Source organism: Triplophysa dalaica, chromosome 21 (genome assembly GCF_015846415.1).
Source record: "Triplophysa dalaica isolate WHDGS20190420 chromosome 21, ASM1584641v1, whole genome shotgun sequence".
NCBI classification, from domain to species: domain Eukaryota; kingdom Metazoa; phylum Chordata; class Actinopteri; order Cypriniformes; family Nemacheilidae; genus Triplophysa; species Triplophysa dalaica.
The window spans coordinates 11,486,062-11,901,343 of NC_079562.1; the positions used below are offsets into that span (position 1 = coordinate 11,486,062).

General features: G+C 37.7%; 3 protein-coding genes and 1 long non-coding RNA gene across 8 annotated transcripts; 1 reads left to right on the plus strand and 3 right to left on the minus strand.

Annotated features, from left to right (window-relative positions):
- The first annotated feature begins 72,060 nt into the window (after positions 1-72,060).
- tbl1xr1a (TBL1X/Y related 1a) lies at positions 72,061-124,267 on the plus strand. Of its 3 annotated transcripts, XM_056734312.1 has the most exons (17): positions 72,061-72,642; positions 100,164-100,220; positions 106,554-106,619; positions 115,594-115,696; positions 115,942-116,087; positions 116,929-117,148; positions 117,229-117,361; positions 117,549-117,690; positions 117,776-117,839; positions 117,926-118,023; positions 118,250-118,310; positions 118,452-118,573; positions 118,671-118,745; positions 118,878-119,005; positions 119,456-119,621; positions 121,694-121,795; positions 122,229-124,267. In XM_056734312.1, the coding sequence occupies exons 4-17, from the start codon at positions 115,639-115,641 to the stop codon at positions 122,253-122,255; spliced, it is 1,542 nt and encodes a 513-aa protein (XP_056590290.1). In that variant the 5' UTR covers positions 72,061-72,642; positions 100,164-100,220; positions 106,554-106,619; positions 115,594-115,638; the 3' UTR covers positions 122,256-124,267. The 3 variants fall into 3 exon arrangements, with proteins under 3 accessions (XP_056590290.1, XP_056590291.1, XP_056590292.1); XM_056734313.1 differs by lacking the exon at positions 106,554-106,619; XM_056734314.1 differs by lacking the exon at positions 100,164-100,220.
- LOC130410003 (uncharacterized) lies at positions 95,358-96,989 on the minus strand. Its single transcript, XR_008904966.1, has 3 exons — positions 96,767-96,989; positions 95,723-95,891; positions 95,358-95,491 (listed from the first exon to the last, which is right to left on the minus strand). It is a non-coding gene; the product is annotated as an uncharacterized LOC130410003 (long non-coding RNA).
- Positions 124,268-124,546: 279 nt separating the features above from the next.
- On the minus strand, positions 124,547-207,251 carry si:ch211-51h4.2 (uncharacterized). 3 transcript variants are annotated; one of them, XM_056734188.1, is made up of 18 exons: positions 207,062-207,251; positions 203,264-203,305; positions 202,569-202,642; positions 201,648-201,716; positions 201,163-201,268; positions 188,278-188,413; positions 184,258-184,323; positions 175,817-175,940; positions 161,810-161,909; positions 159,655-159,713; positions 159,514-159,578; positions 153,217-153,354; positions 146,462-146,504; positions 127,846-127,960; positions 126,342-126,465; positions 126,065-126,134; positions 125,794-125,882; positions 124,547-125,424 (listed from the first exon to the last, which is right to left on the minus strand). In XM_056734188.1, the coding sequence occupies exons 1-18, from the start codon at positions 207,195-207,197 to the stop codon at positions 125,262-125,264; spliced, it is 1,719 nt and encodes a 572-aa protein (XP_056590166.1). In that variant the 5' UTR covers positions 207,198-207,251; the 3' UTR covers positions 124,547-125,261. The 3 variants fall into 3 exon arrangements, with proteins under 3 accessions (XP_056590166.1, XP_056590165.1, XP_056590167.1); XM_056734187.1 differs by having other exon boundaries at positions 125,779-125,882; XM_056734189.1 differs by having other exon boundaries at positions 125,779-125,882; positions 202,616-202,642; positions 207,062-207,125.
- Positions 207,252-208,762: 1,511 nt separating this feature from the next.
- Positions 208,763-383,435, minus strand: LOC130410292 (inactive N-acetylated-alpha-linked acidic dipeptidase-like protein 2). Its single transcript, XM_056734890.1, has 14 exons — positions 383,268-383,435; positions 325,816-326,314; positions 302,034-302,295; positions 297,868-297,978; positions 293,436-293,574; positions 278,206-278,343; positions 269,599-269,691; positions 267,017-267,222; positions 266,122-266,250; positions 248,884-249,027; positions 235,668-235,763; positions 221,034-221,127; positions 216,683-216,881; positions 208,763-211,820 (listed from the first exon to the last, which is right to left on the minus strand). Exons 1-14 carry the CDS (start codon positions 383,308-383,310, stop codon positions 211,634-211,636), a joined length of 2,340 nt encoding a protein of 779 aa, XP_056590868.1. The 5' UTR covers positions 383,311-383,435; the 3' UTR covers positions 208,763-211,633.
- Positions 383,436-415,282: the final 31,847 nt, after the last annotated feature.

The following is a 415,282-nucleotide window of genomic DNA, read 5'->3' on the forward strand; positions in this document are numbered from 1 at the left end:
TGTCGAATTATGCTACCCTGTGGAATTTTGGTACCTTAATACAAAACAGCACTAATCCCTCCCCCAACCCAATCACAACACAAGGGTAGCAAAATTCGACGGGTAGCATAAATTGACAGAAAACCAGCTTTAACCTGCTTTGTTGTCATTGAAAGGGTAAGTCAACTGGGTTGTTAGCTAACATAATCGCTGTCCTTGTTTGAAGGTAGCCAGCATCTTGCAGGTTAAAGGGGTCATATGGCGCGAATACATGTTTTTCTTTGTCTTTGGTGTGTTATAAGTTGCCCATGCATGTATTAGACACATACATTGCTAAAATTAAAGTGTCGGAACAAAAGATGCATTCTATTTAAAAGTGAATGTGAACCCAGACCTGCCTCGTGTAACCACACCTCGTAAATGTACGTCACTTCGTTACATGATTTGACTTAAGACTGCCCAAATCTAAACGCAAGTAAGGTGGGCGTACTTGTAAATCTTGAGATTTGCAGAAACTGCGTGTATTATCCCATCTTTAATGAAACGCGTATTAAACACACAATGCTAGACAGGCAGGGAACACTATCTACTTAATTTTATATTAGACCCAATTTGTGCTCTGATATGTAACAAAGTGTGTAAAGTGTGTCTCATATGTACAGCAGAAGTACTATAATACACGTTCCAGGATGGCATATTTCTATTGCTTTTTTTCAAGCCCCCTCAGGTATTTTCATGAAAATAAAGTGTTTTTATAATGATAATGTTTGACGGGTGTTGCTTTATCAAATGCACGTTATTTAGCGCCTCAAACTCCCATTGTTTGAATATCAAGCAGCATTTCGTACCGATCACAAAGCCGTGCTTCGCGGACAAACAGTGCATGAAACATAATTGGAGACTTTGCAAAATCATAATCGCTCCAGACAGGTCGATTTACTCGATATTTAGTGTTAATCGAGATTGCAGCCCTAGCTTAAAATAACCAATAGCAGGGACTCTCTAGATCCCAGATACATTTTTATTGGTCAGAAAATGTGATGAGTGCAGAATGATGTCATAAAAATAAGGGATACACAAAATATTATCGGCCATATCGGTATTGACCGATAAATGGTCTTTTGTAATGTTATCGGTAATATCAATCGTTAATAAAACTTAGGCTGATATACAGTACACTCAGGTTCACACTGCTCACAGTTAAAATTATATTATAGTACATTTTAGGAACAAATGCATATTGTTTGAAGCCTACTGCTGTCTGAATACTTTCTGTATTGAGACCTGTCAAACTTGTGGCTATTGAGAACACCTGTCTGTGTTGCTCTGGAAGAACATCTTTAAGTTGATTATTAAACAAACATTATACCAGAAAAGATAAAGAATCTTCAATTAGAGTATATCATGCTTTTTTCCTGATTTATTGGGGGAAAGAATTTTCATATTTTATAAAATCTTATGTTAATATTTAGATACTGTGTATCGACCAATATTTACTTCTAATGTTCAAGAATTATCAGTTATCATTATCTGCCAAAATTGACATATCGGTGCATCCCTAATAAAAATCATTGATTCATTTTGGTGGAAGTGAGCGACTGTGAATTTTGAATGACAAAATTTACATTTAGAAGATGATGCTATGTTTTAGGAACACTACTTTAAGGCTTTCTCTAATGCTAACATATTCATACTGAAAACCAAAAAGACTTTGTTTCACTTGGACTTTAAGGTCTCAAAGCTGTAACCTACTAAAGGTTTTAAAGTGACCTAATCCATAAGGTTTACTATCAGTCTAGGAGTCTCGCTGTGCATGTGTCAGGGAAATAATCAATGAGTTAACATGCAAAGCCACGCTGAACATATGGTCGGCCAAGCATTCGTAATGACATACTGCCAAAGCAATCATTCCAGCTCACTGCAGCATGTGTGTGTGTGTTGGATTGAGTCTCAGTCTTTGAGCAGGAACAGAGACAGATGAGGTCCTCTGAGGCTTGAACCCGCTTGCTCCTATAAGCAGGAGGAATCCTAGCTTCCTGTTTCCAGAACACATTGTTTAGCAAATTCCGTGTTTCACCAAATACTAAGAGACTAACCCTTGAGTCGAAACACCACGGTTCAGTGTGCCAAGTTGGAAAGACACAAACATGTTGTGGTGTGCCCAACAGTTGAGCCAAGAATAGAAAGGATTGTTATTGTGGAATGTCATTTAAAGGATCCAGCAGGACCAAACATAACTCAATAAAATGTTCAGACGGGGCCAGAGATTGGAATAAACTGATTTTTTAAATAACGTTTTCTCTCACTGAGGTACAAAATGTTCAGAATGTTCAATCGTGGTAACAGAATATTGTGGTTTTCAATTGTTTTTAACCATTTAAAAGAATCTAGTCATTCCGGTATGCATTAGCCAAATCATCTTAGGTTTGTGTTATTCATTATTTCTTTCTCTGTATCATGCTTTATGTTTTTATGAAATATTTTGGTATCTTTACATGCATCGCAGAACTTTGGCCATTTTCTACTCCACTGTACAACCTTGACAAACAATATTCTTTTCAAAATATCCCAATTTAAACACTAGATTCGCTGACATCTTTTGTCAGCGAATCTAAAGTGTTTATATTTGGATATTCTTTGTTTACTACTATTTAAAAATGATTTCAAAACGAATAGTTTTGAGACAGGTTATGACCTGCCTCATGTGTTTTTGTTTTCTTTCCACACAACAGAAATAAGGTATACAACATTAAACATAAACATAACATAAAAAAGACTTTACTCTACAATAATCAAGAATAATATTTAATGCAGTTACATAAAAATGTAGTTTTGTAACTAAAAACACCTTCACTATCTTTTTAGCATAATCTTTACGATCGTATGGAAAACTGTGGACATTAAAAACTCAAAACTTAAATTTACTCCTATAGAATAGATATACTAATATAGATTACTTTCTTTTTAAAGCACAGGAAGGGAAATGTCTACTACTATTTTTTGACAGATATTATTGACTACATGTTATTCAGTCACAAACTTTTAGAAGCTGAACTTGTTTAGCTGCGAAGTAAATGGCTGTTCTGGGGCTCGGTGTTTAGCGCATGCCTCTAGCAACTCGGAGGTCATGGGTTCGATCCCATCGATTGCACATAGTCAGAAACAAATATATAATACAAGTCGCTTTGAATAAAAGCGTCTGCCACATACATATTGTAAATGTAGTGTAAATGTTTCCAAGATGGCCGCCGACTAGACTGTTTCTTTTTTTTTCAAGTGGACTGTGATTAAACCCAGATTCCATGACTCTGTACAAGTTGCTGGGAAATCTCTCTGGACAAGGATTAAGGGTGTTGTTTCTGGGGTTAAGGCTTTGGTTCTCAGCCAAAGCCCTGGGGTATGTGTGTTAATCTCTGTGTCGCTCCTCATTAGCATTAATGAATGGTAGAAAACACTTGTAATGAAAATAACACGCAGTGTGCGTAAAGCCATGCATAGCCAATGACAGCCAATGAGTGCTGTGGTAGTGATCTTAAAGTGACAGTATCTTTTTTATCAGTGGAGACTGGAGTTCTCTGTTTTAATAGTTGCATTCATTTGTATACATTTTTCAACCATTTTGCTAACAGAAACGAGAGTCTTAATGTGAAAAGCAATTACATTTGCATTTGGCATACTTCTTATAATCCAAAAAATGCTGCTTGAGATAACATTCTTGGCTTCTATTCATTCACAAGTTGTACTTGCGTGGAGACGCCCATTTGATGCTGTCAGCTGTGTAAATAGGCTATACATATCGCTAAAATGAACTGAAGTCTACTGTAGATTTAACAGTGAGTGTAAATCACTGTGTCTATGATTCCTTTGGACACAGTGGTTTGGGCAGCATGCATGTTTCCTTTACAGAAGTCAAATGGATAGGCGGGGAAACCTTTCAGTACAAAATGCGGTCAGCCTCTTCCTCAGGCTGTGCTCGAAACCTCAGAAATGTACCAATAATACACACATGCACACACTAAAAGCACACATTGTTTCATTACAAGCAACGCATTGTAAACAACACTGTATCCCCCCCTGCTAGTTTTATGTTTTGCAGTGGAATCGTTTCCTTTTTTATGCTATTTTTTGTTCGTCGATGCACAAACACACCCAAGCACAGCACAGCACAGCAGTGGAGTTGTAAATGCTGCTTGTTATTTTGGCCGTTGTGCTTGTGCCTTTGATAACGCAGTAGGTTAGCCGCAGAACTTCCACTGGCCGGGTTCCCAGAATCCACTGCACTTACTGACATGTGCAGATATAAAAGCTGCTATGCCCTAGACCTAGATTGCATCTCCAGCATATACACCTTAGCATTATACAGTTCTTTGTCTATGCTGTGAGATGTTTTTCTGGTAAGAACGGCAGCTGGTGTTTGTTCCCGCATCAGCAGAATCTCGGCGGTCTCTGGCGTCCTCGAATATTGCTTGCTTTGAAATATATCGAAGCTAAACTGGAATTTATTCATTTTAGTTTAGGCGGCACAAAGGACAATACTCCGCTGTAGATCAAGTTTAGCATGCGGCATGGGTGCAGTAGATGCCGGTGCAAGGCACTAATGTCATTTTTAGCTTTGTGTAAATGATGTAACTGAAATATATTTTGTCTTTAATGAATATCATAAAGAAGATGTGAAGGAGAGTTTTACCAGTAAGTGTAATTTTATTTTAATGAGCAAGGCTTGCGGTGCTGAAGGGTACAGTCTCTGTCTGCATATTATTAATATTTTTATATTAAGAGATTATCACAATTAATGTAGTAGTAGTTTCTTTTTCTTCCTAGGCTTTCTGGGCTGTTGTTTTTTTATATAAGTACATTCTCTTCATCTGTAAATGAGAAGGGCATGTCGGACAGTGCTCTGGATCCAGGCCATTCCCTGTTAAAGCCTGCCAGCCGAAATACATGCACCCTTCCTCTCCTGCACTAACTTCTATAATAAACCTGTGACTGAACACAGCCAGGAATTGGACAGACTCAGATGTATGTAAAGGACATAATGTAAGTGATATAAATAATAGGCATAAGTATTGGGGGTTGGAAGCCCCACCCAAACCAGATGTCACCAAGAATTACAGCCTCGGTAAAGTGACTCTGCTGCTCCTCATTTTTAATTTGCTAAATGTTATATAAAATGAACAACCGAGTCATTCAAATATATCAAGTTAGATTAACACGTATGTACCACAGATTGTATTAATAGTCAGATTGAATATTGCTGTATTGCCATCTGCAAAAAGATACTCATGTTAAGACCAAGCAAATATGAACAATCCAGCCATTTTGAGTTATTACACAACATTGATATCATCAGGCAATAATCTTAAATAAAACCAAACGTTCTCTTTCCGCCATCACTGTTAACAAACAAAAACAGAACTGTTCCAATGTAAATAAACGGTCACATGATTCATTTTTATCTGAAGTGTGAAAACTATTTATGCAGCCCTTTTTTCTACAAACTCAGTTAACACACCTATACACGACTGCATCAGATTCAGAACAAATGTGACTTTGGCTTTTTAAGGTCAGTTAAAATTTCTAAATCAAAACATTTCTGTTAAAAATAAGGTTATTTGGAATCGTAGTTTCCATAGAAGGAGATCCCTCATACTCTGCATAAATGCAGGGTGGTTTCAAATGAACAAATAACTGAAAACATTTACTCAAATTCAAAAATATGTGAAAGTTCTGTACAATAAAACTGTAAAACAGCAGTCTAACCGTTTTTTCAGTGTAGACTTTCCATAATTTACCTAGTCTACCGGGAACTTTTATTGGCCAAGGCCCAACCAAGAGGTAAAGCAACCAATTACGTTTCGTTTTGTGCCAATTCATGCTTAAAGGCGTGGAAATGTCCCCGCTATAACAGACCTGTGTACATTCACAAACATCAAAAGCAAGCAGAGTTTATGCTGTGATCTTCGCATTCTTCTAAGAATTTAGAGTTTTGTCGATCATGAATTTGACTTGCAAACAATGTAAACCTAACAGCTTACTTCTTCAAACAGACGGCCTCGTGTTGCTTCCAGCCAACACCAACATCTCCCAGAAATCCTGTAAACTTCAACCAATCAAATGACGACTTATTTGAACCTTTTTGTCTAATTGGTTCCATAAAGAACCTTTAAAACGGCCCTGCAACGATGTGTCATGCATGCATTCTGACTTCTTTTTCAATGTTAAACGTGCTGTCTTCTCATGCTTAACCTGGACAACTTGTCAAAAAATGAGTTGGCCGTTTTACAAAGTATTTCTGTGCTCAATACACTCCCCCAGCTATCATACAGGTTTCAGAAAGTTTTTTTCGAACATATAAAACTGTTTCCCAACAACTTTTCTTAGTCATTATTGGACAATTCTCCCACAAAAGCACGCGGAACGGCAAGGGGAGAAGGAGCATGCGCAGACTTCACTTTTACCAGAGAGCATACATTCGCTAAGTTCAGATGTTTGTTTGTTCAGTGCATTTGGGTGATGAATGTTATATAAACTGTGAATACAACGCTGGATTTAGAGATTGTTTGAAACTAATATATGGAGCCGTCCCAGTGCTAAAAGATGCCGGACATGAACCGCATGCGGTGAGTAAAACTGATGTCTTTGTTTTGTTGACAATGGGTGCGCATGTGCTTTAGTTCAGCCTGCCCCTCCCCCCCCCCGTACGCGCTGTATGTTTAGGGAAACCCAACGTACAGCAGTATCTATCTTTAATAAACGGGATCAAACTAAATCTCTTCGAAGATACGAATTATGCAATACTGCTCTACAGGATCTCAAGATTAATATGGGATTGGCAGAAACCCTGTGTGTTACGCCCCCTTTAACATCCGTAGAATATTTCTGATTCACAGAAGGTTCTTTGTGGCGAAAAAAGGTTCTTCATATTCTAATAAGGTTCCTTTTCAAAACCAAAAATTGTTCTTCTAGGGCATCACAGAGAAGAACCTTTTAAGCACCTTTATTTTTTGGTATGCCAGAGCTTTGCCAACAATACTCTCTGCTTCAACACAACCCGCCATTTTTTAAGTGCAACATAAGTGCAATTGTGGTGGTTTTGAAACAACCACAAGCTCATGAAACCGATCAGAGATTGTTTATTTTTCTAAAAGCCCACATTATCATATCTGAAATGCAACTTTATAGACGTTGGCTGATGGGAATTATTAGGGACAACAGCAATAGCATATAACACTGGTGTTTAGGTTTCAAGTATAACTCCCTGTAAATGTGCAAAGACGGTGGGCTGTACTGTTATGGCCCTTAGCACTCAGTGGTGGGTTATTTATAGCTGACTTTGCCAGCCAGCACTGGGTGTGATGTAAGGACACATCCATAGAGCAGAGGGGTGATTAAATGTCTGAGTAATTGACAGAGACCCTGGATGAAGTGAGCGGGTTGGAGGGAGAGAGAGGAGAGGAAAAACTCATTTAGTTTCCCCTACAGATCTACAGTTTCTCCATGCGTATCCCTCCCCAGAGATGTGCAACTCTTCATGCTGAACTGCAACCAAATGCCATGCTTTCGATTAGACAAATACGGAGGGTTGGATGTGTTGTGAGTCTCCTATATTCACCACGGGTCTGCATGTCCTGCTTCTGACTCTGCATTGATCAATAAACCAAACTTTTATATAATCTCTGCGTTTTTTGAGTCTTTAAGGCTTGAATGTTAAAGGCAAGAGCAATTCCTGTGAGATATTTATAGCAGTAATGCTCTTGTGTGCTAGCAGCACTGCTGCAACACACGCTTCACATGAGCTGATTGTGTAACCATAGCATTCAGAATTCAGCAGTAGTGACAGTTGTCTTCTGGTGACCTCAGATCAGACAGATACCCCCTTTTCCAGATCCAGGGCTCCATCTGGAACTCTTTCGAATGCTTCCATTGGAGAAAACTAAGTTTAGGGACAGACAACATGCTCTGTATTGGCCACTTACTATGAACCTGCTGATGTCGAACTGGTCAGGTTAAAAATCTGGAATATTTTTTCTCAAAGTAGGGCAATGATTAATCGTGATTAATCGCATCCAGAATAAAAGTTTGTTTATGTAAACTGGTCATATTATTTTTGTATTCGTAAACGCATCCTCATACACGTGTATATATTTAAGAAAAATCGAAATCATACAAAAAATCAATTCAATTTAAATATGAATATATACATGCATTTATTTTTATTATACACACGTATGTATGTTTGTGTGTATAATTGGGCTAATGACGTATAGCAAAACTCATCATGTGGTGCGACTTACACTATTAATAATTTTTTTAATTAAAAAATCAATAGATCCACATATGAATCTCTGATACAGTATGCTTAAGTGAATGGTATTTTAAAAACATATATATCAGTCGTATGCAATTTTCCAGAAAAAAGTAACTTTAATTTAAGAAGATAAAATTCTAGAAAAAATATGAGATGATTAATGACTAAAACTAAACAAATCCAAAAACTTTATTACTAAACACTTTCAATACTAAAGTAAAATTATAGTATAAAGGAAATTAATAAATTTTAAGATATATCAGAGTTGCACCACATGACATTTTTTTAAGGCTATGACCAATTCATAGATTTAAAACTCAAAAATCACCTATAATTGAACCGGCATTTTCACCACATTCTTAATGTTTAAATAACTACAGTTAATATTATTATTTATTTGTACTTTAAAATTGGCATGTTGAAATCTTTATACGTCATTGACCCAAATACAAAATAGTTGGTGCACAGACATATATTATGTAAACACAAAATATTCTGGATGCGATTAATCGAATACTCCGACTGCAATAAAAAACAATCGAACATATGTAGATGGTACAAAATTACATCATTTCTATTATAATCAGAGTTAAATACGGGGGGTTTCAGGAAGACTGAGTTCAAAGGGTGGGGGAGCTCAAAGAAGTAGATAACATCAACACATCTAAAAATGCTGAATAAAGGCGGTTTTATAAGATGTAGTACTTTTGCCCCTCTATTATCTTCTCTGTTTAAAACATTAACATTGCTAGTTAATTTACATACCTAACCTTGAAGTCAAATGATAATTCACTGACATCTCCCACAAAACCATACCTGACAGCACGAATAATAAATCATAAGCTTAAGCTGTGAATTACGGTAAGTAAACAATGTTTTTTCCGTAGTTAAAAATGACACATTTCTTCTTTAAATTAAATAAATAAACAGCAGGTTTTAGTCAGTCATGTCAGCGTTCAGCTGAGCCTTTCAGTCTTCCAGTCCTCAACCAAAGAGATTTAGTTTCAACTTGGTTTTGCCTCTTAAGAGCCATTTTCTAAAGGTGCTCTTCACCTTGAGAATGAACCAGTATGTCATGAGTCATTTTATGTATTTTGACCAAAACCAATAATAACAGTCCCAGTATCAGCAAAGACTGAGAGAAATATTTCATTTCTTCAGTTCCCATGGTGCCCGGTGCTCTGTACGCCTCAGTAACTGATGTTGAGAAGCAGAGCAGAATAAAAAGAACTCTGCAGGATCAATATCACTCAAAGCACTTTTATGATAGCAGGAAAAGATCCCCTGGATCTGCCATGTGCGGTTATTTCACAGCTGCCCCAGACACTACGCTTCTGTCCCGAATGTCTGTATTCTCTGTGGGACGTTCCTTCTTAACAGTACTGAATAAAGGTGATTGTTCATCTTTTGGTGCTCTTCCCCTGCAAAGTGCATGGTACGGCACGGTACAGCTCACTTTTGTGGGGTACTGTACCAATACAAAAATGTGACGTGTTTACACACAGATCACTGATTGGGCAGAGAGAATCATTATTAGCGTCATTGGATGTGCAACACACGAATACTCATATTAATATGTAATATTGGCATTTCATTACATGCTTCGTGACCGTAATATAGAGATTGAGACCCTTAACACAATGCTAAATGCTACATTAGTTTACCCTTGTGCGCCGTCGAGCAAACCAAATGAACGTTGTCTGCTTTTTGTAGTAAGATTTCCCAAACTCTAGTGTATTCTAGAAGTATTTTGTTTTGCTGCCATCGGACATCAATATGCTCCATTACTCCTGTGTTTTGCTTGCGTTTATGTCGCGTTCACAATGATGCTACGGCAGTAGAGGCGGTGAAACTATGACGATATGTTTATAATCCCCACCCACTTTGAAGTGTTACTAAACTGCTGTGGAAAAGCAAACTGAGCCGAAGTGAAGAGAGCTGTATTGAGTCGTACTAAACCTGACGGTACCATGCAGTGGAAAAGCGCCCTTTGCCAGGTGCCTCGCTTCTTGTTTGTTCTGCCAGAATGGTTCACCCATAAATGAGAGGTCTGTCATTATTGTTGCTTTAAGCATGTATGACTGTCCAAAGACTTGAAATGTCTAATGGCAAGTGAAGGAGATAATGATGTCAAGTAAAGGCTATAATAACGGGTAGATAATGACAGAATAGCTGTAACATTGTACACGCAGGACACATGCTTTTTTTGTATGTGTGGTGTATCAGATGTCACTCTTTTGGGAGAGACATTTTATTTCTCATATTCCTTTATTATCTCTTCAATAACAGATTCTTGCTAATTTTAGATTTTTATCGTCTCTTCCTCATCTCATAATATGTGTCATATTTTATCACGTTGTGGCGTTTTCTCACATGCTAAATAAGAGGTGTCAGCCAATGACGCAATATACTGATGCCATACGGTCTCGAGACAAAATATTTATCTTTCAATTGGTGATTGCAGTCATTCTAAATGAATAGCTTATATTATCCTGTAGTTATTTCTGATAATAATATTGACTTTTTTAATCTATTGACAGAAATGTAATAAACTATACATACTGTAACTGTGTGTTTAGTGGTGTATTAAGACCTGACATAATGAATTGTTCTGTTTTTATTACCTTAGATTGAGCTTTTTATATAAGGGATAATGTACAGGCAGCCGGTTGTTATCGCAGAAATAAGCATCGACAATGTGATCAGGACCCGACGTGAAGCAGAAGGTATTTTTTTCACGCTGGAGGGGCTTATTTCGCGATAACAGCCCACTGCTTGTACATTATACCGCTTATTACACGGCTACTTGCCACATGAGCAAAAAACTGGACATGAAATGTGTATTTGAAATATTTTATAAATTATTAGCTGAAACCTTCCGCTAGGAAAAGTTGTTTCCTTTCTGTTTTAAGGTAAGAAACAACGTTCAAATGTCACAAACATTCAATTTGGTTTAATCATTTTTAATTATTTGTCATATATGTGATTAAAAGACATATTTACATTTAATTTTGTGTAATATGAAACTGCACAAAATGATTTGCAGCATCCGGGTTGCTGGGTGTTATTCGTTTCGAGCGGTTGTTATTTGAGAATAACAACCCTTGGAATGTTGCAACTGGCCAATCAGAATCAAGTATTCCAGAGTGCCTTGTACTTAATCTTTATACACCGCGGGTCCCCTTGCATGAAATTCTCCATGTTGTTTCTACAGTAGCCCTAAACGGACAAACTGCTAGAGCGCATTTCGTAAATACTTTATCTCCTGGGAAGAGGCAAAAATGTGACGACATCTTCGTTATGTGTCAGCCAGCGTAGTGCTTTGAAAGGGAGGGTTGGAGTGAGCCGTTGGTTACTTTTCGCAACCCTACCGCTGGATGCCGCTAATTTTCATACGCTGGACCTTTAAACGATTATCTCTTTTGCTGAAGCGATCTTTATTATTTCAGTCACCATAAAATTGACTTTGTAATTAAGTTTTAATTGAAACATTTCTATTTGATAATCCTATACAGAACATCATCAATAATTTTAGTGCTCTAAAAAAAAACTGGCATTTAATGTGCCTCAGAAAATTGTTCTTAAATGTTTGTGACAGTTTTTAATTTGGCAATGAGCAAACTCTTCTTATGGCCTTAGGTTCCGAAAAAAGTACTTCTATGGCAGGTCTTTTAGTTTATAAGACAGCCCTTGGGTGAAGTTATTATCAGCAGGTGTGTACTACCTGTGGGGGGTTCAATCTAGAGAAAGAGAAGCAGATGAGAAAAAAGAGGCCGCTAGCAGACAGGTGCGGAATGTGTGAGGATGAAAGTGTGTCAATGCTGTTCTGAAAACCCTTTTCATCAGGAGGCATTATTCTTCTTTCTCTACAGGAAGTCCCCTGGAGGTGGCGCAATGTGATATCTGGGCGCGTGTGTGACGATGACTGAGCTGGACTTGTCCTGTTCTCTATGCAGTTTTTAAGCATCCGTCACACTCCTCTGCAGTCAGAACTATCAATATCCCGTTTGGCTAGAAATCAAAAGGTATGGCTGATGTAATGCCATGCAACATCCTATTTAGCCAAAGGTTATGGATACATAAGGAGGAGTTTGAGTGTTGGGGTAGCAGAACGTGAGACATGAGTAAGTGTAGTGAGTAATGTGAATAACGGTAATGTGTATTATATTAGACTACAAGTAAACATCTTGTTATTTGATAAATGTGCACCACATTGTTTGAGTCATGTTTTTAGTTTGCTATTCATAATTTTGTCTAATGACAAATACGCATTTAGGTTATTTAGGTTCACATGCTGGTTAAAAAAGTGTATAAATTGAATTTGGCTAAACGTCTCCCAAATGCATAATTGTTTAAATACGATGTGTGCTTTCATGCTGTGTATTTTGGGTCAAAAACTTTTAATACCGCTGGTAAATAAGAATAAAAATGAAGAGTTTGTTTCCAAAATTAGATAACTCCGTATCAAAAAAATTATTGTTCATTTCAATTAATATCAATCAAACTGCAGTTGGTTTGTTTTGATTTAAGCCATAAAAACAAAACAAAAAATACATCTAACTAAAACAATAAAAACATGATAACATAATAAAAAAACATGATTATCTCATTTTGGAACCAAACTCTTCAAATAGAAGTGCACCGTAGTTGTATCTAATGCATTGCATAAAAATAAATGTTAGCAATTTTGGGTCATGATTTGTTTGTCTAAAAATTTTAACAAATTATTTCAAAAGATAACCTTTTCCAAGACTTCTTTGGCAACCTTTCTAAGGTTCACTATTTTCAGTTTAATTCACAGTGGTAGAGTTATTCAATCGTCTGTGGCTTTCATTATGTTGCATAACTATGGTCTTTGCATGCTTTTGAGTTTTTCCTGAGATGTACCACTGAGGAATTTCAACATTGCAGACTATTTCAAACTTCTGTCTGTCAGTAGATTACCACAATATAAAAAATATTATTTCAACAAGCGGTTTGTGCAGTGAATTGTTTGCTTTTGAACAAAAGTTATGACCTTCGCATTTCTGTTAGACTTTTTTAAATCTTGATTATATGAATTGTAAAAGCTTAAATTGCTAAGAAACAGCTCATATCTTACATTTTCAGACTTAAAGCATGTGTTCATTTCCAATTCAATATCTTTTTGGGCAAAAACACTGAAGACCACTTAACCCCAGGTTAGTTTAGGTAAAAGCATCTGCTGAATGGCATCTAACTGCCGATAAAATGTGGTCAGGAGCGCAGTCAAAGGAAGTTCTGCCACACTGCAGTTCAAGGGTATGTGCCATTACGTATTGAACATAATGTTAAAGTCTCAAAACCAAGCAAAATAATGTTACCTCAGTTTTGTGCTTTAAGGCACATTCCTGATTATATAACACCACATTATAATCCCTCAAGAATCGTTTCAAATGTAATGACCATCTAATATGCCGTGTAATCATATATGTTGGCTTTTTCTGGATGTTTCTGTTTAAGTGTTATTTTCGGAGGAACAGGCCCCAGTGGTGTCCGGAGTCTCGTAAATTTTTACACACCTACTGTTCCGACAAAATGGATATCTGTGGGAATGACAGCATGCATATTGGATCTCTCAACAATCCTTGGTTAAAATGGTTTAAACAGGCTGGCTCCACTAAATTATCCTTCATATTTGGTCAAAGCAAGGAGGCTGTATTTCACAAGATTTAACGAGAATGGAAAATGCCACGCTCAGCCAAACCACAGTGGCTTTCAATGAAGCATGTGCTGCTGTAATTCAGATTAGGGGAGGTATTTGACTTTCCCTGAACCACTATTAATGCATTAGAACTGTGGGAATGTAACTATCCTCTAAGTTTGGCAAAACCTATATCATGTGCATGAATCTTATAGCAGGGCCTTGGGCTGGACCTTTTTGTGAGAGAGAGAAAGAGAGAGAGCGTGCGCTACAGACAGAATAATGAATAACCTTTTAATGTCTTTAGAAAAGTCCTGAGGGACAGAATCAGTGATGTCGACACTGAGAAGACATTGATGACTCCATTGCTGCTGGTTTGTCATTCAGTTTACTTTTTGCATGAGGTAAACCAACAAATTGCTCATGCTACAGTATGATGTACTGTATGATATACGATATATGATGTACTACGGTCATTTTAATTAAGGTTGTGTGTCCATCAAAGTATTTTAACATGGCGGAAGAAAACGCCGGCTGCGGGCTCTTGATGGTGTTCATCGGATTAATGTGAAACTAGTATTTGATTTAGCAGAGTTTTTTATCAACAACTATTAATATAGTCTGGACCAGAGATATCATCTAGTCCACTTGATGTTTGGAACTCGTTGTATGCTAACAAACAAATGTGCAAGTAGAATGTGCTTATTGACTGGTATTTGTCCTTGCCTTCCTGCACTGCGATTGGATGGCTTATTAAAGGTACAATATGAAACATCTTTGCAGTAAAATATCCAAAAACCACTAGGCCAGTGTTATATATTTTGTTCAGTTGAGTACTCACAATAAACACTTAATACCTAAATGTTTCCTACTATTTGTAAATCGTGAGAATTTTTAACCAGTGACACGGACCGTGCCTGGCAGTCGCTTGTCAATGGCGTCATATCTCTGGCGTTACCCTCCGCAACCATGACAACACAGTCTTGTGGACAATTGTGTATTAGTTTGTAGCGTGTATCAAGTAACTATCTTGCATTACGCAGTCGTTATGGAGCACAATTATTCAGAATAATTGGATTAACAACGCAAGGTCGTGGGTTGGATCCCAGGGGATTGCACATACCTATGTATAAATGTATAAGATATTGCAATGTCAATATTGCAACGAGAGAGATAAAACTAGAATCAATATAGGTGTGTTATTTCCTAAATGGAGAGGGCTGCGCGACAAATTTGAACCAGACATGTCTAGTGCGTCTGATTCACTTTAATGAAATAAAATCATGGCATCAAACGCAACATTTATATAAGTTTATAACTTTATCATCCATAAACATGATATTGATAACCAGTAGCGACCCGTTATTCAACGCTTCTTCACAGCGTCATCAAGCTACGCTGTTGTTGTTGTTGTTTTGAATGTATCTGTTTTGAATGTGCGCCCTCTAGCGTTGAAATTTACATACTACGCCTTCGAATAATGATTTTGACAAGTTCAGTATTTTTCACAAAACGCTCAGCCGCAATTTTACTTATTTGTCTTGAAATGAATTTAAATAATAATAATATACGGGTATTGTCTATAATCGTGATAAAAAACATGATTATCGATACTGTGTTCATAAGACACAAGCGATAATATCGTAAATGGTCCAGCACTTAAGGGGCTCTCTCTCTCTCTACCTGCCTACACTTGTATTTTGAGTGTAATTCATCGGCCAAAAAGGACGAACTATAAATTAAAAGAATAATTTGGAAAAATAATAACGTTTATTTCTTAAATATAATCTATAGGTATTGTGAAAATTTGTTATCATGAATTATTTTGGCCACGAGACAGTGAATGAAATGAAATCGTGACAGCCCTAATCTAAATTAAATGATGTAAAGTGTTGTTACCGACAGCTTGAATAATACATCATTATTATAAGCCTGCCCACCATTGTGAATCATTGAATTTGAAAACATTTAGAGTTTTGAAGGACCCGAGTCCTACTGATGGGTCTATAGAGAATAGTTCAACCAAAATGTTTTACAAAATTGAAGATTTTATGTACCTGTATCCTAAGAAGATTGATTTGCTAATGCCGCAAAAAACCCGAAGCTAGCTCCCTTGACACTCTTGACTAAACTAGGTGTTTTGCCAAGATCTTCCTTCTGTACATTATAATGAGAGAAACTGTACTCAACTCTTCAAGAGCTAATGAATACTCAAAGCTTTGGCTTATATGAGAGCAGCTTCTTTTCATTGCTTACATGTTTAATTTTCCCTGATGGTCACCCGGGCTACACTCCTCGGGAGTCATATTGTTTAATATGGTAATGTTCTTTCTTCACCTTGCAAATGCTAAATGCCCCCTGTGCATCAGTGTCTTAAAATAGTCATTAGCCACCTACCATTTTAAGGCATATAAGCCAAATGATTTCCTGTAGACACTTATCATTGTCTGTGCCCGGGGCCCAGAATAAAACTGAGCGGTCTTCTCTCACACACCAAGGACTTGTTCTGAGCGTTAATCATACTAGCTGCTGTCTAACAGGCTGTGTGCAGACAGAATTACCTGGATTTATTTGAACACACTGCATATATTAAGAGCTAAATGACTGCGTCAGGACCAAGTCTCTCTTGACTAAGGGATAATGGAAGTTGGTAAGAGGATGAACAGAGATGTTTTCTTGACTGAATAGATGTGTTTTGATGGAAAGAGTGTTATTTTGACGCCACTGTCATCACGGATTAAAACTGTAAAAATGGCCCCACGCAGCTTCTGGCAGAGGTTGCCATGTTAAGCAGGTTGGGTTGCAGTTTATTTTCTATATTTTGCCAAGATATTGATAGCAAAAAAGTGTTTACATGTGCTTATATTGTATTTTCATATTTTGTTGGAATAGGAGCATGGATGTGGATCTGTTATATTCTGTTTGCTAAAACATTTTGGGCGGCTGTTTGTTGTTTTTGTGTGTAATTGGTCTATGATGGATAGGAGCCTTTGTATGTCATATCTGAGTTGTCCATTAAAGTAGATTAATAGTCCCATATCTGCAACAAAAGTCAATACAAATCACATATATTCCTGTTTTTCCATGTCGCATTTGAAATTGATTCATCATCACAGTTTTTACATTCCTCTTGTTTTGAGATTTGTCTTTTAAAATGTCATGACATAAACATATTAACGTATACATGAGCACTCTAAAGCAACAAAAGGAAAAATTCTGAATTGTTTACCCCTTGTTTAGACTTTTCTTTTACCAGATGTAGAAAAATTTGCTTGCATTTCTTTCAGCAGGAAGAAAGTGGTTTTGCTCAAATTGTAGAACATGCTAAACTGTAAAAAGTTTCCTGAAAAATTTACTGTAAATTACTGGCAGCTGGGTTCCTAGCCATTTACTGTAAATTTTACAGACTGTAATTTAATGTACAGGCATTTACTGTAATCGCAGAATAAAGGAAAAACTGTAATTTTTAATAATAACAGTATAATGCTGTATTTTTTACAACAAATTGCTTGATGTTAATTTACTGTATTAAGAAGAAACAGTATTTTGTATATTGTTACTGATAGCTAAAATTTTAATTGAATCCATCAGAGTATAATGCATATAACTTAATCTTAACTTCAAATTTACAGTAATATATATAACATTTAAGTTAAAACCGTCACGTGACCCCAGAATGCATTGCACTTTACAGCAGGGTTCTGTATAATTTAAGAAAAAGGCAGCTTCAGTAAAATAACGCTGTGGTTTTTCCAGGAATTCGTTACAATGTAGTAGGTTTTGCTAGCTTGCATATTTGTGCTGTAGTTTAAGTGTCAAAGCTCCTTGTGAGCCTCTGTGTTAAATGCATGGTCAGAGTGAATAGTTTACTGTCTGCGGGATTTCTGGCATTAAGCATTTTCCTTTGGTCCATCTTTATGCTTTAAAGGGATACTTCACCCAAAAATAAACATTCTGTTATCATTTACTCTTTCGAGTTGTTCCAAATCTGTACACATTTCTTTGTTCTAATGAACACACAGAAAGATGGGCAGAATGCTTATAACCAAACAGATCTTGCCTTGCATTGACTACCATTGTAGGAAAAATCACTTTACCTTTCTTTGACACAAAATAAAACATTTTGAAGAATGTAGGACATCAAACAGTTCTAGGGCCCTTTTGACTACCATTGTCATTTTTCCTACTATGGGAGTCAATGGGGGCAAAATCTGTCTGGTTATTAGCATTCTTCCAAATACATTTCTCTGTGTTCATCAAACAAAGAAATGTATACAGATTTGGAACAAGGTTAGTAAATGATGACAGAATTGTATTTTTTGGGTGAATTATCCCTTTAACATTCTCCAAATTTAACCATATAAGATTATAAGAACTTAACTTACTTTGCGCAAAAAAAGTGTTTTAATGGTCACATTTATTGGTAATAAAGTAATTTATCGTGCGTTACTTTTATCGAGGCGTTTTATTGCACAATAACTGACATCCTGTTTTATTGGTCACAGTGGACAGTTTTGACATTATAACAAAAGGACTTTATTTATTTATATATGTATTATGCATCAGCAGACTTTTGTTCCCAGAAAAGTACCTGCACACATACAGAGTCTGTTCAACTATTTTCCAGAGGACAACCTATTTTCTTAGACTTACATTGTTTTCATACTAGGTTTAATGGATAGTTTAGCCAAGCATAATTACATCATTTATTTACCTTAATTTCTTTTGAAACCTGTGTATGACTTTCTTCTGTGAAACACAAAAGAAGAGAGTTGAGAAATGTCTTAAAATGGTTTTGTTTTCATACAATGGAAATCTCGGGGGGTCAGTGTTGTTTGGCTACCAAGGATCACACAATTGGTTCTCTCAGACATTGTTCTTACTGTCACATGTAGGCGTATGTATTCATATAACACGTAAAGCACATGGGTCCAATTTACATTGTCTTATTACTCGCCAACACCCCCAATCTATACTCATTCCTGTGTTAATTATATATTTACAGATTTCACAGAAATCTGCACACTTTGCGGATGTCACACTATAATCACCCACACGAGCAGACAGTTAACCAAACGGTTTAAAAAGAGAGTCTTGTACATTTTAAAGGATGATCATTATTATTGGCTGAATATCTGTACTGTGTATACAACATGGTTAAACCATTTTAAAAGGTTTAATTTAACACTGTACAGTGCTGATATTTCATACTGGATCATAGCGATCTGCTTCATTCTTCACCTAGCACCTTCAACCTGGCTCTTCTAACCAAGAAATTCCACTTTTATTTTTGGCCCTGTTCTAGCCCTAATTCCTTCAGTGAATGGGATGCTAAAACAGCACAGACATGCACGTACAATTAAAGCACACTTTGGACAGGCGCAATTCATTCTTGGTGGATTCCCCCATAGGGTGCTATTCTTGGTCATGATCAAAGCGCATACACACCTCCCTGTGCTTCTTAATAAAAAGCTAAGCAGCTCTTAGTAGCAGGAAATAAAGATGAAATATGCCAATGGCTGGTCCAAGCCACCGGTAAGTGTCTTACTCTTGTGTGTTAAGACCCAGCATGCTTAAAATCACAGAACAAACACACATGTGCCCCTCTAGCATAGTGCTGTCGGCCAAATCAAACACATGGTCCGTATTCCCCAGCTGTGGAAGGGGTTGGAGAATAGAACAGACAGCATGTGAAACGGCTCTTTATTGAGACCGTACGCAGCTTTTCTGACATTATGGTGTCATGAGGGAGCAAAAAGGCAAGAACATGAGGACAGAGTGACTTTTCACACCCGCTAAGCGTTGTGTTCTATTATAAGCACATGTGTTCTGTGGTTTGTCAGTGAGCAGAGATTCAGCACAAATTCAATGAGAGAACTGGTGGAAGTTAACATAATATTTCTTGAGTAAATGAGCAACTGGAGAGGAGCGTGAAGAGAGGTACATTGCACCAACATCCACACCAAAACTGGGAATAAGAGAGATGCACTCAGAAAAAATGCTGTGTTATTTCAATCTGTTGTTAGATCAAACATTTGCTAGGTTGGGTTTGTGAATTTTTACTCTGATTTTCATATAAAAATAGGGAACCTAAAAACAGAACATTATTATATATGCGTAAAGCTATCGGCCATTCAAAGTCAAGGACTGGAACTATGCGTTTTATGAATTGAATGTATAGAATAGAAGACGTAGTGTTAAGAAGGTTTCCTGGGGAAACAAAATATCTATAGAAAACATTACAGAAATTCTAATGGTTTCCATTAAAATACCATTATGAACCAATAGCTTTTTCCATTAAAATCATTACAAAATTCCTGTTTAGTGTGTTTTGGGCATTATTCCAAAAGCAACCAACCAATAGAATCCATTACATACCACTAGAGACCATTATAATTTCCATAAAAACACATCATACAATACATCATGGCCTCCTAATCCCCATATGAACTATATGGCTTCACAACTCTGTCTCTTCTCCACCAATAAACTGGTTTGTGCTAGGTGTTCTGGCGCAATATGGCTGCCATCGCATCGGCCAGTTGCTGCACATTGGTGGTGGTTAAGGAGATTCCCCCTTCGATGTAAAGCTCTTTGGGTACCCAGAAACGTGCTATATAAATTATTTCTGTCAATAGATCCTCCAAAAAACTACACACAGCACCTTTAAATCCATTAAAGATCGGTAACATACACGGTTTTCTGCCAATCTCATATTAATCTTAATACCTATACAGTAGTATTGCATATGTTGTATCTTCGGAGAATATTTAGTTTGTATTATTTTGATACAGTTTTACGATTATTTCCGGAAAAAGACTTTAGCATGTTGACAAAATGTTTATATGCTCTCTAACTTGGAGGTCGCTTTTGATAAAAGCGTCTACCAAATGAATCAATATAAACCTAAATACCAATTCAAACGTCCAACTCGTTTTTTGACAAGTTGACCATGTTAAGCATGAGAAGCCAGCACGTTTAACAGTGTAAAGAAGTCAGAATGCATGAAATAGCATGTTACCCCATCTTTAAATGTTCTTTGTGTGCAGGATTAGAAAAGTTAGATTAGTCGGGGCATTAATTTGAAAGTGGAAGTAAAAAGATGTTGATAAATTGAAAAGCATTTGTCTGAAGAGATAACCATAGCTACAGTAGGATGCTCAAGCACATTTCATTACGAGCATCATTGGACATTTATAATATATGAACAAAGTGATTATTTATTTCTATAGAGCAATACAAAGAGAGCAAGATGTTGATGTTTATCAATGAAGAGAAGCATGGAGAAATTATGTGATCCACATTTACCCAAATCTAAGGCTGCAAGGCTGTAGGTTATGGGTGAATACAGTACAGTATCCTTCTCTGACTGAATGTGATTTCAAACTTTTGGTTCAATCCATGTATCTTGCCGCAATCACTTTTGTCACTTTCACTTTTAGTTTTCAAAGATTTTATTTCAGTAACACCTTTTTTAGTTTAGAAATAGTGCATTTGTTCAACATTCCAAACCTTTATGACTTTTATCTTCTGCAGAACACAAAATACATTTTTTAACAATGTTGGTATCCAAACAACATTGGGCCCCATTGACTTCCATTGTGTGGCCACAAAACCACATTTCTCAAAATATCTTTTTTTATCAGGTTTTGAATAATTGGAAGGTGAATGAATGATGATATTGGTTATATTTGGTGCCCTTGATGAGACTTTGATCAAACGTTTGAACAATTTGAGAAATCTAAAAATTAACTCATGTTTTTAAGTTTGGTAGGTTGAATTTTTGACATTTGGGAAACATTTAGATCCTTCAACTTCAGCTTTGTGTGTACTTTGCCAGGCCCTGTTTCATAAATCACCGTACATTAACAGTAAGTGTGTTCTGCATTGAAAGAAATGAGGAAACTGTTATGCTCTCTTGCTTTTCTGTTCCATCCTGTCAAGCACCTTTCAATAGCATTGAATAGCATTTAATTCCATTTAGATGAATGGCGTAAGAACAGCCCTTGTGTTATAATCTAGATAAATGAGCAGCTTTTCTGCAAGCAGTTGTGTAAGTTTTGCACACCTCCATCTGCATAGCAGAACAATAAAAATAAATTTTGTAGTTATGTAACAATATAAATTTTCCGCGGTTAAATGGTTTAATCCAATCCCAGTGAAAGAATTCTGCCATCCATTTTCTCATTAGATGCTTATGCAATGCTGTTCTCATATAACCTCATACAACACAGCTGCTAGATACCCCAGCATCTGTTATTCATACCCGTATATTGCCTTGCACAAAGCGCATGCTATGCCAGGAACATTGGCCCTACAAATGCAGCATTAAACACAATTGTCTTCGCGTGCATCAGAAAAAGAAATGAGAGAGAGAGACGGAGGGAGAGATAGAGTCATCTTCATTTAGAAAGCAATCAGCCGCATTGTAATGGCGGATTAGAGTGTATCATTTTTTTCTGTCGTCTGCAGTGTTCCTGCTTGAGTTTTGCCCATTTCCTCACGCTAAAAATAGCCCTGCTGAACACACAATTCAGTTCTGCTGGTGAAGGTCTCTCAGTCATTACCTTTTTTCTAGCTAGTTTTGCAACCGAGTTTTAAACCCTAAACGAAATGTATCAAATTTAAGAAAAAAATTGATCAAAAAATTACTCGAGCCTAATCAAAGTGCACTCTACTTGTGGAAAGTGCATGTATAACATATTCATCATTGCCAGTTTGTGTAATGTTTTCCTCACTTTTGTTAGTGTCTGTGGATAAAAGCATCTGCTAAATGCCTAAATGTGCCCCGTTGAAGCAAAGATACGTCTGTCACATTCATAACGGCAGTCTGCTCATTTATCTCATTCAGTTCTATTGTGGACATGAATGTGAATCAGTCTGTAATGAGCTTTAACGAAAGCTCTCCTCTCTTACTCTCACATTGTCAGATCCAAAGAATGGGATGGACGCTTCACTGAGGCTTTTTCTTACAACAGTGAAAGAGTCTTTTTTTATTTCACCCCAATATTTGCTGATCATTGTGCATGTGAAGGTCAATGTCAGTTATGATTAGCAGCTTTGGATCACTGCCGATTTTTCAGATACCATCCCCTAGAAATATGGATCCATCTCCTGCTGCGGATTATTACATGACTTCTATATCAATTTTGTTTTTATACGACCTTTATCAGATTTGGACGTCCAAGATAGAATGGAGGAATTTTGATTAATAAGTGCACTCTCAAGGTCCATTGTGTAATTTTTTGGAGGATCTTTTGACAGAAATCCAATATAATACACATAACTATGTCTTCAGAAACATATAAAGACCTTACATAATGATGTGTTATGTTTTTACTACCTTAGAAAGAGCTATTTCTGTCTACATATACAGCGGGTCCCCTAATATAGAATTCACCATGTTGTTTCTATGGTGGCCCTAAACGGACAAACTGCTCTACAAAGTGTTTCAAAAATGACTCCTTCAGTAAAGAAGCAAAACGTGAAGACATATTGGTCCTGTGTCAGCCACCGTACGGGGGGGGTGGTGGTGGCGTGAGCTGTTGGTTGCAAATAGCAACACCATTAGATGCCGCCACCATTCATACAATGGACCCTTAAGAACGAAAATATATTTCTCCTGTAAATTCTTTGGCTTTTTATCTTTGTCATTTGGCTAATCTTAGGCAACAAATCTTTTTGTTTTTTTTCATACTGTAACTTTTAATTTGTATGAATTTTTACAAAAATGTCGGATTTGAGAACTGCAATACTGAAACACCAAACCTCAACCTAATTTTTGTGAAAGAAATCTTAATAAAACATTGGTATTGGTATACAAATTGGTATTGGGGGAAAATTTATGAATTGTGATTTAATCTTCAATCTGAATCACAATTGAAAAATGTGTCTATTAAACAATACAAATAGCTCTAATTTCACTAATCTCATTTTAGGGCTTGTGTATCAATGACTAACTGTTTACTGGAAAAGAAAAGACATTCAGTTGATGGGAAGAGAGCATTTTCACTGCGAGTCATGACACATTCATCTCAGGTCTCATGCCATATGCTTTGGCAGTCTCTCATAGTCTGACTGTGTTTCACTGAGAGGATCTGCCAAATAAAATAAATATTGCAATATTGAGTGAAGTGTCCCCCTTTTTCTCTCTCTCTCTCAACCTCTCTTGCTCTCTGAATCTCAGCGTTGTGTTACACATATTGATCCCTAGTGCCTCTCAGATTGATTTTCTGCTCTCAGCGTTCGCTTAGCCTGAAGCTGCAGTGACTTTCATGCTAAGGTCACTTCTGATCACTCGTTCACGTAGGCCTAAATGTGGAGCAAAAAGAAAAACAAGAGAAAATATGATGATGTCTTACAGGTTATGTTTAATATTTTGGAATATTTAATTGCATGTATACTACACACGTTATGAATGAATAAAGAGGTTGGATTATTAGGGTTTGTTTCGGACATGCTGCTATTGATTTACTGATCCTAAATTATATGGTTTGTTTGAGCTTTCAGCATACAAATGCCCCAAATAGAAAACGCTTTGCCGTCTGAAGACTTGTACACACCGGGACGAGAATCGCATGTCCTTTAGGCAGGATTTTTCGCCGTTGGATGCTTATCGGCAGAAGTTTTCGGCGTTCATAACTAAACGATTTTTACTGTTGATGAACCGAGTGAACGTGTAAATTTGCACAAGGTGGCGCTGCACAAATTTATGATTCTGACTCTCGCTTGTCACACAGAAGAAGACTTTGTCTCGCTTCCTCTTCGTCATTGTGTCTCGTCAAGACCGTTTTGTGCTTGAGCGCCACCAAGTCGTGTTTTACTTTAACTTCAGCAGCTCCAGGCACATGAACAAAAGCGTCAATCTCAGTAGCAGGTTACTGTAGTTTTATAACTTTTTTAGTAACGGAGTAATTTGAAGCGTTATAAATTCTCGAATAGTAATTAGATTATAGTTCCAAGTCCATGTAACTATATGTTACAACTGTGTTACATCGTTGCGGTTTTATAATTTTATCAATTATATTGTTAAAGCGAAATAGCTTTTTCAAAGTTTGGACGACTGCCTGTCCCACCTGCGATGTCATCCAACTGAAACCTGTAAGCTCCTGTGTGGAAAGTACTACCAAAGCACCCCCATGGAAAGCCTACCACCTTAGGCTGAAAACTCGTAACTTGCTATCGCCACGGCTTCAACAGATTGGAAATACTTAGAAATACTACAGTTAACATATGAAAACATTTTAAGTTCAAATGTCACAGAGTTTCATTGTTATTATTGTGGAATAATCAGAAATAATTTTTTAAAATAATTAAAGACAGGCTTAATTTAGTTTGTTGCGAGATTGTGTGCCCTTTCCCAATAAAGTTTAGTCATGAGGGTTAAAGATGTTATGTTGTTTTTTGAGGCATGCGGGGTAACTTTAGTAATGTAACTAGTACTGTAACAAATTACTTTGGAAATAAATTAATCAGACCAGTACCTTGATTACTTTTAAAAGGAGTTATCATGTAATTTAATAACATTTCCAGAGTAACTTGCCCTACACCGTTGGTCGGACAATTTTTCACGCGACGTGTAAAAAAAACTTAAACAAGCCTGAGGCGTTTTGCACATCGGTGAGCACAGTCACATTGATGGCCTTTGTTTAGTCAAGAGGCGTTAAATGTTGACAATAAGCGTGCGCTAATATTGTCCTGGTGTGTACAAGCATTTATCCCAGCCATTCTGACAGATAACTATTGTGTCTATTAAGGAACTCATCTGTCAACATGTACTTTTTTTGCAGGATGACAGGGCCATTTAGGCTTCAACAGATAAATATCAATCCACTTCAACATCAACACTAAATGTATGTTCTAGGATATTTTGGCCCCAAAGTACAGAACAAAGCTTTCAGGAGGAAAGAAATCCATTTTATCTTTAACCTTGTCTGCTCCAAAAGCTTTTGGAAACTGTTAAAGGAACAATGTGGAGATTTTCGCGACATCTAGTGGTGAGTTTGAGAACTCCCTTCAACCCTCCCTTTCGAAAGCACTACCGCACCTGAATCAAGACAAACAAGTTGTCATTTTTCCGCTTCTTTGCTGAAAGTGATAACGAATTTATGAAAACATCCTCTGTAGAGCAGTTTGTCCGTTCAGGGCTACTGTAGAAACAAAATGGCGAATTCCGTGTAAGGGGACCCACAGTGTATTTAGATAGAAATAGCTCATTCTAAGGGAAATAAAAACATAACGCTTCATTATGTAAGATCTTTATAGACCTCTGAAGACATGGTTATGTATATTATTTTGAATTTCTGTCAATTCTCCTGAATCTTACACAGACAGCGAATTTAACTGTCAACACATAAAATTGTTTGTGAACCCCATTTCATAAAATGTGATTATTTCTCACGGTGTGACCTTGGTGTAGGTGGGTAATGTGATTTCAGTTTGCTGAAGCAGTATAGACAAGAGCCCCAACCCTCTGACTGCAGCTGAGCAGTCCTTTAACACAACAAAAGAAGTAATTGTCTTACATCTGTGTGGTTTCCTCAATCATCACCAAAATGCATACCAAGTGAAAGATAAAATCAGAAAATAACATGCTTAGCTAATGCACAAAAAAACAAAAAAATGACTCATCATCACAAAACAGACGACGTGTCCATAACTGAAATTCAGATAAGGATGATGTAAAAACTAGTAGCCTAGTAGTGTTAGTAGTGTAACTAGTAGTGTTTTTATTTTTCAAATAAAAACACAAAGGATTCATTTTTTGTAACGTTAGCAATTCAATCTTTTAAAACATCAATTGTTTATGAATGCCGAATCAGCATTCTGCATCTCATGCTTCACCATTATTATACAAACACAAAATCTAATCTACAGCTGAACCTTACTACTTAATATTTTCAGTTTAAATTGTATTTCTTAGTATGAGTCAAATTATTATTTGGTTGTGAACTAATGGCAATATTGAATTAAAACGCAACACACACATGTAAAAAAACTAAAAAGATTCAATGTTCATATTCATGTTTAAACAACACAATACTTATGTGTTTACATGTATTTTAAGATCAGTTCTAAAATGAATATATGAGGGAATAAGACCGAGTTTTTACAGTTTTCATGGGTCTTTGCATTGTCAGTATTTCATATTGAATATTGCATATTTCATATTCATATTATTGAGTGACTTTGTCATGATGTTTGTTTCTGTTGAAATTGAACAGACACTAGACTGAAATTGTCACTGAACTACATGCAGAAATGATTATTGAAGGCTAAACTTCATTTCTCTTATTTCTTTCACAGCTGTATAGTCTCCACAAAGTATATGCCTGTATGTTATTTTTTGGTGAACTATCCCTTTAAAGCTACTGTAATCAAAGCAGCTGTTTAACATTCTCGCTCTTGAAAAATTATAGGGAAGATTGATAATTGTCCTTAAAAGGTTAAGCACCTCATTTCTGGATGTTGTGTACCGCCTAATCAAACATCTGCCACTTTACTCTTCAGCTTAAGCCCATTATCTGCTGACAGGTAATATGATCAACCTTGTGTGACAACAGGGTAAAAGTGTGTGTGAGAAATGTCTTTGTGTGTAAGCGTCGTGTTTGTTTGAGTGTGTGGTCTTTATAAATCCGCACGTGTATGTGTGTGAGTGTCTCAACCAAACCTTTGTTCTCGTTTCCACATGATGAGCTCATAAAGTATTCATGCTCAGCACTGTTCTAATTTAGTACTCTACACTTCCGTGGCCTACAGTTCAATGTCTCATTCTCATCCATCTCTGTATCATAAAACTGAGTTGTTCTCATTTCACTGTAACTCGCTCACTCTCACACTTTTTTCGGCTAGGCACAAATCTACATGGTAAAAATAATCTTTAAAAAAAGCGTGTGCATTTCACAGCAGGGATGAGTGTGATAAAAGGAAAGTGTTTTTCACGAGTTACTGCTACTAAACAGAAATCTTTTGCTCGGTTCTATGAACTGAAAAATGAATCTTTTCTACTTTTTAGGAAGTCATTATATTTAACATTTTAAAGGAACGCTTTGTCTTAAAAATATGTCTACTGCATTTATCCACCATGTGTCATTGCGACCATATGACATTCTTAGCTCTGTGGAAATATTAAATAATTATTTTTGTGTTTCTCTGTATGACTCGTTCAGTTATAAACCATTAAAATATAGTCAGTTTATATTTCTGAGAAACATGCTGATATTTCATTTGTTGAAAATATTGAAATTTACTCTTGCACTGGTGTGTGTTCAATCATTTTTATGAGAGAAGTGTTGTCTGACTCATTAATGCATTGTACTTTTGAGTCAAATTTTCAAAACGTGAAGTTGTGTCGCAGTCTTCAAAAATGTGTAAGGTCATGTAAAGGTCTTTAACTTTTTAATATAGTTATTTAGATGGTATTTCTGATTCCTGCCCATTTCTCGAAATGTTTTGATTTAGATGTCATCCGCTTGGTCATCTTTCTATTTTGAAACCAGTTATGGTATCTTACAGAAAATTACTTTTCTTGCAGTAATTCACTAATTACAGTTCAGTAATAAACATCTTATGAAAAATTTGATATATTTGCTTAATAGTACTTTGAATATAATAGTTTGATCACAAACCTACAGACAATTATTATCAAATAGTCTCATCGATGTACATCTCAGTGAAAAAATGCAATCATAATTTGTGAAAGATAAAATAATAAATAATAAAAAGAAATGAAAGAAATACCAAGAAAATTATAATCATATCCTGTCTTCTTTCTACCTCTGTTATACTGTCTGTATTAATATTTTTTTATATTTTCATGCTTTGAAAAATTGTGAAAAGTACATACACTGCCAGAAAAAAGGTTCAAAATTGTATCTTTTCTGTTGCTCGGGTGATATTCTTTTTTGTACCTTTAAAGGTACTGAATACAAAATCATGATTTAATATTTAACCTCATATATATATATAACCTATTGCTTACCTTCAAAGGTACAATTAAATGTACCCCTAATATTTAACTGGTACTCACAATACTATAGGTCCTTAAGACGTATCCAAAAAATAAAACATTTTATATGTGTACGATATAGCATACCCGTAAATGTACAAAAACAAACCTTTAAGGGTACCACCTCAGCAACAGAAAAGGTACAATTTTAAACTTTTTTCTGAAAGTGTAGAAATAGATTTCAACTGAATTAAACTGTATGCCGTTTCTAATAACACGGCATAATGATCAGACCTTTATATCGTATCGTACGAATCGCCCCTGAGCTCAAAGCCTAAGACAAAACCTAGAGACAGTACAAAATGAAGTGATTTTAATTCTCATATGGATTAAAAGGAGACCAGTCTTTTAATAACTATCCCCATGAATCTAACTGCTTCCTCTGGGTGCTCATTAATGCTCCTCTGTGTGCTTTAGTATCAAATGAAAGAAATAAACCAAATTTGTTTTGGGTTCTCTCACCTGCACCAGCCCTGTCCTGTGGCACACTGAGCTGAAGGGCAAAATCATTGGCAATGTTGGGTTTACTGCAGTATTCATTTTAACAAGTGCTTGGAGGAAATCCCAATCAAATCTTTCTTTTTTTAATGCGGCCACGATTTGCCTCAGTCATGGTGCTCTTTGAAAACTTTCTGTTTTGAAACGGAACGAATGTTCATATAATTCACAGTCAACACAGGGACAAACAGTATTGCAGTGAGAATACCACAAGAAGCTTTCAAAAAACTGTTTCTTCCTCTATCCATATGAGATGTTTTATAAAAAGCGCAAAGTGACCTGAAAAACAGACTCTTCATACTGAGTCATTGCCACGTAAAACCATCAGCAGTGCACTCAAACGAAGAGGGTTTTCACATAAGTATATGACTTATTTATATAAGTATGCAATGGACAGCCAGGCTGAATGCACAATCCAAGTCAAGGTCCCTGGGTGTAGAGCGAGTGCCCTCAGATAACCTAGAGTCACAATTCATTATTCAAACTCACTGAGCACAAAGAGCTCATTCTCTTCTGCCCGCCTCGTTCTCTCCGTGGCGCTCTATCTCTTTTTCTTGCTTGTTTCGTTTTTATCCGTCCTTCCCCCCTTAGTAACAGTTGCTAGCTTGTGTATTTGTGAACAGTAGAGATACTCTCTCTCTCTTTCACTTATCTTCTTCTAGCTGCTGTGTTAGGCATAATCATTCTAAGTGTTTTTTCTCTGCCAAGTACTATCCATCGCCAGGGGCTTAAACTTTAGTGCTGTGTAAAATGCAGGAATCAGGCCAAAATATCAACACTGGTTTTCTTGCTGTAAATGGCCACGCTTACCAAAGCAAAAATGGCCGAGGTGGAATTTGAATGGAAGTCCCACAGGTTTATTGAATAATAATTTATATTGGAATGACAGGAAGAGGATTGTACTGGGTTGCAGTTCTTAGAAATACAGAAAGTTACACAACTGCGGCGTTTAATTTGGGATGCACCAAAATAAAAAATGTCGGCGGAAGCCATTTGAATAAAATGAAATACTTGGACAAAGACCAAATACTGAACACAGAACACAGTTTTTCCACATTTTTATGTTGCCAATTGCCCTACTGCATAAACTGAATGGTCAAAATGTGCTTTTTTATATTTCGGCTTTCCTTTACGCCACTACTTCATGAGGATGTCGGGAGTGGTGGGGCTACTGTCAGACCTCCAGCTCCCATCTGAAGTACACCTAAGTTTCAGACAGGTAATTGTTTGGAAATTTACTTCCGTCTTTTATATATACAAAAATGACCACAGCTCTGATTATCTTCATCACATTTGCTTAGCTTATAAATGGAGGCATGGACCTGTTACAATTAGCTATAAACAGCTAAGTAGAATAACTACAGGCTAACCTGCTAAGCTACTACAAGCTATCTATACCTTTATCAAAAAGGAATACTCTGCATTTAAAGGGATATTTCAGCCAAGAAACCACATTTCAACATGTTTTTCTCACCCTCAAGGCATCTTGACGGAATATGACTTTCTTCTTGAAGAATAATGCAGTCAGAGTTTTATTACCACGTATCATTTTTACTTCCAAGAAAGTAAAAGGATGCGTGCTAATAATAATAATAGCCTTTTACCAAGTTTGTGTTTTTTTATTAAGATAATGTACTGGAAATATAATTTGCCCATAAGCTAACCCTAAACAAATCTGTTTGCAGTTTTCATTAATACACTATTTACTATATTTAATAAGCAGTTTCCTCATGGAGGCTGTTGGTTAGTTTTCATGATAAAGGTTATAAAGGAGACAAGATACCCAGAAATGAAGTTTTTCACCATTTATTCACCATCCTGTTATTTCAAATCTGTATCACTTTCTTTTTAAGGCAACACAAAAGAAGGTATTCTAAAGAATGTAACCAAACAACCTTGGATCCATTGACTTCTATTGTATGGACACAAAGCCCTCGAGACAATACTTAAAATATCTTCATTGTGTTCAAAAGAGCAAATAGTCATACAGGTTTTAAATGACACGAGGCAAAATTTGTATTTTCGGGTGAGCTATCCCTTTAAGAGTACGCATCTGTGTCCTTTTTGACCCACAAATGCATTCGCAGTCTAGGGTGGAAAACTGTTTCCCACCTATTTCGGTTGTTTGAATTAACCGGTAAGAAAAATAAGACTGAACTTTTAAGGTATTGTTATTTGAAATGAAAACAGAAGTTGAGGGAGAGAGATTTGCAGGTGCACGGAAAGAAAAACCTGCCAGGAAAAAGTCGGAGTGCGGTTTGGACACGTGCCACAACTTTGTCTCTGCAGCTGTTCTGGCTCAACAGAGAAGGGCTAAAATCATTGTTCAAAACGCACTCTGTGATTTGTCAAAATGTTTTCATTATCTCAGATGTGTGTTGTTTCCACCCACTGGTCTCAGAAGATGATACCTTTAGGTATGTCATGTCCGCAGCTATTTACTTCAGCCACAATAACAGGGCCATTGTCTGTTTGCAAATAACAAAGGTGTAAACAAGCCACTTACAGTCTCTAAATATGGTTTATGGTTCCCAATGTCACTGACCGTTGACGTTAATGTGTATCTAGACATATATATTTAGAGAAACGAGAACTCTAAAACTGTATTAAAGCCTAACTCTGGTTCTTCAATCAAAATATAAAGAAAGTCTAATAACTTTAAAGTGTTTTGTTGATAATGACTTTGAATTGCACTGTAGCTCTATTGGGATGTGCATTCGTCTCAACAGACCTTGCTAGCTGTCGGTTGTTTTGCGGCTATTTGGGTCTAGACAATGAAATGGGTCTCTGGGGAAAAATAACTGCTGACTCACACCATCCTTGTTAACGTGTAGGGACACAGGCATGGCTTTAATCTCTCCATCCATCACCCGGTCTGTGATTCCATAATGATCTGCTTTACCGCCTCCGAACACCCACAGCAGGACTGTGGATCCACGGTCTCGCTCAGTGCCAGTTCTTCCACGCTGATGGCCAGAAACAACATGCTTTGGCATCGTTAAGTCACGAACTATTTTCATCAGTACGTTTTTCACAGGTTATTATGGCAGACCTACTTGGAGTTGATGATGAAATCTGCACTCACTATTTGCCTGATACTTGCAGCGTTCAGGCCACATTGGCTGGGGAAAACCCCTGTTTGCTTGCTCTGAGTATTGTGTGGCGGTGTATTTTACATGTATTGAGGAGAGTAAGTGTCTGCTTTTATCTCCCTGAGGCTTGTTGTCAGTAGCAGGTGCAGTTCTGTTGTCAGAAGTGAAATGTGTACTGTAATATCATCAGCGCCCTGTAATTGCAGTAATACTTTTTTCAACATGGTTTCCTGGACACTCTTCCCCATCTGTCAATCAACGCAACATTTTTTATGGGGTACCTGTCATGAATCTCGGATTGAGACATGGCGTGAGAACCAAGTGCAGGCAGACACAGACGGTAGTGATGTAAGGTGTAAAATGTGTGAAGTTTACCTTTAAAAGACACGATGAAAGTGAACAACTGTGGAAAATATGTAATTTAGTTTGTTTCCAAAATTAACACAAAAAGTGTTATCCAAGTAACAATTATTATGTTTAAAACCCACTTCCTTAAATCCACCAAGTGTTTGGGGTTTAAAGGAAAACTTCACCCGAGAGTAAAAACTCTGTCATCATCTCCTGCATGTTGTTCAAAACCTCTATATGTGACCCTGGAACACAAAACCAGTCTTAAGTAGCAGAGGAACATTTTTAGTAAAAGATAAAAATACATTTTATGGGTCAAAATTATCGATTTTTATTTTATACCAAAAATCATTAGGATATAGAGGAAAGATAATGTTCCTTGAAGATATTTCGCAAATTTCCTACCTTAAATATATAAAAACTTTATTTTTGTGAGTGGATGGCCTGCCACTGTGGCCCTGATTGACAACTTTAAAGACAATTTTCTCAATATTTGGATTTTTTGCACTCTCAGATTCCTGAGATTTAAACGCCTGTATCTGAGCCAGATATTGCCCTATTCTAACAGCTCATACATCAATAGAAACTCATTTATTCAGCTCTCATATTATGTAAAAATCTAAATTTCGAAAAATTGACCCATAAGACTGGTTTTGTTGTCCAGGGTCACAAATGACTCTTTGTTCTGTGGATCAAAAGAGCAGATATTTTGAGAAGTGTCTCAGACGGCGTTTAATAAAAAAATGTAAAACTCTTGCTACGGTTATGCCTGGCGTTTACACCACTCCAGTTTTCAACCCCCGAAAAGGGAGAGTTTTGGAAACGCTGAAGACCCAGTTTTAGTTTGAAAACTCCAGGGTTGCATTTCTGTATAAACTGAAAAAACTGAGACTTTAGAATTTGCAGGCGTGGTTGCCCACATTCGCTTACTTATTAGGTTGTCTGTACCGTTGCGTTTGCTTCCCTGATTCGTTAAACCCCGGTCATATGAGCCATTGCGCTACCCAACTTTTTTTTTCTAAGACGCATGTGGATGAGTAAATTAAAGAATTTAGATTTTTAATAAACATAATTACAATAAACAGTAATGTAACAAAAAAGCTTTCTTCCTGTGATGTACCACATGTGAGCTATTCCTTTAATTAAGGGGGATGGCTGCTATATCCACTCCTCTCCAGCAGCAACAAACCGGCATGTAATGAAAAGTGCTATAGGTTTCCATGGCAACTGTTTATTTTTCTCCATCAATTACGAGAAAGCCAAAGCAAAACAAGACTGCCAGTGCATTATTGAAACATGTGACATACACCACACTTTGCACTACGGAGAGAGATACAGATATAACATTCCTCATAGCCATTTTTTATAAAGCAGTAAAAGTAAAAGTGTACTTGTATCACATAAACCAAAGACACCTTTTGTCTGCAATAACCTACATATGTGATGCTCTTCCCCCCAGCACATTGTCGATATGTAAACAAAATCGTCTTTCAAATTGTTTCATTCATTTTGAGGTAGAGCTACAGTGACCGGGCTCTCCGCATGCACGTCTGCAGGACTGAATAAGCGGCCCACACAGATGTGCTAACAGTATGTGTTTTAGGAAACCATCAAACATCTCGACAATCGTGACCATGCACCGCCCTGTGCCGCACAGCCACATTAAGCAGGCTTAGCCGAATGTAGGTGAAAGGTCTCTCTCTCTCTCTCTTTCTAATACAACTCCCTGCAGAGGAAAGTGAGGGGGAGGGGACTTTGTGGCGTATTCTAAGAAAAGAGGGAAAGAAACATCATGTTGATTTTAGCACATACTGAAGGCGACTTGACAGGTTTGTCTGTGCAAAGTGAATCATAGAAGAAAGCGAATTATCATTCACTGATATATTATCATTAATGTCTATGTGATTTTTAATATGAGGAAACCCGGCCTCGCAGAATGAGGATTTTCATTTTCGATTAAAATCTTTATAGCACCTGCAATAATCCACCCTCGTCTTCGTGTAAACAGAATGAATCCTGAAATGGCTGTGGGTTCAACAGCCATGCCATTGATCAAATATACACATGTGTTGTCTATAATGCATCATGACACCACAATCGAGGATGTTTATCGATGGTTTACATTATGACATCATAATGCAAACATTCGACAGGATTAATGACTGTCCTGCAGCGCTGGAGGTTTTATAGGTTTTTATGTGTGGATTCACTGCAACTCTTTAGTTGTTTGTAACCCAATTCATGTCTGTAAATTACAAACTTAATTTAAGGTTTTACGACATGATTCTCATGTATCGGAGCTAATTGTGTAACACCCCTTTGAAAGCCAAGTCTGTATGAGCAGATGTGGACGATTTATGTTTAGATGTACAGAATGTCTTTCACCAGATGCTTAAATGTTACAAAAAACATACAGCAGCGTGACTCTTTCTGCTCTATCCCATAATTCCTCAACCTTTTGTACCTTCATGCCGTTTCTTTACAGCAGTAGACGTCATTGGGTGCCATTCACTCAAGAGAACAGTCTGGAGGAAAATCAGTTTGGCTCTTTTCCTCAGATCAAATCATTCATTATTGCCCGCCACTGACAGCATGTTTCAACACAAGAGAAAGCATGAATTTAGCCGGCTTGTCATTTTATTCAATACACCAGGCTTGTTCGCAGCTTTTAATTTAACCGCATCCGCATGGCCAGATGCGAGGTTGCACTGCTTTTGTTTGGTTGGCCCTTTTGATTGTTATTGTTGCATGTTGGGATTTAATTAGCTTGTTTTATTATTCCAGATTTGAGTGACATTTGGAAATGAACAGTAAATGGTTTCTATTCTCCCATAACTTTCCTGCGCTCCTGATTTTCATGAGAATGACTCATTTCATTTAGAGCGAGCTCTGACACTGTTGCTAAGGTAACGTTGCCTCTGGTTTCGATTGGCTGAGCTGTATCCAGGCAGTGAGACATGAGCACCATTACTGCTCTTAACATCTCACCATCTTTGATGTTTTCAAGATGTTTTGTTGTCAAGCCTTTATCATGATGGTATGGTTGGCATTTCAGGATTGAGTGTGTAAATCTATTATGTTACAAAAAAACGTCACAAGACGGTAATAAGCAAACAAGACACTACATATGGCTTGTTTTATGAGCTCTGATGATTGAGATCCCTTTGCTGTATTTATACCGAAACTAAAATGTATGCATTTGTGGTTTTAGCCAAGGTAATAATGTGATTTTTCTAGACAGCTATCAGATTAGAGTACCTCTAAGCATCTGTTTCTCTGTACAAAAAGAGCATCCAAACAATAAGCATTTATCTTTGACATATTATTTTGCTGTGTAGAAAGAACTAGTCCTCGCTCAAGGCTGTGCTGTCATGATTCATAGACATGAGATCTGAAAGCTTCTGCTTATAGACGGCACCTCACACAGTCTGTGAATAATTGCTTAAGAAATGGAAGAAAAAGGAATTTTGTCTTGTGGGTGTTGTAACATAAAATTAGTATAAATTAAAAAGCAGAACAACATAAATGCATCAAAAGAAAAAAAAAGCTCAGTATGCCTTGTGTGATTTCCCACCTATTCTAAAGTGAATTTCACAGAATTTATATAACAGAGCAGCTCAGATCAACATGAGTGTGAGTGAGTATTGACATCATTTTCATATTTTGAAGAAATGCTATTTGACAGGGTTCAGCCATGGACAAAAATATAACAAATGCTATTATCCAATACCCTAGCCTAAGAATTCACAATATAACAACAGTCTTGCCCTTGTGGCATGCATTGAATTTTAACACCATACTTTGTCCAGTCTGTATCCTGATTCAGCCTTGCCTGTCGATCTCAAGTAATTACTGTATGTGTTATACAAACACAGCAACCCGTAAATGAGAAGCACCCTCTTGTCCGGTCTGATCTCAATCAATATGAGCTAACAAGCAAAGACGCAAAACTCCTCGCGTTGTGCTGAAGGTCTCTCTCGCCGGTTTAAAGAGATGCTCCGGGACCGGCAGTACACCCACACTTTCTGTGGGCTGTTGCAGTACATATTTATGTTCCATTTATGCTTGAAGAGCACCATGAGTCACGGGGGGAGAATGCAAATATGTGGCATAGTAGCCCACACGATCAGTCCTGTTATGGAGAAAGTACAGTACTTTATAATTCAGACATTTGGGAAAATAGTCATTGGCACAATTTCACCAATTGAGGAGGTTGAAATCTTCTCAGCCAACACAATCTCACACCAAAAACATCAATTTTATATACGTGTAATCTTGATATCATTCGTACATTTTGCTTTCGCGCCAGTAATGTTAGGTTTGGGGGCAGTGCTTCTGTATGACTTTTGTCTATTAATCGTCTGTTTTTGTATGATCAACAACGTACAAATTCGTATTCAAAAAAGCTAAGATTACTGGTTCAGTTCACGTTGTCTCAGCCCGTGTCAAAATTTGTTATTTAGATCATATATTGTTATATTTACATAAAAATATGCTTTCCTGTTGCTCAGTGGTTAGTGTATGGCGTCAGCAACGCCAATGTCATGGGTTTGATCCCTGGAATTGCACACACTTGGAAACAATTGTATAGTATCATGCAATGTAAGTCACTTTGGCTAAAAGCGTCTGCCAAGTGCGTAAATGTAAATCGCACTTACAGGTTATTATTAGCAAGAGGTAAACATTGCCGTTAGTAAAAAACATTTATGTGACTTGAATAATTTAAAGGATAATGCTAAAGGATTTCCATTACAGCTGGAAAGGAGCACATTTGTTTCATGCTTTGGAACTCTTGAGCACTGGGATACATAAAACAAAAAAGTTAGGAAAACGCTACTTCAGACCAACACATGTCCTACTTTGATAATCAGCCCCCCAATGATTAAAATCCCACAATTAGCACTAAAATGGTTTGAAATATGCTACAGCGGAATTGCTTAAATACTGTATCTCTGGAAACGAAAACAGCAGAAAGACTGAAGAGTGAAAAAAAGGAATGTTGCACATATCGATTGGTTTAATCTCTAAATCTAATTCAGCAGAAGTGATGAGACATCAGGAATCGATTCCTTACACTGGGCTTTCAGACGGAAGCTGTCAGCAGGCTGCCCGGCAACCCATGACAGGAAGTGAGAGAAGGTGACGTCCCTGTGGATATCGGCAATCTCAGTCCAGTGTGTGTGTGTACGTGTGTGTGTCAGGCTTATTCACAATCTCAAGGTCAAGGAAAAGAGAAGTGCGTGTGTCTTTCCCCTCACTGGTGAGTCATCCTCCATTACACTCACACACAAGCTTCCAGGAGGGTGACAATGCTATGTGTCGCTTTGCCAGAGCACTTAGCATGATGAGCTTGGCTAAACTGTCGTGTGAATGTGCCCAGACACAGAAAAAATCCCGCCTGTCTCAGCATAGCACCCCAGATCCTCCAAATACCAAACACATTGCGACTTATTTTTTGTCCTTTCTGTCACATTTGAGTTTCATGTACACGTTCACTCATTTACATTATAGCTGTCATTTCACACTCGGGTGTTTTGTCCTGATTTTCGTCTTCGTTCCGAGAGCAAAAAAATAAGCATTGCTCACAGATCCTCATGAGATTTCATCCAAAAATGTTTTGATTCCGAGCGTCTGATTAGTCACAGTTTTGTGCTCCAACCTCCCTGTAGTACAAACAGACATTGTAGACTTGTTTTTTCAACCGGCCCTTGCGACTCGCTGTTACTATTAGACTTGATAGACGTTTGGGCTGTAAAGCAGGAAAATGGGCTGATAAGTCTGTTTTCTTTTTCGTGCTTCAAGACAATACTCCCATTGAAGCCTGCCACTAAAGATTCATGCCGTACATGGTTACCGAGAAAGCAGAGGTTAGGGGTGGTCGATGTGGGGGATTGTTTTAGATATGGATGTGAAAATGTGAGTGGGCGAATTCACTGAACAGCTGCAGCAACTTTGTTCACTGCATTCGGCGCAAAAACCATCACCTGTTATTCAGATTGACCATTGTGCATTGTGAATACTCAAAACGACATGTTATTTATCAAAAGATGAAGAATGACATTATATTCAAGATTATATCAAGACGTGCATTATATTTGAAGGCTGTACAGTCCGAGCAAAGCATGCTTCATTGTGATAACCCGTCTTGCACATCCTAACACTCAGAACTAAAAATATGCAGCGCAAATTGCATTCAACACAGTTTTCTGGCCTGTTTGCATCATTTCATGATTTGCATAATGCCTTTAGTGATCTGGTGCTAAAACAGCGCCGACAGGTCGTGAGAGTCTAACAAACAGCTGGATTTGAAAATAATATGTAAACAGCCAGGAATATATTCTACCAGGTCATGTGATCTGAAGATTAGCTTTTTGAAAATGTTCAGAACCAGACACTATTCAAGAATTTTCATAATCTCCTGTGATGAGCTGGCCACCAGTGATTCTCCAAGCTACTTCCATTGACCTGCTGTAGCTGGAGAGCAGCATCCATTAACATCTCATAAAACACTGAAAAGCTGTGCTTAAGGGAATCATGTTCCCTCACAAGTATGGAAATTATTTAAGAAAATGATCGAGAAAGGCAGAGAAAAGACATTTAGTTCATTAACCGAACATGAAATGCAAATAGCGTTTTGTGCAAGGTGTTGTCGCTTCGCTTCGAGGCAAAGTTGCATTCTGAAGGTGCAGAATTATACAGTTCAAGTTAAATTAACAATCAGCGGAACGGAAACTAAAGACGCAATTTCACTTTTTCCGACATGAAAGCCAAAAGCGTGTTTTGGGAAGCTTAATTGTGTTTTGTGAGTAAACAGCATGTTTTGTTTACATTTCCGGCAGAGAGAACTTTGCTTGGTACCATTTCCCGCAAGTCTTTGCTAGCTCAAAGCTTTTGCCGCTAATAGATTAAACTGCCTTAGCCAGCTATCAGTCACTCACTCGCATTCTTTCAAAGACAAGTTTTTCTGTACAGAGGGATAGGGGCTGAAAGGCGCTAAGGAGACTAACAAAAATGTCGAAAAAAACAGGTTGGTTCCTAGCAGACGCACTGTTTCATGTCCTTTTTCAGCCTTTTGCAACCCCGAGAGGAATTTGGGTCAGTGAGAAACCTGCTGTACCTTAATATGGAGGTTCCCCCGCCTTCTCTCCACCAGCAGCTTTAAAATATAGATGATGTATTACCGCTGTGAGCTCCCAGAGGCTGCCGAGACCGGCGTTGGTGTGGGGGAGGCGAGGCGAATGCGGTTCCTCATACTTTGAAGCTTAGCTCTGCGATTTCGCTGTGCGTCTTATGATATGATCAGTGATAGGAGGCTAAATGAGACGGTGTAAAAATGGCAACTAAATGGAGTCAAGCCCTTGGAGTCTTAGTTTGACATGAATGTTGTGTAAAGTGTGGTTTGGTTGCTTAAATAAACACAGAAATGCGAGAGAGCCACAGTTGTTTACATTTTTCAAGGGAATCAAGCTACAAATGAAAAGCTGGAATATGCGAAAGTACAATCTCACAGGAATGTGTATGTATTTTACGAAGTGGCTTATTCGTATGAAGTCATACGATCCAATTCGTGTGTGGCTTGCTTTCGCGGCATTGACGTTAGGGGCGGGGTTAGAGGAGGACCTTCAGTATTGCGTTTTCTAATAATCCTTCGAATTAGCCACCTCGTAAAATACTTATGAATGCCTATGAGATCATGTCGGAAAGTATTTAAACACGTCACTTTTAGCATCTGGAAGCTTGTGAAATGGTTTCTGTGTCCCATCTGAGTAATTTTTGCAGTGTTGAGCACATTGAATCGGTTACAATAGATTTGGATAAAGAATGGAAATGGACTGATATCAGTTTAAAACAGGGACTTAATAGTCATAAATGAGGGTAAATACTGGCTTTAAATCTTTGTTTTAGGAAACACAGAGCCTGCTCGCCCACGTGAGTTCTGCTCTAAATGAAGAGCGTTCGGGGAGGTCAGTCACGAAACATTGCCAGGTTATGACAGCAAAGTTTCCATTGTGAATACAAGAAAGTCCAAATAAAACCTTCTGGGTGACTTCGCAGCTCGCACAACAGATATAATGAGAAGCAAGCTGCCAAAAACCGTTGTCTGTTTCCTCTTCTCACAGTAATTTACCTCTAAAAATTCGAATGCAGCGCTTGATCCTCATGACTTAACCATCTGTGGACAAAGTATTCCCATGTAAGCTCTCTCAGACGAAACACAATACTGGAATTGCTTTCATAAGTCACTGACCAAGAATGTTCTTTATATGGTCATTATATTATGTCCTTAATTGGTAATAGAGAAAGAATTCACTATGAGGTCGGTAAATGCACTTGGTGTAACTATAAAACGTCGGCTTTAACATATTTAATAGCCACAAGACAAGGTCTCAAAGACCCGAGATTGAAGATTTTGTAATATTTAAAGTATAAGATAAAACTTTATAGTGATACAAGGGAGAGGTATTAGATTAAATATACATACATATATATATATGTGTGTGGGTGGGGATATATATATACATATACTGTACATGCAGTACATACATATACGAAAAAATTAAATAAACCAAATATAAAAAATTGCACACGCAACATAAAGTTAAAAATGTCATTTTTTATCGTTTGTTTTTATCAATTTTAATATTCGTTCATGGTTGCCAGTTATTGTTTGTATGGCCGAATAGTTGTTTTAGAGGTGGTGGTGAGGAGCTTTAAGTCTGCTGGAATGTGTTATTTGACAGAATGAGTAATCCAGAACCGTATCCTGCGTGGGTAGTTTTGGGAGATGATTTTGTGTGTGCGTGTGTTTGTGTGTGTGTGCTTGCGTGTGTGTTTGTGAGTGTTAGTGTGCGTGTCACTGCAGTATTCTTTCACATTTTTTTCTCTCACTCTCTGCTGCCTTCATTTGGCCATTTTTTCTTACCTTCCCCTCCAAGGTATCAACACATGACTGTACTGCTAAAACTCCATCTTCTGCGACTTTTCCTTTCCTTACAAGTTTTATAAATAAAGCCACCAATGTGAAGAAGTCGACAATAATGAAAAACGAACGAGCTGTGAACTCTACTTTCCTCACCTCACAGCTTCAGCAAGAATCAGTCAGATTTATTCTATATTTACGAACCTGTGAACCCAATTAACCAGCCTTTTGTGTGCAAGCATGTGTGTGTGTGTGTTTGTCTGTGCCTCTCTACCAGCCCATGTACCTGGCATATGGTTGTGCAGAGTGGATGCCAAGTAGCTCACGGAGAGAAACGTGCCCGGACAGGCAGGGGGAACAGGATGCCTTGTGTTACTCAACACACACATGATGTTCAGGGTCCCCAGCACGCATGATCATAATCTAACAAGGACACACACATTCTTTCAAATAGAAAAATGTGTTTTTCTACATTTTTCTTCAAATCTATAAAACTCTAGTTTGAATTTCTTATGAATGACTTGCATTCACTGATGGCGTTGTTTATTTCAATGTGCTGCCTGTTTTTTTGCAATGCTTGTTTCAAATAATTCAAAGCAATTACGCAAATCTAGCAACAGTGTTTATGCAAGTTCAAAATTAGCCGTGGATGTAATTTGCATGGCATCATGCAGGCCATTTCTGAGCGTTGGAGAACAAACTACTGTAGTCTGACACTTTACTGGATCATTTATTTCAGAACATGCAGTGCATGTAAACTGGATGTTGAGTGAAAAACATCCTGTAAAACATAGAAACCATTACAGAAATTCTAATGGTTTCTATTAAAACACTATTATGAAACATCAGCTTTTTATATTAATCTGGTACAAAAAACATTGTTGTGTGTTTTGGAGAATATTCCAATAGGATTTTAATGGTGTTCTATTGGTTCCCATCTGCCAGATAACATCCCACCAATAGAATCTACCACATACCAGTACTCCATTATAGTTTCCATTAAACCTAATACAATTCCTTTTTTTTCAGCATGGAGGTTTGCTTTTTGTTTTTGCTCAAGCTTGTCGAGATTACAAACACATCACACGTTCACTAAAATCCAAAATCCACATTCTTCGTTGAAATCCGTTCGGAAAGAGCAGAGGAACAGACAGGAGGATACACTCCCATCGCCAGAAACCATAAACAAATGAACATATCATCACACAACAACATTAATAGGGTCTTCACACATGAAGCTTTAAAGGTAATACGTACCATTTTTATCACAGTCTCTCTTTTCGATCATTTTTAGCTTTGTTTAAAGAAGTGCTTTTCTAAAAATCTCTTTATACAGGTGCTTGGAAAACCTGGTCTCCTTGTGTATTTATTTCTAATTGGTAAAACTCTCTAAAATCAGAAGTAGTGAACGCTCATTGTACAAATCTGCACTTCTTTCCATGACATCTATGTGAAATCAGAGGTCCTGCAGTGAAAGAATGTTCAAGTTCAAACAGAACGCTTGTTCTTTTCATGTCTGTACACAACATCTGAGGCTTTCGGGTCTCGCTGGCGTCGTGATCTTTGCAGCTCCCGAAGACCCGAAGAGAAGCCGCCACCTTGCCGCAGTCAAAATGGCGAGTCAAACGGATTTGTTGATGAGGCATTTGAAAGTGGCACAGATGAGGGTGGAGATAATTGCAAAGGAAGATCAAAGGAAACGTGGTGAGCTCAGAGAAGCTAAGCCCCATGCTGGATTTATCTGTTAGATGCCAGCGCAGAACAGCTCCTCCCCCCTCTAAAGCCTGGGCATATTTTTAGCATGAACCGCGGCTGACTGTTACAGCTGAAATACACTGAAGCCATTTAAGATACAGCTGAAATTGTCTCTCAAGTATAGCTTCCCCTATAATTTCCTTTTAAGATGCGGCAATGGCATATCTAGTAATTAACCAAACTTTAAATATCACCCCTATGCCTATGCAAAACCTGTATCGCGTCTTCCTTTTTTTTAAAAGATGTATAATTTAATGTACACACAGGTTCCAGAATGTTAAAGGTTTGCACTCTGATGCTCATGTTTAGGTATCAGAAGTAAGTAATCAGTCATTACTTATATTTTTGGCCCTGAAACACCAGAATAGCTACTCGCACACAAAAGTATTTTAAAGGTCCAATGTGTCATTTTTTGGAGGCTCTATTGACTGAAATGCAATATAATGAAAATAACAATGTCATTGGGGACCACACGATTTCATCTCTGCCCTTTCCGGATGATGTTGTCGTGCTGGCCATATCAGACCAGGACCTTCAGCATGCACTGGGATGGTTTACAGCCGAGTGTGAAGCGGCTGGGATGAGAATCAGCACCTCCAAATCTGAGGTCATAGTTCTCAGTCGGAAAAGGGTGGCTTGCTCAATTCAGGTTGGTGGAGAGTTCCTGCCTCAAGTAGAGGAGTTCAAGTATCTGGGGGTCTTGTTCACGAGTGAGGGAAGGATGGAACGGGAGATGAGGGAAGTCTGGGCATCCCTGCTTAGACTGCGGCCCCAGCGACCCGGCCCAGGACGAAGCGGAAGAAGATGGATGGATGTATGGAACTATGTCATTAATGGTGTATAAAGACCTTATCTAATGAAGCGTAATGTATTTTACCTTAGAATGAGCTATTTCTATCTACATACTCAACATTTCCCATCCATCCATCCATTTTCTTCCGCTTATGTCGGGACACAACATGTCCTCTTACATGGAATTCACCATGCTGTTTCTACAGTAGCCCTAAATGGACAAACAAAGAGCGCATTTTGTAAATATGTAAATGTAGCAAAACATCAATGTCAAACATAATCAAAAGTAAAAAGACAGCCTGCCGCCCCTCAGGGTCGATGGCCGGTGAATAAAACATAAATACAAACATAAAACATTTTCGGGCCCGATCCTCTCTCATCGACGGTCCGGTCGCTCGTTCTCTTATATGCTCCCGATCGTTTACGTGATTCGTATACGGTCTCGAACCACTCAAACCACGGTCTCGCACTGCCTTCTGTGACAACTTGACAACGTTTTAGTTCTGTGTCAGCCACCGTAGTCCTATGAAAGGGAGGGGTGGAGTCAATCATTGGATACAATTCTCATACACTGGTCCTTTAAGACCATTTGGTAAGATCAAAAAAGAAAAAATTGAAAAACATTGTAAACACAAAAATGTCAATCATATCTTAAGAAAACGTTGTCACTGATAGTATGTGCTTCTCCTCTGCTGAAAAGCACGAGCCAACCAGTGTTATAAGATGCATGTACATCTAAATCAGTGTGACGAGTCTCCCTTAGCACAATCAGCGTCGCCATGGAAACAGAGGGTTTCATTGAGGCGCAGCTGCCGGTCGTTAGGAAATAATGAGAGGCAGCATAAAAGCCTGACAAACCCAAAGCAGGAAGAGGTACGACTCCATGGTATGCAGGCTTTAACGTGTCTCTTCCCTTTTCGTAAGCAGGCTCGGACTAACGACCGGCAGTTCGCCTTGGGATCGAGTCACACAGGAACACGGGGAAGAACACGCACCAGCTGGAGATCACCACGAGCTTTACGAGCTCACCTCACCTCTAAACCTCCCGGACCGAAGTCACCCAGTCACGGACACCTGGGAGATCCTTCACGGCCACGGGAACACATATTTCTTTAAATAAATTCCCCTCCGGGGTGTGTGTGTTTAAGTTCTGGTGTACGTGTCATTTCTCCACCCGCCACACTGGTGGAGAATGCGGGCATATTGGTGAGAAAACGACACGTACCAAACCATTAACAACTCTTTTCGTGGTTTGTTTTTCCAGATCGGTTCTCTCTCCTATCACCTCTGAATTATGGAAGACCTTGCCCGTCGACTCACGGAGATCAGTGTACGACAGCAACAGCTGGTCGAGGTTCTCACCACGAGACAAGACCGTACTGAGCGGGCCATGGAGAAAATGAGTGAGTGTATAGCAGCGTGGGTACCGTTACCAGAGGATCGGACCAATGCTCACCGTCTGCTAACCAAGTTGACCGAGCAAGATGATGTGGAAGCATACCTTCATCTGTTTGAGGTCATCGCGACCCGGGAGGGCTGGACTCGGACAAATTGGGCGAAAATCCTTGCTCCATTCCTCGCGGGAGAGGCCCAACGTGCATACTACGCTCTACCGACTCCCGCCAATGAAGACTATGATACCCTCAAGGCGGAAATCATGGCCCGAGTAGGATTATCTCCGATTAGTGCGGCCCAGAAGTTTTTTCAGTGGACGTACGAGGAGCAGCTCCCGGTGAGACACCAAGCCACACAACTTTCAAGGATTGCTCACCTATGGTTATTGGCGGACAACCCCTCGGCATCTCAAGTGGCCGAAAGGGTGGTAGTGGACCGTCTCCTAAGAGCCCTCCCTAGACGTCTACGCCACGCCGTTGGCATGCGAGGACCCACCACCATGAAGGAAATGGTGGAGTCGGTAGAGCTTGCCGAGGCATCAGCAGGCCGTGAGGTAGGAGAGAGAACAGGACCACCACCCCGGAGAATGACCCCGCCATGGCGACCATCGGAGGGCACCTCTAGACCAGGCAACAGACCGGCAAATCTTAACCCAGAGGACGAACCCATGCCTACAGACCGAACCCAACCAAGCGCTCGCTCCTGGCTGTCGGGATGTGGACAACACGGACCCACCCTCCCTGGAGCTCCCAGAAGAATTGTCCACATTAACGGTCAGGCTATAACCGCCACCCTAGACTCGGGGAGTTCGGTAACGCTGGCCCAACCAGGAGTCCTTCCGGCTCAAGCTAAGAAGACTACAAGAATACCAGTCATGTGCGTCCACGGCGATATTCGTCAAGTCCCAAGCTACCGAATTACATTGTCTACTCAACAAGGAGCCTGGGAGATGGATGTAGGAGAGGTCAAAGACCTTCCAGTGCCAATATTGCTGGGCCGGGACTATCCTGCGTTTGACCAGCTGCTGGCGGCATCCTACAAGAACGCCGATAAGGGGATGGGTCGTCGCCACCGTCGCCAACGACCGAAGCCGAAGGAACACCGAAAGGCGCTACTGGCTACGGAAAGCGAAAGGGAGGGTAAGTGTTCAGACCCTAACCTCTTCTCTACACTATTCCAGCAGATAACCGGAGGAGGATCCTTTGGTAAGGAACAGAGAGAGGATGACCGGCTGAGGAACTGCTGGAACCAAGTGAGGATGGTAGAAGAGGAGGTTCGATTACCGGGTCCCCACCCCCTCCCGTACTTCATTGTCCGGAACGGTCTGTTGTACTGTGTCGCAAAAAGACGGGGGGAGGAGAAACATCTACTGGTGGTACCGAAGGGGAAGACTGATACTATCTTAGAACTGGCACACACCCACCCCATGGCCGGCCACCTGGGACCCGCCAATACAACGCAACGTATTCGAGACCGATTCCATTGGCCCGGCCTGGAAGCCGAGGTCAAGAGGTATTGCCAGGCCTGCCCAGTGTGCCAGAAGACTTCCCCTAAGAAACCTCCCCCCAGTCCCCTCATTCCATTACCCATCATCGAGGTGCCCTTCGAACGTGTGGGAATGGACCTGATAGGACCGCTGCCTAAGTCTGCCCGGGGACATGAACACATCCTAGTCATTGTCAATTACGCCACCCGGTATCCGGAAGCCATACCGCTGAGGAAGGCCACCTCTAAGGCCATTGCGAAGGAGCTATTTCTTCTTTTCAGCCGGGTGGGTATCCCCTCGGAGATCCTGACTGACCAGGGGACTCCATTTATGTCCCGGTTGATGGCAGACCTCTGCCACCTACTCCAGGTGAAACAACTCCGCACCTCAGTTTATCACCCTCAGACAGACGGCTTGGTGGAGAGGTTCAACCAAACCTTGAAGAGGATGCTGAGGCGGGTGGTGGCAGAGGATGGGCGCGACTGGGACCTTATGCTCCCATACGTGCTCTTTGGAGTGAGGGAAGTACCCCAAGCATCCACTGGATTCACACCCTTTGAACTGCTGTTCGGCCGACAGCCAAGAGGACTACTAGATGTTGCCAAAGAAGCCTGGGAACATCAACCAGCCCCGCACCGAACCCTCATTGAGCATGTACAGGAAATGAAGACGCGGATAGACCGTGTGATGCCCTTGGTCCGGGAACACCTCTCCGAGGCCCAGCGTGCCCAACGAAGGTGGTATGACCGGACTGCACAGCCTCGAGAGTTCGTACCTGGGGATCGAGTGATGTTACTTCTCCCAACGGCGACTTCTAAATTTCTGGCATCCTGGAAGGGACCATATAATGTCGTCGAGAGGCTGGGGCCGGTCAACTACCGGATCCGTCAACCGGGACGCCGCAAGGAGGACCAGTTATACCATGTCAACTTGTTGAAGAAATGGGTAGCACCACCGACCCAGACGGCGGCGTTTGCGGAGTCAGGACCACCGGAAATACCCATGGGGGAACATCTATCAGCCCTTCAAAAACAAGACCTCAGGTCCCTGGTCAGTCAGTTTGAGGACGTTTTCTCCGAGAGGCCCGGGCAGACAAGGATTATTCAGCATGAGATTCGGACACCCCCCGGTCTCATAGTCAGGCAGCGTCCTTATCGGGTCCCTGAGGCTCGTCGGCTGGCGATAGAGGAGGAGATCACCAGGATGAGGCAGTTGGGGGTTATAGAGGCATCCCGCAGCCCTTGGTCGAGCCCTATTGTGATGGTTCCCAAGCCCGACGGCACCCTCCGTTTTTGTAATGATTTTCGTCGATTGAACGAGGTATCTAGTTTTGATGGGTACCCCATGCCCCGGGTGGATGAGCTTCTGGAGCGTCTGGGAAAGGCCCGGTATATCTCCACCTTGGACTTGACGAAAGGGTACTGGCAGGTACCTCTGGCTCCAGAAGCTAGGGAAAAGACAGCCTTCAGTACGCCCTCTGGACACTGGCAGTACCGGGTACTACCGTTTGGGCTCCATGGGGCCCCTGCCACGTTCCAGAGGATGATGGATGTCCTTATACGTCCTCACCAAGCATATGCCGCGGCCTACATAGATGATCTAGTCATCCACTCGGAGGCATGGGAGGACCACATAGATAGATTACGGAGGGTGCTGGTCGACTTAAGGAAGGCAGGGTTGACGGCGAACCCACGGAAGTGTCACCTGGGGCTCGACGAGGCTCAGTACCTGGGTTTTCGAGTGGGAAGGGGTCTGATCCAACCCCAAGAGAGAAAGGTGGAGGCGGTCAAGAAAGCCCTCCGACCTCAGAATAAGACCCAGGTACGAGCCTTTCTGGGGCTGGCGGGATACTACAGATGCTTCATCCCCAACTTCTCATCAATCGCCAGCCCCCTGACCGACCTGACCAAAAAGGGACAGCCGGAGAAGATTCTATGGACGGCAGAAGCGAATCAAGCCTTTCGAGCCCTGAAGGAGGCTCTCTCGTCGTCCCCAGTACTTCATGCTCCCGACTATAGCTGTCCCTTCATCCTCCAGACCGACGCATCGGACACAGGCCTAGGCGCAGTGTTGTCTCAGAACTACGGGGGTGAAGAACACCCGGTGGTATATATAAGTAAGAAACTCAACCCCGCTGAGACACGCTACGCCACGGTCGAAAAAGAGGCCCTGGCGATCAAGTGGGCAGTCCTGGAGCTCAGGTATTACCTTCTGGGAAGAAGCTTCACTTTGGTTACAGACCATGCCCCACTTCAATGGATGGCCAAAGCAAAGGACACAAATGCGCGGATCACTCGCTGGTTCCTAGCGCTCCAGGACTTCCACTTCACTGTGATACACCGAGCCGGGGCCTCCCATGGCAATGCGGACGGTCTGTCGAGGATGTGGTCAGGTTGGACATCCCGGTCAGGTAAGCGACATCCACCCCCCTTACAACCACATTCCTCCATGGACAGGAGGTCCCGCCGACCCATGACGACGCTTAGGGGGGGGGGATGTGACGAGTCTCCCTTAGCACAATCAGCGTCGCCATGGAAACAGAGGGTTTCATTGAGGCGCAGCTGCCGGTCGTTAGGAAATAATGAGAGGCAGCATAAAAGCCTGACAAACCCAAAGCAGGAAGAGGTACGACTCCATGGTATGCAGGCTTTAACGTGTCTCTTCCCTTTTCGTAAGCAGGCTCGGACTAACGACCGGCAGTTCGCCTTGGGATCGAGTCACACAGGAACACGGGGAAGAACACGCACCAGCTGGAGATCACCACGAGCTTTACGAGCTCACCTCACCTCTAAACCTCCCGGACCGAAGTCACCCAGTCACGGACACCTGGGAGATCCTTCACGGCCACGGGAACACATATTTCTTTAAATAAATTCCCCTCCGGGGTGTGTGTGTTTAAGTTCTGGTGTACGTGTCATTTCTCCACCCGCCACATCAGCTATAATGTTTATGGCAGTATGGATAAATGTTTAGAATCTGCTGATCATTTAATTGCAGTGCTGGGATGAGTGATGAAGAATTTAGTCACTCTGTAAATACTCATCTGTGATTGCTCAACATTGAAAGCTCTTGAGATCAACAACTGAATGCAAATGATATGTGGTTCCCTTACTGCTTCTTATATGTCCTCTTGTGATGTTATGGTTAGGAATATCAAATTAATGGGTTTTCATGGTTAAACTTTCACCTTGTGATTAATATATACTGTAATTACTAACAACTTTACACTCTCTGATTTGCTTTCAGCAAAAGTGAGAATAGATCAGTAAAGTTGTATTTCTGTTAAAGGGACAGTTCACCTAAAAAGGAAAATTCTATCTTCATTACAGAACCTTGAATTGTTTCCATGACATTTGTGTCTTTGTTCTGATGATTTTTAATAAAGATATTTGGAAGAATGCCTACTAATATTCAATATTCAGTATTCAAGATATCAGTCTAAATATCTTCTTTTGTGTTCAACAGAACAAAGAAATTTATAAAGTTATTTTTCCTATCATGGTAGTTTTGAGTAGCCTATTCTATGACAATCTCGATTTTTTCCAGCACATTCAGAATTGAACTACAGCAGGCGAGCTTTATGAGCCGCAGTGGAAATGTGCCCGAGTGAGCCATAAGCAGAAAATGAATGAACATCTGGAACAAAAAATGTAACGTCAGGCCTGTATCACTGAGACACTCCTTGAATTGTAATTGACAGAGAAAAACTATGTAAATCCAAGCCTCGCACCCATGCAGACATATGTATATACAGTAAATATGCTCCTGTGTGGATCTTTATAGAAATGCTAATAAAAAATTGATGTTCCCCCTTTTATGCTTGCACATAAACATACATAACCTACAGATTTACTGAACAGGGCAAAATAGCATGAGAGCACAATTTCAAAAAAGTCTAGATGGGAGTGGACATTTTTGTGGGTGATTAACTAGGTGCACATAAAAAAAAACACAGGCGCAATATCTCATTCCCATAAAGACCAACGCAATCTACCAAGACTAGTTTAACAAATTTGCACAGAGTTTAAGACATGCAGTTTTTTTTGCTTTTATTTAACCATTACAATAAGGTAGTGCAATCCTAGTAAATCCTATTGCGTGATTCATTTAGGCTTAAATACTCCCATATTTCTAATTCAAATTATAAACTAAATGCATATGTAATAAGGTCAGTCGCAAAAGCAGCCGTGTCCGTGCCTTTTCAGCGCAAATCTTTACAGAGTGTCTTCAGTAAATACAGTATTTTGTTACACTAAAAAATGTTTATCTGAGCTAGTTAATCTGGTCCAAAGACTATGTCTCAAACAGATAGTAAAATAAGATATATACACATGTCTTCATATATAAACGTTATGATATACAGTATATGTTCACGTGTAAAATTTGAATATGTGTGAAGAAGAAAAAGCACAAGCTCTAAACAAACTGTGTGTGGCCAGAAACGTGGATGCCAAACCCTTCTGGTTTCATTTAGTCCATGATTGAGTCTGTTTCTATCAATAGCTAGTTTTTCCATAACATTGCAATGCATTTGATCTGGCAGCACTGGGTTGGACAATGTTCAAGACTCAATGAAGCCATAAAGCTGAAGCAAAATTTCACAGATCTTACAACTGACACAAGCCTAGAGTGAACCCTTCAAATAGAAACAGAATGAATAGTTTTTAAAAAAGACTTCAACTTTAGTCATGAAGATGTTAAATTTTCCATTTGTCAGGGCAGAATTCCCAGACTTGAAACCATAAACTGTTTTTTATACATCCACACATATAATCAAGAAACTCTCTTAGCCAAATCTGTGCTATTTAATCTGTGTTGCATCATTAAGGTTTATTCTATTATAATGTAATACAGACAAAAATGCATTTTGCCGTTGAAATACTACATATTTAACGACCCATTTTAAACCCATGACGGAAAAGTGTGTTTCTTTTCTACAGCTTAAAGCTGCTAGTCTCACGGATGAGTTCTCAAACTGTTCAAGCGACAGTACGCCAGACCCCATGATCATTTTCCTTCCTCCGCAATGAGAGACTTTATCAGGCTGATGTCATGAGGGATTTTTCCCAGAGTATTCGCTATAGTTTGAGAGAACTGCTGAGATCCCCTTATTCTCTTTCCATTCTCAGTTCACGGGATCCTAAGCACGTATTTAGGATAGTCACCCGCATCACTATGGATTAGGAGGAAGTCAGTCTCTGAAATTAGAGTCGGTGACCAACTGTGGCATCAAGCCAGCTTGTCTTCTTAGTCATAATAAGTGTGTTTTTATCCGTAAAAGCCAAACTCTGCTCTACTTCCCAGAAATCACATCATTTCACATTTCATAAACAAAAAGCACTCATGTGGGGAGAGCAGTGACACTTCTGAGAGCGCCTGGGGACGCCCACGCTGATTCATCCAAATGACTGTTGCAGCGTGTCGTGCCACCTGCCACTAGGCACACACATCTCATCATCTCTCTCGTTCATTTGGGTCTTTCATCATTCTAAAGCCTCGTGTATGAATATTTATGCTGGAAAATCTTTAATGTTTAGGAGAGTTAAAGAGCTGGTGTGAGTCATGGCTGATTTGGGATGGGACCTTGCCTGTGGTTATCGTATCTTTGAGTCAGTCATTTAGTCTGTGGAGAACAAGGGAACAACACAAAATAAATAAAAATAAAATGTTTTTTTAATGTTGTATTGTGTCTGATGGTTACGTTTCCTGGTATGGGAGTTACATTTTCCTATAAAATCAGAGTTTGTGCACATTCTTGTCGTGCCAAACAGTGTTTCGATGACGTAATTTTCTTGTGGTTTAATAGTAAGTTGTAACTTGGCGTAGCTAACAGATTTGTAATCGCACACACCCATGCATTTTTAACAACAGCCAAGCAACTAACATTGTGATGAATGAGAATGCTTACAGATAGCATTATTCATATATTTGAAGAATTCTGAATGGGCAGTTGAGGTTCCATCCTTTTTTATTGATGCTGGAAAGAATTTCCTCTGCCAATGTGATTTACCGTAACATTGACATCTTGTTGGCCTGATAACAACATGTAAATAGAACAGATGAGCAGAGGAATAAACAAAAAATAGCAAAGAGGAGAGGTAGTGATTTTTCTTGGTTTCTTGGTCTCAAGAACAGACTGAACCATCTATATTTGTCTGTACCAATATTTTTTATCAAACCATTTATATTGTGCACAAAAAGGTTATTTTAGTTTACTCAAATGAATAACAAAAGGTTTCTGTTTATAGAAATCCAATCAAGTAGTGACCTAATTTTATTTTGGAAAAAACTGAATAAAGGCATTACAATTATAATATTAAATAGACTAAAATAAAAATGAATAAAACTTATATAGCAACACAAAATAATAAACAAATAAGTACTAAAATTACAAAATCGTATGATGAAATTGCTAAACATTTAACAAAAATGAACATATAAAATTAAAAGCTGATTTAAAATATTAATAAAACTTAAACCAAAAATAAAATAACTGCAATGGGAAGGCCCCTCATGTACATTATGAATATGAGCACAAACCTATTCTTGACCATCTTATACACTAACTTTTAATACATTTCTATAATGCAAATAACTTTGTCACATCACAAACTATATTTTTATGCTCTTTATTGTGGTCTGACAAATCCCTGTTTTGATTTATGATAGCCGACGTTTACATTTTTATATGACTACAATGGTATAAAGTAATATTTATATAAAAAAAGCTAAACATTTACTTTTGACCTCAAACTGTGTTTCTAGGTCAATTCGATAATCGGAGCAGCTAAAATATTTTCCAAATGCTGTAACAATGTGATGTCAAAACAACTGGTCAAAAATGTATTGTTTGTTTTCACTTAACTAGAATAAATACTCGGGTAATCACATGATCAAGATCTTTGCTCTTCTTCCTCATACTTTTGTTGTTTTGTTAAAAAAATGTCCGCCTCAAGCCCGGATGACATTTCAAAGTTAAACTGGAGCAGATGTCTAGTACCCCCACCACCACTCCTACATCACTGCCTGCAATATATTCATTAAAAACAGTGAACTTATTCTGCTCGCTGTGTGTGTGTGTGTTTAGTATTAAATTTACAGAGAGAGGCTTCTGTGCCAAGCTTTCTGTGGAAAACCAAGCTTTTGACTGCTTGTCTCAAGATGAGAGACTCTCATATCTCAACCCATCCCTTCTCAGTTTCTTTCCGTGCAATAATGAAAAATTGACCCGCTGAGAGCATCTAACCACAACACTCTCCCTAGAGATCCCCGTGCCTATAGTCAATTTATGTATCTCACAATAGCAATAGCAGACCAGCGTAATGTTTCTAAAGACAGTAATGAAGATCCATTAGATGCTGCTAGTAATGTTTTTGGAGGGAAAGAGAAGACGTCTATGTAACATTAATTCACTCCCGGAGACACTTTCTTTTTGAGTAAGGTAAATAGATTAAAATGTCTTGAGTTAGAGTCTTGACCTTCAAATGTACTTACTGGTCAGATTGTTTTTAGAATGACAAGTCACTATCACAAACAAATGAGGCAACAGTCAACGGTTTCATTAAAAGCCAGAGATATCAGCTAAATTCCTCTGTAGTGTCTCTAACTTCCATACAAACCATAAAGACATTCCAGCGCACAAAGGAAGGAAACAATGGAAACGTTGCAGATGCTCAATTGTTATCAAAATGTCTCCTAGCAACCAGATTTTTGGCGACAAAGGCTGTTCTGATGTTTGATTGTCAACAAAGATGTCTCCCAGCAACTGAAATGGATAAATGGTGCTGTGCAATCCAATATTTCTGTTGTATGATTATGAACAGAATACTCACAATAAGCATTACAACATTCAATACATGTTGACTGATATTTTAATTGTAAAACCTCAAATTGTGTCGCATTTATCACAGATTCATGGCAAATTGGCATCTATTTGTTATGAATTTGTTAAATTTATATGTGTTTTTAGGGTTAAGGGTGTGGGGTAATATGTTTGGGGTAAGGGTGCACCTAGTGTTGTAGTTGAGTCCACCGAGACCAAGACAAGACCAAGACTTTGAAGGGCCAAGACCAAGACCAGCACTCCAAAAATTCATTCAAAAGATCCACAAAACACTAAAACCTTGGGTGATTTATTGTGCAGAAATTGATGTGCAAAATTGGTGTTTTATGTTCCATGTTTATCACCCACCTACTGTAACATATTACATTTTTTGTGCAGGTAAAGATTCCAACAACTAAACATAAAAAAACTGATGCATTTAAAAGAAAATATCAATTTAAGTGTGTGGCTTTCAACAAAACAAAACTTAATTAATTTCCTTTTAATCTAATCAATAGCAAAATAGCTGTGTGTTGCTCTATGCACAAACATTCCGATTTGTTTTATAGATTTGTTAATGACAAACCAAAATAGAACAAAAACATATTTTCAATTGTTTCTTAAACTTGAGTCAAGTATTCATCTCAATAATTATACAAAATCAATATCACATCAGATAAAAAAAACAAGATCTCATACAATTACCTTTCTGCATCACATCTTGGATATTGTGGGCCTTTGTGTGTATTCATTTTCTTGACAGATTTCTTTAAGACAATCCCCCATTCTTCTCTTACCAGCAGTTAGAGTAACAAAAGTAACAGAAAAATCAAATAAGGAACAAGTGATGAATGTTTTTAAAGCCAGAAATATTACATCCATCACATGAATGATGTTAATACATAAATCACGCAATGCATCAGCAGTTTAATGTAATTCCCACAGTTGTGGTCTTGACCGGTCTTGAAATAAAATCCAGAGACCACTAAATTTGAGACCAAGACAAGACCGAGACCATCAAAAAATGAGTACAACACCAGGTGCACCTATATACTTGCTTCTTTCTAATAATCATGTGATTTTGTGATTCACATCGTATGAATTCGCAAAGAATATTCACCTCAAAACAGTTGTTTTGCTGTGAGATCAGGTTGCATTTTTCCACATTTCTTCTCAAAGCTAGATGCATAATGATACTGTAAATTCCTGTTTTCATGGTTAAATATAAATGTCTTGGAAATGTTCTGGATCGTGAATCACTGTGAAAGTCTGTTCTTCTTGTTTATGTTTGTTTGTTGTTATCTATATTTAGTGTCTTGCCACATTCTCTAGTTTGCTCTTCAAATATATGCTGAAATAAGAGGAGGCAGATTACACCGAATATAGTCAATCACACATCTGTAGGGCTTCATTATATCTGAATCAGTTTTGACGCAACTGGTTTTTCAGAGTCCATCTTGTTTATATTCTCCATATTAAAGTAAGAGCACCTTTTCCTTTCTCTCTGCTTTTGTGCAGCAACATTTCTTTTATCATTTCATCTTCCGTCAGGCCGCTGGAAACGTCCTCATCCCTTTTTAACAAATATGTCTAGCTGATGTCAAGCTGAAAATGTGTTGCCTACCCTTGAAATTTATGAATAACTATATGTTTGACAATTGCTCGATCATTCATTTTTAGACACAGACGGAAAAGAAAGAAAGGCTGTTATTTTATTCTCAAGTTAGGAAGAATCTGTGCTCAATTTCTGTCGTTTATCCATTCAATTTTGGAGGACAAAAATGTGGCGATGCAAATCTGCAATATTATTTGATGGCTGTTCTGGCAAGACATATCTGTTCCTTTTCAGCCAATCCAAGACTAAAATGTCTGCATTCTGCCATGGCTGTGAAACGCTCTACCCGACCATCAATTTCATCCGCCTGCCAGAAATACTTGAGCAAGGACAGTGTAAGAATGTGTTCTTCCTGTTTCATGGGATTGTAATTAAACGAACATTCAGTGACCTCTGAGAGGAAATGGAGGAGGACGACCGTGAACGCACCCCATTTTCTTTCCCCCGAGGCTTCAAACCACGCTGCTCTTAGCAGAAAAACATCTCGCCTGTGTCACCTATTCATCTGACTGAGAATGTGCTCGGCATATCTCCCTGTGACTGTCTCTCAACCCCACTCTATTTTGAAGATGAAGATGGAATATACACCTTTATTTCTCTCTGACCTAAATGTGATAAATATTGCACAAAGCCTTTAAATATTTAATGTTAACTCAAAAATGGTAAACCATCTACCAAGACTGCAAATTCTCAAAACCCATAAATGCTCACTTGAAAATCCATGGAAAATAAAAAAGATTATTTGTGATTAATCAGTTGCAAAATAACTCTTTGTGTTTATATTATATGTGTGTGGCATGTTTATATGTATAAATGTGACCCTGGAAAACTAAACCACTCTTAAGTAGCAAGAGAACATTTTTAGTAATCGCCAAAAATACAGAGTATGGGTAAAAAATAAAGATTTTTCTTTTATGCCAAAAATCATCAGGATATTAAATAAAGATCATGTTCCATGAAGATATTTTATTAATTTCCTGCTGTGTTTCGATGTTGATGTGCTGACCACAAGGCTATGTTTCTGACAGGGATTTATTTTAGTTCAGGAGACTAAGGGCTGATCATTCTCTTACATGTCTCATTTATGTATCAGCTTTGTCTTCCAGTGCCAGCTGCATTTGAATAGTTACTAAAGAACAAGTAGTAGTTGCCCTAGTAAATAAAACAATACATTTAAAATGCATTTATTTCATGCTAAGCATGGTTTAAATGTATTAACATATATACTGACATGACATGATATTAAATTATAATTAAATGTTATTTGGAGAAATATTTATACACAATGCACATTTCTTCATATTAAGCCTGTGTTTGAATAAAAATGTGGTCTAAAGTCACCTTTGGTAAGGATTTTATGATTTTTTAATCAAATCAATCTTTAAAAGCAAGATATTTAAAGTTTACCTGCAGCATACTTGCAATAGTTCCTCTTTTGCACAATCAAATACACTTAAATGCATCTTTTGTTAGACTTCAGCACTATTTCCGGACAATAAAAGTATATTAAGAATAAAATTAGTTATTATTCCAATTTAGCAGACTTTAAGTATACCAATTTAGTATACCACAAATACAATCGCTCTGTATTTTCAGTAAGATGTAAATGGGTTTTATAGTATACTTCGCATGAAATAAATGTATTTCAAAAACATTTTAGTATTTTTCACTAACCAGAGGGCAGTCAGTCTATACCAGGTTTAAAGAAATTAGGATTAATGATGATTTTTAAAACTAGTCTAAGAAGTTTTTATCACCCCAGATATCGTACATTTAATTTTAGGAGAATATGATGCTCTTTTTGAGAAGCAGATATTGAAGCGTGAATTTCCAGGATGACTCGAGAAACATTCATGAAAAGTAATGTAAACATTTTTTATATAATGTATAACTAATAAACTACATATATGAAAATGGTCAAAAATAATACAAATAAGATTAATAAGCATACGAAATTAAATAATACAAAACAAATGTCTGTTCTCCAAGTCAGAATTGCATCATCTTTAGAAAACAAGAGAACACACACACACACACAGGTCTATTCTGTATATGATCTCTCAACACTAAACTATGACACGATCACTAAAATATGTTAATGCGTATATTGTGCTTGATTGAAATGGTGTGTATGAATGACATAAAATCTACCGTCAACGTCTGAAAGGTTTTTGCTAAACATAAATGAGGTTACATTACATTAAATAGAGACATGCTTGAGTCATGCTTCTCACACTTGTCTCCTGAGTCAAACACTTTCACATTTATCACCTCTAAGGTTTAATAAGAGATCTCCATATCATCTTGCACTGTGCTCAGACTTTTCCCCTTAGCTAGAAACTCGTCGAAACATTCTCCGATTTATCACCTCTAAAAAAAAAAAAACACTGCATTGAACGCACAAGCAGCCATCCTCCGAAGATGACGCAACATATAACATGGCATGACGTTGATTAACAAGCACTATAGCCTGTTTATAGACTGTTTCGTTGGATGTATGCGCCTGGACTGCCGCGTTACGGTCTTTGTTTGTTTATCAGTATGGCTGGTGTCTAATACTTTTTTATTTAATTTAATTTGTGTTTAAAATGTACGTACATTATTATTTTAATGTATACTAATTATACTTAATAAACGATGTATTGAATTTTGTTGATTTAATTTTATTAAGTAAACTATCTGTTGAATGGGTCCTGTAGTTTGGTCACATTTAAAGAAACAGTATGGGAAAACAGTGGTTGAGATTGGTACTGCAGTCTAAATACAAAATATTGGAGAGACAAGTTTAGCCAAGTAACGGTTCTTCTAGGTTTCTTTTGCTTGTTATCAGAAATAATCTACAGGCACTCTATTATTTTTAAATGTACACCGGATGCGCAGTAATGTTTGATTATGTTGTTGCTTTAATACCGTCTATTGAGTTTTTATTAGCATAAGGAATTGCAATTACTTTTCAAGTCTGTTTCATAGAAACCTACAATCATTCAATCTTATTTAACCTCAGTGGTATAAAGCCAGGTGATTCTCGCATCTGACCATTACGTTCTTTTCCCAGGAGTGAGAAATATGAGGTTATGTTGCTACCCAAGGCAGCAATAACACTGAAATATCATGGAGAGATTGCGAAAAAAATATGGCTTTAATTATTTTCCATTAACCCTGGTTTATTTCACACCTAATTGAATGCAGACACAGAAATAAAACATGCTGTGGGCTAAAGAAAAGCACCGCTACATCTTTTCAACACAAAGGATCATGTGACAACACAGTTGTCTCTTGAGCATTCATACAAGGTTCAGTTTTATATCTTTCTATATATCTATCTTCTGTCTATCTGTGTATAAGTTCAGGATCACAAGTGAACATATGCAACAAAAGTGGTTGCTCCTCTTATTTTTTCAGTCTGAGGCTCTGACATTCTGGTTGAACTTTGCCATTTATCTATCTCTGTGCTGTCACAGAATGGACACATCTGTCTGCTGCAGTCCCCTCTGACCTCTGATAACATCACCCATTGATAAACCCAACAAATAAATCCACACAAAAGATGCCTGGCTCTGCATATACACTCAGCTATGTAGACTGAAAGCTCTTGCAAAGCAGCACACGCCTTCCTTTTTGTTTTATTTTCCAGCAGGCAACATGAGACAAGAGGGGTATTTTTATACTGCTTTGGATCTTTCCTCTGGAGCAGATGAAGCTTCATTTATAATTCATGCACAGCCTGCAGATGAAACAGAATCATCCCTGCTTTTGAGGTCACACAATGTGTCCCCGTGAGCAATGTTTCAAGGGAGAAATCAGGACCCCAACAGACTATATATTGGTGTCTGTTTACACACCGGATTTACATGTGGCGCATAATATTTGGAGAGTCTTACGTAAGACATAAAAGAATGTCAGAATGTATTTGTTACTGCTGTCTCACGGCTCAGCCGGTCTCCTGTCTATCTTCACATACTCATCTCTTTCACACTCAAAGGATAAGTGATGACCAGTTCCTCTCAGGGTGACATAAATCATCTTGAAGAAACTCTTTAGATGAGACCTCCTCCTGACAGTTGGAACTGCTACAATTGGACATGCTGAATATATTGGGGGTTTTCTATGATCCGAGACCAGCGAGACAGCTTAAAAGTGTTTGTTGTTTATGAATGGGGGATGCATAGATGATCAAGGTCCCCATTTAACGTCCTTACTGGCATAAGCCAAAGTACATAAGTCATACTATGTGGAACTTGCTGTTTATTTTGGCAGTTTTATGGCTTTGACAACCGAAATAGATCCTAATGAACATTCTGTTTTTTTTAGGCTATGAGTTTTACTACCAAAAAAAACTTTAGCAGTAAGTCAAAGCATACTTCTTTTTGCTGTGCTACTTGTATTTTGTTTTCCTAAGTAAACACGTCTTCGTAGATCGCCCTGTCATTAAAAGAATTTCAACTTTTATGCACAGTGCAGCTGTCAATCAGAAGACTCTGAAGGCGGGGCAAGCTTTGGTACAATAATGCAGATGATTATGTACAATTGTCTGCTGTTACCTACATTTGTTGATCAAAATAGATTATACTGGTTTACAGTTGAAGAGTCTTACACCTCACAACATTTAGGAATATCATAAGCATGTTTTCTATAGATTTCTTTTAGACTTTATTTCCCTGCAAAGTGTGTACAGGGGCGATCAAAAGTTACATAGTATTTGCTTTTCAAATTGTGACTATGATGTTGAGATACATCTTTTTATACTTCTTGCACTTTTGAACAACACTTTATATTTATAGTGGATGCTTTACTGTATATACAACACATTTTTCAAATATTCCACAGTCTGCATTTGCATTACTTTTTACACCTCAACAGAAGGAGGCTATTTGCAACATGGTCACAGCAAATAATGCAATTAGACTAAGGGAGATACAGAGTACCATTATAGAAGACAACAATGTCTTTGAAAACATCCAATCTATAAACGGGTGCTAAAAAGACTCCACATGAGCATGAAACGGCTGTACAAAGCGCCATTTGAAAGGAATAGTGACAGAATGAAGGATCTACGTTATCAGTATGTGCAGGTAAAACATGTATACAGTTTCTACTTTACAATAAATACTGTAGTACAGGACAGTAAGTGTCACATGTATTACAGTATGTTTGCTATTGCTATCGAGTTATACAGTAAACCATGTCCTACTTATACATTTGATTTACTGTAACTGTTTGTTGTCTACATGTATCAATGCAACTACTCATAATTTCTAAAACAAATTTGGTACCTTCTGGTATATGACGTATGATGGGAATAGAATCAAGTGAATCTCCACACAACTTCATATTCCTGGATGAGGCTGGCTTCAACCTAACAAGAAGCAGAAGGCATGGTCGAAATATGATTGGCCACAGGGCTACTATCGATGTGCCAGACCATAGAGGACGGAACACCATTGTGCTGGTATTTCAGAGCATGGTGTGCTAACTCGTATTGCCCTTGTAGGGCCATACAACACACAGCCTCTCATCACCTTCCTACAGACCCTCTAAAGAGTTCTCATCCTTGAGGGGTGAGAGAGGTCAGCTTCATGATCATCTACCAAAGTATACAGTAATTTGGGACAACGTGAGTTTCCATCCCTCAAATGTAATCAACCAATGGATTTTGGACCACAACACAATGCAGATAGAATTCCTTCCACCGTTCTCCACATTCCTCAACCCAATTGAGGAGTTCTTCTTGTGATGGAGGTGGAAGGTCTATGATCGCCATCCTCATACTCAGATGACCTTGCTGGTTGCAATGGATGCGGCATGTGATGACATCACAGTAGACCACTGCAAAGGGTGGAAGACACTCCAAACTATTCTTTCCACGTTACATCGCAAAGGGAAGATATCCATTGTGATCTAGATGAGAATCTGGGGCTGTCATGTATAAATATTGTGCTCTAATTCCTCATTCAGCCTTGCACATAGAGTACAACCATTTGTTTCCTACTGTAAAAACATTTTGTAACCTCTCCAACTCAAAAATTTCTGTAAATTGCAAGAAACATACATTTACAGTAGTACTTGATGGTTGCGGCAATTGAAATATGTAGGGCAGTTCAGGACAATAGAAGAGTTGGAGAGCTTTGAATATTTGTTTTTTTACAGTTTTATTCCTGTATCACAATCTCATTGTAATTTGTTTACAGAACCAAAGAAAAGCTGTAAATGGAAATTCGTTCTTCATCTCTTGCAATCTCTTGCAAATCTTTTCAAATACATGAATGTGTAACTTCATACTGTCGAAGCCGCATGAAAAACTGTTATAAGATTGTAACTTATTGTAACAAATCATTGATCCATATTCGCGTCTTCGAAGTCACACCATGCAGGACGACACACATTAAAACCCTCTTTCGGAATCAAAAGGGAAATCATTTTCACATAACATTTATAACAGAAAAGTAGTTCACGGTCTCATTGTCTCAACAGTTTTTCGCACGTACACATGAAAAGTTGCAGCTTTGGAAGGAAGAGTATGGAGGGTTTTTAATTGAGCAGCCGCTTGGGAGCTCACACACTCTCAGATCCTGCTGAACTAGGTCAGCACAGCGTCGCCATCTGCTTTGCATATAGACAAAGTTGTGGTCTATCGCATATCTCCAGTTACAGACCAAAGGAAACTTCACTTCATGCTGGCTACGACAGGTTAGAAAACTATTTTGATCCATTGAATTCACACTCTCTCTGAGGTTTCCTCCACATTCGTAATGTGCCGTGCTGTCGTCGTTGACGTCCTCTTATATTCCCAACGGCGCTGCGGCCGCAGACAATGCTTATCTGGGCTTATTGAGGCCTCCAAGCTGAAGTGAGCAAACAACAAGAAGTCGGAATCTTTCAGGCATGAAATTACCAGTCTTCCCCATATAGCTTAGTCAGCAGCTAACAGGAAGTGTATGCTGTGGGCTAATATAAATGCTTCATTGTAAACCCAGGGTACCGTGGTTACTGTTGCGACAGATATTCTGAGAACTGCCTGCTAGGCTTAATGAAAAATGAATGACAGTATGATCGAATAACATGGCCCCAAACTGTATCATTATTAATATGGAGTCAGACTAGAGGCAGCTGAAACTTTCCCCACTGAGTGAATACAAGAGATGTTTAGTATTGCGCAAAATTTGTGTTTATTCTGCCAATGATGTAATATATTATTGTTTATTGAGCAAGTTGTTGCATTGTTTGCTGTAAACGAACATTAAAACAAAACAAACAACATTCCTTGAGTTTAAATTGCTTCATTTTCATCAAAAGTTCCATTGACAAACCCCTTCAAAGGACTGTTACCACAAATGAAAAAAATCTTACTATTATGGCTTTTCAAACCTGTATGACTTTCTGTAAGAAAATATTTAGTACATTGTTGGTTACTAAACCCCCGTTGAATTGTGTACATTGTATTGAATGAGACATTTCTCAAAATATCTTCTTTTGTGTGCTACAGAAAAAAGTCATATACAAGTTTTGAATGATGACAGGATTTTATTTTGGGTTTTGGACTCGAATTTGAATCGGATACATTCCTTTGAATCGAACCTTTAACCTTGGCATGTTGAATTAAAATTTCAAAGGCATTTTTTTTTTTGAATGGCACACAGCTCTGCTAAAGGCCTTATGTAATGATTTTAAGAGCTAAAAGTCAATATGCGAAGAAAGCCATGAGCTAGTATTACAAATACATACCAGAAGTCACAGCTCATTCTGGCCAAAGCCAGACGTGAACGCTGAGAGCAGAGCGCTACATTTCAATCGTGATTCTCCATCGTCTCTGTGATAGACAAGGAGAGGAGCTGACCCTTCTGCCCCCTTTCAAAGATGATGGGATCAGGAAAAATAAGGCGTTTGCCCCTCCCCCTCTACAATTTGTGCATCACACTGCATCAGTTTCATGAGTCTCTACTATAGCCTCCTTTTCTCAATGCCCACAGTCACAACATAGAGCTTTTTGAATAATGGGAAACCCTTTGGAACCCTTCATATGTGTCCACGTCATGTAAACATCTCACCACACCAAAATTCTTCTCAAGGCTGATTCGATGTTTTAACAAGCAAATTAGCCTTCTTCCTGCCAAATGGGCAACTTTAACATAAATATGTGCTTGAACTGCATAATACTGGAAGTGTGTACATTACACATTTGCTTGTAACAGAGCAGTTCCATAAGGCTAGGTTAGTTGACCTCCAATAAGACTAAGAGCTCATGGACCCTATGATAAATTTATTGCATTAATGTGTATTACAAAAAGGAAAATATAAACAGTAATGGGACAGTTTTAGACCTGTGGTTCTCAACTGGTTTAGTTCCATGATCCAGATTTGTCATTGTACATTGAATGTCTTTAAACATTGAAATTATTGAATATAAACTGCATAGTTGATAAAGTTCAAGTTTTGCTTGAATGTTAAGTTTAGTTTCGCTTAGTTTAGTTTTCGATGGTACGTCGCTTTGTTTGTGATCCATATTGGGATAATGTCCCTTATTATGAAGATGCCGCAAAGAAACAGTAATAATATTAATATGCAATTTTTTCAATTCAAATTGCGAAGACACTTAGGTTACATGTGGGTGAAGTGACGAGGGTGGAACAAAAGGCCTCAAGCTGAGTGTTTTCTAACTCTTGATTGTTTACTTAGCAGAGTTAATCTAAAGTGCCTTTCTATGTGTATGGGTAATGACTTCCTCATTCTTGATGAGTTACATTTGAGTGGAAATCAGCAATTAGAAACGGACATGTTTGTTGTCCATATTGTTTACATTTACAGAGATAATGAACTGAATAAATTAAAGGAATTAAAACAATGACTGAAAGAAAAACAGACAGACAGACAAACAGAAAGAAATACAAAACAGGAAAACAATGAGCTTTCTTTTTTGGAATGCATGCAATGGCGCTTTTCATTTCACAGGATCCATATGGTTTTCAATGGGCAGTGTCAGACCTTGTGCAGATATGTCTGACCCAGTATCATAGACTTTGAGGGGAGCTTTGAAGAGCAATTAGCAACCAGATCAAAGAGGTGGCGAGCTTCACAGAATTTCAGCTTCACTGAACAAAAAATAAAAGGTCTGCTTTTCACCGAATTAAATATAGCCTGAAACAGGTGTTCCAGAGACCCTGTTCTGGGCCTCTTGATGTATTGGCGTTCCTGGCAGGGTTGAAAGGATAAGACTCCCCTGCTTGCTGATGGAGTGAGAAAACAACCCCAAAAGACTGGAATGTTGAGCCCCAGTGTGCCTAATTGATTGGAATTCTGTTGACCACATGTGTCTACACAGAGCCGGCAGAGGTAAGTTGTGTTAAATCCCATTCCAGGACCAGTGTCAGCCCTCGGCTTTGAACAGGCTACAGCATCTGGAACCGAAAAATCACAGTTCTCTAGAAGAACCTCCTTCATCTGCTGGCATTGGCTGATGTCAAAGAAGATAAGAGAGCACAGGTTACCTACTTATGTTGTCAGGGGTAACGGAATCTTCATATAAAGAGCAAATCGGTGTGTTTGAAAATGCATTTTGTCAGTATAAGCATTTCTTTTTTGATCCAATAATTATATAACTTTGTAATTTAGGTTCACAGTGACTTCTTCTCTTTTTACTCGATTTGTGTTGTATAGAAATGTTAAAATAAAATATACTTTAGATAGATATATAGATAGATGGGAGAGATTCATTTTGAGTGAAAGTAAAACTGACCGATAATTTCTCTAAATGGCCATGCTTTGTTTTTTGCTAACTTTCCGCCTCTGGGGGGTTGTTCACCATAAGGAAGAAGTACATGAAGTTGGTTCAATGACTTTATTTTCAAGTCTCTGAAAAAAAAGAGAAAAGCTGAAAAACGTTGTTCAAAACAACAGGAGGAAGACTTTGTTATCAAGGCCGCCATGCCTCTATTCATTCTGGTTAATTTGCAGAACAGTGACATTTGATCAGATAAATAGTCAATTTGCTACTGTCAGTTCCTTACGTTTAGTTCACTGTAACGTTACCAGTTTTAAAGGGGTCATATGGCACGGATACGTGTTTTTCTGTGTCTTATGTGTGTTATAAGTTGATCATTCATGTATAAGAAAAAATTGCCAAAAATTAAAGTGTTGAAACAAAAGATGCATTCTATCTAAAAGCGAATGCTCACACAGATCTGCCTGAAACGCCTCATGCAACCACACCCCCACAAATCTACGTCAGTTCGTGGTATAATTATACTAAGACCACCCAGGTGTACACTGCTGGCGTACCAGTCAGTACAATTGCTTTGTAACTTGAAGTTCCGAAAATGATAAGAGGCGTAACATTACCCTCTTTTAGTATTTGACCAATCACTACGCACTGGTTTATTAGCAAATCACAGCACACCTCGCTTTTCAGAATGATGAGCTTGTAAAAATTCCACGCGTTTCAGAGAGGCTGAGCGAAGAGGAGATACAAACATCCACGGTATATGGAAAATACAGCGTTTTTAAACCTTCAATCATGTATACACATTGCGTTACATCTAAAACAAACTATAATTTCCGTTTTAGTCGTGTCATATGACCCCATAGATATTAAGGTTTATTATAATAATAGTTGAATCGGTGGTGAATCTCTGTTACTGGTTTTATTTGCTGAGAACGCTCTAATGAGGTGTCGCTTTTAAACCGGCATTGTGTACGTTAGTATTCTGCCTTTTGTACGTTTGTGTTCAAGTCTGGAGCAGCATTGTAAATGTATCATGTGGTAATTGCGATGGTATAATGATGTATTTTCACTTCTATAGGAAAGCACAGTAAGGTAAAATACCTTACTGTAATGTTGTAAGTATGTGTGTTGGGGGGTGTTGCGCGTGCACAGAGGGCCAAGGCTCAACCGTCACGGTTCGCTACTGACCTAATCCCACCCCTACCCTAAACCTATCCTGGCATTTAACAATCAAAGCTGATGTAATGTTTTTTTTCCATGCCGGCACCGGGTGGCAATGTTCTTAATCTATGTGCACTGCGCAGCTGGATCTGAGTTTTATGGCGGACAGAGAAGGGGGTCGCTTTTGGTTCTGTTCTTTGGCCTAGAAACGCTTGGAATAATTGCCCTTTTTGAATAAAAAGCATCTGTAGCTGTACCTGCCTGTTATGTGTTGTGTTTGAAATTGTTTAAAATACAAACTATTTTGGGGGATGGGGTTGGGTTAAGTGCTTAAATGCTTCTAAATTGTGGAAACAAAATAATAAACATACACAAAACAACTGAATTAATTAACAATAACTCCCTACACGTCATGATGGCAAAATTACACAACAATATATAGTATAATTTTGACTGGACACATTGCTCTCTACCAAAGTTAGTGGGATAGATATGCGTATCGTAAAATTGGACTTTGCTGTATGCATTATACTTCCTCGGAAAACATACAGTCGTGTTATTTATATACAGATTGATGAGATCAGGTTGGCAAATATATACTTACACACCCCTCCTCACTCTGACTGTGGTACTAGGGCGAAAAGTTCATAAAGAAATTTGTCATTTTGACAGTTTTATTCTGGACACAGTAGCCGTTATTGGCATCTTAACATAAATACGCTTCCCAGTTCATTTCTGGTCATGATCACAGAAGTAGGTCAGTGATAATCGTGGTCTGGTATGAAATGACTGTGGCCATGATAACGCCAGTTCTAGACGATTTCACAGACACAATGCTTATTAAAGCTGCAATCTGTAACTTTTTTCCTCTACATTCCTCTTTTTACACCTCTATTTGAAACATAAACTTGCATGTTATTTTCCGTGCTTATCTCTATGTTGGGTGAAATCAAACGACGTCACACTGATTGGCTGCAAAAATTATTCCAAACAGTTAAATTATATGATTATTATAAACGTACGATCGCAATTGACGAACCAAAAATTCACATATTGTACCTTTAAAGGGTAATTCACACCGTTCCAACAAATGCAAACAAATACTTGTTTATTCATTAGTATAAAGTCAGTGTTTGTTAGTATAGCGTGAATGAACCTTTATGTGTACAAATCCTTTATTTAAACTGTCCCATTGAATTAGAAAATGATATTCCACTAAAAACTTTCTTAGCTTGTGAAACGTCAAGGTCGAGCTAACAATTTCCCATGTTTTAACAAACATCTAAGCCACCAATTTTACTGTCACATGGGGTTTGAGAACTGGGAGTGACTTTTTTATCTGCAAATTTTGGTTGCTATAATGTGACTGATCTGGCACCCTGAGGCAATACACCCACCACAGGATTATTGGACTAGTCAAAATGATACCACATGTAAAATGTGAAGGTCAGGAACTACTGCCAAATACTGCTCCACACATGGCCCGCTAAAACAAAAGCATCCTTTCCCCCGTCGTCTCATTTTTAATCTGTACCTGTTCCGTAAACACAGTTGATCTGCTTTTAGTAGATAGCTGGTCTGAGAGCACCAGAGTAATATACAAACCAATGATGATGTCAGCTTGTTATTGACTTTCCAAGTCTGAATGACTGAGCAAAGGAGAGGGGGTGGGGTGGAATCTATTGCAGGCAATGCCCAGCCAGGCAAAAATGAGTTGACAAGCTGGTGTGGGGGATGGGTGGGATTCTGCAGAGTCTCACAGCCCCAGACATAATCTCTAACTGTAGCTGCGCTGCTTTTCTGTAGTTTACAACGCCCCATTTTTCTGATGTAAACTCAATTAGAAAGGCAAGAAGCAGCTGCCATTACGGTCAACAGGGAATAGCTACAGTATATCCCTTTATTGATATAAATCTACAAAACCAAAAATCTAGAGGATGTATTGTTTTAGTTCTAAGGAAGATCAGAAAGAAAACATTTGTTGAAAGTTTGAGAAATGAAAAATTACGCAAGGTTTTTCAACAGGAAATACCATTCGGTGTCTGCCAAAACCGCAGGCCTGCCTTAGACAGTATAAATAACAGGAGGGAAGGGGTGGAGACAATTTTACATTTCTGCCCAGCCCCCACTTCACGCTGCACACACACACACAGCTATTACACATGCCAGCCATTCTGAGTAACTTATGACCGATAGGGGTGCATTTCTTACTGTTACATTAATGCAATACATCTTTGAAATGGTGCATGTGAGTGTTTGAGTGGATTTCCCCCCGATGGTGTTTTGTGTAACAGCCATTTTTGAGGGTTTGAAAGGAATGCACCAACTAATGTCGTGATATGATGATGCATGATTATAACAGACTTTCAGTAATGAATTTTTATAATGTGTGTAAAGTAACTATTGAATATGTGTAAACATGTATTATAATATAAATATATGTGTTAACTAATTATAATAACGATTGGATTTTTTTGTAGTGTTTTTAAAGGAATTTAAGACAAATTTGGTTAATTTGTATTTACGTTTAAGGGATATATCATAATGTATATAATGTATATAAACACTTTATTTGTATTTTTTGTGAGCATTAGCTTCATTAAGAGGTATGTGTTCTTAAGCCAACCGAATGGCCATTAGTCTGTAATTGAGTAATAAAGTCTTAAAATATTATTTATCCTTATCTCGGTTAGTGTTTTCTCTCAGTGATAATAAACCATAGTTCCCAAAAATAACTTCTATTTGATTTCAACTTTGTGTACATTTTTTGTGAAAGTGCTTGTATAAATAATTGTGCAAGTACATAAAAGATAATTGTAGAAAAGTGTAACCACAATTCACAACAGTGAGCTTTATTTATCATTCAGCTTCCGGGTAGAACATTAAGCAGTACATAAAGTGACCTGCAATTTTATGTTTCTAACATAGGTGACGATAAAGAGGCAAAAGTTACTTTCGCAACTTTTATTTATGAAATGTCAATACAATGAAGTAATTGATTTTATTGTTCCTACGAAAATAAAAAAGGCGATTGTTGTAAAAGTGATTCATAGTTAATGATTCATTGTACAGCTAACTAATCGGTTGCTTCAATTATATTGATCTTTTATGACTTTTGATTTATTATTTACACCTTTAATTTGAGCGGTCTGTGCAAGTAACAGTTACAACATGTGTTGCGTTTTTTTTGTATCTGCTTTCATTGCCTATTATTCAGCCAAACGCACAAACACTATTCATCCAAACAGCTTTTTAGATCCAACACACGCATTTTATTTATAGATACCCCTGAGTAGCACACCTACACGCAGATTTGTTTAAGATTCACTAATCTTTCTTGCCGCCCACATTGTATACATTAACAGCCTATACAACCGTAAGCAGAGCTCTGCATTACACTCTGACACCCGTCCTCTCCCTGCTTTGTTCCCAACAGCTTACCAACGAGTGTCTTTTGTGCCACGCTCTGAACAATCGAGCTTGATCCGGCCTCCCTGTCTTTCTTTCCCCCTTGAATGTTGTGAAATTTATCAGTGTCCCCAGTGAGGGAAGACCAGATGGCTGCCGTGCTCTTGTTTTCAAGGCTTCGGATCCAGCTTTGTGAACTAGAGCAGCCATTAAGATCTTAGTCATGGGAGTGAGTCCCAGTATCCATCTTGTTCTTTGCAGGTTCACAGCTGGATCCATGATCTGCTAATTCATTTTCATTATGGCGGACACTTGATATGTATGTGGATGTTTTGCATGTTGAGTTTGTAGTGTACTGGACATATGGTGTACTGGTGAGCAGGATGGTTTTTGTTTAACATACAAAGACATTCAATTGTGTTGTCAAATAGAAGGTAATTTCATAGAAATTACAATAAATTGTAATAATAAATAAAGGACTATTTAAAAGAAAAAATGTAGTTGGCATTTAAATGTTATTGATCTCAAATTGAGACCAGCTTTTTTTCCAGGAAATGTATTAGTTTGAAAAGCATTTCCCCATCCAGTAAAAGCGTTTCATCTCACACACAACCCCATAAACAAATGTCAGGAAATTGGAGGAAAGGTGGGTCCCTCTGTTCAAGGTTCTTACACACTTCGAGGTTTGATAAGATTACAGCCAAACGGACACTAATGCTCCATTCTGAACACAATGATTTTCTAGGACACAGAGGCACAGTAAGCACTAAGTGTTATTAAGGGCAAAGAACAACATTAATGCTATTGCAGCAAAACACATATTACTTCTGGCCAAGTGGTTAAAAAAATAATTATATAATCGTGACATTTGCCATTGATTCAAAAGATGTGCCCCTCCCCCACACTGTCTATCAAACAGCATTTAAGGTATTTAGACTTAAATTTTATCTTAAGAAGCAAAAACATAAAGAATCCATAACATACAGTGTTTAAAGTCATACAACACGTTATTATTTTGTGTTTGTTTACATATCTTTAAATAAACACTGTAACTACAGGTGTTACTAAATAACACACTTTTAATTAAACTTAAAATGATCCATTCTGATTTATCACAATTTTATCCGCATCCGGTTGTATCTTGTATAAAACCTTCTCAATTTATGTAATACTCCTCCCACGGTTTCAGCCATCCACGTACATTATCGAAGCGATAATACTCTCTTAAATAATACACCTATGCCTCGGCGCTGGATAAAATCCCGATTACGACGGAACAAACATGCATGTTATTGCGATGTCTGCGTTCCTCCTTCAGTTTCAACAAAGCTGCAGAGACAACCGCCCAGGCCTCCCCCATTTACGCCTGGAAAGTCACCTCTCCAGTGTTTGAGTGTCTGAAGCCGTTGGCTGGTCCTGAACCGTTTGGCTCTTTCTCCACTAGCAAACAGCCTCACAATGTACCTCAATCGCTCTTAAATCTAGCTTTTAAACGTTTTTATTCCGCTCTGCGCCGATGCGAACGGGACCGGACGCTTGTTTGGGAATTTATCTGACGACCTGTCGCCTCAAAGCAGCTTTATAACGCTTTGTTTGGGCGCTATTTCACAAAATAACCGTGGAGGAGGAAATTCCACACAAGCAGTGAAAGGCACCCCTCGCGCTCATCCGGGTTTAAAGTGAGTGTTTTTGTTCATTTTTTATTGTTTTATCGACAATGTACCATCAGTGGAGTGTTTATGTAGCACTCGGTGTTTTTATAATAATGTATAGCGATTAATAATTCGGCAAGGGCATTTATTTGAGAGGATATGGCTGGGTGGGGGATGGGCAGTAGTGTGTGTGTGTGTGTGTGTGAGAGAGAGAGTGCGCGCGCGGCGGGCGTGTGTATGTGTGTGCGTAAATGCGTGTGCGTAAACGCAGCAACATTTCAGCGTTTGGTAGTTTTGTGTACACAAACTATAATTTCATTAGACATTTATTTATAATATTAACAGCAATTAAATGATACGTTTACATTGTTTCTGGTGTTTTAAATTATTGGTGTATTTTATTATGATTCAATGTTAGTGTGACACCAGAGCTGTTAAGTTGTCAGTCAGCCTGAATCTAGATTTGATACTTAAACGCAATTTCAACTTTTTTATGGAAGTGATACTTCCATATACTGCACATGCACTTATTTGTTTGATAAACTTAATGCTTTTTAATGAATAAAATCAAATGTGAATTATAGGTTGTGTTTATTAAAAGACTGTACATGTATAACAGGAGAAGCACATGACAGTGTCATGGGCAATGCACTAACTCTAGAATAAGAGTGGGGGAGGGGAGATCAACTCGCACAGTGTTAAAGAGAGTTTTTGTTGAAAAACAGTCCCTTGCCTTGAATAATAATTTAAGCATATCATTTTAATTGCATTTACTACATAGATTGTCATTGTCACATAATTATCAAGTGAAATGCATGCCACTACTATAACCATTAAAACTCATGTAATATGAATTCATAGTTTTGTTTATTATACAGTCATGCGGTGTAAAATCAATGCTGAACTGTATGACTGACTGGACAGAGAATGAGAAGTAATATTGATATTTGTATCCCAGTATTTACAAGTGTTTAGCGTGCTATGGGGGATGGGCAGTAGTAGAGTGAGTGTGTGTGTGTGTAATCTGAAGGCCATGTGTGTTGGGAAACTCCCATTGTAGGAGTCCACATGTAACCTACTTTACTACCACAAACCTAAAAAGTTGTTTATTTGTTTGTGGTAGGTTAGTTTAAGCGAGGTTTCTTTTTAAAAATGGTCAAAGATCCCTATAACAACTGTAAAGAAAATGATGACATAATCTTAATTTGTAATTTTCTTTAGATGGTGAATCGAATTGTTTAAGATTGTGTAAGTGAATCGTGTACTATTCATAGTCTCCGTTGCCTTTGTTTGAAATCTTCGTCTTTCTTTAAGTGGAAGAGTGGCACAGTTATGTAACTTGTGCTTGAGAGTGGATTGGATTGGAGCAAGACGTGGGGGATGGGAGATGCATATCTGATCTATTGCGCTTTCTGTTTTTCCCATCCGCTCTCCCTCGTCGGGCAGTATCGCAGCGGTCCAGCCGACGTGTTGAAACGTGACATTTGTGTGCTTGGTTGCAGTGCAGCCGCATTGACCCTGTTTCCGTAGAGCCCCAAGGTTTTGTGCTAGACATGAGATGGGCAGATGGTAGTGTGTTCTTGAAAATGCCGGCCTGGGCTTTCTTGAACAAGGCCTGCCTTATTTTTTGCAAGGTCATCGAGGAATGCTGTTGCTTGTCTTGTTATGCAATGGACCTGTGCTCGATGCAGTATTAATACAGTCATTCATTATAAATGGAAAATTGTATCTCGGAAAGTTGATTTTTAATTTGACGTAAAGGAACGTCTTTGTGTTTTGGGCTTTTTGTTTGTAAGACTGTGACAGTGATCATGTTTGAACTGTTGCCTTTTTCCTGTGGTTGGCCGCACACAGTGATCACATCAAATAAGTAGGGCAACTGGTAAACAAACACAAACTAGAACAAGATATTTGGGATCTTTTTGTTTATTTCATTAACATTTGTACTTAAACATGTGTGAAGACTATGTTTGTAGCTATGTAGCTGCATTATTCAGTGTACTTTGAATCAAAGATGATGTCTTGTTGAAATAGAAATGTGGGCTGTTAAATGAGATGCAATGTACTGATAATATAAACTCATTATTCAGAGATCCCCTCCCCCAGTCTGCTGTTACTAAGGGTGCATTAAACATGACAACGATGTAGTTAAAACAAAGCCTTCATTTTTTCTTTGCGTTTTTTATTTATTTTGACCTTAGCGTTGATAGACAATGTATTCGTGATTCCAACAAATGTTTCACTTTCATCACGTGACTTTCGCTGCTCTGTGCTGAAAACGGCATTGTAAACTAATATGAACATGATTAAAGGGGCATAAAAGCTCGAAATGACCAGGTGTAAATGGACCCAAAGTAGCGCTCCTAATACAGCAACACATTGACGATAAAGAGAAACAGCATATAGCCAGTCTGTATTGTGATTTTGTGTCTATAAATAAGGATTTTAGTGACTGCTGGGGGAATTCAGTTGTAAAAAACAGAATAATGTGAACGATTAGAGAGTAGAAGCTAAACAGATATCTAGTGCCAACAACTAGTCGACTCCAAACACGACGTGATGACGTCACACATATGCTAATTAATATCTGACATCACCAGCTCCACAAGTCTCTCGACGTGCCAGTGAGTATTCTTTGTTAACCCATAAACATTCTGCACAAGGGCTGAAATTATTCCTTGAGTAATTTGAATACAAAAAATATTGAGGCAGATTTTTTGACTCGAAGCTCTGTTTAATCCATTTAATATTCCATTACACACGGAGCACTGCGTTTCCCCACGGACCATTATTACTGATGCACAGCCCGCTAAACTCTGGACATTATGAATGTATATACACAGAAGATGCTGAAGAATAAATTACAGAAAAATATAGAGGTTTTCATTTCTGCTCTGACAACCTCGAGACTGCAACAAACGCTGTGTGTTTGTTAGTATGGTAAGAGAACATGATGCTTGGTACGTTCCTTATCTTTAACTACTACTAACTACTAATGCCCGTCACCCCTGCCAGGATATGGGCCGTCAACAACTGCTCTCCAGAGTCCCCTGTCCTGGGCCATTTTTTCTAACTGACTCCAGTTGTAGCCCATCTTGGTGGTGTCGGCCTCAATGTCGAGTCGCCAGGTGTTTCTTGGGCGGCCTCTCTTCCGCTTTCCCTGGGGGTTCCATTTCAGTGCCTGCCCGGTAACGGTAGGTGCTGGCTTGCGTAGGGTGCCTTATCTTTAAACCAAACTTTTATTACTTCAGCCGGCAAAGTTCATCCTCTAAGACTTGCGCGGGTCCCATAATGTTTACGCTACGTATTATTTCCAAGGGCTGAAAGCGGTCTTTGTGACTGTTCAAACGGATACTGACATGTTTAAATAACAGGATTCAGCGCCCACAATGTTCGCATCTAGTTAACGTTATTTGGACTCAATGCAGCCGGAGCAGTATGACATGTATGTATTTACCAGTGTAGCACACATGCGATACAGTTTGGCAGGTGCATTAAACAGAGCCGGTTGTTTATGTGAAGTGCGTTTGTTGTTGTGCTTGTTTCTGTGTGATGTTAATCAATGGCGCACCTCTATTTTACTTTTCGTTTTAGTCTATTTTTCGAGTGAACTCATTTTCCGGCTGCATTGAGTCCAAATAACGTTAACTAGATGCGAACATTGTGGATGTCGAATCCTGTTATTTAAACATGCCATCTAGCTGTTCTACCTGTCTGTGTGAATGAACTGCACATTTTAACGTGATACTCGCGTAATGCTCATTAATTTGTCTGCGCTGTATGAGGACATGAACACACACACTTCTTCTCCAGAGTTGCTCTGAGAGTAAATTTCCCAAACGATTTACTGTGTGAGTGGAAACTAAGCGTCTTCTGACAACCTGCCAAAATAAAAGTCTGGTTAACTACAGTATTTTCATGTGGAAAAATATATTACTATTTAATAACAAAAAAAAACAGTGGCCGGATTCACAAAACATTCTTAAGAAAATGTTTCTTAACTGCCGTTTTTTTTTGAAAATATTTGAAAATGTTTTTAGAAATGTTTGTGAATTGCACTTACGAAATTCTTACGAACCTCATATATTTTATCATACAAAAGTTGTCTTAAGAACATTTTTCTGAATCCGGCCCCAGAACTTTGAAAAATGAAAACTAATTTAGGTGAACTATATGCATTATGCATAAACTGAAGTTAGTTGTTTACCTTTGAAATGATTCTTTCTATTTTTATTTATGCTTATATTGCATTTGGAATGGAATATGGGAATGGAATGTACTAAATGGGTTTTATTTTTTTTCACAGATATGGATGTAGGCAATATCAGCAATAAATGTTCATTTTTCCAAAAAAGGAAACAAATTAGTTGTTTATTTTCAGAGACCTCTCATGTATATTTAGTATTGTTCTTATAATTTCATACCATTGTATACTTCACTGAACCGTACTTACCATTCTGTGGAAACAAGCCGTAATACAAAGTACTTTTATGAAAGCTATATGTATGGCTTGTAGTATGTGACTTACTTTTTGAATTTTCCATTGCGAACTAACATTGCAGAAAAATGAGCTTTAGTTGTGAACTGTGTGCTTTTTTACACCAAGTGGCACCAAATTGAATTGCAAAAACTATTTAGACACAATCCAATCTCACATCATTGGTTAAGTCAGTGTTGCTGTGTTTGCTAGACGAGACGTTCTGGCTATGCAGAATTCAGCAACTGATGAAGTGCTCTTCAACACCAAATCCATCTGGGTTATCATGGATCAAGTTGTAAAACTGTGTGTGGGGAGAGGCAGCACACTCCTGATGTCCCTTATGTGATTGACTTCATCACGGTCAGCTTTTCTCTGTGGATGATTCCCAGAAACTGCTAGCTGCCGGGGTTGCAAATATACACTCAGTCACGATTCGGTACATATCTCGATTAGGACTGGACGGTATGACCAAAAATGTATATATCGGTGTTAATAGTAAAATTGTGCTTTTGATTGACTTAAAATGCCATTTTTTACAGTCATGGTGACAGTATCCCCTATAATAACTGCAAAGTTAAGACTTCTTAACAACTGAATAGCATGTGAAGGTAACTTGCATACAAAATATTTAAGCAAATAAATCGAGAACAGGGCTAGAAATTAACTTTTTTCCTTGGAAGCACTGGTGCTCCCAACTTTAAGAGTTCGGAACATCCACCCAGAAATTAATAGTTTAATAGTTGAAAACAAAATGAGATGAGCTTTATTTCAGAATAGCAGAATAGTAACATTTGTACCATTTAAAACCATTTTATATAGTTACAATGGCTTCATGATTTTCTGAAATCATATTTTTTAATCGTAAAACAAAGCATTAAATAAGCATCACGCTGTCAATCCTTCTTACTGACCCTCATTTCTCCTCATAGCAAATATAGAAACAGTTCAAACTAAAAACACATCATATATGCTTATATAGAGCAGATATGAGGGGAACACAATAGTTTTTTTGGAAATGTTTGTTTTAGAGTATATTTAATATAACGTAAAGCCGCGAGGTGCGCGCTCCCATTGCGAAGGGAAATAAATATTTAATCTATTTGTTGCGCAAATCATTTTATAAATTCTATGCTGCAGGTATTTCACTGTAAAATGTGAAATTTAACATGAAATTAGATTTAAGATCTGTGTCAATTTACAGAACAAATTTTGATTTAGTCTCTGTCTTTTGACTAAAGTGCTATGTAATTCTAGTCATATTTTTGTCGTCCCCATCATTTTAGTTTTAGTAAACGAAAATTGCATCTTTTTTTACATTCAGTCTCATTTTGACTCAATTTACTCATTCGTTCAGTGAAGAAAGAGTCATTCAGTACATTCAACCAATGAATCGCTCACAATGAAACGCCATTGGTTCACTTATCTTTGAAGCGGCACTGTTTTTGCTTGAGACAGTTATAATGAATGAGAAATATTAGGGGTGGCAATCTTTTGTTACCTCACTAATTTGATTCATATTCAGCGATTCTTGGGTCACGATTTGATTAAAAATCGATTTACGATTGTTAATTGTTAATAACGATTCTTCCTTAAAATTCGATGTGATATATGTTTAGATTTGATTAATTTTGCTGCAAATGATGGCGTTCGATGTGAGTCTATATGTTTAGACTTCTCAAAATACTTCATCTTCACTTTACAAACCTTTGATATTGCATATGTCTTGTAAAGCTCCTTCTTACCATAGAGTTGATAAAATCCGAAGTGTTTCCAAAAACCTGCCCTCGCTAAAAAACGACACCTTTACGTTTGGGACTAAATTTGAAGTATTTCCATACCCATGTTTTGGTCTTCCACCTGTGTGTGGCGAGCTGCTGCTAAATATGACGTCGATGACGTCATCATCGACGCGTCGCTACAGGCCTTTCCATTTGAGTAAAAATAAAAAAGAGCCGTCATGTGATCAAGGCATATTAAGTTGTTACGTTATATTGTAAACATTCTTTGGTAACTAAGACTGCATATTTTTAAACTAAATTTTCTAGTATTTTGTTGTAAAATTGGTGTTCTAAATCTTAACTAACACAAATATGATGCAGTCAAATTTCCACCTTCTTAGATTTCTCAAGTGGTTTTACTGGGGTACAAAATGATTAAAAGACAGGCTAAATAGTTTTATCTTGTCTGACCGCTGGGTGTTCACTTCTGTACACATTTGTTACTGTAAGTGGAAGTAACATTTCTGAAAAGTGGCTTCCTCTTTTTCTTTGCCAACTGGTTACACAAGGTATTCACCACGTTTACTCATAACTAGATATGATTTGAACAGCTCAGATTGTAATGAATAAATAACATCATTTTTCTGTGTCCTACTTTAAACTTAGTCATAGCAACCGTGCAGTTGTCCTGCAAGTAGAAACAAGCTTTCAGTGGTATCATATAAATCATCAAAGTTTAGTCACTGCAGACTGTCGGAAGATATTGAGTATGCATAAGGTAACTATTAATTGTTGTAACATTTAAATCAAGATTTTGGCTTTCATTAATGATATTTTATGGTTATGACACAAATCTAGTGATTTCAATATGTATGATAATTAGGGTTGGGCGATGGACGATGCCATCGCCAATGGCTGACAAACATAACGTTGTTGAGGCAGCATCGTGATTCCAACAAATGTTTCACTTTCGTCACGTGACTCTCGCTGCTCTGTGTCGCAGGCTGCAAATCACATTTTATACAAATATGAACAAGGCTAAGTAGGCATATAAGCTCGCACTGTACAGATCAAAATGGCTTGTCTATGCAGCCAGCGTTGTATATTGAAGGCGCGTGTCTGCGAAGCCCATGTCGTATGTGTCTACGCTAAGGCTGTGCGATTGCAGTTTGATTTGAGATTTAATGTTTCGAATTCCAGCTTCAACTCCGTATTGTCAATAGTGTGCCGCACAGTATGGGTATAGTTACCCTGCTGAAAAAAAACATTTTAGAAATTCTAATTGTTTCCATTAAAACCTTTACAAAGTTTTGGGTGTTATGGAAATAGGAATTACTGTCGGCGAGACGGGCGAGTCATACCAGAGACGGGCGAGTATGACTGCCTGCGTGTCCGAGTGTCAAGTTTAAACGGTTCCTCCGTGAAATGTGGGAGACGTGCAACGTAGGGAAGAGATGCGCGGGTAATCCCACTCTCTCTCCCGCTTTCAGTTTTTTTATGACTACCGTTTACGAAGTTCGCAAGGGCAGTGCTAATTGGGCATAACAGAGATGAGCTCACTCAGTTGCTTTGCAAGAATGCCACTTGGAACAGACACGTTACTTTTTTTTTACATCGCATCCAGATCGCAGCTTCTTGCGATTAGCAAATCGCAATGTCTCACATCGTGATTCGATTTCGATTAATTGAACTGTCTACGCAGCCCGCATTGTATAAAGATGTGCCTCACACTTTATACATTTTTTATTGAATATAACATCAGAATAACAATACAATTAAGCCTCTCTTTATAACAATGAAGATCGTGCTGTACGGACGACAAATGGCTGAATTTATAACTGCCCAGCTTAAGCTGTATAAAAAGAAGTGTCTCTGCGCAGCTCATGCCTCACTTTATATTGTCGCAGGGCCCAACCCTAACGATAATGCTATTGTTGTTTGAAACTGTACTTATTTGTGTGTGTAAAAGTCAAATGACGCCAAACAGGTTTTCCCCCAAATCATACCCATATAACAATCATTATCATTATTACAAGTATTATGAAATATCATTGACAGTCATAAAATATAGTCAAGGAATTTTATGCACTGATTTTTCTAGACATCTATACATGAGCAAATATCTAGCATAAACTGTGCGTTTTGTGTGAGACTTGGTGGTAGTGATTGGGGGAGGGGTGGACTAAAGCTAGTCTTACTCCTGACTCCTGACTGCATTAACTGCTCATGTCTTTTCCTGCTCTGTGTCAGACAGATGAAACCTCCGCTGCACCCCTCCTCCACCCGGAGGCGGTTGCATACTTTTGTTGTGTGTGTGACCTGAAGGTCAAGTTCAGCTTGTAAATTTGAAGCAGTTCGGAGTCCTCTTCCTAGTATAAAGGGCACACGTTGTTTGTTTGAGGAACTGAGTAAGGGAAGGTTCAAAGACAAGAATGCTTTTGCAGGAATTATTTAAAAAATGCTGCAAATGTTCCCATTCGGCTTAAGGATGTCTGTGGTATAGCTTTATATAGTTTTTTTAAGTAGTCAAATTTTTCCAAAGGTTCAGTGAGTTTTTTAATACGTGCATTAATATTGAAGTTTAAATAGGAATATGTTCAGTTGCAAACATATTTTAGTGTCGTATCAGAAGTTGCATTTGGGTCCTTGACATTTCACAGGTTTAATAACAGACTGTTCAATGGAGACCTGCAGACACCAAGAGCAGGTAAATAAATCGGGACTCGGATCGGCACATACTCAAAATAAAATGACTCTGATCGGGGGCACAAAAAGTTTGATCTGGACATCCCTAAATATTAACAGCATTAAAAATCAGCATGTTAAGAGAATTTCATAATGAAACATTGAAAAGATTATTTAGAATAAGTTCTAATATAGTATACGTTAGTAGGGGTTTCCTTGACTAGGAATTTACATAGTCGAATCAGAATTGTCACATCTTGCCTACAGTCGACTGATAGTCAAATCGCATGTGTGTGTGCATGTGGGGACGACACCAGGTGGTTACAAGGGTGCAGCTCAACATTTATGCACCACAAAACAATCAAACATTAATTTACAAGATTTGTTTAGAACAGAGTCTACTTTTGTAATAAAAAGTACAACGAAATAAGACAGATCCAAGTAGAAATATGCAAAATAAATGTGTGTAGGTATAATGTCTGAAATGCAGGGGTAACATAATTAAAGCCACAAATAGTAAAATTAATGGACATTTTCCTTAAACATCACGTAACAATGTTGTGCCAACACTGCCATACAATACTAGACCAGATCTCACCTCAAAACTATTTTTAAAACTACTATTTTTTTCAAACGAGAATACAGGACGCTCATTACCAATGAACTTACCGCAAAAAAGTTACCGCATGTAAAGGCGGAATGCAATAAAGCATCTTACCATTTTAAGTCAAAAAGTCCGTTTTTCTTTTTTTTTCCTGCACACTCTTTCTCCGTCCTCCTGATGCGCATGCTTGCTTTCAGTGCAGAGAATGACAAATTCAAAAAGCCTGCACCATATGCAGTGATTTTGGTTCTATTACTTTTTTATTTTTATTTCATTCCCCCCAGCCTTTAAAAAAAAGTTGCCAGCCTACGCCGCGTTTTTTAACATTTTCACCGAACTTTAATGGATCACAGTAAATTTTTTGTAAAGAATAAATGGACAAACAATATGTCAAATGAAAGAACAGAGTCTCAGCTTTTAAACAAAAGAAACCATATTCTTCTATCTTCATTTGTTCGTTTTTTATCACTCCGTAGATGTGGGTAGGTTTCTTCAAAAATGCATCACTTTGACTAAACAGCTGAGATATTTAACAGTTTTTTGACAAAGATTCCACCCAGATTCCACTCAGAACAATCATTAAAAACTGCTAAAACATATACGTTCTAGGTTCTGGGATTCTGTACTTTCTTCCAAAGGTGTGTAATAGTGCCACCTGCTGTACAACAGTACAAACACTGATTGACGTAATAACTCGTCTTTGGTGGGGAATCGTTTTTTTTTTAAATGACGAGATAACTCTTTCACAGCCATTGAGGAGTTAACATGTCATGCAGCGCAAAGTTTAGTATAAGTAATGAACTACGTTTATTTAAATTAGGGCTGTCCCTAAATAGTCGACTAAACGTGTGATGGAGGCTTGGTCGAATAAGTTGTAAGTTCATTGGTCGGTTAGTAGCAAAAAAAACTCCTGACGACACGCACTCAGTATGTGCCTTTAAACTTCACGGTGCTGCACAGCTTGGTCAGTGTATGACATCAAAAGAAAACAACGCAAGATCAACGCGAACAGTGCCAATGGTAATAAATATGAAGAGACTCCATTTGGTGCTGCGCGATGATGACGGCCTGACCACAAAATAACTGAAGATACAACTCGCACAAGAAATTCACAAAAGAGATCGGTATTTACAGGAAATCTCGCATACTCCAGTGTCCGATCTGGCAGAAAGTTTATCTACGGAAGCTGTGCAATATAGGGATCATGACAGCATTAGTACTACAGTCTACAGAGGAGGGTGAGTGCGCACTAAAAAGATAAATCAAAGCGCCTGAACTGTATCCCCTCCACATCGATACCATCAGAGCACAACTTTTCGAAGTCCGGCTGAATTGTGAATAAGTCAAGAAGCTCACTTCTTCCCAACAATGTGGACAAGCTAGTGTTTTTGATGAGTAATATAAAAAAAATTGGATGGAAAAATGGTGACGGTAATTTAGCTTAATTTCCCCTTTTTGTAGTGTTTCCTTTTGCTATCTGTTTTTCATTTTTATTTAATCGATTTAATAAAATATAGAGCTTTTGTTCTGTTTGAAACTTCATACTGATTTTTGGTACCCAAACCTAAAAATTTCCTATTTCTTTACATCATAAAAAATATTTTAAGCAAAGCAGTGCGTGCCCGTCTGCTACGCCACTGCCCATATAACCAAAATGGCATGATCCCCATTGCATTACACCTCTGCGAAGATTCGACTGTGAGGTTGGTAGGCGAATCAGGGTCCTCCTATCGAAGCATCGAATCTTTGACAATTCGGGGTCACCCCTACTTGTAAGTAACATTGTAACTACTTCTGCTCATGATAAATTCATTTCAGTTGTTACATTTGGTTGTTGGTAGTTTTTTAAATATTAAAATAGACCACTGAAGCTTCGCTTTAGCACCAGAGCCTACAACACATTTTCTCAGTTACCAGGCCTTTTTTATGTTTCATACATACTGTGGCTATCAGATTATAAAATAAATATACCCCTTAGCTGTAAACCTAGGGGAAACACTGGTTTTGTAAAATACCACCGACTCCCACATTTGTGATAAGTAACACACGTGTAACCACAGAGACATTCTTCCGTATCAAAGTGAACCAGAATATAACCCATTTGGTTGCTGCTATTTTTCGGTTTATACTAACGTACTGTGATAGACGTGCTGTGTTTTGATTATACCTGGAAGGCTGCTTCACAGGGCACCTTCATTTGCAGTGTTGTCATGTTCAGTTACGTTTAAGTGCTTGTTGAGTTTGGTTCCGTACAAACTGCGAGGAGTTTGGGTAAATGCGGTTGTCACTATCTGCATTTTTTCCAGGAGTTAATTTGGTAGTAGAATGTGGTACCCACTCACATCAATTAGGGCTGTGCAATATATCGAAGTATCGCAATATGCATATCGCAAAGGTCTGCAATAAATTATCTATTTATTTCTTCGAAAAGTTATAAACGGTCAAAGTTTTAGGTCGATGGAGATAGTAGTATCTATCTGGCAAGCGGATGTTAGTTGGGATATACTTGCGTGCAAATGCTAGCTTGCATGTACTCTGACGCAAATCAATCAAATCAACAATCCGCGTCGCAAAGCTTTCATAGCGAGCAAAGATGAGCCATACCGAGACATGCGCTAGTGCCAAAACAAAGAAGCACCTCAAAGATATGGCAGTATTTTTCAGCAATCTTTCAGAAGTTGTAGTGATGCTTTCTTTTCCCTAAAATAATGTGAAACATACACATATATATGTATATACATATATATAATTTTTTTATATATTTTAATACAATTTAAATTGATTTTAGAAAGACAAACGTAATTTTCTGTGATACCGTTTCTAAGGTATGCCCTGTGTTTAGACAAATGCACATAATTAAGTCATGTAATGCAATGTTTGATGTTTAGGCCTAATATATGGGCTATGACAAAGAGACAATTTTTGAAAGAGTATTATAATTTAAAGGCTTTATTTTTACCTGACATATATGCATCTGTGGCCGCACACACTTTTGTGTCATTTGAATTTGAATTCACGTGTTTGTTAACTTACACTTCCGACTTAAATCATAACGCTTCAATTTGTGTTGGTACTGCAACCGATGAAAAAGCATTTCATCAATAGAAAGCCTTACCATCATTAGGTATGAAACGATGTCACAAACAGTCTTTTCAACCTCAAACTATCATTATTTCTGTTTCAGATGATCACATAAGTACTGGGTTTAAAGCAGAGAGTCCAATGAGACGCATGAGCTCTCAATCTGCCCAAATTATTCTCACACCAAATAACAGACCTACATAAAGTAAATACAACCTAGCAACAAAACTTCTCTTATGATTGTCTGTCAGGATTGCGTAACATTGTTCTGATTATGCTTCACATCTTAACTGGACATGTTTGAAACAAATCTAGCAATTGCAGTTTGTAGCACGGACAAATCCGAGTGCCCGCTTAAATCTGTCATTACGGTAAAAACAGGTCATAAGAGTGTGTGGCGCTTATCACTGTATTTACTATAAGAGCTTTTCATCAAGTTACCCAGCATTTCATGTTTTCAGGTTATTTTAAACTGTTTACAGGTGATAATACTGTGTTGTTATGTTTATCATTTTTACTATAGAAATATTTCATATACAAGTTACTTCAATGAATAAATTCTTTTTAGGAAGCAGTGTTTCCAATAGGAAACTAGGGCTGTACCGAACACCATTTTTTGAGCTTCGAAGCTTGGAGAGTAATCAACATCGAACATTCAAAGCTTCGGAGGGAGGGGGCTGAACATATTCGTCTCTCTAATAAAGGCAGGAATCTCTGTGTCTGTCTGTCTGTTTGCATTTTTATTATGTCGAGAATCGACATCCATTCGGGTGTGTTGCTGCGGACCCAAGGGAGTGGAGTGTCGCATTTTGGCGCAATATGGACACGCGACACATTCAGAATTAATAAACTTAAAAAAAAACTACATAATAGCGGGAGCTGGAAGCGGCCCGCCTCACATTAAAATTGTTCCGTTTGTTTTTAATGGCAAATTATATTTTGTTTAGTTTCTGTATTAAGTTAATTTAGAAAAATGTTTGGATTATTTTTTGTGTGTGATTAAGGTGCTAGCATAGTTTGATTTGAACAACTGCGCTGGAGTGCGGATTTAAATGCAAAACATGGAAACTGTTTAAACTGTTGCAGCCATTAAAATTCTTTTGTTTTCAATGGTAAATAACCTTTCTTATGTTAGTTTAGATTATTTTTTGGAGTATTTATTGTTTGTTGCTCAGGCACAGAACGCAGTTTGATTGCCAACTGTGCTAGAGACGTGGATATAAACGCATGGCGGGCATGAGACTGTTTAAATTTCGTAAGAAAAAAAAATTTGGATACGTGCAAGATGTCATGCAACCTGTCCTCCATACCGGGTCCCAAACTGCTCCAAATATTATGTGTTTATATCATGCAGCGCTGCACAGACCTAACAGCGCAAAGCATCTTTCATTAGTTGCTCTCGTGTTGTTTTGATAACATAAGAAGAACACAAACTATTATTTTAATAGGCATACTACTTACATTACTCATGTGTTTTTTCTAGTGGTGGGCATAGATTAATTTTTTTAATCTAGATTAATCTAGATTAATCTTGGAATTAATCTAGATTAAAATGGCTCATTTGAATTCTGCCGAAGGCATTCAAAATATGTGTGCTACCCAAATAATGACTAAAAGTAAGTCTTTGAGAACGGGTTTCTCAAGCCAGGTGCCGCATTAGACCAGGGGCTCATCTCCTGTTTCCAAAATGCATCTCAAACTGCTTGAGAAAACTGTTCTACTATGATAATTGGTGATGAAAATTAAATTATGTTCAATAAAATGAACTTGTGTTTACTTCAGCATTAGCTAAGGGATGATTTGTGTTTAGGTGGTACTTGAGACTGGAAGAGCTCCTACAGTACATTTAGTCATTTAGCAGACGCTTTTATCCAAAGCGACTTAAAAAGAGTGAGGAAGCAACAAGCGATATGTCATACAGGAGCCATAATACATTAGATCTCAATACATTTTACTGGTTTCAACTAAAGCTAGACCACTACCTGTTGAGAGAAAGTGTTTTTTTTTTTAAACCAATTCCGCATTGCACAAGGTGCAAACAACCTTAGTCTTGTCGATGTTTCCATTGGGATGCTTCTTAAAAATTAATATTCCCTGAAGCAAACCCGGCGGCTTCATAGCTGCATCCATGTTAGCACGTCACGTTTGATGCGGTAATTTCACAGTAAAGTTATGTTGTGTTCAGACCAAACGCGAATGGCGTGTCAAGCGCGAGTGATTTATATGTTAATGCAAAGAGCCAATAGACCTACTTGCTGCGCGAATCGCGCGAATGAAGCCCTGGTTATGAGATGATGAGGCGGCTTCTGCTTCCGCGAATGACGCGAGTTGAAAAATCTCGTTCTCGCCCCGTACAGTGCAGTTAAACTGGTATACATCCGCGCTAAAATATCAAGGTGAAAGTCATCATATCTTGCGTAGTATAGACTCAGCTCCCAACCCAACTTTAAGAATAGATTAACGGCGACATTTTTTTTATCGCGTGATAAAAGTCTCACTGCGTTAACGCCGTTAACGGCCCACCACTAGTTTTTTCAAACTTGACGTGCTGTTGTGGTAGGCCAGTTTCAATTCGCATATTTGGTACACTGCCTTTGTCTTGTCTTGTCCTCACTGAATTCTGTGTTCTCACACACCTGAGGTCTTCGGCATTTTTGTCTTCTTCAGATTAACTAAATCATGACATTCACTGATGGGCTCATCCAACTTTCTTTTGTCACAACCTCTAGTAAATGATGTTTTCCTTTTAGTAGTCATTTAGAATCATAAAATAATCTCTATTTGAAACAAAATAATCGTTATTCTTAATTGATCCCGAATCGTACAGCTCTATTAACTTCTGATACAGGCAGAACTGATACCAGGATAAAACTAGGGAGACTGGCACTCTTAGTACCTAGGTGCTTAATTTCTAAGACATTTCTTACTTTTGTGTTTGCTATGCACAGCCACATTCAATATTTTGCGGCTTCTGCATGTCTGCTCCAATCTATTTGAAAACTGACATTTGCTTTTTAAATTTCAAACATGACACCCATGGAATGAATATGCTATAAAGTTTGAAACTCTGCCAACAAGATGCAAATCAAAAGTGGCATTCTTGTTAGATTGGATTGCGACCAAGCACAAGCTAATAGGACTGTAGCCTGAAAATAAACCCCCCATCTTTAGCAGACTTTATGGGAGGAGGTCCCTCAAAGTGTCGCCTTGTGTATTGACTCACTCCCTTGAGTTTGAATCGCATTGTAGTGAGACTTAGAATTCTGTCATTTTTTCTTGACAAAGGCTGCAAGGATGGTGGAGGATCATTGTCTGATCGTATCTTGTTTCTGAATACACGGGTACGTTGGATTGCACGGAGGATTTTCTAATGCGTTTTGTTAAAAAAGAATTGTATGGAGGTGGTTAATTAATCTCCCTGGTTCAGGGTTTGAGTTATTGATGCGTTTGTCAATTCTCTTGAGCGGCAAGGATTAGGGAATGGAAGTTAGTAAAACCTAATCACAGAGTGCATCTTACAGAACAGTTCCTGGTAGACGGTATTTATAGAAATTTAAAACACGTCACATATCACAGTAACAGATGTGGATGCAAGGTGGCGGGTTCATAATTTTTGCTGGAGACTGTGGAGACTTGTGCTTCAGTCCAATAAAGGAAGCAGGTCAAGGAAAGTTGCTTATGCAATTGACATCCAATAACTTAATGCAAAATATTATCTAGTAATAGATAATAGATACAATCCCAGCAGTGCAGTTTTTGTGCATTTCCCCTAATTCCCAATGCTCTGCTTTATCAGTAAACAGTAAGGAGCGAGATTATTTTCTGGCACACACACAGCATAGATTGTGTTGCATGTGACATATTATCTTTCTGCTTCCGTTTTAACAAGAGAGTTTTTGTATTCTGTTTCCTGCAATTGGTGTCATGATGTTTCGTCAAGTAGATTGGTCATGTTGGCTAGACCATTATCTCACAGACAGCTTTGTTGTCTAGACCACTATCTCTTGGACTTACAGATAATATGCATTTAACAAATGTGAAGAAGGACCCCGTCACTTACCCTAATTACTTTTGTCCATTAGACCAATGCTTGGACAAAGATGGCCAGGCTGTATAATAGGGTTTTGGCACTCAGTGTAGGCAATGGGAAACCTTGTCTTACCAAGCTGTGATAGATGAAATCAAGGTATCTGTTCTCTGAAAGTAAAAAGCCAAGGAAAAGCACATCAGTCTCGTGGAATCTGGATGGAGTAACTATACTTTTGCTGGAGGCAGACGCGTAATGGCGCCAGGTCTCCGCAGGTTCAGCATGCTTTAAAGATTCGGGACAAATGCTTGAATTTATGAACTTGGAAGAAAGCATGGTTATCTTGGTAAATGGCTACAAGGCTCCTGAATGGTGCAATCAATAGATTCTGTGTTTACGGCCTAAAGTTTGAAGTATATTTAAGTGATCCTAATACTGATATCTGAGGATAAGGGTGGTGACAGATGTCAAATGTAGTGTATGACTTGATAGTAAATAACATATGCTCATAATTTTAACTTTTTTTCAAAGTCAAGAGTATGTACACTATCCATTATAATGATTTGTTTTGGTCATCTGTTGATTTAAGGAACTCATAATATAGTTTTTTGGCAATTTGGGTAGGGATGTCCCAATCACATTTTTTGTGCACCCGATCTGACCCGAGTCCCGTTCAAGGGCTCCTGACTAACTTTTTTTACTTTGAGCACTGTAGACCCTGACTGACATTTTTAGGAGCGCAAGCAGAAAATTTAGGGGTACACCTTAACAGAGGTTGCGCTAGACTTTTTCATTGTTTCATTTTGATGGACAGGCTTGGAAAAATCTGTCATAATCTATTTTTACCCCTCACTGTGGTGCAAGGTGATAGTACGTGCCAATTAGCATGTTTGGGACGTCACTGTGACGTACATGCGTTCTTTGAACTTACTGTACTTTAATAATTTATATTTAATAAAGCCGAAGTCGTACACATATTTATGTCCATTCAGTAAAAATGACAGGTGCTTGTACACACTGTTTTGTAATAATTCATTTATTCACTTGCAAGTTACTTTAAGCTGCTGTTAGGTCATGAAAGGAGAAGACGCAGGGAGACTTTTTTTCAATCACTGAAAGTTAAGATTTATCCAAAATGACGCTAGTCCTTTCGCTCTCTGAAGGAAATAAGTCTGAAAAAAATAGGGTTTCCACAATACTCAATATAATATTGAACTGTTCGGTACCACCTCCACGGTTCAATAGGTGTAAGTGAATTTCGGTTTTCAAGTTTTGCATTAACATTTTTCGGTGCGCTTAATTACACTGTGAACAGGCTCTGTCTGTGTTTGTCTGTATGCTGAGATAGATAAAGGCATCCCCATGAGTAATATCTAATAGAGAGTGGTGGTCGGGGAATGTGCTCTTGTGTATAATGCTGACGAACAGACACGAGCTGGCTTTATTGTATGCCCGTTGTACTAAAGTGATAATGTCTAAATTTGGCACATCAAGAATGTATTTTTACACTGCATATGAAAGCAGAACGTTCCTGTTGCTCTCTGCACATGCATAAAGAGTGTCTACAGCACCAAAGCCCGTTTAACGAAAGTCATGCCACTGGGCGACCTTTCAGACAGCTATTTATGTCATAGCAATAGTGCCTCCAAACTCCTATTTAGCATTCTATTTCTTCAGATTTATTGCAATGGCAGTGTTGCACCTTGTTAATATATTATCTTTGCCGTTTCCCATTGAGCCCACGTTTACTTCGATTATAGCAATCACAAGTTTTACATTGCGTCATTTTAAATAGGCTGACGCGCAAAACCTCTTCAAGAAGCTTATTGTGCTGGCATGTTGATGAGCAGTAAAACAAAAACAGATGTGAGCTGTCATTGTAAATCTCGAAAATTATTATTCAATTCATGAATTTGTACAAGTTGATTTGTGCTTAAAGATAATAAAATAAGTCAAGTAAAATAAAGAGAATTTCAGTAAAATAGATTTTAAGTTAATAATAATAATACGTTTTTACTGTTCCTGTGACATAAGCATAAAACAATGAAAAAACACTTAAATGTGCCGAAGCCATCAGGACTGAACACAATGGGTGAAAAACCTAGGTTCGTATTGAACCGTGGGTGAGCTGTATTGTTGCATCCCTAGTAAACACCTTATGCCACTGGTTTGTGTGCAACACACCACGAGGCTCTGCTGATCCCGCGTGGCTTTTCCTGAATGGATGATGCATTTATGAGTAATGAAGGGGAAACATACGCATCGCTTCGCATCATAAACAATCACATTCTGTTAAAAGAAATAATTGGATGCTACCAACTCGACAAAACGGGGTATTACAAACTGCCCTTCAGACTTTTCCGTCACTGGTCAAAATTTTGTAGTTAAGGCTAGTGACCTCTGCACCTTAAATCAGCCTAAAATTTTCCATAAAATAGCTGTATTACTGAAAAATACTTCATAAAAACACTTATCTCACAGAAATTACATTGTTCAGTTTTATTTTCAGTTCAGATGGATATGACATTACTCAATACAAGGGTCATGAAGACGTTTTTGTTAATTCTGTGCTAAAATTCTACCTGTCTATGCATTTAACTGCAGGTGACAATGGTTTGGTTCTGCTCATCATTTTAAATGAGGCAGAGCATACAGAGAAGCTTTTAGTGGTTAGTAAAGAGACTGTAAAACTCTGTAAACTCTGAATACACCAGACCAAAATACTACTGAATTCATTTGAACCAATAGAAAATGTGCATGTCATTTTTTTATAAAAAAGGATATATATTTTTTGTTTAAAGTGTTATAGCAAAACTAAAGGGCTTGACTTAATACGTTCTTATTTAGATTTTATGGTGTATTAAGGACACTTTTATAACGTTCACAATGTAAAGATAACTTCATAAACTTAACAAGAGCATGCGCCTGTTGTCATTCTTGTTTTGAACGGATAAGAAACGATTCAGCACTGTCTCAAGTAATCAACAGATAAATGATGCATTCTGAACTCCTCCGCAGTTGTTTCATTTTAAACATCTCAAATATCAAGTCCTCTGGCTAAAAATATCCTTCACATCAAACAGCGAATCGTAGGAATGCGCTCACGTTGTGTCTGTCAACTTGTCAATAATGAGCTGAGCTGTGACTGACGCGACGACAGCGAGAAAGATCAGTCATCCAGCCGGGCACAGAACGCAGCTCCGGACTCTCCCATTCTCACACAAATAGGCCTACACTGGTGGGCTCGCAATCGACTAATCTTTTCTCATTCAACAACACAACTAGAAATAGAAAAAAATCCAATTTGTCAGGTCGCACATGCGTGAGTACTTATAAAAAACGCTTGCGCAGTCTCAAAAAAGGGTCGCACATTGTGACCATTTAGTCGCAGTCTGGCGCTCTGCATTCCGATACTTATATATTCCTACTGCTGCCTCAAAACTAAAACACTCAACACAACACTGGAAGTTCACTCTATGGTACACATATATTTTTGATCGTTCTCTCAGCCTCTCTCTCGTGTTAGCGGACAGCTGCTAATGCTTCTCATCTGTGTCATTAAGTTTGTTGTAAAGCTCCGGTGGAGCGCTGTATGAAGGAAGAAATCAGAAGCTAACCAGGGTTCTCTATCAAAGCATCACAGAGCTGAGCTGGCTGTTATCTGTTCACCTTTTTTAGGGTTTGTTTTTAAAATGTTATTATTGAATGAAGCTCTGTTGTTAACGCCTAGCGGAATGCTTGCGCGGCAGACATTTCAAGCGGCTGGTGTGCTCCTCTTGTTTTTCCACACTGCAGACATAGCTGTCACTGCTTGCGCTCTTATTTACGAAACTTGCGTGGCGGCTAGGGATGTGCCCTATGACTAATTTGACAGTCGTTTAAATTAAAGTTTTGTAACCGTGTAGTTGAATAATATAAGAATGGCCTAGAAGGCGGTCAAAAATTTGGTGTAAGTAATACATTTTAAGGACTAAAATATGTATCAATAAAACTGTCAAATCCAATATTTAATGTAGCTAAAACAGGCATATGCGTTCCACTTTCCGTATGTTATGATCAGTAATATTTCTGCATTTGGTGATGCGCCAAACCTGAGTGGATCGTTTTAGCGGCTGCAAAAGTGACGCGATTAGCATTTGTTTGCTTCAGCTGCATGGTCTCTGTCTGGGCTTAAAATATGTAGCCTGTACGACCTTATAACATCCGTTTTATTTTCTCATAACTCTTTCTTTAGTTCAGTGTTTTAGGACTCTAAAAGTTCAATTCAATTTTAATTACAATTTAGTAAAAGTGTACACTGTAATCATGAAACTTAAAATATTTTACAACAATTTAATTACAACAATTAATTAAAAGCTCAAAAATGAATGTTTTAATATTTGTTTATTTAAGTTATGTTGAATAAAAAAAACTCACGTTTTTTAATTATGTCCAAAATTGAGAACAAGTTATAATTATTTTAGGCCTGTAGCCTATCAACAAACAAGATAAGATTGCCTACACTGTTTAATGCAAGTGCACTGTGTCATGGCGGTGTTTTCAATCATGCATTTCTCCATCGGTTTCGACATTTGCCATAAGAAAACAATATCAGTCGACCACTGCTTAAAATGGTCTAGCCAGGTTATTAATACAAACTAGCTCTAATTTGTATTCCTTAAAATTCCAGGAAACTGTGAAGTCCTTAATTGTTGTGAATCATTTTAAGATCAGCATCATATTATGGCACCACAACTACTCATCTGCTGCCTATTATTGTAACTGTGTTGCACTGTTTTGTTAATCTTTTAGTTGGAGTGGCTTTTCATCTTGAAAGTGTATTTAGGGCAGCTGTATTTCCTTCACTTTCCTGCACCTAACAGATATCAACACGTGGTCTGGATGTGAAACAATGATATATTATGCGAGCATGCTCTGTAAACATAAACTTGATTTGATTGATCTTTTTCCAAGTTCCAGCAGCTTCCCCAGGCTAATCCAGATGGCCCACTTCCTCTGTTAACAAGCTATTAATTGCGATGATTTTTGATTTGGTTATCTGATTAAGATCGATCATGGTTTGGTATTTTCCCCATTATAATTGTAACCGTGTTCAGAAATGGACAGATAAGCGGTCGTTCTATTGCATAGGCAGGAGAATCAGTTTCTTTTTAGGTGCTAATGTTGGTATGCTCTACTGAAGTTAAGGATATAAATAAACTCATAAATAAACTAAATAAATAAACTGTTTACAAACTCAGTCTAAAGCTATACAATTTAGGCCAGAGCAGTTGATTTTTAACGCAGGTAGCGCTGCATGTTATTTTCGTGTTTGCGAACTGAAATTTACAGAAGGTTATATTCGCTTGTTCCAATTGAAAACGATAATGCATTCAAGTACAACTTTTACTCTTTTTGTTAAATTCATACTTGTTTATTGCTATGCTACAGCAATTTTTAAGTTGACCGGCTGAAGAAAATGATATAAATGTTATGGCTGGGTGATGTACACTGTAAAAAAAATCCTGTAAAATTTACAGTAAACTACTGGCAGCAGGGTTGCCAGCCAGTTACTGTAAATTGTACAGCCACAGTACTGTAATTTAATTTACAGCCATTTACTGTAATTGCAGAATACAGGAAAAACTGTAATTATGAATAGCAACAGTATAATGCTGTATTTTTTACAGAAAATTGCTTGATTTTAATTTACTTTATTTAGAAGAAATACATAAATCACTGTATATCTAGTACGTTTTGCATACTGGATATACAGTGTTTAATTTTTTTTAATTGATACAAAAATACATTACAGACGAATTGTGTACGTTGTTGTACATTAAATAATTTTATTCAGTTACAACTTCATAGTATCCAACATGGCTCTTTAAACATCCATGTTTAAACAACGCGTTAACCAACATTACCATCATGAAACAACATTGCAAAACAAGGCCCAAGTGAGTCTGTAAAACGGTCCACATCTTGATCCATCAGAGCACAACAAGTAGCTGGAACTATGGAAACGAAACAAGAGAATAATGTGAGATATTCAATTTATAGTCTGAGAAAAACAGAGGACAACATCTACAGTCAGAGAATAATAAAATGATATAATTCAATAATGAGATCTGTGTGTGTGTGCGTGTGTGTGTGCGTGCTTCTTATTTTTCATCGATTACAATGAAAATTCATCATTGTGTTTAGAAGAGCGGCAACATGTGGGTTCACTGCAACCTGTTTCTTCTGTATCCTGGCATTTTAGATGACGCTTCTTCTTGCTCCACTCTCTGGATTAATATCTACAAAGAGTCAGGAAAAACTAAATGTTATATATTAAATATACAAAATATATTATATTAAAACACATGAATTAAATGATCAGCTTGCTAGTGTTAAATAGGAGAGACTTCTAGATAATTTGCCCTAAAAAAATCCATCTCTCGTTGAGAAATATTGTTTTAAAGGTCTTAACAGGTATATCACATTAACATATCTATAAAATGCAGGTAAGGAAGTTGTTCAACTAATACCTTTCAGTGGACTCCAAGAGACACGCTGACCCATCCTGGTACTCAAGATTGAATATGTAACATGCTATGAACAGAGTGACAAGGCCAGACATGAAGCTGTGCTGAGAACGTCACACAGAACCTAACCTTCAGTAGTCAGCATCCAGTGGCCTGCATGGCAAAGTGTGTCCTAAAACAAACAATACCACATGTGACAATAGTTAATAGTTACTATAGACTTTTATCTTTAAGCTTTTTACATTTAAACTACATTTTAGTATAAGTGACTCTACAAACAAACTCTAAGCAAATTACACAGAGTAATTTACACTTAAAACCGTACTTATACAGAAATGTAATCCAACAAACGTTAGGGATGTCACGGTCAAGAAATTGTCACACTAGTATTTTATAACGGGTCTCACTCCCACCCTCCAACGGTCCTATTTGGGAAACAGGCCTACTATACAATGAGGGTGTCGCTAACGTCTTTTGCTCAAGCTCTCATCTGGCCTCCGTTACATATACTGTATATCTAGCTGATTACGTACATTAATCACTTTACCGGGCTATCCTCCGTGAACATCGACTTACCGGAAGCTTTGCTGACTCGTTTTAATTTGGTCTCTCGATTTAACGGATAACTGCATTTGCAAATTTGAATTACACCACAAAATAATCACGACCGAGTGTGGTATCCCAACTGTCGAAGCATGTAACTTATACCATGTCTATGGCGGGCGCGATGTTCAACATTAAAAAAACAACCGTCAACTTACTAATACAATGAACTGTAGCTCGTCACATACCGCCTTCGCTCCTGGTGTGAACAAAAACTCTAAATAACATGAACAACTTCTGTCCTCAGGTGCTATAGCGACGGAGAATGTTTGAAATTTTACCGCGGCGGCGCTGCTAAAACCCCGCGCAAGACTCCTTCGGTCCCCGCGGATGGAGGTTGAATCCGGGGTTACCAATAGGAAACGCGAATGTAGATACCTCTATATAACGTTACCACTATGTTAGTTACCAAATATGGAAAAAAGTACTTAATAAGTCACTTACCACAGGTGTGAATCACTCATTTTGCGCACTACCCCAATCTCGACTGTTGAAGATCATCCCGCCATTGTAGATTTGAAATTTACAGCAATATTCTGTACATTTGAGTTAATCCGTCACGTGACCCCAGAATGCATTGCACTTTACAGCAATATTCTGTATTATTTAAAAAACAGTCAGCTTCTGTAAAATAACGCTGTAGTTTTTACAGCAATTCGTTACAGTGTAGTTAAAAATGATCACCGATATAATGTTTCGTATCATTTGATATTGAAAATGATTGATACATTTGAACAAACTTTATTAAGACCAATAAATGTGGTACAATGCGCTGAAGGGATAGTTTACCCAAAAATTGAAATTTTGTCATGAATTACTAACTCTAGATTTTCCAAACCTGTTTCTTTCTTTGATTGAACAGAGAAAGATATCTGGAAGAATTCTTGTAAACAAACATTTCTTGGACCACATACTACCATTGTTGGAAAAATTTCAACCGTTCTCAATAGTGCCCCAGAACGGTTTGCTGTCCTACATTCTTCAAAATATCTTCAACAAATCAAAAACATTGTAAAGTAACTTAAAAAAACTAATAAAAACTGTTTGGTTATAAGCATTCTTTCAATATCTTTCACTGTATTCATCAGAACAAAGACATTTTTACAGATTTGGAACAACTCGAAGGTGAGTAAATGATGAATGAATTTGGTGAACTATCCCTTTCAGTTTGGGTCGTTGATAATCGAACGGTAATGCGAAGCGGGCTGGCCATCGGAAGCACAGTAACCTAGTGTAAATATTTTATATATCTTTGCTTTTTATTATTTAGTACATCTAGAATAGATTTTTGCTTAAAGGAATAAAATGAGGCACGGAGGCACGGAGAGACACGTGTGACTTTAAAACTGCCCTTCTCGTGATGCGCGAAGAGATGCATCCACGGACAACCACGTCTGACTTTAAAACCGTGCACCTCGAGCTGCAAGGAGAGATGCATCTTAAATGGTAAAAAAAGAAAACGCGCTTGATTTATAACTGCGCAGCTCGCAAGTGACTTCACAGACCAACTAATCGATAATGAAATTGGTTGACAACATATTTGGACAATGGAAAAAAGGCACATGACATCAATCGGTTTTTTTGCACAGAGCAGATTTATTTTTCAACTTCAGGTGCTCCGAGCTCTTCCTGCAAAAATGCACGGTGCACATAAGCAGCACACAAAACGCTCCCTTCCAACTGAAAACAATTCAACAGTCTAAAAGCAAAAAACACGTTCTGTCTGATCAACCCCTACTGTGCCAAGACATCAGAACCGAACTGAAAACCGTGGGTAAAAACGGATGTACATTCTGAACGGTCGGCTAACTGTATTGTTGCAGCATCCTTACTGTTTACATTCACTTAAGATATAACCGACTGTGTTTATGTGAACCTTGTTTGTTGTTTATGTCAAACTGTGTGCATTTGACAGTTAAAGAGGAATGAGTCCTGAAAGAGAACCTGGTTCGGCACTGTTGGCAATGATGTCTGTGCACGTGCATGTGTCGGAGTTGCGCAGCATGCACATAAGTCCGAAGAAACGGCTGTGAGTCAAACGCTTAAAAGTTTAAGCAGGAACAACTTCAAAATCAATACACATAATAATCTTTGGTGATGATGAATAATTGTAGCGCCTGTGATAGAGATATAGGCCTACATGCTGTTGAATATTGGATGTGAATATGTGTCGCGCTGCATTGATGCGCTTGCACAATCACAGTAGAACACTGTAGCATGAGTAACAATCTATCTGTAAAAGCAAAATTCAAACTTGCAGGTTGCAAACGCTGTAAAAATGCTCGGACTGTCTCAAAAAAAGGTGAAAAGCTGTGTATGGTCAAGTGACTGTGCATGGGTTGTTAATGCAATGTCTGTACATGTTAACTTTTGTGCGTTATATTGATTTTTTTTCTATCGTTATTGATAAAGATGTTTTGTCAAAACATATCGTTATTGTTAGTTGACTTTTGGGTGAAATAAATGAGGTCTGAATTTGGTTGAAAACAAGAGGAAGCATTTTTTGGCATTAGAGCATGGGCAAAACATTGCATAGTGTGGAGACGATGCATTGCTTTCCAGTTTAGTTTTGCTGTCCCTGTTTATTTGATGTTTAAATGTGATTTTATGTTATTTTGGGATTCAAATCGTACAAGCAGTAAATTTATCCAAGTTTTACATGCAGCTAGTTATATAAGCAAATTTGGTCATGTGACATGTGACTCTCCCCTCTCTTTAGTGGCTTTTTGTTTGAGTGGTTCCGTTCGGCCCCTCGACCAGTATGCCTCCTCTGCTCTTTTTCCTTCGATAAGCAGTTTTAAGCACGTGCAACCTTATCGCATTTTGTCTTCACTGACCTTCATCGCTCTCGCACATCTCTTCTGCAGGTCTCGGATGACCCAATTAAACTTTTCTCTCATTCCGCACCGCCGCCCTCACCGTACCCAACTCTGGACCACTAAAAGGGTGGCAGTCATGGTTCAAGAAAGGGCATCTCCATGGTGAAATGCTGCTATGCTAGAAAAATATGCTGTAATGATAGCCTCGCCAGAAAGTAAAAAGAGATGCTGTCATGTGATTTGGTTTAATAATGGAGAAAAAGGCTTAGACGGTGGACTTATTTTAGATGTGTTTTTTTTCAGTCCACTTCCCAGCAGATGAGACAGAACCCTTTGTCTGTGTTACCAAGACCCTTGTGTTCTTCTTGGAGAAAATGTATTTAAAATGTAGGTTTCACAATGTGAAAAACCATGTAGTGGAGAAAAAGAGATTTGTATTTCTTTGGAGCACTGTGTGCAGTTGTTAATGTTATTTTTTGTGACTGGATTCAGATCATAAGCAGTTTTTCCAGAGGTGTTTTGCTATATTCAATTCAATGGTGAGACCGAATCAGAGTAAATGCTGTGTTTAGGACATTGAAATCTCTCAGAGGTGTGCAAATTATTGTAAAAAATATTTACAGGTATATAGGTTACAGAGTTGTAGAGGCAATAATAGAACGAACAAGAATTATAAAATGCATTAGTTTGAGCTCATTAAAGAACATTATTATAGTCACAAGAAACATCTGTGTAGAAAATAATTCACTTAAAGACTGACTTAGAGAACATTTGGGTTATATTCATGTCAATTTTGCTTTGTTTGTGGCCTGACCATCCTGACAGCAGTACATGGCTCAACTAATTGTATGATTCAAGGTGGAGAGAATCTGTCTGTCTAATAGAAAACTGAGGAAACCTGTTTGAAAACCATCATAATAGAAATCCACTTGTTATTTCTAGAGTTACAGGAAATGCACACTTTACATTTAATTTCTGCAACAAATAATAGAGCATTGACTGTATTTTCCTTTTATGTCCAGATTGTCAAGACTTCTCAGCTGCTAAAGGTTCAAATTGGAGCAAGACCTGATCACATGGTAAGCTAAATTTCATTTCTGAGTTGCAACTGTTTGTTTTTGTCAGTGTTGGAGCACACTGAGCTATGCACACATGTGGTCTAGGGTCTTGGACCATTACACAGCTGTAATGAATTCACTAAATGCCTGACGTGTCAGTTAGGGTTAAGCCTGACGTGACACTAATGAATGAATTTTGTGTAGTTTGCACAAACAGTTAAAGCTTTAGGTAAACAAAGCAATGTCAGTAAGCAGTTAAGGGGATAGTTCAGCCAGATATGAATATTCTCTCTAACATTTGGCATGGCATGGCAGCTAGAAAATCATATGACTCCCTGAATTTAGTTGAACACAAACAAGTAGTCAACACAAACAAAATGTAGCTTATCGGTAACTGGTAGTTCCTTTCAGTGTGTACCATAGCCTTTTGCTACAGTGTTTTACTTGGAAGATTTTTCATAAAAAAGTTAAGTGCTTGTCATGGATTGTTAGAGGACAAATTATGTATGCTTAATAATGCTTTCTTGTGACTTGATTGCCTGCCAGGATCTAGGGGAAAAAAGGTTATGACTTCCTTTTTTATAACCTGAAATTTCCAGGTATTTCTTGTAGAAGAGTCAGTGCATCCTGTTGGTCAAGACCACTTCACAGATTACTCAAACACTACATCAAACCCCTTCACAGGTGTTGTAGATCACCGCAAAATGGCTTTTCTCTGCATAACTACTCTCCAGCATGGTATATTGTTCCAAGGATCAAAATTTTAAGCACTTTCAAAAGCAAGCGCTATTCAAAGGAGGGTGAACTTCAGTGATTCTGTGTCAACAGTTTTCTATAGCGTTTGGTTATAGAAGTTTTGGATGTGGAATAGTATGTTGTTAGTCTTATTGCAGTTGCTTTTGAAATCACTAAATTCCATGTATAGTTATAGACTGCAATACATGTTTTTTTCACTCTAAACTCATTTTGTCAGCCTTTCTTAAGTGTTGCCATAGAAACATAGAGTATGGAGCGGCTAGTCTAGAGGTGAAGATTTGTTTCCATGTTGACTGGCGGAGAACGATGGAAAATCGAGGTCTAATAAACAATTTAACTCCTGTATTTGTTACAAAGCTTTGTTATTCTGACTGACTAAAAACTTTGAAGGGTTTGTATTTTTTATTGAATTTTTTCATGTTAATGTAGCCATTTTTGGAAAAATTCACCATATGGGTGTAGACATGGGCCGGTATTAGATTCTGACGGTATGATAACCTTGATCAAACCTATCCCGATATCACGGTATTAATATGACATCTCTATAAAAATTGTTTTTTTCCACTGAACACTAAGTTTTATTTTTAAGAAATGTCAAGAACATTCTGGAACTGTTAACATGTCAGGTTAAATGATTCAAATAAATATTTGAGTTATTCTTAATTAAATTAAAATAGATGTAGTCAGTTAAGTGAGCTTTAACCTGTTGTTCAACAATAATCAGAAGTTCAGACCATAAATATTTTTTTGTAAAAAACCAATGACAGAGACCTGTCGTTTCCATAACAACATGCGAGGAACGTGAATGGTCAAGAAGGCCCAAGCTCGAAAATATAAAATTAAGGCTGATACGCCCATTTGAGCATAGTTTTCTATAAATAATACGTTTAATTTTCAATTTCAACAACTTTTGAATAAATTCCTAGCGAGAAATTAGTATTGTAGTTTTAAAATATGTGATCAGTTATGGCAAAGACGCTCTCTGTTTATAATTCAAATAGACTTTCGTTACACTGCCTTTGTTTTTCTTGGCTGCCTTCGTGCAAAGACACTGTCTCGCGGCAACTGTTCGGCTGCTGTTTTTAACCAAATGATGCTAAGAGCGGTTATTTATACAGCGTCTTTTTCGATGGAGAAAAAGTTCCAAGGATTCATCTCCTTCGGCCATCCTGCACACAGGTGACTATCACAGATAGATAAGCAAAGATACGCATCTGTTCTGAATTGCGAAGATGCAATATAGAATTGGAGCCTGAAGAGTTTGCTTTGGTGTAGACTAAATCCATCATGAAATCTATGTCCACAATACCAGGACCTGAGTGGTACCACAGTATTGAGTTTCCATGTTTTGGCTTTGGGCATAAAGGACTCTACATGTTAGCTGCATCCCTTTTTGACTAACAAAGCCTGAATTATCTTTGTTTGGGTTGTCTGAAAGATCACTCTTTTAAAGATTAAATGAGATCAAAACTGTGTTGCTTTAAGGCAGAATCTTAAATTGTTGACTTGTTGCTCACCTGAGCTAAACCCATTCTCATCACCTTGTCAACACATTTAAGATGATGCCTTAAAGCAACAGTCTCAATCTTATTTTTTTCAACCACAATTTATGTTAAAATGTGCAATAACTAACAATAGACATTTACTGACATTTACAATAAAACCTAGAAATCTACTTGTTCCAAAACCTACATCCCTCTCTACTAGCTGTCTTTATATGCAGCATTCCAATAATCTACAAACCTCATAAGTAAATGAATTGGGATGCTCTTCATAGGCAGTGCTGTCTCGAAAATTGTCTAATATCGTGCGAAAGCGCCATTAATAAATAATTCTGGTAATGATTAAGGGGGCGCTATTCCCCATCTTCTGAAAGTGTACAGCATCTTTAGATCCAAAAGAAGCCCTCATTTGAAAAAAAGTTCACATACAATTCCATGGTTTAAACAGTTTTCTTGTAAATGCGCAGTATTTTTCTGTAATTTCAAACAACATTTCAAGTTTTCACAGTTATCACTGTTCTGAATCCAATCTGGGCAAAGTCTTGAATAAAAACTGCAATTTTCTTAGCTTTTTGTTCTAAAGGTTTTATTAAGATAAACTGTACATTTAAGAGGTACATAAAAGTAAAGATAAAAGATTAAGATTAAATACTTTTTTGTTAGATATATGTATGTTTGTATAGAGAAAAGTATTCCGAAAACCATCAAAGTTTTGTGACCAATAGGCTATATAAAATGGCTGGCTGGCAGCTTTTGTTTTACAAAATGCTGGTGGGGAAAGAGTGAAGATGTCTATCCTCTGTAACAGTCTTCACGTCAGGGGCAACTCAGTAGATTTTGAAAAGGAGCAAACGTCAGTCAAAACACGTTCTAAGGCTGTTTTTTTCCCACCTTTTGCTTTGCTTCAAAAGCACGAGTCCTGATTCACAGACCTTATCACCTTCCCAGATTATTTAGCATTAACGTCAAGGCAACCGCCATTTAGTGATGAATATTCAAAGCGTAACCTTTGTGCCTGATCTGCCGTGGCTCAGTCTAAATCACACATGATTATGGTCTTTATCAGCCTGCTTTCCTGTCTGATGTAAGATTGTCTGAACAATAGTTGGGTTTATCAAGCAGGTGCATCAACAGTTGTTAACGAACATCCCCCTACCTTACCTTACTGCTAGAGATGGGGGAAGGGAAGTATCTCCATGTTTCCTCATGAGAGATAGAAAAATCCCCCAATGGCCCACAGAAGTGTCACAGCCGAGCACACAGTGGTGTGTAGGTGGATAGACTAACTGCTCTTTGAAAGGAAATGGTGACATCTGTTTCCCTTTAGCTGGCTTATTGTGAAGATTGCCAAAGATTGTTTTGTGTGTTATGTACGTTGAGCTCTAATTTTGGTTGGAGACTTGAAGAAAGGGTGTTTTTTTTAGCGCTTTCAGTGTGAATCTGGTCTCCATCACATCAAAAAATAACAGTGTCCTCTTTCGTTTGACAAATGAAAAGTAGGGATGTAACGAATCACGCAGCTTACGATGCGATTCACGATACTAGCCTCACGATACAGTTTTTTCACCATTTATTTTTACTTAAGGAGTTGAGATGAATTAGAAATGGACAACTGCCTTTTTATTAATTCTCAAATGCTGCACATTTCTTTGTAAAATAAAAATAACAAAACTTAATTGCAATTTTAAAACGAATTCCAAATAAATTGAAAAATGAACAATTGTCTATTTAAACATGGACCCTGGTGTTGCTTATTTAATAAAGATAATCAACTTTGCTATTATCGATTTTAACAAGTCTCAGCTCAAGCTAAAGCTAAAGGCTTAGCTTTAAAATGTTTTTGCTCAGATGTGCTAAAGCCGCTCTCGTCCTATTTAAAGTATTTGACAGCTGGTGATACATACTGCTAAAAGGCGAGTACACAGTGTGACATGGATGTTTCTATATTCATTCCACAGTTGGCAAGATAACCTTCCGTGATCTTTGTACCTCTTGCTCATAGTGGTGCATTGTTTTGTGTGGTGGCTGATGGGGTGCCATCATCAAGAAAAGTTGACTAAACAACTAAAAACGAGAAGACAAATGTGAAAATGCATCACAAGCTTATTACCTATTACTGTCATTTTTACAGTCAAACAGAGTTGATGTCCTACGTTGATTTTTAACCACTCTTGTCTCTCACTTTGCTCTCCAATCAGATTTTGTTTGGCTCACCATCGTAACGACACCTGCTACATCGCTTAGGAAATTCAGACCAATAATGTGAGCTAATTGGAATGTACACCGCTCTGAAAAACAGATAGAAACAGCAGGTGCAATAGCACAAAGACAGTCTCAGAGAACCAGGAGACATTGACGAGCTGGTTGTATGAAGGAAGTAGTTTTCATCCTTTCAGAATGTCTCACTTGAGACTTAACCTTTGTAGATGAGACCACTGAAACCCGCCAAAAGCTGTAACTAAACAGCCACGTCAAAACTCGCGTTTCAGTTCTCGCCAGTGGAAATTAACTCTGGCCTGTGAAAGACTCCCGCTCACTATAACCATAGCATTCACTTAACAGAAGAATGTGATTCACGAATAAAGAAATTTATGCCCCAGACCTGAGGTGGGAAAACCGCCCTCAATGATTTGTTGTTTTAACTTTCAGGCTTGGAATAGCTGCTGGTATGTGCCAGGGCAAGTTTTAAGCTCGAGACCATTTTTTAGACACCCGTTTTGGCGATGTGACCGCAGGGTTGTTGATGATAAGATGGAACTTGGCATTAATCGCTCGCTAACAAGTTACAGTTGATACTTTATACAGGGTGAAACATCAAAGCAATAAATAGTCTGTGTTGCTGATCGTACTTGATTGGTTGATTTTCATATCCTGCCTCTGATGAAAATAATAATAACACATCTGGAACTTAATTTATATTGTAAGTTATTCATTGTCAAGAAAGCTTAAAGCTCAAATTTAAAAATATAATAAAACTTTATGCTGATGTCACAATTTATATATATTTTTTGCAATATTGTGCCAATCAAGAAGATAAACAACACGTGTCGTTTAAAAGATGTTAACAACAAGTTTTACTTGGTCACCATGAAATCAAACAGGAAATTCTTAGTGTTTTACACGGTGTTGTGCAGTGATCAAATCATTTATCTGTGCACACCATTCTTTTTTTATGCATCTTCACTAGTAATCCCAATCAAAAACATAAAGCTGCGATCCCCCTCTCACAACAACTCTTCACCACATGACGTAAGCAACAAAAAAGAGGTAGAACTATACTCCCTGTCCAATGGTCAAGCATTTTAGCCCTCCCCTCCAGGCCCAATTTACAACAAACCAATGAAAAAAGGCAGGCAAAATAAAGCCCCCCCCTACATTTTTCTAATTTCAGAAGCCGTTTCACTCGGATATATGTCAGGATACGGAAAACAAGTCAATGGCAACTCTTTAAGGGAAACTTGTTTTGTTCCTTTGTTGCAGGGGTGTAGGTGTGCCTTAATCTTATTGTCGTCAAAGGTACACATCATCACATTCGTAATGTCAACAGCGTCACTGTAGTGACTGAAAGTGACCTTTTCTCACCTCATTCTCTTTTAACCTGGTGTCCCACTGATCAAGGTGTTTTTGTATGCAGGTTTATTTATAAATAAAAACTTTAGTTTTTTCATGAAATTTGTAGGCCAAATGGTGTAAAGGTGTAAGAATACTTTTTTAAGAGTAGTCTGATGATGCTTCACAAGTTATTTAAAAAATAATGAAGTATTGCCAATGCAAATTGAAGCACTTCATGGCTATGAATGGTCAGTTTTCATCATAATTTATGTTTCCATGGAAACAGCAGTTTATCAATGCTTAATCTCTGAGCTTATTGTCATATATATCTTGAAACGTTTTGAAATACTGTTTTTTCTGAGGGGAAAATTATTTTGATTATTATTTGCCGACTGTTTGCTCTTAGAGACCCAGCTAAGAAAACCCCCACAAACATGCCTTCACTGACCTCAGAGGAGTTGGGTAAATTTAGGTTTATTGCAGGTGAATTTTGTTTTTCAAGACAATATCTGCTTCATTGACCTTTTTTGTAATGTTATTGCAGGTGCTGAGACACTTGGTTTGGATCCTTAAAAAGCGTTCGCCTTGCGGAAATAGAGCTGATAGTGTGGTGAGTATAAATGCACGGCGGTGCTAAGATGGCTTCTTTTTTTCTCTAAGGAGAATGGAAAAACTATATTTAGCAGGGCTCTGTTTTTGACATGGAAAAGGTACAGCTGTTTCAGAGAGCGTTTGGAGCAGAACAATACAGGACGGGCTGTTCGGTGCGTTACACACACACACAGCATTCAACTCGGGTGTAACTTGTTATTATTTTCACACCTTCCAATGAAATGCCCAGTGACATTTCTTCATGACTGCTTTCTCAACGTGGATCGAGATGGACAGTTTATAGTACTTGTTTACTTATTAGGGGAATACGGTTGGGTGTACAGAGAATCCTGCAAGCGGTCTGCAAAAATGTAGCATTGATAAAATGGCAGACAGAGAGACAAACTATTTCAGGTCCAACAGCAGTATATATTCTGTATAGGGTTGGGAGATGCCTACAGTGAAACATCGCGATGGACGATGATGGGGTTTGGGGGTATTTCAGTTTGCTGGATGGCCATCTGCCAAAACATTCAAAACAATTATATCAGGTCTCCACACTGCGACCAAATCGCGACCATTTTTTCAAAACAGCGTGAGGATTTTTACATGCAAATTTAAATCCAAGTTGCCTTTATTGGTCATTGTGGCAATAGCTAATGCACTTAAATGGGAACAGTGAACTAGTTTGTTTATACTGACGCTCTTCTTCTGTCTATAGTAACTGATTTTGGCAGGTGAAGATATGACGTAACCCTTCTGTACAGCTCCAGCGAGATCGTGTTCCAACATACCTTTAGGCATCGCCTATCCCACTTGCAGTGGGCTAGAAGGGAAACAGTCCCTCCTAAGGGTCTGAGTGTTTTAAAAAACAGCAGAAAACTCAGGCAACAGGAGAAATATGCCAAAGGGGAGAGACCTTTTGTTTTGTACTTCCTCCATCACTGTAGATAACAACTCGCTTCGGTTCACTGGGTCTCAGCAGACCTTGAATATGTTACCCATTAGTCATTCGTCTTCACAGAGTCCTGTTGTGGTGACTTCCTGGAAAGGGCCTCAGTGCACTCGGTTCACCTGCAGATAAAGAATTAGCGTGTCTGCGAGAAGATCTCACTGGGGGTGGTTCCTCTCATTTGCTATTGATTATTGGCTTGCATTGAGCTCCAGTGATGTTCACGGTCATTTATTTACTAAGGCTATCACTTACTCTGTTTGCTATGCTGGTTGTTTGTCTGGATATTTTAATAGATATGTGCATGAAGTTTTTTTAATTAAGCATTAAGCCACCGACCATTATAATATCATTATTCTTAATGGTAGTTCTCATTTCTTATTGGTTAAAATGCATCAATGCCAAAACATTTGATGGCCATAATTATAGGCTTCATTTTCGTAATGCATTATAATATTGATTTTATTCTTAGGGTATTTTCGGGTTATGACCAAGCAAGATAACAAGATGTAAAGGAATATTAATTGAGGTTCAGCATTGGATTCCTGTGCTGTAGCACACTCTTTCATCCTTTAAATTTGACAGGATGTTAAAACGATGTGTTTTTTTGTGATTCATCCTAAAGATGCTTTAATTGGACGCCGCACCTGGCCTGAAGTTAACTTTCGCTCTGTGTTTGTTGATCGGTCTAGTGGCTAATAACATAACTATTTATATTTTTAAATGGGTCATGTAACTGTTGCATTTAAGTTTTCCCAAGTAACGGTTCTTGTTAGTTCTTGTCTCGCTAGACATACCTTAACTTGTTAGCTAATGTAATTATGTATTCCTTTTGCTTGTTATAAAAATAATGTACTCTATTTTTTGTGGATGTGTACTGGAAGTTAAGATCGGGCCACAAAAGCATGCATGCACAATAACGTTTGTTTATGTTGTTGCTTTGAAACCGTCTATAGAAGTCGAGCTTCAACTGGCTTACTCAGTGTTAACCTCTGTAGCTGCAGGCGGTGACACCACATTTACTGTCTCTCCTAAACAGAGGTAAATGATTTCATTAAACCTCCCCAGCACGTATGTGCCGGAGCATATGAAAACAGCCTTCAGCATTATTCATAACCTCTTCTTCAAATAGTTGCTACTACTGATTCTAAAGACTTGAGATTTGTATCCATGACAGTAAAGTTACGATGAGTAAGAATCGGTGCATATAAATAACAGAAATCTGGCAGATATTTCCAAACACTATTTAGCTATTTCCATTTCTATGTTTTTGTTTTCAAAAAGCTCCATTTGATGTTGTGAAAAGAAGATCAATATTAATATTTTTTAGCGGACACTTTTACCAAAACATGAATTTTGAGTGCATTCTGGACGTTTTACCAGGATGTACATTCCCTGAGAATGAAACCCATGACCTTGCTATTGGCACGCTCTTCCAAGTGAGCTACAGGAAAGCTACAACTGTTGCCCAATCCCTTAGGTCCCCCAGGAATCCTGGCAGTTTAGATCTTGTCCTCATTTTACTTCTCATACTTCCCATTCTTGTTGCTCTCTGTCAAGTCCTGGAATGGAGCAGTGTGGTGCCTCCCCCAAGCCGTCTTCCACCTGTGCACCAAATAAAAATCATTGCTCTGCGTGTGCATGCGTGTGAGAGAGAGGGAGTCAACATTTCATTTCACAAATACTGTGAAAGTCACCTCAGAAAGAGAAGTGATAGCTATTCTCACCCAGAAGCAATGTCACAACATTCAGATAACCTTTCCTGCCTCTGTAGGCCCGCTGTTACACCACCCACAGACCTTGCTGTTAGGTGTTTCAAAGTTAGCCTGTCGTGTGACTGTCTACAATAGCTGCTGTTATGTAGATTCAGAGTTAAAGTTTGTGATTTATACACCAGAAGTGCCTCAAGACGGAATGTAAACAATGTTTTTTGTTACCAACAGACTTCAAAATATCTTCTTTTGTTTTCTGAAGAAGAAAGAAAGTCATACAGTTTTATAACGACATAATGGTGAATTGTTATTATTATTATTTTTGGGTGGATAAACACTTTAACCAGTTTCCTGCTGCTGATGTGAAAGTATTTTACCATGGAAAACATTACCTAATGGCTTTAAACATGACTATTTGCTGACTCAACGTTTGTCTTTTTAGAGAAGTTGCACAATGACTTTGATCCAGCTTTTGCTGGAGCCAAAACAAGAAATGGGCTTTAACTGCCCCCCTGTGCCAACGGTTGTGCGTTTTATGATAAATAGGCTAGCGGGGAGCATTATCAATTGCTCAATTGAATGCGTTTGGAGTAAAGCATTTGGAGAATCACTGTTAGAATGTAGGGTAATTTCTGGTAATAACGTCATATCAGAATTAGGGAAAAGTAGAGTATAATTTCTTCCTAAATGATAAATAGCAGTACCAAATCATGACTATAAACGTAAACTGAAGCAATTGAGTATTTGCTAAAAGCATGTGTGTCATCGGAAAATACATCAAAGATAGAAAGCTCCATTTGTCCATTTCATGACATCTTCAAAAGAAGGATTGGCAGTGTTTATGTGTAAGAGTAAAAGATGAGAAAATGGATCATATTAGCAATTTTATGTCATAAGCGACATGCATGGTTGCCTGTATGACTTTCTTTCTTCTGCAGAACGCAAAATAAGCTATTTTAATGAAAGTTATAAACTGAACAGCGCAAGCACCCTTTCACTTCTATTGTACGCAAACAAAACAAGTCAATGGGTGCCGGTTAACAACATTGGTGGTCTGCTGAAGAAAGAGTCATACAGCATTTAAAGATAAAAGGTGGAAGACATGATGACATAATTTTTTTTTTGGTTGAACTATCTCTTTAAAACACACTCGTTTGACTACACCCGATGGAATCTATTGACCTGCTTCAAGCAGATATCACAATAGACGAAGAGCAGGGAGATCCATTTATGGCACCGATATGTCATATTTCTTTCAGCGTGCCGTGTTTGGACAGTTAATGATGGAACCAGGTCCCAAAGTAGGTCAGGCAGGGTGACGTGCTAATCTCGCCGGTCTGGTTTCATTCTGTTTTTTGCCTTTGGGGAGTAGGTTGCATCACATATAGGTTAAGCCAGCATCTGTGCTAATCGCTCTTGACAAGGGTTGCTAGCTTGTGGCATTCAATAAGCAGCGGTCATTGTTCCTGCCCGATTGATTGGGCTGCTTTGTCTTTGAACTCGACACTACTCTTAAATGCTGACGCAGGGATTTGAGCCATATGCTGGTTATGCAGCTGCTGGTGTACACGTTATTGCCATGAAAAGAGGAAGAGAAATGGCACTATTGTTGGTGCGGTGCGTTCTGGGGTTACATTGTACAGTTGGTGACAATAGCCACCATTATACAACAGAATAAGTGCACTAGCATAATTGCAGGGTTTTTTTGTTCATGTCAAATTTAGCGTGCGGTGCATTGTGTGAACTATAAGAGTAATATTTTACCTCGTGCTCAGTAAAGTGGGAACCAAGCTGTTTGTCGTTCTATAATGTCGCTTGTAAAGCGGGTCGAACGTAATCAACCATGTTTCACAGTTCTCTGAAGAACGATTTAAATACTTATGCTTAAGTGACACTTTCTCTTGAATGTAATTGGTGATAGAGGTGCGCCGACTGTGAGAGTGTCTTGAGGAATTTGCACCCAACGGTCAGTGTTACACAAGAACAGAGGCTCTCCAGGCGAGTCATTGTTTACGGAGGCCCTCAGAGGTTTCAGGGGATCAAGTTCACTGTTGTCAAGGGAGTTGTGCAAAAAGCTCAGAGTACCACTACCAAACACGCACACACCAAAACACTCCATTCCTTCGAAGTGTGCCATTCATCTTAATGTCAGTTGCATGAAAATGCAAATAATTTTGTTTTGGTTGGTTGTCAGTAGGTGGGTGGTCCTTCACCATTGTTCGGCAAGCTTCATGTGTTTATAACAAACAATTAGACTGCATTTAGTGTTGACCTCTGCTTTATTCAGCCCAGACCATTTTAACAGTCAGTGTACATGTTGTTTCACACATGAGAGACAGAGATAGATTTATGCTAGACTGGGAACTTGGGGGAGGGACTGATGGAACCAAGAATATATAATTTAGACAAACATCTTTAATTCAATAAACAAGGAATTGGTTTTATCCTCAAATATCCATTTAATTGCATTTAAGGTCAGTCTGCCATCATGTGCAATTTATCAAAATACCTTATTTAGATCAAGATGTTTGTGGGGAATGGTCTGTTATTTCATTTACTACATTTTTGCTCTTAGAGTATTGAGGTGGGGTGGAGTATATTACCAAAGAAATGTCTGTTCAATGAATAAAATTCAAACCTTTTATCTCAAGAACATCTAGTGCGGAACAACTGTATCATTCGGCATTTATAAATACGAGAGAAATGTGAGGATGTATCAAGTGCATAGCAATTAAAAGTTTGGCACAGATGCTTTTTCTCATTATTGGTTTGCTGGTATGTTATAAAACAGCTCTTTACGCATCCACTGTTGGTTGACAGGTTGTTAACCTTCCGTTGACACTTTTAGCACTATAATCATTTTTTCCTCATAAATGTATTTAGAAAAAATGCAAAAGTAAATGAATAGCAGAACCTAGCATAAACCTGTAGAATAATGAAAGGTTGTGTCAGGTCATGCTAATGCTCTGTTTTTACACCTCGCTTGTGACTGTCTTGTCACAGCTTGTTTCAGGCTTTTTCTGTCAATGTTATTCAGTGCCATTGCAGTCTGAGCACAAATAAGAACCCAAGCACTAAGTGCAAGAGACAGGAGAGATTTCTCACAGTCGTCTACTGTAAAGATAAGAACCAACAGAGTGAGGAAAGAAGAGAGCGGTCAGGGGCTTTTCCCCTTTACTCATTTTGATCTCCAAATTCTCTATTTTTCTATTTTCTCAAGAGAAAATCATTCTTTCTCTGATTGTGTAAAACACATGTTATAGTGATATACATCACTATAACTTATGATAAATTTGTATAATATGGTATGTTATAGTCGGTTTAAGATGTTAGCAGTTGTAAGGATGTGTGCTGTGTTTAGATAGTAATGATACATATATATTGCTGTGACCAGTATATTTGGTAGGTTTAATTATCGCTATCGGCCTGTAAATTGTAACAATTAGCCGAAAAAGTTTTTGTTCAATAAATCTGTTGTTCAGACTCTATATAGCATGCTAGCATTTTGTTCTAAAAGGCCACGTTTGACACAGTACCAATGACTAGGTTGCTCCGATCAAGATTTTGCTGCCGACACAAAGCATCAATTTCTTGTCATCGTGATCAGCTGATGAAGATCCCTATTCCGATGCTTCATGTTTGATATGTAAGCTCTCTGTTAACCTTTTTTTGGATAAAGTAATACCGTAGATGTTGCATTTCCCTTACGAGAATTAACCATTACAGTTAAAGAAAAAAACTAAAACATGGTAACCACAAAGCAAGTATGATACCATCCACGGTTTGTGAGATCAGTTTAGTGAATACCGATTGAGCCATAAAATGTGATAATCGTCCGATACCGATCCGTGGCTGATCGATCCGACTGACCACAGTAAAATGGGTCATGTGAGGTGGGTGAGATAGAAATAAATACTAATAATAGTAGACAATAAATGTGTTTTATTTATATTTAGCTGCCCAAGATTAACGTCACGTCTGCACCTTTTCATGGTTTAATGCTAAGCTACATGCTACTTACTAGCCACGTCACACACGATAACTGTCAATTTAGTTTCAGCCATTTTCTGTATGTCTCATTTTCTGTGAATGCATTTGTGTTATTTCTGCCTTTTATTGGCAACAATGTTTTTAATATCGAAATTGCCATCGGCCATTAAAAAACCCATATTGGTTGAATAAAAAAGCTGATGATGTAATAATCACTTTTCTCAAAAATTCTTTTATTTTGACGAGGCGACTTTAAATAGTATGTCTTGAAAGACCTTTCTTTGTAACTTTGGTTTTACTTTCATGCCTTTTCCATTGTTTCTGTAGTGCAAAACTTAATGGCATTGTGCGTTATGGTTTTTAAACAGTAAATGCTGTGTGAAAATGGGACAGGAAATGATAATGCTCATCCTGAAAAACATTGTTACATAATTATTATCGGCTATTGGATCTTTTTGTGTAATGTGGATTTTAGCCTCGCTGTCTCTTTTTCCGACCGGTATACAAATGCCTCCAGACACTCTTCTGTGGCCTTTAATCAAATATCAAATTTGTCAAATTTACATTTATCTACTTTGCTCTTTATAGCTGTCTGTTACACCTCTCACCAAAACAGTTCAACAGTGTTTCCTCTCAGACACCCGCCCAGCCATCCAGTGCAAACTCCCTCACCCTTAGCTCAAGTGTTCCAATGTTACTCAACCTACGCCGCCTTTCATTACACGATAAAGATTACACTACGTATCTTCCAGCAGGCTGAGGACGTGTCGTGATATTCGCATTTCAGAGGACGATTTACGAGTGTATCTCGCCGAGGTCTCCGTTCGCCGTGAGCTCTTTCTGTGTCATATCATGCTGGGAATTTCCCCACCCATGGTTCCTTTACTTGAACTGATGTTGCCGACTGTAAATGCCTTGAGTTCCCTGCTCTGCTTTATAGACTATGTGGTCCTAAAGAACACGGGTGATTTATTGGACGGTAACAGTCCTCTTCGCTATTGATTGGGTCGTTCAATACTATAGATGAGTGCTCTGCACTGTTACAGGGATTTAATTTGGCTATGCTGTGAGATAAAACGCATCGATTCTGTGGCAACGGTCTATATGATTTGATTGGAAGGCGCAGTATCTCTGTTATCTGATTGGCCTTGACAACGCGCCTTTTGATGATGTCCCTGTCTGCATACGTCTGCATGCTTTATGAAAGGAACACAAGACAGTGCGTTTGCCGTTAGGTTAAATGTCAATCAAAAACAAGATGCATTTAAGTGAGAGATGCACAGGGGTGTTGCATCAACACCCTCTAGAAATGGATCAAAACCTCACCGCTCAATCATCTATGAAACAGAATGAGCATCTCCAGCAGTCAAAAACAGTCCCTTTGCAAACAAACAGTGTCGGGAACACATTTTCCAGCTCACTTCTCTGTGTGAATGAGGAACGGAGATGTGATCTGGAGTGAATGACACTTAAACTGTTTATGGCTGGGGGGAAATGGGTCACTTTTCAAAATTAGCCCGCTTGTAGTTTCAATGTGGAACTGAAAGTATGGTATTGGAAGAAGCCCAACGCTGAGCAAACGTAATATTCTGGTGAATTGTGTAATCATTTCTTTCTAAACCATCCCTGTCCGCCATTGGTTTTACTAAAAGGTGGTCCCACCCCGAACTTTAGCCATTGGTTGATTCAGTGTTGTTATGTGGGTCCGGTTGGTATGTTTTAGTGATGTCAGAGAGGTTTGAAATCAAGACATCTTCGATTTTTTTTTTTAATGCTTTGTATACTTTTGATCCCTTGTTTGTATCATTTCCACATAAACAACCTATACTTTCCATGCTGCGGTGGATGTTCACAGAGTCTAATATTCACAGAGTCAAATGTAGGTCAGTTTTAATAACAATTTATTTTTTAGAATAAACATCTGCGTAAACTGACATTTTGGCAGATCCATAAAGGCAAAATGTCAATCTGTCAAACTCTGTACACAGTAATATTGGGCAGCAGCCCTTGTGTAAACATTTTTAGTAGCAGATGCATTCGCCTGCTTTGGAGTTTTGGTGCAACAGCGCCACCACAGTGTAATGGTCAGTTTGGGTACCGCGACTTGTTATTTTGCCATGCAGGGGCAGTGGAGCCCTTGGTAACCTCTGGCAGCATAATACACACTCGGGTTTCTGCTGACAAAGAGAGCTTTTACCCCCTTATTAGAGTGTAAATAAGACTTTTTCTACACTAGATGGCTCTCTCATATCCCCGGAGTGCAGAGCAGAAAGCTTTTCAATATCCATAACTCTTCTATTGTCTTCAAAGCACTTTCTCATGTTTTTTTTTTTCCTCAGGCTTGTGTCCTGTTTGCTGACCTCATGGTGTAAGCTGGTGTGAAGATGAGTATTAGCAGCGATGAGGTCAACTTCCTGGTGTATAGATACCTGCAGGAGTCAGGTAGGTCCTTCTTACCCTATGCGGAAATGTCTTTAATTTAATTTCATTGATTTTTCGAAGATCATTTGTAGTTGTATAGCTAACAGTCACATCAAGCCCGTAATGAAAGGGTTTTAGCATGCAGTCTGTATTCAGGCACACACATATTCACAATGAGACCGTTGTTTAAGAAAGCAGCCGTGAGCTGGAGAGAAAGTTGATCCTGCCCAGCGTCACACTAAAATGTTTGTCATTCTCCCTGGCAGGGTTTTCCCACTCGGCCTTCACATTCGGCATCGAGAGCCACATCAGTCAGTCTAACATCAACGGTGCCCTAGTGCCCCCTGCTGCACTGATCTCCATCATCCAGAAGGGCCTGCAGTATGTAGAAGCTGAAGTCAGCATCAATGAGGTGAGAGCTGGCACAGACCTTTTCTAAATCATTATCACATGAACGTTGTGTTTGTAATATTATTGGCAGTATTGATGTAGATAATGGAACAAATATGGATTTACTAGAGTTGTGCTAGCAAAGCTCGAGGTTCAACATAAACAGGATAAATGGGAAACGCTCGTTTTATTTCCCAAAAATGTGCATACGGTTAAACTATTACTGTGTTTTGGACATATTCATAGTGTTTTGGTATGCTAGCTAAGTTAGGAAGGTGACAACATGGACATGCTGCATAAATACTTTTTGTGCCAACTGTGATGTGTGCTATAAATATTTTGACTGCCAGAAGCTTAAAAACCTTTGAATGACATAAGAGACTTGTCATGCTAATGATTTTGCTTAATATTGAGCATATGCCGTTCATGTTAGATTCACATTGGTTGATTTACATTTTAGATATTTTTAGTTTGAAATGAAATCGTGGCATAAACAATGACAATATTATGGCAACATCTACAGTATAAGTTTTACGAGAAATAATTATATTTAATTATTTAAACTACAGTTTATTTAATTTTGTCTTCTGTTTTTATGATGAATGAATTAATATTGCAATGATTGTTCAAATTTATTGTGGAATATTGTTCAATAAAAAATGTAGTACCTTTTTTTAATATATTTTCAGCACCACATTTTAACTTTATATAAAAAAAGTACTGTATCATTTAAGGATGATCCAAACAAGGTGAACTATTCATCCTAACATTATATGAAATTTAATAAAAAATGTACTCTGTGTACTGAAGCAGAACCAGATGAGTTATTATCACTGTTAACACGCATTGACTCTTTTCCACAGGATGGCACGCTGTTTGACGGGCGGCCGATTGAGTCTCTATCACTGATTGACGCGGTGATGCCCGATGTTGTACAGACTCGGCAGCAGGCTTATCGAGACAAACTAGCCCAACAGCAAGCTGTCGCCGCACCCTCTGCGGCCACCGCCAACATGCAGGGTAACGCCAAAAACGGAGAGAACACCACAAACGGAGAGGAGAATGGTGCTCACGCCTTACCTAGTGAGTCTCTGGATGAATGTGTGGAACACTCTTTATGTGTGTATGTTAGCGCACGTCCTCACGGTTCTCCGTCTGTGCAGATAACCATGCAGACATGATGGAGGTGGATGTGGACGTGGAGATCCCTCAGAATAAAGCCATGGTGCTTCGTGGTCACGAGTCCGAGGTCTTCATCTGTGCCTGGAACCCTGTCAGCGATCTGCTCGCTTCTGGGTCAGTTGCTCTCCACGGCGTCTTTAAACCTTATTTATTCGAATGGAAATAATTGAACACTCATTCTATTAAGAAAACCTCACATTGTACTAAAAACACCATGATAGTTTCATTCTAGCCTTGGCTGAATGAAAACTACACAGAGAGAAATCAATGTGTTTAATTCACTCCCGCGGGCTCTTTGCAGGTCCGGGGATTCCACGGCACGGATCTGGAATCTGAGCGAGAACAGCAGCAGCTCCTCAACGCAGCTCGTCCTCAGGCACTGCATACGGGAAGGCGGCCAAGACGTGCCCAGTAACAAAGACGTGACATCGCTAGACTGGAATGTGAGTCCTGCTCCGACATCACTTCCTGTTACGCATCCCTGCATGTTTGAGACTGACTTTTTTGTGTTCTGTTTGTGTTTGGCAGAGCGAAGGTACACTTTTAGCCACTGGCTCTTATGACGGCTTCGCAAGAATATGGACAAAAGATGGTAAGCGAACAGGTTTTTTATCTTTTGCTGGGACATGCCTTTCTTCCTGTGATTCAGGCAGGTTTTTGATTGTATTTGTTTTATAGGTAATCTGGCCAGTACACTGGGTCAACATAAAGGTCCAATATTTGCATTAAAATGGAACAAAAAAGGAAACTTCATCCTCAGCGCCGGTGTCGATAAGGTGAGACTCAATTATTTAATTACACATTTCTGTTCACATTTAACTCATTCGCCGCCTGTTAGATAGTTGGATTGCCGTAAAAACTCGTTTTTGGCTGGGAAGCGTTTTTTTGTAATTGACGAGTTTACTTGTCAATGGCGGTGAAAGAGTTAACACAAATCTAAATCTAAGTTTTAGGAATGATGTTCTGTATTGTGTAGTTACGAAATTCATCTCTTCTCTTTAGACAACAATCATCTGGGACGCTCACACAGGAGAGGCCAAACAGCAGTTCCCATTTCATTCAGGTTCACACACATTCCTCCTAATTCACTTTTAACATTTTTATAGTGAATACAGTTTTGTTACTGGCTATAAATGTATGTTTGGTTAGATTTGGCTGGCTTTTTCTAATCTCATTTCAAACATGAATATTTGTCTGTATACAGCACCTGCTCTTGATGTGGACTGGCAGAGCAACAACACATTTGCCTCCTGTAGCACAGACATGTGCATCCACGTGTGCAAACTGGGCCAGGACCGGCCCATTAAAACATTCCAAGGACACACGGTAAGAGCTGTCTGCTCATCTCACCTTCCTACTGTTTTATACAACACCCAAAGAAATGAACATCAAACCCGTCTCTCTCTGTCTTCCTCCTCTCCAGAATGAAGTTAATGCAATCAAATGGGACCCAACCGGAAACCTGCTGGCGTCGTGTTCTGATGACATGACTCTGAAGGTAAAGCCATCAGGCATCGGTCTGTGGGACGCATTCATGCTGACTGCTCTGCTGAGGGGCGACATTGATTCTTGAGACGATCGATGTGCGGTTGTGATGCGGTGGTTTAAGATCTTATTTGTTCTGATCTAGATTTGGAGTATGAAACAGGACACTTGTGTTCACGACTTACAAGCTCACAGCAAAGAAATCTACACTATCAAATGGAGCCCCACAGGTCCAGGAACCAACAACCCCAACGCCAATCTAATGCTGGCCAGGTAGAGTCATAGCGCCATATGTTAACACCGTGCCCTCCTGTTTTGCAGATATGTGCCCATTTTGAGGTCATCGGCAGTCTCATGTGATATCTGCTCATGCATGCATGATTGTTAATAAATGGTTTTACTAGTTTTATAATGGTCTACATGAATAGTGTAGTACCTTCATATCTGTTTCGCAGGGTTAGATTTTAACATCAGTTCAGAACATAATGCATAATAACATGCCTACTTGATCAGTAAACAAAGATGATAGCGGCCCCTTGTGTTAGCAGTCTGTACTACATACAAAAATACTAAATTCAAAAGGGAGATTTCTGCAGTTTTACCAACTTGTTCACAACGGTTACCATGAATATTTATTCATGTGCTTATAAAGTATTCTTGAACTCAAAGTGTCTTGCTTTAAAAATACTAAAGCTTCATCCCAACTTTTCCTGATACCTCTAGTGCTTCCTTTGACTCCACTGTTCGGCTTTGGGACGTAGATCGAGGCATCTGCATCCACACACTAACCAAACACCAGGAGCCCGTGTACAGCGTGGCCTTCAGCCCAGACGGACGTCATCTAGCCAGTGGCTCTTTCGACAAATGTGTCCATATTTGGAACACGCAGGTAAGAAACGTCAGGCAATACATTTGGTGAGCTGTTTGTACAAGACAGCGCATTACGCACTCTTGACCCGCATCGCTGGCATAGCATTAATGCTCACATCCGCTGATATGGGTCTGAGCCAGGACATGGCTTAAAGGGATTATAGTTCACACAAAAATGAAAATTGTGTCACCATTTATTCACCATCAGAAAATTACAAACCTGTGTAAATGTCTTAGTTCTGCTGAACACAAAGGATCATACTGTCATAATAAGGAAAATAAATACTTTGGCAGTAGGGCTGTGCAATATGGACGAAATAATCACATTGCGATTTTTATAAGGAATATTGCAATTGCGATTTTATTTGCGATTTTGGATTTTTTTTACTTTTTCAAGCATGTAACATTCTAAATGTACTCAGTGCACCAGAAGTGCATAACAAAACATTCCACAATGGAATAACATAGAATTAACAGTAATACAACTTTAAATAAATGTCTTTAAAACGGACAACATAAAATAAATTCTGGTTAACTTACCTTAATTCCAAAAATAAACTTTAAAATTGTATTTCACTGCACACATTTCGCTGCTCATATACGGCTCCATCGTTCTGCTGGACCACAGATCTGTGGTCGTGGCGTAGTATTTTACTTGCCTAAGTTCGCATTCAACACCTGCCTTACATTTCTCATACACTTCAGGAATAACAACTCGTGTGAAATGAGTGCGCGAGGGCAGCTGGTATCTTTTGTCGAGTGTTTGTATAAATATTCGGAAACCGTCTTTACTGACGATGTACGCAGTCATCATGTTTTTGCAAATGTGATAGGTGATCGCTTCGGTAATTTCCTTGTGTCGTTTTGATCCTTTCTCATGAGGCGTTACGCCTGCAAATGCTTCAACGATGGATACTTGTTCAGCCTGGCTTTGATGTGGGCTTCTGTTAGGTTAGACGGACTTTGTTGACATGCATTGATCATATAGTTTTTTATGCCGCTTATTTAAGTGTTGGAACAGGTTTGTTGGATTGCCCCGTTTCGTTGCAATAATCATTTCACAGATCTTGCAGATTACCTTGCTCTCTGACACATCTTCTCTCCTAAATCCAAAATACGACTGATGTTGAATTTCTTTTTGGCAGCAAATCATTTTTATTCTGACCTGCATCCATATTTTATATCGATTCCTCCCGTTCGCCTATTCTGTTCTTGTCCCTCTCAGCTTTTTTCGTATTTTGCGCAGTTCGCAGAGTGAGCTCTGATTGGTTAACATCTTAAACATGCGCACAACACCGTTTTAGTATTCGGAGTTATAAATTAATTAATAAAATCGCAGCTTTGTGCGATTTAGAAATCGCATGTGCTCAAATCGCAATTTTTTGGCGATTGTGATTAATTGCACAGCCCTATTTGGCAGTAATTGGGGATGAGATCTGTTTGGTTACTGACATTCTTCCAAATATCTTCCTTTATGTTCATCAGAACAAATAAATGTATACAGGTTTGGAACAGTCTGCAGGTGTGTAAATGATGACCTAATTTTCCTATTTGGGTGTCTCTTTTAATTCTTTTCACACCAGCCTTAAAAAACTGGGGCTCGCCGGCAACTCTTTTTATTTACATTTTCACTAAATTTTGATGGCTCAAAGAACATTTTCTGTTATTAATTTCTGGACAAACAATATATCAAATGAAAGAACAAAATTGTCTGCTTTCAAACAAAAGAAACCGTATTCTTCTATCTTCGTTTGTTCTTTTTTATCAGCCCTTAGATGTGGGTAGGATAATTCAAAGTTTTTGGTCAAAGATTCCACCCAGATCACACTTAGAACAATCATTAAAAACATATTAAACGATAAAATATTTGAGCTCTAGGCTCAGAAATTCTATACTTTTTCCAAAGGTTTGTAACAGCGCCACCTGCTGTACAATAGTTGTATTAACTTGTCTTTGGCAGGGAACGTTTTTTTTAAACGACGAGATAACTCGTCAATGGCGGGAAAAGAGTTCAATTTGGTTTATAAGGGTGCAAACGTTCTGTTTTGTTCTTAAATGTAAAACCAATGAACGTATTTTTCCTTTCTACAGACTGGTGCTTTAGTCCATAGCTACAGGGGAACAGGGGGCATTTTTGAAGTTTGCTGGAACGCAGCAGGAGACAAAGTAGGAGCAAGTGCATCGGATGGTTCTGTAAGTTCAAGTTTCTTTGTGTCTTGTTCTCTTAATTCAAATTTTTGCAACACCAAAAATTACTTATTTTATTATTTATTTTCACATATTGTCGCTGTCCTTCCTAAACTACGGATGTCCAAACTCTGTTTATCAGTAAACTGAACTGTACTTTTTAAATGATTAAATACTGTGCTGTCAAAGTTGACAAGGAGTTTTTATTACTTTTTATTGGTTAGATATTTGCAAATGCAGTGACAAACAAAGGGTGACTAATAAAAAAAGATTGATGGCATAAAATTAAAATTACGAAATATGGAGATACAAGGTTCCAGAAGGACAGCAGCAATTTCACACTTATTAAATAACATGTTACCGACAATATCCCAGCATTTCAACACAAGACCTCCAAACAAATGTGACGCTATATAATTATTCAGTTTTTTTTTTTCAGGTTTGTGTATTAGATCTGCGGAAATAGCGCTGCTTGCTGGAAGCCATGGACCGACTATGAATGTGTACATAGCCAAAATGACTGTCCCTGACCCTCAAACTGCTACAGTCCCCAATGAACCATGGCCAGCCACTACAGACAAAAACAAACAAACAACAACAACAAGCACCCTAACGCGACAGGCCGAGCGGATGTGATTCCAACCAGAGACATTCAAATGACTTTTTTAAGTGACACAGGTTGAAAAAAACAATATAACAAAGGAAGAATGGCAACAGGACTGGTATATGTACCAAATTTGGAAGAAATTTTCTATTTGTTCTTCAAAATCTCATCAAAATAAACAAACGAAAGGATTTTAATATTTGTTGGTAGTTCCGTTTCAGTGTGCAGACATATCAGCTTTTTCTTTACCTACCCCCTACTTTCTTTCTTTCTCTTTCTTTCACACACACTTTGTTTGGCTCACACCTGCATGATTTCAGGTCTCACGGTTTTCTCCATCTTTCATGAGTACAGTTATTTAGCGTCTTTTGCTACTCGACGTTTTGTGATTTTAACCGTGTGGGGACATACAGCTTATCGTTCTTTTTTTTTTTGACACTGTTGTTAGTTCTCTTACTGCAGTCATCTGAATGAAAACCTTGTTTTATCACCCAAATGAAAGATTGAGTTCATCAGAATGACCACAGGCACAGACAATTCAAGCAGATGCAACTCTTCAGTGCTGTCATGAGCTCTTACGTGTTTCCTAATCAGTAAGAATTCAGTGTTTCGTTGCTAAACAGTTTTTGGAGAAGATATTTCACCTAACTAATGCATCCCAGGACAATGACATGCATGTACATGAAGGTAAAGGAAAGACTTGCATTTAGGTCTTCAGTATTTCTAGATCCCATTTGATGAACAGGTTCTTTTTGATGTTTTATCTCCTTTTATAACTTCATCAGTTCGAGTTTTATGCTGTATTGGTTGTTTGTGTGCAAATCAAGAAGTATAGTTGATTTATACATGTGGATTGTTTATTCACAGATTGGTTTGTTTTTTTTGTCTGTCAAAATACACATTTTAGATAAAGCTTGAGCATGTTTTTATTGGAATACCTGAAGCTTAAAGCAAGTCTTTGTTGGTCAGTACTTAAATATCCGAAACCATTTTTTTAAGTGACAGGAGTGCTTTCCTGATCTATTCCGTTTTTAGACATCTTATTCATTTGGGTTCTGTGCACAGCGTGTAATGTAACGTCTGGTCATGTGATCATTCTGCCGTGTAATGAGACATGCTAATATTGGTTTATTGTTACTGCATGTATGGGGATCCCAGCGCAGGAGCGACATCTTTCCAAATCTCAGTCTGCTGTCCATACTAATGTACTTTATCTCCCTTTCTCTCTAATGCCTCAACCATTAAGAAATCTGGATTAGTCACAGGCCCGTGTTACTTTGTGACTGTCATGTGATAGAGGCTTGTCCGCGTTGTCTCAATCTGAAGTTATTTTTAGGACATCACATGATATTTAACCTTGTGTTTTATACAGAGTGTTTTGAGGTCTGTATAAAACCGTCTACTTTTAAAATGACTTCAAAATCCATCTGAACACTATTTATTACTGTATGAAAAGAGAAGGCTATTTCGGTCCACCTTGTCTCTATCTCAGCATCTGCCTGCCCGCAGTTACCTTTATTTCTCACGGTGTCATTTTTTATCATTATTCTTACTGCGTCTGTGTCCCCTGGTCTTTTTGTACTCTTTTAAGACTTTTGTAATTCATATTTCTTTGTAGCTACAAAAAATAAGAAATAAGCAAAAAAGAAAAAAAAATACAAAAACCCAAACAAACTATTGCAGGTGGGTTTGAGGGTGTACAGCTTAGATTTCGGTTTCGCTCACTGAGCCCCATGTGTTTTCAGATGTCCCCACACCTGATCTTTGTTTCCCCAGTCAAACGTTTTTGGTTGCAAAACTCCCCCTTGCATTGCGTTGATCTGTTGTCATTTGAATCAGATCTGAAGTCCAAAATAAAGTATATTTTGATATTACTATTGTTGTTTTATTCTCCTCATTTGTCTTATGACATTTGTTTGAAAATGATGGAACTCAAAAATGAATGCGGTTGGGTGTTACACATATGAAATATAAATCTTAAAGAAATTGACGTACCTAAGATGGAATACATTTTCATATTTAAGTGAACTGTTAAGCCAGGTTTGATATGCATAAATTAAGCAGTGCTATGAATTTCAGTTTAACAGCATTTCAGACATCATGAAATGTAGCAGGCTATAAGAAATATTTTGCTTTAATGATTTGGAACGAGGTTGGGTATGCAGATTTTTATTTTTAGGTACATCTTTTCTCTCATAGATACACAGTAAATGAATATTAGCAGTTTCTTAGTACATTGGTTACATTAGTTAAATAAATACAATTAAAAAAAAATAATACACAACAAAAGCTCTGGTGTGATGTTTTATGAACTCATGCCTTGCATTTTGATTTATTGTTTAAGATTAAATTAGCTTGTTCAAAGCACAAATTATATACTGAACATCAAGAACAGAATATTATGTTTTCTTGTTTCTAGGAACAGCACTTCTCGCCTGCTTTGATGATGCAACTGCACATTTAATCACTGTCTATTGTAGATGCAATCAAAATGAGAGTTCATGCAATTTACTGAATTAAAATAACGGGGATATATAAAACATGCATGAAGGAGAGGCTAGTCTGCCCCCTGAAAGTCTTTAAATCTCTTGCGTGAGGTGCCGTCAGCAAAACAAGCACAGAAAATGCCCTCCGCTCATGTTGCACAACTAGTTTGGTATTATAAATGAGGTTTTTGGGCAGGATCGCCTCGGGCTCATCCTGTGATCAGTGTGTAATATAATTGTGCAAATCTCTGGAGCGCTGGACACGTTAGCTGTGTTTGGCCTGGGTCTCTGGCACAGTGTGTGGCAATAGCTGACCGTTCCTGAGGGATCTCCACAGCATACGCTGCTCCACCTGACATCCACTCACAAATGTCAGGACTTCTCAGAGGAGAGAAGAGTTGGCTTGGAGCGTGTGAGACATGTTCTCTGTGATCTCGAGAAGACTCTGGAAGACGTCGTAAAACACGGCGAACAGGAAGTAGATGGGAAGCAGCCAGTAAAGACTGAAAAGTCTCTCGGTCACTGGCAAAGGCACTGTGATATGTCTGTAAACATGAGGGAGGGGGAAGTTAATCTGAATTAGGGTTTTGTGTTTGAACCGAATACAGTACTCACTGCTTTTATAAACATAGCAACATGTCTCAGACTAGTTTCATGTTTACGCATCAATGCAGGGATTAAAAATGAATCTGAATTAGAACATTATGTAAAGTGTTTTCTGACTGTCACTATGAACTTTCATTATATAGAAAAATATTTTTTCATGTAAATGACTAAAATGTAAATGCAACTTGATTACTGCACCCAAATGTACAGTGTTTATACAGGTAGAGTTCTCAGAAAAGATAAAACTGTACGTGCATGTAAACATTCATGCAGAATTTTTTTAATTTGCCCACTTGAAGCGCTCCGACCTGGAGGTCCTCAGCATCAGAAAGATGAACAGGCCCACCTCAGTGTTTAAGGAGAAAGATACCACTTTATCAAGCATGACAACAAATCCCTGCACGAAAAAAAGAGAATGAAAAAGCGACCTCCTATTGACAGAAAACCAGGAGTTTGAATGTGTTTAAAATATAATACAATGCGTCATATTTTGAACCCAAAGGCTGAAGAGAGATGCTCAGGGGTTTAAAGCAAAAAAGGATCCTCTGACATAACAAACGTTCTCAAATGAGCACTGACCTTCGGATCACAAGCAGAAACGACAAAAATCACGCCAAATGCCAAAAAGGACGAGAAGCCACAGAAAAACCTGAAAAAGGGAAAAGCGGAGGGATTGCTGAAACACGGAAAATCTGGGAATTATAGTGATTGATCAAAGCTTGTGTTTTTAACGCACCACAAGTCTTTTCTATTAGCAGAGTAAAGGAATATGCTGGATGTGTAAGCAGTGACGGGCTGTAAAAGCTTAAAGAAATGGTGTGTGAAATGATCTGCCAGGGCTGAATGCAGAGTTTACCGTCTGCAGTGCTGTATGCTCTGGGCTAATGCCCTCCACTGTGAGCTATGGGGCGAAAGCCTCGCGCTGATTCTTGCCATCCATTCTGCGTTCTCCGTCCAGTTTGTGCTGACCAGACCGTCGACTGAAAGCAAAGACAACATCTGGTCATGAAATTTGCAATTACATAACAACCATCCATCCAATGGATCTGTCTGTCTGTCTTCCCTCTGTCCATCGTCCATCCATCCATCTATTCATCTATCGTATGTTAGTCCGTCTGCCTGCCCGTCCATCTGTCTGTCTGTCTATGTTCCCTCTGCCCGTCCATCTGTCTGTCTGTCTATGTTCCCTCTGTCCGTCCATCTACGTCCATCAATCAACCGGCCCACCGGCCCTTCTGTCTGTCCGTCTGTCTACAGAATCTATCACCCGCATGTCTTTCTATCTATTATCCATCTTTCTATCATCCGTCTGTCCGTCTGATTGTCTATCATCTGTCTATCTATCTATCTATCTATCTATCTATCTATCTATCTATCTATCTATCTATCTATCTATCTATCTATCTATCTATCTACCCATCCATCCCTAAAACTTTTTGATAATGAACTTAAATCTAAGAGAATTTAGTAAAAGCATTATGGAATTAAAGTGTATTTTTATAACAAAAGTAAAACATCGGAAAATGATAGATCATTAAGTAAATATATTAAGTTGAATTTTGTGAATATAACAAATGTAAATACATCTAATACGTCCATGTGCAGTGTGTTTCAGGTCACATGATTTCTATGATAAAAATGTCTTCTTTGCAGTTCTCTGTTCTTGCAGTCAATAGATGGTTCTCCATCGCAGTATGTTTATTATCCAATATGTAGTTATCCTTGGATATTCAAGATTTTGCAGTTCATCTTAGAAACACATTATTGTTAATATTCGTAAGGTATGATGTGTATGATTTAAAGCTTTACACTTTTCTCCCTCTGACCTTCATCTCATGGTAAAAATAATGAGTCTTTTCAAACCGCATACACTCCTCTTCACACTTTCTTCCTGTACCACAACATGGTTTCACACTGGCGACTAGAAGCCAGATGCAGGATCACGATCAGTCAGAATTAACAGATGGAGTTTGTCACATGCAGGCCGCTCTAATGTGTAACAAAGGCTATTTGAATTCATAGCCTAGTGAGCTATGGGTTGTACATAATTCACACTGACACCTTCTGCTGAGAGCTTTGCTGGACTGAGCCCAGATCCAGGCTTCAGTCCCTGTGAGAGATGCAGCAAGTCAGTATAAAAGAGCCAAAAGCAGTTTGAGTCAAGGCTGGAAATGAATGACCTCAAACTGAGGCCTCGGGTCTGGTGTAGGACACGCTCAGGATTGTGTGTTTGGAGAATATTCCGTCTGGGCTGCTCTTGCATTTTAGTGCAAAATCATTTGGAAATACACCAATTATTAAGTATAACGGGTTAAGCCATTTCATGTTGACTTAAAATAATGAAATGAAATAAAACAAACTTGTGTGCTTCATGGCCGTGCCCATCACAAGGAAGCTGACGGATATACTGATGGTGATGAAGATCTGGATCAGCTCAGCCACCCAAGAGAACCGGCTGTACCGCTGTGTAATGATCTGAGGAATATAGAAAGATGGTCAAACACATCAGTGATGAATTAAAGCTGTGATAGGAAATGCTGCATTGAGGACAGCACACTCGTATTAAGATGCTGTTATACCAGCAGTTCACCACTAGAGGACATCATTTCTCTTTTCTGAGCACAACTGGACTAGAACACTGAATTTAGTGGATGGCTGCACAGAGCTTCAAGCAGTTAATCTTCACCGTGAGGCGCATAGGTTTGATTAAATAAAGTGAAATAGAGAGATCCAAAAGAGAAGATCAAAACAGCCATTTAGGAACAGTCTGGAATTAAAAAATAAATTATTCGCTAGCTCCAGCAGGTCTCCTCCAGCTGAGTCGGCTTTCTTTCAAGGTTTTCCTAGCACTAGCTCAATATCTCATGGAGTTTATTCTTCGCCACGGTCGACTCATTCACCAATGCTTTAAAACAATATATAATTTGAAAAAGCAATACAAATAAACTACAATTTTAGAGTACATGGATCAGAAGGGGCCCTGGATGATGTGTCTAGCCACCCTGTGGCCGGAAGGAAACCATGAAAATAAATGCAACAGGTGTATTAAATCACTTCCTGTCTTGATCAGTTGCGATTGGGTACATTTCATTTACACTTGGGCACTTTAAAATTTGCTTCTATACAATCCTTAAAAATCTAATTTTCTATTTCTAGTATATACATATTCCTTTGAATTAATCTCCATAATAATCCTAAGGACCAACTGCGTACGTTCACGTTGCTCCCTCAGAGTTGACTAACCTTTTTTTTGCAGTTGAAAAAGTTACACGTACACGTTTTGTTCCAGATTGAAATGGATCAATGAAAATGACTCAAAACTATGTAATTTGCATTTCTGGCCAGGATAGATGGTTTCAAAGCTACACTGGACTGGCCTTAACTTCCGGGACACATTTAAAAACAATAGAACGCCTGAAGATTAATTCAGGTAAGAAGCAAAAGAAACCGAGAAGAACCGTAAGCTAAATTTATCTCTCCATTATTTTGACTGTGATACCAAGCTCAACCACTAGATGTCAATGTCCCATTCGTTTTTGTCAAATGCTTCCAGACTACAGGACTCATTCAACTAATTATTTATTTAAAGATGGGGTATCATGCTATGTCATGCATTATGACTTCTTTACACTGTTAAACGTGCTGGCTTTTCATGCTTAAGGGAGACATTATATGAAATCCCACTTTTTCTGTGTTTAAGTGCTATAATCGGGTCCCGGGTGCATCTAGCAACCCTAAAAAAACCCAAAAAGTTAGTTTTGGTGTGCCTTTCCCTGCAAGCATGTAAGAAATCGAGCCGTTCAGATTTCGCTCCGGTTGTGATGTCCAAAGCGGATTTCATTATAATGTTACCGCCCCTTAATCTACACAGTTCCACCCACCGCGATCCGCCATTGTTGTTTTCACAAGCGACAGCGGTGTACGTGACACCATGGCTAAAGGTCATAGACAACATGCAATGAAGTGGCTGCACAGAGTCCAAACCTAGGGGGAGAGAGTAGTAGATTTATTTTATTTTTTGTGGAAATCCCTCAGAAACCATAAGTAAAAACCTGCTTGTTTGCGCGAATCACTTCAAACCGGAGTGCTTTTTCAACCTGGGACAGTACAAGCAGGATTAGCTGCAAAGTTGTTCCTCAAGAGTGATAAAGACCGACTGAACGAGACAAAACTGACGTTTTGAGTGATATTGAACAAAAGTCTGAATTTACGTAAATGTACCGTATATATAGGAGGATAATGTTAGCATATGATAGCGAACAGTGACGGCTAAATAGAACATTCAAAGCCAGTATTTAACTTAATGTATATCAGTGCAGATGGACACTTAGAGTTTAACTGTGTGAACGTTTATACATTATGTGCGTTAATATGTTCAGCGGCGGCAAACTGTTTATTTTGCTAATGAACAGAGACGAACACTGCAGGTTAGTTTCATTTAAACATCTCTAATCATTCGTTCTTAGGCTGAAAAATCATTCACAGCTTACTAGTTATGCTTTCACGTTGTGTGTGTAACAGTCAACGTTATAACTTGTCAACGACAACTGCTTAAATCCACGGTTTTAGGCAAGCATACATGCAAAACGTGAGCACTGTTTGCTGTGACAGATTTGTTTGTCTCCGGACGAATGATTTTAGACTTTTAAGATGAAACTAACCGCAGAGGAATTCAGGAAACATAATTTAGCTAAACCATTGCCATGGCAGTACTATGCGTGTGTTGTGTTGACAAGCCAGAAGGAAGGGGAGTGGGGTGTGCTGTAACTCCTTATCATTTAAAGAGACATGCACCAGAACAGGTTGCTGTGAGCAGAGCAGTTTTTGACGAGGCTAGAAGTGTTTTGTTTAAACAGCCATTGAGAGTTTTTAAGCAAAATATGTTCCAGACATTTCATGAAGACGTAGTATTTCTGTGCTTTTTTATAATAATGAACGTTGCGGTAATTTCATCATACAACATCATAAACCTACTCACAGAAAATCCACAAGCTTTTGGTTGAGGGATCCAGTGCGACGCTAACTCTTGGGTAAGCCAACAAAAATACATCATCCCTGTGGCACTCTATTTGGTGATGCCATTTTGTAAAGTAAAAGCGTGCCTGCCAACATACGCATACCCAGGTTTAACCCCCAAGCGCTTTTTAAATACTCTATGCAGCCATATATGTGCATTTAGAATGTGGCGCATGTAAATAATGAGCACTAATACGCATGAATAAATATGTTGAGTAGCACAGACACAGTTGTGTACACCACCATTAATGTTTCGGTTGTACTGTACTCTTGCATTCCTATAGACTGAATGTGTTTTCAGCATATTTAGAAATTTACAAACACACAAGTTAACTAAACGTGAAAGCATCACGACTCACAACCCAAAAAACAAGGCCAGATTATACTGTTGCACCAGAGCATCTTTTTGACATTTCCAGACCCCTGACCTATCCTCACCTTTCCAGAAGAGGGAGCTGATTGTGTGCTCGAGGTCACATGTGTTGTTGAGGTTTCTAGAAGTTTTAAAGGTCAACACTGCCTTAAACAGATCATTATGCCCTTTGTGGGCTTACAAATGAAAAACAGTGCTTTTAGCCAGAGCACGAGCTGAACTTTGAGCTCAAAAGCGCTTAAAATGTAACTGCAAAATATACTTTGATTGGAAAAGTTCCTCTTCTCCATCAATAAATCAGGATTAAACTCAAAAGAGTCTCTGTGTGGGCTAGAAAATTTGTTCTTCGGCAAGTGAAGTCTGTGTGTTCGTGCCTGTGTGAGCGCTCCTGATCTTTTTGTGGTTGGCGGTTCTGACTCATATCTGACATTTCCATCTTTCAGCCCTGTCTGTGGAATCTCAGTTTGGCACATCATCCCTGGGCTCTTTCTTTCCCTCGACCCGGCGTGCTAAAATAGAAATATTTTGGTGTGTTTGTTCTGATATCACACATTTGCTCTTCTTGCTCACTCTATTGTGATAAGAAATCTTTACAGGGAAACTGACTACAAAAAAGATCACAGATTTGTGATGGTTAGGGGTGGGTGATACTGTATAGCTAAAATATAACTGTAAATTGTATTTCTGTACTTTTTAGCCTTTCGATCATATTCAGTATGTTAGTGTAACATTTGCTCTGAAATGCCTTATTGTGATACCACAAAGTAAACTCTTGTTTGCTTTTGAAATTAAACACAAACTAAACTCATGTTTGCATTTTGAAGTTTCACAAACATGAGGCAAATGATCAAACTTGAATTTTTTGGTTCAAATAAAGTGAAACAAATTCATCGGTATATATACTGTAAAAAAGTTTTGGCTCGTGTACTTTATTGTGGTCACTGTTTGTCTAGAATGCTTTCAAAAAGCACTTTACCTGAGAGGTTTTTTAAGAAATGTTAAAGTGATAGTTCACCCAAAAATGAAAATTCTGTCATCATTTATTCACCCTTTTATCATATCAAAGCTGTATCAACACATAAGAAGATATTTTGAAGAATTTAAAGGAAAAAAAGAAATACCCATTAACTAACATTGGTTTTGTGTTCATACAATAGAAGTGAATGGGTGCCGGGACTGTTTGGTTACAAACTTTCTACAAAATATCATCTTTTGTGTTCTGCAGAAGAAAGAAAGTCATACAGGTTTGGAATGACATGATGGTATAGTAAATGATTTTGGGGTAAACTATCACTTTAAGAAGAAATGCTTTTCAAAGAGCATCCCATCTATTTTCTATTATAATTTATTTTATTTTAAATTAACAAAAATTGTTATACATTTTTGAAATAATACAATTATTTTTATTACAAGCAATTGTTTTCTAATTAAATAAATTAATCAGTTGTCACAGTTGTATTTTACCTACCAATGTAATAACATTTCAAGTCTACACAGGTTAAAATAATGTTAAGATCATGAAAAACATTTCAGTCAACTATGCAACAAATATATGCAACTAATATGCAAATTTGTCCTATGGTGTGACGGCAAAAATGTAGAAAAACCATCAGGACAAATCTATCTTATGTTGACAAGCACTTATTAATAAGTTTTATTGGTGAGATTTTTGCAAACATAAAGGATGACTAATAATAATAATTTATGACTAAAAAAATTAATCACAAAAGATGTCGATATGAGGTTTCAGAAGTACAGCAGCAATATACAAAAAAGCATAACAACTAATGTAAACAATTATTAAGTTCATAGCGGTGAATTATTTCTTTAAAACACAATGTAAATTTTTGCTATGTTGGGACAGAATATAAATCTACATCCACTAACACAGCTGATATCAGACTCAAATAAAAAGATCACATAGTAAAACAATCATACATTCCTTCTCTATCATTGTACATCTGCCAAGAGATGCCAGCCTCCAGTCTTTCTCAAGGCCTATTCCTCAGGAAAGGTCCACGCCAAATACTCTGGAAGCTTTTGAAGGGCCGGTCAGTCTAACACAGCGAGCAATGGTGTGTGTGGAGCCAAAAGTCCATGGAGAGGAGACTGTACGCCTCACTGCCTCTAAATTAGATCACAAATTCTCGCTGGTGGCAGTGTCTCACCACTAGCCCCTCCGGCAAAGGACTGCGCAATATTGTTTAATTCTTTCTCTCTGTTCTCCTGCCACCAAATTCTCTTACACACCGGAATTAAAGCACATCTACAGAGAAATTAAAGAGTTGGACGTTAATAAGGAGGAAAAACCTAAAGCGAGGAATGATGTCTGACTGACATTTTATTAGAGACCCTTGCTGTGAGGTGGACAGACCTATTTAAAGGAATATTTCATACTTAATGTCAGTCCAAACTTATAATTATTTTATTTTATTTGTGGATGAAATATGGTATGAATGTCCAAAAGTGATTGAGAGCTATTGTCAACATTTTTAGCAAATAATTGGTCGAATATTTGTATTTTGTATGCCTCTGAATCCTTGGAAAGTCACAACATAGTTTCATTTTCGGAAAATAGGGGAGCATTTAGAAAAATTGGCTAAATCTCCAATTGTTCTCAAGTCAGTGACATTGAGGTGGATAAAAATGACAAATCTTACAATTGTCCGTGCACTGCTCCTTTAAATTCACACAGAAGTCTAAAGACAAACCTGTGATATCAGCTTTATAAGATTTATACACAAGCACCTGAAAACCGAGCCAATGATGGATGATTTGTGAGGGCTGTTATCTCTGTATCCTCTGTTATAATTCAATGTGACTGTCATAACCTAGCGTGCCAAAAACCTTTCCAAAACATACGTAAATAAAACATGATCCACATCGGAACGCCATTGAGATGCAGACAATTTGTGCGCTTATCTACTTCAGGGAAGTTTTTGAACTGCGGTGAAAGGAATCACTCATAAATTTGAGATGTCTCCATGCAAATTAGCATCCTAAAGTTTCTCATCATCTCGCCCTCGAGAGAAGAGACTTTATTTAGATCCTGGATGCGGCACATATGAAATTGTCAGTCTGATACACACCGCCTCAGACAAGCAAATGAAAAGTGCTCGTGTACGTATAAATAGAAACAAGCATTTAGATCCACAACAAGGCTGTCGCCACAGAGCTTCTTCTCCAAAATTCTCAGAGTTCTCTCTGTAAGCGTTGCTCGCAATGTTACTTTGTGAGTTTGTGAACCACAGGCCTTCCAAGCTTCTTTCATCGCACCTAAACTGTCAAGCTTCACAGAACACGGATGAGCTGACGTATTTCATTTCTTTTTCATTTGCGTGTCCTTTGATGAATGAGCTCACGGTTTTATCCTGTAGCTTAAATCTTCCCTTAAACATCCTCATGTGCCTTGACGCTAAATTTGTGCATCTTGTTTATGTGCTGTGAACTTGAGGGGTCTGAATTGAGTGGACTGTAGGTGGAAAAAACACGTGTAACACCCCTAAGGTTAAAAAACCCGTAGTGATCATGTTCATACCTTCTATATCTAAAATCTTAAGACAGCAAAAGCTCAAAGACAAATGCAAATGATCGTAATAAAGATAACACCTAATGTGTGTCAGTGTTACATCAGTTAAACATATTTCTGTGCACGACAAAAAGGAAATCCCTCCCCATCCGGCTTCGGTAGACAAAAATTTCCCCAGCAGACACACAAATCAAACCTACTTTCTTAATAAGCACGAGATAACCTTTGGATTAAAGAAACACCTCCTGTTGACAGAAACCTTTATCATTAATCACATTGTTTGAAATTTCCATTAAAGTGTCATTTTATATGTCAGCCGTTCTTATCACTTCTGTTTAAACACATTAAAATGGGAATCTTAAAGGTTCCCGTTCGGGAGCAAACTCAAGGTCGGCTCATGGCGTGCTTTGAACAGATAGAGGAGTTTGGATTGATGGCATTTCTGAGGTCAGCGCCAGCTCATCATTATGCTAATCATCTCCAAGACAAAAGATCTTTTGCATTGATCCTTTGTTCAAACACGGCCGTGGACACTGATTGGACAAATTTACACTTTCGACGTGAACGTTTAGCTAAGAGTTGAGCACGTTCCTCGGCCGTTTTCAGCCGAGGCTATCTCACACTAAGAAGGTGCAAGGCTGTTCAATTATTTATGGATTATGTGATCATTTTTTCTTTATGAAGAATTGCAAAGTTGCAAAAGTGGCTACCTTTAGTGGAGGATTTTCCTTAAAGGTGTTTTTGGAGGATCTATTGACAGAAATGCAATATAATATACATTACTATGTGTTCAGAGATGTATAAAGACCTTACGTAATGAGGTGTTATGTTTTATTATATTAGAATGAGTTATTTCTCTCTATGTTCCCCATTACATGAAATTCTCCATGTTGTTTCTACAGTAGCCCTAAAGGGACAAAGTGCTCTACAGAATGCGCTTCGTAAATACATTATCTCCTTCGGCAAAGAAGTGAAAACATGACGACGTCTTAGTTCTGTGTCAGTCACCGCAGTGCTTCGAAAGGGCACTAGATACCGCAAAATTTCATAAAATGGACCTTTTACCCGGCATAGTTTTGTGATTTTCAAGGATAAATGGTCACACAAACCATCTCATTTGTCCTACAAAGTGACGGACACATTTGCACTAAAAACCCACGACCTTAGTAGTAAAAAGATATGGGAAGCATGTTTCCTCTTTTTAAAGGGATAGTTCATGCAAAAATGACAATTTGGTCATCATTTACTCTCCTTCAAACCGGTATTTGCTCTTATTCTTCCACGGAACACATCAAAGATATTTTTAAGATATTGTTGGTAAAGGAATAACAACAATAAATATATATATATATATTATGATGGCATTGCAAGTGTTTCCATGGAAACAGACATGTATTCAACACAGGATAAATAAAACAACCGGCAGAAGACAAGGCAGCCTTTCGGGGGTTCTCCGGCAGGTGCGAGAGCGTTTCAATCATCGCCCAGGAGAAAGTCGCCCAACGGAGAACCTCAGATGGCGGACTAACAACCTGATGCTAAACAGCCCTGCGTCTCCCAAATGCCTGAAGCGGACTCTGAATAATTGATGCAGTGCCTGGAATGTCAAGACCCTGCGAAATCTGCGTACTTGTAGCGTGATCAATGAGAGGGACCATATTTCCTGACAACCAACTTATCATGTTTACATTAAGAGTCTGGGCTACTGCTAATGCTGTTTGATGTTGTTCGGCAAAATCATCTGTATCAATGGATGCTTCTGAATTAAGTAGTTCTATTTCATGTCTGGGAATATAAAGTGGTCAATGCAAAGCATTCAAATGTATATTTCCCTGTAGAATGCACACTCTGTGACCCTGTTGCAGGCTGGTTTATGTGCCAACGCAAGCAAAAAGGCCGGAATTATACAGAATCGGTGGCACAGGAGAAACTGCACACCCCTGGGATTTTAAGACTATTTCATTTTGTTAGCTGCTCCTGTATAATCCAGCTATTAAACTGAGAAACAGTGATGCAGTACTGTAAACAGTTTCATCACTGCATTATAGCATCATGTTTTCCATCTGTTTAGCTTGTCTTCTACTTACACTATTTTATTTACTTTCAGCATTAAGTAGATTTCCTTTAACTTCACTTACTTCAGAGGTTTATTTTAAGGGTAATGAACTAAACATTATGGGGCAGTTTCCCGGACATGGCTTTAGACTAGTCACAGACTAAAAGATTAACGGAATACATATTGCTTTGAAATATCTTAAAATAAGTTTGCCTGATATATTTTTGGTTTGGTCTGAAGCTGCACACCAGTAATCTTTGTTTGGAAAGATTGCTAAAATGTTCTTATTTAACGAAGCCTATCAAGACGCCTCAATATGTTGTAATCTTGACATTATATATCTTTTGGCTGTGTAAAAGTGGATTTATAGAAAGTTGTTTCTTGTTGGATGTTTATTTGGATGAGACTAAAATGACAGTTTCACTGTCCATTCATTTTTATTCAATCCATATCAAATAAATTTGATTTTTTTTGCATATGGAATTAAAACAGTTAAAATTACTAATATTAATGTAACAATTTATAATACTCATATATTCACTATATAAAAATTCCACATTAATAATTATTGTTACATGAATAACAAATATGAATTTTATGTTTCATGTATAGTAAAGATCTACATTTTCAGATCTACCTTTCAAACTGTAGAAAAACAATCTTCAAAATGTTTACATTTAAATGTATTAATGATCAAAATATATTAAATGTCATATCCATCAGCTTTATAGACGGTTTCAAGTGACAAAATTAACAAACTTTACCGCGCATGTGTACGTTCGTGGATCGCACTTTACTTCCAATACACATTCACAAACAGACGAGTGCCTGTAGATTATTTCTAATTATAAGCTAAAGAACCCGAGAACAACTGTAACTTGGCTAAACTTGCCTATACAATATTTAGAATGTAGACTGCAATACCAATTTCAACCGCTAGATGTCAATGTCCAATACAGTTTCTTTAAATGCAACCAAACTACAAACTACAACAAATTGTTTGTTTGATAAAAATTTACATACAACAAAATTCAACAAATCGTTTATTTAATATGATTATTATGCAGTAAAATAATAATACAAATTAATATTAACATAAATAAAATAAAAATAGTTATATTATTAGACACCAGTCACACAGACAGGAAGTTAACTGCAGTCTTGGGCGCATGTCTGATGAAACGGTATATAAGCCCTTTGTTTGTTCCCACGGCAACCAATTATGTTCAGCTGTGCCTTTTTGAGTTTGGTCTTTAGTTTGTGTGTTTATACAACCTTCTTTCCATCAACAAACAAACCTTATTTTCGTACAAAACAGTGTTTCAAATGACCATTTGCTTACGTTCAGCACAAACATGACGTGATTACATAATGAGTTTACAATACAGCGCATGATGTCACGGAGCGGCATTTATCACCAAGCAGGGTTTTATTTCACCTGACAATAGTCTTGGTTATGTGTTGGTTGTTTCATTCTTATGTGGTTTCCTGAGTATTTAGTGAAGCAAAAATTGATCTTGTGTTCTATTGAGGACTTTATTTGACAATTTCATGACAGATAACAGTTTCTAAACTCAAACCTCTGCTTGTGTATTTGCAGAAGATATTACATCATATTCTGTGGGGAAATTTAGGCTTGTCAGCTTTACCGGCTCGATCAACATCTTTTAGAAACGTGTCCATTGTTTTGCATTTTCCGAGTTCCAGCTCCCTCTCTATTCTAATGCCATTTTGTTGTGCTCTCTATTTGTTCTCCATCAGTTTACTTGTTATGCTATAAGTGCGCCTCCATCTCTTCCCACCTTCCCATTGCTTCAGCTGTGAGGATTCATTGGCTCAGCACTCCTATCTGCATAATCCTCCCCTATATTGTGTAGCTCAAGACAGACGAGCTCTACAAATTACATCAATCTCAGAGCTGCCCAACACTGACTCACCCACATTACCTGTTATTAGCCTTCCACAGCCTGTCTGATAACCGGCATGCAAATGAGCTCATCACATTTCATCCAGAACCTCAAGAGCAGGATTACGGGCCTTCCGACCCTCTGTCTCGACGTTTCTCGTAACATCTCATGAGAGCAATCTAATGCATTCCTTACGATAAAGACAAAAAGCTGAGTCACAGCGTGCCTTAAAAGACTTCTGCTTTACAGATTCATATTTGAATAAGGAACTAAAGTTCACTTTTAGGAGAGTTCTTCAAAGTTGTCTTCTTTGTGCTTTATCAGCAGTCTTAACATCAAGGATGTGTTACCAGTTGAGAAGAATAAATGTGAGATAAAGATGACTAAGAACTTGAAGAAATCATTGGTGTCATTTACTGTTGGTATGGTGTGAAGTCTCAGTGACGGAAATTCAAGAACATTACTGTGAGTGATTCAGAAGCTGATTCAGAAATAAGAATTTTGTCTACCTCCAGGCGAGATGTTTTAAAGTGACAAGTGTTAAAACCTACATAATAAATCAATATTATTTTATATGTGGTGGCAAAGTGGGTAGCTCCTCCCTCATTGGTCGCATTTCACGCAGCTACATTAAATAATTGACCCTGGGCGTTGCAGAGCTTTGGTGATTAATATGAAAAAATTGCTTTTTAAATATAGTAAAGAGAGAGATAAATACCAAGCTTTAATGGACCTTCACACTATAAGAATAAACTATAACTAAGTTATAACTTATAAATGAATGAATGAAATTAAAGTGACCTATTGGTCAGATATGGTGACCCATACCCGAAATGTGACCGCTGCATTTAACCCATCCAGAGAACAGTGAACACACGCACAGCAAGTCGTGAACACAAGTCCACCTGGAGCAGTAAATGAAGGAGAATAGCGGAGTTCACAACCATACCAATACAGGTTTGTCTCTTTCTAAAATTGTCATTACTACAAACTTCGGAGTAAATACAAACACTTAAGACCATATTTAGGTTGTAGCTATATTTCCATTTGTGTGACAGCAGTAGCATACTGCATCGTGCAAGTGCAGAATTAACATAATGTTCTCGTCTGATGGTGTGGACACAAATATACAATAGGTATAATTATTGTAACAGTTACCTCAAATCCTGAAAGTATCCCTCGAATGCATAATGCAGACCTTTCTGTCTGAAAGTAGCGTGTCATTTTGCAAGAAATTCTCCACTATTTCCACAAGGAAATCACAAATTTACACCGGGAGAGCATGGCTGATACCGAAATTTTGTCGGAAATAGCAACAGGAACAAAGGAAGTGCAGGGTCAATGGGCAATGACAAGTGATATAAGGGAACAAACTAAATAATTGTAACCTTACATTTTTGTCATTTGTCTGATTTCGCGGAAATCATGCCACTTTAAAAAAACACATATGAGTTATTATAGTTCTAGTGCGAGAAACTTCAAAACACGCTAAACTTTCCAAAACTGAAGCTACACATTTGTAATCAGACATTTCCATTTAAAGCACTAGTAAACACTGTGTATATCAAATTATGTTATTGATCCATTTGTTATTTGTTTCTTTGTGTAATACTATGTTGATTGTCAACCAGAAGCTGCGAAATTGTTTATTTGAGGCATTAAAATATGCACAGTATTAACACAGCATCAGTAATCATTCTCAATATAATGTTCACTTTCTCTGAGCTATTTCTGAGATTATAATATGGCTATTCTTTACATGATATTAGTAATCATGGTTATCACAGTAAGTGACATTGGGTTGTTTACGACATAATAATGTGCAAAAACACAATATAAGTCATCACGACTAATACGGTTACTGAGGCTGGTTACTTGCAATATTATAAAGTTGAAATTTGCAATGATCCCAAACCGATGTAAATAGACCGATGTGAATTATGCATTTATGTTAAATGCATAATTCAAGTTAAATGTAAGATGTTTATGAAGTATAAAACCCTCGAAGAAGCAGTCTCCCAAACTCAACACTAACAGGAAAGATCCTAAATAATGGAAAGATAATTGTGAAAGTAAATTAACCTTTTTTTACCATATTTCAGTGCGAATTGCCACATGCCATATCTCATATATTTTTTACCAGTTAAATTACCCTTTAAATTGTAAACCACTTTTTCCATGGAAAGAAACTCTTTTCTGATTCGTTCAATATCACCATCGATTCACTTCATAATATCCATCCCACAAAAACGTTCACATCTTCTTTGCTGTTTGGTGTTGACCGAGCTCTTTGCTTTATCAGACTCAGAATCTGAGTCTCTGAGTCCAAAGGTGTAAAAGTATCGATATCTGGCCCCTCTCGCTGATGTCCTCTATTATTTCATCTCTAGCGATATCTATTCATTTTTCTTCCCCCTGTCACCTTAAACCCAATTATAAAGCAAGCAGGTCAGGTCTCTCCCATCTATTCATTTTACCTGACATCTCCCCACAGTGGTCCCCTGGACTTTGGATGCTCCAGCTGAATAATGAATGGATCTCAGCTGTTTTAAGCTGTGCTCAAACGGTTCTGACAAATATTGACCCACAGTAATACAGAGAGAATTCTTAATACATCTTGATTGGCAGACACATGCTTTCCTTTAGTCTCCACTGGCTGAATAATAGTGCCGAACAGAACAGATGAGGAAAAATAACTATCGGCTGGTGAAATAATATCTTATTCATTTTAGAATCTGGACGGGAAAGATCAATTAAAAATGTATAAATGTTATAGTATGTTGCTACAAAATGAACGTTACTTAATCTCTTTAAACGCCGCACGACTCCTACTGAACGCTTTCAGAGTAAAAATATTTTGATTTTACTGTCCTATTAGATTTGCGATTGTGGACTTTTTGCTACACAAATGCAGGAATCAATTAAAGCTTTTGGTATTAGGAATTTAAGATATGTTTTTCAGCGCTGGTTTCTCAGACTTAAAACAACAAAGCCATCTCAACGTGATCATTATTGATGCATAGTCTGGTTAAAGAACTAAAGTTTTTTTTTAGCTAAATAAGAAAGCTAAAATGTTCAAACCAGTCGACTTCTGAAGGGATCGGGATTTTCATTTGACAGAGCGCTTAGAGAAGTAATTGATTCAAAATTGTCCTAATAGTTCTTCAGTTGTGGCACAGATCCATATAGACAAATGTCATTTATTTTTCCTCTTAAGAGAACTAGGAGTAAAAACATAACGCATCAAGACTTCCCTGTAGGTTAAAGTAATATTCCTATATATTACTATACAAAAGACTGACACATTAGCTAAATTAGCTAAAACCTGGTAGAACAGCATGTTCATTAAATCTGCTGTGTGAGATAATTGCGTGTGGTTTTGTACCGGCAGATCTTCTCTTAAATGTTATTCTGATCGCAGATGAAATGTGCCACACTCTGTTCTGACTCACTTCATCATTCAGGAGCACACAACACCATTTAAAGTGAGAAATATCATCTGAATATCGTTGGTGCATTTCAGGTAACCACCCACACCACCACCTCCTCAATGAATGTGCTGCCATTAGAGAGTTGTTTTTTTCTCAGCGGTTTAGCCTTTAAAAACGGTGAAAATGATAATGTTCTCAACTGAAAAAACTTTAAATGCATTCTCCTGATATTCTACATCGTCGCTGTCCTACGAATGTCCAAAGAAGAAAACACTGGACTTTTTAAATGATTAAATACTGTGTTGTCAAATCTGACAAGCACTTTTAAATACTTTTTATTGGTTAGACATTTGCAAAACCCAGTTACGAATATAAAAAGCTGAAATGAAATAGATTTTCAGACTGTTATCAAAAGAAAATATTTCTTTAAGATTCTTCATAATTTATTGTGCAAGTTGCACAAGTGTAAATACCAATATATGCTATTTACACTAAGTAAAAATAGCCGTATTTTCTATTGATTAAGTAGAAATAGTAGTTAGATACTATTGGTACTTAGTGGCAGATATTGTTACAATTCGCACCTCAGTATTGTTGTGCATTAAACATTATGCAATAATAACAGTGTAAATCATTATTTAAAAAAATATATTAAAATGATGGCAACTTATTGAGATGTTAAAGCATTACACTTACCCCTAAACTTACCCTAAACCTCAACTTATGAATTAAATTGAATTTTAATAAATGACTTTACGATCTGTAATGTAAAAGAAAAAGTAAAAGAGCGTTTTCAGCGAGGGGTGGATTAGAACCCCAGTCTATAGTGCCAAAGCTATAGAGACTTCCACCTTACGCCACTGTAATCGCTGTTTGAAAATGGCGTCGTTCTTACAGTTTCTCTATTCCAATCACATATTGGTGGGCGGAGCTAGTGCAAACAGTCTCGGCTATTTTTTCTCTTTGTAAATAGACACTCCAATATTCGTACGCAGTAACATAGCCACAACCTCTACTGTGTCAACATATGTACGATTTATGTAAAGGTAACACTACCATCATATGCATTCAGTAACAGTGCAGAGGGTGCTGAAGGTTGTGTGCAGGTAAGTAGACGTCTCTTTTATTCCCGCTAGGGTACAGAGAGAAATAACTGTCAATCACGTCAGTAACTAGCGAGTATACTAATAGATTTCCCAAGGCAGGGCTTGTTCTGTAGCACCTCACACACTCAAACACTCTATGGTGTATATTAAATACACTGCATGATAGGGATGTAAGGCATTCTAATTCTAGACTCAACATAGCACATGAATGTCACAGGGGAAGTACCTCACACTGGGTGTGTCAATCACTCCTTCTTTAAAATCTCTTTACCTCTCTTTACCTGTCTCTCTTCTGGCTGGTTGACATGTAAACTGTGTTTACATTTCTGGTTGTTCTTTGCTTTCTTTAGAAGGAAATTTATAACATTGGTTAATACATGTGGACAAAAATCCCAAACACTGAAGGAGGGGCAAGCAATGCCAGATCAAACCAGAATATCATAGAGACTTGGGATCTTCTTTCTTGCACCAGGAACAACCATCTAACCAAAGAATCAGACAGAGTGGGCGTGTTGTTGCACGAACCCGCCATATTAGATTTTCGATCAGAGAGTGTAGGCAGGCTTATTTCCGGTCGTAAAACACTGTACGTGAAAATAAGGATTTTAGGCTGGCAAATAGGAGCTGATAATGACAGAAAATTCTCTGTACGTTTCTGAGTACCTTGTTATATGACCGGAAACAAGCCGATCAGGAATCTAATATGGTGGGTTCGTGCAACTAGCCCACACCCTATAGCTACCCCAACAATAGTTTTGCAGTTCCCTATAACCTGTAAGCATGACCCACATCTGCTTTAAAAAAATGAATATACAGTTCTGGTCAAAATTTCACATGCAAAATGTTAGAGAAATAAGGATTTTTTTAATTAAGGTGTGTATTTAATTTAGTACAGCCCTAAACAAGTTATGTCACATAATAGATGATTCATTTCTAACACATAATATTACCCACATTTATTTAAATAAACCAGTTTAAAAGTTTAGATACAGTACACCTGACTCTTCATGCTGTGTGATGTTACTTGAAAAATCAATGACAGTTTTTTTTCTTTAATATTAGACCACGTAAAACAACAATGAAAGGACAAACACGGTACATTATATACGGTAATATACAACCACGGACGAACAAAGAGACCATTCCAAATTATATGTTAATCATCATTTCTAGATGTAGGTGCATATATTAGTAACCCGAATATATCACTCACAATTTATGGTTAGGTGTCTGCATAATAAAAACACTTAGACTCTTTGTTAAGACCAATAAACAGCCACATTAATAGCCGCCCACTAGATCTTGTACATTTTCATAAAATGTAAAGCTGGGAGTTTCCTCACTGAGGCTCTTTGTAATCCAGCACATCTCTGTTAGATGGAGCATGAAAGTTCTGTGTTGCAAATGCCAATGGAATAGCAAGGACATCAGTGAACGGCCGTGTGTTCAGTCAACACTAACATGACAGCTTAAAAGAGAAATGTTTACTATAGGGTGATGAACCTCCTGATTTGGCACATCGCTCCATAGAAAGGGCTAATGCCCCGTTCACATTACAAGCGACACGATCCTATTCATCTCAATGGAGAGATGGCGACTTCTGGCAACTCGAGCAGTAGCCACAATTGGCGACCGGTTGGGGCGTGTCTAGCTATGCGACAAAGTTGTGAAATGTTTAACTTAATGCAAATGAGGAGTGACTTTTGGTAGCGATCGCCAATAGGAGTGATTATGGGAGCTAACCTGATTCTTCTCCTGATTCAAAGCAGAAAAATTATGGAGCGCTACTTGCTTGAAGTAATCCTAGAAGGTGCTCTTTTGTCAGGTCTCAAACTTGACCAAATACTACAAAAAGAGAATCCAAGGCACTTCTTCCGATAAAATAATTGTAGAAGGCTTTTATTCACATTATGGCTAATCACAAAAACACAAAAAAACTTATGCAGTTGGCTTCTAGCCTTCCTCAGAGTGTGTTAGATACTAGATCATGTACTTCAAAGCCCATTGCACATTGAGTCCGAAATTTGCGTCTGACATTCCCGCACGTAAAAAAATAAATACGACCTCACTTGTGTCAATCACATTAACACACTGTAAAAAAAAGAGACACAACAAAAAAGAGCCAAATATAAAAAATGCATACGAAAATTTGGGACTTTATTTGCAAAGACATTTACTGTATACGTAATTCTTCTCCTCTCAGCGCCTGCAGTGAGTGTCACCAATAGTGGGAACGCCCATTGCGATCTAACTGCCAACCCCTGGTGACTTTCAGTGACAAAGTCGCTTGTAAATGTGAATGTGGGGTAATGGGAATCCAGCTGACGATAAATTGATTCCGTTTCGTTCATTTGACTTTTACAATGAATGATTGTGAGGTCAAGACTGAGTTGTACAGCAGCCAGTCTAATTAGAATGCAACACTTAAGCGTCACGAAGGAAGTTGGAAAACGACAACACGCCACACAGGTGAGCGATTGCACAGTGGCAAAGTCACGGAGGACCCCAATTGGCTGGGATCTGCGTTTTCTACGCCGATGCAAATTACCCACAATCCCCAGAAGGGAAGTGCTTTGAGTAAACGTCTCAAGTCGAGGCTGGGGTCTTTGTGTGCTAACGGATTGGAATGGAAATATTTAGCCTCATTACAAGGTTGGTAAGACTCAAGCAAACCGAGAGGAGCACCAAGATACAAGAGCGTGCTTGAAAGTATTTAGTCATGCATTATTCATTATTGTGATTCACATCGTCTCCTGCCTCTAAGCTCTTTTCCAGAGTAGCGGCCATAGGCATGAGACACAGCGGAGTGATTTTCACACTTCAGTTGCTACACTATTGCCAAATAGAGTTCACTCGAGAGTTCACTCTCCTGAAGCAAGGTCTTGGCTTTTTAGTCGCCCACTTTCTTTAAAAGCATCCTGTCTTTAAACTCATGTTTTTAAGGGTGCGTGTCGGTTTTAATCATAAATGTTGTTTTATATATTTATAATGGCTTTAGGTTTGTTGTCATGTTTAAAAGGCTCAAAATGTCTTGAAGCTTTTTAAGTAATGACACCCAAAGAACACCACATGAACTCGAGAACTCGATTAATTCAAAAAATATATTTTTTATCAGTCATCAAAATGATGATAGTTCAGCGATGACTTTGGAAATATTCTCGGGTCATGTGTATTATTTCCTTAAAAACCCCTGAGAAATAAATGCAGCTTTAACAAATCACGCAGTCAACAGCGTTGAGACGGCAGTAATGACCTGTGATTTAGATATAGACTCTTCACAGGCGTATGGAGATCACAGCCTCTGATTACAGCGTCTCGAGTCATATATCAGCTTCTGAATTCTTTGCAAAACACTCAACGTTCAAAGTCAAAAAGCACTTAACAGTACATTACATCACTCAATAGGCTAAATTCAGCAGCAGCATCTTAATATTTACTCGCTCTTGTCCTGTCATACATGCAGAGCACTGCAGACATTTTCATCCTCCAGCTCAAAGGCTCTTAAAGGATTACTGGGTCTGTACATTGACATCATGAGTGCAGCATGATGATATTTACCTTGGTCAGAGGAATTGTCGCTATCTCTCCTGCCTTCTCTGACCTGCAAAGATAAAAAAATATATAAAGATAAATAAAAACTTTTTACATTTGTTTAATGATGGCCTCAAAAATACATCTGTCAAAGAAGTAAAAAGGGCTTTAAATCACAGCAGCTTTTTATGCCACCTTGAGAACTGCAGCAGGCACAGAGAACTCTTTATCACATTTTCCTTATGCTTTTCTTATATGACAGGGTTTTTGAATACTACACAATTTTATACACTTGACTTCGGTCTCAATGCGACCGTGGTATAAGCGGAATAATAGTTGTGTGCCAGATATTTCTTATCTTAAAGAGCATTTGAGGCATACAGTTGAATCAGTATGTGTTCCTTGTTTTGCAGTAATGACATCACTCAGGTACTCCAGCCGGCTCTATAAACTGATGATTCATGTTATCCTTCAATACAGAGTGTTTTAAATAGTTTCATGTGCGTACTAGGATGTGTCATAGGAAGCAACCTTTCAAAAAAAGGAGTAACCGATGTCAGTACCATTTTTATTTCTTAGAAATTACTAATCCTTACTTTGGTTACCTAAAAATAATGGAGAACCTTAAGGGGATGGTTCACCCAAAAATGTAAATTCTGTCATAATTTACTCACCCTCAGATCCAAACCTGTATAAATGTCTTTGATCTGCTGAACAGATATGAAGATATTTGGAAGAATGTCATTTACCAACAAGATCTCATCCCCCGTTCATTGGCATAGTATGGAAAATAAATACTATGGGAGTCAATGGGGATGAGATCTGTACTACTTCGTCTTCCAATAAGAGTGAAGTATCCCTTTTACATTTCTCCTTCACTGTTGTGCGTAAATCTTCAGGTTTTACAAATCCCTTAATCATAATTGTCTGTGTTTTCCATAATTCTTACTACTTTTAATGTTACTTGTAATGCGTGGCTCATTTTATTGCATTGGATGAGTGATGTACAAAGTATTTCCTGGTAACATTTTTCAATAAGGTAGTATTTGTAAACATTAGGTAATGCATTATCTAAAAAAGAACAAATCACTAGTCGCACAAGATGGTGATGGTGAGCTTTTGGGACGCCAGGGTCGGCAGACTAATATCAGTTCGTATAACACTGTATGGGAGTAGGAGGATTTTTAGCAAACAAATATGGGTGTTTTTTTTTATAAAAAAAAAAAAAAAAAAAATGTTAAGCCAAAACAACTCCATAATGTTATACGACTTTTGCGTAGCCAAAGCTCACCAGCGCCATCTTTTGCATCTAACCCATAATTCAGTATTTGTCAATCTCAGTTGTTAAATTCAGCGTTTACATTCTGAAAAATGCTGTTTGGTTGGGTCAACAATAAACAATTTGCTAGGTTACTTTCTCCCAATGACTGGGTTTGTCCCTTTTTGACCCAAAGCTGGTTTGAAAATAACCAGGCATTTTTACTGCTAATCGAATACTAATACATTATTAAAAATCAAAAGTTGTAATTGTTAACATTAGTTAAAGAGGAGGTGCCACAGTGTTCCATGCATTCTGACTTCTTTACAATGTTAAACATGCTGGCTTCTCATGCCAACTTAGGTTGACTTATCAAAAAACAAGTTGGACGTAGTATTTCTGTGCTCGATACACTGCTCCCATCGTTCGTATAGGTTTCAGAAAGTTTTTTTCGAACATGAAATTCTGTTTCGTAACAACTTTTCTTATTCCCTTATTGCACAATTCTCCGGAAAAGCATGCCCACGCGTCAACTTGACAGAGTGAGATGAAAGAGTACGCCCACGTATCAACCACAAAGAACGGGATACGGTTAATGCGCAGACGTCAACAGGCTGGAGCAAGAGAGAGAGAGAGAGAGAGAGAGAGCACTGCGTTAGCGAAGTTCAGCTGCGTTTGTTTGTTAACTGCACAACGTTCACCGTGCGTGCATAAGGTAGACAACATGAATTTACAGAAAACACTTATAATGAGATGATGTGCTAGTGCTGTAGTCCCTATGTTGCTCATTGTTAGTTCATGTTAGTAAATGCATTTACTAATGTTAAGAAACATTATTATTGTAAAGTGTTACCCATTTCCGTATATTTAATTCCATATATGGCTATGTACGTGACAAATAAAACCTGATATATATATCAATATAGTCTCAGGTTTTAAATTAAAATACAGCACCAACCAGCATTCAGAAATCACAATATTTTCTAAGAAGTTCACAGTACTTATAATTCATAATAATGAATCCAACACATGCAGTACTACCTGACACGTCAGTGGATCTACATCTTTTCCTACCAACTGAAGTGGTTTAAAGACGAACAGATGGTGTTGTGGAAAATAGTAACCTAGCAAATGAACTCTGAGCATATAATGCAAATTTTGACACAAGTAGTATGTCATGTGGGCATACGCGCTGAAAATCTCCATCCTATGCATACCTCATGCTGTATTCTCTCCCATATTACTACTGCTGAAGACATATACAGAAGTGCACACAAGACAAATTCTTATAAGAATCTATCTTAAGAAAGCCATGACCTATAACAAAGAGACATAATAAAAAATGCCATTTTGTGTGTAACTATGCAACAGGTCTTTATCACCCTCCAGTTATTTTATTACACCAGTCATGTTCTAGTTAAGTGGTCAAAAGCCTAAGGGTAAAGCAAAAGGTTGTTGCATATGGAGTGATTCGCCTACTGGCATCCCGGAAACTTTTCCATAGGTTTAGTCTACAGGGTAAAATGTACCTCCCATCTTTCAAACACTCACCCCCTTTGATGCAGTGATTCTCCATTCTATCCTCATTCAATGTTATGTCTTTGAAAGTCTTTGCTTTTGACTCAGTCCCAGTGTCTTTGAAATTCTAATATTTTTTTGTCTTTTTTCTGTATGGCTTTGTAGCTAAAGTGTTTCAGAGGTATTAATCCGCTTTTGGGAAGAGCAAGCCGCAGCATCACTTCATTTCTGTCCAGTTTTAAAGGGGCCATATGGCGCGAATACATGTTTTTCTGTGTCTTAGGTGTGTTATTAGTTGCCCGTGCGTAATATTGCAAAATTAAAGTGTTGAAACAAAAGATGCATTCTATCTAAAAGCAAATGCTCACCCAGACCTGCCTGAAAAGCCTCATGCAACCACACCCCCATAAATCTACGTCAGTTCGTGGTATGATTTGACTAAGACCGCCCAAATGTATACGCAAGTAAGGTGGGCGACCTGTCAGTACAATTGCTTTTGAACCTGATGTTCCAAATATGGTAAGAGGCGTCACATTTCTGTCACACCCTTGCAGTATTCCACCAATCAGTACACACTGTTTAACTGGCCCATCATAGCACACCTTGCTTTTCAGAGCGACGAGTTTTTATAAAATCTGCGCAAAAAATCTGTGCATAAAGGTTTCCTGTAGCTCAGTGGTAAGAGCATTGCGTTAACAACGCAAGGTTGTGGATTCCATCCCAGGGGATGGCAAATACCTATGTAAAATGTATAGGATAAAGCAATGTAAGTCGCTTTGGATAAAAGCGTCTGCCAAATGCCTAAATGTAAATGTAATCTCAGAGAGGGGGCCAAGAAGAGATACAAATATACACCGTATGTGGAAAAAACAGCGTTTATTTACCTTACATTGTATATACACAAAAAAACAAGCGATAAAATTAGTTTTAGCTGTGTCATATGACCCCTTCAAATCATTCGGGAGGTTGTTTGTAAAAACAAACCGATGAGATTTGACCGGTGTAAACTGCACAGCTAAATACAATGTTTAGTGCCTCATATGCAAGCTGAGAAAACTATTCTGGCAAGTGCTTTGCTTTTGCTTCTGGCCAGCAAAGAGAGGCACTCTGTCTGACTTACTGCTGTTGGTTTTTCTAAATATTATTTTATAAAGGGAGAAGACAAATCAACCAATATAGAACCCTAAGCTCTCCAAAAACGTCCCCTAATACATCTTCATTGCGCTCTGTCTTCAACTTCTGCTCTTAAAGGTGGCGTCAAACAAATCAACTTTTATTTGGATAGAGATGTCATGCCTACTGACAGTTTTTTGCTGGAATCAAGATCTAGCGATCTTGATGGAGGGTTGAAGGACAAAATGACCGTTTTCTATTTTATTAGTTATTTAAAGGTAAGAGAAAAATACATTTGGTTCACTTGATTAGTGATGTGCTCCTTAAAGGAGTTATGATCAAACACTCTTTTTAACAAATGTTATAATTTTGATAAAAATAATACATACATTTTTATTCCCCATCCACTGAGAAGCGGTTGTGTGCACAACTCTTGTTCGCAAGCGACTACGTAAATCAAGATTACTACTAAAAATGAAAGAAAAAATGATTAGTGACATGCCACCTTACATAACGTTCACAGGTACATATAGTACGCAAACCAGAACGAAGACAGCCGATCAATCGAAACAATGGCATTATCAAATTCAGTCCAAAAAGAATAAATAATTATTGAAAATACCTCTGCTCCAGTCGTAAAAGAAAGCCTTAACGACTGTAGACAAATCAATCGTAAGACTGACAATATAATTGCCCGTGCAGGAGGAATATCGAGTAGCTCCACTATAGAGCTTTAATTGAATTGAAAAAGCAAAGCTCTGAGTCAGTGCTTGCATCCCATCAGTTGTATATAATCGATGAATCCAGAGGTTATCAAACAGAAGGCCTTTTAAAGTCGATGTCCAATGCAGACTGACCCTCTGTCTGTAGGTTAATGTCTGTAGGCCTCCTTAAGTATACTTGTGTCTCAATAATAGAGCCGGATGAGAGCAAGTCAGGCCTTTAAAATATATTTAACTCAAAGCTTTGTAAGACTTGTAATGTGACTCTGTCGCAAACTGATTTTCATTACCATTAATTATTTCTCTCTCTCCCGGAATCTATCTTCCTGTAGCAAAAAGATCAAGCACAACTCTCAAAAGTTGGATGCCCCACATTTTTTATCCAATCCCATGTGTCCTCGCACCCAGGTGTGCATTGTCTCCAAAACTTTTGCAAATTTCAGTGGTGCAGGCAAAAACTTGAATCGGGTGACCGTCAGTCCTTAAACACAGGAACGGAAAGGAGCAATAAAACTGTGTATTGAATGTAAAGCAAATCAAGAGAATAAGAACTGCACCACTACAATTTGGAGAGCCTCTACTTCACATGGCAGCCCTGTGGGAGGGCTTTTAGTCATTAGTGCCGACTATGAATGAGAGAAAAAGACAGAGATAGCGATACATCTATGCTGAAGAAATACAGTTATGCACTATGATGAATGAGAGTTAATGCTGAGATAAACTCGTAAATAAATACTTGAAACCCATAAACAAGAAGACACATATTGATCTGTGTGTAATTGCAAGTTGGTTGGTATGCGCACTCCATACGCAATGCAACATAAAAACAAACTTACAGGCTAGCGATACTTTATGACCTTGCTTACATTTGTGAACGGTTGAGTGGATTTTATTCTCACTTTAGTTAGAAACGTTGTGTCGAAGTCTACTGATGTACGTCTGCAGTACCTCCGCCGTGCTCCGGGGGGCACTGTTGCTCTGCGCATCTCTGACCCGGACTCTATAACTACCGACGACACCTGTCGTCATTAAGGAAACGTTCACATATTCACAAAGCAGGGGTGTGCAGACAGCTACATTAAATAACTGTCAAAACAGTGACGTTAAAATCTGTTTCTGCGCGAATGGGAAATATATTTCGTGTGAAAAAAATCAAGTTGTGTCTAAGAGCAAGCCTGCAATTATCCTCTTTAAAAAATGACGTCTGATACGTCCCCTCTACACGTGGAGTGTGAATAGTTGTTGTTTTAATAGGAGTAAATCATATAGAGAAATTACAAAATCTTAGTAAAATTGCAAGCACGAGTTGAACCATAAAAGTATCTTTGTCAAAATACTTCAAACACAATCCTTTATTCTTCTTATTTCCATATCTTCGGAGCAGACTAGTCCAACAAACCAAGCAGATATAAAACCGTAAAGGGGAGACTGGCGATCTCCAGGCGGCTCGATAGAAAGAGATCATTTCTGAGGGGAAAAGCTTATTTACAGGGTCTCACCTGCTTAAGTGCTGCTTAGTCAGTCATGTGAGCTCTGCGCATCCATCGAGTTGTGTGTACTGGGCTGAAAACGTGAAAATGGATGGTGGGGGCAAACTCTGGAGAACTGACTGACATGTCTCATCAGGCTCTTCACCCTCCATCATTACGGGAAAAACTATACCTGCGTGTGTTTGCACGCGGAGGCAACGGGAGCTCATTTTAATGTTGACAAAACTCGCACATAAACAAGTTTTGTAACGTATGAATTCGTAAAAATGAAATGTCCTTCCAACGTCACATATAAAAGCGCAGACAGCGATTAAAGGAGCTCGAGCGGTGACGGTATTCACTGCCTCACTCGCGGTGCTTTTTTATTGAGCTGTAATTCTTCGGTATCTGCCGGCTCGCGTTACGGGGAGAAGATGTGCTCAGATGTACGTTATAACAACACAATAGTTCACTCAACATCCACAAAAACTAAAGTGGCAACGTCTGAGAAGATTCCAGAAGAAAAGAAGAAAAAATCACATGCAGGTGGACTGTCTGGACTCCCGACTCATAAAAACACAAATGTCTCCACAGTGGACTATTTATATGTGTATGTATGTAAAAGGTGATGTGTACGTACTGCACAATAACCTCGACACACGTTTTATATGTTGGTGTGTGTGTGTTTGTGTATACACTCACTCCTCCAGGGAAATGTTGGAGTAGACAAATGTGTGTATCTGGATCTTCTCTGTTTGTCCTGCGCTGTTGTTTAAGACTCTCTGCTCATGCACCGATTGAACGGCCAACTGGGGAACAATCTCTAATACTGCCCAACACCTGCAATACAGAAATGACAAATACAGTCTTTTAAAAATAAAATACAGAACATATATTTATTGTACAACATTATATTATGAAAAGTTATACAAAATGTAGCCTATGGAAAGCTGAAACGTGTCATGCAACGAGTCCAAAGTTAAATTCCTCCATTGCTTGTTTTTTTCAAGAAATGTTGATGGATTTTAAACATCTAAGTTCAAAACGGTTATCAAATAATTTTTGGTTCTGTCATCTAAAGTACAATTTTTTTTTTTAATAAGAATTATATGTTGGGTAACAAGCAAACACAAGGCATATCCTATATTACATACATAATGCAACTGCACTGTTTCTCTTTTAGTTGAATTCTTTAAATGTCATGAATGTGTGTTTAAGTCTTCACATTTTTTATTTATTTATTTGGAATTTAAATCCGGTATTTAATGACCGATTCCATTGTGACAGCTTTTCCGGAAAGTGTGACAACATGCCCCATTACTTTCTGGGACGTCGTTTCTCATAAGCAGCAACGCTTTCTCTGATGCTTTCTTGTAGTTAAGACTCTGAGGTTGAACTTTATTTACTGGAGTAAAAACGTGACTACTCCATGCGTAAATAATACATCATTTAAAGTATATAACATACACATGCATACCAATTGAATCAAATATATTTTCTAAAGCCCTCACATGTCTAAAACATATTCAAGACCTTTGTCAAAATGCACTCTTATTTATAAGTCACTTAGGATAAAAGGGTCTGCTAAATGAATAAATGTGAGTACGAATATTCCTTTAATTTTAAAATGCATCCATTTGACGGTTTAAAACTTTTATGGACATTTGAAAAAAAAAAACATTCTCAAGAGGATATCTCAATATCCAGCCATATTTGTATGCATACTGAATACACATCATTTGCATAATCATGCGATGCTTTGGTATTTAATGCTCAAGCGCTCCATGCACTTTCTCCTTGAGTTGAAAGACTGTGCTTGGCATGTTTTCACTCTTCTATGAGTCACGATCACTGTAGATTTGCCCTGTGAGGATTAATGTCTTGACACCTCTTCACATGCACAATGTTGTTTTTATGTTTCATCGTATGCTTCCCAGTACTAGCACCTTATAATGTGGGTGAAATCATTTTCAATGTGTGATGACTTCAGATTCTGTCATTATAGGTTTTGGAGGGCGGACCATTTCTGAACTCCTGCGGCTGTAATAATCAAAGTGTGCCGGCCTTATTATCGCAGGATACGAGCGCCTGTTTTTCCAGACATACCCTTTGCCAGACGGCTCTCTTTACCTCCGTACCTGGGTGTTCCACGCAAAGCAGATTATGTGAAGGTCCGCGTCTCTCTTACACCGTGAACCTTGCAGTGATATTTCAGCGAGAAAATGGGTCAATGCCAAGCATCAGTGGCTTGCTGTTGCATATTAATGATGAAACTTGGCTGTGACAGATGAGATTGGCCCACAAGGGTCTTCTCTCTCACTCTCTCTCTCTCTCTCTTGCAAAAGCATCCACTCTTTTTTCCATCGTCTGTCTTTCTATATATGATGTTGCATTTATGTTCTCCCATTTCTCTCATCGTATGCCCTTCTTTCTCAAAATGGCATCCGCTTTCTTATCATCAAGTTATATTTATCATACTCAATTTCTGCTTTCTTTAACATCCACACCTGCTTCACTCTCTCCCTCTTTCTCTTTCTTTCTCTCAGCGATTCTCGAGAGAATAAACACAAAGCCCGGCTCTTTTGGAGGAAGTTCAGAGGAGACCCTGTTATGACTGTGGCATAGAGTATAAAGCCACAGTGGCCGGGATTTCAATCGGGCTAGCTTTACAGGGCTATCGGAGGAGTCCAAGGACGGGGTCAGGCCATGAATCGATATATCACCGCGCCCTCTGAAATAAACTAAACCTTGTCTTTCAGTCAGTAGCTGTGATAAGTAAAACAGGTTATTAGAGTTCAAATGTGATATATATGTATATATAAATAATGAAGTAAAATGTGACCCTGCCTGTTAAAACCAGGCTTAAGGGGATATTGCAAGTTGGAGACCCCAGAGAGTAAATGTATAAAAAAAGCATAGCATATGTTCTTTAAAATATACTCATAAATACGCTTATTAGGCTTTATTAAAAGACAAAAATACATTGTATGGGTCAAATTGAAGATTTTTCTTTTATGCCAAAAATCATTAAAATATTAAGCAAAGATCATGTTCCATGAAGATATTTATTAAATTTCCTGCCTTAAATATTTAAAAACTTTATTTTTGTGAGTGAATGGCCTGCTACAGCGCCTCTGATCAATATTTTGTTTTTTTGCTCCCTCAGATTCCTGAGTTTTAAACAACTGTATCTCTGCCACATAATGTCTTATCCTAACAACCCATACATTTATAGAAAGCTTAACTATTTATCTTTCAGATCATGTAAAATCTCAATGTAGAAAAATTTACCCATAAGACTGGTTTTGTTGTCCAGGGTCACATATCGTCATTATTGATTTTTTAAGATTAATCACTTGTTGTGTTCCTAAAGTCACTTCTGGATAAAATCGTCAGCTAAATGAATTAATGTAAATACTTGGATAATGTATTTGTCCACCTTGAGTACATTTCAATATGATTTCAATATTTGGACTCACTCCATCAATATGAAGACATCAAGGTTATATTTTCACGCTTTTCACTTTACAATATGTGCAGTAGCATGATTTTATGTAGTAAATCACTAAATGCCTTTAGCCAGGTTTTCACAGCCAGGGCCGTAAATAATGTGGTGTTCTTTGACTAACTGTAACAAACTGTTTTGTGATAACAGAGAATAAAATCTGAGAAACGCATCCGTTGCTCTGAGAGAGACAGACAGAGCGATGCGAGATTTACCTGATGGTGAAGTATCCTGTCAAACATTGAGTCTAGATTGCTAACACAGCCACTCAGGGTTAATGGCCCTCCATGAGTTTTGGAAGATTTAAAAAGTCCTCACACTCGGCGCGACCAGAAATGATTACAAGCCGCGGTGTATTCTAACTAGCGTTAATAATGACAGCGGCGCCATTCATCCCCCTCGTACCTCCATCACGAGCTCAGGACCATGCAGCCGTTTTCACTGCGACGCATTCATATCAATCGCAGTGTCGTTCTTCAAACGTCGTACGATTTATGGCGCTCCTCAGACGTGATGTGTCACAGCATGATGGTTTTGAGCTTGTTTGGAAGACTTAATCATTTGACAAACAGGCTGCGTGACGTTTCTGATGTTCCGTCGCGCGGGAGTCGGGGGGAAGGGGGTCTCATTTTGGTGACAAATCTAGCATGGCGGATCCTCCAGCAATCATTCATCAGTCACAGTCATCACGGCACAGGCCACATTGGCTGCAGGGTTCATTAATGCTGAGCCCGCGGGCGAGCTCCAGTCCGACCGCTCGCTCGCTGATGATGACTCAATTACGATGGGACGCCAGCCACCCAAAGCAAACTAAATCAGAGGCAGGGGGCATTAGCAGCGTCGTATCTCAGAGGTGACAAAGGGGGTGAGTTGTTAAACGTCAGAGCGGCGATATGTAACGCAAATGCTGACAACGGTGCCGCTGTGGTGGTGAAATACTGGATGAGATTAGCAGGGAGATATTTGTTCTGAGGTTTAAAGGGGAATCAATCATCTATAACTTGTATTAGGTTACAAATAAAGCACATTTTATATTTCATTAAATATAAAATGTGCTTTATTTGTATATCTGATGTACACATATATATATTCATACGGTTTTATCCACGTGTCGTGCTCAACAACAAAATAAGTAAAATTAGACTGGTTAAACGAAAAATGTGGATATATTTAATTCGTTCTATATATTTTGGTTTAGCATTGGCAAAAAAGCAAGGGGAAAGCAAATATGGAAGTGTGACGATATCCAAACGTCTAAGCCGTAGGCTACCCCGTTTTCAAAAGCAATAAAACCAGGATATACCCCACACCCCCAAACAACTGCATTTCTAAGTCAAGTAAAGTAAAAGTTGATATTGCGACTGTAGTTCAAAAGATGAAAAAGACCATCTCGAACACCGATTTGATATAGCTTACAGAAATCAAAGGAAAAATTGTCGGCTTCAAAAACTTCATAAAACTGTTTGCCTCGCTCTTCAGGGGCCACCAGAGATTTATCTGCTAATCTGTACAGGCTATGCTTCAAAAGATCTCAATAAAATTCAATGCAGCTCTCCTCCTCTGCTCTCTCAATGGAGGAGAGAAAATAGAATTATGCTCAGTTTGATAATTAGATATTGAAATTATGAGCTGACAAACCAACAAAAAAAGGGAAAATCACTCTGCGGTTGACAGCTTAGGTTAGGAGGCCTTATGCAAAGTGCTGATAAAAGAATATTAAATAATGGATATTTCTACAACACAGTCTGTATGGGAGCGGAGCAAATTTGTGATTGTTTGATTTGATTTTGTCACAAGTGATGAGGAAAATTGCTTCATAAAATGTAGGAAAGCAAACAGTTCTGGTGCACATTTCACTGCCATTGTAATTTTTCCTACCATGGGAGTCAAAGGGGTCCAAGAACTGTTTGGTTACAAGCATTCATCCAGATATTTTCTCTGTGTTCATCAAAACAAAGACATTTACAGAGATTTGCAACAACTCGAAGGTGAGTAAATGATGACAGAATTTTGTCATTTTTGGGTGAACTGTCCCTTTAAGCATGATGTGTGTGCAGCTGCCTTAAATATCAATCAATAAATAATGCTAATTTGAGCAGAACTAAGTCAACATTTGTTCTGAAAGAAAGCAGCTGTGATGGATAGAGAGTAAATTACCCTCATGTACTTTTGGATGCTGGAACACAAGCCTAAAGCTTGTCTGGCCAGAAATGATGTGAGAGTTCAGTCAGGTAAACTGGCTGATACAAAGTTAAATCAAATCAAACGGGCATGCTGGTCAAAGCAAGAGTAAATGCTTGTTGATTCGTTGCAGCAAATCAAATAAAGCTGCAGACGGATGTAGCTGATGTAACCGGGTGTCTAATACATCAGAATTGGGCCTGAGAGAAAAGGCAAGCCAATAATTCCTTCTGTGAAAAACCACAACAGACGCCAAACTCGCTGTCAACATGTATTCTACTATATTATGGATGCACTGAGAGCATCCGTTTTTTAGGACAGGTCTTCAGAAAACAGTGACAACTTTATGATACAGCAGATTTTAAAATGATTGTTACATTAAAACAACACATCTTACTATGTATTAATGTTCTGTAAAAGTGAAACTGAAACGTCCAGTGACTTACACCTCACTGACACGGTTGTAGCAGTGCATTACTGGTCTCCAAAGAGTCAGACATGAGATATCATCTACAGAAGCCTTCTCCTTTCATCTCATCTGCTGCAACATAATTGCTTTGGGTCTCTTGAGTAATGGTACTGATTGGTAACTCAATAACTTCTTTACAGATGATTAGATGGAACTGCGGTGTTTCGGAGAGTTTTTCAGGTTGTGCTAAAATCAGACAGACATCAGGCATAGAGGACGAGCGGGCAGCTCAGGAGGGAGTTGGAAGGCACACGTCTCTCATCTCCTGTATACCTGTACTGGAAAATAGAAGCTGTGCGGTTCTGCTCTTTCTAGGTCAGTTTAAAATGGTAAGTGACAAAGTGAACACGGCGGGCTTTGCATTGTCACAGTTCAACTTGACAGTCGTCGAATGTTTAAATTAAACTGAAGGACACATCACCTTTGGATGGAAAGAGAACGTGAATGGCATCGCAGTGACTCTTTTGGAGATTATGCAGTCATGCAACAGTTTTGAATGAGTAGTTCATCCAAATATCCTGTATGCATTTACCATCCTTATGTTGTCTTAACCCGCTCACAAAAGGCACAATAATAGTAGTCCAAGTGTCCAAGTCTTCTGAATTCACTGTAGCAGTAAAATCTTTTGTGCGATTTTAATGTACAGCTTTTAAATCAGTGCATCAAAATTGAATACGAAACAAAGAAAACTACCACCATTTAGAATCATTAACATAAGAACGTACAAAACCATACAGTATTTATGACATTGTTAGTAATTAAGCATATACATGCATACATAACATAGATAACTTAACAGGGATAACTAGTGGATTATAACAGAAACAAAAAAGTCTAAACTTACCATAATATATTAAGGAGTGTGCATGTGGCAAGACCTCCTAGTACAGCTCTCCTGAACCATAAGACCTGTTACAAAAACGTTTATAACTTGACAGAATACTCTCAGATCAGCAATTAAAAGTACAAAAGGTTTGGACATTACCTGTGATTTAACTTGGGAGATTTCTGAAAACAGGAACGGCATGACGTTGACTATTCCACCTGATAAAAAACATCAGTTAACATGTAAAATATAATACAAAACAGTGTTAAAGACACATAAACAGCCGTAAAATAAAGCATTTCACTGTTGTCTTTCTCAAACCTCGCATCTCCAGATTTTTTCAGTTGTTGCCATGAATCATTAATATTAGTCACCCCTTATATTTGCCACTGGCTTTTGCAAATATCTAATCAATAAAAAGTTTTAAAAGGTGCTATTTAATCGTTGAAAAGTACATTATTTCCTGAAAAACAATGAATCTGAACATCCGAGATTTCGAAAGGACATCAATGATTTGCAATGTTGAGGTCTTAGGGCTATAAGACTTGCATGAAAAATAAACATTTAAAATAACAAAACACTATTAACTACACTGGAAAAGGATTTAATTCTACGGTAAGCCAAAAAAGTAAAAGTGAGAGTTTTGACTCAAAAATCTGTTGGAATCTCATCCAACCAGAATTTAAACTATGAAACTGAGAAACGCACTCTTGTGACCACACAGAATTATATTTTCATTCTATAAAAAGATATTTTGAAGAAAGTTGGTATCCGAACAAAGGTTAACGAAAATCTTCAAAATATCTTTTGTGTTATGTGTATAAATTGACAAGAGAGTGAGTAAATGATGACAGAATGTTTCCTTTTAGGGTGGACTATTACTTTAATGCAAGTCACCATGTTAAAGTTGAACGTAATGGCACTTTTTGTACATATGGTACAATCCTCATAAAGAAAAAAGATGGATATTTAAAACTTAGCAGAACTTGGCCTGAGGTTTCCGCACGGTTTATTTCTTAATAAAAACCAGAGAATTAAGAGCAAAAGTGCCTTTTTTAAAAGTGCTGATGGTCACAACTCTGTTTTCCCTTGCATCGAACGAAAATAAGATAAGATAAATACGAACAAGGAGCAGGGGACTAAACCCAGTAGGTTACAACAGATGGCGCACAGCGAAAGGTAAGAGCCCTTGTAATTGCAAATGCTCCCAAGAGTCCACTTCTGGAATTCAGACAAATAAACCCACGCGTGGGACGTCGTGAGACTGCTCCACATTTGTCCGAATACTTTACAATCTGCATAAACCTTCCATGCACTACACATGCTGACGCGCTCATCCTGAGTATTTTTTAAAAAAATGTTATTGGTTTGACACCAGGTCACTGATGGACTTCTCCACTGTCACCATAAACAAAGCCTAGCCTTGCGACTTTAAAGCACATGCCAATTAGGGGCCCGTAAGTTCCACGGGGACTACACCGGGCCCTTTAAAGGAGCCGTCAAGCGAGTGACTCTCTATTCAAAGGTGCCACAGCGGACCTGGCTGTAAATGAGAGTAAGACGACGTGTGAGACTTGCAAGCGGATTTTGTTTGTTCTGTTGACAGAAGTCTCCTGCCGGCCAGGGAAGGATGGCTTCCACCGGACCTTACAGCTCCGAGTGTGGCAGCTAATTAACAGGATTAGAGAAAGGGACAGAGAGGCGAGAGAAAATTCCCCTGGACGCCTGGCTAACATCTACATTGTCACAGTGATAAGGTTCGAGGGGTTCTTTCATTAACTGCTCGGCACACCAGCTGCAGCGCACATGCAGACGCGTCCCCGTAGCTCTCTGTTCTCTTCACTTTAACCCGAACACACAGACACACCACTCCCTACACACTTCAGGAAGGAAGGAGGAACACAACATTCCTCATGGAAAACAGTTACTTGAAAATATTTGTACACTTAAAACCACACTTAAAAATGTCTCTGTATTATATGACCAAGTGGATGTTGTAGTTTAAATAAATGCAGTACAAAACGTATATAAAAATGTAATGAAAACAACTTAAAAACATTAGGAAAATGTTACAACAACATTTATAAACTTTCATGTTTAACAAAGGAAAGAAAGTCACATGCTTAATTACACAAGGAAGGAAACCATCTATTAATGACATTTACACCAGATCAATTGCAAAATAGCTCAGCATCCTTTCTGACAAACGATCAAGGATCATTCGTTTGCAGATGCCCCTTTCTAAAGCAATGACATTCACACATTTTTAGGTGTCAAAATGCTTTCGGGGAAAAAAAGGGGAAGCGAGTCTTACCGAGAGCAACTGTTCCCATTAGAAAAGGTTTCCCGATTTGGGTGAAGTCATTTGTGGTCTCCTGGTGAACTTCTGAACCCACAACAAATGTCACGGCCACCTTGGGGCAGAGAAATTATGACAAGCTGTAAGACGTGCGACGGAGAGCATCCGATGTAATCCGGACCACCAATAGATTCTCATTTCATATGACATTTCCAGGGATATACAAAAGCAGAGAAAAAGTCCAATGACAAATATCTTGGTAGCCCTTGTCAAGGGTTACTGGAAATGCCTTTGGGGCCCACAACCAAAAAGTGTTTTACCACAAATTGATAGCTTTTAATGTCATGACCAGTGAAAGTGAGAAGGAGATGGGTGCATAGGAAAAATGTGTGTGAGAGAGAGAGAGAGAGAGAGAGAGAGAGAAAGAGAGATGGGCAACAGCCCTTGACCTGGATATTTGTGGTGCAGGGCTGTCTCACAGCTGAAATAATATTTACAAGCACTACCCAATAAACAAACAGCATCCCTGGGATCATTTATTATTAGCTGCATAATTTGAGGCTCAACACGGAGCAATTTTTAATCCAGTTACAATTAAATGTATTTGTCAGGTCTTAACAATATGGATGGCCAAATGAGCCAGCTGATGTAAGCATGTATTCTTGCTTCTCTTTAGGGCATACGTTTTTGATGTTTCATACATAGTTGTTGTTCTGAGTTATATTTATTTACATATGTCACAAAGATAAATATACATATATACATGGTTTTGTGAATAGAAATTGAATTATTTGAAGATTAAAAACCAATCAGTGATGAAATATGCCTTTGCATTATTTCAACATTTGTGAATTTACAGCTATTATGGTACAGGTGTAAATAATAATAAGTAAATAACCTAACAATCATTAGATTTTTTTATTTCATTTTTTGTGTTGTGTTGTTTTTCCCATGTTAGTGTGTTTATTTTAAAGCACTGTGGCACCCCAGCGGGTTTTTTTTAGTAGTGCTATATAAATTAATAAAAACAAACAATACACATCAAAAGCCTTATGTACTGTTTCAACGGCACAACATAATGAGGCCCCAATGTATCTTCTGATAGATATCTGCAAATAATCAATACCTGTTGACTAGTTTTAATTTAATTATTACATTTAATATCAATAAATTGATACATTATAACCAAACACAGAGAGGAACTCAACTTCGGGCCAGGCGCATACCTCCCATGAAACGATTCATATGTAAAAAGCGGTTTCCATTGATACCCAGAATTTGCTTCAATGTTATTATTGTGTTCCAGAAAGTCACAGGACCTTCCTGTTGTGTTAACCTCAATTCTCTATGTAGTGGGACTGCAGGGACACACACCCGCCTACGTAGTGATGGGAGTGGAGAATGAAGGGGCTGCTCTTCTGTCAGAGGATGACAGCCCACCTGTGTGTCCAGACTCTGTGTGTGGCCGAATCAGAACTGTGAGATTGTTAATGGAATTTTGTGGCACTACATGCTGGTGAGAGAGGAATGAGATTCTCTTCAGCAACCTGCCTACATTTCACTGCCCACACATGCAGGGCCCGGAAATTACTCCCAATTTCTCTCTAGTACATAGAGAGTGACAAGTCTGTTAGTACAGACACATTGATTTATTTGGTGTCCCGAGGTTACTGAAGCACGGAGGGATAGAAAAGTGATAGAGATATTATTTGACAAAAATGCAAAATTAATACGCAAAATTTTGAAATATGAGTTTAGTCTAACAGCGATACCTGCGGATAAAGTTTGAGAGAGCGAATACAAAATGCAGACAGAAAGTCACATGACAGAGGACTGTTTGGCAGCTTGAATGGGATAGAATGGTGGAAATAGACAGACTAATCAAAGAGTGAATAACTCAACAACTCAGACATAAGCACTCTCTATCAGGTCTAAACCTGAACAAGGTTTAAACACAAAATGAGAAAACTGCTTTCAGCAAGCGCTCATCTTGGTTGAATGAGCCCCTTTGTGACAAAAACATTTAGTCATGTCTGTATAATTCCGGTAACTTATGTTATAATAGTGTGCTAATATAAACATGATATACTGTACATGGTATTACTCGGTAATACAGAGCCTTAACTGCCTTATAACCTTTCAAGAATACTAAACTAAAATAAGAAAGAAAAATGTAAGCCTACTTTTTATGTGATTCTCAGGAATGGACTTTAGCTAGACTTATACTGACAGAAAGGTATATTTTGGTCTATAATTGTAATCAGCCATTGGTTGGAGACATACTTATATTAAAGTAATTCAAGAGACATTTTCCACCATCGCGCCAAATGTGTTCTCGTTGCTTAAGGGGTCCACGCTGTGCCGATCCGGGCCAACAGGTACGGATATGGTTTAATAGTGCTGATAACGGAACTCTTTGGAATGTGAACTAATTCATCACTCGCTGCCTTGGTAACGCAAGAGACAGACCTATGACTTGAAAACCTTTTTCGTTTCTACATTTACCCTCCAGCTCCAGCTGTTAAGCAGCTAAATTGACTATATTTCCTTTTTCAATAATGCACTATTTTGGCTAAAGAGAGAAACTGGTGTCTAGTAACTGACAAGTGACCATTCCTAAGTAGCGACATCGCTACACGCATAATATCAGCATTATTCTGCAATTAGACAACCATGCTGAAAATTCTGTGCAATGAGCGATTTGTAACCATGCCGTGCTGAGGTAGGCTCTTACTGTAAAAATTGTAAACAACTGTGATTGGTCCAGACCGTTCAGGATGATGGTGGAAAAGCGCCTTTAAGTATACTTGGAAATTTAAGTTTATATAGAAATAATATATAAATAGTTAATTATAAATATGATGTTAAGTTTGTGTCAAGAAGTTTACTGATAGTATACTTTAGGCCCGACTCACATTTCGCACTTAAAACCGTGCGAAAAACGCGAGCCGTTCCGCTTTCTCCCCGGACAAGTTGAACTGTTTCCATCTCGGCGACTAGAAAAATTTGCGTGCCACACCGCATGCCACATCGCCCCCTCGCCCCCTATTTGTACACCCACAATCGAAAAGACGCTAAATGTGAATCAGGCTTTAGAGTGTACTTTTATAGACAAAAAATGTACTACAAGAATTAATTAACTATCGGTACACCCAATAGTTTACTTTAAAATGTTTGTTGTACTCAAAGTTTACTAGGATTACACTTAATGTATACTTACAACTACACTTTTATAAACTGTAAAATGTGGCCGATTTAATCCGAAGTAGAACTGAAATAGTACACTTACAACTACACTACCAGTACATTTATTTCATTATTAAGAAATAATTATAAAAAAAGTATAAATACTTTCTATGAAGCTACAAAATGTACTTACATGGCACTAAAAAATCCAATGCAGGAAAAGAACATTATTAAGCCTCATTATCTTAGTATAGTTTTCAAGTGAAGAACGTGACTGTTAGTTTTTCAGAAAAGAATAGACCTAGACGTATGCACTGTATGAAAGCATTCACTGTCCTCTGAGGATGTTTTTAATTGCAACAAAAAAGAAAAAGAAGCTTGAAGAAAGGTTAGAAATTGTCTTGAAGTGCATATTTTGGGACTAGAGATGAGTGAGCTGGATTACTGAGCTCACATGCTTTCTGTTTCCTTTTAAAGTCCTGCATGAAAGTAAAAGATTGATTAAAGACTGCGATTAGGCTGCTTCCAAGTTGACCTTGTCAAAGATCTCCAGTGAGGACTATGGAATGAGGTATAAAAGCACATATTATCAGACAGACGTTCTCTCCAATCCAGTGGCTTTATCTGAGGGCATCCACCCAACCTTTCAGCATCTCAACCACCATTTCTGTTCTCGCGATTGAGGCTACAGCTGACAGCAGGAAGAGTAAAGGGGCAAAGGTGCTATTTCCCATCAGGATTAACCTCTTGTGGCAGATGGTTATGTATTAGCGAAAGAAAAGAATGCAATTTCAAAAAAAACTTCACTATTTGACATAGCAGCCATAAATACACATGAGGGCATGCACGTTCTGAGATGATAAACACAAAGCACACAAACTGATACAGTCGGACAACAAAACACATCCACGCACCAAACATCTTTAGGTCTTTCTAAGTAAAGCAAATCCTCTCTTAATGCACGGAGGATACTCAAGTGACTCCAATCTTCTAATGCACACATGAGAGCAGATGAATGACCGAAGAATCTATTTCACGGAGGATCCGGATGAACGTTGAGAAGGGGGACAGGGGGCAGGAGCTGGACGCAATGCTGGCGGTGCCGACGTCACATAACCCTCAATTTGGATGTTGCACTTTTTGCATGTCAAAATGGGAGTGAGGTCTTCACTTAAAGGGATGATTCATCCAAAGATGAAAATTCTGTCATCATTCACTCTACCTCTTGTCATTTCAAACCTGCAAGATGTCCTTTCTTCTTCAGAAGTTGATAACCGAACAATGGCGGTACCCATTCACTTATATTGTACAGACACAAAACCAATGAAAGTAAATGGGTGCCAGTTACCAACATTCTTCAAAATATATTATTTTGTGTTCTGCGAAAGAAAGAGAGTCATAAAGGTTTGAATTGACAAGAGGGTTAAAGCTATAAAATGTTTGGATTGAACTATCCCTTTAAGTGTAATATAGCACACTTGTCTCGTGGACAACTTTAAAAAAACATCTTATGGTGCTTTCTGTCCACTTGGAATAAAGAATGATTCACTTTTATTATGTGGATGAAAAGTTTGAAGATTAAATATCCCAGTTTGTCTTTCAAAGAAAAAACAACAAGGTCAGAAATGCCATAAGGGTGAATAAATAATGGCAACATTTTTATTTTGGGTAAACTATTCTTTCAATGTGGCAAGCTGCTACAGTGTGTTGCTTGGCAACTGCAAATAACGTACAGCTGAAAAAAACATCTGCTTCAGTATATGGCAAAAATTTCATCAATTTCTTCATTGTAATTTACTTTTCAGTGTGAAGTCACGGCGAACTGCATGTCACTTTGACCGACCCCCAAAGTCACAATTGATTGTCACAATAAACACAATTAGCTAAAAAAGCTTAATTTGTTCCTTAAAGTGAGTAAAAAAGAGTGAACAAATGATGCCGGCTGCTCGCAGGGGCAGTGATGCAGTGTAAATGGCCTATTTTATCTCCGACTCTCAAAGGGTGAGGTATAAATACTCTCTTGACCATCTCGCGAAATGGGACACAAACCACAGGTAAGTAGAAAAGAGAGTGGATGTTATTTTGAGTTTCTTAGAGTGGCAACACTAAAAGGCGCAGCTCTCAGACAAAGAGGTCATTTGTGGACCCTTCGCACAATATAATGAGCAATAAAAAGTGTAGTGAACTTTTTGGCTGTCTATTTGAAGGACAGCTATTTGGCTACTGCCCACTGGAGGCTTTGATGTTTTATTAACAGAGCCGAACACAGTGTGTCAGACACTAGGGGTGTAGATGTACTGTACAGAGTGATGTGGGCAGAGCTAGACAGTGGAGAGCGCAGAGGAACGTCTGGTCTCCTGACATTGATCTGTTTGGTTTGTTCAGTCCTCGCAGCAGGATTGGTTTTACAGAAAGCTGAGGTACCAACTCCGAAACCAACGCGAATCAATGAGATCGGAATACATATACACACACCATTATTTTTGTTTCTTGTGTTAATTTCAATGCATTATTTTAGACTGTTAAAAGTAGTATGGCATTTTTGGTGCTACTGTATTTTCTATTATGTTTATGTCATTTAATAATATACGTTACACTTCACAATAATCTATTGTTGTATTAGTTCATAAAAATTAACAAAACCTATACTACGTTACTATACTACAAGTTAATTTTAATTCAGCATTTATGCATTCAATTTTAAAATCAAACATTGTAACTTTTAAGTTTAGCTAATGAACAGTGTATGAAATTTAGCGGCATCTAGTGGTGGGGTTGTGAATTGCAAACAATGGCTCACTCCACTCCTCCATTTCGAGGCACTGAAACAGGGCTAAGATGTCGTCATGTTTTTGCTTCTTTGCCGAAGGAGATAAAGTATTTACGAAATGCACTCTGTAGAGCAGTTTGTCCGTTTAGGGCTACTGTAGAAACAACATGGTGAATTCCATGTAAGGGGACCCGCAGTGGTATGTAGATAGAAAAAGCTCTTTCTAAGATATTAAAACATTCCAAATCATTTTCTTTCTACACATCTGAAGACAAAGTTATGTAGGTCTCTTGCATTTCCTTCAATAGATCCTCAAAAAAAGACCTTTAAAATGAGATCAAACTGAGACTTTTGTTTCTGTCTCCTGAGTACGTATTAAGTTTTCTCCTAAAAAACAGACCTATATAATGACATTCATAATGTTCATAACATTCATAGGAAATCTAAACAATATCTCAATTTGTACTTCCAAGACAACGATGTCTCTAATCTTACATTACTCAGATATTTTATTATAACGTCAGATCAAAATGACCAAACACAAAACAACATGATCAACACAATTTTCATTTTTAAGAGTGCACACAGTATCACAGATATCTTAAAACACTTAAAAGTCACTCTCTGATCCATCAAAAAAGCCTGCCGTTATTATTCAGCAATACTGTGCTCAAAAGTCTCAAAAGGAAAAAAATTGGATAGTGCATTTTTAGATCAGTAGTCCTTAAAAAGCAGAGACGTCTGCGCATATGAGAAGCGGATAGGTTACTCAGGAATACGTTTTTCAACCGAGACAAAACTCGTCTTGACGACGAGACCAGAATTCACAACCTTAATGTTTGCATTGTTATTTGTGTGTGAAGCATTTAGAGCACATCTGGGGTAGATGTAGAGTACGCTGGTTGAAGAAAATAGCAGTTGTCTAATGGTAAACATCTTACGCTCTGCACTGAGCAAGTCACAGTTGAGCTTAATTGCCGTGTCCTAAAAACCGGGGCCGTGAGCCGGCAGGTTGACATTTACACGCTTTGAGAGACAGTTTTGATTGTGGTTTTATGAATTACATGATTAGAGGAGATTGTGCCAGCTATTCTAAGACACGCTGCAAGCAGATTGTGCTGATTAACTAGATAGCGATTCCCAAAAGGCCTCATGCTAGCTGCGACATTTAGAAGAAATGATTTACCAGCCCGGCAGTGAATTGTTATGATGAGGTTACAACCTTATGGATTCCTGGAGTGTGTTTGTGATGGAGTAGTGAAGCTCTTCAGCAGAGACAATAAATAAATCATCATGGACGAAGAAAATTGATTTTTTTCTCTCTCTGTCTTTTGCCTGACATATTGTGAAATCAAAAAATCGTTGAGAACTTTGAGGTAGAAGGATCCATTAGTAACTAGAGTCTCAGATATAAGACAAACCTGATTAACCCTTCTAGATAATGCCTTACACATGTATGGAAACTCTTTTTATCTGCTTAGAATAGCTCTTTCAGTAATGCTGTTGGCTTTTTCGGCTTCTCTAAGGTCACCAATTAAAAACCTGTCGCACCCTGCAGTACAATGAGCAATTCTGATGAGAAACTTTCTACAGTACAGTGATGGTATCTCCACGATAGTAAATAACAATCCTATTCATGTAATATGGCATGAGGTCCAGTAGTGGCCAAAAGTGATAAGAGGGAGTCATATTTGTACAATATTTGGTATTCTGGTTCGAATAAACCATTATAAAATGAGGAGTATGGTTCAAAATAGACAAAACTCGAAACGTTATTATTTGGCAAAAATGCAAAGAAAATGTTTTACAATATTTTTTATATTACACAAAAGCATAAAAAAGCAATAACCATGCAGGAATAAAGCATACATTTACTATAATTTGATTAGCTATTAATATCCGTTATTGTCGTAATATATTGGAGTCATGTCATGTTGTTTTAAATTCTTTGGCTAACACCCTTAAAGGGATAGTTCCCCCAAAAATGTCATTTTTACCCTCTTGACTTTCTTACTTTTGCACCGCCGTTGTTCGACCACCAACAATCTCAAAAAATCTTCTTTTGTGTTCTGCATAAGAGAAAAAATGTCAAACAGGTTTGAAATGACAAGAGGTTGAGTAAATGAAGACAGAACTTTCATTTTTGGGTAAACTATCCCTTTAAATTCTTCTTAATACTGCAGCTTCAGTTTACACTCATGCGACATTCATAAAAAACTCTTTAATGCATCTTTAATAATACATCTGAGCAAAGGTTATAGCGACTGTGACAATTCCCCAAAGTTGGACATCACTTTCGGGCACTACTCTACACCAAATACTACGGTATTACCATGTCAGCTTCACTTAAACCTCTCTTACACTAGTGGTAAAGAAACCTAGAAAAACCTTTGGAAACATTGTGACAAAGGAGACTCACTTAAATCTCCCGTTTAACCCCAGTAAAACCACGTCAGAAAAAAGCCTTTATCTGTGTTTTGTTTGACTTTGTAATAACATTTGTTTATTCCAAGTTGTCACAAACATTGTGAAACTTGAGAATGTGAGAATAAAACTGAGTTGGTAATGACAAGTGAGCTGTAGTTTGATTTAAGTGGAGAGAAGAGACCTATTAGTATTGGCTGAGTGGTTTCCTTGACGCTGCCAAGTTTGAATAAATATGTCATTTACGGCACAGGCCTATTAGTCTCTCTTAGTTTCATCTACAAAACTCATCTCGTAATTATTTTAACTACTTAGCCACAACAATCACATCAAGGTCATTTCAAATTCAACTACAGTAAAACATTTCAAAATATACACGACACTATCCAGCATGTTTTATTCATTAGCCCTTCATGAGGAAAAAAAAGCACATTTGTAAGAGATGGGTTAGGCGGAGATGAGGAGCCACTGTAGAAAAATGTATCATGTCTAAGCATGTGTGTGTGACAGCCCTTAAAGCATCTTAGCCAAACAGTCATTAGAGACGGTGTCGCATTAATGGATCGTGAGCCGGTGGGGTGCGATATTCTGACACAGTCATCCAGCCCTTGCCATGTGCTCTTAGCTTTGTTTTCTAATGCCCCTGACACAGGCGCTGACAGTAAGAATCAGTGACCTGAAAAAGCTAAAGCGTCCACACACAGCTCCTGCACAAAATCCGCCATGCCTTTGCATCTTCCCAGAATCCCTTGTGTCACAGGCCCCACAACAGAAGCGCACTGATTAGAGGCAACAGCAACATCCCTTCAGCCGACGCACACGTCCAAAACACCATTTGTGAGAACACCGCAGAGGCCTGGCCTACAAACCAAAGGACAACGATTTTCTTCAGGCTTTTCCTGTGAACGAGGCTTATACATATTTTAGCACCTAACAGCCAACTGACAAATGAAAACCTTCCTCAAAGAGATGCAGCCAAAAAAACAGCCAACAACCCACTTCAACAATCATATACAATACTTTTCATTGAACTGTAAAGAACTGTACAATATATTGAATCTATAACTGGTTTAGTCAGGTTTAGGTATAAGTACAGTATAAATAAGGGGGTCTCAATATACTGGTATTAAAACCATTAATATCATGCTAATTGTACACATATGATATTACAAATAATTGTAGCATCCATGCAAATTCTCTCAGCCTCTCTAAATTCATATTTTGAGCTTGATTCAAAATGAGAAAGCACAGAATTAAAGATTAATTTAAATTATTATTCTTTATTAAATAAATTATCATTTATCATGGTTTTATAAATCAATTATAATAATAATAGTATTAGCTATTATATATTTTTTCATTCATATATATTATTAATAACAATAAAAGATACATTTAAATGTATCTATTATTTGTCATCGTTTTATTAAACCTAAATACATTGTATATTATTATATTATATTATTCTTATTTGTAATTAATAAACATGAATTATTATTAAAAAAACTTGAAGAATTTGAATGATTATTATTTATTTATTTATTCAATTATTATAGATCATTTTATTAATCAGTTATAAATATTATGTATCATCATTAAAAAAAATATTCATCATTAATAAGCAAAATTGAAGATGAATTTGACTGACTAATATATAATAATGAAAATAAAAAATTAAATATGAATGATGTGCGTTCAGCAGGTCACAATTTGTACAGTCAAATCTGATATTATGAATAAAAATAGTGCAAAACTATGAAAAACATGGCATTACTGCTTAAACATTTTTTTATTTATTTTATTTATTTAAAGTTAAAATCTGCTAGACTGAAATGATAGTTCCTCCACTTTTAGCCATTTAAGTTCAAATTTATATATTTTGAGAAAAAATTATATCACACATAAAAAAACCAACCAGCCTCTGTACAACACCGATCCCGTCCCACAGTAGAGCTATGAATCATTTTAACAACAATTGTTCGTTCAGCAGCCAGACATTGTCTTCCAGATGAGATATTTCACAGGCCCATTTGAAAGGCATGCCATATGCATGGTTAATGAATCTATATTTCACCTTATGATTCTCTCTCAGGAGTTAAAGGAGTTTGGTCCAACATTAACAATAAATCCTCGGCTAGTGGCAATTAGTGAACCAGCACCTGACAGTTTCTCAACACACACACACACTACACCTGTTCACAATTACTGCTAGTCTGCTTTTTAACTTGTATACCATATTCCTACAAAAGCTTGGCACAGAGCTTCAAAAACTTTTTAACACTGTCTCTGACCTACGCAGAACAAACACAGGTGTGAATATTATCACATTATCCGAGATCGGCCACACCATGATGTCATTTTAACCCCATCTGCACCACCGGTCTTATAAACACAACTCAAGAACGGCATCAATGGGAGGTGCCCCATTCCATCAATGCCCCACAATTAGCATACATCCGACCCCACCACGCAACAGACATGATCATCCTGGCCTCATCTGAGCAGAAAAAGAGCAATTATCTGCCACTTACGGTGCGATGCTAAATTACATCCACTTTAACTGACAATTTGGTGGAGGGCATTTCACGGATCACTGTTACATTTGGATTGTCATGAAAATATGTTGCCCGCTGTTAAAAGGAAGAGTCAGTCACAGATGATATCTCATCAGGGCTGCAGAAGTCTCTTCCGCAGCGTCTAGGTGATGTGATTCACGGCGGGATGCGAGAGGGGCCGTCCACGCATCATAAAACCCTAACTCATAAATGATAACCGCCCAAATTATAGATAAGCACGGACATTATTAACCGGGATAATACATCATGGGGTTTGATTGATGGCCTGGAATTTGACCACTGATGAGACGTGGTTGAGAATTACTGTTAGCTGGCTTAGTGACCAGAGGCTGTGGGGCAGTCCTGTCAGTTGATGAATGGCTTGCTGTGATTATTCGAAGCATTGCAGTGGAACGGCAGCCCGCCGGCCTGACTTAAAGACTTCAGCCGTGCTAACGCTGAACGAGTGAAATTAAGGGTTGAGGTGAATTAAAGGTAAAAGGTCAGAGAACCACGAACCGTCTGGACTTAATGAAGTCACAGAAGTCTCAGAGAGAGACAGACGCTGGCATTCTCACCTAAACTGCTTTGGTCTCAGCATGAGATGGCACACCAGCAGTCCGCTCGCTGACTGAATGATAAAAAATGGGTAGTTTTGGCCATGTTGAAACTAAGGGGTTGAAACAATGAGCCCTTTTGAAGAGCTTATCCCTGGATTTGCCAAGGTTTACCTGGCCAATGGCATCAAATCTTTTGTTTGAGTTTTGTTCAAAGAATTTTGCAAGAAAAGGTTATTGGACGCTTTGTTTCTAGTTACGTCAGTGAAATAATCTATTCGAATAATTTTGAACAAAGGTCCACACATTTCCAAAACTGATATAAACAATTTCTACAAAATTAATTCCTAAGCAACCTGTTGAAATAAACAAAACTAAAGATCATTTGAATGATTGTTATTTATTTATTTAATTTTTTTGTTTCATTATTTTATTGATCATTAATAAATATTTGATATCATTATTTTTTCTAATAAATAAACATGATGTATTACTAATAAATAAAATTAAAGATCAATTTGATTAAATATAATTTTATTTTTAAATTAGTATTATTTTATTAATCATTACTAAATTGTATTGCTTTCATGTATCATTAAATATTAAATCTGAATCGAAGGGATATTTTTTATACTTATATTTTTTATATTTAATTTAATACATATCAGGTATTATTATTTTAGCATTATTTAATTATTATATTATATCTATAAAACTATGATTTATTATGAAAAAACAAAATTTAAGTGGAATCTGCCCGATTATTGCTCCTCACTATTTTTAATTAATCATTAATAAATATTATGAGTCATTATTTTTCATCTCTTCCCCATCTAGGTGATGTGAATCATGCAAGATGGGCCGTCCCCAATAAAACTCTAAATTATAAATGATTATAGCCAAAATTATAGATAAGCACGGACATTACGAACAGGGATAATACATAATGGGGTTTGATGACAGATCATGTTCAAAATTCTGGCAAAACTAATCTAAAACTATTTTCATGTAAGGCATTCATTCGTCATGAAGATAAAAACTCTGCTTTATCATTGAGGTTTGCTAATTTTCAAGAAAAAACTTTTCCTCCCTTTAGCAAATCAGCTAAAAGGAATGTCCTGAACTTTTTCTCTCATCCCATGAGGCTGGAGTAACTAGGTAACCATCTCCAGCCTAAAGCACCGAGCTCCTTGTCCAAAAGGACGCCACATCCCTGGTGGAGAACATTCAGGACATTGCAATGAGAAATGTCAAGCTAACCAACCCAACATTAAAAATGAAAAATATTAACCGTGTTTCTTCTCTACATTTATTCTAAAAGACTTCAACCAAGACACTTCATCTCTGCATGTAACCTGTTAAAGTTATGAGGTGTCAGTTATAGATCACATAGTGTTTATTCGAGGCGACACTCTCCTCTGACCTTATTACTGAAGTGAAGGAAGACGCCTACACATACAGTACATGCACGCTCTCATCCTCAGAAACAGCTCGTCACAAACCATTATTATTTCATAATTATCCTTCATTATGTCTACAGTGTCACATCTTCCCAGATTTTCCAGTTTATTAATTTCCGTCCTTCACGGCTCCTTCACAAATTAATAAGGCACTCGTTCTGTAGGCATAATTAACAACAAATGATAACACAAATATAAATAACACAAATGAAAATAAACCCTTGCGTCAAATATGTGAATATTAATGTTTCTTGATTGGTACTGCCATAGAAAAAAAATTATGACTTGAGCTCTGAATCTTCATACAATATGATCTTAAGAAAACAACATCAGGGTATTGCAAAGAAAACCCTTTTGAGATTTAAACATGATATTGGTAGATAAACATGAAATTCAAGCTCTTCATTCATTAAAGAAACACTGAGATCATATAATGTATAAATAATCAATATGTATGGATAATATCATTAAAATGATTGTACTGTATAAATATTGTTCATAAAAATAATTGTGATCTTTTACAATTACTTTCAATTATGATTAAATACTACTGTTATTTCCCATTTTAAAGTCCTCCACCTGTTCTGAGGCTTATATAGAGTGACAAATGAATTTAGACCTTCGGTTTGTACACAGCAAGGGCACCATTCAAACTGCACTTTATCTCTGCATTTGAAAGTGAATTTGTGAATGTCTCTGTAGTCTTTAAAATAATGTGCCTTTCTGCTGAAACGCCGTGTCGACAGTCCCTGCAGACAAAATGATCTTTAATCTAATTTGAGTTGATGAATTAATGTATTGAAAACAAATTGGATCTGCATGGATCAAATGAGAGCTGGAAACACATCGATGAATGGGATAGCTGAATGGCAATGCGTACACCACTGAACACTATTCTATACACTATAAGTGCATTTCTATCCCATGAGACAAACAGTTAAAAAAATGTTTGTAATTCTGTAAGACACATATCTCTTTTTCATTGAAAGTGATATACATATCAAGAAATGCATTCCTTGTTGAAACATTTTAGACACAGAACCTGTTGTTTAAAAATCTACTGAACTTACCGTAATGACCAGTAGAATCCCTTTGAGGAGCGTCAGCAGTGACGTGATTGGTTGAATGATCGTTTGGGCCAGCAGAATACCTAATGAGAGCGTCCACGTAAAGGCGGGGATCACATAGACAGGACTGCAAAGCAAAAGCAGACAAACAGTCATCCAGTACCCCATTGTTTTAAATTACAGCTTCAGTAACTCCAAATAATGCTAAACACAGCCTTTCAAAATGACATACTACGGCGAAACGACATGACAACAACACAATACAATTCAAAAAAGAGTATTCTTTGCAATTTCCCTGCAAAACATAGACTTATTCTCCCTAAATCACATCCTGAATGAAGAGAGGCTCATTTATCCTCTCTCAAGACAACAACAGGGGGCAGGTAATTGTTTTGAAGTGTCTGTCTCTGTCGGATAAGAGTGCCATTTGAGCACTCATACAGTAAACTTTATAGCTAAAGTGGTCAGAAAAGACTAACACTGTCAAATTACATATGCAAAAGCATAAAAACTCAAGAGTCAGGAACAAACACAATATCCATTGAGGTCCAAAATCTGAAACTTACGTTTCTTCTACTGAAAGCACATAAAATGATTCTGAGATAAATAGGATTATGTGGTTATGCACAAAGTCGTCCACGCTAGCTTGAAATGAAGTGAAATTGCAATAAATAAGAAAAAAGCACACTAAAAGCATTTTCACCACTATACATGTAGTTACAGTACGACAAGATGACTTTTTCACGGACGTATACATACAAATATTATTATTTTTGTACAGTTATTTATTTCTGACCTTTACCGAAATGCGTTTACAGAAGTCGTGCCACTCGGCGACCATGTTTGTAATGCCTCTGTGAAGCTATTTTAGTCAGCATTCGCTGACAAAGACAGCAGTTAAATATCATATTTCCAACCAACAATTAAACAAATATTTTTTCTTAAAGGCAGGATCGATGATTCTGTCCAAAAATTTTTTTTGTCATGTTGGTTGGAAATCTCTTTACATCCTGAAAGCAATCAAGAAGTAGTGGTCAAAAACTTTTTCTTAATTATATATCATCTGTGAAAGGCGTTTGACCAAAAAACTTCGCCCAATCAAAATGTTCTGGCCGAACGCTGTGACTGGTCATGTGTACATTTTCAGCCAACGTATTTTGGATACCACTGCGCACCTTGTTCACGCAGACATCATACGTCATCAGCGCGCTCACGTCTGCTGTGGTATATAGGAAGAATGGGGGACAATCAGCAACAATCAAATTTCCCTGCGGAACCGACAACATGTTAAATCTACAAAACAAAAGTCCGTTTTTGAAAAAGCAGTGTTGAAAAACGTCTGGATCATGAAAGCGATCGAATTAATCGGTTCAGCTTTTACACAATGGAGACAGCTCTGGCAGACAAAGGGTCTGAAAGACGATACCATGGTTGCTCTCTCTCTTTTGGACAGGTTGTACATGCTTTGAGAAGAATTTTATGGATTTAGTTTGTACGAAATACATTCATGTATTTGGAGGAGGCTGACAAACGGCTTTGGACGGTAAATCGCATAGAGGGTGGGATTATAATTTCATTGCTAGCAGACTAAAGTTAGCAGCTTTCCAAATCAACCACCCCTCCTTTAGGCTGAAATTGCGCTAAAATCTGATTTTCAAGATGGCTTCAGCTGGTGCGCATGCACATAGGTTAGCCTCTGTGTAAAGCCCCACCCCAGAGAATCGGCAGCCTTAACTGAATGGCTGCTTCTACGGGAGGGCGGAACTTCCTGTACTAGATTGGCCATTTTGAGCATTGCCTTCCCTCCCTATTTGTGGTTAATATAATCTTGTTAATATCTACAAACTTTTACTATAATTGTATATTAGTGTAGCACTTTACATTAACACAGATTTCTACGATATTTATCACAAAATGATTCCAATCTTAAACATTCACATAAGAGCAAATGTAACAAACAATAAAACCAATAATATTTGTTTTTTCTTTATTTACACTTTCTAAACAATAACAGCACAGACTGTATGTACAATGTGAACATTTGGATTTAATGAGTCATTGACTGTCTATTTTGACAGAAATGAATTTACTCCCATGCTTTGGTTCAGTGTGCTGTAGCATCAAACAACTTCTGTCGAGTTTCACCTGGCAGACATATGGTGTTACATTCTCCTGCGAAGCGTCCCAATATATCTGGGAATTCATTTTTCTGTTGATGATACAGCAACAAGCTGTACAGGCCCTGAGACACCGAAACAGCTCCTCCACCATACAGCTGGCATGATGCTTTGATGTTGGTAGCATTGTTTTATCTGTAGTTTTATCAGTCCACAAAATATTTTGCCAGTAGCATTGGAAAACACCAGGTGCTTTTTTGAGGGTTTGTTTTGGACAGAAGTGGTTTCCTCTGAGGCGTCTTCCCTTGAACGCTGTTCTGCATATCGCAGAAGCATCAACATGAGTTAGAAACATTTCTTTAGCCGACTCTCCAGGATTCTCCTTTACATCTTCCAACATTCTGCAATCATCTTTGCAGGATGTCTTTTCCTAAAACAAGTCTAGCCTTTCTCCATTTACAGACAATTTGTCTTACTGTGAACTAACATCAAAAGCTAATACAGATAGTTTTATAATATTTCTAGCCTCGTGCATGTCAACAATTCCATACTCATGTTAGCTTTATTATGCTTGGGCGGCACAAATGTTTTGTAGACCTGTCACCATGAATGCTATTTTACTAATCCACACATTTTTTCTTGCAACTATGTTTGTGGAGCGAGGTCATTTTTTTAACGTCACAAAGCAAACTTATTTATTACCTCAATTCAGCAAGACGACCATTTCCAACAGATAAATATGGGATTTTATAACGGATTAAGAGAACTGCGAACACTCTACCGGGGCTGAAATAACCTATTGATTTGTGCTCGGCTGCTCACAGGTTCACTTTACATTCACTGTCTCTCTCTGCTACCTGGGTGGGTTTTCTGAAAGACCTCTGTCTATGATGGGCTCTTAATGAAGCATTCAACCACCGATATGGTCCAGGCTGCCTTGAGTGGTTAATTTTCAGGTTAAGTATTTACTGGGGTGTTGCAAAATAAATTACCTTTGTGGCCATAAGTGCAATTACACAGAAATTCTGCAGGGAACAATAGTACAATATGCGAGACCCTCTGGGTGTTCGTCGCTGATCAACATCTATTCTTATAACATCTTATATGCTTATATAATTTTGTGCAATGCATGTGCGGATGTTGGGATTTAATAAATAAAAAAAAACGTATTATGATAGCAATCATACCAGAAATGTAAAATTACAAAGGTCTTATTTTTTTTAAAGATGGAGGGGCATAATTTGCATTAATCCTTTAAATTATATATTATTTATACTGTTAAAACAGACAATGCATAGGATAAACAATGCTTCCCTTCAGATTAGGTGGACTGGCATCACAGATTCACATTTCCTTCATGTATCTCTGTTTGTCTGAGGTAAACACCTTAAATCCCAAGAGACCTGAATCCAATCTAGAATAGCAATAAGAGAGAACGTCCGTATTAATGAGTGCTAGCCTTGAGTTAACTCCACAGGTTGTTAAACAACAGCTACAAAAGAATATACTTCAGGAAAAACTATCAATACAACAGTAAATAGTTTCCAACTGCACATAAATTTATAATGTATCTGAGATTTGTTACTGTCCTGTGATGTTAAATGATAATCTAAAACCCTACACTCTCTCCACTAGCTGACCAAGCTTATTTTCATCAGTCAGTCATCTTTGCAACTCGCGGCTCTATGAACACCACGATAAAAGGATCGAATGACGAATCAATATACTTCATCACCAAATGCTTTGATCAACATGTTTACTTGTGGGTTTGGCATTGATGCGTCCCTCAAGGATTGTGGGAACGGTTTCACATTACGGTGTGGGTCTAAGTGCTGCAAATAGGCTAAATATATGCTAGAGAGAAACGGACAGGAAAACAGGAAAAGTGGGTTAGGAAGAGAGAGATGGAGTGAAGGTTTTCTCTACCAGATGGAGGTATTGACAGCACACATTTGTCTGTAACATCCTTCCTCCTGTGTGTTGGAAATGCCCACTGTGCCATTTTGACATCATGACAGAATAAAATGATTTCTTATACAATGAGATACTAAATAAATCTTTATCTCTCAAAACCTACATAAGCTGCTTGTCATAATGTGTAGACGGTTTTAAAGCAACAAAATAAACAAACCTTACTGCGCATGCATGGTTTTGTGCCCCAAACTTCCAGTACATATTTGCAAGTCCCTGCAGTTCATTTCTGATGATAAGATACCACTATTACATTAACTAACAAGTTAAAAGTATGTATAGCTAGTATTATTTTCGGTTACCAGTAGAAAAAACGCTACGTTTCTAAACAATAATGCAACAAAGTAAAACGACCCATTCAACAAATGTATTATATAATAGAATTAATATACAATAAAATTCAACAAATTGATAATTTAATCAAATTCATCTACAAAAGAATTAAAACACTTTTTTATTTATTTAATACAATTATTATGCAATAAATAAAATTTAAATAGAAATATTTTAGCCACTAGCCAAACCGATCAACAAACACAGACCGGAAGTTAACTTATGCGTCCAATGAAACCGTATACATTAGTATTCTATAAATATCTAGTTCATCACAATTAAATGATGATTAAACATTAGAGCTCATAAAAAACTTTTAAACTGATAAAAAATATCCAGATAAAAAAATGAATATCTAATACTTTCATTGTGAATTTTTGTAAATTTGTAACTTGCTTGAAATGTTCTTTGGACCTTACAATCGGGGGTGCATTTCTCAAAAGCATTGTTAGGCCACTCGCAGGTTCCATCGTACCTTCATAGTTTAACGATTCATATGTTTCCCCATCAACACTATTTAAAAAGCATCCCAGGGTGAAATCTCAAGAAGCTGCTTAATAAAATTGCAAGAAAACATTTGTACAAATGGTAGTTAAAGGATGGTTACACTGAAAATGCTAAAACATGACACATTTTGCACGGAAAACACACCAGTCTAATGCGGCCACATGCTGTTGGAATTATTAGAAACCTGAGTTTCCAAGGTAAAAATTGCACACCCCCTCTGATGTCATGGTTACCAATGGGAAGTTGGGAAATAATTTTGATACCCAAAATCCTGAGATGGAAATGATTTAAACATTAAATATGGCGGAGAAGGAGTTCCGCTGTGGTAGGCATGCTTTATTATTTTCCGCAGCGGCTTCATTCTCTTGTCTTGTGGTTACATTAGTACATATTTACATAAACAGTATCAAGAATTCGAAGCATATTGTATTGTTTTTTCTTGAAATGTATTGTATTGTTTTATACACGGCAAAAATGTACAGTATTAACAATCTTCCAGAATAGTCAGCATGCTGCACCTAAACGATACAGTTGGATGTATGGTTGAAAACTATTACCCGAATTTTCCCAAGACACGTCCAAGTATGAATCAGGCATCCTCGATTCTTTTCTGACAACAAAGCACCTGAACACAACAAGCTCATAATCATCAAATTTCACAAAGCACAGGAAGGCCGCAAAATTCTTTAAAGTCTTCCTCTGGGTGTTCATGATAAAGTCATACAACAATATGACAGTGAGTACAGATTTTTCACTCTTCCCTCAAGCACTCTAACAAACTCACCCAACTTACTTCAGTTGTCAATATAAACTCTCATCCCATGATGCCTTTTAGAAAATTCACCTTAAGCACCATCACTGTGAAGACTGTTTTTTGCCTGATGATAATCTTCTTTCTCAAAGCACCAGTAGGTAATTTAACTTTAATACGGTGATTCATTATTTATGTCTGGAGTATTGAAAGCACTGTGTTTAAAAATATACAAGATAAATTGATTTCCTTCCTTTGCATAATGCACTGAATGATCATCCTTTTTCCAGCTGAAGTTGTCTCGAGTGGGTGTTTTTGAAGGGCAGTGGTGTGTTTTAATTAAAATTAAAAACTGTCAGGTTAACAGGTTCAACCTCAAGGGCGAAAAAATACCAAAAGGGTTTAGATACAAGGATCAAGTCTGTATAGTGAATTCACATGGTCTGTATACTTAGTTTCAAGCACTGTTTTGAATGATACTTTCAATGTTTCTAAAAGGGGTCATATCTTATTTTAAATTAAATAAGCTCCTTTCCCTGTAGCCCACTTGTAGTCACAGTTTAATTTTACATTATCATTTTCCATGTTTTCTCTGACCCTGATCTATCTCTGATCTCTTTGTTGCCGTGCCATTAAAATATACATAAAAACCCTTATGTAAAACCAGAGATATTGTTTTTAGAGCTATGTATGACGAATATGTAAATGTGGCTGACCTTATGTTGTGTGTGTTTCTGACTTAGGTTAAATTAGTTTTTGTTACTAAGATTCAATTAAGTCTTGTTAGGCTGTGGAGGATGTTCTGAACCCTTTCAAAAGATTAAGCAAAATCCAATTTTTCAAGACACAACCTGAAAAAAATCCATCAAAACAAAATGAACCATTAGAAATCAAAAAGTACAACTTGCTGGATAGAGAAACGATGCAAAAAACTGGAGCAGGATGTAATTATAGCCATTCCCTAATTGAATTATGACACCGTATGTTGCGCTTGGAGAGGATCCCTGTCTGCTTATTCAATTTTTCATATTTACTTCCTGTTCCTTCAACTGAATGCTAATGAAAATATGAGCCTTCTTAACAGTTTCAAAGGCAAGCTGCAGGAGAATCGTTTCCAAAATTAAAAAAAAAAGTGCCAAAAGAAGACCCGGTTTATACTGCAAAGTCGATTAGGAATTTGATCTTCATAAAATCTAAGCTACACAAGGAGAGGGACCGTATTTACAGTGAATCCAAATGGTAATTAATTTACACAGGCCCCAAACCCCACATTGTAGCTATAAACTGTTTAAATAGTCACATAGAGTGTGATAAATAGATTTCTACCACATTTTCATCAGTTCAGCACACCGTTTGCATTAAAATTAGCCTCAGCACAAAAGGTCTTACTTGCAGCTATTCACACATCTTCTAAACAACATCACACAGTTAACACGTGGAGCGGGAACACTGTTACGTGTTAAAACATGCACCAAAATAAATATCAGCTGTTGTTGCGCTTTTCATGTGCTGTGCGAAACAGGCCTTACTCAATGACTTCACAGACATCAAAAGTTGTTCTGATTTGTCCTCTCACAAAACATCACAGGGGGGAAAAATGAGCCTGTGTTTTTGGAGCGAAGTATTTGGAGATCAAACACCCCACAGGCAAAATGTAATGAGAGAATTTTCCAACCCGACTGCATTTATAAGCATTCCTCAACCCAGGCGGTGACTTGACAGACAAGCAGAGAGTTCAGAGCTGGGTTTAAAATTAAACATCCAGAGAATAAACAATGTGATTGACTGCCTGTCTTTCGCTGAGATAACTGAAGATACAACAAGTAGGCTACTGCTATAAATTACAAACAGACACCCCATAGCTTGAAGAAATATACATCCCATGCAAAAAACATGAGACATATCAATGCAGGCGTGCGCTTAAAAGTCTATTTAGTACCAATCAAAAAGTGTCTTTTTCAAAGTGCTACAAAAATTACCACAAAAATATCAAAGAGACTTAACTTTTTACATTTATGAATTTGTCAGACTCTTTTATCCAAAGTGACAGTTTACTGAAAGTAAAAAAAAATATTGGTAGCCTACATGTGACTTGCAATCGATTCCAATAGAGTTTAATGTTCACTAGCATGTTGCTATGCTAGCGCTGTGATATTTTTTATTAGAGTATCAAAGCGCTAGCTTAGCAACATTGTCTATATTTTTATAAGTCTACATAAGTATATGTTTTATATTGTCTATAATATATATTAATATATAATTGACTTTTATAGACAATATAAACAAAAATATTGGACAAAAGATCTTTTTGAGAATTTTCTGTAATCAAACCAAAATTTATGTAAACGTATACTGTATTTATAAAAGACATTTCTCTCTTATCAAACATTCTAGATTGTCATTGACAATTGACATATTTAAGTTTGTGTTTATGTTCTTGGAGCCAGCAGTCGACCGGGAGGTGGCTGCCGGTCTTTTACTTCCGTGTTATTGTTTATTTTGAATAAAGTTTGTTGAATGTTCGCCGGCCCCGCCTCCATCCTTCCCAACTTTGAACTGTGTTACAGTCATGGTTTGCACATCAAGCATTTTGGGACTGCCATCACCACCCCCACAAAGCATACATGCAACACTATTTTTTTGAGAACCATTTGTCGGGACTGTGCCTGTGCTGTGACGCCTTAAAATCAGCATCTCTATGCAGCTCACCAGCTTTTGTAATTCATGATCCGATACATTAAACATTTAACCCCGTGGCAACTCACCTGGTATGAAAAAGTGCTGCGTAGGCCTCACTTCCTGCCAAGACGTAACTGATCCCGATAGACACACTGTTGGAGACACAGTTCATTATCAGCACTCATTACAGTAATGACTGTCACATCACATTATTTTCATGAGAAGCTGTCGCAGGGGGAATCAAGCAGGATGTCGTAGTACGTAAACTCAACGCTGCCCAAAGTTGGACTTTTCGTTTTCAGCTCAAAAGACACCTCAAAGACTATAATCACTAATTCATGTTACATCAATGACGGCAATAAAAGTGAAACTTTGACTTGCATCGGTGGTACTTGACTGGTTAGAGAACAGGATCCGCATGGAAGTACATTGATCGAGTGCTAAGCCTTTTGAACACAATGATGAGTAAATCGATTGTATATGTGTTAGCCAAACCTGTCTAAATGCTGATAACCAGACGCTTTCCATTTAATCGCATGATCAGGCATGCAGAGTAGGGCAACAAATGATGTCCTGTAAAGCTATCAAAGGTTTCCTCTGTTATGGCGATTAATGCACTTACAGTAGAGTCTTGCTATATTCTTACTCTCCATGTCAAATTCAAACAAAACACATTGCATCTGAGCCCTCTATTTTTTGGGATGCCATATTTAGTTTTGTGATAATGCCCATAAAGGACACAGGTGCACCAGTCATAATCCCAACGTGCGTAGAACAAATCAATTTAGCTTGAAAATCTATCAAAGAAATCAATTTATGCCTGGTAAAACTTATTTTAAAATCAAGAACATCACAAATGCGCCAGGAAAAAAGCCGAAGAACAACTGTGTAACACAGAGAAGGTAATTCTGTAATGTCAGGTGATTAATAACCCCACATTTAAAGACGAACAGATGGAGGGCCATATTGGCGACCCGTACAAATTGCAATTCACCATTATTTCATTATTCTGCAATATCATTCCAAAAGGTAAAACTGTTGTTAGGGCAATACTGACGTTTCACACATAAATAATGCTGCATTTAGTGACAGTCTGGAGAGCACAGCTGGAATTAAAAACCCACTTAACGGTTATATTCAGAGGTGTTTGTGAGTCTACCTGGCACAATGAGGAGCATATTCAACGTTCACATTACAGATGACTTTATTAACCTTTTATATATAACAAAAACTAACCAAGCCGCTCTCATCAGTCTAATAGGAGATGTGCGATGACATTTCAGCAGTCATCAGTGACACATTCATGAGTGTCCTCATGTCAAATTAATTATATCGGAGAAATGGCACAGACCGGTAGCTTTGTCAGAGATCAAAAGATGGTACAAATGTGTTCAATATTGTGTTTTAAGTTGTTGTTGTCATGCAGTAGAGACTTCCGCCCTTTATAGAAACATCACAGTAATGATGTCCACAAACAGTTCTGATGCTATATTTACATGTTTCGCTGCAGACGAATGAATCAAAAGGCATCTTGCTTTTGAAGAAGGACCATTTACATGTTTTTATCTTTCTGTCTGTAAATCAACATATTTAGCTTATACACATACTGTATATGGGTTTATGCATGCCTGGTCCGCCATTCTGTACATATTCTGTGTGTGTGAGGGTCTATCTATTGTATGTATGGTAGTCAGAATACGATTTAAATCGTTAAAGTGTATATTAATTTATATTTAATTTAAAGATTTATATTCGTATTTATTTATGTACAATATATACAATATATACAGTGGCCAAATGTGATGTCCAACTTTGGACAACTAACATCTTACATTTAAATTGATTCATTTGGAAGATGCTTTAATCCAAAATTACAGTTAAGGAAAACATATTTATTCATTTACTGTATTATATGCATGTAAGCAAACGGTACTGTTTGTAAACTAACAGTACTGTTTAGTGTGTTGACAAAATGTTTTTATGCTCTTCTTCTCGTAAGTCGCTTTGGATAAAAGCGTCCGCCAAATGAATAAATGATTAAAATGAATAAATTAACAAAATATTAACACAAAAGAGGATCAACAAATCTTAATTTTGATATCTGATAAAATTGTAGTCAATGGGTTCTATTTTAACGATCTAAGTGCTTGGTCTAAAGTGCATGGCTCAGGTGGGCGTTTCCGAATCCACTTTTGCTAGTTTAATAAAAGGAAAAATTGGTCATGGTTGTGTTTTGGGTGTAACGTGAAATAAACAAATAAGAGTCTCATTTTCCATTCCCTTTAAAAGCCTGTTGCACTTGCACCATGGCACATTCACTATTTATATGGCAGAATTTGGAGGGGCAAAGACTGAATGCTTCCCCAGAGATGAAACGGATCTCGCGAGGGAGCAGACCCTCTACAGCACATGCCGTTTGTTCATATTTATGTACACAATAATATCCTTTACATTTTAATCCTTTAAAAAAATTTTAATTTTAAAATGTTTGTGTTCTGCTGTGCATCCCTGTGTGTGTAAAAGAAGATTATATATATAATATATATTTATATATATATTATAATATAATTAATATTATAATAATATAATTATATATATATTATATATATTTCTTTTATTTAGACCAGGTTTCATTCGGTAAAGGGGGCAGACTAATTCAGTTGCCTCAAAATAGCAACAATTTGCCAACAATGTGCATGAACACTTGTTTCAGACCAGTACGCCCATGGACGCACAAACGAGTATAAAAGTGTAACAACATGAGTGTAACAACGAGTGTTATGTTTCCAAGGCCAGGAAAGTAATATTTCTTAGATTTGATATACGATCTGCTGATCACTTGCTGGACGAGTGCATTAAGTTTGTCGCTATTATTAGGTCTACTGCATCAGGTTTAAAGTGTATTAAATAGGTATAGTTGATCACCCTCAATTATACGCATTTTACTGTGATCAAATTCATAGTGTTCCCCGAAATACACTACAAACACGTGTGTCACACCTGGTGGTGCTTTGCGCAAACGTGTATGATAGGGACCTATATTTTAGAAAAAAAAAAATATTTCCCGATAGTCGTTTGCCGTTTTGCAAAATAATTTTGTCCAATAAAAACCTCAAAAGGATAGTGTTTTGACCATTTTAGACCATACATCCATTTTAATGGTTTAATCTTACCCGAGGGGGCATATTGAACAAATGTGCATCCCAGAAATCACTTTTAGCCACTAACATATATATACAGTATACATGCGTTTTTATAATAAAGTCTTATAACACAGAATGTCAGATAACCTCACAGAACGCGCATACGCAAATCAAATAATATGTATATGACACATAGTCGAACAAACCTCTTTCCTGTTAGTAACAAATAGCCATGAAAATAAATGGCAAAAATATATCTGCTTCATTCCCTCAAGCAGCATCTTTATGAGTTAATGATCTTGTCTGTTTACCTCAGGGCACTCTTACACAAACAGAGCTTTTGACTTGGAGCCAGTTCTCCATTAACATAAGCTCCAACATCATGTTGGAACAAAACCTACAATAAGTAGGTCTCGCATAAGTATAATAAATTGGTGAATTACAGCCCTTAGTATCAAAGCTCTGCAAAATTTATGAACGCTATCTAGCGTCTCAAGGCTATAAGTTGTGTAGAGTCAATACACAGGGCTCCTATACAGTCGGATGGTTTCCAACATAGCATGACTTATTAGCATTGCACCTTTGGGAGGCCACTGGGGATAATGCCGAAAAGATGAATAATTAAATGAGCGTGGTTAGTGTTTACACCAAAAGATGTGCACTGTAGCACTGGGATATGTTGTTTCTGGGAAATGTAAATTTGTACATTTACATTTATGGACAAAGGCAAAATGACTGTAACTACATTTAAATTTTGAAAAACCTTCTGATGAACTAAAAAAATCAAAGTTTTCTAAAAGTTGGACCAACATAAGGGTGAGTAAACGACAACAGAATTTTCCTTTTACGCTTGTTAAGCAGTCCGGTAAAGACATCAGCCTTCCATGCTGATCCAAACAAACCATATGCTGTTGGGCAGCTATGCTGGTCTTTTCAGCGGGGCTCTAAATAAGAGAGACTCACAATTGAAAGAGGAGAACAAAGTTGAAGGCACGGCTTGTGTGCTTTCCCAGGAAGAGAACTCCCAGGATGTGCAGATTTGGCTGAAGTTCCTCCTTTTGCTTTCGTGGTGTGGCATCTCTTTGCAGAAGACCTGTATCTACAGAGAGAAACACAGATAGACACGTTTTAGTGCAACACTTCTCAGAGCCAAAACGAATGGGTTTTTGGCTGTCTCATTCCGCTCCCTAGTTGCCCATGTCATGAATCAGTATATCACAAACACAGTATTGAGCACTAGCAAGGGGTTTTATCCGTCACATACTGAGAAACAGATGACTCAAATTCATGCCACCTGGTTGCGATACCTAAAACACATGAAGCCATGTGTGTTGTAGATCAAATGTACAGCGTCATTGTGAAATATGCATTAATTTAATTAGCAAAACATATGAATAAGTTAATATGAATAAGATATTAATCTCCGAATAACGACTTTCAGAGATGAAAAAATACTAAAATAATTCAAAATCGAAAAAAATTGAAAATGCATTTCCTATTCTTAACTATTAAAGGTACAGTTTGTAATAATTTTGCATTAAAATATACAAAGCCACTAGGCCAGAGTTTTTTTTCAATTGAGAACTTACAATATATCAAATGTTTACAATTACTTGTCAGTGTCATAAAGCTACATCATTGTTGTTGTTTTGAATGTGTGCCCTCTAGCAGCGGATTTTACAAACTATGGCTTTAAAGGCACAGTTCACACAATAATGACATTTTTGTCATTTACTCACCATGGAGTTGTTTCGAACATGTCTAAATATTTTTTTTCTGCTAAACACACAAAAAAGATATTTTAAAGAATGTGGGAAACGAAACAGATCTGGGGCACCATTGACTACCATAGTAGACTATTATTCCACTATAGTAGTCAATAGTGCCCCAGAACTGTTTGATTACAAACATTCTTCCAAATTTATTAAATTTGGTTGTTCTGCTGTACACAAAAAATATAAGTTTAAAACAACTTGAGGGTGAGTATACGAAGACATAATTTGTATTTCTGGGTAAACAGTCCCTTTGAAAAGGAATTCTGAATCTAATATTTTTAGCAGTTTAATCTTGAAAATTCAGAGGAATTCTTCAGTCAACAACCCTTGATATAACAAATTCCCTGCCCAGTGCACTTGCTAAACCAGGGAGGAGACTGACACACAACCCTTCCTCACAACCCCAAGCAAGACAGGCAAAACCATCTTTCAACTCCTATGTGGCGCACCACATCATTCCCCCGATGCAAAGTTCACCTGTAGCATGCCGCGCTAAATAATGAATAGGAGGAGAGATAAACGTGAGGCATGTTATGACAGAGTAAAGAAATGATTATGGACAGAGATAAGAGAAGTGTTCAACAGCGAAGAAGCAAATCAGAACAGCAGGAATAATTCATATTTCACCACAGCCTATCAGACCACAACACAGCAGGCTGCAGGTAAACAGACACGCTCTCTCTGAGCTATAACCTTCAACCACGCTCATGCAGTAGTAGTTAACATACATCAATCCATGTGTAAGGCAGATGTTCTGTGTATTCTGGTATACAACAGGGTCTCAGTGCTGTCTAGAACAACAAGAGCAGACGACATCAAGTACAAGAGGAAAACACTGAGAAACGGAGAAAACTAGGCAGAGGCAATATTGGGAAGACTGGGACAAGTTGTCACACTTGTTATTTCAGTGAATGTTTTATCAGCGTTGGTTTGTTTTCACGAGACAATTTCTATATAGGCGCATACTGCAACTGCAAATTTTGGCTACATTAAAACTATTAAACATTTTTATCAATATTGCTCGGATGAAATTTGTAATTAGAGAAAATGTATACTGTATATTAACCTTCCAAGTAAAAGCTTTATATTCAACTATCATCTAACAAAGGAATGAAAATGGTAAGACAGATAATTATAATCAGATGTGTGTGTCATCCAGGGTTGCCAGGTATACTGTCCTCTTGCGAATGGGGCTGCTTTTAAACTGCTGCCGCAAATGTGTTGCTTATTTCAATTCTGTGGGTTACAGGTGGAAATATTTTGTTTTTCATTGCTCATTGTGTAAGTAAAATGACGTATTTATGTAACTAACGATCACTTCTATACAGTAATTATGAAGAAGAATTTGTTTGTAATGCATAAAAAGGTCTGTAAAATATGGATTCTAGGGAATTTAGTGACGTTTTGGGTTTTAGGGATATGATAGTTTTGGTCAAGTTTCGTCATCAAATCTGGCAACCATGGTGTCAACCTGCCCCCAACCTGACATTTTCGAAACATTCTGCTGTCCTGAAACAGTTTAACTTTTTGCATAAGATTTATCTTCATTAAAAGATTTTTTCTTACCTGAACATATGCAAGGCTACAGGTTATTAACGGTGTTCACTTATTACCCATGAGCTTTTACGATATGATGATATTAGCATTTTAGCTTGGAGGACATCATTCACAAGCATTCTTTGTATTTAAAACCAACATAGAAAAGGAAGAAGCATATGAAATAAACTTTTAACTTTTAACTTATAGCTATTCGCTTTGTGACACCTAGTCCCAGTTTTTTCTAACAACATTGGTTAACTGCCACATAAAGTTTTTCTTAAATAAATAATGGTGCTTCATTCAGTATATTCACCTGTCACTGCAAATCAAAAAAAGTGAAATAAACTTACACCCAAAGCAGATGTAACATAATATATTCATAGTGATTCTGTCAACAAAATTTTAAGTCAGATACAGATGTGAATAAAAAAAACTGATGGGCCAGAAAACATTCATCTGGATGTGTTTCTAACTCCATATTAAAGAAATATGCCAATTCTTAACGCCAGTCTAGTTTTAACTTTTCATTAGAATGACGAATCACTTTTCAAATCGTTTATGTCAGTCAGCCAACAATCTTCCTAATGATGCTTCGGCACGGCGATCTGATTGGATTTTTTACATTAAGTTAAGGCTACTGTACCTGTACAGCACAGATGACAGGGGAATGGGCTGTGTAGAGAAGCGGGCTAGAACATTAATTTTTGAGAGGGGCCATCTGCTTGTAGTAAGGGACAGCCAAGTAATTAGAATGGAGAGCTCTTGAAGCTCAACACCTGTCACAAAAATGTTGAAGCTCTGTGTGTGTGTATGTGTGTGTGTGAAACATCATTATGCCAGTGGTGGATCAGTAGGTTAACTCTACATAACGATAACACGCTTGTCTGCCATCTGTATGGTCAGACGTCCACTTACTGTTAAACAACTGCACACAATTTGAGTTTCGATAGGGCAGCACAATAAATCGGAAATAAAACGCACATTATTTGGGGATTGGCTGGGAGATTATTTTTGCACAGCTTGTCAGTAAAGTATGGTTAAATGGTGCTGTATCTGAAAGCTAGAGGGCGCTCTCACGCAGAAACTCCAATGCCGCAGAACAGGTATAACATAACACACGTAGTTCCAGGAAGTGCCTATGGGCAATTTTCTAGTGCTTTTCTTCAGGCCTTCTCAGGTATTTTCATGACAATAAAAAATATTAATAACGATGATGTTTGACGGGTGTGGTTTTTCAAATGCACGTTATAAGTGACTCAAACTCGCAATGAGTTTCAAGCAACATTGCCTATCAATCACAGTCGTGCTTTACGTACAAACACCGCATGAAACATAATAGCTGACTTTGCAATATCATAATCGCAGATCTATTAATGCCATATTTAGTAGGAATGCAACACTTCAGCTCACCCTCGGTTCAATACGAACCTTGGTTTTGGCCCACGGTTTTCGGTTCGGTTCTGATGGCTTCGGCACATTAAAGTGTTTTTTATATTCAATGTGACAGGAACAGTAAAAACTTGCTTTATCTTTAAGCAAAAAAATACTTGTACAAATGCCTGGTGTATTAAATAAATTTAAAGATTTACACTGGCAGCTCACATCAGTTTTTGATTCACTCTTCAACAACATGCCAGTAAAATAAGCTTCTTGAAGAGCTTTTGCGCAATAGACTATTTAAAATGATCTAATGCAAAACTTGTGATTGCTGCAATCAAAGAACACAGCCAACAATTTTGGGTTTCCAGAACGTTCCCATAACATTAGTATTTGATTACCATAACATTCCCCCAACGTTAGTTTTTGGTTCACAGGACGTTATTTTTAAAGGTTTGTTTTTCCAGGAAAGTTTTCTTTACATTAATAGAATGTTAGTTTCTGGTTATCATAACGTTCTGGGAACTAAAAACTAACACTAACTTTGTTGGGTATAGTGCATGGATCATTAGCGAACCGTGACGTTTGAGCCTTGGCCCTATAGGCAACCCCCCCAACACAATCACACACTTTCCACAGTACTGTGCTTTCCATAGAACTTTTACATTTACACTGCTACAGACTTGAAACGCAACAAGCTGAACACAACAAGACAGTTATCACCAAAATACGCAATACAAATTCAAATCATTATTACACATATGCATTAATATGATCGGCGTGTCGCATGTATATGCTCTTCAAAGGAATAATGGACCATATGACAGACAGTGCCTCCCATTTTGTTCATAAACCAACACAGACTAACGTACACAATGCCAGTTTAAAAAGCGTTGCCTCATGAGAGCACTCTCAGCAAAGGACACAGGTGCTACACTAGCAGATAGTAAAAAGAGATTCACCAGCGAATAAACTATGATTATAATAAATATTAATATTAAACTAAACGTATGGAACTAACTGTAGTAAAGTTACCATTTATCTAATAAAATGGCTTTGTAATGCAAAATAACAGCATATATGCAGAATATGTTTAATTTAAGACAAAATCACTAGTCTCAAATAAAGCTAAAGTTCGACAACAACCATCAACAACCAGAATGAATTGAGGCACGGCGGCCTTATAAATCATAAATAATCTACAATTTAAGGATCAAATTACTTTTTAACCTAGTTTTCCACCTGTTGTTGTGAACAACTTTTATCAGCTTTCCTCTTTTTTTTACTGGGCTTGATAACAAAGTTCGTCCACATGCTGTTTTTTGACTTTATCTTTACTTCTTCTTCTTTTGCAGTTTTTGGGCAGTTGGCGAACAACTTCGTGTGCTTTTTCCGCTTTACGAGACTGTTGGTGAGCAAGCCCCCAGATGGCAGAAAGTTAGGAAAATACATGGCATGGCCATTTAGAAAAATTATATGATTGGTCAGTTTTACTGTCACTCAAAATGAATCTCTCCCACTGATTTACTGTATCTGGATTTACTGTACCACTGGACTTGGAAATCCAACATGGATAGAGTCGGCATCGATCCAGGAAGTTTAAATTTAAGTTAAAAAATGTGTTTATTATTTTTACGAGTGTAGGTCATCACAGAGGGCCCCAGGGGTTCGCTGTCATGGATAAAAGTCAACAAAATCCCATCCAGCAGTATTTAGCCACATAAGCCACACACGTTTCTATCAAATATGCAAGGAATAATTGACGACGTGCTGTTCAATTATTCAAAAGTTAATGCACACCCCGAGGTGGTAACGCGGCAAGGATGCGAAGCTTATACCACGGTTACCACACCACAGGATATTGTTCATATGTTTAATTTCAATGTTTGTCATGTTATCTTCTTTAAAATGCTGTTGATAGTAGGACTCGTTTCTCTTAGAGCGAACAGACTCGGAAGATTGAGCCACGTGGTGGGTGTGTGAATGAGAGAGCGAGAGATCGCGTGCACACCTGCATGTTTTTGGTAATGTGACAGAAAAGCCAGTGATAATAAATCATTTATTCCTCGTATTGTTTCTATATTCAGCAGTAAAAAAAAATTACGCAAACTTTTGAAAGAGCAGGTCTATCAAAATATATTTGTTATCAGTTATAAGCAGCATAAACTGGAAAACGAACAAGTAGGATACCAGTCTTTATTAATGCATTTTGTTTTTATATTTATTTGTTTTATTTGTCCATTTCAGTATATGTGTTTCTTGTTTTTGAAATGCTTTGTTTATTGAAATTAAACTGCACACGTTTCCTTTAACAGTAAAGTTTGACATCATAAACGTCAGATCAAGAGCAGGGTGCTGTGTGAGGTGATGTCCTGTAGGCTACACTATAACCTTTCTGTTGTTTAAACATGGCGAAGTGATATGCAACTGTAATGCGGTCAGCAGACCTGGAACACATTCATACTATAGGTGTGCATTTTACTGAAAGTTAATGCATACCCATAAACGTTTGTCAACCAATAAGATTGAAGCATTCAACAGCCCCGTTGTATAATGTTGCATTATACCACAAAATATCAAGTCAAATGCAAGTGAACTCGTTCTAAACAAAACATCCGAAAACAGGTTTGCTGGTCGGTTGTTAATAATAAACAATAGATATGTTGTTCAAAATGAATAGAAAGCTTGTTTGCACATGTCAGCTGGATTGGTGTTGTTGTTTAATGCAAATTTGAATATTTTAATGTGAAATATGCATGGCCAAAAGTATCCAAAGATGCTTTGAAATCACTGTAAATTTATGATGTCTTTATCTATTATTAACAAATAACATATAGCATTTAATAAATCAAGTCCGTACTGGCTGTGACGTTCACTGCAGGCTTCGGTCTATTTAAAGAAATAAAAAACATTTTTGATGTCTCACTCCAACAGTTTCGATAGGAAATATGTCAACACCGGAAAGAAATGTGTATTTCTCAAACTATTTAAAAGGGGAAGCCAATTATCAGTCTCTGTCAACCAATCAATCTACAACTTACTTGGAAAGAAATTTTGATTAAATATCTTCTGAGTTTGACCACTCAAAATTGAACTGCTTGGTTTTGTTTGTTTTCATCAATTTAACCAAAAAAATATTCTCAAGCTCATCGCTGTCGGCATCTGTCAGCGCAAATTAGAACAAAAATATCCGACTACAAAACTGAACCAACGAAGAGCAGGACACAACAAAATTCTTCTCAAAAACCTTCCTCTACAAGACGGAAACAGCAACATGCAAGTCACACCGAAAAGTAACATGAATATTTCAAAACAGTTGTCTTCATATCTATGCCTGGAAATGTAGGATGACAGCCAGTCTTGAGGGAGTGCCTGTGAGAGGAGGAGGAATGAGAGAAGACAGAGAGTGGGAGATCGAAAGAAAGTTTGTCTGGCTAGAGAAAAGAGCTCTGTTACTTGATATATATACTCCATATCAGAGTTGTTGTTGCTTAATGGAATATAACACCATGTGACAAATCTTTCAGATCCAGGAGGCTTTTAAAATATCCATGAAGAGATTATAAGAAGGTGACTTCTTTGGATGAATATTGTGTTATCATACTGTATGATCATAAACAGTGTTACTGAAGTGTATTCAGTATGTTTACTTAGAAATAGTTCTGCAGGATATTTCCCAAAATCCAAAAAGGTTTTATCATCATTTGATGAATGATTGTTGGGCTGGCCAAATGAACAGGGTGAAATCCACATGATTTGACAAACCTAATTTAGATAGGCTACATAGGGGCAACTATATGAGCTAATTCTGTCAGAGAATGTTTGGACATGATGTGGACTCTGAGATTTCTCACTTTAAATACTTGAAGCGAGTTTTAAATGAGCCATGTGCTGGCTGATGAGCGGAGGAAAATGAGCGGCGAATCAAATGAGGAGAACCCTGGGAGTGCTCAAGCACATGGCACATTGCCACATTTTATTTTTGGAATTGCTTGTTTGTCAGCATGCAAGTGTATAACAGACCATAATGATTTCATTCCTGTGCCTGAGGCGTGCGATTATAAGATCTTCTTTTTTTCAAACCATTCTTTAGGGTGCCTGTGGTGAATGATGCTCGCAACACCAAGGTCATGTTCGAGTCACATATGCTTTTGTATAAAACTGTATGCATTAATCTAAATGATTTACTACAGCAAACTTCCTCGTAGATTTTTTCACAGTAATGTACATCTGTCGTATAAACAGGTGAAATGCATAAACAAATGCAAGCTCTTTAAGATATTTACTACTAAAGGTGTATGTTTTAATTTCATAACACCAAGTTACAGTATTTTCTAATACTTTTTCTTTTGCACACACTGACATTCAGGTTTTATGATGAAATGGTCTTATAAAGGAAGTACAAAGCATGCTATTTTTAATATTCTTTTACCTTGTAAATCTGAATTATTGCCACGAGGGTGAACACCTCATTTGCACTATTGAAAGATCAATCAAAAGTGCAAATATTAAAGTCGGGCTGCCAGCCGATCGCACCAGACGGGGTTACTATGTGTCTGATAGGGCATGCAGAAAATTATTCCAAACGTTACTGTTAAATTTTCGAAATGATGAATGCATATCGACTCTTTATCGTATTTTCTGGAACACGCAGTTTCGCATTTAGCACTAAGCAGATAGCAGTGTGGAATAATATTTACAGTGCATTTCTGTTCTTAGAGACATCTATCTTTTTAATGGGCTTCTTATCAAACGCCAGCGAGCCAAGCGTGCAGCACAGGCATGAAAGCCTAATTGAATCATAGAATGCGAGGGCATTGCAAAACCTATCTGATGACACTGTCAACCTAGCATATAAATTAAGCGAGGCCCTAAGAGAAAATAGTGCTCGGCACATTCGCGCAGCCTGCGGTAATAAAGCAAATCTTTAGCATTAATGCTTTATTTAAAAGTGCATTAACACAGATAGGTTATTAATTTCAAGCATTTTATGAGCATAATAGCAGAGATGGGCGTGAAAGGCACCTTGATCGTGAGTTAAAGAATATACCGCTGGGCTCAGTGGGGCTCTGCGGGGGATTTGCTGGGATATGGACGATTCTGCAGGTAGCGTTCAAAAGCTCTCACACTTAATCGACCTCAGACTTATACTATATATCTGAGTATGAACAATCATATGAATGAAATATTGTTTAATGCATGAACAATGTCATGGAAAAATAACGTGACAAACATCAAAATCAAACGCTTTGAATCCCAAATAAATAAATATTACTTTAAACTGCACAGGCCCAACATTATGCAAAATAATTAATATGGCATTCAAAAATAAACATTAGGACAACTTACAAAAACACGTAAAGACAGCAGTAGTGTACTTTACACCGGGTTTTATATGAGTTTTAGCTATATAAAAAGTGCAGGTATATTTGCTCAGGCAGAAGTGAACTGCTTTATCCTCATATGTAAAAGCACATTTTTCACTCTATTTACACATGATTATATGGTTAGTTGAGACCGAGCTGTGTCTGTTAACTGGGCGGTCTGTTTTTTGATAACTCTAATTTAAATAAAATGCTTATCTTTCCAAAACGATATTTCCCTTGATGAAATGCTGACATTTCAAGTTATTCATTAAGCTCAGAGAGCAAGTTTTTTTTTAAAGGTATTTCTTGAGCTCATTTTGTACACCATTTCAGACTGTTTTTACCTGATTTGAGCTGTTCAGCACAAACAAATGAAGTGCTTTGACTCGATTCTGCTTCACTTCAAAGAAAGTCGAAAGGGAAATTTCATCAACTCTAAGCAAAAGGATGGTTAGGGGATATAACAGAAAAAGTTTTAATTAAGTATTTTCAAAAAAGAAAACAGGATTTCAGGTACAATTTTGAACTAAAAAAGAGAATGCATTTTACCATGAAGATGATATTGTCGCCTTTAATTTCACTAATACAAACTCTATCCCAAACAACTTGCATTGAAGCTGTACATCTGATCAGCATGAGTGAATTCAACACACAACCTTTTGCGCTGTGAACACAATTTGAGCTAAAGTACATGTAAGTGCTTCAGTCGGGTCAAGCAATCTAATGCAAATCCTTCACTATAAGCAGGGGGGCATGCTTTATAAATGTCCCATTTAAGGGGTGATCATTTGAAAATTGTATAACCCGATATCATGCTCATGGGATCGATAACTGCAAGATTAGCAACAAATAACACTTTTACATAGTGCTTGTGTGTTGAATATTTGCATTAACTCACACGGCACACACTTTTACCCAAAGGTGTTCACCTGGAAATCAAACCAATGCTCCTGGATTGCACCACACAAAATGTTCTATTGTGCCACATTGACGGCAACTAAAGTACACAAGGGGATTCCCATTAACCCCAAATTTGTTATTATTTGCAAACACTGTTATCATTTCTAGAATTACTTCATGGCATATTACATTATGTTGTTTTGATATTTACAGTAAAACATTTGTGTTTGCAACGAGGCACAACCCAAATTAGGGAAACCTGTAAAATACTTTGCACGTCTAAAAAAGGCAAACCTCAGAATGCATTAATAGATCACCCCTGATACAATTGTACACATGCAAACTGGATCAAGTCGGGGATTGTGTCCATAAAGGCCTCAGATGGTGTTTATAAACATATACTGTAAATTAGCGTTTCAAGTATGAGATGGGGAAATACAGTATTGAGGGTAAATGCCCGAGAGTCACATATGCAGCAAGCTTTGTTTTTAATTAGCATATCAGCGCATACAGTTCTATTTAAATATGAATTGTCGGCATGAGAATGAGGCCGCTGGCTATAAATCTGTCGGAGTAATTTGTCAAGGTGAACGTTAAAGAAATAAATCTTATTTAAATAGTGCAGGAGTGTGATTGTGCTGTGTTTCTCTGCAACTGGGATTCAAGATCAATTATGTCACAGAAATATAAAGATGAAAGTAAATTGTCGATTTAAGACAGATACAAAATTAAACAAATAATGACAGTTTCCTCAAAGATGACACTATCCTGATTTGAGATAATTTGAGTGAAATTTCATTCAGTTGACAAAACTGTCACTAACTTTTTGCTACATTAATGCGAGTTGGTCATATATGGGGCAGTACCCAATAGAGGAGTCTTTAATTGATGTGTCTGTGTCAGACGCCCATGATTTCCTCTGACGTTCAAGGAAGTCCTCTCTTCTCAACCGTCACCCCCTCCGACTGGGTGGTCTCTTTCTACACCACATTCATCTTCATTAGCTGCATATTCCCTCCATCTCACGTCAAAAATACTTTACGTCTCTCTCGCGTGGGCCAAAGCGATTAGTTAGTGCTAATACCAGTGCATTTCAGGACAGCCAATACATTTCTTCCTGATCTGCCTCTGTTAAGAGTCCCTGTGGTCGTTTTAGCCAAGAAACAATACAGCCGCCATCTGTTTTCCTGCTACACATCCTACTGTTTTACGTGGACCAACATCTCCTGCAAAACCCATTAAACAGCAGGAAAAACAACAAGAGTGAAGACAAATACAATGCGGATGCAAACATGTTTATTTTTAATTAGTATTACAGATACCTTAAGAAAACAGCTTTGACTTCTAAACAACCCAAATGGTAGTCTAATAATCTTGGCCGGGACTTTAATTTTTCAAGGGATCAAAATCTCATTATGAACTTTGATGCTATCACATAACTATTTTATATCGTAATATTGGCTTTAGTAATAAGATTTTGGTACAGGTATCTAAAGACTCATTAGAGTCACAGTGCAGGATATTAGATCCTAAAATATTCTTCTCATTTCAAGATTATGTATTTAAATGAGAAAAAAATCAATGAACATTTCGGAACGGATATTATTCAACTTTCTCAGAGCCAAATTGTAATGTGTGGCTTGCCAGAGGAGGACGGGCTGCTCAAGCCGAGTCGTGGTTCCTCGCAAGATTTTTCTCCTAGTATCTCAACATCTTTTAAAATGTCTTTACCACAGATTCTGGCTTGCTCTCTGGGGGTATAAAGCTGGAATTGCCGATCAATGGTATGCCTTCCCCAGGAACCACTGCGTAATGGCTACTCAGTTCAAGGGATATTTCAGAGTCAAAACAAAATTTCCCCATGTTTTACTCACCCTCAAGGCATCCTGACTGAATATGACTTTCTTCTTGAAGAATAATGCAGTCGGAGATATAATATCACGTATCATTTTTTTCCAAGTGGTAGAATGGGAATGAATGGGTGATAATATTAAAGCTCCAAAAAGTGCATCCATGGATCAAAGAACGGCTTGACATGTGCCCCGTGGTCTTACTAAAGGTCTTCTTAGGCAAATCGAAGCATTGTTTAAGAGAAATATCCATATTGACAGAACTATTAACGTTAATGTCTAACTTCCATTATACTTCGGCTGCGCATGAATCAGAGGCTTGTTTTTCCGGCAAATGATGGTGACGAAATCTCCCGCACAGAGGAGACGGTATCCTATTGGACCAAAATGGGGGGAAAAAATGCTGCGTTCGTCTCAGGAACTTACAACGCCCTGCGTCATTTGCCGGAAAAACAAGCCACACGCCCAGCCGATGGATAACGAAAGTTAGATATGGATATTTCTAGAAAAATAATCTGTGGTTTTATAACTCCAACTGCATTATTTTTCAAGAAGAAAGTCATATTCAGTCAGGATGCCTTGAGAGTGAGTAAAACATGGTGAAATTTTGTTTTGCCCCTGAAATATCCCTTTAACCCTGAGCATGTTTCTTAAATATCATAATAACACAGTAAAATATACTAGCATATGTGTAAAATATTCTTTGAAACAACATTCTAAAAGGTGCCGCATAAATCAACCTGAGCTGACATTTGTTTCTTTCCCAAAAAAACTTGAAGGATTGGTGAGACCATGTGGTGAGGTGAGATGTGGTGAGAGCGAATGAACTGAACTGTAAAACACATGGCTCAAAACCAACTGCTTCAATACATCTGGTGTATGCCGATAGGATTATGATTATCTAACAGACATTTCAGATTTGTCACATTGCAGTGCACAGCTCACCACACGTGTTCCCGTCCAATAACTGTACAGCATCAATGACGCATTTCATCTTCATCTGCTCTATAATGAAATCTTACTGTTTATAAAGATTCACACCTGCCTCCTCCACGTCCTCCCCATATTCTTCCTCTTCGGTGTTAAGACTCTGACGTTCTTCGGAACCGACATCATCCATTGAGATTCTCTCCGAAGTCTCCAAAGGCTGCAGCAGGACACCAGAAAACCTCATCAACTCAGTCTTATTTAATTATATTCACATGATCATTCCAGTATACTATTCATGTTTTGTTTTGCACAATTAACCTATCATTGAGCAATGAATTCTTAAACCTTTTTATAATAAAGACCTACAATGTTTAACATGCATTTACTTCAAGATATCAAGCATCAAAGTTCGGTTTTGACCATCATTTCACTATGATTTCAATCTTTGACATGGGCTTACTCCGTCAATATTAAAGATATCAAAGTTATACTTTCATAGAATGTGCTTTACATGAAGTAGGATGATTTTGTGTAAAAAACAGTAAATCACAAAAAAAATGCTTCAGCTGGGTTTTGGGACAGGTGGCTGTTTTTACCTTTATCGACTCCAGCTGGGCTAAACGGCATCTCTGCAGCAAATCCACAAACAGGTATATGAGCAAACCCTAAAGGGAAGAGAAATAATCAAAACGACTCATTAAAACCTACAATGTGTGGACCCTTGTGCCAATTCTGGGGGAAAAACATGGAAGGTATCATGTGTTAAACAGAGGGTACTTCAGTCTTTACGAAAGTATGATACAATTACCTAAAATATTTAATAAACACAAATATAAGTGGAAAGGTACATGCAGGACTGTTCTAATTTCTTCGCCACTTCGAGTGGGGTGGCTCATTACCTGCTGTGCTTGAGCTAAGAGCTGCGCTCATTCAATAAGAGGAATTGAATTATCAAAAACCAACTATTTGTGCTGAAATTGAAGAACAAAGAGCATTCTCGAAGAGCTTTCAGTTGGGAAACCTTGGATTATTACTAGAGGTGTGAAACGTAGCTATAAATAAAACACGTAAAAAGGCAAAGTCCAGTAAAATTAGCAGATGGAAAAAACACATAGACGAATTTTACAATACATCGCAATGTCTAGCAAATAACCACCAGCATCAATGTTGATATATTACTGAAAAACGAACTTTGCTTCAGAACGGAAGATTTTCTGAAGTCAAAATCAACTCAATCAATTGACAGAAGAAAGGTTAAAAAAGAGAAAGATAAAAATACGAAAACAAAAGAGGCCAACTTATAATTACCAAGCGAAACCGAGCTCTTTTGAAAAAAACTTGTCGCTTTTGAAATGCTAAGTCTATTACCAAGTGGGGGTGACATAAAGCTTAAAACGAAAAGTTGTCAGAAAACAACAAGCTAAATGCCAAACAATGTCACTAACAAACTAATACAAATTCCCAAGCAAATGGAAAAACACACAGCAGGGGGCATTCTCCAACAACTCACAAGTTACCTGCACAAGAAAGCCAATTAGAAAAGAAGTCAGGAAAGGTAGCAGACCTGCTCGAGCTATTGTACCCGGCAATCCTGAAAAAAAATGGAGAAATGCTGTTAACACAGATGAGTCTGTCAATGCAGAATCTAGTTTTGAACATATCCGCAATGCCTTATGAGAGCAAACATATTCAGCCATCTGAGACTGTTAAACATATACAAGAAATAATCTCTCGACTGAATCATTTACAGGTTGTAATTTTACTATGGCTAGATGAACGCTTCAAAATGATTTCACTCAAGAGACCACAGAATGAGAAATGTCATTTTAACAACTATTAAATCTCACTGAAAACAGTATAGTTAAATTCAATGCACCATGTAATTGCAGTGTCTTATAAATATATATCTGTTGCTGTTCAGACCATAAAACCTGGATATATCATTAACAAAACAGAAAAAAGTCTTACCAAGAACCCATTGAGAAATTGCGCTGAACTTAATTTTGTCTGTTAATGGTCTCACGCATGGATTTTATTTTACCTTAGAGACTCTTTGCACATTTATATTTCTTTACGATGGTTAATTAAAGGAAAGAAAACGATCTAGCTGTAGATCAGCTGAAAACAGTGAATGTTCTTCTTATGTTCTGAACCACATAACTTAATTTCAGTGTAATTCAGTTCTTTTAATACGTAAAAAGCTGTTACCTACCCAGGATCCCGGTTCCCAGAATGGTAGCGATAGTTAAAAAATCTGTGGAGAGAGAACATTTAATATTAACAAATGTTTTATACTAAATATGTACTTGTATTAATAATACACATGATCATGTTCAAAAATGAGAAGACTTTCTAAAAAGTTAAAAGCACTTTCATTAACAAAGATTAATAAAAACAAAAATATAATTGCTTATAGTTTGTTCATGTTACTTATCTACAACACTTTACAGGTGGGGATGATATTAAGCATTTGATATGTTTCAAATTTTATCTTAGATAACAGTTTATGAAACATGTCTAATCATTCTTGCAAATAAAAACTAGAGACGCGTTGACACTAAATTTCCCCACGAATACTGATAACCGATTATTTAGTATATCTATTGATGTCAAAGATTAAATGAATATAACTTTCTGAATGTTATTAATTCACATAATGACTATTAATATTGAACATGTTTCCTAACTACTTCTATTGACCGTTTCATCGGTCGCACGCACATGGACTGCAGTTAATTTCTGGTCTGTGTTTGTTTATTGGTCTGGCTATAATCTACCTATTTATATTTAATTTAATTTATGTTAATATCATTTTTGTTACTTTTTATTGAATAATAATTGTATAAAATAAACGATTTGTTGAATTTTGTTGTATGGTCATTTTATTAAATAAAGAATTTGTTGAATGGGTCCTTTAGTTTTGTTGCATTTAAAGAAACCGTATGGGACATTGATGATTTTGAAAATTGAGCCAAGTAATGGTTCTTCGGTTTCTTTTTCTTGTAATTAGAATTAATCTACAACAACTCTATTGTTTGCAAATGTGTACCGGAAGTTAAGGGCAGTCCATGAACACGCGAATGAGCAATAATCTTTGTTTATGTTATTGCTTTGAAACCGTCCAGAGCACAAATTCACTGCGTTTCCCTGTCCTCTTTAGATTCACAGAATATATCTTCACTGGTCCTCAATATTGAAAACTATTGTGTGAAAAATTGCTTTTATCAAAAGATCCGATCATTTTCTGATATATTGGTGTCAATAGGCACTAAAAACATTGAATCCCTCTAGCACATTTTAAAAGAAAAACACCAAAAACTAATTTTTGGTAAAGTTGGTTTGCTCCACAGTCAAAAAAGTTGGCCAATGTGTCATCAGCAGGTCCAGATGGGATCTGCAGACGTGTTTCAAATGTACTGTGTTGATTTCAGAGAAAACACAGAGAATGTATTTCAACATGATAAAATGTGTTAAATGGAGTTGAGAGCACTGTACTGTACACTGTTAATGATAGCTGAAGGCATTATGAAATGAGCCAAAATATTTAATGACACAAGGGACTATAGAGCTTGCAGAGTTATGCTTGCTGCAAACAAACTATGCATTGGCCTGATCCCCAATAAGGAAAGATGAGTTAAAAACAAAGCATCATTCAAATCAGGTATAAAAAATGTAAATGCATTCATATAAATTTGAAATAAAAAAATGAAATGCTTAGGAACAACACGTGTCTGCATATTAAGCTGAGATGTACAAAAGTATTTTAACGCCAATGTCAAAAGGGTAGGCCAGAAATGTAGAGAGAGATGATCTAATGCTGGGGAGCTGCGAAACCAAACAGCGAGAACGAGAAAAACATTCTAGGCACAAACACGTCTCCTCTGCCCTAATTACAAAAATGATGCCACAGCTCTTTGATGCATATTAATAAGATGCTTGTGATTAGCCTCTCGCCGAGAAAAAAGCACAGCAGTCACGAATGAGAACCCAAACTGAAAAGTTCAAATTGACTTTGCTGACACTACAGATAGCGTCTGATTTTCCAATTACAGTGTAAATGTTTGGGCAGGATTAGTTACAGATGCGCGAATATTATCGGGGAATAAACACTTATTGTTCAAATGGAAAAATGATCCTTGAAGCCATCTTTGTCAGCCTTGGAGTATAACAACCAGGTATTCTCATCGGCCAGGAGTAATTTTGAGTCTAAAAACAACAAAACTTTTACAATCTGTCAAAAAGCATGGCCCATATCGTATCATCAGGCCCCTGAACTATCTCTTAGCAGCTGAGAGATATGAGTTTTCGTAATAAAAATATGACATGCCAGGAGATGAAATTTGAGAGAAGAAAGCGGTTCGTCACCGCCGTGAGCCAGCAAATAACAGAAGGAACAAGTCCTTCCTATTTGGGTAGAACCTGCAAAGGGACAGATTTGATTAATTGACAAAATGCCTGAAGTATTGTATACACTCATTGCAGGCAGAATTATGGGGCAGCTCCTTTACGGATTTAAATTACGCCCACACTCAGTCAAAATGATGGATGACAATGAGTACAGAAGTAGCAGAGTAACCATGATGGCATTTTAATGGCACCGATATCAGCTACCGTGGCAATCGGCCAAGTCGAGTGCCATCCTCGCGCAGCCGTTTAATCTGGATATCACAACTTCTGCTGGTTAATGCAGTTTCTCGCTGGTCTCTCATATTAGCTCTGATTAATGGAAGGTTGTTGAAATTTTATGTACTTGCACTATAAAACTCGTTTCTGGAAATCACAATGCGGACAGTAATTGTGTTATTGCCATGCTAAAATCCATTTAGGAAATATTGGAAATATTGGAAACATAATGAAAATTATGCCTGATCTTGTATAAACAACACAAGCAGGCTTCCAGTTGATGGTCAGAATAAGCTACAGTATCAGTCGGAGCTGTTTAACCATAAAAACAGCCTAGTAAGTTGATTAAGATGTCATATTAGACTGCCAATAATTTTACTCTCATGAAAATAATTTACAACATATGAGATCGTGACCACACAAGCAGGCATCACATACTGAGACCATGTCTGACCATCTGAATGTGCACTGAACGCACTCTCTGGAATCTAGTTTGATTGGCATGCAAATATCGTGAAATAAATCAATTTAGGTAAACCCGCTTCTAAATGCCACAAAAACCACCTGTGGTTGATAAATTGAAATAAGGTCGTTTTTAGTGAAAATGTCTTTCATATCAATGGAAAATACCCCCAAAGCATCGGACAAATTTGACTGATCTCATTTTCCAAAACCCTTAGCCTATATGCTAAAGCTTGAAATTGGTTTAACCACACACACTCAAAGTGTGGATTACACAAACACTGTGAGAGTTCATTTGACCTTTTTAACAGTGGCAATTTGGCTGTGCAGCAGTGATATTCGTCATCAACAAACAATTTACAAAAGCAATTTAAGAGAAACAAACAACTGCATCATTTGCAACAATTAACAATTACAAAAAACATGGTTTAATTATTGTACTGTATTTGCAGAAAAACCACAGTAACCACACATTCGCCATGGTGTCACTACTGCAACCACACTGTACATTTGAGGTAAAGATATTCTAATAATGGTAATATAAAGAAAAAATGACTACACAATGATTAATTTTCCTAAAGGATTTAATACAGCGTGGCCTACGAGATATCCTATGAAATATAACAACTGCTCTCTACCAAAACAACCAGATGAACCCTTTTCTCATACGCGCGTTTTGCGCATCCTAGAATCCCGCACACATGTGAATGACGTCATATCTAGGATCGCTGTCAGGCTGCACCTGAACAACGCAAACACTCTGGACTCAGGAGAGATATGAAGACATTAAGTGCTCTGTGAATGATGTAATATGGTGGTGAAACTCACTCACTCATATATATATATTTATATTTAGACTTGCATGAAACCGGCGTGTAATGCTTTAAACACGAATGCATCTCTCTCGCTCTCTCCTGATACTCACAGCACTGCAGATAAATAAACCTCAGTTTCCAGGTTCTATCCTGGTTTTTCCTTGCGGATTTGAAAGACACGGATGTCTCAGTGTTTTCTGAGATGGCAAGGCTGGAGCAGATCTCCTCTGCAGCTGTCGCCATCATTGCATTTTGATTCCCTCCTATATTCCGTCGCTCGCGTGCTTTGCTCTCCCTTGAAGCTTGGTGGTGACGGGCATGCGCGCGGAGTGGCGCTGAGCGCGCGCCGTGGTGGCGCTCCTGCAGTTCTGTAACAGGAGAAATACAGAAAAAGACGAAACTGACAATAAAACGCAAAAAAGACAAACGCACACAGTTTGTGTTTGGAAATGTTTTGTTAGTAAGAGGCTTTTAAAATAGTTGCTTTGATAAATGCTGTAATCCTGATAAAAGCATCATGGACATTTGTTAGACAGATGCTGCGAAGTTGGATACATTTCCATAGCTGTAAATACATATAACTTATTTATATAATTTATATGTATATACATGTAATCAGCACATTTCAATATATATTAAGTAAACCTATAGTGTTTCCAAACTAACGGTGACATCAAAATTCCACGCATGCTTTTTTATTCTCGTTTTTCCTTGAAAATAAATTTTGCCGTTTTATTGGAGCAACTTGATGGTAAATCAAAGATCTTTACAAGTTAGCATCAGACTTTTAATGTGCTCCCCTATGGAAGCAAATAAGAGACATAATGTTTTGAAATTTAACAGCCTATGAATACTTGATTTTGAATTATTTTACTTTGGAAACCATGTATCTGAATTTATTTGTTTCGAATTTACCTCTATGAAATTTAACTATGAAAATTCTTGATTTCCAATTTCAAAACCTGAATTTAATACTCACAAATTCAGATACAAAAAAAATCAACTTACAGAATTTCAGATAAAATACATTCAGATTGATCAAATTTGTTTGCTCTTATTCAGATCTCAAATTTCAAGTTAATAATTTTCAAAGAAAAAATATGTCTAATTCGACTGCTCAAATTCAGATCGAAAAATTCAAGTTAAATATTCACATGGTAACATCCGGGCTACCCAGGATAGGAAAAACAGTTGAGCCCAGAGCCCGTCTGCAATTGAACCGAACCATTGAACCATTTTTGTATCTGAATTTGTGAGCATTAAATTCAGGTTTTTAAATTGGAAATCAAGAATTTTCATATTTAAATTTCATAGAGGTAAATTCGAAACAAATAAATTCAGATACATGGTTTCCAAAGTAAAATAATTAAAAATCAAGTATTCATAGGCTGTTAAATTTCAAAACATTATGTCTCTTATTTGCTTCCATACTCCCCAAAGACTGTGACCTTTCCTGCAAGTTATGAAAGTGACTACAGGCATTTATAAAAGATTAGAGGAACTCTCTCCAGGATTGTCAACAATAACATGTGCTATGTGCAGGAAATGACAGAGCAGCTGCAAAGCAATACATTTTGATCAAACTAATAAATGAATATGTATTTGAATACATAAGCATTTTAAAATGGCCAGAAACCAGCATGTGCAAATGTCATAATCACTTATTAAACAATGACCAAAAAATTAACAATTAAACATTGTTGTAGCATGACACTGTCTGTAAAGCAGAAATGAAAGAAGCTTGATGATCAAACAGCTGTTATTCTAGCACTGGTATTTATTGCCTCAGGACTTGTTTGTGATCAGTTACATACAAATTCAGCAGAGGAAAAAAACATGCATGCTCTACCCTTATTCCACTTAAGTGCATTTTGAATATCAAATTATATCACCTCTCTTTAAAAAATCCTTTCTCCAGCATACTGTGAATTAAATAAAACCTAACACCCATTTAAACAGCGGCATCGTGTTCATATTGTCCATCCATTAAGTGCTTTCTGACCCATTTGGGTCCACAAGACATCAAACTAAAGACAAAGCAATTATATTTAATGCCCCACTGAGTGTAAAAAGAAATCTGGATTCAACCTTTGTAGTCCGTTGAAACAAAGCATAAATGTAATTTAGTGTAGTACAATGAATTCACTAAAATGTCATTTACGTGTCATCAGACACACCGAAATGAATTATGGTCCAGCAGAAGGTCTTGATCTTCACAGTTCTTTGAGTTTTTTTTACTGTATATAGAAAAGAATGCTTTTAGCATGCACTGCATTAACATGAACATCCATTCTGTATAAAATAATGGCAGTATCTGAAGAGTACTGCGGAAAACTGTTTACAGACGTAGTATCTAAAATACTATGTGTATGTTTGTTTGCATGTTTTTATAGCGTTTCTGTTGTGTTATAACACTAAGAAACAACTGTGCAATTTTAGTTACCAATAAAATAATTTAGACCATAAGAGTCTGTCCTATGTTCTCTCTACTCTAAATCTGATTTCTATTCTAATACAAAAAACAAACAAAAAAAATATTGTGCAACTCGGAGCTGCAGATTTCACATGATATGAAATGTATACAGTACAAATGTTTCACAATACAAATGCTTGCAATTCAAGACTTAGACTGAAAATGATCTTGAAAATTCACCTAGATAAAATTATTAGTATTTACATTTAGCAAATAAAATAAATAAATACATTAAAACACACAGGCAGAGTAGGAGTTTAAAAGTTCATATAGTGCAATGCAAAAGAAGATGGATTCAAAAAGCTTGCAGTAGAAGGTCCGCTGCTTTTTTTCTATTGTGCAAATACAGTGTGTAGTTATGGGTTGTTAATTCATTAGTTATGTCATTAGTTTAATAGAAGGCTCACTCTGTTCAGTAAATGTAAAAATGATACACAGTTTTAAATGGTAGACATGCAGCGTTTTGCTTTTGAGTCCCAAAAACATTTCAAGTAGTGAAATAAAATGATATCAGCTCAACCATATCGGAAAAAAACAAAGACTTTAACAAAACGTTTGTTGTTAACTACACAGAAAAAAATAAGCACTACCACAGTACAAGATTTTGGTAAATGTTGTGTATTTGTATCTTTGAGTGCAAATTACTTCTCTAAAAGAATGCATGACTCACTCGAAGGCACATAAATAAATTAAAGCTTAAACTGGATTCCCTGAATCTTGTGTTTCTAATTGAGCTTTTTTCATATTTAAAAGGCAAGTGAAGTATCTAAAGTAAAAAGGATGTTATTAATTGCAACTCTCAAAACTATTATTTCCATCCAAAAAGGAACTAGAAAAACAACGTTAGTGCAAATGCTGAGAACAAGTACACTGGTTACTGAGCTTTAACTGTCATTAAAGTGATAGTTCACCCAAAGTCAAAATTCTGTCCATATTTTCGCACCCTAGTCATTTCAAGCCCTTTGGATTTCCTTTCTTCCGCAGAACACAAAAGACGATATTTTGAAGAATGATGTTCACTTGGTTTGTGGCTATACAATAGAAGTCAATGGGTGCCAGCACTGTCCGGTAAACAACTTTCCTCAAAATGTCTTGTTTTGTGTTCTGCAGAAGAAAGAAAGTCATACACGTCTGAACTGGGTGGGTAAATAATGACAGAATTTAAATTTTTGGGTAAACTAGCATTTTCACTACATCAGTTTGAACCATTTAGGAAGGCCAACCAACATCCTGACTTTCATTGGTGGATTGTCACCTAATGAGACTAACTCAATAGCAATACAATAACCACCCCGTAAAGAATTCATTCGCATTCACACTCTTCTTGCCTTATGAACTTATAAACGAACCCTGATCCTGTTGTATGACTATTTTCATTCACATTTTAATCAGATCTATTTCTACTCAACTCTGCTGTATTGCCAGTGCATTTTTTATTAGCAAAAACATTATCAACCTGAAGCTCACACTTTGTCGTGTCTTAACATCTGTTTTAAACTGTCATTGTTTTTCTATCGAAAAACTAAAATACACATCAAAATTTTTGGAACACTGAATTTTTTTCATTTGTCTTATTCTACAGATTTCTGAAACACAAGCCCCTGAGAGACTGGCACAATTTGTGCTCTCTTTCTTTCCACTCACTTGTGACCTTGCATTATGAAGTCTGACTCCACGTTGATTGCAACTCACAGGAAGACCATGCAATGTAACCAAAATGAAATGTCACAAGGTCATTGTTTTGAGGTGGTCGTCTTTTAGACCTCCATGACTTCTTCTGCCGTCCTTAAGATGGTGGACCTCCATTAGTATTGCTAAGCAAAAATAACATATTTTAAAAGTATCAAAAACTTGTTGCAAACATCAAATGTTTCTTTTATATGACATCGGAAACATTAGTGCTGGTGTTTTTGTTGAGAGAAAAATGTCTTATATTGCTCCTAGCTCTTTTCTCAGCAATATTTCCAACCAACTATAAAAACCAAAGGCCTCTTTCCAACATTATTAGAGTGGAAAACCAATAACTTAGCATTGGCCTGACAAAAAGTAATTTGGATATCAGGTCACATGACCTTATAGTGCACGTATATGAGCCCACGATGTTCTTTGATTCTTAAAAGCACCTTACTGGCTAATTTCTGTGTTGACCAGTTGATCCCACAGTATGTGCCGTATAGAGACACCATGAGGAAAGGTTTCATTCAAGATGTTATAATTGGGTCTCGTTGTCATTCTCAAAGAGGTCGATTCCACTTTGTACAAGTTTCTCAGCCGATCTGATGGCGTAAGACACCAGTGCCTGGGACCGGTTGATGCTGTTGTGCCAGGGAGCCTCCTGAGCATCCTTTGAGATAGAGAAGCAAGGTGTTTGTTTGCTCAAACCGTAAAGAATATTCCTGTGAGACAGAGAAACACATAAGAATGAGAACTGAATTATTACTTGCATTTATTGGAGATACAGGGGCATCAGTAATGTTATGTTTACACATGGGCCATATCTACATTATTTTCAATGTGAAGACGACCTGTTGTCTCCTGCCCCCATGAGCAACATATTACACTTATGTTCCATGACCTACTTAAAAAACCCAGGTCATAAATACGCTCAGGGTGCACTCAAGTCACAAAATCAATACTTGTGTGTCTTAGGGCAACCTTGAAGAACCTTGAAACATCCTCAGATGGCTTCAATGTATTTATTCTGCTGTGCCTTGAACCACTGAATGACAATCTCCACAGACTTTGGGGCATTTTCTGTATGGTTCAGGGTCACACATTGATTTTTTAGTTTTTCAAGCTTGTGCGTTCTTTTCATAAACTTTACACACCTAAGAAAAATAAATGATCCAATTGTTTATCTGTAAACCGGCGAGATGAAGTTACAATGAGCCTGTGACCTTCAGAAAACAAATGTTCTATGGACTTAAATGTAATGAACTCTCTCCCTGTAAACAGGATTGTAGCTTAAATTTACAGGGCCTGGGATACATTTTTATAGGTGGATCTCATTCTCCGCTGGGTCCGATGAGAAGGATGAGCCTCCCTCAACACTGCAATAAAGACTGGCAAGTTAAAACTTACAGCTTTATGCATTTCAACAAAATCAAGAAGCTCTCAAAAGAAGAGAAAGTTCAGAGTTTTTGTTTGGATTGCATATGTGTGACCTCCCCCCATGTGATTTATTCAGAGCAAAAGATTTGGATTTGACTACATCTCATACTCTCTCCAGAAAATGGATTATCACCGCGAGTCAAGGTAAAAGCAATATCACAAGGATGGATTTACATCATTGTTAGTGCTGCTCTATAAGCTGTAAAATCACATTTCGCCAAAAGCACAACCTCACATCACGTACAATTTTTAGATGCAAGGTAAGACCTGTTAAGCCAGTAAATCTGTCCAGCTCTTGAGGTTATTAAATCACATTCGCTTTCCACGCGAAGCTCCCCTCCTTTTTACCATTCCGGGCTTTACACCAATTGTTGCTGGAGGTCTCTTTTTACAAAAATCTGAAGGAAACCTTTGAGATATTGATCTGGGATTCCTGCTAGCGCCACATACTCGTTTTAAAATGGAGAAAGAGCTCTCCTGCTCGGCGGTTACAAATCGAGTTTAGCATAAGCGCTGTGTCCCCGCGTGAGTCCTGATATAAACTGTTTCATGTCCACTGAACAATGGCGTTTGTTTTAGCTTCAGGCACAAACCCTCAGGAGCTGCTGCGAGCATCATTGCTCCTCTTACAGCCGGTGAGGTCAAAATCTCACCTGCTAGAATGAGAGTTATGACACAACTCTTACGTCACATGCATCAATGCTGATGGCATAGGTTTGTAGGACTGAATATGTTTGGCATTTAAGATTGTAAAAGCTAACTTTGATAGATTTACAACCTGCATTCACTGTAAAAAAATATGTTGTAGTAATAGTCACAAAATAGTAAATATCAGAAAAATAAAAACATGTACAGTATTAATATACTTCATAAAATAATTTAAATCATTTTTTTTATTATTAAAAATACAACAGTTTCTCTAAAATACATATATCAAATGTATTTATTGAATAAAAAATTATATGTTTAAAATACCCGTAATAATTTTGATGGATTCTAATTGAAATATTTAGTTACTCATATTTACTTTGCTTACATTTACTGGATTTAAACTGTACATTGTTTCACCAAAGAAAATGTATTAAATCACAGTAAAACCTTTAAAGGGGTCATTCTTTTGCTGTTTTTAAAGCTTTGATGTTGTATTTTGGGTGTTTAACAGTGGATGCTCATGTTTCTAGTTACAAAAAACGCTTTATATTTGTAAAGTCTTTTGGGTTTATAAAGAATTCCCTCCTTCCGAAACGCTCTGATTGGTAAAGCTGACCAAGTCTGTCGTTATTGGTTCCCGCTTAGAGCGTGTGCCTTAAGAGGTCCCACCCATCAGCAAGCTTCCGCTTCTCGGGGTTATGTGATTGGTCGGTCCCCCTCTCAGTGCACGTATATTCATAAGCTTTGGCTTTTAGGAATAAACAGTAACAATGGCGTCAACTTTTCTTTATCAGTTAAAAACATCCAGATCGATCGAAGTGTAACGGATGTCTGCTATTAATTTACACCAATAATAGATGCATTATTTTTTGCCTTTTTATTTTGGACCTAGGTTGGATAATAAAACAAGCAGATTGACCAGGAGACATTTGCAAGCAGGACGTCAAAGTACATTTCATATAAGTGTTTTAGAGGTAGGCTATAAGCACACACACACACACACACACACACACACACAATATCAGTGTATTACACAAAACAGCTTTCACAGCCGATGTTAAAGTCATGGAAGCTGTTATTTGACCATTTGTTATCTTAGAATGTGTGTTTCTGAATTCGTATTACCTGTAGTCCCTGAAAAGTGAATTCTGAAGACAATACTTCACTTGGCATCGAACTTTGAGCTTTATCATTTTGGTGACATTGTTTATGCTCTAACAGCAACATTAAAGTTTGAAAATTAGCATCACAGGGATCGGCCCCTTAAAAGTGTTCACAATATTTGTATATATGTAACCCTCGGCAATCGACTCTGTTTTGATGACACCACTCTCATTCAACTCTGTGTTTCTATTTTTCCTTGTTCTTCTGAGTGAATTTTCTATTTTCTTCCTGGGAATACTAAGCAAGATCAGAGGTTTTATCCTTAACATATACATTAAAACAACAGTTTATCCAAAAATGAAAATTGTTTAATCTACTTACACACATCCTTTTAGCTCATTATACTCAAATATCTGTGTCAATGAGTGCCCTGCAATGGAAGCCGCCTGTAGGCCAAGATGCAGGATAGGCACCAGCCCTCCCTCAACCATGGAAAGGAATAGCAGGTTTGAAAAAACATGGACGGATCTTACCGCTCAATGCTTGATCAATCAAAACCCAGTATTTCAGAGAGCTATTTAATGAAGCGAAACATCTTATCTGTGAGCTATGAACAACTGCAATTTCCCTCTCTTTCTAATCCATTTTCTATTATATAATGCCAATGCGTTGGATGAAACTGATTATTAAACAGGGAATCAAGTGTATACAACACAGGGGGTGAAAAAGTGAAAATCAATGGGATTTAATACTCGCGGACCAGAACCCAAAGAGAGATAATCAGCAGGTATCCTGACTGTGCTTTCTACGTTTCATCTGTTCCTTTCCTCTTCTGTTAATTTAATAAAAAACACTCCAGGACGGTCTGATTGCTGCTGATTACAATTGCATGTGGCTGTGATAATAACAGAGCCCTCCTTCAGTCCAGATTAACAAAGCCAGCAGACGCAGAAGACAGGAGAGGTTTTGTCGAAGCAGGAATGCGGCAAACGGTCCTCGCGGGTCGATGGAAGATCAAACTAGCATTCAACCGAACACAATGAGGAGGAATAATCGGAGTTACCGTACGAGGGAGCGGCATCCATTTTGAATGGATGTCGTGTTGCTAAAACCTCAAGCCACTCCATTATGGATCCAGCTGGACCTCATCAACAATAGAGGCACATCTGTAAATCCCTGCGGTTGAGAGGGAGCATGTGAGGACATTGGCTGAAGCTCTCCGCTTTATTCTGCTGAGCTGAGAACTGAATCACAGTCGGTCAGGGGATTTAACTCTCTTCTCTAGAAGCTGATGTACTGTATGTGTGTGTAAGTGGACCTGCAATAGTTTTTATCACATAATTCCAGCCGAAGCCCTATAGTTTGAAATCTAAATCTCTTTCCTTGAGAAGGTTATAGAACACAGAGAATATCTCTGCCACTCACTTTGTGATATAGTGCGCAAGGCTTTTTTGGCCCATGAATGTAGAGAAAGACCCGGTTGTTTCATTTCATTTGCTGTCCTTTAGATGTTTATAATACTCTTAAAGATTGGTGTGTATTATTGAATCATGCAAGAATTCTCTGTGGCCAACTCTTCTCTCTGAGAGGGCAAAAAGTGATGACATCAGCACAATGACTAAATAATGGTTACTTCAGTCAATCGACCCACCCATCCCCCTTAGGGGAATCACGGGACTACGGGCCAATAAATTTTCTATGGACCCTTATTATCACCTTGTGATAATTATGTTCCTTCACAAGGAAAATTAATCTTTATGAGCTTTTACTTTTTATGAACTCAAGACGTAAAAAGGAAAATTTGTTATTTTATGATTAAAATGCCAGAGCAGCTTTTTTATGAATAATTTAACCATTTGATTGTTAAAGAAATTGAAACAAACCATTTTGCTTTCTTTTTTTAAATATTGATTCGATAAAGTTTGTGCGCAAATGATATCAATGTTAAGGTTAAAAATAGCTGCATTTCAATAGCACCCCATTCATCAGCAACAAAGAAACAAAATAATAATTTCTGACACAAAATAGCATCTGTGTAACACAAAGTTACGCAATTTTTGTTCAATCTGTATGGGAACAAGTAGAATCAGATCGGCTCTTTACTTGGAGGTATTTCAACAAATAAATGGCAAGTTTTGCACATACAGTACAGCCTTCTTGATCTACACTCACCAAAAGCCTCGAATTCAGTTTCAAGACACTTAATAATTGATATCACCGTTTCCAGGTGTATCAAAAATCCCCCAAAAATATTTTTGCTTCCATTGAAACAAAAAGACTCATGAATATATCATAGTTGGTATAAAATACAGGTGTGGATTCATCAAACTTTTAGCAGCATCCCTCATAGAATTACATACTTGAGATTTTATGAGCCACAGTTCAGTGTTACCTGTACAAGCCAGGCGGTGGGTTTGATATAAGGAAGCTTTTTTCTAGATCTCGTAGGACGTCGTTGAGCATGCGTACGTGGGCCGGATCTCTCTCTTTCGGATCATTGGCAGGACGCATGATCTCAGATTGGAAGAAGGCTGAGCTCTCTCTCAGAGAGGCGGCTACATTCTCCAGGTCCATCTGGGTCAAAGGGTCATCTGAATATAAAAAAAGAGAGAATTTTAATTTCTTGGGTGACCTATTTTCTCAATTTCCATAAAATAAGGTTAGAGGTATATTTGGTACAAGAATGGAATCAAAGATGTCAATGCAAACACTAAATGTGCTTTTCCCTTTTAACTCAATATATTTTTTACACAGCTCTATATAGAGACGCTAATTCATCCTAATTCATATTATTGAAAATTTGGCATAGCACAGTTGGCTAAATTGAGCTTAATGCATCGCAGAAACTATTGACCACACCTACCTGTCACTCAAAGCAGCCATTAATACAATTTCACTTCATGGGGCTAATAGTCTCAGACACAGCTATTTGACACAGCGATATACTTTGCTTGTTGTTAGCAGCAACCGATTTGACAGCTTAAAAGCAACCCTTCAATTTCAAGCAGAGCACCTTCTCTCAAATTAAACAGTCTAGAATTTAGAAGCAACTCAGTATACTGAACAAAGACAAATGCTGATGTGTCTACATCTGACAGAAACAGAAGCTATACAGTGTCTCAAAATAGGAAAGTACTTAATAATTTCACAGTGTAAATGTGCACTGAGCTTGAAATGAACATGAAATTTTGCAAAATCACTGTATATTTAAAGTGGGTTCATTTGATCTATAGGGTGAAAATAAGAATAAAAATAAACATTTTAAATGATACATTAATATCTGTTTATAATACAGTTGCGACAATGACTGTTGACTAAAATGAGTCTTCAGTTGGAAGTTAACTGCTGTTTGACAAATGTCACATTTAGAAGTAGAAAACACACTGAACTATTTGTAATTTAACTAAAATAATTCATTTCACCTATTCTCAGTTTTTATATTTAATGAAATTCAAGAAAGTCAAATTTGAACTCAGCTGAACTTGGGTAAGTCATGTAACTTCAGCGAATCAAACATGAAGCTCAAATTTAAACTCTGCTCAGGGCCCTGAAAATTATAGATGTGCCCCTGAGCTTTGGGTATCATTGGAGAATATGAACTCAATTTAACCCTGGAGGACACACAAAACTTTGTAAACACAGAGAAAGAAACTTTTCTATGCCACAAACTTTAAAACTGCTGTAATTCATCACTCATTGTGACAGAGACAGGAGAAAGCACAGTGAAGCTGTCATGAACCCAACAGAGGTTTATATTTTTACAAATGAAAAAAATCTTAGCATATCACATGTATATCACTCCTGTGTTCCTGTGTAAGTGTGTGTGTGTTTTTTGTCAAAGGCTTTTCAAAAGGATACGCATAGATCTGCTATAGAAAAGCAAATGCGAAAGGAATACTTCACCTAAAAAGGAAAATTCTGTCATCATATTCACCTTCATGACATTCCACACCAGTAACTTTTTGTGTGGAACACAAATCACATTGTTTAGAATGTGTAGGACATTATTTTACTGTGAATGAAGACTAGAGCTGTCAAGCTCCAAAATTACCAAAAAAACTGGTGCATTCTAAAGTCGTAAGACTTTGTTTGATGAAAAGATAATTGACATGAAAATTGAAAGTTGTCCTTGGTGCTTTAAAACAGTCATATCTAGTTTGTGAGCAAATTGTTTTAAGTCAGATCTTTTCAATGAAAGAGTTGATTTAATTCCCTAAAAAATTCCTCAAATGAACATTACATTGATACTTGAGAAAAAGCTCAATTTACATTATTTCAACTATAACTTGTGTTGCAGTGAGTAAGTTTCAGATGTCTTCACTTCATTCCCCACTGTGCTGAGTCACAATCAAATTATCTGAACATCAATGAGCTGTTTAACTCTGAAGGGAACACAAGATTACAAAGATTTCAATTAGCTATGACTATCAACACAATTCATTACATTTTTCACATACACTGTCAATTTACTGTCTCTATCTGAAACTTGCATCACAAAAGAGCACGAGAGAAGAGAGATCATCCAAACCTCATAAAACATACTGGAAAATAACATCCTATAGGGAATGGCTTTAGTTATACAGTATGAGATCATTTATTTTGAATGATCTTAAATATTTCACCATGATCTTGTGCTATAATATATGTGACCCTGGACCACAAAACCAGTCTTAAGTAGCACAGAATCCAGAGATTTAAACGGTTGTATCTCTGCCAGATATTGTCCTATTTCAACAACTCATACATCGATAGAAATCTTATTTATTCAGCTTTCAGATTATGTATACATCTAAATTTCGAAAAGTTGACAGATACGACTGGTTTTGTTGTCCAGGGTCACATATTGATCTAGGATTTTAAGATTTGAGAATTTGCTTGACCTGAAATGCCTCCATCTTGTAGATAAGACTAGAATTTTAAAATAACTGTACAATTTCAATAGCACATGCATGCACAGAATCTCATGTCAATTCGCTGTTTTAAGTTTTAGCAAATTGTTAGCGTATTCAAAAGAAATACCATCTTATGAATGATAGAAAAATTCATGATAATTAAATTCAAAATGTATACAAGATCACTCGTTTTTAATCAGGTTGCTCATCCTTACATTTGGCAATGTTAGCTCCAGATTTTGTTGGTCACTTAAGATGTACTTTGACACAAATCGAGTATGATCTACTGCTCTACTTGTGATGTTTTTTCAATGAGTGGAAAGTTTTCCATATTCCAACCCTGCATAATGCTTTTTGGTAATCCAATGTTAACAACATGAGGCTCAGAGTTTTTTGTTTAACTTTACTTTTCCTTTAATACAAAAAAATCGAACCATCCTTCAGATACTCTTGAATATGTGCAAGTCTAGATACCAAACACAAGCCCTCAATATCAACCCATCAAATCTTCAAACTGTACATCAGTGTCTGCTTCACCTTGCATTTACCTGACAAAGAGAGTGAGCAGAGTGACACAGTTCTGGCAGCAAACAGGTTTTACCCTAACAGTCACATTTTGAGTAGACTTCATTCCCTCTGTCTGAATGTTCTCCATTCAAACTTCAAATTACACAGAACACACATCACATTGTGAGATATCTGTCAGTAAACAGCTGGGCATGCCAATCGCCAACACTCAAACGTGTGAGATCAGACATGTTTGGGCAATTTCCATTGCCAAACGTGACAGCAAAGTTACTTCACAAAGCCTTTGTGGATGATACGGTGTACACAGCGGCCGCCCCCCCTTTCTGCACGACGGGCGAAGCAGTAAAACAAAAGACCGTCTGCTGAAATATCGAAAGCGCGCTGCATCACCGGCTTTGCAGTTTGTCTGCACGTGTCAGGATTATGTGGCAATTACATTTCTCACCTGTCTTGTTCTGTGTCTTCATGAATATTTAAACACAAGAGGAAACGGAATAATACTCAAAGCGTCTCCTGCTCGATCCGCAGAATAAAAGGTGACAACTTGGTACACCTGGAAGTCACTGTGTAATAATTTAGTGCTATTTGAAGCTCTTAAATCCCATTCAGCTAGGCTTTGAAAATACAGAGAACATTTAGAAATGAAAGCTTGTCAAAAGCTCATTACTACCCTAGGGTGTCCCAACTATGATCAAGAGAAAAGCATAAACGATTGCCTCTCACGAGAACATTGGGCCCTTGTCTAGCCCTCTAGGGTTCGATCTCTTTGTGAAATGCGCTAGACTGATGGCCAATCAGTTTTGAAGCGAAATCCCATTTGATCTAAGCAACGGTAGAGCCTGAGAAGTGACGTGCACCAATTTGAATTTTACAAATGTAGAAATCAAGGTCATTCTCTCAGCGGCCCCGTGTGCTTTGATGGAAAGATCAATACATCCGCCCAACTCATGACCACTCTATAAGTCATCTTTATGGGTATGGGAGGGATTGACATGGAGTTGATCCGGGCTGTAACTTTGAGTTACACCCTCAAACAGACTCACAAACTTTCAACCGACATTCTTTTTTACGGAGAGCACAAAAGAAGATATTTTGAAGAATGTTGGTAGCCGAACCACAGGGGCACCCGTTGACTTGCATTGGTTTTGTGTCTATACAATAGACTTTTGCTGTTGTTTGTTTAACATTTTTCTAAATATATTTAGTGTTTTGCATTAGAAAGTCATACAGGCTTGAAATGACAAGAAGGTGAGTAAATGATGACAGAATTGTCATTTTTGGCAGAACTGTCACTTTAATTATCAATCGAAAGAGGACACTGACCTTTAAGTTTGTTCTGAACATCCAGAGCAATATCCAAAGGGTAAAATGGAAGAACAGGATCGGTAGCGAGTCTCAGGATGGCCTCAGCTGTTATCTGCATTGACAAAACAAAACATTCCATTAAATTCAGCCATGACCATTCTGCTATCTCTTCTGTCACACTGAAGGCCATGAAAAACCTTAAACAAGCCACAAACCCTGAGACAAGGTTATCATCAATGGAAGCTGAAAACTAAATGTTTTCAACAGAAACATTTTCATTCAAAGTACAGAAAACTTCATTCTTTGGCACGCTTGTTGACAAAGCTGACTTGTTTTCGCAACAATGGGCTATACTACACATAACTACTGTATTTTATAGCAAACCATTATTTTAAGTATTGGATTTGTTCATACAGTAAGTGCTCCCACAATGCTTTGTGCTCCTTCAGGATGCTAGGCCTACATTAGTTGCATTTCATCTTGTTGTCTTCCCAAAGCTTTTTCATATATTTTTTGTTTTCTAGTTTGGTTCTCTAGCTACGCAATTCTAGCCACTCAGCATCTGAATCCTTCGAGTGACCAAAATCTTTCAAACGTGAGATTTGTGCTAAGCCTTTTCTTTACCCACATTTCTGTCACATTACACCCTCTAGGGTATCTTTCAGCCCCTCTCATCTGCTTGTTCCCCTTTTTCTCTGGTATCGCTGATCAAACATTATTGATTCATCTTAGGGCCTTCAAGTTCTGCATGAGGTTATCGGCCAAGCCGGGAACTGCACAGTGTGAACTTTTATCGACTGTGGCTTTATTATACTGTAAGTGTTTAGTCTGCCTGGCCTCTTCTGACTTCTGTGAAAATCACAGATGGCTGGTGTGATCTCGCTCCTGGTCTGGGCAAAACCATGACCTGTGAGAGGGCAGAGCAACATTTACCCCAAAGGAGGATCGAGTGTGTGACCGCTGATCCTGCTTAAACGATTCAGCCCCAGGGCCCCCCACCAGAGCTTTGGATCTTTCTTACGCAGCAGTAAATTCTACAGTGAACACTGAGGTCGGGTGTATTTGCAATACTGTAAATATTGTTTTATCACTTTTAGCATTTTTGTCACTTATTTATGGCTGCTACAAAAACATAGGAAATGATGGGGAGAAGGAGAAAAACAGGAACACATGCCGCCAGGCTTTCCAAATAAGCATAACATCTCAACACAAAACTTTATTTAAACAAAATTGCAGAATTGTTTCCATCATGATCATGTGAAGTGACTACAATGTGTCAGTAAGTGAAATTGTCCATAATCACAAAAATTAAATAATATTGTTGTCTCCTCATATCATTAAAGGTTCAAGGTGTCATTTTTTTGGAGAATCATAAATACAATATAATATAATACTAGGACTGCATTCAGGATAAAAGTTTGTGTTTACATAATATATGTCTGTGTACTATGTATATTAACTTTGTGTTTATAAACACATACACATACATGCATATATTTAAGAAACATATAAAATAAAAATGTATTGTAATTTAAGTTTTGGTAAATATAAATAATACTGTACATCTCAAGATTATATATTATATATATATTTATGTGTATGTTTTTGCATTCATAAATACAGAATTAATATGCGCAATACATGGACACATATTATGTAAACACAAACTTTTATTCTAGATGCGATTAATCGTTTGACACGCCTACAATACACATAATTATTTCTTCACATGTGCGTATATAAAGACCTTACATAATGAAATGTTATGTTTTTAATATATTAGAATGAGCGATTTCTATCTACATACATTGTGGGTCCCCTTACATGGAATTCTCCATGTTGTTTCTACGGTGGACAAACTGCTATACAGAGCGTGCTTCGTGCATAAATTATCTCCTTCGGCAAAGAAGCAAAAACATGATGAGATCTTAGTGCTTAGTGCTATGTCAGCCACCGTTGTGCTCTAGGGAGGGTGAACCGTTGGAGTGAGTTGTTGGTTGCAATTCAATTGCATACACTGGACATTTAAATTCTTATCAATTGGAAGAGGCAGATATTTCAGCATGTATTTCACTTGAAAAACTAAAAGTTTTATTTCTAGCCCCATTGCTGTGGTTACCCTTTAGTTCTCTTGCATCTCTTACTGTAGAATATAGAGATCAATAACACACATGAAAGAGGCCACGGAGAAAACAAGACTATCAGAGTCTCAACTGTTGCCAAGATGCACATGTGTACATGAAATCTGTTGGGAAACTTGATCATCAACATCATCAAACACCTTCTGTCGACTGTATAGCTGTCAAACAGATGCATACGCAGCCCTGCAATAAACAAATTCAGTACACTCGTAAAAAAATTTGTGAACTTTAAGGATTGACGTAGAAATTTTAACCTTTTAAAAACAAAACTATATATAAACAAAATGGTTATGGATTATCGGTGCACGTATCAGTTCTCTATATTTTTTCTTTGGGCAGCCAATTGTTGTTTTCCTGTATTTATAATAGCTGTTAGTGCACATGTGTGTTAAAGGGATACTTTATACACAAATTCTGTCATCATTTACTCACTTTCGAGTTGTTTCAAAGCTGTATTAAATTCTTTGTTCTGACGAACATAGAGAAAGATATTTGGAAGAATGCTTATAACTAGACAGATTTTGCCCCCCATTGACTACCATAGTAGGAAAAATCTGTTGAACACAAAATGAGACATTTTGAACATGTACAGTGGGATTTGAATCAGATTTGATTAACTGATCAAGCTGGAAATACACATGGCTGTACAGTGCAATGGAACAGCGGAAAACACAAATATAAACAGAACCGTAGTGAATATTGAGCATGAGTGTAGACTAAAGGCACAGATGATCCACTGGAGGAATGACACTGTCAACTCGATGATGTCTTATGGCTTCAGGAGTCATATGAATTACTTTGACAGTGCTGGTGCTTTTACAAAAAGATGGTTTAATACATTAACATTAAAAAATATTGATGGTGAATAACAGATTGGGGTCTATTCATTTAGCCGAAAGAAGGTCTAGTAAAAATCAAGACCAAATTAGCTCGTACCGATCAGTCTATAATCTCATGGAGAACATAATGTGCACTAGCACTAGACGGCAACGAAAGCCATTGAATTATAATAATTAAATTCACAATTGGATGTAAGATATCTCAAGGTTATGAAATCAGTCAAATGTTCTAAAGGCTCAACTCTAAAAAATCCAGCTAATGCAATCAATGGAAAGAAATGCAGCGCACTTCTATTCAACCGAAACACATTCCACGGTGTGCTATAACTGCAGCTTACAAAAGAGTTAATTGCACATTCCTTACAATAACAAACAAGAAGAAAATAAATAAAACATCTACAATGACAGACGCTTCTATTCACACTTGCCTTGAAAGAACGTTCTACTGACACCTCAAACTCCCGTTACTCTTGAAGTTGAGAGTGTAATGCGGGAACAAAGCTCTAAGGTCTTTAAACTCGCAGCTGACCACATGTTTCATGAATCATTGCCTTAATGACCACTGTCAGTCACATTTATTCCTGTGATGTATCAGGAAAGAGGAATCCCTCATCAAGCCACCTTCTGCTTCTCCCATTAACATTCCAGATGGTAGTGTATGTGAAGTGTTAACCAAAACAAATATATAAATAACTAAATAAGAAGGTTGACAAGATCCTTAATAACATAATAATGTCACGAAAAGTTACAATTATACAGTAATATACAGTATGATATTGCAACTCTAAAGTAAACATTTCAACTCATAAATTATGTTTTTGACTAAAGGAGCAGAACTTCTGATCAACTTCAAGCAAAATTGACCGATATTTCTGCTCCTGCTCAGCTACAGGACATGATGCTGAAATCATAGATCAAAAACAAGGAATGCTCAAATGTTTATTTGTGTGTGTGTGTGTGTTTAGTGTAGTGTGGTAGATTAATTCAAGACAAACATCTGCCAGATGCTGTGGCCAATTAAGCTTCCTGCTTGCAAAGTTTCACTTAAACTTACAAGCTGGCAGTTTCCCCAGTCCACAAGCACGTTTTTGATTATTAAACACTTATTAGAGCTTTGCATATGTTTAGTGGGTGCCACTAAACTAAACTTGGATGTCGTGCATTGAAATGCATAACATTGATTTGACATCTTTATTTTAGTACACCTATAATAATAATAATAATAATTTGTTACATTTATATAGCGCTTTTCTGGAGACTTAAAGCAGTTTACATGGAAGGGGGAAACTCCTCAACCACCACCAATTTGCAGCATCACCTGGATGATGTGACGGCAGCCATATTGTGCCAGAACGCCCACCACACACCAGCTTCTGGGTTGACAGAGTTACGAAGCCACTAAGTATATATGGGGATGATTAGGATAGCAGGAGTTATAATGACCTTTGTTGAATATTACCGCAGTTTAATCCCACAATTAAATAAAGATTATGCACAACATATAAGCATTGACCCAATTTGGTTCCAGCATGATATATGACTGACAGGTGGTTGGTGAGGATTGTCCAACAATGTTGATTACAGATATGATATGTTAATTTTTAAGGAGAAAAAATTATGAGGGAACGCGAATAAGCAAAAATATTATTGACCAGCGTGGATAAATGTTTTACAGTTGAAAGTTAATGTTTTTATGTGGTATTAATTTGTATTAACTGATAACAGGGTTTTATTTTTTTACATATTTTAATTATTATTATATTAATATGGAACTGTACAAAACAATAAAATGACATTCAGAACTATCTACTTCATTTATTTTTACATCATGCATTTAACCAATCTTCCTTTCAGAAATAAACTTTACAGTAAAGAGATGGCGGAATGGAGCTTTGACATAATAAAAACCTGTGCTGAATGCCTTGATGGCTGCTCTGTCAAGCTTCAGAAAATTCTCAATTTTCTGAAAGGAATTTGAAGAAAATGGATAGAACACCCTTTCTGCTGAAAAAACAAATAGTACACCGCAACCTCTAAGGTGCGTCTTGGAACAGAAAAACCAAACTGAAAGCCTGCAGGACAGATGACACAGAGCTGGGTCACAACCACAGGCGGGTTAATGCCTCTAAATGCTGACAGAGGTGAATAAAAGGCACAGCGGGCTTTAAAAGCCAGACCCTCCATGCTAAGGCTCTAAAAAAAGACAGCAGTGAAATCATGGTTTGGTTCTGTGTGTTAAAGCTTCACATGATCCACGTGAAGCTAGGTTTACAACAGGGTAGAACAAATAAACATGATAACCATTAAACAAAATATCACAACTCAAACTTATGTTTTCACCGATTAACTGGCTTGGTGTGTTATGGTGTGTTAATATTTAATCACCGATGTTCTCAGATAATGTGCATGCCTCAAAGCTGTAAAGGCTGCGAGAAAAGATTTTCCCCGTGGAGTACACGGATAGTGTACACCCATGACTGCATCTGAGATTTGCATTTGTTTCCTAACAACTTCCATTACTTGCCATTTGCTTCATTATAGATGCACATAAGATACTCTTAATTGGCTTTTGTGGGACTTCAAAAAACCAAAAGACACTGCAGGGTCCATCTCAAAATAGACTCACACAAAAGTAAAAACATGACAGCAGAAAGAAATCTGTATAAAAGAAAAAGTTTGCTTGCTTCTAAGAGTTTCAGCGCTCAGAAATTATTCATGCACGGAAAACATTTATTAATCCTGAAAAATACGAGATGCTCTACCATGTGGTTCCGTTCAAAACACTAGAAGTAAAAATAACAAAATGTAATCAAATACTCAGAATGAAGGTCAAGTGAGGTTCCCTGAACATATTCATCAGCGCTGAATCTGAACTTGCCTGTCAATACAATTATAGAAGCCCGCAACAGTTAGCATCTAGGACGGTACAACAAAACTGCTTGTTTTTGTTTGAATTGTTACCTTTTCTTAATGATGAAATGTCACTTTAAATTTATTACCCCAGATTTTATGATTTACACAAAAATGGTTAATTACTATTATGGAAAGTTTTCTAAGGTTTTGCCACATTAATCTTGTAGTTATTCTGGGAAGAGACGGGTGACACCAGGTGAGATGTAAAATGATCACTTCAATGATTTAGATTTTGGCTACAGCGGTGATGTTTCTATCATCTTCGCATTCTCCTGAGGTGACAGAAATGAATTAAAATGGCAGTTTACTTTCCACAATATTTAGTAAAATAAATTTTGGATTTTCAATTCTGTTAATCTGTATAATTTGTATAACAACCCAACAATTAACTGCACATGCTATGACTATTATATAATCGTTTTATACTATTATAAGACTATTATAACAATATTTGGTAACACTTTCCTTGAAGCATGTTTGTATAATGCATTATAAAAGTAGTTTTAAAGCATTGTAATGCACCTTTTAATGCATTGTAATGTCTTATAATATTTTAAAATTATTTTGTTGTGTTTTCTAGCCATAAAAGGTTGCTCTTCAGATCAGAATTATTTTAAAGATTTGAGTTCTCAGTTGTGTTTCAACTTAATCTCAGATATCTTTATTAAATTTTTGATTTTATTCATGAAAATAACACAATATTCTTCAGAGCCATTTATACAGTTTCTGGGTCTTTCTGGCTCTGCAGAAGTTACATTTTCTCTCCATGCCATATCATATAGCTAGGAGAAATAATTGAGAAATCAAAGAGATCTCAAGTTTCTCTTTTTTTATGGGGAAACTTTATAATTAATATCCAGGCGATTTTGACAGAAACTCAGACTAGATAAAATAATTCTGAACCACTAAACCACATTTTGAATCTAAAAGCGCAAAGAAAACAAAAGCACACAAACAGGAGCAGCCTAGACAATAACCTGCTCTGAAAAGATGAAGAAATTTGTCCTCAAAAAATGTGCCGTGCTGCTTCCCAGATGTCATGTTGCCTCGATTTCAACTTTTCAACCTTTCAGCAAAAAATGTCTCAAAAGTACAGAATTCTGTTTAATCACCAGCAGTGATGGATGAGGCATGAATGTTCACCACGCTTGGGACGAACCACTGAACGTGAAACAGATTCTCGGAAAGCCTTCGCTCTGTGGACAAATTAGGCCTACACATCCCCAGTACAATGTGTGTCAAACAACAGCTCTCGTCAGCTCTTGTACAATGAGACGCCAATTGGGATGCCAGGTGATGAAGGAGATTCGCAGGGAGAGCTCCGTCTAAACACTGACTTAAACCCAGGAGTGTCAGGGAAAATTGCTCCTTGACGTCTCGTCATGTTATGTATTAGGCGGCGCTAAACCCTGCTGATGTGCTGCCAGCGGCGAGGCAGAGCAGGTGGAGAAAACCACTCACACAGTTCAGTTCAGAGTTCAGCCTTGTTAAGAGAGATTTATGTGATTTGCTGATCATGTTCTTTTTCAACATTCATTTTTTCTTAATAAATATTTTATACCTGCTGTTTGTTAGGAAAATTAACCTTGAGAAACAAAGTGTTTTCTTGAAAGACAGATTTTTAAGTTTAGTTTAGCCACATGTTCAGAAATAATTAAAGCATTCGGCTCCGGGCACATGGTGTGGGCGGATAGTAGTTTTTTTTTAAAACATCCACATTATCTATAGGCCAATAGTTTCTTGGAACATATTGGAGAGTATTAAAAGTGAAATTAACAATGTGTGATTCAAACTATTGAGACAAAGATATCATTTACAAATGTTCTTCATGAGAGCAGTTCTATTTTATGTTGAGAGAAAACACCAGAACAGTCGACTGCGTCCTGCTCTCTGTCTGTTTGGGAAACAGCAGTGTGAAACTGAATGATGTAAATAGTGTTCACTTAGAAGTCATTTGTCAGACTGATAAAATGTTATTAAACAGCCTGAAGGAAATGTGAAATTAATAAAATGCATATTTTGCCACACAACTATCTAAATCTAAATGGTAATTGTGGAAAATGTCATTGTTCAGAAGCCGCTCTTACAAAGCTTAGTGTATATACAAGTAAACGTTTTATTTAAAAGGAACAGTTTGCAAAATAATAAATACTCTGTCCTCATTTACTCACCTTCATGTATTGGAATTGTAGATTATTTGTCAGCATGCAACTTCTATAGACTTATTTTAATCTCTCTCTCTCTCTCTCTCTCGAGCCTATCTCCGTCCCCATTGCCCCACAATTCACTCTGGACATGATATATAATTATCAAATCAAATGATGACAGATATTGTTGGATGGTCTACTTTAAATATAAACTATTTCAGGCATTTCTTCTATTTCGTACAAGAGATAATGAAAATAAAAGAAGCAGATTTGTGTCACAAAAGTAAAAACAGTATTGGTGTAAAGGTGTATAACTATTAAATTGTGGACTGCATAGATCAGATCATATTGAAATATTGAGTTTTAACTAGACTCTGGTGAACCAGTGAAAGCACATGTTCTCACCTAAAGCACCTGTAACAATAAAAAACAGCATTTGTTCAGTGCAAAGATTTTTATTTGTTCACCATTGCTCATTAGAGGATACAACTGAGATACTAAAAAGATTTAATTTGCGTTAGACACAAATATTTTAGGAAATTCTTTTTGTTTGAAAAACTCTTGTCATTTATCAGGCAAATAACCTCCAGTAACCTATGGACGAGTTAATTTACAGTTTTGTTTCAATCATAAACTAACCTAGTTCTTCTATTTCTTTCATAAAACAAGACTAAATATCTTGGTCACTTTTCTTGTTGTGTAAAGGTATTTAAGTTTTAAATGTTTTTACAAGGAAACAACAAAACTGCTTAGGACGAATGTCATTTTTTTGTAGTGTTGCTGTGCTAATGCCAGTAATGTGACAAGTCTCTTCTTGCTCATTTTGAATCAGAAAAAGTCAAAGCTTTAATTTAGATTTAAATAAATTTTAACTCGAATTGAAAACAGTAGTAATAGGAAAGTAGTATTAAGTAGTAATTAAATGTACAGTTTTAGAGAGAAAACGGAAACCGCTATTCACTCTTTACGTTTTTATACCATTCAACCATTAAAACTTATTCTTCTATGTTCTGATCAAATAAAGTGCTTTACTATTTTTCCCTTCTTGTAAAACAGTGAATTCCAAAATTGATCCCATCAACAATTATGTTTTAGCATTAGAAGTACAACTGTGACTAAAGAGCTTACACATACCGCTGGAATTATCACTATAGAAACATAGATTTTCTTTCAATACTGTTAGTCTAGAGCAGCTTTGGCACAAACCTTGCATTGAGTTGTGCTTAAATACATTTGTTAAGCCCTGCCTACTATAAACATGTTTTGCTTTTGTTCAAAGTTTAGTGTTTCTTTGAACATTGGTATAAAGAAAAAACATTGAAGCAGCGTTGGGAAGCTTTCCATTGCTTCATCATCTCACCTCCCTCTCCTTCCCAAAGGACAAAAGTCACATCTGTTATAAACACACTGTCTGCAGCTATATGGGCACTGTGGCAGACAAGTTGGTATGTCGGTGTTAAATACCCTCAATGAACTTAAACTTAACTTGAGCTGGAATAGGTCTTCCGAGTATCATCCAGGTCCTCTGATTTAAAATCTAGAGGAGGAGATGAACATCTTTGTCTTTGTATTCTGCAGTATGGCTGTTTAAGGCTTGCAAATTTGACATTTTTTAATGCGATATTGCTCTTTGTTATTCCATTTTAAACTCCCAGCATCTCAATAATGCATTTAATTCAAGTTCTCTTTAAAAGTAATTTAGGAATCTAATTCTATAAGATATGTCAAAGCCAGTAATTTCCGGGAAATTAGTGGTATCTTTTCATTTCAGACCTCATATGAGGAAAAAGGGAGCTTTCTCAGGCAATTCTTGTGCAATCCTTTATCCTCCAAATGGTGAATTCATATTAACACAACTGCATAGAGCAGATGGTCCATTTAAGCAATTAAAATGCTAAAACATTAAGAACTCAAATGAGGATGACTTCCAACAATGGACAGTCGATGCTCCCGAGCCATTACATTAGCACTGATGGACACGGAATAATAATATCCCACCATCATTCCGAAATGAAATACCCACACTCGTCCGCAACGGCCTTGCTCTCATTTAACCAAAGGTCTCCAGACGGGGATGTCTGGTTGCCCTTTAATCAACCCAAAAAGATGACTGGACTCAAGAGCAAAGACTATAAGGAAAGCAAATTGAGATGCTTCTCAGGTAGACGTTCCCCACGGAGTCCGTCAGCAGATTCCTGCCCCTCCAGTGCCATGTAAGCAGAGCTGGCAGAATCTCCCGTTCACGCTTCTTCTCCCGGCCGGCTAGCGTCACTCAGGCTGTCAGAGAACAATACAGACCTTTCACTCTACTCCGCCACCACTGTTTCCATCTGACACATAACAATGGCTGTCCTGGGACATTCAATCACCACCAGCAGCTGCTCTCAACCTCACAGCCTCCCGAGTTGGCAGCTCCTGTTTTCTCAGGCTTCCCACTTTACCGCAGTTTCTGGCTGGCTGATTCCCAGGGCAGGCGACGCATGGCAGGTTAATTTTAAAAGAATCTCCGGGTGCGATGACTCCATCTCTCATGTACGTTCTAAGAGTTGATAGCCGCCTAAAAACACTTTTTACACACACATACATTTACAATCTTTCCATCTGCCAACGCTCCATTGCTTGCTGTACTTGGTGGCATATTCTACTACAGTAAAAATCATCACAATCTGATGTGACATCGTGCATGGCACACATATATGAGTCTATCAATTACAGTACGGTTCAGTGTGCTTGTCTGAGATAAACTCTTAAACCTTTCTTCATATCTCATGTTTAGTCGAATTCCATTGAATCGTCCAATCATGACAGCTTCTCATTACAGTAAATGCAGATTTAGTCTCCGATGGTGTCATTTGCACAGAGGTCATCTGCAGTCAAGTTAAGTTACATTTTTATTAAAAAAAAATGATAAGTTGCTCGATATATTAAAAAACGTATATATTAAGTTCTCTTTGTGCACTAACTATAACCTTAGAACAAAGATGCTATACGATTTATTCTTAGTGCAGTAATAATATTTGATAGAAAAACACCCACATTAAGGGAATAAGTGACTTGAGATGTAGGTTTTTAAGGAGTACACTAGGCAGTAGAAACAGAGGCTCCGGACCCCAGAGAGTTGGTGTGCCACTTGCAACCCTTGAGGGTGATGGAGTGTGCTCGTACCTGCGGCTCAAATGATCGATGCCAGGGTGCCGTGCCAGGCCGACTGGAACTGACTCAAACACACCCCGCGCAGCTCAGCCCCCTCTGTCCTCCCGTCCCAGCTGTGGTTGTAAAGGTGGGGTTGAAAAATGAGCAGGGAACGTTACAAGTAGCGCTGACAGAACTCCCAAGACGCCTCAGCATGCAGAAAATGAGAGTTCGGCCCGGGGTCCTATGGGACTTGCAGGGATATGGAAACGTGACACAGCCGATACAATGACGCTGTCCTTAGAGAGGAACCTTGGGATTTTAAGTGTGCTAGAGACCATCAGACAGCAACGAGACCCGACTCTCGCACCCCATCAATTCACGTCTGCCTCCACCCATTTAAACTGGCATCGGGGGGCTCTGCGAGTTTACTTTCCCTAAGAAATCTGGATCACCAAGTTAACAATGCCCACATATGTTATTTCGGTTGAATGCTAAAGCGTACTTGAACAGCAGTCTGCCGGTGACTACAGGTCATGTGATGTAAAAGAAACCCTCGAGAGGGATACGTACACGAATACACGTACATTAATGCTGACTTTGTGGTCACAGAGAGCACACAGGCAGAAAATGGCAACCCTTACAGCATCATTATAGGGCCAATGTGACTACAAACTTGGAAAGTAGGACATATTTATACAAGACGCCCCCTGGAGGTTACAGTAGGCATTGAAAGTGGGTATAGAACATTGGGAGAATAAATCTCTAGAACACACATGACAAAGTTATGAAGTACAGCATGAATGGTGTCAACTTCATGTCAACTTGAAAAATGATGCCTCCGACTGATGTAGAACAAATATTTAACCAAGAAGCACATAGGACCGGAGGCAATTGTAACACACTTCATATTTCCCTCAAAACTGACAGACTACACAAACCTACCTGCCGTCATCATCAGAGCCTTTTACATCCGAATACAATTTCTGTTTCATAAAAGGTTCTTGGTGGCGAAAAAAGGTTCTTCAGATTATGGAAAGTTAAGAAAGAGACGGTTCTTTAAAGAACCTTTGACTAAACGGTTCTTCGTCGAACCAAAAATGGGTCTATTATGGCAGCGCTGTGAAGAACCCTTTCTTTTTAAGAGTGTAACTCCCTAAAAAACTAATTCTACAAGACATCAAAAGGCTTAAATGGAAAGCAAGGGAATGGCTTACATCTTCGGTGTCTCATTTGTTTAATTTGAGAAGAAGACCCAGAAATCTCACGAAAGTGTCTGTTAAGGGGGTCGCACACCAGATGCGGAAGCGCAGCGTCGTGTCTAGGAAAACTATTAATGTGGTAGAATCGAGAGGTTTTCAGTATTAATTCCCTCTTTTTCTGTTATTCCCTAACAGAAAAATACTTCTTGCAGTTTATGGTGAAGTCAGTGTGTACATTAAAGATGATTTCAATCAAAGAACATCTAATTTAATGTTAAATTAAGCGTGACGCGTCGTTTTGCTGCAGAACTCAGAACAGTGTCCTGAGTTGTAGCATAGCGCCGCCGATAGGCGCGGAATGGCGGCGCCGGTGTGTGTACACATGTGTTTTTACAAACAATAGCACTACGCGACACTGTGGAGTGCTTCTGCATCCGGTGTGCGACCCCCTTAAGAGTTTCAAAAGAGACATCAATATAGTCTGCGATCAAATGTCAATATTATTGAAAATTTCAGTAAATCTCATTCCAGATTATTTCATATGCACAACCTAAAGCAATTTTACAGCTCCATGCTCTGTTTGTTAACAATGGTCTTGTTTTTATTTCTCTGAAACATGAAAAACTAAGTTAATTTTTAAATGAAACACATCAATTATTCTGAGATGTGAAAGAGCAACCTCTGGGCAATAACATTTTCCTCTGTCCTATCATAAACAATTATTTGAATTATGACACTAGACTAAATTCTTTATAATTTGCACATGAGTTCCCAGAGGAGACTTTTATTATTGGTCATTGTTTCTTTTCATATCTCATGTTGAAATGTGATGGTGTCCTGCGACAACAGGTGTGATTTTTGTCATTTTCTCAGGGGAAATATCTGAGACATAGGACACTTAGCAACAATTTTCATTTCATTTTACAGATATCCGAAAAATAGAGATATTAAAGAGATGTCATAACTTTCAATTCAACAAGTCATATACAGTATCCACCAGCTGTTTAGTTCAAATAAACATCAAAGCATCAAGCATCAAAGGCAACATCTAAACACATTTGGAATTCAAATAAAATCATCTCTAGCTCTCTTAACACAAAGCATGTGGTGCAACACGTATAACCGTTTCTGACAGCATAACCCTTTCTGTCATCTCAATAGATCCAGGTTAATCTCATGGTGAGAAATACCCACCTCAATGTGTATGTGTGTGAAAATGTGTGTGTTTGAGTGTTCTTGCAGCTAGAGATCTTACCCTCTCTGTCTCGATTTATTATTCATGGAAGTTTTCAACCTTTCTGCCCATTGTGCTGAAAAATACAATATTTTGACACTTCCAATTCTGCTCTGTGAATTTAAAACCGCACTAAAGATTTTCCCTCCTCAGGTTCCGCACACTGTGGCCGTATCTAATGTTTCCTGCATATCATGTTGGAATGTGAGGTTTGAGGAGACTAAACAATAAGAGGACACAGTTCCAGAGCCTCTCATCCTTTGTTGTTCCAGGTGTTTTTTTTTGTCATTGCTGGTCTGTCTTCAAGCGACCTGAATAATGCATGATGCAGAACAATATGTTTGACTGTGATGAGGAACTTTTAAGACGCTCGTATTTTTTGCCGCCGTGAAGAAAGAAATAGTTTATTAAAGCTCCATCCCGTTTCATCTTAATTTTATTAAAAAAATTGTGGTTGTGATGCTGAGTCTGAACACGTGCTGCTCCCTCCAGAGCGCCGGGGTGAAAAAATGATGCTGTCAGATGTTGCGTTTGGACAAACGATCAGCGTCTGTGGGCTGAAGGTCTGTCGAGGTTTTATAATGTGACTCAGCGAACGTTGGGGGGTCTGGAGATGTTTACACGTTTGACATTTGTTGTCAGTTTCATATCGACCAAAAATACTGTAGCAACGCCTTCAAGTGAACATTGTTATTTGATATTGACAGTTCTTTGCGTGAGAATGCAATCTTCAAAGAACAGAAAGTTCAGGCTTAAACTTATCTCGAAGGATTTAAAGTAGATTTTACTCTGTTTCAGGATCGTTTATTGCATAAACAGCCAAACAGTCAACTGGCAATGAGAAGTTTTGCACTTTATTTCCTTCCTGCATTAGTCTCTGGAGTTCTGCTTTGTGTAGCTGTGTAAGTAATTGTGAAAAGTGATCCAGACTGCTTATCTTCTACTTTAGACCTCTTCGGACTATTTCAGAGTTAGAAAGAAAATTCCACCAACAGCAAACAAACAAATCTGCAGTGTTGGACTGATGAAGGAGAGTAGTCTTACCTTGGCAATAGTCTCATGGAGTTTGAATGCTGGATCCAAGGTTTCTCTTAATGAAGACTCGAGAGGGTAAAAGGCCTCAGTGAGAAAATACCCTCTCTAGGGTTAAAGAAAAATGAAAAGAATCAAAATTTAATACACACAGGCAAACAATGATTTTGAGCGCAGATAAGTAACTGATGCATAATTCATATGCAAATACAAAACGGAAGTATTGTCATTAATCGAACTTGGATAACTATGTACAACTGTAAAACTCATAGGTGATGTTATGAAGCGAGGCAACAGTACTGGACATGAAATACTATTCATTTGACATGGAATATTATAGACTGAAGAAATATCCACATCAGTTGAATGCAATTACATGAACATTTTTCACATACAGTTATTGCATTAATATAGCAGTGCCTAATCATGTTAAATGCAATAAAATGCAAAAAACCTTTTTGATTGGAAATATCATGTTTGTTAGAGCAAATTTTACGTAACTTTACTTTCATAAAACGTACAACCTGGACAAATCACATTTCTCCACTGAAACAAAAAGATATGTTTATGAGTGTTTCATATTTAATTGACCTAATATTGACAATGTATGGTCATCAAATGAATGCCTGTGGGGTTTAAGGGATTTTTTTTAAACATTTCATTAATTATTCCAAGTAACTTTCAGCTCATTACATGTCTTGGCAGTCCTTCTGAAACCTCAAAATGTCTAAATCCTCTGTTTTTCAGGAAATGGAAAAAACACTGTACTTTTCTTTGTTAAAGTTAACACAAACTTTTCCATCATTTTATTGCTTGAGAATTTGCAAAACCCAATGACAAACATAAAGGGGGACTAATAAAAATGTGGATAAACGAGGTTTCAGAAGGTCATGCAGCGATGCACAACCTATCTTCATGTGTCTCCAATGAAACAGAGACATCTGTTTGTATCAAACACTTTCATTGACCTAAAATTAACCCGTGTTTGGTCATTCACAGAACCAAAAAAATGTAGTAAGGTGCATAATATGATAACTTTCCCTGCAGAAGCTTTTGCAATGACCTGCACAAACATGCATGCAGTAAACCAGTTTTTTCCTGCCTAGCACTTAATTTCTGAAAAAAGGAAAGACTGCCCGGCTAAAGTCACTTAATTGATATTCATGAGCTGATAATGTCTACATTGTGCAAAGACTTCTGAAAGGTAGACTTCTCTGCTATCTATAGATACAAAAACGTGGCTGAAGAAAAGACGTTCGGGGAATCGGGAAAAAACAGAAGGAAAAAAGAAACACGCAGGGTTTCAGCGTGACACTCATTGAAAAGCAAGCGTGTCATAAGGCATCTACAAGTTGATGGCCGCTGTTTGCATCGTTCTCTTTGTAGTGGCCATGCAGAGAGACACAACAAAGACTGATTCACATGGAAGATTAGAGGCATTAGACTCAGCGCCTATCTTCCCACACAGCTTTTCATCTCACTTGAGAGCAGACCTTGATGTTTTGAAGTGCAGAAGCCTCGCCGGGGGTTATTACTATGTCAATTGTGTGGCGACATCTTCCATAAGTTAGTTCAGATGATCTCCTGCTAACAAAAAGCAAATGTGGAACATTTCTATCATTACCCCTCCACTCTTTAACAGCCCGGTGAGCGGAAATCATTTTCCTCCCATAATCTGCGCGATCGGCTGCTAGACGAGGTGCCGGGCCCTTCACGCGGCCTTTTCAATGATTTACTCCAAAGATCTGGCAGAAGATTGGTGCTCTTAAAATATAGATAAATAAACAGACACACAGCTCTCAGGATAATAACCTGGACTGCAGGTACATGTGGGTAAGGTTACGTTACTCAGAATATATATATTTTTTTCGACAAGGTGAATTTGTTTCAAAGCAAGTGAGACCCATGTTCACCCCTGGGCTACAATGAGATCTGACAGTCAAAGCTCAACCGTTTGAACGTGTGTTGGGAAAACACTTTCTATTTATTCTGTGCACACAATAATGCCTTGTTACGACCACAATGGCCAGTCGGTGAGAATTTCTGCAACTACCTATTAAAATTCAACAGCCACATATTACTGTTTAGAGACCCAATAAAATGTAATTTGCAATACAAAATGCTTTTCTCACCAATAAGATAATAAAAATTCCTGGATATCTTTATTCAGTCGTTAAACATAAACTGCAATAAATATGTAAACAGGATCTATTTTAATCTCTAGTAAACATCCAAACCTCAGAAATAATGAGCTGAGCGTTGTGTGGGCAGTATTAAAGGTGCAAGAGTTAGATTGTGTCAGATATTATTGCATTTTATAAAACAAACAGACATAATAAAAAAAAAAAACATTGCCAGGGAACTATATTTATCGCATTAGAACTTCAGAGAACAAAAATATCTAATAACTCCCATAGATTTTCCTCAAGTACTGAGAGAACTAATGCACATTCAAAAGTCTGTTTATTTATCTAAACATTTCAATTGATTTGTTCATCCGTCAATGTATTAATGCAAAATCCTTTTGTTAAACTGAACTTTTTGTCAATTGAACTACATCCTTGCAAGGTCACAACACAGCAAAGAAGGTTTTTTTCTGTAAACATTTGTAAGGATGTAACGAGCAACCTAGTATGACAGTCAAACCTGTATGACTTTCTTTCTTCTGCAGAACACAAAAGAAGATTTTTTGAAGAATATCCGAACAACGGCGGTGCCCATAAACCATTCATTAAAAGTGAATGTGTACCGCCATTGCTCGGCTTTCGGCGACAGATTATCCATTTAGTTTTTGTGTGGTTTCAAATGTTTGAGAAAGAGTGGTTCCACTTGGATCTGGCAGAAAGAAAAAAATCTGTGTCGCTGTCATGGTGAAACACACAGTTTGTGTTAGCTGGAAAATGAGGCTTTGAATGCAGTAATCAGCATGTGACTGGATTTCTGCCTGCTCGGAAAATTCCAGGCCCAACGTGTGGGACACTCTCACCGGCGCTGTTCAGAGCTATTAAGTGGACCATCATCTCCCAGTAACCAGAACTAATGGTCTTTTGTTTGCAGGAAGCAATATGAATATTCATTGACAATGGGAGAGTGATAACAAGACGCAGTAAAATGCATTGACAGGCAGAGGGCTCAGAGAAGAGGATCTCAGCTGTGTTTACATGCATCTCACTAACACAATCAGCCATAGACCTCAGAGGAAAAGCTGAGTGAGATCAGGTGATACAAGCATTTCACACTGGTAATGTTGTATGAATGTGCAGTGTGCTAACATAAAATGTAATAGGCTAATTTAAACCCAAATTGTTATATGACTGCTAATATGATTAAGTTAAAACCAGAGTGATGTAAAGTAGGAAACACTATAAAAAGAAAGAAAAGAAACACTGTAAAATTGACATTGAATTACCACAGTTTCAGACACACAACAGAAAAAATTGAAAGAACCAATCAAGCACGTCTAATCTAAACCAAAACTTGTCAATCAAATCATTTTAAGCAGACAAAGCATTTCACAACTACGAAATGTATTTGGTTTTATGATATTTTCACAGTTATAGGGGCAAATCGAGGACCTGGCAACATCGTGGTCGAGGAGGTACAGTGGATAGTAGAAAAGATGATGAAACTCCCCCAAGAAAGAGGAAAAGAGCATGTTTTTTAGGTGGCTTTGATAACATGGAAGTCTTTAAGTAGGATTTATGTAACTTTTTTGTTGTTATTTTTGAAGATTTCCTGTTATCAATGAAAAAACAATAGTGTTTGTAACATACTGAAGGCAAGTCATAATCACAATACTCAGCGTTTAGCTCTACAATGCTGATATTTGGTTTGTTAATCGAAACACTGGTACAATAACATCAGCCTCACATAAATTCATTCATTATAATTAATTAAAGCTTGTTAGCACAATCCCATACTCAGGAGTCTTGAATGTGGGTGTGAAAAATGATGAAATAAATCAGCCTTGCCGTTAGCTCTCTTTGATTATGCCCAACTCCATATAAAAAGTGTGGCATTTATGCATTTATGAAATAATTAAGCTGACCGCAGGAAGCCATTAAAGATGACTATTTACTTATCAATAAAACCCAGGTGCAGTTTCCAATACAGAGGATTTCCCATTTTAACAGATAACCAGGGTGCCATCATTGAACAAGCCAGACAACTACTTCTGGCTCCGATAAAATAATTTTCTCTAAGAACAGTATATTTTATACGTATAACCTGTGATAAAACAAGTCACAAAGTATACATGTACACTATTTTATCTTAGGATATAAGCTAAAATATACAATCCATAAAATATAGGTATTGATATCGCATTTTCTAAATGAAATAGATAAACATAACAATTTTCATTATAAAGTTGAGACAGGATTAATGGAATTGATGGAAGGCAAGACATTTTACTCAAACTGTGTTCAAGAAACACAAAATGAGCACATCTGAATTATTTTTGAGTCCTTTTAGTTCATATGTTTCCTTTGTCCACCATCACATTTATGTATCAGTAAATGCATTTATCTTTTTTGACATTGTAATAGTTTTGTAACGTTCCATTACTGTTATATCATTATTCCTCCATTTGAAGAAAATCCCAATTATTTATTTTAAATGTACCTGCCATTGAAGAGACCTTTGGAGAAAGAGATTTTTATCACTTATTGACTAAATTTTCCCCAAATTCTGGCAATTCAAGCTTTCACCAGTTTAAGGTGGAGTTGTAAAAATGTAGGCAGTTAAAGGTTATCCATATATCCAAAACAGGTATACAGGTATGCCCAATAGGACACAATGGTCACAGAGGATATATGAGGTGAGAATGGAGAAAGGAGGTAACTGCACTGCTGGGAAATGCACAAACCGAGCTAGAATTCCACTTGGGACGCACAGCGATCCCAAGCCAGCGCCATTCCAAAGCGATTAGCATCCGGCCAGAAGCGGTTTCCTCTGCAGATGCTTAAGACCAGACTGGCAGGAGAATGCAACAGCTTCTACTGTAGATGAACAGATGTGCTTGGCTGAGTTTAAAGGTCGCATGAACTTAAATCACAATTTTAACCCATGCTTTTGTTATATAAGAGGGAATCGTATTCACACAAATTTCATCTAAGTGTTACTGAAAACGGCCTTGTTACTGAGATAACAAGGCCCAGCGGAATTCTGGAATGCACCTCTCTATGACGACATTGATAGGTAGAACACCACCTCCATAGAACCAGATATTAGCGAGCAAGCAATAAAAAAAAACATGCCGTTAAAGAAAGCTAAATATTGTGCCACCCCTGGTTGCGGAAGAATACAGTTGCTGCACAACCTTCCTTCAGATTCCGACACTAGTAATGCGGTAGTAAAGTTGAATTTTAAAGACGTTCCAGCTCATGTGGGAAAAACATGGAGCGTTTGTTCATTTCATTTCATTTCTCTGAGGATTCCTTCGTGAACAAGTCAGAGATCGACACTGGATTGTGGAATAACTAAAATTTGAAAGCAATGCTTTGCCTTCAATATTGGGTCCGATAGGAATGGTGCAGCAATCTTATGTGTGTAAAACATTTTTATACTATGCGTCACTATGCATTGTTAGAGATCGCTTGATGTGCCCTGAGGATCATCGCACGAGATTAGTATTACCTGGGGACTTCTAGTCATTTGCAATACTTGCAGATGTTGACTGTGATCTTAAGTCCCTACAAATCGCCATCTCTGTGATGTGGTGAGTTTATATCAAATTTTTCAAGGTTTTATCCACCGTTTGCGAATAATGGAGGCTGTTTAAAGTGTTTTGGTATTATTTTTGGGGGCTGTGTGATATCCATAAGTTACCGGGAGTCTCCCGTTTGTCTATTTATCATGGAAATTCTTGTAACATTTGATACCTGTGATCGCGCTGATCTTTTGTCCGGTTTGGGATCACTGGTCTCAAATGCTAACAGGAAAGGTCATTTATTATTAAATGAAATACAAGTATGGGCTATACAAACTATACACAAAGCCTCGCCATCACATCCGCGAAATAAATCAGTAACTTTGAGTAAAATCGTCCTGTGTGACTACGTCGTATGAAATACTGATGTGGGGAGCCAATTTATAAATCCCAGGAGATCTCCAGATAATACTAATGCCGTGTGAAAACTGTGAATGGTATTAACGTGTAACCTAATGTTACGTCTCTAACCAAATTCACAGAAGGCTCCAAGTACGCAAACTGCTATCCAATCAAATCAGTGGCCGTTTACTTATAAAGTCTTCAATGCGGCCTCTTACTTCTTGACTTTGATGTTTTGGAATGTAAAAAAATCACACGAACGTCATAACTAGACCTCATACAACAGTACAAAACAATAAACATGGCCAGTTAATGAGACCTTGAAAGCTTTTTATAAGAATGGATTCAGCAGGAATGGAGAATGGATTCAGTGTCATCCCACCTACCAGGGGCGTTGCTGGCCGCTATAAATTTGCTCTGCCCCGGTATAAATCTCAAGTTTTAGTTTTAACAATTTACTTTATTTGTGAGTGCATTCATTTACATTGCTAAGTGCGTCAAAAAACTGATTAATTTGCAATTTAGTAACGAACTGACGAAACTTAGTTTCTAAATAATATCGATTATCAAAACCTCAGCCAGTCAGGTCTCAGACATTAGAGGAAAAAGTCTAAGGAAAACTTGGGAAAACCTTTGTTTTGTTAGATTCAATATTTTCTTTATTTTAGTTGCATTCATTAAATGACTGAAATCTACATTTTCAAAAAAAAAAATTATTCAGCGTTATCATTGTGTAATCTCTGCTTTGATTATTTCCATGCAATGTATGCCATTCATCCCTTAAACCATGTTAAAAATGTTCATGTAAAGTATGTTTAAGATACTTGAATATTTTTAGCATGCTTTCAAGAAAAAAGTAGGAATGTTAAAGGGGGCCTGTACCCCAGTAGAGCTTAAGGTCCAGCAACGCCCCTGCCATCTACCGTTATAACAGTTTTGCAGGCATAAAATGAGGTATAGGGTTTGGTGTAAAACAGGAATATTTTAGCCAACCTTAAACACCAAGTTGGTTTTAAATGTTCTTCAAAACCTGCATCAATGTTCTGTCAAGGTCATGATACATCTCACAACAATAAATATGCATGTTCACCCGTGATTTTATATAGTTTTTAGCATAGCTGTCAGTTGTCAACAATAAGCTAAATATCAAAGTTAACTGCCATATGATTTCGAAGAGCAAAACCCTACGGATGTAGCGTATGCAGCTGCCTCTGCTTCACGCTGCTAATTAGATTAGCTGTGCAGACACTAATACATCACCTCAGGCCAAATAATTCGCACTTGCTGTCTGTTCACAGCCAACAAAACCTCTGACTTTCCAGGACAAGTGCCGGATGGTAATTCTGGGTGGGGAAGGGTCCTAGCGTACAACCAGTGACAGATTTCTGCATGGTCAGGCTGATTTGGCGATCGGTTTCGACCCCTAGCCACAGGGCTGAAGACAGAATCAAGAAATGTACACCATCTGGAGAGGGAGTCGGCAGTAGCATGAGTAGAGAAAGACTTTCTGATCTGTCACTCTGTATTAAACTACAGCCTTTAGAGTGAGAGGCCAGAAGATGTTTAGTGTTTAGCTCTTTCCCTGGCATTGATGGAATTTTTTGTTATTTGTGAGACAGCACTTCGTTGCTATGTACAGAAATTTCCGTCAATTCATATTTTTACTGATATACAGAGGGGGGTGGGGGTGGGGGGGGAGGGACAAATCATCTGAAAGAGTTCAGCCTCTTAGGATCCAAAAGCAGCAAATGCTGTAGCTACGTTTGATCATCGTTTTGAATCTGATGTGGAGTACAATTTTGTCCAACTATTATATTTTTGACATCTGACACTTTTAAGGTGATGCACCTTAAAAAACGAATAGGAAGTCGACAAATCTACCATACATGTGTCCTATGGTGTGACTGCAGAAACACTGCTTATAAAATAAAATAAAAATATGACATGATAAAAATTATATATATAAATATGTATGTATGTACACTAGTATAGTATAGTACAGCATAGTACACTGTGAATAACATAAAATCATATTTATTTTATAATATTTATATTTATAATGATAATTTCTAAATTTATATGTATATTTTTTGCAAATCTTGTTCTATTTTTCAACTACCCCAATTCATTTGTTAAAATTTATATATTTTATGTTCTAACTGTATGTTCACAGAAGATAATATTCATGGGGCTATCATTTTTTTTGTGTGAAAATGATTGAAAATGCTGACTCTAGCTGGAAACCATTCAACTCATTTTTGAATGAGATTTGTAGAAACATGTTATTTTTATTTCTTATTTCATTTAGTTTAATTTAGTTCTGTATATGGATTTAACCTCACAACAAATCAACTTTCATTTTATAGACCTTAAAAATTACATTATTTTAATAAAAGTCTACAAGAATAATAAAGCATAGTAATGCATTTCAGGAAACTCAGTTTCCAGTCATTATAATTCAACATCCCTTGGGGCATGGCCAAAATAACTTCAAGTAACAATTTAACTTCCTGTAGGGCGTGGCCAAATAACTTTCAAATTCAATTCAACATCATGTTGATTATGGCCAAAACAATTTCAATTTATACTTCCTTTGGGGCGAGGCCAAATCACCTTAAACTTTAATTCCACTTCCTGTTGGGAATGACCAAATCACTTTCAAATCGTTTCAGCCCAAACATGGTACACACTCACACGCATATCCAAATTCTACAATCACTCCTATGAAAGGAATAAAAAAACACACACGCACGCTCACACACATGTTAATACTGTAGCACACGAAGGCTTGGAGTCAGTATGTCATTTAGATTTTTCTATGTGGGAAAGGAACGGCTCCTGGGGCAGAGCCATGCGGCAGAAAGCAGAAGCGGAGACGCTGAGAGCTGTGTGTCACAGCACAGACCGCGTTGTTTCGCAACACAACAGCCACCTCCAGTGCTAATGCAGCCTGATGGCATGAATGCCACGAAAAGGTTACTCTCACAGTTTAAGACACACTAGTATTGCACTGTAAATGCTTAGGCAGGCATGAGTGCTGGATGAGACAGATGTACAAGCCAGCATGCAGAAAGTGTCAACCAAAACAGTCGGGGGGGAGAAAGATGCTCCAAGGCTTGCTGCACTGACTTTGTGTGTAACATATTTGAAGTCCTTCATTTTAAGAACCTGCCAATGTGTATGTACTGTACAGTATACAGTACATACAGATGAACATATGTACAGTATTGTATAGCATGCAGCAACCTCTCTGGTTAACTGAGTTCGCATTTTAAAGTTAAAGAGACATTGTCAGCGGATAGAGGAGACATGGAGGCAGTGAGCTTCATTGCTCTTGGGATAAACTTACATGGGTCATCTATAAGGACACCTCAGATAGAACACAATCATCAGGGATGTGACAGATGGAACACAATGTTGATGGTGCTTGTAAAAGAGTCCTGGGGTATGACTATACTCTTGTGTGACTGGAGTTGTACATGGAAGATGATTTCATAAGACAGGAAACAGTTCCTCATGCATCATTACGTGGGGAAAGAGGATATAGGAGAGGGACGTGACAGCCTGAGCCTAGTCAAAGAATTCACAAGTGTACGAGGCAGGAACTGGGTTTAAACTATTGCCTGAAATTAAGCTGTTTCTCGCTTTTGCCACAAATACTTGATTAAAGGGGATGTGCATCGTATTATTGTCAACCTCAGGAGGATAAATATTAAAAATAATAAATATTATATGAAGATGCTTTGGTTTTTCCAAACAATTTTTTCACAATGAAGTAACTTAATTTACGCCTTTTCGCAAAGCAGTGTATCATGACATCTATCTTGTAACAAACTAAGAGAGTAGTTCATAATCAAACAGGTACTGTTCAACAAAGAATATGTATACTTTATCTAGCTTTTATCTTGTAATAAAAGAAAACTTGTCTGCAAGATGTTGTACATCATCTAGCTGTATTTGTGGCAGCTGTGCAAGGGACTTGGTAAAGTCCACTCTGAGCCGCTAGCGGAAGTAACGCTACACTGCTTCGCGGCAGAACGGAAGATGCTTGACGTCGTGTGAAAAGGGGCTATTGGGCTATCTTGAAAATGCAGTTGTGGAACATTATGGGCTACTTTTCTAATGTACTAGTGCGGCATGCCAATTTTTTTTTAATTCTGAGGATAATTGTTAATTGATGAGATTCTTAATGTATTTATATCCTGAGATGAACACCTGGCAACTCCAGAATCGGACCCGCTTTTAAAAGTATGGGGAACGAGCGTCTAACAGGCAGGCTACAGTACAGGGAGAGAAGCGGAAGTTCAGCTCAACCAAAGACGAAAATATAGAGGTGGTATGAGACAATGCATTCGAAATGATGTTTTATTAACTAAGTTCGGGAGGAACAGGAGCAGATAATCAACTCGGCTGGTCGGCTGTCAGCAATCACAGCAACCGACCTATCAGTTCAAAAGAGAGAGAGAGAGAGAGAGAGAGTCTCTATAAATAGTCAAGACGTCTTACCTTCACTCTCTCTTCAGTCTCAAGCATCCCACCACCACCCCGGTCCTCACCTGGAGCCCCTTGTCTCCAGCAGGACACAAAAAGGGGGGGTGGAGTGTTCCAGGTATCAGGCTAATGCAGGATTCGGAGCCCTCACTCCGGACAGGGGGAGTGCTCTGAGCTTGGAAGAATGAACAAGCTCTGAGCCCTCTCCCCGACAGCATGCCAAATACACATACCCTCAAAACTACTCTATTATCTGCAAAGGCGAACTCGTGAATTATGTTTTAGCAACGTTTCATACTAAGGTGCATGTCACGTTGCACAATGAAAGAAATCACCCGTAAGTGTACAACAGTTGATTCTTCCGGCTGCCAAATATCACGTTTGAGCAGCGCTATACGCAGTCTAGAACAACTAAAACATTGACGTGCTCGACATGAATACATATGCAAAACATTTAACCATGCTTATTTCTTAAGTAAGATTTTACGTGTCTTACGATGAGAAAACATGTTTCTCGTCCATTTCCTTGCGTGGCCTCGAGCACACATGGGATCTTTTTTAAAGGGACACTCCAACCAAAATTCTAATTCTGTTATGGATTACTAACCCTCTAGTTGTTCTGAGACAGTAATATTGCAAGGTAGGGGATTACTTTTAAATAACAGTAACAAGTGATCTGTAATGTATTACAGTTTGGAAGTAACTTGCACAACACTGCAGTTCCTTCTGTTCCAAACCTGATAAAGGTTTTGGTTTCTGGAAGAAATGTGTTACAATTCAAATGGATTTCACTCAACACATTGTACATTTTAAATGGATTTTAGCCTGAAGCCTTACAGAATTCAGACTTTCCAAACTTTCTGAAAATGGCTTCGACTGGTTTTCTTGTGAGATGTGATCATGTTATTGAGATTTTGCTTGCGCTTGAGAACTTTATCCTCCTTGGAGACTGAGGTGAGGAGACACAGAGGTAGACAGTGGCAGAGAGAAAATAAGTGGGCAGATGCTTTATAGGTGTATGAGCAACAGACCAAATCCTTGTCAAGATTTTGTAGAAAAGAATTGTATGATTGTTTTAGGACTAGAAATGGTGAATATTTTGGAATCAGTAGCTGTGTTTCTATAACTCTTTAAATTGCGCATTAAAAATATGCCCAATGAAAACACGGCAGTTTCGAAAAAATATCCTGTATATTGTGCAGAAGGTCTTTGTAATGCTCAGGTGAGGTGTTTTTTTGCAGGCGTTTCGATAAAGGAATATGTCACACAACTGCAATGGAAACAGGTTTTGTTGCATTTATAGGTCACGTGACATGAAAAGGTCGAATGCTCATTCTCTTAAGATGGGACGGAGTGTTTGGGCAGAACATTTGGAGAGATAGGATGTAAGGAATTTACATTAAGCAATAATTTATATGATGGCCAAAATGCAGGAAAACAAATTAGTATAATATGGAGATTTATTAGGAACATTGGGTTATATAAAGAACATAAGGAGTATAGAGAATATACAGACATATCTCTTCAGCACAGTAGGGGGCTGTGTGCCATATATAAAGTTGGTTCGCAACCCACCATAAGACCTTAAGATGTTTGGACAGAATGACAGATCGCGAGAAGGAACATTTACAGTTCAGTCACTTAACATTGTTTAATAAAAATTGTCATTTAGCAATATTTTTATCATCATTTAGAAATACTGCAGATACTTTACTACAAGGTCAAAGAAATTGAGATGCTGAGGATACTACAATGCTCCTACAATCAGCATTCTACAAAATCACATTCTTCCATGTCAGCATAGTTTGTTGACCCTGGAACAACATTTCTGTTTCCCTGCCTCTAACCATACGTTTTTCCTGAAATCAGTGGGAAATGATGAGAAATAACAATAGTGGAGACTTGAGCAGCACCAACCCCTTGTTATAAGCCTGAACTTCATATTGACCGTAAACTTATCTCTCTTTTCTGATTGGCATGATGGATTCGGTGGAGGGCCCTTCTGACTAGTGCAAAGCACTCAAAATACAGTCTGACAATTCATAAAGATACAGCTCAAATCCTACATGAAGTGCTCTTCAGTCTGATATTCTGCCGAAAATCAGCAAACGACGAGAAGTGTCTTGGCTGGAGATTTCCTTTCTCCAATCACATCTATACACTATATAGCAAAAACGGATTACCATAATAAGACAGATGACTTCTGGCACTGTGCTGTAGAAGCTAATGCTCATGAGGGAAAATGACGAGCACTTGAAATGCATGGTATCCAATAGGCTATTACACATCAGCAATCGAGTGTGTCTTTCTTTTCCCCAGCAGTGCAGGGAAAGTACAATCAATGTTAGGATTTTATAGACTTGCATTAAATTTATGAAAGTGTTCATTTTTGCTTACATTTTGCATGCTTCAACTTTTGTAGTCACTGGATTTTCGATTGGTTAAGCAGACAAACAAATATTTCACGTGTTTTATAATTTGGCTTCAGTAACAGCCAGGGTCAGACATTTACTGACCTCGCTGCATAAATCACTCAGATAAATCAGCCAGTTAAGTTAAGTATTGGTAAATGAATCACAACACTACACTGTCATCAGAAATGATGAGCAACCTTAATCTACCGTGATCCATTACCTTGCTAAACAGATTGATAATTGTATGCGTGTGCATGTGTGTACATCGTACCGTTTTTGGGATATCTGAGTATGTGTACTCCACTGTAGGGATAGCAAGCTGGTTGGAGAAGAAGCTTGTATCTCCAGGTGTCTGCAGTGAGCTAACATTTGGCCCAGGACAACCACCACCTCTATTGCAACTCATCAAATGTTTCTGAAAGAAGAAACCACAGACATTTTGTCATTGTTAAGCTATTTGTGTAAAACATCAATCCTGACGGACAACATATTTGCTTTGAGATGTACAAATCGATCAGAAGCACTGGTTCAGTAAAGACATAGGAAAAAAATTGTGATTTAAACATTTTAAACATAGAAAAAGGTACTTGTATGTGATAGTACTGAATCAGTAGCTGAATCTCTAAGAAATCTCAAAGTACTTCATTATTTTTCCAGTTTGATGACAAGTAATTTTTTTATCTTTCTTAGAATGTTACAACTGACCAAAAGCAGACATTTTAAATTAGCAAATACAGGTGATACTTTTCTTTCTCTTTGTTCACACATAGAATCCTAATAATTTACTTGCAAACTCATACTGCAAAATTGTCATTGATTTACCGGTATTTCTTTGTAAAGGCCCTTTTCATACACAATATGTACCAGTGAAGACTGTATAGCCGTGGATTTTTTTCATTTAATCAGCATTTCTAGATGTATTGTGGCCATTCCAGTCTAGTTTCTGTTGATTTTCAACAAAATCAAACCTCAGGAGTGACAAATTCATACAACAGCAATGTGAAAGACTGACAGCATGACATTGAAAACTGTGACAAAAATAGAGGTTCCCTATTGATACTGCATTTGTACTGTGTAGCAGGACGCTATGGGGAAAACTCCTTTTTCTCCGATGACTGAAGCTTTTTAATAATGCAGTGAATACTGCAGGTCATTGGTTTGTACAAAGTAAAAATTCGAAACCAATGGCAGCAAAAATGCATGGACCTTTGGCGATGGAGCCTGACAAACTGGGCTGTGCTTATGGCTTTATAAGCAGGAACATCACCATAGGGTCCTCAGATTTCTTATCCTTCAGAAACAACTCTACCTTCAGCACTTGAGACTGATTGCTTCGCCATCGAAAAGCCTTCGCCGCAGATCGGACCCCCCTGCTCAGCGGACTTAGTGTCTTCAGTAGCGCCGGTCATTTTCCCTGACGCGATCCGGCGATTTTAAAAGATACATTTTCTAGCTATTCCCTGCGGCATTCTCGCAAATTCCATACCATCCCTGTCACTCGTGTGGGGTCTTCCTACATGCCTCTGACTGTCATAGCGGGTGCGTCTCTTGCTTGGGGTTCTCCCAGGCTGAGAAGTGTGGGGCTCAATATTTGACCCAACCTCCAGCCATCTGGGGAGCCTAGCAAATCCAAGCCAGGTGTAGACTCAGAGTTTTCTGGGTCCTGACCAAGGCTGTGGAGGAGCTGGGGTTGGTGTGGTCTTCGCTGGAAGAACTGGTGGAGGGTTTGGATGAATGCTTCAAGGCTGCCCAGAAATTCTCACAGGCCATGAAGCACTTCCTGCCAAAGAGACCCGGTAAAAACCACAACTCCTGCTACCCGGACAGTGGCGAAACTGGAAACCCGTCAGCACTCTCGCTCGGCTAAGCGTTTCCATCACTCTCACCGCCAGGGACCCGACCTAAGATAATGCTGGAACCGGCACCTCAGGTGACTTTCCCCCGCACAACAAGCTCTTTCGAGAGCCCCATTAAGTTCCCGGTGCCGGCGAAAATGTGTTTACCTACCCTTAAGTAAATGTCAGGCCCGTTCTACTATCGCCTCGCGGCCCCCCCCGCAGTTTTGCGGGAAAAGATGGCAAAAAAAAAACTGGGAAAAGTAGCCATAAAACCGTTTCCCCCAGTTCGAACCAAGTCAGGCTTCTATAGCCACTACTTCCCCGTATCCAAAAAGGATGGCGGTCTCCGTCCGATCCTCGATCTCAGATATCTGAATCGCACTCTTATTAAGTGGCCGTTCAGAATATTTACCCTGAAGCAGATCCTCTCGCAAGTATGCCTAAGGGACTGTTACTTCTCCCTGGATCTGAAAGGCGTGTACTTCCACATCCAGATAACCCCCGATCACAGACGATTCTTGAGATTTGCCTGCAAGGGGTAGCCTTCCGTTTGGGCTGTCCCTGGCTCCTCGCACTTTCCCGAAGTGAATGGAAAAGGCTCTATCCCCTCTCAGGCAGAAGGGAATCAGGGTTCTGAACTACCTCTACAACTGGCTCTTTCTAGCGCATACAGAGGATGAGCTACGGTCCCACAGGTCCCTTCTCCTAAGCCATTTAGAATGCCCGGGGCTCAAGATCAACTTTGCCAGGAGAGCTCTGTCTCAAAGCCAACGAGTTTCGTTACTAGAAGCAGTTTTCAACTCAGCCCAAATGATGGCCAGTATTGCACCAGAACGTGCACTGGCTCGTGACCTATTTCAAATTGAAGACTTCGTGCCCTCTCAATGCGTTTCAGAAGATGCTGGGTCTTATGGCCTCCACATATCCGGTACTGCAGTTAGGCATCCTTTGCATGCCGCCGCTTCAGTACTGGTTGAAATCGAGAGTTTGAGAAGCTAGGCGTCTGGTACACCTACGTGTCTGGTTGGATCGAATCTGCTTAACTCATCTGGCTCCCTGGAAAGATCCCTTTTGACTGAGCAGGGTGTGCTCCTGGGCATGATATGCAGAAGAAAGGTGGTCACGACAGATGCCTCCAACACAGGTTGGCCTTCCGCCACTGGTCGGATCAGGAAAGAAGCCTAAACATCAACTGCCTGGAGATGCAGGCAGTGTGGCTGGCCCTTCACAACTTCCTGCCGGTCAGACATGATCCCCACGTCTTAGTCTAGTCGGATAGCATGACGGTGGTGTCCTGTTTTCCCATAGCGTACTGCTACGTAGTTTTCAAACCCGTATCTCAGGGAACTGAGATTAAATTAATAACAGAGTCAATTATAAATATAGAATACATATTGATATACATTAATACATATACATATAGATACTGTTAGTGTATATTGTTAGCAGTTTACCGAATTAAACAGACATTTTTAATTTACCTAAACACATACAAATAAATAGTAAATTTATTCAAACGGTATATAATTTTAAAATTGCCTTGAATTTTTTGCGCGGCTCTATGTGTGAAAGGGGCTAAGTCTACTACTTCACAGAGCCCAAATGCTTCGCAATTTACTGTACATGAATAATACCAGAGGAAATGCAGGGCTCTTAAAATGCATGACTGCACAAATCATCCAAATGACAGAGAGTAAAGTTTAACGCTTTACTGTTTACATACATTACTTGCATTGTTGCCTCTTTGAGATAAATGTCATGTGGTCAATTTAGAATTAGATTTATTGTGCTCCAAATAAAATCAAGTCATGTGGTTAGAATGAGATGGTAACGGTATTGTAATTTTAGCATGAACTATTATATTAAAGACCCTGCATGTCAGCTTTAATAACTGGTATAAAAAGGATGTTTGTCATCTTCCTGTGCTGCAGAGATAAATGAGTAATGAAACGAAAACAATATGCAACAAATGGTCCAACTACACTCTCACTATTTCTTGTATCGGTGTTATTAGTGTGAGAGAGAAAAGTGAGACAGCACTGTGGGGGAGTTTTCCATGCGGACCACTGGACAGTGTGGTTATCTGTGACTACTGAATTTTTTTAATTGATTTATTAAAGTATGCTTCTTTAGTATTAAAGTTCTTAAAAGTTTAATATTTTCTTAATATTTGGATGGTAGAAAACCATTCTGCCCTGTTGTACTTAACTTCAATATAACTAAATACATTTCAGGATGATCTTTCACTGCATCTCCTATGTGCAGTGAGCGGCAGGGAGAAACATCGCATTCAATTCATCACACCGAAGCTGAATTGCCAATGAGTGCAATATAGCGTTTCCCAAAACCTGTCACTGGAAGATGATCATACTTCTGTCAATATGCAGTTTGTTAGCCAGCACACACGCGATACACAAGACAAATATGTGTATGATGATATTGTCACTGGATGTGTGAATTTGCGAAAGTGACTGCCGATTAACATGTGGCACTAATAAATCCCTTTTATTTACTTTTAGTTAAAACTAATATTATTGTTTGTTTTTCATGTAATGCAATATGAATACACAATTTAAGGATCAAGAACGCTGTATTTTCCACATACTGCATGTTGTATCTCCTCTTTACCCCGCCTCTCTGAAGCAGATTTTTTTACAAAGTTCATCGCTATGAAAAGCGAGGTGTGTTATGATTGGCCAGTTAACCAGTGTGTAGTGATTGGTTGATTACTGCAAGCGTGTGGGCCTTACTTGCTTACTTTGGGCGGTCTTAGTCAAATCTAACCACAAACTGATGTAGATTTGTGAGGGTGTGATTAAGTGAGGCGTTAATTGTTATTAATTACAATGCCTTAATGATTCAACCTCAGTTGCTATAATACACACAATCCCCAAAAACTCTAAACCACTCATATTGATTTTTCATTAAAGTTTTAGAATTACTCTGTTTTGAAACAGCTTTTTATAAAAATAAACAGCAGGTTTAACTGAATTGATTGTAGCCGCTGCTAAATGAACCGCTAAATGATCATATGCTGTACAGTTCCTCAGACATGACCCGAAATATACAGAGTGTATATATATAAAACTGTCAAAACACACATAAATAGATGCCGCTACATAATCCTTAAACAAGAACTGAATCAACAATCCTGGCAGGGGTTTAAATCCATATGAATATACACTTATAGAGTACGAAAGCATAACCCAAATAAAAAAACACACATAGACTGCAGAGTTACATTCACATATCAGAGCAATATATATAATTTATAAGACCTGTCCTGAAAAACAAATAACATCAAACGGCAGCTTTAGCTTTCAGTGTGACTGAAACATATCCTAATACAAGTTATATTAAATAAAATTCATCCATCCAGAATAAATTTGATAGTTTTCACACAATAAAACCAATATCATCTTTTAGTTTCTGGCTTTAACTATTTTCTGACCTTTAATCATTATTGTTGTTTTATGGATTTTTTGTGTTATATCTGTTGTTTGTAACAAAATAAAATAAATATTTACCTACTGTATGCAAATTTGAGCACATAAAGGTTTTCAACAAAACATATTTAACAGTTCACTATGAGTATTCAGTACAGCATTGTTAAATTGTGCCCTTGTGGAGGCCTTTTAGTTCAGGCTTTAGGAAATAATCTGTTCATTATGTATGATTCATTTCTATAAACATTTCAATGGTTAGGTTACTCTACTGTGCAGAATTTGCCAACCCTCATTGAATATTCATGCATAGGCGTGATGCAATTATGCAGGAGTCTGATTGATATTATCTTAATGAAGAGCTTTCCCCATTACTTTAGCATGACTCATCAATAGTCAACCAACCAAAAACAAACAAACAAACAAAACAAGACAAAACACACAATACTAACAGCAAACAAAATGGAATAAACACACTGAGACAACGGAGTATTGTAGATCTATCATTTCATAAGAAATAATCTCTGTATTTGAGCAATTTGTAATATTTTAATGTGAATTAATAAGCATTAGGAATACTTTCTGTAATTCATTACTGTATATAAAGTACAGAGTTCTTGGAAGTGTAACCCTGATGGGTATTAAAAATAAATTAAGAAGATAATCAGAGAGCTTGTCCAAAATATATATAGTTTAGGTCAGCAATTAATGTCTTTAAACGAAATAGCTTCAGCCTTTTATTAGACACGTGACCTTCACAAACCATCATGCTTGCTACAGTTAATATACTATTGCCACAGTACCTTATTTTGTGGATATCACCTATTCATAAATGACGATATTTAGGTTACTTATGCTTTGAATGTTAACCAGGGCGAAAAAATAGACATTCAGATTTTGTTTCATTAGAAGAGACAAAAGAAGATGTAATTTTTTAATACAACTTATATTATTATATATAAATTGGTAAATGAACAGCGCCAGTACCGATTCACTTCTATTGTTAGTACACAAAACCAATGCAAGTGAATGGGTGCCAGTTACCAACGTTCATCAAAATATCTTCTTTTGTGTTCTGCAGACTAAAGAAAGTCATACAGGTTTAAAATGACAAGCGGGTGAAAAAATAATGACAGTATTTTAGTTTGTAACAGGTTGTGTATTGCCAAACAAACTTGCTTTAAGTCGAACAAGGGTTAAAAGCAGTGCTAACCTTCTTCAAACCTCACAATGAAATTTTGCTCTACACAGGGTTAAAAGTGTTCATATCCTCAGGATTAAAAGGTTTAAAGGTTTATCAGGTTTAAGAAGATGATAGGCCAGGGTTAAGTGCAGTGTGAAAAGGCTTGTTTGTACCGTGCAAGTATTACAATCTTTGCATCTTCATTCAAAAAAAAGAAGACTACTTTATCTTCATAGGCAGCAAAAGCCATTAAATTCAAAATTAGCCACAAATTCCTGAGGTAAAATGTGACAGTAGAAACGGCTCTGTAGCGGGGAATGAGGGAGAATAGGTAATTTCTGCACCGCAATTCCTTTTCCCCGTGAGGAGAATCAATATTTAATTTCTCTGTCTGCAATGATAACGAGATGGCAAAATCATTGTTTATATATTTGAGCTTGAATAGACCAGTGTGCAGAGAGAGAGAGGGAGAGAGAGAGCTAGAAAGACTGGCGAAAAGCCACACCAAATGAAGCTGGTCATCCACTCGGCTCATGTGAAACAAACAGAGTCGCCTGCAGAAAACCATTAGCAAATGAGCGACCTTTACAATGCCATTGTGATCAGTCTGGTCATGTGACCCGAGAACTTTCAAATCCTATTAAATGTACTCCACAGGCTGAACCAGGGGCAATTCAATTCCCTAAAGTTTGCACTTTTATAGCCCCGGAGACGTAATGGATGTCTCAGTTATGTTTTAACACTGTCTTCTTGTAAGGAAGAAATTAAAATGCACATAAATTGACCGGTAAGACTTTGGTATGTTAGAAAATTTGAGGACAGTCTGAGAGTTTAGTAAGAAATAGGCATCTTCACCTGCTCTATTTTCATTGCAAACAAGGAGTAAAAATTAAGACGAAGATCTCAACTGGGATTACGGTTTGCTCGGCACCCTTGCATGAAAGAACTGTAAAAGGATAGTTCACCCAAAAACAGAAAATTATGTCATTTACTTAACCTTATCATTTCAAACCTGTATGACTCTCCTTTCTTCTGCAGAACACACAAGAAGATATTTCGAAGAATGTCGGTAACCGAACTTCAGCGGTACCCATTGACTTCACTTGTATGGACACAAACCAATGCAAGTCAATGGACACAACCGTTGTTCATTTACCAACATTCTTTAAAATACCTCGACAAACGAAAGTCATACAGGTTTAAAATGAAAAGAAGGTGAATAAATGATGACGTAATTTCCAATTTTGGGGAGAGCTACTCTTAAACGAATAATGGCAAAATGCTTGGTGCACATTTCTCACCGTTCACTCCGAACAGGTATGTGCTTTTGTGTTAAATGTATTTGCTAATGAATGGAAAAATCACTGCATAGACTGAAAGATGCCTGAGCTAATGCATCAATTCAGAGTTACAAAATGAAGTTGATGAAAAACGTTAAAAGTAAAAAGAGGACAGGACGTGAACACAGAGGATGTGTGGGAGAGAAGGAGAGAGAGAGAAGAGGGATTGGCAAATCTCTGAACAAAACTGTTATCTGGTTCTGAATGCGCTGGAGACAGAAAATGACCTTGCATTGTGGCGATAATTTATTCTTGAAGAAGGTGACCTTTGGAAATTACATTTGCAGAGAAATGGAATGGGAACTGCTGATACATTTATAAAAAGAAGGAAGACATGCGTGAATACGGCTGAGATTATTTAAAAGAGACAACAAGAGGGGTGTCACTTTGCTTAGCTTGGGAGCTCTGTTGTCGCACAGGCGGTGGCGCACTAGAGCCTTTGAAAGCAGAGGACAAGCGCATGAGCTGCTTGCTTGTTTTATGCAACCGATGGAACTAAAACACTATCATTTAAAGGTGTGGAGAAAGGGAAGTTCGGCACGAATGTGACGTTTTGATGTCAGTTGAAGAGTTTTTCCTGTGTTTGAACAGTGTTATTACACTGGAGGACACAAATTGACTTCACTGGTTTCTAAATGAAACCTTGCCGGTAATTATGAGCTTTAAGTGCCTGCTTTGTATCTCTCACAAAGCACTCTATTTTTGTTGTTCTATCAATGCATTGCTCTCTAACCGACCATGTTTTAAACACAGAAACAATACAATTAAAAGGCCATCCATTTGTCCAGTTCTGACCGCGTTCTCATACAATATTGAATTAAACACGTGGAAACACGTGGCTTAACTTTTAATTGTTAGCCAAGTGGAACAAGTTAGATTCCCCACGATAAAAAGTTCCCAGAATAAACAAGTGTGGTGCAAGCAAAGAGAGGCTGCTAATTTGTTGCCTGTTGGCCAGTGAGAGGCTATTGATTGGGAACTAATTGATTGCCAGCAGAGGTGATAAACCATGTGCTTGTGCAGACAGCATCACTAATACAAGGAGGGTGCGCCTGAAATCACATTGTGGCCTCCAGTGTGTAAGCAGATCTTGGCCGTTCTACACATGCTAGGGTGATGAACGATCTCCAACGTTTGTGATCAGAGACCCTGTGCTGCGCTTTTGATTCGATCGATGAGATCTCTGTGCGGTTAGGCACAAATCTGAGACGTGGACGAGACGTTAATACGAGGAAATGATTTAATCTAGTGAAAAGCTCCGCAGTTTTCTACGTTCGCTGTGCAACAATCCTGACTCGGTTGCATACAAATGCTGCCCAGAAAGCAGAAACTGTTCAAAAACTCATTACTGAAGTAAAACATGTCTTTTTCGCTCAGCCGTGATTACAGTGAAAGTAGCAATCCAATCTCTGTGAATGCATGACTGATGTAACACAATGTGAACAATCTTTGCTATCATAGTTTCATTTTTTTCTGCAACGTCCTGGGGGATAAAAGTTTCATGTGTGCCATTTTATGTACATGCTTAAACCGCACGTAGGAGAAACAAGAGAGATTCAAGAAGGTTGCTTATTCAGTAAAAAATGGACTTCGGGTCTTGTTTACATAAAGAGAGATGGGCAATTCAATTGTCATTTTTAGTCAAAACTTTACATATAAATTCTTAGATAATGTATTTATTAACAACAGATTGAATCATCTGTTTATTTTTGACAAAACCCCTGATCAAACACATAAGAAGGATATCAGTCTATGCATACGTTTTTAAAGCGGGCGTAACACACGGGGTTTCTGCCAATCTCATATAAATCTTGAGTACCTATATAGTAGCATTGCACACATCTTCGAAGAGTATTTAGTTAGATCACATTTATAAAAGATAGATACAGCTGTACGATTACTTCCAAAATCATGCAGCGTGTGTGGGGGGGAGGGGTAGACTGAACTAAAGCACATTGTCAACAAAACATAGACATCAGTTTCATTCACTTGTGGTTCATGTCCGGCATATTTTAACGTGGGGACGAATCCATACATCAGTTTCAAACGATCTCCAAATCCAGTGTTACATCCACCTTTTATATAACATTCATCAACCAAATGCAGTGAACAAACAAACACCTGAAGTTCGCGAACATATGCTCTCTCTCTCTCCTGCACACAAGTGAAAGTGACGTCTGCGCATGCTACTTCTACTGCCTCCCATGCTGCCGCGTGAGTGGGTCGTGTGCTTTTCCAGGAGAATCGTCTAATGTACTAAGAAAAATTTTCACTAAACAGTTTTTTGTGTTTGAAAAATACTTTCCGAAACCAGTTCGATCGCTGGGGGAGTGAATTGAGCACAGAAATACTACATAATATGCCCAGCTGGTTTTTTGACATGTTTACCATGTTATGCATGAGAAGACAGCACGTCCAACATGGTAAAGAAGTTAGAATGCATGACACATTGTTGCAGCAACCTTTAATTAAAAAAAGAGAAAAATGAATTACGGATTTGAAGAAAATGGATTTTGTGAATTAAAATGCGCAAACCAGAAGCAATAATACCCAACAAATGGAGAAGGGATTGCTATTTGCAGAACAAAAAATTGTTGTTATATTTTATATATTAAAATAAATGTATACATTATTTATTATACAGGGAGCGTTATTTATGTGACAATTCACTGCCTGGTGATGGAAAACTATTAAAAACTATAAAGAGAGACATGGGTATTTAAACCACCAAATATTGAGAACTCATCATATGGTGAAAATCTTTGACATTTGCATGGAATTGCCCAAATGTTTCACATTAAAACCAATCTATCTGCACTGGCAATTTTTTGAGAGATACCTAAAAAAATACACAACATTTGACATGATGCCCTTCATTAATAATTGTCTCCCTTTATTCAAAAACAAAAACAGGAAGACAAAATTACAGATGACAGAAAGCCACCAATTGTGGTGAATAGAGTAGGGTGACAATGAACTATCTGACACAGAAATCTAAGAGTGTATCCATATGACGCATTCCTACTAAGCCGGCAAAATGCTTTCACTAATGGCTTGCAATTAGCATGTCACAGCACGCACACACAACATGCATTATCTTGATGAAATCCCGATGAAAAGGGTCTAATCTAGAGAATGGCAGATGATGTTATCGTCCTGGGGCCCAACCAGGTTTTTATGAAGTGTTGAGTGACAGCGCTGTGCAGCCACATGATGAAGAGTTACAGCCCAACAGGCTTCTGGGGGCACAGGGGCTTCAGTTCTGTCACATGATTTCCATGAAAGAGTCTGTCCTTGGTGGCCTCACCTCCTGTTTGTGAGCATGTGTGGATGTGATCAGCTATACTGGGTGATTAATTCAAGTGTGTGGAGTTGTTCACTGGTGCACGCTAAGGAATTCTGGGTAACAGTGTGTGTGACAAAAGGTTGCATTATCAGATGTAGTGGTTATCTCACGTGGGTCAACGTATGACCTGTCTGTGTTTGGCTCTTTTGGTTCACTTTGTAAAGTATTGATCATGATTCCTCTAAAGTCAAATATCTATCATTCGCAGCACTTACCAAAATGTCACATTTTAGCAACTCACATTTTCTCACAGTTTAACACTGAGATGTTTTGACCGGTACTTATCCCGAGTCCAAGCTCTTTCAGACAGTTTTAAGACCTCAACTGTGTCAAAAATGCACACAGTGTTTTCATTTCAAAGTCTTTCAAAGAGTATTTCATCAGTTGGAAAGCCTCAAAGCAAAAGCCAGCTGAAAAAGCCAGTCCGCATGGATAGAAAACGCAATGCATTATTTTGATTAAACAGCTGAGATAATTAACGTTTTTTGTCACAGATTCCGCCCAGATTACACTCAGAACAATCATTAAAAACAGCTAAAACATATACGTTCTATGTTCTGGGATTCTGTACTTCTAAAGGTGTGTAATAGCGCCACCTGCTGTACAACAGTACAAACACTGATTGCCGTAAAAACTCGTCTTTGGGGGTGAGGCGTTTTATTTTATTTAAGAGATAACTCGTCAATGGCGGTGAAAGAGTTAATCAATAAAGACTTTTGAGGGAGATGATTACATGTTGCACTTATTTTCTACGTATTTTATATTTTATAAATCTGAACACAATGCGTTCCGGTTAAAAATAGGTCAGATGTATGTGCAATAGTATGAGGTATAGTGTGGGAGTGTATGCAAGGTGGACCGAAGCAAATCCCAAGGTCATTACTGAGAGCAGAATATGTAATGTTCTTTATCTGACAGAGATAATGGAGTGTGTTGATAAATAATGCTCAGGGCACTTAGGAATAAAATCTTGTGTGGTTCACCCATTTGGTCATATTTAACCCTGATTTAATCTGCGAGTAATACTATTTGAATAATGTTTGCAGTTAAATGATCAAATGTGACCTACATTTAGAGCTCCATAAACTCCTGTGCTGTCTACACAAATTATTTAACGAAAGCGGTTGCCTAAGTCAGGTGCAAGAGACATGGATTTAAGAGAGGATTACCAAAAGCTTAACAGGTTTTAAAACACCTAATCTAGAATAAAAACCTTACATAAGGGAGACACCTGGTTAGACTTGAAGCGTTATGGGAGGGGATTGAGTATGAGATCAAATCGAAGGATCTCCATCGTGTGATATTGACGTAACACTTCATGAATTAACAATGACATGAAATTTTAAACTGAACATCAAAAATAAAAAAACGGCAATTCAAACCTGAGCGGGTTAAGCACATAAAACCGATTTATACCATTCCTGTAATTTTAGTCTGAAACAGCGCTGAGTCATGCACGTGTTGCTACGACAATACCCAATACCCAATTAAACCACCAAAAGTCTCTCAATTTACTTTGTATGTTTCGCTTCATAATCCAAAAGAAGTACTTGCTTTATCATAATTGGTTCCAGTGCACCCATTCAAAACATCACAGCAATGGCATCTCCATTCCAAAGACAGCTGCAAAGCAAGATAAGTGGAATGTATTACCTGCGAAGCTGTAATATGATTTATAGCGCTGTTAAAATGTCTCAAAATATTGATAATGTTGAGGATACCTGGTGATTTCCTAAGAGCATATTCCGAAGATAAATTGCGCAATTGCAACAACTCAAGATGACTGCAAAACACGGAATATACAATTAGAGGCAATGAGACCAATAACGGAACAAGACCACAAGTGATTTCATGGCGCGCAGGACCAACAGCAACGACTCTTGTAATGACACAAATGTATGTGGCCCCATCATCTATAAGCGGCTAATAACATACAACTGAGACCCAGCAATTGAAACGCATGTGGTATTGATTTGGCTAGAATAAAAGCCAGTTATAAACAGTTTTAATTTAAACGGTCTGATCAGTCAAAGTTTAACAAAGCAGCATAAAAAAGCAAAACTAAGAATTGTTTCACAAAAAGAAAAATGAACTTTGCGTTGAAGTTATCGCGACGGATAATTTGAAGTCGTTCATCCAAGTCGAGCCGCAAACAGAGCTGAGTCTTTGATTGGATGGCCTTCTGTTCAATTAGCATGCTAATGAGGGCATATTGTGTCTCATTGCGTGGGAGACTCTGACAGGACAACAGTAATTAGCATAAACCATTATCAGTTCACAGAGAGAGGAAAAGTGATCGATGCTGAACACACCGACAATGCGGTTGATATCCGCTCAGGCTACAGTTTCACAAATGGTAAACTGTTTTCCTCTTGGTTGTGATCACAGGCTAGATTCAGCACATTTAGAGAAGGTTCGATCTTCCATATTTAAAGTGCTCTTGGTAAAGTCTGTAGTTTGTGTAAACAAAACACTTGAATGTGAGACATATGAGAGCAATATCCATTTTCTAAAAGCTTCTGACTGTCTGGGACTGGTACACTATACCTTTTTGGTAAAAACCCTTATGTCAAACACTTGAGTATTTAAAGGCAAATGTTGAAAAGGTAAGGGTTGCTCTGTTTTAATTATATCTTTAAACATCTTAGAATCATTTAATTAACTTATTAAAACTATTGCATCATACAAATGTAACTATAAGAATATAACACTTTCCATTACGGATCCCTTCATATAGCATTTATAAATGTGTTCAGTAATGATTAATAAGTCATTTACAAATGCATAATAAGGCAGCTATAACTGCATAAATAAAAAGGGGGATTCTAACAAACTACCTGCCAAACTGTGATGCAAACCATGAAAGTGTGCCTAAATATAGTGGATTCGTGTGAACCATTTATTATTGTTGCATTTTCACAGATACTAACGTTCATAACTCATAAATAAATTGTTCACAGGTGATCACTTTACATTAAGGTGCATTTTCATGATTTGCTAAAATGTTTTAACTCTTAACATTTATACGTTAAGTGTATGAAGTTGTGAATGGATTCTTCAGAGGCATCCATTTTTCTTTGAAGTGCACTTTCATGGGATGTCAATACTTCTAAATATATGATTCACATCCGAGATGAAGCCTTGTGAGCAAGCATTTTGTTTCAACAATAAATAAATGTTTTCTGGTTTTACGACTACCTTTGTGCATTTAGTGTTCAAAAGTTAGATTAATTTATCTTAGTAAGCAAGAAAAAAACTGCTTTGGATAAGCATCGTGATTTTGCGAATAAATAATGAATGAAGACATTTATTAAGCATTTATAATATGTGAGTTAAAAATGGCTCAATTTTTGGCAGGGTAATTCTTTATAATCCCTTTTTATTTACGCAGTTATAAGTGCTTTATAACGCATTTGTAAACTACTTATTAATCATTATTGAACACATATACATACGCTTCATAAAGGGAACCTTGGTGCAAAGGGTTACCGAATTATGTTTTGACTAAACAATAATTAATAAAAACTGCAATATTTCAGCATCTTCAAAGTCACCCTTTGAAAAGAATTTGCAAAAATTTACTCCTTCCTACGGTGGCTGCTAGGTGTCACTGCGCTGCAACAGCAGAAAACACATGCAAACACAAGCAAATTCAGAAAGCTTCTTCATTAGTTTGGCGACATATGCCCTGCAAATACTCGCAACACAAACAAACACAGAAACGCGTATCAAGCTGCACAGACGACAACGGAAGTGTTTCCGGGGGACCCCATAAAATGAAGCACCTGATTGGGATGCGCTTCATCTTGACTGTTCAAATTCATTAGTGGATTTGTCAGCCACATTGAAGGTAAACTTTATTTTAACTTTCTTAACGTGATATTATTAGCCTGTCGATTTAAACAGTTTAACAAAAATCATGAGATGTAGTAGCTGCTCGACTAACTTAAACAAGTGAACTATAAAAAAGTTTAAAGTTTAAAAAATGATTAAAAACTTGTCGACTTATTCTAGTCGACATAGTCAAGGTGGCTGACAACTCCGCTATCGAATTTGAACAGTCAAAATGAAGTGCGTCCCAATCAGGTGCATCAGTTTTTGGGGTCCCCCGGAAACACTTCCGTTGTCGTCCGTGCAGCTTGCAGTGCGTTTCTGTGTTTGTTTGTGTTGCAAGAATTTGCAGCGCGTTTCTGTGTTTGTTTGTGTTGCAAGTATTTGCAGGGCATCTGTCGCCAAACTAATGAAGAAGCTTTCTGAATTTGCATGTGTTTTCTTCTGTCGCAGTGCAGTGACACCTAGCGGCCACTGTACTTTTCTTTTCACCAGCTTCCCAAGGTGTGTATGTTTACATCTATTCAAGACTCTTTTGCCCTCTTTTGTTCTCATGATTTAATTAATTTAAAGTCATTTAACCCAGGTCACCGTTTTTCATTCTTGGTTATAATGTGTTGCCAAAATGACGTTTTTATCCACATAGCTAATTTATATAATTCACACATATCCGTTTAGACCAAAAGGATTTTAAAGGCTGATTTACACTGATCCAACACATGTGTTAGAGAAGATATTTTGAAGAATGTCGGTTACCAAACAACGGCTTTCTGTTTGTACAATTGAAGTGAATGTATACTCCCTTTTGTTCAATTACCAACATTCTTTAAATATCTTCTTTTGTGTTTTGCAGAAGAAAATAAGTCATACAGGTGGGAAAAAAAGAGGGTAAGTAAATAATGAAAGAATTTTCATTTAAGTCAAGTGACTCTATACTTGTAGTGTATGAACTGGATAAGAACAATAAACAGGACAGTAAAGATGAATGAGTGGATGTCTGAGGAAAACAGCTTTGTTATAAAACTACCCAGAATGATCTAAACAGCCTTTGCCTTTACATTTCTCCACACATTCAGATTCATGAAGAATCTAAACCCTTAGCCTCATCTCCCCATTTAATGATATACACATATACGCACAGTTCTATCTCTTTCTGTTCATAGCGGTTTTTAATACTTTTCGGATGCGTGCTCAATGTTATGCAAAGCGTACAACCCCATTTTGCGAAAATCTTTCCCGAGTCTTCTCTGCCTATTCACATCAAATCATAGCCTCATCAATTCTTATTTTTCCCCCCTGAACTACTTTACAAACATTATGCCCAGACTGCTGATGATAAAGGGAAATAATTATTCCAGTGAACTCGTGCCATTTCTCTTCTAGAAGTTTTGCGGGAGAGATTTAGATAGTGGCTGCCGTGCAGGTCAGAGCCTTACTTTATTAGGCTGAAATGTCACAGGTGGACTGGCATTTAGGTTAATGAACAAAATTATTGTCTGGTTAAAAATAATAGGGCACGCTGTCATCAGATCAGGGCCTGTGACCTACAGTGCGTTGTGCAAAGCGTGTCCCAGTCTGAATCCCACAGCAAAACGATACATTGGCAATATTTAAATTCGTTAACCTTTTAACCAAATACCTGATGCTGAGGGGGCTGTCAGTTTGACTTAGAACTCATCGAAAGTTGCAGTAAAATTATAGAAAGAGTTTATAATAACAAAGACTTTCTGTGCGGTTTTGTTTTGATTTCAGATACATTTTCATAAATCAAAAACGAGGCTGTCAGATTGAATAAGATGTTATATGCAGTCTATCACAAAACACAATATTAGAATTTTATTACATCAAATTAAGTTAGAAGTACACTTTTGAAATCCTGTCAGCAGAAACACACCCACAAAACCCACAAACCTCAATCCCCATCGCTGCCGTAGACCTTTATCTCTTGTTTGAAATGTGCTACTTCACCATTATGGATTAAACATTTACAGTCAAAACTTGAAATATATACTCTCGGACAATGTATTTATTACTTATGTGTTAAACCTATGTTTATATATTCCTAAACCCCTGATGATTCTGAGTCATGACATCAGAAATTTACCAGTTTTAGATATAAGATAAAGGCAATATATTTGTAAAGTTTGTGACATAAAAGAACACACGTTTTTGAGAGACAACATTAATGGGATTTCTGTTAATTAAAATGGACAAACCTAAAAGAATAATACCTAAGAAATGGAGAAAGGGTGGGCCTTTATAGGAGATGAAATACACTCTAAATATGTTGGATTATTTCAATACAGCGTTGGGTCAATAATGGTCAAACCCAAACGTTGTTTCAACCCAAATGCTGGGTTGTTTAAACCTGTTGTTCGGTCAAATGTAAACATTCTCTGGGTTATTTAACCCAACAGTTGGGATTGTCCATATTTGACACAACGATGGGTTGAAATAACCCAGAATTTTTAGAGTGTTGTTATTACAGTTCATGGACCGTTATGGATTTGACCAATGATGGTTTGTACCTTCTGGATGTCAGATGCCAGTTGCTGAAGGGAAGGTGACGCTATAGACTGCAGGGAGCTGGTGGTTCTGACTGGACTGTGGAGGCTGACATAGGCCACGGCTCTGCTCTGGAGAACCACTGCATTCTCCTGCACAAACACAGAGCACAGTCATCTACTGCAAGTCAAACTAATGAACTGTCATAAAATGGATTGATATGTTGACATAAATGCAAAATTATGCCCTAGGGAGACACTAGTGAAATGAGTGAAATGAGCAATGTGAATAATAAGAACAGTCATTGCTTTCTTTATCCCCAAAAACTACAATTTATTGTGACATCAGAACAAAATTTTCAGTCAGACAGAATAATTTCATTAACGCTCAGCCAAAATCGGTCTGATTGAATCTTCGTGGGTTGTTGATCATATTAGCATGTTGCTTAAGGCTTTTTTTGTTTGTTTTTTCATTTGCTTCGGTTAGGTTATCAAAGCGAGAAAAAGACAAGAAAGTGCTTTTGACCCCTGCTAAACTTTTTACAGAGAGCACACACCAATGATTGGCTACATGAGGGCCGTTAAGTGGATTTATTGCTGTCTGTACACATGATTTACTGAAGCGTTGATGTGTTAACAGACTTATTTTCTTGTTTGGATAAATTCAAGTACCTGAGGGAGGAATGATTGAACGGATCCTTCTTGTTATGCACATTTATCCGCCCCCATCATACACATCTGACTATACTAAATGAACTATTAAATTCACAGGCTAAAAGTTTCATTTGCTGATATGTAAATAGAGTTATCATGCCATCATGAAAAATATTTCAAGTCAACGCTTATGAAACGTCAACCCAAGTCACTTGAGTTTAGAAAGTATTGCATAACATGGATAATAACAACGCTGGGATTTTACCTTTCCCCATTCAAAGGAGCCGATGTTGCCCAGTGAGGTTCCTCCCCAAGAGCAGAAAACGATAGTGCGGTCGGGCTGCCAGCCAGCGCGGGCTTGAGCCATCATAGAAACGATGATCTGAGTCATGACTGCTGCACCGTTCCCCCAGTCCGCCAACGCACCCTCGTACCAGCTGCCATGACGACTGCCAACCAGTACATATCGATCTGCAAGGAGAAACAAAACAAGACTAAACAAGAAACAAACACTCAAACACCAACAAACATGTTACACTCGAACACTGACTCGCGGTTGGACAAACTTGATTAATTCTGTCACTAGCACTGTGCCAGCCGGTTGTGAATCTTTTTTTGTTTACTGATACTGTAGCCCTCACACGGCTGGGTCATAGTTGCCCACGACCCTCACAAAAAAGTTTATTTTCAGTGCGCTGTTGTATACATAATTTTGACTAAAATGAATAAAGTATACCTTCAGTCTACATTTTATGACTTTTGAGGTTTGAAGTTTTATCTTATTATATGTTCAAATTTAGGTTGGATAAATATAATATATAAAATAAAGAATATGAAAGTAACCTATAGATGGTTTCAGAGGCAACAACATAAACAAACGTTATGTTGCCTAAACTTAACTTCCAGAAGACCTGCGCAAAGAATCTATAACTGTTGAGTAGTTTTCATTTAATTGAATTATATAAATATAAATAAGTTAAATCTAAAATACCTTTCTACATTCTAATGAAACAGAGAACGGAGGTTAAAACCGGTAAGTAAAACTAAATGAAAATTACAAAACTAGTATACTAGTATATTTAAAAGTGTACTTCACGAACAAAAAATGAACAAGTATTGAACTAGCAGGAAAGTATGTTCACACTCCTTGCATCTCTCCACTCTCGCACACTCTTTTAAAGCGATGCTAAGCAGTGCAGCAAACACTATGTTAAACTAAATGCCGAATCATTAATTTAAGACAAACATTGAACCTCTTCAGATTTCTGGGTGAGTAGAATAAAGTCGCACTCGCACATATAAATTAGTTCTCAGAAAAGGAAAAGAAACAACAGCCCATGTAATTAGCTGCAGGCAATATGCTTCACTTACAGCGGATGATAAACTCAGCGTGTCACTGGGCCGCTTTTGATTGACAGCTCAAAGTGCATAAAAAAACACTAGTTGACAGGCGTGATGAAATGAAGAATATTTTAACCCACCTGAACTCAGGTGGGCTGGCACAGTCTTTGGGGAAGTTATAAAGATGACATCAAATCATAAATAAGAGAGTAAACATTATTAAAACGGCTAAAGTCAAGGAGAAGAACACCTTATGATTTGCAATTAGTGACCTAGCAACCAATTATGTCAGAAATGCAACGTAAATCAAGAAGGTAAATCACAGAAGGCTTAAATGCACAGAAGCGGTGACGTTTACAGTCTTGGGTGTGGATGAGAGATTAAATGCTTTCATTACATCAGACGTACGGCTAAATCATTCTGAAGGTGAAAATAGTAGTCGGTAATTAAAAGACTATTTTCGGCAGCAAAGTGACCTGCGTTTGGACAGTGTTGGCAGCTTTGTTTTAGGAGATTAGTTTGTCATAGCGCAATGAGGAAAAAGAGCTGTTTCAGCACTCGGGCTCAAATTTGGCTTTATTCACCCTTCGGACTCTCACATTTTTAGCGAACGAAGGAGAGAATGTTTGGACCAACTCAAACTTGGTATAATATGTTTCTCGTTATTTTAAGAGCACGATAGGAAATGCAGGTATAGGCGGGTGCACAACGCGCATACATTCTGCTTATTACACACAGAGGGACTTGAGCAGTACACATTCATGTCAAAATATTACAAATAAAATAGATTAAATGTAAAAGATTATCATTGTGTACATAAAGATAAAAATATCGTATAGTTCTGCAGATGGTCTGATCGTGCGCTTTAACTTCGCGCATGAACAGATGCGCCCACTCCGTCGTGTAAATAGCGAATCTGCCATGGCACGAACGCAACTGGCTCTTTAAGGGAATGGGAGATGAGACTCTGATTGGTTTACTGCATTTTTTTGCCCAAAACACACCCATGAGTCATTAAGAGAATAGGGGCAACCGGTTTAGATCATGCACCTGGCACGCTGACCGTTTATCCTTCTTAAAATAGCAAAAGTGGGTTTGGACATACCCTAAGTGCACTTGTGCCCTGATTTTAAGCGCTTAGATCATTATGACAATAAAAGTTATTTGATTAAAATAGAGCCCATAAGGTTCTGTTTTCATTCTGAGCACGTTTAAGATATTGGACTGCGAAATGTTTGCATTCCATTTGAATTGTGAGTAAAACCAAATAAAGTCCTAAAATGTACAACACGAAGAAACAACACAACACGTAATGTAAGTTGTCACAGAAAAGAATATGTGAACTTGTGTATGTGAATATGAATTAACTTCATTTTGACAAAAATGTCAGATAGGACCAAGGTTATGATATGTTGAGCTCTCTGAGCTATACCAAATATAACTTTTGTTTTGGAGAAACACAGCACGTTGGAGAAAAATGATCACTGTCATGTAATGGAGTCCTACCTGGATTAGTCTTGCCTTTGAGATATCCGATGACATTTTGCACCGTCTTGAAGGCTGCCTGGTTTTCAATGGTAAGATTTATAATTTTCCTCACTGAGAATCAGAGAAATTGAAATAGAAATTAGTCTTGTAGTCATTTTTAAAGTTAACAGTAAAAAATACGATAGGAATTTGAAAACAATGGTAAAATACTTTCTCCGATGCCAGTTTAATATAGAGACAACTAAAAATGAACCTTGCACATTACTCAAAAACATGCCTACACAGTGCCATTGCTCAGTTGTATTCTGTGAATTCTGACTAACCCGACCCAGCAACATCAACCAATTGCGTTTGTCTTCCCGCATATAAGCCTTAATGTGATCACTGATCTACATTCAACTCAGAAGAGGTCCTCTGTTGACTCCAGGTCCCAAATGAATACTCTTTCCCCAAGTGGCCCGACACAGTCTGTGCTTGCAAATGAAGGTGCGTTTTTAGCACATTCTCTCTTGTCAAATACATCCTATCACATGCACAAGAACTGCAGAGCAGCGAACAGACATCCCTCAATCTAAACGTCCCTCTGCATTCTGCATGGAAACAGTAGGGGTGAAAATAAATGCTACTAGAGATTCAGAAACTCAGCATTAAAAGGTGTCGCTACCGCTCACTGATGCTCCTACCAATTGCACATAAAGGCTCAGCGCGATGGAGTGAATTTAAATGAAGCTGATATCTCAGCGGATAAAAAGAAGCACCTGGTCCTGGATGACATCCCAGGCCTCTCTCTCTATAACTTTCCTCGCCTCTCAAAGCGACACCGCTCAGGTGGAGATGTGAAACCCCACAGTGGACTTTCTCCAGGTTGCAGAATTGAGAATTTCTTTTTAAGAAAAGCCTCAGAGACCGAGCAGATGTGCTGGCCTTGAGGCACAGAGCGAGAGTTTTTTATAAGATGCTGGAGATGTGATTATTAGAGGGAAATAAAGATGAGGTTTGGAAGCACAGATGCACTTAAACGCAAACGCCACCTACGCTGGAGCTTTGTGTACACAACTCTCTAATGCACGTTTTTTTAACACTTTGAAAGTAATCAAATTCACTCTAAAAATGCAGCTGGCTTCACACAGCACACGGACCCCATTTATCACATCTGACAACAGCACAAATGACTTTGGGTAAGGAGCACAAGATGTATATGCAGTTCTAAGGGAGTGTTTAAAAGTGCTGGCGTGCACACGGGTCGCGGTGTGACAGATTTGCCCATTAATCACCAATGGGTATGAGAGGTTACAGTGTATTGAGAGAGGTGAGCTGCTCGCTGTGAGCAAAGCGAGAAAGCGATCTTGCAGGAAAAGAATGAAAAGGTAGACAGCTCAGGTTTTTACAAATGATCCAGAATAAGATGTTCTGTTAATGTAAATTAGCTGGTTGAGAAGAAAAGCAGAAAAACATGATAAACAGATTTTTTCAGACTAGGGCTGTCACAATATCAGATTTTCACCAAATTATTCATGCTACCATTATTATCATGATATCTATTTTAATTATTTTTTTATGAACAAATAACAGTATAAGCCAAATAACCTAATGCTGGGTTACTTCAGCACCGACCCATTGTTGGGTTATTTTAACCCAAAATATTTGATTAAAACTTTAACCCAACTGTTGGGTTATGAAATAAATAACACATTTTTTGGGTATCTATGCCAACGTGTTATTTATTATTTTATAATTTTTTGACTGAGTAGCGCTGCAGCGGACAGGAGCCCTGACACTTCCGCTGGGTTCTAAAACCAGAGTGCGCCGCCAAATATCTAAAACATGGTACCTTAAAGTTTTGGACAATGAAAACAAGGTGAGGGGGCGTGCCAAACAATTATTTTAATCTATGCTTGAAATAGGTTTGTTATAAAAAGCAAGTGTTGGCGTCGACAGTCATGCAGATTATAAAAACAGTCGACAGAGATGTGCGTTTGTATTGCTATGAAAAAACACTGCATACAAACATGTTGATAGTATATACACACATGCACATTTAATATGTTTTATTCATATTAACTTACCTCTCGTCCGTCAGCAGTGAGGCCGGTCGACCGTTGAAATTTAAAACAATCCCATACGCAGCTCAATTTTAACCCAACTAGCTTGGTTGCTACAGAAATGACCAATGAGAACTATTGGGTTACAAAAATATCATTTTTAGAGTCTACTTTGTGTTTTATCCTTGTTTGGCCAACAAATCACACTTAAAATTCAAATTCAAAAAGAATTAGAGAGAGAGAGAGAGAGAGAGAGAGAGTGAGAAAGAGAGAGAGAGTTTGCAAAGGCAATGATAGGTATTGTGTGTAGAATTAACACAATATCAATATTCATGGTTTTTGTATCGTGGTTACTGGCAATACAAATATTGTGTTACCCCTATTTAAGACCCAATCTTCAACCCAACTCTTATCTGTATACAAGAGTTTATTAGCTAATATTGTTTATTTAAAAGGAAATGTTTTGTTAATTCTGCAATGCTAGCATCCATAGATGCTGTATGTATAGATTCCATATTTGACCACTCCACATACACCACATGTGTCTGCCATCTTGGAGCAGGTCAATTTTTCACAAGCTTACAATATGGCAGATAACTTCCTACTGTCCCCAATTTAGAAAGGTAATGCTAATGCTAATAATAATTATAGCCCTACTAAATAATAATAACAATAATAACAACAACAGCAATAATCGTGATTACTATTATTATTATTATAAAAAAACTGTAAAATATGGGCATTTGATTTATTGTCATAAGGTTTTTTTAACAGAATGTTGACATGTTTCATATTATATGAACATATTTCAGAGCACAGGACCCTGTGCTGTTTTATTTCCCATGTGGTTTAAACCAAAGTGTGAAAAAGAACAAAACCGATATCGGACAGGTTACTCTCACACGCAATCAATATCATCATAATTAAAGGAGCGGGTGTGTTTCGATAAAGCTATTCCATACAGTCTTCTACCAGCGAGCTGTAATTGCATAGAAATTTATTATAGTATGAGATTTCATCCGAGCAGAGCAGAACAGAACAAAAGCTCAGGCATTCAAAGAAAGTACTAATGCGTTTGGACCCCATTCGCCCTCTTTTTCGATTTCGTTTCTTTACGGTAAATAAATGGATGATGAATCTGACCGCCTGGCAAAAACACACACACACAAACACAATAACGAACAAATACCATTCAGGAATATATAGACACACATTACAAAGCCATGAACAATAAACGATCAGCCTCCCATACAATGCCAGAGTGTTTAATATGTGCAGGAGGGAGAGTCTGCCTCCAGGTTTGATAGGCTCGCATACTATTTTTGCGGCTAACGTCTCATTTCCCCGGGCAGGGAGACACGGACGCAATTAGAGCAGATCGAGGGCGATACAGTGAGGCTTAATTGAAAGGGAATGGAATGAGAAAGAGGAGACAGATGGAAACAAATGATTTGAAACCTCAGAAGTGGTCAAAGCTCGGTCCAATCAATAGAGCACAGATTACTAGCTTCGGAGCGTTTGATCCGGTTAATGGAAGAGAGGTGCAGGCCTGGGACCAGGCTGGAGCGGTTCACGGCTGGGAGCTTTCACAGCGTGAGGAAAAAGGGGGGTGAGTGAGCGTCAGGGGAGGCGAGCCCTCCCTCTCCGCAGGATCGATGGTGTTCATGTTGCCACTGCAGGTTTTTGGCGGACATTGATTCCTGGACATTGGGCTGGTGACAGAAGACGAGTTGTAGCAGCCCATGGTCCAGTAAGTGGTTTACAGTCGCACACACTTACCAAAGAAACGTGCCCCGTTCCTTAACCAAAAGCGATACTTGCTACTATTTTACGAATAACAATTACAGTACGCTGCCTCCAAAAAAGACAATTCTGTCAGCAATTACTCACCTTCGAGTTGTTATTTGGAGATATTTGGAATAAGCAATATAACCAAACAGATCTCAACACTCATTTTTACCATATAAGGAAGAATACAATGGTATAGTGAAAAGTCCCCCAAAACTGTTTGCTGTTCTACATTCTTCACAATGTCTTCTTTTGTGTTCAATGGAACAAAATAAGATAAAGTAGTTTTTCCTACTATGGTAGTCAATAGGTGTTGAGATCTGTTTGGTTACGAGCCATTATTCTCTGCGTTCATCAGAACAAAGAAATGTATACACATTTGGAACAACTGGAAGGTGAGTAAATGATGACAGAATCTTCATTTTTTTGGTGAAGTATTACTTTAAGTTGTTCCGAATCTGTATAAATGTCTGTGTTCTGATGAACACAGAGAAAGTATTTTTGAAGAATGATTTTAACCAAACAGTTCTTGGCCACTATTGACTACTACCATAGGAAATTCTTTCTCAGTATTCATCAGAACAAGGAAATGTTAGCTAACATGAACAAACCATTAACAATACTTCTACAGCATTTAATGATCTTAGTTTATATCCATTTGAGTGTTTCCGAATACATTTTTAAATCAAAAGATCATTGAAAGTTCAGTACGTTTCATTATTTTGTCAAAGAAAAGCTGGAAGTTTGCTTCCATAACATTCATTTAAATATTTGTCATGGTCTTCCTCAGTCAGTACTGAAGATATAATGTATATATTTTCACTCAATGTTCTTTACATGATGTAGAATGTAGGTTTTTGCCGATAGGCAACAAGCTCCCCTAATACTTTAAGAAAGAAATGACTGGTTATTAAAACGATATGCTGTCGTGAAGCAGTGACTCACAGACACAGAGGTTAGCGCTACAATTGGTTTGTCAGATAAATCTCGCTCTATTAGGTGCTTTCACATTCATGAAGCCTTTTAAAGACCATTAGCAAACAGAAAAAGACAATTATAACACAAGCATCAAGACAACAACTTGTGTGTTTGGTAGGCATCCCAATCTAGCAAACCAAAACAGCGAGCAAGCCAATAATCACCCCGATATCGAACCTCCTAAACGGCCGCGATAGAACTTCAACTGAGGATTTGCCTTAAAGCCCATTTCCTTTCATTTTGTCACCAGGGCCTTAAATCCTTGACTGCCTCTCAAGCCAAGACAACGGTTCCGCCACGGTGATGGGGTCTCCAAGGCGACCATGCAAAAGATAAGAAACGATTTTCACTCAATAGGCGGGAATTAGAGACTAATAACCCTCATGAAAATCTGCAGCACACATCTTTCTGCACACATGCACAGCTGGGGGGGCAGAGATGGAAAGCTGAATCAGAGCTCAGAGAGTGTTTATGTGTGCGCACATGTGGGTGTATGTCTAAGTGACTAGGGCCACGTGTGTGTCTGTACGTGGGGGAAACTGTTAAATCTGAGAGAATTGTCAAGAATAATTTAAAGGGATAGTAAAATGAAAATTATGTCATGAAGTATTCGTTATCTAGTGGTACCAAACCTTTGTTAATTTTTTTGTTTGGTTGAACACAGAGAATGATATTTGGACAAATGCTTATAATCAAACAGTTCTTGGACCACATTGACTACCATAGTAGGAAAAATACAATGGTAGTCAAAAGTACCCCAGAACTTTTTAACGCCTTTTTAATGTATCATTTTCTCAACAATACATATACATATGTAGGGTAAGCGTGGCATGTGATTGGTGTATGGGTATTTGGGCCTCTTTGATGGCTCGTTTTGGGCCTAATTTATGCCTTGCTCACAGAGGGCCCAGAGGCTGCCTTACAGCCTTATTATTTCGTCACTACTACTACTATTACTACCATTAATATTATTATTATCACTATTATCGGTATTCGTCCTCTTCCTGATCCTCCAATTTCCCCCTCATTTCGGATTTATTAAGTTAATTACTATTATATATATATATATATATATATATATATATATATATATATATATATACTGTATATATATACATTTATATATATATATATTGTTATTTATTGTTATTATTTATTTATTAATAAGAAAATCAAATTTGTTGTACTCTTTTTATGTATTTTCTTTGTTTATATAACCCGACTCTCAACACCTAGTCACACTTACACACACACACAAATCACGTTGGCTGTCATGTATGTTTTGTTGACCTTGGTTATTTTGTATTTTATCTGTCACCTGTAAATAATATGTTTGTTTGCATAATAAAAAATAAAAATACAAAGTGCCCCAGAACTTTTTGCCGTCCTACATTCTTCAAAATATCTTCTTTTGTGTTTAACAGAACAACAACAAAAAATTCCTGCGACGGTAGTCAATAGGGTCCAAAAACTGTTTTGTTACAAGCATTCTTCCAAATATCTTTCTCTGTGTTCATCAGAACAAAGAAATGTACTGTATACAGATTTGGAAAAATTTGAAGGCGAGTAAATGATGACAGAATTTTTATTTTTGTGTGAACTATCCATTTAACACTGTGACAAAATGTAAAATTACAGAAAAAGATTAAGAATTTACAATTTGGGTGTAAAGCAACATCAAAACAATTGTATGTCTTAATTTTATGACTAAATGTACAAATGACAATTCTGTCATCATTTACTCACCCTCTTTTAATTTCACACCTGTATTTCTTTCTTTCTTTTACAGAACACAAAAGAAGATATATTGAATAATGTCGTCAACTGGCACCCATTGACTTGCATTGGCTTTGTGTCTATACAAAAGGAGTTAATGGGTGCTAGCGCGGTTCGGATAGCAACTTTTTAGACATTTACAGTATTTTTACAGCACCCCATCTGCCAGAATATTACAGTTTTAACAGTTTTTTTTTACAGTGGTACCACATAAAGGCATTAAATAATATATAATAATTAAAAAAATATATGATTACATTTATTTGGATATATACAAAAAGTTGTTTGGATTTAGTAAATTGAAAAACAAAGGAACTCTGCAATATAAATAGAATGAAAATAATCTAAACTATTTCTTGGTTGTTTATAAAAAATAAACCTTGATTATCATGCCACAATTGTAACGAAAATAATAAAATCAAGCTTGAACTAAAAATGTATTAAGAATGTAGAAATAAAGTGTAGCATGATCTATCGTACCCAACATCATGGTCAAACAGACTGGAATCAGTTATTTTAAAACATAATTGCATAAAATGTTCAGTCATTCTCACATACTAACAATGAACCTATACTAGACTTTCTATGAAGTACATTATTAGACAAAGGTCAATGTGCAAAACTACATCTTATACGATGAAAAACATCACCCCACCGAATGGCCCTTCCTTGTGGGTCAGCCCACTTAAATCCAATTATATTCCAATGCATGTCAACTCCTCCATCTGTCATTTTTATTTCATCAAATGTGGCTGCTCACATTGTATGTTGCGTCTGACCTCTCTAAAAGCCCTGCATTCGGGGGAGCGCTGTAAGGCTGCTGACCAACCTTCCTCTCGTGGTTTCAATTAGGTCCCATAGGCACCCACTGACTGATGTGTGTAATGACCTCGGATATGGGCGGCCAAAGCGAGGGTGACTTAAAGATGATATGTGAACCCTACATAATTTGCTGGCGTTGCGACACATTCAGAAACTACACTCGCACCGTGAAACATAAATCAAAAAAGCCGGCGCTTTCTTAAGGAGTCATAGCATCAGCGGCCAGCAGGTGGACTGATTCAGTAATGCGCTCAGAGAACTGCTTTTGATGGTTAAATCCCCAAACCAGCATGAGGCCGAGGTGACTAATGAAGATCTCAGATATGAAAGATTCAGTGTGAGAGATCAGAGCTGATATGAGGATTAACAAATAAAAAAGAAAAGGAAGATCTAAAAAAACTGGCAGGTGAGTTTCTGAGAATTTAACAATATGAATTGAATTTGGTAACACTTTGGAATTCTCACTATTAACTGACTATTAACTACGACTGTTGTCTCAATAAACTCTTAATGACTGCTTATAAATTCGTTTTTAGGTATTGGTATTGGGAGGGATTAAGGGATGTAAAATAAGCTTATGCAGAATATGGCATTCATAGTCCTTTATACATACTTATATACAACCGATATGCGTGAAATAAGCAAGTAGTTAATGATAAATTGTACTTTATTACTGTACTTTAATATAAAGTGTACCCAATAATTTTTATAAAAACTTCATTAACATGCATTAAATGACGATTAACAGATTCGTAGCGTATGTACATTTAAATATGAATGTAACATACAGTAAAAAGCCTTAATTTTATCACCAAATGTACAAAGACAATTCTGTCATCATTCACTCACCCTGTTTTCATTTCACACCTGTATTTCTTTCTTTCTTCTGCAGAACACAAAAGAAGATATTTTGAAAAAAGTTGCTAACCGAACAGCGCTGGCACCCATTGACTCCTTTTGTATACACAAAGCCAATGCAAGTCAATGGGTGCCAGCGCTGTTCGGTTAGCAACTTTTTTCAAAATATCTTCTTTTGTGTTCTGCAGAAGAAAGAAAGAAATACATGTTTGCATTCCACATACACTACATCTAACACTTTAGTCTTACTTTGCATTCAAGGTTATCTTGAACGCCAGGTGATTTGGAGGCCAAGATCAGTGTTAATGTGCGGGAGCAAAGAGGCGGTCTTTGAAAGTCCAGTTTCTGACCCGGGGCTTACCTGAGGCTGAGTGCATGGCCATAGGGACGCAGGGTCTCCCCTGTCCCATAGCAGGGGCAGAGAGCAGCAGTTTTGCTAAGGAGGCAGAGATGGGCTGCACCAGCAGTGATGTTAGGTTATGCCGGTCGTCTCTTCCATCTGCGATGAAAACAAAAACAAAGAGAACATCGTTTTTATTTCAGGAATAACAGTGTACATATTAGTCTTAGAAGCGTTTTCACAAAACAATTGTGTCACTTTTGCATAAAGAATTTAAAAACAAACTATTTTAATTACTTTATTGTGACTAGTGTGCTCAAACAACACCCGCAAGTCCTATTAAAATCATTTTCACAGTTATAAAATCAAACAAGTAACATTAATCGTTTCAGAAGTGCTTCTTCAGTGTGTCATCTGCATTGCTCATGATTTTCCAGGAGCATTAGAGGATGTCAAAGGTATTTTTACATCTATGTAGGCAAACCATATACCCAATCAAAGAGCTCCACTGAGATATTGGTAAACATCTCCACTGAGTCTTTTCACACATACCACCTATAAGGGCAAATGAACATCATTAGTCCCATATGTGCTTTATAAATTGTTGCAGTAGGGCTGGGAAAATATGCACTTTTTTATGTAGGGTGAGCGAGGGGGAGCGGGCGAGGAGGGTCGTAATGTGCTATAAATCAGAGCGGGAAAAAAAAAAACAGAGAAGAATCAGCACAGTCGGGCAGGGATGTCTCGGCCGTATCAAAGCTTTTCCTTAGCGCTGATTGCAGCTCTCGGGCGGCAAACTAATAGGCCCAAAGATTTTAAGTTTAAGGAAACGGTTTCTAGCAAGCCGATGGGGATTTATATGGACGGCATGCTCCATTGATTCCGCCTCATTAAAACAGAGAAACGGTGAGCCTAATCCTGCTCTCGGAGCAAATTTGTTTAGGAGCCTTCATTTTCCAACAGAGATTTTGGAGTGGGGTACAGTCATCTATGAATAACTGTCACTAAACCTTTCTGTTACACAACACTCTATTGCCTTCCACACATATATGTATTCGGGGGGGGGGATTATTTTACAGCAGTTTAGCCTATTCTAGAAGAAGCTCCCTCTCGAAATTAGCTTTTTTTCGTCCTGGTGGCAAGAGGATGCAAAAAGTGATTATTGCCTTTCGAGGAGGTCTTTTGAAGTGTGCTGTGTATGCAATTACCTGCTCAAAAAGGTCACAGGGGTCAAAGTTGTGTTTAGAGAGAAAGGAGATTATCTGAACTCATTATCGTTAACCTTCTAAATGTGATTTACCGTAAATAATCGGGCGACTGACTCGACAAATGCACATTGACAAACCAAATTGCTCCGAATAAGAGTGTTGAGCGCTATTAAAGTAGCATTAAGAAGCATTCATTCCAGTCAAAGCAACTGATACTATAATTTAGTATTTACAGGGTCGGGCGGGCTTTAGAGTATACAGATGCTGATGCAGATAATGTGTCTTATTCCATATTCATTTCGAACTGGTCGCTAATCACATGTAGACACATTAGTACTGTTTTGTTTAAACATGATTTTAGATCTGAGTTTTCAAGATCTGCAAACAATGCATCTTATGTTATTTTGACCAATGTGTCCCTTTTCAATTTTCTGCAAATAAATGCATTTTCATTTTGAATTTGGTAGAAATGTTCACAGAATGAAATGAAAATGATCATTTTACACATAGCCACAAATAGTAGGCTAAAGTTAGAAAAAAGAGAGTGGTTTTTAAGTGGTCTCTTCATTTTTTCCTTTACATATAAAGGAACCATTATTTTAACCAAGCAGCCTACAATGTTTGGTTACGCTTACCTTAAAATAAAGTGTGACCAAATGTTGAATGTAAAATACAATGAAATAGAGCTAACTATCGAAAAATATTTCACAGAAAAGAACTTGTTATTCGTTTACACCAATAGAAATAATACACAGTGCCCATTATAACAAACTAAAGAGCACAGCGCAAGTGCACTTAGGTCGTGTCTGAATCAACTTTTGCTAGTTAAACAAAGGTAAAAATGATCTAAAAGGGTTGTCCCTATTTCTTAATGAGTAATTGGTGCGTTTTGGGACTCATGTGCAGTAAATCAACTCGAGTCATGGCGGATTCGCTATTTACATGGCAAGAGCAAAGACTGGACGCTTCTCCAGAGAGGAAATGGCCTTACAGGCCTTGCCAAATTTTTTGTCTACATTATGTACATAATAATCTTTTACACTGTTCTTCTTTTATTTGTAATATTTGGCATTTCCGTGTATATTTGGAATAACTAGAGGGTGAGTAGTTCATAGGTGAACTTTGCCAGAAAAGTGTATACATAGATACTCAACCGCAGTTTCGGTGTTGTGGTTACTGCTGTACCAGGTACTGAATCAATACTTATAAAGACACATGGGGCTGTGATGCCTCTCGAGTGAACTGAATAAAATGGAGGTTTCGTGAGACATAAAGAGAACCTTTCAATCTACTTAGGGGACATGTCTAAGGTGCTTATTGATTCTTTTACAAGCCTAAGAGTACTTTCATTTGTCTAGATAAATAAATACAAACAAGGTTATGGCAAACACATCCTTTTTCTTAAGCCCGATCTGCAGCAAAGCTAAAAATGAACCCAAACAAGTTCATAAAAGAGCACTTTTTCTTTTTTAAATGTGGCTAGCTTGATATTATATTAAGGCTACGCAGGTGTCTGATTCATCAAGCAGGTAAAATTACCCATTTGCTGACTTAACGCTTTCAAAGATGCACATTACACACTGCCTAGGAAGCTTGTGCTTCACCTCAACTGATTTTCTCAAGTAAAGTTTCAAGTGTCGTTCACGCTTTATTTCAGTCAGCACAAGCTAAGCTCCTTAATTCCACACAGAATTACTTACCTGAGCTCCCTGTGAACTTTGTGCAGTACACAGATTCATATCACGCTTCAATTATACACGCCTTGCTGGATGCCATATAGATGCCACCATGCTGATGTAATGGCCTGAACGCATTATTGCAATCACAGTTTGATTATAAAGCAAGATTCACATAGACAGTGGTTTAATGGTCAAGGAACGACCCCAAACACAACACGTCCAAAAAATGAGCATTTACTTTAATATAATCCGAAATAACTGAGCGAACATCATTTTTTAAGGCAAACAAGCCCCCCGGGAAGAGTTATTTGCTGAAGTGTGATTACCCACAGGGCTTAAACTCATTCCCTGCACACAGAGATGCTCATGATATATATATTGCACGCCCGCGGTGGACCCATATGCGCTCTCTTCAGACTACAAACACTATAGCAAACTTCTTATTCATGCAGTGTTGATGTGTTACTAATCCAATCCATGAGAAAACTTGCAACCATGTCATGCTCACGTCGATAAACAACTGTGACTACTTGTGCAGGGTGAAATGTAACTTCATGTGCCGCATTAAAGCATACGACCTTACAACTGACAGCACATTTGACCAAATTTCAGTATGCAGTGTACAGTGCTGTGCGTTAATTTGCAAATAATTTCCATAAGAACAACAGCAGTCTTCAAATTGAGAATTTGCTCGTCTCTCTTGAGTTCAAGTGTTCGTGCAGTCTTGTTTACATCATCTTGTTAGCGAGTCTTTCATGTGCTAAACCTGCAGTCACACAACTTTAAACATGATGGCTATTTTTTCTTATTTTAGATGTTTGTTCTTCTATCAAAGATTTTACATCAAAGATATTTTATGATAATGGTCAACTTATCTTTCCTGTGGCATAATATTGATAATGGTTGAATATATTATCCGAACCGCAGCAAGTGTCTGATGCTCAACACATGCTAAAGAGGTCGCCTAGTTTACATTGAATTTGTGGCACACTTACAGTCTGTGATGCTTGAGTATCTCTTACTAAAAAAAATGTCTGTTGACCTTGGAAACAGCAGGTCCGTAACAAAGACACTAGGTCAACTCAATGGGAACTCAGTGGGACCAAAGCCCCTAACTCCCTCTCTAACAAAGGCAGAGACTAGACATAATGTCTGTGTTGTATTTGTATGGAAGTTTTGAATTCAAAGGACTCAAACTAAATTTCGAGAGACTTACAAAGATGTAATGATTTAGTGATCAAAGGTTTTCAACTGAAAGCATGAATAAAGAAAATTAAGAGCATTTTCTCTACAGTATCACTTTGTGAATGACTGAATTTTTGTCTTAGCCATCTGATGGAGAAGTTTGTGAAAACTAAAACAAAAGGATGGACTTATGTCATCACAATCAATAGTTAATGACATGTAAACAAGCGTAAAAGTATCAATGTACATCATTCTGATGTAAGAATGGTTTCCGTATTTCTAAGCACAGCAAAATAGTAAAGTATAAAATTGAGAAAGACTGAGAGAGAAAATGAAGTGTTACATATGTATTTCTTTTTGTAAAAAAAATGATCTCAAAATAAACTGTCTCTTATGAATGGTTAGCAAATATTGACCCCTCCTTAAACCAGAGGCAAGTTTGGGTTGTTTGTATGTTTGCCGTGCGCATGGCTTTGCACGTCATGTTTGGATTTATACTGACTTCAAGACGGTCCTTGACATTAAGTTCTACAGCTAATAAAGAAGCTTGCAACCAGAAACTGCACGTTTTTCTGTCGAAATCGAGACCCTGTATAAGGTGACATTGTTCTCACTGGATCTCAATCTCTCTGGACCTACCTGTCACTTCCCTGAAGGAAATAGCTGATACGACACAACAATACATTGTGGAATAAGGCAGTGTTTCAAAACAACCACAAACCCTCTGTGACTGAAATCTAGTTTCTGTCTGTTAGATGAATGTGTGTGTGCGCGAGCGTATTTGTTCAGATTGTTCTCTGGATTGCACTGCAGCAACAAAACCACACTCCAGATATGACCAAAAGAATACATCATCTGTTATCCATTAGGCGCTATTCAGTGAACATGTATAGTCCCATTGCTCTATGTCAGATAATAAAAAAAAGACAAACAAGATCCATGCTGAAGAAAAATGCATCGTCTGGATCATAACAAGAGTGAGGGCCTCTGGTCCTCGGTGTGGCATCCAAGGTGTTTAAAATGACATTTGTTTTTTAATTGACCTTTATTATGTTTTTATGATTAGTTGCTGGAGTATCAGTGGACCTGGGGACAACAAATTCTCATTTAATGATGATTAGGTTTTAATGATAGCTTAATGGTCTCTCCCCATATTCTCACCTGCAGGAGCCACACACAATACACAGATCATTACATGCCCTCAAAGTCACATTCTCACATATTTTTAACCAACAAAGGGAACGTAAATATCCAAGTTTTGCCTTACTTTTTCCAAAAACGTTTCTCAGTATGGTCTGGATGCTAGCGGCTGAGAGAAAACGGAGAAGATCTCTGGTAAGTTTGCTTGAGGAGGAAATTAGTCCTACATAAAGATGTAAGTTTGTGAAGCAAGCAAGTAACAAAAAAATTCTGCATCTGTTATGCATCTTCTTTTACCAAATGTTCCTTTATCAAAAAAGCAATGTTACCAAAGAATCTGAACTTAAATATCAATTGTTGTACTATAAAATATGGTTCTTGAAAGGTTCTTTAAGAACCATGTCGTCTATAGAATCCTTTTTCTGTTGAAATGGTTCTGTGTACTGGGAAAGGGTTCTTTATTCCCTCCTTTTTCAATTATTTAGAAGCTGCTTCCTGATTGGTTGATTGTCCTGCATCAAAGTCCTGATTCAACAGTCCCGGTGAGCAGTCTGCACAGTGACAGGTAAGGCTGTTTTTAATCATATATTTTATGGTTATTCAATTCTTCATTTTATTTTATGGTTAGATAATTTATGGGAATCTAATTTAACAATTATTTAGGATAATAATTGTATTAAAATGTTAAGTGTAGAATGTTACAGATCAGGTGAAATTTATTATTCACTACTACTGGTTCAGAAACTCATATAAACCATTTTTCAAAAATATTTTCACACACATTATCTTAATATTTCCTAAGCAGAATGTGGTACAACGTGCATTTAGGTTTATTTATTCATATTTCAGAGTTGTGTTGGGAGCCTAAAACACCTGACTGACAGACACAGCTCTGGTATGGCCTAATACTCAATGATGATGACCACAGCCACAGCCACAACCACAACCAATCTGTGATCATGGCTGGCAAACTGAGCCCGTGATACACCATAATCACACACAAAAACACAGGATGTATCTACCACTTAACACAGCAAACAATACACAAAATGTAAAACATATAAAACGCGGGAAAAAGTAGAATATAAGATAAAATATCTAACAGAATATCATAAATAAATACATTCATAAAATGCACTCTACCTTCTACCAATGTCAGAAGGTGAAAAACAGCTACACTACAGGGGCAAACTAACCACTTGCAGTTGTTTGAACTAAAGAAGTGTGTTTAAGACACACCTGAGGGCTGCAAAGCAGAATGCTCCCGCTATCCCCTCTCACACCTTACCTTTTTACATTCCGATGTTATAAAAACATAATTCTATATCACAGTTCAGGGTAACACTTTAGTATAGAGACCAATTCTCACTATTCACTAGTTAATTATTAGATTTTAGCATATTGGCTGTTTATTAGTACTTATAAAGCACACATTCAATATGACCATATTCTACTTTCCTAATCCTACCTAATACCTAAACCTAAGTACTACCTTACAAACTATGATTTAAGCAAAAAATTAGTAGTTTACAGAGGCAAAAGTCATAGTTAATGGTTTATTAATACAGAGAATTGGACCTTAAAATAAAGTGTGACCTAGTTCATTACAAGGGGCAATTCTCGCTGTTAACAAACCATTTACTATGACTTTTCCCACCAATTAATTTGTTGCGTATTAATAGGCAGTTAGGTAGTTATTAGGTTTAGGTATTGGGTAGGATAAGGGATGTAGAATATGTGCTTTATAAGTTCTAGGGAGAATTGCCCCCTATACTGAAGTGTTACCCTATATTTATATATAATTTTATCTTATAACATGGCTCATTTGAATGCTTGATTCTGATTGGCCAGTCGTGACATTCCGAGGGTTGTTATTTTCAAATATCAACAGCTCAAAACCAATAACACCCTGTAACCAGGATGCTGCAGATCATTTTGAGAGGGGCAGTTTAATATTAGACAAAAAGTAATTATAAATATGTCTTTTAATAACATACAACATTAAATTTACAAATGATGAAACCAATTTGCCTGTTCGTGACGTTTGAACAAAGTTTCTTACTCTAAAATTAAAAACTAAATGGCATTTCCTCGCGGAAGGTCTGCAATATGAGCTAATAAAATATTTCAAATTCACATTTGATGTCCAGTTTTTTTGTCATGTGGCAAGTAGCCAGCCGTGTAATAAGCGGGGTAATGTACAAGCAGCCGGCTGTTCTCGTAAAATAAGCTCCTTCAGTGTGATAAGTTTTGCGTCAGCTCCTGATCACGCTGTCGGGGCTTATTTCTGCGATAACAACCTGCTGCCTGTACATTATCCCTTACTTGTGGTACCCCCCACCCAAAATGAAAGAAGGGGAAAAAAAGACAGAAAATAAATAATAGTAATAAAAAAACATTGAACCACTACATTCGTAAGCATCTTTCAAAATGAAAAACATTCTCACATTCGTTTCAAACTCTTGTAATGGAACAATTTTTTTTGATTATTGACAAAATATACATATTAAAAATAAATAGAAAAAACATACTATACATCTACACGTAGACCTACGTTCATATCTAAGAAACATACTCATAAAGAAACATAAAAACATACTCTACGCACCCTTTTCCACACACACACTTCTGCTCAGACCGAGCACAACGCCATCTTCATTGCTATCCATTCGTGAGGTGGAGGCATGTGTAAATAGTACTAGCAGCTAGAGCCCTAATTGGCCGGGCTCAGCATGCTAAGAGAGGGATGGATCCAGGGCCAGAGGGCTCACAGAGAGTCACAACTGTAAATTCTTGTCTGGTAAAATGATCCCCTCTTCGCAGAGGCTAAACTGTGGCCATGTCTCTCAGGATATATGGCATGGGCAGGGCCCTGCGGGGGACATTCATGAGTGGGAGGAAGGGGGCTCGACAGCTGCAGCACTGGACTAAGGTAAATAACATTAGGAATAGGGTGTTCTCTAAAATCTACTGTATGGACACAGTGTATGTCTTGTCATGGATTAAAAGTGCAAAAACAACTCATAATTTAGAAGAAAACCACTGAAAATGTATGTATCAAGTAGCTTATGGAAACAGGTTCCTATCCATGTTTTATCAAAAATAAATTTTCTGCACACCCCAAAACATCAAATATTGGAAGAAACCATAACAGAGGATCCGCTTAAGTTAATAGCCTGCATGTGAATTTAGGGTCATATTCTTAGCAATAACGGCAAATGCCCAGCCACCTGACAGGGGTATAGTTCTGGCGTGGTGTTAAACAGCACGGGTCCGATAAACAGAACAGACCGGGCAGGACAAACCGAGCAGCCCTCCCTCTCTCTGCAGATGAGATAAGTCAGAGTCCCAGCCAGCCCAGGCAGGGGGCAGCCCTGACCTTCTGAAAGAGATGGCAGAAAGCTTACGGCCTGCAGCTCGTTTTTGCCACCCACCCATCATCAAAAGCACATCTAAACCTCCAAAATGTCATTCACGTATTTCCATATGTCATGAGTGACAGTCCTAGTTTTTAGTAGAATGAGTGAATTTTATCATGATGGAAATGAATTTCAATGTGCAGAAAGGCGTTTTATTAAATGGAAGTTTTGAGCCCCAGGGGTTGATTTTAATTCAAAGTAACATATCTCAGCTTCTCTCTTTTGTTGCACAAAGGTCAAATTTTTCAAACTATTTATTTTTCAAATGTTTTTAATGCATCTACCAGACCCAGACGTTTAATCTTAAAATACAAAATTTAAATGAAAAATACATCACATCTAAAAATATATATGATGACCTGAAACAAAAGTGAAATAATCATAAATGAATCATTAAATATTTATTGTCTGATCATATAGATCACTTCCCAAAATGTTAACACTGCTCCAAAAGCACTACCTGCTTCCATTTTGTATTATTAATATTGTAATCTTAAGTATATATATAAATACATTTCACAGTATTTTCATTAATATTGTATGTTTTTTCCAATCATGCTGAAATTGTCTGTAATTGACCAAATACACTATAAAAAATGGTTTCCGTATAAAGAACCTGTCAAGCCCCTGTATGGTTCTTCAGCAGTTCTATATAGCACCTCAGTCGTCCCAAAGAACAGCGGAAGAACCACTGAAGCACCAAAAAAGGTTCTATATGGGTCTAAAAGTGGTATGTAGTATATATATATATATATAGTGTATTGTGGTAAAGAAGGCGGGACAGGAGCCGTGAGGCAGGGCCGGTGGCGTGAGTGATAGTGGGAATCAGCTGTGCGCACACTGGTCCCGCATATCTCACAGAGGAAATCGGGAGCATAAGTGGAAGAGCGACGGACATGCTGACGAGAGAGGACCGGGCCCGGACATATTTAAGTTTGTGTTTATGTTCTAATGACCGGCAGTAGACCGTGACATGGCTGCCGGCCTTTTACTTCCGTGTTATTGTTTGTTTATTTTGATTAAACTTTATTTAAATGTTGGCCGGTTCACTCCTCCTTCCATCCTATTATTGAACCTTGTTACATGTATAAAACATTTTTAAATAATATTTTCCTGTATGAAATTGTTGGCTCTGTATTTTCTATAGAGCCAAACATGTCCTCTAACAAACAAAGAGCCATAAGCTGCAGATTGTTTCACCGTAGAGTGATCATGATGGGAGAAATGAAATTTTCCCAGCAGAACCACTTAAGAGTTCAGCCTGAAATATACAATAAAACACTTCTCACAAACGCATTACATCCGCAATGACAGGGAACGTGCGCTTCAACATGAGACTGACATATTAATCAAGGCCAATGGACAGAAGTGCTGCTATAGAGAAATGTTCGGGAGCGAAGAGTAATTTCTTCAACTTAAGGCCCTTGTGCACTTTGGCGGGCGGTGCTATCACGCTCAGACAAAGACTATGAGAAGCAGCAGCAACATTTCCATAATGTTATTGACCAAGTGCCACATTTCTGTCTGAAGTGCAATGCACCCTCTGTTTTATTTGCATGTCTATTAGCTGGAATACCAATCAAATGATAGTGGTGGCAGAAAAGGCAATTTTCAGCCTGAATGCCTTCCAAATGCTCATTGGTTTTAGGAGCAGAAAGTAAAAAGAACGAACGGGTTCAACTCTGAGATGCGGGAAGGTGCTGGCACGGGCGTCTCTGCTGTAAAGCATTTCTTTAATGAAGAGCCTGGAGCCCGAACAATCACGCCTCTCATCAGGCAAACAAAACGCCGCTCAAAGGATAATCACCGTATAGAAAGCTTCCTCAAATGTAATCAGAAGTTGTTACAGTTTATTCTCATTCTTTTGTGATGCTCTCCGTCTCTTTTTGCGGCACTGGTTAAAATTTTCATGTGGGAGTCAACTGAAACGTGATCAAGCGATCAAATGCTGCGTGAGTCAGAAGTTACACTAACGTGAAGGGAATGTTAAATGCCAAGTAATCTAAGTAATCTAAGAACTAAGATGACAAAACCAGTTTTAAGGGTCAATTTTTCGAAATTGAGATTTTGACAACGTCTGAAAGATGAGGAAATAAGCTTTCTATTGATATGGTTTGTTAGGATAGGACACTATCTGGCAAAACAACAACTGTTTACAAAGCTTGAATCTGAGGGTGCAAAAAAAGGGAAATATTGAGAAAATCACCTCTGAAGTTGTTAATCTGAGACACTGTAGCAGGCCATCTTCTCACAAAAATAAAGTTTTTATACATTAACAGTAGGACATTTACAAAATATCTTCATGGAACATGATCTTAACTTAATATTAACATTTACATTTATGCATTTGGCAGACGCTTTTATCCAAAGCGACTTACATTGCATTATCCTATACATTTGTATTTTAAGTGCATGCAATCCCCTGGGATCGAACCCACACATAAGAATAAAAGGATATGTGCTTTGTAAATCAATCTTGAGAAATAAATGTAAGAAGTCTCTTGATTTATTTTCGAAATTCGAATTTAAGAAAAGTTATGATTCTTCTTATGAATCTTTTGTGAATTCAGCGCCAGAACTAATAAGGGATTGAATGGCTCACAGTGAAACCTACAGGGCTGATTTTCTGGAGCATCTACTGACAGAAATGCAATATGATATACTGTACATAACAGAGTTGTATAAAAACCTTACATAAATAAGATTTATGTTTTTTTATCATCTTAGAATGAGTTATTTCTACATACTCCACAGGGCCCCAGATTGGATTCTACTGAGGCCAAACTATAAAGACTTAAAAAACACATGTATTCTCATTAACATTACTAAAAGTGATTATTTATTCTTGTTGTTGTAAATACAATTTTTTGTGTGGTACCTAAGAACACCACTATCCAAATTAAAAGCGAGAGAGAGACAGAGTAAAAAAATCACAACACCTGCATTTTGTTGCATTTCTGAGTGACCTTGCCTGCGTTCATGTGTAATACAGGTAGAACAGTGTTCATTGTTTGCGTCTATTGATTTTTTGATGTGACTCTTGCATGAATAAAAGCAGAAGGAAAGAAAGAGGGCAGAAGCGAGAGAGACCTAGCGGAGCGGTCAGACCAAAGGGATAGAAGGGACACGCTGCGACGGTTCTGAGTGACATTGAACAGAGGACGTCTCACTTCCTGACAGCAGTGGTAGGCATTTTTTCATTAAAGGCTCCTACATGGGTCCCATAGCTGTGGCGTATTTAAATAAATATGCAAATGACTACATTTCTATTCAAAGGCTTCTGTTCCCATCAACAAGGATTCTACATATCCCAGGGGACACAATTCTTTCCATGTGAATAAAACCACCTGTCAGCAATTTCAAATGAACATGTAAAAATCATTTGAAGTTACCCGCGTGTTTTTCTGCTATCTTTCTTTGAGATATGAGCCTGGCTTTAAGGGTTAGCAAAATTATGCAATCCAACAAGTAAAATAACAGCAGAGCAGAGGACTAATAAAGAAAGTGTTGCTTTTATGTGCCGGGATTGCCTTTATGTTCTGTCACACCCCATTGACTCATTTCCCAACCAGGAAGAATTTATCCAAAATAAACAAAATAAATAAGAAAGAGTCATGGCTCAATAAAACCGCACAACACGTGTTCTCCAGAGGCTACAATTCAGGTACACAAACTATTTCTTCTGATTGAATCAATGCTGTTATCCTCCTCTTTTGGTGTTAGAGGCAGAAGAAATGTTTCCATGTGAGCCTTCAGGGCATCGTATTATTTGTTTTTTGTCACTCAGAAACAAACAATTTCCTGGAATGAATTTGACATCCAACACTGTACAAATTACAATGCAGGGAAGAAACAGACACGGAATGAGATAAACGCTATTTAAGCCAAACCAACAAGTAAAGCTATCCATTAACATGTCTGGCTTTGTTCATTTTGGCAGTTCTGATTGTTCTCTCTGTAAAAATGTATCTACAGTCATTTTATTTAGCAGGCGATTAAGCAACATGTTTTCAAAAGCCTCTGCTTTGATTTAACTTTATCTGTACCAGCAGGTAAAGTGCCAGAATAACAAAGACATGGTTATAGATTAAACTGCGAACAACACCGCTAATGCTGTACGGCTGATAATTAGGCCAAAAACAAAAGAAAAGTCTCTGGCACAAAACTTGAGGGAAAACAAAACCTTACAAAACTTTCATCACTCTTTTCATCAGCCAGGTCTGATCAATATGTGTTTACCAGCAGCGGGTTTGAATGTCCATTATTCATAATTCATTTGCATTGGGTGAAAGACCAAGAAAACTATATTTCACAACCAATACTTCATAATGTTTTGTCAACTTCTCTGATGAAATATTTGTGTTTGACTACATCTATCAAAGATTCAGACATCAGCTGTTGATCATGTCAATGCAATAGTATTCTGTTTATTCTGTTTTGCACACCTGCAGGATGTGCCGAAGACATATGTAAGGGACAATGTCATTCCTGAAAAACAAACCATTTGGAAATCAATCAACTTAGAAAAAGACAAAAATTGAAAAAGGCAATGGAAATGTTTTATATCTGCAGATGATTTTTCCTTTGGACTAGACAGCTAAGCTAAACAAATAATATTTGAGCATCGTGATCAGCCAGACACCACAAGTTTGTCTAGTGGTGTGAGTTTAGGATGGTACTACAAAAAACTAGTAGTATTTACTTCATTAATTTTTGTAAATTAATTTAGTTTATTTTCAAGTAAATTCAAATTAAATATACTTATAAAGTATACATTTATAAAGTAAAATTTTATAAAAAAAACGGTCCAGAAAATATGCAAATTATCAAAAAAAATAAGAAAATCTATTAGTTATTATAGTAGATTTTTAAGTTTTTATATTATTTTTGTCAAATATTGACTTTGTTATATGCTTTTGTCATTTTATTATATAGATTTTTTAAGTTGACAAATATTTAATTAATTAGATTAATTAATTGTATTACAACTTTAGTGCTTTAAAATTGTTTCAGTTAATTTTTCCAAATAATTTTTAGGACAATATCGGATATTATTATTTAGTAATATTTAGTAAACTAAAATAACCTTGAAGTAAATCCTACTAGTTGTTTGCCTAACCAATGTCAGATAAGAGGAGTATTCGGGAAACAACTGTTCTTCCCATAACTTATTGAAACAGAATAACATGCTCTGAAAAGGACAGAAATAACAGAATTAGTTTTAAGTATATAAGAGTCACAAAATGGACCCATCAATGGGGATCAGTCAGAATCGACCAATCAGAATAGAGTATTCCAGAGAAACATGAAAAAAAGACAACATAATAATGAAAATACTCTGACATCTGCTGTTTACTGTATTGGTTCACTCATACTGCATGCATTCTCTTGTTGCCAAACAAAACAAACGCAAAGACAATATTCCAGCTGAATAATTTATGCTCATCTGAACCACCACCCAGCATCTTCACTGAGCTCCTGCCGAGAAGTCTGACAAAGGGCTGTACCAAAGAGGTAAAAGGCAAGCAACATCTGCTAAGACATCTGTTTGCAGGCTCCGTCATGGCCTGACTCCACGGCCTGCTGTAAGCCCATGCTATCACTTCAGTAATGACACGTCCCAGTGATCCTGTGCTGCAGAGAGCCAGGGTCAGCATCGGTTGCGCTAAGGTCTTCTGTCATGGGCGGCACACCAGAATACAGTAGTTTGGTTTTCAGCACCACGGACAGCAGCCCGGCTGCACATAGTTGGCTGATATTCAGTACCATGGACAGAGCATGCTGCAGATTTTTTACTTGCACGATGCAACAGACATCAGTTGATATTTTTTAGAATAGTTGACACAAAACGACAAACCTATCATCACGCACTGACTCCAATTTAATTACTTTGTCATTTTTGTTTCTTCGCAAAAAATGATTCCTTTTAATTAAAGTTTTTGAGAAGAGAACATTTTTCTGTAAACTGTACATTTACATGATCAAGGAAAATGATTTTACAAGACTAACTTTGAGATGTAAAGAATGTACAGCCTTTGTTATCGCAATTCTTTTCAGCATTTAAAAGTATAATCTGAAAGTGTATGTTGTTATTAGCAGAAATGTTGTTCAAGGGCATTTAGTGATAAACACCTAGAAGTAGAAAATCATAATTCTTGCTCTCACGGTTGAGATATGTGACATTTTTATTTGTTGTGAAAGGTATTTGCCTTGAACGTACAGCAAAGATGCACCACATGATAACAAAAGTCAAGGATTTTTTTTAAAAGAAAGAGCAATTTACACTTCACTATGAAAATCTTTTATCGACTCTTTGAGTGTGACTCTATAACCAATCTGGAAATTAGTTTACAACCTTACTGTGAAGCAAAGTAATGAAGAACAAAGATATCTTCCTCTCTGCATTTCCAATCGTACTGCCCTATGTCTCGGAGGGCCACGTCTCCATTGGATTACTCAGACTCACCCATTACTTTTTGAATGCCAGACTAAATCATGTTTTAGTAAAACTATACAGTACTGTACATTAGAGAGCTGATAAAATAAAAAGGCAAATAAAAGTCAAAGTTTGATGACAGTGAAAAGGTTGATAGGGTGTAAGGGAGGTTTCAGAAACGTACTGGTTCTGGGGTCTTCTTGAGAAGATGGATTCCCACCTGGGTTCAGCGTCACGCCAAAGGTTTTATTTCCAAAGGAACTGTCACAGGGATCTACGTACAGAAGAGAGCCACCAAACCCAAGCTCTTCCAGGAGAGAGAGCTGTGGAGACATGAGATATGATCTTACAACAAAGTATCACAATCCTATCACACCCCAATGTAGATACTGTATGTTGAACAGACTTGAAATACATGTAACACATCCATTTTTTTTAAATGTAACATTTCACCAGAATTTTTATTCTCATAATGTAATATGTAAATATAAAGTACAGACTCGACACTTTGAAGGTCCAGTAAGTGTCTCCTATGTTGTCTACACTGTAAGTAACATCGAATCCAAATAGTTTGTGAGAGTCAGAGAGTCAAAGAATCTTGAGGTCAATATGAGGCTCATATGTGGGAGGACAAAAGCACAATACAATTCTTATTAATGAGTCTCTCTTGTCATCTCAGTGTGTGTGTTTTCGGTGCGAGACAGCTGAGAACACTTGGCGGCTTTGTGCTTGCAAACTTCCAACAGCTCTGCCAAATCAGCAACCACAATATATTTCACACCAACACTATTTGGCAGAAATTGATTTTTTCACTTACAGTGTCCAAAACAAACAAAAAAATGTTTAATTTAGTATATTTTATTGCATAAACTTTTTTTAAGCATGGCTAAAATATTTTTCTGTATTTATAGTGTTTTTATACTAAATCTGGTTAATGTATCTTTCAGTTAACTTCCAATATTTTTGTATACCTTGATTAGGTCCTTTTAATGTTTCTGCAGTGTGCTTAGTCCTATAAAATCCTATAAATGTAACAAATCTTACTGATATCGTACAGATAAATTGCCATTTTTGTGTCATACTGTAGGACACTCCTGTCATACAACCTATTGAAACATAACGTTTGATCACACTTCATAGGTTTCTACATCCAGTCAACAATCCCACTGGCACCGTTAATGACATGTGTACCATATGCACAAGCGGCAAGTCATTGTGCTCACTGTGTCAGCCGTGCCAGCGGTTAAGTCCGTGTCAAACAGACGGGCACATTTGGTGTAGGCACATCCTCTGCTGGGTGCTGTGGGAATGAGTCTCCCTCGCAGCTGATACCAATATGAAAAGCCAGCCAGAGCCTTATCCTCGCATAAAGATAAACAGGCTTGAAATAAACTGAAAATTTGCTTTGGAAACCTTTTTTTTCCAACATGGGAGTTCTTCACAGACTGAAATCGAAACCTTGTTGGTTTTTAGTTGCTTAGAAGAGTCACCTGATGATGTCACCAGGAATCGTGCCTAATGCTAAATGCCATAGGATGTCATAGAAACATGGATAAGTTCAACTCAACACATATCACTTGACATTTACTTTATGTCTCCAATACACACAGAACACTTTGGTTAGCAGACAGTTACCCAGTAACACGCATCTAGAGTTATAATGTAGAGGGAGATATTAAAGAGATTTTGTGATCTTTAATTCGTCTTTCATATTGGCCGGTTTATCACAAAACCTTAAAAAGACAAAGAGGGCGTAAAATCTACAACGTACACAAACACTACAGCAAATTATACATTAAAGTGCCTATTAAATGGTTCATGATTTCGAGGCTTGACAACAAGTTTAAGGCCGTTTCAGTCCCCTCTACAAGCCGAAGATTGAATATAAGAACATTTTCAAAAACAGCTAACAAGGGATTCTGCAAATACCTAAGGTATTGTTATGATATGCTGTTTGTTATGATTTTCGCATGCCGCAAAGCATAAAATCACGAGTCATTATTCTTGTTTAACTGTGAAAGGAGACGTGAACAAGTACCCCATAAACCTTTCAAAACCATATAAAATTGTTTGTTTTGAAACGGAGCAAAATGTTGCTTGTCGAATTTGCTTTATCTACATGTGCTGGGAGGACTGCGTAGGTGAAGGAGGGTGCGCTGCGACAGGGATGCTATATCGAGGTCTCAGATCAAACGTGTCATCATTTCGTAGGCTTAATTGTGTGAGGAGGAGCAGTCAAAAAGCTTGATCCTCACAGACTGAGCATAATCACTCACTTTAAAGAAAATCAATAACTCTTCCCAAACAAATGATAGCTGAAAGTGCCTGACACAGCCCTGGAATACAAATCAAGAGTCTAGTACTCTCAAAGGTCAGTATTACCTTTACCATACAGTGATAACAGCTGGAACTATCCTGGTTTTCAAACGTGATTCATGTGCTATAAATGCAAGCCTCACTATAGGACATAAGGTTTCTGGTAGCATTCAATAGCTATTAATGCAAACATAAGTGAGTCATTTCTAAAATTATTAACAAAAACGAAATACTAAAACCTTAAGTGATTTTTTGCTTTGCGTTTTAAAGTATCAGAACAAATGAAGAGTTTGGTAACAAAATAAGTTTTTAAATCAAGTCTTTTTATTATGCTTTTCAATTAATATCAATCAAACTGCAGTTGCTTTAACCCAAAAAACTAATACAAAAATACAGCTAACTAACACAATAAAACAAAATAAAAACATGATGACAGGTGACTTACTTTTCTAAGAAAATTCTGAGAAATTCGATGTTACACTACCTGAAATTTCATTGCCAATTAATAAAAAAAAAGCATGTATCGCAAATATATATATTAATATATATATATATATATATATATATATATATATATATGTATTTATGCTTACATAGTGTCTTTTCAGGCAATTTGAAAATGGAATATTTCACAAAACTTCAATTGAATTCATTTTTGGCGCATTTACAGATCACATGGTGTACGAAAAGGTCACATTATAATTTTTTCTGGTTTGTGTGGGCAGAACATTTGGAAAGATACTATGTTAGGAATTCATATATCATATGTAACTGCCCAAATGGAGAATGGATAGTTTTTAGTTAATATAGAGAATGTAGGAAATGAAGACGTCTCTCTTACATCATTGAATGGAAATGCCGTCATTTTGCAATATTTTTATCGACATTTATAAAATATTGCATACTTCTGCAAAAATCTGTATGGGTAGCTAATGTAACCCATAAACTTTTACTGTATCGTACCACACCATTCACAATACAGCTTTAGAAAATGATCATTGAATCATTTTTCATTCAGACATCTGAAAAATCATCTTCAAGATCGAAAGTATTCATGGCATTTAATACGGCTATTATATCTGTCCTTGAGGATGGAAAATACATTGAATACCTGACAGCAAGAATGATGCCTCATGAAATATAAAAACACTTCTATTACCATACCAACCATTAATCATATAAAGGTTTATTGGGATTAAAAAGCATCAATACATGTTTGAGATGTCACTGTTATGAGCTATTAACAGCAGTTGATTTGATCTCTATTGTACAGTAATAATGAGCCACGTGTGAACATTACTAAAGGGTGAGGATCTTATTGAGAGTGTGGAGGACTTTAAAGGTACAGTTTGTAGAAATTGCCACTAGAGGGTACAAACGACTTCTGCATCTGTCTACGACTGTGTCACGCGGTTGCTATGTCAGTTAAGGCGGTAACAAAGGGTAACGTGGATATGACGCCAATGACAGGCGACTAAACGCCCGGTCCGCTGTATAGAATGCCGATTTTCTCAGGATTTAAAGCACTTGGTAACATTTGAGATATTGTTACTACTTACCAGAAAAATATCTGTAACATTGGCCTCGTTTTAGGATATTTTCCTGCAAAATTCTTACAAACTGTACCTTTAAGCCAACAAAGCCAACAGGTAGTTGTATTCTTCTGTATTGTCAACTAAAGATATCCCAACGACTGACAGAAAGGATCTAAAATCAGATAAATGCCTCAAGTCCATTGTTGAATGTGGGTTCACATTATATAGGGTAAAGACTTGAGCAGAACCATATTTGTTTACTCATTAATATGCATAATCATATATAATCACGTGCAACAAATTCTCAAACAGCTGCACAGCTATTAAATAATAAAAATAACCTGATTAAATGACTGCTGTGATTAAAGCAACTTTAATGATCATGATTATTTGTTGGTCTAATGAGATTTTAATTCCATCATTAATGAGTGAATGATCTTTATTAATGGATTCAATCTATTCTTTTACACTGAACTAGAATGTCAAACAATTTCCAACTGTAATAGTACAGTCGGGCACAAAAGTGAAATCTATAAATAAAATACATTTCCACATGGGTATAGGGGTTAACATATTTGACAGGTGCTTTAACTTGCATTTACAGTATATTTTTTATATTTCGGTACAAACGAAACCTTTTTGTTAGAATATGCCAACAAAACACATAAGTCAATTGATAAGCAATATGTAATGAGCTCAACATCCACTGAGCTCCAGAAATATAAAAAGAATGTGCACAAATGAACACTAGAAAATAAAATATACCTTATAAATTAAAGGTGCTTGTCCCAGTTTCATCAGCGCAATTTTATTGCTCACGTCTTGAACACGTCTCAAATCTTCTGGGCTTCCATATTGAACATCCACAACCTCTGCCTTGAAAAGAAAGAGCAAAACATTTAGAAACATGAATGGAAAGGTTCTTCCACATTGTTCTGTCTGTGCGTGAAGAATAACAAGCCTCTGATTTGTAACTGTGACTTGTAACACAACCCATAAAACCTGTTGTCACATTATTCACATACAGCATAGCAGAAAAACAAAGTGAACATCTCCGGCTGTGTGTAACAGGGGATGAGTACATATATTAGCTGTCATGCCATAAATCACGTGCCGATGTAGCACCGATGTCAAAGCCCTGAAGGAATTCAAGGCAGATTCACAGCATCTGGGGGCTAAGACACTGATTCGTCATTGGCTTCATACACCAAAATCGGAGTTTAAGGAAAGCGGTACGTCCAGCTGATGAGGCGGGGTCAACTAAAATGCTATTTAAAGCCCGGAGAGATCCCAAATGGAAATGCATTACCTGAGCTCAATTCATTTTTCATCAGGCCACAGGGGGGAATGAAACATGATTCCGGCTAGGGAAGTGCATGTCGCTGGAATCAAAAAAACCAGGAGACCACTGAAAGATGAGATTTATCACTATTGCCTGCATTTGCATTATAAATGTGTTCCGTCAATGCCCGAAGAAGGGACAGAGATTGGGAATGGATGGGAGTTGAACTGAAAGGCTGTCATTAAGGTAATGAAATTAACAAGGGCATGCATTGTGGAGACTTCAGACATCGGCCCTAAAGACAAATAGCATCTCCTTTCAAGAGTCATCTCACTGCGGGCAGAGAGAAAAAATAACAATTGTTTTGGCATCTAAAGTAGGCGACGTGACTGAAGAGCGGAAAGACATTTCACCCAGTAATTAAACATTATTTTGAGGAGAATGCTAAATGTGTCCCGATCATCCGACACTATTAGAGGCCACAAAGTGCGGAGAAACATCATGTATGAACTCAAATGATCCACTTCAATCCTTATTTCGTTTTAATGTTTACATAATAAGAACCAGGAAATGATCAGGAAGAACTCTTGAAATCTGATTTATGTCCTCGTGTGTGTGTGTGTCTTATTTAAGTTTCAGTACTGTAAACATACATGTATGATTCTGGTAGTAGGCTAACACACCAGCTGCATCTTTCTCAGTGAGTTGCTCAAGCATTTCATCACCTCATCGCTGCGTTTAGTTATATAACGAAAATCGATTATAAATGAATACAAATGACCACTCCCAACAGTACAGCTCAAGCATCAAAGGAAACTGGGCTCACAACCACAGCGTTTTATGAAGTGTGTATAGGCAAAACATAGAGAGAGGGCGATTTCTCTGTGTACATTAAATTTACTATAGTATTCTAAATACTGTATAACACAAAGTGCATGGATCTTAAAAATCTAAACAATAGGCAGTTTTAGTTCATGCACATCTTCTCGAAGTGACCCCAGAGACAACGGGGTAGTTCTGCAAAATAGAATATAAATGTAACTTTGAAGCTAAGAAACTATATAAGCTGAGCTTGTGTAAATGTTTTATTGTCTCCTTTGTTTACATTAAAATGTATAAAGGTGAATCAAAATGTAATGCAACGCATATTTGTACAGTTTGTGACTCATGCATCAACAGCCATGTTTACACATGATTAAATAAGATGTACGCAGTGTTGCCAGGTCCGCAACTAGTGTTGCCAGGCGTTTAAAGTACTTATTAAACGGTGTCGCTTGTTGTTTTCCTCATGGGTTAAAAGTGGCGTAACGTTGTTTATCATATGGTCATTTGACTTTTGAAAGGCCATTGGAGAGGATTTGTTATGAGTTTGTTGTTCTGGCAACCAAAGCTGTGCGTTTGCGCAGACGTTCTGTTCAGAATATCGTAGCCTACATGCATCAATGTTATAATCTGCAATCAGATTTAATCCATTTGGATTGTCGAAAAAGGGTGCATGTAGACATAGCCTATGACTATTTCAATGGCTTTGCAATAAAGTATGTAAAACATTAATATTGTACAAACACATTTTTTTATATGCCAAGGTTAAACGGAATTTACGAGCAACAGGGTGTACCAGTTTCATCTTTCTGTGGCCAGAACATGAATGACATCACCTGACCTATCATTCCTCTTAGTGTAATAAAAGGCAGTGAAAGCTCTGTGCCTGCACCTGATCATCACTAATACGGTGTGAAGAGAGGGACCCGGGGAGCAGAGAGGATTTAACTCATCAAAACTAATTACCCTCGGGAGCCCCTCAAACGTATTACTGACCGGAGGCAAAGCCTGCACAGAAATAAGCACAAACTATCAAATTACATTTGGCTTTGAGGGTTTGTTTGCTTCTTATTTACTCTTTAAATGATTTGACCATTTGGGTCGGTGACAAATGCTAAGGAGAAAATTACATTTTAAAATGTAGAAATACTGCCTTTCAGAAAGGTATGAACCAAAGCAACCATGGATCCTATTTTTTTACTGAAAATTGACTTATTGGTACCAGTAAACATTTTCAGAATCGCTTTATTTTCATAATTTTGTACTTTTCTACGTGGTTAACTAATCACAAATACAGACGCAGAAAAAATCATGAGAGCATTTCAAAATTATTTTCCGCTTTTCTGAAGTTAGTGTTTAGTTGAAATGGTCACAATATTTCTCCCAATTCTTTTTTTTTTATTTGCAGAAAATGAAAACTTGAAAAACAGCTAGAAATAATAGCAAAATGTGTCGCTTTATGTCACTGCTGAGGTTTGATTTTGTTGAAAATCAGCAGACACTGGACTAGAATGACCAGATCTACATTACATCTAAATCTAGAAATTCTGAATAAATGATTAAATGTATATAAAAAAAGAAAACATTAAAATGGTGGTATATGGATAAGTGATGTAAATCTATGTGTCAAAGTGTTGAATTTTTAAGCTCAGCTTAAAAGCTGGGAGTTGGTAATGTAAAAGGCCCAGTGACCTCTAGGCTGCTAAGGATAGCTGAAGATTTACAGACGTCCCAGCAGGAGATCCCGGGCATTTCATCCATCAAGCCAGTCGTATTTGTTTTTCCCCACTGATTTTCAGACATTGCAAATGCAGTTTAATTTACATTGGAGCCTTTGGAGTTTGTGCAACGTTATGATGGATGACTTTGACCCCCCCTTCCAGAGGACGACATCAAAGACAGTCTGTAACTAACCGCGATAACTTTTTTAAGTTTGAAGTTCGTTCAGACACAATGTGTCTGGTTTGAAAATTCTAATGGCAATGCTTCGACATTTTCCGTTTCCTTCAGAGACAGAAAGCATTATAACCTCCAAAAATAGCCAGAGAATATATCACACATGTATGAAATGGGTTCTTGCATTATGGATTTGTTTTAACCTTACAGTGCAATGAAGTGTACAGGCCTGTGGAAGTGTTCAGGGATTTGAAAGTGTTCAGGGCTGTGAAAGTGAGTGTGGGTTTGCGAGATATTTCACATTAATTCAGTTATTGACAGTGTTTTTGTGCAGTTCCACTCAACAATTTACAGCTCTGAAATAGCTCCCTATTCACAATAGAGTGCACACTACAGGGTGTCAGTCACTTGGTAGTGAACGAGTTTTAATGAGCAATTTTATTCTCTATTATATACCCATGACACACTATCACTTACAACGTACTGCATGCTTCGCATCAAGCTATTGCAAAATGAAGTTGTTAAAGGGATAGTTCATACAAAAAAAATTCAGTCATCATTTTTCATTCCTCATGTTTCAAACCAGTTTTTTTCCTGTGGAACACAAAATAAGATATTTTGAGAAATGTCGCAGTGGCCATACAATGGAAGTCAATGGGGGCCAATGTTGTTCTGTTGTCCCTAACCTCTTGCAAAAGAAGTCAAGTTTGTAATGAAATGAGGGTGAGTAAATGATAAAAGAAGGTTCATTTTAGGGTGAACTATCCCTTTAACATTTAACTTTTTTACCTGACAAACTAGTAAGATTACGGTCAACACAAATCATTATTGTTAACAAATTGACTCTTCCCTAAATGTGAAAGTGAATGTGATTTCAGACATAGCATTTGTGTTTTGTAATACTGCACATTGTAATAAAGTGAAATTTTACCTCTAGACTTCCCACAGCCGAATACGCCGCAAAGCCAAACGGTTCAGTCGTAGCTGTGGATGGTTGGTCACACCTCGCTCCGCTGGGCACGTAACACTGGTTACTGCTCTTAATAATAATCCTGCTGAGGGCGGGTCCTGGACAGCTCAGGAGCGCCGTGTGATTGGTCACCTGGACGTCTTTCAGCCCAAGCCCCTCCCACCGCTGAGCGATGTACTTCACCTTGGGCACCTCTTTGAGACCAGACAAGCTGTCGAGGTACCTGAAAAGCCATAAAGAGAAAGGGACGTCAACAAATGCATCTATTTGAAGAAGACAGCGTTTAACTAAGCCATGATGAATATGCGCGAGTCTCATTATCATTAGCGTAATTAGTACATTGTTGACTTTAGGTTAACATTTGTTTTCCTCTGAGGTATTTACATGGTCTATTGATGTGAAACCGCAGCTAGGATCCTAGGACAGCAATGCAGAGAAGGTCTCCATAATTCATATTCTGGACAAGCTTCAGTTAATGTAACTGATGAATACGGCAGCGCTGGGAATCAATTGTCTCTTGAACAAACGGATGCACTATTAAAAAAGGATTGCCGTGAGAGAAAGTGAATTAGCAACAGACGGTTAACCATGAGAGGAAGAAGCGAAGCACGGCTAAGGTGCTCTGGCAGCTCACTTCTGCTTATTTCCTTACCCGTCACGGCACGTGGAAGGCAAAAAGAGAAACACATTGTTATCTTGTAACTTTTTAACTTTGCGAGGCCCATCAGCATGCGGACGCTCGCTCTGCGATTTTATAAGGTGGCGCAGCAGGCCTGTCCATTCTTTCAATCTTCAAAACAAAATTAATTGAAGTGTAAAAGAAGGCAGAGAGCCTCCAGAGACTATAAATCATTTGACTGCGTTTTTGTTTCTAGCCATATGATGAATATCCGGACATTAACAACCTTGATCATTGCCACATGACATTAACAATATCCGTTACCTAAATGCATATTGTGACGGACTGTTTCTCTTCTCTAAAAACATTTCGTATTACAGTATAAGGCTTTTACAGGTGAAAGAGGTTCATCCTATTGAACTATTCGGTTGTTTATTGTCAGAACCGCACTGAAATCCTGAACATTTTGTTCTGCACAGTTAAAATGCAGAGGAAATCAAGAGCATTGTTTTGCTCGCTTCACGCTGCGCAAATAAACATTCTGCATTAAATTCAGTTCTGTTTTGCTGCTTTTCCACACACATTTTCGCATTCAAACAAGGTTTGAGTGTACGAGACAACAATGTATAGCTTCCCAATCTGATACCTGATGAAATGTCTTCCACTGGGAGAAAACAAAGACCGGTTGATTTTGACTGCATCTATCACACATTCATCTAAGTCATTTAGCCACCTAGGAGCACAGACGGCTGCACGTCGAGAATCAACGTTATTGTCTGGCTACAGTAAACTTAACCGATAAACTTCAATAGCTATTGTTCCCGAGAGACAAATCTTGAAATTCTCACTGTGCTGAAATGCACCACGTTGAGAGTTTCCTTATAGGATCTCGAGCAGCATACTCATCCAATAATTCAGGAGAGCAGACAAGCGGCCAGGCCCTACGTTCAGCCGGCGTGACCTGACGGAGTGTGTCCAATCCCTCGTGGCTGTGCATGGGTGCCTGGGTAATCTAATTAAAAGTTTGCTCTGCATGAGTGAAGAGGATGATTCCTGACCTCTCTCAGGTAATGCTTCTCCTCCCTCACTGCTGCTGGCGCAAGACTAAAAGTAACCCAGAATATTATTCATTGAGAAAGCGGTCCTCAAACGATTGTGTGACCAAATGAAGAGCAACCAGTCTGAAACAAATTATGAAGAAATTTAACTTTTTGGGAGATGAATGTTTCTAGAAAGCTTCTTTAATAGAAACTTTAAGGAGTGAAAATAAATCGGTGCAAAATCTTATTTGACGGGTTTGGGATATTTATTAATGTATGTGTAATGCTAATGTACAACCTGATCTCATGGGAACTATTTTATAAGGTGGCTAATTCGTATGAACTCAGGTACGTTAATCGTATAAAAACATTCGTACTGAAGCCCCTGCCCTAAACCTGCACTTTAAGAAGAAACTCATCTATTTCCTTCCATTTTAACTTTTTTAAGTTAAAAGGAAATCTGCTTTATGAGTCAATTAGTCTTAATTATATTGAACTGACTTTAAAATCCAGTTGTTAAATACAAGTAGATTATATTGGGTTAGTTCTATATAATTTAAGTTTAATTGACCCATAAAGCTCATTTTATTTAACTTAAATATGTAATGAAGCTGATTAATTTAAGCTATTAAGATTTTTTTAACAGTGTAGCACAAAAGCAAATTGTACTTTAATGTATGAATAAATTTCTATGTATTCATATGTATAAAAATAGTTTCCTGTGAGGATGTATTGTAATTTATATAACTAACAGATCAGATGATGAATATTCAATAAAGAAATTGTGGATTTATATGAATGACAGTAATGATTTGAATATGTTTCAATGATGTGTTTATTGTTATATAATGTAAACGTTTTAGTAATTTTGTTATGCTTAAATTGGTTAATTTTTAATTTAGCTAATAATTTTTAGTTTACTTAAACTCATTTTAACAGTTCTAATGTTTGTTGAGTTTACACTTTCAAACAATATTTAGGTCTATATTTCATTTAATTTAAACTACTAGATCTTTTATAATAGTTAAATTAACTGATTACACGTGAAACAAATCAGACACTGCGTGATGTATGGCAAAGTACATTACTCCATCACTCATACACTCAATAATCTCAATACCGTGCCAGTAAGGTCAAACCAGTGGACAACCAATCGACCTATTACAATGGAGATCGGAGTTGAACGTTGAAGCGAATCACTACGCGTGAAAGCTTCCGGTCACAGCAAATTCAACCCCTTGTCAGTCAACCCTTGTGGAGCGTGTTACTCCAAACAACATGACCTGATGACTGATGTTTCCTCTCGAGTACGGAGTAAAGATCAGTCACTGCCTCGCACGAGGCTGGATAGCTGACGCCACTGGCTTGGAAACAGAGAAGCTCCGGAAACCTCGCCGTTGCAGATTCTTAACTCGGCACCATCTGTTACTGAGACTAATATAGACATCAGGAGAGTAGCCCTGTACTCTTGTCAAGCAGCAAAAATAAGCTATTTCACACCGGAAACCTGTCAACAAAGCAACCAGATGAAGCTTCATCTCTCCAAGCTTCAAAGCAATTATCCTATCAGACCGAATATGGCGATGTCAAACAACTGCATGCGCTGTAATTCTCTTTGTTAGGAAGAAACCTCTGAATGGCGCTTTTGTGGAAGGAATTCTTCATCTATTTGTTGAGCAAATATGTTAGGAAGGAAATATGAAGCCCTGGCCTCTATAATTAAATACGGTCGATTGGAGATGATTGACAGGTGATGGATCTTGCAGGTGGTCACTTGGGTTTTGCTGGGATGAGGCGAATGTGCTTGAGAGAGGCTGGATGGGTGGCTACTGAAGTGTGGCTGCACTATTATGGATGATAATACCGGCGCTAGCGGGTTCAACACCAGATAAAAGAGCTCAGCTTTTTTGTCCCCATGGAGTCCTTCAAGGGCCCGTAGTGTGATAAAGGGAAAAAGAGATCGAAGATATCAATGGAAGCTTTCATTTCATAGAAGAATATCTGACCTCGCCATCTTTCAGAGCGGAACATTTCCAAAGCAATGACCTTCTTCGATCTGTTACAGAAAAATCGTAGATGAGTTTGATTTGATCTTTGTGTTCCAGGGAAACACAACCCTCCGCTGAATTTTGCATTTGGTATATTAATTACAGAGTCATTACCACAGTTTACAAATATTTCCGCTTCACACATACAAATTCCACAAATGTCAGCTTGAAATCATCACAGGCCATGGTAATTGTTTAAACGTGTTTGCATATTTTGCAGCGTTAATGCAAAAATGGAAATGACAGGTTTCCGGCTATTTTACGTAATGAAAACACTTCTGAAAAATGCATTGCAGGAAATGTTGTTTAATGCAAATTTGATTCTTGGCTTTAGATGTTCAGTACCTGTAACGGGGGTCTAGAACAGAGTGAAAAAAGATATGCAAATAGGCTTTGAATGTTTTATAAAGCAAACGGAAAGCATGAAATTAAAATATGATGAATATGCTTTACAGAATATACTGTATAGTGTTATTTATACTTGTGGTAAGGTTAATGAACATCCAGTTGAATTGTTTTCTCATTGAAAACAAGGTGTCACAGGTCAAATTTGCTCGAAGGTTGATTAGATGATATATAATATTATATAATATAAATAATACATAACATATAATATTATTGCTAGCTATTCAACACGTACAGTATAATATTTCATAAATATTACTCCGCCATCTCTGACTTAAACAGTGAAAAGCGAATCGAAACACAAAACTTGTCTTGACCTCTGATGAAATCAAAGAAAAGGACACACTTGTCTGGCAAGATGTAAGCGCACAAGAGATTCTTTCAGTTCGTTTGTTATTGTTTGTTCTCATTCAGAGTAAATCCATTCAGAGAGGCGTAATATAAATATGACACACCTTAATGTTAATTAGTTCTTTGACTGTTTCCAAGTTACCTATAAGCTCCTTATTGGTTTCCTTAGTTACCGATAATGTCACCTGTTTAAAGTTTGAGCTTCAGTTAATTTATAAACATAATATTGCCACATATAATATACACTATGTAAGAGATTTATATTTAATACAAATTAAGCCAACATACGACACACACACGCACATTGTGTGCACTATACTGCGTAACCCAGCATTTCAGATGATGAAGGCAGACAGACAAAAGCATACATTTTCCAATGCAGCTTGTTCAGAAGATGGACCTTTTTCACAATGCTGTGATTTGCGCGTTTGACATCATCAGCAGGGGCAGACTGGCCATCTGGCATACAGGGACTTTTCCCCGGTAGGAACCAACACCCCTCCCCCTGAATGGGGGCCGCCACCCAGCTGGGGGTCATTCTTGGCCAAGATGTCCAGGGCCGTTTTCGGTCCGAGACCATCCCTGGTCATCAGCATCGTGAATCATCCAAATTCTTTATTTATTTTGTAAAAATAGTTGACGCTAATGCAAGGGTGTTTCTTATACATGATCTATGGAAGTCACACAGGGCCGTGCACAGGGGGGTGGCCCGGGTGGGTAGACCCACTGCCCCTCTGCCCTAATCCTCTTCCGTGCCCCTCTCAACCCACCCCCACCTCTGGGTAGGCATCCCTTCAAGATCCCAGCTAAAATTTGTCTGTTAACACTCCGGTGAACATCCTCTGATTCCGCTTATCCACTCTGTGTTTTCCCGCTCGCTCCTCGGTATCCCTCACAGACAGTCTCTGTCCGCTGGAGTGAAGACGACAGTTTAAGAAGTTTATCCCATCACTGTAAGGTCATTATCCACATTACAAAAAGCTTGATATGCTTGATACTAACAACTGGTACAAAATATCCATGTTCTGATAAGAAAATGAGAATTCTTGTTAAATCAAATTGTTGTGTCGATCTGATATAAATAACATAACATTTGCAGTTATTTGAACAATTTGTAGAAAATGCCTTCTCAAAGCTGACAGTTTGTCACCCTGTAACTGCTGTGCGGTACATTCCATGTTGTCCATTTTCTTAGTTGAAACAAGTAATCTATAATATATATATATATATATATATATACTGTATCATAACATTTTACTAAGACCATATTAATAGGTGCCCAGATAGCAGGAGAGCATGTGAAAATCATTGAATCATTTGTTAATGTTATTGTTAATGCATCAATGTTTCCTGCAGCTCAGTGGTTAGAGCATGGCACAAGCAACGGCAAGGTCATGGGTTCAATCCAAGGGATTGCACATACTCAGAAACAAATGTATAGTTTAATACAATGTCAGTCACGTTGGATAAAAGCGGCCGCCAAATGCATCACTTTTGCACCAGCAAATAATGTAGAAATGTTTTGAACTTTTAACAAATCACCATGTTGGCAACTATAAATGTTTTAGAAGAGTTGTACCTTAACATGTTACAACATAAAATATAGATTTACATATGTCCTACCGTGCTACTGAGTGCTACTGTGTCTGTGTTGTAAGTAGAAAGACATTTCTATGAGCATGTGCTGTCTTCTCCTGCCCCAACACATTTTTTTGTTTCGGCCACTGCCCCTCAAAATGTCTGTGCACGGCCCTCATGTCACATGAATTTGACATCATCCTCCCTTTTGAATGCCGTTATTTGACTCTCTGTATTTTGTGAAAACACTATTGTTGAGTTTTTCTTTTGCGCTTTATACTATATTTGTGGTAGTCTACCATTCACCGCTACAGAAGTTTACCCAACTATGATGACTTCCGCTGCTGTGAAACCCGAAAAAGTTTAAAAGGTCCATTGTACATTCGAATGGCTTTCCGATAGTTGTGTACAGTATATCTCCACATTATGTCAGGATCGGAGAAAAAAATTTAGATAAAAAAAATTACACACATCACTTTGCAGTGTCTCGAGCTACCCAGCCCCGAACAAACTCCTTTTGGCACAACTATGATGTTTTCAGTGAAACGATACTGGCCTTCGACACACATCTCACTACAACTCAAAGAACAGCCTGTACGCTTGCATCCCGACAAGCCAGTGTGTGAAAGGAAGAGGAGTTTCTCTCTCGGATCTGGGGATTACTTGAGCTTCTACCCTTTGGCCAAGCTTTGGCTCACAGCTTCACTTTCTCTCACCCTCTCTCTCTCTCTCTCTCTCTCTCGCTTACTTTTTCTAGGTTTGTCATTTGACATAGTTGCAGTTGTACTTACACGGAGAAACTTTCACAAACGCTTTGGAATCTAGTCGACTGTGTCTCAGTATAGGCGAGTAAAACACTTTATCTCTACCATTATGTCTCTCTGGCCGTCCGTAACACTTTAATTAGAGAAAGTTTCTCTTGAGATACAGAATAGTTGTTAAATGTTTAATTTTATGTTATTCTATAGTTTTTTTATTTCTTCATTAAAAGTAAAAACAAGAAACTATGGTTGGATGTCTCATCAGAGTAGGAGGAGAACGTCCACAAAATATGAACCTGTGACTAAAGCATAAAAGTAAAGCCACCATAGATATTCTGAAATTACAAAACTCTCTTTATAAATGTTTCCCTAAATAGGGTCAAACAGTAACTTAGTCTTTACAATCACTGCCACGACGTGATCTATTACATGTCATGATATGCACTGCAGATGTTTCATCCTATGAAAAATGGAGTCTAAATATTTCACAATTGCATTTTAACGCATTCCAGGCAAACATCCAGAATGTTCAGAGTCTTTTCTTAGCACAGATATCTGGCACACCCTCATCCACAATGATCAGACCCAACAGTCCCCAGACTCCCAGCTGCAGCCCTCACCAGGAACACATGCAGATCAATAAAACAACAGTCAACCCGGTAAAACTTTTGGGGCTTTAATTACCATAATAAATCAATTGTTCATAAGCATAAACTCTCTCCACGGTGGGTCCACTCGGCGCTCTCCTGTCTCTATTCATCTTTATGAGAATGCTGTAATTGGTTTAATTCTCGAGTAACTTTTCCAAAGTTTTAATAACTAATCGCACAAAACTGTAATGATGGGATGGAAGGTCGCAGGTGCGAAGAAGTCTATTTAACATGGAAAACGTAGCATAAAAATTTCAGATTGGATGATGTAACCGTAGACCCCATGTGCATTTTCTAGCTCTGAGGAAGCTGATGGGGTGATGAGAATCCAATGTAAAGACTAAAAGCGCTGTTATAAATCATTTTAACCACAAGTATTTCCTCGAGAATAAGCAGTGTGTGATCGATTGCAGAACTAATGAGAAAAAGTCCTTATTAATGTTATGATTATGTCTTAATTGCCCGAGCAAAATTGGAGGAAACACTGAAAATTGACTGAGGTAAGAAGAGCCACGACGGTTGCATGCTGATGTTTCCATAAGCTCCGGCTGCATGTTAATGCGGGTAGAAGTGAAGGAAGAGTCGTGTGCGTAACAGTATGTTTGTGTGCGTGTGGGTGATTGATGGTCTCAAAACCATAGCTCTGTGTGTAATGCCCCGGGGACCCGGTCGTAAACACACAGCCTCAGCATAGCAATGCATCTGAGCCTCTGTCATCTCCCGATATTCTCTTTTCCACCATTTCCCTCTTCTCTTCCGAGCTTAAGTGCAGGTCTCCAAAGCACGTACACACTCATTTTCTTCACTTTCCTTGCTTTCGGAGCACGTCAACACCGAGGGTCGCATTAAACCCACACGTGTAACTGAGAATGCATTATGGATCAATGAATGCGAAAGGGGATTAAAGCTTTCATGAGAATATTAGCACTTCAAACGAGAAAACAGAGGAGCCACGACATGGCACGGTGTAAACAGAAAATGGCAGAGGAGATTAAAACTGGTAGGTGAGGGAGAGGTGAGCGGCATTCTGTGTGAGGGGTCACCGTTATGATCGCCTGGCACACAACACACCACTGAATGATCGGTATACAGGCTCTCGCAAAGAAATTACTGAGAGTACTTTTTAATGAACAGTGTAGAAACTGGGGTTCCAAATCCCACACCAGAAATATCATCGTAGATCATTCTGAAACCTTGTATCTCCATATTTTGTGATTTTTATAAATTTGTATTATTATTATTATTCACCCTTTATGTTTGTCACAGGGTTTTGCAAATATCTAACCACTAAACTGTGCTTGACAACACTATTTACAGAGCTGAAAAACAGAGAATTTAGACATTCGAGGTTTCTGAAGGACAGCAATGGTGTGCAGTTTTGCTTACCATTTCAGTTCGACACATAAAATTACAGGTTACATACCTGATATTTATTTATACATGAGATATCAGACCAAACAGCTCAAAGGATAAATCATAAATATTATGCAGCGCCTAAGACCAAGACAAAGACTTGGAGGGGCCGAGTTCAAGATCAAGACTTTGAGGGGGCCGAGACCAAGACAAGACCAAGACCAAAACTCCTGAAACTAATTTAAATCTAACACATAACACTAAAAAGTCATATTTACAAAATCATGAGTTCTAAACGTTCTTATCTATTCAGATTTGTTCCAGATTTGTTAAGGACTAGCTAGTCACCTTTTCAGATCACGGCAGATGTTATAATATAAAGAAACAAGATCAAGAGTTACAAATAAAAATTTTTGCAGTCACATCTTGGATATTTTAGACCTTTGTATTCATTTTTTAGACAGATTTCTTTTGGCGCGATCCCATTTTCATCTCTTACCAGTACAACAGTAACAAACAAAATAAATCAAATAAGAAATAAGCTTGCTTTTGAAGTCAGAAGTTTTACATCCAATCACATTAATGATGTTAACACATAAATTCCACAATGCACCAGTTATTTGATGTAATTCCCACAATTGTGGTCTCAACTGGTCTTGAAAAAAAATCCTGAGACCGCTAAGTCTGAGACCAAGACAAGATTGAAACCAAGGACAGTAGAGAACGAGACAAGACCATGACGATAAAACCATGACCAAGACCGGTCTCGCGTACTACATCACTAGAACACGGTCAAAACGCACTCAAGGCGACCGAGTATGATTCCCCCCCAAAAAAGCTAGAGTTAGAACTCAACTAAATTGAACTGAGATGTTTATTTGATGACCATTGGTAGAAAATGTTGCTTTTGTAAAAATATAGCCTTAATATTTCATTTTCAAAAACTGACATTTTTAGGTCTGTTTTTTTCTGTCACACGCACAGTGAGAGAGAAAGAGAGAGAGAGAGAGAGAGAGAGAGAGAGAGAGAGAGAGAGAGAGAGAGAGAGAAAGAGAGAGAGAGAGAGAGAGACAGAGAGGGAAAGAAAGAAAGAGAGAGAGAGAGAGAGAGAGATTTAGTGCGAGGGCAGTTGGAGGATGGAGAGTTCTTCAGTTGTCTCTCCCTGAGCTCACAGCTGACAGTCTTCCCATGCGCCTGAAAGTGAGGAAGAGACACTCTATTTAAACTTGACTGTGTTTATGTATTTGAGTCTCAGCGGCCCTATGGTCTCCATATAATACATCTCTCCAAGATATAATGCAGTTAAGTTGGCAAATCCAGCGATAGTTTAGTTTTCGCTCAAAAGCACTCATTGTATCAACACAGTACCTTGTAAACATGACTTTATTTCCAGGTGGATTACCAGAGATTGAGTAAAAGCCAACCAATCAAATAGAACTGATGATGTATGTTTAGTGTGTTTAAGTGTTGTATCCAATCAGTAAACTGACTGTCGACTGTGCTTTATCATCTTTGAAACAAACAAATATCTGTGAACGAGGTATTGTTATTTTAACAAAGCCATAAATAACAAGCAATGGATTCTAGTGTTAACTATTAAAAGAAACAATTTCTTGATAAATGTCCAGTTGATACAGAATCTGTTTGGTATTTGCTTCATTATGTTGCAGGCACCTCTATTAGTTTCAGATATTGTGTGCTAATCTCTTCATCATTTTAAAGGAACTCATTTGGCCGGGTTCGAGGCGTGCTACAATTGCTCAGAAGCCTCCGGGAACCTGTTCCAGCACTGCAGAGGATGAATCAATGCCATCATCAGGGAAGCAATTAAAACCCAGGGCTAGGAAAGGTAACCGTGCAGATGCAAAGAAATAAAGAATACATGGACAGCTGGAGAGCGTTCCCAAGGTTCACAGCGTTTAGTTATGGACTCAAGCTTTGTTAAAAACAATCCTTGAACGACAAAAATGACAATAAAACCAGCACACATCGAAGGACCACACCGTCAAGAAAGACTTTGTTTTTATAGTTTATCAGCCAATGAAATAGCAGATGTGAGATAATGAGTTCATTTTTGGAGATCGAGACCACATCCACAATCTTCGCTCTTTCATCTTCTTGCGTGCAGGATATAAGCTGCCGCCCTGTGCTCTCTGGCGTAAACATGTTATTAAGATCGAAATATAGGTTGGGGGACTCTCAGAAGTTCATATGTTTTAGAGAGAGGGAGAGAGAGAGAGAGAGAGAAAAAAAGAGAGAGAGACGTAAGTTGGTACACAGTGTGCTCTTACACAAGCACTGCACCAACGCATGGAGTCCTCACAGAGGGTTCTGTTCTCAACAAGGGTGACAACATCTTGCTAATACAACAATAGCGATCGGTCGGACAGACATCTTGTTAAAAAGTGCCAATGAGGATGACAGATCCAACCTTATTATGACTTGTGGACATGACCGCTTTTGTCCTGATTCTTATTAAACATATTTTTTGGCTCATTATAAGAAGGAGAACGCTCAGTTTGGAGGGTTACCAAAAGTTCTACTTTGATTAAAGAACTTGCTGAGTGCCCAACTTGTCTGTAACTGTGAATAATCATGAAACTTGCACAAACAGGGCATCCATTCAAAATGATTGGAATCCATTATGTAGATCTAAATTATGTACAGTATTCTCTGCCAATGTGTTTTCAAGTATGCTTGCAACCTCTATCTCACTCGGATGAGCAATGCTGCCCTTTCTTGACAAGATAAGGCAAAGAATACTTCCTGACTTGATGGCCCAGATAGATATTTTTGTGTGTGGCAATCGCTATCAATCTCCATAGCCCTTAAGCTATGCACACTTCAAAAGAGAACGCTACATGGGGTTTGTCATTGTAGGAACATAGAGGATATTCGGGCCCTGGGGTGAAGGTTGACTCTCTAGAATAGGAGAATAAGCAAGATGCTCTTTTCCTCCAGGCAGGCACCTTTACAGTATCTAGAGACCCGCCCGTCCACACGCACATGCACATGCATGCACACAGAGCGAGTGGGTGACTGTCTCTGGAGTTGTGGAGGATTTAAAAAATATGACGTCTAGTTTAAAATCAGTAAAGTTTTTTTGACAATGATCTGTATCTATAAACGACATTACATTATGGTGTGTGACTTTTTAATTGTTACATTTATTTGTACTTCATAAAATGTGAAAAAAAGAAAAATTACAAAAATAGATTTTTCTCATTTGTTTAACATTTTTGGACACAAAATACTATGAATGTAATGCGACATAACCAAAGTTCCACTTCTGACGCACACCTGAGCTTTCAAAGCAAAGCCAATCTACAGTACTATTCCAAGGGAACACCTAAATTCTTTTATTCTGTCCACTTCAAATAGAAAGCACACCTGGATTCACTGGAACAGTCTGAAGGAGATTGATTATGCAGCTTGCAATACTTTATGCATTACCCTCACCATTTTTTTCTGAAGTCAGCACTTCTCGTCTTCCAGGTTGCCAAAACTCAGATCACAATGCTAGTTCAGGCTTGCAGGAAACAAAACCACAGGACAACTACAGTAAACCAAAGTGACAGATCCTTAATGCCCAAGAGCAAGCATTAATACTGCTGCTCAAATGAGCCAACATTGGAACGTCACCAGGGTTGAGGAATCTCATGTATAGGCTGTGTTTTACTTACCATGTAGCCTTCCCAAATGTATTTGTTCCAAATACATTTCTTTAGTCTGATAAACAAAGAAAAAGATATTTGGAAGAATGCTCTGGAATACCACACAGTTCTTGGCCACCATTGACTGCCATAGTAAGAAAAATGACAATGGTAGTGAATGGTGGCCCAGAACTGTTTGCTTTCCTACATTCTTCATAATATCTTCTTTTAATATATGTGCATTGACACTTTTTTACCCTGTATGTGCACTGGAAGCTTCCGTCACTTGTGTGTCCAAACACACTTGGCAATAAAGATCTTTCTGATTCTGATGTCATCTTTTGTGTTCAACAGAACAAAGAAATGTAAAAAGCAATCATTCTGGTTACAATCATTCTCCCAAAAATCGTTCTCTGTGTTCATCAGAACAAAGACATTTATACAGATTTTGACCTACTTGAGGATAAGTAAATCACAGAATTTTCATTCTTGGGTGAACTAAGACTTTCTTAAGTCTGGGAAGTTTAAGGTCATCTGACATCACTACACTACACAGGTAGCTAGGAATCTATAACTACCTGCTTTCAGATCACCCGTGCAAGTTCAGCTCATTTGACTTTTGACATTTGACTCTTTTAATAATAGTTTGGAAAATTCACAAAACTGTTAAAACCACATCAAGGTGAATATGCACCAGAAGTTTGAAACAAACATACAAAACCAAGACAAGAAAAAATGTTGCTTTAAGTGGACATTGGACATAAACCTGATATAAACTTTGTGATTACTAGTCCCGGTCTGTTTGAGGTTGTTTAGCCTATGCCTGGATTCACCACAGCGCCATCTAGTGAGGTTACATCTTAATACCCAGTGTAATAGAAGCCAGCACAGCACAGGAGATTCAGCAAACTTATGTGAAATGTATGTGTGACGCAAGTACAAACAGCCCCTATTTTGAAAAAATGTCTTTTCAAATGTAATACACTTAGATCACATTGTCAGTCAGGATGTATTCATTTGCCAAATACCTATCAGACTAAAACATCAGACTGTAACTTCTGTATATGTGATACTGATTATTTCAATACAGATTCATTAGATTCTCAGAATGTGCCCTTGAGAGTGCTTTATATACAAAACCATTAACATGCAGCTTTTCTCTGGAAAACAATGTACCGTGCCTTTGCAAGATGAAATTAGCAGAACCCTGCAGCTCCACAGAACTTTAATAAAGATGATTAAAATTGCACCCTACTATGAGACAAATAAACAACTTTTAAAACATACCTGAGATTTTCTTTTTTTGGGAAAACAAATTCTACAAAATCATATTAGTTTGGTCCAGGGGGCTTTTAGCACAAACTGAAACTCAGTATTACAAGTGCAATTATAAAAGATGCTTTTGCATATTGCCGACATAAATGCATCTTGTTTAGTATATTTAAAACAGTTTTTAGATATTTGTTAAATACAGAGAATTTCTAAAATACAGCTTTTAAAATAAATGTTATATGTATAATCTGTACAGTATATAAAAAAGAATGCTTTGACATCAAAATGTCATGTTGTGGGAGATGGTATGCAGATTTCGTCCTTAAATACTTAAGATTTGTGTCATGATTTTATGGTGTATACTTCAAGAAAATCAAAAGAGAATGCACACTAAGAGAACACTCCTTTTTTCTCAACCATTGCACATCACAACATCAACCAGTAAAATAAAGGACTGATGTTCTCGCTCTATGCTCATATATCAACAGTATGTCAAATGCATTAAATGCGTGTTGGCCCGCACACGTTGGCTGGATGCAGTGGCCCGGGATGGCTAATATGACAAGCCAGTGATTCGCCTGACATGTAAATTCAATGAAAAATGGATGTACAATCTGTTGGTCGCTGGAAGAGTTCCACCACTCTCCCTTGTTTTCCTTGTCTATGTGTACTCGGGATGACAAAACATTGAGAATAAAAGGTTATGTCCGGGGTGGAACACCAGCAGGCTGTTTATACACTGCATTCTGCCAGCTACTTTAAATAAGAACAGTAAGTAAAACAGAATGTATTATGCAACGCTAAATATTTCAAACAACATGCATTGCAGCAATCAGATCCTGCGGTGTGGAACAGCGGATGTCAATAAGAATAAAAATGTTTTTTTGAATGATGGTGGTGGAAATTTATTTATAAATGTCCCTGTTTTATATCTTATGACTAGATTGTGAATGATCATTTGGATTATTTTATCTAAAGCTCAAGAGCTCAAATTCGTTTTAGATCATTACATGTGATGCTGTGGAAGCACCAGAGAACAGTCTGAGATCAGTTTCCTTATGAGTCACCGTCATAAAACACCGCGAATGTTAAGTTTCTACCAGGCAGAGAATCTTCAGATGCCACTACAGAGTTTTCTACTGTATACTTGACGGTTTGGCAAATGGATTTTGGCATTACATGCATAAACTGCAACATCACAGTACTGCAGCATGCGACTCTGGTTTACTGTAAAACAGTTCTACATTTCTTTGGAAAAGCAATGCTAATCTTATTGAAATTTTACGAGAAATTCTTCTAGCAAATCTGGTGGGGAAAGGTAGTGATGATTTTATTAGGTTGACCTTTGACCTTTGTTTCCCTTGCCGTGTGTAATTCCAGAGGGGAAACAGCCCTGTACCCGACATCTCTCCATCAGCAGATCTGAATTGAATGCGCTTGTGAGTCATCTAAGCTGCTTCAACCAGCTTTTCTATCACAATCACAAGAACCCGATTATTGCCATCAGAGGTCTCTGTGGTGAGACATGAGATGCGTAACTGGGAAAAATTGTTGTTCATTTGTTAATTTGATACAAAAGTCTCTTTATGACAATTACAAGGCCTGTTTAGTGAAGCTCACTAAAGGAAAGTACTTCTGATTTTAGTGAAGTAGAGTTATGATTCTGAACAAACTAAACGTTGGATAATCGAATACAAATTAAAATATTTACGCAATGAAAATAATAATTAACATAAACCATAAACATAAATGCAACTCTACAATACATTTTAAGGAATCCAAACACCAAACTAAAATAAAAAATAGATTTTTAACAGACTTAAATTATCTAAAATAAAAATGACACCAGAATAAAACACACCAGTGTTCTTGTCATCACACCTCAGGGAGTCAAATAAAAAATGCACCATTTGAAATAAAAATGAATGCAAATGAGTTAAAAATATATATACGAATCTAGATAAAAAGTGCTAAAGTAAAACAGATGATTCATTGCAGTTTGGAGAGATGAAACACACAGACAGCGGTTTCAGTGTGTGTGTAGACCACTGTATACAGTTGATATGAGGCTATTTAAGAGTGTCGATGTGGACGGTTTCATTCACAGCCGTCTGCAGGACACCTGACTTCCACTCAGCTGTGTGCTGCTGACCCTCCTTTCTGACCCTTGTCTGACGACTGTCAATCTTGTCAAGTTGTAACAACGTTAAAGAACAGGGGCTGTGTGGTTTGACCTGACAGCAATGAAGGGTGTGTGTATGTGTGTGTGTGTACATGGGTCTCTGTAATTGTTTAGTGTACAGTACATAGCAGAAAACGTACTGCAGTAAAATCTGCAGCAGATTATCACATATCATTTTTTCATATCCAGACTTAATTAACAGACTAAATGTTGAGTACAAAAACATACACAATTACACAACCAAAATTTTCAGAGACTTTTATTTGAGGTCTTGAAAATTGGAATGCTGCTTTAGGCATATGTATTGTGAAAAAACATTTTTTTATGAACATGTTGGTATGTCATGATATTTTAATGTTGTAATAATAGGTTACAAAATGATATGCTTTTAAATATTCTGCTGTATGTGTTTTAGTCTTTTGGATTTATTATGGTGCCACGCCTGTAAAAGTCCAACTAAAGTTTTATTTTTGTGATTGACTGTTTCTACAAAAATCATTTACATAATGTAAAGAGCATTCTATGAAAACATAACAGTGATATTTTGAATATTGTCGGAGTAAGGCCACGTCAAAGATTGACATCACAGTGAAATTAGAGCTTGAAATCAAACATTATGGCTTGTTATCTCATAATTAGATTTTGAGACTTCAGTCTAGTTTTCACAGGCAGGGTCACAATTTTCATTACGAAATGTTACAAAAGCAATTATTTAAATTGGAAAACATTTTCGAAATATACCGATTTACTTATTTCTCACTAAGTGAAAAAAGGTTGTTATGGAAATACATTATACTCATTACAGCAGTTTTCTATTCTGCATATCAGATTCAAACGGCACCAAACATCACTCTGATGCATAGCAATGGTCTGTTATTGCATACTGCACGCTGGCAAATGCCATACATCTCAAGTAAACTTTATGCCCCTAATTCACATCACAGACACACAGTCACACACCCACACACAAGCGAACACCTGTGTTAACAGATGTTTCACAGCACGGGAACTGGTCCAACTCCCAAAAAGTTATTTTCAGAAAAACTCCACTTACAAACATCAACATTTATTCAAGGACAATTGAATCGTGCTCACTATGCAAACCACGATTACCATAAGAGTATGTAATTACAGTGGCGTCCGAAAAAAAACCATCTCTCTACAGCTAATTTCACCAATAATATCTCTTTGAGGTTTTTACAAAGCCAGAGGGTCGGGGATTAAAAACCACATCTGTTGAATTCCTACAAACAATTTATATACAGTAGAATATTTGAAGAAATCTCAAGGATTTATCTTCAAGACATTTCAACATGCAAACGTCTGCGAAGGAGTGACAGAAAACATGTCACATGTTTCCGGCTTCAGACTGGCATTAATTTGATATGAAGGTCGCGAAAGGCGAAGAGATAACTTCACAATGTTGAAAACATTATGCTGTTATCTGGATGCTGTATCCTGTGCACTTCTCTTTATCTGAGATCTGTGGGCATGCTAAATAAAGAGGTAAGTATCCAGATGACATTGCCTCTGGGCTGATCTGGGGACGCTCTCCTTATCAGCGCACTGCATATCTGATCTCTGTATCTGGCTGATGGAAAACCATAGAAAGAAATATTACAAAGAGCCAGAAAAAAGCGCACGGGGAGAATGTGAGACTTAATGCTTCTTGGAGTTTCTTGGGCCTGATATTCAGCACGTCTGTTTTAGCTTTAAGTTCAATCGATAACTCCAAGGTTAACCTGAATTTACAACACTAGGGATGCAACCCAAACCATCCACCTTAAGTCTCCTATCAAGCTAGATTTTTGCATACAGCCGTGTTGCATCATAATTGGGCATTTGCACTTTGCGAGGGTCACGCTGGGTGCAGCGCTGGTGGAGACCAACGTGAATTATGGGACTTTTGTTTGCAAGTGGCAAGCATTTGGAGCCTGGATGTCACCCTCCTTCTTAATAACTCCCATGACCTGGAGAGAGTCACTCTGGTAATCCTCTGATAAATCAATGTCTGTGTTAAATGTCACTGGCCTTAGAATGAGGGGTTGGGTGAGAGGGTGTTAGAAAGACTTCCAGCGTTCCACAATGCCCAAATGAGCCCTAATAGATTTTGTTGGGCTGGAAAGGCTCTGGTTGGGGACCCATGCTGTGGCTCATTCTCACTCTTACATACTAAAGATAAAGTTCATTACTTATATTAGCCGTACCCCTGCTAGGCAAGCGGCCAACAAGATATGACGATATGAAGAGAATCAACACTGTTGTGCAATAGATGTGAAAAATGTGATAGGATTGCCTTATTATCTAGTTTAATGAATGCAGAAAGGCACGAAGGGAGTCGTTTTGGTTTCCACGGGTTGTTTGTGAATCACCACAAACATTCTGATTCATTCAAAGCAATTTTACAAATTGGTACAAAGGTTCCATCCCTTTTATAACGGCCTATTATTAACCAAGCCTAGCACATTCTCAGCGTCATGTTCTTCCTCATCAAAAGCCCTTATTGAGAAAAAAAACTCTTTCTACCACACAATTGCATGAACTGTTTACCAAATGTTTAGATCTTGGTGCCACCTGTACCCCTTAAATTGAAGCAAATTGATAATAATGTTATTCAAGTCACCATCGTCACAAAACATTTGCCTGTAAAGCTCCATTGTGTTTGATCATATATCATCTATCAGTTTCAAAACACTGCACCCACGCATGTGAATCGTACAAAAATGTACAATTATTTGAAAAACGGTATACTGAAGCCCCACCCTTGAACCTAACATCACTTGCGCGAAAGAAAATCGTAGTACGAATGAGATCGTACAAATTACCCACCTCGTAAAACAGTCACGAATACCAGTGAGATTGAGTTGCCCAAAAAGACGAAGTCAAGATTTGTCCTCCTAAAGATCAAATAAGGTAAGTGAACCTAAAGGGTACCACAAATGCTTGAGAACATTGTAGCCCATTATTATTTCACAGCCATCTATAATTGAGAAAAAATGAAACATGCCGCAGAAAAAAAGCAGCTATGAAGTATAATTCAGCTGTCTATTTCAGTTAAACTTCACCTTAAGCAGAGGTAGAGCCCAGCATCCTATTTTCCTGGCACCGACAATGGGAAGAGGTTACAGAGCCACTTATTAGATGGCTGTTGCACCGCACAGTTATTAATATTGATTTCCTCCTCAGGGAATATCAATTCTGTTCAGTACTGCTGCATACATATCCTAATGATGGGATGTAGCCTTCATAGAAAATCCCACTGCAGATTCAGCAAACCGCAGGGACGCTTGGAACCAGAGCTGTGAGGAGCCATACTCTTATATAAACAACATAATGTTGCACCCAAATTGTCCAGCCTTATACACGTTCGCATCCGTTTTGACAAATCCACGCCAGCCATATCTGCGTGTTCTCTTATTGCATTTCCTCTTCACTCGCAATCATTCGCAGCAGCAAACATGCAATTATTGATACTTCTGTCACACAATAATAGCATTGTTCTGTCTCTAGAATGGAACATGTTGACACCCAATTGTATCATTATTCAATTCCCATGGTGTTCCCTGACAGAAGCAATGCAGGCAGCAGCAATTCTTAAAGTTGGGCGCAATATTCCTAGGATGGTATACGGTGCTATTTATTCAAAAGCATTCAATCATAATGTCACGGGAATGCGTTATTTCTCTAGGTTTGCAGTCTGCGTTACAATGAGAGGTATTTCATATTTTCCTTACAGATGAGGACACTTTATCTCACTTCATGAAAGTCGTTCTGAGGGGAGAATTTTATCACATCGTGGATAGGTGATAACTGCTCCGGGGAGGCTCCAGGTTATGATAAGTTGGAGTATTTTATGACACTTATGGCTATATGAATCTGTATATATTTAACTGGCCTCTGTTTAAAAAAATAATGGATAACATAAAAGAAGGGGAAAGTGGAATCGGATACTTTAAAACTAGTTATAACAAAAATAAATTACTTGCACAGAGAGCTTCAGGAGTCCTTTAAAGGTGCTGAGTGTAATTTTTTGGAGGATTTGTGGACCAAAATTCGAGTTAATATACTAAACTATGTCTTCTATGTGTTCAGAGGTGTAAAAAGACCTTACATAATGAAATGTTATGTTTTTGTATTTTAGAATGAGCTATTTCTATCTACATACACCACGGGCCCCCTTATATTGAATTCATCATGTTGTTTCTACAGTAGCCCTAAATGGACAAACTGCTCTACAGAACGCTTTTCGTAAATTTGTTATATCATTCGGCCAAGTAGCGAACACCTGATAACTTCATAGTCCTGTGTCAGCCATCGTAGTGCTTCGAGCGGGAGGGGTGGAGCGAGCCGTTTGTTGCAATTCTTAACCTCACCACTAGATGTCGCTAAATTTAATACACTGGACCTTTAAGGGATGCAATTTCTGAGTTTGTCTATCGTAACAGGAACACTGGAGTGAATATTACAAAAGCAGCAAGGTTTTTTTTTTGTAATGTCAGAAACACTTTATTTCTTAAAAAAACACATTGGTCTAATGTTTTACAGGGATAGTTCACCCAGTAATGAATAATTATTTATCATTTACATCAGCGGTTCTCAACAGGGGGAGATTGGCCCACAGGGGATGCCCAGCTGACTTCTAAGGGGCCATCTAGATGACAAAATATAAAAAATTAGACAAAATGAGCATTTAAAAAAAAACAAGAAATTTGTTTTCAGTTGGCCATTTTGATAATGAATAGAAACCTTTCCAGTTAATGGCAAGCTCTTAAACGTTTTTGTGAGTGGGAGGGGGGCCTTTGAATATTGATAAATACAAAGGGGTGCCTCATAGTCAAAAAAGGTTGAGAACCTCAGATTTTTTGACCCCGTGTCATTTCAAACCTGTACGACTTTCGTTCGTCTGCTAAACAAAAATGAAGATTGTAGTGGAGTAGGTGGGACGAGACCGTGAGTTGAGGCCAGTGAGTGATTGTTAATGAGCGTCAGCTGTGCGCTCACCGGACTCGTATCACGGAGGAGATCGGGAGCATAAGAGAATGAGCGACTGGACCGTCGATGAGAGAGGACCAGGCCTGGATTTTAGTTGTGGTTTGTTTTATTTTGTGACTGTTTATGTTCGGTGTTATTATTTGATGTATATTTTTATTATAAATGTTTAAATGTTTGCCGGTTCCTGCCTCCTTCCTTCCATTTAATTGAACCTTGTCACAAAGATATTCTGAAGAATGTTGGTAACCAAATAACATTGACCCCCTTTGACTTCCATTATGTGGCACAAAATGCTGAAACATTTCTCAAATATCTTCTTTTGTGTTTTATATAGAGGTTTTATTTTTGAGTAGACTTAAATTATAACAGACCTTTCTATTCAACTAGCCGTAAAGTTTTGGCTTGACACACAATCCCATCGCAAGTAAATAATTTTATGATTTAAGACTTTCTCTTAAAGCAAGACACTAATAACATGCACTTACGACCTCAGCCCTAGTGTTTTTGATTGAGTGCACACCGCATTTTAGAGTGATATAATGATTTCTAAAAGCAGCCATTTGTTCGGTGTTATCAATGATTGGCACCCAACCAGCAAGGTTAATATGACTCGAGTTGCACTGATTAATGGATGATTGTGTATATAAATTCAATTTGGCCGGCACCCAAAACAGATTCTATCCTCCAGTGACCGAGTTTGGTTTGTTGTTGTCCTCCGACAAGAGAAAATGGACATGATGCGCTACCTTCCAGCCATAGTAAAAAATAAAAATACATCCAAGGACCAGTGACGACACATTGCAGAAAAATAAAAAAACAGCAATAGGCAAGATATTTTTCTTAATTTCTAACCCGCTTTATTACTGGCATTTAATCATGTTACAATAGGTAAGTTTCTATTTCTACCCACAATGCTTTGCCTGTCTCTCCACTGTGCTCCCTAATGACTAAGGTTGGATTAAGAAAGATGAATCTGACCCGCACACTAGGGGCCCATCACTGTCTCCTCTATGAGACACACCGGTAGCTCCGCACTCCCAGCGGGCTTCCATCAGGTCCAGGCGGCCGACTGTTTAATGGAGTACTCTATACGGCGTTTCTGAAGCTGACCTCGAACCCTACATCTAACCAGGCTTGGATGAAGGATGTGTAACCAGAGCCCGACTCCATCAATTACGTCCGGTAATTAAGAGTGAACGTCAACGGGAGATAAAGAGCACAAGCCCCAAACAGTGGCAAACACTTTTTCTTCATGGGATTTTAGGCTAATCTCATTTTACTGGAACCGCACGTCCTCCGCACATACCTTTGATGTGTAAATTAGGACAGAATCGAAGAAATAAACACCGTCACAAGCCAAGAGAAAATGGAGGCTTTGGCAGAGCGCATATTTTTTTGGACGGCAAAACACAATGGAATGAATGCAGAAATTCTGCTTCATCATGATTGAATCTTACTTAAAAGGGACGATTTGCAATGCCACCGGATTCGGTGTAGCCGCAAGTATGTCTGCAATCATTTTTCACATCCAACTCACGTCGGTGCCCAAATGAATCTCCTAAACAAATATGAAAACAAAAACATTTGCGTTCTGCACTTCAGACCTGGTTAGAGGAAATCTACACTGATGCTGTTTAAAGTGTCCTGGATTGTTTTTCCATTTTGCTTATTAGCATGTGTTTTAAACCAGTTAGAAAGGTCTTTGAAAGCTTTTCGAGGCCACATTTGACAATCTCAAACAGGCTGAATGTAGACCTCAGCTTAACATTAGAGACTAAAAGATTTACAGTGAGATTTAATTTAACAGCCACATTTCACTGAGCTTCTTCCCACCGGGCAGCCATTTTCCCTGGTAGACAATTTCGGATCCATCTAAATTGTAAATGATTAAATTATCCTCACACATATTCTTAAGGCTGCACTCTGAATATTAAGAAGCTGTGTGAATGTGGGGTAAATAAAGGCATCAAAATGTTTTGACTCCTCGCCTTTGCAGCCTCGTCGCATTGTAATATCGCTTGCTCTTCCCCGCTCGGAAAAAAGGATCTGAGACGAGCAGTTGGCGCTCGCAGCCTGAAATATAAATGTGACAAAATAAATTATAAATTGACAATACAGCGAAACCTGTTTCGCGAGTCAGGCGGTTTTGGTTCAGAAGAAGCCAAGTTATCTTTTTGACACGAATATACATGCTCACCATGATCCCTGGCTCCAAAAACAATGTCTTATCACTTGAGGTTTGCCTGCATTTAATTTTAACATCAGAACCTTCTTGCGACTTTAGTCTGCCTGTCAGAGAATACACAGCTGGGCTCAGAGCGAGCATGACAGCTTTGTCACTAGTGGGAATATGCTGTACAGAGTTTTGGCTGTAGGACTGTTTTTGTCGGAGACAGGAAGGTCCCAAAGAGCCTGTCTCAGGAAAGAGTGTCCCTGCATCTGTTTCCTCGGAACGGCTCGCCGACCAGAACGCCCTTGAAGCTACTGTGTCTGTGTTTTCTCTACGCCACCCCCCGAATAATGTTAGAAGTATCTTGATCTCCCCATGTAGGGGATTCCAAGGACATGATGGCATTATCAGCTTCCTTGCCCACCTTTAGGGTTCTCTTTTAGCTGCTCTTCATACCATCAAGTACTATAGTGAACATATTTTGTAATGCGTAACAAAAAATGATGGGTAGGTGATTATGTTATACTCATAGTCATATTTGAGGACATAATTTTTAACAAAAATCTGTGTCATATAAACTTAAAATCATCCTTAGTAGACACTGCGCTTTTGTTAGCAGACACATTCAGCTAAGTAGGGAATTTGTGTTTTTTAAAGCCGTTTCATTACCTTTGCTGTTCTTGTATCTTCTCTGCTGTGATTCCCTGAACCATCTTCTCCAGTACATCAGTGTCTGCACTTTGCTCTACCACCACATGCTTCTTGCTAAAGGCGTATCGTCCAATGAGCAGCCCCAAAACAAACACGGCCAGCCCTGCTAGCAGGTATTTGGCCAGACAGGTCCCACTCCGCCTCTGACCCTTAGGTACCGCCCGACTGAAGCGAGACACGTAATTAGGATCCTCCTGTAGGCGCTCAAAGCGTCCGTGGGGAGATGCGGAGGGTTGAATTGGTTCCAGGTCTGGGTCAATGCCCCCACCGGAGGAGCTGCTTACTGGTTGATGCTCCACACAGTCCAGCTGAAATCGGTCCAAACCTGGTTCCTCCAGTTCCTTCTCCATGTCCCATTCCATTTCTAGAGATGTGGCATGCAGCTCCTCACTCTCCAGATCGCGCACATGGAGAGATCCATGGCCAGCACGCACCTTCCTGTATGCCATTTTTACAACTGTAAACACAAACAGAGACACAAATACGAATGTAAATATTTAACCAGATTATACAAATGTCACTCTGAATACATTAGTAACTTATTTAATTGATAGTGATATCAATTGGGAGGTAAACTAAGCCCTTTTGGCTATTTTAATGGGGGAGGAGCCAGTCAATATGTCCAACCATAAATTCCTGTTTCATTGGAAATTATGTTGAACAACGTTGAGCATTTTAGGTCTTTAGATAAGAGATAGGAGATGTGTTTTGATTCCTGTGTGTTCGCCCTGTAGTGAAATTAAGTAATTGTGTGTAGATATTGCTACTCATGGTACGTTGCTTCTTCCACAGCATCCAGTCAAGTTATTATTGCTACATTGTTAATATTAAATGAGCCATGCTTTCGTGATCTATTTAATTCACCAGCTGATTAGTGCAAACGTAACAACGCCTGCATTTCAGCCAATACGTTATGTAACATCCTGTGATGAAATGAATATTAATAAGAAACGCTTTTATCTTCGAAGCAAAAAATATAAGATAAAATGTTCATAAAGGAATGTGAAGGTAGTTTAAATTCACCACGTACAACACTTTATAGTGAATGTGTAGTTAAAAACATTACAATGTATATTTAAATAGTTATGACATAAAAATGAATGTATGTTTATCTATAATTGAATGTTCATGAACTATACACTGACTCAAAAAATGGTCATAAAATGTACCCAAGCTGTCAGCGGGCAATACCTTTTTTCAAAATCGCCTAAAGATTGCATATTACTACTTTAACAGGGTACATAACGGTACCAAATCTGTACCTATCTTTGGATATCTGTGCCTAAACGATACATGCAGTATTAGGACCTTTTTAAAAGGTACCGTTGCAGTGACAGTTTGGGTACATTGACTATCTTAAAATGAAAAAATGTCTGATGATAACTAATGAAAGTGTAAAGTCTCAAAACATATTTTTTGTTTATAATTTTACACTTATTAGGTTTTGCAAAAAGTTCAGCACAGAACACAGATTAGTAAAAACAGATGAATTCCATACACAGCTGTATGAAAAGGGGACTTATTTCAGAAACACCCCATGGCTGTGTATATGGAAGAATTCTGTTCCGACTAATTACACACCCAAAATCTCTCCCCGGTGCAACAAAGAGAATATAAACAAATGAAACAGAAAATGTATAGAAGTTTAAAGCCGGTTTTTTTTTTTTCGTCCTGGAACCAGTTGCATAAATATAGCTGCAAACACTGCACACACTTTTCTCACAGACTAACAATTACTCAGGACTAGTCAATCTTACTTTTCACATAGACCAATCTAACTCATTATGTAACTGACTTGAAGACGTTATGACCAGTCTTAAAGAAAAATGTGAAGACTAACTTGTAAGACTAGTCAAAGCAGTTATGCAACACCCTGTTGTTTTACCCAAAGAAGTAAGGAATCAATATATATTTTCAATCGTAGTGAATATTCTTGTTGATCAGAAATGTCATAATGTGACAGGACTCATATTTTATGGTGCAGTATAGTAGTTAACATAATTAACTGGTACAAAGTTTTATTAGCAAAACACAGTTACTTTTTAAATATAAAAAATGAATGCTCTTTAGTTAAAATATATATTTTTAAAGCTTATGGATCCAAAAACAAAACAGGACTCAACAGTCCAGTAAGGTTTGTGTATTTAGTGTTGAGAGTCTGGTTGAAAAACAAAGCTTCATTTCAAATACTCATATAGTTTATTGAAAATCGATGCCATTTTATGTTTCTGGCAACTGAGGTCTCTAAATTCGATAAGTTACCATTCCTTTATAACTTGTAAAGTAAACTTTTTTATTAACAAGATTTAAAAAAAGGCCATGGAAAAAAGAAGCTAAATTAAAGAACATAATTCAACATTTATATTTTTATATTATCTTAACTTGTAGCAGCAGTGTGAATATAATAGTATTTTCTCAAAGTTTGAGACACAGCACACAAAACAATTGTGTTTTATTGTGTAAACAGGTTAAATAAATAAAAAATCACGGATGTCATGCACTTGTGAAGCATTAAACTTCTGTGGTTGGTTTTACCAGGCTACTGTGCCGGTTGAACTCCTTTAGTGTTTATATGGCCAATCCTTATCCTAAACACAAAGCATTCTCTACGCAGACAGGCCGCAATCTCAGAGAGGGATGTACAGGCTCACAGTTTGACTGTTACTGTTAAAAAAGATCATTAAGGGTGATGACTTGGTTGGTTCAAATTCATAAATGAGAACGGAATATCTCGGTGTACCATCAAATTTAACTATCCCTTTAACAGATACCACCATCAAACTCAGAACAGCCCAATCGATAATAACAAAACTCCAAACTGCCCAGAATTTCCAGACCGCACATGGGGCCATTACCCAGTCAAACGGAGTTCCTGAAATAGGTTCCCTTTAAAAATTACAGAGCGTAATATCTGCTGCCGGCACAAGGCAGAGAGGAGCGAGTCTGAGAAACCTTTGATAGTCAGACTTAAAATAGTCATTTAGAGGTGGGGAGAAATGTCTTCTGATAGAAGGTAATAACTTTGCAACTACTAAACATTCGCCACACGTTTCATCAAAAATGGTGCTGAGGTTTTTACAACAAGTTTTGTACATTCACGTTGAGCATGTTCCCTGCCTCTGCCCTTTATATCATTTGTGGGGCAGAAATTTTCTCCTTTACAGGAACGAAGGGATATGTTTTTTTTTCACTGCGGAATATGAGAAGAGAAACTCGAGGTGGAAATGATGTGCTTATGTCTCTGAACATCAATCTTCGGTGCCCCACAAAACTTCCATTATTTCAGGCTGGCGTTCAGAAGAGAGATCCGCGTGGAGCTTCATTTACACTCTGACCCTGGCAATGATACGGGTTGTCAAACTCTCAGGACAGTGCTAACCCTCATCTTCTCATCTCCCCTCGGCTCGTCCAAACCCCTCGCGCTCGGCTCTTTGCTCACAGACTGACAGATGACGCTCAATCACCAGAAATGCTGGTAATTTAACGCCTTTCGACTACCCAACAGGGCAATCAATTAAAGTCGTGGGGAATGCAGCATCTTTGACTTTTCTCTGTGATTGATGTTACTGGGAAACGGGAAAGATGCTTCTTCATATGCCGCGTTTCCAGCCTGCTAGATCCAATCTGCGCCTATTGGTAATGCAATTGAATTCACAGAAATGAATCATTTGATCCTGCTAATAGCATTGTTTATGTGTATTGTTTATATTGTTGGAGCATCCGAATCGCTTCGGAATTATGCATATCAGGCAACAGCACAAACAAGCCCTAAACATCTGTTTTGCACAATGCAGTTCCACATGTTGCAGACTGGTTCACAGTAGTGAAGGATATAGTAGACTAGCTTTCTTGCACAAAAATAATGAACTTAAAGAGTAAATATTTTTTTATTTGTAAAGTCCTACTTTGGTTTATGGAGTGTCCAAAAACAGCTTTACGCACATACAAGTGTCAGGTCTCGGGTTTAACTTTCTTCCTGGCAATCTCCACGCAGCTGTTTTCACTTACACTCTCGCGCACCTGTTTGTTATTTCCTCATTATCTCCCGACTCCTTATAGTCAGCCTCTGCTTTCCTTTCCGTTGCCAGTGTGTTGATTCTTGCACGATAACCGCTAGTCCTCTTGCCTTTTTGTGTTTCTAATACTCTTCCCTCCAGTTGCATTGCTGGTGGTTTCTTGTACGCAGGATTATCGTCTCGTCGCTGCCTTCCTTTTGGATTACCCGGTTTGGATTACGTCTACTGTCCTCTCTACTACGGTTTTGCTTAATTCCCTTGGATGACGTTCGCACCTCGCCTGACCCTGCCTGTCTGACACAGAGTTCGCTTCAACCCTACGGATCCTGTTGACACCTCGTTTGATCTTCGCCTGTTTGACTCCGATTCAGCTCGCTCCCATTTACCTTTGGCCTCTTACGGCATTGCTTATGATTTATATGTTAAGCTCCTTAATTGATTAAAAGACTGTATAAACGCATCTGCATTTGGGTCTGTCCTCTATTCCTGACAACAAGGTGTAAAAACACTTGAGTTATTCTTACCTTACTTCTTGACTGACTCTCAAATGATTCGTTCGGAGATTCATCTGTCTAATCCCAGCGTGCTCTGATCTGATTGGTCAGATGGTCTAGTCTGATTTGATTGGTCTACCGTGTACATTGATGCAGTTTCGCAAATGGAACATATGCGGGCATTACACCGAGTGACGCAAATCTGACACCGAACTGAAATTAGAAGGACAGACGGCAGACGATTCGTTCGCGTGATTCAGAGTCGACTCCATTTTTCCCTAGCCAATTACTTTGTAAATCGTTCACTTTCGGCTTTACAACTTGGCAGACTGCTTACATTCACTCAGAGTAATATTACACACTGCATGAAATGTAAATTTAAGGACATTGTAATAGTTACCCTTTAAATACTGCATTATCCCATAGATTAATACTGCCACTATCAGACAAAGAAACTGCATACACATCTTTTCAATATGACATTGTATTTGCAGACTGTTGTCCACAGGTGTGATAACAAACAAAGCTGGCTTTTGTGAATAAAGCGCATCCTGTAATAAGCCATTTTTGCATAAAGGCATTTGTGCTGAAAAGAACGATAAATACCGATTTAAAGAACGATGAAGCAGTGTTATAGCAGCACAGATAGCACCTGGATGAGATGGATCGGTTTTGCTCCGAAATATCACTGTTTAGTGGATTCATCCCCATGTGAGAAAATAAAAGGTTTTGATTTAGATACCCCACCATCATTATATTTGTTACAGTTTGATTTAAGCAACCCACTGCAGTGATACCATGGACACCAGATGTTGTGCTTCTGGATGGACACCTTGTGTTTCTGGATTTATCTTATCAATATTTATGAGACCCGTCAAGACAGCATTTATGTTTTCTAGGAACAGGTATAGACAGGCTGAGTAGATCATGTCAGCCCTAGTCGTGGAAGGCCCGGGTACTGCTTGGGGCAGGCCAGACAGTATGCTTGGAAAAGCAAGAGTAATAGCATCTATCTGAAGATGTTAGACTTTTCTTGGAATGAAACTTACACCAATCATCCAGCATTGGATACCGTGTTATTTCTATAACAGCCTGATATACCATGAGCACATTGTGGATGTCCTGAGCTGTTAGACTGAAACCAAATTGCTTGCACAGATGCACTTACTATAGAGGTGGGAACTTAAAGTGATCTGGTTGCATGATCACAAGAATAGCCAAAATATCTTTGTTGAAAAAGGTTTAAATTGAAATTATATAATTATATTATATTGAAATATATATATATAAAACAAATAATTCAGATTATTTAAGGGAATTCAATTAATAAAACCAAACTAAATTGTAAATTAAACGTAACTAAAATTGAACTCATTTTAATCAAATGATTGTAATGAATGCTGAAAAACTGCAGCAGTAAAAGGAAATCTTTCAAAGGAATTATATTTTTGTGTTAAAGACAATAAAAAGTGTATTTTAGCCTACGTCACTTTTTTTTCCGTTTCTTAGCTACAATAAATCTACAATAAATCTACAAAATAATAATATAATAAAATAATAATATTTTACTTACTAACTAGAAACATAAATGTATTCTTTCAAACGAAACTTTATAAAACCAGCAAACTTGTAAATTAAAGGCATACAGAGAAAAGAAATTCTCTTTCTTTTCTATTTTGTCCTTGCAGGAGGTGAAGAGGAAAAAGTGTAGTAAAAAAAAGAAAAGAAAAAGATCTCTGCGTTGTCCCGCTCACCTGTCATCACATTTGACACAACCTTGTCAGTTACCTTAGTTAGAAAGCATGAAACTAGCTGTCAATCATGCCAGATGCTGCTCATGTCACACAGGGCAAAGCAAACACAGGTCCTAAAGAATAAGTAAGTCTAATAAGAACAGATACTTCCCCTTCCTACAGCAACTTACCAAAGAGTCTCATTACAAAAACAATCATATAAGGAATATTTTACAAAGCATTATTATATTATATATAAAGCATTATATATGTACATATTCCCCAGACTAACTTTTTTCAAATTCTGACAGTTCTTATAAGAGTGATGATTTTGCAGTGTCATAGATGATGGATTTCAAATCAGAAGGATCTCAGCATGATCTCATAGAGCCAGACATCTGCCAAATGTATAGTGACGCGTGTCGTCGTTTCCCTACAAAGATAATTCAGAATTCATACAAGGTGAAACAACATAAGCCCCTGGCAGAAATAGGCCAGGCCCCGGAAAGCATCTTCAGGCCCAAGACGCCATAGAAAAGTGCTATATTCATACGACACATGAATAAAATATGCATCCTCAGGGGTACATGCTACATATCTTGGAGTCCTCACCCACATTAAATTCTAAAATATACAACCATTTACCAGAAGGTCAGACAAGGCCAGAGTGTTTTTCTTCCAAACTGCAAGGAAAAAGTATATATACTGTTAACAGATTAAATATTATTAACAGAAAGTGCCAAAAGGGTCACCGGAACATTCTGTTAAAATAATACTTATACATATTTGATGTTCCTCCCATAAGAGTAAATCTAAAAATACACAGACACATATACACTATTACAGAGGAAGACTTTGCCTGCTTATAGCGTTGCTTATTTTCATGGACTGTCTGCGCAGCTTTAAATGCTCACTGAATGATTTATGCAAACTAGGTAATACTGAACATGTGCAACATTGCACGTCTCTATACTCATCATTTATTGGATTTAAGTAAATGCAGTTCAGTTTGCCAACTACATTCAGCTTTAACTATGCACGCTTAAACTTTAAATACTACTGTTAAACTTCAAAAGTCCCACTGCATTTGATCATTTTATCACTAAAAGCTCATCCTTAGGCCCGATTCCCATTTCGCGTCTAAAAGCGTGCGGAAACGCGAGCTGCACTGCGTTCTCCTTTTTTCCCAAGCTCTCCTGGCGTCTGTCGTTGCTAAGCAACCATGGGATGCCACGGGTCTACATTTAAAATAACGAATATGCTCCCGGAAATGACGCGAAATGTGAATCGGGCCTCAAGCATTAAAACAGCATACGTTTTTTCCAGTAATAATATTTTTTATGCCGTAAAATAACTTGTAATGTAACTCTTCACCCTTGCTTTATTTATATCATACGTAGATTTATGAATATGCTAATTAGCATATATCCCAGCCGAGAACAGTTTGTAAGCGTGCCGTGTCAAACCAGGCTCACGTGGAGACATAACTATAACCGTTCAGATTGTGATTAGTACGGTTTGGCGCGCTGGTGGAGAAGCACTGTATGGCTCAAATCTGTTTACATGATTGGTTACAGGGTCATGATGTCATAACTGCATTTTTAAACGGTCTATGGTAAACTGCAGTTTTAAAGAGAAAATACTCTTTAATGGTTCAAAAAACATGGTTTATCTTAAAACATGTTAAAAAGACCACATAGACATGTAAATGTAGATTTTCAACACAAGGGGACTGCAATTCAAGGCGCTTATTTACAAAGTATTTGCACTGAAAAGAACCACATTAACATCTATATACACAGGATGCTTGGCTATACTAACACAGATAGAATTAGTTAAGTATGGTTAGTAAATAAGAAACAGCATTTGTGCTGAAATATAGTGGCACATCTATTTAGTGAAATGGCCCTCAAAGATGTTCTTTGTAGTAGTGGGGGATGATTTTTATGGCACACGCTACAATAAAACAGCACATCAAAACAGCTCCATGTGGATAAAATAGCCCAACGTAAGACTAAACTGTTGTTGTAGAAATTTTTGTTCCACATTTATTAACAAAGAGAAAGTAGCAGTGAAACTAATGCCACACAGCAGTGAGTGTGTGAATAATGTTTCATTTGTGCATTCAGATCAATACCTGCAGGTAAGACAGATACCAAAGCGATGAAGATAAAGTCAAATCAAAAGCCAAATCACTCGTTGCGAAAACACGTCGGCCTGAGCTGCCAATCAATTACCTACGTCCATTACGTTCAACGGGAAAGGGAGGAAACAGACAGTGAGTCAAAGGAAACATTCTTTTGAATGACTCTAAAGCGATACCAGGGTTATTGAGTACATCTATCACACCGCACCACACGGGGAGATATTGTTTAGACTTGCATCGACAAAAAATGCTGGATACATCTGCTAAAAAGGCAAGCGATGCAGTGTGTACCATTTGAAGTGATCTTGTATAGCACTCAGATCATTAAAGCTGAAATCAGAATAACCGTTGTACATTAAAGTTCTATCAAATGCAAAAGGCAGAAATAGTTTCCATCTACAGTGAGAAGTTAATGGCAGAGCCATAACAACCAAACACTCTTTTTGTTTTAGTTGCACATCAGTTGCACGGTAAATCAGAACATAAAACAAAAAGCTATCTAAGGCCAGTTGATGTGCTTTTTACACTTTCCCACAGGTCCTTATTATAAAAAGCAAACTAAGAATTTAGAGAGGTGCACTTATGGGCTTAGGTTTTAAGATATTGTCAATGTCAATTGTTCCTGGAAAAACAAGCAGTAAAAGCCATTGTTTACCTAATTAGTTTCAAGGGGCGCAAAAGGACGAGAGCTGGTTTGAAAACATCTCATGCAGCCGGAGCAAAGAATTGCCCCTCAGAAATGATTACGCGTGTACAGTATACAACTTCAAAAGAATGTTTAGTCGATGTTTATGTTGTGCAATTGTTAGACAGAATAATACTTCAAGGCTAAGACATGTACAATGTCAACTACAAAAGTCTCGCTAAGCCCTTTGCTGTTAAAAGAGCTCAAAGTCAATAAAGATAAACTGCAAGAATGTATATGCTATTCAACTTTGTTTTCAGGAAACGATGAAATCCTTCAGAATTCAATGTGTCTACATTGTGAAGCATCATGCATCAGATCATTGCATTATTGATTCTATTCTGACATATAAAAAACATGTTTATATTTGCACGCACAACACTTCTGCATAGTTAAGATAGTGAACAATTTTTTTTTCTTTTTAGAATATTAAGAACATAATAGATTTTGAATTTAAAAACAGAATTTGTGAGTATTTCATGTCTTATGTATTAAAATATCCCTAAAAGGTATTGTACATTAAGAGCACACTTTAACACTTCTCAACAGGGGGGCCGAGTCCTAGGATGACTAATGATAATTTCAGATTACAAAATGAGAATAGACTGTTTTCCAGTTAAGATCAAGCAATGAAATATTTTATTGGGTAGAATTTTTGTCAGCAGGGGGGGTTGGGGCTTTGTATTGTTGAATACAGTCCAATATTGTTGGAGTAAAAAAGATTTTGAACGATTGCTTTTTAACATATAATTGCATTATTCAACAAAACATTGGGCAATTGTATTGTTTTCGGCTTTTAGGAACCTTTAAAGTGGCCCTAACACACGGGGGTTTCTGACGATCTCAATATTAATCTTGAGTAACTATAGAGTAGCATTGCATACATCATATCTTCGAAGAGAATTTAGTTTGATCACATTTTCAAAAGATACATACAGCTGTACGAAAAGACCTTGAAATGGGATGCCCAACTCGTTTTTTGACATCTTGACGATGTTAAGCATGAGTCGACAGCACGTTTAACATCGTAAAGAAGTCAGAATGCATGACACATCGTTGCAGCACCCCTTTAATACATACACAAAGAAAATGGCATACATTTTTTTTAAATGAATGCCAATGAGATAGTGCTCATGTATTATGTCTGTGTAATATAAAATGAACACTGAATATAATGAAACCTCTACAAACAAGGCAGAGGAGCTTTTGATGTGGGTTGTGTGTGCAGGCATCATAGAGAACAAGACACCATCCGCTCCAATTTGCAGAGTGACAAACTCAAACATGTTTGACCAAACAATGAAAGTGCGACCTCGGGTCCCATTTAATTTGAAGGCTGTATTCTCGGCCGGTCTGCCAGCAAAGAACAACCCGCGGTCCTTTCTCGCCGTGATTAAGAGACTGTTTGATCTTTGCCACTCGTAACAAATCGACACTTCCACATTAAACGCCACTGTCGGAACATCACAATAGGCTTCAAATTGAATACACATGTGTGAATAAACATGAGACATATTTAACTTTGTTTTCTCAATAGCTTTATTAGATGATATCAAACTATAGGACTACTCAGGTATCACTTGGCTGTCGAAGCCCAATAATGAAGGTCTCTAAATCTGCATCCAGCCCTTGATCATTGCACAGCTTTGGCCCATGTGTTAGTTTGTACACACAACACAATTTGACGAGGAGCCAATTATAATGACAAACATAAAATACGTCTCCATTTTCTCAGGCCAATCACATTTCAATTTCAAACTGATATCATCCCAAAATATGTATTAATGATCAACAATTATCAAAGTGGAATGTGTTTGCATTGGCCTACATTCCCCAAAGCCACAATTTTCTCCTCATGTAAAGTCACCCACAAGGAGATAGCATCTATATATAGACAAAACCCGCCACTGCCTCCATGCAGACAGATCAGTCATTAGCTTCCAACACTGTCACGTATAGAATGTCACCTTTCGGTGTAAATGAGGTCTTTCCCATCTGCAACGCACTGATAGATGGACATGGCGCCTGTCAGACATCACTGGCAAACATACAGAAATAATGAAGGAGGTTTTTGATCCAGCAATACCAACCTCTGGGGCATTTTTTAACGTACAAAGATATTTTATACCCGGGCAATCATGCACAAAGACAGCAGTGCCCCCACACACACAATGTACATGACATACAGAGTGTTGACTCAACCGCAATATGTCGGGCAGGTGTAATTGGGCGTCATATTGCACTGCTAGCTGGTGACTGGTGTTTCAAGAGGTCTGATGAAGAGATCAGCTGAGCTCATGAGTCATCCGGTGCATGTAGTATGTCTGAAAATTGAATTCTAAGGCTAACCAGAGCAGCAGAGACCATGCTGTTAACTGGCACCCATTGACTTACATTGCTTTCGTGTCCATATAATAGAAGTGAATGTGTGCCGCCGCTTTTCGGCAAATTTCTTCAAAACATCTTAACATCTGAACATCTAAAATAACATTATGCAGCTTCGAAATGACAATAGGGTAAGTAAATGATGACCTGAATATCTTGAAGGCAGAGACCATTGATCTGATCGGCTTAAAAGGGGGGGCTGCAAAAGTGGGGAGCCCCAAACCCTTAATGCACCTTTACCCTATGAACTGTTCCAACTATAATACTTTATACATCAAATCATTTTCTTCCAATATTCCCCATCAATACTGAATTCAATGACTCAAAAGCTGCTACACTTCACCCTATAAAAAGACGTTCAGAGCTTCTCTCTAAATAGACTGAAGTTTATTTATATTTTGAGAGGGTACTCTTAAATATGTCCAGGGCCATTTGGCAATGTTAGGAGGCGTCCCTGGCCATCTGGTTGGTGGGCCTCCCCCTCCCTCTTCCATTCTGGCCATGCGTTACAGACCCCTGCATTTCAATCTACTTCAGTGATCCAGCTACCTGGCAGCCGTCTCCCTCAGACCTTGCCAACAGATGGCTCTGCAGCAGGTAATAATGACCCAAGACAAACTCAAAAATTGATTATGCCATCGTTAGGGCATAAATACAAAGTATCGGCCCTGCAGAGTGGAAAGATGGCTGCGAGTCAACAGGCACTCACACAACAGGCAGATATAGGATGAGGGGCGTGGGGGGATAGAGCAATGGGGATTGACCTATTGCACGTGAGGGGTCTACAGAGTTATTCAGTAAGGGAATAATAAGTAATCCTAATCAAAATTCACACACAAAATTTTGTTTAAATTTGCAAAGAAAAAAGAACTTGAAATAGGATGTAGGGATAATGAAAAGAAATTTGAAAGATTAACATGGGCATGAGGTGCAGACCACAGCTGCACCTCCGTCGAGACCAGTTGTGCACTTTAGCAAAGTATTTTCAGTTCAAGTTGTCCCTGAAGTAAGGCCACATCCAGACAAAGCCAGACCATTCCCCATCCAATCTTTTTATCCCTTTTCACGGCTTCATCTCAAGAATTATCTGCGTACACACTAAACAGCTAAACGGACTCAAAACAATGTAGTTTACACTCCAAATCAGTATGTGGCGCTGTAATTCTGCCACAGAGATACACAAAAAACGGAGAGGAAGATGTGGAGCATGCGCATAAACTTTGCGCGCTGGGGTGATGACATCATCGTTATACAATGCAGGATCAGTGTGGACGAAACGGCAATATGACACAAAGTCTTTACGCATATAGCTTAACGCGTCTCCATGTGGATGGCCTCTACATGTACTGTAGTTGTTCTTACAAGTTCCCAAGAAAACACAATATTACAATATATTTTAATGAGCCAAAATGATAGTTCCGAAGCTTTTCAAATAGTACCATTGCTGAAAATCGCATTTTGCTTTTCACACTAAACTCCAACCTTTCATAATCAGTTGTGGCCAATTTCAGCCGAAATACAGTGTGTATAAATCGTAATCTTTACTTTTTGCCATAAATCAGAAATATAAGTCACCCTTTATGTTTGTCACTGGGTTATGCAAATATCTAACTATTAACAGTATTAAAAAGTGCTCGTCAACTTTGACTACACAATATTTAATCGTTTAAAAACGAGTGTTGTTTCCATTTCCTGAAAAACAGAGAATTTGGACACACACGGTTTCAGAAGGACAGCGACGATTTGCAATTGCAAAATGCCAAACACAGATACATTAGAAACACATCCGTCTGTTGTTATTTCAGGAGCTGGAGGCTTTTTCATGCAGTAGCCTTAACAGAAGAAAATAAACTGGATATAATCAGCAAAGAGACAGAAGTGGCAATGTCCTGATGCAGAGAAACAAGAGCACATCAGGTTTAAAAACAAACCTCTCAGTGATGCTCAGCAGGATGCTTCATGGAACAATTTAAAGAAAACACCAGTGATGAGATGCTGCTGGCCTTATAAACAGTTTCAAAACAAACACACGCACACACCTGACACTGGTGAAGGGTATTAGCAGCCAAAAAACATACAGACTAGTCATTTATGGGTTGAAGAATCTATGCTTTGTGGTGTCCGTAAAAAAACACACAGGCAAATAAAGCTTATGGATAGAGCTACAGTAGAAATGGTATGACACTTTGCATGAATCTCTTTGTAAACTTACGGATGTACGGTTAACATTGCTGCATGAACTTTACATAGCCACATTTAACATAAAAAAATGTTTAAATTAAAGAATGAAATGTATCCCATTGCAAAGCAAAAAAAAACACATTCCATTGATATAATTATATAAATTGTGAAAAATATAGAGCTCATAGAACCTGATAGACAAAATATGTTTGTTACCTGTATCAGCAGATTCTCTAGGCATCTTTAAGAATCGGCTGAAAACACATCTCTTCTGTCAGCACCTGACCGGTCATTTCTGATTTCTTTTCTTTTCATCGTCTCTACTCTAACTATATATATATATATATATGTTTATATATAAATTAAAAAAGGAAAGCTTACTTAAACTTAGATAAACTAAACTTAGCTCTGCACACTGTAGTAGGCTTTGTGAGACATCTTTTTATTGTTCTTATGCTTTTTTTGTCCTTATGTTGACCCAATTGCTTCCATTGTTTACCCAACTTGTAAGTCGCTTTGGATAAAAGCGTCTGCTAAATCACTAAATGTAAATGTTAAGCAAGAAACAAATATAAGGGACATGGATGAATGTCCATGTTATGCTTTGGATAAAAGTGTCAAGCAAAAGTAACCTTTCATAAAACAAGGCATTAAAATGGCCGCCATTTCCTAAAAAGGGGCAATTTGCTGGAATGTTCACTTAAAAATAAAAAAGACTTAACAACAAGCTCCATCATTTGAAAATATACCCTGTATTCCCATAAAGCATCAAATACGTGTGGTATAAGAGGAACCTGTAGAGAGCAGACAGCCTCTCATGTCACAGTTATTTCCCAACTCATGCTCTCAGTGATCAAGAATGATACAGAGGACAGTCATATTTCAGAGCACTAAACATGTCTTTAATCATGGAGAGAGTCCTTCTGCTCAGAAAGCCATGATTTGAAGCTCCTGTGTCAGCTGCAGTGAGAGCTGATGGGTTCTCTCCTGCTGAAGAGCGTTGGATCATTTAGAGAAATCTATATTCTGTGGTCATTCATTTTGCTGCAGGAATAAAGCATTTTCCCAGAGGGATTGAGTTAGAGCTCTCTCAGCAAATAGTCCCTTTTCTACCACTATCTGTGTGGGAACCATCTTCAGGTGTTTATCTTCTTGTGAAGACATATTTGTTGCTTTGAAGAAATCGTTTTGATAAGATTCTTTGGATAAAAGCTAAATGTGCTAAATGTGTATGTGTGCATGAGCGTTTATTTGTTGATATTTTAAGCTTGGATATAATTGTCACTCTCTGCCTTTTCACACAAGCTTACAGTTTACCAAAATTAAGAATCTTTCTTATCTTTTTTACAAATACTAAAACACAGCATGACAAAAATAAAGATTTAATGTTATAAACCTTAATTAGGTAAAAAAAACCTGCTTCTTCTTCTTCGATAATTGAAAAATTGCTGATTCTAATCTCAATCTGAGACATAGCTGGATGTTGAAGTCTTTCCATTACAACATCATCAAAATTCTGAAGATCATATAGATTAGAACTGTACTTTTTTCTGTGCACTTTTTTGTCTGTTATTTTTGCTATCTTTGAACCAAAGCATTTTTATTACAGACATCAATATACACTGTGCTAATAAAATCTTTACTGCAGTGGTCCACTTACTTTTTTTGTAAATTCTACTGGTGATTCCTTCACTATGTTCTGTAAGATTTTGGAAAGTTTTGAAAGTTTGTGTTTTCATGGAAATACTGGACAAAGAGTGTTTTGGCAGCATGAAAGTAAACTTTTCCATTATATATATTTTTTTCCGATTTCTCAGTTGTGGGTTTAAGTCATAAAATTCATCTTACATCATCTAAAAATTAGCACCATATTGAAACTGATATTACAATATCAGTGACAGTAATTATCTTTTTTATAATTTGCATATTTTTTTATATATCTATCCATGTGTATTTATCTATAATAGAAGGATGGTTAGATGAGGGTTTGTAGACAAATGTACAAACAATATCCACCTTTAGTTTATTTACAGAAAATTCCCAACGAACCCCACCCACTTTTGCTGAAATTGTATGTTAACTTGCACTTCTGTCACTTTTGCTGTAATTGCCCGCCATTGACTCCCACTGTATGGATGCAAAACCACTGAAACATTTCTCCAAATATCTTATTTTGCGTCCCCCAAAAAAGAGTCATAAACACTATATTTTTTGTGTTTAACCAGGAAGTCAAATGATTTTAAAGGTATACAATACCTTACCTTTCTACCACTGCTCCACCTTTAAAAGATGTGCTAGTCTAATAATTATTAAAATGAGAAGAAAAATGCAGAAATACACTGCACACGCTTAAGTATAAAAATAACTTTTTTTGAGGTACACAGCCTGGCTTCATTTCTTAGCAGAAAGATGCGCCCTATCTGCACATTCCCCCAAGCTTCTCTGTGAAATGCAACTGCAGGGTCACCTCAAATGGCCTTTCTCGCTACAGGCTCTGTCTGCAGCGGTTCCACTTCGACCGCTTAAAGAAAACTTCAAGCCAGGTCTCAATTTCACACTGCATATATTCAACAACCCTAACAAGCACTTTATCAGCGAGGCACCACCTACTCTATTAATTAATCTCGACAAATACTTAATCTCTATCTTTTTCTTAATTCCCTCAGGTCTAAACATGATGCTGGTGTGGCTATGAACCCATGTTGAGCAAATGAAAGTCGGCAGAGGGAATAAAGAGACGCCACGGGGCTCCACTGACCTTGAGTTTATTCAGAAGTTTGTAATGCAATAATCACCTCCGCGTGGGTGATTGATTTTAGCCGCCCGGCGCCATTAATCATCAGCTGCGGATGCGAATAAATGGAATTATCGCGATGGAAAGCTCACTTCGATCTTACCAATAAAAAACAATTAGCGTTTCTGAAAAAGCGCTTTAAACTAATGCAATTGAGTAAGAGATTAATAAATATTTAAACTCAGTTACCACCAGTGATTTCGTTCAACGCAGCTGTTTTACAATTAACCTCTGCACTGAGATTATTAGTAATGTGATAAATACCTGGGCTTTTAGATGTGATTACAAATCTAGTGATTAATGGTGACTGTCTCTAGAAGTATTACAGCATGAAACACTACTTTTCTGTCATAAAGCACAATTGTAGATGTCACTCGCCCATGCAAACACAGTATAAAGCATCTGCCCTAATGAGCTGTGTATCTACAAAATCCATAGTCTTTCATTTCATGGCCCCTTAACTTTCATAATTTCAACAGCACCTTGACATATTGTTGAAAATTTCAAACCAGTCTCATGGCAGTTCGTGGCATAGACACAATTTTTTGAATCTATTAATTCGTCTTCATGGACACGAATATCGCATTGAATATCCCCATTTTTTCGTGTCACTCCGCACGACTTTCAATACACAAATTGCGTGTGTATTTACATTTATATATTTATAACCTGATATCAAAAGAAGTGGTACAAATTTTAGAAACACCTAACTTCACCCCATACACCAAAATCACAGCCGGAATGGCTAATTTAACAAAATATCGTGAATTTCATGAGGTTGCAAAACAACAATAAAATGGCTCCCCTAACCCCGCCCCTAAACTTTACGTCACAGGGGAAAAGTCAAATCATAACAAAACCTACCAATGAGATCGTAGGAAATAGGAATTTACACGAATGAGCCACCTTGTATGAATTCCCATCAGATTGCTTATATATATATATATATATAAAGATACCATGTATTAAAATACATTACATTGAAAGTCGTGCTGGGAAACGAAAAAAGTCATGCTGACTGACACGAAAAAAGGGGGAAAGTCATGTCAGTAAACACAAATTAATATATTAGTTTGTGACAATGTCACGATTTCAAATGAGACTGTGTTAAAATTTTCACTAGAAATAGAAAAAGAAGTTTGAGGTACGGCAAGGAAAATAATGTCATATATTGGAGGAGATAAGAACTGTGGGACTTGTTTTCCAGAATATAAATTTGCCAACACAATCTGAATGGAATTGCATAAGTATTTTATGATGTGGTTAATTCAGCCCGCATTTTTTTTCAGCCCGCTCGACCAATCACCTTCCTTGCCTTGCATGTTGTTATGGAAACGACAAATCTAACTACTCGCTTGACATTGTTTAGCTGTGAAAAAGGACTTTTATGGAACTGGAAGTGCTAAACTGCAAACTCGCTTCAGGGTTTAACATACAAAAATATGTAATCTCTGAGGTACACTATTCGTATGAATTTGTACGATCTTATTCATACATTTTAATATGATTTGCTTTCGGTCCAGTGATGGTTGGTTTAGGGGTGGGACTGCAGATTTGCTTTTTATTAAAAACATGTGTTTTTTTACGAATTACATTGTATAAATTCATACGAATTCCTGCGAGATCAGGTTGAATTGTGCATGACAATATAAAAATATAACAAGAAAAAAAAGGAACGCAAGAACAATGAAGGGATGAAAAAGGTTTGTTAGGTGGTATAGGTTTAGGTTAGCAAACTATCCTCTAGTAGGGTGATTTAGATATGGCCATTAAAATGCTAAATATATCACTAAATGTGGAATATCAAGCTGTATACCAGAGACGATAATAAAGTCATAAAGCAAAGAAATGAAACTTTTCAAAGCAGAAAAAGCATAATGGATGTTTCAAAGAGCAAGAAGGTGCAAATGGTAATAAACACAATAAATACACCAGTCTTGCACAACTCATCTTCGAGCCACATGCCGGAAGTGTTATTGAGTTCAACCTTTGGATATAAAAGAATTTTTTAGATGACCCATTAGAGTCTTCTGACAGCCAAACCAATACTAGCATATCAAAGCATAACAATATCTGCCTGCTTATATATGCTTATATATCAATTTGAGAATATCTAAATCAAACATTTTTGCGGTGACCGAAAGAAATTGCCTATATTGTTCTTGAAGTTGCCACAGTACTGTATATAGTAGGCCAAAAAAAAAAAACACATTGGATACATAAACAAAATATGAGGGCTATTGAACAATTTAATCGTGATTTATCACATCCAGGATACAAGTTTGTGTTTACATAATATATGTCTGTGTACTGTGCATATTTACTTTGTGTTAACAAACATATAGACACATATATGTATATATTTATGAAATATTTACATGTATATATTATAATTTAAATGATATATAAACATTTATTGATTTTTATATTTTTCTTAAATATATGCATGTATTTGTATGTTTTAATACGTACAAAAGTAATATGCACAGTACACAGACACAAGTTACGTAAACAGAAACTTTTATTCTGGATGCGATTAATCGCAATTAATCGTTTCACAACCCTACATACAGTAATATAAACTGAAATGTAAATCAAATTATAAGTAGATTTTATAAGAACACATAACAAGCACATATTATAAATTATCCACAAATAAAAATATCAAATGAAACAATGTATTAACAAATAATATCGCATAATGGTTGTTAATGTGCATATGGTTACTCTGATAGGCCACCTGTGTGATATGAAGGGGATTCAACTTCAACTTCATAATAATAATAATTCATTAGATTTATATAGTGCTTTTCTGGACACTCAAAGCGCTTTACATGGAAGGAGGAATCTCCTCAACCACCACCAATGCATTCATACATCATACATTTAATGCAGGAAATCCACTTTTTTGAAACATCCAAATACATTCTGGAGCCACTGAACCCGAGTGGAATCACTTCTCCCTTTTTATGCACGAGCTACCGTAACCATACTTTTTTCATTCAGACATATCTACATGTTCTTTGCACAGAAGAAGCCATCCCTGTAAAGAGCAGATCTGGGAGTGGGGAAAAGCCTCCAAAATATATTTAAACTAATCTGCATTTCTCCAAAGGGGAGCTGTGGCGCATGAAGGGGATTCAAAAATTGGTTCGCTATCACTAGACTGCAAACCTCATACGGGTCAGTAAAAAGGAACCTTGCTCAATGCGGCAGTGTAATGTAGAGGGGTTGGAATTGGTGTACATGGCGGCCAGCCATAGAAAGGACAGCATTGGCAGCACTGAGGTGCCACGGTCTAAGGGAAGATTGCAATCTGAGGTGTATGCCCCAGGTAGGGGAAAAGTAGAGCGTGATGTTTATAATACTTGACTGAAGCAGCCATGGCTAAGAGACTTTCATGCTTGTCTGCATACAGCTGAGGCCTCACCTCTGATATTCAACCCTATCCTGATGTTAAAGGAAGTTGAAGGGTAAGAAATTCAAAATCATGGCTAAAACAGTCACATTTTTATGCATTAGTAAATTATGAATAATTTTTCACGGATCTAAAATCATTGTGGCAGACAAAAATTGGGTTCAAAATCTTTTCATATAATTTTACTTAAGCGTATCTCTAAAATATATACAGTAGTCATCTGCATTCCATTAGTCAACCAAAATAGATTTGGAGGTCATTCACGCGGGGAGACATTCTTGCATCCTACCCAAAGTAACATGTAAAAATGTCAGCTCTTTCTTATATCGACAACCTCGAAATCAAAACGCTTCCGAAAATTTCTGCCACAGCTCTGCGTGAACACATGAACACCCTTCACTCCAATATCTCATTCCACAGATCTAGCAGGGGCATGTACTTGACATTTACCGGAAATAAGTCAAGCATAGCATTTACGAGAACTAAAAAAGTGGATCTAACAGGCTTCTGTGCTTCATGTCCTGTAATACAAGAGCCATTAAATACACGTTGTTAATCTCACATCAACACCGCATCCTGTTTATTACCAATCACGTACAAATATCTTTGCGCCTCTGCGGTTGTAATTTAGATATTCCCCTTATTAACTTTATAGACAAAAGTAATGGCTCACTCAATGGCGTTTTGCTGATTCACGCAGAATACATGGTCCGCTGGTTCACACCGGGGAACTCTATACAACAACAATCAATTAACCGGCCAGGAGGGAATTGAAGAATACAGGGGGGAAACAGAGGCTATTTCAGAATTTTCTCCCTTCCTTTTCCCTTTTGGCTAATCTACGTTTTATTGCCATTGGGTATAAAGACATAAGATTCTTTAATAAGAAATTTAATTTAAAAACATATTGGATTGGTTGTACCTAGGAACACAAAGCCCTTGCAAGAGAAGAGTCTAATATATGCCTAAAAATGAACAAATGTTGGTTAGAAAGTATTTGCACATGGCATTTTCTTGATTTATTAAAGCTATGGTTCACGACCCAACATCCACAATATATTACAAGTGTGTGCATTAATGTATTATTCTGTTAATTAGTCTTAAAAAAACTCTCATGACTCGTGTCTAGTTTATTTAGTTGTACATAGTCTTTTCTCTAAGAACGAAAACAAATAAAGTTTCTCTGAATTATAAATACTGTGCAAAAACTTATCAAATAAAAAAAAAATATATCAATAATGTTAAAGCAGTGGTATCTCAAATGTGGAACGTCCTACCTGCGAAACCACCTAAAAAACTACATACAAATTTATGCCAAAGCTGTTTTAAAAGGCAAATGGTCACCACAGCAACTATTTATTTGATTTAGTTGAAAGAAGTTGAATAAAAAAACTTACAAGGCATTATTTTGGAGAACATCCTAAATTTACAACAACAAAAAAACCTCACAAGCGGGTAAAACTTTTCACAGTACTTTATTTTCTATGTTGCTTGTTTCAAGCATCATAGAGGTGTTGCCCTAGTCCTTACTGATTTAGGCTGTCTTGTTTTTTTATCTTTCATGTAATACTGACTTGTTGATGGGGAGATATCTGAGATCTCTGTGTGGGACAAACCGTGTGCCGGAAGACTTACATGGCATAGAAAGTTTGGAGACCCATATTGACATTTTCTGCTCCCTAACGCAAAAGTTCTCACAAAAACATCTTAAAAGCATAATTCCTAACTACTCTGCAGAATATGCATATATACAGTATACACCCTCCATAATTATTTCATTGGAAACATTTATTTTGGACGCCATTATTTCAACAAATATTTTGTAATAATTCATTTCATTGGAAACAACCCAATGTCCTTAATATACCTGTCCAACCTCAAGACGGCAAAGAAGACAAGCATACATTCTTACTCCTTTTCTCAAGAGGAGACTTTATCCAATTTCACAATGTCCAGGACATTTAGGCACAAGTCACTGAATTAATATGGATCAATGTTGTTGCATCTTTCCACTTTGTGTTTGCCTCAACACTTTAATTCTCAATTCCACACCGATGAGGTGAGAGACAAAGGTGCATCATGGGACCTAGCCTATGTTTACTGTCCCCCTAGACAGGCAGTTCACCTGTCAACCATCAGTCACTGTTAACCCCCAATGACTTTATTCACAGAAGACAAACAATGCATCAGAAACAAACACAATTCACAGATAAAAACCTCTCTTCAGCCAAAAGATCGTGTGGCATTTGGTGGTTGTAACAAAGCTTGCCATACTGAATCTGTTGATAGATGTTACTTGTAGGAAATGTTATGCCTCTTTACACAAACAATTCTGTTTTGTGTAAATATATTACAAATGGGGGAATTTAATTTATATATTTAAATTTATAATTTATAATAATTATATTTATTAAGTTTCTATCTTGTCCGAACAGATAAAAAGAGGCTGTTTAATGGCAGGTTCCACTGTGACAACTTACCCCATACAGTGTTACAACATACTCCATTATTTCATATAGGTTTAGTCAGTGACCTAGAAAAAAGTACAGAATCTAACTTTTTTCATTTTTTTGTCATAACCTTACTTTTAAATCTTCGAAATTTCATTCCAGGTTTAAATTACATTTTATATCCCAAATACAGTTTCCGATGTTAACTCTCTCTCTCTCTCTCTCTCTCTCTCTCTGTCTATAAATGTGTGTATGTTTTGTCTTCATTTCCCGCATTCGGTTAGGATCAAAATGATTCAGTCATTTATTTCTTAATCACGTTCTTCACAGGTTCACCGTTCACAAAAATCCACCCTTTTAGCCTCGGCTGATCAAACAAAGCTGAAGAAAACACACAAGCCTAAGCTCTCAGGGAAGGTAAACGATGTTGACTGCAAACAAATACGTTATCAGGAACTCAATTCATCCATCATGATGGGCAGACGTACACGATGGGACATGAGCGAAACAACAAAATTATGCCAAAGAAAAAGAGGACAAACTTGAGAAAGAGACAGAAGGAGGACGTACGCAATCCTGCTTTAAATCAATGTAAGACATCAGTGAAGTGAGACGTGGAGAGAGTGGAAAGTGTTTATGAAACGACTTGAGAAGAAAGTGTTTTGGAGGAATATGGGGGGGTTGGATCAGATCTTTGCTAGCTTTAATATTTCACCGTGCTGATAAGGAACCTGTCATATCTCCCCTTCTTGCCTCTCAGCAGCTGTTGCCATGACAATGGGTAGACGGCTGATCTGTGTGCACGCGTGTGTGCGTATTTCTGAAGTATTAGCCAAACGGTGACTGGCAAAGACATTGACATCTGTGCAATATGGGGGAATGAGATACCAATTAATACGTGATGGAAATGGATACAGAGAAAAAAAACAATATTTGAGAGACAGGGCTTACATCAAATAACACATTCCACCATCTTCCAGACAAATGCTCATCTCGAATCTGCCTATAAAAATAAGTCTGTAATTTCAAACGAATGTTCCCCAACCGCAATCTCCGAAATCACATTAGTGCTATCAGCTGTACTCTTTAAAACAGGCTCTTGGTTTAATACCCGAGTTAAATGTTATAAGAGCTCAGAAAAGACCTCAGGGAAGGTGTTTCCTAAAGCCCGGGCCTAAATCTCTGGTTCACAGAGATGCTCTTCTCTTTCTCTCTGCACGCTCTTTGGCTCTTGGGTGTTTGTATCTTGCTCTGATGAGCTCCATCCAATAACGAGTTCTCCACCTCCTTTAAGTGTCGCGGTATAACCCAGAGCCGAAGATCAAAAATCAGCAGTGCATCTCGAGAGGCCGCAGCTGAAATTATCACCTCCTGCCTCAAGACCAAACGACCGCAGGTACGGCATTCTATACTGTACCGATTGGTATGGGAAATCTTTAGCACTTAAATTGTTATTACCACGCTTGGGCTGGCTCGCCGCAGATCTGACCTTGATTTGGATGCTTTAATCGCATGCAGTTATTTTCTGCCCCACCTGCTGGAATCTATTCACTAATTTCGCAAGCGGTGTAATTATTGCCAAATCTCGAAAAGAATTGATTCTCTTTGCCACACTAAGCCCCCAAACTTTTCAGCACGGAAACAGAAGGTTTTCGATTCTGAGCGCAAAGTCAAGGTTAATCTAGGAATGGGCAGTTTTAAGGAGTGGGGGAATTTTTTTACTCATTATGTTGTGAATATCTTCCCTTTCAAACACAGAATTGCTTGTCATGTCCTTGTGTCACCTATGTTGCAACAATGTATTACATATTCTGTTTGCAGTGCATGTGCATATGCGGTGGATAGCACCCTTTGTGCATTCACATGTACTGTGTTTTTAACATTGTCTTCTGTGTAAAAAAATTGAAACTGTATATATATATACTGCACATATATACACAATATATCTGAAATATTGTTAAAAGTAGGGAAGGAAGGAGGCGGGAACCGGCGAACATTCAAATAAAGTTTTTAATAAAATAAACAAACAAAAACACGGAAATAAAATGCCGGCAGCAACATCACGATCGACTGCCGGTCACAAGACCATAAATACAAACTAAACACATCTCCGGGCCCGGTCCTCTCTCGTCAGCAGTCCGGTCGCTCGTCCTATTATGCTCGCGATTTCCTCCATGAGATATGCGGGACCGGTGTGCGCACAGCAGATTCCAACTATCACTCACGCCACCGGACCGCCTCACAGCTCCTGTCACGCCTTCCTCACCACAATAACATACTGCATATTTAATAGAAAATATATACTTTTGCTACTTTAGTATAGAGGCCAATTCTCACTATAAACAAGTTGCTTATTAGGATGCATATTATTAGCATATTGGCCGTTTATTAATATTTATAAAAAACATAATCTGCATGTTCATATTTTTCATCCCTAATCCTACTCAATACCTATACCTAACAACTATTAATAAGCACCATAATAACTTTTTGAGGAAAAGTCGTAGTAATTGGTTTGTTAATAGCAAGAATTGGGATTTAAAATGAAGTGTGATCATAATTTTAGCTATAATTTTGATTTGGCCTCATGGTAATTGTTTTGTTTTTTCCTAAATTATTTTATATTAACAGTCATAAGATGATTGGTCAAATAGTTTGCTTTAATTACATGCATTTGCGAAATTGCTACAATTTTATATTAATCTGTGTGGTTTTGGCATAATATAAATAGAAAAAATGAATTAAGACAACAAAAGAAAAGGGATCAACAGTTTGAAAAATACCATTACTATTGTTGTTGATGACAAAAGCTGTGCATTCATTTAATCTAAAAAATGCATTTTGGACCAAATTCATATATCATTCTATCATTTAGTAGAGGCTACACTGTAAAAAAATAATACTTTTTTATGTAGTAAAATTACATGTTTTTCATGTAATTTTACACCAAACTATTTTTGCATTTCAAAATATGTGAAACTAAAAAAAAAAAGAGTAAAAAGAAATAAAGACGTTTTACAGTAGAGCCAAATCATACAGTCCAACATTAATAGGTTGCATTAAAGTACATTCTGTCTTCCTTGAAAACTGTAATATTAATAATAAAATGAATGCTAATTTTGTTTACATTTGTGCAATAAACAATTTTGTAGTGCTGCCACTTGTCCTACCAGGCCTTTCAGTATTACAATGATTTACAAAAATAACTCCAGCAACACCATTCTTATCAAACAATCACTGCCTTTTGATTTTACAGGTAGAGTTGGCGGCTATGATTGCTTTAAATAAACATTATTCCAGGAATCAAACGGTAGGAGCATTTCCATTTTGTACAAATCATGTTGTGCTAGCCCTTAATATTGCCACCGCTGACAGCAGTGTACAATAAAGTATTAAAGTTGTCATATTTTGACAATCTTAGAAGGTTTATCTCACGACACATCATGGCCACTCTTGTGTTGATTATGCTTTGTTTGGAAATGCTACACTAGATGATCAACAACTAACATATAGGATTTCCAATCAAAGTGAATAATAAGCCGCTGTTTGATTTGCTCTTGGAATTCTGATCCACTTAAACTGATTTACATGTAAACTGCACTATTCTCACCCAGCGTCATATTTCACTTCACCGTACATTTATGTCCTACTTTATGTGTTTCATTATTTACTATCATTGTAACCAGTTACAAAGGGAGTTTGACATGTTTATTGCGTATGTTTATGTGCTTCAAATGAACTGTGTATGTGAATGATTTTATGAGCGCCAAAGAGTAAAGACAGAATGCATAAAGATCTCTGCTCATTTGCTCCCCTAGTGGCCAATGAAGGAGCTCATTTAACAGAATGATGGTGCATAATTAAGAAAAGCGTTAGGTTTGCATGACTTTTCTAATATTTCCCAGTCCATCTTCTAATGATGCGAACCTAATGAGTCCATTAGTCTCCTCTGAGGGACACGAAGCGTTCGCCAGATGTTATTTGACATGAATAAACAGCATCTGCTCTTCCTTTAAACTTCTGATCTCTTGGCTAGAATTGGACTGTTTTGTGAAGGCCTTAGTGTGCAATACATAAATTTCACATATTTTTAAATGCTTTAATAATGTTATTACAGAAATGAACTGCAAACGTACACATTTGGTGTAAAATAACATGAACAACATTTAATTTTACTTTACATAAATACTATTTTATGGTATTTTTCTGGTGCCTCAGCTGGGACACCTAAGTTTTTGTCAATATTCTGCATTTCTAATCGAATCATGACTAAACGATATATCATTGGAAAGGTCTAAGACTCTAGAATATAGATTTATTAGTGTTAATTATAAGTGTTAGTTTTATTAGATGACAAGTTGTTTTATTGACCTCACCACACAAAATTTTATATAAAAATTAAAGTCCCCTTTATTTGTATTCTCATATAATTGTTCGACCTTCATTTGTTATTTTCAAATGGAAGAGTTCTCAACAGTTCACGTTCCATTCAAAGCACACTACTCTCTCTCTCTCTGAATACAACTGCTCAATGTTTGAGCCATACGTACTTAAATTCCTTATCACCAGCTCCTTAAGAAAGAAGAGCTTTGTGCTCTCATCATGTAGATGAAAATAGAGAACTGACATTCTTGTGCGTGAGAGAATAGCTGTGACCGTGTACAACAGAAGGTAGTTATATTCAAATGCCGTAGGGTGAGGTATTACAAAACACCTGGCCACCACTATTCAATAAAGAAAAGGAAATTAGACAAAAGAGGAAAGAAAGGTACAGTTAAACAATGTAAAAACTGGTTGAAACCTTGGTGCGCATTTCAAAATTTGTAAAGAATCAGTCGTATTAAAGTTATACAACTTATCTGTCACCCAGCCAGCAGAAAAAATTCGAACAAATGCGCAAACGCTCATCTTGATTCTTGAGCACTCAAGACAAAACACAGCTCTGAGATTCAGTCGACACGCCTTTGTAGTGATGCTACACTGATGAGTGGAAATCTCCACCCATTACTCAAAGCCATCCAACACTCAATTAACAGTCCATTTGCATTCTGGCAGTGCTCTCCGTCTAGCTCTTGATAAATAACTCTTATCCTCTCGTGCTAGTCAGTCATGAATCATCCCCTCATCTGACGCGTGGCAGACAGAAGCCCACCGGGAGCGACTGATGACTTTTTCTTGCATTGGCTCCTAGAATCTACCTTTCATGATTTTAAGGAAACCTGTTCAGCACCAGGTTCTACAATGGGCAATGAATGTGTGACACGTTTGTATTTGCAGGTAAACGCTGTAAGCTATAATATCAAAGTATTGACAGCAAATCTTTATGAATCAGAACGAAATCTCTGCCTTGGGTGAGCCTGCTCCACACAATCAATCACAGCATTTTTGTGTAAAATAAGACTTTATAATGGCACATATATTGAGAAAAAAATTGGCTGTAATGACAATAAAGTTCTCTTATCTCTGATTCGTTCTCGTTCTTACCACGTCGGCGATTTTGACCTCCTTTACCTTTGTTCTTTGGCATGTTTATTCACTATTCGACCACTATTCGGTTGAGTAACGTCGTTAAAAAAAACCTTATGATGCCAATAAATTTGAGGACCGTGACGTCGCCTGGCATGGCGCAGCCAGGGACCCACCATGGAGCCAGGCCCGGGGTTAGGACTCGTATGCAAGCGCCTGGTGGTCGGGCCTCCCCCCATGGGGTCCGGCCGGGCTCAGCCCGAAGGAGCGACGTGGGGCCACCCTCCCTTGGACCCACCACCTGCAGGAGGGACCGTTAGGGGCGGTGGCCCTTTAGTTCCCTGGAAGCGGAATCTAGCTCTAGGGACATGGAACGTCCCCTCTCTGGCGGTGAAAGAGCCTGAGATTGTGCGTGAGGTGGTTGGGATCACCTCTACACACAGCTTGGGCTCTGGAACCACACTCCTCGAGAGAGGATGGACTCTTCACCACTCTGGAGTGGCCCATGGTGAGAGGCGGCGGACTGGTGCGGGTTTGCTTATAGCCCCCCAGCTCAGCCGCCATGTGTTGGAGTTCACCCCGGTGAACGAGAGGGTCGGGGATAGGTCTCTCACTGTCGTGTGCGCCTATGGGCCAAACGGCAGTGTAGAGTACCCGGCCTTCTTGGAGACTCTGGGAGGGGTGCTGGAAAGCCCTCCGACTGGGGACTCCGTCGTTCTGCTGGGGGACTTCAACGCCCACGTGGGCAGCGACAGTGACACCTGGAGGGGCGTGATTGGGAGGAACGGTCCCCCTGATCTGAACCCGAGTGGTGTTCTGTTATTGGACTTCTCTGCTAGTTACAGCTTGTCCATAATGAACACCATGTTCAAGCATAAGGGTGTCCATCAGTGCACATGGCACCAGGACACCCTAGGCTGGAGGTCGATGATCAGCTTTGTGGTTGTTTCATCCGGCCGTATGTCTTGGACACTCGGGTGAAGAGAGGGGCGGAGCTGTCAACTTATCACCACCTGGTGGTGAGTTGGATCCGATGGTGGGGGAGGAAGCTGGACAGACTCGGGTGACCCAAACATACTGTGAGGGTCTGTTGGGAACGTTTAGAGAGATCTTCAACTTTCACCTCCGGCAGAGCTTCAACCAGATCCCAAGGGAGTCTGGAGATATTGACTCCGAGTGGACCATGATCTCCACCTCCATTGTCAACGCATTGTCAATGGTGCCTCTTTTTAAGAAGGGGACCCGGAGGGTGAGCTCCAGCTATCGGGGATTCAGGAGGAACAGTGTGGTTTTCGTCCCGGTCGTGGAACACTGGACCAGCTCTATACCCTCCCACGGTGCTGGAGGGTTCATGGGAGTTTGCCCAACCAATCCACATGTGTTTTGTGGATTTGGAGAAGGCATTCGACTGTGTTCCTCGCGGCATCTTGTGGAGGGTGCTCTGGGAGTATGGGATTCGGGACCCTTTGCTATGGTCTATCCGGTCCCTGTACGACCGGAGCAGGAGCTTGGTTCGCATTGCGGGCAGTAAGTCAGACTTGTTCCCGGTGCACGTTGGACTCTGAATGGGCTGCCCTTTGTCGCCGGTACTGTTCATAATTTTTATGGACAGAATTTCTAGGCGCAGACAGGGGCCGGAGGGTGTTGGGTTTGGGGGACCACACGATTTCATCTCTGCTCTTTGCGGATGATGTTGTCGTGCTGGCCCCATCAGACCAGGACCTTCAGCATGCACTGGGATGGTTTGCAGCCGTGTGTGAAGCGGCTGGGATGAGAATCAGCACCTCCAAATCCGAGGTCATGGTTCTCAGTCGGAAAAGGCAGGCTTGCCCACTTCAGGTTGGTGAAGAGTTCCTGCCTCAAGTGGAGAAGTTCAAGTATCTGGGGGTCTTGTTCACGAGTGAGGGAAGGATGGAACGGGAGATTGACAGACGGATTGGTGCAGCTTCTGCAGTAATGCGGTCGCTGTACCGGTCTGCTGTGGTGAAGAAGGAGCTGAGCCGCAAGGCGAAGCTCTCGGTTTACCGGTCAATCTACGTTCCTACTATCACCTATGGTCATGAGCTGTGGGTCATGACCGAAAGGACAAGATGCCGGATACAGGTGGCCGAAATGAGCTTTCTCCGCAGGGTGGCTGGGTGATCCCTTAGAGATAGGTTGAGAAGATCGGTCACTCGGAAGGAGCTCAGGGTAGAGCCGCTGCTCCTCCACATCGAGAGAGGCCAGCTGAGGTGGCTCGGGCATCTTTTTCGGATGCCCCCTAGACGCCTTCACGGGAAGGTGTTTGGGACATGTCCCACAGGACGGAGACCCCGGGGAAAACCTAGGACACGCTGAAGGGACTATGTCTCCCAGCTGGCCTGGGAACGCCTAAGAGCTGGAAGAAGTGTCTAGGGAGAGGGAAGTCTGGGCATCCCTGCTTAGACTGCTGCCCCCGCGACCCGGCCCAGGATGAAGCGGAAGAGGATGGATGGATGGATGGATGACAATAAAGTTATTTGCACACTGAATGGCAGAATTTAATTATCATCTAAGATTAACAAGTATGAAACGTAAGTGGTACTGACATTTCTGTAATATGAGGATATGTGTGCGTTGTCGCAATGGTTCTGATCAGTCTTTGTCAACAATGATCAAATTACACGAAAAGATAGAAAATTATAACTGAAGCAGAGACTAATTAGACAAATTAATTTAATTTGATGCTGCTTAATTACTAATATAGATTATTAGGAATTATATAGTATATACTGTATACTGTTAATATATATTTGCACTACTACATATATAAAATGAAATATTAAATTAAAAAATAAAATACAATTTGAGTAAAAAATTATATATAAAATTAAATATAATAAAATAAAAAACACCTCAATGAATTCAATACTCTATGTGCCTCTAAACTTGTACATAATGTTCAAAACTGTCCATATGTTTTTAATGTAGTCTATATCTAAATGTACACTTGCGCTGAAACTTTACCCACAAACACTAATACAAAAATATATATATTTCAAATCTTGACGTTATGCATAAACAAAGTCAGTTAATTGAAAGTGCAAAGCTCCCGAGACTACCTCATATGTCCACGTGCATCATATCTGTGCATGCATTAAAGATGTTAAAACAAATGCCTTGCGACATGTGCTATTGTTGTTCCTTGTTTGACTGCAAGAAAAACAAATAACTTTGAACAAATAGTGAAAACAAAGACCACAAAATGCTTTCCACCAAGTCTCTGGCCAATTGCATTTGTCCATTTCAATATTTGCCATCTTGTGAATTTTTCATCACTCCATCCACTACAGCCTGAGTTCATTCAGGTGGAACCCCCTCGAGACTCCACAACAAATGCAATTGCCCCAGACACTTGAGTATTTAACTCATCCCGGGTTTTTCACTCACAGTTATATCTGTCAAATGGAGGGTCTGTTCAAAATATCCACCAGATTGGATCTTTAAAGTCTTTAAAAGCCAACTCCAAACCTGCTCCGAAAAGGATAATGGACTTTTGAATACAGTATAGATGGATATTGCCACCTCCAGACGATCTGTGAAAAACTAACATTGTAAATTAATTTGAAAAGCTTGGCTTGCGGAATTGCTATACCTGCGGACCGTTTGGCTATATCTCCTAATTGCTTTGAGCATTTTGGCCTGACATCCATTTAATTCGTTAAGAATATCCAATCTACGATTTCGGGGCGGTCGAATGCTGAAGTAGACTTTTTGCGACGTAAAGTAAATTACAAACATTAATCAAGCAGAGTTGTTATCAGGTTTTGTCAGTGCAAAATCAACAAAAAACTGTTTATTTCAGTGAAACCTTCCCCCACTTCAGGACTGTTCGCAAATGAATGCTATAACACTGGAATTGTGAACAGCAAGGTGATGAAACTGATTGGTGTGTACTTCTGAGACATTCTAGACGTTTTTTTAATAACTAATAAGCAAATTTATGCAACTTCACATACTAAGCGGAATGGAAACTCGTGCCCTGATGATTTGCTGAATGTGTTTTTTTCCCCAGAACACTAATGTGCGAGATCTGCCTCTCTTTTGAAGACTGCCACTGTCATCTTCTTATTTGAATGACAGATGGGCAGACTTTAATGTGAGAGAAGTTTGTTAAAAGTTAAAGGGACAGTTCACCAAAAATAACAATTCCGTCATCATTTACTCACCTTTGGATTCTACCAAATCTTTGTCTTTGTTCTGATGAACACAAGAGAAAGATATTTAGAAGAACGCTTGTAAGCAGACAGTTCTTGACTACTATAGTAGGAAATAACAATGGTAGTCAAAAGTGCCCCAGAACTGTTTGATTTCAAAATATCTTCTTTTGTGTTCAGCAGAACAAAGAAATTTATAAAGCAATTCTTCCTATGGTAGTCAATAGTGGCCAAGAACTGTTTGCTTACAAGCATTCTTCCAAATATATTTTTCTGTGTCCATCATAACATAGACATTTTTACAGATTTCGAAAAAGTGGAGGGTGAATAAATGAAGACCTTTCATTTTTGGGTGAACTATCCCTTTAAGGCTCTGATATGAGCATTTTCCAGATTTAAAGTAAACTCTGATACATTTGAGCAAAGATAAATTTCCTATTCCCCATTAAATGTAACATTTGACTAGTTTTCTAAGTGTATTTATTTTGGCTGTAGTTTTGAAAGGTCTATAGCGTATTTTTGAACACTTTAATTTATAATGAAATCATGTAATTTTATTGCATTTCTCAACCAATTCCACATGCCAGCAGAGAAGGGAATTGATTCCGGATAGCAAATCATTCCAAACTAGAACTGACACGGTTCCAAGTGAAATGCAGAGCGATGACCATCAATCCCATTTCCAGTCATTTTTTGTAATATTCTACATGCTTCATCCTGACAGGATAAAACGTTAAAGATAATCTTTCGCTTCAAAAAATGTTAATGAAAACCAAATAACCCTCAAGAGTCATTAAAAAAACATAAAAAATAGAACCCCCTCCCGTAATAGGAGAGAAAAGGATATTAAGGTTAAGTTCGCCCATTATCCATCTCAAAATAGATCAACTTCAAAAGTTCCTCAAGACCAGAGAGAACAAACAAACATGCCATTGGTCTCTACTCACAGTTACTACAAACCGTTCTCACTAATGAAGACAAACCAGTTAGAAGGAGAAATTAGAATTGTAATTGCTGTCCTCGAGATCCCAATATGTTTCCTCTCACCCAGGGGTCTGCGATTAAGTGGGTAAACTGCATTCTGTATTGATGGCCTTGTGCTCTTGTGGATATTAATCCCTGCCATGAGCAAATCACCTCCATATTGTCATTTTGATGGCTCCACAAGGTGGATTATAATGTGTCTCCATATGGCTCGGCTTTGCTACATAACGTTGAGCTTGTGAATGATAAAAATTCTGGAGGAAATCGTCTCGATTCAGAGCACAAAGACACAATTGGGGTTCTAATTATTATACTTAACGCGCATGAGCGTGTCCTGCGGGACTCCATGTGAAAGTTATGGTCCCTTCAGAGTTAAGCTAATGATTGGCATGACATTGGTGACAATCAGACCATCATTACACAGATTAATGGCTTCAGATTACTATCTGTCACACAACTGTGGGTTTTTGGGGGGATAATGTAACATCAGTTTTAAAATGACATCATGGACTGAAGGGCTTTATCATGGTGTGACCTTTGACCTCGAAATGTAGCTGAATGCGGATTAAAAACTATTATTTTGAGGAATGTTTTTGTGTCCATGAGGGGGCCAATGTTGTTGGAAACCAACATTCTACAAAATATCCTCTCTTGTGTTCTGTAGGTTTAAAATGTGTAAAAAACATGATGGTGAGTAAATGATGAAACAATTTTCATTTTTGGGTGAACTATCCCTTTAAAATATGTGTAGCTTCGCCAACACTGCAGACATACAAACTCTGTTGTTAACAGGCCAGACATAGGGATAATGCCAACAGAAGGTGTAAGAATGATGTGGGTTTATGCTGGTCTGTCAAACAGAGGTTTCCTGCCGGGAAGTGGACACACCAGGTTTGAGGCTTAGCAAAAGAGGGTGAGGAAAAGAAATCAATTTGAGAACATGAAAGAAGAGATTATCTCCCCCTGAAAGTGACCAACACACTGAGAGAGCACACGCCGCAAGCACAACCGAGCAAACACCAAAAACCCAATCTGTCATTTCCAGCAAGTGCATAATTCAAGATCAACACACAGCCCAATGACGAAACACGCCAGAGCACATCCTCCCAATATAAACAGCAGCTTCTGCTTTAGAGGGAAACCAAGTAGATCTTTAACAGATCTCTCGCTGTGAGCCGCGTTATATTCATCCACCACTGAAGGGCATCTTGAATAATTTCTGGCTTTTTAGATGGACCAAGCGCGCTCTTCATGCACGGCCGGACGCATGCTCTAGCGTGCAATCTCAACACAAGCCTTCCGAGTCCCATTTAAACAGAGAGAGGCTCTCAAACTTTTAAAGCATGGCGCATCTTCAAGCTAAAAAAATAAATTCACTCACTTGTGAATTTATGTGTGATATACAGCATGAATAAGTAAGCAGGGAGGATAAGCAACGCAAGAAATTCCCATGATTCTCCAGACACAATCTGATCATCATACTTGAGTGAGCCGAGAGAGAATGTGAACCGAAAAGTAGCATGGATTTGTGTTCACTCAAGGTCACATTGGCGCATATATGAAAAAACAACAATTACTGCCATCCATGTGGAGACACTCAAGAACAAATATAATGGTCTGTTCCACACACGCAGAACAACAAAAACCCATTGAACAGATTACTCTTATTTTCTATATATGACCCTGGATCACAAAACCAGTCTTAAGTTGTACGGGAACGTTTTTTGTAAAATACATTGCATGGGTCAAAATTCTTTTATGCCAAAAATCACGTTTCATTAAGATATTTTGTACATTTCCTACCTTAAATATATATAAAACGTTATTTTTTATGAGTGATTGACAACTTTAAAGGCAATTATTTATAAAGGCATCATGAGTAGAACACCGAAGAATTTTGAAGAATGTTGGTCACCAATCAACTATCCATACCATTGAAGTGCATGGGTACTGCTGTTGTTCGGTTCCCACATTCTTCAAAATATCTTCTTTTGTATTTTGGAGGAAGTCATAGGTGCATGAAATGACAAGAGGGTTAGTACAGAATGACAGGATTTTCATTTTTGGATGAAATATCATTTTAACAAACACAACCTCTTCCCAAATACTCATTTAAAGGGTCTTTTTACTGCTTCTTAACAAAAAAGCCATTTGCTTTTACGTTTTAAGTCTGTTTTGACTGGGGTCAAGTCTAAACTCTATTGAGTATTTTAAATGAAGCTCCGATAATAAGGGTTTATTTCATAAAGAAAAATATCATGCCACATTTCCAAATTAAATCTTAGCATGGTCCCAGCACGTCCAAGCCCCTGGATGTATTTTTTCATGTTTTATGTATTCAGGTCTCTCTTGGCTCGGCTCAATTGTAGGTCCTGTCTAATAACACACACTTTTATTTATAACAATCCAAGTAGCTTTTAACAACAACTCATTTCAGCTTCAAAAACCTCCAACTCTAACCTGAAGACCTGAATAAACCTCTCCAATAGAACCCAGTGCTGGTAGGCATGTAATTGTTCTTGGCATAACCGTGAAATAGCACTTAAACTTCTGCCTATGAGCTGACTAAATAAGTTCATTATGTTTGTTTCTCCCTCCATCTTGGTTCTCCTCTCGCACATCTTATGGACGGATCAGGTTAATGAACTCTCGGCATTAACAGAGAGAGCGGACAGGAGGATGATGGGAGCTGGTTTCAGGGTTGGATTCACATACAGACAGCAGGTGCCGGTGATGATAACACACTGACATCATTAAAGGCTGAAGAGAATCTTCACATGAAATGGAAATATGATTGTAGTATCATGTAATGCATGTACATTATCCTATCGAGCCATCAAATGACATGACTATGACTACTTTAATAAACATGGCATCACCTCCACACAATAAATCATTTGGCGGTCACAGGAAGTGGATTTAAAACTTATTTGCCTTTTACAACATTCACAAACTTTCTTGTTTACACAAAGTATCTGAGCGCACATCCTTAAATAGCAGGTTATTGAACTGCTGTTGTTAACCCTACAACATGACATCACATATACAATGAGCTATAAATAGGCTAGTGAAGCACTTGTTGTTTCATGTGTGTTGTGAGTATGTGATGACAGAAGTCACAGGTGATTCTCAGGTGTTATATAACTCTGTGATGGTTCGTTTAGGAGAAATACAGAAAAAATTCAGTAAATATCATCATTTATTCTAAGGATGTGAATGGACTCATGTTTTGAGGTAAATGTAACAAGATTTCTTTCCTAAATGAATAAGAGGTTATAACACAACATCTGTGATCCTCAAACTGCTTTTGGGTTTGTTTGGTTTAGTGTTAGTTAAAGGTGCAGTCTGTGCATTTTAGCGGCATCTAGGTTGCGAAATACAACAAATCACTCAACCGCTCCTTTTTGATGCGCTATAATGGCTGACACGGGACTGCGTTAATGTCACATTATCGCTTCTTTGCTGAAGGAGATTATGTATTCACGAAACACACTCTGTAGAGCAGTTTTTCAGTTTAGGGCTACTGTAGAAACAACAAAATCTGCGGTGTATGTAGATAGAAATAGCTCATTCGAAGATCATGTCTTTATACACCTCTGAACACATTTCTTTCAATAGATCCTTCAAAAAATTACACACTGCGACTTTAACGTTTCAGGTTGTGATGGTTTTAGGTTGAATGAATATATGGTAAACATTTCCTTACTATCTCAAAATAAAGCCAATACTAAAAGCCAATATTTTTATGTTTATATATCTAGAATATTGTCCATATAGTTTATACAGTATGTGGGTCTATGTGGAGAACTGGTTTATTTTTTCAGCTGTTATTACTATCGCCTTATCTTTCCAACCTTTTGTCAACACATCCTTTGAAAATATGTTTCTGCATCTGAATCCAAGCGCATTCCCTACAGACTGAAGCGGATTGACTGCAGCACCTGATGCCCTTAAACTGTCTAAAGCACGTAAACGCAAACACACAGCACAGAGGCAGAGGTGCCGTCACCTCTTAATACAGAGCGTGCGTGCCTGCCACATCAGAGCAATCTAATCTCTGTGAGATTTGCATCTCCAGCCAGGCCATTATTGACTGTATTGGGGCTATAAATCATGGTGGGGGGCACGTAGCGTTCGGCCCAGTAACTCAGACATTGTAAGCCTTCACAAGCTGCTTTCAGGTCATTGGTTCAGTGAAGCGTGCGCAGATCAGATGCTAAAATAACCGTCATGAACTCAACGCGCGCACACACACATATTCAGATGTTGTACTGTAGGGCTACAAACCCACACACACAGGCACACACACACTCACACCAATCTCTACAAGAGCACTCTAATTCCACCTCTCCGTCAATCATTGAGGTGAAGTGGGCTGGAGAGAGAGAAATAGAGCCGTTTACTGGAAGCCATTGACATTTCTTTGCAACGGGACTGAATGGGTGGACTCGAGCAAGCATCACGGTCAGACATCACAGTAGACTCAACATTTCACATATGCTTAGTGGGGCTATTCTGAATTATAAAAATAAAAATGGATAAAATACATTACATTTGAAAGTTTTTAGTTTTACATTTAGTTATTTAGCAGACGCTTTTATCCAAGGTGATTTACAAATGAGGTAAACAATAGAAGCAATTGGCAGAACATGAGGACAACAAAAAGCATAAGTGCAATAAAAACTGGTCTCATATAGCCTACCACAGTATACAAAACTAAGGATTTTATTTAAGGATAGAAAGAGTAGAAAAGAGATAGAAGTCAGTACTTATTAGTGAGATGTTGACGGAAAATATGTCTTTTCAGCCGATTCTTAAAGATGCCTACAGAATCTGCTGATCTCTTAGCAGCGGGCAGATCATTCCACAAATGTGGAACAGATCCAGAGATGGTACGTGAGAGTGATTTTTCCCTTTTGGGGATGGCAGTACAAGAAATCATTCATTTGCAGAGCACAGGGTCTGGTGGGAACATAAGTCTATATTAGCGAGTGAAGATAAGGGGGTGCCGTACCAGTAGGAATGACGTGCGCTCTCTTCGGTTCATTGAAGACCACTCTTGCCGCAGCAACTAACCAATTTATGTAAATAATTTGTTTTAACCTCAAAATGAAATGTTTAATTTGAATTAAATTTGAATGTTAATGCCAACACTGCCAATGTTACTACTTTGCTTAATGGCCAAAACATTATGATTTAATTTTGTCCTTGTGTGGCACACAGTGACAGGGAGGTGCTGGGACGAACATTAAAGTATCTGTCAGTGAAGATCTGAATCACAACATTCAGATGACAGCCACACATGTTAAGATGCCTGAAGACAAATGTGTGAACTGTAATAAAATTAGTAACCCTCGAAAGAGCAAAAGAGGACAAGGCACATATGCTAATTTTACATTTGAGTGGATTGAGGTGATTCACTAAGATGATCCAGTCATGAGATAACTACACAAGCTAGTTTAGGTCCCTAGTATTATAACCTAGTATAACTGACCAAACTGGGTTTAAAGGTTCTCCCGCTTTATATCATGTTCATGTTTATACAACAATACAAGAAAAGCATACACACAATCCTATTTAGTCACTAAACTGTATTAATATAGAATGATTAGTCACATGTGTATATATACACACATGTATATATATGTACATGCGCACACACGCACAGACGCAGACACAGGCAATTGGGGCAGATCATTTAGGCAAAGAGGACAGAGAGAATTTAATTTTCAATCACAGAAGACCTAGTTACTCATTTTAGGCTCAGAGAGGACATCATTTACTCCAATAATTTTGACGAAGTCACATAATGTTCAGGAAATGAAGACATGGTCCTGTAATTTGCCTCTTATAAATGTCATATTAAATAAAAAACTATCTAAAACAAAGCTTAAAAGAAGCACTTTTGATGATATTGCAGTTTATTTACCTCCTCTGTTCCCTCGCTCTAAAAGGTGCTGGGTTGTTTTTGACCGGTGCTGGGAAAATTTTGTACAGACCACACTGCTGGGTAGTTTCCACCTGTGGTTGGGTAAAGATAACCTAGCAATTTGAAGTCACTTTTTCATAAGCAGTGTTACCTGATCATTGTATTTTCATAAGGGTGCTTCTAAGTCACATTATGCTGGGGCCACACCAAAAGATAATCGAGCCGATTTCTCCCCTTCAGACAGTCCAAAGTAAAGTCCCGATGATCTTAAACGGCTCTAAAGATGATCTTATCAGATTTCCCTCTGGTGGGATGTGTGTTAAGAGTGAATGAACCTGATCGGAAGAACATCGGAGCCGCCCCGATCGCAAATCTTAAATATTCAATATGTTGAATTTTTACGATTATAAAACGGTCAATCAGGTCCTTGATTCTGATTGGGTGAGCCGAGTTCTAAGCCGTTATTAAATTCTCCGATTTATAACGGCTGACCGTATTACATAGCCTAAATATCATCTTATTTACTTCATTTTATGAAACCTTGCTGCTCATATGGAATAAACGTTTTATAAAAGCAATAAGCCTCTTGAAGCAGTGGGTTACAGTGCATTTTATAACAGCTACGCTGCTTCACGTCGTGCCAAATGCACAAGAACTCTGTTGATTGTCACGTGGAACAAAACAATACCCTATTAGAAAGCCAGCTGGCAGAAGTATAACAACCATAGTTATCAGTTAAACAACATTTTTCTTTATTCTGTATCAAAAGCATGACAAACACAATTATCGCAATTACAAATCATTTAAATAAAAACCATGCTATGTGCAAGAGATGGTAGGTGTTGGAGTTCGAGTGTGCGGATGCTTTAAGGTGGTACAGAAAAATTGGTCCAGTGGAACAAGAGCAGCCAGTAGACTCTTTCGGGAGATAATGTCAACGGCTATTTTTTACAAAACTGTATTAATACTATTTTTTAATTACTGTGAAGACATAAATACAACAATATTTGAGTTACAATAAAATTATATCTAGTGCAGTACCACCTTAAATGCTTTAGACGACGTTGCTTGAATCAACGATGAATAATATTAAAAAAAATCCATAAAGGGTTATATCTACACATTTGTTTATATTGAACACATATATAATAAACAAAGCTTACAGTGAAATAATAAAAACGTATTCTGAAATCTCACGAGAATTTTTAAATTTCCTGTGTTCACAGTCAGGACTCTGTTTGAAAATCTGTTGGTGTGTGGTGTGCTTTCTTTGTCACATCATGGCGCACAACACATTATAGGAGAAAAAATATTAAATCTAAGATTTTTTCTCATCATGTTTGTGGTCTCTCACAGTTTAAAACTCTTATAAGATTTATATTTCATATGTTGATGTGGCCCCAGCATAAGTAAGAAAATCTCCAAAGAAGATAAATAGTGTAAAAGCATTGTTGCAGTTAATTCACAAATAATACAAAAACAAATATATAAACAAATTCTAATAATTATAAATATACTGTGTCCTGTAACAGAGTGAAAATCTGAGGCGGCAGTTTGAAAGTAATGAGGACTAGCAGTGCTCTTCAATACCTGCTGCTCTGACCGTGAAGTTTGTGAGGCAGGGTCAAGTTCCTGAAGCTCATCAGATAAGTGTTTGTGTGAAAGCAAAGTCTAATCCCCCTTTCTGAAAGCAAGAAAGCTTTTACATGGTTGTGTGTATCTGTGAAACCACAGACATCGACATACTCGCTTTCTTTTTCTTTCTTTTGTTACTTTTTGTCTAATGGTTTCTGGGTACACACTCAGATCCACTCTTCAACACACATACATCCAAGAAACAAAATGGAGAGCCATTAAATATTGATACTGAATATTGTGAGGACGGGCACACCCCTTCACCAACCACTCACTTTTCACAAGACGGCACAGTTAATACATGTGAGAGAGAAAATGTGTGTGTGGTGTGCGTGTGTGTTATGTGAGTGTTATGTGTGTGTGTGTGTGAGTGAGAGAGGGAGAAAGAGACAGAGAGAGAGAGGGAGAAAGAGACAGAGAGAGAGAAAGAGACAGAGAGAGAGAGGGAGAAAGGTACATGCTCGGTTTCTAAAAAAAGTCGTTATCTTTGCAATGGTGACAAATGATCTTTGAAATTGGGGGATCATTAGCTACGGAAGTCTGCTCCAATACTCATTACGGCACATTTATGAAAGTCTGAGCAAAATTTTCACAAGGTTCAGAAGTAGAACCAATCTTTTGCTAAATAATTGAAAAATCTTGTTTTGAATAACCAGGGTTAAACCAAAATTTGAGTAAAACTGAGGCCCACTTGAAACTTTTGGCAAAACTTAACCCTCACATTGTTCCATATGTATTTAACTTCTTCCTCTTTTGAAAAAAATGGAAACATTTCCCATACAAAAACAGCTTGGAGTAAATATCAAAGAATATCAAATGTATATTAATACTTTAATGCTTCAAGTCTTCTAAACACAACTGATTATTCCAAAGTCTATGTAAATTAACAATGCTTACTTTTTTGTTTAACCTGGGTCAATTCATGCGAGAATTCTGGTGTGACCCCCGAGGACCCCTTAGCCTTTTGCTTATTTAATAATTATTTATTATAAACTAAGAAAAGTAATATATAGTTTAGTCAGCATTTTTCAATCTTTGTTAATGTTAGTTAATGTCAACACAATTGTTCATGTCCGATCTTTGAACTAATATAACGATAACAGTTTTTTTCGCTAAATATATATTTTTTTATAAATAACTGCTAAATGATACATGAATAATGATGGTGGATTAAACAGTTAAATATTCAAATACAAATGAAAGAATATTTTTTTTCCTGACATAATGAATCCTTTGGCTATTTGTATGCCTGTTTTATGCTGCTTTCATTAAAAAGACAATAAGACATCAGACATTCAGTGCGTGGTGTAAATTCAAACTTTTTTCACAGATATCACGTTTTCTTTTGAAGAGAAGAATACAGGCATTGCTTCATTTCAAAGCTTTCTTGAAGTCTATTATCCTTCGAGCTTTCTGTGAAGAGACAGCAAATTAAATTCCCATAAAGTCACTCTTCAGAAATGCAAATGACAAGAAAATATATTAAAAAAGGTGCATAATTATTTGTGTCGGTGTAGTTTATAACCTATATAACGGCAGCTCTGTCGAACTAACATTGTAGCAACAGTTCTCTACTGTTGCCTAGCATTTGAATCCCATTCTCAGTTCATCTATGAGCGAGTTGCCTGGTGACTTCTGCAGTTATGTGACTGAAGTTTTAATGGTGCCACTACAGTCTGATTCATGAAGGTCATTATGCATGTTGACTTCCTGTACCGCGCACAAGGACAGAGCACCTGCTGTGCGTGAAACAGGCTTGTGGCAGTTCCAAAGTCACTGAAAGTAATTAATGAGCATGAAAAAACTTAATATGTAAATGCTATGAGTGAGTTACTGTACATGTGAATAACTTATATGATTTAATGGCTTATCTGTTCAGCTCAAAGCTTGCAAAAGGACCGAGGAAAATGTTTGCATATTTTAATCCGGTGAATCCCTCTCAGTGTAGTTCTGTATAGACATGTGCTTGTTTAACACAAATTCACCTTTGTGACAACTTAAAACTGGGCATGCTGGTTGTCACACTAAAATGTCAATGGAATTCTTAAAGAAATATAGCTTCAGCGCAAGTTCTGCCAGGAAGACTCAATCCTGCATCACTCACTACCAATCAACACCTAACCAATCACCTTCCAACATGGAACATAAAAGATCGCCACTTACCCCTTTCTACGTCCGCAGTCGAAGCAACAGTGATTCGCCCCCATCCTCCCCACCACCACCAGGAGGTCCGTGTCAATATAACCCCAGGGGGGTTGGCTACGCCCCCGCCTTCATCTCAAGGCGGGAAGTGGAGGACTTCTTGGCCCTCTGGATGCGAGCTACGGACAGGGCCTACTCCAAAGAAACCCAATAACCATCTTTACTATAACCATATATTCTGTCTATCAGCTGTCTAATAAATGTCGAATACTCAACATTCGCCTCTTTCTGGTAGCATGTGGATTTTCGTTAATAAAACAGAATTAATAATAAAAATATATATATTTTTTTATAATAGATGCACGATATCGGTCAATTATCAGTATCGGTCAATAAAAGCAATTTTACACATCATTGAGTATCGGCCGATAGTTTAAAACAGCCGATGATGAGGGCAGATATATCAGGAAAATGCAAAGAATTTGTGCTCTGTATAAAGTAAATGTTAAGACATATAAAGTTTCAGTTATTATATGAATTAAAGACATTCAGAAAGTTAAAAAATATTTATTTAATATTCTGATTCGATATCAGCCGATATCACTCTGAATAACCGGCTATTGGTATCGGTGGAGAAATTTAGTATCGGAGCATCTCTACTTACTAGGGATTTTGACATTAGCATGCAAAAGAAAACTACTATAATCCCTTGAAAACCACTAGACAACTGTGTATTTTTGAGATTTCAGCAAAAAAAAAACTCTCTGACAATGTCCACATGTGACAATTCTTTCCGATACCTGTGAAGACAGAACTTGTGTATTATGCAAGGTATATCAAGGAGACTGTTACAGGACCGATACTGTGTGGAAATGAAGGGGACGGATGATGAACATTCTTAGGTTCCACAATTTCAATAAACCGCCCAGCGTCCCAATAAACACAGGAGGAGAGTGGGAATATTTTATCTTTTACAAGCAGCCGCCACCTCTTCTGAATGTTAAATCAAACCCACAACCTCTGTTTCTAATTCTGAACCATAAATCGCACACTATGATCTCCTTCTTAATCAAGCTAAGCACAAGCTTCCAATAAAAGATGATAGCGCCACAGTTTTGCAAAGTCAAAGTAAAATATTTTGCCTGTGAAGCAAGTGGGAAGGACACTTTGCATGTCATATAAAAATTTGTACCGTGGTAAAGAATAAATATTACACAAACAATAAAGCCGTTCACTCAGTCACAAAGGTACACAGCGTTCTCTATCATTTTCCTTCACTGGTGCAATAATAAATTGCCCTGATGCAGTATGTATATAAATGTATGGCAGAATAAGCACGACAAAATATTGGAACATATTGTCCCTGCAGGAAAAGTGCCAATTTCCCTGGTTAGGACATATGCAAATCAACAGCACACGAGAGATAAGAAACATAAAACAAATACTGATACACAGCCTTGTGCAAGATGTCACTCTGGTCACAGAGAGGAGCGGATTTCACAAAAAAATGATTGCATGTGCTTTGATGCCTATATCTAAGGAAATTATGGCCAGTGCAAAAAGCATTGTTTTAATAAATGACAATACGCATGGTTCAGCGCTAGACCTACAGTCAGACCTAAACACCTTCAACATTTCTCACACTATCACAGTTAATTCGCAAAATTTTTGTAATAAAATATCACAAGAAGTTGAATAGCTGTTAAATTTGAGCAAACACTTAGATAATACCAATTTAGGCCAAACAATTACCAACCAATGCTTCACTGGTTCAGTCTGTGGTGTAAAAAGTATGCATTAGCAAATAAAGAAAAAAAATACTTGATCCAACATTCTGAGCAATTTCACTGGTATTCAACTGTGGAGAATTTTTGGGTATTCAATGTAAAAAAAAATTGCCTCTTTCTGTAAGCCAGAAGCCAGAAGGTCGCTGATTCAATTCTCAGTGCCACCAGGAAAGACTTAAGTGCCCTTGAGCTAGGCACCTTACCCCTGTTTGCTCTGCAGTGATAGCTACCCGCTGCACCCTACTTGTAAGTCGCTTTGGATAAAAGCGTCTGCCAAATGAATAAATGTAATTTTACAGTTTTTGACCGTATTTTTTGAAAAATCTGTAAAGAAACAACAATTTTCCGGCAGCTGGAGCAGAAGAAATAAACCTTGAAATAACAGTGTTTTCATGTAAAATTACATGTTTCCCCATCTTCTTCTTTAATTCTACGTTTTTTGGCCAAATTTTTTAAAATACATGAATATGATAAAAGCAGTAAACATCCATACAATTAAAGTTCTTACATTATACATGAAAATCTGTGAAAAAGTAAATAAATATCAGAAATTATGTTTTTTTTGTCACAGTTTAGTTAATTTTGTTTAGTTAACTACAGTGTCCTGCACCCACTGGTACAAAATATCAAAATTTATATCCGGTTTGACTTGACAAGCAGCTAGTTAGTGAAAAACTATGTGTTTTTGCCGTAAAAGTAATGTGCAAAAGTGGCTGTTAACAGTTCAGTTCATGTTGCCCCTTCTCATTCTCTCCTCTGACCTGATATGCTGAAACCAGGCAGTCCTCCAGTAACCTCCACCCCATTCCAAAAAAAACCCAGACGTCACATAAGCCAAGCTCTGTTACCTCCACAGTTCACCAGAGAGGTCTAATATCAGTTGCCTTTTGACTATTTCTGGAGTGGTCGCTGTGCATGATTGATAGCTTATAAAACCTTTTTTACAGTTGTGACATTTCACTGAAATAAGCAGGGTCTGAACTTTCCATCTGGTGCTACCTGCCTTTCCGTCCCCACCCTCAAAGTCATCGACTGTCCTTGAGCCCCGCCGTCATGCTTTTATCAGAGCTCTTTAGGGAAAGGGCAGGAACCCACAAGATTAATGCTTTCTCAGGGCATATTACAGCTCAGCGCCCGCTAGCCTAATCACCAACAACAGCTTATTGTTGATGCAGGGGGTGTGCAGGGCTGCTTACCAACACAACTGCCACCAATGTCATATTTGCCGTGCACCCCGCAGGGCACTTAGAGGCACATTTCCTGAGTGTATTAATGCTCACGAGTCTGACAAAAGCCGGATGAAAGCAGAGAGGAAGAGAAGTTCTATCACTTCACCTTGTGATATCGCTCTTCTGTAATTGAAGTAGCGCATCCTGTATGTAATTCCCCAAATTAAGCCAATGATAAAACCTGGAGGTTTTCAGACCCATGTACTTTAGATCCTCTTCTCAGTAATTAAATAATTACTCTGTTTGTTTCTTTGTTTTTTAAGCTAATAACTCATTTACATGTAAATTGCAATATTTCAAGGATACCAGGCAAAAGACGAAGTCACTCAGATCATTTAATTTACTGTTTGGGATTGGCATCGTCTTGCACTAAAATGTATCTGGTGCTGTAGAAATAAAACTGAATTGACTTTTCATAATATAAATTATTAAGTCCTTGGACTTTCACATATCATAGCAGTCCTTTTGAAACCTTGTCCAAATACCGGAAATGGGATGAAATACTTTGTTGCCAAACTTGACAAGCACTTTTTAATTGGTTAAATATTAGGAAAACCCAGTGAAAAACATTGAAGGCAACTAATAAAAAATGATTGATGCCAAATAAAATCACCAAATATGGAGATACAGGGTCTCAGAAGGACCTGTATCAGCTAGCAATAGGGGTTCCATATACCGTTTTTTGAGCAAATCACCTGAGGGATGACAGTCGCTTGACCCTAATGATTGACAGATGACATCGCACGACCACACACAAGTCCCAAGTAGTTATCCCCATTTTTCTGACGGAACATCCCAGCTAACAATTTTTGGTTCCCAGAACGTTCCCCTAACTTTAGTTTTGGTTCCCAGAGCTTAATTTCTAAGGTTCCTTTTTGGTTATCCAGGAAGATCCAGGAAATGTTATAATCAGGTTTAATCAGGTAAAGATAACGCAAAACAAACTTAAAAAAAAACTAGGAACCAAAAACTTACGTAAGGGGAATACTGTGTTTACTGGGATAATGTAAAAGTCTGAATGCCTATACATCAATTTCCGACAATGTAAGAGCTAGGCCATTCGGTTATCCAAGGGTTAGGACAGTGTATTAACTATGGCCTTAAAATATTATAGACATTAGGATTTTAGGCTAGTGCTGGAAGAGCACATAAATACACCAATACAAAGTTCATTTCACGTACAGGCAAAGTAAAAATTACAAGTGTAAATTACCTCCTATTATCGGCCATTTTCCTCAGCAAATATTTTGTTCGAAAGGGGATGCGATAAGAAGTTCTGATGGATGTATCCAACCAATTTTAATCTCCTATGCAGCGCACAAGCTATTTTCACTATCCCTTTTGTCTTAGCAGGATATTTATTATTCCCAGAAACAACTTTTATTTCCTGTTGATATGTGACATCATTCTAAAATAACTTACACACATAAAAGAGCCTTCATTTGTTCATATGCCTGTTTTATAATATCAAAAGCAGATCCTAGCAGCTGATGCAATGCTGTTTTTCCGATACAAAATGATCAAAAACAGAACAATTGCTTTTGTGTTCATTTTGTTTCTGTTGGTCTGGTTTTAGAATCATATGCTATGTAATAGAATCAAGTAAACAGGTAAAATGCAATATAAATGGATATTTGAAATGCTTTACTAGATATACTTATTCTATATAATAAGCTTGAAGTGTCACGTACAGTAAGCGTAGGCGGGGAATGTTCTGCCAAGATGCTATTTATAAAAGTTATAAAACATATGACTTTACTGTCATTTGGTACACTACAGTGCTTCAATTATCCCCAGACAGCATTCAATGTCAGATACCCAAGTCAAACTCATAAAATCATGTCCTAACATGATATGTTTTAAAAGTTAAAGGCCCATGTAACAGCTTTTCACAAGGAGATGCCAAGCTTGAGTGCAAAGCATTAACCCCTTTCATCTGCCAACGAGCAAAATGCCAGAAAGATCAGGAGATCACAGAACTGTTAGCAAAAACACAGCGCTTGCGTCAAAACATGCCATTTTTGCCAGAGCCAAGGTTACATACAAGGCCTACGAGGGTAACAGAAGAACAAGCTTAGCAAGAGGACAGCCAAGGATAAGGGGCCTTTATCCAACATCCCTCCCCCAATACTATGATCTTTCATGGTGATGGAGTGAATTAAACTTAGATTAGACCTCATGCTTGACCTAGCCGCTTTCAAAGCCATAAAGAGAGATTGGTGACCCGATACGGGATGAAGTAAGGGAGATGGAGAGAATAAAAGGGGACAGAGAGTGAAAAGAGGGCCTTCAAAAAGATCAGTTTCTACCAACACATTCACCCTGAAACAGACTTCTTCCCAGGCTGGGGCTTTAAAATTTAAAATGTTCTTGCTTAAAGGGACAGTTCACCCCAAAACGAAAATTGTGTCATCATTACTCACCCTCTAGTTGTTCCAAACCTCTATACATTTCTTTGTTCAGTTGAGCACAAAGAAAGATATTTGGAAGAATGCAATCAACCAACAGTTTTGAGACACCATTGACTAGGGAAACTTATTGTGTATTTATTTTTTTGTTTTGTCGAACACAAAAAAAGATACTTTGAACAATGTAGGGAAGCAAACAGTTCTGTAGGGATGCAAACTATTCTGGGACACCTCACGTGCTTTTAGAAATTTGATAATTCCCACTTCAACCCCGAAGCAACATCTGGATTTAGTATCATTGGTAACACTTTCCTTGAAGCATGTACTGTATGTATAATGCATTATAAAGAGTTAGTAAAGGGTAAAATGCATTATAATTCTTCATAATGTGTGTTGTCATGCATTATATGTAGTTGTAAAGAACTATAACCAATTTAAAATGTGTTGTAACAATGAATCGCTAAGTGTTATAATGTATTAACTGTTGAGCATTTAAATGTGCATTACAACGCTTTAAAACTACTTTTATAATGCATTATACATACATTCTTCAAGGAAAGTGTTACCGTAACATTAAAAGTATTTAGTAACAATAAAACATGAATGTTACTAATGATTTAGTAGCATTAAAACATTACAAGTATAACAATTAAAGTAAATAAATTATTTCCAGGCTGAAGTGGGAATTATCGAAATTCCGAGAGCATGTAAAGGCAGCATAGCCAGACACATCAACACTGGCTCGTCCAATAGCTTCTGGGGGGCGGGGCTGTCTGTTCTGGTAACTAATGCCAGAGCAAGGGAGTGTTAAAGAAATTGCAAATTTCATATTTCAGAGCTTACACAATACACCTTTAATACCTGGCAAGGACAATGTCATTTTTCTAAATGTTACCAGTATCAGAGCTACTTCCTAATGTTTTTGGTGAATAAAGATGCTTTCAGTAGACCTTGTATCTGATGTTTTGCCCTTTAATGAAGGAAAAACACAGATATATTACACTAACCACTGCGACCCTGAACACAACCTGCATGGCGTTGAAAAAAACAAAAAGCTGGAGGTGATGCATAATGTAAGCGAAATAGCCAGTGGGTTAGATAAGCAGTAGTCGTTCAAGTGAGGAAAATTGTTGCAAATAAAATAAATAATAAAAGAAAAGTCTGACACAATGCCAAAGCTGTTTATATCTGACCTCTTTAGCAAGCTCTTAAAGCACAACAAATAGCATTGTCACATATTTAGGTGTGAACTGCGGAATGCTAAAGAAGGCCATGCACAGCTGTTAGGGAAAGATAAGCCCTGTCCTTTCCCTGCATTTTAAGGAATCCTGCTCAAAATATGATGGGAGACATATTTCCCCACGCTGAGACTGTCAATCATATTGGTTTCCCTGTGCAGACGGAAGGGTTCATGCGGGGCTGGCGTTTCGAAACTGCTGTTGCTTTAGAGTAAAATAAAGAATAAGGATACCTGACAGGCACTTGCAGATTAGAGTCAGAGGTCACCTGTGAATCCTCTGGGACCTGCCATTTTCACTGCCTCCTCTTCGAAGGATATGATTTATTGTAGAATGCATTGCAAAGAGGGAATAAATGTGAAAGAAATGACGGTCTCAGCCAATAAGAACAGCCAAAACACCTTGTAAAAAATCATGTGACTTTGTTGCTGTCTTCATTGGGTTTAAGAGCTTGTGGCTTCATTTGAATTCTATTCCCATGTTGAAAAAGACTTTGGGTGAGAATGACAACTAGATGGGAGAGGAATAGCAAATTTTAAACAGGGTTAAACGTCATCGCCAATGACTGTCGCTGCACAATGTGATGAGGGCATGCGTAAGCCTTCCAGGCTGTCACAAATAATTGATGTTTTGTAATTCGTGGTAAGCGAATGAGACTCTTTGGTCTGTCAGTTGAATGCACACATCCAAAGGAATCATTCACAATTGTTCTGAAAGGGAACGTTGAGAAACCACCGTTGTTGCAAAGAAGAGGACTAGGGAGCGTCTGTAAATTACAAAAACCTGCTGGTGAGGAAGTGAATATGCAAAAAATCTGTCATCTTTGATTATGGTCTGACGCCTGTTCTTATAGGGCCAGACAATACAATCATCAATCTTTTACTGAAATGCGCAAGACGTTAAAAGACAATACCAGCTGACAGCACACGAATCATCACATGACAGTAAACTACAGTGTTCGATAAATTACTTTTAATACAAAGTGTGTAAAACAGGCACTCAGGAACTGAACAATTTAGATGGGCTGGTTGCATTTAGTATCTGTCATAATATATTCCCGTTGGGTGTTAGGTCAGTGAAACACAAAAGAAGATATTCTGAGATATGTCTCGGTGGTTTTGTGTCCATACAATTGAAGTCAATTGGGATCAAATGTTATCAATATTTTTCAAAATATCTTCTTATGTGTTCTGCACAGGATATAAAGTCATAAAGGTTTGGAATGTCACAAGGGTGAGTAAATAACCATATTATTTTTGGGGGGTTTGAACTACGCCTTTGAGACATTTGTAGTAAAAACACACATTTATGTGTGTGAGACATTATGTGTGGATGATATATGAAGTGGCAATGTTCTGTTTTTAAAAGAATCACAGAAATATTTATTAATGTATCACTAATTATTCTAGAAAGGACATTGACGATCAAATTCAGTTAAATTATTGCCCGTTAAGTTGAACTGAATGTCCTTTAGGAGAAGATTGTGCAAATGTATTTCAAAGAGGAGAGTGAGAACAGAGAGGCAGCAGAATTGAGTGAGATGACCCATATTTTCATTAAACAGGCTGATATGAGAAAAAGACTGTGGCTATGGTCGTAACCTTCATTTATTTGTGCCAAGGCCAAAGTCCTCCCTTCCATTTTGAAATATCAGTTAAATGTATTTGATATACATCTATTATATTATTATTTTAGTTTCAAATTCAAAAGGTCTGTCCCACCACAACCCAATGTCCTTGTCCATGACTATTTTCTCTTTCAAAAGAATAATACCTGTATATAACTTGTTAAGGCGAGCCAAATGTATCTGTTCATATCTAAATATAATCTTTTATTGCATTACATACATTTTGGGGATAGTTCACCAGTTTACTAACATCTTACAATTTAAAGCTATATGACTTTCTTTTTTTCCGCAGAACACAAAAGAAGATATTTTGGAGAGAGTTGGTAACAGGGCCGGGCCGGCACTCATTCACTCCTATTGTATATGGATACAAAACCAATGCAAGTCAATGGGAGCCGCTTGACAACATTTTCTTCAAAACCTTTTTCTTTTGTGTTCTGCAGAAGAAAGAAGTCATACAGGTTGAAATGACAAGAGGGTGAGTTAATGATGACAATTTTAGTTTGGGGGTGAACTGTCACTTTAAATATCTCGCAAATTAAAGTTTTATAGTGCCCCAAAAAACACTTAACAACTCATACTTTACTTATACTAGAAATTGCCATTGCATTAAAAACTAAATCTATATCCCCGTGCTAATAAATTATACTTAGAGTTTTCCTACAATTTGCATCACTGCTGTACCATTTTTTGTGCAATTATTTGAGCCAATTGGCCCCAAGGCCAAGTCCCCTGTCAGATTACCTACATAAACATATTCAAAACTTTTGGCAAGAAAGAGAACATTGATCAATTTATATATCTACTTGTTGTGTCATTTTAGTGATGTTTTGCTACGCAATGTTTTATTTTGATTATGTTTGTTCTATAGTTCTGTCAAATTAAGCTATTAAATTTGAAATGTTCTTTTATAATGCAAATCCATTCAGACATGATTTATGCATATTATACAAAGCCTACCACAACATCTTAAATCAAACCGTTTAAGCTACTCATTCTGAACACCATTATAATCACTTCTGATAATGTCAGACCATGAACAAATACCTCATAAAATTAAAGGTAAAGTCCCAGAGGAATTAGAGAACATTTAAAGTCTTCTCTACTAGAATTAATATAGGTCTTGTTTGTTCTGCACTTCACGAAATTTCATATTTAGTTTGAAAGACATTTGGCAATACATCTGAATACCAGGATCTATATCTAGAGAGCTGCACAACAAAGGCCTGAGATAAACGTAAAAAAATCCATTCCAGTATTTATGCAACAGACGTCACAAAGCATTGTATTATTGCATGATTTCCAGCACTATAATGCAGTAAATATAAACAAGTGGCACATCCAAGAAGCATTATTCTCTGCTAATGACTCTTCATTGACGCTGAGAGAACATTTTTATTGAACTACTGTTTCACCATTTACAAGCAAACAACAGAAAGTATAGGCTGGTCGAACAATGTACCTCATTGACAAATATTAATGAATTACTACAAGTACATTGAACATTGTTCATCTTAATTGTATGTGTTGAAAAAGACAGGGCTTCAGCTACTTAAACTGAAACACAAGACCAATAGCATAAAAACATCACTATAGTGTAGTCTTAAAAAGCTGGCAAGGATGATAATTATAGGCTAAAGGAAGGTTTTAGAAAGGCAGGCTGTGAGGTTAACACATCTATGAAAAAAGACGTGATAAATAAGAACAGTTGATGATCTCACCACACAATAGAGCGGCAAGAGAAAAGGTCACCTGATGCTGGAGCATTAGGCCAAGTGTGTGACTGGTATTTGCAGCAGGAAGACCGAACTTCTTTCAAGAAACAGTAAAGTGCACAGCCTATAAAATGTTGCAATGTTATTTTGTAGGACAAATGGAAGAATTCTCTTTTGACTGCAACTTACAGCAGATTACGCAATCATTTGGCCCTTTTGGAAGTACTATTATAAGAAATACGACGGGTGGACAAATCAGACCCATCTTACCCACAAAGTGCCATTATGCATTGACCCTGCAGCTAAAACACACTCTGAATCGGAAAGATTTCCCTTCTCTACAGCTATGTCATGTGATCAATAGGTTTTTGTGATATTTCTTAAGATATTTGCACATACAGTCCTACATTTTTCTATGCGTTTTTTCGTATTTGGCGCTCGTTTGTACGGTGTCTCTGAATTGTTAAAAAGGCCTCTCACAATGCTTGCTACAGATGTGAAAAACACAGAAAATCAAATCCAGAATGATTTTTAAATGACGGACGAAAATATTTGAGGCAGTTTGTTAAGTGTGATGATGTGAGGTCGTATTTAGTTTTTAACGTGCGAGTCAATGTGCAATGGGCTTTACTGTTACCAGTGGTAATCGACCGCTTTAGAAGCCCTGAGAAAATGACATCATAACAAAGGGACATTTCTAAAATCTGTGTAACATTAGCCATAACATCTCATCATGAAATTTCTTCTGTTCTGCTAAGAGCTGAATCTAATAGGGAATGATACTCAGCCAAACTTTTAAACCTGCTGTTTGACAGGCTCAACACCCCTAGCTCCATTAGCAATCAAGCATGTCATAGCTGATGATAGGGTCTTTCCTGACACATTCGTAAATCTGTTAGTAGAAGGATAAAGACTAACTGCCGTCTCCAACAATGTGCCATCCAGGTAGAAGTGCATTCACACATATGCACAAAATAAACTTGAGAATAATTTGAGTTTGATAGAAATCATTGTTTTTTGTGTGTCTCATGATGAAACAGACATTATAACAACTAGTCATGATGACACACACGAGAACAAAAGAATTTGTGGCGATTTGTATGTTTACGTGAATCTGTAATGTATCTTTCACAAAATAAGATTTTTGCTCAAAACGCAGGCTTTTGGATCTATGCAATGTTGCATCAGAGAATTATAATTTCTTTCTTCAATGTTTTCCATAAATTGTTTCCTTTAATGCAGGTAGCATAATCTGTTAAAAATAGGCCACGATGCACTGTATTAAAATGAAGGAACTTCATTTGGATCATTTTTTCATTTCCTTATTCGTTTACAGCTGTTTCACCTGTATTTTGAATTCTGCACCGCATGTGTTTATTATTATTTTATCATTATAAGAAAAACTTTCTTACAGCTTTATTTATATTTATAGTATACTTAGAATTCTGCATTGCATTGTGTTTATATTTATTTGCCGTTTCACCTGTATTTTGAATTCTGCACTGCTTGTTTTTAGTCACTCGAACTTGTGTAACAATGACTAAGAGTTCTCGACCTGTTCGAGGGTTGAGTATTAACTAGTTCACACAGAGTAAGAATACAAATCAGATAAAGTAGAAATGATGGACGAATTGCATATGCCAAAATGAAAATGACTATGCTGTATTCAACAGCCTGAGAGAAAGAGCAGAGAATTAACAGCACATGCAGTCAAAACATTTGGGGATTTTTTTAGTGCAGTTCTCTGCCGCATTTATTTAGCTGACAAATTGAGCAGGGCCAAATCGCCCATCGCCTTTCTCTAAATGGGTGAGCTCAGGCATTTAAACGACTGTTCATTAAAACATCTTTGTGCTCTTCGCCGATATCCACAAGCACAAAATGACCTCCGTGCTTTAGGCATTAAAACAGTGCAGGTGGATTCAATTCGAGACGGGATTAGCAGAATATCTGGAGGGGTGACTCCAAATGAGAGCCTGCAATATCCAATGCTTTAGAAACCCTTCACATCTGTTACTATTTCAATTGTCACATTTAAAGAGACATGAGCACAGTTTTTCAAAGCAACTCACGGTGCAAAGCGATCTATTTGCGTTTCGTCTCTTGGTAGACTTTTCCGCCCTTCAAAATCTATTACAAAACTGACAAATCCTCCACGAATCCATGGAGAGTTTTTCATCTGTAAAAACTAGCATGGGGAGATACATTATTTTACATTCTGACTGTTAAAGGAATATCATGAATAAGTGCTCGAGACAACAGCTGCACAGTGTCATGTGCAAGATTCACGCTAAGAAAATAGCTTAACTGTAACACAACAAACAGCTATTTACACCTGCTCTGTTGAACTAGCAGACACCACCTCATTTGTCCTGCAAGGCCTGTCCTATCCCCGGCCGGCCTGAAAGGGATGTTTCCTCACTGTTTGATCCCCTGCAGCAGAGCGGACCGAGAAACGCGAGGTGACACGGTGTGAATTGACTCAGGCTGTTTTGTGAGGCTGGTGTTGATCATGCAGAACTTTTACGTGATCTTTAACAGGGAACAACTCACTGAATGGAACGGGACTGGAAGAAGACTGGGCCTGAAAGCACGTCAGATGACAAAAAAAAATGCTGAATAAATATATAAATTGAATACTGGGTATATTAAATGACAAAATTATCCAGTTGAAGGGATTGTTCACCCCAAAATGAAAATTTTTCCAGCATTTACACGGTGTCGTTTCAAACCCGTATTACTTTCTTTCATCTGCAGAACACAAAAGAAGATATTTTGAAGGATGTTGGGAACCAAACAACATTAGAACCCACTTGACCTTTTTTGTATAGCAACAAAAAACAACTGAAACATTTTTCAAAATATCTTATACAGGTTTTGAACAACACAAGGATAACTGAATGCTACTCATGAAGGTTGTGCAAATGAAGGTCTTTTAGTTATTCCTTTAAAACAGTAAAGTTTTGCTCTTAAATCTTTCTACAGTACGTGTTTCGTTTCTATAGTCTTTTACTTTATAGAGGAGCTAAAGAGGTCACCATCTCTCGCGCAGCACCGAATCTGTCCATTCTTTGCACTCCATGTGCTGACCGAGGTGAAACAGGTGCACTGAAAGTGAAGTATATTTAGATATCTGTCCAGCTTTGTAAACCAAAGGTGCACTGAGCTACGCTTATCAATGGCCGATGAACAACCGTTCTGAAGACAGATAACAAAGGACGTCCCACCGGGGTTTAAATACCAAGATAGAGCATTGGTTTCCTCTCTTTCTTTGAAATTCAAAAGATCGCATTTCAAAAGGTAAGACAAAAAAGACAGGTGATATGTAAAGAAATGATGATGTGCTCTTTTGAGCAGCGTGTCAGGTAGCATTGCGTGAGAAAAAGGTCAAGGCTCGGTCACTACCTCCTCGCCAGCAGCTCTCCTTCACAATTCACTTCTATATCATCCATTCCTCACTGCTTTATTCTAAAGACATACGCACGGATGATTCTGATTTGAGAGTCGTTCTGTATTCCTCATGTCTTTTCTTTGGGAGACATTGCCACAAAGGAAATGAATACACTTGCTGAAACTGATCAGGCGTACACCTCTTGACCTGTGACCTTTGGGCAGGACAGGAAGAGGAATGTGTTTCATGAAAATAACAAGTGTGGACAAGGTGACCCGACTCTTAAACAGTACAGGTGAGACGCACACGTGTGCACTCACCTTAGCCATGTCCACTTTTGAGATTAAGAGGGGAATTATAAAATATCTGGATGGAATGCAAATACTGTATGAGTCATAAAAACAGCTTACTGTAGCATTGAAATCCACAGACGTCACAGGGATCGCACCCAAATGAAGCATATAAACACAACCCTTAAACTAGTGATAACCTGTTGCAATATAAAGCCAATGACATTTCCTATGGATCGCTTCTTATTATATAGCACAACTACACACACATGTATGTTTTATTATCTCCTTGGGGACAGTCCATAGGTGTTATGTGTTGTTTACTGTACAAACTGTATATTTTATCCCCTAACCTAACCTCTAAACCTAAAGATCGTAGGATGCATTTTTAGATTTAAAAAATGATTGTTCTGTAAAATTGATAAGCTTTTGTGCCTGTAGGGACCTCCATTATTGGTCCACAGTGACTCGAGTCGCATGAGTCCACAAACCTTTATTTATCATTTAAATATATTGACCCTATTTTCCCACAAATTCAGGACACAAAAGAGGTCAGTAACTTTCTCTAGGTCCACATGCAGTTATTATAGCCCAGTATATCCACTCACATCCCCAGTCTGCCCTAATAAATGTTCTTACAGTAGTAGCCATGAACACACAAGCTAACACATTAGGAAACATTATGCTAATAAAAACACATTAGCGTTTAACATTAAAATGCAAAATGACAAGCCCGTAGCCTGTGACTGCTCTTCCTTAACCCTAAAGCCTTCATGTTTTAAGTTACCAATGCAATAATCTATGCAAAACCACAGCACCAGACTATGATTCTTCCACAGCAGCGAAAGAGAAATTAAAATACAGCTGGCCTCTTGATTTATATCCCGTACCAGCTCACCTAATGAACATTACCTAAGAAAACCCAGGAGGCTCCTTGCATAAGCCATTGGAAACAGACTGTTCTCTGCGTGAGTCTAACATGCAGCAGTGAGCAGGAGGCACCTGCACAAAGTCCCTGTTCAAACAAAGCAGACAGCGAACCAAGCGCTGCGTTTATTACAGAGAAAAAGGGGTGGCAATATAAACATTTACCTTGCAGGGCTGGGTTTGAATGGAATTCCTGTGTGTCCACCATTGCAAGAACTCCCTCTAACTTCCCCCTCTCTCGCTCTCTCTCTCTCCCACTGTGAGGTGGCTGACAGGAGAATTGGTTATCTAATAGCTTCCCATGTAGCTCTGTCTAGCTCTCCCAAACACGACTCTAAGGAGGATTTCCTCTCATGTTGACAAATTAGCATAAACTGCTTCCTGGCTCACCTATACTTACCCAACCTGTTCTACGCCACCTCCACCCCGCTGTGCCGCCTGCACCTGCTGAAACTGGACACACCAGCTCTAAAACTCACTCTGTTGGATGGTAAAACAGTTACTTAATGCGAAAAATGCTTCAGTTACTCACCTGGGAGTTACCTCCTGGGATATGAAAATGCACTGGCTCTTTATTGTTCGCTTTTTCATAGTGTTTGGGAAGTAATTGCAACTTAAATGGCAATTTTAAGAGGAAAAGACAAAGAAACAACAATAAACTTAGAGCTTCTTTTCCCCTAAGGGGAATAGGATCCCGATTCAGACTTTATCTTTGCCTTGTAAGCAGATACGACAAGGAAGCCAAGAAGGAGTGGAACTCCAGAAAACGGCCCAACGGTATGAATCATCGCTGTTATGCTTTGTTTAGTCCTCGAAATTACTTTCATAAACGACTGAAGCCTCACAAATGATGACAAATATGATTCGGAGAAATTAAGACGGTATAAATGTCCAGTGTATGAAATTAAGCGACATCCCTTTCGAAAGCACTACAGAGGTTGACACAGAACAAAAATGTCGTCACGTTTTCGCTTCTTTGCCGAAGGAGATAACGTATTTACGAAACACGTTCTATAGAGCTGTTTGTCCGTTTAGGGCCACTGTAGAAACAACATGGAGAATTCCATGCAAGGGGACCCGTGGTGTATGTAGATAGAAATAGCTCATTCTAAGGTAAAAAAACATAAGGCTTTATTATGTAAAGTCTTTATATACCTCTGAAGACATTGATTAGTATATTATATTGCATTTCTGTCAATAGATCACCTGACAATTTCACATTGGACCTTTAATTAATAGGATGCACTTTCTTAAACTAAAAATCGAACAAACACAGTTATCAAACCGGTAATTTCAATATTATGTCACCGAAAAAAAGACATGGCTTTTTTACTTTTTACACCAGTGACAATTCTTATTCAAATAGCTTCATTTTTAGGATATTTATGGAGTAATATGAAATAAAAAATCTAAACCATCATTATTTTATATATATAAGGTTCATTGTTTAGTGGGACATGCTTTTTGAAGAATGCTGTGGGACCAATCTAATATATTAATTTTAATAAACCAAGCAAAATTGTAACTGAAATAGACAGGGAGTGCCAATTATTGTCTTGGCATGGAGCATTACTGGCATTTTCTTAATAATGCCCATATTTTGGACTTAATCTAGGCACACCATCTCTGTTTAAATGGGCATGATGCATCTGCTCAGACCAAACACGCAACATATTAACTTCTGGATAAAGCCGCTTTTAGGCTGTACCTTTAAATCAATTTTAGTGCTCGAGTAGTGTGAGCTCATAAAAGTCATGAGACAAAACTCTTTGGATCGTCTTCAGTGGGCAGCAACAATTATGAATTGCAAAGCTGACATTGTGGACGGCACACAGAGCAGCTCATTAGAGACGAAGAGGAGGCATTTCACCTCTGAATCGAGACAGTATTTTGAGAGTAATATGAAAATCTTTTGATCTGCAGAATGCAAATCTTCCAGCCGCCCAAATAAACAGACCAAGCGTAAAGAGGTTTAACAAGAGGGTCCGAACCGCGACCTCTGTGTTTAATGAGTTACAATGTGACCCGATCCTCCTCTCTGAGGACAGCATTCTACACGGATAAGCCTTTGAAACAAGCATTAGACTGAAAGGTTACCACGGTACGCGATTCACTAAAGTGGAGTGGTTTCAGTTTACAGAGCTACCGTTTTTTAATATTCATCAGATTTAAGGAAAAGCTGCATCAACTCACTGTGTATAGACATCAAATATTCTCGCAACATAAATATTTTAACTGAATTACCAAAGCATGCCTACCACTGTTCCGTAATGTAATGAAAACATGTCTGCCTTTATTGTGTTACAAGAAAAAACTTTCAGGCCTATTGTCGTAGCCTCATTGTTAAAACCCTGATGAGAATCTTTGGGTCTGCTGAATAGAGATGCTGCTGCAGTCTCCAGTTACTTCCCATGGTTTCCAAGTGATGAGCTCCTGGCTCACGTTCACTTGCCGCTTCTTAATGTTACGATGCACCTGATAATATTATCACCCGGGCCTCTTCCTTGTCCTCATCCTCCAGGTCTTTGTATAACACAAACACATTGAAAATAAATCAATAGAAGCTTAGAGACTCAGAGACTCGCATTTCTGGCAGTGTCTGTACTCTACTGAAAGGACACAAAAAGTGAATTCACCAAAGCCCAGTAATTATGATTAAGAGCTTACCACATAATGTGGAGCAGAGGGGACGAATATTTTCTGCTGGTTCTTCTTTGCAAGCAGGGATATTTTGTATCCATCTTTTTCTTTCACGCGACAGCAGATAACAGTAGTCTTCACAAATCCTCATAAATTGAGAATACAATACAAGTGTCCCAATGCAGTGGCTTTAGACTGTAGCTTTCGTTCATATGGTTCATATCAATATCAATATTTATGAAAACTACTAAAATGATCCATTACAATTACTATTGGTAATCATGGTTTCTCCTAGTATCCACGGTTACCGTTACTAATGCAAAATTAAAATTCCTCACAAACAATTTTGGGGTTCGTCCCGAACGTGGCATAACACCTGTGTTAATATGAGCAGTTAGAGCATTTAAGCTTGGTTTTCTCTAGATTTAACATCAAGCTGCTAGCGTTAGCATGTTTGCAAAGAAACACAGCTAATACTCTCAGCAGGAAGTGAGAGTGGGGGGCAGAACATCACCGCTGCAGTCCCATGGTACTGTGATAATCCACTGTCATGTGATAGCAGTTCCAATCGATGTCTTGAAATGCTTACAAGACGTGTGGATAAGTGGGATAGCAAGATTAGCACCTGGCACACACATGAAGAGTCACAGAAACAAGAAACTGACAATATAGCTGCCTGTGTGTTATTATTATACACGTAGAATTGCACACACAAAGAGAGATATGTATTAATAAATACGTGAGAAAAGGCAGAATTTTCATTTTTGGCAGATTTATTATTTTATCCTTCCCTTTCATGAAATCCTTTTGTCAATCATGTTAGAATATCACACATTTTTTTATACTCTTAACTGAACATGTTTTATTTTTCCATTACTTTTGCTTGATAATGTCTCTTCTAGATGAGTAATTGCTAATCTCATTATATTTTTTCTCACCAGGACACATTTATATTTTAAAGTGGAATAAATGTTTAGCAGGATTAATTGTTATTCTTTGACGTTGATGTGTTTATAACATGGCTTCCGCTTAACACATAAACCTGTTGCATTATGTTGACAGATTGATGCAATAAACCATTATTGCATTATCTTTAACCATTTACAAAAAGTGATTTCTTTAATAATTAAAGAGATAGTTCACCCCCCAAGAAATCTGTTATCATTTACTCACCTTCATGTTGTTCTAAATGTGTATAAATGTCTTTGTTCTGATGAACACAGAGAACTATAACTAATATATAGAACTTATAACTAAACAGTCCTTGGCCACCATTGACTACCATAGTATGAAAAATTACGGATAGAGTTCTGGCAGAATATAAGGAGTACATTTTCCTTTATTTTAGGGACATTTCAGTTAATGCTAATATGGTATTTAATGCTGTAAAAAATGTAAAATACATGTTAAACAACTTAAAAAAATGAGTATGGAAAATTTGTATATATTAATACAGTATATTGTGCCTTATTTTTAATAAGTGTGGGGCACTTTTGCCTACTATTGTAATTGTTCCTACTATGGAAGTCACTGGGGTCCAAGAACTGGTTGGTTACAAGCATTTATCCAAATATCTTTCTCTGTATTGAACACAACAAAAACATTTATAAAGATTGGGAACAACTAAAGAAAGTAATTTGTGACGGAATTTTCATTTTTGAAGGGACTGTCCCTTTAAAGACCTCATAAAAGTTGTGTCATTTGTCTGTTCATTTTGAAATCATATGCACATTTAATTGTCAATATCTTTTGTGAAAAAAATATATTTTGTTTAAATAATGAAGTTATGGCCAAAAGTGATGTCTAACCAGAAAATCTGACGTTTTTACATTTATTTAAATATTTTATTAAAGATGTATTATGCATGTTGCGTAGTTGGCCTTGTAGAGTAAACTAAGGATCAGCATTGGGAAGAAAGCACAAAGCTTATTGACCCAAGACCCAGGATAATGTCTACAAAACATAACTGCAAGAGAGGATCAACAAATACTAATAAGAGATAAACTTGTAATCCCAATGTATATTTCCTGTGAGTTTATTGTTTTTCTATGCATTTTTGTATATTAAAATATAATCTGTATTTATCGTTAGGCTGCCGTTTGTGCAGCCTAACATTCTCCATTGAGTACTAGACTCCTCATATATTGATAATTTAACCTGAGGGTGCATTAAAAGCAAATATTGTACAAATATGCATATGTACAAATATGCCCTCTGGACATTCCTAGGCCACCAGTTTATATCAAGATCGAGCTCTAGAACTAATACTTAATATACCAACGTGTATTACATTTACATTCTAGCATTTGGCTGAAGCTTTATCCAAAGGTACTTACAGTGCATTCAAGCTATACATTTGATAAGTATGTGTATTCCCAGTGAATGAAACCCATGACGTTTTGCACTGCAAATGAAATTCTCTACCAACAGAGCTACACTAACCATTTTAAAAAGATAAACACAATATGTTCCACACCAACTGTTTGAAAATTAGAATGTCAACACATGATAGGAACTTTAACAGCAGTCAAATGTAACCTCTTTATCTCACCCGTGCACTGTGGTTCAGCATTTCCATCTGAAGTTCTGCATATGCATGACCGGGGTATTGCACTTGACTCACCCCATTGATGAATATATCTATCACTCTAATCGGATTTCCACACTGTTTGTAGAGCGTGCAACATAATAAGAAATCCAGGCTTTCTACAATGTATCACTCTGTACATGCTAAAATCATAATGGTTCTCCCCTTCATTGGAATAAATGTGTAAACATGCAACATTTGCATGATTAGATCTACTGGGTTACATTACATAAACGCTACCACCATATATAAGGGTTTACCACACATTCTGCATAATGTGTCTGTATATGTAACATTTCCAGGAAACCTGTATATGGTTGGAATCAATATAAAATATTGAGCACGCTGTTCGTCTCTAGCTTCAAAAATAATCATTTCAGTGATATTTCAAACACAAAAAAATATTTTCAAAAACTAAAACTACCGCTCTCCCCTCCCTACTCAGAACCCCTAGAGTAAACCCGGTTTCTATTTGAGTAACGGGACCTACTTTCAAACTATCAGGGGTCTTGCGTTTGACAGCACATTCAAAGGAGAATTTGTACGACTGAGCACAACAGCACAGCTAAAAGACTCTGTGTAAAACGAACATGTGTGAACCACCAACATTACGACGAATGTGTTTTGGCTTCTCCCAAATTCTAGTGAGACGAACAGAGCTCAAGTATTCTTTGCTGGAGCAGCCTTCCGTTTCAGACACGGCTTGAAGATAAGAAGGACTCCATGAATTCAGAGCAGTATGGATTTGCTTTGTACATCTGTGGCAAGGTAACTTAAAACAGTGGCCTGCTCCGTCACCTCGATCCATACCCTTCCATCCTCAGCTCAAAGTTCTTTCCGTCACGCTCCAATAGACCGTCCGCCCCATCAAAACTAATATCAAAACCCTCTGAATTAATCACTTCGAGTCTTGGCTTTCTAATGAGTCTCAGAGGGAATTATAAACTGAGTTGGTATAAGGTCTTAGCAATGTTTTTCATATCCATTGTGTTCCTCAACAACAGAGGGAAACACGAACATAAAACTCCTCAGCATTCCTAAATGTCAATAGCAATGAAAATTGTATTGAAGATGTATGACATTTTATAGAAGAACAAGGCAATAAATTATGTATAATTGAATAGATGACTAAACGTTTGGAGTATCACTGATTGATGAATAACAAACTCAGAGTTGGGCTGGTGAAGAAAAGGAACCTGATATTTTAAAGGAAAGTTGGTCCAACTTTAGGTTTCCCTTTAACCTGTTGACTCTAAAAACACACAAGTCCTCTTGTTTTCTCTTCAGATGAGAAGGATTTGAAATACTTCATTGTTCCTGTGCACAATATAGGGAGAGTGACTTGTAAATGCAAAGCAACATTATCAATCATGAATGGGATTGTGATTCATCACAATGTGGTGTCATTAAAAAGCCCCAGGAAAACATCTCTTCTGTCCTGAATCACTATTAATCGATACCTGCAGCATGGATAGCCTTCTGCACAATTCCGCGAAGATGCATTAAGGCATTTTAAGATGTAAAATGAAAGAGTAAAAAATACCTTTCATTGAAAAGTAGACACATTCAAAGAAAGATCGATCAATGGGAAACATTTCATAATGTGCTGCACCCAACAAACACTAGACGCTCTTTTGGTCTAGTCTGGTTTGTTAAAATATAATGGAAATGATTGCGTAATCGCAAGTTCTTTGTAAAGAAATCATGGCCTTCCGAGAAAATTCTGATTTTGTAGGATTAATGACCATTGCTAGATTCACAGTTGCTATTCACAGTGCACAGGATTAGATGGAGATCTTGGGTGGTCATCTTTCATCGCAGCACCACCTGCACCACATGTAATTGTATTGTTTTTTTTTTTTTAAGGAAGGCTTAAGTGCGTTAGATGTATAGTGCAGCATGCTATCAGAGCCTTAACAATCTGTAAGGTGCGACTTACATTGCAGCAGCATCATTTGCATGCTTACCTCAGCACGTTCCAGCAGTGGAAAATCTTCCAACCCAGTCACACGGCAATTAGTGACATAGACACGAAACTTGGAATCTAATAATTCATGTTGATGGACATGAATTTCCCTCTTTTTCTTGTCAGTCAGCACAACCTTTTTTTCGTTTCACTCAGCATGACTTTCAATACACTTACTGGGTGTGTATTTACTCGGGATGCACCGAATGGATTTTTTGGGCTGATACTGATTTTAACAAACAACTATCATCTGATGCTGATATCGATATTGGTCAATTGCATAATACTTTACAACACTATCAAATTTTTCTAAATTAATTTTGCTGACATCGATTGGATCTATTTAACATTTTAAGAGAGGCACAAGTAAAAATAAAAAATACAGTAAGACAATCTTCAAAGGTGATTTTTGCTATCCAATATTTATTTTATCAAAGACAAATTTAGCTAAAAACGCGAGTTTCATGAGGTGGCAATGAAATGATAAATGGCTACCCTAACCCCCCCCCCTATATCTAACATCACAGGGCAAAAGTCAAATCATAATAAACCATCGTAGAAAATAAGAATTCACACGAATTAATCACATTGTAAAATAGGTATGAATTCCCATCAGATTGCGTTTATATACTGTTTATTTAAACATATGAAAAATATTGCCTATTAAAATACGTTGTGTTCCAAAAAAAAGATGTGAATGAATGAATGAATAGTTTGTGACAATATTACACATTTCCGTGAGACTGTGTTGAATCTTCAGGTTATTCAAATATTTGTCAAATGTTGCTCTTGTTTTCTAGTTCCAGAGAATAAAACACCATGACAAATTGACCGAGAGAATAGTTGGAAATAGGAGAAAACAAGCGTGTATTGATGCCTAACTGCATTACAGATGCTTGACAAACAAAACCTTCAAGTCCTCATGAAAATAATTTCCTCTCCATTAAAAAAACATTTCCTAGCGAAAACACCAGTCAGAAATGAAAACAATTACCAGGAAGCATCATCTTCTGAGGTGGCTGAAAAACCCACATAAAAATCCATTATAAGAAAAATCACTAAAATTGCTTAAAGCAGGACTATTCAATTTGATTTCTGAAGTTATATTCTTTCACCATCGCTGATCAAACATATCTAAATAAATCTGGATATTGTGTCCAGAATTGGAAAAGAATGGGGTGTGCTAGTTTAGGATTGGAGCTAAACTCTGCAGGACAGTGTCAAAATGAAAAGGGTTTGATGTGACTTAATCACTAATAAAATCCTATGAAAGCATAATCTCTTTAAATATACTCTAGCGGCCCGACTGTTTCCGCCTCTTCTTTATCTTTGACTTATTTCCCCCTGAAAAGCTGTTACTTGTCCTACATAACACCCATGGCCTGCAAATCCTCTTAGAATATCATTGGCTTTATTTATAATAAAAGCCTTGGTGTATTAGTAAAACTTAATACACCAATATTATTTGTTGTGCTGCACCCTTTACTGTACATCCTCAGAATGATTCCTCAGCTGGACAATACGATTCCTGATGCAAAGACACCGTCTAGACTCTAGACAGTTTTGATCAAAACCAGCACAACGATAGCAGTAATACAAAGGCAAAGAAACAAGAACAAGAGGGCACAGTTAAACATTACTATTTACAAAACACACAATATTTGTCGAAAACAAAACCAAGTCAGTTTATTAACTATTCCCTGTTCACAAAGTTATTTCTGTGCCACTTGATTCTTCATGACAGCTGGCCTTGATGGTGATATTGGAAAAGTAAGGGGCTGTCACATTAATTAGCCCTTGTTAGACTATCAGCAGCCTGCGCTCATTAATTAAGTAATCAGTCTTTGAACAGGTTGCAATGCAACAGCCTAATGTGAAGCCGAGGCTTTATTAACAGCTGAAACACATAACAACAAGCTAAATCTCTAAGGGCTTTCAAAGATACTAAGGCCTAGTCTACACGTACACGGGGATTTTTATAAACAGAGTTATTCCTTCTTCATTTAAAAAGCGGCGTCTACGCGAAAACGCAAAAACACGCTATAAAGCGTTATCAAATCCATGCAAAACCAACAGGTGGCGATATTAACCTAACCATAAAGCCATGTTGGCCAATCAGACGCCTGGAATCTGTCGTCAGACAAAGGAGATACCAGCATTCCAATGTCAAACGCCAAATCTCCAGAGTTTTTCAAAATCTTCACCCTGGCAGGAGTTTTCAAAAAAGGTTTGGTTTCAGTGACCGAGTACTGCGCTTGTGTGGACGAACGGCCAAACTGCATAGAAAAAACTGCGGTTTTGAAATAACAAGTGTTTGTGTGGGCAGGGCCTAAAACACACAGCTGATTAAACTGCTACTGCATGTGTAAAAATGAACAAAGACTCTTTGGTGTCTGTATGTAACTGAAGTGTCTCCACTAACAAGCTGTCTGTTTAAATCTTAAATCCAACAGCCTATAGGTTCTTTTTATGGAGCTCAGAATGAAATGCTGTATCAAGGGGTCAGGTTTTTGGCTGTTTAGCCTCTGCTGGTGGTGTTTCAACCACATTATCTGGTCCAAAATGTAGTTTTTCCTTCAACAGCCATTCAAAAGTTGCATTGTAAATTGCAAAAATAACATACGCCGATTAAGCTGCGTACTGAATTTAAATAAGTACCTACCTATCAGCCGTTAAAACAGTATGTTTGAATACATTTTGGACATACTGGACAATACAATACATTTTGGACATACTGCGTCTGCCATGTTTTATGGTCATGTTACCGTATACTATTATACGGTATACTATTTGACCTATGAGGTTTAACAAAAACCTATACGTGAGCGTTTATAAAAACAAAATTTAGTCACACGAAATTCATTTTGTGTCGCTAATGTTAAAATGGGCGTCCGCCTTAAAGTTTTTCACTAAATTTATTTGATTTACTTTTGAATTTTTACCGTTGCTCAGCACCCATGATATCATGAGAAAGAAAAATGTCAATCCGATCCACACACACGAATCTCGGCGGAAGTAGTAGACCATCCGGGTATTTCTTGCCTACTGTTTTTTTTTGCATACAGAGGTTTCTGACATACTTCTTAAGACTCACACTCATTTTCGCCTACTATTTAGTATGGAATTAGGCGATTTTGGACGCTGCAATACATTTTTGATGATATTATAGCAAAGTTTTGCAGAAGACTATATACATTTTTAAGTCCATTTTGTATTTTTTTAAGACTTGAAATAGACTGGTTTTGTTAAGATACTACGTTATGACGTCGCTATTATGCAAATGTGTGTGTGACGTCATCTGATGACATTTAGCGACTTTTTAGGCAGGTTTTAGCTACTTTCAATTCAAATAGTTGGCAACACTATTTCCAACACATTCTCACTCCTTACTGGACACATATTGACAGTCAGTCAGCGCCCCTCTGAGTCCCTTTTTAACGCGCATTGTACACCTTTGCCATTATTTTTCGACATGCAGGGCACGGCATACACCGTAAATCTCAGATCAGGTGAGACGAATAACAGACGAGTTAAGTCAGCATCAATGTCATTTGCTCTCCCGTGTCTTGTGACCGATCACCTCATTTCGTTTCTTTTAAGGTGAAACGGTATTTGCTTTCGTGAACGACTTCATCTAGCTAATGTTTCGGTTTATCTTTTGAATGAAATGCGTGCATTCATGGACACAGTATCTTCATATAAAGTTATGGTACGGCATCAGTGCAAAAAGGTCTGCGACACGAGTTGTTAGGACTGCTTTTGGTCAGTTTGTGCAATTATGACCTGTGACTGTTCTTTTATTTGAGTGTAGTGTTTCATGAGGTTGAGAATTGGTGAAGTTTAGGGTAGGGTTATGTGCTCCAAAACAGTAAAACCAGAAATAGTAATGAAATGCTAAGAATTGCACGTGTCTCGGTCTGGAGCATTTAGTGAACACTGACGCAGTTCCCTACTCGCCGAAAAAACACGCCAAAGGGGTTCCCTGAGCGTTAAAAAGTGACACCAAGGGGCGCTGACTCAGCTAAAATATGTAACAGAGTCAGGAGTGGGAATGGGTTGGATTTTCTTCAGTGTTTTAAATCACACTAGTTTACAGGTATCCTCAGGGCTAACATATTCATACTAAAAGCCAAAAAACGTCCATACTGATTTCATGGGGGATTTAGATAAGTAACATGACATTCACGTCTATTATAATTGGCTCAAAAACCCGACAAATATGGCACAATGCAAATTAAACAATCCCATCTGAAAACGGCCTTCGAGTATCTAAACACATTGTAAGCATAAAAGTCTTTTTTGTCTTCAATGACAGAGTCTGCTGTATTATTTGTTGCGCTGAGCCTGATAAGGGCCTGAGCGTGGGGCATCTGGCAATTCCACCTGCAGACTGATGCTCGCTGCTTGTCCGCTGAAATGTCACGTGAATTATAATGCAAAACTAACATTTGTCACAAAGATTATTGTGCAGATATCGTCGCCTGTCATGCAGACTGAAAAAAAGCAAGCTTTGTGGCGATCTCTCCCTGTGGTGCACTAAAGCACTCAAACAGTCGCTGCTAAGAGATACCTGGAGAACCAATTCTCAAATCATACATTGTCCATGCCAGTTTTTTATGAGAGGGGAAATAACATTGGGAGAGCTCCAGTAATGGCTTGAGAGAGCCCACACTTTACAGACAGAATGAATTCCACAATGTGATAAAAATAACTGCCGTTTGTATAAAAACACAGTATGAACTTAAACATAATAGCCTACAATGCTTTAAAGAGGAAAAAATCACACTTTATTGCTTTGTTGTTGATATTAAGAAAACCAACTTTGCATATCCTTAAGGAAAGGCCAATAACAATTCAGTATTCAAGAGATGTTATAAAGAGCCAATCCAAATTCAGAAAGCAAGTATTGCTAGTCATATTGTGAATGGCAAACATTCTATCAGTGTCAGTGGAAGATTAAGTGTTTTTGTAACTCAACAGCTACAGTAAAACAATGCACTATATGAGCAGAACAAAATGAAAGTGTGTTCACCTCAGCACCCTGAGGAAGTCATTAGTGCTTTAGTTAAATGTGATAACTATCAACAATCCTGTCAACACTTCAAAGAAGAGGCTTGCGCTAGACTGTCTGTTTCCCTTGATCGAACAATGACACTTTCACATTGAGTTATGACAGTATTTATTTTGGGATTGTATTTTAGCAAAACAGTGAAAACTATTTTGATTAAAGTTCATTGTTTTTGCAGTTCTGTTTCCATTTGTGGAGCTGAATTTACTTTACCTTCATAACATGATTGTGTAAATGTTACTTTTTTTTGTTTGGATTAGACTCAAAATTAGTTCACACAGGTGTTAATTTTACTTAGAGGCTTTCATAATATTTCAATGAAGAGCTTTTTCGGAAAAGTGAGTCTTGTTGTTTATTTTACATAAACCTAAACATACAGTGTGCTTTTAAATGAATTTTGAAGTCTTTTCACAAGTCTTCATATGTTTTAAAGCAGAGGTATTCAATTAAAGTTCCAAGAGGTTCGGTCTTCATATTTTCTTCCAAAGGGAGGATTTTTTTATAAATAAACATTTAATCAATTTAGCCAACTTGTATATATATATTTAAAAAATGATCTTTTATCAGGCCATTTATTTACATTTCGATATTTATAATATGTATGTATGTATGCATTTATTAATCTAGGCTAGGGGAATGTCTAGAAGTCTGATCATTATTCTTAGTAAATAAAGAAACTACTGACAACATACAAACAATGAATGTAATTTAACAATTAAATGCTCTTATCATAAACAGAAAACAAATTTACTTACTAAATCAGACTGTCCATGCCATTCATGATTCAGAACTACTATCTTTAAAGAATTAAAAATTAGTTTATTCATTACAAAACGTTACCCTGCTTGTGGTTTTTACATAAAACCATCCAACAGTATATTCTGTGAAAGTATAACAATGTCTTCAATAGTGACTTAAAATTTCCATTTTAAAGATTGAAATCTTAGTGAAATTAATGCTCGAAATTAATCTTTGATGTTTGATATCAATAATTAATTAGATTATGAGACTTTAGCCTGGCTTTCACAGGATCACAAATGTTTACATTTGATCAACACTGCTAATGCTAAATGTAGATAAAACGGCATGGTTCGAAAATATCACAAATCTGGTCGAATGGTTGGAGACCATATAGCACATATATAACATATAGCAAACAATAAACAGACTGACAGATACACATACTTTAAAATTGCTGCATTCTGTTTGCCGTTGTGTGTCCGTTTACCTGCTCCGTGTCTGCACAACTGTTGTTGAAATAAGCACGTGTCTGCTGCTCTTCATGTGGCGCGTCTTTGGCGGGAGAGAAGCAGCGCGTGCGGAGCGGAGAGGGTTAAAACGAAGTGCGCTTGGCGCTAGATAAAGATATAGAGCGGCTAAAGATATATTAAACAAATGTTCCTGAGCGCGTGTGATCTGATTCTCCGTTGTGTAGACGCGCGGCCCAATTTAAACGACCGATAAAGTCTGATGTTTTAAATGGTTTATTTGGCCTTGCCCGGATGAAACGAAGCAAAGTTGCAAAGGTTCAGCGGTCCGTGACCATCCGTCAATTGAGAATGACTGCCAACGAACAATTTCATATAAGTTCTTTAAAGAACCATATCTGTATACGATTTTATAATCTGAAGAACCTTTTTTGCCACAAATAACCTTTTGTGAAACAGAAAGGTTCAGATGTTCTTTATGAAACCAAAAGGTTCTTCTATGACACAGAAGAACCATTTTAAGCCCCTTTTTTATGTAGTTTTGTATTACTGACTTTGGTGTGAATCGGGTATTGTACTGTATGTGTATTTCCTAATAAGGATTGCAGTATTCTTTGTGATTTGTGTACTTTGTATCTTGGTTGTCTACTATCAATTTAACCAAATTGACTAACTTGAAAAAATATATGGCAGTTTCCAAATGGGTTATATTGCCCTCAGCAGGGCCCTTTGGGAAGGTGACGCCACACAAAACATCGCTCCAAATAAAGAGAAAATGACATTCATTTAAGTTAAGTTGTTTTAATTGCTCTTTTTGCCAAGTGAATGTTAAACAGACACATGAGGAGAAACAGCTGTGTTGTTCCATCCAGAGTTTACACATCAAGAGCCTTACTCTTCAAAGGGCGTAGGGCATAGGGATGATCACTTTGGAATGGAAAGCGACAATACTTTTGTTTGGTTTTCTATTTAAATCAAATGTTCTTATTGCATGAAATGAAATTATAATTATTATATTTGAAATACAGAAAAATGAAACATTTAGAGCTAGAACCAGTAGCTGGTGATCAGTTTGGACTTTCAAAAGAGATCGGTTACTCTTAAAAAACAGTGCAAAAGCAAATAAAAACAAACTACAAAACAATGTCAGTATGTAGGATATCTGATGTAACACTGAAAATGTGTTGCATTCTGATTGCACGACTTTAAAAGTATCCCTTGATTCACCTTTATGATCTTTAAAACAGAAAAGAGAAAAGGAAAGTTCAAAGACACCCAGATTAAGGGAGTAACTATCTCCAGGGCACCAGCTGTCAAATATCAATCAAGTCTTTCTGAACAGTTTGTACATGCGTGTTGAATTATCCCAAACACACTCTCTGAAATCTGACAAAGAACATCCAGGACATTCAAGTTTCTTTCAAACTTGGGCATTTAGGCTAACCAAATTTTATACGCATTCTTTATAGATTGTCCAGGCCCACTGAGTCCATTATGGACCAAATTTTGCTCAAAAGCCACTGTTTTTTTAGTCGAATGGTGGTTTTGAAATGCTTTAGTTGTGTGATCTATGGAACATAGCATTCCAAGCTAGCCCAGCGGAGAGCTGTTTCAGCGTCCATGTTTGAACAATGTCCATAGAAGAAGGAATTAGCGTCTAAATCACTCTAGCTCATTCAGCCCTCTACTGTGGCACAGCAGGTGGGGAGAGGTCACAACAGGTGTCCTGTGCTGTCCCTTTTTAAGAGTGCTTGGCTCTGTTCCATGGCTCCCTCAATGGTCTCCATGCACCATTTCCACTCCCCAAATGTAAAAACACTGCAGGTCTTTCCACCTCATTTTTCTTAATCTTTCCTTCCTTTTTCGTGCCTGACCGAGGTCAGAGCAGGACAGCAAGTGTGCCGTGGGATTAATAGCAGAAGCTAGTGTACAGTGGCCCTTGGGTGAACACATAGGTATGTAAAGATGCAGAACTAACTTAATCTGTAATTGCTTCTTTAAAATGCTACTTCAGATATTTGTACAGATGTGTTTTACTGGCTATTGCGACCTATACTTTTGTACTACATTGTGTGAGAGAGGGCATTTGGAAAAGGTACATTTGTCACTGGTATGTTTAGATTGTTTTGTGAATCCTACATGATGTTTGGAGGGAATGTATAAACCCTGTTAGGTTTGAAGACGGGTACCGTACAGTCTATTGTGTCTGTAGCACATAATGTGTAACAACTGATGTCATGTGACAGGTGTCGAACTGACTATTAAGCCCTGACAGGACTCGCATGTCAAATTTATATCCGTTCAAGTCAGGCTGTTTCATTGCCTGTTTTCTCATTAAGAGCGAGAATGAATAGTAGTTTCTCTGGAACCACCGAGCAATATGCAACAATGACAGCTGGCCATATGATGCCATAGTAAACAGAGTAATGATACAATAATAATATACACAATGCAGGGTAAGATATGCTTTGCTTCCGACAACGATGGATGATGTATTGTTGTCGCTAATGGCGGAGGGTGCACTGTGCGGTTTACAATGTATTGTGTGTCATGAATAAACATTTTGGTTACATTTACACCAGCGAAACACCGAAAACCTTGTGTGCCAGATCATTTAAAAATGGCGATAAGATACAGTGTCTGAAATAGATGATTGAATTGTAGAAATAAAATCGTATAATCATATTCATTCACATGTTTTTTGTGGTTATCTCCGCAAAAGTAAATATGAGAAAAAACAGATGGTTATTACAACAGCGTTGTTTCAAACTATCGCTTATTTTGATGTTGTTTATTTAAGCGATAAAATAGACCTAGCCAAAATCTCGAAACAAATGCGGAATTGGTAGATATATATGGCGAATATTAGACTGGGACAATACATCAGGAACAAATTACCAGTAAACGACAACTATTCGGTCAAATCTTGTGTCATGCTAATATGGTTTGCGATAAAATTGCCTTACAAGATCCTACGATTTCGTCGATTTACAGATGAGTGAGGATTTTAAGCTTGGAATGACGGTAAAGCTTTACAATCGTACAGCATGTTGGCACAATGGAGAAATTCCACCACTCACTAAAGCTCTGTGGTCCTCTGCACCCAGCAGGTACCGAAACAACCGCTCAAGAATTCCATCAACAAAGGAAAAAGATCCCATGGCATTTTTAGCATGTTAGGGTTAAAAACCACAGCTCTCAAAATCGTGAAAACTCCTGACAGAGAGATGATATGTCACTTCAGCATTTCCTTAGAATCCAGTGAGGCTTTCTAGACACGTTTCACTGCAAGGGTTAAAAAGCGTAGCACGCTTACACCTCTATCAGCACGCCACGCCATTTTCCCTGCGCATCCATGCTTCCTGGTTAAGCGTCCCCTTCACGCCGCTGATGCTGAGGTATTTTCAGCCAGAGGACGAGACACATAACACATTAAAGCAAAGCAAATAAAAGGTCATTGTGTGAGGGCTTACCGGAGCTGAGGCGTAAAAGGGCCCGAACCAGTCTGTAACTATCGACCACGTGCGGGTGCCGGACCTGGAAGACAGAGAACAACAAAGACAGTTTGTGACAAAGCTGACACGCTGTAGTCTTGGAAGAGTAAAATCAATTGTGACATTTTTCATTTATTTGTAAATGCCTCTTTGTCGGCAGACTCACTCGAAACGACAGTCTGGCTCTTACAGATAGGAGAGGTAAGGGTAAAATAGAGGAATCTTGACAGTTGCCTTAATGAGATTCCGCATTAGGGCCGCTCTCACACACTTTTCCCTCAGCTAGGAGCACGCCCTTCACTTTCAATCTCACACACAAGTAATTTGGGAAACGTTAACCCTATGAAAAACTAAATCCAGACAGCATCGCTGACACCTTCCTTGACGTCTCGGATTTAATGCGAAACAAGGGCTTAATGCTGTAAATAGTTTGTTCCAATATTGATGAACGGAAAAAGATGTGTGTACATGGAATATCAAATTGACATTAAACATTTTTTTATTTGATTACTTGAAAGTTACAGTCGATTTCTGACAGAATTTGTTTTTTTTCGCCACATAGACACAAAATAACTTCAATATTAGTGTCGTATTAGTATACTTTAACTTACATATAAGTGTGAATAGTTTCAAATTTTACTTTAAAATATTGCAATATATAACGTAAAATAATATAACTCAGCACTGACATACAGCTATTTCCCTAAACAAATTTTATTTAAAACTAAAATGAATAGTCAATGTAAACAAAAAATAAAAATAATGAGTACACACCGCCAGCAACTCTTTCTTTTGCTATGAGGTTGTTAGAGGCATAGATATATATCTATAACTAGATGCCGCATTCAAGCACTTCGGCATGTTGACGTGTCCGCCATTTTAGAACGATCCACCCACGTCATACACAGCTTGCTAGAATGCATATGCAGCATCGCTGTGAAAATCACAGGGATGTAAATTCCCAAAATGGGACAGCCTTTCGTTATTGTCTTGTGTTAGTTTAGCAAATATAGGCTAATGTTTGCGTTTACACAACAGTAGATACATTTTTATAATCATTCATGTGTATAACTATAGTAATTCCCCAGTCAGCTTGCTCTCGAGTGTTAATGGACTGCCTGGACAAGGTTGCCAGATTTGTGTAAGAAAACGAATCATCACTATCCTAATGTCCTTAGTCCAAATAAGCTTAACTTTCATGAATAAAAGAATCACTTTAAATTGAAAAACAACGCAGTAACGGTTAAAAAGTTGCCCAGTTCCAAGGGAAAAACGCAGATTTGGCAACACAGACTGGCTCACACCCTTCCAAAATGGCAATCGACCTACATATATCGGCCCGAGAAAACAGGTGCTAATGCGTAGATCTAGGATTAGACATGCATCTGTCTACACAAGATGCGTTACGCCACAAAGAATGCTTTGTTCTTAATGGGTGTGTAGTGTCATGTCGCATCGCATTCAGCCAGGACAAAATTTTAAATTGTAATGGTTTCTATTGTCTTTTGTCGTGTCGTGTCGCGTCCAGTGTAGACACAGTATTAGGAGGAATTCCTTGTTTTAGTTGCCCCAATAACAGTTTTGGTCACTCCTGAAAGTGGCACATCATTTGTATAAAGTTAAACCAGAGCCGTTGAAATATAGAGTAACGACACTGCCATAGACCTAGTAATAATGGAATGCGGAAGTAAGTTGAGCCACCACTAGTTCCAAAAACTGCACTGAAGCCCATCCCTTTCAGTGTCTGTCAAACTCATTTGCTGTACAGTTCGTGAAATAACGGAATGTTTAAAAACTTTTATGAGTTGGTAAACATTATATTATATTCGTAGATCTTATATTTATAGATCTTATATTCCATCCCATTGTCATATATTGTGTATAAATAACAAGCGGTGTGCATATCGTGTAATTCGTACGCCAAAGATCGATTTTGAATGCATACACGCCTATTTTTGCGTGTATATGATACCCCAATTTAGCGTGTGTGCATTTTAAACAGCAATTTGTCTCATTAACCTGTCCCGTAACCCAAATCCTAAACCTAATGTTAGCAAGCATGCATATTATAACCTCTACCCAAACCCTAAACCTAACAGTGTTATTTTATTTATTTCAGTGTTTCCACTTTGTGTACGTTTAATTTAAAAAGGTTGACAGCATGGATTTGTTTGGAACTATTGAGCACTCCAAGAACCACGTGACCACAAGGCGGTGCAATCGATTGTCGTTACTCTGTATTTCAACAACTCTGAGTTGAACGATTCTCATTTTTGTTGCTTTGCAAAACTACAACTTTCAAATGAAGTATCAGAGCTTGCATTGAAATGAATGAGATCACGTCGCTTTGCTGTTGCTACATTCATACGCAGCATTGGGTTCAAAAGAGGCTGAACCCAACCATTGGGTTAAATTAACCCAGCAAGTGGTTTATATTTGACCTTTCTATGGTTTAAAACAAACTAACATTGGTTAATTTACAACCCAGTGGGTTGGGTTCGTTCCTTTTTGACCCAATGCTGAGTTGAAAATTACCAAGCATTTTTTATAGTGGAGTCGTGCCAGTCCGCATACAGCCTTAAGGAAACAGTTATATGCCATAACGTATATTTGTTGTCTCTGAATCCCTTTTTTTTCAAATGTAATGAGTTTGAACCATTGATTTTCTTATTACAACATAGTGGAGATAAAAAATAGATAAAGTATATGTAGGCTAGACTATGAACTCCAAGCTCCTAAAGCATCAATTTAAATTTAAAAGGGCTTTTTTTCCCAAAATCTTTATTAATGAATGAATGGATGGTTAGAAAATATCTACTTTCACCCGTCAGTTGATTCCCGTCAGTGGGCTTGACCTTTTCTCCCCTGTTTCCTAAGTCACTGTGATGTGCTGGCATTAACAAAACAGATGGTTCTAATAATAAAATATAGCAGGATTGTGCTACCAAGTCACAATCACATTAGCTTTTCCAGTCACTTGTCAGATACAATACTTGGCGTGTGTTGTAATCTCATTTGTGAGTCAAGAGGAGAATCTTACCGCAGTTACACAGAGAAACATTGCCCTTACAGGACTCTTTGAGTCATAGTCCAGAATAGTGTTGCAGTCGAGACTCGAAACTACCAAAACCAAGACCAAGACAAGAGAGAGACCAGAGGGTGTCGAGACCAAGACAAGACCAAGACTTTGAGGGGCCGAGACCAAGAGAAGACCCAGACCAAGGCAGGCCGAGACTGAATCGTTACCAGCACTCCCGAAATTAATTCAATAGATCCACAAAACACTAAAAAGTAATAATAAAATAATAATAGAAGTAACTTGGGTGATTTATTGTGCAGAAATGGATGTGTAGGATGTTTTATGTTCCATGTTTTATCATCCACCTACTGTAATATATTACATTTTTTGTGCAGGTAAAAATTCAACAACTAAACATAAAATAACCTGTAAATACCAAAGACAAATTTAAGTCTGTGACCTTCAACAAAACAAAACATGCAGTGACTAAATTAGTTTCATTGCTTTTTTATCTAATCAATAGCAAGATAGCTGTGTGTTGCTTAGAAATGCACAAAAGTTCAGATTTGTTTTATAGATTTGTTTAGGTCACACCAAAATAGAACAAAAACTTGTGTTTAATTGTGTCTAAAGCTTAAGTCACTTATTATCTCATGTTTATTGAATAATTATACAAAATCAATATCACATCAGAGGTTTTAAAATAAAAAAAACAGATCACATATAAGTACCTTTTTTGCATCACATCTTGGATATTGTGGGCCTTTGTGTGTATTCATTTTCTTGACAGATTTCTTTAAGACAATCCCCCATTCTTCTCTTACCAGCAGTTAGAGTAACAAAAGTAACAGAAAAATCAAATAAGGAACATGTGATGAATGTTTTTAAAGCCAGAAATATTACATCCAATCACATGAATGATGTTAATACATAAATCACACAATGCACCAGCAGTTTAATGTAATTCCCACAGTTGTGGTCTTGAGACCGGTCTCGATTACTACAACACTAGTGCAGCATTAGTCTCAGCCTCAGACTACACACCCACTGACCGTTGGCTAAATGTTTGATGCGTAAGAAACTCTTTTCTGGAAACACTTCAGCACGTTCAAATTCGTCTTCTGATTGGTTGATTTTCACAGGATTTCCGGGAGACGTGCCTTCTCTAACGGTCCGTCTGGGAAACAACACTAAGCCATCTGATCTAAGTAAGCTGTCGTGTTTACGACGGTTGCTAAAAGAATTCATCATGATCAACTAAACACTTAATTCTTGAAAGTATTCGAGTATTCATTGCATACCGTTATAATCATTGTTGTTTTTGTTAACTTTCGACACGTTCGTGAATTTTCACCAGAATGTTACCGCAGGGACATTTCCACGCCTATAAACATGACACGGCACAAAATGAAACATGATTGGCTGCTTTACCTGTCAGTCATATGGCCTCTTGGGCGGCCTTGGCCGTATGAAGGTCTGGCTACGCGAGACTAGCGCAGAGTTAGCTCCCAATGCTCACATTGCTCAGGAAACAAGTCATTTTTATATTTATGGAACAGAAAATCTTAATGAAAAAAATCTTAAAACTTATAGTACTAGAAAGTTTCTGTTAAACATTTGTTGAATGACACAAAGAACTGGTTTACTGAAATGTGCAACAGGTTTTTTTTTATTATATTGAAACGGTTTTAGTAACACTTTACAATAGGGCTACATCTATCTATCTTAGTTAACATAAACTTACAAAAATAGCTAATAGTAAATGGAAGGTAGCCTGATTCTAAATTACAGTTCGTAATACAGTATATTCTAAATAATCATCACATATGTGCTGCCCATGTTATTTTCCGCTCAGTCACATTTAAATACATATTTTTTAGAAAAATAGCAAAATGTTATGTTTGGTAAAATAGTAATGATATAATGAAAAGGGTCAATTAATTTTTAAGCACAGATACAAAATATTTTTCTCTGCAGTTCAGAAGCAATGTTGAATTGTCATTGTTTAACACATTTTTTATTATACAGGGGAAGTTCAGGTTGACCTCAAATGAAGTTTTGTTAAATATATTTGTTCATAAGTTTTTGGAAGAGTTATTTTCTTTTAAATTAGAACAATACATTTAATACAAAAGAGCTTAAATGTTATAGCTCATGTTGATGGGTAAATCAGATTTTTTTACTTTTTCTTACAATTAATTTAACTCGATCTAATTTAATTTAATTTGACTGCTAGCTAAATTGTTGTGTTAGAAAGCTTAAATCCAGACTGTAACATGTTCCAATCCAATCTCCGCTGTCTCACCTATTTACCTAAATGAAACTGAAGAGAGTTTTACATTTGTTCTGATTGTCTTGTTGACTCAAAGGAAACAAATGATTGCGATGTAACTCAGCGGCTAGTGGAAACATTTTCATTCAATTTGTTTTCAAGATACTCTCTGAAGTGCTAACTTCACACATCTCTTTACCTCCACAGTCCTGAGGCAGTGTGCAGTGGATTTACTTGCGTCCGGCACGTAGAGCGAGTCTCAGAGATCAGTTCTCTCTCGCTACGTTTCTGGTGAGGTCAGAGGAGCCAGTCTCCCGCACTGATTCTTGTGACCCGTCCCTTGGAGACGCCATCTATAATCTACAGAACCTGGGAAGGAGGCCATGAACCTGTCTTTATGAGACAGTGGTTTGGGATATTGAACTGAGGATGCTGAGAAGAAGGAAAAACAACCAATGTTAAAACAGATTTTTGGTGTTACATGCCTGATCTGCATGTGGTATCTGGGTATACAGAATGTTTTTTGTTTTACTTACTTGTCACATAATAAATAATGTTTAAAATACTCCCTGTAATGGTGTACATATAGTGGTGCATTATTTCTGACATAATCTTGCCCTTTAAGACAAAATACATGAAAAGACATTCAGTTGAGTACTTTATGTCATGATTCCCGTGTCTTTATGTTGCGTGTAGATTTGTCTTGTCATGATTGTTTAGTGAGTGAGTTTAGTTATCCTGTTTCTTTTACTTTTGCCCCCTCGTGTGAAGTCTTTTGTTTCTGTTTAGTTTCCATTCTGGATTTGTTCCCCACCGTGCGTTTTGTTTTATATTTAATAAAGTTCATGTTTTTCTGTATACCACCGCTACTGCCTGCACTTGGGTTCTTCTACCGCCACTCTTGATAACTTTATAACTCATAAAAACACCAATGGTTTGCAATACAGTTATGTACCCTGGCAGTCACCATTCATCATCATATGCGTCATATAAACACAGGACATTGTAATATTTATGATACATTTGCATTTTATTACTTATCTACAACAGTTTCTATAAACAGTATTCAAAGCAGATTATTCTCACTTGTTTACACATGCATAATTTATCATTTTTAGACTCTTTTCAAATGACTCTTCCCTGGAACACAAAAAAGATATTTTGAGAAATGTCTCAGTGGTTTTGTCTCCATACGTTGTTACCAGTTTTTAGAGAATCTTCTTCTGTGTTCTGCAATAAAGTCAGTTTTTTTAAAGACATGAAGGTAAGTAAATGAGGTCAGAATTTTCATTTTAGGGTGAATCACTTCAACTACCGTATTAATGGCCAGAAAACTTTACTGCTACCATTAAAACATTGTATTCCTGAAAAGCATAATCTACTCAATAAAAATAAGTTAACTGTACTCAAAACTGTGAAAAAGTTTATTTATCTTATGACTTTTTAGTATGTTAACTATTGACATTTTGAGTTCCAAGGACATAAAAATAAAAAGTCACTTGACTAAATTCTTTTTATTATATCTTCCAATGACGTCAGAGCGTTTCCCAGCATGCTTTGTGTGGACTGGATAATGGAAGTAAATCTTGAAATAGTGTTATTTTATGTATTTATATCATGATTTCAACGTGAGGAGGCTTACACATGTTAAGTACTCTATTATATTCTGTTATTTAAAGGAGTTTTGTAACATTAGTGATTTTAAGAGGTTACCATTGTGCAGACGAATAGAGCATTTGCTTAAGAGGAAAATAGACTCATTTTAATTTAATTGTCTGGTACGAAGGCATTATGTTGGTAATTCTCAGCCTTGAATTGGCTGTTGTTCTTTCATGACAATATAGATTATTGTTTAATGTGAAACTTGCAAGAATGTAAAATGGAATATTGAAAAAATGTATTCCTAATTTTTATTATGAGTTTACTCTTCTTATGTGTTTAGTGTTTTCTTTACTCAATTTAAAGGACAATATTGAGGACTTTCCACAAATTTATGAGTTATCTTACCTTATGTTGGTTTTTAGTATAGATCATGCTGTGGTAACATGAATCATCATATTTTGGACATGAAAACTGAAGTTCTCGTCGTTTTTATGGAAAACAAGTTAAAAAATTCATTCAAATGAATGCACATTTTCAATTAAAGTCAAATAATGTAATTTCTAGTAAAATAGTGTCAGAAATACTCAAAATAGCAACTTAACTAGTGGTCTTTTGGCTACTGAATCTCACTCTCTCAATCTGGCATTCTCTCATTGAAATCACAAGACATTTAAAAAAAAAGAAGAAGATGATACTCCGTGTATCTGTGAAATATCTGTGAGGGGCACGATCAGACCCCTCTGGTGTCGACTGAGTTCTCTCAGGGGACCTCCGCTCTGACCCCTCTCTCGCGCTCTTTTTACTTTACTGTCACTAGTGACAGGCTTATCCTTTCTTCAACCACCAAAACAGTGACACTGACTCTGTCCTGTCAATTATTTACGTCTAAATGCCCAGCCTTGGGTCGTATGCTCGTCTCCTCGCACCACTCTCTGACTGAGCTTCAGTCTCAGAGAATCCCATCTATTCTATTTGGGCTTTGGCACTTTGAGCTATAAAAATTCAGTTGTCATATTTATGATGCCAATACACGTGACAACCTGAAGTGTTAGATGTTGTGCAATGCTCAAAAGCACATGCTTCTTGTAGGCTTAAAACTAAACATTTATACATATATACACATATAAGCCAAACTATATAAGTTTATACATATTGTAACCAAAACTATATAATTTTCCCCACGGCGAAAAATGGTGACATTGATAAAGGAAAAGTCTTTGATACAAATAACGGATCCATTTTGGCACACTGTAAATCTTTCCCTTAAAAGCCATTATTCTGAAATATTTCTATAAGGGGCTAGCAGCGGCCCATTACCTCCCACCTTTTTCAGACAAAATACATTCTGTTGAGTATAACGGCTCTCGCCTCATAAAAACAAACACCATGGGCTTGCATTTCAAATACAAATGTACCCTGGTAGCCACCAGCCATCCATTACAAAGCTTCATATTTACACAGAACATCTTTATATTTATGTTATCTACAATCACATTATCTTTAAATAGTATTCGCAGAAGATTACGTTCAGTTGTTTACACATGCATAATGCATAACTTTTAAAAGGCCCAGCAAAGCAAAACGGAAAGATACCTTAGTTTCCAAGCCTTTAGGATACATTACTGCACATATGTTGGTTTAATAATGCATTTAACCTCTACAAATGAAATAAATATGTCACTATGTTGCAGATTTCATCCAAACCCATGAATCTAGTGTTATCTCACAAAAATTGATGAAAACATGCTTCAGCTCATCCAGAAAGCGCTAAGAGTGATTTTTATAAATAGCACAACCTTCTCGTTTTCATCAAACCCAAGCATACAATAGTTATTTGAAAAGCTCTCATAAAAGCATTCATTTCATCTCCCGGCAGCATTCGCAATATGTCACACTTGACGATCTGTCAAAGGTTAGAGAACATTCAGAGGTTGAGGGGCGGTCGTACCTGGAGATGTGGCTCGTTCTCGTTCAGCTCGACCTTAACAAGGTGAGCAGAAAGTCTCCACACTGCTGCTTTACAACCCCTGTGTCATTTCATCTGTCAGGCCACACCAGATCACAACACAATAAACTTGTCAACTTTCAAGAAATTACTGCAACCGAACTCATTCCCACTGACTCGGTGAAAGAGCGGATGACATTGGCTCTTTTAAAAGACCATTTGGAGGTCAGAGCATCTACTGCTTCTGCGTGTGGAATTAAGGTTTCAGATCGCTCCTGATTTATGGCTGGAGAGGCCCAAGGTCCTATTTAAACTGCTGATTAAGGTGGCCAGAGAAAGACTGATTGAACTTCGTTATGATTATGTTCACAACGCAACATGTCATAATTCTTCCCTTGAGTTTGCTGATGCCTACTAGAACAAGTATTTACGGATTGCAATTAAGGAGCAGGTGATGGCACTCTGAAATGACCTTTTTGACACTTTTATCCAAAGCGACTAACATTGCTTTATCCTATACATTTTACATAGGTACATGCAATCCCCTGGGATCGAACCTACAACAATGCTCTTAGCACTGATTTACAGGAAAGCTCATACAAGTGATAGCTAAGTTCACCACATAATGTATTGATGAATGTAGATAGCATGTTTGAAATTTATTGTGGGGTTTTGCAGGCATCTGTTTAAAAATTATCTACCCAAAAATAAACATTCTGCCAACGTTTACTCAACCTTATAATTTCAAATCTGCATGACTTTCTTTTGCAGAACACAAAATAAGATCATTTGAAGAATGTCGGTATCAAAACAACGGCGGAACTCATTTTTTTCTTTGTACGGAAACAAAACCCAAAGTCAATGGGTACCGCTGTTGTTTGGTTTTCATCATTGCACTATATAGTGCTGTGTTATATTACATCAGGTTCACTTGTTCAGCCAATAGCTTTTACTAAGAAAAGATTTACTATGCAAAATTTACTATGCAAATAATGCACAAAACGTGATTTATTTAATATCCTACTTTGTTTGATTCCATTATGTAAAATAACAAAACACCCACACCTGCCACATCTGTGTGAATGCACTTCTTCATTTAAAGAAAGAAATCTACACTACCTTAAATAAATCAAAATGTGTCCTTTATCAAGACAGAGCAGGTTCTGTTCAGAATTCTATGTCTGTAAGTCTTATTACAATAACACATAGTACATTCACAATAACACATAGAAATGTAATGTTTTTCTTGGTAATTTGCAGTCTTGTTCTGTAATTTTAAGTTTTATAACGTATTTAATACACAAAAAATATGTGTAGTAAAACTGCAAACGTCGGTAAATTCATTTTTTTTTTAAATATAAGTGAAAAATTGTATACCTTTCGCCTGTCTGTCTTAAACAATATAGATATTACCAGTAATAATTCCAAGCTTGTCACGAATATAAACGTTAGCTTTCTCGGAGAGAAAATTGTTGATCCATCAACAGGCTTACCTTTACACACCTGGATGCGTCACACTGTTTTGTTTGTAACATACACCCTCAAATACCCATTTCCCAGCATTAGCCCATGTGAATGCACTTTAAAGCCCTGATCTGCCCAGCACTATTACAGTTTTAACAAAGACAAACAGGTGAGAGGTCTCAGAGGTAAATCTACTGAATCCTGAAGGCACCATAGTCTATAAAAAGCAGGTCTCCAAAATCCTTTAAAAAACACACACAAACGTCACATTTACAGTTTATATTTACAACATTTCAATCGTTCTCTGCTCTTTTACCTTTACAAAGAATTCAATCATCATTTATTTTATTTATAAATATAACTAAAAGATTATTCTAAATACTAAATAAATATAAACATGATTTTGCACAAAGTTCAAAATCAACATTTGCATTCATTTTCCAGAGTAATCTTTGTAAATATTTCCATTATCTATATGAGTGGAAAATGTACTAGTGCTGTATGACCTGCAATAAATATACGTATATCTTTAAAGGCACATCCTTAATGTATCACCTCAGCCTAGTGTAAATCATCTCTTATCCAGTGTGGATACCAGATGTTTCAGTCTTCAGTCATCACTTGTCTTGCAGAAATATAGGATGTCCTTTGCAGCCGTGGTCCAAGAAAGCCCAGTAACGAATGGCACAGCAGATTACATTTATAGTGAGGGATGGAGCTTGTCTTGTTACCCTGTTTAATGGAAAACAATGAGTCTTCCGCTGTGGAGGCTGACACATTGTCCTGGATGGACCATTCTGTCTTTTATTATCCTGAGAGCAGGTTCTTTCTCTCTTTCCTACGAAGGAATGACACACTCCAAGACACACATGACACATAAGAAAGACCTGCAACACCTAATGGGCTCCAAACTGTAGGGAGCAGACATACAGTCATTTACAGAGGAATACTTCTCATAAAACAGTACTTTCTAAATAAATAAAGCATTTGTCATTTAAAAGCAGACAGATATATCTCAAATCTTGGCAACAAAGCTACAAACATCGCAAACATCATTCTGGATTTATGCAACAGCTAATCAAATATGTTGTTTGACCTCAGAATTCGATCTGAATTGACCATCAATATTTTCTGCTATTTGCTGAAAACTCAAAGACAGTTTTTAAGAGTTTCAGACATATTTTGTCACGAAAGAATTCGAGATTAAAGCCAAAGCCATAAAAGGGAATAAAGAAAAGCCGAAGAAATTGAAATAAAATATTTCTGTTTGGAAAGCCAGATAGCAAGCCAGGGAGGAGAATCTCATCAATGATAAATTTGCTTTGTACCTGAAGACAGCAGATTCACTGCAACAACAGACCCGCTTACTTCAAATGACAGACATCAATCTAAGTCTGATGGCTTCCACAATCATCAGCTTTCTCAGAAAATACAGGAAATGCCTGGAGTTAGACACTGTGCGCTGATTAGTTATTGTTCACCTATGTGTTCACCCTATAAAGCAGGTGAATGATTATTGATTACGATTATGAATGAAATATGCTGCTGTCAGATTCCCAGACAGTTTGACAGATTTGGGAGCAGTATAAAAAAAATGACAGGGGCTAGATCTGATAAACTTATTCACTGGAGTAACACAAGCAATACTGTTTAGGGACATTGCCAAAAATGTACAATTGAGTTAAAATATTGAGTACAAAAATATTAGTTGATCTATAGATTATGATATTCAGGTCTTATCCTGTCATCAATAACTTATATTAATAATATTTAATGCTATTATGATGCTAGGAATCCTAGTTGGAACACGAAATTTTGAAAGATACCTCTATTGTGTTTTACATCTACCAGCTTTCCTGTGGCTCAGTGGTAAGACCATTGCGTTAACAACACAAGATTGTGAGTTTGATCCCAGGCGATTGCACATACCGATGTATAGGATAATGCAATGTAAGTTGCTTTGGATAAACGCGTCTGCCAAATGCATAAATGTAAATGTGTACTTTTCTATGGATTTAATTTTATATAATCCTGATAGACCATTTATATAAGTTTTTTAATTGGACTATATGTAATTTGAGTGTTGCTAAACTAAACCTAAATGTCCTTGACAATGTTAAATATAACATTTAGACCCCTAAAACAAACAAAATAATTAACTAATAATTAATAGTTAATAATAATTAACTAAAATAATTTGAAGAAGCAGGCGTAGGCTCCCCGTGACCCGAGGTAGTTCGGATAAGCGGTAGAAAATGGAATGGAATGGAATTTGAAGAAGCCATCAAAAAATCACAATAAAAATATATGCCTACTTTTGCTTCTCTGATGTTCGTTTCATCTCATAATCACGGTGAGATACTGTTTTTGGGTTTCTGGCAAAGGAAACGTCATAACCATCAAATGTTATCATGAACCTCAAGTGGTGTCTTTGATCAGAGAGTACTGCCATCCTTATTTTTTTAAGCAATTGAATATGAAAAGAAAGAAAAAACCCCTGAATCTGTCCTTTTCTCTAATTTACTTACCTTGCGATCCAAAGCAATTTTGCTGGAAGAGACCGCAGCAAGCATGTAAATTGTAATTAAATTTAACAAACTGGAGTTGAACAGGGCTGTTATGAATGTCTCAGAAGCACACACTTGGCATTTTCTACACAGCCTGGGATACAAATGGAACCAAATAAACGTTTTACAACATGTAATAAACAAAATATTAGGAAGTCAACTTAGAGAAACAGGATGACGTGACCAGACTTTCAACTGATTTTTTATGTTAACTGGCTATATCATCAAGTTTAAGATGGACATAGATGGGCAAAAAGCTAACCAAGTTAAAATATGCGACTCTTGGACCACAAAACCATTTTTTATGTATGAATAATAAATAAGCATTGATATATTGTTTGTTAGGATAGGACAATGTTTGAGATACAATTTGAAAATCTGGAATCAAGGTGCGCAAAAATATCAAAATATAGAGAACATTGCCTTTAAAGTTTTCCATCAGAGGTGTTGTAGCAGGCCTTTCCTAAACAGGTTTCTTTTAACGCTCCCTATTGGCTTACTTCTGTAATGATGTTGTGGAGAGTACATTAAGTTTGCTGCATTCACTCACAAAAATAAAGTTTTGATATATTTACAGTAGGAAATTTACAAAATATCTTATTGCAAAAAGATCTTTGCTTAATATCATAATAATTCTTTGGTAAAAAAAACATTCTATCATTTTGACAAATACAATAGGAAAGTTTTGTGGTCCAGGGTCACATATGATAGTATTAATGGAATTAAAATAACTAATAATTAAAAACACATTACAATCACTGCGGGCTGACATAAATGTGTGATACTGTTATATTGACAAAGCAAATATTGAAACATTTCAACAAAAATGCTTTGCTGTGACAATGTTGAATTAATAAAAATATTTTAAAAAAAAAAATATATAGTAACAGCAGCAACTACAATTATGAACACAACTACTAAGTTATAAATCTCATCAAATTCATTAAAATGCAATCACTGTGTCCATTCAAATCTAAAGTTTGCATAACAAGCTTTGAACACAAATTCTGAATGAGTATATTGACAAGGACCTTTAACAAACATCTGGTTACTTTTAAAATCTTTTAACAAATGTTACCGTAAAATATATATATGTAGATGAATGGTATCAAGTATAAGTGCATATGAGAAGCAGTTGTCTTTTAATCAAAAGATTTGGACACCTGTCACAACTTACCTTAACACATATAACACTATTGATATTAAGGGAGATAAAAGAAACACTGTAGTCTACATTTATACCAGAGACAAATGATCGGATGATTCCAATAAATTATTATTCAAGATGAATGAGTGTTAGATTGGTTTATAGTCCGTATTTTTATTCTGTTGCTTGCTTTTTCTAAAAACCAAAGAGAAAAATAATTATTTAACACTGTGCTGATCATCTCCACGGGGAGATTGGCAATTGGCACAATTGCACAACAAAAAACAATAATATTTAGTTTTTAAATTCCCAAAGACTGTAAATAAGGCCAAAATCTATGTTATTATCAAGTCAAAAGCTGGGCCCTCTGTATAAGTATGTTAATTCTGCTATTTCTTTCACAATAAACACATAAATCCAAGATTTCTATGTAGTGCGATGTACTAATGCAGAGCAACTGGACACAAATTTAGACTTCAGTTTTTAGGCTTAAGGCTAAATTAAGTTGACAGGGCCACTGCAGCAATGTGACAGCTCTGTAGTGTGTGACTGTCTTACGCCGGGGTAGCGCTGTACCATTTTTTTATGACTGGTGCTTGTCAGATTGTACGATATGACCCCAGTGATATCTTGGGTAAATGTCAAAGCAAACTCTGCAGTATCAACGGTTTTTTTTGTCAGGCTATACGACATGCATCTAAGAATATTTTTTGGCGTGTGTGAAATAAGTTTGAGGGGCGAAAGATATCCGCTCATTGTTCTGTGTTTTAACTATATGTGAGACCTAGATAATTGTAAACCTTGTGTTGGCAAAACTTCCCGTGGACATCGAAATTGAATATGACGACAAACCAACAGTAAAGAAAGACCGATGTAAGTTGAGCTTGATAAAATCATTTATTGTGCTCCAGAAGATTAAATCCTATTTAACCAGAAAGAAAGACAAAATGACAAATAATCTACATCACAACAACCCTCTGTAGTTCTCATAAACAGCCATTTTGATCTTCCTCCAAGGTCAGCCAGTATAAAATAAACACAATGAAATTTGGTTGCCGTTTGTAAGAAAATGGCCCTCAGTCTTGCGTTACATTCAGTTACAAGGCTCGTCCTGGCATGTGTGTGTGTGAGACGTACTGAGCGTCAGAGATTTCCTCCATTACACATGAATCCCAGCTCTCTCCCTGGTACATGTGCATGC

Excerpts from the sequence above, each read along its gene's own strand:
- tbl1xr1a (XM_056734312.1), top strand. The coding sequence starts at position 115,639 with ATGAGTATTAGCAGCGATGAGGTCAACTTCCTGGTGTATAGATACCTG. Across the intron at positions 117,149-117,228 it reads TGGTGCTCACGCCTTACCTA|ATAACCATGCAGACATGATG; the intron begins GTGAGTCTCTGG and ends CCGTCTGTGCAG. Across the intron at positions 118,024-118,249 it reads TCAGCGCCGGTGTCGATAAG|ACAACAATCATCTGGGACGC; the intron begins GTGAGACTCAAT and ends TCTTCTCTTTAG.
- LOC130410292 (XM_056734890.1), bottom strand. The coding sequence starts at position 383,310 with ATGGTGGACACACAGGAATTCCATTCAAACCCAGCCCTGCAAG. Across the intron at positions 302,296-325,815 it reads AAGATACAAGAACAGCAAAG|GTACCTCGACAGCTTGTCTG; the intron begins GTAATGAAACGG and ends ATGGCTTTTCAG. Across the intron at positions 235,764-248,883 it reads ACTCAGATATCCCAAAAACG|AGAGGGTATTTTCTCACTGA; the intron begins GTACGATGTACA and ends CTTTAACCCTAG.
- si:ch211-51h4.2 (XM_056734187.1), bottom strand. The coding sequence starts at position 207,197 with ATGATGGCGACAGCTGCAGAGGAGATCTGCTCCAGCCTTGCCATCTCA. Across the intron at positions 201,269-201,647 it reads CCCAGCTGGAGTCGATAAAG|CCTTTGGAGACTTCGGAGAG; the intron begins GTAAAAACAGCC and ends GTCCTGCTGCAG. Across the intron at positions 127,961-146,461 it reads CGACAATTCCTCTGACCAAG|ATCATTACACAGCGGTACAG; the intron begins GTAAATATCATC and ends TATATTCCTCAG.